Source organism: Zonotrichia leucophrys, chromosome 4A (genome assembly GCF_028769735.1).
Source record: "Zonotrichia leucophrys gambelii isolate GWCS_2022_RI chromosome 4A, RI_Zleu_2.0, whole genome shotgun sequence".
Lineage (NCBI taxonomy): Eukaryota > Metazoa > Chordata > Aves > Passeriformes > Passerellidae > Zonotrichia > Zonotrichia leucophrys.
The window spans coordinates 15,645,577-16,222,292 of record NC_088174.1 but is presented as its reverse complement, the minus strand read 5'-3'; the positions used below and the strand labels follow the sequence as shown (position 1 = coordinate 16,222,292).

At 40.3% G+C, this 576,716-nt stretch overlaps 4 protein-coding genes and 1 long non-coding RNA gene across 10 annotated transcripts; 2 read left to right on the top strand and 3 right to left on the bottom strand.

The window, feature by feature from the left end:
• Positions 1 to 70,106: 70,106 nt before the first annotated feature.
• KLHL4 (kelch like family member 4) lies at positions 70,107 to 109,669 on the bottom strand. The gene is made up of 12 exons (XM_064712722.1): positions 109,511 to 109,669; positions 108,464 to 108,881; positions 90,001 to 90,171; positions 88,987 to 89,123; positions 88,006 to 88,202; positions 84,948 to 85,160; positions 83,730 to 83,916; positions 80,155 to 80,379; positions 78,085 to 78,247; positions 75,260 to 75,472; positions 72,468 to 72,639; positions 70,107 to 71,727 (listed from the first exon to the last, which is right to left on the bottom strand). Exons 1-12 carry the CDS (start codon positions 109,536 to 109,538, stop codon positions 71,668 to 71,670), a joined length of 2,184 nt encoding a protein of 727 aa, XP_064568792.1. The 5' UTR covers positions 109,539 to 109,669; the 3' UTR covers positions 70,107 to 71,667.
• Positions 109,670 to 171,274: 61,605 nt separating this feature from the next.
• LOC135447660 (uncharacterized) lies at positions 171,275 to 237,984 on the top strand. Its single transcript, XM_064712720.1, has 5 exons — positions 171,275 to 171,465; positions 183,307 to 183,365; positions 183,442 to 183,563; positions 198,241 to 198,387; positions 237,376 to 237,984. The coding sequence occupies exons 1-5, from the start codon at positions 171,396 to 171,398 to the stop codon at positions 237,569 to 237,571; spliced, it is 594 nt and encodes a 197-aa protein (XP_064568790.1). The 5' UTR covers positions 171,275 to 171,395; the 3' UTR covers positions 237,572 to 237,984.
• On the bottom strand, positions 223,773 to 241,706 carry LOC135447661 (uncharacterized). Its single transcript, XR_010440228.1, has 3 exons — positions 241,582 to 241,706; positions 226,219 to 226,349; positions 223,773 to 223,859 (listed from the first exon to the last, which is right to left on the bottom strand). It is a non-coding gene; the product is annotated as an uncharacterized LOC135447661 (long non-coding RNA).
• An 18,213-nt stretch (positions 241,707 to 259,919) lies between these two features.
• On the bottom strand, positions 259,920 to 502,104 carry DACH2 (dachshund family transcription factor 2). 6 transcript variants are annotated; one of them, XM_064712714.1, is made up of 12 exons: positions 501,559 to 502,104; positions 383,822 to 383,940; positions 343,523 to 343,654; positions 319,464 to 319,619; positions 315,873 to 316,045; positions 305,780 to 305,915; positions 303,700 to 303,780; positions 273,966 to 274,111; positions 273,311 to 273,458; positions 271,816 to 271,959; positions 268,340 to 268,410; positions 259,920 to 260,826 (listed from the first exon to the last, which is right to left on the bottom strand). In XM_064712714.1, the coding sequence occupies exons 1-12, from the start codon at positions 502,038 to 502,040 to the stop codon at positions 260,770 to 260,772; spliced, it is 1,845 nt and encodes a 614-aa protein (XP_064568784.1). In that variant the 5' UTR covers positions 502,041 to 502,104; the 3' UTR covers positions 259,920 to 260,769. The 6 variants fall into 6 exon arrangements, with proteins under 6 accessions (XP_064568784.1, XP_064568787.1, XP_064568789.1 ...); XM_064712717.1 differs by having other exon boundaries at positions 271,840 to 271,959; XM_064712719.1 differs by having other exon boundaries at positions 268,345 to 268,410; positions 271,840 to 271,959.
• Positions 502,105 to 519,444: 17,340 nt separating this feature from the next.
• On the top strand, positions 519,445 to 576,271 carry CHM (CHM Rab escort protein). Its single transcript, XM_064712713.1, has 15 exons — positions 519,445 to 519,799; positions 530,298 to 530,364; positions 538,137 to 538,209; positions 539,360 to 539,484; positions 543,729 to 544,812; positions 545,876 to 545,992; positions 546,655 to 546,775; positions 548,986 to 549,211; positions 559,691 to 559,768; positions 564,574 to 564,678; positions 565,257 to 565,320; positions 566,483 to 566,579; positions 568,791 to 568,883; positions 571,295 to 571,461; positions 574,249 to 576,271. The coding sequence occupies exons 1-15, from the start codon at positions 519,751 to 519,753 to the stop codon at positions 574,444 to 574,446; spliced, it is 2,664 nt and encodes an 887-aa protein (XP_064568783.1). The 5' UTR covers positions 519,445 to 519,750; the 3' UTR covers positions 574,447 to 576,271.
• Positions 576,272 to 576,716: the final 445 nt, after the last annotated feature.

Genomic DNA, 576,716 nt, shown 5'->3' with positions numbered 1-576,716 from the left:
GTGGAGAAAGAGAAACAACAGACAATGAAAGGAAGTTCAATAATGGTTTAGAAAGAAGGAAAATAAAAGTAGATAATCAATAACACAAAAGTGTTTAGCAAAGCCTGTACATTTAGGGAATTTTTCTCCCTTTTTTGTTTGTTTTAAAATCTTTCTAGATGTGTATGTGCTGTGCTTGAAACCCTTATGCATCAAGACATTTTGTTTTCCCAGAGCCTCGGGATGTCCTCTTTAATTCTGGTTAGTGGTTATTAACACTGACACCATTGTCATGCTAATTGAAAAGTCAAATTTTAAGCCTGAGTACTTAAAGAACCTTTGGCACTTTTGTACAGTAATTTTCAAAAAAATCGCTCAAGAAAACCAACAGTGTTGAAAGCACTTTCATATTAAAAATTATTTGAGTAAAATAAGTTGCTGTCTCTACTGAATTGAGCTTTGTTGTTTCTGATGAGCTTTGTAGAACGCTGTTCTTTCAATATAAAGTACACAAGTAAACATTGAGGAGAAGCAGTGGCTCAAACACGAGGTGAGTTAAACAAGGGTGTGGGGGCCTGAATATATGTTGTATTGTAAGACCTGTGTGGGTCCGAGTTGCTCTAAACGAGCTGCAGCTGCAGGGTCCTTACCTGGGCAGCAGCTGTAGCTCGTGAAGGTAACTGAGATAAATAGGGGTGGGTCAAGAGCCCAAGAGGAACCCCTGAGAAGACCGGAAGGACTGTGCTGCAGAGAGGCAAGAACAACATTGCAGCGAAGATTGCAATACAAGGGCAGGGCTGACTTTGACTCTGCGCAGAAGGAGAAAGCCCTGATGCCTTCCCCAGGATTTGACAGTGACTTGCTGTTAGGTATTAGTGAAATCACTGGGGGAAAAACGTGTTTGTGTCTCATTAGCATCAAAGGCAAAGCCACGGTGTCCTCACTTCCCCTCTGCTGGGCCCTACCTACAGCGGCTCTCTGGAACTCTGAATTGTTGTAGGTACAGAGCAACAGCTCTGTGTGAAGCCATAAAACACAGCCAAAATGCCTCGGGGTATAGAAATAACATTTTTGAGCTTTTTGAAGCTCAGAGCTTGAATTCCTAAAGCCAAGTCAACCTTACCTGATGCCACGTAGAGCAGGATCCTGGATCAGGAGGGCTGAGGGTGTTTGGAGACACCTGAGTGTCTCCTCTGCACTGTTAGAGTCAATTCCTCTTCCCCTGCTTTTATTATCAGATAATTCTGTCCATGGCAAGAAAAAGAGAGAAGAGGCTGCAGAGCTGAGCTGCACACCAGAGCTGTGAGGGCAGCACAGCAGGTTCTGTCCTCAGGGCTGGGACAAAGAGTGGGAGACACCGAATCTTTTTGGGATTCCTGAGTGCAGTGCCCTGAATTCATTGAAACCTTTCCCATGCAGCCTCACAGTGCTCATTGTCAACCAAGTGTGTATCTAACCCTAATGAAAATGCAATTTCTTCCCAATTCTTTCCCAATTTCTTACCTTTCACTGCTGCTACTCTCCCACTGCATTTAAAATGCCACAAATCCAGCAGGCTGCAGCTCTGTAGTTCCTTTCTGTTTGGTGATGCAGAGTCCCTTTTCCTTTTTATTTCTCATAAGTGTTATATTTGCTTCTATTTTCATTCTGTTGTAATCTGGATTTTACAGTGAATATAAAAGCCATGTGGAGTTCCATGAACACTTCCAGACAGCTTGTGGCTTTTTTTTGTTGGCGGAATGTGTGCTTATTACAAATGGGGATGTTCTAGGACCTCATTAATGATCAGTGAATGCAAACTGAGAAAAAACTTTTTTTTTTCCCCCTTACTAAACCCCTCAGCATATGAGATTTGCCTTTAGAGATTTTGATGGAGTGGATATTTTAGGGGTTTTATATATATATATATCATTTTTGTATTCAAATAAGAAAAAGCCCTGAAAGGAGAAATCATGTGTGAAGCAGAGAAAGGAGAATGGTTAATGAGAGAAAGGAGCAGGCACAAGGCAGCAGCGAGCAGAATAAGTGGATTTCTGTCAGAGGTTTTACAAGCACTGAGTTTCTGTGAGCAACCAGTGATTCTTATTGCAGTGGAGCTGATATACTGTCTGTTGTCATTATTAATAAAGAGAGTTATAAATTACTTGCCTGAAATACAGATCCTGTACTCCTAGAGTCAATGGGAGCACATGTCAATTCCTTAACACACCACGGTGAATAGTTCTGGGTCCACAATGCAGAAAAGTTAATTTTTCTCCTGTTATTTTTGGAGAAAGACTGTGTGTACCCTATATGTCATTTAAACATTTTATGTCTTTAATTTGTCATACTCTGGTGCAGAGATAGGGTCAAAGAGGACATTTCACTCACTCTTCCTGCTGGTGTTCTTCCAGACACTCAGTAGAACAGCAGAATTTCATAGTTTGTATTAATTATGGGTCCAGTTAGGCTGCTATTATCACTGTGACATTCAAATAATATTTAAAATTATTGCATCAATGTTATTTATAAGGTCAGGCATGTCACAGTTCTATTTTTATTAAAATTAAAGACACCACTGCTGTAGGGTAATAAGCCTTTAGATTGCTTATTGTCATTTAAGGGCACACATAATTGTGGTCTATGGTACTTAAACTGGAAATATTATCTTCATGTTTGGATTAGAAAAATGCTTTCTGATTACTATAAATATTTCCAAATCTATAATACTTCACCATTAGCTGGAGATATTTGGGTTTGCCTTGTTAAGTATCAATTGCACAGCTCCTCTGTCTGTTGGTGCCAAGAGCTGCACTTTTGGAACATCTTTTATTTAATTTTCTTCTGACATATAATTATGGTAAATAATTATTAGAAGCTTATAGTCACACACTGTGTTTGTGACAAAAATGGGAATTTTGTCTTCTATTCCTTCATTTCCAAGAGCTGCTAATTCTGCTACAAACTTATTTAGATATCATTTTTGCTCCTGAAGGAGCTTTGTGTAACTGCACTGTTTCATCCAGTTATGGGGAGAACTGATCATTGCACCACATAAAAATCCGTTTGGAAGTTTTGTCAGTACCCTTGGACTTACCAAATTGTACATACAGAGGATGAATATACAAAAAAAAAATCAAAATTTTACTGATTCCTCTGTTGCTAAACAAATGAATAATTTATTCCTTTAATTTTATCAAGAAAATGGATATGTTTGTACTGATTAAAACCAAATAGCATGGCTGTGAATATATGAATTTGCCACTTTTTACTAAGAGGATAATCCAGCTCAATTCAGGGGTTCCAGTTTAGGATTTCAAGGCTAAGAAATGCATTGTAAGTTATTTACAAAGGGTGTAAAAGCAGCTGAAAGCAAAGTTCAGTGACATCTCAGAGCAGAGCTGGGTTTGAAAGGTTCCTGTTTCCTCCAAGAATAGGATCACTGATAAATGAGGGGTTGGCTCCTCATTGCAGCTCAAGTATGAGGTCATGGTGACTCTTGGGTCACCCAGGGCACAGAGAAATTTCCCTTTATCTTTAATATCCAACTGTGAATCAGTTGCTGGAATTGAGTTTAAGACAGATGGGCCACTGAGGACAGAGGATGTGCAAACAGATATTCCTGAAAACTCAGCCTAGGAGTCACTAAAGCTGTCACCTGGGCTGTGCCATCAATTCAAACTAGATTTTTTTGTATATTTTCTTTTACCCTTTGCTCCATATTTTCCAATTTCAATTCATTGGGCTGACATTGGAGCAGTTTATTCTTAATCACTTGGTTTTGTTCCCATCACAGGTGTGTGCTGCTTTTCAGTGCGGTTGCTGATTTACAAGCACTAAGCAAGTTTTCAACTGAAAAAAAAAGGAAAAGAAAAGCCCCAAACCACACCAAATTACTTTTCAACAATGGCTTGCTTTTCTACATCTTCTAATTTAATGTTTGAGCAAAGTTGCAATCAGAAAATGGAATTACTATCCTGAACTGAGAAAGATAAAATCAATACTTGTAACAGTTATTGCTAACCATGTAGTGCTTATAGATTTAAATATAGAAACAGTTTATTCTGTGGTATTTACCAGTGTCAGAGCCAAGAGACTTCCACAAGCAGGAAAACAGTGGGTGACTGACAATAAAACCACAGATACCTGATGCTTTGTAATATTGTGGATGTGGTTGAACAAGGAATTTAATTGTAAAATACAGAAATAAAAGCGTAAGTACAAATAAAAATAAAAAGCTCCTTCTAATTTTTCTGTGCTTGGTTCCCTAATGGAGCTTTAACCCATAAACACTGAACTCAGTCACTGTAGCTCAAGGTATACAACTGTTGTTCAAACTTTTATATGGCTTTATGCAATTATAACAGGAAGAGCATTTCCTGGGTAGAGCAGAGGCTCAGTCTGGAACATGTGTAAATCCAAATGCATTTTGCTAAAAATGGGCTTGCTTGATTTTTAAAAGCATATGGTTAAAAAGCAGCTATTGCATCCTGCATTGCATAAAAATGCAAATATGATGTGCTGGATACAGTAGGTAAAATCCTGGCAGAGCTTTCACTGACTTCATCAGTTTTGATGTTGAGAATTTTGTTAGTGGCTCTAATCAGATGATTCACATTATTGCTCAGTGTAGCAATAACACAGAGTGCAGGAGATAACCAAATCTGGCATAGATGCAAGCTATATTTACTGCTGCTATGTCTCTGCTTTTAGCACTTTGCTGTAATGGCTTGATCATTAGGTCATAATGATTGGAATTAAAAAAAAATCCCTGCAAACAGCTTTATGTGCAGCTTTCAGTACAATTTCAGCGCCAGTGCCAAACTCGAGGGGTTTGTCACGGACAGGAGAAAACTTCCTCTAAACAATTATGAGTTTTGCAGATGAAAGGACAATTAAACTCTGCTTCTGTCTATTCAGATTTCTTTTCCTGCAGAAGGAATCAGACTGAAAACTCCAGGGAAGGTGGTGTGGGCTCTCTGCTGGATCCATCAGCGCCAGCCAGGCAGCTCTGCCCACCTGGCTCCCGCGGGAGCTCCCTGCTGCTCCTGTTCCAGGGGAAGCAGCCAATTAGAAGTAGATAAAAGGGAAAATTTTCCAGCAGGCAAGTATCACAAACCTGCCTAACCAGGAGGTAAGTCTTCAGAGAGGCAGAAAATTCCTCCTTCAGTCTGAGAACACTTTTATCATGTTGTAGTAGAGCTCTCCTAGGACTGGGCACGGGCTGGAGCAGTGTTTGATGCCAGTACATCACCACAGGAACCTGGATATTGGTCTTAATCACAAAAGATTCATGTTTTTGACTACTGTCCAATCTATTCAGTGAAATATCTGCCCAGAGATCTCTGTTTTGTAGCTTACTGATATTTTTTAAGAAGGAAAAATGTAAGATGCAAGAAAAAGAAATTGATATTTGGAACATGAACGCTTTTGATAAGAGAAGTGAATAAATAACTAGTTCCTGGAGTTTTTTCAGAAAAAAAAAACAAATTAACTGAAGGCAAATACATTACAAATTGTACCAAGGTGTAAATACCAAGAGAGCTAAAATGAAATTCCACATGAGGAACAAAAGAAGCAAGCTTCATTGAAACAAAAATGTCTTATCTGCTGTAGATAGACATCTAATCTGCAAAATGCTGCTCATGGTCCGGGGCCTCCTGACAGCTGCAGGTGGGTTGTGCTTTGAGAGGAGCAGATAATCATCTCTGCTTTCATCTGGGGGCTGCAGCGCTGCCCCAGAGCCAGGCTGGGAGTTTGCAGAGCACGAGTGAACTTTCCAGTGGCATGATCAGCTTGAAAGCAGCTCGTGCTACCTTTGATATTTCTCTGTGCGGTGTTTGTGCACAGCCATGGAGCAGCAGATGCACGTTTTGTTTTCCAGGTTTTATTATTATTCAGCTAAGCAATGCACAGCACAGACAGGTTGAGATTATACCCTTAATGACAACAAAACCACCAAAAAATTGGCCTCAAATGGTTTCAAATCAAGTTTTCAGACTATTTAAATGAATAGGCATGATGTGTTTTCAAGCAAAGCCATCAGTGTGATAAATTCAAATTGAAAATTTATTCTTATTTATGTTGACTTTATTGTTTTATTAAGAATGTATGTAAAATTAGGATATCCACAGACTGATTTCGTCATTATTTATATATAAAAATACTTGAATACAATATTTAGTTGATGTTGGGTAGAATTTTGTATACAAGACAATAAAGACCAACATTAAATACAACCTGAGGCATTGAGCAGTGCATAAATATATAAAAATGTCTTTGTTCCTATGGGAATCAGTAAATTGATCTCTGGTGTTTGATATTTCTTAGAGTTCATATTTTAGACATAAGGAAAAGTAATCCTAAGAATACCTAGAAATAGTAAAGCCATAAAATACACAAGTTAAATGAGAAAATTAATATATTCCTGGATGAGCCTTTGAAATGGGAGTTAGGAATAGTGTAACATTTGACATTAAAATTGCATGATGAATTAGGTTAATTAACTGGAAAAGTTAATAATCTCCAGAGTCCTATAGCTTTTGGAAAGGAAGATGACAAAGAGTATCTCAAAACCAGTAAAATTCCTAAATTCCTTATTCATACAGATGTGTCATTGCAGCCATGGAGGGATCTGTGGCTGGGCTGGTTTTCCAACACTGCTACTATTATTATTATTATTATTATTATTATTATTATTATTATTATTACTACGACTACTACTACTATTATACTCTCACCTACTTGTCAATTCAGATTTTTACATGCAGTTTGATCACAGTTTTGTATTCTCTTCTTCCCAGAAATATATGTCAGTTTTGCAATGAACCTTACTAATTTCTGAGTTTTACAGCTTAATGTGTGCTGATATTTTTTAGCACTTTGTTTTGTCATAAGAAATACAATGTGCTGTATATCTACTTTTATGAATAAATTTGTTTTTGAATGCTGTAGGTAGCTTAGAAATCCCATAAAACTTTGTGAAACAAATATATTACCTTCTATCCTCATTTCACAGTGGAATGGAGAATTAGAACAATAACTTTTTCTGACCTGGAAGATTAAAAAAAAATTATTGTTGAGCCCTCAGTGTGGTTGTTTCAAATGGATACATTAATTTTATTTCTAAAAAAATAAAAAAGACAATAAAACAACCATCCACATTCATTTCAGTTTTCAGTACAATTCAGTACACCAGGGAGTGAGGGGTTTGGGGAGGGGACACCAGGTGAGTGGGCAGGGATGCTCCACTGGGGCATCGGTGACTTCACAGCTGATGGGCCACAAAGCAAACCTCAAAAACAGGGCAAAGAACCACAGGATCACACAATCACACAAATACAATCACAGAACCACACAGTCACACAATCACAGTCACACAATCACAGAATCACAGTCAAACAGTCACACAATCACATGGTCACACAATCACAGAACCACACAGTCACATGTCGCAGACATCTTTTATGAAAATCCTTTCCTTAGGATCTTTTTCCTCCTGAGAAGCTGAGAGGCCTCAGGAACAAAATGCAAGCAATGGTTATCTGCTGCTGTGGAATGCAACAGGTGCATCTGGGATTGATCTCATGTTGGTTGTTTCTAATTAATGGCCAATCACAGTCAGCTGGCTCAGACTGCCTGAGACAGAAGCTTTTGTTATTCACTCCTTTCTATCCTTAGCTTAGCTGGCCTTCTGAGATGAAACCTTTTCTTCTATTCTTTTGACATAGTTTTGATGTAATATATATCATAAAATAATAAATCAAGCCTTCTGAAACATGGAGTCAGATCCTTGTCTCTTCCCTCATCCTAAGTTTCCTGTGACCACCATCACAGTCACACAGTCACACAATCACAGAATCACACAACCACACAATCACAGAATCACAGAAACACACACTCACACAGTCACAGAATCACACAATCACAGAATCACACAATCACACAATCACACAGTCACAGAATCACACAATCACACAGTCACACAGTCACACAATCACACAGTCACAGAATCACACAATCACAGAATCACAGAAACACACACTCACACAGTCACAGAATCACACAATCACACACAACCACACAATCACACAATCACACAGTCACACAATCACACACTCACACAGTCGGAATCACACAATCACACACAACCACACCATCACAACCATCACAGAGTCACAGAATTTGCTGAATTGGACAGGACCCATGAGGATCATCCAGTCCAGCTCCCGTTTCCCCGCCCTGACACCCCAACAATCCCACCCTGGGCATCCTTGGAGCGCTCTCCAAACTCTCCCATGGGCTGTGCCCATTCCCTGGGCAGCCTGGGCAGTGCCTCCACCCTCTGAGGGAAAATTATTTTGCTAAAATCTGCCCTAAAGCTCTCCCGACACAACTCCAGACCAACTGTGGGGCTGCTGGATCCCATCCTGAGGTGACCAGAGCTCCTTTGGCCTCTTTCATTAATGGGAATTGACTCCAAAGCTCCCTGAGCAAAGCAGGGCCGTTCTTGGCAGGCCATGGTTTGTCTCAGCTGTTATTGAATCCCTGGCCCTTGGCTAGAATAATTATCATCTCAGGATGATTTTTAACAAAAGGAAGAATCTAAGTACTGTTACAGGAAATGTAATACATCAAGGGCTCTGTCTTGCTGAAACTGCAGAAGAAATTAGGAGCAGGTACTTTCCTGTGCTAATAAATACTGTAATTAAATAGAGTTTTCTAGTTGGGAATTTCAGAGTGGAAACTTTAAATTTATTTTGGGTTTATGTATGCTATGTGGGGAAAAAAAAGAACACTAGTATGCATTGTGGTAGTCACATATTTTTACTTGTAAGGTTTTTTAAAAAGTCATTGAGGTTTTATAGTGACATGAGTAATACCATTGTAAACTTCTTTGTGAAAACTAAGTACTTTTGAAAGAACAGAAGGCAGAATGCAAGCACGTATTAATATTGATGTTTTACTCAAATCTATTTTTGTTAGCAAGTCATAAGAAATGAATTGCTGTGAAACATTGGAAGTTCCAAACACTAGTGAGCAAGTAGGTTATTAATTGTATTTATTGGGGTGGAGAGATATTATGGGCAATAGAGAACAAAGGTTTTCATCCATAAAGAATGCATTGAGCTGCCTCCAGAGTGATTTAGTTAATTGATCTAAAAGAAGGTTGATTCATGATTAGCAAAAGGACAAATAAATCTCAATTTAAAGCTCTCAGAATGCATTCGCTCAATAAACTGCATCAAGAAACACAACCAAAACACCTGTTAGGAAAGTTGGAGTCCTTTTCCACTTGATAGAAGCAAGCATTGAAATGCTTTTACTTTCCTTTTTTTTAATTTGAAACTGATTTATTTGCATGCTCTTTTAATTCTAGCTACACAAAATATTCACCTGTTGTGTGTATGTAGAGAAAATAATTTCTATTATTGCTTTCCCTTGCAGGTGTGGGTTCAGCAGGCTGCCCAAGCCCCAGGGACCACACAAGGATCTCTCAGCCTGGCACGCCAGATGTGGGGAAAGGTCTTTGGCAGCTTTTCTAATTGCAGAAAATATCATATGGTGGGACTGCAACAAAATGTAAAAGATCCAACAGCAGGTTAGAGGTTGGCTGGAGTGGCTCAGATTGTCTCTTCTCCTTCCCTGCCCCTTCAGGCACTCTCTGTGTCCTTCAGCAAGGACAGTGAAGGTTCCTGCTGTCCCACCTTGGTCCATCTGCCCTCCTGTCCTTGTGCTCACACACCCAGGGACACAGGGACAGGGACATGGAGGGTGGCACCTCCTTAGGGACACAGGGACCTGGAGGGTGGCACCTCCTTAGGGACACAGGGACAGGGACATGGAGGGTGGCACCTCCTTCAGGGACACAGGGACAGGGACATGGAGAGTGGCACCTCCTTAGGGACACACAGGGACCTGGAGGGTGGCACCTCCTTCAGGGACACAGGGACAGGGACATGGAGGGTGGCACCTCCTTAGGGACACACAGGGACAGGGACCTGGAACATGGCACCTCCTTCAGGGACACAGGGACAGGGATCTGGAGGGTGGCACCTCCTTAGGGACACAGGGACCTGGTGGGTGGCACCTCCTTCAGGGACACAGGGACACAGGAACAGGGACCTGGAACATGGCACCTCCTTAGGGACACAGGGACAGGGAGGGGTGGCACCTCCTTAGGGACACAGGGACATGGAGGGTGGCACCTCCTTCAGCAGCTCTTGGAGCAGAATCCCTGCCCAGGGATGGAGCCAAGGAGGAAGAGCCCCCAGAGCATTGTGAACTGGAGGATTCTTTTCACTGGGGCCTCTAGAAAAATAAAAGCAGGCAGGAGACAGACACTGAAGAAGCAGCAGAGTGAGCCAGGTCCTTAAACTCATTTCTCAGTGCCTCTAACGAGGGTCTGTGCAGCCAGAGAAGGGCACAGCTCCTTTCACTCCCCTGAGGCTGACACTGCTGCCATTGCTGGCTCTGGTTATCTAACTCTGCTTTTGCTGAGTGAAGCTCTTGTGACATCAAGAACGTGGTTCCCTTTCTGGATACTTTGACAACACATTTTTTAAATCTCCACGTGAAATTTGAGCTGCTTAAATTACACAAATCCATAGTCAGCCCCTACTTTGACAGACAGAAATCTGTTTTCTTTCATGCAAACTACCTATAAACACTTTGAGAAAGGGATTGAAAATATCCAAGAGGAAAACTCAAAAATATTTATATTTGTACAGAGAAATGGTTGCTTATTTTGAGGATCTTGCCAGAGTGGTTTTGCGGATCTTGCCAGAGTGTAGGATTGAAGATGGAATTGCCTAGGATTTAAATTGTCTATTGCCTGATGTTGGACAAATTGCCTTATCTATTTTCAAAATGTGGTTGCATCACTATTCCTGAGGTAAGGATAGATGCAGGCTGGAATGACAATAGAAATGATAAGGAATCACAATTTTATGGCATACCCTAAATGAAGTTACCTGCAGGAACACTTTGGAGGAGTTTAGCAAGTCCTGTTTGCAGAATTCTACACTCTCTTGTGTCTTTTAAACTAATTTTTGCCAATTAAGGTTATTAAATTCATTAATTCATTAAATTTTAATCTAAGTAAATCTGCTGAAGAGTCTTGATCTTCAAATTCTTAAATTACTTGCAGTCCAAACAGAAATGGGATGGCAGATCCTGCACTGTATGGAGGGCTCTATCAGAGGATTTAGAGTGTATATCAGGCATCTGTTTAGTTTAATTACGTTCCTCAAGAGCTGTGTCCCTTGCATAAATTCACCAGTTGCACCAGGGTGTGCTGGACTCCATCTCATCCTGGGACTGACTTTTCTCCTGAAGGGAAACAGTGCCACCTCCAGACTCAGCTGCTCGCTGGAAAAGTGCTGTTCTCTCATTCCGAGGCATTACAGAAAACTGCTGGGTTCGAAAATGATCTGGTGTTTATATTTTTCATAAGTTGTGTATAAAATAGCCCTTGGAATAACTGCTGACACATCCTTATAGCATCTTTTAAAGCAACCAGATGCCGTTTTGACAGCATTAATGCTTAGTTCATTAAGCCTAATGATAGAGAAAAGCAATCGATATTTAACACTGGTTAATTTTCATTCGAAATTGCACAAAAAGTCAAGGATCTACAGCTGTAATTACTTCACAGGAAAACTGAAAAGAGCTATGTCATTTTCTTGACTTCATTTAAAAAGACCTTTATTGAAAGTGCTACTAAAAGGAAGGTAATAGCATTTTACACTCCTTTATCCTGTACCCAAGGGATAACTTTTCCTGTTCACCAGTAATTCTGATAATGTTAACAAGCCCTCTGGAAGACTATCACATAACTTGCTGCTCTGTTACAACAATAACCTTCAGCCACTTTTGGAAATGTGCTCTGGGTTGACAAGTATTCAATCACAATGTATTAACAGAATGAAAAAATACACATATACACACTTGCTATCCTAATTAAATATAGCTGGGGACTGTGCTACGTGCTGGCTTCGTGTGGCACCAGCTCAGCTTTTGAAATATCTGAGGCTTCCATGCACTCCAGGGGCAGGGAGGCAACTCCCAGTGAACTCATTGGAAATGAGGACTCAGGCGTTTCCATTCCCTCTGCAGCTTGTGTGTTTTAATCAATTTAATGCAACAACTCCTTCAGACAAATCCACACAGCACAGGAGGTTCCTCAGCCCTGAGCCCTCCCCTGCACCTCTGCCCAGGGCACCTTGCAGGGCTCATCTCAGCCTCTCTCATTCCTGCCCCAACACAGGTCCAGTCTTCTGACCAGCTGAGCCTAAGGAAAAAATTTTTGATATCTTTAAAAGCTGTTCAAAGGATTGCAAAATAATAAGGGGGGTGTTTAAACACTTTTAATTATTAAATAATAAATTTTAAGAGAATGAGCACATGTTAAAAAATAAAGTTATCACATTTTTGAATGACAATTTAGATGATGATTTCATGTTGAGAGTCATTTACCTGGAAATATAAATAAGGCCTGAGGAGTATACATGGTAAAAGTGAGACTGCTCAGGTGTGCAAAATTAAGTGTTCACAATATGTGTACTAGAGAGGAGAATATGATTTCTAAAGTAAACCTTGCCAAATGAATTCTGGAGAAGTTTGAAAATTTTTTTCTTGGTTAGATGTGAATTGCATCAAATAATGGATTTATTACATTAAAAATTGCATAGAATTTAATTTTGCCTTTTGGCAGCGAGCCAGTAATTAACATCAAGAAATGCTGCTCTTGGTAGATTATTTGAATTATGGGAAGGACCAGAGGAAATATGGCTCAGAGGAGGACACACCAAGGCATTCCAACAGGAAATGAACCATTCCCATTATGCTGCCATTGGCTGATAAAATACCATCACAGAGATGAAAACACCTTCATGGAAATGGTTTGTGACTTAAAGCACCTTCATGGAAATGGTTTGTGCCTTCAAGCAGGTTTGTGTTGTGGGAAGAGGAGGGAACTTTTCCCCTTCAGCTGCCAAATAAATGCATTTAAATCATCTCACTCCTATCTTCTTCTCTGTTGCCCTGAGCCTGCTACACCTAAGAATCCCTGTGTGAGGTGATTCCAGCAGAGCTCACCTTTTGGGACACCCAAAAATCAGTGTGAGGACTCACTAAAGACAACTGCACACAGTGATCTCAGGGACTCTCTGGGCGGTGAAAGAGGAGTGAATTTTTTTTTTTATTTTTATGGTTAAATTGTTCCAATGCATAAAAATCATTCATTGGAATGAAGAGAGCAGCTGAAGTTTGTGTAAACCTGGTAAACTGATGACAGAAAAAGACTTTCCCTTCTCTCCAGAGCAATTCACAACCTGCTCTCACACCTATCCTTGATAAATGTGTTCACTCCTAGAGGAACTGAGTTGCTCAAAGCCACAATTAGCTTTCTGTGCAGTTCTCACAGTAGAAGCCAGGCTGGTCATCACCTCAGTTCCCCCAAACACAATGAAAAACTGAATAAAAAATCAGCCCTCTCATGCTGTCTGCAGTTAAAAACCTGGCTGATGTGGCAGCAACCTGAATTCCCTGTGTCGATTATATGCACACATTAAAGCCATGTTTAAATGCTTTTTCACTGTATTCTGCTGTTTTTACCAACACCTGATCCTCATAGTGGGAAATGCATGACCTGCAAGGAGCAGGGCAGTGGGGAATGATGAAGGGCTTAATTACTTCCCCCATTTAGCATCAAGCTACCAATTAGCAGCAGCTTCTGGGAAAGCCTAAAGCCCAAAGGGCAGAAAGGGAAGAAGTTCCTGAGGAGGATTTCAGTTTGCCATGGGGGAAATACATGAGGAAAGCCTGCTGATGGTGAGGTGAGTGCTAAATGTGTGGCTGTTGGAGAATAACTTTGTTAAATTAGGATGGGAGTGTTCAAAATGTCTGGTATTAAGAAGTTGTTATGAGATACTAATTCCTTGATGATTTATAGTGTTTCCCATGAATTGACTTCCAGTGTATTTTCTGGTGCTGTCTCAGTGATTTCAAGGTCTGAGAGGTGGTTTTTGCCCTAACATCTACTGTTTATTATTTACCTGTTCTTTTTTGTTTTAAAATTTCAAATATCTTAAAACCACCTGAGCAGTAAAGCAAGAAGTGTGTTTAATGTGATTGTTCAGCTGGCAACTGTGTCAAATTTATTTTTGTCTTCCCAAATTCACATGGAAATCTGAGGTGCTCTACTCTATCAGAAATGGCTATTAATAAACATTAGCCAGTTTGATGATTATGAATAGTGTCACCAAGCAATTAAAATTTAATTGAGCATTAAATAAAGTCCATTTACTGTAAAGTATTGCCGTTTGAGTTTGAAAAACAACCTTAACAACAATTTTTTTCACAAAGCATTACTTGGCTTGTAGTTTCTGGTTTAAAAACAAAGGAAAGTATTTTCTGTGGAAGCTTATGGAGATTATTAAAAGGAGAATGAGGTTTGTTTAGGCACTTTGGGACCCATTTTCTGTTCTCCACTGTAGATTTAGTTTTAAGCTTTTCCCCCTGTTTTGTACACCTCAGCAGGAGGAGTGAAAAGTTGGCAGGCCTCAGCATTGCAGCTCAGACCTTACATGCTTCACTCCTTGTTTCACCTGTCCTCAAAAAATAACTGGTTCTAAGATTTTTCATAGACATTATCTAAGGCACAAACTTGGCTTCTAAATTGTGAGGTGGAGGCACATGGGGGTGGGCTGGTACAAAGTGCATGACTATAACAAAAATAAACATTCCTCTCTGTGGTGTTTGTTGTGATGAGGCCTTAGGATTGGAGCTTTTATATTTTTCATGTATTTGTAATCTTGCAGTTCTTTAGTGTGTAACTCTGAACTCCATGTGCAGTGTGAGCTGCTGCTTCTCCATTTTGGGCAGACACAACAATTCCTCTCTAATCCTGACAATCAAGGACACCTCATTGCCTCAGGCCCAAGAAATGTAAAACAAAAATGAGTTGGGGGGGAGAAAACTTGGGGTCAATCACTTCATTACCTGAAGCTTTAATTAGAAAATTAACCCCCTATATGCAAATGGACCAAACTTATAAAAGTGTGCATACCCTTGACCTGTCGTTTATTTTTGGGTGTGGCCCCTGGGGGGCTCCATCTGCCTTAAATGTACCTGAAGGCCCTTCAATAAATAAAACTGGTTTTATTCCCTTAATTTCATCTGCCCTCTGTGTTTAGGCAGCCCCAGTGGGATCACCTTGTTGGCTGCACCAGCACACAGCAGAGGAGCCATGAGCTGCCCCCTGGTGCCACTGTGACCTCTCCTGTCCCCAAATTCCATCTCTGTAAAACTCCCAGGGCTGATGCACTGGTCTGGGGACAGGTTTAGCTCATACTCAGTGAAGGTGGACAGGCTCTTTCACCCTGAGAATTGAGGGGTTTAAATAAAACCTCTCAGGCAAACATAAACCCAAAGTCTCTGCTGTTTAGGATATCTGCCAGCTGGCTTTCCAGGAGCATTTCTTTTGTAAAGCATCTCTGGAATATGCAATAGGATTGGCTTCCTAGAAAGCCACTAACTGGTCTTTTCTCCTCTGACAATCCCGTTTCCAATACATTCCCTTCCTGCACAATAAATGTTTACAGAGTTGACTAGTAGGGTAGCAAAACTTAAATTGTCATAATATTGATTAAACCATCCTCATTTTCTCCACTGTTGGAGGAAATAGCATACTCTTACTGCTACTGATTTTATTCTGTGTGCAGATAAACTCCCAAGCAAGGTTTGGATTGCCCATTAATTGACTTTTCTCCTGTAATAGATGTTATGGCATCCATAGAGAGCTTTACACACAGCAGCCCCTTCCTGTAGCATATTTCAGAGGGGAGACTGCTGGACTCTTGCAGACATGTATTGACTGCGCTGGGCCTCACAACCAGTAAATTCTTGTTTTCCTTCTACAAGGAACACAATAAAGGATCCTGGCACAATCCCCTCAGTTACTCTTTTTAGGTGTAATACGTGGATATTTCAAATTTGCTCTTGAAACTTGTATTGGTGCTGCTCTGTAGTTGAAAGACCTTAAGTAAATTGGATGTGCTCCCTTGATTGCTGCAATATTCTTATCTGGTGGTGCTGGGTGGAGCATCTTGCACCAGTATGGGCTGTTTGAGATATTGGAGGGGATTTCTGTGCAGCTGCCAAGCCATTCTGTTCACTTTTTAATTACTTTTCTGAGCAGAAATTACATATCTTTTCCTTTTTCCCAGAGTATGTTTAATATTTGTTTTATGATAGCTGAATAAACTGGGTATTCTCTCTGCTTCTAAAGGTTATTAACATTGTTTGAGATGTATTACTATCCTAATTGCATTCTTTCATCTCTTCAATATTTATTTTTCTGAAACTCATTGGAGTGAAGGTCCCCATTCCATTGAGTCAGGTGTCCTGATTTTTGCTGTGAGCACTTTGCAGAGCAGAGTCCTCAGGGTCAGGGATTGATCTGGCACTGAGGTTGCCCAAGCCCCAAGAAATCTGCAACTGGTGCAAAGGAGAGTGAGAAAATGATTTGTGGGTGTGATGGGACCTTCAGGAGCATCTGGGCAGAGCCTTTTTCACAAATGAGCTCCCACAGAAAGGTTTGTAAATTCAAGCAAGCAACCAAGAAATAACAGCTTTCCTTTTGAAGCATGAACTGGCATAATTAGTTTTTAGAAGACAATAGGCAGGACAAAAAACTCTGTAGATGTTTCACTTTTCTCTTTTTTTGTTCTCAGTTAGCCAGATACAACAAATATAAGTTTTAGATTGTGGTATTTTGGGTTTTCATCTTTAAAGTTCATTTGTCAATAAACGTAACCTTGAGGTGCTTTGTGCTGTTCATTCTCTCAGCTTTTGAGTCCCAAAAGAGGTAACTCAGGGTTCCACTGATTTCTTAGGAAACTCTGCTCCAGGTAATGGTGGCTGTGGTGTTTTCCCAAGGACAGCTGGGATTTCATCTCAGTTGTGGAACTGTCAAATTTCTCTTCTGTTATTCTGTCCTGGTGGTTTTTTCATACAGAGAATTTAAAACCTTCTTTTTTTTTTAACCAATATTATCAGTTTGAAAAATTCCATGAAAATTAATTGAAGATTTTTGAAGGCAAATTAATATCAGCTTATTATGAGAAGCAGGTGCAGCTTCATTTTGCATGGCTTTTTCAGAATAGCATGAGGAATGGGTTGGTTTTTAGCAACACAAAAATAAGCTTTTAATTAGTTATCAGAGTCACATTTGACTGCTCAGGTCTGAGGAATGAGAAAGGACATGGGCGTGGTGAGAAACTTCTTTGAGTTGGTAATCTGTGGGTTGGTAGTTGGTAATCTGTTGGTTGGTAGCTAGTAATTTTTGGTTGGTAATCTGTTGTTCAAAAATAAATACATTTTTTGAATATACACAATTGCACCTGATATCGAATTTTGTTTCCCTGTGAAGCCCAGCCTTAAATCACCCAACCAAGCTTCTGATAAAAGAAATAATACTCAAAATGAATGGTTACTTTGGGTAGTGCATTCCAAACTTTTAAAATGTACTGTATGTTGTAATGACTTTGATATCAGGTATTGATATAAAATTAATCAAGTTTATGTCCCCTGTCAGTTCTCAGCCATAATAAATGACAGGCTCTCATGGTGCCAAACCATCCAAGGGATTATTTGCTATGAGCTTTGTCAGAAATCTGCTGACATTCAATGAGTTCTTGACTATGGCTCAGATATGAAATTCCAGTTTTGTGTCATATATGCATGAGTTCTTCTTTCAGGCTGTTTTGGCTTTCTGCAGCTGTTAAAAGGTCAGAGGTAATCAGATAAGCCAGTAGGATGCTATCTGTCATTATAATTGACTTGAGCCATCATACAGAGGAAATCATGCTGAATAACAATACTGACATTTAAAGTGATGCTGTAGTGCTTGTATTATTGCAAATGTAGCCCCTGTTTAGCTACAGCAGATCCTGAAATTTCTGCTGTGCAGAATCAAGTGCTGGAAGGTATTAAATTTTTATGTCTGCTTATCTGAGAAGCATCTCAGCTCTCCAGAAATTATGTTCCCAGAATGATGTGATTTGGTTAATTCAGTTTTGAGATGTTGCCGTGCACAATTTATTTTATTTTCAGATGCATAATGGAAGTATTAGTAAAATGTAACTTTTGCAGCTGGCATTTTGAATGTTTCTGCCAGTGAAAAATATTAATAAAGCAGTCAAAACTTGTTTTCCACAACACTGTTGAATGTTTGTCATATGTCTAATTGAGTTAACTCCAGGTATTCATATCTCCTGCTCTCTGCTGAACACATTTAGAATTTATGAAGTAAATATTCAGGGTTCTTGATAGTGATTCTGTATTTTCTCCTCGAGAGCAAACTGAGTGTGTACAAAATGTCATGTGTACCTGTATTTTAGCTGCAGAGACACTATTTATTATTATTATTTAATATTGTTATGTAAATTTTAGTGCAGAGAAGTACAGCTGAGAAGTATTTGCAAGAACCACCTGAGGAAAATCACTGAATTTCCTTTTAATGTTCAGGTTTCTCTGTATATTTTTATACAATTGAGTTGATGAAAGGCTCAGAGTCCATCCCCTTGCCACTGCCCTTGTCAATTTAATGTGAACACAATTCTTTATGGAAAGAGCTTGGAGCAGTGAAGTGTTTAAGAACCAAACCATCAGATATTTGAGGATTTCACTGACTATTGTGATGGAGAAATCTTTTTTCTTATTTCCATACAAAAATGCTGGTTTTTTTCTGCGACTGTAACAACAGACACATGTCCTTGCAGAATGTATCAGCTTTTGTGACTTATTCTTTGGGAGTAAATTGAATATTGGATTTTCATGGTTTGCTATGGCAATCAATTCTTAAATCTGAATTATATGCAGGACATGCAAGCAATTTTGGGATGTTGGGCATAACCTTCCACTGCTCTCACTTTTAAACGCTGCCATAAAATGTCAAATCATAACATTTATTTTAAATCTTCCATTTTTTGTTCTATAAAGCTGATTTTATACAAATGCTTCAGCGAAGCAGCTGAGTTCTCACATGAAGCATGAACCTAAAATGGAACAAATTAAATATTTTAATAGTAACTTGTAATTATTGCCACCAAGAGTGAAAACATTTGGTATTTAAAGAGTCATTAAGGTAGCTTGTGTGAAAATAAAATCCAAGGGTTTGGGGTGGGTCTGGAACAGTGACACATTTTTCAGTATTACCAATTGTCCCCCTTAGAGGATGTGCTGGATGGGCTGTGCTGCATGAGAACAGGGTTCCAGTAAAGCTTAAAGAAGGAGCTGCTCATTTTCTCATGAAAGTGGTTTTTCAGTTGTTCTAATTTATCATTCAAACTTCTCTGCATTGGTAGGAAGGTGTATTGACATGTTCTGCATAACTTTATTATTTTATTTATTCATCCTACAAACTTCATCAATGGATGACTTGCATTTTTTGACCCTGGTATTTATCTTCTCCCTAGCAGCTCTATGTGCTTTTTCTGGAAGGGTTCTTCCATATTGGAAGAAATCATAAATTTCAGTGTGACTCACTAAAAAGAAAAGATGGTCCTTAAAATGTAGGCTTTTAAATGACAAGTCCCTTCACATTTTCATTTATGCAAGGCCTGTACCCTCTTCTTTCAAACTGGAAAAGGCTCTCCTGTGTGAGTTAAATACCTCACTAATTAATCCCTAGGTGAAATAAGCTTTAGCTGACAGCATTTAGCTGCTCCTGTCAGAGCAGCTCTCAGCTCTGGTTTTTCACTGTATTCTGTGCAAATGAGAATGGTCTGGTCTCCATGTGTGTGAATAATAATTCTGGATGATTCTTCTTTATCATGGAACCATCAAGGCTGGAAAATACCTCCAAGATCATTGAGTCCAGTGTTTGACCAAACCTACCCAGAACATCCCTCAAGAGTTTAGGACAAAATGTGAGATTCTGATATTTAGGCCTAGGGCTAAACTAATTTTCTCTTGAACATCTTTTTTCATCTGGGAAAGATGAGTGTGAAGATTTGCCGGGAATTTTGTAGTTCTGACTTGTAGCAGACTTGTAACAGCTTCACTTGAACAGGTCTGCCACACTCCCCCTCAGTATCTGCTCTCTGGTTCTGGGCAATCCCAACAGGAATTAACAGGTTTCCTTCCAAGGTTCATTTGGGGAGCCCCTGATGGCAAAAGGTTTGAGAATTGGTTTGGAAGTGTTAATTAGCATGAATTGGAGACATATGGATCAAAGCATCAAGTGATCTATGCTGTGTATATATCATGTTATCTGATGTGTGTGTCTATGATGTTTATATACAGTCTGACTCTAATTTGACACTGAAAATAGTCAAGGCCACAGAGCATGGACTGACTGGAATTTGGTGTAACACAGAGTGATACTGGGGTTAGTATTAGTCTGTCTTTGCAGAAAACATAATAAAAAGGCAGGTTTTTTTCAGATGGTTGCAAAGCAGATTTTGAGGCATGCTTTTCTAAGCAGTTATATTTGAAAGTGCCATCACTAAAGCTGAAACCTGAGTGATCTGAGGTCACCCCACTGGCCCAGGGTCTGTTCTGGCCTCGGGCAGCAGCTCTGAGTGTGGCGCAGGACACTTTGGATGTGGAGTTAAGAGAATTGTTATAAACAAATCAGCATTGTTCCAGCTCTGCCTGTCTGGGGAGGAAGATAGGAGCTGCTGCCCCAGTCCTGTGCGCCTGGGTCAGCTGAAACTGGGCTGAAACGTGGCAGAACCAGCACTGCAGGCTGCTGATTAGGCTGAGCTTGGACACTGATGCACTTCTTTGCCTCTACTGAATACAATAGCTGATAAGGGCTTTCTTTTATTATGCTGTTGGGAGGGGTTTTTTAGTTATTTTTGTGCTCTTTTTTCCTCTAAATATTAGCCCTGAAAACAGCTGATAAATTAAATGGCCTACCAGTTGGTGAATCAACATGTTGATAAGCAGCAAGAGCCAGAAACAATCTGTGTGAGACATAGCAATAAAATATGCTGATCAATTCATAATGAATATTCAGCCAGAGACATAACAACAGAAATTCATGAAGACAAATATGTGCTGTGCTTTGTAGCGTCATCTTTCCATCTGGAAAACCCAGTTACTGCTAGATATACTAAAAATAAAAACCTACATCCCTCACAACTCAGTAGTGAAAATATTGGGGTTTGTATGGAGGAGGAGTTGAGGGTGGGAGAGGTAACAGGAGTGTGATGAATGGAAGGGGCAGGGAGGAAGGGCAGCTTTGAGAGTGCACAATTTTCCCTCACAAATGAATAAAACTGCCCAATTTGGACCAGAGCAAGAGGGGGCCGTGTGGGTTGGGCCAGGGAGCTGGAATGATCCCCTTGTGCACCACACAGGCACTGAAATGCCTCATCCTCATCAATGGGTATTTAAAGTTTAGCAGACCTCAGGATGAGACCTCCCTGGCTTTTTTTAATGTTAAATATATTTTATAGGAGAATGGGGAAGATTACATGAGTATCGAGCTTTGAAGTTCCATAATCTATAATTACATTGCTGCCTTAGAGTACCTGGTAATTTAATTTGTGACCTCTGTCTCGTTGGCTCCATTTGCTCTCCTGTCCCATTCCTTCCCAAGGAAGGACACAGTGATTGTCTGAAACCCTTCATGAGGATAAAGCCAAAGGCTGAGGAGTGAGAGCTCTGGGGGGCTGTTTGGAGTAGATGATGGTTTCTTGAATCATCTCTTAGAACTGGTAAATTATATTAAATTATTAATTTAATACGTAAGTTGGAAAAGTCAGTCTTGAAATAAAAAAAAAAAAAAGCTGCTGCTTGGACCCCTATTTAAATATTCCTTGTCAATAAAGACTTGAAAAGATCAACAGATACAGATTGTGAACAGCAGTTACCACTGTAGTAAAGGAACTGATTTTTGATAAGGAAAACAGTGTTGAACTCAGTAGAATGCATCAAACTCACTTCAGAATCTAATAAATATTATCTAAGTATCTTAAAAATCAGGCATGGCATTTGCTGCCCTGGTCATCCATGTTTTCTGGCATTTGTATCAGGAGCCACTATTAAGTTGTGACTTCATTTAATGTTCCGAGTGGAATTTGAAGTTCGAAGCAAATCGAAACCAATGTCTACCTCCAGATTTCATTATATTGAAATAATGAGGTTTTGACCTTAAATGAAAGAAATGTCATGGGATCAGCTGACTGCAATGTGATTTACATCCCCCTCCGGCCCCTTCTCATGGATTACAGAGAATTCCCAAAAATTCATCACAGATCCAACTTGTAACAAAAAATTTAGTGCTCCTTAATTATCTTTTGATGGGTGATTGTTAAATTTGGCTCTTTGTAGCAGACACATTTTATGAAAAATCCTTTCCTTAGGATTTTTCCTCCTGAGAAGCTGAGAGGCCTCAGGAACAAAATGCAAACAATGGTTATCTGCTGCTGTGGAATGCAACAGGTGCATCTGGGATTGGTCTCATGTGGTTGTTTCTAATTAATGGCCAATCACAGTCAGCTGGCTCGGACAGAGAGCCTGAGCCACAAACCTTTGTAATCATTCCTTCCTTTTCTATTCTTAGCCAGCCTTCTGATGAAATCCTTTCTTCTTTTAGTATAGTTTTAATGTAATGTATATCATAAAATAATAATCAGTCTCCGGAAACATGGAGTCAGATCCTCTTCAAGTCTCTTCCCTCAACATAAGACCCCTGTGAACACCATCACACCTCTTGAGGTGGTAGTTCTTTGAAAAGTGAAGTTTTCAGCTCTCCGTTTTTGCCTGTGGGGGTTTGCATGGAGCTGCACTCTGCAGTGTCCCTGGAGAGGGGCAGTGTCCCTGGTGGTGTCCCTGGTGCTGTGGCAGGGGCAGTGTCCCTGGTGGTGCTGAGAGAGGGGCAGTGTCCCTGGTGGTGTCCCTGGTGCTGTGGCAGGGGCAGTGTCCCTCTCCAGGCTGCTCTGGGGTGCTGGCTCAGCCCTGGGCTCACTCCAGCCTCCCCAGGGAACATCAATGTGCTGCTCTATACCAGTCTCAGCTCTTTGCTCTGCTGCCTTCCATTTATTTACAGCCACAGGATGCCTCTGAGAGCTCTGCTTGGAGCCTGCTCTGAATCACTGCAACTTCCTAAGCCCAAATATCCAGAGGTAACACTCAAAATGGTCAGGTGCATTCTCACATTCTCCTTTGGTCTCCCAAACCACAGGTCAGGAATTTGGAATAATGAGGCTGCTGGGGCAGTTGTGCAGCTCTGTCTTGATGGATATCCCAGCCAGAATGCCCATTCACCATTTCTGTTTGATGTGGGGATGTTTGATATGCAGAAAGCATTCCCAGTAGTTGCTAAAAGCACTTGGAAGGGTAAAGATGATCTCAAACCACTGTAATAAATTGTGTGTGGAAGTTTGGTATAAAAGGCTCTAAAGGCCTTGAAGCCCAAATAATTTTTTCACTTATTACTTCACCCTGCAAGTTTATACACAATTTTTATCAGAGATTTTGCAAACCCTCCTTATTAGTGATTTGCATACTAAATATGGGTTTAAATGAGGATGCATTTGTCCCTTTTGTTATTCTATTACCAATTTAATAAGCAAGGGATGAGTTCAATAGTGTCCTGCATCTTACAGTTCAAAAATACTGTGCTACATATCTTCTCTAATTTAAATTTTATTCAAATAGAATACTAAAAATGATCCATGAAGTTTACTCCTTAACCTCACCTTCTTCTAACCTCTCTGAAAGAGCAAAACATACCTTTAGCCTTTGAATTCATGAGGCTTTTCTTTTCTCTTCTTTTTCCTTCCCATAAGAAAATAGGAAGTAGTGAAGGGGGGGAACAAAGGGTGTTAGAATGAAATAACCCTCCATGTCTGAAGCTGATGTGATGATGCATTAGAACTCTGAACTGGAACACAGGCATTGAACTATTTCTTGAATAGGACAACTCTTTGCTATCCTTTTTTTTGGTGCTATTAACAAAGACATAATCCAGTAGTGAATAATACGCCAAGGTTGCTGTGGCAAACAAGCTGTTCCTAAAAATCTTTATTTCTACATCGTTTCTCCAGCGTATTATAGGGATATGAAGCCATATTAGTTAAATTATTCCTTCCAGGAATATGAATTATTCTTTCCAAGAATTTCTTTCATTGCACAGTAAGTGCGGAGCCCTGAACTTGGTTTATAACTGGTGCCCCATGCTGAGTGCACACTGGAACATTCACAAAATGGAATGGAGCAATTTTATGTGAACAGCCTCGAAACCAACAATTTCTTTAGCCATGTAGGATATGAGTGCTTGTCCTGAGTGCTGCCGAAGCTCAGAATAAATGTTACTGATGAAATGAGAAAAATAAGTGGATTGTCCATGTAGAAAATCTCACTAGAAGCCAAAAGATGTTTCTAATTGATTAGCAGTAAGGTTCTACAGCTTTTCACTGGAATTAGTGAGAGCCAAAATCCAATTACCTTTGTGCTAGTCTGTGGCCAAATGGATGATGTTATTGCATAAGGCAATAACAGTAAGGAACTAGATTAGGTATATTCTGTTGTCATGAATTTTCACTGCATCACTTTCCAGGGAAAGGCATCAGTGGTGTTTTGCTGATACAAAGAGTCCTTTGCAGGACAAGGTTTGTAAGCAGAGCTAATGTCTTTGATTACACCTGATGCAACAGGGAGGGATAGGGGAAGAAAAGCTAAAACCAAATGCAGACATAAATTCAAAAAGAAAAAAGATTTTTGGCTTGTAAAACACAATTTTAAAATTAATCTGATTGAACATCTTGAAAGCAGCAATGATCTAAGACTTAAATAGTAGGAAAGGTCAATAAAAGATCTGAAATGGGTTCTGTTGTATTATTGCCTGTTATATCAACAGAATGTTTGCAGTGATGTGTATGTAGAATGAGCCACTTAGAGATCCACATCTGAAATTTTCACTTCTTTTAGATGATATAATGATCTCTGGGTTGAGGCAGGAAATGAATAGCTCATAATAAGCTCTGATATAGGTTTATTGCCTTGCTTTACAGCTGTTACACGTGTAGCCATTAGTGAGTCAGGGCTGGACTGACAATTCTTGGATGTCTCTGGAATTCTCTGTCTGGGTATCAGTGCAGGCTGCCCAGAGGAGATGTGTGGGTCTGGTGGTGCTTTCCTCAAGTGCTCCCTTCTCGTCAAGCACTGGGTCTCTTTCTGCAGTAAATGCTGCAGCTGCAGTACCAGAGTTAAACCTGTCCTGATCACACCAGATGACTTTTTCAAAGTCAAAGAGAGTTTTCAAGCCCTTTTGATAGCAAGTGGACCAGGAGGCAGGGAACTGTTTCTCAGACTGCTTTGATTTGCCACCACACAGAAGTTTACCAGGGGAGAAGAGTAGCTTTGTGGAAGAAAAATGAGGCTGCTGCCATCAGGACTGGTTCCTAATCACCTTTCATCATTAAAACAATTTCTCCAGACTCTGCAGGTTGTGTGCACTAGCACTAGCTCTTGCCAGCTCTCAAAAGCTGAATCTTAAATACCTTATTTCCTACCAACCAGAAACATGCCTGAAGCAAATGGGTGCTCAGTCACCTGAAATCAAACTCTCTCCATCATTCCTGTCGAGGTTACACAGCCAGTGAATCCGAAAAAAACTACAAATAAATCTTTTGCTTAATGACCTGAGCATGCAGGCTTGACTGAGGTTCTGTTTCGTGGTCCAATTAATGTTTAGAACACACCTCAGATGCAGGTTCTGTCACTGCAACTTTCTCATTCTTCTTCTGTAATACATTTTCCTTCCCTTTACCCAATAAATCAGTCTTCTGCTTCATCTAATGTTTCCTGCTTCACTTGGCTCTTGCTGCAAAGATACAGGAAAAGAGTGGGAACAAACACATCTTTAATCTGAGGCTCAAGAGAATTAATTCCTTTTGACTTCTTGTTGAGGTAAGGGAAAATTCAGTGAGCTAGAAAGGTCACATAGTAGGGATCCCAAACAATGCCAGCACAAATACACAGGAGTAATGAGGAAACTCTGCTAATGACTTTGAGTAATTAGATTAAGTGTGTTTGCACTCAGTCTCTGGTTTCCCTTTAGTTATGGTGTGCACAGAAACAGGGATGGGCAATGCCTTCAATGGGAGCTGCAGAGGGAGGGTTGGTGTCATCTGGGGGGGAAAAGTGCTGAATCTCACTACAGCACCAAAAAACTGGCACATGGTTTATCAAAGACAAAACCTGAGTGATATTTCCACAACCTCTCTCAGTAAGAATACAAGCTATTGAAGTAAATTTTTAATTTAATTATCCCTTAATTTCTTAAGTGGACCGATACAGTTTACTTGGCTATCTTTGTGCCTTGTTTATTTAAACATTGCTTATATACTGGAATATAATACAATATTGCCATCTAGTGAAAGGAGAAAAAATGTCCAGCCAAAATGATCCTTTGATGCATAAAAATGTTAATATGCTACTTAGAAATGAACACCTCAGAACACTGGGATTGTGCAGCTTTGACAAAGCCATGCTGATAACTTGGAGTTTGATTCTGTTTGCTCAGGATTTTATATTTTCACATTCAGTGAGATTCTTTGCTGCATTTCTCCACAATTTTTCATCCTTCCACATGAGTGTTTGTGCTGTGTTACCTGCTCCCATGTAGTTTCACTGTAATTCCATGAGAACACATCAATATCCACAAAGCTCCTAATTGTAAGAAAGCAAAAATGTCTTGCAGCGATTTACTGGGGTTTCTTTGGTTCATAGGGAATTTTCCTGTTTCACACAACTGTGGATCTGCCCACAATAACCACGAACACCTGAGCCACACAAAGTTTGCCTCCAGAACAGATCCAGGTTTGGGATTCCTCATGAGTTCCTCTTGGGTTCTTCTGTCATGAAAAAGTTGCTCAATCTTAGTGTGCTACCCAAAGCCTTCAGTGATAATCACAATTTTTATTTCCACGTTCAAGAGCCTGCAAATGCCAGATGATGTTTCTACCACACTTGTTAAAATCCAAAGACCATTTCATTGAGAACAGAGGCACTTTGAGCAAAGGAATCACCAGGTCATGAGGCTGAGCCTTGCAGTGCCACCCTGACTTTGTGCTCTTGTGCTGGCTCCCAGCCACGCTGGGCAGGTCACCTTCCCTGTTTGGGGAACAACAGTGACCTTGCATGATAATTTATTTTTTAAAGTCTAATAACAAAATATTTAAAGGCAATATATGCATCTCCCAGTAATTTACTACAAAAGGGAAAAGAGTGAGAACAAACACATCTTTAATCTGAGGCGTATTTCCCAAACAAAAAGACTGCATCATATGATCCATCTTTTGAAACATTCTTTCCTTCTTCAGATGATTTTCGGTTTTTTTGCCAGAGGTGCTCATATTTTGAGTCTAGATTTTATAAAAGTTTTCAAAATAATCTATAATAAAGATGATAAATTGCATATACCTTTCATGTAATAACCATCACTTTTCCAAAGCACTGAAATTTTTCTGAAATTATGGCTTTACATTAAGAAGTGAAGATGTCATTTCTTGAATTGCACTGCATATGTTGGCAATGTTTTTTAATGTGAATTTAAAAATACAACAATTTGTTTAGAGAAAATGTTTTTTGAAAAAGCTCAAACAATTTTTGTCAGATGCTGACCTCAATTGCAAAAGACATTTTCAATTAAGGAAAACGTTTATATAGTTAGCAAGCTGTCATTCAGTAAAACTCATTTTTTTAATTAAACAGATGGTGATAACAAAGAAATTAATGAACACATACTTGCTTGCCTGCTATCCTAATTTGCATTTCTAAATTATTCAGGTTATGCAGCAATTAAGCTTTAATTGCTTTTAGACAAATGAATATCTCAGAATGAATGACAAATCATGACGAAATTGTCCAAGAAGCATGGTGTGTTCTCATGCACATGCTCTTTTATTTTTGTGGCAATTTTAGAAGCCTGAATGAGGGCCTGGAACATTGCAGTGCAGAATTCCTGGGCTGGCTTTTTGTTCTTTGTGCCCCTGGCCTGGGCAGGTGAGAGCAAAGTAAGATGTAAAATTGAAAGCTTTGAGAATTGACTTTGAGAGCTGCAGTGGGATGGTTGGGGTGGGGGTTTAGGGTCCCCAGTGCTCTGCTCAGGTAGAGAGGGGTGAGGAAATGGCATCAGGTGGCCGTCACAGCTCTTCCAGTTGTGTTTGTGCTGTTGGTTTATTACTAATGCTTGAGAAAGGGTGTGTAATTTACCAAGCTGGTTTAGAGGGGCAGTGCACTAAAAGCCGGGTTTAAGTCAGGGAACTGATACAGGGTGAGGGTTAGTCTGGGCCCAAAGAATTTACACATAATTAAAACACCTTAATTTGCTTCTTTCTGTCATTTGTGACTGCCTGCCTTCTCCTTGCAGCAGCTCCATGACCATACACACAAATCTTGTGACACCATTGCAGGGCTTTCTTTGTCACACTTTTATTGATGAAAGCAGCTCAGCCTCAGTGGGTTGAGCTCACTGCCCAATAGGGAAACAGAGGATTTTGTGGCTTTTTTGTGCCCTAAATATAGCAGATCATGGCTTTGTGCATTAAGGTTTCAGGTTGGATAGTTCAACTGGGGCTTGGGACTGGAGGGTGTTTAAGGTCCCTTCCAACCCAAAGCATCCCATGGCTCTGTGTAACTGGCACAAGGACAGATGTGGGAATGGATTTACATCCAAAAAATAAACTGAATATGCTATGATTGTTATAAATCATATTCCTTACTAAAAAGAGGGGACTTGACAGCACTGGGCACAGTAAATGTCTCAATTACTTTATTTCCTATTTTAGTCACACTTTTAAACAGCCCATATTCCAACCTTAAAGCCAAACTGGAGAAGCATCTCGATACATTTAGTACAGACTGTAATCAGAATTTTACTTTAGGTCATCTTACCAAGCTCTAAGCATTTAAATGGGGCAATCATCTAGGAAAGCTATTCACTCCATATTTTCATTGTATTTAGTGAAGAAAAGCACGAGCTAAGCTAGCCAATGCAGTTTAAATAAAATGGAGACTACCTGATAGCTGCTCCTGCTGATGACAGGACCATAAAGCTGAGTGAATCAACGCTGGGTTTTCTGTTGGAAGGAATAAATCTCACTTGAAATCACATCAACAGGACAGCTGCCTAAATATCTAGAAGTAATCAAGTATTGGTTTAGGCCTATGATTCTGATGGAGAGTGATAGCTGCCAGAGGGGCAACAGCTTAGAAAATGTGATAACCTGAATAAATTGGGTACTATCATCTGGACAGCAAAGCAGTGTAAAAGGACTTGCAGCTTGTCACTTAAAAAGAATTGCATTGACACAGCAAATTATTAATTTATTCTCTGTACATCATTTTTAGAATAGGAATCGACCTCTTTAATCAGGGCAGATAATGAAAAATAGAGGGGAAAAAATTAAGTATTCAACATGCCATGGAGGTGTCTTCCTGTTTAGTTTAGTAGTGTCTGAATCAAAAATTAGGCTTCTGTCATAACATGTATGTCAATAACATTGAGTGTAAATTCTTGTTGTTCAAATTCACAATATTAGATGTATCAGGAAAATCTAGGCTAAGATTTAGAGGATTAATGGTGACACTTTTTGGCTAATTGCAATTCAGATCACAGAGAATAGAAGAAGGAGAAGATATTTTGTATGTTGCCTTGTATTTCTTATTTAAAAATATTTATGAAATATAAAAAACCTGACCTTGCTATCAATACCAATGAGGCATTACGTATAGCATGCCAATATAGATGTGTTCTGATTTTTCATATTGAATATGAGTTCTGAACTTATTGGAGATCTTATTGCAGGCATTTCTCCTCTGAGTAGATACTCCTTGCCTAACTTTGAATATCACATTATTCTTCTTTCCTTTAAGATCCTGAAGTAGAAAACATGAACTAATTTCATTAAGCTAAAAATACCTAATGATTGATTTCAATTGGTGCAACACTGCTATTGCTTTACCATCCCTTTTCAAATTTTTTATACATGCCCTATGCAGGGCATCCATCCATCCTGTAGATATCCTCATCCAAAATGATGTACAATATTATTACCTCATCAGAAAGGGAGAAAAAGATCTTCTTGATAACCCCTTATGTCTTTTAATGGGTTTATGTGACAGATGAGAGGGGGTGTGCAGGGTTGGTGAATATACAAAGTATTTGTCTAAAATTTATTTCTGTTGGCACAGTCCCCACAAGACATTAGTGATATTCATGTTTTTAGAGCTTGAAAATTTTGCAGCCATGTGTTTATTTAGGAGGTGTCTCGAGGAACAGGAAATATCCTTTTTGTGTTATATTAGCACCGCTCCGCAGCAGGACAAGCCTCAGGAGTGAGGCTGCATTTCTGTGCCATGTGACATTGCCATGTGCTTTTTGTGACTCCAGCTTGAGGCTCCGCTGCTCAAACCCCTTTGGGAGCATCAGTGGTGTCACCTGCAAAAATCCTCCTCAGGATCTGCCCTAGGCCCCCGGAGATGCCCAGGGCTGATTCTGGTGTCACACACTGAGCTACAGCTCTGCTGCACATTAGTTTTCATTAGTTTACATTTAGTTTTATTTCGTTTTCATCAGTTTCCTACAAAAAGCTCTTGAAGGCCTTTCCCACCTGTGTTCTGCATCCAGCTTTGTTGGACAAAAGCATTAAGGAGCCTTGAAAATTAATTGCTCAATTTCCCTCCAACAAGAATTCCTACATCCACTTTATGTATAAAACTTTAATGCAAGTGTTGTACAGTAACCACTGCTCTATTTCTGGTATGACTTTCCATTGCTTCTTAATAACATGGGTTTTTAATACCATTTATTAAATTACCAATGCTTAAAATGGAGCACTGGGAGCACATCTCAGAGTAGCAAACATCTGCAGCTGCTTTTCAGAATGTGAAATCAAAGATGCAAATGCTAAATTATGGCAATTCTTAATATCTCTTTATTGCAGAGAGTTTTTACCTCTTGATATTGACAACTAAAGTAGCTTCATATCTAGAGTTTCCTTGAAAAAAATTCTAAAGACGTTAAGAAATTCCAGTATATTTTTTCCTCAGATATTTTAGTCTTTGAAAGCAATTAAGCTAGTCTATATGGTTAATGTGAAATACAAATTTAATGTTTGTAGTAAGTTAAGCACTTCTTTTCAAGTAGATATTAAAATTATGGTATTAGTGATCAAGAGTGTAACAGAATTAGCAATATATAAAATGCAAAACAAGTTGTTAGATTTTAGTTTTCCACTGGTTTGAGTAAAGCAGCCTCATAAATCTTACAGAAAAGATAAATGAGTGACCTGGATAAATAAAGGAAAAAAGTTGTCTGAGTCATAATGAATACCTCCCCATCAGCCATTCATTATTGCTCAAACACATGTTGCCTTTAACACGAGTGCATGATCTTGAATATTATTAAGGTTTAAAGAAATTTAAATGTGACAAGCTCAAGATTAAACATGGCACAGAAATGAGTTTAAGCAGCTAATTAGGTTTTTTTGGTCCATCCTGTGTTTGACAGATATGTAAGAGCAGTAATACTAATTAGGGGGACCACAGCACCCAACAGATATCAATTTTATCCTGGAGCTGCAGTCTGTGCCACACATTGCACACAAACCACTTAACCCTGTCTGAGACATTTTGAAAACTGAAATAATTCTGTGTGTTACAGTTTTACAGCGAGCAATATCTGCAATAGATCTCTTCTTCAAAATCTAAAGATGAATTCATCACTTTTAGAAAAGAATTCCATCAGATGCATAATTGGTCTAACTACAAATCTAATTTTCAAGTGAGGTTGATTTTTCCACTATATGTTTTTGATTTTGACTCCACAGTGCTGAATATGAGCATTAAAATTAGTTGTCATTTACAGTGATTTAAAAAATAATTGGGTTAGAGACTGTGTTTTTAAAAGGTGATGAGGTATCATAAGGAATCTTATGTTAATACATAATTTATCTCATACAGTATGAACATTCATTAATGCTCGGTTAGTCATTTAATCAAATATCTCTCAACTGGTATTTATAGCTAAAACCAGAAATTAATTCACTGGGTGATAATGGGAAAGAATGGGAAACATATAATGTTTTTTCTTTTTAAACCATATTCTTGTAGTTAGGGTAACACAAGTAAAAGTTTGTAAAGTCCATCCCATTTTGAGTCAAACATTCCAAAACTTGCATTATCCCTCTTACTATAAAAGTTTCAATAAAGATATGCAATATTGAATCAAATAAAATAAATCACAAATAAAATAAGTCCAGAAGCAGTATCACAGGCCATGTCTTGGGTCACAGAGACATCAAACTGGGATCCATCAGCAACTGTCACAGCCTGGCACAGGGAGAAATTACACTCAGTTTCTTTGGGTTTTGGTTGCTGAATTGCATCCTAAGCAGAGAAATCTGTTCTTTGGCAGAAGAGAGGGGGAGATGAATTCCAAACTTGTGCCTTATTATCCAATCAAGCTTCACTCTTAAAAGATTCTGCAGGGTAAAGCTTGAGCCATCATCACTAGAACAAAAGGATGGAGGCTGAAGCAATCACATTAACATCTATCAAATCCTTGGACAAAAATTGACTTTCTGACACAAAGCTGCACAGGTTAGTGAATGAGCAGGTGCCATGGAATGAGAGATTGATGCCTCAACAATAGCCTGAAGTCTGACTAATAATCCAGAACCAATTTGTCACAGATGCCAACTCTAAAGCATTGGTTAAGCCCTGAGCAAAGAGTCTGCAGTCAGCACCTCACAGAGGTTTTATTTCAGCTGTATTGTTGGAAGCAGCTATTCCCAACGCTCCTTTAAACCTTCTGCTCCTGGTGCTTCCTCTTAGCCTGTAAGTGAATTTATTAAACTAAGAGCAAGCTCTATTTCCTCCAGAACAGAAATAAGCGTACAAATTATGTACAAGCATTTCCAAATCCTCTATTACAGCGAGCTTTGGAGAATGGTGCTTCAGAGTTTTCAGGTACCAGATCAGGATCCCTGTCTTAACTGTCTTTCATATTTCATGACGTTAAAATCTCATCACATGAGATTATCATCTTTTCCTTCCAGGCTGTGAAATAGGAAATAGTAGGGATGAGGAGAGATCCATCATTTTCTTCTGCCTCCTCCTCAGAGTGCCTGGATGGAGGTCAGGTGAGGGGAAGCTTCTCTGCTTTCAGAGATGTAGTGATTTATTTATACCCTGTGCTGTACATACAGGCCTTGCACATCTTTCATTTCTGCTCCCTGCCTGTGTTCTCTCCCTTCTAAAATGAATTTAGCAATTTAGAAACTGTAATCATCTTTCTTCTTCTCTAAACCATGAATAAGATATTCCTCAGCAAAGCACTCGTTGCAGAGCACTGCCTTGGTGCTCTGTACCACTTGTGATAAGAAATCAGGAGACTAATTCTTGCACATGACTGTGGCCTTAATATATGGAGCTAATAAAAAAATAATCTTCAGCACATGCATAGGAATATTCAGTGAGATTATCTCTTCCTAACACAATTTGTTCCTAGGAGACTGATTTAATAAAGCTGGAAAATCCATGTCTTCTAATGGTATTCTATTAATCTTCATTGGCAAGCTATTTTTCTATTAATAATGCAATTTTGAAATGTAATTTTATGTTAATGAATGACATTAGCAACTATTTTTGAGTTTAAAAAAAAATACATCTGGAACCTCCAGCAGAGGATTCCAGACTTCTGTACTCTTTATCTAATCAGTAGATAATGACAATTAATAGCACTTGGAAGAGGAAAACAAAATAAAATAACCATAAAACTAGTTAATTGGTTTAAAAGCAATGATTCAAGACTTCTGTTACATCTCTGTGGCACAAAGATACATTAAAAAAAGAAAGAGGGGTTGTTTGTTACTGAAAATAGCCTTAGTTCTGTTGTCTGGAGCCCTCACACTTTGTATTGCTCAAAAAATGACTCCAAAATGCTTGAGTTGAGTGGCTGGGCAGCGCTCCTGTGTCTGCCAGTGGGATCATTAAATTTGGCTCTGATTTGGTTCTGTACATGGAAATTCAGAGTATTGGCACTGAGCCATGGAATCCAGTTTATTGATTTTCTGATGTCTGTTTAACCCTGGCTTACATGGTCTGCGCTCAGTCCTTTATATTTTAGTTTAACCTCATGTGATTCCCACAAAACAGAGAAGCTGAGCTCTCCCTCATGGGATCTGCAGCCCTGGCGATGCAGGGCTCCCTGTCTGAGGGAGCAGAACGGGGCCCTGCTCTTTGAAGATTTTGCTTGCAGTGGGTGAGATTCACCATGAATAATTCACTTGACAGATTTTTACCCCTTTAACTGTTCAATTATTGATCACAGAATGAAAATCCTCCAACGTACTAATTATTTTAAATGATTTGTGAATTATTATGGGTATATTTTGCCCACAGATTGTGAGGATTGTTATGAATATTCAAAACTTTCAGTATGAGTTGCATAAATCATGTGGGATTTAGAAGACTTGTACTGTAGCAGACAGTATGGCCTGAATTACACTTTGACAATTGACATAATTGTGTAGCTACACAATATGACATTGCAGTCAATAAATTTAATTATTTTGCCTAAATTTCACTTTTTATAAGCATGGCCACTAATAACTCTCAGCTTCTATGGTGAGGTTAGGAAGTGAGAAAATACAGGGGAAAAAAAATACATATTTTGGACTTTTTCTGCATGGAAATGACTGTAATAAATTGAATGCAAGATGCTGTGAAAAGCAACTCAATTTTATTGTACAAAATCTTTGGGTGAGTTGGCTTTACCAACTCCATGCTCTCCTTGCAGCAGGGTGTTTTGTACACAGGAGGAGTTTAGCAAGGATAATTTGTCACAGCACAGGGGACAAGGGACACCAGCTGGCAGGTTCTGAGTGTCCATCCCCTCTTTGCTGGAAATTTCATTTATATCCCACTGGAATCCAGCTGGGATGGGTGGCCCTTCCCTCTGGAGCTTGCTCACTTCCACTCTCACCCATCCTAAGCCAGGCTGTCACAGTTTTCCCTGGCTCAGACGGGGATTGAATGGTTCATCTTTCACTTCTTTTCCACTTTTTGACATCCTCTTGCACCTCCATGCAGGAAACACCTCCAGGGTTATTTCTGAGTGCTGTTCTGGGAGCAGGACACCATAACTGCTCCAATTCTGTTTTCTTCTGGGGAATTTCCCTCACAGCAGAGCTGATGTCTCTGTGCCAGATCTCTCCATGCAGGTTCCATTCACAGCAGTGCCTGCAGTATTTCCTTCCCTCACCTGGCCAGAATCTGTAAATACACATTTTTACAGGTGTTTCAGGCTGCTGTAACAGCTGCTTTGCTGTCAGTGTTGTCTTCTTAGGGAGAGGAAAAAAACTTAAAAACAAACAACCTTAATGAGTCCCAGTATTTGAGAGGTGTGAATGTCTGAAAAACACAACACAAAATCCTTTTATCAAAGAAGAATGAGGAGTTAATGAATCTATCTTGTCAAATGATTTTTCTCTCAGATACAGCTGGCATTTTCAACTGTTGTCTCCATTTACAATTTCAATACCTGAAATTCTTCCTTCCCAATCTGAATGCTTAGCCTGAGCTGGGAATGTGTACCAAGAAGGTTTTTCAATACATGTGAGAGCATTAAATGTCACAGCTCAGTGGGAGGCTTCAGCTGAGAATCTTGCAGAGGATAAATTGCTGCAAGTGCCCTGCAGAGCAGTTCATCTCTCTGGTGACCAGGCTGCCAGGTTGGGACGTTGGCTTCTCCCTGAATTCCCAAAAGTTCATAGTTTAAGGTAGCCCTGGGGATGCGTCATTGACCTCTGAATTAAATCTCCTTTTCCTGGTTTTGTCCTTTTGTGTAGACCTGCTGCAGTTCATTAGTTTCAGGATAAGTGGAAATCCCTCTGTATCTGTCTGTATTCTCCTGTGTTGGAAGTGTTGGTTGCTTTGTTCTGGACAGGGATTCATCCTTCTCCACAAACATTCCCACCCTGAGTCCTTCCCAAGGGCTGCAGTGCTTCACAAATTGCTCCACAATGAGTCTCCGTGGGGTCTTGGGGTTGGCTGACCTGAATCCCATCAGGCACAGGGATGGATTTTGGCAGCTGCTCTCAGAAAGCCGAGCCTGGAGCCCCCCAAGCCCAGCCCAGGCTCCCCCTCGTGTCCTGCTCCTTCCCCCTCTGCCCTTTGCTGCAGCTCACTGTCAGTGTTTGCACGTCCTCTTCACTCCTTGCTTAGCTTCCCATCAAATATCTACAGCTTAAGGAAAGCAAATTTGCTACAAACAAGCACACAAAAATCCAGCTAATCCCAGGCAGAGTGGGCCAGAGCCTGGCAATCGATTTGAGGCTCCAATGCCGCTGGCAGCTGATTTAAAATGTCCAAGTGCAAACACCATTTGAGCATTAATTTGGGTGCTTGCTGTAGCTCCCCAAACTACAGAGAATTTTGCACCCCTTTGGCTGCTTTATTTTCTTGACCTGTTCAATATCAAAAGACAGGTTTCATTTACACACACAATAATTGTTTAGGATTCTAAAGGGCTGAACATGTTTTGAGATCTCTTGAGAGGGATGTGGTCCTAAATAATTCTGATACACAAAATCAATGATGAAGTCAAAGAAATAATACTTTTTTTCTGCCTGGAAAAATACTTTTCTCCCTGCCATTTTATAACTTTTCAGCTTGGCACAGTTAAGTTGTTCTGGTCATTTTTTATCTAAGATTTGTGCTTATTTAATGCTAAGCAAATCCATTTTCTGACTAGCAACTAGAAGTAAATGTGTGTCATTTAATATCTCGTTTAGCACTTGCATTTTACTTCTCTGCAAACATTTATGGCAATCAACTGTAAAAAAATTGGGTTTAAGAAAATGCTACAGTGAAGCAAAATAAGCTTTGTCTGCAAATAGTGATGGTGTCACCAACAGCCCACTGACAAATACTGACAATTTTTTTCTTGCCCTGCTTGAACTTTGATTTGATGAATAGATAAAGCACCCAAATGTATTGACAGAGAATGTTTAGATAGCTCTTAAATAAAACCAGCTCTTTCCAGTGAAATCTTTGTAATTTCCCTACTTAATTAAAAAAAAATATTCTTCTTTTTAGCTTCTTACATGTTCCTTGGTGTATTATACTATTTTGGTGTACTATACAATTTTATTAGGGTTGTTATTATTATTATTACTACTATTAACTGTAAATTGAGATCTTTTCCTGTGTTTTTAACATACAGGGTCTATTGAGGCACTGATTTTTTTCTAAAAAAAAAACCAAAATAAAAACCACCCAACCCTCAATGTCTTGCTGGTGATAAGGAGCATGCAAAGTATGAATTGCTTTTGACACAAAGTGACACGAGCACCTTTGATATAGAACTGGGATGCAGTTTAACAGGTTTTAATTCCTGGTGCAGCTGGAAGACAATAAAGAGAAAGCATGAGAACAAATTAAACAGTATATAGGTCAATCATTCTATTAGCAGTCTTCAGGGAGCACACATCTCATTTACATAATTGTATTTCTGCTGCGACCAGACAGACTGCTGTGCTAATACGTGTTCTTGGTGAGCCTACAAAAACACTGAGGATGGCTTTTCCTGCGTTAAAGTGTGGTTAACCAGCATCACAGGAGCAAATGCATTATTAATTTTATCTAATCAGCATTTCAAGGTTAGCTTGACCCAACCTACAAAGGGCCCAGCAGCTCCACAGGTAGTGGTCTTTTGAATATTTTCCCTAAAGCAAAGATTAAGTTCTTAAGTTTCTCACACTTATATGCAAAATAAAGCAAATTTCCAACTTTTTGGTTTAAGTCTGGGAGAAGATGCTCTTTCTTGCCTCCTCTGATAAATTTAAGCATCCTGGTTGGCATTCACCTGTTTGTGGTGCTTTCAGAAACACTGGACAAAAGTGTTTATTTTTTAATGTATCACTCTGAAAAAAACCTGCTGGTTATACAGTGCAATCTTTGTCCCAATATTTCATCATTGCATATTTTAAACTAATTCCAGAAGCTTTTATTTTAAAGAAGAGTGTTAATGCACAAAGGGTCCTGGAAAAAACAAACAGAAAGCCCACCCCATCACCCTGTGCTCCAGGATTTACTTAAATATTTTGATTAGTGAGAAATTTGGTAGTCCTCCCCTTTTTAACTGCAACTTCTGGTAAATATAATAAATTATTTCCAATTAAGGACCAGCAGAACTCATGACAGGTGACATCTCTATCAATTTATTAAAACAAAATCTCTCTGCACTGGAATAAACAGGCTAGAGTATTAAAATATTGTGCCAGGAGTGTATGCTTAATTAAACTTACATTAGCTAGGTGATTCTTTATTATTTAATAGTATGATTTTTCTTTTTCAAGTAGTTATCAGTTTTTAACTTGTAGTTAGAACAGACTTTCAGCACATTCCAGTATTTCAAATCTGGCTCATTTTAGCTGAATGAGTCGGAGTCTTTGTTGGGTTTTTCATTATTATTCACTCATTATTAGTGTGTAATGAGAAAATTGGTCTAAAACAAATCTTTGCTGTTGGTTATATTATGTAACAGGCAACCAAATGTCAGTGAATTGGAATTCAGAGGGATTGAAGCCTTTGTGGTTGATGAGTAACACTAAACATCTGGATTTGCAAGTAGGTTTTATTTGTTGGAAAGCAAAAATAAATCTTGCACAGATGATCATCAGCATCTTGAGCACTTTGCAGAATGAAGGATTGTTGCAGGGATCTGTCCTCTGAGAAATAATGAGTCAGTGTGAACCCAACAGAAATAGGAAAGCTGGGTTGAGTCATGATGTTTTAAAAGGCAGAATTTTCCTTAGATTAACAATAACTGACTTTAAATACACATTTCTTGCTTCTCATGTTGGGAAGGTTATTGTTAATAAAAATAGACTGCAGAGATAACGAGCACTGATTATGATTTATCTCTGCACCTAATCAAATTCTAAAGGAAGTCTGGGGTAATTTGTGTGGTATCATCTTAGGAAGATTACTTTTGGACTGCTTTTCCTGATGAAGTGATGTTAAATATTGTAACTGATTGTATGAATTGGTTTGCATACAGTCTTTCCTCTAAAAGAACACTTAATCAAAAAAGAAGTTGATAGTATATAATTTTCTTAATGTATGCATAACTATATTTTAAAGGAGTGTTTTCTGAAGTGACATTTCTTTTGGAAAAGGCATCACACTGATTTTTCTAAAATCTGTGGCTGTTTTAGAGAATGTGAAATGTGTAGTGCATCTGACAGGCTGGAGGCAGGGAAGTTTTTATTCTTTTCTTGACCAACAAATTGTGGCAAACCTGCAGATATCACTTGTGCCTTTCTATACCCAGGCAGGAAGGAATTGCAACTTTCTCACCGGGAAAATGAGATCACTGTAAAAATGGTGACAGGAATTTAAATGGAGACAAGTTTTGGGGAATTTTTTTTTTAGTATAGAACTCTAAACATGTAAATTGAAACATATTTTTCAGTTAGTTCTGGGGATGACTTAGTGCTGTCAGTTTATCCCTTGCCAGTGAGAAATTCAGCAATGTGGCTTTTGCCAATGTGCCTTTGGACTTGTTGCCACTGCAGACTTGGCAGTGTTTGGGATTCCTGTGCTCAGCCTGGGGCACTCAGCTCAGGGACGTGGCACAGCATGGCAGAACACAACATTTCACATTTCACACACAGATGGGGATTTGCAGTCAAGACACCATTACAACATCCATGCATATTCATATAGATACATGCCATTACTACTTTTAGTGAATATGGGTACCTTGGATTCCAATTAATACTCTTTTCCCCTAAGATATATGAATAAAATAGGGAAATTATTACAAATAAACATGAATAATAATTAATTTACATCAAATTTTATATATCTCAAAAAATATTTGCAGTAAAAAATTTAATTACTGTTTTTCCTGCTGACGTGTTTAAAATCAGAGCATTTACTTCAGTTCTAGAACTATAAAACATTTATTTTACTGTGAAGTTGTGGTGGTGAGCAAGGACAGTGTAAAATTAAATGCAACACCATTTATAAAGCTTTTCCTGAGGCATCTAATGAAAGTTCAGTGACAAGACCAAAAGATACATGATATATGTCAAAGAAATGAAGTGTTTGATGTGAATGAAATACAGATATGAAAGTTACTCCATGTAGCCCAGCTTCTGTAAGTCTGCATCTCTGAGATCCACACTGAGCCATTTGTGAGGAAACATATGAACTGAGAATTCCCTGTGAATTTATGCAAAGTGGGAAATGTCACATATGGAGCTCTTGGGATGGGATGCAGGTTATGATAATCACTGCAGTTGTATCAGAGAGAAACTGGGAATTGGGAATGCTCTGAAGAACTTCTATAAAACAGGGGCCATGCTCCTCCTTTGGCCGTCATTTCTGGAAGTGGATTTCCTCTGGGTCTCTGTTTTTCCCCCACAGTGGTAGTTCTCAATCTTCACTGCATTTTTCCAAACTATTAAAAGTGCTTGTGACAATCGGACAGCTCTTTTCCTCTTTACTGATGATTTCTGCTTTTGAAAGATGTAAGAGTGTTGCAGTGCAATGTAGATTGAAATTTATTGAAGGTCAGAGTTGTTGTTTTGTGGTTTCATCCCTGGTAATAACCCTAGTCAGTGCTGTGACAACATTTGATGTGTTAGGAAAATTGGTTATTGCAGAGAAATGCTTTTCCTAGCATGCTGATGTTTTCCAGGAGCAGCCTGAAGCTGCCATTCCTGGTTTTCTTCTCCCCATGTTAAGAAATACTGTGGGAATTTGCACTGCTCCTGGGATTCACCTTCAATGTGATTTTACAGTTGAGATGGAAAGAAGGACAAGTCTGTTCCCTTTCTGCCATTCTCATGGAGTGTAGTGTTTCATTAAGCATTGCAAACAGATTTGCTCCTTTCTTGTTTTGAGCATTTTGAATCCTTCACAATGTTTTGGTTTTCCCTTGAGTAAGTTTTCTCCTGAATGGATTCAGAGAAGAGCCCCTGAGGAGACCTTGTACCATCCTCATCTTGCTGTTCAGCAGGAACTGCCTTCTTATGAAAATGCAAATAGGATTAAAGCAGAGTGCTCCAAGAAAAACATCAGCCTCCTCACTCAATTTAAATTATTTTGTCCTAATCCTCAGCTGAATGTGTACAGATGTAGGAACAAGCTCTCTCCCTGCCTCAAAACCCATTTGGTGACAAATCACCTAAAACACAACACAAACTGCCAGGCATATGGAGGAGAGAGCAGACTGGGAAAACCTGAATATTCTGCTTTTTCCTCCTGAGAGCAGTCAGGGTGCAGTGAGGATGAGGAGGAGAAGTGGAGGAAGAGCTCTGTGAAGTTCCAATGCTGGTTGAGAAAAGTGGCTGTAAATATCAATAACTGCAGCATGGTCTGGGTGCAAACAGAGGGGCAAAACCTCCCTGGAGTTATGGGAAACTGAATTAAGGAAGGAATCCTGTAGTTCTTTTAAGGATGAACTTGGTAAATATGAAATGTTTTAACTGTGTAAGGATGAACTTGGTGAATATGAAATTTTCTTACCTGTAGAATTTCCTAAAGGTGCTTCCACTCTTAGAGATGCAGGAAGAATATATTTAACAAGAAAAGGGTAAAAATGCTTTATTGTTTTAATCAAATTGTGCAATTTATTAGCTAATTTTTATTATAAAGAAGATGAAGAGGAAATGAAAAATTATGAAGGTTACAAATCCAGTCATAATGACCCTCTCCCATTGATGTTTCTGCCTCTGATTGTTGATCAAGATACTGTCATGTTTTAATTAGAAGAACAGTGGGTAATATTTCAGTGTAAGGATTGATTAAACACCAGAATTGCCATCTTCAACTCAGTCTTTCAAAAGATTTCTTTTTTTCCCTTAATTTCAGGATTACTTTTGTAGTGCGACAGCTTCAAAATAACTTTAAAAAAAGTTATTCATTCTGAGGTAGTACCGTTTTTCTCACATCTATATATGATTAAACAGAGGTCACAGAAACTGTGGAATATTATAAAGTGTATTGTCAGCTTTTATTTTATTTTTTAATGTTAAAGGATTTCTCAGTTTCTCTGGTGCCTTCATTAAGCATTATTTGATCTTCAGTGGCTTCCCTTGATTTTGGGGTTAATTATGTCTTTTGATATAAATATCTGTTAGAAATAGATAAGATTCACAGGATGGTCATGAAAATGGGAAGTAAGTTCTTCTAGGAGAAATCAGGGAAATAAAGAGACAAGCAAAAGAAACTTAAAATAATTTCTGTTGTACATTCTAAATATTAGGAAAAGGATCATTAAAGTGGCTAAAAATCAAAATTAAATTTTCAAGAACTTATCTAAAGGCTCTGCAGAGTTTTTAGAAATCAGAAGGGATGGTACAAGCAGTTAACGGCATCAGAACACCTGTAAAGTCTGATTCCTTCAGAATCTAGTGAGTTTCTTTCTTCATGACTTTGATGCAGAACACTTTATTTGAAGTCACTTCATTAATTTTAAGTAGTCCATGTCTGAAAATATTCCAGCCTTGAACACAGGACTTTTGAGAGGTAAAACCAACTGCTGCAGAAAGTTATTATCTCCCAGATAAAATAGCAGATGCTGGCTCACAAGATTTTCAGCCTGGATGTGTTCTGAGGGGGTTTGGTTTTCTCCCAAGGATCTGGATATTGTGATTTTCACAGAGGAGAAAACTTTTATATCAGTGGGAAAGAATAAACTCTGCCTGGTCATATTCTTGGACTGCTAGATGATGCTGTAAAGAAAATAAATCAGTGTATGGTGGGTGGTCAGGGGGAATAGTCTGGCAGCTAAAATGTGAGTTTTGGGACAGGGATATATCTCAGGTATTAAAAGAAAGTGATGGCAAACAACCATGGCTGTGCTGTCATAAACAGGATTATCTGAGGGCCACGTTCTCCACAGGATCCCTGCATGTCTTTCCAAATATTAAGAAAGAAGGTGAAGCACAGCATAAATATTTAATGTGATTTTAAAGAGAGAATGCTGCAAAGCTCTCCCTGCTGCCATCCCAAGCTGTAGGACTGGTGGGATAACACAGGCACCATGGCAAGTGACAATATTGCAATTACTCGTACTTAGCAGCAAAAATGAAGATCTGACCCTTGCTTGTGGTGTCACCTGAACCAGCAAATATTTACTGTGCTTTGGACAGGCAGCAAGCAAAAACACATTGCAAATTTTAATATGTTAAGGATCATTAAGTTGATTGTGTCAATTTGTTAAAGTGCCAAGTAATGATTTTACAGGTAATTAGACTTTAACAGGCAGAAACAAATTTATGTCCTGCTCGTTTTTATGATGTATGTAATGATAGATATACCATCATCCAAGCTGTTGTTTTTAGGTACACAACACTTCTTAATGTCCTAAAGCAAATGAAATATTTCATGTCAGGGACTGATCAGTGACTGTATAAAACACATTAGCAGCTTTTCTTCTTTTAGCTCCTTTTAATCGAAGCTCATTGCTCATGTCAGAAAGATGGAATGTCTCAGGTTATTCCTGCTGCATGGAGAAATGGCAGTGAACCTCTGAGGTCAGGGGAGAGGACAACAGTGCCAGGTTATTACAATTGTTTTTCTGTGGCTGCCCTGGCAGATTTTGTTTGGTTTATTTCTCAGTGTGAATAGGGAAAAAACACACCTCAAGACTGGAAAAGGAGTTTGTGGTTTAGCTGTGTTTGCAGAGCAGTTTGTCTGATTGCTGTTTGTGTACCAGGACCACAGCAAAGCACTGGGGTGTTTTTAAATAAACATTTCTATGGGTGAGAAGAGAGGTTTTCTGCTGCTCTCTCTCAGTTCCACACCCCAAGTGATGATTGCAGCTCTGAGCTCTGGAAACCAAACCAGGAGGAATCATTAACCTGCAGTGACCACTGCACAAATCTCTGTTTGGAGATTCCTCTGCAGGCAATCCAGGACTCAGAAGCAGCAGCTCACAAAAAAAAATGCAGCCTAGAAATTGGCCAGTTCTTTCTCTTGTGCAGCAGTTCAGATTGGAGGTTAATTAAAGATGGGCCCAAAAGTTGCTTTTTGTTGTTATTTTTTCCTGCAGGAAGACAACACAAGGGGAGTGTAGATGGTCCATCCATTTTTTATCACTTGGGGAAAATCAGTTTTTTTGTTGTTTGTCTTTTAATAGCATCAAGTTTGCTGCCAATCAGCTCTATTGTTGGGTGCATTGATTACTAGTGAGATGTGGAGCTGCAGGATGCTGCCTGTTGTCTGACACTTCAGAAATGAGATGTTTGCTGCAGTGAATTCTTGGATGTAATTGCAGTGTTGCTATTCATGATGATACAGTTAAAATTATGTCACATCACTGGAACAGCAATTTTAAGTGGTGAGTGATGATTTATCTGTGGCAAAAACTAAGTGAAATTATCATCTTGGTGCCATCCCTTGACAGCTACACCCATTCTTTTTCCTCTGTGAAATTCAGAGCCTGAGCCTGGAAAAAATACAGTCCAGGAGTTGATCTGAAAAAGGAAAAATAAATAAATAAATCAGAATTTTTCTGTCTCAGCCCTGGTTTTGCGTCTCTGCACCTTTAGGATGCTTTTGTTCTCATCCTGGTACAGGGCCCTGGTTTAGTTGGGCTCTGCCATTCAGCTGGAATTAAATGGCAAAGCAGACCTTGGCCTTTCTTGGTGTAGTTTTGGAAAAAACCTCATTATTGTCCAACACAGACATAGCACTGCTCATTTTATGGTAAATTTTTTTTTATTGCATTTTAAATAAACCAGTGAAAAATAAATGCAGTTTAGGGTAATGTCAGGTTTTGTGTATCCAGTTACAAACCAGAGTGAGCTGAGCTGTGGCAGTGGTCAGGGGATGGTTTGCTTTTAATGAAAAATAGGAATACAGCCTGTTCTCTATTAGATACTAAGTAAACATGTGCAAAATATGGGTTTCATTACTTGCTTTGGAAAATTGGGGATTTCAGCAATTTCTCTTTGAAGCTGCCCTATCCTGTGGCTTTTTCAGGAAATAAGAACAGAATTCAGATCTTCAGTTCACTTGAACAAGCAGAGACATTGAAAATTATTGCAATAACTGAGGTTTTGTTTAAACTTTCTTTACAACAGATGATGGAGACATTCTCATTTTTCATTTTACTGAAACAGAAGCAGGTCTATGATAAGCTTTTTGCAAACAGTAATTGAGGAGCTGTTTGTCTTCATTTCCTTTAAGCTGGACAGTAATTTTATCCACAAGAAAGGGCTTACATTCCAAATTAGGGGGAAAAAGTGCAAAAACGAGACAAAATTTTTACCGGGGTTCCATTATGGATAATTATTTCTTGGATCTCAGCCTGCAGCTAAATTCTGCTACCAAATATTACTCAAGTCCTTTTAAACATGTTATTTTTACTGTTTTGAGGCTGCACAAGTGAGTCTGTCTCCCAGTTAAAATAATTTTACTCCACTTTTGATCATGCCTCATTTGGATGTCACCTGATTATATCAGGAGTAGCTACAATGAGGTTCATAAATTGTTACGTATAAATAAGTAGATTCTTGGCCAATTATGTTTATAATTTAAACTCTCCTGTGTTCAGAGCCACCAGATGCCAGTACAGTTTGTTGTGTGTCTTTGAATTAATTTATAAACAGTATAATATCTGTAAGGGAAATATCCAGGGCAGGGTCCAGTGCCAGTCTTCTAGTTGAAGGAGATATAAACCATAAACCATAAACCCTGACCAACCAGCTGGAAATTCAGTGTCACCCTTCCATTCACTCACAGCAAAATTGGGTCTCCATCAGAATGATAAAATATAATGTTCCAACAAATTTGCCAAGCTGGATGTCAAGACCTTACTCACCCTTTTGTTTTAATTAAGAGACAGCACAAACTCGTCACTGTTATATTCTTACCAAGGCAATTGCATCTGAAAATTGCAGTTTGAGGATATGACACTTAACATTTCATAATTCAGAAATCGTTTCAAAATCCTGAGAGAATACGATGAAATAATTTCATATTCTTGGTGGTGGGAAGAGGGAAGAAGCTTCAAAAGATGCTCACCTTGTACAAATGTCAAGATGCAGAGAGAATTGGCATTTGGGCACCAGATGCCTGCAAAAGCTACAGGCTGCTTCTCAGAGTCAATTTAGCTTAAAAAAGGAGGAAAAAAAACAAAAAGAGAAGGGAAAAGGCTGCTGCCTTAGGCCCCAGTGCAGTCAGCACTGAAATGCAAGCAGGCAATGCTATCCTGATTAATTTATGGCTTGGAAGTTGTAATTGCTGTGTGAGTGTGTGTTCAGCATTTGCTCCAATGCAGAGCTCCAATGTCCTCCCTTGCATCCCTGACCTTTGGGCTCACACTGAGGCGTTGCTGCATCATGAACTCACTGCCCTGATCTGACACGTCTGACTTATTTTCTCCTCCAATATTCTTTTCTCCTCGCTGCTACAAATGGTTGCATGTGCTGGGAATGTCTTGGCTCCTGGCATTTAGATTTTAATCAGGGCCTTCTCCCTCTTTCTGAAAGCACCATGAAGGGAAGATGTTCTTCTCCCTGCGCTACTGCTGCCCTTTATAAATGTTTTTTGTTTACTGATTGGGGGAAAAAGGTGATCTGTGTTTTTATTTCAGTGTGTGCTCCTGCTCAGACACCTGTACCGCTGACAGGCTGCTGCTCCTTGCCGTGGAGCTTCACCTGTAAATTGGTGCACACAAGGGCTTGCAATTCCTCCTGGTTTGGGAAGATCATAGAATAGAGAGATAAATTTTCAGATCATTTAAATGTATTTCTTGTGGAATTTTAAGAGATTTTCCTCACTAATCTTATTTATCATGCCCGTGGAGCAAGGCCTTTCTCAAGCACAGTGCAATCAAAACATTGTGTGCTGAAGGATTTGTCATGATACAAAACTTTGATTTACTGAGGAGATCAGCTATTTATTATATAACCTTTACATTTAAGAAATCGATGGTTCATAACAATCCAATTTTTGAAAATGTAAATTTTGAGAAATCTTCTCTTATTTACTCATATTTTCCTATTTTTCTGCTCAAGTTCAGTCTTTGTTTGCTATTTTTGAGAATAAAATATTTGGTGAAAAAGATGGTCTGAAAGTACACAAAAGATGGTAGAAGAAACTTTGACATCCAGAAGAAATGGCTGCAAATGTGGTTCATATTGGGGTTTTATGTCTACTTTAGAAAGATTGGTTTTTTTTTTGTTTTTGTTGGGGGTTTTTTTGTTTTTTTTTTTTTTTTATTTTTTTTTTTTTTTTTTTTTTTTTGTTTTGTTTTTTTTTTTTTTGTTTTTTTTTGTTGTTGTTGTTTTTTTGGGGGGTTTTTTTGTTGTTGTTTTTTTGGGGTTTTTGTGGTTTTTTTTTTTTCCCTAAGCTTATGAGAGTCACTGATTCTGTGCAGTTACAGACAAGGAAACACAACCAGGAGATGATCCAATTTCCAGTGCTTTGCTGAGATTCCTGCTTTTCCTCCTTCTCTTCATTCAGGGTTCCACAGCCTTCACCTTTAACTCCCAGCCAAAACTGAGCTTTTGGTTTCCTCAAAGCCCAGCATTAAAATCTGCAGCTGTTTCTCTTTGCTGAATCCCCCAGGAAGGGTTTGTAGGATTATGGTTCATGGTCCCTGGGCTGTGCTTCAAGAATTTATCACTGTTCCCTATAAAGGGAAAAGAGGGATGAGGCAGGGAACCCCTAAAAGGGATTTCTGTTGTGTGCTCCAATTAGTGCTGGAAGGGTGGGAAGGAAAAGGTAGAGCTGGAACCAAAGAATAACATCCAGAACTCAGAACTCCTGGAGGTTGTTTTCTCTGTTTGGACTTGAATTTATGATTTTTTTTTTAATTTTGTGGTTGCTATGCAATTAACAGAGGCACTCAAAAGTTCAATGATTTTTAATTGTGTACAGTTCTCAGTGCTGTGCAGAGAATCACTGTGTATTCACAGAGAAACCAGAATAGCTCAGAAAGCAGGATAATGATTTCTCCATAGTGCTTCCCAAGGATAACAGATTTCAGACTTACAAATTAAAAATTATCTTCTGGATTGCCTACTGAATGTGAAATAAACAGGTCTTAACATTTCATGTCACTGAAATCACCATGATTACAGCTCTTACCAACTGGCTGCCTGATTTTCTGCCTAGGTACAGGGACACAGGAATGGGGATAGGCCTTTGAGATTAAGATAATTCAAGATTATTGAAAATTATAGTATTAATTTCCTGCTCTTAAAATTTTCTGAGATTCTTGTCGCAGAGCCCTCCAGCAGAAATTGTCTGGAATAAGTAATTATCTGTTTATCCCTTGTTAACAAAATGTGCATTTAAATAATTAGAGAACACTGTCTCAAAGGAAAATATAAATAGACGCCAGACATCAGAGTTAAATTTGTTTGAGGGAAAAGCAAGATTATACAAAGCAAGAGACTATTGCAAGTATTACATTTTCTGGATATTCGTACTGCTAGAATTTCAGGGAACTTAGAGCTTTGTTATCAGAAGAGAATGTGATGAACTGAAGAGCTGAAACACGTGGTAAATGTTATATCAGAGAACTTTCCATGTTGAAATAAAGCTGGATTCCCACGTTTTATTGTCACTGAAACCACATGTAAATCTGTACGTGGGAGCAGGAGATACTTTCCTGGACAGTTTATCCCCTTTTAATATGGCTGTTCTCTCCAAGTGAGAGTGAGTTATGGTGTAACCAGGGGATTTCAACTAAAAGCATGAAGTCACTGTGTAAGCTAAAGCACATTAAAGTTCTTCATGGTGTAAGGGCAGGCAGTAATCCCCAAAGAGTGCTTCCACAGAGCTGCAACATCCATTACTTTACAGCAGTCTCACTTCCATAAAATCAGATTCATAAAGTGAAATGTCATTTCTTTAGGTAATTCTTTTAAAATATCTTTTAAAAGACTCAACTCTTAACAAGTCATGCTTTCAGCATAATTAACAATAACCTTATTTAGCACCTGACTACTGCAGACCTGCTGCATTAAATCCAGGCTGGATATGTGATTTTCTGGCACCAAAAGTGGAAATGCAGGGGTGGCATAGCCGTCAAATGTGGGGGCTGAGGGAAATCTCATCCATCACTATTGCCTGAACTCTTAGAGGCCAATGGAGACCTCAATATTTTCCAAATATTTGCAAACTCCTCACAGGTTGTGCCACAGCCATGCTGTAGATCCTTTAGAAAAGAGGGAGCTGGAAATGAAAAGCATCTCAGAATGACTGGGTGGATGCATTTCTGGAGGGAGTCTTTGTTATCATGCTTAAAACAATTGTTCTTTTTCATCTGGGTCATATATTAACCAAAGCACGGTGAAACTATTAAATCAGGCATTTACTAAAAGGCCCTCAGAATTAGTTTAAAAATTGAGTAATTAGACCCATGCTGCTCTGGCATTACTTTTGTGATATTGCTTCCCACTGAAGCCCAGTTTCACTGCAGCACTTTCATTAGCTGCTCCATGGAAATTAGCTGGCAAAGAATGCCGTATGTTTTCAATTATATTTTAATAGTAAGGAGCAAGTTATTTTCTTCCAGACTCTAAGAGTTAGCAGTAGAATGTGTAGCATGCATAAAATCAGCTTTGCAATCATTTTCATCTGCAGAAGATTGGTTTGCAATAATTTATCTTTGTGAAGGGCTTTAAATCAACTGGAATTTAGATTTACATGAGATTGGAGTTATTTTAAACAGTACCTGTTATACAAAGTAAGGCCTAGCACCTTTTAAAGAGCACTATTAGGTGGATTCTGGAACTTGAATGAAAGTTGCAAAAAGATGCAACTAATGAGAAAGGTGCTATAAAACCAAATTAACTGATGTTAATGACTGACAGAAGCTAAAAGAGCTTCCATCTTTGGTGCCACATGAAGTACTGAAAAATGTAGCAGTTAAATTGTGTTAATGTTCAAATTTAAAAAGAATAAAGGTAATAAAAGAGCCTAAGGAAAAATAACTAAATACCAGAAATACTTGGGAGTATACAGATGTCTAAGGGGGGTAAAATAAAGGAAATGAAACTATACTGCAGGTCAGAAATAGTGATTAGTTTCTCTGAATTTTGTTTATTTATATGCACTAAGCACCTGTTTTGTGGATTTTCTTGATTAGATTGTGGATTTTTCCATTTCTAATGTGATTTACTCTCAGTGAATATATAGAACTTTGAATCATTGCTCCATTCCTTTTCTATACCCACAGTCTGTTTGCAGCACAGGAGCTGCATGAGGTTTGGAGTCAGACAACAACTGACAAACAGTTCTCATCCAGCCTTTATCTGCATTAATTTTGGTAGATCTCTAACATTCTCAGTGAGCTCATGACATTTTCTGTCAGCACTGGAATGCACAAGATCCCCACAAGGAGGGGGTGGCAGCTGAGCCTGTAGAATTTGGTGGCATTTCATGCGCAGGTTCCCATCCTGCAGCTGCATCAGCTTTCTCATGGTCACATATTTTTATTGCTGACCCAACAAACACAAGGATCAGTGAAGCTCTCAAATTTACATGTTGCTTTTAACACAGCTCTCCCCTTCTAAAGTCGCTGGATTATTTTCTATTTTTATATGTAGCACAAATGCAGTTGGGTATCAGAAAGAGTTCCCTGGATAACTGAGGGGAGCCACCTTTGTGCAGCTTCATTTCCCACAGTTATCACCTCTTGTTTCCCTATTCCTCTATATTAGCAATTTCTCTAATCCTTTCCAGCAGGCAGCTTCAAAAGATTAGAAATTATTTTTTCACTCTAAAGTGGTCAAATAGAAATATTGCCATTTCAAATGAATTCTGAATTCTCTGTCCAGGAGCTGTTTTGTACCACTTGAATTAATGGTGGAGAGTGGTTGCTGTGATTATCCCACAGCTAACAAAAGGGAAAAAAAGAGAGAAAATTGCAGCACTCCCTCAGGAGGAATCACTGGAATATTTAGGGACATGCAGCCACCTTTTACTTCACTGTAGCCCTGGTGTCAAAGCATGGGGGGATAATAAACACCAGCATTTGAGTAAAGTTGACAGATTCCAAATTTTGGTGGCACTGACACAGAGCGCACAAAGAGCATCACCCCGGTGTGTGTGGGAAACAGCATCCCCAGCACAATTCTGTGGGAATGGCAGAGTTTAACAGCTGCAGCATCAGAAAAATCAGAGATGATTTTTTTTTGTAACCTGAAGAAATATTAAATTTCAAAAAAGAAGTATTAGATTGGTCATTCACTGGAGATAGGAATCTAGTTGTTTTAAGAGGAAGGTAACAAGTCTTGCTTGCTCAAAATATAAGTGGGAAAAATATGCTGATTTCACGACAAAAAGAAACAAATTCAAGTACTACAGAGTTTTAAAACTGAAGAGACTGACAAATAACATTTCACTTTTGAATTCTTTTTGATAACTTTGGTGGTTTGGGAGTTACCTGGGAAGGTCTTACAGCTCCAAACATTCTCACTTTCACTTTGAGAGACATGTTTGAGTAATGCCCAACTATCTTACATTAAGAAAATTTTTTAAAAGTTGGTTTTTGCAGTGGCAAAATTAAAATATAGATGTTCATTTGCAGGTGTGCATACTTAAACAGACACTAATATCATAATTAAAAATAATCTCTTATAATTTCTCTTCCACATTGGCTGTTGCTACTGGACAAATTATTTCTTTGCTGTGGATTTGTATTTTGAAAAACTACATGTGATTATTATGAATGTGCTTGCTGTAAATTTGCCTTCCTTGCATGGGTTTATCAGAGAAACAAAGGCAATTTGGGTTTTTCCTGCTACCCCACGAGCTTCTGGTCTTTGATTTTTGGGCTTCTGGGAGCCCACCACCCCACAGTGGCATAAAACTCAAATAGTGTTGAACCCTCATAAGAACAGCTTTATAACCTATTCCACCTCTTCTTTTAAAATAATTCGTAAAATAAACAGATATTAAATCATTTAATTCTCTCATCATGCAATAACTTCCTTGGAGGAAATGTCATTCCCGAAAGTTATCCAAAGTGAGTATCTGCAAAAAAAAAGGATGTGCTGAGGTTTTAGGGATGGAAAAAGATGATTACTGATAATAGCCTTGTCTGGTTGCCTGTCAACACACAAGTGCTTCATCAGAAACCTGCCAGGGTTTTGTTACATCTCACTGTAAATAACTCAATGAATCATTTTCCCTCATGGATTGCTGAGGAAGAATTCCACCCTACAGGGAGTTGAATATACTCTTTTTGTTTAATGCCATTCACTACATGAACTGCAGGCTGTAAATATTTCCCAGCTTGGAAAGACTTTAAAACACTTTCCCTGTTGTCATTCCACTCTTTATTCATTGTCATCTGAGCATTTTGTATTTTCATTTACAATTATCTTTCCTGCTCTCACTGCATTTTTTTTTTCAGTTCTTCCCAGTGTAGAGTTTGGGGGTTTCCTTTAATTTGTATAATTCTGAATTGTCTAAATACATCATATACATTTCCTTTAAAAGTATTGAAAAAAATTCCACCACAACCATTCTCTGTAAGCACTGACATTATAATTAATTCTCTCAAGGCTGTTAATCAGAATAGAAGTGCAGATTTGTACTATTTTCATGTATATATGGGAAAATGGGGGTGCTTGGGAGAAATTTGAAGAATTAATGAAATGTTACTGATTTGGCCCCTTCTAAGGGACATTCATTTGCTTTCACGTTTTTATTACATAGTAAAAAGCAATGCTTAGAACTCAGCCACGATAATAGAAGTAATTTGGGAAAAGTTTTAGTGAAACTGAATTTTTTCAGACCATGGCATTAAAGTCTGTTTCTCTAACTGTGCAAGAATCTGTTTGCAGATAATGGAAATGGAACTGCAGCACAAGGTTAAACCCGAAACTTTTGTGTGTGCATCAACTTTATTGCATGAACCATCTGAGAACAGTAACAATGACGGGTCACGTTTAGATTTTATATCCTGAACGACATCATAATGCTCTTTTAGGATTATTTTGTGGCACTGTAAAGGTGTCTTGCCTTTAGGGGTTTTTGTTTATGTTTGTGAGCATGTGTATCATACCTTAATTTGTGTACAGAGGCATAACTCAGCAAAGACTTTTATTTTAAATTTGAACAGTTCTGCAGTCATCACTTCCTATGGAAGTGAATGATGAACCGTAAGCCTGACAGTAAAACTTCTTTATTTCATGATTGCAATGAATATTTGCAGGTAATTCTGTGTGAGTGAGATCTGGGGCTGTTTGAAACTTTGGAGTTATTGCTTTTGAAGAACTCCTGAACTAAATACTGTTTGAGGGAGCGCTGTTGGTGTGGCTGCAGAGTGCCTTGCCTTGCTGAGCCCGCCAGGTATCTCAGTTCAGAGCAGTTTTGCTGCAGTTCAGCGGAGCATTGGCAGGTTTTGCTGTGAGTGACAGGGACAATGGATGGCTCTGTGCCATTCCCACGGGCACCAGGACACAGGGAGAGCACAGAGGAGCCCTGCAGATATTGGATCCCTCTCTGACAGATGGCCTGACAAACCTGGCGAGCTCTGAACGCTCATTTTATTTCATCTCCACTTACATCTCGCCCTGATCCACCTAGGCAGCACTTATTTAATTCAAGAGCCAATTTTGCCTTGATTTTGGGAAGAGCTGTGTGCTCTTTAGCTGATTCTGGGATGGATGGTGACAGAGCTTTGCTTTTGCTCCAGTCCCACCAAATCCATCAGTTCCTCCCCAGTCGCTGCAAGTCCAAAAGAAGAACAGAAAATTGCTTTTGTTTCTCTCCCTGTTCCTTGGTATTGAAACAGGAGTGATTTATGAACTGCAGGGTGGAACAGTGTGGAGCAAATACCTGCAGGAAAGTCCTTTGGGTGCTGCTGCTGTTGTTCCTCAGGCCAAAGCAAAGCTGGTGCTGCCCCATCCTGCTAAAACTTAACTCTGACTGAACCAAACAAACAGTGGTATTGCCCTTTTAAAATTATTACTCCTGCATTAAATGCCATAAATAAATAAACTGATTAATCAGGAGTCTTGAAAGTGAAGGCTTTTTGATTCAATAGAATTGCAGTGTAAATATTAGACCAAAGAACATGAAAATTAATATTTGATGGAAGACAATAAAATACACCTTTCTCTCCAACTTTAAACGAATTGAACAAAGACAGAAATTGCAATAAGAAGAACAAAGCAGAAAGGATCCTGGTATCAGATAAAAGATCTGAAGTCTCAGGAAAAACAAAAGCTGTCATTTTATCACAATTGCCATCTTTTTATCAAATATTTCAGTCTTTTAGCATATGCCACCATCTACTGGTCACCAGCTCAAAGTGTTCAGCTCACTCTCCAGTGCATTCCCCAAGGTTTTCACATTAATGTCTGCTCTTGACCCGAGCTTTAGGAATAGATTTTTTAAATGCCTTTTTGCATTGGCATAAAACTGAGAATTGGGTAGAGTGATAAAAATTGCTTCTTGATTAGACACATGATTTTGAAAACTTGAGCAGCTCATATTTCCGTGTGCAGTGTGGGAGCTGGTGAGAGTCACCTGTTGCTAGAAACTTTGGTGGAAATGTTAAATTTTAATTAATGTCTTGCATGTGTATTGAAGGTTAGCACAGCACTTGCTTCATTTATAATCCAAAGGAATTTTATCCTTTGGCATGATTTAATGTATTGCACATGCCACATCTAAAGAACAGGGTTCTGGTGTTAACAATCTATTTTACCCTCACCTTCTGCTTTTTTCAATAAGCTGAAACAGAGAAATGCCAAAACATAGATCTTAAAATGTCAGGCCTTTAGATAAATTTCTGCAGAATTTACAATCCTTTACTGTGAATTTGGGGTCTTGGCAAGCGTTTTCACTCACTGCATGTGAGAAATTGGATGATACAGCCCCGAGTTCTGCATGGCTGGGGAGGGAATCAGGTAATTCTGGTGATGTGTGGATGTATTTCGTGTAAGCCATGGAGTTTACATGCACACACCAAACAAATGGAAGAGATGTGATGTCCCTTCATCCTTTTGGTCGAAGGATGGCCTAGTGATTTTCCCCAGCTGGCCTAGAGATTTTCCCCAGCTCTGGCTGTTCCTGGCTTTCCTTTCCCTCCCTCTCCCAGACACAAACCTTCCTTTCCAGCAGGAGAAGCAGGAGCAGGCAATCAGCCTGCTAGAAAATCTCCACCAGCACAGCAGTTTGGCACTTTTGAAAGTTGGCCAGAGTGAGGAATTGTGGCAGGATCTCCCTCCTGCCCTACCTTTGGTGGCTCCAGCATGATCTGAGGCTGTTCTTTGCCCAGCACAGTCCTGGGTGCTGTTCCTGAGCACAGCCTGGGACATTGGTCCTGAAGGCCCCGAGTTTCAGCACTGGCCTTGAGTTCCTTTCACCTGTGAGGATGTGAAACCCTCCACAGCCCTCCCTGAGTTCAAGAGTGGGATAAATCCCCACCACTGACAAAACCACTTCCACTTCAGATGACCCTGTGAGCTTGAGCCAGTAATTCATTAATGGAAATGGAAGCCTTTATTAGAGACTTTAATTTCCATGCAGCTATAACCACAAAATGAGTGTGTGAGAGTCCACTCCTGACTATGCCTGAGTGGCTCAGGCACCTCCCATCCCCTGGCCTGTGCCCTGGCAATTTCTGAGGTGACAGCAGCACCCGAGCCTCTCTGCCCGTGCCACACTCCCCATCTCAGTTTCTATAGTGATCACTTCAGGCCCTCCTGCTAATGGACACAGCCAATTAATTTCCTGTCTGTCCTTTTTGCCTTGCTTAGCTTTACTAATGCCAAAACTAAATGTCAAGTAGGAAAATCTGTTTTGTCCCTCTAGCTTAGAAACAGTAGATAAGGATAAAATCTAAGCCAAGCATTGCGTCTCTGGAGGTTTCACATATGACTAATTGCAATTTAGAAGCATGTATGCTTTTAATTAAGCTCTATATTTTACAGGCAGAGCATAGTCAGGACTGCAGTGGTGAGCACCCTTAGGGTTGTCAGGCTGTGAATTCCACTCTAAAAATTGATCTGATAGGAGAGTGGGGTTTATTTCCTCCTGGCTGTCTTTTCCAGGCTTTACCTGAGGGAGAAAATAATCTGGTGTCAGGTCTTTAAAAAGCTGGAGGATATCCCTGCAGTCACACCCCTCAGTGGCAATTTGTCCTGTGGTGAATCACAAAGGTTTGGCACCATAATGTCCTGTCCAGTAGCAGCTCTGGGATTGTACAGCAGGAAATGGAGGCAGCCTAATGCTGAGGCAGATTTGTGGCTAAATTTGTGTTATTCCTTGTGAAAAGTGCTCCTGCCTCCTCTCTGTCACTGCAGCAGGCTGTGCATGCATCACTCTGACAGCTGCTCCTTACAGCAGTGTTTTGGAGCGGGGTAATTTGTGCTTGGAAGGCCAGAAAGCAGGATAATGGGAAAGGAGGTGATTTTGAGTGGTTCTGTCCAAGAGTTCATTGATCTGCTGGTGTGGATTATGACACAACACTTGCACAGGCACAAAGCTGCCAGCCCCACTTACACTGGTTTTTGTGAAAGAAAAACTCCGATTCATGACTTGAAAATAATGTCTTGTTTTTTGATCTTCCTTTCTAAGAAAATTCAATACTGGTTGGCTGTGGGGTTTCTTGAATCACTAGGCTAAGTCCAAGATTTTTTTTTCTCAAAAATGTTGTCAGGATATATAGGAAAAAAAAAGAACTTTGGTTCATTACTATGAATTTAAGCATTCATTATGGTTACAATAATAGCAGAGAGATCACAGAGTCCATGGAAATGGCATTAATGACCCTTAGCAGGAAACTGCTGTAAAGTTGATCAGGACCTGTGAGTGATTTGCATATAAGTGACAGTCAGGAAGACGATAATTGTTCTCTAGCAATTTTGGAATAAAATGAGTAGTATTCACACAATTAAAGCTCTAAGTGTGCAGTTGATTAAGGAGGATCGGTTTGCAAAGCCCTCCTGTTTAAAGCGATCAGGTTTGAGGAATGAAGTCTTTCATCAAATGATTAGTTGGATCATTGGGAATGGCAGCAGAGGTGGCTGGAATTTGCAGTTGAGAGCACTGAAATGCCTGAGAGGTTTAAAAGCTGATGGATGCTCTCAGCCTTGCCTTGAGGCTTTGTGTCCATAACACCTTCCCCTGTGCCACCTTGGCCCCAGCCCAAGGAATCCTTGGTAAATACCCCTGGCTCTCCTAAAGCTTCAGGAATCGATGCCCAGCCCTCAGGGACAGCCAGGGCACCCTGCAGTTAAAGATGGGCCCACAAGGAGCCGTGGTTTATATCCTACACCAGCTCACATCAGCACCAGCTGATCCTGCTCATTCCTGGGACACTCAGGGAGGCAGAAATTCACTGTCCTGTCGCTTCTCCCTGCTGGGCATCAGCATCAGCCAGGCAGGGCTCAACTGCCCACAAGAAACTCCTCTTGTTTCTATTTCCTTTTCCCTTTTAGGCTGGCACCCCACTGTCGTCCGTAGTGCTCAGAAAAGGAGTCCATTTTCCATGGGGAAACCGAAATATTTGCAAACTTTGCTGGGTTTCTCCAAAACTAAAGCTGCCAGCAATTAGGACCCCGCATTGTCTTAGAGCCCCAAATGCCACCTCTGAGCTGATCCCCAGAACCTGGGGAAATTGTTTCTTTTTCCCATGGAAAATGGCCTCCTTTTGCTGCCTGGCATTGGCCAACAGTGTGGTGCCAACCTAAAAATTTGCAAATTTTGCTGGATTTCCCCAAAACTAAAGCTGCCAGCAAGCTGGACCCTTCACTCCCTTACTGCCTGAAATGCCACATATGAGCCTGTACCCAGACTTTGAAAATTACTTCCCTTATTCATTCTCAGGTCCCAGTATAGGCTGTGAATTAAAAATGTTGCAGCTCAGAAGATGGTCTTACATGTGGATCAATGTGTTTTACTGATAGTGATTAATATTCAGAATTATTATTGAAGATAAAAGTAGCAAATGCTTTCTGGGTTTTTTTCTACAGCTGATTTTTTCCTTCTTTTATTTTCTTTCCTTGGCTGCCTCTGACATGAAGTGATTTACCAAGTTAGGCACCTTGAAACACTGCTAATGAATTTCTAAATACACTGAGAGTGTGATCAGAAGTGTGCTGTACACATAAAGAAACATCCCATGGAGGTTTTGTTCAGCCTTTCAAACAGCATTTTGGCTCCTGGGGAAAACTCTAGCCAGAAGAAAAGCACAAAATGCTCAGAACCCTCAGAGAGGCTCCCAGCATGGAGAGATGGCTCAGGGAGCAGAGCCAGGGTTTGCTGGGTTCCATCCTGTGCCACCTGAGGCTCAGGTGTGCTCCAGCTCCTCTGGGACCTGCAGCAGGTGGCAGGGCTTTGGTGGAGGTGTTCTACCCCTCTTTGGAGCCCTTTGATTCACCATTTTTGCAAATCTTTGCAAGAATGTCTTAATTAACTCTGGGCATGGGATTTAAATACATTAGCAGCGCCAGGAGGTTGTTAGGCAATCCAGTTGTTAGGGTCTAGCCTTTAAGGATGCTCTTTCTATAAGAACCAAGTGCTGGAACAAATCATTATTATCTCCATCACCTGAAAAGTTTCAAAATTAAACTGTACCTTCAAAATGAAGGTCTAGGTTTATTTAAAATGTGAGCTTATACTAATGAACATGAAAGCAAATAAAATACTTTAACAGACTAATTTAAAAGCTCTTTCACATCTCAGTTTAATTGCACTCACCTTTCTGCAGGTAAAACTTAAATCTCCTCTCAGATTTCCATAAGTGCTTATAAGAGTCTATATCATAATTACTTCATAAAGTCTTAAATATTTTTATGAAAAAGAAATATCCTACAAGCAGAATTACCATTCTGCAAAAGAAAAGCTTCAGAAATTGTTATGGAGGAGCCACAGAGCGTATTCTGGATAATGTAAGTGGAATGAATTCATCTCTCTCAAACTCTGGTGATCAGAAACTACTTTATTATGTCTAGGACATATAGTATGATGCATGTCAGGACAGAACATAAATTCCTTTGACATAAAATTACAGGGTTTAATGAAAATAAGCTACAGATGGATGGAACTTCTCCTGAATCCCTTGTCAACCCCTCACAATTCTGAGAATAGGTGGCAACAATAAATATGGAGAAAAAGTGAAGATCTTTTACTCAATTTTACACATCATTTACTGTTCCTGTACCGTTTTCCTTTTAAAAAATGGACATTTTCCAATGTCACATGCAATGGTTTGGAGGAAAAGTTAGTTTGGGAGTTGTTTGGGCTGCTCAAAGTGAGCAGCTTGGGCAATACTGGGCCCACTGAATCCACAAACTCCCTTCGCAAAAACACCTGCACACTTTGCTTCATGAGAATTTATTTAATTTAATTTCACTTGTATTATTTATTACAAGAAGTTCATGGGAACCTTGTGTTTCATAAAGGAACTCAATAAAAGAACTTAATTTTATTACATAAAGAAAAATTTACCAGTGAGGGAGAGCTCAGAGAGAGCCAGCAAGGCAAAATGAGTTCATGGATCTGCCAGGAAGTTTTTGAGCACATGAAATAGATTTTTGTGTCTGTTAGATCTTGTTTTAGCAGGACAAACCTTAAGGCACTGTCACTCTGTTGCAGCTACAGGCACCAACCAGTTCTGAGTGGGCTTGAGGTGATTCCTAACTCGGATTCCCTATTTCTAGTGCAGCTGATAGAATGGCTTTATGTGGGAAGGAAAGCCAAAATTCTGACTTTCAGCTGTCTGCACTTCCTCAGAGTCATAAAATGGAGTGAACATGAGAATATTCTCCCATCTAATGAGCAAATTCTGGTTTCAGACAGAATGCAAGGGCTGAGGGCTCAAAGGCAGAGCTTGACAAAGAACCTAAATGCATTTCCTTGCTTCTAATACCAGAAATTCAGGGTGTTTTAAAACTGAAATTATCTCCACTTTTAACTGTTTAATTCCTTAAGGTAAAAATGTCAGGACATAATAAAAGGAAGGTGTTTTGGGGAAATTCTGTTTTGATCTGGGTGCATACTGATCCCATTTATTATGTCCTCATTTTCACAGAACTCCTTGAAGCTTTTCTGAAATTATATTTGCACTTCAACTCAGAACATTTTTATTCTTTTAAAAATTCCAGCAATGCCAATTTTATATCTATATCAGTACATACTTCATGAATTTATTGAGCAACCTTGTCGTTATGAACTTGATATAAATCCTCTGCCATGTCTGTTTAGGGACATGTGAGCAATAATTAATGAAAACAAAACTGCTACTGACAGGAGGGCTTTGAGAAGCAATCTTGGCAATAAATAGAACTATAAACTTAAACTACAAAATAAATATAAACTTCAATAGATATCTCACCATTGATTCATAAAGTCTTTGTGAGCAGCAAAAAACATTTGCATGAGCCCAAGAGGATTTTTACACCTTGGCATTGCCAGGTTGGAAAATACATTTACATTTGACATTTATTTGAAGATTTAGAAAGCTGAGAAAGATGAAATATTCTGTTGGGTTTCGTTTGCTTTCTGTTTGTTGATTAGATTTTCAGTTCTAGAGGAGCAGAGGGAAGAAGGTTAAAGGTTTTTTATACATTAATTTTCTCACCATGTTCTCCTTCTTAAAACAGTGATGCTACTGCCATTTAGGGTTATGTTTTTCTACTGAATTACCTTACTCTTCAATGACCAGAGTTGTTTTTTTTTTCTCTTGTTCCTCCTGTATCATTTTGCAAGTGAATTACCTTGAAAGCTGAAAATCATTTTGGTTTCCTTGGTCAAAGAAGTTTAATATGTGGTCGATGGAGTTTAAAAAAATTAATAATCTTATGACTATTTGTTCATCTGAATATTTCCAAAGCACTTAATGAGTTAATGAAATGCTTTAATTCATGGATTATGTTTACATCTTGTATTTACAGCTTAGGGCTCTTGGGTAGAAAATACTGCATGATGCTCTTCTGATTTTGTTCATCAGTGTTGTTCAGAATGCCTGCCAATACCAAGATTTCTGGCTCATTTACATTCCTAAGAGAGGAACAGTGTGACTGGATCATAGTTTTGCCCTTCATAGCAATTTCTGCACTGAAGTTTAGAGCAGTGGGTTGAGTTTTGCTCCAGCAGAATTCCCAGTGTGCAGCTCGGCTGAGAACTGAAACTGGGATTTCCAAGCGTGGCCATTCATTGCTGTGGCTTTACAGAAACCCTGAGCTCCTGCCTGCACTGGAATTTGTGCCAGAGGAAGGTTCTGCATTAGCCCCAGTGAGCTCTGCTGAGTGCTGAGGTCAGCTGTGCATTTCATACCTCAGCTGCAGAGGCACAATTTTATTGCTTTCCATGGCGCAGTGGAAAAGGTGCTTTATGGTGCCACAGACAATTAATTGAGGTGCATTACCTAGGAACTGAAAAAGGTCACACGTGGAGCATAATTGACACCTCATAACCCCTATTAATGATTGCAGAAATGCAAATTAGTACTTTTCAGTTTCCAACAAGTAGCATAATTCTTCTCCAGCTTTGAGTTATGTGTCCATTTGCTTACAATCTTTACTCTTTAAAATGTTTAATTTACCTTTCCTCTTAAAGTAACCTCAGTCTACATTAAAAGTTATACTCCATATAAATTATACTATTCAGAAGTCTATTAAGCTGCAATTATTTTCCTGTGCAAGAGGCACAGAGAGAAAGAACTGATACAAATCACACATGTAATGCTTCAGCAACCTCCCTTCAAGGCTGCTACCTTTATGGGATTGCAGAAAAATGGCTTTTCCTTCCTTAGGAAGACAAACTTGAGAATCTAAGGGAATTTAATGTACTAAAGAATAAATAATAGGTTTATTTAAAGGTGTTTTGTTGTTATTATTGTGTATAAAAGGAGTAATCCTAGCACAGAGGATGAGGAGTTGGTAACTAAGAGTTAGAGACAGGATTTGCTCCAGTTTTTATGTCCAGTTGTGTTTGGCCACTCGCACACTCAGATACTACAGAGTTTACCTAAATTTTACTGTAAAATGTGCAGTTTATTGGTATTTTCTGCTGATTGTGTTAAAGCATCACATCAAGGTGTGACATCACTGAGCTGTGAGATTCCTTTCCTCCCAGGCTGTAACATTTCCAGTGTTGACCAAGACCAAAGAAAAGTTCAGTGGAGTGTGAAAATTCTTTAAAGATAATTTTGTTTTAATTCATTAAATTTAAATTTTGTTTTTATTAATTTCATTTATTTAATTAAAATTAAATTAAATTAGCTAACTAAATTTAAAAAACTTTTGGTGCAGCTGCACCTGAAATTGAAATGCTGTGACACAAAGTGTGAGAGCTCAGTGCTTTGCCCACTCTTACCAAGATCTCATTGCACCAGGTCTGCTGGAGCCCCACTCAGCCTGAGCAGCCAACAGGCACAGCAAATCCCCACTGGTGGCTGTAGAAATAACCCCCAGCAGTTCCCGACCTTTCCAAATCTCACCTTGCAGAGGAATTTTACAACAAGGCCATTGATTCATCAGTTTTTCCCAGATGACTGGGATGTTGATTGATAAAGTCATTTGATGGAAGGATTTATTCTAAGGGTGTCTAAAACTCAGGGTCGTGCTGGAAACAATTTATTGGTTTGAGTCTAAAAAATTGCACATTTATTAAATGGTGCAAAATCTTCACCTCAGTTGTTGATAAATAATGCAGAACCACCATGGCTCATTCCCCATTTGATTCATTGTGTTGCTTCCCTTCCTTATTTAAAAGTCATGAAAACTTTTCCTTTTGTCCCTTCTTTTTCTTCAAGAGCACAAAAATTTCAGGTTTGCACTCACAATGCAGGAGCATGGTGGTGATGGAGCCAACTAAAGAATTTCCCTAAAATTTAAAACTTTAGAAGCCCTGCAGTTCCTACAGTCCTGTGGCACTAATATTTATTCTTTTCTCTTTCCAAAATGAAAGGCTACTGAGGTCCTGTGTCAATTCCAGCCCTGAACACGTATTAAAATAAATAAATACCATGTTTATGTCATAGAAATACTTTTCCTATTAGCAGACAACTGAAAATTAATTTCATTTAGTAAACCTGGCAGAGTAGATGACAGTTTGAATTGAAACAGTTATATCATCAACTTGCTGTCAGTCCAAATTAATGAATATGGACAAAAAGAACCACTTTTTCTTTAAAATGTTGTTCATTTCAGTATCCTAATTAGCATATTGAGTTTTAATGTTAGTGCTAGTTTTGGAGTAAATGGTCACAGCTTCCACCCCCAAAGACAGCACTTCCCTTTTGTAGGAGCTGTATGCATTTTTTTTTCTAGTAATATGATTTTCTGTTATATCTGTTACTATTGAGACATAACTAGCTTTTAAACTTTAAAGATACCAAAAAAGTAATGGATATCTAGTCAGAGATACACCACATCCTTCTTTTCCTTCTTTTCCTTCTTTTCCTTCTTTTCCTTCTTTTCCTTCTTTTCCTTCTTTTCCTTCTTTTCCTTCTTTTCCTTCTTTTCCTTCTTTTCCTTCTTTTCCTTCTTTCCCTTCTTTTCCTTCTTTCCCTTCTTTTCCTTCCGAAATGCTTCAGCCCTATTTTGAATTTTTCTATCCAATACAAACAGTGATTTCTCTCAGTTTGAAGTGCAGTTTTTTCATTTCCTTTGAGCTTTCAGCCAAACAGTCTGCTGTTTGGGGTATTTTTTTCCAAGTCAAAACTAAATTAGTGATATTGTAACTCAATACCATATATAAAAATTGATTTGCTTTGTAAAAATAGCTTGGAGTGCATTACAGCTGCACTGGCTAGACTGGGTGACTTTCTGAGCTATCACCTGTGGCAGACTGAAAATAAAATCTGTCTGTACTGAAATTTGAGACATGCAGGAGGCTCAGGGTGTGGGGGTTTTACAGATATAATGTGGAATATCAACTTTTGGTCTTTGATCCTCCTCAGATCATTTGCGTGCTGGTTTGTTCTTGTTTGATCCCGTTTGGTCCTTCACAGAGGGAGCCTGATTTTCAGTTTCCTCTTCCTCTTATCCTCTCACTTCTTATTTGAGAGGAGAGATTGACCCTCACCTGCCCACAAAGCTCCTTTAGCTCCCTCTGAAACACTGAGAAATAAATTCACTCAAAAGTCCTGATTTAACACTCCAGCAATGGGACCACATTGGAATGGGTGTCTGCTTCATTTTAAAATGAAGTTTTTGCTTTATGAAGTGAATCTGGGCTTCTCATAGGTCATGAAACATAGAAAATAAAATCTGTTTATCATAAGGGTAAGGCATGGTCTGATGTATTTGATAGAACAGCTTGAACTCAGTTTATTTGACAGTTTATGACAGAAAAGCAAATGAGCTTTTAACAGTGGAGGAAATAAATGTTTAATACACTGCACAGAAATTATATCTTAATTTGCAGATCACTTTTAGATTCTTGCAGTGTCCCTTAAAGTCCTGACTCTGTCAATACTCAGGTATAAAAAAATGCTTTCAGCTGAAAAATAAGTTACTTGCATGCTCAAATCAAGAGCTTGTGGCTTGTAATTATCAATCAATATTCCAACACAATTCTACAAAATTCTGTTTAAACACTTGCAAATGTCTGTTCTCAAATGAAAATCTGACAGTAAAGCATGTAGATGTTAATTTTAAATAATAACAATGAGCTACATCAGTAAATTAGGGGACTATAAACCATTAAAGATAATGAGATTTATCAAATTGGTTTCCAAACAATATTCCTGAAACAACTTTAGCAAAAGTTTGCTTTTATCAGTAGCTACTGTACTTTTATGAGAAGATGCCAACATTGTAATGGACTTTGCATTATATCTGTCTCTGGAGAGCTGAATAAACTCAAAAGTCATAAGAGAATTATAAGGGTTTTATGATGACAACCTAGTGGAGAAAATACAAAAATAAAATTAAGTAAAAAAGGTTTGACGAGGAAAAAAAGAGAAGAAATACAAGGAGATACCAAACAAACAAAATATATGTAAAGTGAAGTTCACAGAGGTTGATTGTTAAAACTTAAGAAAATTACATTACATTTCAGATCTTGTTGGCTTTTAACCTTTTTTAAAGGCCTTCAGCTCTTTATTGCTAAAGGAAATAAAAACCTCTTGGCATTTAATCACCATGAATTTTAACTCTGTTGCTGTGTCTGCATGCTAGGTAATGGAAATGTGAATTTTATACAACTTTAATCTCTAAGTTACTAAGTGTAGAGTGAAACAGATTCCAAATAAAATGTTTCTTTCTGATCTGACAATTCTGTTGTTGGAAGTAAGAAAACAGGAAGGAAATCTGTAAGAAATTTTGTTGTACACACTTAGAGCTTCATTGCTCCTGCTTTGCTTCATGGCCCTTTTTACTTCCTGTAGTAAAGCACCAGATGAGATTTTTATATTGTATTTTATTGTATTTTAAGGATCAAATTAAGTTTGACAGTTTCCTCAGAGGAATTACTTTTTGGGATGTTTTTTGGGATGTCTGTAGTGTCTCCTTTAGCTCCTGCCCTCTCCTCCCCAGCCTCCCCCAGTTCCACAGGACATTGTCAATGCAGTTGCACAATATTGCTGGGGAAGAACACGCCACAGCGATTTCTCTTTATTCTTGCTGCATGTTTGATTCCATCCAGCAGCTGCAGGCCCCTTTCCCCACAAAGGAATCTGATTACTGAGTGTGATTAAAATGAATTTTTCTTTATATGGCGCAGTGTTTTCCCCAAGTGAATCAGACAAGCACATGTTTTTCCGAGCTCGTGCAATACTTGAGGTTGTAAAGACACAATCATCACAAGACTTTTTATTTACTATTGTTCAGCACAAACAGTGTGGAGTGAAAGAAACTAATGAGGTCTTTGATAATCAATTCTTATCAGAGATGCCTTGGGCAGAATGGGGTTTTTCAATTATCATCAGTTGTTCTGTAGCTGTACATAGGCTTTTATTTTTTCATCTAGAAGTGCTGATTTTATCTTTATTTTAAGAAAGATTAGCCTACATTTGAATGCTTGAAATTAAAACTGCTCCCACTTGGACTGGTTTGGTGACAATTGGAATTATTTTCTCCTGCCTGATTTTACATGGGAGCAGTGTCAGATAAAAGCTGAGCTTTGGGAGGGGAATCTCAAAGGCAGGAAAGCCTTTGGCATGCAGAGGTTTGGAGGATTTGGGGACAGGATGTTTGTTTTTAAGAGAATTGGAGATGTTTTTTGTGAGAATAGGAGAGAGCTAATGCATAGAGGAGCCTCTAGGGAAATGATATTTCCAAGCTTTTTGGAAGAAAGCTCGTTTTTAGTGAGGAGGAGGAGGCAGGGGAAGAGCCACTGAGACTTGTTATGCAAAGAGCTGCATCCAAATATTAACTCTGGCTTTTAAAAGGGACCAGTTGGACACTGAGGAGCTTAGGAAGCTGAGGCAATAAATTTGAATTTTTGTCTCTCTTTCCATCTCTGCTGCTTATGTCAGAGAAATAAAGAGGTTTTCTATGGAGCTTCTTTTGTTCCACGGTTGTAATTATTGAGAAAATGTTTTTGAGGGGAGTAGATGTCCTAAAAAAAACCAAAGCAAAATTTACCATGTAATAGTGGTGGTTCACAACAGATTATTAAGATATTTGTGTTGTTTTAACTCCTCTACAGAACACAGTCAAATGTCTCTGAGCTCAGACTTACCTGGAGCTGACAGAAGTCAGTGAGGAACAGTTACCCCTTTAATCAAAAGGAGAGGGTCAGTTTCAAGTGCTCTAACATTTCACTTTCCCCAACATTTTTTAAATTATTGTTTGTATTTAGAGCTGTCTTATAAACAGTATAAAGCTGATTGTAAATTAGTTAATTTCTGATTGTAAATTAATTATTTTCTGTAAGGAATAATTCATGAACTGTACTTTTTTAATGTTTTGCTTCAGAACCTCTTTCTGAATTCTGGAAGTAGTATTATTGAACTGTCTATAAATTGAAGGTGACAGGGAGAACTACATAGAAAAACAAGTTGCAGCTCTGTGTTTAGAGGGGTGAGGTGAGACTGCTGAATCCTGGAAAAGTTGCATCCAATATCTTGGAATATTCAATATTCCCTGTTCCCTGCTGCAGTGGAAGGATGAAGCCCTGCTTTATCCTCTATAAAAAGAATTGTCAGGACTGTTTGAAGTTTCCTTTTCTTTCATGTAAAGCAGATTGTATTCACCTCTGGCTCTGTTTCATGGCTATCCTAGTATGGAAAATAGGGAAGCAGGGCAGAAACCTTTTTATATTTTATTTATGGCTTTAACACCTATGGATTTGTGTGCATTTTCTAAATGGCAGAGCTGTGCAGTTTTACCCCACATCAGGAACTGCAGCTTAAAAATGTCTGGATGAAGCCAGGGGTGGGTCTGTGGGTTACCTGGCTGGTTGATGGCAATGGGCCAAAACAGACCCTTCTCTTCATCCCCCTGCCCACATCCTTGGCTTTTCATCCCAAACCTTCGCAGCCACAGAAATGGGTTCCATGACTAAGCTCAGCAAAATCAAACATGAACAATTTTGATTTCCATGTGCCAAAACCCAGGACAGGCATCAGGGCAGCAGTATCTGCTGCTGCTTTGGGAATATTTACAGAAGGACTTTGTTGTCCCTCGGTAACTTTGATTCCAGACTTTCCTGAGGAGCTCAGCAGTGCCTGTGTATGCAGGGAGTGTGTCCATAAGGCAGCTCCACTAAATGGAGGGGGCTCTGGAGAGTACTAAAGATTGGATTTATATTTCAAGGATAAATATTACTGCAAGGTAGCCTCGTGTTCTCTTAGAAAGAGTCAGGATTCTCCAAAAATGGTCACATAGCACCATCTTGTGAGCAGAGCCTGAATGGCAAACAGAGCCTGAGCTGAGCTCGGGTCTCACTCAAATCCCCAGTGCTCAGGGCTTTGCAAGGACTGGGGGATGAGAAAACTTTTATCCAATTTGCTGAGGAGGAGGAGTCATTATTAAGAAATGGGTCTAAGAGTGTCCTGTGCGCCCTGAGTGAGAAATTAATGGGCAAACATCAAGCAACTCTAAGGAAATTCACACTGAAATATCCTGTGTGGAAAATGTACTATGTGTGACCCTGTCAGGGAAAAATTCTCGTGTTACTGCCTGGATTGAGTAAATCCTTACGAAGTTCCTATAAACTGTGAATGGAGGCTGTTCACTCCTTGGTTTGTAAAATTTGAAGACACCCAGAACTGATCAATTGAGGTTGGAGTTTAGTGTAGCTGTGTTATGCAAGAAATAAAAAATTATATTCTATCAGGGATATAATTTATTTTTATTGTGACTATAATTTATTTTTATTGTGATGGATTTAAATAGCTCTAATACTGCTTTCCTCCAAGTGTCACTGCCACTGTGGGAGGGACTTTTCTGGGCTTGTGCTCTTGGCCTAAAGATCTCCTACTAGACAGAGACAGGGTTAAGCTGCACCTTCAGCCTTTCAGAACTGATTTCAGGGCTAAGTGGTATCCCTGCTCCCCATAAATCCTATTTACATAAAATATCATTGCTGCTGCAGCTCATGTAGAGTTATCACCCAAACCTTCAAATTCTCTTCCTTTCTTTCCTTCCACCTTCCTGTTAAGGGCCCAGTTTCCTTTTGTGGAGTGCTGGTTTCCTTTCACATGGCTTTTCACTGCTGTACAAATAATATGGAAAAAACAAAACAAAACCCTTAAAGTTCAGTACGAAAACCACCATATCCTTCCCATCCTTTCCCTTCTCCCCATACCTGTATTTATCTTGGTGATGTTTCTATAAAAAGATGCAGCCTCAAACTTAAAATTGAAGAAGTGTTGTTACTTCAGCCTTGCCACAGAAATGAGAGCGTAACACACACATGCAAATATTCCCATGCTCTGCCTCAGAGGCTGTGGTTCATGCAAGGAAGAGCTACTGAATTTATTAAACTGATAAATGGAGCTGATTTCTGAAAGCTAAAACCATGACATATTTTTTCTGCCTTGTGTTATTTTTTACCTAAGCAAACCTCATGACAGGATTTCTGTAGAGAGCTGTAAAGAAATACAGGAAGTGTTCTAATACTCCTTGTGAGCCTTTATTAAATTACAGAAATGGCAGTGTGTATTTTGAGAGATATTTAAGGGGATAGTTTATATCTAAGTGTTTTCCCTGTTTCCTGTCTTGTTTACTGATAGAGCATTTAATAAAATTTGCAAGCTGAGAAGGGGAAAAAGGCAGGGGAGCTCTGTGTCACCTCAAAGATTCTGTGTGTTTGGATTAAGGTGCTAGAGACTTGAACAGGTTTTTGGAGATGGGCTTTTATTTATAAACCTCTCAATTAGCTCAGGAGCCATGGCTGCTTTCTCTCACTTGGGGCTTCTGCCTTCTTTTTCCCAAGAAAATTTCAAATTCCCTGCAAAGGCTCAGTGGGTCAGGCCCATTGGTGTTGTCAGTCTGTCAGTCTGTCCTGATGTGCTTCTTGCCCATGTTGGCATCAAGTTGCACATTGTATCATTTTTATTGGAAAAACGAGCATTTTTATCTTATTTTTTATTGGGAAAATAAAAATAGTTAATAAAATAATTTTTCCTTTTATTTTTATTTTTAAAATGAGCATTCAATACCAGTGTATTCCAAACACATGGGGCTGTGCTGGTTCCTGGAAGCAGGGTGTGCTGTTTTAGGAGAAAAGCATGATTTAGAGCCCGAATGAAAAGCAGCAGGGATCCTCTCCCTGCATCCACACAAATCCTTATTCAGATAAAAGATTGCACGTGGCTGTTGCAGGGCCAAAGCAGGATGACAAAGAATAAGGGAGAAATGTTGGAATTATTATTATGAATGTTGAAAAGTTGGTGTTTGCTGCAAGAAGGTGTTCTGGGCAGGTGGACAGACAGGGAGAGAGGAACAGCTCCCACCTCCCACTCCCCAGCACCATGGGCAGATTCTGTCTGTGCTTCACCCCTTGTGTTTGCTTCAGATCCTTGATCTGCTGGGAAATTAAAATATTTAATGACATTCTTCTGATGTGACCTCTGGAACCCACAAACTGGTTTAGGGTTCATTCCCCATTTGCTTGGATTTTTGTGCATCTGTTGTTCTTTCAGTGTACAAAAATGAGATTGATGCTTCTGTGTCTTCTAGTTTTGAAAGTATAGTCCAAGTAGAAAATATAGTCCAAAATTTTCTTAGCAGAGAAAGTAAAGTTTATTTGAATGTAGCATGCTATATATAAACATAATTGATTTTTAAAGTTAAAAATGTTCTTCTTTTTATAAATATGCTTATGATTTTTTTTTTCTTTAGAGGCATTCAATAAGTTTAATACTATAAATTTGTTTTAAAATAGCATATTGCTAAAATCTGAAACCACAGTATTCTATCAGGAAACTTGGCCTACACATTCAGAGATCTTTGTCTCTGTCCTGAATTTTCAGATACTGACAAAACAACAACATAACAAACACTGAGGTGGATACTGACCAAATATTGTGCTTTACAGCATAGAATATTTTACATACATTCTTTTTTCTAGAATACACTTTCAGCATTTTGAAATTATAAAAAAATGAAATTAAAGCAAAACAGTAGAAATTGGCACACAAAAAAGAAAATATCATGCAAGTGGAATACTATGTGCTGTTCTCAGGTGATCATTTTCCTGTTTGCTCTTGATTCTTACAATTCCACTAATTCCAGATAGAACATAAACAGGTTTACAGAAATGGTATCTAAAGTTACACAGTGGGTGTGGTTTATTCCTTATCATATTTCTACTGTACATGAGAGAAAGCTGGTAATCTTCAGCTGAGGTCAAAGATTGTCATATCAATATGATATAAAAATTTCATTTTGTAAGTTATATTCAAGGAATGTAATCATGGGATTGTTTTAAAATTTAATGCATGGTTATTATCCCAAGAATAGTCAGGTTGGTTTAACACGTACTGACAGATGGTTAGTGGGCAAAGAGAAATCCATGAGTAACCTGACACAGAGCAGCATTAAAATATCACAAATCTATGCACTGAAAATTATTGCAAATTATATTTGCATTATGTTTTGACAAGAGAGATTTCTTTCTGTGGCACATAATAGGATAAAGGTACCTTAACCCTACTATTCAATTTAATGCACTGCTAAATATGGATATTCTGTCACAGTTCTAGCAGTGCTGGATGGTAAAGAACAAACAAATTATCTCCTTCTCTGACTTGATTTTAAAGTTAATTTAGGAGTTTAATTTCTGAATATAGAAATTAAGTTTCTTCTGCAGAGGATATTCTGCTGACAGTAATATTTAGGAGCAAATATTTCTTTTTGTGCAGTTCCCTGTTGGAGGTCTTTCATAGTCATTTTCATGTACTTAAAATATAAAAGATTTTTTATAAACTTTAGCATTCCTGACAACATAGAAAGGAAAAAAAGTTTTTGAATTCTTATACACATCTCTCACTGCTGCAATTTATAAATAACAGACACAATTTTGTAACAAACCTGAACCATTCAAACATTTAAACCATTTTACTGGATTTTACATATTAGGCATAACAAAGTAATTCACTTCTGCAAAGTTTTCTGATTTTTGTGATGCAGGAAGACACTTCTGTGCTGTAATGGTGTGAGGGCTCAGGGATAAATATTGTCTGTAAGGGAGGGATGCTGAGGTGTGTGCAGTCTGTACTGTCCTGGAAATGGTTCTTCACTTCTGAGACTCCACTCAGTTCAGTTTCATGGTCATTTACAGCCCTCAGGGCAACTTCACAACAACCACACACGCTCCAGCCCTGCCAATGTTGACAGGAACTTCCTAGAAAGGAAAAGGAAAAAGGAAAAGAAAAAGGAGGAAACATTTTTAGTAGCATCCTATGGATAGGAAAAGAAGAAATTACTTTCAGATTAATGGGAAAGCAATTTGTTTATTAAAACTGATGTAATGCTAAAAAAATTAGGTTTAACTAAGGTATGAAAACACAGTTTGGGCTTTTTTGGCAAAATTCAATTACAAGTGTTTAGCATGGGGTTGTCCCCTGGCATGTTCAAAGCCCTTCACATCCAATGCTCCAAAACCAGGGACTGTTGTTGGTCTTCAAAACCAGGGACTTGTTTCTGGTCTTCATCTAACATGAAGACATTTTAGATGGCTGCAAAAGGATCCTGGCAGTGCAGGGATTTCCTCTTGGTCTCAGTGAGGAGGGCCATAAATATAAAAGTTTGGAGGTGCCTCCAGAAGAGGGCATGGCTGACAAACACACCAGCTCTACCAACAGGGAATTTGAACACTTAAAACCCAAAGTCATTTGTGCAAGCTGGTTTGCTGGCCCATGCATTTCCTCCATCCCTCAGTCTGAAATGTTTTACGTGGTTATTTTGCAGGGGAGGGAGCTGATATTTCATTGAAGCCCACCTCCAGTATTATATAGCAATTCCTACATCCTTACTCGTCGCTTTTCCCCAAACCGGTGACAATTTCAAGGTATTTGGACAGAATTACCCCTATCTGCAGGAAGATCCCCTCTCCTTTCTGAGGCACCCTTGGGCCCTCATTACCTCTGTCCACTCGTTGTTCTGAGCATCGTAGGACTCGACGGTGTCCAGGTAGGAGTGGCCGTCGTAGCCGCCCACGGCGTAGAGCCGGTCCCCCAGGGGACAGATGCCCACCGCGTCCCGCGGCACGCTCAGCGGGGCCACCGTGGTCCAGGCATCTGTTTTGGGGTCATACCTGTGGGAATCCATAAAGTTAGAGGGTTTTTAGGAAATGGTTAAAAAAGAGTATTTAGGCCTCAGGATGTGGCCCGAAGATTCTGTTACAGCAGAAAAAGTTTCCCAAGCAAGCAGAAAAGTTTCCCAAGCAGTAGACGTGACAAATAACAATAGGACTCTGTAGATGTGGCTTTAGGATGGCAACAAGTTTATTTAATGTATATCTTTAGAAGGTTACTGTGAATAGAGCTCTGTTCTTTGTCTTTTATGAACCAGTCTTTGTTTTAACTACTCTTACGTATGTTTTATAAGATTGGATGGAAAGCTTGTCAATATGTCTTGTTTTGGTGTGATTGGTTGAAATCTAAACTGAGATGGTTTTATGTCATTCCATTTTACCCCACCTTCGAGGACATTTTCCTTTAGGCCAGCATGCTGTTAACATCTAACAATGTTCTGAGGCTGATGTACTAATAAACAAAAAAGGCTGGTCTGAATTTGTCCAGTGTGGTCCATATTTGGACTTTTTGCCGCAGCAAGTGGGTTCCTCTCTTAAGACGTGAGTTCCTGAAACCATTGGATCTATAGCTACCCTGGTGCTCCGGCAATACCTAGGAAACGTGGGGGTCAAATTCAGAAAAATGCATGGTGGAGGCGCGTTTCAGGTTTAAATGGCTGGTTTTTGCTTGTTTTCTCCTGTGTTGCTTCTCTGAACGAATACAACTGAGATGTCACTCGGTATTGGGTTTGCTGGGAATGTCCCAACAAAGCCAGGAATGATGCATCTGATTTCATGTTCTCAGAAGGCCAATTTATTACTTTATAATCCTATATTATATTAAAGAATATTATACTAAAGATAGCATAACTATACCATCTATAGTGTAGTATTCTTTAATAAAATATAGTACTATATTATATTATATAGTATTATACCAACTATACTAAAGAATACAGAAAGGATACTAAATAATATAGCATTATACTAACTTTACTAAAGAATACAGAAAGGATACTAAATAATATAGTATTATACCAACTATATTAAAGAATACAGAAAGGATACTAAATAATATAGTATTGTACCAACTATACTAAAGAATACAGAAAGGATACTAAATAATATAGTATTATACCAACTATATTAAAGAATACAGAAAGGATACTAAATAATATAGTATTATACCAACTATACTAAAGAATACAGAAAGGATACTAAATAATATAGTATTATACTAACTATACTAAAGAATACAGAAAGAAAACTAAATAATACAGAAAGGATACTAAATAACATAGTATTATACTAACTATAGAAAAGAATACAGAAAAGATATGAATGCTAAAAAAGATAATAATGCTAAAAAGAATTATTGAATGCTAATAAGATAATATTACTGAATGCTGTATTCAGTAATATTACTGAATGCTGTATTCAGTAATATTATCTTATTAATGAGTAGATAATATATATTATAATTAATAAGATTATATTACTGAATGCTAAAAAGATAATAATGGAAACTTGTGACTTTTTCCAGAGTCTCGACACAGCTTGGCCCTGATTGGCCAAAGAGTCAAAACAACTCACACCAGAGTCCAATGAAACAATCACCTGTGGGTAAACAATCTCCCAACACATTCCACACAGGAGAAACAAATGAGAAAAGAATTGTTTTCCTTTTTCTCTGAGGCCTTTCAGCTTCCCAGGAGAAAAATCCTGGGCAAAGGGATTTTTTCAGAGATTGTGAATGCCACAATTCAGTTTTTGATTTAGCCACTAGAGGGGCCTTCAAGCACACAGAAAATGCTCCTGTTTTCACTTTTTGATTACAGTCTCTTCGTTTCAATTACATTAAGCCATCAATACATTTTAAACACAAATGGGACCTGTGGGGATGATAGCATGGCCACCAGTTGACTCAGCAAAGTTAATTTCATTATTTTATCATTTTCTTCCTCCTTAAAGCTTTTGGTTTTCTGTTTATTGTCAGAATTAATGTTTTCAGAGAAGTTTACTATAAAAGAAGTTAAATATCTTGTGTAGTAGCTCTAAGTTTCTCACATTAAATGCGTGGCAGCATCTCACATTAATATTGATTTTATTACTGATCTATTCCAATATAAATTGCAGTGAATTGCAGGTAATTCCTGCTTTACCCCATTTAAGTGAGAACAGAATTTGACAGCTGTTGTTCATAGCGGATTTTAACACCCACACAGTTTTCCTTTCTTTTCCCCAAATGACAAGACTGTGATACTTCTTGTATTTTTACAACTTTCATCAGTATCAGTCAAGCTAAAAAGAATTTAATTCCTACAGCATATGGCACAAGCACCTAAACCTGAGTCCTGGCATTTGAGAAATAGGAAGGTCACACATTTAACTTGTCTCAGTACTTCAGTTCCTTTCACCTGGCTCTGGGGTAGCTCAGGCAGAAGAGAGGAATTTGCTGCTGAGGTTTAATTCTTTTGTTATCACAAAAGTATCGGAAATCAGTTATTCCCGCTCAAATTATTATTTCAAAAAGGCGGAATATGTTTTACAAACACAGCATTCCAGCTGTGAAGAGAATCTATTCTAGAATCCCTTCTCAGAAGGTAAAGAGAGGAGGAAACAAGGCAGAATGATGTTGTACCTCTCCACGCAGTCGGACAGGCGGGAGCAGTGGTTGGAAGCAGGAGCGTCGTGGCCTCCCACGGCGTACAGGAACCCGTTGTAGGTGGCCACGCCAACGCCTCCCCTCCTCTTGGACATGGAGGCACACAGGCTCCACTTGTTGGTGTGAGGGTCAAAGCACTCCATGGATTTCAGGCAGGAGCTCCCGTCTCGCCCGCCGACCGCGTACAGCCTGCGACAGCAACCCGCAGGCAGGAAAACAATTTCAGTCTCTCCTCTCCCACAAATGAGAATTTTATCTGGCTGACTTCGTTCAGAGCACTTTAAAATTGTCATTATTTGGTGCGCTCCAGAACTTCCTTTGCTCAAAGGCAATCATGTTAAATGTTTGCCATCTAACATAAAGACATTTTAGATTAAGTTGCATTCTTCACTTACAATGGAAATGTTCAAGCAGCCACACATGAAAATGAAGCTTAAAAATTCATGTCAGGTTCTCTAAATGTGAGCCAATAGAAAGAACTGAATTGAAAGATGCTGCATATGTTTGAAACATATGGTGGCATTCCCTGGGACAGGGTTACAGAGTATGACATATTATCACATTAAAACTTTTTCCTGCGCAGTCGACTTTAATAACTTGAATAGATATCAAAAAACATATATTAAATATATTTTCCTCTGAGTCTGTATTTAAGAAAATCTGCTGGACAGAAGGGACCACCTTGTGTCGTCTTGTCTATTCACCGCAAAGGCAGTTAGCAAACAGAGATTTAAAAAGCTGATGTTGGGGCAGCTTGTAGGAATAAATTGTGGTAATCCTTGTTAAAAAACATTGGGACAACTTTTAGAAATAAATTGCAGTAATCCGTACTAAAAAATATCAGAGGGTTGTGGCTTTCTGTCAATGAATTTTCCAAAGCCTGAACTTGTTTCTGGTCTCAAGCTGACCTGGGTGCTGCTGGACTAGGATGGAATGTAATAGAAGATGTGTTCAGGTGTTGAGTGTTCTGGTTTTTCTGCTCCCTTTCATACCTTTGTCATTGTTTTCTGCCATGAAATTTCATTTATTTAGTGCAGCTTATTAGAGAACTAGGGAAATGTGGAACTTGCCCAGAGTAAACCAGATCAGCTGAATTTTCCTTTAGAAGTGCCTGTTTTATTCCAGAGACTTAAGAATCTTTCCGATTTCTCTGGTGCATATTTTAACTAGAAGATTCTTCTATTCACCATTAGAATAATAAAAAATCCCCAGCTTTCTCTCTCCTACTGTTTTTTCACTTGATAAAATTGAGTTTGGTTGTGCAGTTTGTTGCCTGATCCATACAAAACTTGAGGCTTTGATTTATTTTCTTTTCACATCGTGCCATTGATACAGCCTGCTTGCTTACACAGCTTTCACAGGGCAAGGAAATCTCTGTGTACACAAAGTGATTGGTTGGGATCCTTTGTTTTCCACAACATGTCTACAAACACGGTGGTGTTTCCCATTCTCTGAGGAAAAGACCAAATATAGCATCATTGACTGATGTTTTCAATGGAGCATTTATTGGTCCGAAAGTGCTGCTCCACAGATATGCAAAGGCTTTGCTGGTGGGGTTAAACAGGAAAAAATATGGTGTGGTTTAGGGAAACAGGAAAAGGAGAAGCATTCTCTTGGTTGGAGCGCAGCAGTAGACTGAGTGATGGACATTTGATCTCCTGCTATGCCAGAAATTACATCACCAGACTAACAGACGTGATTTAAAGCCCTGCTGGAGACAGTTTGTATCAGCAATGATTGAGAACAGAGTCAGGATCGGGCTGATTTCCTCTCTGACAAAGTGGTTTCCTGCATGTTGCTGCTGTGGAAGGCACCAGGAGGAGTTTCTGGTTGGGTTTCTGCTGAGAACATTTCCTCTGAGCTGTAGCAGGGACCTGGAGAGGCACTTTTGCCTCTACAGTTTGAATCCTGCCTTGTATGAATGCAAATCCCCAGCTTGCATTTACAAACATCCCTTTGCTGACATCTTTGTTTCTGCTTTTTCTCCTTCTCTTTTTTGGGAACTTACAAAGAGATCAGGGAAGCCAGTGGCAAAGGCTCCAGGTAAAAGCAGTTGTCTGCCTGTACCTGAGTGTTCCCAGCACCTACAGACTGCTGAGAGGTTCCCACAGGGTTAAATAAGAAATGTTGGCTCAAATTGTATTCTCCACAACCTGAGTATTTTTACAAGGTTTTTGTAAGATCCACAGTTGTCTGTTCCCATGTAAAAGGGCTTGATTGGCTTTAGCATCTTAGCAGAATGTTTGGATGCATTAACACTTGATTTTGTGTATTTAAGCAAGAGATGGAGGGTGGAGCAAATCTGGATAGGATAAGATTTATAAGCGACTGTTCATTCCATACCTAATTAATAAACTCATCTCCTTTCCATTAAACACCTCATCTACCTTTTTAAAAATTGGCTGTGAATTTGTATGACAAAGGAAAAACTTTGTTTCTGTACACGTTAAGTCTATTTAGACACAATGATTTTAAAGTGTAAACATAAACTTGGAAATTTTTTTTAAGTAGCTGATTTTACATCCCCATATGTTACATTCTAGGTAAAATTCTGGTGTGCATGTAATGACATTTTCACATTGCTATAATTTTAAAAGGCTGAAATGTTTTTAAAACCTGACTGCAAGCCTGCAATCAATTTACCACACAGCTAAGACTTTCTTATTTCTACGCATTACATTTTTCTCTTTGTTTCCTCGAGGTCATTAATAACCATAAGCCTGAAAATCAAACGCGAGAAGCTGCACTGGCAGGGAAGGAAGCAAATGAAAGCCCAGGGAGAGGTTTTCCTGCTGCCATACTTGCTGTTGAGGGCTGCCACCCCCACGGTGCTCCTCGGGGTGGACATGCTGGCCACGTAATTCCACTGCCGCGCCTGCGGGTCCCAGCGCTCCACCGTGTTCAGGTAACTCCAGCCATCGTGGCCTCCAACTGCGTACATGGGTCCTTCAAGCATTGCTACTCCTTCAGAGATAGAATTAGGGACATGGAATAGAATTAGGGACAAATTATCTCCTGGTTTCGGTGACCAGCGGCGAATTCATTTCGCTAATTCCCTGTCTGCAGATAAGCAATTTCGGCTGGTATTAAATGATCTGAAAGCTGCCTTTTCATTTGGAAGAATAAATAGAGATAAACAAGCACTTCACATACAGTGCTCTTCTAAATAACCATTATCTTTTGCCAAAAGATTAGAGGAAAGCTGCTTTAGTTCTGATGTTCTCTTCTTGGACTTATCTCTTTCACTTCTGGTGACCTTGCAAAAACAAATTTGAGCCCTTAACTGGGGAACGATGTTGTTCTCCTACAAAAAGGCAAAACTCGAGTCAGGCAATGAAAAATATGCCCAAACCAGCAATGTCTCCTAATTCTGAGCCAGCTGAAGCTCTGTAGTGCTGCCAGCACGAAGCCTGGGTGGGTGGGGAGCTGGCTGTCCTTACCAGCTAGAGCACCACAACATTTTAATGCCTCTTGGATGAGAGCTGGCTCCTATCAGCTGTCCCTGAGGCCCAGGAGAGCCAGCTTGGCTGTCACTGCAAAGCTCTGGGTGGACAAAGCCTGGCCCATTGTGCTTCTCCAGAGCAGGGCTTTGGTGCCTTCCCTTTGGGAGCTGCTGCTGCTCTTTGCTCCCTTTGTTAGGTGAGGAAAAATGTTTCAATCCAGCTGCTTAAAAGTTTTCTAAATCTGTCTTTCAGCCCTAAATATACATGGCCTGATTTCTTCAAAAGCACCAACTGCACAGAATCTCCCTGAAGGTAATGGGGACTGTAAGTGTGAGGCAGCTTTGCAAACCAGGCACAGATTGAAGCCAAACTTTGGGCTCTCCAATTTATGGCTGTGACCTACTTGTTGGGGAGAATTATGCCCCTGCAGTCAGGAATTATTAATATTTCAATGCAAATTATTTCATCTGTTTGGTCTTCTTCCTCTTTGCCACCTACTAGTATTTGGTTTCATAAATTTGGTGCTCTGGCTGATAAGAACCCTCCATGACCCTTTCTCTGTCAAGCAGTGGAGAAGGTGACATGGGCCACATTGGTTTGCCAAACAATTCGGGATCAATCTTCCTCTATTATCCATAAAAATAGAAATATTCCATGACATTTGAACTTACTGATCATTTCAAGAAATACCTGTTTCTGTAACTTAAGAGAAGCCAGCTTTTTCATCAGGCCTGGGATATATAAATTCAGAAATCATCATCTTCTCTCTGTTACAGTCTACTCATCTCTAAACTTAGCCTTATTTTCTATAGTTCTGGAAATAAATTCTAGATTTCATATTCATATTATTCCTTCAATGTGAATAATATTAAGGATTATTTTGTAGTTAAAAAAAACATAGATACTAAGCCACCACCGAGCTCTGTAAAACTTCTTGTAATTACAACATTAGAACTGGTGAAGTTGTACTTATTTCCATACACTGTTTTCTTCAGCGTGGGTGATGCCCTGATCTGAGTTAGAGAGGTGGTTGATATCTCTGAGTTTAATTCATAATTTATAAAAAAAAAAAAAAAAAAAATAAATCAGGTTGTTATTGTATTGTAAACATATCATTTGACCATTAAAACATGTGAAAAGTTAATTATTTTTGCCATAGTTTATATAGTGAAAATAATATATATAGTTATATAGTTTATATTTTGGAATTACCTACCAGCAAAATTAACCCTGGAACACCAGTGCTAGTTAGGTGGATACTAATAAAATCACAAAATTATGGCAATTGGCAAATCTCTCTTTGAAAAACATCCCCTACAAATATTTCTGGGTGTCTGTGCACGCTGTTAGAAGATTTCTCAGCAGCGCTGGGGTGGATCAAAGCCCTGTGTGTGTGCTGGGAGGTTTCCGAGGCAGAGCCCCTCTTACCCAGGCCGTGCCTGTGTGTGGACATGGGGGGCATCACGGTCCAGGCCTTGGTGACGGGGTTGAAGCACTCGACGATGTTGGAGGTCTTGAGCCCGTCCCTGCCCCCCACGATGTAGAGCTTGTTGTCAATCACGGCCACCCCAAACTGCAGCCGCCGCCCGTTCATGGTCCCAATCTGGATCCAGCTGTTGGTCCTCAGGTCGTACTTCTCAATTGTGGTGGTGCCTGTGACAAACAGAGACAGCCATGGAGGGAGCAGTGCCCAGCCACCAGCAGCCAGCTCAAAATGGGATTCAGTTATAAAACATTGAAATTTTGGGTGTGATGTTTTGCTGTGAACGTCAGTTCTCGTGTGAACCCAATGAGAAAGCTGCATTAATTGCATGAATGGTTGGCAAGTCTAGGAGAATATACTGGTGGCAAGAAATGGAGAATTAAATTTTGGCAGTGTGGCATTCACATTCTCTGAAAAAATTCCTTTGCACCCAGGATTTTTCTCCTGGGAGCTGAAAGGCAGTGAGAGAGGCCTCAGAGAAAAGGAAAACAACTCTTATCTCATTTGCTTCTCCTGTGTTGTGCTCATGTGTTTGGAGATTTTTTTACCCATAGGTGATTGTTTCATTGCGTTGTGCTGTGAGTTGTTTTGACTCTTTGGCCAATTAGGGCCAAGCTGTGTCAGGACTCTGGAAAGAGTCACGAGTTTTCATTATTATCCCTTTAACATTCAGTAAGTATCTTTTCTCTATTCTTAAGTATAGTGCAGTATTCTTTAATATAATATAGTATAATAAAGTAATAAATTGGCCTTCTGAGAACATGGAGTCCTCCTCATCATTCCTGCCTTCATCAGGGATGCCCAAGCATTTACAATATGGCAATTTTTGTAGCACTGCAATTTTGGAGGTGAATTGGATCTGTTGCTTAAGTACCATGAGAGTAGGGGCTTTGTGGGTTTGTTTTGGGGCTTCTTTATATTCCTTATCAATACAGGGCCTCACAACAATCTGCTGTTTAGTGCCTGAAGCATTAGTGATATTAAAACCAGACTTCATGTATCCATCTGAGGAGCTGGACAAGCACCTTCAGGAATCCTGTGTGTGTTTTCCCTTTTAGGATGGAGTCAGGCAGGAGGCAGGGCTGTGTGTGAGTGCACACCTGCTTCCCACAGGTATCCTGCCTGAGGCTCACCTGTGCAGCAGCTGCTTGGCTGCTTTAACACATCAGCCACATTTTCCATTTCTGTCAGGTCACTGGACCTGCACTAACCTTTTACTGAAACCCTTCCTTGGGCAGGAGCTCTCTGCCATTCAGCCTGACACTTCCCCACACCCTGGCTCCCATCACTGCTCAGGAGCCACAGTTGCTCCTCTGAGAGCTGCTGAGCACAGCGAGGCCACGGCTCAGTAACATCCGAGGCAGAATTGCCACTGCACCCTGGAGCTCAAATTCAGCTCAGTCAAAGGCAGCCAGGTGAGGGAAACAGAGCTGATTTCTTGTTCCTTGACTGGGATTTGAGACCAGACAAGTGGTGTTTGGGAGATAACAACAGGCAGTTTGTGGCTAAGAAATTACTTTTACAACAGGAAAACAGCCATGCAGAAAAGAAAGGTAGGATTTGGTTTAGAGATCTGTTAGAGATCACCTGATGTACTCCAGAAATTCAGTGAAATAAGAGTTTATCTCATGCTGTCTTTTCTCTTATCTATATGTTTTTCCACATGCATAGTTTGGGAAAGAAACCAGCTCCATCTGCAATAAAAGACAGAAATTCTGCTTTCTCCCCTTTATTCAGAGCAGCTGGGTTTCTTTGCGTGTTCTTTCCATCTTGTTATTCTGTTTGCTGCTCCTTGCTTTGATTCTTTCTCATTTATTCTATGCTAATACGTGAGTGCCCCAAAGTTCTCCACTTCAAAGGAAATCTCTCACACTAACTAAAACACAGGGAAAATGCAGTCAGGTTTGAGTGTGTTCAGCCATGCCCTGTGGGCTGTAATTTGTACAGAGGCTCCAAGATTTGAAAGTCACAAAACCTAACGCGGTGTAGGCGCATTCCCGTTTTTCAAAATTCCAGCCCAAAAGCGCCTCTTTGATCTTCTTTTGATCATTGGAATTTGAGATTTGTCCTGGTATCCCACCTGAGATAAGCACAAAGGCAAAGCTGGCATTGCCTGGTGCCTGTCTCCATCACAGGCAGTGTGTTATTGCCGGGGGTGGGAGATTTTCCCTTCTCAGAGCTGCTCCTCCACAGCATCCTGGTGCCTTTCTGCTGCTCCTTTATCTCCCAATCCAGCCCAGGCTCCGAATCTGAGTCAGAGCTGTGGAGGGCAGCAGGAGGAGCAGAAATGCTGCTCTTCCTACCCATCAAAAGGCAAAAGTTCAAACAATTGGCTTGGCTCCAAGGTGAGAAGTAAGAGAGGCACCAAGAGGAAGCGCAGATGTTGGCTGAAATAACCCTTCCTTTACATAACCTTTACTAGGAAAAAATGATTGGAAAATTGTGTTCTTATTTTCTTTAAAGATTACCTGGTTGCCTGATATAATTCATAAATACTCAGTATCGCTAATGAATCTCCTTAATTGCACCAGATTAACTCCAATTTGCTAAATTGTGCTAGGAATGAGTGTTTTCATGTTGTGCAGGGGATGGATGTGTGTTCTGCACCTGATTTGATTGCACAGAGATAGGGAGGTAGCTCTGCAAGGTCTCTCATGTGGGGAAAAATCAGTCGTCAGCAGCTTTTTGTAAACCATGAAATGGATTATCTTCTTTGTGATTCTATTAAAAGTGAACTCACACAGCTAAAAGTAATTCTGTGCTGCGAGTCGCTAGACTTTAAACTAATTAGAGTTCTCTGGCTCCAAGCTGTGGGTTTGAAGTTGAGGTTCCTGCAGAAAATGATTTAATATTCTGCTTCCTAAATAGAATAGTGCAATGTTTAAAGCTGTAACCTGATTGCAGTTGTGAAAATCAAATAATAGAAACTGGAATATATTTATAATAATTAACTTTCAACTACAAATCTGGGGGAAAAAAACAAGCCTGTGTTTGAAGTCCTGAAGAAAAGCTGTGTTCATGAAAAATACAAATCTTTCCACCTGGAATGTTCTAATAAGGATTTATAAGCATTAGGTAGGAGTTCTCTCTAGTTCAGTGATGCTTTTTGGTTTTATTTTTCTGCTTCTCTGAAATCCAAGCTTTCTTACTTTGTCAGAATATAGACCACAAGGTTCAATATTAAAAGAATCCTGATACATTTTAAATATTTACTTTTTCTTCTGATTTGTAAATTCAACTATTTTTCCCAAAAATTCATACTAAGTTTAATTTTAAAAATCACCATATGACTCAAACTTCTTTATTCTGCGCCTAAATATAAGTGTATTGTTTACAAATATGATTCTTGCAAGAAGAAAGCACTGCTGGCACATAGGATTCTGTTCTGTAATTTGCTTTTTCTTCTTTTTTACCCCTAAATTGACACATTCCTATGGGAAATATTTAACTAAATGTCATGTACTCCCTGAGTGTCTGTAATGCAATGAATTAATCTGATCAAATTAATTTGTGGGCTTACCTTTAGTGGCATCCATGCCTCCCACAGCATACAGGGCACCCACTGTGGATTTCCTGGGCTTGGTGCGAGGGCTCTGCATCATGGAGCGTCTCTCGGGCAGCAGGTGGTACTTCATGGCCTCCATGAGCAGCTTCTGGCACTCAAGGTCGTCTGCAAACATGGGGCTGTTTTCTAGATCAGCCAGGAGCTAGGAAATGAGGGGAAACAAACATCTTGATATACAGCTCAATCATTAAAATTGCATGTACTTGAATAATTGAAGTATTTGTAGCTACAAATACTCATTTTGAGCTCACCACTCACTTGGGCTTTGCTGGGAACTCTGCTTTAATGCAAGCAAAACTATATAAAGGTGGAGGGGAAAAGTCTGTGAGTGTGATGGCTTTGATTAATTTTTTCCTATCTCTTTCTTTTAAACTCTTAAAAAAGGTTCAAATCAGAAACTTTTAGTGCTGCACTATCTTTACAAAACTCCTTATGTGAGTAAATAAATCTAGCACAGAGTACTGGACATCTCTGTGAATATAAGATACTAAATCTATTTAAAATTAAGTGTTTATGGTACTTTTATATGTTATTCAAGGCAGAATATTTGCAGCATCAGTCATGCAGATTCATAAAGTCCTGACTGACAGTCTCAATATTCTATATGAAATTTTGAGGAAATAGAAAGATTCCTCTATGACACAGACACAGCAGTGTCACCTTTCTGTAAAACAGAACGTCCAGCTCTGAGCTTGATGGATGCATTGTCTCTTCCAGAATTAAAGGACAAGTAATGTCAGTGCTCAGAATTGTCAGCAGTCATTTAGGCCCTTTAATATTTGCCTGCTTTTTATGGCAATAAAGAAAGAAGCATTGTGGCTTATCTGTCCTGCAGCTTGATAAATCTAAGGAAATATCTTTGCATGTTATCTAAATTGCTGTGCTGTTAGAGGGGAGCTATTACAACCCAGCATTGGAACTCTTGGCTTTTGGAATAGACTGGCATTTTTTAGAGGTAATTCTGGGCCTGGTAATCACACTGTCACTGAGGGGAGTTTATTTTCATCTGTGTTTAAAAACAATGAAGATATAAAAAAAAATAAATTAAAAGGGTGGAAAACCACCAACAATCTCCAGCCCCAACCAGAACCTTCCCACCAAGTTCTGCCTGCAGGATGCTCAATCCAGGCGTTCCAGCGGGCAGAGCCCCCCGTTAACCCTCGGTGTTCCCACCTGGGGGGGCAGCAGGGGCAGCCGGATGTAGGAGAGGAGCATGCCCAGGTCCTGCTGGCGGGTTTGCAGGTCGTGCCTCACCCACATCATCAGGGCCTGGAAAATTGCCTCCTCGTCCGGCACGTTGATGTCGTCGCTAGACAAGAGCTTGGCAATTTCATTAGCTGGGAGCAAAAGAAATTCCTGGTTTTTTATTACTTCTATGAAGTGCTCCTAAAAACAAAAGGAGATTTCAATGGACTGGTGATTCTCACTGGTAGACGTAGCTTTTTCTTAGATAATGGAGGATTTGTGAATGTTTCATTCAGGGAAATGCTGTGGATGTTCTAACGATCACTAAATGTCCTCCTACCATTTAGGGGAGATTTAGGTAGGGATTTTTTGGTAGATTTTTTTAAGGGACATTTTGGTTGCTTTTTGCTGCCCTGCTCTTGCAGAACTGAGGAATTATGCTCATTTTCACACCACCATGCTGCAGATGTCTCTGTCCTGGCTTAGGGATTTGCCACTGGCACTTTTGTTCATCAGTGTGATCTTAGCTCTGTGGCTTGATAGAAATACTATTTGAAGGTAAAATGTGCATTTTAGAACTGCCAAGTGGGCACTCAAATAAAATGTGTCCCTTCTGTTGCAGATTCAAAGGTTTTGAGCCAAATAAACCAAAACCTTCCAATCTTTTTGCAGCAAGCTGTGCCAGCTGTTGGCTGTGTGACCGTGCTCTTAGGGCAAGAAAATTCAGCAAAGGAAATTCAGCACTGTTTGGGCAATACAAAGTTGGATAAATCCCAATGAAGGCTTCTCAGCCTTTTAGCTACTGCTGTGATCAAACTCCCCAACTCCAGAAGTTTCTTAAATACCTAGAGTCTGTCACAGAATTATTTTTCATTAAAAAATGTTTTACATCTCAGTTACAAGAATATCAGAGTTGATATCAATAGATAGGATATAAATATATGTATTATCTCATTCCCTATCAAATTACAAAGAAAAAAGAAATTTGGTGAAGAGAGAGAGGGTATTATGTTACTTGCAAAGAGATGCATGTAGGAATTTATGGCTGCATTTGAAATAGAATTTCTATTTCTAGAAATTAATTAATTATTTTAATTAATATATTTTAATATATCCTCTTTAGGAACCAGACTGAAATAGGGCAGTTGAAGAAATTTTAACTGATATTTTATTTTTTGTTTTCAACAGTTTCTTCACTTTCTGCAACTCTTTCCAAGTGTAGCCAGGATGCAAATTCAGAAGTATCAGTGATTAAAGGAGATGTCAACTTTGGTCTGTTATGCATATCCTGCTTCAATTTGTGACATTCAGAAACAGGGACAGGAAGGCCAGTCCACTTCTAGTTACAAATATAGCCCAAGTTGTTTATCAGAACGAGCTCTATCTGCACGAAAAGATACCAGGCAGGAAATTGTTAATTCTCTGCCTCTGTGGCCAAAACATTGCAGGGGAAGGTCCCCATTGTGTCTGGTTTTATTGAATGGATCTGGTGTTTACAGCACATCTGAAAATTGAATGGGCTCTGTATTTACAGGACAATTTTCTAGCTTTTCCCCTAATTCCGCATTTTCACCAACACTAAACAAACCTGAGTGTTTTACTTATCCCCCTCCACAATGTTTATGTGTTTATGCATTGTGATCATCTCCTGTTCTCTAAAGGCTTTTTGTAATGGCTCTGCAAGGGTTTGAGACAGATTTTTATTTCAGAGGTGCAGTTTTGCTCTTTCTAAGCTGTCAGTAGCAAACGTGGTCAGTGGGTTTGTGGTCCAGGTTCTGTTTCATGGCAGCATTTTCAATCTGTTCCATGCCAGAATAGGAGGTGGTTCTAGAAGTTGTTTTCAAGGAAAATAATATAAAACTTATACCCAGTGCTGCTGAGTGTCACAGAGTCATCATAATCCTTCATTTTAGGAAGTTCTTAATGACTCAACTCTCATATTTTTTATACATTGTTTCAAAAAATAATAAAAGTTTAATTCCTGGGAAAGACTGGAGAATTTAAATGGTTAAAAAAACTATAAACAAAAATTATTGTCATAATCCCATTGTTTTTTACTGTCTCAACATCTCTTACTGTCATAAAATCATAAATTCAACCCCATGATTTTATTTCAGTTTTGCAGAAATCTGAACCACAATTTTAACCCCACGTTCTCACACTGGTGGGAGGAAAGAGGCAACAGCAGAGGGGGATTTCCTGATTTTGGATGAATACAAAAAGGTTTGGAGCAGCAAGGACAGCACTGTTTTATACAGGCTGAGCAAACCTCTATCTTAAATGCCCCGTTCCAAACTTGGAAACTTGAAGGGGGTGTAATTGCTGCTAAACAGAGAATTCTTTGCTGGGACAGGGAGGAGCACAAGCAGTGCCCTGGATCTACTCATGCCTCTCTCGCCTCCTTCAGCTGGTGGACAGGAACAATCCCTGCTGGAGAGTTCTCAGCATTTTGAAGCCTCTAAACTGGTTCTGACATCCTCCCCTAATATTCCAAGCAGAAAGCTGCCATGGGTCTCCCAACAAGTCGTTCTTTTTATATCTGTTTAGCTGTAGCAGTTGCCATTCTTTTTGTGTGTTTGAAGCTGTGATAGCACATCTTGTTGCCCTGAATATTTATCCCTCAATTTGGTTTCATAGCAAGTTATCTCACTTCTCTGTTTCCCATGCTCTGAATATTCATTTCTTGCTTTGAGCCAGAGGAGGATTATGCTCCAGTCAGGGACGTGCTTCTTTTTTAGCATTCCAAATCTTCCCAATACATTCTTTATTTTGACTCTATTTATGAGTATCTCACCTTAAAAGCAGCTTTAGAATTTTCTGTGTGTGGAATCAAAGACCTGAGCATGGCCCATTGCTGTCTGTCCCTAGACATGAGCTGTGTTAAGGCCCTATTACATTTTTTGGCAGGAGCAGGTACCACTTGTACTGCAAATTTAAATTCACTGCGGCTGCCCTTCTACAGGGCCAAACTCTGAGGTGGGGAACAGCAGAAGTGAATATTTCTGTATGTAAGTGTGACTGCAAAGCTGCCAGCTGTTCACCTTACCATGGTGTAGGTGTGGGCCACCTTGAGGAGCTCAGTGCAGCCCTGGGCATCCCCAAAGGAGCGGATGCCCAGGCAGTTGGAGGGGTGCAGCTGCTTCATGAGGAAATTGCAGCACACCTCGATGACCTGGGAGAGCTGCAGGAGGCACGCAGCAGCCAGCAAGCTCTCTATGGTGTCTTCTTTTAGCTCGAGGATACCTGGGCAGTTTTCATTTAGGACAAAAAAAAAAAAAATTAATTTTTTTTTTTTTTTTTTTAAGTCATTTCCCTTGTATTTTCATTATTTAAAACCTTGTCACTCTTTGGCTTTTCTCTGAGATGTCCTGTTTTTCCTTTCTTGCTGAAGGATTCTTTAAACAGATATTTTGACTCACAGGATTCGGTGTATTTTGAATACAATGATTTGGACATTTTTATTGGAACTTTAACAGCTTTAGATCTGATCTGGGTTGGGAAAAAGAAACAAAAAGAAAATTGTGACTGGGGAAAAAACTTTCCCCAAAACAGGGCTCCGAGTAACCTGATATTGTGGAAGGTGTGGGGGTTGGAGAAGAGTGTTTAAACTCCCTTCCAACCTTGAGTATGAATGGAACTTTAAACAGAACTTTAGTATGAAAATTCATATAATAATAACAAAAATATGTATAAATTTCTATAAGTGGAACTTTAGTATGAAATTCATATATTAATGAACAAAAATATATAAAAAATTTCTATAACAGAACTTTAATATGAAAATTCATATATTTATGCACAAAAATATGTATAAATTTGCATAAGCAGAACTTTAGTATGAAGATTCATATATTAATGAACAAAAATATATATACATTTCTACGAGCAGAACTTTAGTACGAAAATTCATATATTATGAACAAAAATATGTATAAATTTCTATAAATGGAACTTTGGCATGAAAATTCATATATTAATGAACAAAACTATAAATAAATTTCTGGGAGCAGCTCTGGGGCAGGGTTACCTGTGTAGGCGTAGCGCACCAGAGCCCTCAGCGCCTCGGGATCCACTCCCTCCATCTTGATCTCCTCCTGCTTCGCTTCCCTCACGTCGTTGGTGAACATGGCAGCAAAGTAATCAGAGACTGCACTGAGCACCAGCCTGCAGGGGAGGCAGGGTTAGCAGAGATGCCTCAAGGTTTTATAATTTATATTTTTCTCATTCTGTGCTGCTTTAGTGTGTATTTCTGGGCTTTATATTAGGGGATGGTGAGCTCTGTGCACAGAGCAGGGAGACAAAACAATTCCTGCTCCAGCTGGGCACCAAGGACAAATGATCCAAATCTCAGCCCAGGAGCACAAACAACGTGGGCTGGAGAGAGAAAAACAAGTATGGGGAATCATAACCTAAAACTATAATTGGACTATTAACTCCAATATGCAAATGGACCAGAACTTATAAATGTGTCAGACCCCGTGAGCAGTTGTGCATTTTGGGACCATTTTGGTTCATCTTGGGTGCAGGCCTGGCTGAGCTCTTGTGCTGCCCAAGGTGGATCCATTGAGGCCTCCCAATAAATTCCTGCTTTATTCTGTAACTCCATCTAGCCTCTGTTCTAGCACAGCCTTCACAAGGCATCAGCAGGACAGCAAATTACCTCATCATCTCAGTACCAGGCAGAAAATCCAGCTTTATTATGTTATGAACTGTGTGCACAACGGAAACAATTAGCATAGGAGTCAAATCTTGCAGCAGTGAGGAGTGAAGTTAAAAGAGTAATTAGTAATCTAATTTTCTCCCAGAGTGCTTATCTGGGCAGATTTTCTTCGCTGATCTTGCTGTGGTTTGACAGCAGCAAGAAGAGAGGGTGGACAGTGCCGGCAGTTTGCACTTGGATTTTATTGTGTTCAAAATAATAGATATGAATGGCGATTAGCTGGAGTACTAATCAGAGTAACTCTCCATTCACAACCAACTATTCATAAATCGAGGCAGCTTTTTTGGGAATGAGGGGCAGGAAGGGCCCTGGGGGCCGTACCTGTGTGCTGGGATCCTTTGGTCCCCGGCGATGAGGAGCACGTCACAGAGCTGCTGCTGCTGCAGGTAACTCTCCATCTTGCGGAACGTTTGCTCTGCGTGGTTCGAGGACTGGAAAAACTCATCGGAGCCATTGGTGCCCATCCCCAGAGAGCTGCTGGTGGTGGACAGCCTGCCAGGACAGAGGCAGGCATCAACACAGCGTTAGAAATCCATTATAAACGCTGATGATGTTGAATTTATTCAAAAGGCACCACAGAAATTTTTAGCAGTCCCACAATCCTGGTCCTACCATGGCTTCTTCCCACTTTTTCTCTTTGCTGTCTGGAAGTTTTTATTCATAAATCTGCACATAAAGTTCACTGTACTTTATTTCAGTGTGCAGTAGGAGATGCTTCCCCCTAGTAGTAGGGTGTGTAGAATTTGTCTGCTTCCATCAGTTTTGAGTGGATTGCACAGCCCTGACATGGTAAATGCAGCCTCCTGAGCACTCACAAACAGAATCCTTAAAAAAAAAAAATCCTGTTTTCCTGTGATCCTGACAGCTAAAATACCTCTTGGCATGAAATATTGGATATTACGTCTTTAGGTGTTATTTCTGATCTCTTCTTACTTTGGCCATTAAATTACTTGAGTCAATAGTAATGAATCGTAGGACAATTTAATGAGCATCATATAATTCTAAAGAAATTTCCAAATTAAAACTCATGGAACCTGTACATGGCCTTTAGAATCTGAATGCAAATAGTGGAGACAAATTAATTTCTCTGCCTTTCACAGAAATGTACAATATAAATAAATTCCTCCCACTCCTCAATTCTGTTAGCTTTCACAATTATAGACAACCCACATTGTTTTTTCAAAACATCATTCCTTACAGCCTGTAAATATGGATTTTGATGTAGATTGAAACACCTTCCTGACAATTCCTTAGAAAAATCTTTATTTTTCTATTCATCTTTTTCTAGTAAATAATAATGCATTTTTTATATAAATTTAGATCCCATAGCTTGAAAATGCTGCAATATTTAACACTACTTTAGCTAATTATTTAGAAAAACATTTTCTCAGTTTAATAGCATATTTTTTTAGAATTTATAGCACCTGTTTTTTTAAATTTCCAAGCCCAACTGGGAAATAATGACAGCTGTTGACTAAATTTCCTGGTTGTCTTTGATATTGTTAATGCAAATTCATAAATGATTAGGAGAGATAAGGTCTCTTCACAAAATTAGCATATCAAATTTAGCAGAATATTGGATTACATCCACAATTTAACATCTAGTTCAGAAAACAGAGAAATAAAAAAGGGTAAGTCGGGTTGAATTGGTAGTATCAGAAAATAGAGATGTTAGATCATTCATTTTCAAAGTTCATACCTCATTATATACCCCATAGAAGTCAAGGGAAATAATTAAAAACCAAATTATAATGTAATATTGAATTGAGACACAGCAGTTTTCCATCCCCTTTGCAAAATGTTTCTGTCTTTATTACAACTTCAAATCCATTTTAGCTTGGCTTAGTTTAGTTTTAAAGAAAAATGGGAAAACCAAGTTCACCTCTAATATATTTCCTTTGTCATTTTTGACTTACAAAAATGAATTTGTCTCAGTGTGTTTAATGACTCCACTTTCTTATTTGTTTTCTTTCAATGCTTCCTAGGCAATGACAAAGCTGCAAAATTGGATTATATGCTCATTAGTTTTGTATCAGCTGCTGGGTGCCAAATTCATACTCTGGAATGTTTTGTTATTTACCTCTTAAGCATCCTTTAATGTTTTTCAGAAAATTATTTTTTGAAAAAATTATTTTTTTCAGATTCAATGGATGCAATCTAAGCGTTGTGTCTCAGTACATTGCACTTAGCCTTGATGTTTGCAGAAAAAATTCAAATAATACTCAGTCATCCCAATTGTAAATAGATAGTACTGTTGGGGAAAATAAATAATTCCCCATGGCATGTGTTTATTTGTGGTTAGAGAATCATTTCCAAGGGAGTGAAAGTCTAATTATTTCATTTAGTCATGGGTATTTTTTCAGAAGTTTATTGGAGTCACATTTAACTACACCATAAATACCACTAATATAATTAATTATTTCAAAGGCAAAGGTCTTCAGAGACTGAAAAATACTGGAAGCAAAAGCAAGTTCTCCATTAAAATTAATAATATCATTTCTGGTTTCTCTTCAGCAGCTGATTTGAAATGGTAGATATATAATGGAGGGGAAAAATTAAATTCAAAGATAAATATTTCTATATTTTCCTTAGTGTAGGACTGTCAGACTCAAATATTGACCTTCAGAGTGTAGAACTGGGTAATGATGAATTAAAGTCAGAGATCAAAATATCCTCAAGGAAGGAGTCAGGAAAAGCCCCTGGAGTCTGGTGTGGGATTCTGGCAGAGGATGCTGAGGGTGCAGCACAGATAAAGATTTATTCCTATAAAATGTGCCCAGGTTTGGGCAAACAAAAGCTGAGTATTCAGGAATGAAAGTTTCCAAAAGGGAGGAAAAATATCAATGGTTTGGTCTGAAGAATCAGGAACTCAAATTGTTTCACATTATCTTTGTGCTGGTGCTCACTGGCATGAGGAGCTGTAATTAGCATTCTTAATAAAGCCTTAAAACGTGGATTAGCCTGGAGAAATAAATCTATATTTAAATTATACTGAACTCACTGAGTTGTATGAATTTCATTTCAGGTAGAGAACCGAATGAAATCATTCCAGAGTTTTCCTGTAAGGATTTGTGAAGGATACTCAAAATATGGTCCATTTTAAAAGAAACATGGGATTTTGAAACAGAAAATATACACTGAAAACTCGAAGAAATAATCAAAAAGCATTAAGTGTCTGGATGACAGGAAGGACATAAATACCAGCCAGCGTGGCTGGTCACAATGAATCATGTCAGAAAATTGTATTTCATTCTTTTTTTTCCAAGGTACCAAAGCTTACTGGGAGAAAAACATGAATTGTCAGAAGTCATCTCGCCTTCTGGATGACTTCTGACACTATTTCACATGACATTTTCAGAACTGAGCTGGGATGGCAGGTTCTGAGTGAAATAAATACAAGAGGTAGGAATAACTGGTTTAGCCACGCTTGAAATCTGCCAGGGATTCAGTTCCAAAGGCAGACAAGGTGCTGAGAGAATTCCAGGCAAATCCTGCTCCTGATTCTGCTCCATGATTTTATTACAGAAAATCATGTGCTAGAAAGAGAGTTTAATTTTTGTTAATATTTAATTATTATTATGGGTAATTATAGCATATTGTATGGGTTTTTTCCTTGCTATTATCATAGCAAGAAAAAACTTTTTTGGGAACAGAATTTAAATTCAGAGAAGGAACAGAATCTAAATTCAGAGAGGCATCTTTGCCCTTTTCTCACTAAACTTTGGGGAATTTTTTATTTTTCAAAGAGCTGCTTACACCTCTGTTCAAATAATTACCTGAGTGAAACGCAGGGGAGGAAATGACAGGTAACAGCAAGATTTTTCTCAATCCTAAGAAACCCAGGACTCAAAAATGGTGTGTGGAGGTACAATTTCATCTTTTCTGTAATCAGATTTGATGGCATGAGTTTTGTGATTCATTCCAGGCCTACAATTCTTTAAATTTCTGAATTATGTTAAATTAATTTTCTGTCATAATGGAGAACTCTTCACAGTAATCAGCAGAGCACTCTTCATTAATCAGTATACAAAGGATAAATCCAGATTTCCTCATTATTTAATTAGAATGCAATAACACATAAATGCCATTTATTTGCCATATCATTTTTAAAATTCAGTGTTTTATTAAACCTCATTCAGTGTGGCCAAAACCAAGAAGCAAACCTGATGATGAGGAAGCTTAGAAGCACAATATTGCATGAAAACAAGATGATTTATTTGAGTATTTTAATTTTGTTGGTGTAGATGAGGCTATTATTTACATTTTTGAGGTTTTATTTACATTTTTATGGCGACCACTTCCCGGGTGTTTGTTGAATGTGCCTGTTTGAGATGCTGTGATATTGGAGAAATTCAGTTTAATCAAGTTCATTGTTGGTGTCATTTATAGGTTTGGGTTTGGGGGGTCCTCCCTGTGCTCTGCAAACCCCACCAGTCCCAGATTCTGGATTTCAGGGGCTCCAGCTCAGTGGGATGTGCTGGAGCTGTGCCCAGGCAAAACTGCAAGCCCACCAGTTCAGTTGGTTTGTGCAGAAATATTTCCAGTGCAGATCATCATTTTTCTTTTCTCTCTTTTTATTTATTGCTTATTTAAAAGCGCAGCTCAGCCCCTTTCCCCAGCCAGCCCCACCCTGCTCAGCCCTGGGAGCTCTGCCCCTCTGGCTGCTGAGAAAAACTCTTTTCCTGCAAAAATCCCAGCATCTATCACAGCTAAACCCCAGCAGCTGGCTGAGAAATTAATATATTTCAGTTAGAAAATAAGAGAGAAAAATTTAGAAGCAGTTTCTGAACACAGATAAAATAATGATAAAGTTGTATTAGTGTATTAATTGATGCTGAAAAGATTTTAGCACATCAGTAACTGTCCCAGCCCCTGGCTTGAAATTTCTGCTGGAGTCATCTTCATTTTTTATTCTTTATTGTGGTTTTTAGGGTATGGGTGAAAAGATTTGTCCTAAAAGAGTATGGGAAATTGTTGATGACTGCTGAGGTCATAACATTATTGTGAGGTTTTAATAATGATAGAAAATGATGTAGCAAATGAAGAAATAAAAAATTTAAATCTATATTTTTTTCAGTTAACAGAGAAAATCCTGACTTCCCAACTAAACTGAAAGCTCTGACAATTCCTTTAGAGTTTGGAGCTCTTGAAATGCCTGGTTTTAGCAATTTTTATTGCCAAGACTAGCATAAACTGGTCACTTGTCTCAGTCGGTGTTAGTTAAAATAACTTTTCCCATTTGGGATTAGAAGTGTAAATGTGCATTTCATGAACTGCAAACCACTTTTAGCTCGTTTGAGTTTTGTTCTTCCCCCAGACATGATGATATACAGACAGATGTCAGCATGATTCATAGCAGGATGAATTTGGGTTAGGATATTTTGAATGCCCCCAGGAATAGAAATCAGGGATTTGTTGGGGTAATTCCAGTGGGAAATGGGAGCTGCACCCAAACTGCAGAGCCCTGAGCCCTCTGTGCCTTCTCTCGGCTGTGGCCACTCTGATTTGGAGGTACAAAGATGAGTCAATCCAAACATCTCCTCAGGAAGGTGCTTCCCTTTGGAAATTGTATATTTATTATTTTTAACAGAGGAATTACAAAATTATTTTCCAGTCTCTGCAGATTAGTGTGTGAACTCTCTTGATTGTTGATCTACTTTTTCCACTGTTGAAAGATCTCATGTCTACAGAAAGGTTTTATGCTCATTGTTTTATGCAGGTAATTGAGAAATTGAATAATCCTACGTACATAGAAAGGAGTCTCTAATGGTTCTCATCCTGGTACAGAACTAATCTGAACATAAAACTTTGCTATGAAAGTTCTAAAAATTACTTAAAACCCTTATTATTGTGGCATAGAAATTGGAGCTGTAGTAATATCCAATCAGCCTGGAGAGAACCCTGCCTGCACAGCCTGTTTTATTTAATAGAAATGTTTCCGTATTCAGGGGTGAAGTGAAATCATTTCAATTAATGCCAGTTTAAGTCACCATTCAAGAACATTATCCTCCAGGAGAATTAATACAGTTCATTTCATTTACATTATAAAATAAAGAGTAACTGAGTGAAACCTTTCAGGTAAAAGGATAGGAGTATTTTATATATTATCATCTTAAAATTGTCCTTTGTTCTGATAATGCCAGGTGGTCACTGCAAAGCATGAATTCCAAACTCACATTTGTAGTACGTGATTGTGTTGGAGGGAAATTAAAAGTGAAGGAGAAACTCATTGAGGTTGAGTATTTCCTGCTCAACTTCCTGGGAACAAGTGATAATCTTTCTAAAGAACAAAAATTATATGACCAGAAGGCATGATACAGCATGATTCTGAGCTGTCAGAATGCACAAAATGAAAAATAATGGCTTAATGCTGGATCTCAGCCCGTGGCATTTTTCTTTAGAGGACATAGAAAACAAAATACAGGCCAATGGCAAGAGGAACTGGTTTTCACTCCAAGCCAAGCTATTGCCAGATGAAGCTAATTAACTCCATGTTTGTTCCTTCATTAAGCACTTTTCAGAAAGAATCCTGATGGGAAGGGGAAGAAGACCCAGCTTTATTCTGTCCCTTTTGACTGATATTGGGAAAAGTGGAGCAGAGAGGAGCAAAGGGAGATCCAAGTACAAGAAAAAAAGAAATGTGAAGTGGTTGTGCCTGCAGTGAGCAGAGCTTTGAAAGGCAGAGAGCAACAGTCCCAGTCGCAATTATCCCTGCCCCTGCCAACCTGAGCCTCGCAGCTCATCAAGGATGGACCCTGCTGGGAGATTTCTGCAGATCTCTCGGTTTATTAAACCTCAAACCACTCATGCCTTCATACGTGCTTCTCACCTCTTTTTTGTTTTTCGGCAAAGGAAAAGTCACGCCATTCTTGGGCTTCTCATGACCATTTCATTTTTTACATTTTTCCTTTCCTGCATTTAGCTGGATCCTCACTAACAAATAACAAGACTTATCACGCTTTCCCCTTCAAGTGAAACACGATCCCCTAGATGAAGGCACCACTTCAAATTTCATTTTGCTGTATGAGACACCCCCAGTCACGTAAAAATCTCCAGGCTTGTTCCAAAATATCTCCTGACCTGATTCAGCTGATCTGCTGGATACCTCATTCAAAGCTAGACACTACTGCACTGGGGAGAAAAAAAGTGATTTTTAACCTATTTAGCCCTGTCATAATTACAAATTTATTAGAAATGAGGGAAATAGGATGTGTTAAAGGTCTGGGCAGCCTCACAGGTAGAAATCAGAGATGAGAAGTAGAGTGAAGTTTTCTATTCTGTTTGAAGGTTTTGTAAGCCACCTAAATTTATCTGTGATCAATTCTCTCCTTCTCTTAATTGTGCAATTACACCCTGAGAGAGTTTCCCTGTGTTAAAGCCAAATATTTCTGTGTGTCCCTGGGTACAGATATGCTGATACCAAAGTACTCTCCAAAGCCAGTTGTTATCTTCTGAGCTTCTGTGTCAGAAAATATAACTCAAACCTGGGTCTGGAAAGAAATTCAAATAAATTAGCATGCTGTATTCATTTCTGGCTCAATTGAGGGCATTTTCTTTCAAGTCAGTACAAGCAAACCAGCATATTGTGAATGCCTTTCCATGTTTACTGGAGGGAATTTTGAATGTTATAAATTATGCAGACTATTGTGCGTTAGCTCCTGCTCTTACCTTTGCTCACTGACTTGCACTTTTTAACACCTGAGAAATATTTTAGCATTTATTATTATTTTATCATTGCCAATGTCAGAAATAATATCCACTGAACATCTCCTGTGCTAGCTCAGAAAAGAAGGGAGTTGAGGCAGCACCTTACAGGAATTCCTTAGTGAGGAAATCTCTGCTCGTGAGCCCACAGCAGCTTTGTTAGACAGAGAGAGAATTGTCTTTACAATCTTTACAGACAGAACATTAGGGCTGCTTTAATTTGACACTCTCAGGTGTATTTACCAGTATTTCTGACAACCTGGCTTAATAAAAGCTGTTCTCTCAAGGCCATTAGTGACTTGGCATTTATCTGGACAGATAATAGCGATAACTTGCTCCAACAAGCCAAGGTTTGTGTCAGCCTCACTCACTGTAATTGAATCGGAATGAAAACATGAAATCTAAATAAATGTAGCACATGAAACCAAAAGAAAAACAAAGAAAAGCTAAAAGTGTGTAATTGATATGAACTGTGAAAAATATTGCTTATATTGTTATTATTATTACAGGGTTTTTTTCCCCAGAGTGCCAGTAGTAATCACTAGGCTGGAGAGAGGCAAATTTCCATTGTAATGTGGTTATACAAATAATAACACAGCGATTTTATTGCATTTATTCATAAAATATTGTCCTTCCAGTCCTGAATTTATTACTTTTTAAATTGTGTTAAAGTCAGGTTTGGATTCCCTTTTATTGAAAAAGTATAAAGAAACTTTAAGCAGCTGAGGAGTAAGTGGGCTCTGTTTGAGAGAGGAAGGGAGAGGCACATTTGGGGGCATCCCATGGGAGCTTCCTCCCAAGGAGCTTCATTGGCATTTTGTCCCACCAAGCCACTCTGCATCTCTTTTTTTAGCAGAAAATTGGGAATCCTTTAAGTGAATAAAACAAATGAAGGCAAAAGAATTAATCCTGACTTACAGCCCTGTCCTTCCTGTGCTGATCTCAGCTGCTCTGGTTGAGCAGCCTGGCTCCTGCAGGATCACCAGGCTGGAACTTCCTTAGGAAGTTGTTTGGCTCTGCTCCTAAATCCCCTGTGACAGCACCAGGGGCTGCACTGCTGGGGAATTACTGGGTCAGAAAGGTCAAAAATCCATCCCAAGCCACTGCACCAGCACACAGACATGGGTGGGGATAAGGAGGGAATTTCTGCCTTTAGGTGTAGTTTGCCATAAAGTGAATGATGAGCTGGAGAGAATCCTTTGTGAGCGACTTTGGTGAGATAGAAATGAGAGTCCTGACCTAGAATCAGCATTTTCATCTTTAAATGATCACTATATATCCATTAAAAACATGATAGAGCACCCCAGTTTTTGTTCAGGGTATATATTTATTGTCTGATTAAAATATTATTTTATATATGTATGTGTGTGTGTATGTATGTATGTATATCTATATATATATATATATATATATATGATTTTCTTTTATTTATATATATATATAATATATATTTGTCTATCTATCTATATATATATAAAATATAAATACATATAAAATATATTTATCTCCCTGCTCAAAAGGGTAGCCAGAAATGGTGCCATCAGATCCAGTGTCTCCTTTGCCTTTTCCCTGAGTGCGTGACAAGGGCAGAGCTCCAGCTCTACAAAGATGAATGTCTGAAACATGAACCCAAATGGATCCAAACTGAAGGAAATGTCTGAGCAAATATTCTCAGTCTGGAATCAGAGATTTTGATCTGGGGGTCATGGCAGAGAGGGGAAGAAGGAGATGCCCCCAAAGATGTGGAACATGACTAAGGTAAAATTGCTGAGGTATTTTTGCCTCTGTGTGTGTGTGTGCATCTCTATTTCCTCCCATCCTGCAAGGTTCTGAAATGGTCTGACATGGAGACAGAGCTTTCCTGAGCATCTGTGCTAAATGAGCACTGCAAAAGAGGTTTCCCTAGCAACTCAAACCATATGTAATAGCTTAAAATAGCTTTTCTCCAACTCCTAGGATTTCTTAGTGGTTTGCTCACAGTTTCCATTTAAATCAAGGTATATTTGCCCTGTTCAAAAAGGTTCTTCACTTTCCCAACTTCTATTAAAATGAACAGGGTTTGGAAATGCTCATTTCTTTCAGAATGTCTCCTTTCCTCTTAACTTGTGACTTATCAGGTAAACTGAAGCATGGCAGAGGGTGGCAGTGGCTTGTCCACTTTCTCAAATGTGTTGCCTTTGTTTGCTGTTCAAAACATTTTATTGGAATATATTGGTTTCTAATATTTTTATAATGGGAAGTCCCAGCAGGCTTTGACTTCTGTGATGTCAGTACAATGAGAAGATAATCTGTGCAACTCTGAAATATAATGGATCTCTCATAGTGTACATGAATTCCATTTGCTTTGCAAAGCTGTGTGCAGCAAATCTGGATGTTTGAAAAGCCTGCTCAGTTCCTGTTGTATCCCCAGGAAAATGCTCTTTTACATGAGGGAACTGTGATACCAAGAGCCTGAGGAATTTGCTCTGAGATAATAAAAGAAGCAGGCAACAAATCTGAGACATAAACCATATCTTGATTTTCAGATCCTGGTCATGAAGCTAAAAATTTAGGCTGAGAACACTTGAATTTGATTAAATCAAATGTTAATATCCAGGTAAGAAATTTATATTCTTGTCCCAAGGTTTTCAAAATATGTACAACAAAACTGAAGGAAGGGCCAGGTATCAGCCATTGCTTTCCTTTCCTCTAAAAACATTTCTTTGGCCTAAATGGGTTTTAGTGGAGAATGTGATGAACTTTTTATCCTGTAAAGCAGCATGAGAATACAGTGCCTATGTCCTGACAAAACACTTTGAAACTGCATTTATTTAGGTAAATTTAAATATTAATATATTAATATAATAAATATTAATATAACAAACATTAATATATTAATATAATAAATATTAATATAATAAATATTAATAAATTAATATAAATATTAATATAATAAATATTAATAAATATTAAACCTGAAATGAAGGCAGGATATTCCTATAAATACTTCTAGTTCTCCTTTTGTTCCCTGGGAGCAGCAGACAGGTTTTAGTGAAATATCCTGACCTGTCCCATAGGATGGAAACAACTACTACCACGAAATCAAAGGTGTTTCAAGCTAAGAATTCTTGGATGGGCAGAATTTTTGTGAAGAGCCAGGATCTCTGGTCTTGTTCTAGCTGGTTTAATTTGTTTTGAATTGAGGTTTTACTGTTGATCATTTGGAAAAGGAGGGAAGGGGTTGGTCTGGAGCAGATTTGCTGCCCCAGCAGGGTGGGAATTTCCAGTTTGTGTTGATGGAGTCACTGGGGGGGATCTGATGTCACAGAGGTTAAATTTGGTTATAACTTTGTTTTCGAGATTATTTTCTTTATGTTTATATCCTGTATTTCAGCTCTTTCTGTGAATCTCCACAGTACTTCAGCTTCATTTTTAATTCTTTCACCCTGCACACCAACAGGTGCACAAGTAAGCCACAGTCTTATTTAATTGCCTGGTATAATCATTCTCTAAATACATTAGGGAATTATTTTATTCCAGCAGAATGAAAGGAGCTAAACCAAACAGGTCTAGTTTAGTTGGGCAAATTTAGCTGCTTGATTACAGCAAATCAATCCCTTTATTTTTTAAATGTGTGGGATTTTAGTATTTTCCTCAGTACAACATTCCAAAGTAAATAATTCAACCACAGACCAAGGGTGAAAATAAATAGTTTCTTTCTGTTAGGATCCTGTCTGGCTCTAACTTTGAAACCTTCTCCTGCTTTTCCCAGAATGTTTCACCAACCATTTCATTTCTTGTTGATCTTTCAGTTGCAAAATCTCAGTGGGTCTGTAAAAACTGCTCTGCATTGGGCACATGTGTTTAATCATCTCCTTAACTTTTTCTGGAGACATTAAGAAGTGATTTTAAGAACAGTAATAACTCTTTAAAAAGTCATTTAACAGCTGTCTTTGCTGAGAGCAAGCTCTGTGGAGTGAAAATGAGAAGATAATTGAATCATAAAAAAATTGTTTTGAAATGACGGGAATTGTCCTAGATTGTTAAATTACTATTAAATGGCATTTTTTTCCCTTGCCAGTAATAATTCATCTTTGAAAGCTAGGCTTGTTAAATGTAGGCCTGTAAAATAGTGTGTGTTTTCTAGTAAATCAGATTATTTCTCATTATAGACTTCTTGGTGGGTAGACAGGGTTAGACTTGATGACATCCATGGCTCCTTTTCAGCTTAAATTCTCCTATGAGTCTATTTATCTAGCTATGAAAAAAAATAATATTTTTGAATAAATATCCAGTCCTTCCACAGGGTGAACATAAAATTAAATTCAAAATACAATTCTTCTCATTCCTTTCATCTTTAATAGCTGTTTCAACCCACTTCAATACCCCATTTTTTTGCTTTCTTCAGAAGATGTCATAATAGAAGGTGAGAGCAGGAATACATCCCAGGGATGCCTTTGGACATTGTGATTCTAATTTCTGTACCAAGAGCTTTTGTGTGAGGTCACAGCATTGGTTTAGTCAGAATTAATTCATTGGTCACTGTTCAGTGCATTTGCTCTTGGCCTCAAAAGGCCTGGTCCTCTTTGTGAATTATCAGCTGCTGGGAAAAACATAAAAAGGTGATTTTCCTCTTAGATTTTAATCCTGCATCAGATACCACTTACTATAACTTTATAGATTTTCCACACTTAGCAAACATTAGATATCAAATTTTCTTGGTTACCCCCAGCTACCCTATTTCAACCAGTCGTGAGTGAATTTCCATAAAATTATGTCCCTCCTGACCCCTCTAAAATCAGCCACAAACATCTTAAACAATCCAGTTTCCACTCATATTTTGACCTTTAGCTAAAGATCATTGTTAGAAGGAAATTAGTTTTTGCTTGTCCTTGAGGTAACAAGGGAGCATTTTGTTTGTCCATTGCAGGCTTGCAGAAAATCATCTTTTTAAAACACGCTGCTGGAATTGATATGAAAGTGTTATAAATGCTATGGAAACTGGAAAATTCTCCACAAGACACAAACATAATTTCTTTTCCTTGTTGCTACTTCTTGCCAAGTTATACAGTGTAAAATCCATATAATTATTCTTTCTAAGCACTTAGAAACATAACTTAAGTCAACAAGAATTTGCCAAGAATAACATGTCAAAGTAAACTGAAGTGCCTCATTAACAGCTTTTACTAGAAATTGTGGAGAACAGAAAAGAAATAGTTGTCATGTATACCTTGAACTTAAGAGTATTATTTTTCAGTGTGTTATATCAGATAGTGCAAAGTTCAGCCTCCAGGACTGTCTGGAGTTACCCATTTTGGAACAAGGGTGAAACTGGTTTGAAATCATGCCATTAAATTATCAATGGCAAATGGCATTAAATTATCAATGGCATTAAATTATCACTGACAAATAGGAAGATAAATTATACTGGGTTCCTAAGGAACTTAGCACTGAAGCTCCTCTATATCTTCTCATAAATTTTCTAAATTAATTGAAAAATTAAGAGAAATCTTTGATATTATGTATTACAATTGGAGCTCAAGCTGAGAAGAGCTGCATGTATGGTGGGGAATTGGATCAGAACTCAATATTAAATCACTAAATCAGGGTTATAAAATCAGAACTGAATCCCAGCTGAGCCAGTTGGAGACATTATCTGATAAACACAAGATGGAATTTATTTGTGCAAAGGGCTGCTTTTGGGAACAAATAACTGCAAAAATGTACAGATGGTTTGGGAACAGGCCCCTGGTACAGAGGCAGGAGCTCCACATGAATCACAAGGCAGGCACGAGCAGCAGCACCACATTGTTGATAAGGGAAAAACAACTTCTGAGGACATTCCAACAGATTTGAGTCAGGATGGCACAGAAGGAATCCAGCTCTCCCCTAGGACTGCCAGATCCAACAGGAGCACATCCAGCTCTGCCCACTGAGTGCAGACAGAGCTGCTGGGCACAGGCAATGGAATATCAGAGCTGTAGGGGAGGCGTTCTGGGACCAGACTGCACAAACTGCAGCTCTTTAGACCTGCAGCAATTGTCAAACATAAGCAAAGGGTGTCAACAAGGAAAGTGTGGCAATAAGAAGAATAAGGAAAACAATATATATATTATACAATGTGTGTGTGTGTATATATATGTATATAGGCAGGTATATATAAATATATACATATACTAAAAAATTATATATATATATGCACTCATGGGGAAAGACCAAGGCATTAATGAGCTTAATTTGTACTGTAGACAAGCAAGGAAGCACCTAAACCTAGTTGGTCCAGCTTTCTGACTTGAAATGCAGTCTGACTACATGTCCAGCATTCTTTATCAAGCTACTAAAATACTTACTTGTTAAACTTAAATTTTTTTGAAAGTTTTTTCAAAATGCTTTAGTTTCAGTGAAAATAAAATTGGAGGAGTTCTGTTTTAAGAAATAAGGACTGCCACGATGTGAGATGTGGAATTTTCATTTCTAAACTTTACCTTGGGCATCAGAGATTGTTCATGGAACTGAATTCTTACCATGACAGGGAAGCAGTGAGGGGATGTTTATCCTTTATCACCTTCTCTGCCCAGGGCACACCTCAGTCCTCCCTTTCACTGCTGCCTTGGGATGCATTATCAGCCATTCCTGTGCTCCACTGTTTATTTGGGTACCCAGAACTCCACTCACAGTGCCAAAAGCTCTCTCAGTCTGGTTTGACCAGCGGCTTCACAGGATAACTCACATCTTCCATTTTCACCAGGAAAATTATCACCTGTTTTTCTTTATTTCACACTGGAGTGGGAGCCAAGGCTGTCATCTGCTACTGGAGGTAAAAGCAGAATTCAAGGGAAAACCCTCAGACAGGGGAAATATTCTGAAATAGTCATGTACATGTGTGTGTGTTTGTGTGTGTGCCAGAGACAGTGAAGAAAATAATCTCATAGTTATTTCCATATGTCTACCAGAACTAAAAAGCATGAATTTGCAAGCCTTGAGATGAACTATCAAAATAGCTGTACATCAAAAATAGCCCCCACAGAACAGGATTGCCTTTGGGAGGAGGCACCTCCCAAGTATCTGTTTCCATGTGCATCAGTAATGACTGTTTGGATTACAACATCAAAAGATACTATTAGAATTAATTAGAAATATATTTTGTCTCATGTGGGAAATTAGACAACATTTGTCCTAAAATTTGTCCCAAGCCAGAGTTTGTCAGCAATTTTTCAGCCACATAATTAGAAAAAAAGATGCAGAAGAGAAAAATGGTGAATGGATGCTCCATTTACTATCGAAATCCAATTGCCTTTGGGCAACTATGAAACACTTAAGCAGCACACGAGGTCTGCAATAGCACACTTGTGGAATCACAAACCTGGCAGGCACGCAGGAAGGGATGTGGTAATGTGGCATGATGTTAATAAATGCTGGGCACAGGGCTCTCATGGAGAAGTCAATATCTGTAAGCCTAAAAATTATTAAGATAAGTAATTGAAGTCATTTAATATAAAAATTATTCTTTTTTTGAGGTTTCAGTGCTTTGTCAGTCTGTGTGTGCACACAGATGTCCATGGGGAGCACACAAAGCTTCTGTTGACTGTCAGGATCTAACAACCAAATCCTCCCAGTGTGTGCTGCTGTGTCTGCATCACTGCCACACCACTTTCCTTGAAAGGGATGGAAATATTTCCTGTTCCCCCTGGCAGGGGAGCCTGAACCTCACAAGGTTCCAGCAGGATCAATCAGAGATGTCCCGAGTAGCTCAAGTGCTCATTTCCCCCAGCCCTGCCTGCTGAACCACCCACAGGTGACTCCCCATGGGCTCTGACACACCTCACTCACTGCAGCTCCTCTTTAAGCCAAACCTGAAATCTCTGCAGGTGTTTTCCCTTCCTTGGCACGGTCATGTTGCACAGGGTTATCACCCCAGTAACATCAGAAAATGCTGCACTGGGAAAGGCACTCTACAAATGAAATAACTTGGTGGCTGTGCCGACTTTAGCTGATTTCTCTCTTTTCACCCAGGCAGAGGTCCCAGTTCTCATTCAAGGAGCAGATTGGTGAGAATCAGATGAGTCAGTAAATTAAGGTTGTCCGCTGTTTATCTTTTTGCCAAACTACAGATGTAACTCCCATAAGGATCTCAGAGCAGGTCAAGGCCCATCATTTCAGATGCTCCTGGTTGAGCAGCACTGGGCCAGGCAGTCCCCAGGATGCTGAGAAACTTTCCTTACCCTTGTGCCAATAAACCATTTATTTATGGCCCAAAATGTGTTGGTTGACCACACATTATCTGGTTATGATTAGGACAAAACTAATGAGTTTTAATCACTTGAGCCTCATTTATTTTGTCACTTATCATGGGATATTCATGGGATATTCATATCATGGGATATTCAGGAGCAAGCCCATAGACCGGAGGGGTTTCTTTAAGTCTAGCACTATTTAATCTGGGGACAGGAATGCCAAAATGGGTTTAAGAAAGCAGAAATAAGAATATTGATCATTGTGTTTGGTACTTTATTATTTATATTTCCTCCTCAGTAACAACCCTTATTTCATCAAACCCCAGGGTGCTCTCTATCCAGCATTCAGTCCTGAGCTTTGAGAGAAAGAAAGCTCAAATTTTTCTCAAGAAATTCAGAATATTCTTTTTTGCATTTCCAAAGTTTTCCATGGGAAGCATTTAACTCTAAGTAGAAACTGCTTTCATATTCTGCTAAGGGTTGAGGTATTGGTCAGATTCTCTCCCCTTTTGTACTATTTTGGATTTCCATGTGACATTCACCAGAGTCCTGCTTTAGATCTACACAAAAATGGGATTTCTCCAGGCAGAGGAAAATCCACTGGTTGAGAGAGAGCTGCTTTGAAGGTACAGAGCTTTGGTGGTCTAAAAGGTGAATTTGTCTTTGGTGTCCTCAGGTGTGGGTGTGAAATTTGATCAATTGATATTTGAAATACCTGCACAGCTCCTGCTGTGGTGGCTCTGGCAGTGTGTGGGCTCAGGGGATCCTGCAAAAACCTGATTTTTGTGTGTCAATCACCAGCAGAGCCCATTAATTACCATTGATTGGGACTATCTGGAACTTCTAAAGGAAAAGGGGACCTGGAATGATGTAAAGGCACCATTTCAAAGATGAGACATTGTTTTGAAGAGATGAAAATACATTCATCTAGAATGAAGATATTCATGATATCTACATTCTAGATTTAGTTAATTGTAGGTATAAGGCTGCTTCTCCTTATTTCTTCTCTTCTACCCAAACAATTAATGTATTAATTAATGTGTGGCCTGTGCTGGATGCTGCAGGGGAGGGGAACAGAGCTTTACCTAATGATTTCTGTTGATACATATTTAAGAAATTTGAGCTATGTTGTCCTTCTTGGTCAGTTTTATTTTCTTGAAATAAATTTTAATTATAGAGAAACTCATAGCCATGAATCACTTTATAAACAACTGATTATCAATTCAGCTTTTTAAGATGTATGTTAAAATAGATTTTAATCTTCAACATGCAATGATGGCTTTTACTGAAGTCCCAAAGAAACCCACTTATTTGACTATAACAATATATGATATATGCAGTTCCAAAACTATCCTAAAAGCTGCAACTTCAAACAGCTCAAGAGCAGAACTTAAATTGGAATGGATATGAAGGTACAAAACTTCAGGAGGTCTTAGCAGAAACTTTATATATAGCTGGAGAAAATGTCACATCTTATTTTAGAAGGCAGTGGTTTATTACCTCTCAAACTGAACTGATTAGGGGTTTTTTACCTCCTTCTTCACATGGCGTAGAATCTTATTTAGATGAACAAGTGTTCCTTATTTTCTTCAAATTAAATCAATTTTCCTTCTAAGGTGTGTCTAAAACCACCTCTTTTTTAATTTCAGGAAATTTGTGCTATCATTTGAAATGTTGTACTAAGGGTTTGCTGTTTCCCCATTCCAAACCAGCCCCCCTGGAAACACTCAGAGCTCCCACAGCCCTTCCTCAGGGCTTTTATTCTGTCATGATTTTATCTGGTACCTACTGACTACTGGGACTGGTTTCCAAGTGACATTTTGGAATGCAGTTTTTGCTGTTCCATCTGCAGATGTTCCCCACAGCAGATGCACAACTTGAGAAATAATAACTGCTAAAAATATGCAAGCTGTCAGCTTGGTTTTTACTGAGAGAACTGTAACTTCAAGTGAGATAAATTTGTATCTAAATGCAATGCAATACATTTAAATTATGTCCAAAGACTGATAGCAATCTCATCAAACAGTGCAAACAATCATATCATAAATGTGTGACTTGACTCCAAGGTGGGGAAAGGACTCAAGTCAAACATTTATGATATGATTGTTACAAAAATGTTGCTGGATAAGCTAAAAATACTGACATGAGTTTTGAAAAAGAAAACATAAAAAAAACTTAATTAAGTGGTATTGACATTGTATTCTTTGTTATTCACAACTTAAAAATAGCTCTTCCTTTATGCTTACACCTCTAAGCTCTCATAGCTGTGATGTTTTTTCTCCTGACCTTGCAGAAAAGATTTGTCTTAGCCTACTAAATAAGCTGTGAAAGTACTGGGATTTCAAGCAAACCTTTAAAAAAGCAAAGAATGATGCTTCCTTTCCACTAGGTTCAAGGTTAATTTTACTTGCCAGGAAGACAGTAAAAGAAAATCAGTGAGAAATCTGAGAGATCAATGGCAACCACAGAGCCCATGCACCTCCAGCAGCTCCCATTTGTCAAAGTTGCACCCATTGATAAAGTCAGAATGAGGACAGGATGTCAGGAGGCTCCTTTTTTCACTCACACATAAATCAAGAGAAGAAATTGATATGCTGGGAATGTTGATGGAGCAAATTTGACAAACTGGCAGGTTGTATGCATATGGAAGAGTTATGGAAGGATGTACCTTAAGCAAAGATCACAATTTCATGACAATTGTTCTGTTCATTTTTCTGATGCAGAAGTGCTCCTTCTCTCTGAGTGTGGGTGTGCACAGACACAGTGAGATGAATGCACTAAGGAACTCTGGCTGAAAACAAAGACACTTTTAGGGAATAACTCGGAAGCAAGTCTGCCTTTCCAAGCGCACACTTCAAAACTCCTACCTCTCTGCAGATTCATCTGCATTTTGTTCTGTGATCATCTGCAGCTCCTGCGTGGTTTTACTTGACTCCTCTTTGCCGGAGTTTTCCTGGGTGCCGCTGTTTTTGCTGCTGTCCTCGCTGGAGCGCAGCTGCTCGATGAGGCTGTGCTGGTGCCAGCTGTGGATGGAGCGGTGGTGCCCCGGCGTGGGGCCGGGCACGGGGGCCAGGATGTTGTGGTGCACGGGGCTGCTGTTCTTCTTCAGCCCATTCCTGTCCCGAGAGTGGCTCTTCAGCCTGCTCTGCACCGGGGTGCCCCTGTGCTCGAAGCCTTCCTGCTGGTGGCAGCCCCCGGAGCCGGCGGAGCCCTGCGAGGGGTGGCTGAACCACCTCCAGCGGAGCCTCAGGATCTGCTTCACGTCAAACTCCTTCTTCCCGGACACTGACATGGTTTTTTTCCAGAGAGGAAAAAAAAAAAAAAAAAAAAGACAAAAGCCTATTCTTTCAGGAAGGAAATGGATTCTTTGTTATCTCTTCTGTTTCAACTCCTCTTCTTAAGGAAAGGCAGCCGCAGAACGAACACGGGCAGCTCTGTGCCTCTCTCGTGATGAACGCACCGCGAGCGATGCCGAGCTGCTGTTAGCTGTATAGGTGGGAATCCATACTGACAGGATGATGAGGTCAGACCTTAAACAAGTAAATCAGCTTAGCACAGGAAAGCAGCGACCATAACACTCCCCAGCTGCCAGGCTTACACACTCGCAGCTCCACAGCGCGGCTCCCCATATATAACCCAGCCTCACATGATCCTCAGGGAGCCCGAGCTGCGCCTTAAGATGCAGGGGAGCACGCACAAATAGAGTGACAACACTTTCTGTCTATCTCAGGGCGTTCTCCATCCAGCCTGCTAATTAGCAATGCTGCTTTTCACGGCGGATTTACAGAGAATGCTTCCAGGCGGGTTTTTGGTGGCGATTCGCTGGGAACTCTCCCGCGGCTCCTTAAGGGATTGCGTTTGTTTGTCTGGATGTGTAAAATTCCTACAAATGGCCTCGGTGTGGTAGCACTTACCTAAAGGAGAGGCAGCCTTTGGATGCATGCTGCAGGACTGGCTGTTTTCTCACCTACCGATGGGTTTCTCCATAGAATTGCAGGGCCAGGAGAGGAGAGGGAGGGAGCTCAGGAAAATCGGAGATGTGCTCCCTGAATGACTGGGTCTGTGGCAAGCACAGTTTCCTGGCTGAGTGCCTGTGTAAACAGCCTTTCCCATCCTGCTCTTGATTTCTCACGGACAGTGAAACACTCGTGGGGTTTTTTTTGAAAACACCTTTCTTTTCTTTCTTTCAGTAGCGTGCGCTGTAACGCGTTTTCAGCAAATTTAACAGGGGAGAGGTTTTCATTCCCATCCCTTGGTTACCAGGCAGGGCTGTGAGAACTGTCCCCTGTGTGGTTTGAAATAGTGTACACGGAATGTTTTTTGTGCAAATTGAAAAGAAATGAATGGACTGGATTTTTTTAATGTTATATTCTCCCAGGTTGGCTACTGATGGTCTATCCAACTGTAGGCAGGGTGCAGAAATAGAGAAACTGTAACACAAAGTCAGTAGAACATGATTCAGAGAGGTCCCCTCTCTAACACACCTCTCCTCTCAGACCTTCTGACATTAATTTCATTTTTCTCTGGTTTTTTTTGAGTTTTTCTTCTTTTTTTTTGCCAAAATTCTATGATCGGACATCGAACATTCAAATAAAATCTGCTCTTTATTCTTTTGGACTTCATATAGTACAAGCGAGAAAATGTGAAGTAGAGTTTAAAAAAACCTAAAGAATAAGAAACAAAATGAGAGGATAGGACTAAGGAATTTGCAGTTTTTGTGCTGGGCTCTGCTGCTCCTGTCCTATTCGTGGTATTCAAGCAAAGGATGTGCAGCATCATGGGCTGGATGCACGTGAGAGAAATTACAGGATGAGTGAAGAACTCATCCAAATAATTGAAAGCTCTTTTCCTATCTAGATCCATAGAGGGAAAGGCTTTGCACAAAAGAAAACCTGTGTGAAAGGCTTGGCCATAAAAGGCAGAAAGGAAGGAGCTGAGGGAAGGTTTGACAGACGTAGCCAATGCATATTTGTTGCTATAGAGAACACTGAGGCTGAGCTGTTGCAATTAAATGTACATTAACAAGATTTCCTTTGAGATGTTCTAGGAATAGAGAGAAGCTAGAAAACTTATTCATCTTCTAATAAGTAAGAAAAAGGTATATAAAGGCCTTAAAGTGCATTTAATAAGGGGGTTCAAGTCAAGCTTGTTGAGGATATGAGCTAATAAAGAAGCTGCTACCAAATTTCAGGGATATTAAAGATTTATAGACAGTGAGAGGATCAGTGAAAAGGCTGGGCATTGAGCAGGAGAGATTATTGTATATCCAGAAGTCAGTTTAAGATGTTTTCACACTTTATTGATGACCTTTTACAGCAATCTAAGACTTCCTGAAGACCCAAGTGTTTCAGGTATTTTTTCTTGCATTACACATATATAATATTCAATATCATGTTTCTTGACTTCTCAGTTTCAGCCTGCACACCTAAGGATGTTTTTCCTTTCAATTTCGCACAAGTAATGAGACTCAGTGGTATCTCTGTATATTCCTGAGGATTGCCTACATGGCAATTTGACATCTCTATACACCAAGTTAATGAAATATTTTATGATGAAATCTTGTAGAGGTGGACAGAGAGCACGGTTTCTTGCTACTCTTTAATCAGGTCATTGAGCTATCTCAGCAGCTCTGTCAGCTCCTCTTAGCAACAGCTCTGATACATTTAATCCATATTTTTCCACCATGTCACAAAGCTTCTGTCGGTTTTCTTCCCTTAAATCTCTTTTGCTGAAGTCATCCTCTGCTCTGAGATATCATCAAAAGCATATTCCTTGCATTTTACAGGGGAATGTACAAGCAGCACTTCTGCTTGTGAATTACTCCTGTTCCTGCTCAGAACAGGTTTTAGCAGATGTAGTGAATCTAGCTAAAATTAAAATAGTCAACCTGGACATTTGCTGAAGAGACCATCTTGCTCAGAGAGTCAGCTTGAGTCAGCACAGGATATGTTTCACGTGGAGCATAAGGAGATTATTTTTTTACAGACCTTGTTAGTGTTCTGGCTAAAATTTCAGTGTGCTGTACCAGGTCAACATAAGTGATTTGATAACCCAAAATTTCAGGCCTGAAATTATTGGAACTGTGGCATGTATATGTATAACCCTGGAGCAGCTTTATGCCAAGTACCTGCTTTTCACCATTTTCATTTATCCCCTAGTGAGAAAATTAGTTCTTTTTAAGCTGAATTAAATGAGTGTTTACTTCTGGGTGATTTCTTTCTTAATTTCTCACATGCTTTTAGGTGTATCTCTGATTGGGTTCAACCTTCTAAATGAGAAAAGAGACAACATATAAGATTTTTCTGTTATTCCTAGCCCTAATTTAAGGCCTTTGGTCTCATTTAGATGAATAACCACATAACAGCATTATTCTTTCCCCTCATGGCTGGAGATCTCCAAAGAACAGGATTTTCTAGGACCACAGCAGGTCCAGCCAGGCCACCAAGAGGCTCAGGCAGGTGGGGCATATGATGGATGAGGGGAGGCAGCTGCAGCAGGATTTGTTCAACCTTATGGAGAAAAGGCTCAGGGGCATTTTTGTGCTCCTGGTGGGAGAGCAGAGACAGAACCAGGCTGTGCCAGAGGAGCCATGGGCAGCACTGGGCCCAGCAGGCCCAGCTGGGCCATGGAAAAAGCTGAAGAGATGTCAGAGAAACTTTCTGCCTGTGAGGTGGGAGAGCAGAGACAGAACCAGGCTGTGCCAGAGGAGCCATGGACAGCAATGGGCACAGCAGGCCCAGCTGGGCCATGGCAAAAGCTGAGGAGATGTCAGAACAACTTTCTCCCTGTGAGGGTGATCAGGGAGGTGGGGGGAGGCTGCCAAGAGAGGCTGTGGCATCTCCTTCCTCAGGGAAAGTGAGACCCACTGAGGGTGGGCAGGCCCTGGCACAGGTGCCCAGAGAAGCTGTGGCTGCCCCTGGATCCTTGGCAGGGCCCAAGGCCAGGCTGGATGGGGCTGGGAGTGTGACCGTGTTCACAGGGGTTTTTAGTTGAGGGAAGAGACAAGAATCTGACTCCATGTTTCAGAAGGTTTGATTTATTATTTTGGGATATATATTACATTAAAACTATACTAAAAGAATAGAAGAAAAGGTTTCATCAGAAGGCTGGCTAAGAATAGAATAGGAAAGAATGATAACAAAGGTTTGTGGCTCGGACTCTCTGTCTGTGAGTGTGATTGGCCATTAATTAGAAACAACCACGTGAGACCAATCCCAGATGCACCTGTTGCATTCCACAGCAGCAGATAACCATTGTTTGCATTTTGTTCCTGAGGCCTCTCAGCTTCTCAGGAGGAAAAATCTTAAGGACAGGATTTTTCATAAAAGTTGTCTGCGACAGTTGGAGCAGCCTGGAGCAGAGGAAGCTGTCCCTGCCATGGCACAGGTGGCCCTGGGTGGACTTTAAGGTCCCTCCATCCCAAGCAGTGTGGGATTCTGTGATGCCAAGTGTCACTGCTCCAACTGGGCTTGCTCTGAGCGGGAGATCAGCCTGGATGAGCTCCAGAGGTCCCTCCTGAGCTGTTCTGTGCCTGTGTGACGTGCCAGGGACCCTTTGATGTCTTTATCTCATGGCTGTGGTGCAGCCAAGTACAATTCATGTGGCTGTCAGCTGTGAGGAGCAAATCCATCTCCAGAATCTGCCCTGCAGTCCTGCAGCACAGCATCACTGCCAGCTGCTCATCCCAGGGGAGGCTTGCCAGGACTTGGAGGAAAAAGAACTTTTTATTCACAAAACCTTCCATCCCATCCAATCCATACAGGATTTGGAGAAAGGTCTTTGCTCCCATTAGGAAAATACATTAAATTTGATGGTAGACTGGCCCCCAGCAGGAAACTGGGAATGATTTGAAAAGCTTTGTGTAAACATGTTGAACTTGCAGATGATTTGAATGACATGTATTAAGAGCCTAAATAAGTTTTGGTAATCAATTTAAGATTACATGTGTGGATACCTGATGCATCACTGGATTTAGGAAATTACAAAAGCACTTTGGTCATAATCTACCCATAAGAAGAAATTGATAATTTTGTCTCAAATCATGTTTTAAATAGGCTTCAAAAATGGCTTTTAGCTACAGCTGCCTCCCAAATTTCTCTGCCACCAAAGCACTTAAGAGAAAGGAGTTTTGTAATGTGTTTCAAAATGTCTGAATTTTTCAGTTAATAACTCAGTAATTTCTTTGAAAATTGAAGCAATAGGAATATATTCATACAGGTATGTAATGTTTATTCTCTTCTCAATAGAGACCCAGAAAATTATTCTTTTTTCTTCTTCTTTTTGCCCTGACCCTGGTAGTACTCTACATGTATGGAGAGCCTGTTAGAAAAAATATCTCTCTTTTCCAACAAACTTAGACACAACTAATAAAAGGAGGAATCATCCACCTTTCTTGTAAAATAATCCCAGAAAAATACCGCTTGTGGAGTCTGGAGGCAGGAGTATTGCAAGGTTGGTAGCAAGAGCTGATAAAGTAGTTCTTTGCTGGATATGAGACAGACCATAAAAAAATTGAATTTTTTATTAAAGTCAAGGATAGCTTTGGAGCAGAGTTATTCAGTGCCAGATAACTGAGTCAAATAGGGGAAAATCTGCATAGGCTGAATGAGACAATCAAAAAGCACAAAAAGTGAAGAATGTTTTCTCATATTTTTGAAGACATTTTTTGTCTATTATGATATTGCATTATTTAGAAAGTCAAGTTAATTACTCGTATCAGTATTGTTTACAGAGTTTGCATTGGGGGGAACAGCACAAGAAGATTCACATGTGCGCAGATTGTTGATCACTAAACCAAGTCCTATTTAAAAACTGTTCCCTCTGTGTTCCACAGGTCTGCACACTTTGTGTGCTCAGCACTTCCACTGCAGACCAGGCCAGATACAGAGAACAAGAAGTTGAATATTTTTATGACCCTGTTTTGAAAAATAATGCGAAAAAGAACTCCCATTAGTCCATCCTTTGTGCAAGAGATAGGCCAGGAAACATCTGCAATGCACAGCAGCAGCACTCAGGAGTCAGAGCTGAGGGGAAGGGAACAGGACAAAACCCAAAACAAATAATCTGTTTAAAATCTGCAGGAAAGCTCCTGCTTTCTTTTCAAAGAAAACTTTCAATGCCACAGACTCCAATCAGTTTAGGACAGTCAGTGGCTTCCCATGCTCCCCATAAAGGAGGCAGGAGAGATGATCCACTTTAGGGAAGGTGTTGACACATTTAAACACAATTGTTTCCTCAAATAACTGGGAGCTATCCTACAGATTGCAACCCACCCACAGAGCCCTGTGCCAAAATTGGATAAAAATCACAGCATTCCCACAAGATCCAAGGAAAAAGCATGTGAGACATGAGCCTGGTATGAGTAATTCTGACTAAGAGCTTGACAAACAGTGGCAGTGCTGTCACCCTCAAAAAGGAACCAGAACATTGGAGTGAAGAAATAGCAAATATCCAGAAGGGTCTCCCATGGACAAGGGCTTGAAAGTGATGCCATTAATGCAGCAAAAATAAAGCTCAAACTCACGACTTGAAACACCGTCACAGGTCAAAAACAAGATATAAAAGAATGGAAAAAATGTGGATTGATGTAAAGACGTATAAAAGATATTTGTACTTTGTGTTTGAGTTTTATTCCTGTGAACTCTTCAGTTTCTCAACATCTTTCTCATGCTGGTGGGACAGGGTTGTGCAAACCTGGCAATATTTATTGAAGGTGACTGCTGCTTACCCAGTAACCACTAGTAAATTGCTAGTAACTACAAGTAAGAAGTAGAATTGTAGCTGCAACTTGCATTTATTCCATGAAACAGATGGATGAAACAAGCACATGATGGCTTTTATTCCACAAATATAAAAAGATCACAGTGGTCAGGTTCTTGCAGAAAATACTGGAATTTTCTGCACACTCAATGCTAACAACAACCCCTCTTTAACCCCCAGTGATTAGTGCTGGATATGAAGGAGTATGGAAAGGATCTGGCATACCTTCAGCAAAGGCCAGTGTGTGGATTTGACACTTGTCACTACAGCTCTGTGTCATTTGCCATCTGAAAGCCCTGGCAGAACAAGGACTTATGCCCAAGGTCAGTCTTCTCTGGGAAGTTTTTTTAATGTGGCTCTTGTTCATTCTCTCTTAAAAAGTAATAAATGGCACCTTTAATTAATTGCAGGAGAGGGAATCCTGCAGGCAGCTGTATTTCTGTGCACTGTAGAATGTAATGGTTCTTAGGAGTATTTAGGTTTTAATCCCACAAATGTGTTCTGAGGCTCATGAAAGGTGCTGTATGTCAATAAAGCCTCTTAAAATGTGTAGTCCTGCATCTCCCCTGAATCCCTGGTTGCAGGGCTTGGAGAGCTCTTCAATTATTCCTGGGAAAATGAGCAGCCTGGGGCAGGTTTTGGAGAGGTCTGAGACAATTGTTTGGTGCCTTTCTCCGGAATGGTTTCTCTGAGGCGCAGACATGGATTGGAGCCCAGGCACACAGCCCAGCTCCCACCAGCTGGAATTTGGTCTCTGCAAGGGTGCAAAGAGGAATTCTGGAGCAGCAGCTGCTTTGCCTTGGCAGCACCAAGGGAACTGTGTCATTTCTTACAAACTGCGTTTCTTACTGCTGGGGTTTGTAACATAATAATCCATCAACCTTCACTTTCCCTCCCAGCTGTCATCACTTTTCCTACCAATTTTCCCAGAGGTTTATCTCTCCTTTGTGACTCCATAAGAATGCAGGGGACAGAATAATTTTTAAAATCATATGTTCAAAAGCATCATAGCCAAAGCTCATCTGAAAAAAGTGCTGTGAACCAATATCCTTGTCAGCAACCTGTCTCCAGCATCCTGACACTACTGCTTTGCTCATGTCCCCTGTAAAAGCACACAATAACTCAATTTTTGCTTTGACAAAAAGCCACAAAGATCCACATCACAATATTATTGTTGTTCAGCCTGGCTCTGGCTGCTGTCAGCTGCCAAAACACCTTGAGGCTGCACTTTCACTGTGTGATACTGGCCTGGAATATAAAAATACAGAACTACATTTAAGGCACTCAAGTCCTATCCTTCTCATGCAAAAATAATCTTTGGTTCTTTCATGTTTGCAGTTTTTAGAGCAGAGAGACTCAGCATTTCTATTTTGGCGTGCAAGGAATTTTTAGTGGTTTTATATTTTCTGGGGGAAGAAAGAGATGTACATGTAAGTACTGTACCATAAGGGGAAATCTAGGAATTGATAGGGAAACAGAATATGTTTTCTTTACATATCTATTTATTAATAATAAAATGGTACTGAACAACAGAGTGATTATATTTGCAAGTGATAGCAAATTTCAGGGAGAGAGGGATGGCATGAAACCTCTGGAAAACACAGATTACTGAATCTATCATACAACATTCTGAGACAAAGCCTATTAATGACAGATTCCCAAAGGGCCAGAAATTTACAGCCAGCTGAAGGGAAACAGAAGGGCAGAAACCAACACATTAAATCTGACTATTTAGCATAAAGTGGCTGAAAAATCCACTTATGGCCCAGGACAGGGGTGTGATTGAGAATTTCAGCTCGTTTTTAGTGTAGATTATGCTGGTTTAATTTTTTTCAGAACTTCACCAGCAATCTTATTTGATATAGCTCCTTATCTCTTCAACTCAAACCTGAGTTTTGCTGTGATTTTTGCCACCCCAAACCCCAGTGATGTGAGAGGAGCTCCTGCAGGTGTGACAGAGTTTCAGTGCTAAAATCTGCAGCCAAAAGCTTGAAATCCATTTTCAGTTTCCCAGCTCAGTTTGGGGTGTTGGGGTGCAGCTGCTCAGTCCTGCAAGGGGGAGCTCTCCAGCCCTGGGATGGGCAGCAGCAATTTCTGGTGCTTGGGGGAAATGTCAAGTGTCCCCATTTCCTGAAAGGTCTCCTGGTGATGTGCAGAAATCTGCAGGACAGAAATCCCCATCACTGCTGGGTGCCTGTGCTCTGATGAGAGCTGGCAAAGGAAAGTGCCTCTTTTCTCTTTGATTAAGGAAAATATTGCAGCTGCATACATTAACTATAGAAATTCTATAACAAGGACAGCCCTGCTGTAATAAATTAAATCATATTGCAAGTACACTACCAGGAAACTGTTTCAGCAGAAATTAAGGGTAGCAGGCCTCCTGAAATTAAGCTTCTGCTGAAATAAATTGGTAATATCTAACTAATATAGCTCAGCATATGTCACAAATGAGAGCGATGCTCTTGGCTGATAGTGTCAATTTAAAAGGCTGTTTGCATCAAATCATTTTCAGGTCTCAATTTGCACACCAGGGGTTATAAAGAACTTTAAATTTACTTTACAACACGTATTGAGTTGTTTGGCACAGTTGGATTGACAGTGTGTGGCATTAATTTCCTAAATTAAGTTACTGCTAATACACTTGTTAGGGAGTTCCTGATGGTTTGCCACTTTCTTGAACATTCAGGAATATTGGATGCCATCACTATTTTCATGTAAAATACAGTTGTCTTTAAAGAGCTAAGCCTGCAACTGTGGTGGTGCTAATTTGGAATTAGTGATTACAGGAAAAATGTAACTCCCAAATTCCACTGCTCTAAAATACTCAATTTGGCTAACCATGGAAACATGCAGAAAAGCCTTGGACATGGGATTGCTTTTTAATCACTGCCAGCAGTTGATTATATTAGTGCTTCATTTCATAATTTTATGTGTGGTGTTAATGAAAATGTTACGGGAGAAAGCAGTAGGGAAAGAAAAGCGATTTGCCTCTCCTTGCTTAATAACTGCTTCTTGCTGCTCCATTGAGGTGGCTTTTCCCTCTGAAATTGCTTTCTGTGTGCTGGAACACAGCTCATTGTTCTTCTGGCTGACAGTGTAATCATTCTGCCTTGTAGAGCTCTCACTTACACACAGAAAGGCATTGCTGGATTACCAGGACATCCAGGCCTCTGGAAAATAACACATCTTTTACCTTCAAGAGGAAGCAATACTGAAATTCCAAAAATCTGTGGTGTGATTCCCATCATTTATATATCAGTGTATTTAATAACCTTCTTTTCACCAACCTGGTCAAGTCCAAGAAGCTTTAACAAACAAGAGAAGATTATTCTGCTGGCTTTTTAATACCACTACAGGAACTATATTCTTTCTCACACAGCTTGCAAAATTCCAGTTGCCTTCTCACCTAGCTGAAAAGCAGAGAATCCTCTACCTTAAATATCTTATTTTGATCAATATTTTGATTAACACTGCTCTAAACTTTCAGTAGCACTGCCAGCACGTAGGTGGCTCATTAATCTGGCTGCACAAATCAGCTTTGCAGGACTGAGGGAGCTAAAGCACGAAAAGCCACACGTGTCACAGGGTTTAATGGCAGAGGGGTCTGAAAACCAAAGTGCAGCCCCCTTGCCTGGCTGTGTCTGAAGAGGAAAAAAGTGTGTATTTAGAACAAATGCAGCATTTGAATTCTCAGCATGTAGGAACTAACAGTTTTACTCAGTGCTGCTGTGATTTAAGGAGATTTTTGCCTTGTGTCCCCCTTTTCAGGCTGTTTGGGGACATTATTCACCTGTGATGCTGATACATGTCAGCAGTACATAAACGTGAAGGGGGAATGAGGCAAAATAAAAGGTTTTCACCAGTCTTTACAAAATTTAATGGTGTTCCTCAACAGCTGCTGGAGCTCAGCCCAGCTCAGGTTTTGTGAATCAGCCCATAACACCCACAGAGGCTTTGCAGGGCAGGGCACAGCCCAGCTGAGCCTCTCGGAGGAGGGATGTGGGTTTGAAAGGCACAATAAAGACTTTTCAAACCGCTGAGCGTGGTTTGTGTGGCACCTGAAAATGTCACCAGGCAATGAAATGCCTGAAATGCTGCCTGGGCCCTGCCAGGGGCATTGCAAGGCACAGGTTTGGAGCCCTTTCAGCCCAAGGATTAAAGGAACGCGCTTTGAAAAAGAGAAATGGAAAAGAAGGTTAGAATTTTTTACTTCTTTTGTTTTTGTTTTTTGTTGGAGCCTATTTAAATTACTGCCAGCAGTGTAAAATGGATCAGAGCTGCCATCTCAATTTTTAATGAGATAATCTGCAAATGGGAAGATGTTGTGCACATGGTCCAGGTCAGTGCAAAATTGTCCTTATGTGATGTTCTCTTTAGTAAGCTTTAAAGTACCTGAAATAGAGCATCCATTTCCCTGCAAAAGAGAAAGATTTTGTATGAACAGACCCACTTTCACCACTTTCTCTAACTCCAAACTAAACTTTCTTCTTTTGTTCCTGTGCTTGGTTGTGCTGTCATTCCTATAATGAATTCAGTGCTGAATTCCATAGCATGACTAAAGCCTTGCCTTAATTTATTTTGCTTTAGCTCGAGGCTTTAATGTTATTATTAATATTTGATTCTTTATTTTCTCTCTCTCCCTGATTTTCCTCAAAGCTGGTTCTGCTATTTTTCCTCCATTATTTACCCCTAGGCTGAAGGCACATTTCCTACCTTTGTAATTTAGCAGTGGGATATGAACACAGCCAGGTGGAAATTCCTGTGTTGTATTAGATAATCCATAAACTTCCATTGCTAACCTATCTAATACAAATAATGGCATTCTGAATATGGAATTCCTTGAATTGCTTGTTTTTAAAGCAAATAAAGATAATTTTAAAACTTTGGAAAAAACCTTATTTAGGAAATTATATGATCCACCAGTAGAGTCATTAAGTTTGTTCAATTCTTCAGTCCTGTCAAAAACCTATTAAGTTCCAGTGGGTTCTCCCCAACACATAAATCTTGCCAGGCATCTCTTTCTTAATTACATGGCACAGGCTGTCAGCTTGCAAATGTTGTACAGTAAATTAAATTGTCAGAAATACCCAGTTTCAGGTGATTATTTGTGCTACTGAAGCTGTGCTGCAGAACTGGAAGGGCTTTCTTGGCCACTTTTGGGCACAGCTTTCAATACTTGTAGTTGTGGAAACATTTTTGGGTGGAGAGGAATCAGCTTGTATTCATCAACTACAGATTATTTGCTCTGTTTGAGCAGCCATAAAAGTCGAGGTAATGAGATGCCTCCTGATATTTTTAAGTATCTGAGGTGGATTTCAATGTCTCACTTGTCTCCTTGTACCAAATCAGGTCTGTGAGGGCGTGCAGCTATAGATAAGAAATAATTCAATTCCTAGTAAGCAAAAGCAATCTGTTGAAAAATTGGGATTTTTCTGATGAAAATGCCGGAGTATTGGTCTAGAAGTTATAATGAGAATATGTACTGGGTACTTTTTCATTATCTTTGATCCAAAGCTCTGGGAGCCTCTTCAGAAATATTGAAATGATTTCTTAGAAAAGCAATATTCCCCTATCTTTACTTTCCCATATATAAATTAACTTTATGCTCTCTGTGGCCCTTCTCTCTTTAAAGCAGAGACCAGAGAGCTGATTACCTCAATAATTAATTTGGCCTGACCCTTGTCCACGTGAATCACCCAGAAGGAAATACACTGGGACAGAAAATATATTGACTATTCCAAGAAATGTCCTTGCTCCAACCAGAGCCACAGGCCAAAATCTCCATTCTGTTCCCCAGGCAGGATACACCCCTGAGCAGAATAATCCTCAAAATAAAGTAATGCAATATTTCTGTCTCATCTCACACTCTGATCATGGCAAGGATGACTTCAGTGAGAGGTTTCAGGGCAGGATTTTTGATTTACTGGAAAATAATGCCGTGGACCAGAATAGTTTGGTGCAACTGTTCTGCTACTTGTATTTTGTTCTTAAAATAAGGTACTCAAAGAATTGTGCATCGTTTTCTTTGCCTCATAGATTTTGTATTTCAGAAAATTTTGTTGCCAATTAATTCATCTGGGTAAATATCTATCCTGATAAAAGCTACAGGTTTTTAGTGAAAAGGCAGAATGTTGTGTAAGGCTGTGGGGGTGCCATCAGAAATGGCTGATGCCAAAGGAAAACACAATTCTGTAAAAAGCCTGATTTAAAGTCAGTCTGAGCTGGGAGAGGGCAGAAACTCAAAGGTTTTGTGTTTTCATCAAGGGCTGAACTCGTAAATAATAGCTGTAGGTAGATATTTCAGGTAGATAATAACTATATTAGGGATAGATAAGCGATTTTGTGGTGCATTTTTATTGTCTTAAGATCAAGACCACCAAAATAATATGGGCTATTTTTTGTGTTTTTACTAAAAAAATTACCCCAGAATCTACTTTCTTGTTAAACTTGTAACACAGAATATCCAAAGCTGGAAGATGCTTCTTTCCTTTTGGAAATGTGTCTCTCTGCAGCACTTACACTGTGTATAATTTATTTTTTAAAAATATATATTTATATAAATATTTATATAATAAATATATCTAATAATTTTATATGTAATTATTTATATTATATATAATTATATGTAGTATATATTATTATAGATATATTTATTATATTTCATATAATAATTATATATTATATAATTATTATAAATCTTTATATAATAATATTTATGTATAATGTTTATATATATATGTCATTGCTATATATTATCAGCGAGATGTTGGCAGCTGATTGCATCAGTCATGGGAGAATTTTCAAAACTGCCACAATTTTAGTCCTGTTATGGGATAGGATGGAGAGATTTTGGATCCTAAATCCGAGAATGAAACTGGCAAAATTTCTACTGATCTCTTCTCTGGAGTTAATGTCTTAAATTTCACCACAGGCACATTTTTCTTGGACTCCAGATTATTTTCTAGGACTTTTTCATAGAATAATGGAACATCCTCAGTCGGAAGGGAGCCACAAGGAGCATCCAGTCCTACACAGACACCCCAGCCATCCCCCTGTGCCCTGATACCCAAACCCTCCTGGGGCTCTGGGGCTGCTCGGGGTTGTTCCCATTCCCTGGGAGCCTGGGCAGTGCCCAGCACCCTCTGGGGGAAGAACCTTTTCCTAAGATCCATCCTGAGCCTCACAGAGACCAAAAAGGACCCTGTCTATACAGTTACCCAATTTCCTAAAACACTCAAGCCTAAATCTCACTGTCTTTGGAAATTTTGGAATAACTTCACCAGTTTTGCTGAACATTTCCAGTCTGCTCAACCATGACAGTGCCCACTCATGCTTGGAATTGTTTCATTAATGTGATGTGTTTCAGTAGGATTTCCTGAGGTTGTAAGAGATGCTGTGAGAGGAGAGGTGGGAATAATTGACTTTGCCCTGTTAATCTGCTCTTAAAACTTCCCTGGTTCTGAGCATCCCAGGGCAAAACCAGTCACAAACTCTTCCCCCAAGGTCCTGAAAAATCACCAGAGATGGGGAAAGGGGGAGGGATGGAGAAGGGAAGCCATGGGTGGCAGAGCCAAACATCTTCAAACATTTCTTCCTCATTTTTACACACTCAAAATCTGCCAGTAACCATTGGAACCTGTGAGCACCACTCTGTCCCTGGGATTTATGAGAGCCTAAAGTATTTACAGAGGTTTTAAAGACAGGCTCATTTCTTTAAATCACTGCAAACAATGTGTCTTTAACAGTCCTCTGTTGTGTTCTGGTGCGTGAGGAACATTATCCTTGAACTTTCCCCCAAGGACCCCGGAGAGCTGCTGAAATCCGCTCACAATGAGCACATCTGCAGATGTGCAGACACAGAATGAGTGGAAGTACAAACAGGACCCCTGTGCACAGCAGAGCGCACTCAGAGGCAGGGAGGGTGATGATTCAGGTACTTTAAAAGAGTTTTTAATGGCCAGTGAAGGAGGTTGTTTGCTTTAGGAAAGTACATACAATAATAATGCACGCACTCAGTGCAGAAAGAGGAGGCAAAGCAATTATTCTGCTCTTGGTTGATGTTATTTGGATAATGAACCACCTAGAACGTGGTATTTTGCCAAGATCCTTGTTTAAAATACTTTGTCAGGCAATCTGAATTGTAACTTATACATGAATCAGCCCTGATGTGCTTCATTATTTTTTTCCCTCATTATGTTGCTTTTGCAGCAAACAGATCTCAGACTTTAGGGGGAAGTTTTATATACCCCAACATGAAATTGCTAAAGGAAACTTCCTCCTATTTCTTGGGGTTTCACCCTCCATGTAGTGACTAAATTGAATTTATAACAACAAGGCCACGGTGCTGGAGGATTTGCTGAGCAGAGCAAAGGTGAGGCCCAGGCAGGGCACTCATGGAAAAGGGAAATGTGCAAAAGTGTGGGCAGGGAATTCTGCTCTGCTGCTGCCCTGCCAGCTGACATAGGGTTTATTATAATATATATATATTTATTTTTATTTATTTATTAATAATAGGGATTATTGCATTGCTTGGCAGTGAACACTGGGAAAGAGCCACAGAAATGTCCCTCACTGAGAGGCTTTGGAAGATGCTGAGGATATTTCTTATCTGAGGTGTCAGTGATTGTTCAGCTGCATCTCTCATTTTGAGCTGGTTCTAAGTGTGGATGCTTTTTGAAGACTGAGTGGAAAGAGATTGACATTCCTTGGAAAAAACCCAAGGAATATATATTGTATTGTATATTGTATTATATATTGTATTTCCTGGCATTCTCTCATATGTAATAGAATGTTTGAGTTGATGCAGATTTTTGGGGGTTTTTTGATTGTAATGTAGTTTAAATATATTGAGAACTTTGAGCTGAGAATTGGAAACCCAAATTCAAAAGCTCTAAGAATTGGAATATAATGATAAAATTGTGCCATCAGTGCAGTTTGTGAATGACATTCAAGCTCCATTATAAAATTAACTCCTTTCTGTATTAATAAACCCTCTTTGATAGGTCCAGGGTTTTTTCACACTGCCATAAATTTCATAAAATTAAAGCAACTATTTCTCCTGCTCAGAACTTCCAGGGGAAAAAAAAAATTAGTTATTGGGAAACTTCTGATTTGAGTTCTGCTGAGGTTCCAGGGGCACAGGGCGGTGACCAAAGGTGCTTTTGAAAACCCTCAGTAACAGAACTGCCTTTTAAACTCTGCTGCTTCCCTCAGAAATGGCATTCTTATCTTCTGCATGCTTGACTAGAGGTATATAAATATTGCATGCTTGATTTTAAGCCAGGCAAATTCACAGTGGAAATGCAGCATTTTAGCAGAAGAGAAGCCAATGCTGAGGTCAGAACAGCTGGAGTACCAGCTCTGGAAGTAAATGCCAGAGCAAGAACTGCCTTCTTCCATGGGGGATGGATTGATTTCCCCCTTTTTTCCCCGCCCCCTTTTTTCCCCGCCCCCTTTTTTCCCCGCCCCCTTTTTTTCCCCCGCCCCTTTTTTCCCCGCCCCTTTTTTCCCCCGCCCCTTTTTTCCCCCGCCCCTTTTTTCCCCGCCCCTTTTTTCCCCCGCCCCTTTTTTCCCCGCCCCCTTTTTTCCCCGCCCCCTTTTTTCCCCGCCCCTTTTTTCCCCGCCCCCTTTTTTCCCCGCCCCTTTTTTCCCCGCCCCCTTTTTTCCCCGCCCCCTTTTTTCCCGCCCCTTTTCCCCCCTTTTTTCCCCGCCCCCTTTTTTTTCCCCCGCCCCCTTTTTTTCCCCCGCCCCCTTTTTTTCCCCCGCCCCCTTTTTTTCCCCCGCCCCCTTTTTTCCCCCCCCCTTTTTTCCCCCCCCCTTTTTTCCCCCCTTTTTCCCCCCCCTTTTTCCCCCCCCCTTTTTTCCCCCCCCTTTTTTCCCCCCCTTTTTTTTTCCCCCCCCCCTTTTTTCCCCGCCCCCTTTTTTCCCCGCCCCCTTCCCCCCCCTTTTTTTTTTGCTCTCGTTTGGTTTTTTTGCCCCCGTTTTTTGCCCCCTTTTTTTTTTTTGTCTCGTTTTTTGCCCCGATTTTTTTTTTTGCCCCGATTTCTTTTTTGCCCCGTTTTTTTTTTGCCCGATATTTTTTTTGCCCCGTTTTTTTTTGTTTGTTTGGTTTTTTGGGGTTTTTTTTGCCTCGTTTTTTTTCCCCCCGTTTTTTTTCTCCCCGGTTCTTTTTCCCCTTTTTTTCCCCCCTTTTTTTCCCTTTTTCCCCTCTTTTTGTCTTTCTTTCCTTTTTGGTTTTTTTTTGAGAGCAACATGGTGGCACGTTTGCTTTTATTTAATAAGAGCTTAGAGATTTTTTGGAAAAGGACCTTGGTTTGAGCTCAGCTTTTAAACTTGAGCTCCAGAATTTGGCAGCAGGCAGGGATGTTGCTGTGGCAACCCATTGATCTGAGGCTGTGCTACTGAACCTGCTGCCAGCTCACCCTGAGCTGAGCGCTGCAGGCACCCTCAGAGCCATTCCATGCTCTGTCCTGGAACAGTTCAGCAAACCCTGCCAAAAATACCCTGGGACTGGAAAACACCAGCACCACTCGGGGAAAAGTGGGGAGAAAAGTTTCCCTTTAGGGGTGAATGGATGCTCTAAATCTTGGTGGCGAGTTTGCACCCTCCTGGTTAAAGCATTGGTGTTTTCTGGTGAGCAGAGTTGGCTCGCAGACATTTTCAGTGTGAGGGATGGTGATTGCATCTGGTTCTGGAATTCAGGATGGGTTCTCTTCCTTCTCCTGCCCTGGGTGGGGCTGGAAGGGTCCTTGAGGAAGAGCTCCAGATCCATCTCAGGGTGCCAAAAGAACGGGGAGATGTTCTGTGAGCCCCACAGTGCTGCTCCTGCCCAGTTCTGTTTGCAAAATCAGCCAGCTGGTTGCAGTGAAGCATCCTCAGTCCAGCCAATTTTTAATATCTGCACTCCTCAGTATCATCTGTTCGTTCTTCCTTTTTTATTCACTAACAAGCACTGTACTGGTCAACAAAAAAACACCCAAAACTCTAAAAATATAGAATGAATTACATTATTTGTGCTCATACCCTCACACGCAAAACTTGAGGACAGCTTTCTGTGTATGTTTGTTATTGCTTGGGAAATTTTCATCTCAGTTTTGGCATCCTGCTCTCCAGACTCCTGAGAAGTTAACCCAAACACCTCCCTGCTCTGCATCACTCTGACTGCTTCCTAAACTCTTGCTTTGTGTTTAGATACTTGTACTGTGATACACTTGTCAAAATGTTCTCAGAAAATAAGCCCCAACTAGAAATGCCTGTCAAATAATGCAAAACTGACAGGTTTAGTCAAATTAATGATGACTGATACCATTTGCCACAAGCATCAAAGCTTCCAATAACATTTTCTTCCTGGCAACAGGCAAAAATATTTTTTTAGTTGAATTACTTTTTTTCCATTTGGCGGTACAAAATGAACAAGGTTAACTTTGTATTTACAATAATTCTTTGTAATTTATTTCATTATCTAGCTAAATGTGGTGCTGTTTAAAAAAATACCACACCCCTCATGGCATGAAATTTTCTATTCTACTCCTGACAAGCTGAAATATATATATTTATAATTTATATTATATAATGTGTGTATTAATGCATTATGCATAAGATCCATAGTTTCATATAAGTTTATATCTAAAAATTTCCATATTTTAAAGTAACTTTGTGGGTGATTTGTGGGTGGAGGAGTAGTATTGGGAATTTATCTTTCAAACCCAGCACAAGATTACAGCTCAAGGCTCAGGGAGGGCTGTGCTCTGTGGCTGAGGCTGGGGCACAGGAGACCCCAAACAGGAATTGCTGCAGAATTCCTGCTGGCTTCCAGGTTGATTCTGATGTAAAGGAATTGTGGTAGTGCAAGAGATAGGAAATTTCATTGGATTTCACATTTTTAAACAGTTTCAAACAAATGAAATGTGAATCCCACCTGAAGTTCATTCTACATTGAGGCTACAAACCTTAGTCATGAGCACTCCTTGCAAAAATTGGAATATTTTCTCTGAGTAACTGAAGAGCAAATATGTTCAATGTAGTTAAATTAGGTTTAGATCTTTGTGCAGGAAAAATGATAATGGGGGGGGGAAGTTTTGTTTGTTTTGGGTGGTTTTGTTTTTCAATTCTGTTCTGGAAGAGACCATGAAAATAGACCTTGATAGAGCCCCAAAGCACAGAGCTGAGGAGAGGAGCCTAATGCCCTCTGTGCTGAAGGATTGTGAGCCTGCTGGCTCAAAATGAAATATTGAACTGGAAGTTCCAATCTCTGTGAGGGGTTCGGATTTGGGCAGGAGCACCCTGGAGCCAGAGATCCCAGGGAACACGTCCATCCCATCCATTCCATCCCATCCCATTCTATCCGTTCCATTCCATCCCATCCCATCCATCCCAAGGCATTCCCAGTGAGGGGCTCAGCCACAGAGCCAGGGCAGCTCCTGCTCTCCCAGGGAAGCTCCTTGCACTGAGGAAAGCAGCCAAAAACAGGAGCCAAGGGCTGGCATGTTATAAATCGCACTGCTCAGATCAGCCTTTCTTGGGTTGTTTTTCCCCTTTTATAAGCATAATTTTCCTGATGTTTGCTGGAGTGGCTCACCTGCCAGCTACAAGCTGTTCCATCAGAGTTTTTTGTTTGTGCTTGTTAGCAGAGTGGATTTATGGATCCCCCTGGCTCCACTGGGGATCCAAGGGAGGGCAACAGTCCATGGTAAGCTTGTCTTCCTTTAGCCCCTCTGAAGAGACAGGGGTTTTGTCTTAGACAGGATTATCATACACCAGAATCCATGGAAAAATAAATGGAATTGCTGTCCCATGAGAGCCAAAACATACCTGCCAAATTCATAGTAAGTTTCGTGCATGTGTGGTAAAGTAGAATGTAAACCCCATCAGCTGGTTTATCCTTTCAAATTCACAATTTCAGCTCCTGCAGCACCTCCAGGAGCTCTGGATCCATACCCAGGGCACAGCTGGGAGAGAGGGGAGAGGAAAGGAAAAGGATAAAGGAAAAGGATAAAGGAAAGGGAAAGAAAGGAAAGGAAAAAGATAAAGGAAAAAGGAAAGGAAAGGAAAAAGATAAAGGAAAAAGGTAAAGGAAAAAGGAAAGGAAAAAGATAAAGGAAAAAGGAAAGGAAAAAGATAAAGGAAAAAGGTAAAGGAAAAAGGAAAGGAAAGGAAAAAGGTAAAGGAAAAAGGAAAGGAAAGGAAAAAGATAAAGGAAAAAGGTAAAGGAAAAAGGAAAGGAAAGGAAAAAGGTAAAGGAAAAAGGAAAGGAAAGGAAAAAGATAAAGGAAAAAGGTAAAGGAAAAAGGAAAGGAAAGGAAAAAGGTAAAGGAAAAAGGTAAAGGAAAAGGAAAGGAAAGGAAAAAGGTAAAGGAAAAAGGAAAGGAAAGGAAAAAGATAAAGGAAAAAGGTAAAGGAAAAAGGAAAGGAAAGGAAAAAGGTAAAGGAAAAAGGAAAGGAAAGGAAAAAGGTAAAGGAAAAAGGAAAGGAAAGGAAAAAGATAAAGGAAAAAGGTAAAGGAAAAAGGAAAGGAAAGGAAAAAGGTAAAGGAAAAAGGAAAGGAAAGGAAAAAGGTAAAGGAAAAAGGTAAAGGAAAAAGGAAAGGAAAGGAAAAAGGTAAAGGAAAAAGGTAAAGGAAAAAGGAAAGGAAAGGAAAAAGGTAAAGGAAAAAGGTAAAGGAAAAGGAAAGGAAAGGAAAAAGGTAAAGGAAAAAGGAAAGGAAAAAAGTAAAGGATAGAGGAAAAGGATAGAGGAAAAGGATAGAGGAAAAGGATAGAGGAAAAGGATAGAGGAAAAGGATAGAGGAAAAGGATAAAGGAAAAGGATAAAGGAAAGGGAAAGAAAGGAAAGGAAAAAGATAAAGGAAGGGGAAAGGAAAAGTCATCTCCGTGATTGCCAAGGAGAATAGATCTTTCTCTCTGCACTGGGGTTGAGTAAATTCCTGTCCTCCACACAGCCACTCCATCCATGGGATCAGGCTCGCAGAGCTGGGTCCTGTGGTCATGGACACTGATTTGTCCCATTCCTCACCTGGCAGCTCCTTGATTTTTGAGAAACAGGATGGAATTTTGCTGTTTCCCAGCTGAGCTGGGCCATGTCTGACACAGGAAGGTTTTCAGACGCTGTAACAGGTTTTAGAGGAGAAAAAGGCTGAGGAAAACCTTCCCCTTGCACACTAAAGCAGGTGGATTGTGTCTTGTATAACACTTGCATTTCATTCTTTGAATAAATTAATGTTTTAAAGCAAATGCCCAAGGATATTGCAATTATTTTTGCAATTCATACATTTATTCAATGCCTATCAGAAAAGCTCCTGTTAAAGACAGGAGGTAATCTGGGGTAAATGTCAATTACTGCTGGGTTGTGTAGGGTCTACAGTGGATGCATTTGTAAGACATTTTAATATTTAACATTTGAAAACTTTGCCTGCCAGATTTTTAATGATGCTGCTACTGGTTCAGCTGTTTTCGTGTCTTCAAAAATTAAAAACATTTCAATATTTAAAATAACTGTGCTGCTCATTTCAAGGCATATGTTCCTGCATATGTTTGTAGCTCTGCTTTTCTGAATGTGTAAGATCCTTTGGCATATATTGGTATTTCATTCTGAACCTGGGGGAATTAATGTTTAGAGTCACTGTTTGAATTCATTTTAGGTTTGATTGTTAAGAGCTCCTCTGGGAGTCAGGGAAGGAATCCCAAGGAGGTAAAAATGGAAACAAAGGTAGGAGAAGAAAGAAAGGCAGATGGTGGCAACAATGGCTTAGCTTTTTTTAGATCATTTATTTAGTACAAAGGAGACTGCCTTAGAAATCCTTTATATACTCCATATTCATTTCCAGTGAGAGAAATACCATATTTTCATATTCAAAATTCATTTTGAGCCATGAAATTAAGCTAATAAAATCCCTGAATTAATTAGTGCAACCAAAACCCCCTCTCATGGTCTTCTAAAGGCCTGAGCTTCTCAAATGAACCTGCAAATTAAACTCAGAGCTATTCTGCTCCAGCAGAAAGCTGGTGGTGCCTTTGAGAGATCTCAGATTATTTTTATTAATTTATTTCTTTGTTTTCTGTGCCTTGCTATTCAGTTTATTCTGTTTCTGTGTTTGAAATATGTGGGTTTTTCTTTCCCAAAGGAGCAATAGTTAACAGGCTCAGAGAGGAATAAACTCAGAGTGTCTGATGGTGAAGTTGTAAGTGCAGAATGAACTGGTTTGGTTTTCCCCAGGCTCCAGTTTGCTGTCACCTGCTCAGTTTTGGTCAGCAGTACTAAATCAAATGTTAACCATGCCCCATTTGACAAAAAACAAATTATCAGTACACTTAATATTACCACACTATTTTCCAAGCAACCTGTCATGGAATCACTGCTCTGAAGAAAAAATGCTCTGTATTTATTTCAGCAGGGACTTTTTTCTTTTCAAGTCTCTCCAGAGCAGAATTAAAATTTAGCACATGCACATTGAACAAAAATATTTTCTTGTCATTGTGTCACTCAACATTCCTTCTCTGTTAGCCATGAAATATTTTTTTCCAAGTCACATCTCTAGATAAAAGGGAAAATCTCAGATATCTTTTAACATTCAGAAAACAGATTTCAGCATTATTTTTGCATTAAATGAATTAATTTCATTTTCAACATCTATATTCTGACAGGCAGAAAGTTGAAGTTTTTTGGGTTACCTTTTTCCCCAGGTTCTGCCTGTTCAACCAAAGGAACTCATTCCTGAAGCTGATCTAGAGTGGGAATCAATACAAATCATGTCCATTTCCTATTAAATGTGTTATTCTGGCTGAGGAATATTTTCATCTCCAGATCACAGCAGAAATAATTAAAACTCAAGGCATTAATTATACTTTAATTAAACCCAACCATATTTCATAGGATTGTTTTGGCAGTATGAGGAAGAGTCTGTGTCCTCAGCAGCTCGTGAGGTGCTTATGACAAATCATAAAGTCACTGAAGCCAAGGAGAATTGTTCCAGTCAATTAGTGTGTCTGTGAAGGGGGAAAAATATAGTGGTATTTGAGACTTTTCCAGACTTTTCCAGAACATTAAATTGGTTCTTTTTTCTCTCCATGTAAGTTAAAGTCCATTGGTTTTGGTTTTGCCAGTAATTCTGTTGACCTGTTAGGCAATAATGGCACATCCACCGCTCTGTTAATTGAGATTTCTCTGAATGACATGGCTCAAAGTGCTGCTTCTCTGTCTGGGAAAATGAGTTTAAAAGCAGAGGATGTGCTAAAACTTGTGGCAAACAATTCTTTGAAATTCAGTGGGCCTCTAGGTTTTTCTCCTTTGTCTTTATTGTTTTCTTCCTAAATATTTTTATACTCAAATGTAGATGTGAGCAGTAATGTGTGTGATTTTGATTCGAATTTAAATTATATGTTTATTTATAACCTCAAAAATATTAGCAGGATTTATTTGGGTGGGGAGAAATTTTTGATTATTTGGCGTGTGGGGAGGATTTCTGTTTTTTATCAGAATGTAGGCAGTAATTAACTGCAAAGCTTTTTTATTTCTGTGGTCACATTACACAGCAGACAGGCAATTTTCTGTGACTGAGATGTGAGCAAGGAGGTCCCAGGTACAGCAGCTTCACACTCCTTACCTCCATGGTTTAAAGCCTATGGTTTGGTGAGAAAAAGACATAAAAATATGAATTAACTGCTTGGATTTGTACTCTCTTTAATTGGTTTTGATCTTTGTTTTCTAAAGCCTCCTGCGCTCTTTGCAGGGCACAGGGAGCACCCCTGGTTGGGGCTGCTGAGGATTTCGGGCAGCAGTGCAGCATTTTCCATCTTTTCCACAGGGTTAATTAATTGTAGGCAAGAGTTGAGATCTGGCAGCTATCTGACTTCTCCCTCTACTGAAATTAGTGAGGTGAGTAATTAATACTCATGGGACTGCTCAAGGCAGGGGCTTCTGCACAGCAAAGGAATTCAATGTTACTGAGGCAAACAGTGAAATGGACAGGTGATAAAAATGTGTGAAGTGTGCAAAGCATTGACAAGGTATTGATCAGGTCATGCTTGAAAATCTGAGTTGGAGGAATGTATTTAACTTCAGTAAATAGGAATGTGTCTGTGTTTGAATCAGCATGGAGCTGTTGGGGTATGTCCAGCAAATCTCACATCTCATATTTCTCTTTCTGTGTGGTGCCAGGGAAGTTCCTGAGCTCAGATTGTTGGGAATGACTCTGTTAGTCCTGGGGATGATGCCTCCTCTAAATGAGATTTTCATGGGAAACAGAGCTGGGCTCTGCCAAAGGTGTTTCTGGTCAGATTGGTGTGGATATTTTGTGACTCTAGAAAATGTTTTTAGGGCTCGTCAGCCATATTTTCAGCCTGGTATAACTGTGTGGAGCTGTTTAAATTACAGCTGAGAAATTAAATTTGTTCTTTAGTGCCTGAGCAGGGTCCAGGCTGGATCCACATCAGGGATCCTCCTGAGGCTGCACCAGGATAAATCCTGGGTTAAACCATGCCACAAAAGGACACGTGGCTCGGCAGTGTTTGTCACAGCTCACTGAACCCTTCCTGCTCTTCAAACTTCCAAGAAATTCCTAATTAACATTTGTTTACCAGCTCATTATAAGCCTTGGTGGCGTGTGACAATGACAGCAGGGGGATTTGAGCAGTGATGCTCAGCAATGGGAATGATCCCACATTATGTCACTGTAATCTTTCATAAGAGTCTCAGTTATTTCCCAAGTTTCTCATACCTGGCAGTACTTAATGAGTAAGTGTTGGCTCTGCTCAATGGAACAGAGCTTTCTAAGTGGAAATTGCACAAAAGATGCAAATTGAACCAGAGCTTTGGATTCTGATGTACTTTTATTTCCTGTGCTATTTGCATGAACCTGCCATGTTGTTGAACTTTGATTCAGTCCTTTTGTATGAGACCCTTATTCTTAGTTTTAAAAAAATCTATTTTAATTTTTAGAAGGAATTGATTAGCTAAGAAAGGTTAACCCATCCTTTTCAAACTGATCAATGATTTAACCTGCTGTAATTATATTTTCTGCAATTATACAGCATGGAAATGCCATTATATTACATCACATACACACCTTCTAAAGGCTCATTCCATCGTGCTTTGCTAATTTAAGTACAGTTAGTGAACATTTAGAACCATTAAGGTTGGAAAAGGCCTCAAGATTGAATCCAGCCCTTAAACACCCACTAAAGCACAGTGTGAAGGCCACATCTGCTCATTTTCAACACCTCCAGGAGTGGTGACTCCACCACTGTCCTGCTCAGCCTGTTCAGTGTTTCACCACTCTTTCAGTAAAGGATTTTTTCCCAAGCTGGCCAATGGGAAAAGCAGTATTTGTGCTTGTTTTTCTCTGTTTTGTGAGAAAAACAAGGCCAAATACTGCTTTTGCCATTCTGGGCTCATCTTTAATGAGACTGTTTCTGGGTACCAATGTTGGTAGCAGATTATTCCTTCCTGGAGGTCAGGTTAAAAACCACCCACTTCAAAAGTCCTGGTTATGGAAAACCCTCATAAACTCTGAAATATTACTAGAGAGAAAATCAAGGCACATGGCCTGGTTGAGTAGAAGTTAAGAATTTTGAGCAAAGCTTTTGAATCATGAAGAGTAATTACAGGGATGAACATTTAAGTCTCATTTTTTGTGGCTTAATATGCTATTGCTTTCTAAAACTCTTTACCAGAGTTCTCAGAGCTGCTTCTGTGCTGGAGATAGCTCCATGTTTATCCCTAACTTTTAATAACCTTTTTCTTTAATTCTGTTGCCTGTACGGTGGAAACAGACTTTGTGGATTAATTTAGTTCTAGGCTGCTTTTCCTGCTCAAGTCCTGTTCTGTTTTCCCTTCAAAGTGTAAAATCTCCTGTTTAAGTCATGTACTGAACACAGAATTTCCCATGAAAGAGAATGCTCAAGGTTGCTCTTGGAGGCAATGTGAAATATGGAAGGGTGAAAGGGGAATCCTCTTTCACTGGGAAAATGAGTTTAAAAGCAGAGGATGTGCTAAAACTTGTGGCAAACAATGTTTTGAAACTGAAAGGAGCTGCAGGCAGGGGTGTGAGTGGTCTGGCCACGTGCAAGTGGATAAAATTCTGGTTTAGAGTGAATGTGAGAGTGTGTGAGCAGCCCTGCAGGGCCTCCCTGGATATGACTCAGAGAGCTGCTGCTGTTTAATTAGACAGGAAAATTGTGACCCAGTCATGGCGTGTGCCTCAGAACAACAGGAGTTTGGAGCAAATGGCAGTGAGTATTAGAGCTGTTGCAGAAGGGGAAAGTGAAGCAGAAATTTGAAATTACTTATTTTTTAAATTAGAAAAGATGGGTTTTCCCCTTTCTTCTTAGTGTATGAATCATTACTATTTCTCATTTAATTATTTCAGCCCTTTTCTCCCTCCTGGAACTGTCCCTGGTTGCTTTGTTTGCTGGCCAAAGATAAATCTGCCTGTGAAGCCAGCAAAGCCTGTTAAATAAGCTGTCAAAACATGAACTGCTTCATACCTTGGAGCTCAGTAAGGAAGCCAATTTTATACAACTTAAAAATGAAAGTCTCTCAGTGTCACCTTGCTGGAAAACCTGGAGACAGACTGCACAGAGCTCCTTTTCATTATGATGCTCCTGTAGGCAATCCAATTTCTGTAAGGAATGGTGGAGGAAACATCACACTCACAGCAAAACTGCCATGATAAAAGGCAGGGTTTTTTTTTTTTTTTATTTCAGGAACATGTTTTAAATTAAAATGAAAAGATTGTAAATGGGGTTCGTGGTGTTAGAGAAGGATTTGGGTGGATGTGTGTCAGACATCCTTCGATGTGGTAGAGAAGCCTGAGATGATTCAGAAATGTGAGAAAATAGCACCTTGAGAGAAAACTCGAGCACTTCAGAGCGAGTGTTCCACTTTCTGTCTCTGCAGCTCTAGCAAGGGCTCTCTTCTGAAGTCTGGCTGAAGGCAGCTTTTTATTTGATGAGAGTTTCACACTAATTCGATTACATGTGTAAGCTGCATTCCATTTGCACACATGATGGTGTGGGGACTGACTGAAAGGTGCAAGAATTAAATAAAGAATTTAATACTGGATGGAAGTGGAGGCAGCAGGTTTTGTATTTCAGTAGGAATACTTTCATCTTAAAGCCAAAAGCTCTCACCATCAGTTTTTCCTAAAAATGCAGAACATGAAAGTCAAGGGGCAAACTGAGAATATGGTTCTTATTTAGATATTTGTTTCAAGAAAGTTTGCTTAAATGCCTCCAAGCCAGAGGATATTAAGATAGAAACAGAAATTATTAACAAAATGCACTTTTTAAATAATCAAATGCTAGCAAAAGCATTATCACTTCAAACTGTGATAACTGTACCATTCTGTCTGTGCTGCAGCCCTAATGAGTGCTGACATCTTAGAAAAGATCTAATTATAAAGCAGGGATTCCCTGCAGAAGTTTTGACATTTTTAAATACAAATAATATCATTTGGGGTAAAAATGCAAAGGGTAATGGTTTCTTCAAAACAAATGTCAGAATAAAAGTTGACATTGATGTTTAGAAAAGATATCTAAAAGGAAAGAAACTTGCTTTTGACTGCTCATGGGAATGTCAGCAGAGAGTAAGGGACAAAGCTGGAGAAGAAATAATGAATGTTAACCCTTAGGAAGGGAACAACTCAACTTTCTAGAACATTCCAGAACAAAACCCATTCTAGTTGGCTTTGGCTATTCTAAGATGCTCCCCAAACCACTTGGTATTGAATTAATACAGCCTTTAGTCCCACATTTCAAAGCACTGAAAACAACTCTGTTTGTAGTTCTAGAAAGTGTCTAGATTCCAGTACTGTCATTAAACCATGTGCAAATATGGCAGTTTTTCCAGAGTATTTTTCAAGAAAAGGCCTAGGTAGGCTTTTTTATTTTTATCCAGTAGGATCTGGTTCAAGATTGGATTTGCTGTGGAAATACATTTATCCAGTGTTGCATCTGAGGTAGGAAGAATTATGGTGTGACTGATGAGCAGCACTGAAAGTCTTATCTTTGTTCTATAACCAGAGGGGCCAAGCTGCAACTCTCCATTTCCCTTCTCTTCTTATCTGCTCCCATCTGTCATGCATCACAGCTTCTGATTGATCACTCATTTTTTCTGTACATTAAGCATGCACACAAGCACCAATAATTATTGAATGAATATCTGTGTTTACAGCTCCTGCTGCCTGTTTGTGTCTCGCAGATATTTCCTGCTCTGCACACCCTCTTGTGATATTGTGATAAGAAGGAAGGTGCATAAGAGGAAAAATAATTGGCTAAAGTGCAAAATGAGGAAGGAGTGCAAGTTCATTCTGAACCTTGAGGGAATTTATTAGTAGATACATAAGGCTTGAGATTGGAACTTTGTTGTCCTGCACGGATTGGAGTTCTCAGTTGTTAACATTTCCTGATGATGCTGAGCTGCAGATTATCACACTCAGGCCCTGGCAGTGAGGAATTGTAGATTTGAACAAAAAGCTCAGTAGCTGGGCAATAAAAGGGCCCCTGAGATTCAGCACAGAGAAATGTCAGATTATGCACTGGTGGAATGATGGGCTCTGAGTTGTGCCCAAGAGAGGGATCCTGGGTTATCATTGTAACATCATGAAAATGTAAAATTATGTCCTCCCCCCCAAAAAAAATTAACTCTGGGGATGTTCAGCTGCATTTGCTTTGGTGGTAAAGGATTTCCTGATGTCTGATTGTGGTCACTGAGAGAGGAATTAATATTTGGGTGTCACCCCAAAGGTGCTGTCCCAGTGTCACACCCTGCTCTGCAGTCACTCCCTGCTTTGTGCACTCAAACACAACAAGAACCGTGAGCAGCCCAGCATAAAACAGATGAAAAAGGGTGTAAGAACACAAGGAAATGAGCAAGCCCTACAATTCTGTCTCATTTCAGACTGAATTTATTCAGTGAAAAGAGGAATTCACACCACATCTCTATGCAGAGCCATTGGTTTAACAACCAAAAAAACCCCAACCAAACACGTGTTGAATTTTTGTATAAAAAATGCACCTTGTAGTACTGAAATCCCTGGGTGTAAGCCATGTACATATGACAAATGCACACTCTGGCAAAAAAAAAAAAAGTTAGATCAAGCATAAGAATTTATGCACAACCTTAATAATATATATTAAAGCAAGAAATGAGTCATATGTAACTAAAAAAACACAAAACACAGCAAAGAAAAATATCACAGATTTCTTTATTTTTTTAAAATCATTCCTTTCTTGGCTCCAGAAATAGCCTTTATATTTCATTTTCTCGTTATATTGACATTATTCCAGCAAGAAACCTGAATGATATGGAAGGATGGCAAATGGAATAGCTTGGAGCACTAATGGAAGAATTCCTGTTATTTTTTTTTGCCTTTCAGCTGAGTTCAAAGATTAGTGCTGTAAGCACAGTTAAAATGTATCAAGTGGAAGAAAATTAATTATGAATGTACTTTAAGTGGAGACTGTTAAACTTCAGCAGTTTTTAATATAGAACAAACAGCAATGAAAATTATTATCATTATAGATGCTGACAAAATAAAAGGCCTTTCAAGGACCCAAAAGAGTCATGGCTGTGACACATTTCCGTGGGTTTGTCTGAGAAAATGAGAAATGAGAGCCTTTTCTTGCTTCTCAGGAATAGAAACCCTTGGTCCCCCACAGAGCTAAAAACAGACAGGATTTTAGGGGCAGTGTTCTTACCCTGAGAGTTTTTGAAGTTAAATTTAGTTTTTAGCTTAGTTTCTGAGCATCATCTGTGGTTTATATGCTAGCCAGCCTTGATCAAACCCCTTAGGGCTGAGATTTTATTGATCTTCCTGACAGATGTCCTGGACTCTGGGGTGAATTGCTGCTTAAGCAATAAATACTTTAAAAAATATATTCCCCACAGTCAGGGAAGAGTGATTAAGACAAAAAAGCTCGACAGCTATTGTCAGAATTTGCAAGCATTTGTTGCTATGGATGTAATTAAAATCCTGAAAGAAAATCAAGCTTTTAGGCCAACTTGTGCCATCCATAAAAAAAACAAATACCAATTTATTCCCAAAAATTGGCTTCAGCACATTTCGTTGTTTATCAAAACAAATACTCGTGTAAGTACTGTCTTGATTTTGTTAATTATATTCCCACCAATACACCAGAGACTCTTCTTTCAGAATATTAATTTCTTTATGTAAATTAGGAAGGGGGGTTAGGAATAATGCTGCTGTTGCAAACCATTTATCTGCTCTGTGGTGTAAGGAGATCCAATTTCAGCTGATTGCAGGATGATAATTGTGGTTACTGTTGTCATTAGATTTTTTAGAAGGGAATGGGGTTTGTAGCTTGTGGTTTGCAGGGCTGGTATTTTCAAATGGAAGACTTTTGTATGGACTTTGTTCAAGAAATACTTAAAATTTCCAGTCAGAAGCAATTCCCATTCTGGCTTCCAGCAGCCCTGTGCTCACAGGACTCATTATAGTGCATTTCATGCCATTTCCCTTTCACCAGACACAAAGCTTTTAGATTTTTTCATACCAAGATGGAGAGGTGACAAAAAAATGGTCCAGGAACAGGTTTATGCTCTCTGATAAATTTTATTCCAACACTGGGGCTCTCTGTGGGCATTCATCTCATGGGCATATGGCTGGCATTTATTTAGCCCATCAAATTTGCAACAGGGAGGGAACCATTCCAAGATCAAAGGTGAATGGTGCACAATGGCCTGTAGAGAAGATGTTTGCCAGGTTTGGACTTTGTTCCAACACAGTGCTGAGGTTTGTTGTGTACAATTTTGGTGCAAATTCTGTCCAATTAAACTTTTCGTTTTCAAGTGTCAATATTACAGATCAGTGTCATTAGTTCAGGAATAACTTTATGGAGCAGGAAGGAGAAAGGGGTGCAGTCAGGAGTCTGTGGTGCAGCCTTTAGGGAGAAGGCTCCAATGGGCAATTTTGGGCAATAATGAGTGTAAGAAGCACAAAGAAAGGAGCTGCTGCACAGGGATGTGCATCTCTGGCTTCTAAAGCAGCCGAGGCTGGAGGAGGCACAGAACCCTATCAGCTCAACACAGGCAGGAGCCTTTTTGGGGAAAAAGGTCCCCGAGGGGCAGGATGGGGTTTAGGCTGGTTTTGTACCCCTCACACCCTTTGCCAAGGGCACAGCTGGGCTGTGTGTGCAGCTGAAGGTTGGGTTGGTTATCCCAGCCTGGTGTGCTCACATTGGGCTGAGGTTTAAATTCTGTAATGAACTCTCTGAGCAGGCAGGGATGGGATGGGTGGGACCGTGGGACATCCAGAAATGGTTTCACAGATGTGCTGCCATGTCCTGGGTCTGCGTGGTGAGCCACAAAGACATCAGATTTTTTGTTTCTAAACAATCAGTTTTCCAAACCCTTTAAACATCAGCTAGCACTTTTCCTGTTACACACAATAGTTATAACAAACCCACTGGTTCCTCTTAAAATACAGTTATAACATTTCTAAATCTATTGTGACAGTGTTCCTACTGTCCCTCAGTAGGAACAGTACTGGGAGTCAATTAAATGCTGAAGGAGAAATTAACTGAAGGAGCAGATGAACCAAGCAGATGAAAGACAAGTAATTCTTTCTTATCTAGGAAACATTTCTTCAAACAAAATAGATTTGAAAGAAGCATCGCTGAGATGTTTGGATGGAGAGAAAATGGTTCCTTAAATGACTAACTTCTTATTTCCTGGATTTTCAAATAAGGCCTCCAACTGTTTAATTCTCCTTGGAAGCTAATTCTCTTTCAGCAATTCAGTAAGGGATACCAGCAAAATAATTTTCAGTGTCTATTTAAGCAATACAGGACTTAAATCTTCTTTATGAAGATGTTTCCAAACACCAAACTATAACAAGGAAATAAATTTCGTATACAATCTATTCCTTCTGCTTCTTTCTTTTGGTGAATAAGAAAACTCAGTCATATTTTTATCATTTTTCAATTGCTGTAACTTTTGTCTGACTTTGAATGCATTGAGCTAATGGCTTAACAAAACAGGTTCAGGATGAGAATAAGTATCTGGGATCCAGGGATAATTGTCCCCAACTTGCTGTTAAAGCATTTAGTGACTTTAGTGGTGACATCATGGCAAGTGTTATGAATTCAGTCCCATGTCTAGGAAGAGATTTTATGTTACTAGAAATGGAAATGGAGACATGGTAATTTTATTTCCTATGTTTTCCAGTTTTACCAGTTCTGTCCAGTTCCTGTTCTGTCATTCTGTGCAAGTCTTGATGTTTGTCACCAAATGAATGAGCTCCTGTCCTTTGTGTAGTTACAGACCTCAACTTGTGCACAGCTTTTCTGGTGCATTCAAATCACGTTCACAAATTATTTGAAGTTGGTGTATTAAAAAATATCTGTCATCAAACTACATCAGCAACACTGAATTCATTTCCATGGCCTTTTTTCCTGACCTTCTCACATAATACTCCAAAATGCATTAGGATTTAAAGGAACTCAGCTTTAAGCTTTTTGCGGTCACGTGTTTACTATTTTTAGACAAATATTCAAGTTAGGCTTCAGAACTTAATTTCTGAAATAAGTTATTTGAAGCATGACCTGAGTTTACTTCCATGTATGAATATTATATGAAAGGATTAAGACTAGCCTTTGGAAAGCAATCCCAGTTCTCTTACGAGACACCATTCCTTTTCTCAGGCAGCTTTGATCTGCTATTCTTTAAAACCAGGCAGATTTTCCTTTCTTTAGTAGAGGTTTTGCACTGGATATCTGCTTAGGAAACTAAGTGATATATTCAAATTCTTAATTAACACTTAGTGAAAGGCTCTAATCCATGCAAGATGAATAAACATCCAAATATGAATAACTTAGAATAACTCATAATAACTAACTCAGAATAACTGAGTAAAAGATGAATAATAAAAGCTGTGCTGCAAATGATAAAAATATTGCTGTCAGCAAAGAAACAGAATTTCTGAAAAAGTACAGAAACCATGTTTCAGAAAAAGCCTCCAGACATATTCTAGGGTTATGTAAGAATTACTTCTTGTGTCTTTTCTACCTCTGTTCACCTTTAGAGTGGTTCTTCCTCCCAAGGCTGTCCCAGTTCACAGCTCATTGCCAATCACTCCGCATGCACTTCAGCCACACCAGATATTTACTGTGGTCAGGGGTCTGTAAAAGTGTCAGAAAATGTGGGGTTTCTGTCCTGGCTCCCCTCCTCTGCCTTGTCCCCAGTGAGGAGCAGCGGGAAGGGAGGAAGGGTTTGCAGGGCTGATGGAGAGGATGAGGCAGGAAAGCAGAGAGAGGCTGGGAACTGAAAGGTGTGACGGCAGCACAGCCTTGGGAAGGGCTGGCCCGAGGGATTTGGGATGACAAAGTTCTGAGCCAGTGGAGGGGAAAGAGTTTGTGTAAAGTCTGAATGAAGAGCAGTTTGTGGGACTTGAGAAAAATGAAATAGTTTAAGCAGTTAGGGAAAAAGAAATAAATAGATGCATTCTTATGATTTTCACCCCACAAGGCAATGGAACATGTTTAACCCAAGCCCCACTGAACAGTCATGTACAGAAAACAAAAAAAACACTTTTTTCCATTTGACTTATTGACAGATGGATCAAGTCAACATTCAAAAGTGACATATGGAAAAACTTCTAAAATTTTTAAGAGATACTTCTTCATGATACCTTCCAAAACAAGAATGGGAATCAGGACAGGATCTAATCATATTTCACATTACTTGCAGAGTTTCTCCTCACAGGTGCAAAAGTTCTCACAGCCACCACAGATGATTTATTTGCTGGGAGTTATCTGCTCTGCTCTGCACCATTACCTCTGCCTATCAATGCTTGCTGACCTGAGCACACAGTTTGCTTGCTGGATTACAGGAGCAGCTTCAATCCCCTCCTGGTATCTCCAGAGCCTCCCTGTGTGTGATATCAGCTCTCACAAGCTGATAACGGTGTCATAAATTCTTTCCCATTTTGATGTAGTGTAATACAAGCTGTTGTACAAGTCTTCATGTCTCAGGCTTTTTGATACAGTACATTTATTTTGTAATTCTGAGAGTTTTCAGACACCAAAATGAGCCAGACAAGTGTTGACAGCATGAACAGTAGGCACAGGGGAAAAAAAGCAAAAACTGGAACTGAGAATATAGGAATTGTAATTAGTTTTAAGTACTGGATTTTTAAAAACATTTTTATAAAGTTAAGATCCTTAAATCCCTTAAACTAAAAGCTGGAATATATCTGCACTGCAATTTGCTTTTCTCTTTGGATTTTGCTGGGTTTGGGAGGCATTGGCATTCCTTTGTACCTCACCCTGTCAGGCAGCAAAGGCACCCCAAATCCTCGTGGGCCAGGGTGTCTGTGGCAGCCACAAATTGCTTTGCTCCCCAAAATGCATGGCCTGAGGTGGTTCAAGGAACAGGGAGAACATTTCCTTCTATCAGTCTTTTCAGCCCACATCCAGTGTGATATTTTCGAGCTGTTTTCTCCATTACTGGCAGACCAGACTCTGTGGATGTGTCTGGATCACTCAGAGCAGACAAAATTCTCCATTCCCCATGTGATCCTATACTGCTTCCTCCAGAGAACTGCAAACCAGGCAGACTATTGGTTCCCAATTCTTAGCTTGGGAAATTATGAATAGATAGAAAAAAAAAACTTCTGTCTTTTTATAGAAAACATTCTTTTCCCTAATATTGGTAAATGTGTGCCAATGATTGTTAAATGTTACTAATTGAAGATCTGATATGGAAGTATTTACCGGAGTATCATCTTTCTGCTCTTGTTGTAAAAGTCTATATATCTCATTTTATTAAAATTTAATTTTAACTATCATTTCATAGTTGCCCCTGCCTCTGATAGGAAGGTTGGGCTAGATGGGCTGGGACCTTCAGAGGATGTCCCCAGCCTGAACTATTCTGTGATTCTAAATTGTTAACATGTAATTGTAAATATCCATGAAATAGACTGTGACAATCCAGGTTTACCCCAAGAAAAAGGCCCCACAGAATTGCTGCAATTAAAAGGGTTTATCCCTTTCTCAGTGACTTTTGAATCCACCTATTTATGAACATTGGCATCGTTTAACAGTAAAATTTACCAAGAGCCTTAAAGGTGCTGTAGCCTTTAATCATGCTTTATTTACTGGTTTTATTTGTATTGATCCAGCCATCTTTAAATGGAATTAGAGAGTAAAACCATCTCACTGCTCATTTCAGAGGGTGAGCCAGCTCTGAGATTTCTCAGCTCTCTGAGATTTCCTGGAGCTCCGGCAGCACCGAGCAGCCGGCTGCCTGGAGATGCTGCCTTTTTTCCTGGTGCATATTTTTGCAGGTTATTTTTAGTGCAGTTATTTGTGGTGAGCACTCCAGAGCGTTTGGGAGAAGGTGCTGAGCTGCATTTGCAGGCAGGGAACAGCGGCAGCCCTGGCCAGGCTGTGCTGCTGGGGCAGATGTGTGTCCATGGGCTGTGGGAGGAAAAGGGACAGAAATTCCAGCTCCTCCATCCCACTGACCCTGCCCAGCCCTGTCTGCATCGTGTCATCCCAACCATCAGGCTCTTGGGTGGGGTTGTAAATAGAATATGACACACAGGCTCTGATGGAGCTGATCTCCCCTTCTGGGTATTTACACTCCAGCCTGTGGGCTAAATTTGGGGACCTTTCTGGCTAAAAATTCTCTGCAGAGGATACACAGTGAGGGAGAGGAAGAAAACCATCACCAAAACTCCTCCAGGGGATGTGTTCCTTGATATTATTATTCCTTGGACATTTTCCATGTAATTTATAGTATCTTCAGCTAGCTAATGGAACAGAACTGACACTGTCTTAATATTTGACAAGCTAATTATCCCACATGTAGTAAACAAGGTTTTATGTAAAGTCTTCACATTTTCTTAAGTGAAACAGAAGCAGACAGCCCTGTTCCTTTTCTGAGCAAAACATTCAAGTGTTGCACACTTCACATTATGCAGTTTTATTTTTGATGTTGTAGTCAAGTAATTAGATCCTGCCTTATCTGGTTGACTTGAAGACTCATGGCATCAACCTTTTGAGTACTGCTGCTGAACATGTAGTGGCCATAAGGATTATTTTATCCAGATATGCTCTGTGGCCAAGTGGGTAATGGAAACTCTTAAAAATAATTCATAAATTTATAATAATTGCATAATATTTATATATGCTCACATATGTATGGATTAGATAAAGATGACTCACCTTTTCTGTAGCCCACAGTAAGTTTGTTTTGTAAAATGAGCTGAATCTGTGGATTCGGCTGTTTCACATACCCTGGCATCACTGCCTATTTTTATCTTCTGTATTTACACAGAGTATATTTGACCCCATATAGCTTGAAATCAATTGTGTCTCATCAGAAGAGACAGAGAGTTAAGGACCCTTGCTTTGTGAGGCTGTAGCTGTGTTAACAAGCAGTTTGAAAATGGTCAATTCCTCAAAAGTTATTAGTTCTTGTTTTCCTGCCCCCGAGTATGCTCCTGTGAGTACAGAACACTTATTAGACATGGTTTGCAGAAATCCTACTTAAAATGATGCATTGTCTTGCTCTGTGCAAAGTTTTCTGAGGGGTATTTTTTCTTTGGTAAGTTTTTGAACAATTTTGCAACAATATGTTCTTGTTGCAGTCTGAAATTGTTCTGATTTTAACAAGAAAATAGTTGAATCTCTTGATTCTAGGATTACAAAGCAATAAATATATTGGCTGTTTTTCAGTAGATGGACCAATATGTCTATCAACACTTAAGAGCAGAAATCATGGACTGCTTAAAAAAATTTAAAATAACCAGACAGGTTGTTCTACAATTGAATCTAAATCTTCTAGATATCCATGCAAATATTTACAGGAAGACCAAAAGGATTGCAAACTTCCTCCTCCCTGTGATATTCCCACATTTATTTTCCAAATGTGCTCCAAAGGGGATCAGCTCTACTGCATAAGCAAATTAGGCAAGAGCTGTGCTTTTTATTGGTGCTGCCAGCAAGGTGGTGGAGGTTTTTGGCATGAGCTCTCCTAAAGAAATCTCTGGATCTGATCTCTCACTTCATGCAGGCGGATGTACAGTCAGCTGTCATCACTACCTACAGAGCTTTAGTGCTTTAAAAAAGGGTAGAACTATCTAATTATATAGAAAAGTCATGAATCTCGGAAGTAATTGGATTATTTTCTTCATGTGTTCAGCTTCTCCCTGTTTTAACTCCTTCTTTGCTGCCGAGCCACTTGCCTTACCCCATAAAAATAAAAATCACAGCATGAAAATTGCATCACATCCTTTCCATTCATCCTTTCCCTTCACAGCAGAGCTGTGCTGTGTTGGCATCACCTGCTGAACCTGAGCCCAGGGCAGCCCTTGAGGCCGTGTCTGCTCTCCATTCTTGTCTCTGCACCCCAGGGGCAGCTCTGGGGTGCCCTGCTCGTTGTGCTCTCAGCTTTCCTTCCAAAGGAGCTGGAAAAGCAGCCAGGACAGGGCTCTGGCAGCCCCAGGGGCGCAGGGGGGCTCTCAGCTCTGCTCTGAGTTTAACAAAGCTCATCCCATATTGAAGTTGGAGGGGAGACGACCCACCTTGCATTGGTCAGCCATCGACTCCACTTTATTCATCAATCAGGCACTTTTTATAACAGTGTTAATTCACTTCATGCATATTGCAAAATCTGAGCTCACAATAGGTCAGAGATTACACACCAACTCCACCTTATGTTTCCAATACCAAGATTTGGGTTCTCAAAATTATTCTTGCTTTCCCAAAACAGCCAAAGATAGAACATCCACTTGTTATGAGAAAGCTGCCTGAGAACTCTGATGTGCAAGGCTCTCAAGGCCTTCATGTTTGTCACTTTTACCTGTAGTTAAAAATAACCTGAGAACCTCTGCTGTTTACAGAAGCAGGCTGTGAGAATCTGCTCCTCACAGCTGCCTTCTAGGCCATCCCTGAAAAAATCTCCAACAATCCCAGAGCCAGGAGTGCCCGGCCCAGAGCATCTGCTCCTGGTGGGATCTCTGAGTGCCCAGAGCTCCAGCCACACTCAGCTGGGGCTCCTGCCAGTCCCCCAGTGGTGCAGAGGGAAGCACGATCAATTAGAGCAGTAAAAACAAGGCCAAGAATATCTTTATCACTGAGAATATCTTTAATGCTTTCTGATCTCATCTCCCCACTAATGTGTCATTGCTCTGTCCTTTTTTCAGCCAATCTAAGTTGAAATTCCTCCTGCACTTGTGGCCTGCTTTTCAGTTCTGTTGCCTCTCACTATTTTACTGTCAAATTTCTCTGCATCAGCCACGGTCATTTTATCACTCTTGCTGTTATCAAGCTTTATGAATGAGATACCTTTACCCTGTTTTTTCCTTGCTGAGGAGATGCTTTGGAAGATCCACTTCCTCTGCTCATTTACCATAAACTAAAGCCTATTTCAGAGGTGCGGTAAGCACTGAGCACACTATCTAGTGCAGTCCTTTTGGATGAAGTCATTTATTTACCCTCATCATAAATTAAGGAAGTGGTGAGGAACACATGGAACTGTAGTTTAAAACAGAAAGTGGTGTGAGGGCAAAGATATGGAGAGTGAACAATGGAGACAGGAGAGCAGACAGACAAAGACAAGCACCCAGTTGAGTGCGAGATTGCAATCATGCTGATTATTTTCCTCCTGTACTTCTTCTTCCTGGCTTGCATTTTTTTGTATGCTCTTGATACCATCCATTGTAGGAGAAATTCACTTTGCCTGGCTTCACGAGCCTACTGAGTGCCATTCACAACAGAGACTCTAATTTGCTTGTTCTAAATCACCCTCTGGAGGGGTCTCTCTCCTCTGCTGAAGCACCTAGAGAGCATTGTTTCATATTATTGGTATCTGGAATTAGTGTGAATATTCCACATAATGCACTTCTCTCTCTTTCCTGCTGTGTTTTCAGATAAGTATGGAAAGCATTTGTCAAACCTGGGGAATTGCTAAATTTCAGTAAGATTTCATTGACTAGGAACTCAAGGATACTGGAATTGAAAAGATAATGCAACACTAATTGCAGCAGTTATAATTTCTAATATTATTTTCTTTACCTTTGAGAAAGTTGTTTGGAGTTTTTAAATCAGTGGGGAGAACATAAGATACGGCTGAAGGAAGGATTGTTTGTATATCCCCTTGTGTAAGGACTTACTGTTCTGTTCATTTGAGCAATATTATTATCATAAAAACATCAAAAATCAAACTTTATTTTGTCTTCACTGATACAAGCATCTTTATTACCAGTAATGAGGGCACACTTGAGATTTGCTGCCTGCAGAGTTGAGCATTTCAAGGTTAAAAACGCAGAGTTCAGATCCCCACCTCTTTTTCTATCCCTCATAGTTGTATTTGAGGAGATTTCCTCAATGCTCCCAAAATTACTGCTCCACCCCTTGTCCCACTCAGAGGTGGCACCTCCCAGAGCTGTGCTCTGTCCCTCTGACATTCCCCAAAGGTTTTGGCTGCGTGGTTGGCATTTCTGAGCAGGCTGTGCAGAGCCCAAAGCCAACACTCACAGCATTTCTGAGATCTATTGTTTCCGTGATAAGCTCGCGACTTTCCTATGAGTTACTCCAAAGGCTCAAATAATAAACATGCAAATGATGTGTCAAGATAAGACCCAAATTAAGCTTTTTATCCTACCTTGAAGAAGCTCAGATTGGGAGTAGCCAACTTTCAGATAATGGCACAATGCTGCGAAAGGCTCCTGGCTTGTGGAAGGCTTTAAAACAACAGAGCAGGCAGCACACGGGGCTGTTTTCTCGCATTTCAGTGACAGATTATTTCAGAGAACTCTCTAGCCCATTTCCTATTTCCTTTGCCCTTGGCCTGCTGAGTAATATTTGCATTTTTCCCTAGAACATTTCTCCTCTCTGCACGGAAGCTCCTGATAGACGTTTTCCGCTGAACTTCCCTCAGCATCCACATTAAACAAACGCCTTTGCCAGGGACCATTTCCTGAGGCCTCCTCCACTTTCTGCCGCTGGAAAAGCTCCTGCCCAGTGCCACAGAGTGGAACTTGGGATTGCAGGACATTCCCCAGTCTCTAAATATCATTATATCAAAAATCGCGCTGGAAAATCTCCCCAGAAATCAAAACTCTCATTGAAATTATAGAAATATTTCCTGCACGAAAATTGCAAAGCAAAGTAACAATTCTGGAGAGTTAGAGCTAAACTTTGAGGGGTTTTTATGAGTTAAGTTGTCCTTGGAGGAGCAAGACACAGGTACAATATTATGTATTTTGTCCCCTGCTGTTGGTGGGTGATTAGAATCAAAGCAAGCAGAGAACACACCAAGATGAATTATAGTGAAACTCTTTCACAGCAGCTTTCATTTGTTTTACAGAATAATATTCAGCAATGTACCCCTTCCAGCCTGCTAAAAGCTTTTTTTGTTTTCCATTTTCCTCTGAGTCAAAGGTTTTAATAATTTTCAGTTGTTGCAGTTAAGATTCAGGTATTTTTGTACACATTTTAGTGGCAGCTAATGATTCATTAGAGTTGTACTGTGAAAATGAAGTTGCTAAGCTACATCCATGTTGCAATTAATTTCAAATTTAAAAATCTCTTAAAACAATCCTTTCAAGATAGCATAGCAAAGGTTGCCCTTTAAGATGGCACAGAAAAATTTCATATCTTAAATTTCTTTTCAAAATATACTTTATAAATAATCCTAAGGTAGATCTGACCTCTAGTATAATATTCACCCAAAAGGCCTGTCTTGAAAAGCTATTTTTTTCTAAAAATGAAGTAATGCCTACAGAGTCATTTTTTGTCCTAAATTTCTCTTTTGCTAAAAACTGCAAGCAAATGCTAATCTGTTCAATGTATTTCTCCATGTATTGCACAAGTATTGGAGTGTCTCAATGAATTGGATTATACAACTTGAACCATTTTTCTCTACAGAAAAAAAAAAAAAAAAATAAACATATTCACTTTTAAATGTGCTCCTTGAGTGCATTTTTCATTGAAGGGTTTTACAAAGAATTACCCCCAGTGTAATGTATTTTAACTCATGTACTGGTGCCCATATTCCCTCAAAGTCTTGTGAAAACTGATAAAAAAATATGCAGTGCTGGCTTAGCAAGAATAATTTTTAAATCTCAGTAATTTATCTTGAGAGACTCCACGATCAATATCATACAGCACTGTGAGCCTGCTGCTTTATTATCCTTTTTAGCCAAGTGTGGAGAGATAAAGCATTGATTTTTGTTTGCTGTGTGTGCTGTAAAAACAAAGGAGAAATGTCACTTTTGAATGCCAAGGTTATATGAGTATGGTTTTATTGATTTTCAATTAAATGAAAGTTATGTAAGGCAATAGTTGACATTGCTTTGGGGAAAAAATAAATGCCATTGAAATAAATTTTAAAAAAATCAAGCAATACCTTGGAAAATAATTTATGGCAAGTTCATCTCCGCAGCTGAGCTTTCAAAAATTGTTTTGTCATTGGATTCAGAGTAGTGTAGTTTAGATAATACTGCACAAACTTTAAATAAGTAAGGATTGACAATATGAAAAAAGAACAGTACAGTTCTTTTCTTTTGAGATTTCCTACTTTTGAGGCTTTTTATTGTGATGAACCAATGCATTACAACTGACTTATCTAAAAAAAAAAAAAAGAGATATTTCTCTACTCTATTTTTCCCTATTATTGATAATTTATTAATTTTTTTATTTGCTTGTTAAAGTAAATTTTATTCATTCAGAAAGGCCACTTGTTAAAATCTGTGGTGTCTTGTAGGCCTAAGCTGTTGAATTTTAACACAGGAGGAAGGAAGCCACCTGCTGCTCAGTGACAGAAAATAAAGTTCTGCTGTAAAGGCTGTATGGCAGGGGCAGCCTTTAATCAGAGATAAATGTGCAGGAGAAAATCCATTTTTAAATGCATTTGGGATTGAATTTCTTACCCCTGTGCTACAGGAACACTGGGGTTTGATGTGCTCCTCAAGCACAACCCTGCACTGAACTGCACTCAGACCTTAACCTTTAGAAAACAGGAAGGATTTTTAGGGACCTTTAGTTCTGAATTTATATTTTCCTCCTTTCTCTTTAACTGTGCACTCCAGAAATGTCACACACATTTAAATTACTAGTGAGGAGTTTCTGTAATCCCAAAATACCAAGAATTTAGCTGTTTTTACTATGAAAGTGCTGCAAAACTTCAAGAATTGGAAATGAGGGTGGAGATTCTAAAATATATCATTATATATATATAGTTTCCATAGACAGTGATATGTATAGATACCATTCAGAGATCCTCAAATTCTCAATTTCTTGCAAATTTTTATAAATGTATGAAGTAAGAAACCTTTGTAGAAATGCTCAGATAGGCAGATTTGAGAAGTCAGACACAATAACCCCAAACCTGCTCATCCCTTTCAAGTTTTGCTGACCATATGCTTTCTGCCCAGCAGATTCTGGTCATCTCCTGAGTTTTTCAAAGTAGCTCACAAGTTTTTGTATTCCTTGCCTATGTGGTGATCAAAACCCCTCCGTGTGTCAGCTGGGTGGAATTAGCATCTGCCATCTGTCCTCACCGGGATCCTCGTCATGGGGGAAGGAATTCCTGTGAATGCTTTGGCAAATACAATTGGATTTATTTCCCTTTTAGCAGTTCTTGGGAGCAGGAGAACCCAAAAGGTATCAGGAATGTGGAGAGGAGAGCTCAAGATAATCAGTGGATAGACAACAGGGTATATTTTAATGTTTAGGTTGTCTCTTTTGTTGAAACGCTAAATGAAAATTTTATCTTGGCAAATTATCAGAATTGTCCTGTCATGAAATAATTCTCTGCAAATTGTTTCCTGTTATTTCCCATGTTGCTACTCTGATACATTTATAAATTTCTCCATCACCTGGGCATAGATAATCAAAAACTTATTTCCCCAAGTGGTTTTTTCAACCCTGGGTAAATTTTTACATGTCCATCAAAAATGATGAAAATTTGAAAAAAAACTAGAATCCCTTTCTGCTGACAATCACTTTATTCTGCAAGGGTAAGAATGTTTGAAAGAGGACTTGAGTTATTGAGTGGCAAAAGGCAATGGGAGAAAATTGCAGGGAGGGAAGAATTGAAGTTTCAAAACAGCCTGAAGAGGAAGGAGATGAATTTTAAGACAAAGGGCAGGGTGAAAGTATTGTGTTGCATGCAGGAAATGGCTTCCTTGTGTCTTGCTGTTGTTATTATATCACTCTTACATTGACAAAAATAAATGTTTTTTTAATCATAATTAATAAATAGGTTCAAAGGTACACCTGCCATCAGTTTTCTGTGCAGTCAGAGTGACTTCCTGGGTTGTAAATTTTGTTTATCTGTGAAAGAGGCACATCTGTGGAGGTCAGGGGTTTACAGATTCCAGGTTGCCTTTTTCTCTGTAAATAAGATCACTTATGAAACATGAATAGAATTAGAAAATTGGATCTCTTTGGATCTCCAAACCTCACTGAGTTTTGTGTTTAAGGGACAAGACCAAGTTAAATCTGAAGTGGTTGGAACGTGATTTGCTTTTCATTCTCAGTGTGAGGCAGAGCTGTGTGATGGCCCATGCTGCCTTTTACATGGAATTGGTGTTTTAGAACATTGCAAACATTGGGAAGCAGACAGCACAATGAGCTCTTTTCTGAATTTGCATCTCCAGAATTCCATAGCTTACAATTTTTTTTTAGAATAAATGTTCCGGAAGTGTGGGGGCTGTCACACTGCAGTGTGAACAAGCACTGGTTATAAAGGTGCTGTGGCTTCTAACTAAAAATAATATTCTGGGAGTTCCCAGAATCAAAGAACAAAAAAGCAGAAAGTTCTAAAATACCAAGTTCCAGCAGAAAGTTCTAAAATACCAAGCTCCTGCAATGTGAAAAATTAATTGTTTCTACAACAGCACGTCTGGCTAAGCTGCCATGGCAACAATTGCCAAAGACACCGGCCCTGATCAAATTTCCCCTGAAATTAAAGGTGCAGTTAGTGTTTGCTGCAGGACCTCACTTTGTGGATGTGTTTATTGCAGCAGTGGTATTATTTATTTATTTATTTATTTATGGCACTGTCCTATTTAGCAAATGGGCTCCAGTCATCCTCAGTATTATGTAATTGAATGGTAATCTTAAAATATCACAGTTTTTACTGGAAATGTACAAACACAAAAGGAGAATTTGTTGTTTTGTCTGAAACCTCACTGTCTTGTATCACAAATTTGCTGCTTTTTGTGCTCTTGGTTCTTTAGACACTCTTTGGGCCTGTGCTTAAATAAAACCCTGGTGGGTTTGGATTCAAGGGTTGGGTTTTGGATGATTTTTAATTTTTAACTGAAGGGGTCCCTCTGCTGGCTCCTTCCAAAATTCCTGCCCGCAGGTTTGGAGGGGTTGGAGTTGATACCTTTGAAATCTGAGTACACCTTCAGTAACATAAAGCATTTTCATAATGAAAATAAGAAAATATTTCATGGTGAGTACAGCTGCCTTCCTATGAGTTGAGAAATTAATTTTTTAAATTTTCAAGAAAAAGATAGTTTTTTCCTAATGGTATTTTAATGATAAATAAAATACACCATACTGTATTTGAAAAAAATTCTGAGAATAATACCCTTCAATTTTGGGGGAGAGATTATTTTTTTTTTAATCTCTATTGGAAGAAGAAGCTAATGATAAAAATATTTACCTGGGTGAAGTAATGTCCCTGTCTTTGTTTAGAGCCTAATTCCAGTTATGTGTTAGGTTGCCTATAAATCTTTCAATGACATTTAGAAGAGAAGCATGTTAAATTTTTGTGTCTATCCATGTTATTTAGATTTTAAATGAATATCAGAATCCTTGTTAAAATTTAATTAATTTTAAATTAAGTTTAATTAATTTCAAATTAATGGTCAGAATTATGGACATCTGCCCTGGGCTGGGATTTTGGAGATGTAGATTCAGTTTTTAGTGGTTTTGATCAGAATTTCTGTAAAAACCTCTGAAACATCAATAATAATGCTTGTAATGCATAGAAAATTAGGTAATGCTTCAATAACACAAGGAATTCTGTGATTTCTGTACCACAGAAATCATATTAAGAATTTGAGTGTAACTGCTTAGAGTGGAAAGTGTTACCTTTAAAGAATATCTTTTATTGAAAATAAGATTATGGAATTTTGAATGAATCACATTGTAATTTCATACTACATCTGAAATACAGTCAAGTAAAAAAACATATTTTTTTCTATTTAGCTTAGCAAACTCAGCCCTGATTGCTGCACTCATAAATGTTCAGCCAGAAATGAAAGTGCTGCTGTTCTAAAAAATATATTTTAGCTCCAACCACTGAATTCATTGGGACAATCTCATCCCTCTTTCTGCTGCTAAGCTCTTGTTTTGAGTTTAAATTTGGGTTTTAGTTGTGAGTTTTGTCTGTGGACCTTCAGGAGAGTAATTTAGTTTCCCAGAGTCCTGAGAAAAGCTCTGAAATGTTCCAGGGAATTGTTAGACCCTTTAATTTTGTCACCTCTGTAGGCCAAGGTCAGGTAGCAGAGGCATCTGAGGGGATGGGGATACAAAATTGTGTTTTTAGAGACTCGTGATTCTCATTAGGATATGCAAGGCAGGTAATTCCATAAGGAATGGGCAAAGAGTGACTAACAAACTCCATTGTGTGGGTTGGCCTTTGATGCAATGATTCCTGCCCAATTAACTGAATTTCCAGTTTCCAGGGGCCTCTCTGAAGCCTCAGCACAATGAAGAACTTGTTTAGCTTCAAGCATGATCTCAGGTCCCTCCACTGTTTGTGTTTGGCACAGTGCTGCTTTCAGAGTTTCAGCATCCAATTTCAGATTGAGCAATATGTAAAATACAAAACTAGCCTGCTGCAAGCATTGAAATGCCACATGCATTGCAATCCCAGACTTTTGTCACCTCCTAATGAAGCTGGGCACTCAAGGCAAGCTCCTTCCATTATCCAAACCCACCCCTTGCCTTGGCAATCTGGTCCTGACAAAAGATAAACAAACTCTGACCCAGAGAGTTAAATGGGTTTATATGTCTGAATCAATACACCTAAGTATAATATTGGCATTTAGATTTAGAAAGTAATTCATAGTAAGTTTAGACTTGAGCTTTAAGTACCCTGTAATGAGTTGGTGTTTATCTGCTGCCCTTGTAATTGAAAGGAGTGACATTTTGTTTTCTTCAAGCACATTTATATTAACCATGTGGAATTGATAGCTGTCACTTCCACAAGGACAAAATGATTGAGCAGACAAAAAAATGTGGCAGAAAAGTTGTTTGTACAGGTTCAAAGCTGTACTTTTGTATAAGTTATAATAGGAATAAAATTGCTAAGGGTCAACTACTTCTGAGGTCCAAAGTCTAATGTGGTCTCTCATTTGTGGCTGCTTTGTACATGGAGCTGAAGTTGTGAAAGAAATATCTGAAATTACAGAGTGCTTTGCTGGCACAAGGATATTGTGTGTGCTGTTACTGGATTTGCAGTTATGGATGGGATTTGACAAAAGAACTTTTGCCATTGCTGCTCCACAGTTAATGTTTTATTGTCACAGAAGTACAGGAGTTGTTGGAGGAACAGCAGAGCATAACAAAGGAGAAAAATGAGAAATATATTTTCCCCAGCCTGCCCAAGTTCAGAGAGCTTCAGAAGAGGAGTTCAGGCTCAGAACTGATTTTGTCAATTATTCACAGGTATGTCCTGAGAGCTGCTGAGCTCCTCAGCACAGATATTCAGCAATTTGTAAAATGCAGCTTCTCACAGAAGCAATATGCCATAGTAATCAAATACAACAGTGTTTTTCCTTGGGTTTTTCAGTGTTTTGGTTTTGTTTGGGCTTTTTTTTTTTTTCCATTTCAAATAAGGCAAGAAAATTTCATCGCAGAAATTCAATATTCTGCGGTACAGAAATACAATTCAATACAAAACACACAATGAGGGACTGTGAGGAAACGAGCAGCTGACAGACATAGTTTGCTGTGATGGAGAGGAAACATTTATGTGCTTGTGAGAGGAGCATGTTTGCAGTCATCTGTCTCACCAGAAGGAGAGCAGGAGTGGAATTTCCCCTGGAGCAGGGGCACGCAGGGAGGGAGCTGAGCTCGTCCCCAGAGCAGCGAACACTTGTTCTCTTGGCCACTTCGCAGCCAGGGCTGAAAGTGATACCATGGATGTTTCTGCACAGCTGAGTGAGGAATTGACAAACAGCAGAGCAAACAGGTTGTGTGCAATTTGTGTGCAAATCTCAGATATTTGTGTTTTCTGTTTCTGGGCGGTTCCTGGCTGACTTTGTGCGTCAGGCCCTGGCTAAGCTGCAGCAGCACCAAGAACCATTCGGTCTGTGCTGGTTTATTGAGCACTCTGGAAACCCTCACTGGTTCATCTGATGGTGCTTTGGATGCCTGGCACACTCTGCAGGAATTCACATTTTGGGATCAGGGTGGTTTCCAGCAGAGCTGGTGTTCCTCAGGACACCACACTGGGATATTTGGGATCTGCTCTGCTGGGATTACCCTCATATCCAGAGCACTCCAGCACCCACCATTGCATGAAAAATCCCTGGATTTAGGGATTATTGGAGAGGAACAATAGCTATTGTTTGATTTTGCTTCTCCTTGAGGAGGCATTGAAAGGTATCTCTAATTTTCACCCAAAACAACTTGATGTAAATTCATTAAGAGAATGGATACCTGCAGTGACCAAGATCTAATGAAGAATTACTATGGATGAATTTTAATTGTTGGAGGGGAAATACAAAAACAATGTCAAAGTTGTCAAAAATATATTGTGTCAAAAGTGATTCATGGAAGGTATTTCCTAAGATCAGGCTATATTTTGATTATTAACCATTTAGAAAAACCATTCCCTGGACGCTTCTGGCTGAGCATTGGCATGAGAATACAAGGTTGGTGTGCTTGGAGATGGTGGTGGGGATGCTTTGATGTTGGGTGTACTGATTTCAGTTAATTGACATCAATGCAGTTCATTGTTTTCAGCCTTTCATGTTAAATCAAAAGAAGTTTTTGAGGTTCCCCTCTATTCACCTACTAAAAAAAAAAACCCAAATAATTAAAAACCCCACACTAAGATTGGTTAACTTTATCAAGATTATACTAAAATGTAATATCCTATTATTAGAATTCTAAGAATATCAATATCTCCATTCTAAGAATTCATTGCCTGGACTGGGGGAGGGACAGAAAGATTTGCAGAAGTTCAGTGAGGTTCACACATCTATATACTTGTTCTGGTTTTGACATATGCATGTATTATTTTCTCTTGAGCATTTAAATTTCTAATATCTCCAATATTTTGGGGAGATTTGAGGAGAGATGAAGAAATAAAACATTTACTCCCTGAAAACACTGTCAGCTCTTGTCCATCTCTCATTTTACCACTGGAGGGCGGTAAAATATTTTCAACTTCTCTTTTTCCCTTTTTACTTTTTAAAATTTTCCTTTCAATGTTTGAGCTGCTGTTAAAACATGTATTTATTTTTAAAAAGGTGATTTACACAGCACCCAGCTCGCCATCTCCAGGTTTTATAAGTCATAAGGATTTTTCCACTTTTGTTCTTAGGTTTTTTTCTTGCCCTTGTGTATAGGAATATGTGGCCATGGTAGAGGCAGGAAAAGAGGCCAGAGCTGATGATCAAAGGTTTATTAAGATTTCCATGATGGAAATTCTTTGGTGTTGGCGTAAGGGCATTGAAAGTGATGCACTGGCATGGGCAGGTGTTGGCTCCCACAACTGACTGTAATAAAAAATAAAAGCAAACTTTCTCCACGGAGTGTTTCTGATGCTGGTATTATCCCCAAACACTCTCTCTATGGTAAATATGCTGTTTCTTCAACAGTAATGTGCTCTGACCATGGCCCTTCCAAACTGCATTTTCCAAAAATCTACTTTCTGCCTATATTCAGGTTCCTCTGTGTGTCTGTGCACCCTGATTTTCATTCTCAGAGGATTGAATTGGGAGTGTGTCTTTATACAGAGATGTTCAATTTTTCTGGCTATTACTGCAAAGGTATCCAGCCTCTAGATGAGCTTAATATCCCGCTTTTACCTGTTTTAGACAGCTAAATACTACCATTGGAGAAAGCCATGTGGTATTAATATTTTACTTCTACTTCAGCTGAAAAAGTATGGAAGAATGACTTAATGGTTTTAGCTCCAATAATTGCAAGCTGTAAGGTAAAATTTGATTTTTCATTCCTCTTGGATCTTTTTTATTTGGATTTAATACAAATTGTTCAAACAAGAGAACATGTCCACTTGGACAAATAGGAGTTTTCTTAAATGGTGTGTGGAATCCTGCTCTCTGCTGAGGGATGTTCTGTCTCTTGGGATGAGTTTACGTTGGAGCAGATTTTGGTGAGGATGTTCTGGTAGGGACATCCAAGAAAAGGCATTGCAGCACCTGGGTGTCATTATTCTGCTCACAGATTTGGTTTTCTTGGGCACTGTTTCATTGCCATTTCTGTGGGGTTTGGTGGCTGGGCACAGAAGTAGAATATTCTACTGTTGTAAATTGTCTTATCCTTTTTTAACCTTCAGTGCCAGAATTAGTTGTTTGGCTTTGCCTTTTTGTTTGTTGACTGCCCGAATTCTCTTTCTCAATGACTTCTGAATTATTTTGCAAAGCTTTTTTGACTGCTTTATCTCCCATTTCATTTCCTTTAATATCTCCACCAGCTGGAATCCATACAAAAATGACATTGTTGCCGTGACATATTACCTTATTATAGACATCAATAATTTCCAGAGCTATTCCTACTCTAGTGATTGAAATTTCCAGGATGATATCAACGGCACTTAAAAGATCTGGAGAAGTGACAGATTGTAAAGGTTGTACTCCAGCAATCTAATTCAGTGCCATCAGGGTAGGAAATAACTCCCCAGCATAACCAGGTAACCAATCTACCTGGCTGCTTCACCTGAGTCCACACAGGAGCCTCCTGAGCCCTGGCCACTGCAACAGCTTGCAGGAAAATGGGAAAACAGAAAAGGGGGGACAAAAAAACCCAAAAATACATGAATCGAAATTAAATAATTGCAATGAAATAGCAATAATGAAATGCAATGAAATTTTTAGTCTTAGACAAGGAAATGTCAAGGTTCCGACTCTTTCCCCACACTTCTTGCAGGGTTAATGTGATGTGGCGAGCTCAGGGTTGATGGCTGCACTTGCTGAGCTGAAAAGTCTTTCCCAACCTCAACAATTCCATGGTTTTATGACTGCTCTCTCCATAATTGTTCCAAATCCAGCCAAAATGATCAATTATCCATCATCTCTTCCTAGTTTTTTCTCTGTACTGTCTTAATCTTTGAACTACCAATTTTAAGTTTGTTAAAATTGAGATTAAGTTATTTCCTTGTGAGCACAAAACTCAGAGTTCCCCAGATAACTTTATTTTCCCATTTCAATGCCTCTGCAAAGAGCTTCTGAATCCTCCAAGTATCTGATTTCCCACCATCTGTGGTTCAAAACTGAATTTTTTGCACTAGAAGGAGCTTCCCAGTGTGGTTGCTGCTTTAGCTGTACCTCATCTTATTTCTCCTTGTGGTGTCAGTGTTCCTGGCTTTGGCTTTTTCACTCCCACAGGGAAAGTCTCTGCTCAATAAGGAAAATGTCTGCAATATTATACAGACGTGATCATGACAATCAGAAATTCGGAGGAATCATACTTGACCATTTATTGAATGCTATTTACTCAAGCCATTCCTTAGTAGCCAACCTCTACTCAAAAGTGAAAATGTCCAAATCATGAAGATCAGCTTGCAGAGCTCAGCAATTGACACATGCAAACAATTTAAGTCAAAATTTTAGGATTTAGAAAGAATTCACTTTCCTTATTTCCCAAAAGCCTCTTGATGAACTTCTAATTCTTTATTCTTTCACTGTTCAATTACAAAACTGTATTTGATGACCATAAGTCATTACTCAATCCTTCCTCTAAATATTTAAATTCTGCAGTAAATGTCATTTTCCCTTATTATTGGAGGTATGGAGGTAATGAATTTTCAGTAGCTTGAAAGAATTCATGGATAATTTAAATTACCCACTCCTGAGCATACCTGACCTGGAAATGACTGTGTGCTTGTGCTGGAGTTCCACGGGGCAGTGCTGTGTGTTCTGCAGCCCTGACAATCCATTATCTTGTCATTTTATGATATGTACAATGCAGAGGAACCAGGTTTAAAGTAAGCCTTCACATAAAGGCTGTTCCACATTAATCCCTCTCCTCCTTATAACCTAAAAGGCAATCTTTGGGTTATGGAGGAAGACTAGGAAATACGGGAATGCTAATTATAAATAAAAATGAAATACCATAATAATTTACATTATGTCCATTGCTCAGGCTGCACTTTGTCTCCCTCACTTGATCCCTTTATTTGAGGCAGATTTCCTAGCAAACTGTTGCACTCTTGCACATAAAATACGCTGGAGAATTAAGAAACTTGTGTGTTAAACTTCATTTTTAAACAATGCCACAGGCAAATTGTCCCCTTTTTAAAGAGGACATTATAGCATATCTGTGTCTATAAATACAACACATAAAGCTCCTTATTACCAAATGCTTTATTAACATCAGCAGACAGTCTTATGACATGATCTATGGTTGATTGATTTGCCTGAAAGCCACTTTAATACTGAGGAAGAAGATTATTCATCTCCAGAAAGAATGACAGTCAACAATAAATCATTCCCTCCATCTTCTTACATAGCCATGAAGTTAAGGCTATCAGCTGATAAGAACCTAAATCAAAGTATGATCTGTTTTTTGGAGGGGGTTGGGTTTTTTAATAAGAAATGCATAAGGTTGCTTTCTTATTTTTTTGATCAAACTAATGCTGCAAACACAATCACTGCAAATGTGTTGAGATGTCAGAAGTTTACCATTTACAGTAAGAATATGGGATTTTTCTACCATAATTTTAATTTGTACTTGATATTTAGGATCATTTTATCTTGTTTTTGTAACCTGATTTACAAAATTACCCAAACTGAAGACTTTTTTCTATAACATAAAGGTTGAAAGTGCAGTTTAGCAGAGTTTTGGATATTTTATAGAGCTCATTCAGTGAAATATTTTGCTGATCTGATTTTTGGACTGTGTATGGGATGGTTCTTCCTTTGTTCTTCCATTGCTTTTCCACATGTGTACTTCTCCTGTCCTGCCCTTGTGACCCGAGCTGGGCTCTCCCATGGGGTTTTCAAAGCAGTTCTTGTTTTCCACGAACACCAAGGTGTAGGTGCAATTCAGAGCCCCTGTTTTTCCTGTCCTCAGGACAAGTGTTCAATGGTGACCAAAATCCTGAATTTCAAAAGAATTTGGGGTTTTTGAGACTCCCACCAAAGCAGGAATGCTCAGCTTGAGCACTCTGATGTCTGGCTGGACTCACAAGCAGCAAAGGAAGAAGATGCAGGAGCAGGGAGCAAGTTCAGTGTTTGGATGGTGACAATTTGCCAGGCTGGGCAACCCTGTTTGTGCCCCATGGGCATTGGGGAAGTAAAAAGTGCATTATAAAAGAGGCAAGGAATAATACTAAAGTAGCATGGGAAAGAAAAAGAAATTTAGACATTTCTGACAAAATTGTACCTTTGATATTTCTGTTTCTGCTTTTTATGAAATCTTTCCTCTTTCTCTGAGTGATCCAGTGAATTAGGGGCTCCTGTTTTGGTTTGTTTTTTAAAAAATCCCTGTTGCTTTTAGCATGCTGAAAGCTTTATTGAGGTTCTGATTTTCCTTTCTCCACTGCTGTAAAGCCTCTCTAGCATTGCCTTACCGAGTGCAACTAATTAACATCAAAGGGATATTGTTCATTATGGCTCTATGATCAGCCATGTATCCCCTATATGCTGAATTGGCTCTTTTGAATCTCATTGAGGGTGCCTGCTCTAAGTCCCTTACAGATTGCCTTCTTCATTTGCACAGCATACACAGGTTAATATTCACATGCATTTAAGTGGAAAATTGCCTCTTCCTGAAGGACCATCAGCCCTGTCTGGTGGCATTTTCTATAAAACACAAACTCAGATATTGCACTGCTAACAGGCACTGCTTTATTTCTTTGTTGCCTCTTGACTTAGCATGCCCATGGTTAAAACTCAACCTGCAAATTTCTGCTGTATTTCCTTTAATTTCATTTCCAGGGATCTGTTTTCCTTACCCACATGTCACCATTGCTTATAGGTGGACACAGATCCCCTCCCTGGCCATTTTCTGTTTCCCTGCCATCCCACTCTGCTACTTCCACTCTGTCTGTGAAGGAAATTCTGTCCAGTTCCTGGCATGAAGAGGGAATTCCATCAATGCTGCAGAAAAATGCAATGTCTGGAACAACCCCCTGAAACTGCAGCTCTGTGGGTTTGCAGTTTCCTCTTGGTCAGCACAACAAACCAGGTCTGCTCCCAATATTCCCCAGGTTCAGAGGGAACCTTGAATCTCAAAGCTGAAAAGGGAGTGTAAACAAACATGCAATGTCACACTGTTCAAAAGTGAGTGCATCATTTTCCATTGGAAATCATTTCCTTGCTAATTCATGGAATCACCATAATTCCTGTCCCATGGCATACACAGCTATATCCAGAGAAGTTAGGATAGATTTTTGTTACACATTATGTAAAAATATATCCACCCCTTCCCTGAATTTCTAGCATATTTATACACTAGCTTTATATTTTTTATGCTTCTCTAATGCCTTGCAGTTTCTTGGAAGCCTATTTACCTATTGTAGATATATTTCTGACTTCATAAAAGGTGTTCCATGTGCATTTTATTTTCTTTTCTAATTCAGAGTATCTGAAGGACAGTGAGGTTCGTGCTGCAGCCCATAAAAATGACACTTTTCTGTTATAAAACTGAGCTTGTGTTTTGTGCTTCGGAGTGTTCTGAACTTCGTGGGCATTTGTTCACTGTTGCAAGAACTGACACGAATTTCATTTGTACTGAGATGCAGATTTTGGGAAGTGTCTGCTTACTCCAAAAACTGCACATTTTTTACACTTAATTTGGTACTAAGTCAAGTGGTAACCACACCATTTAAAATACTTTTTATAAGCATAAAAGGAGGTATGCTGTGTGTGTATTAATTGGGAGTTTCTAACTTTGCCTTGAAAAAGTGAAAAACTCTTTTAAAATAGTGCCATGCTTTACTTTCAGATCGATGCAGTACAGGCAGGTGCTAAAAGTGCTTCTCTATGATTTTAAATTTGGCACACCAGCAAGGCTATCTAGAATTCCAGCAGCTTCTGTGTCCTGGAGATCCACTGCTTTGTTGAAAAAAATTGAGAACTTGTCAATATGAACCACCATAAATATTATTATATAATATCACATACATAAAGTAAATATTTTAGTGTAATAATATTACTTAAATATGAGTATTTGAATTGTAATAGTTTACAGTAAGAGCTGGCAATGAAAGAAGCCTGTGTGACATCCCTTGTAGTCCTGTCCCCTGTGGAGGGCCAGGGAGACCTTTTTACATTTAAGACCAAAATGCCACGATTGTTACTGATTTTTTACCTGTTTTGCATCCACCTTGTAGAGTTTGACACTATTTTTGTTGAAATTGTCCTGTTTAGATAATCTTTATTAGATCACAAAAAATCCTACTTGCTAACACTATAAAAACCCTCATACCTGCTCAACTCACTGCCTACCCAGGGAGTGCAGCTGCTTAATGTGGGGGAAATGAAAATATTAATCTGTTCCTTAAAGATTAAAATTGTCATAAAAATCCAATATTAAACATGGAGCCTGTTTAGCCTTTTTGGGTTTCCCTTAAGTTTGGAGTAAGTCATCTTGTATTTGGTGCTGACTGAAAAATGTAATTTGACGTTTTTAAAATTAAAACCGTCATGGTATTTAAAGATGAACTTAAGCTCTGCTAATTCTATTAAACTGCAGGCTGCCAATGAGTTATAAAGTCTAATTAATCATTTTGTCAGCTTTGCCTTCTGAAGCTAGTCAATATAAATTTGAATAAATAGGAAGCTGTTGACCCAGACACCTCTGGATGCTCTGAATAAAGATGTGCCAGTAGTAAAACACTCCAACAATTGCCCACTTTGCACATGGTGTGCACAAATGTGGCAGGGAATTACACACTTACACACAGGCGTGGCCTTAGTCTTAATTTAAATTATTTATTTGTGGCGATAAATAAAGGAATATGTGGAGTCATCCCTCCTGTGTTTTGTCAAGACAGGGGTTTTGAGGAGGAAAACTTTTTTAGCCCAAGTTTGTCGCTGACACTGCAGTGTGACATGTCACATCAGGTTGCATCAATAGAGCCATGTTATGTAAAAGTAATGAAATGTGACTGATAGAACCCAAGATACTGTAACATACTGTAACATAATGTGTCAGCATTTCTTTAATGGAGCCTTTCAGGAATGCTTTTTTTTGGTAAAACACCTTAAAAAGTCAGTTACAAAGAGTGATGAGGTGAGAGAAAATATTTGCACTCCGTTGCCGCCACAAGAAACACAGAAAATAATCTAAATAAAAAATATTTCCAGTAATTTATATACATACATATGAACTAGAAATTCAGAAAAGTGAAACCTAGGCATCATTAGTTAATTTTCTAACTGTGTTTTATGAAATTGGTTTCCTGCACAAGAGTAAGAACTTGCCTGTGTTTGACATAAGATGAGGTATTGGAAGTTCTGTCTGTCCAACAGAAAAAGTTACATTTCTATAATATATCCTAACGATCCAGGAAACCTCATTTCCATTAAAACCAGCCCCGTGAGCCAAGAAACAAAACGATTATTTACATTTTTGGAGGTCGGATTGCATCTTTTCCTCCATCCCTCAGTGAGCTGGTGAAGCCGGGGGCGGAATGGCCCCGCGTGAGGGATGCGGCGCATAAACCACCCCTGCCACCAGCATCCCCCTTGGCAGGAGGGGACACTCCGAGCTGTTTGTCTTCAGCAGATTAACAGGGAAGGTTGTTTTTGTTTGTCTGACTGGTCAAGGACAATTTACAGTTCAGTTACTCCGAAGGAAAGACTTGTTGATTTGAGAGCGCTCCTATTATAGCTGCAGGTAGGGGATGATGGATTCAGCCGTCACCGTGATGGAGTGCAGCCCGCGCGCTGGCAGTGCACTAAATAAATAAAACACTGGTGGATCTGTTTGCTTCAGCTGCTCAACAGCAAGGGCTGCCATGGGGGTGGAGGCTTCTCGAGTGGGGGAACCAAGGGTTTCGATCTCCTCTTTAGCTCAAACAAGTTCTTGGTCTTTCTCAGAATTTTCAGATTCATCCATAGGGAAAACAAGGAAAGAAAATTAAAAGAACGCTTTTTTCTTATAGGAATTATGAATCCCATGGCTCAAAGACAAATTTTTGTACTTGCTATAAAATATTCTCTTCACATAGTCAAGCACCCATTTTCTCCATTTTTTTTCCTTATCTTTGAATTTCTGAGACAAGAGCTGTTAAAAATCTAGTTTTTCCCTTGGCTGTGGGAGACTGTTCTGTGTAGAACATCCTCTCTTGGAACAGCCACTGTGAGAGTGGACACAAATTGTCTTGTAGGTTTAATTGATCTATTAGCTCAGTTGCTTATTCTCTGGCTGGATATTACCCTTGATAGCCATTATCATTCCATTAGAGCAGCCTTGTCAATTTTTAATTGCTGATCATTTAAGATATATTCAGTATATGTAACAACTCCTTTTTTACTCATCAGTGGGAATTGTTTGCTATGCTACAAAGCTTTTAACTAATAGGAATTTTTCTTCTGTGTCATGTTAGTTTTTATGATTTTTCTCTTGGCGACATGAAATAAATCGCTCCTAACAGTTCTAATTCCACTATATTTTAGTTAATTATATGGATACAAATTTACATTTTAAATTAAAATTTATACACTTGAGAAAAAACTATTAAAAACTGTGGAAGAAATCAATAAAAAAAAAACATGTTTACTTCTACTTCCCTGCACATCTCATTCCATGCTCTTCAGTGCAGGCAGGGTGCACAGGCTGGTCTTGAATTTTCTGGTCTGTTGTGGTGCAAGTAAGGCTGATACTGACAGATATTGTACTTGCATAGCTGCTGAGAGATCAGAAATAGAAAATTGGGAGAAAATTCATGTCCCCAACCCAAAATTTGAGTTCCATTTTCCATTAGGAGATGGTGCTGAGTGCTGCCCATGGTAGCTGAGTGAATCTCTCTGTGCCATGTAGTGGTAAGACCAAGGATTGTCATATTCATATTTCATATTATTTTCATCTTGCAATTCAAGCAGCAAAGATGGGATCTAGACTGAGAGATCATACATCCAAAGTCAGTAAACTTTATTTCCAAAAGCAAGAGGGTTTTTCCCAGAGTTTTTTTGCTTTTCCTGATAGGTTTGGGCTTTTCCAAGTGTTCAGATTTGCAGAAATGCTGAGAGGTTGATGATAGCACACAAAGGCCAAGGTGAGTTTCCCCTGTAAAAACACTGATCATTTATTGTCTGGTGGCCTTCCTAAGATGTGATTTTTTAATCTCAAGATGAATTTTTGTCTGTATAAATACTGTGAAATCCCCACTGAGTCAGAAAACCTTTAAAAACAGAGAACTGGCAATTCTACATGAAAAACTTTCACATACACAAAAGGCACATCACCTCTTCAGCCCTCCACAAAGGGGATGGGAGCAGAAAAAAAACCAAACTGCATTGTTCCTCTCTGAGCCTTGAGTGGAACAGATAACATTATTGAAGGGAATCATACAGAGCCATGTTGGACAGTCCTTTCAGCAAGGATGGACTCTGGTTTTTCTCATTGTCTGCTTCGTATTGATACTGCTTTAGTGGCATAAAATACAATTTTATGAGTGTTGTTTCTTTGCTATCAGGTGGAGCCAAGAGGGTAAACACCTGCCACTGGTAATAATAGTGGCTTTTGGGGGGTAAAGTTGGAAGGGGTGATACTGCAAATAAAAGTCAGTTTGACAGGGAGGAGTAAAATCAGTGTTAATGCTGTTTGGTTTTGAAGAAGGCTTTATTGAAGTTGGAGGGGAGACGACCCACCTTGCATTGGTCAGCCATCGACCCCGATTTATTAATCAATCAATCACCTTTTATAACAGTGTTAATTCACTTCATGCACATTGCAAAATCTGAGCTCACAATAGGCCAGAGATTACACACCAACTCCTCCTTATGTTTCCAATACCAAGATTTGGGTTCTCAAAATTATTCTTGCTTTCCCAAAACAGCCAAAGATAGAACATCCACTTGTTATGAGAAAGCTGCCTGAGAACTCTGATGTGCAAGGCTCTCAAGGCCTTCATGTTTGTCACTTTTACCTGTAATTAAAAATAACCTGAGAACCTCTGCTGTTCACAGAAGCAGGCTGTGAGAATCTGCTCCTCACAGCTGCCTTCTAGGCCATCCCTGAAAAAATCTCCAACAAGGCTTGATAAATTGAAAAGCAAAATTAAAGCATTAGGTCTATATAGTAAATGAGAATTAATAATCTAATAAAATGTAACATTAGTAAGAAATAATAGAGGAGATATAAACACTATCAGTGCAGATAAGCTCTGCTCTGGGACACACAAGTCTGGCAATGGCTCTGGTTTCTGCAGGTGCCTTTGGTGCCCTCTGTCATGTATTTAGCAAGTTCATTTCTGGAAGGGAAATGAGGATCTAATACTGCAAATTGGCCAATTTCTACTCTTCCAAATCAAACTTTTGTGTGGAGGATACTGAAGTTTCAGTACTGGTGAATTTAATATTTTCTTGGCTTTTTTAGCAAGTTTTTCACAACCCTTTTCTTCCAGTTTATGGGTTGATTTCTTTAACTTTTTCTTTGATTTTCCCCACTATTTTTTTTAATTTCACTGAGTTCTTATCTGTGCTCACAGTAAGCTTAATTCGTTTCTCTTGCCCTGCAGAGCACTCCAGTAATTACTGAAACTGCCAATGAAGAAACAACTACAAAGCAAGAATCAAATGTGTGCTATAAATAAGGTATTGAATTCTGTTTGACTGCACAGGGCAACAATTTCTAAAAATTGCTGAAGAGTCCAATAAACAAGGTAGATCTTGAAGATGTTTGTCTGTACAAACCTGAAGAGAAACCCCACAAATTGCTTTGCACAAATGGGAAATGAGATGCAGTTTTAAACTTGCAAGTACTTAAATATGTAATTACTTGTTCTAAGAGTAATAGCAGGGGAAAATCATGGAGAATCCAAAGTGGGGTTGTTCTTGTCCATGCCCTTTCTGTTTAGATGTGCAATTCTTAACCAAATTTCCCAGTTCACACTTCACCCTTTGTCTGTCAGAGATTTCTAACTAATTTCTTCCCCAGTACTGCAGGTTTTGGAGGTGGAAATGGGGAATATGTTTGAGGTAACTGTGAGCAGGACTGAAAGGTGACTCAGCCCCAAGTCTCTCTGCCAAACACCTATTTAAGTCCCTGACTCCTAAAATAAATGTTCAGAGCAGCTTTGCCAGTCAACTCCAAAATTTTCAAGTCAGTTTTCAACTGAAAATTTGATTTGATTTTGGAGTTAGCTGAACATCAAGTGGTCCAAGTGCTATTTAAAATGAATTCCTGGAAGTGTGGGAGTCATCCCTGAGAGCTCAAAAGCAAATCCTGAGTGTCTGGGACTCTCTGGGAGATGTCTCACAGTCAAGCAGAGGCCAGAGAATTCACCTTGTGCTGTGACACATTTTGGGTGCCCCTCCATGTGCAAATGATAGGATTTGAGAATAAGGTGACTTGGCCACACTGATGGGATTTTAATGGGAGAATCAGCTGGAGATGCACGTGCTGTCCCAACTGCACAAAGGTACTGTAAATGCATTCTGCTTGAATATAATTTATTGCTTTTTCCTCTGTGATTAGAGAAAGCAGACGAGCCCTGCTCTGCACTCAAGGAAATTAGGGAATCAATTTCATGGGAGAGGCAATAACAAACAAACAGAAAGCTCTGGGTTAGCACAGGAATATTCACATTTACAAAGTTGTGCAGGTTAAGCAAAAAAGTTTCTTCTTTTTGTAGAGTGATTTTTCATTTTGCACTAGAGGCTTTTAGGGTTATTAAATGTCTAGATTTTAAAGTGTATTTCATCAACTGAAGCAGAACAGGAGCCAAATTTGGGGTTTTGATACGCAAGCATCACTCTCACTAATTCCATTATGAACTTTACATTTATATTCAAAAAAGCCCTGCCTGACTCTGCAGTGTGTGCTGTATGAGATATGAGAATCACAGAATATTCTGGCTCGGAAGGGCCCAGAAGGATCGAATCCAGCTATTAATGAATGATCCATGCAGGGATCAAACCCTCACCTTGGGCTTGTTGCACCCCAGAAGTGAGGGCCCTGGCACTGCAGCACACACTCAGTAACTCACATTTCCTTATGGCTCAAAATTTACAAATAATTGATCTCTTTCTGTCTCCTTGTTCTTTTTAACCTTGAAATTATATTTTATCTCCACTAGGGAGCAGCAAATGACACAAAAATATCATTACTGCTCTAATCCCATGGAAAGGAACACGGGAGAAATGGGACTAAGACTTTTAAATTCAATAATCTGGCAGGTTACAAATACATTCACTTTCAATTCTTGTGTGAACAACTGTGATTTTTGAAAACTAAACAGTAGCTTTATCTCTTTTTCTCTCTTTAGCTCAGTTCATTTAAAGTCCCACTGTACAAATTTTCTTTTTGTAGATAAAATAGGTTTTCTTTCATCTTCAAACTGCTATAAAAGGGTTAAGAAAGGGCCTGAATGCTTCAGTTGGCCTCAGATGGAAGCTCAGTTCGATTTCTCTTTTACTATGTGTATTTTTTAATAGTGTTTCTCTTATAAAAGCACTTTGAATTAAGGCATATATATATTCTGAATATTTAAATTTTTTTAATGTTATTTAATTTCTTCTCCTCCTACTTGTCTTTGCACTCTGAAGAAGAAGAAATAAAGATTTAAAGAGTGCACTGAAAAATATATGACATTCATCCTTTTTAGTCTGGTTAGACTAAACACACGAGATAATGTAAGGAAAGTGGATACACACAAATTAAAAGAGCAAGCAGCTGGGATGGCATTGAGTTTCTTCTGGACAAATGGGCTAAAACTTAAGAAAAAATTAAACTTTTTTTTTTGTGGCTGTCAGCTGCTAAACTAGGGAATCATTTTCTAATAAAAGTGATGAATGCTCCCTTTTGGAGTCCTTCAGGAGTGGGCAGGGGAAAGCTCTGAACAATACAGAGCAGAAACCCTTGCAGTGACAGAGGCTCCATCACCTTTTTTCTTGCTCTGAACTTTGCTTCCTTCTGCCACTGAACTGGAATATGGAAATGACAGATATTAAAAACAGGAAATTTCCAAAACAGATTTGGGACTTGAGTTTTCAGGTGATTTATTGGTTGGATAAAGACATAACTTTGTAGAAATAACAATGATGTGAGTGTATAACCAGTGCTCTTCATGCCTTTACTTCTGCACTGGACATTGCTGGGTGTTAAAAGTATCTCTAAAAACTCACCACCTTCCCAGAAAAACAGGCAATTATATTTTTGAAAGATAGACATTTTTTGGTTGTTTTTTATCAAATATATAAGGAGGAAAAACTTCACAGCAACTTTGGAAGCTGCTTGCTCTCAGTTCTCTGTGGCCTGGGAGAACTCTGGAGTGTGTTTTGAATATCAGCACTCCAAGGGTGCTGTGTCCAGCCCAGGAGGCAGCGCTGGTGGCACATTCTGTCCTGGCTCTTTGGAACACCAGGCAGCCCTGAGGCACTGCAGGAGCCCCTTTAGGATCTCATCCACCTGAAATTCCTGCTCCAGCTCCTTTCTGCTGTCACACACATGGAAATCCAGATCATTTAAATGGCTCCAACCTGTCGCAGAAGATGAAGGCCTTTGCCGGGGTCGAGCCATTTGTTGGTGAGGGGAGACTCAGACACTCAATATGAGAGATAAGCAAATTCTGTTTATTGAAGAGAGCATCAGACACTTATACAGCAAATAATAAGCTTATGAATATTCTGTAAGCTAAGCAATCTATTGGTTAAACTATACTATCAACTCTTCCTCATTCCTTAGGGGTTACATCTCTCTTTTCTCATGCCTCTTTCACTGTTTGTTATCCTACCACAGCTAGGCCCAAGGACACTGATATCTGTGCAGGTGCAGGACTTGGAATTAGCCATGGTTTTGTACTTTTCCATTTTCTAGCAGCTAAATTCCCAACACCAACCAACTCAGAGCCTCCCTCTGCTGTGTCCTCTTCCAGGCTGAGATGTTGAACTCCTTTGGCTGAACTGGAGTCAATGTCTTCAGAAATGACGGGAGCTATAGGGAAATGTCAATTTTGTGTCTGAGTGACTCTTCCCACCCAAACCAGAGCACTGAGGTGCTGGGGTGCACTTGGTGCCTCTTGGGGCTACCTAAAACCAGACAAAATTAAGGGAATAAAAAGCAGTTCTATTTATTGAAGGGTCTTCAGGTACATTTAGGGCAGATGAAGCCCCCCAGGGGCTACACCCTAAAATTGACAACAAGTTACGGGTTTGCGCACTTTTATAAGCTTGGTCCATTTGTATATGGGGGGTTAATTTTCTAATTACAGCTTCAGGTAATGAAGTCATTGACCCCAAGTTTGCTCCCCCCCCAAATTCACTTTGGTTTGCATTTCTTGGGGACTGAGTGAGGTGTCCTTGATTGCCGGGCCTGGAGAGGAATTGTTGTGTCTGCCCAAACTGGGAAAGCAGCAGCTCACACTGTACATGGAGTTCAGTTATTCACTAAAGAGCTGCAGAGTTACAAATACATGAAATATAGGAAGGCTGAAGTCCTAAGGCTTCACACCCAGCTCTGCCAAGAGCAGGCAGGGACCATGGCTTGGAGACTCAGCTGAAATCCCTTGGGAAAATCTTAATCAGCAGGATTGGATCTATCTGGAGCCTGGTCTGCCCTGGGGGCACAGCTCCCACAAAGGGCTGAGGGGAGCAGGAGTGAGCCCACAGCTCCAGAGCTGCTCCAGGATGGATGGGACACTCTGAACATTCCCTCCCTCACCTCAGAGCTCCTCTGGCCCTGCTGTGGAGGGAGAATGCACTGCAGGGTTCTCCTGCTCTGTCTGTTTGTGCCCAGGCTGCGTCCAGAAAATGAGAGCACTGAGGGTAAGAAAAATATCTAATGAGAAGGTACTGAAAGTATTTTCAATTGACTTTTTCCTCTGCCAAAAGGAAATGTAAACACTCAGATTTCTCAGTTTTCATGTGCCATGCATGAAAGTGATTGGGATAATTTACATTCACACTTATTTTGATAGGCAGGGAATAGATAAGTGGTGAATTAAACTTTTTCTCTCCACCATCTGTATCCAAAAGCAGGAGCATTAGGAGCATGGCAAGTGATGCTGGTTTGGGATGCAATTATATTTCAATGAAAAGGTAAATGTTTGGAAAATACCTGAAAGATGACCATAAGTTTGTGGGCTCATTAGGATTGCAATGAACATAAACTATTGAGTTCCATTGAATTATTTATGGAGTTTTAGGACATAAGATTTCTGTCATTCTGTTGACTGTGTTATAATTAGAATAACTCTGGCATCAGCATCAAGTTGCACACAAACCAAAAATAAATAGGATCAATCATAAGATCATAGTATTGAGTGAAAAAGCTAAAGTATGACGAGTTCCTAATACATGAAAAAAAAAAAAAACTCGTAAAATTCAGCTGCTCTGTTAAGACAGAATGTTGAAGGTGTTGGAATTTTTCACTGACACAATGGTACAGATTTCATAACATATTTAAATATTTTATGCTTCTTCCTTGTAAATCTAACATGGAATCATCAGTGACTATTCTGGTCAAATTTCCACATTTGTCAGAGCCTGAGCTGCTAACTCTGACAAAAATCAGTCTGTAGTCTCAGGTGCACCTGCACCTGTGATCTGGTTTAATTTCTTGGGGCTTACTCTGCAGCCAGGGGTAGAATTAAGCCCCAGCACCTCAAGCAAAACTATTCTGCCATCTTTTTTTTTTTTTTAATGAAGTTTTTAAGTTTAGAAACTAATCTCATAGAAAGTTTTTCTGATGCAAACCTCTGGCCTTGAGAATTGCAATGGATTTTTCATCCCTCTTAAGCAGTCATCAGTTTTCTTACAACCAGTCTCCGTGTTTTCCAGGATTACTTAGTGTCAGCAAATTTCCATTCTTTTGATTTGCTTTCCTAAGTAGAACTTCTAGTAGAAATAAATTACTCTATAACTAATCCAGCTTGCATATTTTATCAGCATTCTTTCCATCATTTGTTTTCTTTGCATTTATTTTAATCTTGCCTGTTAGAAATAATGTAGTGATTTAAGAATCTACCCTGTGCAGCACTATTGTAATATCTGTCAGCAGCAAGATGGGACCTTTTATGCTTCATTTTACCTGAAGTTGTTCCCTTAAAAAAAGATAATTTGTGATTCTCACCAGTGAAGCAAACCTCAGTTCCTCTTTGCACTGTGCCATTGGTTGTTGTTGTTGTCCCATATTTAAGAAATAGGAAGTGTGGACACCTTCAGTGGGGGTGTTTTAGGATTATTTTTGGTTTTGGGGCCCAGTGACAGCCCTGCTTTTGGCAGGGCCATTCTGCAAGTCCTGACTTAAGGAACTCAATATTTTGTACACATAATGAACATCTGGTGACAAGGCACTCGGAGCAACAACAACAACACCAAAAAAAAAAAGAGAAGGGGAAAATGAGGAGGAGGAGGAAAAGCAAAAGGCAGTAAAATCTTTTGCATGCCTGCTACTTTTATGGCTTAAAATATTTTTTTCCTTCAATCAGTGCATCTAGGGAAACTTTTTTTGATGTAACAATCAATTTTTAACAAGGAAAAAAGTCTGAACTCATAAATATTGTATGTATTAATTGTGAAGCTTAATGGAACACTTTGTGTTTCTGAACAACTCGTTTACATAATTAAAATCTCCTTTGATCTGTGAGTAAATGATTTAATCTTAATGCTCATTAGTCTAAATGGGTCTTCTATTCAATTGTATCAAGATGCTATGGAAAATTCTCAGACCTTTAGAAAATATTTGTCAGTTGTTAAGTAAACAGAAACCTATCTGTGAACAGAAATCTTTTATCTCTGCAAAAGAATTTGACTCTAAAACTAATTCAGATTAAAGCTTCTTTTATTTTCTTTTATCTGACATTTTGGTTTCAATAGCACTTCAATGAAATATGGGAGAGGGTTGTTCAATTTATAGTCAGTAACTACTTCACTACAAAAAGAATTTAGTCCTTGAAAATAAAACATGAAATGACAGAAAAGAGAATGTCAGATAGGTGCACCTCCAACTGAGGCATTAATTTTTGTAGCTTCACTGCTATTTTCTTGTGGGTGTTGCTCAGGAGTCCCTGTGGATATGGCAAAGCTCAGGAACATCTGGGAAATGCTCAACAAGATTTTTCATCTTCAGAATTCATGTACCAGCAGCAGCACCATGACAGCATTTATCTGCCAAGGGTTTCCACCTTTAGGTGTCCAGGGTAGGATCCTTTCTTCCAGTCTTTCCCTCTCAAATGCTGAGTACAAAACCCCTCACCCAAACGAGGAGCTGCACATCTCCCTTGGATCTTCAGGGATCCTGAATATCCTGATTCAAACAAAGAGAGCTGAGAAATTGGGCATCAGTGTCACTACACTCATTTTTTCCTCAAAAACTCTAAACCAAATAATTTATTTTGAAAATAGTCCTTTTTCATTATCCCATCTGTAATTTTTTTTTTTAAGCCACTTCTCCTTCCCACAGGGAGCTTTTTCCTTTTTTTTTGAAAAAGGTAAGAATTTTAATTAGCTCAGGTGGTGCAATAAACACAAACATCTGTGTCCCTTTATGAAGGGCTGCTCTCAGCCCCTTGCCTCTCTCAAGAACAAATTCACGGCACAGAAACAGCCCAGAGTCACCTTGGGCCTGGTGGGCACAGGTCCTGCCAGGCTGTGTCACATCCCAGCCCCTCCTGGAATATTGGGAAAGGCAGGGCCAGCACTCAGCTGTCGGATCTCAAGATCTCAGTCCTGAGATGCTGAGCCACCGAGACCCTGGGGGGGCTCGGGAGTCCTGGAATGTTGCCAGAAGTGTCTGGTGGCTGGACTTTAACCCTACACAGGAGACGACAAGGATGAGGGCTTCACAGGGTGAATGGTGAAGGGATTGGTTAATTAGAGGGTGAAACACAGGGTTTAGGATTTATGTACAGGGGGGTTTGAAGGAGTAAGATGGAGGAATTGGGGTGTGTCCTACCCTCCTTCTTCTTCCTCCTCTCCTCCATCTTCTTTGGCCACGGTGGCACCTTTGGATTGGTTATTACTAAGAGTACACCGAGTTATAACAATAGATGGTATTGGGGAAAAATGATAAATATTGTATACGTAGCAAGGGGTATAAAGATACGTGGCAGTCAGGGGGACGGCACAGTGTGCCCATGGCTGACTGCTGAGCAGATCTCTGTTCGGCTGAAAGAACATCTTTTAGATAAACAATTAATAAACATAAAACCAGAAAGAAGAACTGAAGCCTCTTCTCGTCCTTCGACACGCGGGCTGCCCCAAGGCCACCACGGGCCTTCCAGGCCCCTCAAACAGCCGAGATAAACCAGACACTCAGCCACTGTCCCCTGGCCCCAGGGACCCTTCTGGCGCTTTGGGGACATCTTGAGCCAGAAGGTTGAATCCATATTTAATTCCTCTTGAAGCTGCTCTCTTCCACACAGTAATCCATGGCAGATGTGTCAGTGGGGCTGTGGCACAGCTGCAAAGGCGGTTGGGATGGAACACTCCTGTGTACACTGACCAAATAGTCAATGTTTAAATATTCAATGTTTCGAATTCAATATTTCAATGGAAAAATATTAAAAATGGATATTTCACATTTCTTTAATATTAGCTATGTGTAGCTTGTTTTATTTTCCTCTTGTAGAGTTTGAGTTGGTGTGTTTATCTACTAAAAAATAATTTTTTTAACTTGTCAGGGCTTTATTTGGAAGTAATTTTTAACATTAGTCTTAAATTAGAATTGCTTGTTTCCAAAGGTTGCCTTATAGCAAGGTGAAACTTTTAATTTATGATACTAATTCACTCTTTAACAAAAAAACGAAATTTGTCTTGGCTATAATATTCAGTTACTGAAACTGTTACTGGGCTGATTTCAGTGCTTAGTTTGGATTATTTTCTGCTGAAATTCCAGATTTACTGTAATTTAATTATAGAAAATGTGAGTTATCATTTTACCCAGTTCTATCTCATTTGAATTCTTTCATATTTATCAAAAATACTGACTATAATTCAGTCTAAATACAAGCAAAATACCCATGACTTCAATTTATGTAAATAATTAAGGCTTGGCTTTAATGACTGAAGTCGTTGGGTATTTTTTAATCAAAACAAAGGGAAAAAAAAAAGAGATTTAAAAAAAAGAAAAAAACCCTGTGGTATCAATTTCAGCTGAAGGAAACAGGTTTTTGGCTGTGCTGAGTGTTGAGAATTTACATAGCAAAGTGCAAACACCCAAGAAAACACACCTCAGTGCTCGGAAGGGCTGGTGCAATATTTGTGCAAACAGGGAACGAGACGTGGCTCTGGCAGGGTTTGCCTTGGCATGGCACTGAGGAGCTGGAACATTTCTGGAATCGCCTGAGGGCTTTGGGCTCCTGAAGAACTCGGTGTAGAAAAGAGCACCAGGGCTCTGCACTGATGCTCTGCAGCTCTCAGAGCCCAATGCAGATTTTTAGCTATTACTCGCTTTTAAATTTGAAACAGACAAAGAATTTTAATGTGGAAAATCAACGTGAAACAGGTTCTTTTTTTTTTTTTTCCTCTCTCTTTCATGTTTTTGTAGCTTGAATAAGCATTTCCTCTCTCACTCTTTGTAAGTACTGATAATAATGTGAAAAAAGTGCCTGAGCATCTCTTAAATCATTGTGAGGACTGCAGGGTGGATTTCTCATTTCAGCAGCATCGATACAGAAAATAGCCACAAAGCAGAGATGAAGTTCTCTCATCCCAAGTTACTGCCTAGGATTTACTTGCATGGCTTTCTAACAATATAAATAAGCATCTAACTTTGGGAACAAAACTAAAGAATTTGAACTCTATTTGACTGATAAAGTTTGGGGGAAAAAATCAGAAAAAAAGCTTTTCAGCAAGAGTCTCATCAGTTTTAATTTCTGTGCAAACAAGTGGTGTGCAGTGATTTTAGAATTGTTTTTGTTGGTCAGAGGGCTTTGCAAGAAGACATCTGGGGTGGTTTTTGACACGTTTTTGAATAAGACATCAGAGCTTGGATTGCTCTCCATAGATGTGTGCTGTGCAATCCCCATTTCAGATGCCAAGGTACAAAGCATCTCCCATAAAAGCAGCCCAATGTTATTGCTATAAAAATGTTACAGAATCAACACACAGACATTTACAATCAGCCAGCTGAAACATTCTCTGCATGGACTTGGCTCATGGAGAGACAGTTCTGGAGTGGTTTGTGCTGAAATCTCATGGGCAAATTGAAATATGCTTAAAACCTTAAATAAGTGCATCGTAAATTGTGAATTTTAATAATTTATTAGTAAATTTATTAGTATTAATAGAGTATCAGTGAGCTCTAGCAATGTTTTTTTCCAAATAATTTTATTTTTTCAGTCCCAATGAAAAGTTGTCCATGGCTTAAAATTTAGGGCACTTTGTAAAAATATTTGGAGTGAAGTTCCATTCAATGCACACTGCAGAGAGGAAATTCCTGGAGCACAGATTAAAGAAAGGTGTGTTTCAAAAATATATTACTGTATTTTCAGCTTAATTATATTGATCTGAACTGAAGCCATTTTTATATTTGTAAAGAATTTTTAGTATTTTCCCTATTTTGATGTTTTTTACTTACCCGAATTTCTTAATCAACCCTACTACATGATGGATGATTGTCAGAATAATAACTTGCATTATTGAAAATAATATAAAACGTAAGCATTCAGCTTCTGTACACCAGTGGCTGGGTTTGCTTTAAAAGAAAAAAATAGAAATTTTCATTTCTGAAATATTTTATACCAAGCTATAGAGCTATAAGTAGTTTAAAATTTATTTTTTAAAATTATTATTGTTCCATCAGCAAAGGAAAAGACAAGTGGAGAAAATTGGCCCAACCTGCAAAATTTCAGCATTTATAAAAAAAGGAATATAAAAGAAAGGGCAAATATGTTAGAATATAAAAGAATAGGTATAAGTTAAGAAACTGAGCTCCAAAATCAAAGAGTGCATTGTCTGCAAAATTTGGGATCAAAGACTTTCCTTGCCAAATTAGACGGATTCTTGCAATGAACTTAACTTTCTGTGACATTGGGCATAAAGTGTTTCGCACAGGCAAAATATTTTTACAGGAGATTCTGACAAACACAATTTTGGTGCTATTTTATAAGCAGTCCTGTGAGTACTTGTTCTTTGGAGATCTAAGGCCAGGGGTTCTCCCTGAAGAGCAGGAAAACAAAGTGGCCCTTTATGCAAGAACACTGGTTCATTCAGGGGGAAATTCAATATCACAGGGAAGAGTGTCAGAGAGCCGGCTGGTGGGCACAGCAAAACCGGGAAAAGCAGCAGTGAAATATCTTTTATCTGCCTCCACAATTAATGTTCGGGGAGGTAGAGTTAAAAAATATAGTTAAAAAATATAGTTAAAAAATATAGTTAAAAAATATAGTTAAAAAATATAGTTAAAAAATAATAGTTAAAAAATAATAGTTAAAAAATAATAGTTAAAAAATAAATAGTCAAAAAATAAATAGTTAAAAAATAGTCAAAAAATAGTCAAAAAATAAATAGCTAAAAAATAGTTAAAAAAATAAATAGTTAAAAAATAGTTAAAAAATAAATAGTTAAAAAATAAATAAAAAATAAATAGTTTAAAAAATAGTTTAAAAAATAGTTTAAAAAATAGTTTAAAAAATAGTTTAAAAAATAGTTTAAAAAATAGTTAAAAAATAGTTAAAAAATAGTTAAAAAATAGTTAAAAAACTAGTTAAAAAACTAGTTAAAAAACTAGTTAAAAAAATAATAGTTAAAAAATAGTTAAAAAATAAATAGTTAAAAAATAGTTAAAAAATATAGTTAAAAAATATAGTTAAAAAATATAGTTAAAAAATATAGTTAAAAAATAATAGTTAAAAAATAATAGTTAAAAAATAATAGTTAAAAAATAATAGTTAAAAAATAATAGTTAAAAAATAATAGTTAAAAAATAATAGTTAAAAAATAATAGTTAAAAAATAAATAGTTAAAAAATAATAGTTAAAAATATATAGTAAAAAAATAGTTAAAAAAATAAATAGTTAAAAATATATAGCTAAAAAATAGTTAAAAAATAAATAGCTAAAAAATAGTTAAAAAATAAATAGTTAAAAAATAGTTAAAAAATAAATAGCTAAAAAATAGTTAAAAAATAAATAGCTAAAAAATAGTTAAAAAATAAATAGCTAAAAAATAGTTAAAAAATAAATAGTTAAAAAATAGTTAAAAAATAGTTAAAAAATAAATAGTTAAAAAATAGTTAAAAAATAAATACTTAAAAAATAGTTAAAAAATAAACAGTTAAAAAATAGTTTAAAAAAAATAGTTAAAAAATAGTTTAAAAATAAATAGTTAAAAAATAGTTTAAAAATAAATAGTTAAAAAATAGTTAAAAAAATAAATAGTTAAAAAATAAATAGTTAAAAAATAAATAGTTAAAAAATAAATAGTTAAAAAATAATAGTTAAAAAATAATAGTTAAAAAATAATAGTTAAAAAATAATAGTTAAAAAATAATAGTTAAAAAATAAATAGTTAAAAAATAAATAGCTAAAAAATAGTTAAAAAAATAAATAGTTAAAAAATAGTTAAAAAAATAAATAGTTAAAAAATAAATAGTTAAAAAATAGTTAAAAAAATAAATAGTTAAAAAATAAATAGTTAAAAAATAGTTAAAAAAATAAATAGTTAAAAAATAAATAGTTAAAAAATAGTTAAAAAATAAATAGCTAAAAAATAGTTAAAAAATAAATAGCTAAAAAATAGTTAAAAAATAAATAGTTAAAAAATAGTTAAAAAATAGTTAAAAAATAAATAGTTAAAAAATAGTTAAAAAAATAAATAGTTAAAAAATAAATAGTTAAAAATAAATAGTTAAAAAAATAGTTTAAAAAATAGTTAAAAAATAGTTAAAAAATAAATAGTTAAAAAATAAATAGTTAAAAAATAAATAGTTTAAAAAATAGTTAAAAAATAAATAGTTAAAAAATAGTTAAAAATAAATAGTTAAAAAAATAAATAGTTAAAAATAAATAGTTAAAAAATAGTTAAAAAAATAAATAGTTAAAAAATAGTTAAAAAATAAATAGTTAAAAAATAGTTAAAAAATAAATAGTTAAAAAATAGTTAAAAAATAAATAGTTAAAAAATAGTTAAAAAATAAATAGTTAAAAAATAAATAGTTAAAAAATAAATAGTTAAAAAATAAATAGTTAAAAAAATAGTTTAGTTTTAAAAAGTTTAAAATAATTTGGTTATTGTCACTAAAATTCTTGGTTTCCCTCTTTCAGAGCAGGTGTGTTGATGTCCCAGTAGGAAGGGCACTTTAGAAGCTCAGGCCGGTGTCCAGGATGAGCCCAGAATTCATCTTTCCCAGAGGATTTCCCTGCTGGCAGCAGCTTGCCCTCCCCAGGGCACAGGGGGTGTGGGATGTGCCTTTCTTTGGTGACCTTGGATGGATTTTTCTTCCATGAACTCACCCAGGTCCTTCTACAGACCAAGCAGGTGACCAGATTTTGTCATTTCATCATTCTGGAAATGCAATGCCAACCTGGTTTTCTAACCCAGCATTGGAATTTTTCATCATGTCCCATCTTGCTATTTGCATTAAAGTCCAAACTCTGATTAATGGCATAAGAATTGTGATTGCTAAAATTGAATTTAATGTTCATTGAAAGAGCTGAAGCACAAAGAAATTGCTTTGTTTTGAGCTGCTACCAGAACATTCTAATTTTGAATTAGGGAATAACCCTTTCCAGTCATTATTTACACCTCTGTTTGGATAATTTTAATGGTTAATTTTGGACTGAAGCTGTGGAGCAGATGCTCAGTGGTAGATATCAGAGTTATTTTTTAGCTTGTTGCCCCTCATTCCCTCAGGTATGTGGGAGATCCAACAAGGTCCTTTAGGTGCACCTCCCTCACATGAGGTACCTGCTGTACTGCTGTGCCACCAGATCATCTGATATCCAGAGAAAACCTTAAATTGGCTCCTGAATTCACGCCAGCGCTGAAATACTATAGTTCTGAAATACTATATATTCTCCTGCTTGCATCCTGCACTCTGTCCTTCAGCCCATCCATCCCTCAATTCCTTTCATCACTTGCAGAAGTTTATTTTTTCAAGATAGAGAAGGGTCTTTTTTAAACAGCATCTTAAGATTTCCAAATCCCAGTTCAGAATTAAAAACCATAATAGCATTCTGGAGTAATTTTATGGCTCCTGATAGATTACAATTAGTGATCAAACTGTGCTGGTGCACTGCATTGTCAGGCAGCTTTTATCTCTGGTAAACAGCTCTGTAATTAGGATTTCATGGATCACAATAAGTCCCAGATTTTACTTACACATTTTGAGGTTGATGTTTTCTTCCTTGTGTTATAAATTTATGTGAAAGTCTGGAGTTACAAGTAGAAAATTGAAACAGAAAATCAAATTTCCTAAGAATGCAGAGTCAGGTGTCAATCCCTGACTCAGGTAGGGAGGTTTTGACTCCCCCTTTGTGGTGATTCCATTTGCTCATTAGAAACTGTTTTTAGAAGTTGTTGGAAGTGCAGACCAGAATTTTCTCTGTGCATTTATTTTTCAAAGCTGACCGAATATATACATAAAGGTTTTCTTTTATTATTCCATGAGCTGCATTTTAATCCAGAGACTGTGGGGCATTTTATAGTTATATTATGGAAACAAAAATTTCTTTTATATTTTGTTTCATATTAGTATAATTACTGAGGCTCTTTAAACACCCAAGTATTAGAATTTCAAAGTCTCTTGTCTTTTGCAAAACACCAAGGACACCAAGAAAACTTTGAATGTAACATTTCTCCTGATATGGAACTATGTATTTTTCTAAAGCACAGCACACTATTAAATGAACTTGCAATATTTTTGGGGATATTATGACAAAGTATGGACTATTCTAGATAAATTACTGACATACCAACAACTGAGACACTGAAATTCAGATTGCTTTTGAATATACAACTATTTTTAACCCATAAAGGCAGGGATTATGAAGGACAAATAGCCTTGCTTGACACTGTATCATCATAGGTTGCTCCTATTAGCTCTTCTAATAATTCATTGTTTTTCAAATGACACCTCAGACATTCACACCAATCACTCAGCTTGGCCAGCAAGGCTCATTTCTCATGTATGCACCAAAAAAACAGGAATTAAATTAGAAAGCTGTGCTAGCTAGGAAATGTTTCACTCACATGAGAATCTTGTAAAAGCAGCTCTCTGGTAAAAGAGAGCAGCAGCAAATCACAAAATAGATAATGAGTGATAATTTGCCATAAATGAATGGTAGGCTTCAGGAACATACTTAAAGAGAATTAGACGTTTGCAAGATTTTTAGAAAAATTAAATTACCTGAACACTCTTAGCTAGCCATGGGTGTTGTTTAAAAGGGTGAAAATCAAGTGAATAATAATCAAGAGGGGATAATACTACTACTATTATTATTATTAATAATAACATTAACTATTACTATATATTATATCATTATATAATTATAATTTAATATGGAATAACTATTTAAACCTATATAATTCATAAATTATTATATATTATAATTAAATTATAATAATATTTAATATATTAATAATAATATTGTCATCTCCTTGGGAGGGACAGGGATGAGTGATGCAGGTGACACTGACATTTCCTTCCTCAGGAAAATTAACCTGATATTTAAACCAGAACGTGGGTGAGACTTTACAGAAATTTCACTTTGCTCCCAGGATTCCTGCCTGCTCCAAACTAAACTCTGTCAGCCCCATTTTGTCTCTTTTGGCTTCTCTTAATGATTAAATAAGACTTCATTATAATGGCTAATCTTTAAATTAATTCAATTCAATACTTACCATTTTACTTAAATCACAGAAAGGAGCAAAGGGGAAGAACATCAATATTTTAGCAGGCATAGAGTGCAGAAATTTCATAAATAAATGACCCATTGATACATAACAAATCCCTACAGACCATATCCTGTTGTACAGCCTTACAATTTAAATAACTGACTAAAAGAGCATTCCTAAAATAAAGCAAACTTGCTTAGAGGAGTTTAGATGCAGAGATGGAATAATTTTAAAAAATGACCAGAAGATATTTAATTTAAAAAGAAAATTTCTAGTGAGTGAGGTTTTACAGACACATTGAATTGTAGTCTAAAGTTTGTACAAATTAATATAGTACAAGACAAATTTCTTTGTGAAGTATTTTAATGTTAGGCTCAGTGTGGGAGAAAATTTATATCATACATTTTTAGTTTTCTAAAGAACTTCTATAAAGCTGAGAACGTTGTCTCATTTAAAGCAAAAATATTTTGTCACTTGGAGATCTACTGATTCAGCATAGGAAAATCTTTTTTTACAGGAAACCAGGTAGGCTACAATTTTCTTTTTAATTCTTATTAGCCAGTGGTATTCGCTTCTTTTGTAGTTGTCAAGTGTTTGGAAGAAACTCATTACTATTTACCTGGATTCACAGGAGCCTTTACATGATAAAAATGAAACACCTTTCAAAAGAGAAACTTTGAAGCTTTCACTTGTGACAAAGATATCAAATAGAAGTTCTGTAGGAAATCTGACTTTTTGAAAAAAGCAAGTTTTATATATCTTTTTTGTTTCGTTGGGTATTCTCTGTATCAGGATATAATTTCTTTCTTTTTAATGTTTCATCCCTAGAAGAAGAAACAAGAACCACCTGTGCAAAACAAGAAAATCTACCCTTCCCTATTCATCCTTAACAAATAAACCTGGGAAATTTTGGCAGGGAGCTTGAACAGCCCCCAGCTTGTCCCTGTGGGCAAACAGGGCTGGCAGCTCAGGAGGGAGGAACTGTACGGTTTGTCCCTGGGAAATCTGTTTGGAAAGCAAAGTACATTGGAACCACAGCGAATTTTCCTGCACTCCACAATTCAAGGCTCTATGGATTATCAAAGGTAATAATGCACTGGTCAGGGAATAAATAACGCACTGGACAGGGAATAAATTATACACTGGGCATTTAGCTACAGAGAATAATAAATTGGACATTTTAGCACTCCAAATACTGAGGAGATTAGTGTAAATTCTCTATAGGGAATAATGCACTGCGAATAATGCACTGCGAATAATACACTGCGAATAATACACTGCGAATAATACACTGGACATTTTAGCACTCCAAATATTGATGAGATTTATGTGAATTCTCACTGCTCTGTAGCATTTTTCACCTCCTAGTAAGAGTGTTAGAAAGGAGTAATCATTGAGTTTCTTTTGTGTAAAGAGAGTGCAGTTCCTGGAGAAACAGCTTTAAAGTCTTAGGTTGGAAAAGATCTCCAAGAGCATTGAGTCCAGTGTTTGATCTTGTATGGATTTGGATTTTGCACTGATCTCTGAACTGAGCTGAGCTAAGCTGAGCCCATCCCACTTCAGCCCTGGTGTGCTCATCCCACCTCTATCTGTGGGTCCAGGTTTGTTCTTCACCAGAAAAATCCTGAGAACAAACCTCAACCCAGGAGAGGGATGGTCCACAGAGTGGGGACCATCTATCTCTGTGTTTATTAAATCTTTCCATCCATGTTATTGCCCCAGCAGAAGGCACAATCTCTCTTTAGTTCTGTGAGGTCACAGGAAAAAGAAAACTCAGCTTCACAGGTGCATGTTATTAGACACACAAAGCACTTGTTAACAGAAAATATGAGATGGCTCACATTTATCAAAATTATCCCTGACGTTTCCTTTTGCTCAGCTGAAAACAATATTTTAAACTCCCAGAGCAACATGTAATGTGTGAGGGGGGAAAAAAAAAACCTAAACTACAACCAGAGTTGGTTTTTTCTAAAGGACACCCAAAGGAATATGTGGTGAATAAGTTGTGCTTGTGGGAAAGACCAGAGTTGTCCAAAGTGCCGTGTTTCAGATGTGTTTATTACAATTAAGTGGATTTTAAAATTTTTTATCTATATTTCTGATATACTGACAGCTAGGGACTCTCATACCTCTGAAAACATAAAAATCATAATCCTGATGTTCTGTTATTGACAAAATAGCCATTGTGCCATGGACAAGGCAAACACAAATGTGGCCATTATTCTCCCATCTGTGGTTTCAGGCAAAAGCGCCTATTTTAGGGATGAACAATCCAACCCTGGTCAATTAGAGGTCCCTGACTAAAACTGCAAATAGAAGGGTGCTTTAGCCACAGTTTCAGGGATTGTTTTGTCTGTTAATTATTTACTTGAAAACTCTGCCTGAAAGACACTTTTCTCCTCCCTGGAGACTGCTATTGTGATGCTAATAAGTATCTGTACTTTGTTTGTGTGTTAATTGAACGCTGTCACTACAAAATTTAACTTGGATAGCTCATTCTCAAGATGATGTGTATCAATAAATAAAATATGGGACCTAAAACAAAAGCAGTTTTGCTTGCAGAGAAAGAGAGAAGACGAGCTTTAAAAAGAAGTCATTTAGTAATTGCATGATGCATTAAGGCTAATAAATCTGCTTAATTGTCACATTTGCCTTAAATTAATAATTTATATCAACATTTGGTGTGGGCAGATACGATGAATATTTTTATGTTGCGATAATCCTGGAAAGCGACACTTTGAGCACTTTAAAAACCAATTAATTGCAAGTCCTGTCTGGTTTTACACATTTGTAGTAGTAACTGAATGAAGAAAGGTGAGAAAATTTCTCAGAAATTGGTAGGAAGGACATTAAAGCCGTTAAACCTTCCCAGAGCATTGATGGTGCTGATCAGGTGAGTTAATGGTGCCAGGCTGTGCCTGCAGCTGGGGCAGCTCATCAGCACCAGCTCCTCACCTGGAGAACTTCACCACCAATGGGTTTTGCTGTTTGCTGTGAGCTGGAGGGGACAGAAAATGGAGCAAAGCTGCTCCATCTGACCCCAGGGTGTGATTTGGGACTGGCTGAATCCTCTGCTGTCCCTCTGTCACACCTGGACCTCCCTGCTCCCACCTCCTGCTCTCACCTCAGACACTGCAGGGACTCACTTATATTTTTTTAAATTCATTTTTTAAAATATGTTTACACATCATTTACCATAAAGTAAGTGCAGCGCTTCAGAAATAGTAATTTGTTTATCACAGGTTTAGTGGGAAAACCAGTTTGGAGCGGTTTGTGGGTTGCTGTGTCCCTTGGTGCTGGCCTAGGAAGCTCATGGCTCCTCTGCTGATGGCCTGACTCTTCTCCTGCTGTTCCCATCCTCCTCCACCTCACTTTACATCCTAATGCTGTACATCTGTTACTGGACAGATTGCACAAGATGAACATAAGGCACTCTTTTCCAGGGTCAGCTAAATTGCCAAGCTAGGTCCACTTAGGCTATTGAAATGTATGTTCAAAATTCCAGAAATTCTACTAATGACAGATATCTCTGTCATATTCTGCTGCATAATAATTACACTTATCCAGGCCGGTGTGAGATCAGAATAAAAACATTGTTTCAGTATCACGGATATACAGGTGTGAGTAAGGAATAAGTGTAATAATGCGGAGTTTCCTGTGATTTCAAAAATGGTGATTTTAAATGCTCATATTCAAATTTACTTTGTTTAGAGATGTTGGGAAGTTTGGAATGAGTTGTTTTGGAGTTTACAGGTCTTGAAGTGTCGCTTTTAAATGCTCTGGCTGTGTTTGAGGAGTCAGCAGATGTTAACAATCAGGAGAAGATAAAAAAGAAACTGGGGTACCTCTTGGCCCCACTGTTCTTTGTGTGTACATGTGTTTCCTGAGATTTTTCTTTTTTTTTAGCTGTGGGATTAGTGCAGAGTAACAAGGCACTGATTTGTCTTGGTTCTGCACTGCGGAGTCGGACAAGGAACTGTCGCAACACATGGCTTTCAAATGAGTTGATTGTAGACATATTGTCTGTCAGTCAAAACTACAATATTGTAATTAGAGCAGGCCCTGTGTCTCCATACGTGCTTCAGATGGCAATGAAATAATCTCAGGAGTGAGCTGTGGGGATGCTGCCGTGTGGATCAAAGCTTATTCCCTTCTCTACTGCAAATTTTAACTAATTCACAGTTGGAATTACTGAAAAAAATCATATTTTATCCTGTCATTCTTATGGAGTCTTTGTATTTCTGAAAGGTGAAGTGTAATATTACACAGGTGTAATATTTCTCAGGAACAATATATCAAATTAATGTGTTGGAAAACCCTGGGAAGCTCAAGGAAGTTCTCTCTATTTGTCCTGATTCCTGTGACTGACTCAGTTGGTCACTGCTTGAAATGGGATTTGGTGGTGATGCTGCAGAATTGATTTTTATATTTCAGTTCATTTACTAGAAGTCCATAGGATAAAGCTTACACAGGTCTATTCCATGGAGAGGAGGGATACTCAAAATTTTTGATGGAGTACAATAAGTATGTAAGAAAAAGGTATTGTTTGGATGCCCCAGGAAAAAAGCAAATGTGGGGAAGAGAGGAAATTCTGTTGCCATAAAACAAAGCTCCCTTGTTACAGACATTGCCTGTTTTATTCACTGATGTGCCACAAAAAGCAGATTTACTTCCAGGTTCTGCCTGCCTCAGGGTCCTGTGACAAGGGAGACGGAAGGAAGATGTTTCATTTAAATAAGGAAATCTTGTTTAAACAACTGGTAATAGATAAATAGGAATAATAGAAATTAGGACCAAAACAGCAGAGTGGCTCTGGTACAGCTGATGCTGGTGATGTCCTTGCTGGTCTGCATAAAACTTACAGAAAATGAATGTTTACTGGGTATTGTATTCACCTGGAGGGGAGCCAAGGAGCTCCAGAAAAGACACACAAGATAAAAGTAAACCTTGAGAAGGGAAAAAATAATTTAAAAGAAAAGGGGGGGCACAGAAGGAGAATTGGGTTAGTCCCAGAGTTCCTCCCAGTTCACTAACTGGGATATTGTAAATTCTTTGGTTCTGTGAGGAGCCCAAATTCATGTCATGGCCACAGTCAGTGGCACTGCTGATGAGTCAGACTTCTGATTTTGTGATTTACAGGAAAGTCATTTGAAAAGTAGTGCCATATGGGATGATGCTTGATTTGTAATTCTAGAAGTTAACAATTCAGTCTCCTGCAAATCCTGAGTCTGTCAGGGATTTCTCAAGTGATGTGCAGCATAGAAAATGTCCACTTTTATTTTTCTATTCTGATTTATTTTACACAAATCAGCCCTGGCTTTACTGGCAGAGGACATAAAAGAGCAGGGTGATACAAAGGAGGGAAAATTTGGTTCATTTTGGGCCAGCACAGCCATTCCCAGAGCTCTTCCCCAACACTACTCCATCCACTCCACACCAAAGCAATATTAATACATTTTTTTAAATCCTTGTGTAAATTTTATTTATCAATAATACCATATTCTACATCTCTACATTCATCTACATAAGGAGTTCAACCTGAATTTAACGCCTCTGTAATAAAATCCCTTTTTCTCTGTGGTAAGGCATGGCTAGGGCAAGATGTCTATCAACCATGGCAAGGAAAAGGAAATTTTGTTTTCTCCATAAATAAATGCATTATTTTCAAAAGGGTTTTTAGGCAGTCAATACTGCAATTTTTCCTGATATTTTTTTTTAAAAAAAGCACTTGAAAATTTCTTGTTTTATTTTAATGCACTTATTATAGTTGAGATTTTAGGTTTTTCTTGGCCTGATAATTGACTTGGAAATCCAGGTTCTTGTAACTGTCTTTTTCTTGGTGAGAAAGAATGCTCAGGCATTTTTAGACATTAATTTTGTATGAATAGGGATTCTTTAGCCCTGCACTTCCAAATTATATCTCATCTCTGGTACTCTAAAAGTATATTTGATATCAGAAAATAAAACTGTGACTGTGCCAGCGTGTGATGGCAGCAAAGCAGGGGGTGCGTGGTGATGAGGAAATCTCCATCCCAGCCAAGCCTCAGCTCCCATGTTTGTTTTGTACAGATCTCTGTCTGCATGCTTAATTCAGCTGCCTAAAAATGGGATTTTGCACTGGAGAATGGCAGCCTGTGTCCCCAGCCTGGCTCAGGGTGTCCACATCCACAGCAAGAAGCAGCTGCTGCCCAATTTCCATTGCCCTCCCATCCCTGTGGGAATCGACTCTTGAGGAGATAAGGATGGGCTTGGCTGTTATCACCGGTGCTGATTGCTCCAGCCTGGTGCAGGGCTGGGTTTCAGGGCCTGGTCCAGCTGCTCCTTTGCTGTTTGCCAGGACTGACCCCTGGAAATGCCCCAGGAGCTCAGGGATGGGGCAGACCCTGCCACAGCAGCCCCAGCTCTTGCCAGAGCTTTCCCCAACCCTTTTCAGGAGACTTGGTGTCCGATTTTCGGCTGTTTGAAGGGCCTGGAAGGGCCCGGGGTGGCCTTGGGGCAGCCCGCGTATCGAAGGACGAGAAGAGGCTTCAGTTCTTCTTTCGGTCTCGGTGTTTATTAATTGTTTATCTAAAAGATTTTCTTTCGGCCCGACAGAGCTCTGCTCAGCAGCCAGCCATGAGCACACTCCCTGCCCTCCGGGCGGTCACCTATCTTTATACCCATGGTTACGTGTACAATATTTATCATTTTTCCCCAATCCTTTTTATTCTTATTGTCCGGTGCACTTTTAGTAATGACCAATCCCAAAGTGCCACCATCACCACAGAAGATGGAGGAGAAGAAGAAGAAGAAGAAGGACAGGACACGCCCCAATTCCTCCATCTTACTTCTCTAAACCCCCCTGTACATAAATCCTAAACCCTGTGTTTCACCCTCTAATTAACTGATCCCTTCACCATTCACCCCGGTGAAACCCTCCTGTCCTCATACAGGTGTCGTCTCCTGTGTAGGATCAAAGTGCAGCCACCAGACACTTCTGGCAACATTCCAGGACTCCCGAGCCCCCCAAGGGTGGTCTCGGTGGCTCGGCACCTCAGTCCTGAGGTGCTGAGATCCCACAACTTGGTAATTCTCTTTCTCTCTAATACACCTTAGAAGGTCACCCAATGACTCTGGGATTTTTTCTTTTTTCTTCCAATTTTTTTTCAATTTGATCATCATTGATTTCTTTGTCTTGTTTCTCATGGAGAAATTACCTCTGGCAATGCCAGGGCAGTGCAGGAAATCTCTGATACCCACATTGATGGTACAACCCCAGTGCCACCTTGGCACAGCTCTGGTTGGTTGATTAATAATGCTGAGGGTAGAAATTGTAGGGGGGAATCCTTGCCAATGCTTTAAAAGAAATCATATTTCCAACATTAATTATTTCAGTAAAATATTTGTGCTTTTCTCTCCTAAGTTCATATTTGGCTTAAGAGCTCCTGGCTTAGCTGACATCACTTCTTTCATTGCATCTTATCCATTAATACTTGTTCTTGCTGGGAATTAAGGGTTTCTTCTCAATCTCAGCACAGAAATCTTACTTCAATTTCAAAGTGGACAAGAATTTAACTGTTTTTTAAAGTGTCTTTTTTCCTGCACAACTGTTTTTTCCAGCTCTCTTCAATTGGGCTCCATGTGATGGTTTTAGACATAACAGCTTCAGTTCGAGTTGCCTCCCTTCAAAGATTTGAAAATGTGCACAGATCCTGATCAACATAAATTAGCATGGCTCTGCCTTCTGTTATCAGTTATTCCAACTATATGAAACAATCTGTTTCTGTTTCAATATAAAATAAGATGGTGTGCACGTTTACAATACATAGCACTTGCAGACATAAGTGGGAATACCTGTTGAAGGGCCCTGTGAGTAAAGACAGCCTGTTAAGGATCTTTTTTATGCATGAGAGGAACATCCCTGCAGTCCCTGCGCTTGCAGGAACGTGTGGGACTGGTTTGGAATGCAGAACAACATTTCTGCACTGTGGCATTGCCTTTTCCTCATTTATTTATATATTTTTGCTGGGGGGTGAAAGGGTGAGGTGGTGATACCACATCATTAGAATCCATGGGAATTCTGACAATAATTCAAGGGATTCAGGACAAAGCTCACAGTGGAAAAACCACCAGTGGGAAGGCAGGAGCCAAGAAGTGTCTGCATGGTTTCCCTGCTATTGTCTGTCCCCTTTCCTCACAGAAGCCTTGGGAAAGGAGGTTGCTGCCAATATTATTAATCTTTATCTTGTGCTGGCACTTGGCTATCAGGATGTCTCTGACATTTGATGGGGTCTGGAACAAGCTCTTTTTTTTGTAATAGAATTTTTATGTCTCTGACTAGCCAAGGAAAGGAAGAATGAATTTTGTGAGCACGGAGTAAATATAAACCAGAGCTTTTATTCTTTTCCAAACATTATTTTGCCTTTATTTTTGCTTTATAGCTAAAGGATGTCAGCAGCTCAGAGCACACTTTTCCATCAATGTTCTTCACTCCAATGTCTGAAATCTCTGCTTCTGTCTGTGCCACACTTTTGCTGCTCCATGGGGTGAAATGTCACTGCCCACCAACTGAACACATGAAATACAAGAGAAATTGCACTTTCCTGAGATATCCTGCATCATCTGCTTTGACCTCATAAGAAACAACACATCTCCATTAACAGATTGTTTTAAAACAAAAGATGAACTATTTATAATACTAATATAGAGAATATATCTATATAATAAACTCAACAGTCTTTGTTACAAGGTTTTCTACCTGAGCTCTGTTGGTAAATGAGTGCACAGAAGGATCTTGGAGTTTTAATTTTTTTTCCTACTCCATTTATTTTTATACCAGGCCCCAGTGGAGGCACCTGGAATATTACAGTTAAAGGCAGCCACAAAAATTTGATTATGTTTAACAAATCATTGCTATGCAGTAACAAGGTAAATTGGGTCCATAGAAATAATTCTCCTAGCATTTAGGAAATCTGTTGATAGAGCAAAACACAAAAGAATAATCTGCAAGGTCTGTAATTTTGATGTTTTATAGTAGCTGAGGTATGTGAATAGATAAATTATCTACTGAGACATCAAAGGGAGGTATTTGTGAGTGGGCAGTGGCTTGGGAAAGAGGGAAGTGATTAGTGGAGTGCCACAGGAGATCAGTATTAGGACCAATTTTGTTCATTTTATAGGCCAATGGTCTGGAAAAAAGCAAAGACCATGCAGCCAGGGCATAGCACACACCTAGGTTCCTGTGTTGGGAGGCAGGCCGTGAAAAACAAGAGCAAAATTCAGAAAGATTCATCCAAGATTCAGACAGATAAGGAGCCATCATTTCAGTTGAGGGGATGTAAATTGTGTGGAAAGACTAAGGAAAAGAAGGGAAATCAGGTATGGAAAGACTGCAGGAGGATGTTGCTTCACTGGGAAGTGTGGGTTAAGGGAAATATTTGAAATAATTTAGTGATTTTTAATGTGAATGATTTGGTTTATTTCTCTTTTTCAGTGAGGAAGACTGTTGGTTTAAACTCCATATATTTAAAAGCTTCTGTGAAAATTAGATTGAAATGTTTTCCTAAAATCCAGTATTTTCAACTTTCCAGCTTATCAGTAGAATGAAAATCCTGGATGGTTCTGTCACCTGCTGTCTCACACAAACCCTGGGACCATGGAAATCAGATCATATTACAGAAAAGGTCAGAAGGAAGGAATGGCTCTAAAGGGAAAGCCTGGTGGAAAATACTGGAATATAGATAATTTTAGTGGAGATTTCAGTTCATTGACTAAAAACTGAAAATTAATCCCATTTTTTACTCATTTCCAAATTCCCCTGTTCTGTTTAGCAAGGGATTAAGGAGGTTCCAGAACCCAAGGCGTGTTTACTTTTACTTGAACATTAGCAGAAATGGCAATTGCCAAAGAGCACAAATGTCTCTGCAGCAATTGTTCCAATTAAACAACACAGGCATCATTAGAGAATCATTAAACTTTGAGCTTACAACATTTCTTTATTGAAATAACATCTTCTACAAGCTACCACTGCAATATTTTGGTTTAAGCTATGCAAGAGTTTATTATAACTGAAATTTAATTTAAAAAATAAGCTCTAAGCCAAGTACCCTAATAAGAAACTATCATGCTACTTAGGGAGATAAAATAAAACTAAACACTGCTTGAAATAAGGATAATTCCTACTGAAACCTCTTCCTGAAAATTGAGTAATCCCAGTAGTTATTGCATGGTTTTCCACTTTTTAATGTTTTTCCCTTAAAGCTTCACTTCTAGTTTAGATTTGCCTTGGGTAGCTCATGGGCAGTGGATGATCTGCTATTATTAAGCTTTTCCCACCACAGAGCTGCTTTCTCTCACTCTGCCTTTAATATTTTTTCTAATGCATCTAAAATTTACACAATTTGTTCACAACATTTTGTTCAAAACTGCACAGGTATTTTTTTTATTCGCAAGCCTGAGGTGTATATTAATGCCTGCAAAGATTGCAGCTTGATTCTCATCCTAAGGACATTCAAACACAAAAATTAATCTCGTGCTTTGAAGGCTATTGGAAATTTGACCATGAGAATTACTGCTTATTCAGTCGTGCTAATTCCTTCTTCAATCAGTATGAAAAAGCAATGCCTTAATTATTAGTGTAATTAATGTTTTAGGAAATGAGAAAATGATTAGCTCAGAGCTGCTTTATGCTGTGTGTCTCTCGTAGTGAATAAGCAAGGATGCTCAGCACTGGCTGTGAGCAGATTCAGTTGCCATGAGCTGAGAGCTCCAGAGCCAACGCTCAGAGCTGCCCAATTTCCCTGCCCAGTGCTGTTGAATATTGCCTGGTGATGAAGTGCCTCTCCCTGAGAGCTCCAATGGCAGGACGAGTCATTTCATCTTTGTCCAAATAATGGTGTGTTTTGTTTTAGGTGATATCTGGCTTCTGAGGCCAATAAATGCCTTTTCTGGAGGATGGATGTTTTATGTGAGGCTGTGTATTCCCTTTGAGTTATGTGGTATTATCAAAGAAAAACAGAAAAGTGTATATTTTCCAAAGGTTTGTAATTGTTTTCATCTTTTTTTATATTTCTGCTTCACCTTTTGAGCACTATAAACTGTGATGCTCTTCTTTCAGCAAAGGTTGAAGGGATCTGTTTCATTTTTAAAGTGGTTTATTTCTTATTTCCTATCGGAGCGGGAATCAAATGGGGCTGTTATGGAATGTTTTTCCTCGTGGCATTCATTGCCTTTGAGCTCCCCATGAGATGAGTGGGCTTGAGGAGTGGAGGATCCTAAAACACAGGATCCTGTGTGCCTGCAGGCAGAGAACCCTGATTACCCTGGTTACGTGTGGGTTCATTAGGGATCTCCTGGAGGAGGAACATCAAAGCCATGGAGTGTCACTGGTTGAAACTCGTGTCTTAAAAATACAATTTTGCACAGGTCTTACCTGGCTTGATCAATATCTGGCATCTTTAATATCTGCCTTTTCAAAGACATTTACTCCAAGTTCACCGCTGTGCCTTTGGGAGTAGGAAATAACCTTGTGCACATTTCTGGCCAGTCCAGGTCCCCACTGAAATTCTAAGCACTTGTGCCAGCTTGGAGAACAAGGAATCCTTGGCCAGTTTGAGAAGGTGACCTTGGTTTTCTTCTTGACATGTTCCTCTTTTTTTTTTAATTTAATTTTTTAAATGTTATTTATTCTATTATTATTTTCATATTCATTTTATTATTATTATTAATTTTTATTTTTTATTTTATGTATTTCCCATTTAAGATGGGAAATAAAAAAGCTGTATACCTGGAGCTGCAGATTCTCTTAAGAGTGTGACGGTGTGGGACAGCCACTAAAATTCTTTGTGGGAGAAATATTCTGAGCTTTAAAAAAACTGAATATGTATGTTCATAATGGACTGTCCAAGAAAGTGTATGGAAGTGGCAGGATTTCACTGCAAATTCTTTAAGTTTTCTGTGTTTGCCTTTGTTATTTGAGTCATTTGAGGTGTTACACATGTGAGTAACAGCACCAATATAGTCCGACCCACTTGTTCCAATCATTCTTGTGCTTGCCAATTTTCCTAGGTCAGATTTGGCTCAGTTTTATGTGTACAATGTGGTTTGGTTTCATTTGCTGTAATCTATAACTTGCAGATGAATATTTTAATTTGTCCTTGGGAAATAAAGCAGGACAGTGGATTCTGAGACACAAAACGTGTGGGATAAAGCCCTGCAGAACCGGGGTGCTCACTCGTGTTATCTGGCAAGGGGCTTGTGCTGTCTGTCAGTGGGCATGAAAAACAAGAGCAAAAGGAGATAGCTGTTGGGTAAAACAGAGGAGTTGGTGATTTACAGGAAAATCCCAAAAATCCTCATGGCCTGCTTTCAAATCCACTGTGAGATACCTGCGACTTTGGCTTTTCGCTATTCACAGCCCCCAGATACAATGTGAAATGAGATTTCAAGGCGTGGAAACTGAGTTTGGTTTAAAATCAATTAGCAGCTGTTCTCTCTGTTGGGTTTTCTACTTCCTTTTTCCCTGTTCTAAATCCCAATTTGTGTACTCTGAGGGCAGCACTGCTCAGAGCACTGTTTTAGACATCTCTATTAGCTGGGAAATGCTATTGATTGTGTTTTTCTCTAAAGCATCCTGCACTCTGGGCTCAGGTTTCTCACTGGCAATGGGCTCTGCGTGCTCTGCAGTGTTGCAGCACCAGATCTTGGTCAAACACTTGTTTTGTAACGTCACAAGAACGGTGGAAAATTAAATGTTTGTTACAGAGTGAGGCAATACCATTGTTCATGTTGTAACGGGATGAGTCAATGTGATCTGATTCTGATGAAGACTTATGGAGTCTAAAAATAACTCCTCCCCAGAGCAGGAAAATATGTGAAAATATACAGTCTATCCCTTAAATCCTGAGCATTAAGTTAAATTAATAGGAGAACTTGTAGAGTGCATGATTGAATCCATGAGGGATGTAGTGTGATAGTGTATATTTGCCTAAAAGCTCGCTCTGACAGCAAAAACAATGTACCACAGTATGTTTCTTTCTTATCTAATGGAAAGAATAACACACAGAGGCTCAGTTCTTGTAATGAAAACCCCCACATTAATTTTATTTTTTGATGTGTCATTGTAATTCAAGAGATGTTTTTAATCTCAGGATTGCTAGGGCACAATAAACCATTTAAAAAGTATTTGGCAAAGATCCCTGTGCTTAGCAACAGCTCCTTTCATTTAAAACTGTTTTTTGAACCAAGCTATTCAAAGCTTTGTTCCACTTATTAAAATAAAGTATCTTACTTCAAACAAGTGTTTCAGAGAACATAATCAAGAGGAGAGCATTCAAATACAAATACAATGCACAGAAAACATAAAAGGTAGCAGCATGAAAAACTCCAGGACTTTGTGTGTTTCCTTGTTTTTCATTAAGAAAAAACTGTATAAAAAATATACTCACTACCTTATTTCTCTTTGTGCCTTTATGGGATAGTTAATGTTACATTTCTTACCACGTTATGAAATTCCTTGCTAGATTTAAAGTAAAATTTAAAAGCTGTGCAGTATTTAATGAATGAAATATTGCATTAGTGGTGTGTTTTCCAGTCACCTAGGTGACATAAGACAGCAAGAGAGGAGCTAAATATAGAATAAAATCTATTTTTGCTGTTGGCTTTGTGCTCTGCTGTGAACCACAGTGTCAATTCATGGCACAGTGTCACCGTGGAAGCTTTTTCCAGTAAGGTGAAGACAGGCTGAGCTTCATTATGTAACTTCACATTAAGAATTTATTTCAGATTTTCATTAATGTCATTTTGGTTCAGCTCTGCCTGAAGTTTGTTTGCTTTGGATGGCAGAGGCATTGCCAAGGCAGTGACGGCTCCAGGAGCACCAATGCAGTTTTCCTCCACAGGTGAAGGGATCCTGCTCATTCCTTTGTTTTTCCTTGTTCATCTGCACACTTTAGAAAGCAGGGATGGATTCCACATGCCAGAATTGTCTTCTCTGAAGAGATTGCAAAGCACATTTTGTGGGATGCCAGATGCTTCTCCTGGTCCTGAGTGCTCAGTTCTCTCTGAAGTTTAGGGAGGTTGAGGTGAGGATGAACGAGGACTGAGCATAAAGAATAATCTTGTCCTACAGATTTTGCTGGTTTTAAATTTTGTTTTATTTAGAAAAGAGAACCCCAGACCTGAAAAATTCCCCACCCACAGAAGGGCCTGGATCTGTGGCTCTGGCTCCAGCTCTGACCTCATTCCTCAGGCTGTGGCTGTAGGGTTACAAACACAGCCAACAAAACTCCTACCCCTCCATGGGTTCACAGAAAACTATCCTGACCATTGTGGGTATAACTGATGAAATTGTCATAATCCACCAGAATTTTGGGGGTAAAACCTGAAAAGGAGTTTTGAACAATGGTAACTCTGCATAGATCATGCTGTATAACTTTTTCAAGATGGCAGTGACTGTAAAATCAATGCAATTTTTGATCTCACGTTGTGTGGGCAGAAAAATGGTTATTTCCAAGATGTTAAAAAGCTAATCTATTCTGTTAAGTTTTTGTATCTTGCATAGATATAGCTGATTTCTTTTTTTTTTCTTTTAATTTTACAAACCAAGTTGGGAGCCTTGACATTTATTGGGCCCCCATATTTTTCATTTATATTCTCTCTAGTCTTCACCATCTGTTATGACAGTAAATAAGTTTCAAATAAGCCATATCTTCCTCAGCATGAGTTGCTTTTTCTGCAAAAAAAAAATTAAAGTTGCAGTTGGATGTGATATTTGAAGTCACAGCTTGTCTTCAAATATTTAGTAGCGTATTCCTGTGCCAAGGGATATCAATCTGCCATTTGCCTTGCTTACAGTATAATAAAGATTATCCAAGCCCTTCTTTCATAGATATGTCAAGGCTTTTAATTACTATAGCTCAGGAAGTAGCTCTTTCCACGGGCTTTTTCCATTTTGCTTTGGATTAATATGGTTCCTTCTTCTCTTTTTGCACATTAAATTCCAAAAGGAGGATGTAGGGTCTGATTTTGGTGGATGTGATCTTCCCTTACAAATAAATTCTTTGGCTATACCAACAGCACTTTGGTTGTTGTAGAAGGCAGTGCTTGATGGACATTTCAGATGTTGGTACAAAAACCTCAGGAAATTCTGCACAGAAGTTGTTGGGTTTTTAGTTGTGGTATAGGCAGGCTGAGGGTAAATTTAAGGTAAATTCTTTTTGTGTCTTTCCTTGATGCCATACAAGAACACTCCAGTGAGAAGGGTTGAGACTTGGAAGTCACCTTTGTACCAACGTGCCACTTTGCTTTCCAAATTTACATCTTCCCTTGATTTTGAATATTGTGTCACAAATATTGTGTCACATGGAGACATTTTCCTCATCCTTGGAGGACAGTGGTGCAAAATCACAGGTTGGTTTCACTGTTGTTTTCTAAACTGCAACAAATCACCCTGAAACTCTCCCAAAGAAGCTCCTCTGACAAGGAGGAAATTTCAACCCATTCCACTCAAAACTGAAATCATTGCTAGAACAGCAAACATTCATGTTTCTTGTGGGATTGTGTTTTTTACAGATTTCCTATGAGCTTCCCAGATGTGTTAGAGGTTCTCCAGGATAAACCAGGAATAATCAGACATAAATTCTCCTTGTCCTTTCCACCCATCACATGTAATTCTGTGGCTCCAACTGGCCCCATCCCAAATTATCTTTTTGCCCCATCCTTTGATATTTCTGAAGGCTGCACATATATTGGGTGATTGGATTTTAAAATCTGCATTTTCATCAGCAGGAACTGGTACTTCCAGACTGGCACCAAAGAGAATATTGTGACTGAACATCAGCTCTGCAAAACAAAAGGAGGTTGGCTGCAGTTTGATTTATGTGGAGAGACTCAGGCAAATTCTGCACCAGCCACAACATTCATTATGCAAAGGTACTTTTGAGTAAAAAACAGGTTTTACAGCATTAAAATAATGTCCCTGTTATAGTCAAAACTGATGCACAATTAAGATTAACCCTTTTGTTTGTAAGAGGATTTCACTTTCATTTCAATGTTCATAAGCTTCTTACTATAAAAGTAAAGCTTTTATTTTTATGTATGCAATTGTTTTTCCTTTTCACCTGTAAATAGAGTAATTGCACTTTTTTATGATTTTCCAGTATTAGATTAGTTTTATAGCATGTTCTGAAATTTCATTCTCTTTCAGCATCAATCTTTGTTTTGTTTTTATTACAGAATTATACTTACAAATAACATCATTTCAAAACAATAAACATAAAAATACAATGCAATATAGCAGTTACAGCTTTATAGAGTAAACATTTCATTTGGAAGAAAATTCCACTCTCACACTATTATTTCACAAAAGCAGCAAGGTCAGAAACTCTGAGGGTTAATAACAAAGCTGTTTATATCCTAAAATGAGGGGACAAATATTCAGGGGTCAATGACTACACCTGTGAGAAAACACAGAAATAGAGTTTCTTGTCCACAGCTTAATTTTTTTGAAGAAGGGGTCTTGGAAAAAAACTGATTTTCAATTTGGAGTTAGTGTACAAGGTAGGGTAAATTGTATCAAAGCCAAATGATATTCCACAAAATTAAATTTCTTTCACCTGACGTTGCTCAGTGCCAGGTATTTCAGGAGAATTAAAAATTTTCCATGCTACTTTTGCAGACTAAGCACACTCTGGATAGTGCAGAAAGATGGCAAATATGAAGTCAGAAGATTAGTGCAAGGCAGGAGTTGCTTAAGCACAATGTATTTTTCTTAGACTTAGAAGAATTTTCCAAGGTGCTGAATGGAAATAGGTGTGAAAAGAAGAAATACCAGTCAGGAGATTTGGAGTAGGGAAGGATTTTGCCTTAGATGAGGATCCCTCTTGATCTGATCACTTGCCAAATTCCCTCTTCTCTAAATACAGATTTGCTCATTTAAAACACTGTCCTGGACCAGCATCTTTTCCTAGTTTTCTTTTACAGTAGCTGTAAGATTAAATTAGAAATATTTTTTGAATTATATCCATGTTAAATAGAAACTTTACAATTAGAAAGATCTTCTGGACTGAGTCCAATTTTCTGATAGCTATATGTTATTTTGATTTTGTCACTTTGCAATGCAAAAATGTACTGAAATTTACACTGAAGAATTAGAGATTTCTTTTAGAATTACATTAATCTTAATTGAGGAGTTCTGTCTCATGATACAGTGCAAGTTTTTTCCCACATGGATTGGCTCCCTCTGAGGTCCCTGGCATATCCTGTAAATTTTTTATCTCTAGTGATAAGCTAAAGCACTTCCATTTTCCTAAGGTAAAGTTTCATTTTTCAAAGATTCTTCTTTAGAAACCCAGGATCTGTTTGCAATTCTCTCAAGTCAGAGCTTTTTCTTAGATTTACTTTAATTCTTCATCTTTAAGTCATAGTTACTAAAGAAATGCTATGCAAAATGAAACAAGGTGAATTTTCCTTGCATTGTTTTTTGCAAAGTACTGTTTGTTGTCTCTTATTTCCTTACTTCCAGTATTTGCAGGAAATGTCTTTAATTATGGACCACAGATTCCAATTCCCTTTTCCTGCTCATTTCTAGTCAATACATGTGATTGATAGTGTCAGTGTTGCAGCACTTTGTCCTTTTTCTGTCCTCCAAGTCACCAATACTTGCCCTGAGACCCTGTGAGCAGTTTTCCAGCTGGCAGATGATCAGCTCCTGCTAATTTGAAAGGGTCTGTTTTACTCAGTGCTTCCTGACCTCTTATTTTCCATTCTAGGGTGAGAATTTACCTCTTTCTTTTATATTTGTGGCAGTCCATCCCTGCCTGGCCACGCAGTGAGGGTGGGTGCACAAGGCTGAAGGTTTCAGCCCATAATTGTCATTTGTTGGTGATGCCATGAATATGGAACTGCTGAGCCAGTGTTCCCTGTGGCCTGCTCAAGCACAACTTATTTTTTTGCTCCAATAACTTCAGTGGTTTTTCCTACTTGCCACTGTGTCCTTCTGAGAGTAATCCCACCTTATTGCAGGACCTGCATTCTGTGTGCTTCCCTCTGTGACATCAGCAAGTATTTCACATTTGGAGTGCTCATCATTTGATCTACCTGCTCAAAATCAACAGATTTCACTTTGCTGGGTTTCTTTTTTAAGTTTCTGAGCTTTCTCATCCCATTCCACTTGCTTTGTATCCAAATTCAACAAGCTTCTTCCTACAAATATAAAGAATATTTTTTGTAGTACCTCCTTCAGTTGCAAAAGTTGTCATTGATGCTTTCTTTATAAGAATTTGCAGGCCAATTTGTGTTTCATTTCCTTTACAAACAATAAAATCTTCCTGTCTCAGCAAACTGTTTTTTAGTGATTCTACCAGTGTCTCACAAAAACCCCAAAAAGCCTCACCCAACCTAATTTTCTTGCTCTGGTATTCTGTAATAGATAGTTATCATGATAAATGCACATGTTCTTTATCCTTGTATGTAATCTTGCTCTTTGCATTGCTGATCTTGAAGTAAATATATAAAGTGTTGTCTTATAACAGAGACAAATGATGGGAGAGAAGAGGCAGAGCCCTGGAGTGCCATCCTTCAAAGTCCATCTCGTGGAGGCCTAATTCAGCTGGAGGAGCAGAGAGGGCAACCTTGTAATATTTGCCCTTTGCAATGCTATCTTTCAGAGGTGACCTTTAAGCTAACTTGGGAGTCTGACAAGCTGGGGCCTCAGCACAAGATCCTTCTCTCTGTCAGCCCCTCACAGCTGCAATCCCCTCTGCCTTTGTTCAAAACAGTCCCTCCTTCTGATTTCATCTCCCTGGCTTCATAACTTCTAGAACTTCTCCTAAAATACAGTTAGCAGGCTGTTCCCTTCTCTTCCAGGTGCTTCTCTGAGTTTATGGTTCTGTTGTGTTCTCCACAGACCTTATTCTGTAGAGAACATACATATATATATATATATATATATATATATATATATAAAAGGAATTTTTTTATTCCTTCTAGGTTAAATTTCTTGTCTCCAGTAGCAAAACCTTTCAAGGACATTGCAGAACTCTGGGGAGATTCACGGTCCCACAGCACTGCACACTCATTTTGGAACTTGAGCAAAAGTAAAGCATGAAGTTAATCAGGAAAGAGCCCCAACACTCTTGTGACCTGGCAGAAGTGAAATATCCATGTGGCAGCATACAAAATTAGGGAAAACTTTAGGAAATGCTGTGGATGCTCTCCAAGAACAGAGGAGTCCTCACTCCTCTGGATCACCAAATCAGCCATTGCCATCTCTAGCTGTGACCATTGTCCAGGTGTGCTTGTCAGGCTGTGACAAATGCAGGTGTGTCTAACAGCAGCTTTTAGGAATTCAGCGATCCATTTCCATAGCTTTTGGAGTGCTGAACCAAAGCTCTCCATTTAATAAACAAGCTACAGAAGTTAGAAGGCAGATTCTTACAAATGCAGCTGAAAATTCAGTAAAACTTTTGGTAAGAGACCAGATTTGTATCGCAAACTTCGGGAGTTATTTTTAGTTTCTTTAAAAATATTCTTTAAAAATTCTTTTCGGGGTCCACACTTCTCCTAAGGGCTACTTCACTGACAGTTCCTCCTGCTGAGGAATCCTGCTGGAGCTCCCACCTTCACCCCTGGTGACACTTCCAAGGTCCCTCAGGCTGTGTTTTCTGGGACACCACACATTTCCCCACATCTCCTGCAGCCAGGGCCCTTCTCCCACCCCATTTCCCTTCACTGAGCAAAAGCCTTGACCTGAGATAGAATTTTGGCCTGGAATTTGGCCTGGAATTTCAGCGTTTTTCCAGTGCATTACCTGTCAGCTCTTTGTCCCTGGTTAGCCAGGCAGCAAATGGAACCCCACTGCTATCTCTGCACTTCTCCATTTTCTGGACTGAATTGTGTTCTTTGCCTTGTCAGTGGTTTGGGGTTTTTATCTCTACAATTGTTTCCTTGGTTGACTCCAACGTGTTTGTTTTTCTAAATGATAGCCAACCCCTATTTTGGTGTAGCTCCATATTACTTCATCAATCACTTCAAGGGGACGTTGACACAGTGTTAGGTTCTTTTGAGTAAAACAAGGCTGGTTTTATTATTTTGTTGTGTATTATTTTCCACTATTCCCATTGGACTGGGAAAATTGAGTTTTCATAGGCCTAATCTTCTCAGCTAATGTTATGAGCTAAAGCTAAGTAGCATTTGTTGGAAAACAAGAGGTTCATTTTGTGCTCAACTCATTCTTTTGTTTGGTAGAGATGTAACAGATACTGTGCAGAAATTCAAACAAGGTTTTTTTATCCATTGTATGGCTCAAGTTCTGTTTAGATGGCTGCTATTTTACTGGTTGCTATTTATATTTCAAAAATTGCAAATATTATGTTTATTTTTTTAAAAGAATTTTTTTTTACTCATTATCTATAGTTGAAATAATGTCATCTAATGCAAAGAACTAATTTGTAAGAGTTGTGCAGGATGATCTGAAGGGAACAGACAACAGGAAAGAGAAACAGAATTTACAGGAGATCCAAACAGAAAAATCCCTCAGGTTTGGCCAGAAAAAGGCCTGTAACCATCAGATATGAATTAATTTGTTAGATGGATTAAAGGCCGTGTGAAGGGTGAAAGGGAAATGGGTAAGATGAAGTCCAAAGTCTTTTCTCTGCTGGAGAAGAACAGCAAGTTTAGCAAACTAAGAAAGAACTGGTGGGGTTGTAATTAGTAGCATGAGCAGTATTTTGGGGAAAGGAGAAAAATGTATGAGTGGTTTCTGTTCTGGGAAGGAAGGAAGGAAGGAAGGAAAGCTGCCAGAGGAGAGGGTTGCTGGGTGTGAGAGACCGTGGATGGAGGCTGGGGAAAAGTGACACATTCACGGGGACTGTGGGATCCTGCAGGAAAGCAGAACACATAAAATCGGGTGCTGTTCCCCAAAATTGTCTGTTTTGCAGAGAATCTGAAGTGCTGAGGGGTTTGTGTAACAGATCTATGCAGGAGAGAAATGGGACAGGATTTCTGTTCAGGAAATCAAGAACGAGGGAACAGGGATGTCAGGCAAGATCAACTCATTGGGGAGGAACCACCTCGTGTTGGATGTTCTCCAGATGAGCTCCTGAACACACAGGGAGGAACTCTGGACATTCTGCACATGCCAGTAGTGAGTGGGAGTTTTTATGGTGTATCCTTGTATTCGTGGCTGCTTCAATTAGGCTTTCTAGTCTTTCCAAATTCTCATCAGGTAAGATTTTTTAAATGTTTCTAAAAATTTTTGCATCGTCTTCCTCAGACCATTGTTACAGATAAAAGCAGAATTTTTTTATGAAATAGCATACACTTGTCAGCAGTACAGTTTCACCTTTCTCCCCCATCATTCTATGACAATATTTATTTCCTGATTACACCTGTTCAGCTATGTTGGATCTGCCTCCTGACAAGTTTAATAGAGTTGATGGCATTGATTTAGAATTGTGTAAAGCCTATGAGTGTAATTTTCTTTTTCTTATGAAAATATTAGAATGGCTAGAAAATATAAGTTTTTTATACAAGTTATAATAAATAAAAAATGTAATGTATTTCATATGCCTTAGGACTAAACCTTGAAATACTCTGTTGATCCTTGACCATGGTGAACACTGATCACTTTCTTCTACCAAAATTTCCTGCTCCTTAAGGAGCCTCAACATTTATAAAGAAACTTTACCTCTTATTAATTATTATTATTTTCTTTAATTAACGATGTTGAAAAACTAACAAATTTCTAAAATCCTCTGTAACTATCATAATCCACACAGCTGTCATAACAAATATTGAAAAAAAAAAATCCATGAGCGGGGTTTAGTGCCCTGTCCACTGAAAGGTGTCTAAAATTCTGACTTCATTCTTACACTGACAGACTTGGTAATAACAGACCTCTGGTTGGGGAAAGCTCAGATGTCTCTGCTCCTTCTCCAGGCCAGGGAGCACAAACTGCTGTGGGAAGCCCCTGTGTTGGTTGGAGTTTTGGGGAGATTTTGCTCCCTGGATCTGCCTGGTGCTCCAGTGCAGCCGCTTCCCTGGGCCGGTGCAGAGAACGTGGGGGCTCTGCTCCCACTGAACAAAGATTCCTCTCCATGAGTAATTTTCTTGCCTGTCGTTTTTTGGAAAAGAAGCAATTTTTAAAATGTGTTGTCAGAAATCCATCCCTTATGCAATAAAAAACTCAAAAGCTGTGCCTGATGACATACAAGATGTCCAGATCTGCATTGGCTCCTTCTCTGCAATCTGTTTACAAAAGTTAAAAAATGCAGCAGAATGAGTTGGTTTGTAAAGGTGCTTTTTTGAATGCTAAATCATAGCTGCAAAACTGAAACACTAAAATTTGTCTTGTTTCACTACATGAGAGTCATCTGAAACAAGTTTTATTTAAAATTGAAGCATAAGATAACACAAATAGAACAGAAGAATAAAGTACACAAAGTCCATTCCTCTCTCTCTCAATGGGAAGAATTGTATGAATTGAATTTATTTGAGGTTTCTGTGGTAGTTCGTGTATTTGCAAAAAAAAATCTGAAAATTATATATGGGCAATTACTATAATCTTTTCCAGAAGTATTCAGCTTAAACTGTCATTTAAAGTTTTTTTTTTATCTCATTAAAATCCCCATCAAAATACTTTTGATGACACTTTTTAACCCAAATATTAATTACTAATACATTTTGAATTTTTAAACTGCATATGCCAGATATTTCAAAGTTGTATTTTGATCCTGAATGAGTAATCTGCCTTTTAGAACTCTGATGTACCTCATTTGCCATTGATGTAATGTGAGCTAAAAGGCTTAGCATATCTAAAACTAATTCAATAATTTTATGCTGCTCTTGAGATTTCTTTAAGCCTGCAAGGAATTGGAAATTCCCAAACAGTGGTTAGAAAACACTGAAAAGAGAACTAAGTTCTTCTGTCTGAAGTTTGAATTATTGCATGGAGTCATATTTCTGCTGCCTCTTACCTCTCTGTTTTAGCCATGCTAACAAAGCTGTGAACTTCTGGAATTACAGAAATGGAATTAGAGGAATGGCAGCTGAGCTCAGTGGGTCCTTGCCAATGCATTTTGGTGGTTCCCTTTGAAGGACAGTCCTTGTTTCCCTCACTGAGAACATTCAGGGACCAAAATCCTGCAGTCCTCATTTCCCTCACAGAGAACATCCAGGGACCAAAATCCTGCAGTCCTTGTTCCCCTCACAGAGAACATCCAGGGACCAAAATCCTGCAGTCCTTGTTCCCCTCCTAGAGAACATCCAGGGACCAAAATCCTGCAGTCCTTGTTTCCCTCATGAAAAATTCAAGGACAAAATCCTGGCCATCCTATAGATCATTTCCCCACCTGAGAGAACATCCAGGGACCAAATCCCTGCATCCCCCAGGACAGGTGTGCCAGGGAACCCCTCAGGGTTATCTCCATGGGATTCCCCATAGGAGCAGCTGCTGCTGGGCTGAGCTGGTTTCTCCCCCTGCAGGTTCCTGGTACCCTGGTTTCCATCCCTGCAGGTTCCTGGTACCCTGGTTTCCATCCCTGCAGGTTCCTGGTACCCTGGTTTCCATCCCTGCAGGTTCCTGGTACTGGTTCCCTGCAGGTTCTGCACCCGTTCCCTCCTGCAGTTCTGACACCGGTTTCATCTCGTGCCCTGGTCACCCCTGAGTTCTGCACCCTGGTTCATCTGCAGTTCTGTTCCCTGGTTTCCATCCTGCATGTTTGGTCCTGGTTCCATCCCTGCAGGTTCATGGTACCCTGGTTTCCATCCCTGCTGGTTCATGGTACCCTGGTTTCCATCCCTGCTGGTTGATGGACCTGGTTTTCCCTGCCGTTCCTGGGCCTGGTTTCCATCCGCAGTCCTGGCACCTGGTTCACCCCTGTGGTTCTGCACCCTGGTTTCCATCCCTGCAGGTTCCTGGTACCCTGGTTTCCATCCCTGCAGGTTCCTGGCACCCTGGTTTCCATCCCTGCAGGTTCCTGGCGCCCTGGTTTCCCCCCCTGCAGGTCTGGGCCTGTTTCCATCCCTGCAGGTTCCTGCGCTGGTTCCACCTGCAGTTCCTGGTCCTGTTCTCCCCTGCAGGTTCTGGTACCCTGGTTTCCATCCCTGCAGGTTCCTGGCACCCTGGTTTCCATCCCTGCAGGTTCCTGGCACCCTGGTGTTCCCATCAGTGTCCCCTCAGTGCCTCTGCCCCCAGGGATTCCCAGCTGGAACCTCACCCGCTGATGGCTCCTGTTTGTCAGCACCAGGGCAGTGAAACAACAAGAATCCAGCTTACCTGGCCAGCTCCAACCATTGTCAGGAATTTTTAAAACACTTCAAGCATGGTCTGAAATGGTTTTAAGAGTTCCTAAAACTTTCTGTTCCATTTTTTGTCCAAAGTGAGTGCTTGCAGGCAAATTCCAGCAGCAGTGTGGCAGGAGGGCTGTGCTCCTCCCCGTGCCTTTGTCTCTTGTCCCAAAGACCCTGATAGTTTTCCTTGGCATTTTTGTCTCATTATTTGTCCTGTTTGTGTCCACCCCTGAGCCATAAAGGGAAAATCCCTCTCTTTATTACCCAAGTAACAATGGGATTGCAGGTCTGTGAGGGTTGTTTTTTCTGTTTGTTTGGGGTTTTTCTCAGTGTTGCATGACATGGTGCTATTAGTGGTCTTACAGAGTAACAATGATGAGAGAGGAAACTGCATTCCAGTGGCAGGTCAGCTCCAGGTTAAAATAGGAAAAAAATAAGAATTCTCTGTCATAATTGCCTGCCATGGAAGGAATAGTGCCTGAACATTAATGTCAAGCATTTTGTCCCGAGTTTTCATCTGAAATATACTGGGACAAGCCCAAATGTACACAGCAGGGTACAATGCAAAGTTATTTACACAAAGTTTAAAGGATATGTGGAGGTAAAGGAGTTATAGACCATGGACTGTAGACAAATTTAAATTCTGTGTCCTCTTTGAGCCTTGGAGTTTACATTATTCCATCTGCTAAAACTCATAAGCAACTGTCCTGATTTCATAAGCTTCAAGACCATTTGCACAAGTCAGATTTTTGGGTTTTTTATTTCACAAGTATTTACCAGATATTTTCACCACAGTCTTCCACAAGTGTATAAAAATGTGAACACAGGGATTGACACAATCTTGACATACAGAGAAATATTATTTTTTTTCTTTAAGGTAGGTAAACTTTCAGAGAAGCAGGAAATTATCATTTCTATGTGCCTGGCATTGTATAATTTAATGTTGTTTTCCCTTGACTCATGTAAACTACAGAGGAATGGCAAAGGTTACTTGTGTCATCCAATCTGCTGAAAAAAATATTTTCTATTTGCTCTTTTAGCCCAGGATCCTTTTGCTGGTTTGTGGATGTCCATGTTTTTCCTTGTCATTAATGAAATATTCAAAAAGCTGGAAAAAAATTATATTAGTCTAATTAAGGTACCTTTCAAGCTCTAGCCATGAGGACTGAATTAGGGAAGAGTATTTTTGTACTCCTAAACCACAAAGGAAATTATTTACACTCAACTGGGCACTAAAATGGTCTTTAGAGAGCAGTATTAGGCTAAAATAAAAAGATCATGAATAAAACTTCATAGGAAAAAAGAACTTCAGTCAGTTGGTTTGGGTTTGATTTGGTACCAGAAGAAACCCTCACTTTAAATGTGAAATATCGTGAAAGACTTCACTCTCTTCTGAGAGGCAAAAGCTTGAATTCTCACAGGTCTGGTTCAGATTCATCACAAGTTGTGCTGGTTGGCTGAATCAATTCCTCCAGAAATGCAGGTGTGAACTCCAAAAAAAGAGAGTTTCTATGCAAAATGTGTGGAGTTTGGTGTTAGAAGTGAGTTCAGGGAGCCAGTCTCTCAGCTTTCCATGATTTCCAGCTCCATCTGGGCCTGCCGGGGCAATGCCATGGATTTGGTACAATTCTGCTTTTTGAGAGGTGATTTATTTAGTTATTTATTTATTTATTGGAATATTCTGACTGAACCCACATGTATCAGCTAATGCTGCTTGGGGAGGGATCAGGAAAAAGCCCTGTGAATTTTTAATATACCAGAAATACCTGGTGCGTCTTTAACTCCATGAATTAAAATATTCTAGTTTTGAGGCAGATAATGTGTAGTATCTTCATTACTGTTTTATACAGTATTACCTTCTCCAGAAGCAATAGCACTAAAAAAAATTAGAAACAATTTAGCTGCACTAATATTTAGTTGTTTTCAGCTCTAAACGTTTCATTTCTTCAACTATAATTTAATTTAAGAATTACTTAATAATTTAAGAAGAACTTTAAACAAGCTAAAATTGCTATTTGCAAAAATAACCACCCTGATGAGATTAAAATCACAATTTCTCAATTTGCCTGTGGAAACATATTAATGTAATGGATTCTGTTCTGCACTGAATGACAGACAGATTGATGTGTCAACAGAGAAAAGAGTTATAACCATCAACGTGTCTCTCATTGTTTGACAGTGATTTACTACTGTCCAAAAGTCTGTTAGCTCAACTTTCAGATTGAGTTATTCAGGCTTGTTGGGAGGTGTCGCCCCTCGTGGGCTTTGTCTGTCAGCCCCTGGAGCCCCTCCTGCTGCAGGGACAGATCTGGGGCTCAGAATGGCTCTGCTGGAAACCCAGAGCTGCATTTTATTTTTTATTATTTCATTTGCAGGGCTGAAAGGCACTTTTTTATACTGAATGGATAATCCTGGTGAATGCCCAAATTCTGTAAAAGCAGAAAATTTCTAATGCGTGCATGATCAAGGCAACAGAGATCTTGGAGATGCAGCATCCTCACATTATTTAATGGATGGGCAGCCCAGGAATTTATATAGAATTAGTACAATTTTACACCTAAATATTAATTCCTGTGCTGTTATATCCCACACTTTAGCTCAGGCAACGGGGAAAGCCTTGAGATCCCAAATCCTTGCTGAATCAGCAGGAAGAATCCCTTTTCCTTTCAGCTGTTTTAGAGTCAAATCATTATTTTTTCTCTGTGCTATCATTGGATTTTCAGAATTTATTGCATTAGAATATTTTCATTTACCATTGATAATTTTATCTTTAAAATTTTAATTGTGTCTACATTTATTTATGATCTGATAAAGCAACTTGCTGTTGATTTTAATGCAAAGAGAAGCTGGCCTTTCTTAGTTGGTTAGCTTAATTATCTATTTGGTTAGAGCTTGCAAGAAGTGTAGCCTGCACTAAAAATTAAATTTTGCAATACAGCACTCGTCAGAGTAGGAAGCTGCTTGCCTTCATTCCTAGTGCAAGAAAATATAAAGAAAATAGTGCAAGTACTTGTTTCAAATTTTAAAATTAATGACTGTAAAGCTATTTAAGCATCTTCAAAAGAAAAGAGTAATTTTTATTAGAATGGACAAGGCTGCAATTCTGTCTTTGTTTTTTTTTTCCTCTATTATTTAGGTAAAACTGATATATCCAGATTAATGGAACACTACCCAGCCTAATTTTCCTAGTTCTCTGTGTCTGGGCTTTGCCTTTTCTGAGCTAGGTTTGACCAGCCACCACATTTTTCACATCTCTTGGAAAACCATTGTGTCCTTGGGCCTTTTTCAGCCACGTGACTGAATTTTCACAGGAGTTTTCTGTAATCTGTGTTGGCATTAGCAAAGGACACCCTTATGTCCCTGACTCTCTTGGCTTGGAAACGTGCTGATAATTATATTTGAATTGAGAAGTAAATTTAAGGGTTCAATACATACAGAGTTAACAGTGACTTAATTCCTGTTTGCTCTATCACCCTCTGTTGCCTGTTCTTAAAAACTTGCTGGCTTTTAATGAAATAATTTGGTATTTGAATGAAGCACATCAGGCCACCATCTCAGTGTCAGAGCTCTGCACACAGAGCTTCCAGAGGGGATGATTTGGGTGTTTCATTCCTAGAGCACCTTGATTTCTGTCATCAGCAGCAGTTTATACCCATGAGTTTAGAAGAAAGTTGAAATATCCACTGAATTCTCAGGGAGGGTAGAGCTGTTGAATGCTTGCCATTAAAAAATCTTTTAAAATAGCAAAATAGTGTATGAAAGCTATGTACATTTGGAATTAATGGTTTGTATTTGGATGGGGGATTCAGAAGTGAGGGAAATGTTCCTCAGGTCACAGCCAGGCCCTGCCCAGCACAGCCCAAAACAATCCCACAGGGCTCTTTGCTGTCCAAAGCCCCAGCATCAATTACCGTGACAAATAAAACAAGGCCTGAAGAAGGAATTGCAGTTTCCCTCACAAGGACCTGATTCCATTGTAATTCAGCCATCCCATCTGTCAGAGCAGAATCCAAGGTTTACAACAGCACATGTGTGACCTGAGCCCTGTGTTTCTCCCTTAATGGGGCTCAGTGTCAGGAAAACAATTGGATTGTGTTGTAGTTGTTCTAGGAACTATCAGGGATTTTTGTTAAATAATATACATCCTATCAAAACGATTAGATGATGGCATTTTCTTCCAAATTACTGAAATTTTGGGGAAAATATGTGTAATTTCAGAACACTGAAGGTTCTCAGGCAGTTTTGGTTGTCCATTGAGTCAAATTTCAACTAAACCTTGGGGATTTCATTCAGCAGCAGCTGAGCTGAGGGACAGGCCCAGGATCACTCTGGGCTCTGTAGTGAGGTTAAATCATCAAATCTTTATTTCATTTACCATCTTCAGACCACAGTTTATTCTTTCTAGGGAATAATAAGTATCTATTCCACTCTAAAATCTGATGGAATCTGATTTTTCTTTTTTCTCTTTATTTTATGGCTGTTATCCTCAATAATAACATGGAATACTGGGCCAAAAGAAAAAAAAAAAGGGTTATAAAGTCTTGTATACAAAATTACATTTTTTGTTGTTAATTTTTGTTCTGTGCTAGTTATTCACTCATTCTTGAGTGAATATCACACAGGTGATAACCCTACAGAGGAATTCAGTTATTCTGCATCCTTGGCACAAACTGACACATTTCCAACACATTCTTCATTTTAAAAGCTCCTGATATTTTTTACCTACATGCCAGAAATCTTCATATTTCCTGTATTCTTTAGACCAGGAACAATCCTCAGGTGTGTTTCAGAGGAGAGATGGAACCAAATATTCCAAAGTTGGTGGTGGAGCTGCAGTAGCTCTGCAGTCAGGCATAAAAGCCACTGCAACAGCCTCATATTTCCCACAGTGCAATTTGAAAATTAATAAGGATTTGATAAATATTTATTGTCAGGATCTTTTGGCTTAAACATCTTAATATTTTTTTAATATATATTAGTGTCCTGCCAAATCTTTTCCTTTGACTCTCTCTGCTTTCTGTAGACTTTAAAACTATTGCCTAGGGACTTTTCAAGGGAAACAGACTTTTTTATAAATTACCAGCAAAAAGGATAAAATTTGGCATTAAATTAAAAGACAATAAATCACTTTTTTTTTTTTTTGCTGTTACATTAATTATCATCAAAGGTTTCATTAACTGATTTCTTATCAGCAAAGTCAACAACAAAATTGGAAACTGGACAATTTTCTCCCATTATCAAAAAAGAAAACATTTTACAGCCTCTTTTTTCTCACTTTGTATTTTCTAGAAGAATGACTACAGCATGCAGATTGGACTCAAAAGTCCTCAAATCTCTTCCTGCCTTCTTTAACTGGAGTTGAAAACTGTGATATCAAAACAATCTATATGTTAGTCTGAGACTGTCTGAAAATAGGCTTCTGTAGATCATTAAGACAGAAATATTGAGTTTAGGATGCTGTGACCATTTTAAATAAGCTTGCTTTTTCAATAATTATCTAATAATTATTCAATATTTCAATAATTATCTAATCATCCATGATTACTCTTCTACCTCCTAAACTCTCCTTGAAGCTGAGGTAAAATTACTTTGAGTATCCTTGTTTGAGATCAAAATATTTGCCAGCTGAAATTTCAGCTCAGCTTTCCTGGAGCATTTGGGCTGCTCAGCAACCATTTAATGGGAAAAAAAAAATAAAAAAATCCCACAAACTCCTTTGTTGTTCTGTTGGGAATTTTTTCTGGTTTCCCTTTCCAAGGGGGCTTCAGTGCTGATGGTGAGAGGAGTTGTCATTGCAGAGAGGGTCAGCACCAGCACAGGGCACATGCTGAGTTCTGTGTGGTGCCTTTGGGAGAAATTCACAGAATTTTCAGAATGATTGGGTTGGAAGAGACCTTCAAGGTCATTGAGTCCAACCCAGCCCCAACACCTGAACTAAACCCTGGCCCCCAGTGCCACATCCAGGCTTTGTTAAACACACCCAGGGATGGGGCCTGCACCACCTCCCTGGGCAGAACGTTCCAGAACTTTCTCACCTTTCTGTAAAAAACTTTTTCCCAATATCCAACCTGTATTTCCCTTAGTGCAGCTTAAGAGGGAAGCTTTGGGCTGAGCTGATTCCCTGGATTTAATCCACAGCCAGAACGTGTCCTCATCCCTTAGCTCAGGATCTGCCTCCTCACTCATTGCCCAGGAGCTGCTGCAAGAGGTCTGGGAGGTTTGTGGGCTGTAATTATCCCGAGTAATTTAAGAATCCATTTACCTTCTGCAGATGGAGATACAGTTTAATCAAATACAGTGTAAATCAGCCTTTATTAGGCACATTCTGCTGGCTATTATGGAGGTGTTAACGTTTAAAATGCTCCTGTATTAAAATGCTTCCCAGGTGAACAGGCACGGGTTTCAATTGTAAAACAGAATTTTGCAGTAATGACCAACAAAGAGCTTTTTCTTCAGAATTTGTGCTACTTTGAACAAAGATTCTTGATAATTACAATCCACATACTGTGGTCACTCTGTAAACCAAATCACTTCTTTGGAAAATAGTTACTGAAGTACTGATTTAGTCAATAATTAACCAAAAACTTTTGAAGCTGAAAATTTGCAGCAATGCATTTTTATATTAAGATAAAAGTCTCCAGATTTAATTACTTCAAGTGAAGGAATGCAAATCCAAATTCCTCCTGTAAATCCTTGGTTGTCTGTGAGTTGAGCTCTATTTCTATTTTTATGTACAGAGCTCTAATTGTGGGGAATTCTGTATTAATATTATTCTTCTTTTTGGGGGTTTAAAATGTAAATGCTTTGTGAATTTCTCTCATTAATGGTATAGCAAATGAATTATCCATATTGCACTTGAAGGCAGCCCAGCCTCCAGGGCAGATCTGCAGGACAGAGGTGGCTCCACAGAGCAGCAGCAAAGCTGGGCTGCTGTTTGTGGAGTCCTGTCTGATTAGGATGAACTTTTGCTTTGCACTTATGACTAAAGCATAATTTTCTAAAGCTTTTTTAGTCCAGATATAAGAGTATCTTCCTCAAAGTCTGCAGGAGTCTGTGGTGATCTCAGGGACCAGGTGCAGCCCTTTCATAGCAGATGCTTTGGCTGTTAACAGGATATTCCCATCATGAATTCCAAAACTTTATAGATGGACATTTTGGTGGGAATGTTAAGTGTTGGGGTTTGACACTGTTGTGACTCAGAATAGCTTTAATACTCTCTTTTTCAGGATAGGGAATAGAAAGTTCCTTCAGTCCTTTGAGGATCCAGTCTTTGAAGAAGGATTAGACCAATTTTTATGAGGAATAAATCTGGCCTGGAGTGTCTCAGTTCTGTGTTTGGTGACTCAAAACAGTATTTAATGATTTCATGTGCTCACTTAGCCCCTGGCTACTGTTCAGTGGGTCAGCTGAAGTGGTTCAGCTCCTCCTGGCTCTCTGGACCCAAAATCATGGAAAGCTGCAAATGGCAGCCCACAGGGATGATAATAACAGTGATCAGACCCAGAGAGAAAAGGTGGAATGAAAAATAACAGCAGGGTGGAGAGGTGCATTCCATTCTCATGTGATGTATCTAAAATTGAATTGTGGGTTAAACTTCAGCTGGGTTTCTTCTCAAAAGCTAAATGCAAATCATCAGCTCTGGGAGATTTATCTATTAGACACTGCCCTCTAGATTTATGGTAATTGTGAGTTTGGCTTACTCTGAATCTTGAGAAAATAACAGAAATGGAAGGAATGCCAGCTGGCCTTTTTGTTCCAAGGAATTAAAAAGAAAAGGAAAAGCAAACATTTGATGGGGCTGATGGTTGTTTGCTTTCTGGGCAAAAAGCAGCATCTAATTTCCATTTACACATCCCTCTCAGGGCTGCTGCTTCCAAGCTTCCCCATGTAAAAAGAGTGGAAATAATTTCTCAGTTCACAAATGCCACTGCTGGGTTTTCTGGGTGAAAATGAGAGGTTTTGGCATCTGCCATGTGGTGTCCTGATAGAGCCTGCCCAGTCTGGGGTTTGATGCTGCAGGTGCAATGCAGAGCCCGTGTGGCCCAGGTGTTCTGAGTTAGCTACACAGGCAATAAGGGCAAACTGGGCACCCTTGGCTAATAAAAACTTCACTCCTGCCCTCCCAAAAATAAAGGCATGGGGTCAAATCAAAGTCAAATCCTTCCTTTTTTAATGCTGATACTGCCTGTGATAATTCAAACACAAATGGCAAATATTTTCTAGATTGAGGGTTGGACTTTATGCTTTACTGTTATCTGTATATGAATCTATGATTTTGTGTAATAGTTTATTGAGTAATTAAATATTATATTTAATATCTTTGTTGCATAGCTTTGTTTAAATTACCAACTTTTGAGTAGCTCAGACACTTTTTTGTTTCATGGGTAAATAAGCGTGTGAATATCCTCAATTGTCCAGAATTAATGAAAGATTTACAGCTCTTCATTTGTACAAATGATACTGAAAACAGACTAAGGAGTGGCAGATAGGGGAGCTCTGGATACTGGAAAATAAGGACAGGGAAACAAAACTTAGTTCTTTCTGAAAAGCTCGGAAAGAACTTAAGCTGTGAATCTTAAGGTCCTAAAAGAAGAAGGAGAAGATGGTAATAATAAGAATAAATAATAGTAGTAGTTGTTGGTTTTGGGTTGATTATTATTATTATTATTATTATTATTATTATTATTATTATTATTATTATTATTACCTTTTGCATAGCAATGGATTAAATTCAGCTGCTCTCAGGGATAACTTTGTGATCTATGTAACAAGAGGGGATAAAACCCCTTCATTTCTTCTAGAGCATCCTGAAAGCTATTTCTGGCAGTACAACTAAAATCTTGTATTTTTAGTGGAATTCACTCTACTTCTTTGTATCCCATCCTATTCGAATTAAAGAGATTCTGAGCTGCTTTGTTTTGAATAATACACTGGATTCTGGGGTTTTTTTAATGCTTTCATTCATATATTTATTGCAATTTATTTTCTTTTTATTTTATTTATTTAATCTCCATTGCCCATAAGGACTTGGACTGAAATTGCCTTTCTGCATTGGCTGCTTTAGGATCTCCTTTTGTGTCCTGTAAAATATCTCTTTCAGGAGTTCCCATTTCATGGCTCTCTGAGATTTTGGGGTTTTACAGCTTCCAACTAGCCTGGCATGCTTGCAGGATTTAGCCCCAGACAAATTCAGGAACTTTTTTGTCAATCTCCCAGTTATTTCTCCCTTCAGGTGGAATATAAATAGAGCTGAGCAGCAGATTAAAGTGTTGCTGAAGGCTCTGATCCTCTGCCATCATCCTCAGGAATGTTATACACGTGTTTTTTCATAACAAAGCAAACAAAAAACCCTGAATGTGTCATTTTTTTTCCTTTCATACTTTCTGAAAAATGCTTTTTCTATAGTCCCAAAGAAAGCCTCACCTCCTGTCTGTGAATCTATTCCATTAGCAGCCTTTGCTCTGTGACATAATGTTTGTCAAAGGAGAGATAAGAAAGAGAAGGAGCTTTCTGTAAAGATTGTTTATGGGGAAGGAAAAACAAAGCAGTAAAACAGAACACATAAAAAATGAAAATTGCCATATAGTTTAATGAATATTTTGTAAAAATCATTTTCTATTCTCCCACAAATTCATGATAGCAGCCCTGCTGGCTGCTGGTACATGATTTAGCATGTCAGATTATATTGCAGCAAGCAGACTCTCTACCCTTTGACCTTGAAGGCTCCTACTGTGCTGCAATAAATTTTGGGTTCTTAAAAGCAGCGAGGGAAAATGCTCTTTTAGACATTTACTGAGCTTAAATACCTTCAAAACAAGACTCCGTTCTTTTTATTCTGCTTGGTGCTAACAGATAATATTTTGTCGTTGTGGATTTATGTGGAAAAATATTTGGGTTTTTTTTTTTTTTGCATCTCTGACATGGTGTATGTGTGTCTGCAGCTAAATGTCATTTTCAGCACAAGTATGTGAACCATGTTAACAGAGCTTTTCCATGACAGTGTTTGCTGAGCTGTGAAAAATGTGAAGTTCTCAGTGCAGCCTCTTTCAGAACCTGATTTTTAAGTATTTCAGCTTTGTGACAAACAATTGCTGTGGGATGAAAACCTGGAAAGACACCTTGTGAAACAAAGGAGCCTCATTTCTTCTAAATGTGTTCTGCATTCAGGAGAGCTGCAATCAGATTTTCCCTCAAGCTCAGCACTTCTCCTTTGCCCACCAACCCACAAAAAGGTGTCAGCTGGCTCCAAAAACACCTAGAAAAATGGGGAAATATTCAGTTTATGAAACAGAAAATGTCAAACTCTCAATGTTTCCTGCTGTGGGGTCAGTGATTCCCTCTCAGGCTGCTGATTTTCACAGAATCCCAGGTCTGGGTTGGAAGGGATCTCAAAGCTAATTCTATTCCTCCTAATATCCAATTTAAGCCTGACCTCCATCAGCTTAAAGCCATTCACACCCATCATGTGAGCATTTTCATATTTTCTGAATTGTGTATCTTTGAGATCTCTTGTTATTTGGTAAATTGAACTTCATCAGTGGATCCAAAAGTCTTATGTTGGGGGAAGGCTGGATTGTTTCCAAAAAACCCAAAAAACAAAAGAACCAACCTGTCTATAAAGGGTATTTTTGTTAGGGAAAAAGTAAATTTGTGATGTAGTTGAAAGGACTCAAGTAGGCAGTTCCCACTCTTTTTTCCTTTTTTTTTCTTTTCTTTTTCTTTTCTTTCTTTTTTTTCCATAGAAATCTGTATTTTGGTCTCTAAAACTTTCAAAACCATACTATGCAGAGCCTGTCTGCAGAAAATATGTCCATTAAATAAATTTTTTATAAAGATTCTGTTACATAAAGGGTTCAACATTGTGGGGTTCCCCTCTTCTGTTCCTTAACGTGATCCTTAAACTCTTCCATAAATTTAATTAAGCTTGCTCTTGTCTCAGCCTGTTTAATCCCAGGAATTTTAGGCTAATGACACCTCATCCAGTGATGAGCCCAAATTTCATGGCCACTTTATTCTGCTTTGTGGTAAAGCAGATATTGAAGAGCCTCTTCATCCAGGAATAAAAATAAATAAATTCTCCATGTCTCCATTGAGGGAGGTGAATTGTGCCCTGGAGCACCCAGAGAGGCTCCAGCTCCTGAAATGTTGGCTTTGATCCTCAGGAATGGATCTCTGTAAAGTGCATTAATGGAGTGGCTGCATCATTAGTGGAAATTAATTAAACATTTTGCAAAGGTGTGCAGCGTGTTGGCCCAGGTGGAAAAGGCAGTGACAGTTTTGGTATTAAACTCATTTTTTCAGTACTGAATTGGAGGAACCTTCTGTGATGGAAAAGGGAATTTCAATTTCTGTGTCACTTCTGTCATTCAAATAATGACAACTGAATGAAACTTACTGTAACTCAACCACAAAAAGCACTTTTCCTCTGAAAATGCCTTTACATGAAAATAGACCTGGACATTTAGAGCTGTACCTTTCCATTCTTTATCATGGGAAGATGAAGAAGCATAGGCTTCTTCCTTTCTTTATTTTCTGATTCTACTTTTATTTTATTAATAACATCTTAAACCATGCAGACTTCCTTATTCAGTACTAAGAGAATTTTCAAAATCAAAACCAAGAATCAATATCTTTTTTTTATTATTTTGTCTTATCATTTCAATAAAGAAATTTCATTACTGAAAAGATTACTTTAAAATGAAAAGCAAAAAGAAAAAATCCACACCAGTCCTAATAATGGCATTGAAATTATTATAAAGAGTAAAAATACAAATATTAAGATGTGTAAGGTAGGCTTTATGTGTAAAACTCCATATGATAAATAGTAAAAAAAAAAAAAAAAAACACAAAATATTAAGAGAAATATCATGAATTTTTAGCCCAGTGACATCACCTGTGGAGGAGTTCATGGCTCTAATGCAGGTTCAGAGGCTGATTTTTATTTATTTTAAGTGTTCACTGAGTGCAATGTAAAACAATTGAGCAGCTCTAATTTCAGAACGAGCAATCCAGTGAAATTCCTCATTGATTGGGATGCTGCCTCTCCTTATTATTCCATCTGCTGTTTGTGGAATTTTAACTTATTTTCTCTGGGGAAGGAGGAGAGGATTTCTTTGCCCCTGAACTGGGAAAAACATTTTCCTGCAGCTCTGCCCAGGAGCCAGAGGCAGCAGCTTCAACACCAACCTGACAGAAGGAGCCCAAACTTTTGCTCCTTTTTGAGGAATTTTGTGTTGGTTGGAAAGATCCACACACATGACCTGAGCTTCTATTTTTGCCTAGTAAATATTAGGACAAAATATGTGAAGCACTTTAATGCTGGCCAAGTATTACAGCAGGATTCACTAAGCAGAGAATTTGGATATGTTAAATTACAGGAAAACAAAAAGTAAGAATTATCTGTCATGTCTGTAAGCAGCAACTGAAAACACCTTTACAAAGGTAGTGGATTTTTAAAGGAACTCTGCTGGTTTTTAATTTATTTTCAATAATTCATTAATATGCACTTTCACCTTAATGGCCAGTCCCCACAGGATTCATGTGCTGTGCCAAATGAGGTTTCTCATAGGCAAAATTAATTTTCTACAAATAACTTGCCTATTTCTCCTGATTCAGGAGCAGCAGAAGGTAGCACAGCTTTGGTGATTTGATCTCGATACATGAGATTTCAGCACTTGTTTTAGCCAGTGTTCTTGTCTATTGAATTTTCATTTTTAGACTGCTTAAATATTGGGTGTGACTTGGAGAAGGATATGATTCATTTTGATGGAACAGCTTCTAGGTATCTGTATTGGTGCTTATTAATTACTTTAGCAGAAGTGTTTTGTTCCTTCAGTTCCTCTGGAGAATTAAATACCACATAACATATGTTAGATTTTGGCAATCTTATGTTTACCGAAGTTTAAAAAATATTTTGAGCAGTTGTGCATGAAATTATTTAATATCCCTCATGAGAGGAAACACTAACAATGTTAAACCCAAATACAACCTCTTTCTATGAATACTTTTTTCGTATCTCATGAGGAGGTGCTGAGTGGAATATGAAATGTCCACATTTTGAGCTCTGGAAAATCAAGCCAACAATGATACCTGAACACAAATATTTAGAAAGGAAGAGGTAGGATGGAAAACAGTTGAAAATAACACATATTGGCCCAATTACAGTCCCTAAGTAGGAAAAAAGCTGAGTTTGTTTCAGAAGTAAGTCTAAGTTAAATATTTGAGAGTCAGATTATTGTACAGAAACACAAACACAGGGAGGATGTAGCAAATTCTTAAATTTTCTCTATTTTCTTTAGTTTTGTGTCATTATAGAGATGATGACACATCAGAAGCTAATTCCTATAAATTTCAGTGACAGCTGAAATGCACCTTATCAGTTCCTGTGATACCAACCCCATCCCTCAGCTCCCCAGCAGGAAAGAGAAACCTATTTCTATTTCTATTTCTATTTCTATTTCTATTTCTATTTCTATTTCTATTTCTATTTCTATTTCTATTTCTACTTCTATTTCTATTTCTAACCTATTTCTATTCTTTCTATTTCTGTTTACCACTGAAATCAGTGAACTGTGCTTGTGGAAAATACCACTGGCAGATGTAACTCTCCTGTTGTGTTCCTACCTATGTGATCTTAGGCAAAAAGGGATTTTGCCTTATATAAATTTTTCTTTATAAATCCTTTTGACTTCCCATAGGACTGAAATGGCCTTTTTAAATTAAGTGTTTAATTTGCCCTACAGAGGAGTAACTTAGCTTGGTATTCTGATTTTTCAGGATAAATCCCTCCCTTCCCAAACTCTTGTTGTACAGCAGACTCAGTCTCTTCACAGCTGTTTGTTGCAGAAATAACTCTATCTTCAGAACTTTGAAGAACTCTAAAAATGAAAGCTTGAATTGCCATTTTATTTGGGAATATCATGACAAATATCCACTCCTAAAAAGCAGCTCTGCTCCTGTTTGGGCTGTCATCATGGAAGGGGATTCATTTTTGGTTTTAGGTGACTCACTGTGAGCTGTCAGAAATCTCTCTGAATATTCTGTGTTCCTTAAAATAATTCAAAATTGGAAAAGAAGATTTGCAGAAAACTGGAAATATTTGAGTGGACATTTCCATAGCTTCTGATATTAATCACTGTGGGCAAAAAGATCTGCTGTGGATTTTCTGTGGGATGTTTTCCAAAATTGTTTCAGATTGTGTTATGTGTTGTTTGTCATTAGAATGTGATCAGATGGAGTTGCAAAGATCTATTTAATCTGAAATTCAAGAGTGAGATAAAAAATTATAAAATCTCAAGTACTTTTAATTGGTTTAGATTCCATTCATCTTTTTTTTTTCCTTTTCCACATGAGTGATATTCTCCAGCTGTGCAGTCTCTCAACCAGGTCTTTGGAGAGCACAAAAGAAAAGGCAAAACCAAAGCAAGCAACTTTCCCTTCTGAGCACATTTTCAGTCATTCAACACAAGAATTTAATTGTTCTGGCTGTGCAGGAAGGTCTATGATAAAATGAGTGATAAAAGAAAATTCAGATTTTTATCTTATTGCTAAATTAGATAAAGCTTACTGAAACCAAAGACATCATAGGGTTGAACATTTCTTCCCCCAGTCCCTGAGTGAGGCTGTTTGAGTTTTCTTGAGGCAAAATTATTCTTTTTCTCTACATAAAGCACATGGAGCTGTCCCTTGTGTTGTCTCCATGGGGTTTGGAATGATAAAGCTGAGAGTGTTGGATTTCCTGCAAATGAGCTTGGATGAGGTTATTTTCCAATTCAGGGGGGTTTTTTTGGCTTTTGTTCTTTGGCCTTCAGGAGGAAAATAATTTGTAGACAAACATGTGCACCTGGAGCTGAAACAATAGGTCCTAATGCATTTACAGAGGGGATGGGGCTGCAGGGTTTCCAGGAAAGCACTCAGCCCTGCCTCGCTCCACGCCAGCAAAATCCCCACTTTGTTTTCTTGCTTGCACTTATGACGACTTTCCCCCCGTTCTTTTTTTTTTTGCATAGAAATTAATTCCAAACAGCACAAAAACAGCAAATAGTGGTGCAAGTTCTAAATGCTGGTAGAGGAAATAGATAAAGACAATGGTGAATGGATAAATTTGCTTTCTCCTGAAATAGTGTAAATTTTATTTTGAGGGGGGAAAAATGCTCTTTTTTTTATTCTGCTAGAAAAAAACAAAGTATTCTGAAGTAATGTATCAAGGAGGCTGATACATGGAAGTGATTGAGGCTAAAGCATGATGATATCAATCACAGAATTATAATTTTTTCTAAAAAATTTTAAGGAAATTACATTAGCAGCCTAACACAGTCCAGCACTGCAGTTGCAGGTGTAATATTTTTATGCATTGAAGTAAATTCAAGGTGATCATTGTCAGATCATTAAAATTATTTTAGATATTCTGGATATAACATCTAATATTTTTCCACCAAAACTTGAATATTGATCTCCTTTGTTTTCTGAATTTACTTTCCTCTTCTATCTACCTCCAGCTGCAGTCTTAATCTAAAAGCTGATATATTAATTCCTGGTTGGATATTGTTTAGAATATTTGCTTATGTTTTCATTTTCCCTTTTTTCCTGAGCTGTAAAACAATTATTCTCAAAATATAATCAGACAAGTCTGGATGAAAATCTAGCAAAAGGTATAAAAACCCCATGAGAGACATATGATGAGTGGGTGGGTTTTCTTCAGAGTCCATCTGTAAAAGATTTTAGAAAAATGACATCCCACAAATCTTGGTTAGAGGCAAGGATTGGGTCTGAGATGTTCAGAGAAGATAGTTAATGGAATTGTGACAATTTAACTGGGATATGTTCCTGAGAAATGTGTACTGAAATCTCTAAAGATCAGCATGTAAAAGAGTAGCACAGTGAGCAAAACAAATAAAAGGAAATAAAAGATACAGGCAGAATGGATTCCTTGAGCCAATGAAGTGCTCCAGGTTCTAGTTGAGTTTATCTTGCACCGCTGCTGAGCTGGGAAGGAATTGGGTGCAAGAGACCCCAGAGGTGTCAAATAAAGAGAAGGAATGGAGTGTGTATTGTGGGATTGTGAAAGTTTGGAACAAGGAATGAGAAAGGGAAAAGCTGGAATAAAACTGGAAGGGATGTGCTGGGGGGAGATCAGAGCTCCTGAAGGGCACGAGGCCGAATGCCTGGGTCAGGGAGGGAAACAGAGTTAAACTGGGATGAGGACATTGATCCTGCACGTGTGAGGGGGGATTAATTCTGTTTGCCCGTGGGTAAACCTGATCAATCCACAAAGAGCTGCAGTGGGCTGGACTGTGCTGCTGGTCCAGGGGAGACATTTGAATATGTATGTCAGCGTGAGGGGAATTGACTTTGACTGGGGAAGACAAAGTGACTGAGAATTGATTTTTATTGTGGAAGGAAATTGATCCAGAGAGAGGGGGAAAATCACTTTGATTAGTACGTAAGGAGAGCTCCCACAGCGGTACAGAACTGACAACAGAAGAAATGAACTTTGATTTTGGGCATGACATGATTTTGAACGTGGTATTTGTAGCAGTTGGTAAGTGCCCTCCATGAGAGAAGATTTTGTGTTCTGTTCTGTGGGATGGCACTAGTCAGCTTCCATTGAGAAGAGCAGTAATTCATATTTGAGCCAAAAACACTCGTTACTGAAAGCAGCATTGACCAAAAATTAGAACTAGGAACTGTATCTTGAATCATTTCAGTATATTGACACTGTCAGTTACAGGCATGATGAACTTGTTGAATCCAAATTTTCAAGTTTTAATTTATTTTTATGCCTTTAAAAAGCTGGCGTGCTGATTTATATAATGTTTCAGTTGCCATTTCCAATCCAAGGGAGGTTCATTTACTCAAGGCTGAAAAGATCCAAAAGAAAAAATACAATTTGAGCAAGTTTACTGCACTGCCAACCATTGTGTTGCTTTATATTTGGCACCTGGCAGAGATCTCTTCCTCCTGCCACCAGAAATTGTTTGAATCTGGCTGCAAGGCTCACAAGTGGGATTCCTGAAGGAGGCCAAGGAGGGGATGGAGAATTCTGGGCCTGGAAAAACCAACTTCAGTCGTGGCCTCGTGGGAATCATTTTCAGGTATAAGGTGGGAAAAGTGACCTGGTGGAACAGGAACAAATCATTGCTGGCCAAGCTGATTGATTTCTTTGCTAAATTAACAGCCTCTCCAGACTGCCTCTGCTGATTACAGAATATTATTTCTCTGTTGGGTTTTCTGCTATTGAGTGAATATTGGTATTTCCTTGAACACTCGTGAAGAGAATGAGGTTTTAGTAACTGTTTTATCAGCAGATTTCATGCTGAGCTTTTTATTATCAATATTTTTCTCTAAGTTAATTTTTAGTCCTTAATTGGTCCATCACAAAACTTTAATATTCTTTTGCTATTACCTATCACCCATAGGTGCTCACTGAATTAAATATCTAGTAAAGGATTTTTTTAAAAGTTAATTGAAGTGTTAAAGTTTCAGTTTCTGTGTGGAAAAAATATATATATTCTATATATTTGTGTATATATATAAATATATAATACATTTTTATATATTTATAATACATGTATATACATATATAAATACATGTAATACATATATATTTATATATATACAAATATATAAATATATATTTTATATATTTATACAAATAATAATTTGTATAAATATATATAAATATATATCTATTTTATATATTTGGATGTATAATATAAAGATATATATACAAATAAATACTTAGCTTTGGTCATAGCTCAATCATACTGTCCTTGTTTTTAAGGAAGTTAATATATGGACAGGCAGGAACAAGTCCAGCATCCTTTCTTTGCCACTGGGCATAATGCCCAGTGGAAGGAAATTTCTGTACAGAGAGATTGTGGAAAGTGAGACTTCTCCAAGAGTTTATGAAATAGAAATGATTTTTAAAAAAATTGTTATTACTCAGAATTTTTATCTCAAATATTTTGCAGAAAGCAAAATCCAAGGCAATCATTGTCTGTCATACCAAAGCCAAAATCTGTCTGGAACCTCAAGTATTAAAAAAATAGATTGACAAAATAGTTTTAAAAAATAAATTATGAGTAATCTAGTCAAATTCCACTGTGCAGGTGGCCCATAAATACTGCCATTTTCAGGAATTTTGCTCTTTCTTTTTAGTTCCCCTTGCTAGACCTTCTATCATTATTTTTATCTGACAATATTGCCTTAGTCTGTTTTAAGAGGATTGGTTTGTGATAAAATATTTTATAAAGTATAATGGCAAAAATATGTAGGGAACCTAAATACTTCAGTGCATATTTAGTGATTCAAAGTCAAACAATTCACAATTATATTCCAAGCTTAACTTGGCAGGTGAAGTGGTTTGTTATAGAATTACATTTATCTTTTAATGGGTGAGTTCAACACATCATAAAGATAATAAAGATACAAGGCAGCACATGCCAGTTCCAAGTTCAGGAAAGCTAAGGAGGGGCTGGTTTGAAACAAAAAGAGATAAAATTGAAACAAGTGCTATGAGAAAGGAAATTATTCTTTTCATATAGGTTTTCTTTCATTAGGTAATATATGGGATGTAATAGGAAATATATCGGATGTAATAAATCCCCAAAACAGCACGAGATTTTTCTCAAACTTTAGAGGTCTGTGTGATATATGGTATTTTATAAATATTGGGTACTTAATTGTCTGTGTGAGAAATAACTGTTATTTATGGCCATTTTACATTTAAACTAAATTAGGAGCTGTAACCAAAGCTATCACTCCAGGGTTTATACAGTAATGTCTGGATCCATGTGATGTATTTTAACCTATGCACATATCCATTTAAAAAGGGCTTTATCTCCTGCTTGACAATCCTTAATAACACAATAGACCACTCCTGTATCCCCTTTCCATCCATTAGTCAATATATCCACAGCAACCAGCAATAACCCAGCAGCAAAAAGCCTACTTAAGTTCTTTAAAACCTCCCACCTGAATTGCTGTAGCCAGGAAAAACAAACGGGCCCAAAAATGTGTGGCTACATTTTAAAATGTGCTGAGCACCTGCAGCTTCATCAAAGGATGCTGGATGTCAGCACTTAACAATTTAGCCCACCAAATTAAAAATATTAACCGTGTGAATTCATAAAGGCTGCAGCGGTCGGCGGCAGGGCTGGCGTTTTCCCAGGGATCCCTCCTCAGCTGGGCGTTGTACCAGGTTATTTTTTGTGCTATTTTTGCCTCTCTGCTGGGTATTTTTGTGGCTGCCTGTCCCACACCTTGCTGGCCCTGCTGGGATCTGCTTTGTGCTCTTGGGGGTGCGTTGGCTCCAGAGCCTGCACCAGGGAGCTGCTTTGGGATCCTCCCCAAAACCAAGAAAGATCCATGACCATGGTTTTTCCAGACTTGGTTTTGAGTGCAAAGTGAGCTCCTCATCCCAAATCCCTCTCCCTTTTCCTTTCCCTGTCCCCGTGTTGAAGGCTTTCATACCAAGTAGTGCAGACAGAAACTGCAAAAAAAGCAGAGCTGATGTTTTTCCAGATCCATCACCTTTTATACGTCTGTAGAGGGTAGCTGTGAGCTTGCATTTTTGTATCTGGTTCTCTGGAGGACATTAGTTCCTAATAAAAAAAAATTAAATTAAAACCTCATAAATATGAGACTACAGTGCAGAACTGGAGGCTCATGTTGAAAGGATTTACAGAACTCTCAGCTTTATACTGTTGCTCAATATCATATAAAAGGTTTGTCTCAATGTCATAGACCCGGGATTTTCCTGGAAATAAGTCTGTAATGAAATCCTTTATTAACTGCAACAGTCATGCAGAAAAACAAGTATATTAAATAAGGAGAATATGTTCTGGGTTGGGGGTTAGTCTCTCATACAGTTTTAAATTGAGCAGTCTGAGCATTTTAACAATCTTCCTACCGCTATATGACACCTTAATAATACTATTTAAAAGGTTTGAATTGTTATTTTTGATGCTGGGTCTGGAAACACGGATGTCTACCTCCCTCTCTGCCTCTCTCTGTTTCTCTCTCTGTAAACATATCCCCAGTTTCCCAGCAGGTTCAAACACAGATGGCTGCCTTATTGCGACAGAAGCAAAAATGCTACATTAATGTTTAAAGAGATTAAAAATCCTCTTGGCAGCAGTGGCATATGTTACCAGTTAATTGTAGCACTGGAAGCTTCCCTGCTGTTTTAAAACATGGACTCATTTTACTTGCTTTCTGCAGAGCAGTATGAAATGTCAAATTTGTTGGTATAAGTTTTGAATCCGGTCTGACAAAAATGAGTCATTAAGACAATGTTGTTGTCCTCCTCTAACATAGTTTTTGAATCCAAATAATGTTCTGCTCCCATGCCAGCTCTGGCAGAAAGCTGGCTCCCTGCTCCAGCCCAGCCATCGTGTGCACGCACACTTCATGATTTCAGCAGAGGGCTTTGCCTTTGGAAGGCAGTTTTTAGCTCTTCACCTGCATTATTTCCACCCATTGTCATCCTGGCCAAAGCAGGCTGCTGGTTTGAATTACATTACAGATGTAATGGTGGCTTTTTCTGGCCCAGGCTCCAGCTGGAACAGAGCAGGCAGAGCCAGCCCATGAGTGGTTCTGTGGTGCTGGGCAGGGATGAGCACACTGCTGAGGAACTGAGGAACATCCCCTTCCCAAACCCCTGCTCAGACCAGCAACCCTCAGCAGGACACTGCTGGCACTGTACTGCTCTTTGACTGGGGAAAGAAATAGGAAAAAAGTGCTGAAAAGCTGAAAATTTCTATCGTTCCTTGCCTTAAGTCCTCTTGCCATTACTGAAATTATCCAGTTCCTCTTAAATCAGGGAGCAGCTGCCACATCAGATATACATTAGGACAAAACAAAGGATTGAGTCTGCCTAACTAGCCTTTCAACCTCAAACGCTGTTAACAGGACACTTTTGCCTGAGAGAAAGCTGATGGTAAAACTTTGTGTTCCTGCACTCAATGATGTCACCTCACCCTGGTGGAGCTGCCCAGGCTTTATGGGGCTTAAGTACTCTGGAAAGTAATTGTGGCATAAATACACTCCCATGTCAGAAGGGTAAACAAAACTTAGCCTCACGTATTGTCTGTGATCCTTTTTACTATTTGTTCTTTGCCATATGTGCACATTAGGTTTTACAGACAAGTAGATGTGATCTCTGCCCCTCAGGGGTTTGCAGAGGAGATTAAATATCACACGGAGATGAGACATTGCTGTTGGTATTCTCAGCAGGGAGGGCCCAGGGTAGGCTGGGCATGAACCATCCTGGCTTGTCTGAAAAAGAGACCTTTGAAATCAAGGCTGAAACACATCAGCACAGCTCCTTCTCATTTCTTCAGGGGGCTTCAGACTGCCCAGAACATACCTGATACCAATTCCTGGCATTGATTTCTGCATTTTGGAAAATCTGTGCAAACCCACTGGGTTTTCCCTGGTTTCTGATCAGTCTCACTGCTCTAAGTTCATGGTTCCTCGTCCTATTATTTTTTCTCTCCTGATTTGATTAGATCATAAGTTCAGAGTATAGACAGTGAAAAATATAGCTCAAGATGTCTAATTAAAGAACAGCTTGTTCACTCAGGGATTTGAATTCCCTGCCATGGATTCCTGTCCTGGGAGGTTGATTTTTACAGGACCCATGCAAGTCACTGGGTTACAGAGTCACCAAAGGAAATTCTCTTCCCTGAGTGCAAAAAGTTCTGTACAGACACAATTTACAGCTACATAAATTATATTTGATTGCTAATTTATACAAGTCTTTCAGGATAGACCTCCAGAAATTTTACTCAATTCTGAAGAGTGGGGAATGAGCTGTGGTTTGTCACCCACTCTGTCTCCTGCTAATGAAAAACCAGTGGTACCAGGTTCTTGCTCAAATTAAACACAACATTTATTCTAGATTGCAAACCAGATCATATCCTTGATAATTATAAACAGAACATTTATTCTAGATTGCAAACCGGATCATATCTTTGAGCTATTTGCAGCAGAGCAAACACACAAAACCCAGTAACACTGGCTACTTTCTAAGCATGAATAATAAATTAAATCTTCATATGGGACATTAATATTCTGGAACACTCAATTAGATCTTGTTTAAATCTCACAAATACACAAATTATATACCAATAATCAAGTAGTTGCAGAGAAAAAGATTTTGTAAAAATTATTTTAGATAAGAGATAAAATTTTTCTCTGCCCAAGTTCTAAACTAATTTCAACACTCAGGGCATATCAAGACATCTACTTTCATAAAACACCTTATGAAGGACTGAATTTAGGGATTAGTGTTAAGAATTCCAGCCTTTCCAAAATTTTGAGTAGTAGTTTGTAAAAAAGTAATCCAATAGAAAAGTGAACTCCTTTTATCCAGACATTCAAAGTCTGAAACATAAGGCCAAAGTATTATTTTGAGATGGATAAATCTCAAATTCCTTTTCTACAGACAGATTGAAGATGCAGACTGTCTGCTGTTTGTGAGGGTACTTGAGATTTACTGGAATTTTTGTCCCAGATATTCTTCGCTAAAATGCTAAAAACACATACCAAATTTCACAAAGGCAGTTGGAAAACATTCTGTAATTTTCTGAGCAGCACTAGGCATCATTTACACTGTTTAAATTACAATTAATGGTGTCCTATTATTTGTTTACATTTTTATTGGAGCAACAAGATGAGTGCAGATGCAGCAGCACTACTAATTCCTTGGGATTCACAGACACCCTAATTAAATTATTTTCATACTTTGTTTTCTGCAAGTGAAGTTTGCAGTTGTAGAAGAGGGTGTTTTTATCCTTCTTTCTCCTATTTGTGAACTTGTGATTGTAGCATAAAACACTAAAAAAAATGAGTCTTTAGCTTTGAAGTTATAGTGAGTATGTTAAATACATAAACAAGCATATTTAGTTACTTTGCATTATTCATGTAACTGCAAAAAGATTCACTCTGGGCAGACAATTACTGTGTATTAACATCTTGCCTTAGGGCAGTTGAAATGGTTTTTAATGAGGTGTTACCAATCCTGAATATCTTTCACTTGCCACTTGACCCAACAATTTATTTTTTGCTGTACGTGGGACATCTTGACATAAAATACTTTATTACAGGGATTCTGTTAATCATCTGCTATACTTACACAGAATTTCTATTGGCATAAAAGGTATTTATTAAACTAATTCATATTGTTTTAAGTAAGGATAACTAGTACCTATAGATTGAAATTAATTGGAATTTTCTGAGTGTTCAGATCCAGAGCCTAAGAAGCACACTGCTAAATTAGTATTCAGGTCATGAAAACAACTAATGAGGCTTCAGACCTATAAAAGTCCACTCAAACAAACAGCTGCCAGTGTTTTTGAGAATATTCTGGTCCTGGCATCTGCTATGACCTGAAGGGCAGAGCAATATGAACTTAACTAAGACAGCATTTCAGATAATTTGAGATCTAGAGACCAGAGCAATAAAGAGAAGAAAAATGGTTCTTCCTCCAGCAGGAGGACACAAAAATCCCCTGCTCAGCCAAACAGCAGCAGCTTGAGTAGAAACAGGATTCCCAAAGTTATTTTCTTCAAATAATATGGTTCAGGTGCTTGCACCAGTGTAACTGCTCATAGTTGTGTCTGGTGGATAAAATGATATTTCTGAAAAGCTTTGGTGTGAGGAGGCTGTCAGTGACCAGAGTGTGAATTTTGCACAGGAATTGCTCACAGCAGCAGCTCTGAGGTGGGAAGAGCCCTTGCCAAGGCACACCTTGGCATGGCCAGGGTTTGCAGCTCTGGTCTGTTCTCACCTCCAGTTTGCTCCAGTAAACCCAGTTTGGATCCTGGGGTGCAGAGAAACACCAGCACAGAGCTTTTCCCAGGCTGTTCCTGTCCTGATCCCAGCTCAGGCACCTTTCTCTCCTGCTCTGCCCTCAGAGGGATCCCATGGCACCAGCGTGGGTGCCACCAGCAAGTGACAGAGCAGGGGGCAGCAATCAGACACTCAGTCCTTCACAAGCCACCACAGGACTGAGGTTGGCCCAGAACCAAAGGGGGAAAACAGACATAGCACAAATTAATTCATAAAGAAATTACAGCTATCAGGATGAAGAGGTTGACCACTGCTTGGTTTGGTGCTGCAGCATATGGTGCACAATATAATTCATCTTCCTGATTGGGAGGGGATGCAGGGGAAAGGGGAATCTCCCTGGCATGGATGCCCACGCAATGCCAGTGGCTCTGCTGGAGCCCCTCTCTCCCTGTATATGTAATCTATGTTGAATTAATTTGTACTTGGCTGAATTTCAAACACATCAACTTCGTTTTCATGTATGTTGATGGGATTTTCTTTTGGATCGGTTTCTTATGTTAATTAGCCCTCCATTTATGCTACCTTGTAATGAGGTTTAGCAACTCTGCATGTGCAAGCCTGGTGGGAAATGGGCTGGATGTGCACAGGTTCAGGTTTTGCACTTGCCTGGTTTTGACATGTTAGAGATTTCCCTGTTTCCCAAGTCATGGGCTGTCTTCAGTGGGCCAATCAGTTCTTTGCTAAGTGTTCAGGGGAGAGGTTTTAGAGTTTCTAGTTTGGAGTTTTAGAGGTTTTATTTGATGGAATAGAAAGCTTGTTATATTAACAAGCATTTTAAAGAAATGAGTGGGGATTTTGGCTGGGAGACTGATTGGTTCTTCAGACCTCCAGCAGTGAATTAAAAAGAATAAATGGGATGGGTTTGCTGTGGCTTCCAGTCAGGCCTGTACTTGGAAGGGAAATACCAGAGATCTAAAGCAAACTGCTCTGTATTTAAGAGATTAATGCAAGAAAATATTAACTGCCTTTCTTTTTAGCAGAACAGAGACACGAGGTTTTCTGATACAAAGGAATTTCCCCATTAATTGCTTCGCTCATCTGGTCAACAGCTGAAAAGCACCAGATATATTATATATTATATATTATATATTATATATTATATATTATATATTATATATTATATATTATATATTATATATTATATATTTATATAGTATATAGTATATAGTATATCTATAATATATATTATATAAATATTGTATGTCATATATTGTATATTAATAATAATATAGATATATTATTATACATTAAATATATAATCATTGATATTTTGGAAGTGCCAGGGTGAGCACAACCTTTGTGGGGCACAGATGCTCCCTGCAGGAGCTGGGGGCACACTTGGGATATCAGCACATGGATCTGGGATTTTTAGGCAGAAATTCTTGCTGTGCCCTTGCCCCAAGGGAAGCAGAGCAAGGTGAGCTCGGCCAATCCTTGCCAAAGCTCAGGATGATCCTGCACCCAAGCTCGTGTGGCACAGCCTGGTTAAAATCTCTGTTAAGTCAGTTCAGCATTAAAGCACTGAAGAGCTCAGCTGTTTTCAGCCAGCCAAGCAGGGGCAGAGCAGCCTGGTTCTGCCTGTGGAACACCTCCCACTCACCCACTCCTTAACACAACAAAATACAACAAAACACAACAACCTCAGCGGAGCTCGGCACTTAAAAGCTTTTTACTTCAGGAGCCCGAGGCAGGAGCTGTAATTGCCAGGTCATAAGTACCGTCTTTAAAGCAAAACCTTATTTATTCCTGCTCCCACACAGCACAACTCTAAATGCTGCAGGATTTAAGAGCAATTGTCTATTTTTCCCTTTATAACTACCTCCTTTTTTCCCTTATCAAGTTCTACTGTTATAAGAACAAGTTTCTCTCAAGCAATATTCCCTTTTGAACACAAGAATCTTTCTCTTTCCAAATATATTTGCTTAGCAAAAAATACTCTTATTGCCTACTGAAGGACCTTAAAATATTTAGTATTTTTCTGCCATGTTGTGGGGAAAAAAAAAGTTCATCTAGATGACGTGGCTTGAACTGTTCCCATTTCTCAGAAGAAGTTTGCAATAAATATTCATCTTAACCTGAGGCATTGTCGTTAATATTCAAACTCAGGCTTTTCAGCTTTAGATTTTAAATAAGTGTTCTGGAAATGTATGAATGGACCCTCATTCCCAACAAATCCATGTTCCACATGGAGATGTATATTTATATGTAGAATTATCGATGGGATAATTATGAACTTGTGTGTCCAAACCATTTGGTTCATTCAGCCATTACGGTCAAAATTTATTGTGTTAGAACATGCCTAAAACTCTTCTCCTCACTTAAGTGAAATAATCTGTGTAGTACCAAAACCAGAATTTGTGAAAGGTGTTTGTGAGATGTCCTCCCATGTGAGCACTGAGCAGTGCCATTATGATAAGAATTATATCAGCATTTCCTGTTATGTAATCACTAGTGTGGAAATTATGCTTTCTATTCTATTGAGTGGTGCAGTGATCATGAAGCAAGGGGAGGACTGAGCCCGAGCTCCCCCTAGAAATAACAAAATCAATACCCAATGTTTATCTGTGCTGGGGTTTGTCTGCTTCACCACAGTGAAAACTGGAGGCTGCACAAGGAATGAGCACTGGATAAATAATAAGCACTGGCCTTTAATGGGGCATTTTAGGAGGTTGGGTGGTCAGTGCATTTGTTGGCTCTGGGAATCCATCCAGCTCCACACTGTGGTCAAATACAAAGATGACTGAAATCCCAGTATTTCCTGAATTTAACCTTTTAGGAAATCAGACCCTCAATATATAATTGAATGTGCCATTCCTTGGGGAAACCAAACAGCCTCCTCGCCTGCTACATTCAGCTCTACAGCTCTGTGGTTCTCGCAGTGTTTTAAGTAAATCAATGTGAAATAGAGAAAGTTTGCAGTATTTAGTTGAATGAAGTCATTTTTAGAGCAGGAAAGAGAATCCCTGGTTATAAAGTGGCAAGACTTAATGTGCACTTTCTCAGCAGAACTTGCTGCACAGTCACCCATGGTCAAGAATCTGGAGAAGAGAAATGTGCAAAACCCTTTGCAGCCATGCATTGCATCAGAAACCGAGGGGGAAATAAAAAACCAGAATAATTAGGCATGCCTATGAGTGAGCCTCACCATAAACAAATCAAACTTGTAGGTACATCATTTTAGTGTGCTTGTTTTGCTTAGCTAACACACTAATGACTATTGTCTTCTCATGAAGAAAATCCCAAGTGTGAAGCAAAACTCCAAAGAAGCCACTGCAAATTCTGCTCTTGGCTAAGAGATTTCAAGGGACCCTAAGGCTGGGTGATAAATTCTGCACAACACAATCCCTTACAGTGCCTTATTCACTGCTTGTCTGCCATCTAATCCAACCATCTCCGAACCCCTGACAAAGCACCAGCTCCTCTGCTGGGTGCACTGTGCTGTTCCCGGCCCTGTCCATACCTGTTTGGGCTGGGATGTTCCACAGCTGCCTTTGGAGAGCAGCCCTGAACAGATGAGGAGATGCCATGTTCTGAACACAGCAGCCATAGAATTATCCCATGGATTTTCCTTTAAATCACTGTAGGTACAGGTGTGCCCTTGGTTTTCCCCATAAGGACAACAATCCCTGGCATGGCACCATAGCAGGGACAGGCATTGGTCTGAGTTAAATGAGATTTTTGCCAAATTTTTGTAGGACTCTTGATTTTTCTCCTAGAACAAACAAAACTAAACAAGGGACCCACTGCACCATAGCAGGGACAGGGATTGGTCTGAATTAAAGGGGATTTTTGCCAAATTTCTGTAGGACTCTTGATTGTTCTCCTAGAACAAACCAAACCAAACAAGGGTCCCACTCAGGGAGGGAAGACAAGGATATATATCTGAGAAAAAAACAGGGCAGCGCACTCATTTCCCTGTTCACCAGCTGCCAGGGAAGAACGGAATTGTCTGAGGACATGAGGGGCACTTGCAGTGTCTCAAAACCACAGAATTACATCAATGTATAAACTGGACAGGACCCCAAAGATGGAGTCTGACTGTTGACCACATTCCCAGCTGCCCCATCCAGGTGGTTTTGGAGCCTTTCCAGCAGATGGGAGCAAGCAGTGGCCTCCCACCACCCAGCCCAAGGATCTCCTTGCCTTATTACCCCAAGAATAAATGGGATGCTTGAGCAGAATTCCTAAAAGCTCTCCTGAGTGGGCCATGATAGCTGGGTTTCTAAGTGCCAGCTCTAATTTAAGAACCCCCTAATAAACAACCATGGCCAAAATAGTTGGTTTTTTTAAAATAATTTTTAACTTCATTGCAGAGCTGATTAATTGCAGAATTTGGTCTGTAGACATTACTAAGGAAAGGGAGACAAGATCAATATATACAGTATGTACTACACAAATAAAATTGTTTGAAACAGGGTATTTTGCAAGCTACTGAAGGCTGATTAAAAACAGTTTGCCTAAATTTACTTTGGCTGCCTTGCAAAGAGATTTTAATTTCATAATCACAAATACTTCATCCAGTGTGCTTCTCCCCCCACAGAATTACAGCGGATGAACGCACAGAGGAACAGAATTAAAGTTTGGAAAAATTTAAATGCAGCATGTCTTACATTTCCAGTGTTTCTCTTGGCAGCCTAAATATTGTTTTAACTTTGTTTTAACTTGTGGTGTGATTATACATTGGCTCACATAGGGGAACTGCAGAACTCTGCCTGCTGAGCATCATTAAGCACTTTGGTGCTCGGTGGGAGTTTGTTCATTAGGAAGAGTGTGTTATGAATTTTACTCTGTGAGCATCTTTGTCTGTGAGAGGGAGGGAGAACGAGGTAATGAGAAGAAAATACAAGATCAATCATTTAAACATACAAAACAACTAAATATGAATACTTCTGGTTAAAGGAATTACATTGGAATTATTGCCCAGAAGAAAATGAGCACCAACACGAGGGCTATGAAAGAAATCTCCTGAAACCTGTTGCTACTTCTGTTTGGAAATTTGCATTATTTCCTCAGATTTAATCTGCTTGGCAGAGATCCACCAGTCTGACATATTTTACCTTTAGGTTTATCATTTCCTTGTATACCTTATGGTATTTTTTTTTAAGTCTTGGGACATAGAAAGGTATAATTGTATAATATAATTTATTCTAATTATATAAGTATACCCATACTTACAAATAAACTCTACTTTCAAGAAAGGGCAGTTTTATTTGGTAAATATTTAAAATTACTTTTTTTTTACCTTTTATAAACTTCAAAATTTTCACAGTTGAGAATAATCTATAGAAGATTCTTACTTAAATCATTTTACACATGGATTCCTTGGTATAAAAGACTATGTGGTCAGAGAGTGGGATGTTGAAGTTGGTGAAAAAGGATGTATTTTGTAGGATATGCAAAATGCATTTAATTTTTCATTTCAGCATTTTAAAAATGGCCTAATTTTATATTCACAAAGGCTTCAATCTAAGGTTTTGTAATTCTGCTGGCTTCTCTGGTGTGTAAGTATATTTACATCAACATGGATGTGGAGAAAAATCAAACCCACAATTTTGCAAATGTTTTCACAATGCTAATGCAGTGTTAGACCCACCTGGCATAAGTGACACCCATAGGATTTTCCAGCAAACTTATTTTAGCTTAATATGTTATTTATATGGTGATATTATACTATAATATGTTATAATAATAATAATAACTTTAATATGCTATTTATATAAGATGGCATTTTTACCTATGACCATTAAAAACAAAGAAACAAGTACTGAAGAAGGAGAGAAATGTGAACAATGGATAATATCTGTTCCTTTAAATTATGTCTCCAAATATTTTTCCTCTATGAAAGTAGCAAGAGCTTAAGCAACTCCTGCTGTCTTGTTGTTCGACATCCACTACTGCCCATCTGCCTATTGATTGGTAGGAAACTCCAAATGGGAATTTCATCTCATTAATCATGTCACATCACAGGGATTAGGACAAAAAAAAATCCTTTATGCTTCACAGCAGCCATCTAATGCCCAGTAAGACAAGTGAACGAATATGATATGGATAGAATATCTTCCCACTAATTAAAGGTCATCTGCTAAAAACTGTGAGTCAGGCTGGCTCAAACGTGCTCTCATCTAAGCCTGCACATCCTTTCCAAAATGGAAGCAGCAGTAAATATGTATTTCTAATTCAAATGTTAGCAGAGCTGGAGAATAAACCCATCCATTACAGAGCCCTGCAGTGACAACACTGGCACAGTGGCTCTCCCTGAGCAGCTCCTGCAAACCCAGGCCCATTGATTGTCTCCTGCTCCCCTCTCAGCACCATCAATATCCATCCACTCCCCCCACCACGCTCTGTAATCCTCTTACAACAACCCCAAAATCCTCCCTGTTCTGCTCATAACCCCATCATCTACATTATAGGGGACTCCGATTTTCCTAAGCCTGTTTGGTACGGTAACGAGCAGAAAAAGCAATTAAAATTGCTGAGATGTGCCTGAGCAGGTGAGGTGAGGTTCCCTTACAGTGAGGGCACCATGGCAGATGAGAGGGACACACACAGCCTTGGAAGGAAGCCAACTTATTAATGGAATTTGACCATGCAAAACTTGTTGAAATCCCTCTAGAACATCAAACGCCACATTATAATATCTTTACTGAGGTCCTTGCCATTCCCAGGAAATTTTTAATTCCCATTTAAGAGTATGATTTTTTATTTAGGATGATTTTCCAAAGCAAGATTTGTGGGATGTGTTTTGGTTTGTGTTTGGCTTTGTCTCCGCAGGGAAAGCGCCGGGCTGCTAACACAGGGAGCTGGGAAAACACGGACCGGATTCCTGCTGGAGTCCGGAATGGAGTCGGCAAAAGTGAAAATTTGGACTAGATTTCTCCAAGGTTCCGGAATGGAGTCGGAAAAATGGAAAACCCGGGCCGGATTCCAGCCGGAGTCTGGAGTGGAGTCAGCAAAAGGGAAAACCTAGACCGGATTCCAGTCAGAGTCCGGAATGGAGTTGGCAAAAATGAAAACCCAGACCGGATTCCAGCCAGAGGCCGGAATGGAGTCAGCAAAAGGGAAAACTGGGACCGGATTTCCCCTGGAGTCCAGAATGGAGTTGGCAAATGAAGAAACCTGGACCAGACTTCCCTGGAGCCCGGAATGGAGCTGGCAAACCAGAAAACCTGGACTGGATTCCAGCCAGAGTCTAGAATGGATTTGGTAAAACAGAAAACCCGGACTGGATTTTTCCCCAGAGTCCGGAATGGAATCAGCAAAAATGAAAACCCAGACCAGACTCTTGCCAGAGTCAGGAATGGAGTCGAGGGAAAGAAAAACTCGGACCCGGACCAGATTCCGGCCAGAGTCTGAAATGGAATTGGCAAAAGGGAAAACCCAGACCGGATTTCTCCCAGAGTCTGGGATTGAGTCGGCAAAGGGAAAACCTGGACTGGATTCCACCAGGAGTCCGGATGGGTCTGGCAAAGGAAAACTGCTGATTGTGAAGGATTGCAGATTGTTTTGGACTGCATTTTATAAGTTTTCCTAACCTTCTAATGAATTATTCAATCTCTCAGAGCATTTTCCAGATGTGAGATATTGTTCTGCAATTCTTAACTCCATTAGTTTTTCAACAATCGTGACTTTAGCGAAAAGATCTGAATTTTTCCATTGGCATCTATACTCGGACGAGATTCATGGTGAAGCCAAATGAAATGAGAAATAAAAATATCTGTATTTCTGATACTGCCAAATCTCTAAGGAGAAGTTAAGGAATGAAGACAAATATCAGATGAGTGGCTGTATTCCTTTGCTGAGTATATTTAAATATGTTTTACTTCCTTTTTTCTTTTTTATTCTCCCCAGACCTGCCTCCTGTCCCAGTCTATAAACCATTCTCTAACTGTCCTCTTATCTGACCTGGTTTCCATCCAGATGAGTATTTCCAAGCCCTCACCTGATACCAGACCTCTTTTATTTTAATCAGTCTCCACCCCATTCTCTTTCTCAAACTGCAGCTCAGTTTACCCCTTCAATTTCTGCTTCCCCTTCCCATTCACAGTTGATCTTTCTGTATTTAATCCTGGTTCCCTTCCCATTCAGGCCCACTTATTCCCAGATTCCCATTGAGGGTTTGCTGACCCTCCCTGTTATTCTGTTTTCACCCTTTTGCATTTGCAGCAGAGCTCAGATGCCCTCTCCATTCAGAAACCAAATTTTTAGGAACAGGGTCACTGATCCCAAAGGAGACCTAGGCTTTTCCCCTAAAGCTGCATCCACTCTCCCCAGGGCATCTAAGAGCAGGATTACACCTGGGATTGTTCATAAATGTCAGCTTTCCAAGGATTTCCTGAGTGTGAATGAGGATGTGCGGGAAAAAGAATAATAATAAAATATCCTAGAATTTATTTTTTAAGCTGTTTAGGGCAACAGGTGTAGAGCTTCATGTTACATGTCCCAGAACAAGCTGTGGTGTCAGTTCAGCGCTCAGAGAATTTTGCTGGAGCTGCTGAGCACCTTCAGGTGTTCAGACAGGACTGGGTAATGTGGCTGAGACCTGGAATGTGACCCCAGCCCAGGGACCCTCCTGTGACTCTCCCCTGCTGGTGCCTGCACCCCTCCTGCTCCCCACAGCCGAGGTTCCTGACACAGAAGGTCTTTGCCAAGTTCTGTGTAATGCAGGCACATATCCTTGCAGGCTTTGAATTTTGATCTTATAAAGCTGTCAATATTATTCACTTCTTGTGTAGTGACAGGCAATCACCTCAAACCTGACAAATATTGAGTAATCTACTCAACCTTTTGCCATTCAGAGGGAAGCTGACAAATCTTTCTTCTTGGCTATCTTGTTTGTAACAACTTTTTTGACCAAAGAACAGCACTTTTTCTTCAGACAGCAGAAATCTCCATCCCAAACTTCCTGACATTCAGCAAGCAAGTCATCTGTGTGCAGGAGCCCACACAGTGTAAAAGCAGCATAATTCCCATTTCTTCCTTCAAACAATTATTTTAAATTCATCTTACTGTGAGAGAACAGGCTTAAAATAGGCTCCATACTTGAATATTAGTTCCAGCTTTCAGCAAAGCAGATTTCAGTGAATTGTGAGGCATCTCTGTTACCTGATGCCAAACCCAACTGCTTTGATGTTAAGATAAAAACATCCTGAATCTATCCAGCAGGACAAGGAAAACACATTTTATGTGTTACTTACACTCTCATTTGTTCCTTGCCAAAAAGACAGTGCTTTAAAAGCTTTTAAACTATTCACATTTCTAACTTGAGCATTGCAATGTTTCCTTTCTATGCAGTTTGTGCCTGCAGGGATGCTCTGGTGGTCCATCAGAGCAGAGGCTGGACACTGGCACCACCTCTTATTTAAATTGTGGGAGAATCCAAAGAAGAGAGATGCTAATGAGGAGGGAATGATCTCTCCAGACACGTTGTTCATAGCACATATTGATTTCTAGCATGTCATGGCAAGCAAAAGTTTAACAACCATAATTTTATGAAAATGACAATTGAACAGCACATCTGGTGAGAATTCATTTATGCTTTTTACATTTTTAACAACCTGGCTATTTTTACTCTCCTCATCCTCTCAAAGGGAGTACAATGTAATGAAGCATGGAGCTGGAACTAGGCCACACCTCAGCTGGAAAATGTCAAATTCTATTACGCCATCCTCAAAAGCATAAATCATAGCTGCACATTTTTAAAGGTATAAATGAGGGAGGGAACACCATAAAACATTTATTTGCAATGTATTTATAGTACAGAATGGTAGAGTATGGGATTGTATTTATGTAATGCAGAAATACACAAAACATTTTAAAGTTGAAATCTGCAATACTGTGTTTCTTCTCTCTGCTGAGAAATCCCTTTGCACACTGAACTTTCTTGCATTTCATTTTTCTGGTTGTCAGCTAACAAACTAGCCCGCTCAATGTTAGTTCCTCTGTCACTTAAAATCCTTATTTTATATAGGACAATAATTTTAATTGTCTTAAGTTTAAATAAATACTTGACTAGTATAACAAAATCCTTATTTTATATAGGACAATAATTTTAATTGTCTTAAGTTTAAATAAATACTTGACTAGTATAACAACCAGGAGTCCACACTTCATTTTTAATATTAAATTTTACCTGTCATGCATTGTTTCCCATGTTTCATTGTTTAAAATTATGTATGGGGAAGAAGCTCTGTCTCTTTGGCAGCAGCAGTACCACAGTTCATAACTATTCAAATAAATAAATAGCATTTACTGAGCATTTAGGAGGAGGAAGGAAGGTTGTTAAACTGTCTTGCTTTCTCTCACTATTCCTGTTTTCTTCAATATTGCTTTTATCCCAAGAGGTTTTAACTGTGGAAGTCTGACCCTATTTACAATAATTTTGTCTTTCTGGATGTGTTCAATACCTCTCAATTCTGTAACACAGTTTTTAAAGGATTTTCCAGGATATTCTGTATAATATGGTTAGATGACATTTATGGGGACAGCTGATACGCTACATAATAATGTGATTATATATATATTCATGAGATATTTTTGCCTGCCATTCACCCTGGAGCAGGGGAGGGTCTCAGAAGAGTATTTTAAAAACTTGTACAACCTAAGAATACTAGTAGGGTGATAGAGATTACAGATTATGCTATATTCAAAGTATAAAAAATTGGCTACATTCATTATTACATAAATAAAATGGACTCAAACTCAACTCACTGCTACCACTAAAACTATTGTACAAATCACATTACTTATTAACTAGTAAAAATTAAAATGGACTCAAACTCAATTCACTGCTACCACTAAAACTATTATACAGATCACATTACTTATTATCTAGTAAACATGTTCTTAATTTCATCTCCAACTTCTCTACCCCTACAGCCTTTGAGAGACAACTTGCCAGTTGAAAACCATTTTGAGAGCCGCTTGCAAAACAGAATTCTGCCTTCTGAGGCCCATTTTGCTCTGAGCAGATTCTCCTACCTTAAACAGGTGATTTTATCACAGCATCCTCAGGTGCATGAACAACAACCTCCAGGGTGGCATCTTGTTACAGCCAAGAGAGACAAAAAAATTTAAACAAAACCCCACAACCAAATGTACTAAAGGCTCCTCTCTCCTCTTTATTACTGCATGTTCTCCTCTTTTATGCCCTTGATCCTGCTTGCCCTGCACCTGAGTGCCCCGTGCCCTCTGGGGCTGCTCAGCACTCCGTGTCTCACTGCAATGCTGCTCACCTGCCCTGCACAGGTGCAGCCCACCAGGGATGAGGCTCAGCCCCAGCCCCGTTCCCAATCACCCCATTTCTGTGCCTGCATCGTTTCTTCTTGTGCCCTTTATCCAGAGGGGTTTGGGCAGCTGAACTTTGAGGGTTTGTTTCTGACTGAGCCCGGGATCGGTGCACGGGGATCTTTCCCAGTGAATATTTCTGTTCTCCAGGTGTGTCTGTGATACAACAGGAATGTAAATGTGGGACAGCCTGGTGCAGCCTGTGGGCATTTATTCCATTTATGCCCCTGTTCCTGCCTCACTACAGCCAATTTTCTGTGGTTCAGGAGACATGAACTGTCAGAGGAGCAGAGATGACCATCTACTGCCTTGACCAACACTGCTGCCATGGTGAATCAGACCTTGACTCTCTGAATCAGACATTTAAATGCAGATTAGAAAGGGGAGGACAGGTTGAGGGTACTCCTGAGCCCGTTTTGCTGAGGACTTGCATTCCAGCATCTCCCACCTGCTGGTGCTCCCCGTGCTGAGCACAGGGTCCCTGTGTCACAGCGCTGGAGCCCATCCAAGCAGTGACAGGGGTTTCTCCTGTCACACTGATTCATTCCCCTGGAATTCCTAATCCTGCAGCTGAAGGTGAAGGCAGTGCAGGCTGTTTGCTCAGAGCTGTCTCAGGTCACCCTTGGATGGGATGGGGCAGGAGGGAAAAGTGAATTTTCTCTTACACATCAACCTGTATAAATACATAAACTATCTGATCTTTCCATTTTCTTCACTGAGTAGACCATGTAGTTTTTTATTACTTTTAGGAGAAAGCTCTTGATCCTAACAATGCTGATGCCATTTAACTTCATTTTGTATCATTTGTTACCAGCTTATATCTCCACTCTGCTCTTGAGCAGTAGATATTTCAGTGTTGAACATTTGAAATCTTATCTACCATTCTGTTCTGTCTGATTTAATCTCCTTGGCTTTAAATTGTCTGTCTGAAATCACTGCAGAATGGATCAAGAGGGGAACACAGCTCATTTAGAAGGAGGTTAAGAAGCTATTCTTGAGTTATTCTTAAGAGTTCTTAACCTATTCTTCAAATTTTAAGGAGCTTTTCTTAGACTGAAGTGTTGCAAGGAGTGAGTTGAAGCTTTAAAGGTGAATAGATAGTTTAAGAATGTTATGGTTTGTCTTGTGCTGCCTCAGCAGGGATTTCTTTCCATTCCTGGCCACTTCACTCTGGAGAGCAGGGGATGGATCAGAGCAGCTTTAAAATAATGATGAGGAATTTGAAGGAAAAAAAGCCAAAATGGAAGTCGGGGCATGAGCAGGCAGGAAGGGGAGGCTGATCCCTGGCAGCAGGGACTGAGCACAGGGCAGGCAGCACCCAGAGCAGTCAGTAAGGGGTTAATGCTCAGCCCTGCATAGACACATTCTCGCTGATTTCCAGCCTTCTCTCTAACACTTAGCTTAGAACTCAGCAGAAACCGGGTTTTTCAGTGTTGGAGCAGACATTTGGCAACTTGTGAAGTGTCAGATGAGCACGGGTGGGTTTGAGAACTGGGGTGAACGTTTGTGTCAGGGAAGGGAAAAATCTTCACAGCAGAAAGCACCCTCCAACCTGAGAGTGGCGATACCTGAAATAAAGGCATTTTAGTTTGTTCCAATTACATTAAAAGCCAAATCCTGCACTGCTGACACGTTACAACTGTTGAAATCTGGTTTAAGGGACTGGCTGCACACTGGAGACTTAGTCAGTATAAACTGAAGGTGCTGAAGGTTTAAACTGGGGCCTAAATATAATTTACCATGAGAGATTATGGCTGAAAAGTGCTATGTGAAGTGGCAGCAAGGCAGAGAGAGCAGGATTCAGGAAAGCAGGATTCCTGCTGGGGTGTCCTGTGGAAGCCAAGGCACTGAGGGCTCTCCTGCCTTGGTTCCTGGGGTGCAATCCCAAAGAAATGCCCAGGACCAAGTGTTCAGCCTTCCTGATTTTCTCTAAGCCCCCCAGGGACACAGCCCCTTCTCCATGGATTCTCATCTACATGATAAAACACCACATAAATCTAAAACACAATTCACTGGACTATTGTTAGGGAATTTTAGATTTATCATCCCTCCTACTAATTCCATTTAATCTATTAATTTACCTTCCATTAATTCATCACAGCTTTCTGGGCTGGCTGGGCTTTTTTTCCCTGCTCATCTGCGAGGTGTTGGATGCTGACAGTGACGGAAACCTCACAGGAAGCATTGACAAGGCCTGAAAAATAATTCTGGAGCCCTTGTGTTGCTAAGGAAGTTTCATCAGTAGAACCAACCGTTTGAGATTGTTTTCTCAGCAGTGCATGAGATAAATGAGAACTATTTCCAGATTCAGTAATTTTGAAATCTGAAGGAACGATCTTATCAGTTTGCTGGCCACCCTGAACAGAATGCATCAAAAAAGATTGATAGGGAGCAGTGATACCTGTTTTCTTTCAAAGCAAAAAAGCCCTGCAAAAATATTTTATGGAGCTGTTTTTTACCGACTTCATTTTGCATTAAATATAAAATCTATATATTTTGTATAACTAGCTTTTCATTCTCCACTGCTGGGATAAGCAAATTGGTAAATGAAAATGAAAATCAGGTGAAATTCATTACATTAGAAAATAAGGCTCTCTATGAGGTCCGAGCTGCTGGAATATTTAATGTGGTACCTTCCAGAATTTTCCCAGTGGGTAAAGGAATCTCTCAGGAAAACTTTGTTTACACAGCTTAACCTAAGATGCATCTGTATTGAGAAAAGAAGGAAATTTTCTTTCCCATCAGCTACAAAATTTGACTGGTTTGAAATCCACCATCCTCAGGTGTTTGACAAAAAATGTTAAGGCTAATGAAGATAAATAATGTGACTGCAAAAGCCAATGTCCACATAGAAACAAAGAGCAACTTTTGTTTGTTGAGTCTCATCCCTGTGTACAACAAGCTCTGGCTATTTTAATAAATATGAAATATTCCACTTGCACAGGAGCAGGGCCCAGGAGTGGCAGGAGATCTGTTCCTGTGGCTCCAGCATTCTGGAGCCATCTGAGGGGAATACATGACACAAATCTGTGCAGCTCAATTTAATGTGCCTGGTCAAACGAGCACAAACACTCCCAGGCAGTGCATCTGCAGCACAGAGATATTTCTGTCACAGTATCCCTGCTCAGGATGGATTTGGAAGGTAATTGGAGGGGATGAAACCTTCTAAAGGGATCATTAGAATACTTTTGAAACATGTAGAATACTTTTGAAACAAAGAAAGAAAAATCTGTTTTTTTCTGAAGTTAGTTTAACTGAGCTACTTCCAAACAAAAGCATATTCTGGTAATGATAGCTTTTGAGTGATGAAAATTGTATTTCAGTTAATAATCTATTATTTTTATTAGAATTATAATTAATTACTCCTAATTTTTACTTCAAATCTTGTCTGTACAATACTATGAGTGATAATCCTATTTTAACAGCAATTAATCTGGTGTTAATTTACCTCTGAGCAGTTTTCAAAGTGCATTTGACTGAGTTACAAATAAAACCTCTCCAGGTTCAAAGTGGTTTGATTTTACCACGTGCATCTGATTTGGGAGATTTCTGGTGATTCCTTTTGCCAATAAAAATAGATAATTTCTATTTTTGGGCTCTAGGTTTCTAGCTCTCAGACAGTGCCACGAATCACTGAATAAATTCCCGAAGTCTGAGCCTCCAGGCCCTCCAGCCCTGCCCAGCTGGGGTCACTCAGCAGAACCTCCCTGCCCTTGTGCCAGAGCTCTTTTGCTTTCAGCCAATTCCCTTTTCTGATGCTTTGATTTTCCTTTGCCTTTTCTCACCTCTCTGGAGCAGTTTCAGACCATCAGTCCATGAAGGCCTGAGTTATTTTGGGGGACAGCTCATTTGTAACTGACTTTTTTTTGTTTTTCTCCTGGGGCGATATGATGTAGGTTGGAAGTGTTGGTTTGCTTTTATACAGAGGAGTTAATCTGATCAAAGTGCTCCAAATGTGCTCCATGCAAACAAATTCCTATAAATCTCAAAGCTGGATTTAATCTGTGTTCTCCTTCAGCTTTTCTTCCTGTAGTGAAGGTGTATTTTTCTCATGTGCATTTCTGCCATGTCTACCTAATTCTGTTCTTACACGTGTGTGTTTTATTCCACATAAATGAACTTGGCATTAAAGTTCTCACAGATCTACTGGTCCACAGCTGCCTAAATAGGAATGTTCTGATGATTAAGATGACAGTGGATGGCTGTTTCCTGTCTTTGATTGCAAAAGAAATGTCCAACCCTGGGCCAGCACGTCCTGGTGGCTCCTTCCCACGCAGGAGGTGTGTGTGTGGGGATGTGCACGTGTGTGTGTGTGTGGATTTTGTGGATTTTGTGTATTTTGGAATCAGGCACGTTCCTCAGGCCCTCAGAGCACATCCTGTTATGAGGAAGCAGCAATTCAATTGTGCCTTGGTGCAACAATACACAACTTTGGAAAAGTTTCAATGATAGTCACCGATGGATTATCAGGCAGTGCTTCCCTGAATGCATCACAGCCCAGCCAGGGCATTTGGAGCTTTTGATAAAAGTGGAGAACCCTGCCCATTTTGTTACCGTCTCAGAAGAATTTTACTTTTCACAGGACCCCAGGATGGTTTGGGTTGGAAGGAGTTGAAATCTCATCCCATCCCTCCCTACCATGGCAGGGACACCTTCCCCTATCCCAGGCTGCTCCAAATCCCAATGTCCAGCCTGGCCCTGGGCACTGCCAGGGATCCAGGGGCAGCCACAGCTGTGCCAGGGCCTCACCAATAATAACTTTATATTAACTAAATATTAACTCTACATGAGGTTTAACTACTCTGCCCCAAGGCTGTGGCGCCCCTTCCTTTTCTGAGCGTGCAGATTTTGTTCTTAGGGTGCATCTTGGGGCACAGACACATTTCTAACCACCCTCTTTGATTTCTCTTCCCAATCCTCTATCCAATCTTTTCATCAGCTTTTTTTGGGGAAGGGTTGGGGTGTCACCAGGTTCCCTTTTTTTGTCAGATATTGTTATATAAAGAAAAATTAATGTAAGGTAAAAAGGAGATGCCTTTAAAAAGATACCAATAAATCATTCAAAGTCTGTCAGTTTTCTGCACAGGCTGCTAGGAGAATAGATTTAATGGATCTACATACAGCAGAGATTTTCTATATTGCTGAAGTTTTCCTATCTGGCAGGGCTTTGCATCATTTGGAAGCAGCCCCAGCCGTGGGAAGCCTCCACTGATTTCTCCCAAGGAGTGCTCTGCTTGTGGGGGAGTCCATCTAGAACTCCTCTATAAGTGTTCCTGGATGTATATTTTGAGGCACAAAGCCTAAGAATACAGCACAGAATGTGACAATGCAGGATATAGAGAGAAGCTGTTGATTACCATTTTTAGGCCCCTCGTTTCAGGAGGATGCCAAAAGCAAACTGCAGCACTCAGATCCAACTGCATCACTCCTCAAGGCAGTGTAAAATAGTGAGACAATTTCAGAAACTAGATTAAGAATCATAGTTTTTCTTGCTGCATAAAATTGATGAAATTGTATAGAAATCTGTATTGTGGATCACAAGTTAATGTAAAAACTCCAAGCTATTTTTTTCACTTTGTCTGTTTAAGTTACTGGGCAAGTTGTTACATGAATAAATTTATTTTCTTCCTCTGAAACTGTATAATATTAAATGCTGTGTTGTTGGCATAAAATATAAGTTGATCAGACAGACAAAGATTATTATTCTGACAACTGTATACACAAGGGTATCATTGTACATTGAATTTCAGTGTGTAATATGGTATAAATCTTCATGAGAGACTCAACTTTTATTGGCTGCACAGAAGGTGCTTTTCCTTATTAAATATGGGAGATGGTCTCAGGGGGATTTTTTAAAAATATCTTTATCCATTTTTTTCCCAGCCAGTCTCTGTGCCCTGGGAGGCTCCTGGATTGAGCAGGATGAGGATTCTCCCTGGAATGCCTGGATGGAGACACAGCCGTGCTTGGAATGTTTTACCTCAGCAGAACCCCAACAAGCCTCACCTTTCCCTTCCATAAACTCTGGACACCAAAATTCACCCAAATTCAGAGAACATTACCAGTGAAACCCCGAAATCACCCTGGATCTGCACTCCTGCCATTCCTGTTGCCCTCCTCTCTTTGCACCTGCTGAGGATTTTGGGACTCTCTCCACTTCTGCACAAAACGAAGGGCAAAGAATGAGAGACCCTTCTGTGGAATTCACACTGCATCCATCATTTTCCTGGCCAGAGCAGGGACACCAGCTTTTACTGGCCATGAGTAACTGGGAGATTTCATCCAGAGGGTTCCCCCACCCTCCAGAATCAGCAAGGCTGAGGATGCTGTGGGATTTGATGGTTCCTGTCCATGCCCAGGGTCATCAGTGATCTGATGGCATTGCAGAGCTGGGAGGGCGCTGGGCACAGGGCTGAGGCTGCATTTGGAGCTGGTGAAATGCCAGTTCTCCACAGATTCATTTATTGTACTCAACAATGTCACTGTAATCTCAGTTTGACATCCCTTTCCCCATCTGTAGGGGAGGATCAGGAGGATCTTTCCTGTCCCTGTGTCCCCAAACTCTCCCTATTTGGGGATCCACACATGGCCCTGTCCCACAGAATGGGTGAGGTCTGGGGGATGAAGGCAGGGCTCAGATCTGGGCTGTGCACCCTTTCCTTAAACCAGACAAAATCAGGGCTCAAACTTCCAAAACTTCCCTTCTTTGCATGGAAATTTGTTAATTGTGACATTTCAGACCCTATCAGAGTCCATATGAAAACTTGGCATCACTAATTTTTTTACAATTTATAGCATCAAAGTCTCCCCAGCTGTCCAAAATTATTTCATCCTGGTACTTTCTGCTATGACTTTATAGTTTGATGCACTCACACTATACCAGCACTTTTTACACCAGTACCAACAATAAAGTTTATATGCATCACCTTTATAAGCATAAGTAAGGACTATGAAATGTTGTCTTTCTGCTACTGATTTGTGCATTATTATGTTGAGAGAAAGCAACAGCTGTAAGGACAAAATAACACTTATTTCACCACCCACAGGAACATGAAATTGCATATATTGTTTTTAAAATTAGCTATCACATGTAAAGTTCAATTGTATATAGCTAAATAATAAAAGTAAGTGCATTTTTAGGTGCTCTTCAAATGAGGTCACAGTGCTGATGAAGTTGTCAGTATTTCTCTGATTTTATGAGATTCCAGGGGCAGTGATGTGTGGCACACAGGTACAAGTGGCCAATTTAAAAACGCCCTAAATATAACTTGATGGGCTAATCACATTTACAGTCCACAAAATGTGCATGAATGCATAATGATGTGAGAAAAACACATCCAGTGAGGAAATAATAAACTATCCAAGTGAATATGTATTATTCACTGCTAATTTTAATTAAGACTCAGTCTTAATTCCCGTGTACAAAATAGAAAATATGTATTTTGGAAAAGAGTTTCCACATCATCCTTTTGAATTTTTTTCTTCAGTTAGGAGTGAGTAAATGTATTTTTAAAGCAGAGTTGTTTAGGATTCTCTGGGTCTCCATCCTGTGCCTGGATGTTTGCAAACCCCACAGGAGGGCTCAGGGCTCACATTTCCTACAAACTCTGTCCCCCCAGGGCAAGGACAGCACAAACCATGAGGAAAAAAGGGGAACAAATCTTCCTCAAACACTGATCCAACTGGAACACTTCAAAATCCTGATCCAGGAGGAGAAATGATCACTGGGCTGCTCTCCTCCAGGGCTCCTGGAGCTCCTCCGTTATCAGCTGGGCAGCTCAGCATTTATCTCCTGAAATCACTGCTAAAGGTGTGCAGGCAGAATAAAGAACAACACCACACTGATACATATGCATCATTTCCCTCGCCTTCCACAAGAACTGCACAAAATGGAAAGGCATCACTGGGCTCTTAATAAATATAATAGATCAGAATTTATTTCAGGGTGGGTTTATCTTTTTTTCCCAGATTGAATCTTTGTAACATCAGATTTCAACCTGCTGTGAGTGACTTTTGGGTCTGATTTGCAAATATTTCAGATGGAGAATGTCATATGGAAACAAAATAAATGCTTCCTTGGCCATGGGTTTTTGGTTATGAGAATTTATCTGATTGGGGGAAAACAGAAGAGGAACTGGGCTGTGCCTGCTGAAGGAATGAGTTTGTCTCCTTGAGAACTTGGGATCTCCTCCGGCCCCTGGTGGATGGGGAGTGCCCAGAGGTCTCCTGTGCCTCCCATCCCTCTCCTGTCCCACCACAATGGTTTTGGGTTGGTGTCACAAACATCTTCTCATGAAAAATCCTTTCCTTAGGATTTTTCCTCCTGAGAAGCTGGGAGGCCTCAGGAACAAAATGCAAACAATGGTTATCTGCTGCTGTGGAATGCAACAGGTGCATCTGGGATTGGTCTCATGTGGTTGTTTCTAATTAATGGCCAATCACAATCAGCTGGCTCAGAGACTCTATCCAAGTCACAAACCTTTGTTATTCTTTCCTTTCTATTCTATTCTTAGCCAGCCTTCTGATGAAACCTTTTCTTCTATTATTTTAGTATAGCTTTAATGTAATATATATCATAAAATAATAAATGAAGCCTTCTGAAACATGGAGTCAGATCCTCATCTGTTCCCTCATCCTCAGACCCCTGTGAACACCGTCAGAGTTTGGTTCATTCTCAGGGCAGATCTCCAGCCTGTGACTGAGGAAGGAAAGGATGGCAGAGTCCCTGAGTGCAGCAATCCCATCCCCAAGCTGCATTTCAGATGGCAAAGGAATTCACAATAAATTGTTACTTCCAGTTTCTAAATTCGTGATCCCACTTTTCTCTCAGGGGCAGAAGATCTGAGATGCAAATTATTGTTTTTGTCTCTGAGGGAGAATCTTTATGGCACACTGAGCTCTGACAGAGGCATGGTGAGAGCTGGCAGGACTTTTCTGCCTGCCTCCCACCATACCCATCGTGGTGATGTGCCTTCATTTTACCCTTTTGATTATAAAGAACATTAAAACCAGAACTGAGAATGCCTTAAAATCTTTTCAGCTCACAGTGTGACAAACTACTGTCAAACAAGAGAAATTACTAAACATTTTTGCTAATTAGAAGATGGTTTGCCAAATATCTTAACTATTTTTTTAAATTTTATTTTCCAAAAGCAAGTAAGAAATGGCCATAAGAACTACTGGCTACTGTTCAGGAAGACTTAATGGACTGACCTGTGGTGGTTGCACTGAAATAAAACATAAAAACAGGGACAGCAGAAGGCAAGAATGGCCAGACTGTGTTGAACAAGCCCAGACCCTCCACAAGAATATTCCAAGGCCCATTCAGTGCCATTAAAGCCATGTAACTCTGTGCCTACAACTCCATAAGGACACCTATGAGGATGTCACAAGCCAAAGGTTGTATCTGTGTGTTTAATCACCCTAGACAGCTTAATCTTGATTAATTTAGCTGTTCCTTATGCACGTTATGCTGTACAGCCTCAAAAGCTTAGAATTAAAAGTACATTTTTCTAATGTTAACTGATACTTGATTTGCAGCCCTTAATTTGTCCTTGTAGATTAACATAATGTTTCATTACACCACTGAGTAGAGTTTGTAGAGTTACAGATATTTTATGACGATTTCAATCGTCTATTTGTTTATTATCTGGCAATAAACCCTCCAAAAACTTTATTCCCATGCTTTTGCCTTCACTTCCATTTCACACATGGTCACAGAAGTCTTGGAGGTGGGAACTTCCTGAGACCTCATCACCGTGAAATATCCCATCACTCAATACAATCTAGAGTCACCAATTTCCTTCAGTGCCAAGAGGAATTACAAACACCTAAACCTGTTTTTAACAGGCATGAAGAAGCAGAACCTAGCATGGATTTTCTGCCCAGAAAACACTTGTGAATGTTCACCTGAGCATCCCTCTGCCTGGGAGCAGCTCTCCAGCAGGACACGGAGCATCCTGTGCTCCATTCCATCCCACAGACAGTGTTTGGGGTTTGGGGGCACTGGGAAAGCCTGGAATGAGTGCCTGGTGTCCTTTCCCCACTGCTCCTCCCCACAAGAGGACATCAGGCTGGTTGTTTGTCTTTCCTGCCTGGTGGAAGGTGCTGACGTGATTTGGGAAATGAGAGGACAGTTACAGGTTTTATGTCAGAGGCTGAACATCTGCAGACAAAATAAAAAATTTTATTTGCCTCCCTCTGGCCTTGTATAGTTCCAATAGACACGACTGGGCCAGGGTTTTAATATTGCCAAATGTGTGGCCAAAAAAAGGCCCTAAATCACAGGACAGGTGGGAAGGAGCAGAGACAGATCCATCACACCTGAGTGGGCAAACAAAGAACACCACAGGGCTGGAGGGCAGAGCTGGGGGCAGAGGCCTGAGAAAGAGAGGAAGAATGTTCTGGAAGGTTCTGGAAGGTTCTGGGAGGTTCTGGGAGGTGTGCCAGGGATGGGGAAGGAGGGGCTCTGAGGATGCTCCAGGGACACTCTGTGGACAGCTCAAACCAGCAGCAGCTGGCCAGGAACACCCCAGGAACACCCCAATATTCCTGGAGCCACTCTGGGGACAGAACCAGGCCATGGTGGCTCTGTCCAGCCTGAGGATGAAGGCAGAGCTGGGGCACAGAGCACATTTGGGTTTTCTGCCCTGACACAGAAAATGTGCCAGGAGCTCTGGGGACCTGCTCTGCCCTGGAGAAAACTGCACGGAAAATGTCAGGGCAGGCCCTGCAGGTCAAATGTCTGGGTTGGGGAGAAACACCCTGACCCCTTCTCTGCCCTCAGAATGAAGAAATGCAGGCTTAAAAGCAAAATATCTTCTATGGTGCTTCAAAATATCCTGCAGCAGTTTATCACTGGATTAAAATCTATAAGAAATGAGTACCTAATGGTGCAAACTTCAGCTTCACTGCCCTATTCAGGAGGGAAAACAGCATTCTACAAAAAACTCCTCAAACTTCCAAAATTAGCATCATCAAAGAAAAAGTACCAGTGTATTTGTATATTCAGGAGAATGACTCCTGAAGGAAGTCTTCCCAAAATTACTTCTGGCTCTGTGTAATTCAGGGAGATAGATGCATATGCCCATGAATTGTTTAACTGGAGAAATGTCTTTTATTCCTGTATAGCAGATGCACAAAGGGAATGGGAGTGTTTTATAACTTAGGCTTTTAAATAATAAATAAATGCTGACATTCTCAGCTGAGGCATCTTGATTTTTGTGTACTGTGTAATACTGAAATGTACAAATATTTTTTTAGAAAGAATTATTTTTCCCTTTTTAAAAAGAACATGAAACCTCGAGAATATGATAAAACATCACAGTTGGTTTCTAAATGCTTTGCATCTTAATATGGTTGAAGTTAAGGCAGTAAGTAATTTCTGAGTTTTTCCCTTGAGCCACGTAGTTCTTTTCATATGTAATTATTCTCTGAGTGCATTAGATAATGCTATGGTTCCCACAGCTGTATACACATCTATAAATCATTAATGAGGCAGTTAACTGAAACAAAACTATAAAAGATTTGCATTACCCGGCAGAACCCAGCCTTAATTGACTTCCAGTTATTTACAATTAATTTTTCCATTTGGAATAATGATTGCAAGCAACTTAGGGTTTTTTATTAGTGAGGAATTAGATGCTGACTATTCATCAAAAGTTTTTCCAGAGAGGCTGTGTCAGTGGACAGCAATGAGCTGCAGGCAATGTGATTTTTACATGCACACACTCTCCCCACACTGGCCAAGGGGATGGGGCATGAGCAGTAAAATGCAGACAGGAGCCAGCACAAACTTTTTTTGTCCTTTTTAGTTTAACTACAATTAATTTCTTCTCTTTATAGCATCCAGCCTAAGGGCAATAGGATGAATAGAGCTGGCTGCAGTTCCACACAGAATAAACTGTATGAATGAAGAGTGAGTAAATATTTATTCCCATCTTACAAGACTGTAAGATAGACACTGGGGAATAAACAATGCAGAGGCTGTTGAGTAAATATTATTCCATTATGCTATTTAAAAATTACTTTTATAGAGCCATGGAGCACAGAGTAAGCCCTCATTAAGTTGTCATTGTGTGAGTCAGGGCCAGGCCTGGGCTGTGTGTCAGGGCCTGGACAGACACACGGAAGGATCAGCTCCCCGTGCCACGTGAGCATAACTCTGCCTGACACTAATGGGCTGGGATGTGCTCATCAGGAAGGGATGTCACCTTCAAATTCCTAATAAAACCCAAGCCAGAAACCACCAGGCCCATTTGCAGCAGCTGATGTTATCTGCCTCACCCTTCAGCCTTCCTGCCTGAGCACAGGGCAGTGGAGATTCCTGGTTGGAAACCAGTGGGAAATGAGTAAATCTCAGGTTTTGGGGTGCACTGCACTGCCTCCCTGGAAATCAATCCTTCCCTGACACTGAGCAGATGATCCTTTAGTGATTTCCCCTTACTATCCTTTGGGTACAAAACCCATACAATAAACATTTGGGTTGTTGTCTGTTCTCCCCCTCAGCTGCAGCTGCCATGATGAGCAAGTTAAATGTCCTGCTTTATTTTCTTGTTTAAAATAAATAATTTTGCTGTCCTTTGGCTAACATTTGAGATTCTCCATTGGTGCCAGCTGGCTGGGCTGCCCTGAGCCAGGCACTGCAGGTGAAAGCAGCCCTGTGAGCACAGAGAGGGCATGGGGAGCTTTGATTTCTGTGCATTTCCTTTAGACCAAGAGACAGCCACTGGCGAATGCGAGGGTTTAATTCTGAGTGATGGCAAAGCAAGAAGCTGCTCTCTGCCTTATCAATAGGTGCCAGCAAGAGGCCACTGGAATTGATTTGGGAAATGACAACCCAGCCCTGGTAACCTTGAAAACCCTGCAGTTTCCTGCTGGAGTCATTTTCCCCAGGTTCTGTTCTGCTGGGCTGTGCTGCAGAGTGTGGTGTGAGTGAGGTGACAGCCTGGCCATGGCTCACTCAGCCTGTCAGGAATTCCAGCCTTGGCAGGCTGGTCCTGCTCCCCACCAGCCATGAACTCCACACACACTTCACTTGCCCATGCTGCACTGGCTGCAGCAGCAGCTCAGCTGGAAAAGCACTTCCATGTGCAAAGGCTGAGAGGCTTTTCCTTTGGAAATCAGGCTGGTACCAGATGAGCAAACAATATTATTGTGTTCATTAAGATATCACATCCTGTCAACACACAACATTGGCAATTGCATTTCAAATAGCTGTGCTTTCACAAATGATACAGTAAATTTAGAGAGTGTTTTTTGCTGTGTCCATGATCCTTCTCACTGGGCTTGTCCTGGAGTGGGAAAAGCTCCATTTGTAACCTCAGAACTGCAGTGACTCTTTATGCACAGAGGTGACATTGCTGACAAAGATTATCAGTGACCAACCCCCCTATCCTGAACAGTCTGACACTGCCTGTCTTCAAGCAGCCAAAGAGAAATACTCTGTCTTGGGAGTTTGCTTTGAAGAAGTCAAAACCAATTTAAGTGAAAACAAAACTTTCATTTGGTGAAAATTTCTGGTAATTTCAAAAAACCTGATAACTATAAAAAGCATGCAATTTACTTACCAGCTTCCACAAACCAGGAATCTTCATCCTGCAGGGTTTCTCCTCCCAGTGGCAGAGTTCTCATTTCCCTGTGTCTCCTTTCAACTGGGTTTGGTTTGGTGTAAGAGTCAGCACCTGTGAATCCAGGCTGTGGATTAAACACAATTGCTTTTCTCTTTCCCCTTTATGCTTTTTTCTTTTTTTCCCCCCAAGTTAGTATGGGCAGAACATAACATACTAGAAGAAATAAAGAATTACAGTCAGCATGTGAGGAATTATATTTTTTTTCCCTTGGAATGGAATTTCAATATTCAACTATAAAGAAAAAGCCATGAAAAGAATCAAGAGCTTTTTCCACTGCTTTGCACATTGTAAAGTCATTTCAACATTGTAATATAGGTGTCAAACGTTACTAAATCAGCTGTCAAATGCTACCAAACACTCACTTTGCACAGGTGTAAATGATCACATAAAATGCAAAGCACTGATCTGACACCAAAAATCTCTGTGTACCATTTCTGTCTTCAGCAGCTTTACAGAACTATCCAGAAAAATTCCAATGGGGAGTTTATTCCTTGTTTTTTAAGCATTTTTGGTCTGTTTTCCCACTTTTAGGGATGTGGTTTCCCCCTCTGCTCCAGCTGACACCAAGGAAGAGAATGCAACAATTGGCATGGAATAGCTTTGGACTGATCTACAAAGAACAATATTATGTTTCATAATAATGTTCCAAATGTTAAAGAATTTTTCCTGCCAAAAACTCTCTTTTGTAAGTGTCCAGCATCATCAACTGATGGCACACAGCTCAGGGAATAAACACTTTCAGCTAATGGCAGGAATTGTCAGGGGAAACACAAACCTGGTATTCCTCCCTGACACAGAATGAAACAGAGGATTAAAATAAAATGCCAAACCCTACCAGCACTGGAGCGAATTCAGGTTTATTTTTCATTTCTGTTAAACCTTTCCTCTCTTTTTAGCTAATTCATCTTGTTTCACTTAATGCCAGTGGTTTCTCCAGTTTGGCCACTCTGGTGGATGGGGGGACAATCCATTTCAGGCCTGTGGCTTTGGGTAACAAGGTAAAGCTCCAGGCAAATCCCAGATCCTGAAGGAGCATCCTGCAGGCTCCTTGCTGTGTCCAGCTCTCCAAAGGCAGGGCAGGGTGACCCCAAACCCCTCCCTGCCCTCTGCAGCACAGCCCAAAGGTGCCCTGGTCCATCCATGTGCTGCTGGGACATTCAAGTGATTCATGCAGAGCATTTGAATCAGGCTGTGTCCAGCAAAAACTCTTAATAACCTTAATGTCAGGGGTGTGGGACTGCAACATTCACTGTGAGGGAGCTGTGACACAAACCTCACCATAATGAAACCACTTCAGGTAACAACTCAGAAGGACTGAGTTTGTCTCCACTGTTTTACTTCGGATTTTCTCGTGAAAAATAAGTCTGGCCCACTGGGGGCTGAGTGAAGCACACAGTGATTAATTAGAGCTGGATGGATTTTGTATAGCTCAATATGAACATGTCACTTCTCTGGCTGCTCCATCTCCATCTTCCCTCTGACCAGCCAGAATTTATTCCAGAATTCTTGTTCTGGTACCAGGAGCAGCAGGTAAAATTTATTTATTTATATGTACACACAGCAAAACCCTCCCCTTTTCTCACCTTGGAGACAAAAAATTAATAGATGGTGAAAAGGGATCTACTCCTCATTGAATGCACATTTCAGTGTCCTTTCTGAAAGAGCTGTGAAAGCACTTTCAAACATGCAAGGCTGAATGTATGGTAAAATAGTTAAACTATTATAAAGCATCCAGTTTTTAAAGTATCACTTATCATAAGAACATTTTTATGTATGGTGCTCTATTTGCTTTCAGAGTTTTGGATTATGTCAACAGAATGACATAATGAAGATGTAGTAAAATCTTACTGCATTTGTAACAGAAACGCAGAAAAATGGGAGTTTTTATTTTAAAAAATGAGCTCCAAAGAGAATTTGCCCACACCCAAATGTTCATGCAAAGGATGCTCCGTTCCTACAGGAGACCCAAACAGGTCCAGGTCCAAAGGCAAGGGTGGGTGCAGCACCCACAGAAGCTGCAGCATTTGTGCTCTGCTGACACTGAACTGGCTCATTTCAATTGATTCCTTTGATGTACAATAACAAAGCAGCAGCAAATCATTATCCATCCATAATACATCATTATAAAAATACTTTTTTTACTGCCCTTCCATCTCAGCTTCAAATCATCAAAGACACCCTTATTTGCAGACAGAACTGAAGTCAGGTTGTTTATTACAGTGATTTTACATGTGCTTAAACATTAGCAGGATGCATTAGAAATGATGATAGCACATGGCCTGGCTTAGAAAAGCCCCTCTGTAAATTCCCTGCCCACCCCAGCAAGGGCAGCAGGGCCAGGGGGAGCTGCAGGACCCCAGCAGGAGCTGCAGGGAAGGTGGAAGTGCCTCCATCAGTGCTGCTGCTGCCAAAGGTTCCAGATCCAAGCCCAGGCTGGGAATTATCCCATGTGTATTCAGGGCTCAGAGCATGCACAGGCACAGGAGGGGTTGTGGAGATCAGCTGAAGCCATAAAGGAAATTTGTAACAATTCAGGTTAGCCCACATTTTGTCATGTTACTAAAAATAGTCTGTAAATAAATGTATTTACAGGCCACTTCCTTGTGGGCAGCAATTACCTCAAGCAGCATCCAGGTTTTAATGCACAGCCATGCTCTCGCTGTGGGCTGCTACAGACCCAGGCTTCCAATGGAGATTGGGCACTACTGATGCTCTGGGGTTTATGACGGTCTGCATTCCATCCCCCTGCACTCGGCCAAGATCAAGGATGGCTCCATGGCCACCCCACACCCCTGGGGAGGCTCCTGGGGAGCCAGAGCTGGCAGAGGGGCTGTGGGTGCTGCCCCCAAACACGCCCAGCTGAGCTCCCACTGCAGCCGGAGGGGCTGCCCGTGTCCCTCAGCCCCACAGCCAGACAAACCCACCCTACAACCCAACCCCAAGAGGTGCTGGGGCTGTTCCAGTGAGGAGGAGTGTGGTGGGGAAGGATGAGCCTTTAAAAGGCTTTAACACCTTCCTTCCACACAAGGTTTGTTCACTATTATATATCATTGCTCATTGCTGACACCCAAACCCCTCAGCCTCTTGCTTTGTCAATACTTACCAGGAGCCACCTAGTGAGGACTGAAAACAGAGTCAGTCTCTCCAGTTCATCAGTCTCCTAAATTCATTTGTCAGAATTTTGACATTTAAAACCAATCTGGGATGGGCAGAGCAGGAATCAACCTGTGCTCATCAACCCAGGCTCAGTGATGCCCTTATGGATTGTCTACACCAGTCACTGAGGGGGAAAATGCTCAAAAAACCTTTATGTGGATGAAAAGAAAGTGCAAAAATGTTGGTATTTTAAAGACTGAACTATTAGTTACATGAAGTCTTTTTAAACTTCACAATACTGGATAACTGAGCAAAGATCTCTGTTCAAAATCTGCCTTTCACTGCCAGCATTGGGTCAGCCAGAAATGCTGCAGCACCCCAAGGGCTGCTTCCACTCCTTTTAAAAATAAGATTTAGAATCAAGTCCAGCCCTCACTTCAGAAAATCCCACTGGAATTGAAACTAAAATTAATGTAATACCTAAAGGTCCAATTTAAGTTCTGCTGTTGCAATGTTTTATTCACACATGAGCATTTATTAAGAATCAGGAGGACTCACAATTCCTAATGCTCCTGTTTTTTGTATCATTCAACTTTTGATGGTTTGATCAATGGCAGCATGATTAATGCAGTTATTAGAACAGTTGTTATAAAATAATATTGAAAAAACCCCAATTTTTACATTGGAAGAATATTCTGATAAGTCATTTGATCACCTGTAGAATAGAGGGCAGCATTTCTTGCACTGACACTGGTTAAGGTAAAGATTTCTTTTAGGAACAAATAAAATCAGTGATTCTATTCCGCAGAGTCTGTTTACAAAAGTCTGCTAATGAGGAAAAAAAGCAGTGTTAAAAATGAAAGAAATTGTGAACATTCTACATTTAGATGCAGACAGAAGTAAACATAATCAGAGGGAATATATTCCCTGTAGATCTATTTAAAGGTCTTTTTTGGTTTTAAGTGACAGTGATTTATATTCAGGGCATGTGTGTGTAAACATGTGTACATAAACAGGAGTTTGCAAGGAAATAAGCACTGTGCCCTTGACCCAGGAATTAAAATAAAGAGGGAACAGGTGATCACTTAATTCCACCTGACTCAAACCAGCTTTCAGTACCATGCTTTGAGAAGGGAAGCTTTCAGCTGTTCTCAGTTTTCAAAGTTCAGAATCTGGAGCATACAATAATTAGGAAAATGTTTAATACCAACCCACCCTCTTTATTAAGTCATTTCTTCAAGTATTTTTAATAGTGCAAAATACTGGTTTGCATTAGTACAGTTACTATGGGAATTCACAGTCCAAAAAAAATCTTAAAAGATTTCCAAAGTCAAACAAAAAACTTTTTAATACTGTATTTTTAGCAAGAACATTTTTAACAAAGAATGTGTACTTTAACTTAATATGGTACAACAGAGAAACCATACTTAAAAGTTTCCATTATCTAACACTCTACTGCATATTCATTTTTCCATCTTAAAAGACCAAAAGCCAAGCTGAACTGAGCATTAAAAAAAAAAGCATCAATTATAATCCTCATATTACATCAGCTATTAGGGTTTAGCTCACACTTTTGAATCGGTCATCTAATGAAAGGACAATTTTTACATCGTTCTTTTAAAAAATGTACACACATTTCTTTTTAAAACGTAATATATATCGAGTATCTGCTTCAGTAAACAAAGCTTAATTTATAAACACAATCGAAACAGCTCCATGTTGAACAGTTTCAGTGATAAACTGGACTTGTATGATGTACAGCCAGTGAGGACCATTGTGGCTTAAAATCATTGTGCCATTGCTATTCAGTAATAGCCACCTCCTAAGGAAAAAAAAAAAAAGTTCTTTTTTGGGGCAGGGTGGGGAGGGGAAATAATTGATGTATGTGCTTAAAAATACTAAAACTCCTTTCTATCTCCAGGGACCTAAAAATGATCTGTTGTGACAGGCTTGGTTTGGTATGGTAAGCTTGTAAAAAGTCTCAGTATTTCTTAATACGGCAGTTTTCAATGCAGCAACAGTAAATTGCTTGAAATTGTCCTTCAAGTTTCATGCTACAAATCCTGTTCCTCACACAGTACTGAAGGCATCAAAGGTTGGAAGGGACATTTCTCAGGAACTATATAGTCTTCAAATAGTGGTCATTATACATTTCTCAGCAATAGGTGGTTCCTTCAGTACATGATGGTCGGCTTGATGTATGTTCTGTTTTCTGGAGGGAAACAAAAAAGAAGGAAAAAGTCAATTACACAGTTGAACATTTTATAATTAACTGACACTTAGGTGGCTTCCTCACTTGGTTGTGGATTTTTTTTTCCCTCAAGCCAAATGAACAGATCTAAAAGTGATAGAAACTAAACTGTCCATCACATGAGCAGGTTTTGTGTAGGAAAAGGAGGCACTGGGTGACAACAGTGGCCAAGCCCCCAAGAAAGGACAAAGACCCACCAGCACTTGCCCAAGTGTTTGCCAGCAATGGCTCAGGACAGGTTGCAAACTCTGATTTGGATTTTCTTCCTTTAAGGCATTTTTTTAATCAAACAGTCCCTTTCCCCCAAAGGCAGCCCGTGTTGGATTGCTGCCCCTGTGGGGCAGACCCAGGGACAAGGCACCAGCTCTGCCACACACCCTGCACAAAACCTGCCAGGGAACAGGGCGTTAAAACTGCACTGCTTTCAGAAAATGCAAATCAGGATCTGTTCTTGGAAAACTGTTCTTTCATTCAGAAACCACCACATTTCTCTTAAAATTCTATTTCTTTATTTAGAGAACGAAGCAGAAAAGCACTTCATAAAAATATTCCTAGTTATAGTACCTATCAACTGTGATTTTTCACATTAAGCAACTTTAAGCCCAGAGAAAAAATAAATATTGAAATGCCCACAGAAACTGAAGCTAACAAGAATCCATATTCCTGCTCATTATACAATGAATCATGAATCCACCCAGCTAAATCTGCAAGAACTGATCTGGAAGATGATAGCAAAATGATAATATGGAGCAGCATTTTGTATAATGTTGACATCTCTCCCATCACTGTTTTACATACGCCAATACCGAGCACTCCTAAGGAAAGAACAAGTATTGACCTGCAGACTGACACTGATCCTTGGAGCAATCTCCAAGTTTGCCACATTTCAATTTCAAAATGCATTTCAGCTATAATATGAGTGATTTATCATTTAGCAGTAGCTGTCAAAGTAACCTCCCAGATAAAACAAAAACATCTGGAACCATAAACAGAGGAGAGCAGTAGCTGAATTTTAATCCAAATCCGACATGTTCACTTCATTAGGAACAGGAAACAGCTAATTAGTAATTGAATGTTTTGTGGTTTTAAGGAGGCTCAGACTCTCCAAACTGAGATGATTTAATACGTATTTTGGATGTAAGCACAAATAAAGATCACAAGAGCCAGGGACATAACAACTCCAGAGGGATGTTTGGGAGCCTCCAAAGAAAGAACTAAAATTAGTTTCAGGCCATTGGCTGATGAAAATTCTTGTTTTAAACCTGGTGGGGAATTACTAAAGCCTGGGGGGGTTCAGCAGAAATGCAAGGATTGAGCACTGTGGGGTTTGTTTGTGGTTTGGGTTTTTTTTCCTTTTTCTCATGATCATTAGGAAGCTGCACATGGCTCCTTCCCTAGTGGAGGTTGGTTTTTAGGTTCTTATTAAATTTTAAGTATTATTTTTTAAATTAAGGTAAGATGAGGACACTGAGGGTACTGTGGGCTGACTAAACTTTGGAACAGGTTTCCATATTTCCTTCCAATCCCCTTTATTTCTCAAGGGAAGTTCAATGGAAGTATCTGGAATACCTGTAAGAGAGAAAAGTAAATGCCCCAGCTCAAGCCCAGTGCAGCCACCCAGGAGAGATCATTGATCAGTGAACAGAAAGTGCATAGTTAAATATTTCCTTTTTACAACACCCTCAATTATTCTCCAGAAATTAAAATACTTTTTTTGTTGCTGTGCAATAAACTGAATTTCATGGCATTATCCACGTCACACAGCAATCACCTCTGAGGAATTAACGTGCTGGGAGCAGCTGTGCCCCCACTTACACAGGAAAGACAATGTGATGTTGTCAAATTAATCTTTTCTGGAGAATATTCACCATCTCCTCAGTGTAGCTGACTGCAAGCTACAGACCATTTTATAGCACTTTACTGTATTATATAGCAAAGATTTGAATAAATCTGTGTGCAATAAATGTATTCTTTTATCAGGTTTATCCCTTAATCAAATATTCATTTATGTGGGCTTCATTCTATTAAAAAACGAAATTATACAAAGGTGAGCAAAAGCGTAGATTTACAGTAGTTTAAAGCCTAATCTCATTCTCTAGGGGTAATACTGACAATATAAAAACTGTATAAATGATATTCCCTAACACTAAATATGCTTATGAGCCCCCTGTGCATGTTACACTGCTTTACAGCCTACAGAGCAATGCATGACTGGCTTAATAAGCAAGACATTTAGAAAGGAGTTTTTTTTCCCCTTCACAATGTATAAGACAAGTAAAAATCTCTGAGTTTCTTGGTGAGCCAGAGTCTGTGTTAATAACTGGAATTTTCCCTCAGGACAGCATTCTCTTCCCTGAGTTGTTAGCCCAGGGTAGGTGCAGCTCTTACAGTCTTTTTAGCCACAATATCATCATTTATCTTTTTCTTCCAAGGTTTTAATGGATGCATAAAGGACAAATCCAAAGGCAATAATCATCATCTCCATATTTATTCACATTTAATTTTTTTCCCAGCTTATTCCACATCTCTGAATTTTCTGAATCCTTTGTTTGTAAGATCTCTGGTTTAAATTGAGAATTTAGCTTTATTTCCCTAAACTACTTTAAAACATAACAAGTGTCCAACTGCACAGGAGATGAGCTCCCCACCCTTCCCAGGCTGGGTAAACAGCACCTCAGTTAGATCAGAGCCAAGCTCAGCTTTGGAGGAAGCAACACATGGGAAATGCAATGCTGTAACAATAAATTAACTTGCAAAGCTGGGGCTAATTAGTTTGAACCAGTGTCTTACTTTGTACAAAGAAAAAAAATCAGACAAAACCAGTTTGCTTCTCCAAAGGATCACATCCCTCAGAAAATCCCTCTTTCCCTACAGGAGCGCTGCCTGCCTGGAAGGGGAATGAATCCAGGCCCTGCTTGTGGGTAAGGACCAGAGCAATGACCAAAACTCAGCACAGGATCCCTTCACTACCATGAAAAGAAGATGGATCTGGGCTGATCATTCAGCTGAATGACAAGTAAAAATTACTTCTTTGCCTGCTTATTGGTTGCCCAGCAAAACTTCTCTTTTATCTGCAAATGTCCTTCAAACTGAGCAGTGAGAGAGCAGGGCACAGCTCCCTCTTGACCAGGAAGAACATGGTCAATAAATGGTTCTGTGAGCAGCAGTATCAACAAAGGTTGGTTTGTTTTCATCTCTCCCACTTTCCTGTGGCCTCTCTCCACCCTGCAGAGGTGCAGATATGATATCAGAGGTGCTCTCTCTGATATCTCAAACTGGCTGAGCCCAGGGCATCCCTTGGGATTGGTACCAAAACCTCTCCTTCCTCCCAGCCTGACCCTCAGGGCTGCTCACCCACAGAGCTGCTGGGTAGGAGTTTCTTCCCCTCTGTGTAAGACAGCTGAGTTCACCCTGTCAGGTATTTCCTCATCCATGTTAAGAGAGTTAAAAAACTTGAACTAAACCCAGGATTTGCAGTGAGTCCCTGTAGAGCCTGTTCCTGGTGAGCCCCTGTGGGGCAGCTCTGAGCTGCAGGTGGCCGTGTGGGCACAGAGTGACACTCTGGGAACTGCACAGGAGCTTTGAGAGAGCTTTTCTGGGAACTCTGCAATGACACAGCACGAGGAAGGCACCAGGGGTTTAATAACCCACAGCCTACAGAGCAAGACATGCTCTAGGGAGAGAACACAGCTTGGGCAGGAAGAACAACAGGCCTAAGACTCAGATAAAGCAGCTTGATTTGAGAACTCTGGTTAGATCCGAACACCAATGAACTGAAGTCCAGTCCATGATAAACCTCAAAATACGTTCCAAACTATACCAGTCCTTCATCTTTAACAAGTAAATAAAATGTTATTCACATGTTAGATAAAAATAAAATGTTATTCACAGCAACCCCAGAGTTTTTGTGCCAAATCTCTGCCAGATTATGTCACAAACAAAAGCAGCAGCAGCAGCCCTGGGTCACCCTCCTGTTGCAGGCACATTTTCACCTCAGGAAAGCCTGCCTGCCTATGCTGCTGCCTCCTTCCTGAAATTTTATTTTTTTGTAAATTGTTGTTATCAAGTATTACTGCAACATCTACTTTTTAAGATTTTAAGCTAACATTGCTTCGCTGATTGTTCCGCTATCCCCTAACAATGAAATATTATAATACAAAAGTTAACTAAGGTATAAACATGCAAAAGGAGAAGTCTCCCTGCGATCATAAAATGATGTTATTTTCTGTTCAGCAGTTCATGTTACTGCTGTTCATGCTAATTAATTAAAGGAGCTGTTGCTGTAATGTGCAAACAGGGAATCTGAGAAACTGAGAGGGCTTTTAGGTCTCGGAGTGAAGTTAAGTCAATCTGGGCGCGGGCAATCAAATGTAATGAAATCACTTGTCAGTGCTAAGCTTGCAAAAACTGTGAAGTTTGACTAGGGAGTAAAAGGATTATAATTAGATTTCCAATAGGATAATAACTAAATGGCAGAAAGCAGTAAAGAGAAAATATTACTTTGTTAGCTAATGGTGCTGCTGTTCGGTTTTAGTTTTTATCAGCACACTTGTAGTTGTGCTAATTTAATTTGCTTTTATCAGCAAAAATGCACTACTCGAATGGTACTTGAATGTCATTTGCAAAAATCATTGATCTGAAGGTGCACTTAATGACACCCAGTATGTTTATTTTATGTGGAAGGGAGATTGGCTGATAAAATGGTTGATGCACTGTGGTGCTGGCCCAGGAGTGAGTGGTGGAAGGAGGAGCAGGAGGGTGTCTGAGTGCTCATCACCTGCCCTGATCTCCTCTGGCAGCTAAAAACCTCCCAGCTCCAGCTCTGAACTACATCTGGGATATGCAGGATGGAGGCATTAGACTGTAAAGTTCAAAAAAGTTTTAAGTCTCATCTGCATGAAATTTCTGTTCAATTAATATACAAAGCAGAGGGAAAATGAGTCAACTAAATGGAAAAGATTTATAATGCAGATCAGAAACGCAGTACATGAACAGCTTGTGTTAATAAAATCATTTTAAGAAATGAGCATAAAATATGATATGACTTAATCACTGTGAAAGGTGGCTGTGCAGTAGTTCTGTAATTTTCCTTTAAACCATCTTAAAGAGATACTGGCAGTGGAACTAATTGAATTTCAAAGGAAAAGCACTGTGTGAATGATAGATTTCTGTCCAGCAGAGCTATTGACAACAGAAAAAGAAAGCTCTGTATTGATGCTAAAGCTTTTTTTCTGAGCAACTGACTGAGATTTTGGAAGCCTGGAAACAGCTTTGTATCAGGGACATGTGTTTTGCCCCTTCCTCCTCCCAGGGCCCAAAAACCAAAGGCAGCAAATGACAGGGGCAGTGAGGGAGTGTGCTCCAATTGTCAGAGCTGCAGCAGCAATAGGAGCTGTCAGGGACACGAATGGTTATCAAAGGAAAGGGAATAAAAAGTTATTACAGTATCAGCATAAATAAAAATGAAAGAGATGGTGCTACAGGACAGGAACACTTTGAAATCCAAACAAGCTCCACAGAGAGCTCTCCAGAAAGCTTTTTATCAGCTGAGAGTGTTTAGTGACCAAGTGGCTCAGCTCCTCACGTGTCCCCACGAGCAGGATTACCAGCCAGGGGGGTCAGAGCCAGCAGGGCAGAAAAGGGAAGGGAATGGGAGGGACAGGGACAGGGACAGGGACAGGGACAGGGCTGCAGCTCCTGCTGCCCAGGCCATGTCCTGCTCCCACTGAGCCCAGGGACACAAGACAGGGAATATCCAGCTCTCCCCTTGGCCATGCTAAATAAAAACTTCCTGAGCCAAAGCCTCTCATAACTGAAGGGATGATGTAGATGGGATCAGATTAAAAGAAAAAAAAAAAGAAGAAGAAAAAACTCACAGTGAAATAGAAATGGTAAAAGTCACAAGGCTTTCCTGTGTGTTAATAAACTACAGGTAACAGAAACTTCTCTTGATTCCTTCAGGCAAGTAAATGGTCATTGGAAGTGGCTGTGCATCACTTTCCTCACAGTATTTTTACTCATTTTTTTATGTAAAGACACATTTGAGCCAAGTGTCATGGTTTTCCTTCAACTGAAAACTGAAATTACCTTTCTCTTCTTTACCAGAGTCTGCCCAGATGCACCTTTGACTCTCAGAGTTGTGTGAAAGAGCACTGAGCACTCCTCTCAGCAGGTACCATGAACAGATCAGAAATATAAGGAACATTTTCCTCATCAAATTTAAATACATGTGTCCCAAGTGCTGATCCAATATTTTGACTATTTCTGGCAGCAGCAATTTTCCAATTGCAATATTTAGAGCACAGCTCTCATTACATGTGCACATATATATACACACATATGTCAGATGTATATATCTGCATTACAATAAAGCTGTGATTCTCCTTCTCTGTCATACACAGCATATGAATCTAAAATCACAAGAAGAGACAGCAGTAAAAATATTTGAAGCTTTCCTGTAAGGATGGCAGATGGACGACAGATGCATACCAGAGGTATGCAAGTCAAACCTTCCCCAGCTGAAGAGAAATGCTCAAGTGAGGTTTGTGTCTCCAAGTGCACTGCAGCTCCTCTCCTGTCTGCACAACTGCCTCAGCACAGGGGATTTCTGCACATCACCATCCCATGAAGCAGAGAAAGGGTGGGATTGCTCTAAGAAGCAGCAGTTCTGTGGAAGAGGCTCTGTCTGCAGGCTGCCAGCACAGAACTGAACGGTCTGGAATGAAAATGGCACAGGACTGATGGGAGAAAAGCTCTACAAGTTGGACTTTCCTCAGAGTATTTCAATGCTCAAATTGCTCAGAGCAGATTTCATGACAGGTGATTGTGGATTTTCTGTGTGGCTAAAAGAGGCTTCCAAGAGGAATGGGAATATCCCTTGGGAATATCCCTGTCCCAGCTCTCCAAAGGAGGATTTCACAACTCCTCACGTCCCAGACCTGCAGCCAGAACTCATTTCCTGCTCTTTGGGAAGCACTCAGGCCATACCTGGAGGAGCTGCACTTACACACAGCCATACAGTGAGGGACAAGTAGCACCAGACAACTGCCCATAACGTGAACATGGCTCTTCTTTCTCACTCACAGTTCATGCATTTTTTGAAAACATCTGCAAACTTGATAGGTAGGTAAAGACTAGAGGTAAAATATTTCATATGATAAATCTTATATAAAACCCCTTTTGAACTAAAGGCATTTGTCTTAGCAGATAAATATCAGTTTTAAAACAAACAGCACCTCTAAATTACTTCAGCTAAATACCACCTCTACTTAATTTCTGTTCTTGTACAGGTAATTTCTGATCTTTGCTCTTACAAAGATCAGAATCTTACAAAGATACAGATCTTTCCGTATCAAACAGGAAAACAAACTGAAGCTCTGTAATTTACATTGATCTTAAATCATGAAAACAGATATAAAAACGATTAAACTAATTTTTAATGACAAACACACAAGTGAGGAGCTGTGGTACATACTGCACCTTGCATGGCTGCACTGTCATGTTGGGTTCCGTTGTGTTCTATTTCCATATCTGGGATTCCAGCATCTGAAAGATGGGAGACAAGATTAATGCATTCCCCTTTGCCCCTCTCTCAGGCATCTTTAGAAAAATATTTATAGCAAACTAGGGTGCTCTCCAAGTTAACATGGTCTTGCATAAAACATTTGGTCCTCATAGAATTTTCAGTAGTAAATTGTTTCCAAAATGTGCAAACATTACTGGTCTCACAGTGAATTATTTTTAACGTGCTTCACATTTGTCTGACGATCAGATAATAACCAACACGTGGTAATAATATGTCTGCAAAATCCTCTTGGAGAATGAGGGCATCTGACACATGAAAAATAAAAGTTGAAATTAAACTGTGATAATATTAAACTGCATTGACTCTTGTATATAGCCAAGTACCTCCAAATTACAGAGATGAAGAATACAGCCAGTGCCAGGCAACAGTTTTGGGGTGTGTGTGTCTCAGTTTGTGTGAGTGCATGTTACAGATAAGAACTGTGCAAATTGCATTTCCAACCTCAGCTCGGGATGTGTGAGCATGTGTTACCACCCAAACCCAAATTACAGCTGTCATATTATGTGAAGTATTTCCAGATCTCTGAGAAGAGCTTTCCAAAGAGGACTGTGCGCTTTTTTTTTTCCCCAAGTTGAGCAGGAGTCTCATGACACTCACTCTGGACCTGTTTAATTTCATGTTGGTGATCCCTGTGTCTGCACAGTCCTTGGGCTGGGGGCGGGGGCTCCAACACCCCAGGGTGTTACAGGAGCAGATGCCACGATGCACCTTGTGCCAACAAGGATTAGCATGAAGGGGATGTGATTTGAATCCATGGCACCTCAAATCCTGGAGAAACATCTGCTTCCCTTATCACACAGCCCTTAGAAATTACAGGAAGGAAAAACCCACACCTGAAAGGAAGCTGTGTGTACAGTTTGGGTTTTTTTTGTGCAAAAGCCTGTTCTGGACGTTCTCAAACAGGGAATAAGTGCACTGTTGCTTTCACAGATCCCTTCAGTGAGTGTCAGGATCTGTCACAGAGGTGATGCTTTGCTGGTGACCCTGCAGTAACTGAGCCCTGAGTGAAAGCAGGGCAACCCTGAGAAGCACAGTCCTTACAGGAGAGCAATAGCTCAGCAATAAATGTGTAAGTGAAATTCATGTCATGTGTGCATATACAGCTCTATAAATGTATATGTGATAAAAACGCAGTATTTTCACATATACTTTTTTTTTTCTTATAAAATTATAAGTGACTGCCACTCTGCAGGGCTTCCCTTACTCAGATTCCTGTTCTGAAGGCAAGTGCAGGGCACTGACCTATCAATCTGAAAAGGTTCTTTCTTCTCAAACCTTTCAGAGTACATGTTGTATATACCAAAAATGACAAAGTCATCTGTAACTAATAACAGCATCTGTTAAATGAGACAGACTGTCAGAGTTAAATTAAAAATACTCAGAATAGCCCTTCACATTTTGTTGTCATAAAATTGTACCTGCAATTAAATTGTGGATTAAGATGCTAATGAGCTACCTGATTTGCATGTGCAATCAGATTAGCATGTAAATATCAGCTTCTTGCAGGCACTAACATATATATGACTACCTGAGTGTGCCTGCAAATCAAACTGCTGCAGCCAGGCCCACACCAGCAGATGGAAAGGTGTGTTAATCACACTGCTGGAACGTTGGTATCCCTGGATTTGTGGCTTTCAGAGCTGCTGGGTGCTGCTGGCTGGTGAGTGAGCAGCAGGTGCTTCCCTGCAGTGGCAGCACCCAGGGGAGTGACAGGCACCACAGCAGGATTTTAGGTTTTACTGACTTTCCTCTCAAGGTGCTGGTTCTGTCCATGGGATCCAGTCTGGGCATTTGTCTGACCCAGTGGAGGAGTGGAGGTTTTTTGCTGGTTCTGGTCACTCACAGAATCACAGAATCACATAAATTCTAGGCTGGAAGGGACCTGTAAGATCATTGAGTCCAACCCATGTTCTAACAGCTCAACTAGATCATGGCACATCCAGTCTTTTTTTAAACTCTTCGAGGGATGGTGACTCCACCACCTCCCTGGGTAGATGATTCCAGTATTTGACCACTCTTTCTGTAAAATACTTCCTCCTTAATTCTAGCCTGTATCTCCCTTGGTGCAGCTTGAGACTGTGTCCTCTTGCTCTGTCTGTTGTTGCCCGGAGAAAGAGACCGACCCCCAGCTCACCACAGCCACCCTTCAGGAAGCTGAAGAGAGTGATAAGGTCACCCCTGAGTCTCCTTTTCTCCAGGCTGAACAACCCCAGCTCCCTCAGTCGTTCTTCATTTGGCTGTCCCTGGTCACTGTCCCCACCCTGCTGTGACTGCAGCTGTGAATCCACACCTGGATGCCCCTGCCCACTGCCAGTGCTCCGGGACAGCAGCCAGTCCCTGCTTCCAGGATGTGCAGGGCTCTGGACAGCAGATGAGAGGAGCCACTGAGAGATGCTGCTCCCACACTCCCAGAGTTTACGTGCCTTGGTACCCCAGCTAAATCCCAGCTCCCATCTCCTGCAGAGCACTGCTGTGCCAGGGCACACACACAGCCCTGCCCTGCCTTCAGACAACAGTGTGGGCAGCTCTCCCAGCTGAGAACTCCAGACAAGCCAAATTCATTATTTTTGCTCAGCAGTCAGGCAGCTTTTGCACTCTGCAGTCTCTAGCAGTGCCCAAAGCAGGCAGCACAAATTAACACACCACAGGACACCTGAATGCAGCAGGGACTGAATGTCACTCTGATTCCTGAGCCTCTGCAGAGACTCCAGGTAGGGATGCACAGAATAAACCTTAGCTGCAGAACCTGAAATTAATTAAATCTCAGCTAGGTTCAGTCTTAAATGTTCAAACCAAAGCCCTAAAGTTTGGCCAGAATCATCTTAAGCACAAAAGGCAAATCCTCCTGGTAGCCAGAACTTAATCACTGTTTAGGAGATGAACTGATTTGCTTTTGTTTCACAAGAATATTTGGGAAGTGTTCAAAACCCAGTCAGCTCTGAAAGCTGATACATATTTAACAAACTTAATAGGTCCTGAGGCTGAGCAAACTTCAGCCAAACGGCTTTTGAAATGAAGCTCAGCAGTTCTAAAAATGAATCTGCTGGGAGAGAAGAGTTCACAGAACCTTATAGGAACCAAATTTCACATTGTCTTAGCTGGCACTGTAACAGATTTCTCTGTAATATATTCAGCATTTCTTGTCATCTCTGTAAACTGCTCTGTCTGTTTCTCTAGTTGCAGACTTATTTATTTTTTTTAATTCTCGACCCAGAGCACATAGCCTGAAATAGATTTTTCATTATTTCAGGAAAGAATTGTGGGGGTTTATTCCGAAATTTGCTCTGTGCACCATCTGATCTTTTTTTTCTCACTCAATCAAACATCATTTTAAGCTGACTGTGAAAGGCCAACTAAGACATTACCATTTAACATCCTGAGACCGTCACCTGATGTGGCCTGTTTCAGAGCCTGTTCCACTTGTTCTCTTCTCTTGGATTCAAATTCCAAAGCTTCCTGCAATTTTCTCTTTGCCTTCTTCTCTTTCTTCAAGCGTTTTTGAATTGTGGCTGGAATGCAAATACAGTGTAAGAATGGTTGTCAGGGCTCAATTAACAGATGATGGAGACGGAAAAAAAATAGTTTATGTTCAATATTCAAAGGTGCATTTCTAGCTCAGGACTCCTAGAACAATAAAGATGTGCATATGGTGGTGACCTAAAAGACAAACAATTCTGAGGAGGTGATTATTGGTGAAATTCTCTCACAAGTCAGGAACTATCAAAGTCTGTGAATGACCTGAAGATTTTGGTGAGTTATCTGGGATTCAGGAGGGGCACACTGTGCTGTCCTAAGGAGCTCAGGTTTTTTTTACAGAAATACACAGTCCCATCACACATTTCTGGACATCCACTTTAATTTAACAGCTTCAGCAGGATTTACTGCTCAACTCAAATGAGAGGTGCCCTTTGGTGGCCCTGAGTGAGACCTGGCACTGCAGAAAGCTTCACACACCCAATTTCCATTCAAAAAGCACAGGAAGAAAGCACTTGGCACCTCCACTTTTGGTCTTATCTAGTTTTATCTTTCTGATTTCATGGATGTAATCTAGAAGCAGCTTTTGGCACATGAAGTGCTGTTCCTTTCCTTCAGATGCAGATCTGAATTTTAAAAAGAATACTAATACTGCCTCCTTTGCAAGCAGCACAGCGAGAAATTCAGATTTACCAATTTAATTGCCTATTATTATCAAAAGCTTCTAACCAGTCATGGTTTTGTCTCAGAAGACCTCATTTGGGCTGTGCTACTGCACCTCAATCTCCTGATGCAAAAAAAAAAAAAAAAATCTAGGAATATTTGGTTCAGATCTTGCACTTGGGCAGACAATTTCTCACAGCTCTATTTTGTTGAGCTGAAGTTCTCGACAAGACAAACTGGGCAGCACTGAAGCTGCAGAAATGTGGGCCAGGGAAGTAATGAAAAAAAAATCACTTAAATACCCAAATTAAAGCCATGTCTTTCTCACAGTAGGACTGATGATGCTTGGAGGATAGCAGCAGAAACAAAAAGAAATTAAAGCTGTCAAATGAAGAAATCGGGCTGGGAATACCTGGGCAGAGTGATGCTGATACACCTGGAAGCCATGGAACTGCCCCAGCTTCCCTCTCAGAACCTGCCAGAACTCTCTGGGGCCAGTTCCCTACAGGTAATAATCCTTCAGCCACTGCTCCTTCTGCTCACAGAAACCTGTGCTTTGCTCTGGCTCTGTGAGATTTGAATCTTTCATTACCAGGGCAGGCCCACTGCTGCCTTACCCCAGTCTGAATGTCAGCTAGCTCTGAGCCCTCGACAGCTCCAGCTGGAAATGCCAAAGGGCTCCACATTTCACAGCCACCCAAACTCCATTTTTCACTCACTCACCTCTGCTTTGCAGCTCAGCTGTGAGTTGCCTTTCCAAGCTCTCTCGTAGTTCTCGCTCTCTACAAAGCTCCATCTTTAACTCTTTCTTTTCCTGCTGTATCTGCTTTTCCTGGACTCTTGCATTGTCCACAGCCACTTTCAGCAGGCCCTAAAACACACACAGATGCAAGATCTGAAAACACCAGTTTCTTTCAGCAGTGACAAAATTCATCCACTTGTTTCTTTTACACCCTCTAGGAAAACAGAAAGATTAGAAGCAGGAACCTACAGACCTGAAACACAACTGGGTATTGGAAGTAGCTAATGTTGGAGTTATTTATGAGGAATTTTGTGGCATGGAATCATTCAGTACAGCTTTGGTTAATTTGGTACATACACAGTGCCACGTCTCTGCTCACATCAGTAACTGCAGAGAGCACTGCAGGAATAATGAGAATGGTGAATTTCAAATATTGCCAATTATTAAGTCAAATATACAATGTATGAAACCCTTCCATGACTGATAATGCCAGGGAGAGCGGAAACCTAAACATGACATTAATTAAAGAGATGAGAAACTACAAATACAAAATAGTTTCTGAAACTTTTTAAAGAGTGCAAAAGAAACACATGTTATCTATCATGACATAACCTGGCCCTGTAGAGAAGAATTTACCTGAATGTTGGTTAATAGTGTTTCTACTGATGAAAGACCATCAGCAAAAAGAAATGGCGCCGGAAATCCAGGAGGCAAGGCCTGTCCAGCCAGTTGGACTTTATCTAAGGTTGGTTTCATTATTGGAATGGCAATTTGGACCTCTTCTGTAAAGATAGGTTCAAAAGCAACATCAGAAAGCATTGGAAATATAGGTGACTGTAATTTCTAGCAACTAGCATTTTGTTTATCTGGAAGTTAAAATACAAGTGCATTAGTAAAATCAACATTGTTTCAGTCTTTGGGCAGCTGGGACTGTTGCCAAGGCAAGTTGGCAAAATAGTACAGAACAATAATCAATACACTAAGCCTATAACACAGCTGTAATGGAGTACAGGCTATTATATCTCAAATTCTACAGAATTATACCACAGAATTATAACAGTATTACGCAGTTCATTAAACCTGAATGACCTGTCTTCATTCTATCATGTTTGCCATTCTGTGATGTGTGTTTTTTGTTGCTATAACCTTGGCAAAATTCTAATCAAGGAATGTATCACATCTCTTTACTTCTTTACCTTTCCCCTTCCCGTGCTCAGCAGTAAATAATCTCCACTGAGCCATCCATCCCCTCTGCCAGCACTGCTTGGAACTGGAGCATCTCCTGCAGAGAGCAAACTGGGGCCTGGCAGCTTCCCCTTCACTCCTTGCAAATGCATGGTGTGGGTATAGATCACGCTGTGCACAGACAGCAGAAATGTGTATCCAGAATGAAACAATCTTAGAAATTGGGGTTTTTTTCCAGAATCCCTTCAATTTGGTGAGGAATCAATACTATCACCAAGGAACTTCCATTTTTGAATGGAATAATTGAAGGACTTTTAGGACAGTAGATGTAGCTCCTTCTCTCAGATCCCTGTGGGTACTTCCCACATATTCATTTTAATTGCTGAAAACCACACAATTAAAATCTAGCTGTGACTGAAGCCAAACTCTGTACAATTCTTTCACTCTGAAATGCTAAAAAATACTTCTGTGCAATATTCCAGTCTCTCTCTCTCTCTCTTTACATATATATCTATATCTATCTATATATATATATATATGTATCTTTTAGTGAAGCCTGTGATCCCTGCCTTGGCCATGTGCTGCTGATGCCAGTGCTCAGCCAGGGCAGCAGCCAGCCAGCTCCCACAGTTTCATCTGTCAAGTGCCCTGGTCATATTAAAGCCTGAATTTACAATTAGACCAAACCATATTCAAAAGGTCTCCTTCTCCCACTCCTGTTTTTAAGGAATAAACAACTTAAAAAGAATCTGACAACTAATTAACCCAGGGTGTCTCCACTGCAGCACTGTTTCCTGGTGTAACACACTCAGGAGCCTCCACTGAGCTGCACTTCTTGCATCCACCTGACAACAAACAGGAGCATTAGCAGTTTTCAAGTATTCATTGAAATCTCTGGTTTGGGAGTATTTTGTCTTTGCTCTGTGAGTTCATTAAATGGAACATCTTCCTAATGATTTTTCAGGACTAATAACAAAAGCCAGTAACCTCCACATGTCCTCAGAGATGGCATCTTAGATGGAATTGAAGTGATCCATTTAAAAATCCCAACTCAGGTAACAACTCAGACCACGAAGTTTGTGCTGATTCAGACACACCATTTCTCACATTCAAGTATATCAGTGGCAGAGTTTTTAAAATAACCTGATTAGTTGTCACACATGGTGCCACACAGAAATAACAGCGAAGCCACGGAGTCACAAAAGACTAAACAGAAGTGGCACTTGAAAAAGAAAGCAATACATGAAGTATGCATAACAAAACTGGAGCTGCTCTAACACCTCTAGAAATCTCTGCTATTTGGAGATGAAAGTAATAACATTAAATTGGCCGAAAGGAAAATTACTATTGACTGTGAAGACAGGTTGCATGGTCTATGGTTTGTAATGCTACTGTACAGCAGATTGAAGTTTCAAAATAGTATTACTCTTCTTTAAAGAGATAGACACAGCTAAATTAGGTGCTGCTTGCTGCAGTGAGGATCAAATGCAAAAAGAATCATATTTCATCAGACCTAGTCAACACCAGGAAAATAAATAGAAATATAAGAGGTATGCAGGCAATGATTCATTTTGATAATCTGGCCCAAGAGAGACACATAGAGACAGCACACAGATCTAAGCTCCTACCAAAAGACAAATAGGACACAGAGGGTGGGAATTGGGATGACAGTGTAGCAGAGGTCACATCGATTTTCAGCAGCAGTTTTCACACAGATGAGATAACCCTGGACTCTATTTGGCCCATTGTTCATATCCTACCTGTCCCAGAAGCAATAAATTTCCAAGTCCCAGAAAAAGGGCAGTAAAGAAGAAGGATTCTACTTATGACTTCTTATGATTAAGTTTTTGTGCTAACCAAACATGCTTTGCAGACCAAGGTCACATTGCATGTTAAAGTCTGTAATAGCTGAAACTAGAAGCAGCATATTATGTTTTAGCGTCTATGGGTGGAAACTGTCAAACCATTCATCATTTTTTTTTCTGATTGAAATCACACTCTGCAAAGATGAATGATAAATGCATTAGAAATCTATTTCAATCTTGTAATAGGTCTTCACATCTGAACGGTGTCTACATCTTGCCCATGCTCTGAATAAGTGCACAGTTAGGCAGAAATTTATTAGCTAGACTTGAGGAATCATAATTGGTAAAGCAATTAAAAATGGCATGTGCTGGAAGCATTTCTTGGGGACTGTATCAAATGCATCTCTTTAATGGAAAAAAAATAATGTTGATTTAAGGATTTTGATTTTAAACACCACTAAAAATATAAATGCTAAAAGCTGCACTCACATATACAATACAACAGAATAAGCAAGAAATAAAGCCAAGACAGCTCCAGGCTGACCAAGGACACAAACAACCTTTCTGATTATTGAAGCAAAGTGGGAACTACTTTTATCGAGCCTGTTTGTTAAACCTGCCATGCTTTATAAAAGCATTCAGGAATCCATTTAGAGTGCAGTCTTTTCATTTTAATTTCTAGCTGACATCCAGATGAATAGATGAAAGTAAGAATTATACTGCAGAGCAAAGAAATACACAGTAAACACTAACAGTGAATGGAGTATCATCCTGGGAAAGCACAGAAATCTGCTAGGAAGTTTCTTGCTCTTAATTCAATATGCTTAAGTATTTCATCTTCTGTCTTCTGCCTAAATTGCAGGAACAGGGATTGGCAAATGAAGCATCAACCTCCAGACTGAACCCAGCACTGGGAACGTGGGGAACGCGAATTGCTCCCTGCACGGCCCAAACCAACAGGCACTTTTATTTGCCAGCTGGTTTATTTTCTTTCAGAAGGCATGTTTTTAAACCCATCAGTCACAGCCCTGATCCACTTGGAATGCCACATCCCTCTCAAAATAAGGGAGAAATATTAAAGGTACAATTTACACTGGTTAGACCACCAAGTTATTTCTTCTCATGCATTAAAAAACTTTATCTACCTGGAGCTGTAGGAGCATTATTCACCTCCAACAGCTCACAGAATATAACTCATACATTAAATAAATACATGGCATATGGAGGAGAGAGAAACAATTGATACAGGATTTATAGTTATTAACCTGTTAGTTACTAACCAGGACATTTGATCTCAGAAACCCTTCAGGCAGGGATAAGAAGATGGGTTTGGACACAGATGGTGGCTGGGTCACTCCTTTTCCCTGCCTGTGGCATAAAATTTAGAAACCCAAGGACTGAAGTGGTTTATTAAAATTGTAATTCTTTGAGTTTCATACCTGAGTGATGGGGATTACATTTAATGGCCCATACTTACAGAACAGCCTGGATACTCTAATGGACCTCTTTGTCTTTTAATAAAATAAAGCAGAGGATCTGCAACATCAGCTGGGTTGTCTGTGTGACTCATCTCCGAAAGTAAAATATATATTTGAAATACCATTATTTGCCCAAAGACCTGACAGAATCATCCAAACTGATGTATCTTCCTGGTGGCAAGAGGTGCCCTGAATTCCATCTCTAGGTGGTGTCCAAACATGGATATTTTAATATAATTAGGGCTAAAATTCTAATTTGTGACTGAAAAACCAGTTTTCTGAAAGAGACATTTAATTTTAATTTTAAATCTTGTCTACTTCTGTATTGCTTAACTAGAAGCCAGGCTGGGTTTTTTTTTCTTTTACAGCAAAACAAGTATGAAAAAAATCTGGAATCTGAAACATTGTTTATTTCAAGTATTTTGTATTTCTAATTCCACAAGTACAGGGTTATCTGTCTTCCATGTCTTAATAACTTCCAAAATCCTCCATAAACCTCTGTATTTTTCCCCCCTTACTCATTGCTGCTCTGCCAGGAGCTGAGACTCCTGGTCATCAGTGAGAAAAGAGATGTCTCCTGTAAACCAGGCACCAGGCAGAAATTTAGTGCTTTAACCTTGTGATTCAGGTGCCAAATTTAAAGTCACTGCTGTTTTTCTTAATTACAGCCCCTGAATGAACAGGGTCAATGAATGCAATTGAGGAGCAGCTGATTAATCCAGTGCAGTACCTTTAAATCAGATTTCATTTCGTTTCCCAGTGACTGATACAAGCCTTGTTCACTACTGAGCTTTGCCAGGAAAAAACTTCACTTTGAGAACAGTATCTAACAATTAAATACACATTTCCATGCTGCCTTAAAAGCTTCTAGAAACAACCAGAGAATGGTACCATCAACTATGCTCCCCTGATCTGTGTCCAAGCAGGTTCTCACCTGTGCACTCTGAAATCACTCCATTTTGTCTGAACAAGTGTTTAATAAAACTTTTCTAGTGGGATCAGCAGGAAGTGCAGGCCATACAACCATGGAATTGTTGAGGTTGGGAAAGAGCTGTAAGGTCATGATGGAGTCCAGCTGCTCCCCCAGCACTGCCAGGGCCAACACTGACCATGTCCCCAAGGGCCACTTCCACATGGCCCTCCAGGGATGGGGACTCCAGCACTGCCCTGGGCAGCTGTGCCAGGGCTGGACACTTTCCATGATGGAATTTTCCACCATCCAACCTGATTCTTCCCCGGCCCAGCCTGAGGCCGTTCCCTCTCCTGTTCCCTGAGCAGAGCCTCCCCTGGCTGTGCCCTCCTGTCAGGAGCTGTGCAGAGCCACAAGGGCCCCCCTGAGCCTCCTTTGCTCCAGGCTGAGCCCCTTCCCAGCTCCCTCAGCCCCTCCTGGGGCTCCATTCCCTTCCCAGCTCCCTCAGCCCCTCCTGGGGCTCCATTCCCTTCCCAGCTCCCTCAGCCCCTCCTGGGCTCCATTCCCTCCCCAAGCTCCCTCAGCCCCTCCTGGGGCTCCATTCCCTTCCAGCCCTCAGCCCCCTGGGCTCCATCCTCCAGCCTCGCCCTCCTGGGGCTCCATTCCCTTCCCAGCTCCCTCAGCCCCTCCTGGGGCTCCATTCCCTTCCCAGCTCCGTTCCCTGCCCTGGACTCTCTCCAGTCCCTCAATGTCCCCGAGCTGCCCCAGCACTGGAGGTGCCCCAGCAGTGCCAGCACAGGGGACAGCAGTGTCCTGATCCCCTGGACACCATTCCTGACCTCAGGAATGACGAGGGTGTGTCCTCCCAAAGGACATCACAGAGCTGCCACTTGAGGCTTGAATACAAGGAGGTGGGGAAAAGCAGAGAAATGAAAATTTCACTAGAAAAGGCTGAAATTACAGTTTATAAATTGCCTTTATCTGTGCACTCTTTATCAAGAGGTGCATAATTATACAGCTTTGACATTTTCATCAGTGTACTCTCATTAATAACCCAGAAAATTATATCTATTTATAACTTTAACATATTTACAATATACTCTGATGTTCACATGGCACTGACAGTAAAAACACCTGAAAATATTTTATTAATTCAAGCCTTAAAAACAAAGACCTGAGTTAGATGAGATACTTGGTTTGCAATAATAGTGAAAAATAAAACTAAAAGTGCAGCAATTCACTGGCTCAACATCCGAACTAAAGTTTCACTGCACATAACCTCAGTCTAAAGTTCAGTATGTACAGATTACAAAAAACAAATACAACTGATGTCACCTTGTTAAATTCTGTCCATTAAGGAGAAGCCTGAGTACTCCCACAAAAGCTCCTAATACATATATAAAGAACCTTTAAAATGCTTTTTTTATACTCAGAATTATTTACAATTTCTTGTTTGTTCATGTTTTTAATATTTTTGCTTTCTCCTACAAGCTGCTCCTCAGGCAGGTTTTGGTAATCTGGATTCCAAAATATTTAAAGTTGCTCTGTGCTTTAAAATGCTTCTTTATCTAGAGAAAAGCTTAAAAACTATTGATGTGCATTTTCCATATGGCAATTTAAAGTAACTATTTTGTTCAGGCAATAATAGTACCTTGTCACTCCTCACCACGACGAGGAGGATTATTTCTGTGAAATAATGTGAACTATTCAATAAAAGTTTAGTAGCAAAATTACTGTGGCATGGAAGAAAGGGGGAAATGAAACAAAATAAACAAAATCCTCCTCATGGTCATTATCAGGAGGATATAAAATTTTTCTCAGCTGACTCTCCTATTAACATTCACAAAGGGTTTTTTTCATGGTGATTTTTAAGCATCACTGTAGTCTGACTATTCCTCTACTGAGATTTTAAAGTGTCAGATGAGGATGGGTAGGAGGAATTTGCCAAGAAGAAAAAAAAAAAAAAAGATTCTTCAATTTTCTTCGCGGATTCAGCTTTTCCCTATTAATGTTGAGATTATTTCTTCAACTATTTTGTTGCAAATATTTATGACTCCATATGGAACAACAGATGTTGAAGAGAAGGGATAGCAGAAAAGACTTCATTTTCAGCAATTACCCTGCTACTTGTTGTCATACTGTAGGTGTTCTTAGTGCATCTATTTTACATACCACCCTGTCCTTTCACACACTGCAAAAATGTCAGTTTGGATAATTAATGTAATAACTGTAGTCCAAATCATTTCCACAATGAAAAAAATATATAAATAGGACAACAGGAGGAAGAAATCAAGAAGGCAAGAGGGAAAAGAGGAATTGCTTTAGCAGTTCTGGAGTATCTGATCAGGAATCAGTTTGCAAAGCTGCCTTAGGTCCTTAATACAAAATTTTTCCCTTTGGGACAGATTCCAGCGACTGTCACCAAGAAGAGAAATCACACCAAGAAACAGGAAGACAAAGCTATGCAGGAAACAGGATAATCCTGGAGGATCATATACAGTCAACACCACAGAGAAATTACAGTTATGTATTGATTTATGCTAACACAGCACTTGTGACACACAAGGTACTTAACCTCTTAATATATTTTAAAATAGTATCAAGCTAATATTAATATTATTACTGTTGAGTTCAATTTCTTAAAGTACATGTACAGCCAGCAGTTAAACCTTTCAAATATCTGAAACAGGAGGAATACTCAATTTCCTGGATATTCCTGGATAATTATTCTGCTTTATTAAGGTTTATTTTACAGCTGTGTAAAATAGGTTATAAAGGACAATTCTGCTATTATGTCCTCCCTTGCTTAGGCTTAATAAATATTATATTCCACATCATCCATTAAAGCCAAGCAGTGGAGAAAATAGGAGTGGTAGTAATCTCCTCCACAGATGTAAAATACCTTTAATAAAATAAGGGTGTATAACAGTCAGGAACAAATTACTGAGGTCTGCTTTAATAAAATAGTACCCTTAAAGCAGTATTACTCTTAAGGTACTGACATTCCCACTGGTGATGCAGTGTATCCTTTCAAAGCAGTGCAGCTTGTTAAAATGGCAAGATATCTTTTTGCAATACAGTGTTTGTGTCCAGGCAGATACAGGGTTTGTATAGAATGCATCCAGGGAGCCATAAAACTGGTGGGAAACATATTTCTCCGTGGTATTTTAGTACTTTGAAAAATTCAATCACTGGGAAAAAATGTTTTGCTGTAAACATCTGAAGAGCATTATAAAAGCAATGGCTTCCCACAGCACCTGCTTAAATAATTTTAAGAGGGAGTGAGTATGTCTTTGCTCGTCTTCTAAAACTTGTAGAAAGCTTCTCCTATTAATTTCCCTGGTGCTGTCAGGCCAGGGCACTTTTAATCAGAAATAATTATGAGTGCAATTGGGGAATGTTCACCGGCAGGATTTTTTTGCACTGCAGAAATAAGACAACTTTCAAAACTGATCGTTAGGAGAAATATGATTAACGGGAAAATATACCCAGAGAGATGAGCACCTGAAAGGTTTGCTTCTGAATGAATTATGAATTCCTCAGATGTCAATACAGGACTCTGCTTATATATCCCAGTGTTTGAATTCAGTTCAGTTACACATTGATTTTATAAACCCTGATTAAGCATGAGAAATCCATCCCTTTTTAGTTCACCTGCTTTAATTCTGACTTTTCCCCAGGAACCTTTAACCTTGCCCCAGCTCCTGATCCATCCCACGAAGCCCAGAGCACATCCTGATCCCTGCTGTGAGCCCACCTCCACTCCCAGTGCCCCCAGTCAGACTCTGCCAGTATCTCTGCAGGACTCCAGGTCGCAGAGCTGCCCCCTGACACAACCAACCCTCTGTGGGGCTCAGAAACAGCCAGAATTTGCCTCATCTCTGTGCTGAGCCACGAGGGCAAGGAAGAGCCCCTGAGGCAGAAAGCCAGCCCCAGTGTGGGGATGTGACACGGCAGTGACAGAGTGACAGACTCACAGATATTCCAGCTCAATCCGTGCGGAGCTGCCTGGCCATGGCAACTCCTCACCACCAAATCATTACACGATGCTCTGGGGAAAGACAAGTTTTCCTAGCACACAGCCAATCTATCAACAGGAAAAGCTCTTCCTGACCCAAATGGCAGCTGTGATCAGGGTATAAATGGAAGCTAAGCACCAAACACTGCACATCCACTACTCTGCAGCCTAATAACTGACTGGGAAGTCTGCTGCTGTCACTTGGCCTGAGCGCTTTTAAAGGGTCAAATATTGGGGAGGGGAAAGGAAGAGGAGAACTTTGTGCAGAAGGCAGCAGCTCTCTGACATTAATCTGCTGTGTTCCTGCCCCAGAGGAGCCTGGGTTGCTGGGGAGGTGGATGCTGTCCTGCTGTGCTCACCTCTGCAGGGACCACCTCCTTCACAGCGACCCCCAGCACAGAACAGAGACAAAACATCACTTGTAAAACAATGTGTGAACTATTTCAGCAATTCCAGGCTCTGCTTCCCTCGAACTGGTACCAGTATGGTGCAGGATTACAATTCCAGCAGCTCTCAGCAGTTTCCCTCTACTCCTCTTTGCCCAAGCACCCTGTGCCACCAACGTGGAACAGGAAAATTCATGAATCCATGCTCTACTACAGAGTGCACGAGGCAGAGTGTGGCAGCAGAGCCCTGGTGTTTGGGTTAATTGCATTAAAAACAACATCACACCTGCTGAAGGCAAGGCACAAAAGCTGGAGAACTGAGCAATGAGGATTTTTTCCCCTCACAGCCATGTGTAGGTACAATCCCATTCTTGTGGTGTTTGGCATTGCAATCCCATCACCAGGAAAACTTTAAGGAACTTCATGAATGTTTTGTTTCCAAAGCACTATAATTTAGGTAGTAGCTAAGTCAAAAAAATGTCAGTGGTGCCATAATTACTACATAATTACATAAATTAAACTTACTAAACAGATTTTTGGATAAACCCTTGGAGTTACATGCTTCTCAACTAAAACAAGATACAAAGCAAAACAAATTACACCAGAACTCAAACCTCTGCATTCACAGATTTCAAACCAGCCTTGGATTTGGTTGGTGGCTGAAAAACCCACCTCTATGGACCTGCCACTTTCTGTGGCTTCTGGATTTGGCAGCTGATGCCTGAGGAGACGGTGAGGGACCACAGAGAGCAGAGCTCTGCCACTGGCTCCCAAGGAAAACTAGAGGGGAGGAACACAACACCTTCTTGAGCACCCTCCCACTGCAAATACAGAAAGTGCAAAACCAGCTGTGACCAAAATAAAAAACAGCTTGAACAAGTTAAAAGAAAAAGGTAACTAAAAAGTATCAAACAACTGTCCACATTTTTCTTCCAGAGGACAGGAATTTGGCTCTGCACTCCATCAGTGCATCTCTCCTTCCAGGGGACTCCCAGCAGGCCAGCCAGGAGCATGCATGTACTGCTCTAAGCCACATTATGAACTCTATAAGCATAAACCCTTTACAAATGTTTAGGTTTTGATTACTGCTCCTGTGACGTACGGCTTTTAGCAAGCCCAGCATTTTCCTTTCCCAACTGCCTCACTCTCTTTGCAGGGCACATTATATTTTCACTTTGGCTTATTCTACCTCCTCGCTTTGAAACCCTGCATTACTTGAGAGAGTGGCTGACATCCCCATTCATGATAGTGCACAAAATGAAGCTTAATGAATCCCCAAAGCAATGTACTTCACGTGCTAAAATCAATGTACATTGCCTGCTACAGTATCTCCCTGTGAAATGGAGGCATTTGCTCAGAAATTTCTATCTCAACAGGGTCTTTTTTCTTTTTGTAGCGTTTAACTGCCTTTTGTCTGCTCTTGTCTCCCTCCAGTGTTGCTCAGATGGCAATCTTTTATTCCTTGTGCAAACTCATTTGGAAAATGCTGGATGGGCTACAGCTGTGTACTGCTATGTAAGGTCTAATCCATGTCAAGCAGTGCTTTATACACACTGAATAAACACAATGAAGCAATGTTTTAATTGATTATTAAAAAGGCAGGGCTCTGGGCTGAAAGCAGTATTTAAAATCAGATTTAATCAGCTAGTTTTGTACAATTCTGAAAGGTAGTGATGCTGTACATGCTGCCACTCGAGCCCTGGGGTTTTCACAGGGGTGAGCAGGCCCAGGGGAAGGGGCTGGGGACAAAGCTATTTCTGGGTGGTTTGTGCAAATTTCCAAGGCTGATAAAAACCAAGCAGTGGATCAAAATATCAATGAACACAAACCTTACCTGGTAAGGTGTTCTCCCACACAGCTTCCAGGAAAATAAAATTCACATTTTTGCAGAGTCAGTCCAGATGCTGGAGAACCTTTGCAGCTCAGTCTCAAACAGAGAAATCTGCTCTGGCTTTTACCAGCAGAGTCTGGATTTACACTCTCTGGTATAAACACTGACTTCAAATCAACCTGCCCTGCATCTGACAAAGGTATCCGAGCTGGATGTGCATTCTAGAGCCTTAAAAAGTCTCTTTCTGTCATTTATTTAAACCAACAATTATTAAACAGCGCAACTAAATTCTTTTTGAACTCATAAACAGTCATAACAGTAATACTCAAAGATAAATAATTAGTAATAAAAATGCTCTTGCATCCATAAAAGGTGCCTCTGACCCTCCACAGGACACCTCCAGCTGAGGAATCATAGATTTTTTGAAGGACTTTGTGAAAGTTTGGGCAATGATTAGTCTGAAATGAAATCCAAAATCTAAATTATTCTTCTTTATTCTAATACAAATTCTCCACTGACTGCACTTCTCTGTGGTACCCCATGAATCTAAGTGAAAAAGGCATTGGAAAGCAACTAAGTTTTTATTTCCTTTTTTCTTCCAATTAAACTATTCCTGTTGTCCTAAAATTTAGGTAGGAAAAACTGGCAATGTCTATTAGGTAGCAGCATGAACAATCTTCATTAGCTTGAAGTGCATGAATTATCAATCAAATGAGAAATAAGCAGAGAGCAGCTGAAAATGGCAAAGTGCTATAATTACAAATGATGTCTTGTGCATGGCTGTGCCTCAAGAATTGTTACAGGATGCTGTGCAAAAACCCCCAACATTTATATCCACAGTCCAAAATAATACAGTCCATTACAATGATGTACTCTGGAACAGAAATATCGTTTTTATGTTTCACATTGTTTCTGTTCTAGACACTGAATCTATATTTTATTTTTTAAAAGGATGAATTTGCCTTAGAGAACTGACAGCTTATATGAATATTTTAGTTTTGTTTGCAAGTAACAGGAAAAAAAACATGGCATAAAACTCGAGCCCCAAGTTCCTTGGAATGCCTACTGAGAATAAATTTTATGTTTATTTGTATTTCATTTTCCTTGAACAACTGCCTTTCCCTTGGGTATTTATTAAAAGCATAAAAAAGAATGAGCCAAATTCACTTCTCAATAACATCCATTCAGCATTGTTGGAGCTTGCAAAATTGCACTAGACCAGCCAAGGGGAAAATTTCACTCACTGTTTAGTAAATATATATAATTTTTTTTTCTGGTTGAGAAGATGTATTGTTTAATCTTTAAATTCTCTGCCTGCCCCTGCTTATCAAAGGAGAAAAAGCAGCTGTTTGGTTATAAATCCGTGACCTCACAGAGGAATAATGTGATGTATGTGCTGGGCTGTGGGTTACTCAGGGCAGTCCTGCACCAGGCAATTCCCACTGATGGGCTGAGGATTCCAGCACAGGTCCCATCTCCACAGAGCAATAGTTACATTTTCTTCTGTAGGATTGGCCTGAAGATTCCCATAAATCATCTTGTCTGACATTCTCAGCCCCTCAGATGAGGCAGTGTTGGGAGGGGAATGGTCCAAAGTGAGTTTGGCCACTGGGAGGGTCTGTTCTCAGCGCAAGGCTGGAGCAGCATTTTTACAGTGCACGGCAGACACATCCAGTTCTGTAGGAGAGGAATCAGGGAAACCCACACAAAACTGTCGGATCTCAGGATCTCAGTCCTGAGGTGCTGAGCCACCGAGACCACCTTGGGGGGCTCGGGAGTCCTGGAATGTTGCCAGAAGTGTCTGGTGGCTGGACTTTGGTCCTACACAGGAGACGACAAGGATGAGGGCTTCACCGGGGTGAATGGTGAAGGGATTGGTTAATTAGAGGGTGAGACACAGGGTTTAGGATTTCTGTACAGGGGGGTTTAGAGGAGTAAGATGGAGGAATTGGGGTGTGTCCTGTCCTCCTTCTTCTTCTTCTTCTCCTCCATCTTCTTTGGTGATGGTGGCACTTTCGGATTGGTTATTACTGAAAGTGCACCGAGTTATAAGAATAAATGGTATTGGGGAAAAATGATAAATATTGTACACGTAACCATGGGTATAAAGATAGGTGACTGCCCCGGAGGGCAGACAGTGTGCTCATGGCTGACTGCTGAGCAGATCTCTGTTCGGCTGAAAGAACATCTTTTAGATAAACAATTAATAAACATAAAAACCGAAAGAAGAACTGAAGCCTCTTCTCGTCCTTCGATACGCGGGCTGCCCCAAGGCCACCTCGGGCCTTTCCAGGCCCCTCAAACAGCCGAGAAAACCCGACACAAAACAACACAACAGAGGGTGCTGGTTGGGCTGTGACCAAACCAGAGCTGGTTCATGATGCAGCCAAGGGGTCCCCACGTGTCCCTCCCCTCCTGCCCACCAGGCCGGGCTGGGCTGCCCAGGGCTGCTCCTCACCTGCTGCTGCAGGGGCCCTAACGCTGACCTGATCCCATAAACCCTGCATCCCATGTGCAAGATCACATCTCCCATCCTCAGCACGAGCTCTGCACAGTTTGATCTCATCTTTTTTAACCAGAGTTTTCAGGAAAGATCATTAAGACACAGAAACTGTGACTCCTAAACAGAGCACGCAGCCAAGAGCAGGGGTTGGTGCTTCTCGTCCACCGCTACCCACGAAATTACAGTTTATAGCTTTGGGAGTAGAAAAATGATGCCTTTAAGATCTAAGCCAATGTTTTCAGGAGTCTCATGGATTGTCTTTACTGCCAGCACAAGAACCCCCCCAAATCCAGCAGCGAGTAATGTGACCATTGCCCTTGGCAGCACCATTAAACTGGGCAGTGAACTACTTCAAATAGCTGCGAGTGTTAAACATTAGTTCTGCCTTAAGTAGGTTGATTTTAACAGTCAAATGTGCTCTGCAGTCTATGTGAACATTAAAAGCACCTTTCAAACTTAATTTTACAGAAATGTTAACGACCAGAACAAACTATTGAAGGCGAAGAAGAAAAGTAATTATTTCAACAGATGAAAGGAAACAGTAAATTAACACTCTTGTTTTAAAAGGGGGCTCAGTAACTTATCTGCTTTAAGGAAATACCATTAACAGGAGGTACCATGGATATTTCACTTAATATGTTTATGGTTTGGGGTTTCTTTTCTCTTCTGACCTTTAAAAATGAGGTCTGAGGTGAAAGGAGAGCCGTAAATCTTGAACTGAAATACAACAAGTTCCAGAAACTGCTTTATCAAAATCATAGCAAGGGAATCGGTTCCTAAATATCAACATTACGTGTCACACACACACACACATCAAAGGCATCAACAGCAACAACCTTTATGGCCACAGAGGCCTCTCAGTTCTGAAGAAAGCAGGAAGACAGAACCAGAATGACTCAGAAATATTCCTAACATACCACCAGTGCCTACGTACATAAAAAACCCCCAGGGACAGCTAAACTAATCCTATTATTACATTAAAAAATATCCAGGGAGAAATTTGTCATCGTTTAGAAAATGTTAAGCTGCTTGTTATAAATACAAAACACACCAGTTTTTGTGCATGAGCTGTTATTCAGTGCAATTCTGAAAACTGTTTAAAAACAGTCACTGGCTTGTAAGCAAGATTTTCTTACCATATGTGTTGCAATATGGAAGCAGATTGTGGACATTTCCAAAGGAATTTCAGATATATATTTAAAAATTCTTTACAAAATTTGGGTGATCAATAGAGAGTTTTTTCGTGGACATGCATTTTCTACACAATAAAAAAACGTATTGATTTAAATGTGTATTTGAGAATAATTTATTCTGCATAATCAACACAGCTATATATGCTTTTCATTCTGAAATCAGTCACTTGCAGACCTCAAACAATGAAATGGTTAATTATGCTCATGACTTACACATGTCCACTTTGAGAGTACAGTCAAATTTAGGGTTTCTTCAGCAAAGCTGCATTGCTGATGAGAGTGGCTTTAATCTGGGCTTTTAATTAATATTTTTTCATGAAGGCCACTTTAGTGAAGATATTACATTGTAGTGCACACATCTCAATCTGCAAGGGTTTGTGCAGATTTCTAGGGATGCTAAATGCTACACCCACACACATCCATCCAGGACATACATCAGCTGAGAGGTAAGGAAAGAACTGCACACAGAATTTAGCAATCCTGAAGTAAATTGAGAACCAGAAGGTCAGGAAAAACTGATGATGTAGTCTCAGCAAACACTGGCTTTGACAGGAAAGCCAATTTAAGTAGTTCCCACGCCCCACAGCACAGCTCAGCAGCCCCTTCTGTGCAAATCTTTTGGATGCCTATTTTTAAACTGCATCATATAAAGAGTCTCTTCACTAACACCTCTGGATGATGCAGGATTATTATTTTGGGGAGACATTTTCTTGCTGAAGGTATTTTGGTGTGGGAATAAGCACAATCTGGTTCATTCTTACACTTTATTTAAATCATGGCAGTTAATGTCATGTCAGACAAAAATAGGAGTGAGAGTTGTTTAAAGCCCTTTATTTTCTGAACGAGCAAAATGTATTATTTTGTCTAATTTAAAGAAGAAATTGAGGAATGTGTGGAAAAGTACCCATGACTTTCTGGCATGAAAGACATCTACTCCACAAATCCAGTCTCCCTTTAACAGTCTCATTTGAGGGTATTACAGGGGGTAATTGAAGAAACAACAGCTGAAGACAACCCTTCAGGAGAGAACTGCAAGGCAGAAAACCTTTAACCTGTGTTATCAGACCCACCCAGACACTGTCAGATCCACTCCCCAAGCCAAGCTCAGCCTGCCAGTCCTGCATCCATCAACCTGTGCTGGATTGATCATGATTTGGTATTGAGATGTGATAAATACCACCACGTTCAAGCCTTCAAACAGCAGCTCCTGAAATGCACGGTGACAGTGCTCTTGCTATAAACATATCTGCACCAATTATTAGGGTGAGAAGAATTTGTGAGCCAGCAGTCTAAAATCATAAGTTTTAGCTTCACACAGCAAGGTATACACTTATTTAAAAATAAATGTGAAATTCAGTCTTCCACAAAAGCAGCAGTGTCATGAGAAAACTCGGGCTTTAAGTTTTGTAAACGCTGCGTTTTCAATATTAGAGTGTCAGTCTTCATTCACTCTCTGACAAGGTTGTCAATCAAACAGCAATCTAGTTTTGTAAGACTTTAACCAAAGATCAAAGCAATGATACTGCTGAGTTCACATTACCTTCCCAGAGATAACTACTTGAGCACTTTCACAGCACTGCATCGATATTAACTTTGCACCGTTCCTTCCAAGCAAATAAAACAGGACAAAGTTTGACAGCCCTGCTGGCTCCTGCTCTCAGCTCTGATCCAAGCTGAATCCCAGGGCCATTCCCTCTATCCCTTATAACTCCTCCTGGATATTGAAGGTGAGGACTGCAGGACTTGTGTTCAGTTACACTTTCATCAATTAAAAGAAAATGAAATGTGCTTTCTGTCTCCTCTGAGGAACACATCAAATGTCTTTTCCTCAATAACAATAGTTGGGCAATAAAAAGATGAGTGAGCAAAATGTGGTATATCATCGTTTTGCCTTTGACTCCAGCCCAATGGCAAATGAAAGGCATCCAAAATCAATTTCCAGAAGCTAATAAATTCAGTATGTGAAAGCAGTGAAAATATAACTTTTGCAGCCTCATCATCAAGCTGATTTGTAAGCAAAGCTGGGCCCAATTCCTGCACCCTATGGCACCCATATTTTCAGTTTCATGCAGGTAATATACCATTTCTACACAGTTTCCATTCCGAGGCTAAACAGAGAGATATATGCATATATATCTTCTTTCCACAAACATATGTCCTGGTAATATCATAATAAAAATCTGAATGTGCTGTGCCCAGGAAATCGTGTCGATCCCTATCAGCTGCTTCCTCCAGGAGCAGTGAAGGGAAGGTGAAGGCAAAAGCTGCTCCAAGGGCAGGATCTGAGCACAGCTGCTCCCCCAGCCCCCAGGAGTCCCAGGACAGGCCCCTTCATGGCAGCACAGGCAGGGGCTGGGGGGCTCCTTGGGAACTGCAGGACTTGCCAGAGCATGCCCAGCTAAAGGCAGGATTCCACAGGGAATGCTGTGTGACCATGGCCACAATTTACAATTCTCCCTGAGCAGTGCTGATACCTGCAGGGCATGGCTTTGGGTCTTACACTGCTGAGGGCTCCCACTCACCCCAGGCAGGTCTTCTATGTGATAGACTATGGATTTTTTAAAATCTAAACCAACTGCAGACAGCAATGTTACACAGGGTCAATTACACTTACCTAACACACTGAGAAGTCATTAAAAGTGTTACATTTTCTTTGGTGTGGTACTTACTTAAAAAGAATAAATAGAGTAGAAAAAAACCCCAAAACATCAAACCCAAAAAGGTTTCTGACCCTGAAGGTTTCTTTGTCAATATATGGATTTGTTTCCTACAGAAAAGAAAAAAAAAAATCAAAACATAAAGAGGAAAAAAAAACAAAAAAGGGGAGACAGGCAGGCTGGGTGCTGGAAAGAGCTTGAATTGGCAGTGGAAAATGTGGCTGGGGAGTGTAGCTGAAGGATGATGTATGTGGACTGAGGACGTGTGAGGTTTGGAAAACAGCAGGTGGAGGAAACTGTGGAGCAGAATTATATTTAAAGGGGAGAAGTTAGAACTAGGTGATAACAGTAAAGGAATCACACTCAAGAGTGTAAAATATTGCTTTGTCACTTAGTTCATACTGTGAACATGTCCAGGTTTTTTCTTCCAAGTCACCAGCAATGGGAAATGCTGTTCCTTACTCTATTTCTCACCAGGGCACCATTCTCCTCAGATGCTGGCAGCTTTTGGGAGCCTAGACTGTTATTGTGGGACCTGGGACAACTATTTCCTCACACTGCAAGAAACACTCTGCTGAGCTTTTTTTTGTTAGAAATATCAGATCATGTTTCCTCTTTCTTTACTGCAGAGTATTTATTACACTTCACATGCCTACATGTCATTACAATTCACATTTCCTTGTTTAAAAGAATAATTAAATGGAAAAAACCCCACCAAAACCAGATTTCTGTACAGCATCAGTTTCAAACAGGACCTGTGAGGTGCCATCCCTTCCCAGCCCAGCACAGAGAGATTTCACACAGCTTCAAGCATGAATTAACTTGGGCCTTCCTGCTCACAGGATTTAGGACTGAGTTTTGAAAGCAAAGTTTAAAAAGCTAAACTTTTCTGCTTTTCCCTTTATCTTTGATAATGCCACCCAAAAATAGTTTCTCCTAAATTCTGACAATTGCTTCTGTAAAGACAAAAGGCACATTTATAAAAGCATCTAAAAACCAGAATACACTTAAATATAAAAAATGCCTAACTGTATCCATAATTAAGTCTTCATTTAGTTAAAAATTTTTGATATTATCTCTTATTATTTATTCTTCAAAGGAGAATAGTAATTAGAAAAGTTCTGCAAATTTGCACTAATGAAGCAGAAAAATCTACTATGAAGTAATGGATTTTATTAATCACCATGCAAGCAAATTAGTAAAAAATAGCAAAAATTTAAGTACACCTAGATTTTTTTAATGGTGTTTAGCGGAGTTTATGTTGAATTACTTCCAGGTTATTTCAGAGAATCACAGAATGGTTTGGATTGGAAGGGATCTTATCTTGCTCCAACACTCTGCTCTGGGCAGGGACACCTTCCACTACTCCAGGGTGCTCATTTTTAAGTCTTGCAACAACTTGAGCTGGAAGTGTAATTCTGCCACAAATCTGAACTATTATCAGGGAATTTATACTCCCTGAACACTGAAAAAGAGCAGACACTTAAATATGCAGCAAAATTACATCGCTGAATCTAAGCAGCAACATGGAAAGTGCTGGGATTGTGTGTGAAAGGAAACCCCAAATCCCTTTTTTGTTTCCATCTTTTTTCCCTTCCTCACATCCAGCAGCTTTCCTTGCTGTGCTCAGGACATCTCTCTAAATCCAGGGGAAAAAGGAGTCCCATAAAAATGCCTTATGCCAGGATGTGTTAACACCAGTGCATGAAATAATTGTTCCTTGGGAGATTCTAGACAGTCAATTAACCCCCAATTCACGACTCAAGTGGCAGAGCAGACACTCCATGAATAAAGGGTAGGGGTTCAATTCTCAATTAGGATGAATTTTTTTCCTTAATAGTTTAATCTTGCGGTCAATTAAATCCCTGAGCGTTGTATTAATTATTATATGAAATCTGGGCAACTTCTAATTTATAGGTTAGTTATGGTGTACCACAACTGGACCAGAGTCCAGGGCTTAAATTTTTCAAAAAAATTCTACCTTAGGGGTAAAAATCCCCTCTTCTGAAAAAAGACAAGGAAATGTCTTTACATTGTGCTTTGCTAATCTGGAATACTTGAAATTTAGATTTAAAATCCTGATCTGGAATACTTTAAATTTAGATTTAAAATCCTAATCTGGAATACTTTAAATTTAGATCTATTCTCCTAGACTTTACACCAGAGGTAAAACTGCATTATGATCATTATAAACCTGTTTATTGCTGCACCACATATTCCTATCACCAGTTATAATAAACAGGGCTTCTAAGCAGACTTTTAAGCATTAATCTCATCTCCAATTTCTGAGCTTTATTCCTATTTTGTTGGGCACAGCAGCTTGGAATTGCAGCTCACTTTTCCATCTGTCAGACATATAGAGACTATGGGTTTGTGAAGTACTTTCTTGGTACTCTTTTTGTCAGAATAAAGTCCTGCATTTCCTCGGGGAAGCAAGGGACATATGCTGGTGCTCTCTGGTTTCTGACTTACTGCAGAGATGAATTCCTCTTGGCCAGCTTTCTGTTGAATAGGTGCTGGAATCATATAAAACAGCAACTTGTGAAAAAAAAATCCACAGTAAAATGGTGAGTTGGCCGGCCAAATCAGTGATCTTTTTTCAACTAATTATTTTTCTTGCTCAAAATGAAGACAGTTTGTCTTTGAAAAGGCTGTCTATCATTAAAAAAGAAAAGTATGGAAAGTTTTTGAAACAACTATAACAGATGTCATAGCAGTTGAAAGTACAATTAGAAAGCACAACGCCGCAGAAATAAAACTTCAAACAAAAGCGGAAAGAGTTCTTTGTGCACATCAATAATTTAGAATGATTTAAGAACTGTTTTATAGATGCAAGTGGAGCTCTTTCTGTCTATATATAAATCGAATGTGGTCTTTATAGGCAAACAAAAAGGGGATACAATCCTTTTAAATTATTTTTAGGATAATTGTTTCCACAGCAAACATCATTATTTATCAGTTTTGAAAAGAAGCCAACTGCCAACATTTGAAATGCACAAACCTTGGCACACAACACAGAAAATGGTAATCTCCCCCCCTTTTCAAAACCAGTTTTGCATTTATTTTACACATTTGTCAAGTTCTTATCTCAAAGCCCATGCCGTTTACCTATTTCTATCAGAAATCATTATATTTTATTTTTAATCACCTTCCCATAGCTAATTTGGTAACTCAGGAAGGGAAACTGTTATTGCTACCAGATGCTGTTACCTTCCTGCTCACTCACATATTCCTATAAATTGATTCAACAGCCTGGAAAACAAGGTTTAATATGTATTATTATGCCTTCTGGATTTCTTCTGTTATAATCTCTTGTTTTAGATAAACAGGCTCATTTTAGTGATGCAAACATTCTAAAGCTACGCCACAGACACTTCCCATAGTAATTCCTTCAGGAGAGAACTGCAGGATGCTGCTGGTCCTTTGCCAGCTGGAATTTCTCTGCAGCTTTATTTCTATGTGTAGATTTCAAGAAAAAAAGAAAACTAGGCAGTTTCATGTATAGAGAGCTGAGATTTTCCTTTTCAGATGAGGAGGAATATTAGGGAATAAATGACAGTCCTTGAGACTGTGAGTTTTCTACAGAGGAAATGGGAACAGATGTTCTTGTAAGTCATAGAAGAGAAATCAGTTCCCCAACAACTTGCACACTGGAATATCAGAACACACTTGCACTGGAGTCAGCCAGGAAAGCCCCAGCCCAGCCACTCTGCCGCTCAAAACAGCAGAAATTATAAGAAAAAAATCAAGCAAAAAGAACAAACTGCATAATTTGAGACTTTAATTCTGCCATTACAATTTACTAACCCTGATAATCTGTGTAGGTTGGGCCTCATTGGTGAAAAAACCCCACACTGATTCTGCCAATTTGGCAACAGCTCTTCCAGAAAGATAATCATACTTTGCACATACTTGGGACCATTTACCCTCAGTATTTTTTGTGACTGATGATATATGAGCTGCTAGTTGTGTAAAATTAAAGCTCCAGCCTGCTCCATACAGTATTTAATATGGGCCATATAGGAAGTGATGTTTACAGAACACTCATCCTAAAACAGGCTGCTGAAAAGTTATCTTGTGTATTAGAGAGAATTCTCATTGTGAATCAGACCCTAATCTAGAAACACTTGACTCATTTTCTGCTGGGTTTTCCACACCTGACTATGGAGAGAAATGAACAATGACCCTTCTTGAAACAACAGAACTGTCTCTAAGGAACTTATTAATTAGCTTTTGAATATTGGTGGATTTCTTTTATTTTTTTTAAATAGCAAAAGTTTTGTACAAAAAAATTATGTCATTATATAATCCTTATTATTGTTATTACTACTGCTGGTGATTTTACAGAAGTATTATGCTTTCCTTGTAATATATCAGTTAAACTAAAATTCAGTATATATAAATATAGATGGCATATAAATAGAAATATACATAAGTATAAATATAGATCTATGGTTTTATAGAGCAATTCCAACTCTCCCTTCTGCCTAAATCCCTCCTGCCTCCAGTGCCGAAGGCCATTCCACAGTAATGACAATAATGACAATAATGTCACAAGTCAAACAGCAGCTCTGGTGACTCCTCCTTTAATATGTGAATCTCTCCACACTTCTGCCTGGAGGCTGCCATCATTACAGTCAATTTTAAGATTTTCAAACTAAAAAATACCCAGACAACAATAACAAATACAGTCTCCTATTCGACAGCACCTAAAAATTCCCCAGAGATTATAGATGTATAAATAATATGGTATTTTCTGAACAATTTCTGAACATGTTATTTTCTGGCCTCTGTGAGCAGGCACATGTACACACACACATCCCAATTTCTGCTCCAGCTCAGCCATCTCCTGGAGATGCTCCATCATCCAGCATATTCCACATAAAAAGGCATCTTCCAAGCACAGCACAAGAGGCTCTCCTCTGAACTGTCAGTGAAATTTGCACAGCTCTGGATCCCCTCGCTGACAACACGCTCCCAAAACAGCCACAGGATATGTCAGCAAATTCACACAAGCCAGCTCCAACTATCAAAATATCACAGAGCAGCCCCAGTGACGGGTGAAACAGACAGATTCAAAACTGCACCATGTTTTATAGATTATAACATCTCAGAATACACCTGGAAGCAGAATTTTATTTATTAAACTGCTTGTTATAGCCTGTCACATTCTGTCAACTAGAAGAAAAATCTGCTTTGGAAACTACTTTCATACTGACTACAAAATAAAAGAAGAAAATAAATCAGTTGGTATTTTGACATCAACATGGAAAGGCCAAGCATGGCCAAAGTGTGCTGGGGAATTTTGTATTGGAGCAATCCCTCTTTCTAGTTTGTACTCATTCAGCTCCAATTTCAGAGCTCACAGCTGTCTCTCCTTCCATCTTTTTATCAATCCTGCTTCAAGAAGGATATTCACAGCTGGGAATCTTCAGAAGGGACCCACAAGGATCTTCAAGTCCAACTCTTCAGTGAACGGCCCATGCAAGGACAAAATCCCCCTTAGAACCTTGGCATTATCAACACCAGGCTGTAACAAACTGAGCTAATCCAGTTGAAATTTTATGGACTGATCACAATTGTGGGCTCCTGCTCTTTCAGGCACGATGGTGCATTTCCAAAGGACAGCTGATAATATGAAAAACTGACTGAGAGAATTGTCCATCCCCAGAAACAACTGTGGCTGTGACACACAAATCACAAATCCCATACAGTTCAAGTGTTGGAGTGGTGCCTTCTGCCCCAAGAATCAAACATGAAATCTGATCTCCTGCAATCTGCAGCCCCAGTGGCTTCTGAGAGGAGCACATGGGCCGTTATCAGCTCTGCTAATAAGAATTCATGTAACTTTATCAAAGGAACTCAACACAATGTCTGGGATATAATGAAGAACACATTTTTTCCGGTTTCATGACTACACATCAAGAATAATCTTTTTCTACTTCCACTCTGAGGTTACTTAACTATCTTATGCACAGAATCCTTGAATGGTTAGGGTTAGAAGTTCACTAAGAATTTATTACTTTTTGTTATCAGGAACATTCTAATGCATTGAGCATTCTAAACCACTTTGGAGATGAACCTTAATGTGCAGTTTTGTCTCAGCCTTGCTGTCCCCAGAAGCCTCTGGGCATCAAATCCTCCACAAAAGGGAGGACAGAGCCCTTAACTGCCATCTTCATGTGGCTGTTACACAGGAGACAGACACACTCCACAGAGCCATCTCAGATATTCAAGATCAAATTAGAAAAAAGTCCCTGAGTACACAAAAAATGCTACACAAAACACCATGCACCAGTGCTGGGTTTGCTCTTCTGCCAGCAGGAGCACACACTGCTGTCACAACCATGAGCTCTGCATTTCACTGATCTGGAACATCCAGCTGTGGGCAGCAGGACAAACCCTGGCTCACTGGAAGGAACCCTCAGGAAAGAACTGTTTAATGAAGTGCAGCTTCTGTGAATTTCTTGAAGATCTCCCTCAGTCACAAATACTGCACAACTTCCCAAGTCAGCAATTAACAATTTTTATGACTAATTTGAATTGTTATCTGTATTTTTATCCTCTTCTTCCTCTGTGTGTGCACAGCTGCACACTTGGGCACACAAATGAGCAGGTTTGGTGCTCAGGCAGGGGAGGCTGAGCCCCTGCTGGTGCATTCCCCAAGATCCCAAGGATTTCTGAATGACAAAAACATTCAGCAACCTCTCAGGACACAGATTGTCCACATCCTACTGCCCATAATGAGGACTGAAGGCAAACTTATTAAATAACTCACAGACATTAAGAATGCCACCGAGTGCAGGTCTCAGGTTAATGACTTTGCACCAGAGCTAACACCAAGCAGAGAATCCAGCCCATCAGGCTTAAGACCAGTGCTAAGGAAAAGATTCCTGGGCCTAAGCCAAAAGCTTTCTTAGGTCACTGGGTGAAAATCAACAATTTTTCTCCTCTTCTTATACTTTTCAAATTTGATATAGCTCAGATGAACCTACATAAAACAATTTACAGTATAGGAGGAAAAGTAGGAATATCCCTGAAGAGAGAACTGACTGAAGAGCAGCTTCCTGATCTCTCTCTTATTTGCCCATTTTATTGCAGTCTGACATGAATGAATACCTCACTAAAAATTTGTTTCAAAGCTTTTTCAGTAAAGAACATTTCATTATTTCACCATGTTTATACAGACTCATAATTTGTAGTGTTTAGACGGCAGTACATTAAAGTCACTGAAATCTAATAAATTAAACATATTAATAAATTATATATCAATGCAAGAAACTGCCTTAGCCCATCTGGCAAGCTAACTGTGAAGTAGGTATTTTACTCATCAGAAAAAGAGCATTCCTAAAAATAATTCTGCAAATAAAGCTCTAATATAACCTGAATGTAAAAGGTGTGACCTTGGAGCACTTCACCAGCATCTCTTGCATAATTGCCTTTATATTTATAAATCTTTCAGCAATGGTTAAGCACACAATCATAACATCATGAGTACAGACACTTCAAAAATTAAAGCTTTACCTTTATTAATTATTTACATTTTGTGAATCTAAGTGTTAACAGAGTCTGCCTTGGTTTTATGGGTTTGGGTTTTTTTGGACTGACTGACTGACAGACAATCACATCTACTATTAGGCCACCTTTTTAACAGCTGCCAGTTTATTTGCAGGTTAAATTTAAAAACAAAAAAAGACTTGTGGAAAATGCCTCCACCCAGAATAGAGCACTGTGCTTCTTATCTTTCAGTATTCTCTGAGGATAGAAAATGTAAAAATATCTCTGACTTATCCAGAGGACACTTGCACTGCACATGTCACTCAAGGTTTTGGGAAAAAGAAACCTTTAAATTTATGTACTATTGCACCCACTGCTGATGAAACAACCCCAGGTCTGTGACACACACACTCAGACACCAGAATGAACACAGTGTCACTCCTGATTTGGGGAGTTCTTCATGTATTCATGAACACACTTGTGAAGAAAACAGCTTTTTTCTCATTACATCTATAAGATGCCAGTATTGACACGTTAAACACGCAGCACAGGGACCATGTGAGGTGCTGGCACCTCCACACTCTGCACAGCCACCGTGTGGTTCAGCTTTGTGCTCCTTGTTCTCCTTCCCCTTCCTTCCCTTTTCCATCTGGATGCTTTCAGATGAATTGCTGGGCCAGTCTCCTCTCTGGAGCACAGCCCCCCCCAGCCTGTTGCTGTTTCAGGTGTTCTGCACCTGCTCATTCTCCTCCCCTCACATCCTGAATAGCCCGGTCCTTTGGCAGTGATTAATTTAAACAGCATAAACCCTCTTTTCTGCTAATGAAATCCAATAAATAAATATGGTTATTCTTTCATTACCGTGGTCTCTGGCCATCTGAAAATATTTCACTCAGCGGACAGAAATGATGCAAAATTCCCCTTTCCTTGAAGCAATAAAAGCAAAGGTGTTCTTTAATAAACTGGGAAGGGAGAGCTGCCAGGTGCAGAGTTTGGACACTGCCATGGGCTGGGCCATGGGACACAGCCCCAGAGCCTGGATTTGGGCTCTGGAGATGCAGGATGGGCTGGAGGAGGGAGCAGCTCTGGGAGTGCAGGCCATGTCCCCTTCTCAGCAAAAGCCATATTTATTTATACTCATAGACTGCACAAACAGTGGCTAAGTCTGACAATAGGGTCACTAATGGAATTTTCCTACAATATTTTCCTCTGGTTTGCACCCCAAACCCCATGTGAGCATGTTAGCCATGTCTACTTAACAACCAGCAGCACGAGCTGGGGGAAAAACCTTCCCAAAGACCAAGCTTTGGTCAAACTGGTCAAAGACATCCTGTACATCCCCACTGATTTCACTGTGGCAAGAGCTGGGCCAGTGCCTTTCAGTGCTCCAGCCTGTGTGAGGAGTTTGAAATATTTCTTGTCATGCAGTCAAACAGAATAATTGTACCAGCATCTAAATCCGGCTGGAAGGCATGGCCAAATTCTTTTCTGGCTCATTTCACCTTCCCAATGCCAGAATTCATATGGAGCTTTCTGCAAAGCCTATACAGGGCTGTGTCAAACACAATCCCACCCCACACAATAGAGACTTTTTCCAGGATATGTATTGAAGCAGATGAATTTAAAGTGTAGTTTCTGTGAGTAATTGTGCAGGTAAAATGTGGGCTGTGTTCTAGGGGGGGGTTGTAACTGCTTCCTTGAACTAGTGATTTCAAAATAAAGTGCAGATTACTCTTGATATGGTTTTCACTCAGAAATAGATGCACAGGCAAAATGCTGGTGTAACATGCCAGAAAAAGACATTTGACAAAAATATAGTACTGTATGTAATCCATGCAGTAAAAACAATTTTAGATCTATATATAAAGACCCCAAACCATGCAGACTTCCAAAGATGTTTAACTTTGTTGCCCTCTAATGTTAAATCTGACCATATTTCCTCTAAAAGGATGATGAAAAGAAGCAGAGTAATTGAGATTTAATGGCATTTCTCCTTCAAAAAAAAGCTTATAGGTATGGCTGTAACTGGGCTCTAAAGGCTCTGCAATGAGACAACACCAATTCTGGAAATTCTGCCCCACCAACACATGCAAACAAATCACAGGCATTGCAACAACCTCATATTAACTGTCTTTTAAAGAAGCACTGTTGTGAAGCCATGTTCTCCTCACCCTAATTACCCTGAAATGACTTGGATGAGAACAAAGTGGCACAATTTTGTCTATTGCTGAGATCACGTAAAATGGGATATGGAAAACAAAATCTGTGTATCCTGAGAGATATTTTGTCTATAATCATTACAATAACTTTAATCATTTTTTTAATGCTAAGGTTTCAATAAATAGTACTCCTGATAAATTTGAGTTCCTTAATTTTCAATTGTTGTTATCTTAATTGTTGTAGAGAGCTCGGCTTTGTGAAGTTATGTCAAGGTGTATAACACAAACACACGTTCAATATATGCCTTCAATAATTTCTTTGTTGTTTGAAAACTTCCAACTTACAGCAAAGCTGGCATTTTATGGCCTGCAGAGCTATAAATCATTTTTAAAATCATGATGATATTACTCAAAACAGATGTGAAAACATATGTTTGCCACGGTTGTATAAACCGCTTACTTGTCATACTTAATAAATGTTGATACTTTTATTTTAACTACATTCCTTCTTAATAACTTTGAAAATCTTTTCCATGGTGAATATATTTTGCCTTGGTAAGAGCAATGGCAGGTTTGGAAAAACAAAGCTTGCTCTGTATACAAATTACGTGGATGTTTTCTGCAGGACAAGGCAGCACAGATCCCACTCCTCACATTGTCCACACCTGACTCTAAAACACTCAACATAACTGAGCTCAACATAATTATAAAGGAGAAAACAAAAGCAGTATTAGGAACAAAGAATCCACACAGGACTGGGATAAATCCTTGAGGACTAACCCCAGTGGTTCCTACAGAAAGTGCACTGTACGTCTGTCTCACTCATAAATGCAAAATCAGTGTGGAATGCTGGATATAAAGGCTGTGCTTTACAATTTCTGTGTTAGTCCCATTATAATCTCATCAAAAGGTTCTGGTTCTGGAGCCATGGGGAGACTTGAAAAATCACGTCTGTACATGACAACAAAAAACAAATTTCTCATCCTCATATTTTCTGAGCAAAACTTGACATCTGCAGACCAAGCAGAAAAGGAGAAACTTTGTTGTCTCTAAAATAATATTTTAAAATGTCTCATGATTTCAAAGCATTTTTTTCTAATGCAGGTGGATCTCTGCACACTAAATTAATTCCAAAAACATCCCCTAAGTGCATGCAGAACTAACACATGTATAAAGACGTATTTCCCAGTACTTAATCAATTAAAGAAATTATGCAAAAATGTAGACTAGGAAATGAATAAACCTACACAACTTTAATCTTAAGGAGAATTATGGCACACAAACTGTTAGCATCAGATCTTTGTGATTTCATCCATGTTAAAAGGAACGATCACAGCAGCCTGGGAATTGGGTTCACAGGTGGTGGAGGTTCAATTGTTTTCGCTTTGGGGATTTCTGAATTATTTTTTCAGATTTTTAAACTGTACCTTCCTTCATCCATCCTGAGTGACAGAACTGCTACTACCAAGAAGTACATGATTTGCATCTTTGAACCCCACAGGATACTGAATTGTTTCACTGAAAAATTACTGAACATGTGGCAAGAAACCATGTACAGTTCAACAGAATTATAATCAACTACACTTTCAAGCTTAGATTAAATACTCACTATGCAATTACTACAGAAATGTAATTTTTAAATCTTAGGAGTGAAGGTAGGGCTGGTAACTTTCTGTAAATGTCAACAGGAGTCAAGAGGGAAGGATTTAAGCAGGATGATCCAGACAGAAAATTACCTCAGAATGGCACAGAAGGGCTCTTTTGGGGTTCATGAGGAAAGTGCTTAAATGTCCAGAAAAACCAGTGAATAGAAAACAGCTTCTGTCTTCAAGGAGAGTTGAGTACAGAAATGCAAAATATAAGGAGGAAGTTTCAGGCTCTTCCTTCCCATGACTGGATCAGTCACGGACCTCTAAGGAATAGAGCTGATTGAACAAAACCCTGACACTGCTCAAATAATTTTATATAACTCTAGAACCACAGGGCACAGAAGGGCTCCAAATTCTCTTCTGAGTAGCCCGTAAAATTGTCTATGCTTGCCTTTTAGCTTCCTCTGAAAATACATGAAAATCACCTCAAGCAAAATATAAATCAGTTTGTGCTTTCATTTATGATGATAAATATGAATATTCTCAGCAGACTAACAAGTACATTTAGTTTATGTCTTCTCTTCCTTCTCTTTCTCTTAACATCTTTTTCAGTCTAAAACCTCACTATCCCCCATAACACCTCTCTGCAGTGTTTTCCCAGAATAAATCCCTGAGTATTCATCTCCTCCAGCACCCAGGAACCTCTCCAAGGAGAGCCCGGCAGAGAAAGCTCTTCCCTGCCCACAGGAGAATCCCCCCAGGCCAAACATCACCTCTTCCCTTGCTGCCCCTCACTGGTGAGACAATATAAAATTATATTGCTCACCCAGAGCATCAGAGCAGCCTGCACACACATCCCCTGAAGGCAAACAAACAATAGCACACGACTGATCAAATATTTGCCTGGAACTTCATAAATAATTGAGCCAAAAGACCTGCAAAATATTACCCTCATGCTATATAAACACAGAGAAGCAAAGTTCTCATTGCTTACACTTCCATGTGAGTTCACTGGATACATTATTCATTGCAATTAAGCACTTAGTTCTCTTAAATTAGTAATATAATGTCATTGCATATGCAGAACATGAGAAAAAGGAATGAAACACATAATAAGTGCAATTATATGCCTGAGATGGAAAACAGTCTGTGATTTTACCTTTCTCCTTTTGTATTTTTTTTAGGCTGGTCCCAGTTTCTTGGTCAATGAGTTCTCCTTCCCTGCTGTTGGTCAGCATGGCTAAAAAAAATCAGAGGGCACAGTTATATAAAAACATTAAGAGAAAAGAAAATATTAAATTCTATTTCCTTTTAGTTGGTATTTTGGTATTTTAACTCTTAGAGCCAAGTAAAATATGCAGTAAAAAGCTAATCTGCTCAAGTTTATTAGATAAGGATACCAAGACAGAACACAAATGACTACTGAGATGAATGTGATTTCTTATGAAATGTTCAAATTAATTAATTAGAGGGAAAAGTACTTCCCAAAAACCATTTTGGGGAAAAATGCATTTAAAGATTTAAGTATTAGTAATTATCTATAAAGCAGTAAGCTTAATAAAAACCACAGATTGCCAGATCATAGCCCAAATGGATTGGTGACAGCAAAACACCCTTCAACATTTCAGTGCTGAAGGGAATTCTTCACTTAACACCTGCAGTTTATGACTTCAGAATGCTTCTTTCTTTGTTCTTATTTGATTAAAACATTTCCTTCTCTGCACTCCACCAATTACAGACTTCACAGTAATTCCAGGGAGGACACTTGTTACAAACTTCATCACCATGTTTTAGGGAGAGCTTTCTTTTATAATCGCAAAAGTAAAAATCATTGTAATTCTGTTAATGAAAAATTTTTATCCATATCTTTACAAAACTAGATCTCTAAATACAGACATCAACAGTCTCTTTTCACTGTTGCTACAGGGAGTTAAAAGTTTCTTGTCCTGTGTATTTCCAGTGTTATTTTACACAAGAAAAAGATGAGGGAAATCTACTTCACAGTCTCTGTGTGTGCACAGATTTAGTCAAAGAATTCAGGTTCTATCCACTGTGCTGGGCAGTGCTGTGGTGCTGCTGCAAGGACCGGGCTCAGAACTGCAAAATCCCAGGGGTAGGTTGTGCATGGGAGGAGTTCTCCAGTGACTCACCCAGAGTGCACGGCTTCTGTGGTTAAATCTGGCTCAGCAATGCCTGCACGGGCTCCAGGCCATGAGGAGACAGCAGTGTTGACACACACTGACGTGAGGAGATGTTAATTGACTTGCCCTAGATCCCTCTTGGAAGCACCAAGAATAGGATCTAAACTTCCTCTAGACGGAATTAGCATTTTAATCGATAGTGCACAGGCTGTGAAAGCTGTGGTGGAGGGACCAAAAAAGCCAGAAAGGCCTCAGCCTCGGGGTGATGAAGGAATGTGTGGGCACAAGAAGGTTTTTGGAACAAAAAAGTCATCATAGAATTTGCGATTTTCCTCACACACATGCACACCTTGCTCCTTTTCAACAGCAGGTGCCTTCAGCAGCACTTCCCTACCCAAGCACACTGAGGGAGATGGTTGGAACAGGGAAGGGTGCAAGGATGAGGGTGATCATAGAGGATCACAGAGGGGTGATCCCTCTGTGCAGGGGATACAGGCACAGAAGGAACCCAAGAGGAGGGGCTGGGCTCTGCTGAGTGATGAACTTCAGAGAATTCACAGTATTACTAGGTTGGGAAACCTTAAAGATGATTGAGTCCATGACTACCTCAACTAAACCATGGCACCCAGTGCCACATCCAGTCTTTTCTTAAACACATCCAGGGCTGGTGACTCCACCACCTCCCTGGGCAGACCATTCCAGAACTTCATCACCCTTTCTGTAAAAAACTACTTCCTGACATCCAGCCTATATTTCCCTTGACGCACCTTGAGACTGTATTTAATTTTAACTAAAAAACCAAGGGATGAACTTCCCGCGTATTCCATATCAAGCAAGCGCTTCCCCGCACGTTCCCAGCACACAAAGGCCGCGAGGGGCTGTGAGGGAGCGAGGGGCTGTGAGGGGAGTGAGGGGCTCTGAGGGGAGCGAGGGGCTGTGAGGGGAGCGAGGGGCTGTGAGGGGCTGTGAGGGGAGCGAGGGGCTGTGAGGGGAGTGAGGGGCTGTGAGGGGCTGTGAGGGGAGCGAGGGGCTGTGAGGGGCGCGAGGGGTTGTGAAGGGAGCAAGGGGCTGTGAGGGGCGCGAGGCGGCGGCACTGACCGATCCTGTCGGGGGTGGTGTCCAGCTGGGACGGGGAGCTGGACACGCTGCTGCTGGGGTGCGAGGACGCATGGCTGCCGGGCCGCTGGCTGTCCTCCAGGGACGGCGCCGGGGAAGGGCTGTCCTGGATCCTCTCCTGCAAACAGAAGCAAAGCAAGGCTGGGCCCTTTCATCCACGATTTCAGGCTAAAACAGTGTGGTTGGCTTAAAAGTAATGGCAACAAATGGTGTTGGTGAGGTAAACAGAGAACAGAACTCGTGTCTAAGAGCAGTGTAGTCATCTACAGCCAAAACCAACACTGGCTTCTACAAACAACGTGGCTGAGCTTAGCTGATCATTTGCCACCTTTTTCTTGTTGGCAACTTTCTATGTTCTAAGTTTTTCTCATGTAGGAACATATAAAATATTCTTTCATGTTGCTTTCACGAACTACTTTTAATCTACAGGTAGAGAAATTGCCATATATGAGTCACATTTCAAATAAACAATTCACAGTTGGACTGAACTAAATGCAGTCAAATTTGTAATTAGCATCTGTACTTGTGAATTTGTAACTAGAATCAGTACCTGAATAAATTACATCAGTATCTTCTCAGGACAGCACCTGAACAAATGATAAATGCTGTGGCTCTGGTACAAACTTCCCTCTTGCATGAAAAGCACCAGTGGTTAAGCAAAACAAGAGTCTGCATGCAAAATGTCACGTTTATATTTGCACAAGAAACTTTGATATTAACCTCTAATAATGTAGCTTTGGGAAGCACATGGCGGTTCCTAGAAGTTTTTCCAATATAAATCCTTGATATAAAAACTGCTGTTTGGATGTATCATGGCAATTCATTAATTACACTGCCAGCAAGATCAACAAGAATATTCTGTTACCCATTAAAACCATCCCTCTAAGCCACACTCATCTTTGTATTTACAGATACTTCTGGGAGTTATGCAAAGGGAACATGAGATTGGATCCTCCTCAGAGCATGGGATGGCATTTCCCTATTCCAACCACACCAGCTGAGAATGTGGCACCAGACCTGGTTTTAATAGGATTGTTATTGTACGTTAAATAACAACCCAGCCCCAAAACCATGTAACAGATGTGTATCTATTACATAGCTGTTAATCCCCAATGGATCAGTTTCACTAATTATCTGTTATTTAATGAATGTACAGTAACTAATAGATCTGAAAGGGAGACTTTTAATGATCAGATATGAGTGTATTATGTTGAGTCACAAGTTTTTATAATTTTGAAAACTGAATGGTTTTATACAAATTAGTTTTCAAATTCTGTGGGAGGAAAAAAAGATCCAATTCACCGAATTGTGTTTTCTTCCTTTTGGCCTCCAAAAGAGAGGGTTGGGAGGTTGCTGAGATGAACAGATGAGTAGAATGGAGTTGGGACTTCGTGGATGTGCTGCTTACTGAGTTGCTTTTGAAAGTCACATTCTTACCCCAAAAAGTACTGTCCTAGATAACAAACCACACACATGCAATCCTGAGTGATAAATCCTGTGTAGTTTTTACCTTTGTGCAAATAATAGCTTCCAAATAGGTTCCTGCTAACAGGTTACAACACTGACTGCAATTTCATTTGCATGGATTTCAGTTTTAACAGTCCTCCTTGGCACTATTTCCTCTCTTTTAACCACAAAGAGCACTCAATTTACAATTAAGATATCATTTTGAAATGATTAATTTTACAGAAGAGTGCATAGTTTAAGTAAATTTCATTGTCTACTGCAACCATGAAAATGAATAGCCAAGGAGAGGACATGCCAACTGTTCTGCAAAAAAACCCTATGAACAAATATGACTAGGAATTAACACTTAGATATCACACAAACAGCCATATATGTCATCTTAAATGGGAGTTATTTGAGTAATTCAAAAGCTGATGATTTGGAAAAGCAAAGTATTCCAGCTCCTTCTGGTAACTGCATTTCCCATTGTCTCTCACTATGAAATAATCTCTGCTTGCAGTAATTTGCCTTCAGACTCAGGGTCTTGGTTTGAAATCTTCAGGCAGATGTACAAGTGTCAAATAAAAATGTCCTTCTAAATCACACAGCAAGTCACTTTCTAAGGGAATTAGTTGATTATTTTATCTAATGTCTTACCAGCTACACCAATGAACAGGCACTGGGAATGCAGAGCTTTCCCTCTAAGCAACAAAGGAGCTGAAATTCCCTCTCTATCATATATACCCCAAATGAGGATGGATTATCACCATGTGAGGCTGCATACGGATCAAGAAATTGTCCATTTCTAAATGTTTATGTAGAAATGTGCTGAATTTCCCCTCCTATAATGAATAATGCTATGAGCAGACTCTTCTTTTGCTGGTAAACAGATCCATTTTTCAGTCCTGTAATCAGTATGCATCTATTTAGCTACTTAACAGCAATGTGCTCTGGTTCATTAGGTAGCTACTGTTGTGTCTCAGCCTAGTTAAAATTTCACAGCAAGTTAATCTATTTTATTACAAATGAGAACACAAGTGATAATGTCCTCACCATTTTCCAAACACAGGGTTAACAGTATTTGTAACAAATCAATGAGGGCATTTAAATAGGAAAATTGCAAATCTAAAATCTTAACATTTTGTTTTACACATTGATGACTTCATTTGATTTGTCATCTTTGTATTTTATAACCTCGTTACTTTTCATATTTTTTTTCTCCCTGAAAATAGCTCAGTTCCCCCTGCACCGTGCAGGGCAGTCTGGCCACACACAAGGTAAACTCACAGTAATAAAGAAAAATTCCTAAATAAACTAATATTTCCCCCATTTATATTTATTCATATTCATAAATTTGCAAGATTAATATTCCAGGTTATAACTGAATTACTTATATATAAAGGTTCTACAGACTGTGAGAATTTTATGAAAAATGAAAACATTTCTCAAGATCTCACCTATTTATCTACCTACAGTACCTACTTTATCTCATCTTTTTTCCTTCCTTTACAGAGCTGTAACATAAATTCTCAAAAAGGACTTTTCCAGTATTTAATCCTCTTGAAGGGCAATATATTTGTCTCACTAAAAATCAGTGTCCTTCTGTGCCTCAGAAAATGCAGCTACAAAGCTTGACATTGTTGATTTTAGTTGTGATTTAGCTGAAAGGCACTGAAGTCATGAACTCACCCAATTTCCAGACAGATCCTTGATTTCAGCTCAATATCCCTCTTCCCTCCCCTGTGACAGAGCATTCCACACCAATAATAGCAAATACTACACAGTAGTTTTATTTGAAATATATATGAACAGCTTACCTATTTTTGACATAATCATCTGAATTCCTTAGCTCTGGTTTTTTTATAGTATTGATCTTCCTTTTATGTCAAGAGTTTAGAGAAATGATGCTGCTGGATTATCCTTTTTATTTTTCTTTATTCTGAGTTGTAATGTAGTTGTAATTACTCTTCCAAATGTTAATCTATTAATGAGTTCCTAGAGGATTTAATGGCATTTCACTGCTGACAAGCAAGTTTTGGAAGTTTGTCTGAGTCCTGGATGTTTTATTCACACATTTATCTTGATATTTCATATTTAATTGAGGTGCTGCTGCTCTACTCTACAGAGCTCTGCAGTGGCTGGAATTCACCCTATCTAATGAAATGGAAAGGAAGGTAAAATGGAGATTCTACGGGCTTTAGGTCAACATTAGAGTTTTCAAGAGTTGTAAGAAAGATTTCTGATGTTGACCATGATGGGAAAACAAGAGGAACTGGCAGAAAAAAATTCCCAGCATTAACTTGCACAGTGGGATGTTCATTATGCCACACCTCACCCTCCCCCCGGCTACAAGATCTCCATTCATATTCTCAAAATAGAGAATAGAAATAAAAAAAAAATTCTAGAAATAAAAAAATTCTAGAAACCAGAGCCTGACTCCCTGGAGGGGTCTGTGAAGCCAGGATGGGCAGGCAGAGTCTCCAGCCCCATTTCCCTGCTGAGCCACCTCTGCTCCCCCCTCTCTGTCTGAATCCCGTCCTCACCAAGGGAGAAGAACAAGAAAAGTTAACACAATTCACAATTCCAGTCAGCAAAGACTTGCTAACACTGCCTTTTTTTAGTTAATAATAAGATGTATTTCTTTCCAATTGACCTTACTTGATACTAACACTGTTTGAATCCTAATAACCAGTAGATTTTAAATATTGCTGTCAAGTTTACAGTCCTTAACTGATAGACTACTCAATTTCGGCTTTTCCAGGGAAAAGAATATCCCTGCCACAGGAAGCAGGAGCTGTGCCACACCTGAACTGATGCCAACAAGAACTAGGATGGTCACAGCCATTCCTGGGCTAGAGAAGAGCAGTTTGGTTTGGATTTTGAGTCATACCACCTGGAAATGAGCACACACAAAGGCTGGGGTGACTTGTTGGTCTTCTGAGCTACTTATAGTACCTGTGATTGCTGTAGGTACTGGAGATGAACAAGGTAAACAGCTGGTCTAAAAACCAAGATAGGATCTGTGTGTCTGAAAGCCAGCTGGATCCCATTCATCTTTTGCAGCGTATAGGGAAGTCTTTCGCAGAAAATATGTACTTTGCCATTTAAAATGCACTTTTTTTTTCCACTGTGTACATATAGTTGTTTCAGTTGTAGTCAACTGGCAATTATTTTCTCACAGAATTTAAGAAATCATAAAAACCCCTACATTTACTGATTTTAATACCAGATGTTCACTCACTAATTCCATTACCTTGTGACTACTTCCTATCAATCCATTAATTGCCAGCTGCTCAGCCAAACAGAGAAGTGCAGCTAATCAGATGGTGTTGGGAAACAGCCAAACAGGAGCTGCCTCCTTCCCTGCTTCTTAAATTAGCAGTCACTGGGACAGCCATGGAAACCTTCACTCCTGGATTAAGATCTTGATGTTTTACTTTCAATCTGAGAGCACAACAGCGCCTGAAACTGGAAAGGATCTCACGGTGGAGACTTGGAACTTGTGCCCCTCTCCTGAATTGCTTCACCCAGCGCTGCCATGGAAGGCAGGAAAGGCACTCCCAGGACTAATGATGAAAATGCTCTACCTCATCTGCATTAGAGCCATATCAGTTATTAAGGACAAATGCAAATGACTAAGCTAATATTAAAAGATCTGAGCCAGAACTAAGAGCTTAGATGTGCTTGGCCTAACGATTTTCCTTTGCAAGCTCTGCAAAAAAGAGATGTTTCTGATTGGGTTTTTTTTCCACTTGGAAGTTTAAAATAAGTTCTCAATGCTTAAAACATCTCAGTGAGGGTGGTAAGGAGCCAGGTGTTCTTGGCACTGCAGCGAGAGGGACAGCCTCCCTCCAGAGGAGGAGATGAGAAGGGTATTTAATGCAATTTGAAAGAATCTGAACATCTCCCAGCAGAGTAATTTCTCTGAATCAGTGAATAAAGAGATACAAACCTGCACACTCCCTCCTCCTTCACCTCAAACACAGCCACAAAAATGAACCTTCTAAGAAGCAAACAAACTCCTGTGTCTCCCATGTCCCTCCTCCAGCATATCCCAGTCCCACCCAGCAATCAGCTGCCTGCTCTGGAACAGGACAGAATAAATCTAACAACATGAAAAATCACATACATTGTAGAGAAGGTTGATTTTATAAATGTTGCAATATTCTGAAAACAATTCATAATGGATTGAATGCACAGAGAGATATGAAATTACTGATGTTAGAAATTCTGTAATGGGAAATGTTTCTATTGTGAGAAGAAGTGTTTCAGAGCATTCTGAGATGGCCACATTTTTCTGGCTGTCAGGTAAATATTATGAATGTGAGTTGTAGAGCACACAGAAAAATAGCACCTCTCAGCAATAATTACACAGCCCATCTGTACTCTCTTCAGGGAATTTAAAATCATGTCATATACACCCTTTACAAATGCCTTAACAATCCCACAAAATCAGGAGAAAAACAAAGCTCAAAGAGAAGGAGACTCAGAAGTCTCTACTGCATGTTTAGATAGATCCCACTGTACAAATAATGCTTTACAAAATATGAAAATAAAAATGCTGTATTTGTTTAAAGCATTTTAATTTTTTTTTGTTGTTTTTTCTGTGTTTCCCATTTGCACTTAACAACCATTTATTCCTAACTGGGACCTTGATGAGAGCAAGCAGGATAAAAGCAGGAATACAGCAAGCATAAGGGGATGACAAAAGAAGAAAAATGGACAGCAGGAAACCAATTTTCAGAACTACTCCTACTCGGGAGAAGCACATCCCTCAGCAGCTCCAAAGAGCTGTTTGCCAGAAGGAAAGGGAGAGAGCACGAGGAGGAAGAGGGTGAGACGTGAGCAAGAGGAGGAAGCAGGGTGCAAAATGTGTCAGATAAGTAAAAGGAGAAGCAGGGGAGATTTGGGAGAAAGTAAGTCTCAGATTTCTGGCATTTTTTGTCTCATTACTCTTTGCATATCTAACACAAAAGGAGCAGCTTAAGGCCCTGGTTTGGGTTTGGTTCCCAGAATTTCAAGCCCAGCCTAACTCAGTATTTCAGTATTTCCCACCAGCCTGTTCCCAAGCACATCAGGGAAAGCGGCCTTTCAGTGAACAATCCAAGATTATCACAGTCACAGCCTCCAGACTTGGCTCTTTAGCCTTCCCTCCACCTTCCTAACCCCAAGCCTGTCCCCTGTCCTGTCCCTGCTCTTTGGCTGGAATTGTGTACAGCAGTGTTTTCAGTCATGTAAGGTCATATCTGTTACAGGTGCACTGTAAAACAAAAATCTTCACATTATGTAGCTACTGCTCTCTGGAGCTGAGTGTTTCACAAACTTCTGTGAAAAATCCTCTCACTTTTCTGTAAAGGGCTCATCCCAACTTTCCTTCTGAATATATTGCCACTGAGTAGATTTTTCTGAGTTTCAGGAACAAAATTATTGTGTAACAGTAAACTGCTACATTTATTCATAGAATCACAGAGTGGTTTGGGATGGAAGGACCTTAAAGGTCACCTCATTCCAGCCCTGCCAGGTGCAGGGACACCTTCCATGAGACCAGAGTGTTCTACCCAACCTGGCCTTGGGCATCCACTGATCTTTCTAGCCCAAACCATGACTCAAGTGTACTTAGCCCAATTTCACCCCAGACTGATCCTAATCTGCCGTCCAGGCCATTCCTGGATTGCAGAGTAGGTCAAGCCAAAGAACAGCTCTGAAAATGAAGAAATAACAAGAACTGGATGCAGGAGGGAGAAGAGAAAGGGTGGTGAACTCAGTGCCTGTCAAATTCTGCTTTGGCCATATAAGACCCTCACTCAATAACAGAGATTGGCTCCTTCAGATGTGCAGTGAATCCCTGTAAGGCTGAATTTATCACAGGGGCACTGCCAGACCTGCAGCCACAGTGCTGCTGGTGCTGCTATAATCTCATCACATCATGTTAGAGATGGCTAAGAAGGTTTTGTGAGCCTGGCCATTGTGCCTCCCTAATTTATGGTGTTCCTGTCAGGGAGAAATCAAGTTTCATAGTTATGACATTTCTTTCTGGAGCACTAAATGTTAACTTTGCTGATCATGCATATCTTGGTAGAACAGCTTATTTCTAAATGGCAAACGTGATATAAAAAGCATAATGACTTCATTCAAAACCTTACAAAGCAGCTGATTCTCACACCTATAGAAAACAGGCCAAGTGGTATTTTAGTCATCAGACTATGGAAACAGACACACACTCAATGTATTTGATTAATTTCTCCCATTTTAAGTAAAAAACATGATGCTGGGATTGCACTCTATTGAAAACTAATATGTTTTGTACTTATTAAATGCACTTAAATAATGTCCTCCAATAAGAGTTACAGATAGCAGGAACAGCAAAGCTTTTCTTTTTTCCACATGTTTCGTTTTGTGCAAGAATTTCATGTTAACTGGTCATCATTCTGTGCTGGATGATTGTACATAACTGAAGGAAAGGACAAAGGGAGCCTCACACTGTTACAAAATTCATCTACACTTTCAGCACTCAGGACAAACTAGAGAAAGATGCAGCACTACTTGACAGGTGAGGAGAGGAACACAGCAAAGGATGCCCACTCTGCCTCTGTCACGTTGGCTACTGGTGCATTTTCCTCTGCAACATGAGAGGAAATAATTCCCACCAGAGTGCTGGCCAGACCTCGTGTTGCTGTGGAGATATTGTGTCTCCTCTGGTGCAGGTGCTGGGGAAAAAATTGCTGTAAATGAGTAACTCCCATCAGCAAGGGCCTGCTAAATAATACCCTGAAACCCAGCTGCCTGCAAAAAGTGCAGGTTAAATTACAAAGGACTGGCATTGTTTACAAATACGTATTTAATCTTCATGTTGACATACTGGTAACATTTAGAATACAATCAAAGCTTCTGCAAGTTTACTTGCTGCTACAAATATTCCACTGCTGTGTTTAAATTAGGTCTCTGAACACTTAAAGGAAAGGTTATGGTTTAAAATTAATGGAATTTCAACTAATTTCTAATAGTTTAATGACTTGCAGTAACAAATACACAGTCAGATATCAGAGAGAGATGTTTTTTCCACCCAGCCAACAACTGGGCAAGTACAATGATGATAAAGAGAAGTTTTTACACATATTAATCCTAAGTAGGGATCCTAATGGGAAATGTCACTCCTGCATTTTCCCAGACTCCCTAGAATCCAAGAGGAAAAAAAAAGTCAACAAAACCAAAGCATTCAGAACAGTATTTGCCCTAATCTAGACATGGACTCCCAGTAAAAATAAGAAACAATCTGAGGTAATTTTGGAGATGCTTTGGGCCAGAAAGCAAATCAGAAGGAAAACAAACCTCTCCAGAACCTCAACAGAGAGATGTAGAATTTTACTGCAGTGATGTGACAAGAGACATTTGCTGTGCCCCTTGAGAGGATGCTGCTATCAGAACACATGGGCATGAACAACAAACACGTGCTTGGTCACTGTGAGTTCCTTTCCTGGCTTGATTTAGAAACAAAATCTCCTGAAGCACCAGCCTGTGACAAAAGGAAGTACAACACAACCCTCACTAATGTATTCTCACAACTGGACTGTAGTGTTGGGAACAGCGACTTTCTCAAGGATAAAATAATGACACACTAAAATGAAGATGTTTTACAATAAAGATGTGTGAGCAAATCAGTTCAGCTAATCAGTGAGAGTTGTAAGAACAAAGCAACTCAGAAGTCAGATTCTAGAGTGACAGGGATAGATGAGTTTAAATGAACACAAATACTGAAGACATTTACTTTCCAGAACAGATAGCTCTATAGACTCATATATTTAAACCCAAAGAAAAATGGATTAAACTAATGACCTTTCAAAGCTGACAACATTTTACTTTGTCAACAACAAACCCACATGTGCATGCAAATACACACACACGTCAGACTGGTAACACCTTTCATTTTTGCTCAGTAAAAAGTGGACACACTGTTTTAGAGAATCCCATCACACCAATCCTTCACATACACTGATCCTACACACTTCTATTTTGAAAATTTCTTGTTTTAATGCATTTTTGAGTGTGTGACAGGACAGCAACTCTCCACACAGGCAAGAACCTTTCTGAACAGCCTACTTGGCAGAGACTACGACAAGCCTTACAAAATACAAATATGTTTTAACCAACCAGAAGGAAGTTCAGGTTTGGCTACCAGAGATTCTACCCACTGAAGTACTTGCGATAATTTACTCAGGTATTTACCTGCTCTGGTTCTGCACTGCTAGAATTCCTGTTTTGTTCTTCAGCCTCACTAAGGTACTTGTGATTATTTTCTCTGCTATTTACCTATTCTGGATTTGCAGTGCACTAGAATTCTTGCCATGTCCTACAGCATTTTCTCTTAACTTTGACTTTAAACAGCATTTCAGTAGAGTTATGAAGCTTTCAGAGATATTACTCTAGCCTGTAGTGAGTGTCAGTGTCCATTTTTAATGACACGACAGACTCACTGACAGATCAGAGCAGCAGAACTCCCTGGCTGCAGTGTGGGTGTTGCTCAGTGTTGGGAGCAGCACAGGTGAGCTGGAGCAGTGTCAACTCAGAGTCTCATCCTCCTCCTCGCTGAGAGCACCACTGCAGATCCCTGCCTGCCACGAGGAATCCTTACCTTGATGACGGAGGCCCCTGCCCTGGAGAGGGGGCTGTGCATCTGCGCCGCCGCCGCCATGTTGGCGATGGTGTTGAGATGGTTCATCTGGTTCATGGCCATGGCCACCGAGGCCGGGGGGAGGCTGACGGGGAGCAGGGGGTGCGGCATCATCATGAAGGGCAGGTCTATCCCTGCGGAGAGCACAGACACGTCACTGGGGCATCCTGAGGGGCCATGACACCCACCATGTCACTGAGCACCCCCTGAGGGCCCACACCATCCACCATGTCACTGGGGCATCCTGAGGGCCCACACCATCCACCATGTCACTGAGGGCCCTGAGGCCACACCTCCACCATGTCACTGGGACACCTGAAGCCACACCATCCACCATGTCACTGAGCACCCCCTGAGGGCCCACAACATCCACCATGTCACTGGGGCATCCTGAGGGCCCACACCATCCACCATGTCACTGAGCATCCCCTGAGGGCCCACAACATCCACCATGTCACTGGGGCACCCTGAGGGCCCACACCATCCACCATGTCACTGGGACATCCTGAGGGCCCACACCATCCACCATGTCACTGGGACACCCTGAGAGCCCACATCCCATTGCAACATCCACCATCCACCACGTCAGTGGGACACCCTGAAGGGGTGACACCATCCACTGTGTCCCTGCAACACCCTGAGGGCCCACACCATCCACCATGTCCCAGGGACACTCTGAGGCCCACAATATCCTCCACCATGTCCCTGGGACACCCTGAGGGCCCACATCCCACTGCAACATCCACCATCTACCATGTCCCTAGGACACCGTGAGGGGCCACACCATCCACCATGTCACTGGGACAAGCCCACACCATCCACCATGCCCCTGGGACACTCTGAGGGCTGTCACACCCCACTGCAACATCCACCACTCAAGCCCAACAGCAGCAATTCTTATCAATTCTATGGTTCCACAGGGGATAACTGTCTGTGCAGCCCAGGAAAGGCTGGTTTGTACTGGGGAGAGGAACACACAGCTGGGGAGTGACAGAAAATAAATATAAAACTGCGCCAGTTTAGTGATCTCTTTAGTTAAGATAACTAAAGAAGGAAAAAGACCCACAAAACATGCATATAATTTGCATGTTTTCCAACATATCAGATGAATATTTATTAAAAACTCTATCTGATCATACACTCCTACCAAGACTTCTTCCCATTACACCTTCTCAGCAATGTCACACTAAATTCTTATACTTTATTTCTCAAATCCAGGAGGCTGTGGCTTGGATTACAGACACCACTGAGCAATTGTACAGAAGGTCTGTGAACTGCAACACGTAATGAGAGGTTAAAATTGTCGCCAGAGGTTTTAATTTTCAAAATGTCACTTTAAATTGTCTTCTGCTATGGATATAAACCAATTTAAGAAGGTATGAAATTTATTTGGATCAACTTGCAGATCTTGACATTGCCAAAAAGGTGAAGTTACTGCTAGCAAGAATTGGATTCTCATACTTCATTAATATCCATTTCAGCATGTGTATTACTTCTTGTATTTAGTAATGACTGCACTGGAAAGAAAGAGCAAGACACCAATTTACTGAAAAAATAGTTATTGTGCATTCAAGAGTTCTTTAGAGAGATCACTCGGAGATAGCTACCATCGGGCATCCAAAATTAATTTTTCAGGATAAAACCCAAAAATCAGGACCCACTCTGCCACACAAAAATGTCTTATCATTTTTCTAAATGACATTTAGACAAAAAATCCTCATTAAAAAATTCAGGTGCAAGTATTAAATACCACAAACATATAGCTAGTCATTACCACAAACCATTGAGAATGTTTATTGCTAAAACGTTTTCAACTTTTGTGTTTATCCTAACTATTTTAAAGGAGAAGGCCAGTCACCAGAAGGCCAGTTTCTGGTGTATGACAGAACTAACGACAAGAAATGCCACTGACTGACATGTCTTATGTTATTCCTACAGAATTTGACTCCAGTGATATAAAAACACCACGGTGCCCACCAGGAAAGGCAGCATTGCAATATTCCCAGCTCCCACACTATTCCTGTTTAACATGAGCATATCATGATCAACAACTGTGATGTCTAATGACTCACTCTCTATTTTATATGATGATCCACGCCAATATTAATTATGATAGGCAATAAGCAATGCCCACATACATCTCCCCTCACTTCAAACCACTCTGACAATCCCCTCCAGTGCCTGCATCCACAAGCCTTTGTTCCCCTGCAGATCTCCCTTAACAGCCCAATAATCTTTCCTCATCCTCTATAGAGTTCCAAAACTCCCAGACACCATCTGGCCACATTGAGTTGTATGTCTACTTAAAGTCCAATTGACATGCAAACTAAATGCAAACTACAAACAGAATTTAACAGCACATCACCAGTTTTAAGACACAATCCGTCAAACATTTCAGAGGACTATGAGGAAAATATATCCTGCACTTGCAAATCATTGGGCATAATGTCTGACATCCAGTAAAGCCTTTAACAGCCTATAGACATTCACCTACCACAAAATCCACTGGAAAATATCCTTAAGAGAAAAGAACACAATGTGTCTGTGTGTAAAAAAAATCCAGGTATTGAATTATGCAAGAATATAAATTGAAAGCACAAACACAGAGAATTTGAGTCCTATGACCTGGTGATTTTTAACTACTGACACTTAATCCAAAATGCTCAGGTCCACACCTTCCCACAAACAACCAGGCTCATTTTGTAGCAGTCATTTCAACAGCTCTGATTTGCTCAGGTCTGGGGCCTGACAGAGGCAGCAATGAACTGACTACTCCAAAAATTGTGTAAGGAGTCAGAAATGCCACTCATCCACTAAAACTAACACCAAAAATTAACTTCGAGAACTTGGAGGATAAAGAGTTTAAACAAGGAACAAGAGTCCATAAATAATGAGCTTTTCATTTTTCATCCATCATCAACTATAGGAACAACTTTACTCCTAAATAATTTTTAAAATGCTAATCCCAAATCAAATCCTTCTTTGAATACTTTTTCCTTCCCTTCTTTCCCTCTTTGGGTGCACAGATGTGGAACTGATGGCTTCCCACCTGCTCCCTTCCTAAGGGAAAGAAAAGAGATGGCTTTTTGGAGAGCTCCAAGTTCCAAATCCAACCTGTGTCATTTTATTCCAGTTGTTTTGAATAGCTGGGTTCAGTGCATGACCATTTACCTGGACATTCTGCATTTATTCCTTTCTCTCATATTTTATTTGGTGGGTCATCATTTCCATCTGGAGGAGAATTTTCTCACATAGCTAAACTTTTAAGCAATTGTATGATTATTTTTCCATGGAAATGACAATTAAAGACCGACAGTCCCAAACCCAGCAGTGAGTGACTGTTCCAAGAGGGATTAGGGACTTGGACTTGGACTGATGGCAGAGGGTGCCTTGGACATCAGACCCAAGTGCAGCTGGCAGTGAAGGCCTGACCCTCCTGTCACTCCCGTGTCCCCATCATTTCCCTGCTCCCCGAGGCTGGGAAGGAAGGCAAGCCCAGCTCCCAGCAGGGCTCCAGGCACTCCTCTTTCCCAGCAGGACCCCAGTACGTACTGTTGGTGAGCAGGTGGTTCTGCTGGAGAGGGCTGAGCGGGTGTGCACTGCCCAGGCTGGACTGCCCTGACAGCGTGGGGTGCCCAATGCTGTGCTGGGATCCCGTCGTGATGGGAGACTGCAGCTTGTCCTTGTCCCAGGAGGATTCACTGCCACCTGCAAAACAGGGCACAGCAAGCCATGAGTGGCATGTTCCTGTACTCTGAGATATTTTGCTTGGCTAGCAAAGAGCCAACACTCCTTTACCACAGCTGAGCACCTGGCACCTGCACCTGAATTTTTCAAAAAATAAATTAGTAAGTAAGTACGGAGCAAAAAAATATTTTTAGACACTTTCAGCATCACCTACTTTCAAAACATTGGTTTGTGGAAACAGGAAAGGCTAAATGTCAGAGGACGAAATCATCAGTGATGATTAAATGAATTATTAGAATGGGAATAACTGAGAGGCTGAGCCACCATCTCCTGCTATCACAGGACACGAGGCCACCAGTCCCTGCCAGACACTCATCCAAGTCCACTCCTGTGCTCATCAGGTCTCTGCACTGTCAGTCCTGCAGGCACTTGGCCATTCCCTTCCTCCAGTGCCACTGAATTCCAGCTGGAATTCAGCCCTGAAGAGTTTGTAAGTGTTTATCCTCGAGCTTGGATATCTTTGAGCTTCAGCAGCTGCCCCTCCACTGCTGGGCCTGACCCTGGGGATGCCCCATGTGAAACCCTTCACTTTGTGGGTTAAAAGAGCTGGGCACAGGCTGTGCTGGGAAATCATCAATATTCAGCAATTTCAGCTCAGGAGTCCAGATATCTATTATGCATAGTAATTACTGTCTACAACAAGCACAAAGTCTAGGAAACAGCACTTGGTGTCTCGAATCTCTGTCTGGTCTTCTGCAGCAATTTTACAGACTGCAGTTTTTTCAGTATTACACACTTGAATAACAAATTCCTTTTAAACAGCAGGTTAAGGAGACCATGTTACTGAATTCCAAAATACATCTGGTGCACAAAACAGAACACTTAAATAAAAGTTAGACTGAACATTTCTAGAGTTTCTTGAACATTTCAAGGTATTTTAAGATCCCTCCCCTCTCAGGTACACCCCACATTGCCACTTAGATTATAGATTGTTAGAAAAACATGTAACTGCAGTATTGATTTTGTTTTGAATTTATGAACAAGGGTCTCAATTAGAATAAGTAAATAGATTACTGGAGTGCAGCAGATAGAGGCAGCAAGCAAAAAACCATTTTAATTGAATATGAAAGTAACAGAGAAATTCCATTCTTTATGACAACAGTTGGCTAATAAACATGATTAATACTGCTAAAAGCAAAAGTTTGAAAGATCAGTGATTGAGAAAAAAGGAAAACACTCCATCATTTTAGCACTATGTCCAAGTATGAATTACCTTCCTATAAAAGAGTTGTAATTTGTAAAATGATGAGTAATACACTGACAAAGAAAGATACACTAAATTATGCCATGTGATATAATGTAGCATGGCGTAGTGCAGTAATTAGAACTACTACAGTTGAGGCTGTGTCAGCATCTTTGTTATTTAATATACTGTATATCAGCTCTTTCAAATAACATTTGACTGCTACTTAGTGTGGAAGTTGTTCACTTTGACTACTGTGAATCTGGGGTGCTATTATTTGGTGTGTTTCAAAAGTTAAATGTGTGATTTATGAAGGACTTTTGGAAGAAATGTTGAGCATTTGATTATAACAAGTGAGTTTCAATTTTCTCCATGTGCTTCTTCCTCTATTCTTCCTCAAAAAACACACACACTTTTCCATGAATTTTTGCTTAGGAACACATTTTGTAGCTGTAATTTCACGTATCAGGGCACTGGCCACAAAACTGGGCCAAAGGCAGTTTGTTGGGATTTCTGAATGAAAAGAAAAAACTGAGTCTTCATTTGAAAGTTTCCCTCTGCCCTGGGTATTTCCAGCCCTAGGCACAGACGGTCTAAACTCAGCTCACTGAATTAATTCTGGAAGTTTCTCTTGCCTCTTAGAGCCTCGTGGCCCTGAGGCTGCAGCAGCAGAGCCCCCCCAGCTCTCTGAGCCCAGCTCATTCCCCAGGAAAATTCCATTATTCCCAATTTACAGATGGAGAATTGCCCTGTGAGAAAAGCAACTTGCTTAAGGAAACCCAGGAAATCTGCAGTGGAAGGAGAAACTGAATTTAAATTATGTCACATAGTCCAAATCACTGGACCAGTTCTCCTTACAGATGGGGACAACAATAACTTTTCCTCTCTGCAAATTCCACTTGTAAATCTGCTCCAGTATTCAGTGCCAGCAACACAAGAATAAATTGCAATACACTTATCTCTGCAGCCCATTCCTGTATTCTTATGTCCCCTATCACTTCTCCTTAGAGAAAGAAAAAAATACAGCTGAGTGTACAATGTCTAATAAAAGTGATATTAAATGAAATGCATCCTTAGCCTGCAGTGTCCCACAGATAACAGCTCCATCTCTCCATCTGGGCTGCATTTCCTATGTAGCAGGAAACCTCTTAAAAATGAAATAATAATTAGAACAGTTCTTACCTAGAACTGCTCAGGTGTGAAGTGTTTTGTAAGGGCAGCGTGGTCAGCTGCAGGTGGGAAAGCTGAGGGCAGAATGAGGGAGCTCCTGTTACACCAGTGAGGAAACTGAACTGGAATCGAGTCAGGGCTCTGGTCCTACCCCTGTGCCCCACAGAAACCTCTGATCCATCCCACCCACAGTCCCTCTGCACAGCTAAAAAAGAACAATTCAAAAGAAAATTTGCATTCTTCCCTGGAGTATCTATGCCCATAGGGTAAGAAAACGATTACATACAAATTTACAGCAAGCCTGAAGCAGATTCACAGTAAAAATCAAGTATGTGACATGCAAACCTGTGCTGGTACACTCAGTCTTTAATTGCCATGCAGCGTTAAAAAAAGGTATTTATTTTTGAGTATACAATTTTCTTATTTGGTAACACACTTGTCAGCATGTTTGATCAGCAAATACATATCTGACATGCAACATATCAATGTGTATTTTCAAATTCTTTGTTGCCATAACAATTAGAAGCGAATACATCCATATAAACTGAATCCTTCCTAGTGCTTCAAATTCATGTTTAACCACAATTTTTCAGAGCCATTTTTTGTCCAAACAGGTGCCATCCATAAGGCAAAGATATCACATTTTGATTTTAATTTTTTTAAAATTTCAATTCTGTATTTTGTATGATGAGCTTACAGTACATACAGAGATGTATTTTAGTAATTTCTTTTAGGTATATAAAACATAAAGGGAAAAATATATGTCAGTGACAGACCCCCACAGCCCCACTGGAAGGTGATTTATCATCACAAAGTGTCTCTGTTTGTTTTATATATTTGAAGGAAATGCAAGCAATAGGCTCAGCTTCAGTTTTTCTGAAAATGCTGCTACTCACCCATTATTAACTTCAGGAATTTTTTAAGGCAACTCTTAAAGCCAAAAGTTCTCTAGCAATAAGCCTCTCTCTGCATTTCCATTCTTCAGAACAAAACCTCAAAATCTCTTGTTCGTTTGTTGCTTTTTTTTTTTTATTTTTTTTTTGGTGAAGACATATCTGTAGAGATTAAATCAGTGTCTTGGTTTTAGGTATTGAAAGATCTCCAGAAAGTAATCACAGTTCAATTTGGTGACAGTTTCTTTTCATTTGGTTTCAAATTCATTTTAGCAGCCTTAAATCTGTCTGCTTGAGCTGAATGAAATCCTCTCTGTCAGAGCTACCTTCGAATTCCACAACCACACTGTTTCAATCTATGTCTGTCATTTTACTGCTCCTTGTGATGCATTCCTGAAAAATTGAACTCCAATTGTAAAAAGCAATACCATCTTCACTGGCCAATTTTATTCTCAAATTATTTTTAAACACATTTTTCATCCTGTTGGGCATATTAAGCACAACAACAGCTGTGAAGAAAAAATATTCAGTGCATTGCTATTTCAGCACTGGTAATTCCAAAGTATTTCTCACCTCTAACTTCTTGTGAGTGTCCAGCACATACTGGACTTTTCAAGGCCTTTGAAAATTTTTGATTATACAGAACCCCATGACTCCCAAAACAACACAGCAGTGCTTTTTCCTAGCACTCCCAATCCTTGTGTTTCCAGACTATTTTACCAGTACCCCAACTTCACCCTGATATTGGGAAAAATGGTCCCTTTTCTGGCCTACACAGAGTATCTTCTGCAAAAACATTTCAGCCTACAACTTTCTGTCAACATTTTCATGGTATCAACCTTTGAGTGTCCCAGGAAGACAAAATTAGGTCAAAAACTGAGACTCTCACTGCAGGAAGGTCAGGGAGAGACCACCCAGGTCTCATTCCTGGTCAAGTGTCACCTTCCTGTCAGAAAACCATCAAACTGCTCTGGGTCAGGATTTTGACCCATTTAACCCCAAATTCTGTCCCTTGTATTGGCAGTAGATAATGTTATTTATAGAGGCCATGCATGTGTGGGGATTTTCTGTGGTCCCTTATTACTCCCAAATGAAATTCTGAAATTTAAAAATGGGAACAAGATTTTAATCAGCCCCCCAAATCATTTCACCCATCTGGAAATCCAAATGGCAGATCTGAAATGCATTTAAGGCTTTAATTCATGGATTTGTCTGGCTGTGTGTATTGGGCTGTATCAACTTTTGGAGTGTACCCTACAAGAAAGCCATGGAAGTGTGTAGGGTAAGATATTAAAACTCAAGAAATCCAGTGATGGCTTTACTGGGCTACTTCCAAAAACTTATCAAGTGGTTCAGCAGATGTAATTACTGCCTAGCCCTGCCAAGGCTTTGAAATGTGCCCATTAATTCAGCAATTCCCAATCTGTCCATCAGTCAGTCATACTTAAAAAATATGTCTGTCAGGACTTAGGTGAAGTAATCTGTTGATAATTACACAATGAGAAGGCATCTGAAATCTGAATATCATTTCTAAACTTTTTGAAAAGTCTTGATGACAGCAAAATCAAAGTTTATTTCACAGCAAACAGGACATTAAAGGTAACTGGGAATATGTCCGACTATTTGATGCCAAATTAATTAAGAACAATTAATTTCAGGAAGATACTTTCTGAGACGATAAAAGCAGAGTTGCAATATTTATCTAGGAATGTAACCATCCCTCCCAAACCATCAACTGCTTCCTTTAAAGTGAACAAAGGAACAGGGAGGAGGTAAATGAGATGTGCTGCGAGGTTCCCACGTGCTGACGGAGGAGCTGGAGCTGGAGCCCAGCCCCAGCCCAGTCCCCTCGGTGCCCTGGCAGGTGCCACTGTCCCTCCCAGGCCCTTCCAGCCACAACAAGGTCTCACATCACAGCCAGCTGCTGCTGCCCAAGCTCTGAGCAGCAGGAAACCTGTTCTCCCTCTCACAGCAGACAGAGCCATTCATCCCTGCAAACCGGATCTGCAAAAACGCTCCTAAAATACAGCCAAGTGTTTTCTGCTGCTTTCTGAGACCAGCGCAGATGAACAAACTGCGCATCAATTAAACTTCAGGATCACCTTCAGTACCTCCAGCTGAACTCCAAAACACCCAACACACCTCAGTGGTTCAACTTCCACAACCACAGCACCCCGTAAAAGTTACATTTAACAAGATGAAACATCAGATTTACAGAAATTCAGACATGAACTCTTACAACAATTGTCACTAAAATGCACTGGTACTCACAAGCACCTCTCAGAGTCAGATACCTGAGCCTGCACTGTGTAAAACCACCTGGTGTTATTTGAAGGTGTGTTTGGGAGGGTTAACTGGGCATTTGTTGTCCTCCTCTGACAGCTCCTAGTTCTTGTAGTGGATTAAATATTAAGTAATAAAACTCTATTCAGTTTCTTCTATAGAACACGAAGTACATTTATTGCTAACATTTTTAGTAACAACTGTGTGACAACTGTTTTATTTTTCTATACAAAGATAAGAATGATGTACTAGAACACAGCATCTATTCTGGTTAAGGACCATCAACAAAAAAACCGTTTTCTACTGCAGGACTACAGGCTGCCTTCAGAAACACGTTCATTTCACAGAGAGAAAGAAGGTCAAAATTCTGGTCTGTCATGTTTTTATTACTGTTGATGATGCACAAGCCAGAAATAAAACAGCTTAACTTTCAGATCTTGAATACAGTTTGCAGGGCTGCCTGCCAGAAAGGATAAACACACATCCCTCTGAACTCCACTACTGCAGCCAGCAGCAAGCAGGGAACCAGGATTTGTATTCCAGCGATGATAATCACCCATACCCTCACTCACCACAATTTACAATTTTAAAAAATTACTTAATATTTCCCCATATTTAACAACTTACTGAAAGAACCACTGAGATAAAATACTGTGTATTTGTACCTTGACTAACTCAGCAGATAGTTCAGTTTGATTCTGAGAGGCTTTGAGAATATCTTGACATCCAGGACAGACAGGTAACTACAAAATCAGGTTATTTGAGCTTCAACAATTCATCATTTACTATTTCTTTGAAATCATTATTAAGAACGGTCCGAGTTACAGATGGCAATCTGCTGAGTTAATCTGCAGAGACATAAATGGATCATATATTTATCATCTTTCCAAGATCTCCTAATACTAAGAGCACTCCATGTAATGCAAATTATGGCTTGAAAGAATTAAATAAAATCTGTGGCCTTAATATACACCTGGACAGTTTTCCAAACTTCCAGCACCTGCACTCATTGGAGATGTTACCAGAGAAGAAGAGGCTGCTGAGGGATGCCCAGCACACTTTTGTACAGAAGAATGTCCCCACAAAGGATCGGTGGCTGCAGCCCCTTGCACAGCCCCACCAGCTGTGTCCGGGTGGGACCTCAGGCCAGGTACACATTAATTTAATTCCATTTCTTACATCTGACAGTTGATCCCTTGCACTAAATACTCCTGACTTCCAAAAAATTGAGAGTGCTGCCAGAACCACGAGAGCTCGTGAGCAAACCCAATTCACAGCAAAGGTCAGCAGGGACATCTACTGAGTTTCACTTAATGCCAGCCTAAAAACAACACACAAAAACCCCTGGAACTACATTAGCAGCCAACTCTGTACTTCCTTTCACAACCACTTTCATTTGTGCTCACAGTAGTATCTGAACAGGTTCCTACCACAGCACTTGGATCCATCTCACACATTCAATCCATCTTTGCTTTTCAGAACATTTTTCTCATTCTGCAAGCTCAGCCACTGGGTATTCCCATCACCTCTGGAATAATTCTCCTCCAGGAATACCAGTGGGAGTTTAGCATTAGCTTCTCTAAGGAACAGGATCCAACCCCTAGAACTGACCAACAATGTCAAATAAACCATTCCTACATTGTTATTCTGTAAAGGACACTCTACATCTTCAGGCTAGAATTTCTTCCTGAGCTATACAAAGAAAAAAGTAACAACTACCATCAGAAAAAAAATTATTAAAATGTTGATACTGATACTAGATAAAGTGAAACTATTTCTTAAGAAGAGAAAGTGAGAGGCTTCTGCAACAAAACAGAATAACTCAGTGCCAAACTGAACTTAACTAAGCTTGAGGTTTTGGACAGGATTCATTTCTGCTTGTGGTATAAGTATGCACCACCTTGATTATCATTTAAAAAAATATTGACAGCTTGCCTTCTCATACCAATGCCTGGTAACAAATTCCAAATGTTTTGTCACATTTCTTGTGAGCAATGCCATCTGCCAGAGGTGGCATTTCATGGCTGTTTACCCTGACTCCCTCCAAGAATTCATCTGCCACTATCTAATGCTGCCTGAATAAAGGGGATTAAGACTCTGATGCAACAGAGACTATTGATAATTTGGTATAATTGGGAAGAAATGAAGATAAATGAGGTTGAGGATGGAGAGGCAATTAGTTGAGCTGCCTGTACAGCTGTGTTCTCGGCCTGGCTCCCCTGGCCTTTGCTTTGGTGAGGTATGTGCAAATTAAACATAATGACAAATCCACTCTTCCCAAAGCTCTTTACTTTGTGAAGCCTCAAGATCTGTTTTTCACTTCTGAGATTCTGTGTGCAAAGAAAAGGGACAGAGGATCACACTCTGCTGAGGTTTTTGAAGAGATGCGCTCTGTCCCAGCACACCTGTGGCTCAGCCTGTGGCTCCAGCCTGGCATTCCCAGCGTTCAGAGCCCAGGGCTTTGGCCAAAGGTGAAGGATTTTGTTCCCTCAGTGCCACAGAGAGCTTTGGTCATTGCACAGCTCCAGATGGCTTTGCTGCAAATGTCCTCTATCCCTGTCACTGCTCACCAACATCCCCTAACCATGATCCCCCCTAAAGCCAAGCCCCACAGTCTGCAGCTGAACCTCCACTTCATAAATTACGCCAGCTTTAAAAAATACTGGTCAAAAAAATCTTTGAAACTTCTAAAATACACATTTTACTATACAAAACACCTTGGAAGTGGTAGGAATTTTTAGTCCTAACACAAAGACAGCTACCCAGATAAAAGCCTTAGCTCTAAGCTACATTTTTCAGGTGAGGCCAAGTAATCAAGCTTGAATATTGTGAAAGATATTTAAATCTCAAGTGAACATGGTCAGACTACAAACCTCCAAATTAGAGGTTTGCAGTCTGCGAATCTGCAGTCTGATTTGCAGTTCTCATTTCAAATATACTGAGATACATTCATGCATATACATGCAGAAATGCCCCCACATGGGGTTTAACACAAATGTAAAATAACATACATTTGCCACAAGAAATGTCACTACATGTTTCACATAAAACTCTGACAGTTTTTCATAAATGTCAAATAATGCAAGATCCCCTTTAGAAAGAAATCCAATATTTGCAGAGGCAGCTCTGCCTTACAGACATGTTTGCCCAACTACCCAGCACATGTTAATTTTCTGATTTCATGTACAGGTGATTCTATCCGAATTAGGTCTTAGATGAAAGACTTCATAAAACTGCACTTTTTTTTTGCATCCATACAGCCATCAGTAATTTAAAAAAATATTTTATGGATTACTCGAAAAATGCTTCTTAGATAAAGACAAAAGCCCAGTTTCAATGCACAGAGGAGATTTTAGAAGCCAAATGTTACATATCTTAAAAGAATAACAATTTAGTAGATTTATTTTGTAATGAATTTTCAACATAGCTGCTTTTTATTATGCAATATAAAGAGAACAAAAATTTACATTTTGTAAATTCTCAAAGGTAAGATCACTTGAAATTATCTCTTTTCAAATTCACAGAACTACAAAATACAGTGGTTTTTTGAGTTTTTTGCACATGAAAAACCTCACTCAACCTCAACACCGTGCTCTTCCCCACTACCTGGAGGTCAACCAACATTTCAATTTTACTCTATCTAATGTACTTTTCATTTTGGATTAGATTTCTGCAAATGCCAAAGTAAAAAAGAAAACAAAACAAACAAACAAACAAAAAAAAAAAAAAAAAAAAAACCTCTCAGTTTTTATGAGACAAATGTGCCAGGATAAAAAAACCACATATATACTTAGGTTTATTTAAATTGACCTTGTTTAGTCTTAGTGAGGCTGAAAATTTGTCTGAGGTTAAACTGTTCCTTTAAGGAAAATGGGAAAGGGAAAGGGGAAGGGAAATAAAATAAACCCATGAAAATCTGACGGTGGCACAAACAGGACAAAAAGCTGACAACAAAATATTCTGTTTTCCACATTCATCTTGCTTTGTTTTCCCACTTCCACATTAAGACAATGCTCTAACTCCCTCTTCTTTCCCTGTTCCACACAGCCCTTCCTCACAGGTGGGTGCTCATTCTCTCTACATCCAAATGCTCAAATCATAAAAAGTCACAGACTCTCAAGGACTGGAAGGGATCAGGGGAAGCTGATTCCAAGAAAATACCCTGTATTTTTACAGAATCCCTTCTCACTGCTGCTCAGATGCCTCTGTGATTAACAATGGGGCTAAACAGGAGTTCTGCTCTGCCTCTTCTCAATTCTGAAAATCAGAATCACCCAGTCTGAGGCATCAAATCAGACAACACCAAGTTGGACTCGATGATCTTCAAGGTCTTTTTCAACATTGATGGTGTTTTGATTCTACAAGCATAAAAGAAAATGTGCAATACACAACAGCTTTTTGACTGCTGGAGTTTCTTCTTGATTTCTTTGTCTCCTGCTTTTAAGTCATTGCTCATTTTCTCATTTGGTAATGGTACCTGCACCAATATTAAATAATATTTATAAGCTAAACCAAGAACTTCATTACAAAGGTAACTGCAATTTCTCAAGCACAATGCCAGAACAGAAAAAGAACTAACTGAAGGAGCACTTCTGCAATTTGCAGATGATTACATTTTGAAGGTGAGATGTTGTATAGCTGCTAAGCCATTTATTAAGGTGACTTGAGGAGCTGTAATTTGTGGTGTTTGCCCACAAGAGCCAGCACACAGCCGTAACTGATGACCAGGGATAATGGCCACGGATTTCAGCCCATTTCCAGAGTGAGAACAACAATATCCAAAGGTTCCTCTCTCCAGCACTGCTGGTGTCAAGGTTAATGAGCTAAAACTTGTTAAATTGATATTACCAAACTAATGACTTTTTTATAGGATACTGCATGGATTTTGACACACAGGCTAATGTGGAATATTGCTGGTCTTAATTAAATTAGAAGTTATTGCATGTATACAATTAAGATAACTAAAAATGGGGGAGCTGTGACCACACTGTTGTCACATACCTCATGTGCTTCAAATAATATAGAAATATAGAATCCCAGACTGGTTTGGGTTGGAAGGAACCTCAAAGCCCATCCAGTGCCACCCCTGCCATGGCAGTGACACCTTCACTGTCCCAGGGTGTTCCCAGCCCCATCCAGCCTGGCCATGGACAGTGATTGGGAGTTCACAACCTTCTGGGCAACTTCAAACTTTTAAATATGAAATTATTTAGATAACACGAACATTATTTTAAAATACTTTTACATCAACCACACCAAGCGTTAAGGAACAGGAAAAATAAATGTCTGGAGTCTCCATTCAAAATAGATGAACAACCAACAAGAAAAAAAATTAATGAATCATATTAAAAAGCAAGGAGCTTATGAAAAATAAATTACATTTGTAGATGATTAAATTTTGAAGGTGAGATGTTACATAACTGCACCAACCATTTATTTCAGCGCCATAACTGCATCTAATAAATAAAATACTTCTTTTAAATCCAAACTGAAAATACACTGCTATCCTGATGATTGGGATTTTCCATTTGCATAGCACCGGGGCAAGGTTTGGGCTGTAATTATTTGAGGCAGAAAGAGGAGCTGTTACTTAGTTAGAGAGAAAATCAGTATCACCTGTGAGCAATAGGACAATGCAAATATTTCTTCTACAGACAGAACCACCGAGTTTAAATTCAGAGAGGCTCATTAGAGATTACCCTCCCAAATAGAAGATACCTTCAAGTTTCATGCAAATTCCCTTTTGTTTCAGTAGTATTTTGTATTAAAGTTCAATCACTCACTGACACAGAAATGCCATTTAACATACAGGATATACCCAGATATGCTTGGTGTTTAAAAAGTGAAATTGAAGATCTTACTTGTACTATCTGTTTTTCTCTAAATTACTTTTCTGCCTGGATCTTAGACTTTACAGAGAAAGGGAATAAAGTTGGACTCGGCTTCCAAAAAACATCTACTTTGTCAAAATCCAGAAAAATAGAAGGGGTGCTGCAAATGAGGGGGAATATTTCTCAAGGATGAAATGCCAAAATCCTCCTCACATCAATTTCTTAGAGACAGTCAATCAACAAACAGAACTTGCAAGACTCTTCTTCCTACTGCCTTTCCAACTTCCATCTGAAATATGAGAAAATGAATCCCAATTTAACTAATATTATAAGCTTTATAGGAAAAGGGGAAAAAGCAGCCTCTGATGGCCCATGAAATCAGTAATTGAATATCCAGCTCTTACAGTTCCATCAGTCCTGAAGTTTCACTGTCTCCATCCTTCAAACCTGAGCATCTTCTTAAAAAGAAGAATCTATTCTAACTTTTATACTGCACAAATGTAGAACAGCAACAACCCCCCTCGATTTTCAATGTTTCAAATATCAATGCCTGTCTGATCTTAAAGGGAAGCTCAACATTTATGTCTTGTCTTGGTGATAAAGTTCATGAATATATAATGAGAGTGGAACAACTCTGCTACTGATTAAATGTCAAAAAAGGTTTTATTGTCAAATATATTGTAAATACAGAAGATATACAACAAAGAGCATTAATTGCAGATGGCTGTGTACAGCTTAAAAAATGCACGGCATCGAGACAGGAAATGCTGATTTTCAGTTTCAGCTATCAATTTTAATTTACCTTCAGAATGTTCCTTCAGTCAACTTGTACAGAGAGAATGAACCATAAAATGGCCAAACTCAACTGAACCGAATGCTCCCCATTCAAGGGCATTCAAGAGTTAGTCTATATCCTAGGCATACACAGAATTACCTTAAATTCTGGATCTTTATTAGAATTTGTCTAAACTTTTGTGCAGATTTACGAGAGATACAATGTGAAAATCTGCTGAGGGCAGAGGGAAGGCTGGAATAGCCATCCTCAGCTCAGAATGGGGTTAACCTGCCTGTGTAAATTTATAAAATAAAAATAAAACAATATCTAGTTTGTAGGAGACTGCAGGTAAATACAGGTCAGCAGGATGCTGCTGCCAGGAGAATGAGCTGCACACGTTTCCAGGAGATCAGTGCCTGCACAATGGGAGGAATTCTCAGCCTCCATCCCTGTCCCACTCCTGCCTGCAGCACGGCCCTGACCCAGGCACTGCCCTGGGCGGGGAGCAGGAGGATCTGAATCACCCGGAGAGGGGCCAGGAGCACATCCCAGCACAGGGGAGCTGAGCAAGCCCTCAGTGTGAGCCCTGCAGAACAGCACGTTGGGCACTGGAGGGAAGGGAAAACACACAGGAGCTCACTAATTGTCTTCTCTAGATAAAGAACATGTGCAGTCATAAAGAGAATAAATTGTTCTCTGCACCCACAGTGTGCAGGACAAGATGCAGCAAAGAACTTTTAACAAGGAAACAATAGGAAAAATGGGCATGATCAGAAAGCCTATGGAATTTCTAAAATTAAGCTGGGCAACTGTCAGTCAGACATGAGGCTGGGAGAGTTGGAGTATGGTAAAGAAACAAGCCTGCAGGTGCTGGGTTGGATGATCCTCAACACCACAAAGTGCAGCGGGAGACCAAAGGCAGAGCCATCCTGCAGGGTGCAAATGTCCTGACCCAGAGGCAGAGCCATCCTGCAGGGATGTCCTGACCCAAAGGCAGAGCCATCCTGCAGGAATGAACTGTCCTGACCCAGAGGCAGGGAGGAACTGTCCTGACCCAGAGGCAGAGCCATCCTGCAGGAATGAACTGTCCTGACCCAGAGGCAGAGCCATCCTGCAGGGTGGAACTGTCCCAACCCAGAGGCAGAGCCATCCTGCAGGGAGGAACTGTCCCAACCCAGAGGCAGAGCCATCCTGCAGGGATGTCCTGACCCAGAGGCAGAGCCATCCTGCAGTGTGGAACTGTCCCGACCCAAAGGCAGAGCCATCCTGTGGAATGAATCTGACCAAGCAGAGCCATCCTGCAGGGTGGAACTGTCCTGACCCAAAGGCAGAGCCATCCTGCAGGGTGGAACTGTCCTGACCCAAAGGCAGAGCCATCCTGCTGGAATGAACTGTCCTGACCCAAAGGCAGAGCCATCCTGCAGGGATGTCCTGACCCAGAGGCAGAGCCATCCTGCAGGGATGTCCTGACCCAAAGGCAGAGCACCCTGTCCTGACCCAGAGGCAGAGCCATCAACTGGGAGAGAGGGAACTGTCCTGACCAGAGGCAGAGCCATCCAGTGACCAGGAGCATCCTGCAGGTGCAATGTCCCAAACCCCCCCTTCCCCCTGCGCCAGGTGTCACCCACAGCCTGCAGTGCCCACGCACAGCAGCAGCACTGCCCTGCCCTGTGGAACCTTCCTCTACACACAACTGCCCAATAAATACGTATTAGTTAGGTACCAGGTAGCCTAACGTTGGCTGGATTTCCAAAATAATAAAGCACTGAGACTTGTATTAAAAATCCAAGTGTTTTTCCTTTAGATTATGGACAAACTACCAGCTTTGATTATACGGTGCCAATAACATTTTCTTCTCCTTGACTAAATGGACCACGTTTTAATACTCTTCAGTGATCTTATTAATTTAAATTAACCTTCTAAAAAATTAAGAGTAAGAATTTCATTTGAGGAAAAGATGTCACAGCCATGGAAATTAAAGCCTCTGGTGGATAAAGGTAAATTTACTCTTGGTCTGAGACAACATTGCTGGTCTTTCCTAATTGTGACTATAATGATCTGATAAACTGCTGCTCTTGTATACAGTCAAGGGTTGGGTTTTTTTAAAAGGAGCTAAAAACACAGACTACCCACCTGTATCTATTTTTAATTTGGTAATGACTGTACTTGCTAAAATTCTACCAAAATGTCACTCACAGCTTTGGATTCCAGCTTTTTTTAAACAGAATATGGAGCAGAAAGCATAACCTATTATGCAAAACTGTCAGATGCTTACTGTAAAATCACAGAAATAAATGCATAATCCTGATTTTCTCACAGATCAAAACTTCATTAAAGGAAAATAAAACTTGAATCTGAGTGCTGAAGAGAGCCAAGGTATTCTATAAAAAGGAGCAGGGCTCTGATCTATGTGTGTCCTGCTTACCCACACAGCCCCTGCTCCACAACTCAGGGATGCCTTGTACTCTGTGGGTGCAAGGAGAGGCAGAATTACTGGAGACCAGGGTGACTTCTGTCTCATCAAATTCACAGATCAGCCAGACATTTCAACAGCACCAACTGTTGCAAGGAAAACTGCTACCAAATCTCAGCTGCAGAAATGTCAGCTCAGGGCACGCCGCACAAATCTAGTGCTGAATCCTTAACTACAAACCCACGGCCTGAAAATTCTGGGGGATTAATGCTACTCCTTTAAGTAAGACAATATTCCAAATAATCACACCACAACCATTTCTTGCCTCAAACATAAATTAACTGTATGTTAGAGGACTTTTTTTGAAAAAATCTGATTAAAATTGTCATTCATGAGACTCCTGCTGTTGGCAGCTGTATCACTGTCAGTGACATCCTTTGGGGGACTCTCAGCATGTGGCCCGCATCAAAGGTAATGTGCCAGTTTTCATCCTAACTTATATGTGCCTTAACAAGAACAGGAATGTTCCAGACTTTACATGTAATTAAAATATTGAAGTATTTTCTATTGTCAAAATATCATTAATGTGAGACTGAAGTGGACTCACTACTGTTAACAAAGGAACTATCACTAATACCTGCTTTTACTGGAATTCTTTACAGATTCCTCACATCCTTACACCCTGCAATGGGAAATTAGACCAAAGAGTTTGAACATGTTACTTTGTGCAAAATGATCAGCAGATGAGATTTAGTGGAACAAGAGTACATACAATGACCTGGGGAAAGAAAGAAAAAAAAAAAGTATCTGACATATGGTATTTCCTTATCCTTGCACTGTGGAAATCCCGCAAATCCCTGAGCCCTCCTGGCACCCACTCTGCCAGAGCTCTGCTGGTCACCCAGGGATGCTGCCTGCTCCTGGCTCTGATTTTGCTATTTCCAAGGATGTTTTAACACAAAATTCAAGATGCATTTCAGAAGGGTAGAGCTGGATCATGCCCTTGCCCTCCCTGGCCTTTCTGCCCCCAGCTGCGGGGCCTGCTCACCCTGGGACTGCAGGGACACCCTCTGCTCACCGCGTCCCACAGCAGCCACAGCACCCCACTGAAACACCTCAGCTGCAATGCTTTTCCTTTCGGAGTGTGGGGCAGCCAATCTGCCTTGCTCTTCATAAAATTTTATACAGAAAGTTCTAAATTTGGTGTTTCTGATCAGCATCACTCCCCACAGCGCTGTGGAGCCCCTGAGCCTTGCAGATGAACACGAGACCTTGTCTTAATGGGAACACTTTGGAGCCACCTGCTTTCCTTCTGCACATTGTAGGGGCACAGATTTCAGCTACTACCAACAAAAATGAGAATTATAACCAAGGAAAAAATGTAGCCTTGGCTCCAGAGAGGCCAAAATGATTTATGACATCAAGACCTAGTAAAGAGACCAATACTCTGAAGGGACTGTGTGAGCTCAGCCCTCACTCACATCTTCTGTGCCCACTCCTAATCACTTCATTTACGACTGGAAAAGTGTTTTAACAGACAAAATTAATTATTTTGAATAATCCTTCTGAAATATGATATGAATTTTAAATGTATGCACCCCGTCATTAATTAAAGTTCTTTACCTTTTGGTGCATTCATTCAAAGATTGTACCAGTGACAAAGCAACAACTGTAAGAAGATTGTTTACTAAAATCAAAAATACAGCTGAAGGGTTAATATACTCTTGTAATACAATTAAAGTAATGCTAAAATGTTTTCATTCGAGTTTTTACTAGACATTATTTTTCCACTCTTTAAAATCAATCTCTTTGTTCCAGGAACACATTTCCTGTCAATAAAATGAAAAATGATATAGATTTAGGAGGATAGTGGTCTCAGCGTAGCATCTCTCATATTATTATTCCAGTATCATCTGTTACAAAGTAAGACCAATTCCCACATCTAATTACAAACAGGATTTCAGAGTCATTAAACAAAATACATTTCCATTAGTGCTGCTGTAAGAAGATAGGGGAAAAAATGAAGATTAGTTCATGCTGCACCTCTGTTTTTCAAGCTTTGAAGATTTAGACCTCTGCACTCTGAGACTATAAATTTGTAAAGGATCTGAAAGGTGACAGACATGTGAAAGCTCTCAATTCTCCTCCGTTTAGCCACAGCATTTACATTTTGTCATTAGTTTATCTTTTGCTGCACTTAGTTCTGCTAGCAGATATGGCAAGAATCTGGAGAGGTTGTTTATGATCACGCCGTGCACACCCAGGGGCATTTGGTTTGGTGGTAGGCAGGGCTTTTTAACAGATATGAATCTTTAATAGATATGAATCTACAGATTTGTTCCAGCAAAAGTTAGAAATCATTGTAAGGAATCCTGTCTTCATTAAAAAAAAAAAAAAGGACAACAGTAATCTGTATTTCCTCAGTATTCTGAGGAAAAAAGGAACAACAGTTCTTCGACTTCAAATAAAGTAACAACGAAAATATACCAAGGAAACAGATTATGTGAGATGTTTACTGGCTGAAATATAAACTTACAAGTGTATATATATATTCTCTATTTGCAAACACTTAGCAGTATCTAATATTTAATTGTCATGATTCCATTTAAAATATGCCCTTGGGAATTACCCACCCAAAAAGCAATCACACAATCAGAGCTTCACGAGTTAATACCAACTTTTCTAAAAAGAAGCCAATAAAGGATAAAACCTAAATTTGCTTGATCTTTAAACCAGTTTACATTAGCTCAGGATGTTTTATAAACACAGTTAATTTCAGCATGTGTAAGGTAAGTATGAAAAAGATAATTCCTCTCACTGAAAAAGATGCTTCAGTTACAGAGAAGAGGGGAGAATTTCTTTTTCAAAATTCTTCTGGAGTTATATCTCCTTTATTAGTTTTAAACCTAAAGCCAGAGCTACTTCACATTTCTCAGTTGGGTGTCAGTCAATCCAAATACATAAATATTAGCTGATGTATCAACAATTATGTGTGAATCATCATCTACATGTACCATAAAGTATTTATGTTCAAATTTAAATGAATACTTTAAAAATACAGTTAAATTATTCACATGCATTCAATAGGTAAATGCTTAAGAATGTATATAAAATGGGACCTTAAAGTAAGTTTGCAGATAAAAAATTCATTTTTGCATTCCACTGAAACTGAGTTTCACTAAAGCCCCCTGAAATCCTTGGTACTAAACCCTGCCCAGTGCTGGGGTAACACAGCACAAAATATCCACTGACACTCACTCTACAAAAAAACACAATTTGCCAAGTAAATGGATATCTGCATCATATTCCCAAACTTCCCACATGGACACTGGGTTCTTGGGATGACTGAGGGGGCCCACTGGGAGGAACAGGAGAGAAAACAGCACAGTGCAAACGAGGCACAGCTGACCCAAACAAACAGCATTTCTCTTCCTGGTTAGTGCTTGAGGAGCTGCATCTTGAAAATACAACAGCACATCCACCCCTTTCTCCGGGATTATCAGAGCCTGTCCCCATGGAGGCATCACTGACACCATCCACAGGGAATTCTCTGCTCCTGTCACTCCCAGGCCATGGATCTTTCCTCACAAGCAGCACTGGGGAAAGCTTTTTAAAGCCCCTGTGTCATGAGAATGTTTGAGTTCCTTCACTCCACCTTCACAGAAAAAGCTCACATAAACTTCACCGTCATTTCCATGAGGATTCAACGAAGTTCCATGAAAGCACAACTCCGAGGCTGGGCATGAAGCACATCCTGAAATCACCAAGTGTCACCATGCCCTGAATCTCCTTCGGGTGTGATGTCCCTGGGCGAAACCTCCCTGTGCAGATCCTGTCCCCACAACAGGGCCAAGCGTCCCCTCTGTGCCTCCTCTCACCTTCCCACCTTCATCCTCACCATCACCAGCATTTGTTCTACCCACAAAAATAGCACAGAGATCCCAATTTTTAGGATAAAATGTTTAAATGTGTCTGCTCGGGCTGGAGTACAGTTTGGTTTTTGGATGAGACAGCACAAAAACCAAAACATGTTAAATTCTCTCTTGCTTCCACACTGCACATAGCCCTCCTGGCCAAAGGACAATTTAAGGAAATTCAGAACTATTTCAGAAAATGCATAACTCTCTGCTCAAGTAACACAAAAATACTTGCCTTAACAACAGGAAAAATTACTTCATGAAATCTACATGGTACTCAAGGATTTAAAAAAACCTGTTCTCTGGTCCTGTCATTTTTACATTCTTACAATAAAATAACAGCCTTGGCATCCTGCTTTTTAGAGAAAAGACCTACCTCTTTTGACTTTTCAAGCACTTGAAAATTTTAAAAGAGAAAAACTAAAAAATGCTGACCGTGTAATAGCTGGGTATTCATGGTGGGTGGAGAACATGAAAGGTTACAATATGGATCTGTGCCTACGCGTTTCTTTTCAACTTGAGCAGCATCCTCCTGCTTCTGCTAACTCGGCAATCATACAGCTGACAGATTTCTGGGTTTTCTAAATAATGCATGGGATTTTCTTTTAACATGTCAGTGCAAAAGTATCAATTCTGCCCCTGTGTCGTTTGTGATGCTGATTTTCCTTGACAGCATTCCATTAAACCAATGAGTTTTTTCCCTCCTGATGGTTCCTTAAATATTCCTCCGAGTGATGTATTTGTGGTTTTTTAAACAGATTGTGAAGGATGTTTGCATTTGTGAGAAAACTGCATGGCAGGTACTGAAGGGAAAGAAGGATAAAAAGATAACACTTTTTTTTTTTTTCTATGAGAGAGCTTTTTCTCTGATCCTCATATGCCAAAAGCTCGGGTGTTTTTCCTTTCTTTTCTGCCTAACTTAGCTCCTTGTCTGGAAATTAAGCAACAAGCCTCTACATACAGAATAACATTTTGACTTCCTAAGGAAATACCACTGAAACACTTAGTACTGTTTGATATCTCTCCTGGGAAAGCAAAACACATTTCTTAAATCATGCATGCTAGCTCCCAAAGCCACCAGAAGGAAATACCTGCCTCATTCTGTGCTCTGAGGCTCTGCACACACAGCTCCTGTCACCACTGCCACGCTCTGATCTGATCCCTCCTGGCTCAGGCGGCTTCAGGGACATCCAGGTGGCATCACCCAGCCCCTGTTTTACCATCCATCCATCCCATCTCACACTTCACACATCACCTGCTGCCACGCCATTAAAAAGAAAAGCTCAGATTTCAGCTAAGTTCCAGATCGCCCTAAGCAATGACATGTTAATTTACAGAACACTTCACCTGGTCTCAGCTCTGCATGATGAAGGAGCTCATCTTCCTCAACACCTCTGTGCAACCAGAGAGCTTTGGCTGCATTTATCTTATTTCTACAGAAATAACAGACTGTGTGGCTGGGCTGGAGTGAGCAGGACTCAGCTCCAGCTGCTCCCTCCAGCCCTTCCTCACTTCCCAAGAGGAGCAGAAAAGCCACAACCACTCCTGGCAACCCTCAGGTGCCACCGTGTCCTCTCCAAGGCTCACCTGGAGGAGCCAAAAAGGAGGAAAAGACCACAAAAGTCACAGGGAATTTGAGATTCCAGAGGGATGGATTCTCCCATGCCCAGGCTCCTTTGTCCTGGTTCTCCAAGTTCAGCCCAGCTCCCACCCCAAGATGGAGAGGGACATCAAACCCCAAGGAGGAGCCAGCCCAGGTCAGCTGGACTGTGGGGCCACAGAGGCTCCAGGGCCAGATTAAAGAGGAGATTTCCAACTGCCAGAGAAGTTTTGCTTCAACACTTCATATGATGAGTAGGAAGGTGCAAAAAAATCTCTTTCTCTTCTGCAGAGAGAGTGGAAGGAGGACATCAATGTTCAAATGTATAACAGCATTCTTCACAGCACTGTGAACTAAAGCATTGCTTCAATTCAAAAAAAAAAATCTTCAAATTGAACTTTTTGGGGAATTTTTTCCCCTATATTTTCAGCATTAATTCTTGCAGCATTTATTTTTAATAAGTTATTTAGAATATCCCAGTACCAAACTCCACCAGTACTGAGATTATGGTGACATCATGGAAAGGAGGTAGGTAGGACCTGATGGCAAAAAACCACCAGCTGGATTAGAAACAGGAAAAGAAGTGGCACATTTATCCCCTGTCCCTCAGACACATTTGTAAGGTTCAATTCCACACCTGCAATTTGCTAGACAAAAATATAATAATATCTGAGGAATTAGTCAATGTTAAATTGAGTTGAGAATCAGATTTTAAACTGACAGGACAAATTCTGGCTTCAGACAGAGAATTCTTAAAAGTTTCCATCATCATAATGATGCACACAGGAAGAGGCTGTAAAAGTGACAGGCCAGGCATCAGTAAGAAGCAAACCCAAAATTATTTCATACTTCACCAGATACAGATGGGGATTGAGATGAATATGCCAAGACATCCTCAACACTTTTTTTTATTATACTAATGGCCTGTATATAACGACACACTTGCAAAATAATCTGGCAATAAAGCTTTAGGACTTAATATTGCTCAATTACATATTTAATTTAAAATAAACAACAGCAAAAAGAGAGTATTCCACTCATCTATCAGACTGTGGGACGAGCAGGAAGGCACATATCCAAAAGTGAAATATTTAGTGGCATTGTAGGAAGTCAATGTGTAACACTGAGGTAAAAACCCAACTAAATTGTTTTAAATAAAACTGCAACTCTTTGAGTCTTTGTTACTGTAAAAAGAAAAAAAAAATCAAAGGAAGCAAAAGGTCCTCGGCTCTGTACAAGCATATTTCTGATTTGACAGCTACAATTATAATCATTCAGACATCTATTTCCCACAAACTCTCCACAGCCATAACCTTTAGTGATTAATTATAAAGTTCCAGGAGCAATAGTACACAGACTAATTTCCTAAAACAATAAAACACAGAATTTCTCATTTGGAGCTAAATGAAACACGAACAGGTTGTTATTCATGCTGAAATCTAGATGCAGAGTCATGTTGCAGCCATTACAGAAGCTATTAAACACAACCTCAAATCAAAGAAACTGTAGGTCTCTCTCCTAAAATAAAATGTTTTTCTCACTTATGAGGCTTCTGACTCCTTTGCTCTGTTCCTTTCTACCTCTTCTTAGTAAAAAAAAAAAAATCAAAATTCAATTTTCTTCCTCATTTCACATCCCCATTTTATTTTTAATAGTAATTTAACCTGTAAGTCTAGAGCAAAGCAAACAGTTGGTGAAGGTTTCATGCACATGGAATTATCCTGGGGTTCCCTTCACAGCAGGTCAGAGTTACAACCTGAGTATTAACTTCTAAACAAAATTCTCACTCTCTTCATGCCACACCAAGGAGTTGTCTGTGGTGTTTGATAATTGTTCAGTTATTTTATTTGGTGAAATGTACCTTTTCCACTCTTTCCATGGTTGTTTTCCATTTTGACACATTCTGCTCAAGGTAAATCTTTGTAATGTGACCCAGCAATAAAGGAGGAATCCACTCATTACCAAAGTTATCCCAAAACTCAAGTTGCACATACTGGAAAGAGGGGAAATTGTGATTTTTAATAGGATTAATACTAGTTCTTTTTGATCAGGACCTATTGCTCTGCAAACAACACCAGCACTGAAGCCAGAAAATTTGCACTTGGCAATTTTACTGCACCAGGCAATGAAAAGGGGAGAGAATTGAGAAAAGATCTGTATGGAACTGCCACCACACTCTTATTCTTGGGTCCCACTGTAACTAAAGTCAGTGGGAACTTTTCCAAATATTTAAATTGGCACTGAGCTGGTTGTAGACCTCATTGCATTGCTAAACCACAGAGAACTCCCTTGTGAATGCACACCCTCAATGCACTGTGCAAAGGCTGGTGTGAGTCCCTAAAAACTCCTTGCTCCACCTAAAATAATCACATTAATGTAGATTCTCCCCACATCAGGTGCACAAATTTTGCCCTACCAGGTAACACACAAAACTATGAGCATTCAAGTTAAACTTTTGCACAGCAGCTCTTAAAACCCCCACACCAACCCTACATCTTTTCTGTATGAAGTTTCCTTACTTTTCTGTAGTAATTCCATGTTCAGCCCTTTTTCTTAGCATTCAGTGAACTTTCAGAATTCATTCTGAACTTTATGCAAACTATTTTAGTTACCACTAAATAGGATTTTTCAGTGCTTTTTTTCTGAATTCAATGTGCCCTAATTTATTAGGGCCTGAGAGGTGAATAGGAATACACATCCTACAGAACAGGAAGCTGGGGAAAGGTTTAATGCACCAGTTAGAAGCCAGATTTCTTCAAATACAGATGAGTACACAAAATTAGCAAAAGGCAATACCACTTTTGGAAAGACTGCTTTGTGCATAATTTGTCATGAATTCAAAGTTATTCCTTTAGAAAATGAGTCTAAGACCTCCCAGCTGCTGCTTTATTGGTCTAATAAATTACCATTTTGCTGGGAGGATGCACATGCAGCACAGCAGGGAATGCCAAAGGGAGAGGGGGATGCCACGGGCATCACTCTCAGCCTCTCCTCTTGAATTGGCAATGGAAACCAACAAAATTCTGCTCCCCAAGGGGCAGAGGTGCAGGATGCAGGGAAAGTGCCCTGGCAGGTACCAGAGACAAAATGGATCTGTCTGTTCCAGGTTCCCTACACTGACCAAGCAAAAATCTCCTCTATTCACCTGGAAGGACATCAGAATAAACAAAGATTTCCTCTTCAAAGGAGCTGTTTTGACTTCACCTTTGAACCCTGGTTTTGGGGAAGCTTAGCTCAAGCCTGTATTAATGTTTATGTAGCTTAGCTCAAACCTGCATTAATGTTTATGCAGCACAGGAACGTGTTCCATGCCAGGGCCTCCTGGCCAAGGTGACTCCAGCCCCAGCCAAGGATTATCACAAACCCCTGCACAGCTGGGCCCTGCAAATACCCACCCAAGGAAAGAACCAAGTGCAGAAAAGCCATAAATTGGTGATGGAGCATTCCCTGCCTTGCCTTTCTCCAAGTGGGACTCAGGAGTTCCCACAGCCTGGCCTTTTGGAAACCTTCCATCATCTACTGGAAAACTCCAGACAGTGCCAATGCCACTGGAGAAATCTTTTGTTACTCCAGATGTATTTAGGGGGCCCTTTAAAAGCTCTGTGTCCAGCCCTAATGATGATGATGATCCTTCACCAGTATTTTTCAAACAATTACTGAAGGGAGCTCTTAAAACTGGAGCAATATGGAGTGAGAGCACTAATTCTGATTTAGCACTGCAGGGCAAAGCTTACAAAACACAAGAGCCCAAGAATTTGAGACCCAGGTGCTGAGAGCTCCAGGGCACAGCATCCCTTACCTGCATTAGAATTGAGCTCTTCGTTTTCTGACTCGGTTCCATTTTGACTCCCACTTCCATGCAGGCTGTTCATGGCCATAAGTTTCATTTTCTGCAGCTTCATCGCCTCTGCCATGGCAGCTGCTGTCAGACCTGGAAAATTTAAATAAACAATATGCAGTGTCAGATTGTACAATGTGGCACTGCAGGTATGAACAGAACATTCCTTTTCAGTAAGAAAAAGATCCCATAAATCCAAAGGCCATTCTTAGTCCAGTACAGTAATGCTATCCCTGAACACCATCTTTGTTTTAGAGTCAAGCCACTTCAATACACCATTCTAAGAATTTTTTTAAAAAATCTTTCATGTTTATTTTTCTTTTTAACATGTAGAGCACAAAGAAATATTTATTTAATGGTATCCCTTTTGATTATACTTTTAAATATAATTTCCCGTCACTTTGATCACCTTGTCACTTTGATCACTTTCTGCTTGACTTATTTAGCTGCAACAAAATTTCCACATGCAGAGTAAGATACAGTATTCCTTAATTTCAACAGTTCAAAGCAAATTAACATGTAATAGTACAGCATTCATTGTTCTATTAAGCACCCAAATATTTTTTGTCCTTTTGGGAATTTGCTGGTTTGAATTAATATTATTGTAACATGAAAATATTACATTGGAAATGTGTAGAAAAACACAACTTGGATAATTACAGAATCAATCCCACTTTTAAGAGACCATTAAGACCAGCAGAAATTCCCAGAATTAAGGGGAGTATTGGTAGAAGATTTTCAAATTACTAAACCCCAATTAATTTCCAGTAGTAAAAGAGAGTAAGCAAAGTAACATCAGGCTTACTATAATTATAAATCTTTTATTATTGTTGTTATTTAGATTCCCAGCATCTTTTTTTTCGTAAGTGTGACGTTTTTAAGTTTTATCATTTTGGCTTGGTTGCTAAATAAAGAATCAGATTTTCTTACAGACAGTAGCAAATTACTTTTATTCTGGGCAAGATGTGATTGAAAATAATCTGAGGTTTTTGCAGGAAAATCCAAGAGATACAGGCACAAAACCTAAAGTATCTCTACAGGTTCAACTGTTTGTTCACTCAGTTATGGATTAAATGGGTTTATTTTTTCGTTCAGCACAGCAAGACTTGCTTTTATTATTTGCTACCTAGTTCCACAAAATCACTGATTGCATTTATTAGAACCCATTATTTTTTTGGTGGTGGTGCCTGTTCTACCAAACCACTAAAATATCATAGATGTAACCAGAATTAAATAATCTGCTTCTGGAAAACATTGCTTACTGAGAGATTTAGATGCTGATAAAAGGGAACTAATAATTTCCACACCCTATCCATAAATTACAACACTCTTGTAAATTCTGCTAAGAATCTGACATTGAGATTAGCTCTGCTGCTCCTCCAGAGGGCTGCACAAAGTTCTGATTATTTCAGAGAGGTTTAACAAAGGAAGCAATCCTTTTATCACACATGGACACAGCAATTTGGGCAAGTTCAGCAAAGATATTCTGATCATCACCAATATTTTTGTCTTTTAGGTTATTTAATGCAGCTCTCACTTCACACAAAAAACCACTACGCTGTAATTTTTTTTCAACACCCTTTAAAGTTCTTTTACAAATGCTACAGGTTTTTCATCAAGCAGATATAAAATCCTGATGTTTAAACTCCTGGTTTTATCTCAGACACTCTCACTCAATCCATCACAGAATACATCTTCAATGATAAAACTCTCCACACACTTTCTGGAGAAGATGAAATAGTCTGCAAACTTTTTCAATTTTTTTTTTCTTAGGGAAAGGAAGTGGGATTGCTCTTTGAGTGAGTTTTACATTATTTTCAGGAAGTTAAAAAAAAAAATAAGCATCATCACCGTTCTGAGGAATTGACTGTTTTCAAGATTTCCAGGCACCTTTTCACTTTCTATTTTAATCCATTTGCAAAGAATTCACATACATTTTAATGCTTACAAAAATATATTGTTGGAACACAGAGTTTTTTCTTCCAACATTTTATCATTTGTATGTACCCAGAGATGCACTGATAAACCAATATTCCAGTGTTTTCACCAGGCTCAGTGTTTATACAGGTTCTTGATATAGATTGGAAGCCATGAAATTTATTTAAACATGTAAAACAGTAAAGAAACTATTTATAAAGAGGTAAATAGAGAATGGAAGAAAATTCAGATCTTTAGTAAAATGTTCAGAGAAATGATAAGAGAAAAAAAAATTATCCAGGGCACTGTATTAAAAAACAAACAAAACAAAAAAAAAAAAGAAAAAAAAAAGAAAATAAAAATTCCCCAAAACCTTGCACTGAAGAGTTGCACCAGAAGTGTAATGAAGGCAGAAAGGTACCATGGAACAAATAGAAAATAACAAACCCAGTCCCCAGATCACCACGATGAGGGCTGCAGAAATGAAAGGTAATTATTGTCAGGCATTTCTGAGCTCCCTAAGCAGCCACAGCTGCCATAAGGACACGAGCCAAGAAACAGTGATGGATCAGAAAACTCTGCTGTGCCATCTGCCACACCACAGTCACTGCACCTCAGCTGCTGAAGTTTCAGGGGTAAAACTCAGCCCCAGTGCAGAGAGCACCAAGGTCCTGCACAGCCAGGCACAGGCCTGAAAACAGAGCTGAGATTATCCCCAAACTCTGTCTGCAAAGTCTTCATTCCCTCACTTACTCCCCAGTCTATATAACTTCTTACTTCAAGTCACAGAATCTGTCTGAGGCACTTTAAAAACAATGTAGTAATTCTTCAGCAGCTCTGAGAGATAACAAAATTCAGGCTGAAACAAATTGGTTCAGCAGTAAGGGGGTGCTGCTGACTGAAATGATTCAGAAAATAGAAAACAGGCAGCACTGGCACAATCTTCAATTAGGCACCGTGGATAATGTTACTGGAGCTATTATTTAATTTAACTACTAATAAAACTCTTTTCTATAATTGACTCAGCTTGGGCTAGCTCCGGAGAAGAGGGCTGTTCTTTGACTGACTTATCTAAGGATCTACAAAGAACTGAAGAATCATTTCCATCCTCTTGGATGAATCATTATCAGCAGCAGAATCTCACTTAGAGCACCTCACTTTGAAAAATGTCCTGGGAACTGCTGTAACATTTACATCTACCCCTCTGGTTCCCCCTAAACAAACCCAAAAAGGATTGCTAGGAAAGCCCACGTGCTGGATCACACACTTCAAAGCTTCTGGGTTTTCCTGCCCATTTACACTTGAAATTCTCCTTCCTTCAGTTCAATTCTGCCAGCTGTGATCAGTCAGGAACAGCCAGGAAATAAACTGTGGGCATTTGCTGTCAAACAGGGACAACCCTCAGAGCCCTCAGTGCACAGGGACAGACAGACAGGGCACTGGGAGCTGTGCTCTGTGCACAGGGACAGACAGACAGACATGGCATTGGTGCTGCACTCTGTGCACAGGGACAGACAGACAGACAGGGCACTGGGAGCTGTGCTCTGTGCACAGGGACAGACAGACAGGGCACTGGGAGCTGTGCTCTGTGCACAGGGACAGACAGACAGACAGGGCATTGGGAGCTGTGCTCTGTGCACAGGGACAGACAGACAGACAGGGCACTGGGAGCTGTGCTCTGTGCACAGGGACAGACAGACAGACAGGGCATTGGTGCTGTGCTCTGTGCACAGGGACAGACAGACAGGGCATTGGTGCTGTGCTCTGTGCACACGGACAGACAGACAGACAGGGCACTGGGAGCTGTGCTCTGTGCACAGGGACAGACAGACAGACAGACAGGGCATTGGTGCTGTGCTCTGTGCACAGGGACAGACAGACAGACAGGGCACTGGGAGCTGTGCTCTGTGCACAGGGACAGACAGACAGACAGAAAGGGCACTGGTGCTGTGCTCTGTGCACAGGGACAGACAGACAGACAGGGCACTGGGAGCTGTGCTCTGTGCACAGGGACAGACAGACAGACAGGGCACTGGGAGCTGTGCTCTGTGCACAGGGACAGACAGACAGACAGGGCACTGGGAGCTGTGCTCTGTGCACAGGGACAGACAGACAGACAGACAGACACAGCACTGGGAGCTGTGCTCTGTGCACAGGGACAGACAGACAGACAGGGCACTGGGAGGTGTGCTCTGTGCACAGGGACAGACAGACAGACAGGGCACTGGGAGCTGTGCTCTGTGCACAGGGACAGACAGACAGACAGGGCACTGGGAGCTGTGCTCTGTGCACAGGGACAGACAGACAGGGCACTGGGAGCTGTGCTCTGTGCACAGGGACAGACAGACAGACATGGCACTGGGAGCTGTGCTCTGTGCACAGGGACAGACAGACAGACAGGGCATTGGGAGCTGTGCTCTGCGCACAGGGACAGACAGACAGGGGACAGTGTCCCTTGCCCCCAGTAATGTCACAATTTATTCCTCAGCAAATATTTCCTGGTGTTTGGATAAGGATCCAAAACTCAACCACATTCTGCTGGTGTCTTGGGTGCAACATTTAACCAGCGCCCAGTCACTGAAAATTGGATTTTCATGGTGAATACAAGGGCTCTGAGCTCTCCAGGTGACCCTGAGTGTCTGCTAATCTCATACTCCAGCCACAGCTATTTTTTTCCAGTTTCCTGATTAGTCAGACCGTGCCTCTCCTTCATATTAGTTTGAAAGCTTTTCTGTCAAAACTGTGAACAAGTAAATTAACTAAAGGACAACTATGAGTAATCAAATCCTGAGGTTTGCAATTAATTAAATGAAATGGTGAGTCAGTGAACTGAAAAATGGTTTTATATTAAAACAAAACATTTAATTAAATTAACAGTCAACACATTGCAATTAATAATATTCAGAAGGAAAAATGAAACCCAGTTTAGCTGTGCCATATTATTTCAGTATAACAGTCAGGCATTGTGCATTGGCTTGTTTTTTATTTGCATTCAAAGCTGCTATGGGTCAAGCATGCTGTGCTAAAAGAGCAATGATAAAATATCTGGTTCTATGAAATGTCAGTATGAGAGACCATATTGCCAACAGTGAAAACAATCCTGAAACCTCCAACAAATTAGGCTTTCCAAGACTGAAAAGGAACACTCACTTTAATTAAAATTAATAAGGGAATACATATAATATGCTTTACATTTTCAGAATGCCTGCAAAATTTTACTAATTAATTAATTTTCAAAATCAGGCTGGGATGTGAAGGCTTCTCCCGCTGAAATGAATCATCCCTGCTTAGTGATAAATAGGGAGGCAAAACCCAGCACTAACAAAGGACAGTGAAACTGAATTCTTGGATAAGAACAGTAAAATGCCCAAAGCCTTAAAGCAGTTTGGAGATGGGTCCAAACTCCTAAATTTTGTTCCTGCAGATGTTTTTCATGTTTGTGAACAGACTCAGCAGCAGCTGGAAGGTTTATCTGCAGTGCATGTCCTGTTCTCAGTGGTCAGTGAAGGTGCCCTGGCTGCCACCTGGGAATGGGCACAAAAATCCCTCAGTGCATCACCTGAGAGCCCAAGGATGGAAGCAGTGAGTAACTGGGGAGTAACTGGTGAGTAACTGGGGAGTAACCGGGCACTGCAGGCTGGGATGGATGTTGGGGAGCTCTGTGTGGGCTGGGCTGTGGGAGCATCACCCCAGAGCCAGGAGGGCACCAGAGCCCAGGCTGGAACCCAGGACACCCCTGAGACCCTGCCCAGCCCAGAGCCAAAAATGCAGCCCAACACTGGAGCTTCCTTCAGGTGCTCTTACACCTGCAGCCAGTTCTGATATTACAACCATATCTCAAAAATATGTGCTTTCCCATTTTGCAACAGGAAAACTGACAAATGACAGCATGAAGTGGTTTTTTCAAGGACAACATTTGAAATTCTGCATTTATCATGCTGCATGATCAAAGTAAAAGAGAAAATGAAGACTCCTTGATTTATCTTAATGGGGCTTGGAGCAACCTGGTCTAATGGAAAGTGTCCCTGCCCATGGCAGGGGTGGAATGAGATGATCTTTAAGGTCTCTTCCAACACAAACCAATCTGGGATTCTTGGATTCTCTAACCAGTTAATAAAAGTTGAGAAACTACTTTAGATGATCCTTATCAAAACATTTCAGACAATACTTAAAAAATGTTGAGTGGCCTAACATTTTTAAATACCACCACTTCAAAATGTCAAAAACATTATTATACTATGGCAAAAGAATCCTACTGAGGGGGAAAATAATCCAAACAAGTATTACTCATATTTATCAGGAATTGTGAGAAATTAATCTTTCACAGAGAAGCTGCAGTCATCTTGAAAATGTCACAGTCTTTCCTGGAGGGACTTGATGCCCTGCTTTTGTGCAGCCCCTAAAAATTCCCCAGGTACCTTCCCCCTGTGCAGCTGCTGATGGGGACAGACCCACGGACAGATCTCCATCCCACACAAGCAGGGGTGCTGGGGAAAACACTGATAATGTCATTTAAAGACTTTGCCAAATGCTCAAGGGATCAGAATTGGCGTTGCACAAATGCTTCTGAGCTTCTGACACTGCTGCATTTTGCAATCCTGGTAATTTCTGTTTAACATGGTGTGCTTGCTCACCCCACTTTAAAATACAATTTCATGCAGAAGTTCACATGAGCATAAACAAGATTAAAACCTCCAAACATCCAAACATCCCTGCTACTCTGTGCAACAATTCACAGAAGCAACAGGTTGTCACTCTCTAATTTCACACAAATTTAGACAGTACCAAGAGCCTTGATTTTTACAAAATCAGAGGGTCTGCTTTAAACATGGGGAGAGTTCCAGATGCTTTCACTCCATGTCTGTCTCTATTATTTAAGCTTCTCACACCACTCATAACCTCTGTCCTGATCTTATCCTCCCTGACATCCACCTGAAACACTGGAAACATTTTTAATGTGAACATTTTCCATCAAATACCTGGGATATTTCATGCCCTCCATCCACATGAGGAGATGCCGACCCAAGAGCTGTCAGATTTCCCCTCTAGACCCAAGGGGCTCAGTTAGGAGCACACAGAAATTTTAATTCCAGATTTGTGCCTAGATCTGTAAGATGAGCACTCCTGTTCAAGCGGCTGCACAGCAAACCCAGCTGTGGATTTCACAGTTGATTTCCTATCCAAAAAGGCACCTGCATCCCATGTGAAACCAAACTGCAGCTTCCCCTCTTGGAGGGAAACGGGAACATCAGAACTTCAAAAGCACTGAGAGGGTTACACTGCTTTTTTTTTCCATAATTCTTACAGCGGGTCTCATGAGAATTGATTCATTTTGTGACATTTTCTGCTCTTTTTTACAATCACTGTCATGAGAATGATTTGTCAAGGCTCTAATGCCTAATACTTTTAGTATTCTGCACTAGTGTGACCTTTACCTGCTTCTGTGTATTTGATTGACTGACCACCCCACTGTGGATGTGCAGCTCTCAGAAGATGGAAACACAACCCAGACACAGCAGCCACTGAATTATCACTGAAAAACCACAACCCCCTGATAACTTCTACATTCCTCAGGGCACACCTGATGTGATTTAGTTGTATCATTGAAACTTTTTGACACAAAATGGGAACTTGCAATATGGAGTGTGTTTAAACAGTGTTTTCAAACATCAAGAGAGTGATAAATTTATGCATAAGGACTCTGATTTCCCTAAGCTGAATTAATGTTCATAATCACCCAAACTCTCAAACTATCTGCTTATGCTTTCATAATGCTGCCACAGACTAAAGATTGCAATTCTATGAGATGAGGACTTAAAAAATTAAAAATTAAACCAGAAATGTGTTAAATGACCTCCCTGAGAGCAACACAAAAGAAATTCCATTTACAGGAAAAAAATATTAACTCCAAAGTGCTAAACATTCAGGAGTCACAGGAAAGAATGGTGGTTACCAACAATATCAGCTTCTGACTGGAGGACTCTCTTATCCATTTTAGAATATTCTTGGGTTCCTGGGAACTCAAAATTATGTTATCAATGTATCAAACCTCACAGTCCTCATATTGATCATGCACAATCTGTTACTCCTCTATAACCACACAAGTCTGCCATGGTGCACGTGCTGCCATGTGAAATCAGAATTTGCTGTTGTTTCTTTTTTCTCCCCATTTATTCCTTTCCCATTACATCAGTTTCTGTGAGCTTCAAGCACCTGTCCATGAGCAGTAATGAGAGAAGGGAAATGGCAGAAGTTTCTGGAAGTGCTTTCAGCTAAGTACCAAAAAGTCTGAAATCACTCACAGCTTATCTGGAGCTGGCGCAAATCTCTTGAGTTTGTAAAATTAATTGGGCTGGAAGGTCTTCAGGGAATCAGGATATCTTTGTGAGTGATTTCAAGCTACTTCCTACTTGTGACAGGAAAACACCACACAAATATTTGTTTTGTATCAGATGACACATGGCAGCTACACCCCAGCTGTCTCCATCCACACTTTTAAAATGGTGCATTTCAAGGATTTTGAGTTCCATAAATTCATCATGCTAAAATATTTCACAAAAAAAAACCTCAACACACTGCCAGGATCAGCACTGCTGGTAGAGGCTGGATTGTTAAATTATGGTTTGCAAATGTGTAGAATCATCCCCTACATGCTGCTGCTTCCACATGAGCCATTTTCGGGACTCTGCCAGAACAGAAATGGAATGCTCTGATCACACACAACTCTTGGTTACTTAAGGCTGAGAAATCTGTGGCCAGTTCATAAAACCCACAAAAATATTATGCTTATTTCTTGAAGCACAATAATCCAAGCAATGAAAAGAGAGAGCCCAGACACTCCTCTCCAAATGGCATTTAATTAGCACAACCTCAAAAGATTCAAGTTTGAAAGCAGCATCTCTTAGGAACAGAAATTCCAGGAATGCTCTTCTGAGACCTATAACCACTCTGCAATCCTGGCTGTTGAATTAAAGCAAAATATTCATGCTTTAAGATCATCTGAAAACCCACAACTTACTCACAGTGAAAAATATTTGGGGATGGCATTAGGGGATCTCCAGCTTCAAGCAGAACCTATCACATTTACACTCACTGGAATCGGACAAAATGTGTAGAATGTAGTGCACAAATGTATTTTCCTGGAATAGCCAATCCCCAGATGAATACTCCATTAATTGCTCAGTGTAAAATAAAATAACATTTGTGGGAGCAGGGATCTCTGCCTCTTCAGATGAGGACTCCACCGACTGCCACAATATGATCTCTTTATACACTTTTGGCTCAACAGCCCTGTTGGGTCTCTGGTTTGTTTCCCATTTCAGGGAGTGAAAAACCACATTCCCCCAGAGCAGCCACAGCCTGACCTCCACACAGAGCTCAGAAATGCAGATTTGCCCCCAAATCCCCTCCAGCAGGGCTGGCTGTGGCAAGAAGGACCCTGTGGTACCTCAGGGTGAGAACCACGGATTCTCCTCTGGAAGAAGGAAATGAGATGCTCTGGATGAGTTCCTTCGGTTCCAGCAGGGTCTGGACAATGCACAGGACAAAAATGCTGAGGAAGGAGAGGCTCCATGCCCTGCTCCAGCCTGCACAGCCAATTCCTGCGGCAGAGCTGCGCCGGTGATGGGGCTGCTGCGGGCGGTGATGGATTTGTGCAGCCCCCGAGAGCACAGGGAAATTGAGGAGGCTGCAGGGCCAGGCTGAGCTCCAGGAACGGCCAGAGCACAGGAACACAAACAGCAGAGCCCTGCTTTCCTCTGGGGCAGGAGTGAATGACTATTGATCCCCCAGCCAGAGTGTGAGCAATGCGATCACGGAGGACTGGCTACCTTTACTTTCTTTTCTTCAGCTTTTTTTTTTACTTCTGATCATTCTCTGTTTTTAAGTTACTTTCCTGCAGCTTTGCTGAAGCTTATTCATGCACATTTACTTGCACAAATAACACAGGAGACAAGTAATTTAGTCCCAATAGGTTAATATCACCTTTGTTTATGAAGTTATGCCAGAATAGCTATTTCCATTTTACGCTGCGCAAGGTAAAGAACATTTTTCAAAGCTGAGACACTGACTGGAAGCTTATTTTCTTGTTCCAGGTGGTGAATAAAAATAACACGTAGAAGATGAACTACACCATTTTTAAAATCTTAAAGGATGTGTCTCTACTCATTGGTCAAGCTGAATTAACTTCCAGCCTCCAAGCCAAATGCAGGCTCGAGGAGGAGAGGAATAATTTAGTTACTGAATTGAAACACTGAGTAATCTAAAATTATGCAAATATTCTCTTTGCCCTTGCAAATCTTTACACAGGAACTCTACTGGTCTTTACTCCTGAGTTTGCACCAGTATAGCAGTTTCATTTTTTCTAGAACTATGGCAACAAACATTTTTAGCTCAGGTTTTGTGCAATTATTTCAGTAGTCAAAGTATGTTCATATTTTAAAATAGATTCTCAGGATTTTTAAAATTGAATGAAATAAATTTACTTTAAAAATAAAACTGAATTAAATATAAATGATGTCCAAGATGTACTGAGATATTTTTATTAAACTTAGAAAAATACTGCAGGTACCCTTCATCCTGCTTTTCCAGAATTCTACATTATATAACTAACCCCTTGCTAGCATTCCTTTTACAACTGTTGTACTCTGCAGTCCTCAGCCATTTCTCAATATTAATACTGCAGTTTTTGCAGCTGTTTAGAGCTGAGAGGTTTAAATCTACTTTAAGGCACTTCCCACATTGCTAAATTCATTATTATAAAGTTATCTAGGTAATATTCCAATGTATTCCCAGTAAGCATTTAACTCTGGTTTTAGAAGCTTAACATCTGTCAATTCTGAAGTTTATTAAAGAGACAAATACTGCTTCTTCTATAGATATTCCTTTTAAATAAATCTTTTCTGTATTTATGTACTATATCCTTTAATTGACATTTCCCTAATAGTAGCACTACATTGATAAGAATAGATCTAAGAGACATTTATCAATTAGTATCTGAGCAGCTCAGTATGCTAAACAGAAATCCTAACTGTAATTTCATTCCCCTGCATATGTTTAGGAACTGATATGTATTTGAGAAAACCTACTCACTTCCCTTGGGCTGGATGTGACACAGACTCCCCTAATGTGAAGGAACTTAAAGATGACCAAGAAACTTATTTATATTCACTTCAGGAAATAAATAATTTGTCCTTACTTCTTTCAAAAAGCCACCAAACTGCTCATACTTGAGGAGAAAATTAACCCCTTTACTGATTAATCACTAGGCAGCTTTGACTGGTGAAGAGAAAATTGTATTACAAATGAACAGCTACCTGTTATCAAATTACAAGGCATTTCCATCAAAGGGCCCAAAAATGCAGCACATTGACCAGTTAACCTGTTTGCACTGACCTGGGGGGATTTTTCCAGTTAACAGCTTCTGAAGAATGCTGCCTTTTGATTCTTGTCTCTGACACAAAAATGATTGTCCCATTTAGCCACTGCTCTATCACATACATCAGAGAATCCTATTTACTCACACGCTACTGGAACATTAAAACACAATACTGTGATTGTCTCTGGAAGAAAATTCTAAAGATTGACTTTTTCCCTTTTTTTTTTTTTTTTTTGTACAGGGAGTAAGATCAAAAGCTAACTTTAATAGATGTTTGACTAAGGTCACACTCCTAGGAAATGGAACACTGAAGATGAAAGAGAACAAATAGATTTGGGTTTTGATCTCAGCCAAATCCATTTGGCATTGTTTAGCTTTTATAAAATACTTCAACTTTAGGCCCTGTCTGACTAAAATGAATTGGTTGAAGGTTTCAATAGTTTGGTAAGACTTTAACATCTACCAACATTTGGAAAAACATCTGAAGTATCTGACCAGGTTTTTTTCTTACTGGAATGACGTCAGGTCAATTCTAAATACTTATTTTGTTAAGGCTAGATATATATATATAAACAATTTAACGAATATATTTTCCTAATTTTAGGCCAATTTAAGAGTTACCATCCACTGGTGCTGTAAAATCAGGACCACTGGTACTTCTAACAAGAAATTACAGGGGAAAGTGCAGGGCACTGAGAAAAGGTACTGGAATACTCAATTAAAAGAAGCAACTGTGTCCCTAACCAAGAGTGCAGATCAGATCCTTTCCCAAATTATTTCTTGGGGAAACACATTTGTAATCTAAACAGAAGTAAGAGAGGAATGGATTACAATCTACAAACTATTACTTTCAAATTTGTCAGCAATAATAGTGTTTGCTAACTGAAGACAACTTGCTTAATTAAGGAAAAAGATGAGATAACACTCATTAAAGCAATATGCTTAAATCATTACTATTGCTAGAAAAAATTAATTATCATTAGCCACCGGAAGAACTGCAGAAACCCCTAAACCACTTGGTGGGCTACAAACTTTCCAAAGGAGTTTCATGAGCAATGATAAAAAAGTCAGTGATGGCAGGAAATGCCCCAAGCCCAAGGTTCAAAACCTCAGTTTTAGCATTTTGATGAAAATTATTTACATAACAAATTATATTACAATAAAAATTACTGTGAGTTATGCAAACATTTGTCCTCAGAAGCTCTATAGAAATTATATAAAGGGAGGAATTTTCTGCTCTTACTTTCAAATTACTCTATCACTGTATTACAGCAGTGATAAGGAGCTGATAACAAAGCTGAGATATTTCTGAAGACACAGAGTCAGGTATTTATCATCATGAAAGGAGACACATCTCGCCAGAAGCACTAAAGGTAAATTAGGGAAGGAAGAGGTGATTCCCCCACACTTCTCTCAGTGCCTTTCTCCACCCCAAGGCACCTCGGCCGTTTGCTCTCCAGCCCCGAGCCACAAATTCACCCACACCAAATTCTTTATACTCTTCAGCTCTTAAGAAGTGAAAATATCTCAAGATTTCTCCTCTTTTGTTGTAGAAGGACATGGCCTATCACACCTTTTGCTGTTATTTATGACTTTCTGTACCACGATTCTGCTGCTGAGGCAAGAAGTGATTTGCTGAGCCCACCTGGCCGCCGAGATCTCTGCAGGGCAGGAGCTCTGCCCCTCCCAGGCACAGACACCTGCACCCAGCAGCGTTTCAGCTCTGGCACTCTCATACTGCAAATATTCACCTCCCTTCAGCCACTGAACCCACCTGCAGGACCTCGTCACACATCTCAGATAAACCTGGTTTGTTCCGCAGCACCTCAGCTCACCATCACCCAAAAAATCCCACCCTCACCTTCAGACCCCAGCCAGCACTGACCCAAACCTCAGCTTGTGACCTCAGGGTCAGTGACTGACAGGAAAATAATACAAATCTAAGAAGCCAACTCCACACCAACACAGAAGAGCTGTTCATCAGGGTTAAAATACCTTGATTTCAAGGACAGAAAACAAGGATGGAAGCAAGCTGGATATTAGCTTTGGTGTAAAGCTAATTTTAGATAAGCTGCTATCCACCCCACATGGAGGAGGTTGTATTATATATATATATATATATATGTATATATCATTAAGTAAACATATTCTTCCACTCTTAACAGTTTGATGATCAACACCCAATGTGGAATTCCTGCTTCTGCTCAGTTTTATTTCTCAAGCATTTTCAGTGCTTGCTTATTTCTCCAAGCACTGAAAATGTTTGATTCTTCTTTAAGCCAGGAATCTTTTCACTTCTCTACCCTTAAGACATGAAGCTCACAAAATTTCAATAAAAACTTTGTTTTAGCAGCTGAATGTTGGCTATTCTGCATATCCCTCAAAGGACACAAAACCCTACAATATTAATTATACAGCACATTTAGGCATCACCAAAACAGGTCTTGGTCTCATCCATTTCACTCTCCAGCAGCACAAACTGCATCTTGCTTTTTACCCATTTCCCAAATAAAATTAAGCTTATCTATCTAAAGATTAAACTGTGGGATTTGTGGTTACTGGCATTTCCAAAGAAAGAAGCTTAAAAAAATGTGCTAAAGGACAGAAAAAAATTGTAATCAAACTAATTAGCAGAATGCTATACAAGTTATTCAGATATATGGTAAATGAAGATATATCTTCAGTCTTCCAACTGTTCTGCTGGTAGGCTCAAGTTTCAAAATATTGTGCTTCTTAAACAATGAAATGAATAAATGCTTCATAATCTTTTGTGTCTGGTTCTGTGCAAGAAAAAGAATTTTTTAAAAACAAGAGTGTATTTATGGATAAAAATTAACTTCTATCAAATAAAAACCCAAAGACTACAAAGCAAAAATCAGAGCAAAATAGTGCTTGATTAATTTGGTTCTTAGTAGGAATATAAAAGGACCAGCCTGTGGAGGATATCATAAGACTGATTTATATTACAAACCCTGAACTATTGAGGTATATGCTTATATATCACATTTTATAAGAGGCATCATGGGATCACACCATCTGGTACAGAGACATCAATAACTGCACCTTTTAAAAAATAACAGCCAGAGACCGAAAATGATCACGGCGAGGTTTTCTTTTGTTTTCTTTTTATCTATGGAAATTTCCCAGGGAAAACCAGGAGCACAGGAAGGGGCAGCAGGAGCAAAGCCAGGCCTGGGGGGGCACAGGGGTCTCGGGGTCCCCACTCCCCCAGACCCTGCAGCCACATTTACTGAATTCATTGTTATTTTACTCTTGTCTGGATGATTAAATATTTTTGTCCTTGAACAGAAATATTTAGTCTCCAGTTTTAAGTGCAGAAAACAAACTCACAGCAGGAAATGAGTTATTTTTCCCTTCCTGAAAGAACTGGTAACATGATGAGCATAACACCAAACAGTGATGGGATGAAATGGTGTTTTAAACTGCAGAAATAACAAATCTATTATGAATAATTCCTACCAGAAACCCTGGAAACTGGACAACCTACTGCCAGTTCTTGTTTTATGCAGTGAAAACAGAAAGTTAAGAAGGAGATCTGTATAAGTGGATTTCTTTTGGATTTACTCACAACTTCCAGTTTCACTCACTCACAGAAGTGGTTTAGATTCTTGTCTTTCCTTTTTGGCCAAACTGAACAGGAGGCAAAGATGCAAAGATGGGCTGTCCCCTGACACATTAGGATTAATTATGAGGAAAAGTAAATGAGAACTATTTCATCTTCAAAGTGCTTTCCTAAGACATTAACATCTAATAACAGTATTAAAGTCACATTACAGGTCTTTAATCTGTGGCAGTAATAATGCTGTCTAGTTTAATAAAAATACTCATTAAAATAAATATTTTGGCTATCCACTTTTAGGAGTTAGCAAAACTGTATTACCACCAAGTTGAAGACACTTTGGGATAGTTCAAACTAAATTTTGAGAGCAGCACTGCTGCAGTAACAGCAACTTCCCTCTCCTTGCTTACCCATGATCTCCTAGAGAGAAATGAAACCAGCTTCATCAGGATTTCTCATGTCAATACTTTTAAAAAATAAAAAAGGAATAAAAGTTGTCATGAACCTTAAAGCAGTAACTAAGTACATAATCACAAAGAAGCAGAGCTCAGGAATTGGGCACAGCGCCTACAAACCTGACGGGCACAGATGGGGCAGTACCCAGCTCACCCACAGATATTCCTCACCAAATTCTATTGCAATTCCAGCAGAGGGACCGGCTCTGTTTCCAAACTGCAATAAGATAATTGCTGTTTCACCAGGAATGGAATCTTTGAAGCAAGCAGGAGCTCCATGTCAAAGATTCCTGCCCAAGCAGAGTGACACAGGTTACTGCTACCAACTCCCTCTGACACATCTCATGAAACAATTCACTGCTGAGGATATTTAAATGCCAGTAAATAATGTTCACTGCTATAAGAACTGCCCTTTTAATTTGCTAAGGAGTTTGAAAAGGCATCATAACTTCTTGCTGGGTTACATTTACAAAATTGAGTGTCAGCTTCCAAGTTTTGGGAGCTGTGATAGTTGAACATTCATCTGCAACACTGCAGGCACAGCATTAGCCAATGAGAGATTAATTAATTAAAGTCGTTTACCAAAAGTAAGAAATAAAACAAGCATATTTTTGCTGCTGGCTTCACAGAAAGTGCAATCAGCATTTTCAGAGTGCAAGGTAGTCTCTCTTTGTGATTGTTTTTGGCTGGCTGACATTCTCTTGCCAACACTGTGTTATTGCTTGCTCTTTTTTCCAACAATTATTAAACTGAAATAGCTGAAAGGCTTCTAAATAATATTCCAGCACTGCCTTAACTCAGGACTTGGAATTCCCCTGATTTTGTTTTATGAACTCTATGTCTCCTCTTCAGCCCTTTTTCCCCACCCAGCACCTTGGTACAGGGGCAGATGAGAACCTGGATAATCTCAATTACAGGTGATGGCAGATGAGGTGAGCTGGTACAAAGAACAATGTCTTTCATTTGAGATTTCTGCTCTTTATCTTTCTTGGAGAGCTCATTCCTGTTGGCCTGGACTGGTGCATTTGATGAATGGATCAGCAGCAAGGGTCTGTGTGAGCAAATGAGTAAGATGCACATCCCATCCCTCAAACCATAATGAAAATCTTTATGAGATTGGATTCATGCTTTCAGATGACCTAAGAATATGTTCCTGCTTTTTTACATATTGCAATTGAGTTATCCAGTGGCAGCATGAAGTGCCAGCACCAACCACTCCTGAGAGCTGGGAAGGTAACTCACACATGGGTGCTGCTATTTACAGACCTATTTAATATTAAATTAATTTTTAAAACTCCACAAAACAGGAGAAAGACAGACTTTTCTAATCACAAGTGTTACAAAAAATTTTTTGAAGCAACACAGCTACTGCCAAAAAAGCTGAAGTTTCATCGGCAGAAAAATGATCTAAATTACCACAAGTTGCTCAGTCTTATATGTTTTTTTTTTTTTTAATTAGCATGTAGTGAGACCACAGAATTGATCTACAAGAAATACCTGTCTATATATGAGAGGAAAGGACAACATTATTTCTGCTTAATTACCTGCACCCATACTCACACCTCTGTGTTGCCAGAACTGACCACACTTACCCCAGGTGGGATTTTCCTCCTCTAAACCTCACTCTTGTAAACTTGCTATTAATGACTAACTGTAGAAAAAGTTGCAGAGTTCTCCTTGATACCTTATGAGAAGGATCAAGGTGACTCTCAAAAACTTCTCTTGTCAAAGCTGTTATAGAAGTTCCCCCAAAACAGTTTATTATCACAAAAAAGAAGTATTTCTGAAGTTCTTGGTGAGTTTTTCATAGAAATGTATTACCTCTAAAAGCTGTTGGTTGATGGTTTAGTGACATGAACTGAAAATTATTCAGGAAAATCATTCACTTTCTTTGCTCAACCCATGTTGAGCTTTGCTCAAGCTTGTGCTTCCTCAGCAAGGCCATTGATTGATATAAATGATATTTAGCAGATGGAGATTAATTCTTTCATTCTTTTTTATTCATGATGGAAAAAGACCTAATTCTCTTTCAATTATTAAAAGTCAAGAATAACAAGACCCAAAAGAAGGTGAAAAAGTACAACAAAAATACATCTCAACTGTTATGGTCTGGACAATGAAATCCCAGAATATGATGAAGAATATACACAATCAGCACATAATTTATTGATTGCTCCTTCTCCAACGAAGGGCTATCAGCTAGTTTAAAAGTAAAATTACATACTAAAATAACAGCAGAGAGAGATAAAAATTATGAGGGTCATGCAAGGGGAAAAAGATGTATCTTCAGCAAAGATTTTTAAATGAGATGGAGAGTCAATGAGGCAGAGAAATACAGGAAAGCCCTTCCAAGCCAGAAAGAATTGCAGAAAAGCAGGTTCTTTTAGCATTAGCAGTGAAATGTGTAGGAGCAGCCTGGGAAAGAAAAGGAAAAAAATCAAAGCACACACTCCTGAAATAAACTGCCCTAATCCTGCTTTGGAGAATATCTATTAATTACATTACCACAATGGAAGTTGGCTGAAAGGCCAACAAAACCAGGAGAAGAAAATAAATTATTTGTGCCACCAGATGTGCTCACAGGTGACACAAGTGCAAAGCTGAGCTCAGATTGTGCAGAAGTCATGGGCTGCATCAGCCAGCCCTCCCTGAGCCTGGCAACCTCCTCCCCACATCCCAATCCCTGCCCTGCTGCCTGCACAGCACCTCCACAGGAAATGTTTGCTTCTACCAACATCATTAATGTCACCGATGTCCCTTCTGTCCCTGTGTTCTGCCCATTCCTGGTCACCAGGTCCAGCTGCTCCCACTCCCCTGCACTCGGGGTCAAAGCAGGAAAAAAGGCAAGAGGTGAAAGAAAAATGGCAAGTGCTTGACCACAGGAATAAAGTTCAAAGGATCTGCAGCAGTAGGCAGAAAGTTCAACATAAAAATGAAAACAAAAAGGTCATTTTGTAGCAGCAGGAATGAATAAATAAATAAGTGCTGGCGTAATTTTTTGGGTGTGGGATGGATTCTCCATCAGCGGGATCCCTGAGCTGTGGATTGCTGCCGCTCTGAGGCCCTCAGTGGATTTCTCAGCTGATATCTGAGCAGTGCTGCTCGCCTGAGGCTCGATGAGGATTCTCCAGATTCATCAGCGGGATCCCTGAGCTGTGGATGTGCCCCTCAGGCCCTGATGGAGCTCAGATGAGGGGCAGGCTGCTCCCAGCTGGGATTTCCATCCTGAGCGTGGATCCCTCAGGTTTGGGGTGGACTCCGTGCTCCCACTGATCCTGAGGCACGGATGGAGGCTCAGATGAGGGGCGGCTGCTCCGCTGGGATCTCACAGCGGATCCTGAGCTGGGACGTGCTCAGGCTGATGGAGCTCAGTGAGGCAGGCTGCTCCAGCTGGGATTCCATCAGTGGATCTGAGCTGTGGACGTGCCCCTCAGGCCCTGATGGAGCTCAGATGAGGGGCAGGCTGCTCCCAGCTGGGATTTCCATCAGCGGGATCCCTGAGCTGTGGACGTGCCCCTCAGGCCCTGATGGAGCTCAGATGAGGGGCAGGCTGCTCCCAGCTGGGATTTCCCAGCCCAGGTGACACAGGAGGGTTTCACACATGGCCAGCAAGGTTCCCCAACACACTCCTGTCTGCAGCCCAGGCCAACAGGCTGCCCCTGCACTGCAGATTTACCCCACAGAGTGTAAAATCCATTGTGAGAGACCCAGAATCATTCCTTAGAATCTGGCAGAATTTGTATGTAAACAGACTGCCTCAATAATTATGTACACAAATAGTTATTCTGGGGTTTTAATGATAAACTTTTTATGAAAAATTATTCTGATGGTCTGTTTAGTGGCACATGTCCCCCACAAACATATTTCTCTAGAAAAACATATTTAGAGCAGGCAAGAAGGTTTAAACCTGCACCCTAATGGCTGGTTTGTATAAAATGTATTAAAATTTTCAGTGTGCCTCATGACCACAGGAACTCTGGTGCCAGCCCTTCAATGTGTGAGCTCTGGCACTGTGAGGACACAGAACTGCCCAGGCCATCCCCACAAGGAGTGGGAGAAAGCTCCTCATGCAGGGCTCCATCCTGGGACACACCAGCTCAGCCCCCACAATTACACCCCACGTGCTCCAGGTGAAATGCCAAACACTAAACAAGAATGAATTCTGTTTCTAGAGAATCTAATGTAGTGACTGAGAATATGGCACTGATTTACACATAACTTTTCATAACAATAACCTTGTAGATGTATTTGAAGAGCAGACAATGACAACACCAAACTGAGCTGTTTTCAAACATTGCTTGACTGTTTTTCCTTCCATTGTCAAGTGCAACGAAACAAAAAAATACAAATTATTCAACTGTGAAATCGTATTTAAATCTAAGACTTTCTCTGGCTGCTGGAACACCTCAGCCCAAGCTGCAGAGCAATTCCCCAGCCTGCACAATTTGGATTTAATTCAGCTGAAGGCGCTGTGAGCCTGCCCCAGCCCTGCTGTGGCCACAGATAGGGATGGCAGGGCAGGCCCAGGACTGCATTAGCCAGGCTGTGAGCAGCTGATGAGCTGTGCTGATTCATTTCCAGCCACATCTACTTGGACACGATTGGGTTTCAGTCCTTGACCTACGGAATTTTAAGCATGGCTTCACTCATATTAGAGATTTTGTATATAGACAAAATAGGGATTATGGATGACTTCTAAGTCAGCAGGAAAGAAAGTCCTTTATAGTCAGGATTATTTATTGTACTGAAGATTTGTTTAACAACAAAAATTAAAAAAAAATCCTTCCCAACTCAACTGTAAATTAAGTTTAAAGTTGGTAGAACTTATTGTTAAGTACATAAATAACTGAAGTGGGGATGTGTACCAGAATTTAAATATATAGAGACCAACACTTTCTCCTATGAATTCTTCTATCAGAAATAAAAAACCTCCCATTTCTCATTTTCAGTCTATTCCTCTCTCCTGTTTCTTTCAGTGACCAGCTCATACCTTGTTTGCTGGAAAAGCCTGAAAGAGGAGCCTCACAATGATAAATAATTATTAGATTAAGGAGAAATTACAGCACATGAGAAATCCACTGAATGGCTGAGGTTGGGCAGGAGCTCTGGAGATCACGCAAGCCCAACCCTCCCTTGGGGAGTCAGCTGGAGCAATTTCCCAGGACAGATCCAGGTGAGCCTGGGGATGTGCAGGGATGGAGATTTCAGCCAGGGAGCTCCAGTGGCCACCCAGCCCTCCCAGGTCTCCAGGGGAAAACATCCCTGCCCCAGGGCTGATTATCAGTCAAACTAAAAATCTGCACTGAGAGCAGGCAAAACTATTCACATGACAAAGAAGGAAGAGCCACATTGATGCAGAAAAAGCACAATGATTTAGCTAATGAGCACTAACAGAAAAACAGAGCATGGAGTGTTCCACCAGATCTCACCTGTGCTAAAGCACCAACTCACTTCCAACCATCTGTCTCTGCACTACACCCAGAAAATGCAGATTTCTTGTGGAACACGTGGGAAAGAACACTGTCCCTGAAACTGAGCACCCAGAAATGCAGATTTCACACGTGGTAAAGAACACTGTCCCTGCAACTGAGCCACTGTCCTCATCTCTGTCACCAGCTCTGGCCCCGTCCCATGACAGGAGAGCACAGACACAGAACCTCTGCTCGTTTTCCCAAAGTCAGCCCTCAAAGTTAACCCTTCCTCTGCTTGGCACAATTAAATAATTCCTACAATTGTAACTTCAGATGTATTTGTTAGCAAATGCTATCCAATGAGCATTTTCCTTTCCCAGAAGAAAGTTTCTCAATCACATAAATAAGGTAAACAAATGTTTTAGATGACAGCAGAAAATCAAATTCACATTTGTTAATAACCACGGGGTTAAAATAACACCACTTTTTTTTTTATTTCAAGTATGGGTATTTATATGACAAAATAGGTCATTTAATTCCATGTATTTAATTTGAATTGTGATTACAGTGCACTAACTTGTGGTTTTCCTCACCATGACGTCCCTAAATCAGTGACAGTGGAAAAGTGCTAAGAACACATCAGGCAAACAAACCAGGGAGGCTGCCAAACAGCCAGAAAGCTAACTAGGCAAACCTGGCAATACTTAAATACCTAAGTTTGCTGATAGACTATCTCAATTGCTCAAGAGGAAATCAAATTCATATCAGAAAATACTATCTGGGTTAAAAATAATATTTGTAATAAAACTTATTACATATATGTGTATTATATAACATGTATATTATATATTATATTTGTACATACATATATACATTATATATGTACATTATATATCATATATCATATATATTTTATATATGTATATATAGGTTTTTTTAATCTGATTTTTGCTTTTAACCCCACAATAAGAGAAATGGAAGGAAAAAAACAAATTGCATTATAATGGAGGTCAAAAGAGCCACCCTGCATCTATGATCCCTGTGTGGTATTTCAGCTCAAGAGCTCCAAATCTCTGTTTCACCTGGGAATGACACCAGCCCTGTTTGCCCCCTGTACCTTGGTGCATTCATGAGCCAGAACCTCCTGCAGGAAAACAACCTGGGCTGGGAAAGGCCCAGCCTGGGGAGGAGGAGGAGAAACAGCAATTGGAGGATGTCACAACTGCACCTCCAGCCCCTTCAGCCTCACACATGATTGCTGCAGCTTCAAGATTCCATGGTACATCTTTAATTGTGGGCATTTAGCAGACTGCCTCTTATTATTAAGATACTGCTGAATTTTATTGTCAATGTGGCCACAGGACAAGGCTAATAATTACCAGCACCAGAAGCAGCTTGTGGTTTTATATTACATTGAGGTAAATTACACTGGAATTAGAGTGGATTACTTTTATCAAATGGGGAATAAGCTGTTAATTAACTCCCTGCTGTAGCAATCTTTTTCTGAGCTTGCAACTGTTATTAGCTCTAGATTAAACTGTTGAATTAATTTCCCACTTACTTACTATTTCAAGAGTTTTTAATTTACCTGGCAGCAGTTTTAATGGGAAATTGTATTAGTGAGCATAAATTGTTTTTGGGAAGGGTAAACAGTTTGTGATAATGTTTATTAAGTCGTTTTGTTTGAGCAAAAATATAATTGCAGTTTTAATTAGTGCATGCTTGTTGGAGTATTAGGTTTGAGATTACATTATGGCATTGTGGGGAAACAGTGGCCCAGGTAATCCCAACATTTATGAGAGAGAGCAAAGGGAAAAGCTGGGTCAACACTGCCCAGCCCTGGGGGTGCACAAAACCACACACAAACACTCAAATTCAACCAACACACACTCAAATTCACACAAATACACACCTAAATTCACACAAACACTCAAATTCACACAAACACACACAAACACTCAAATTCACAAACACACACCCAAATTCACACCCACACACACAAACACTCAAATTCAACCAACATACACTCAAATTCACACAAATACACACCTAAATTCGCACAAACACTCAAATTCACACAACACACACCCAAATTCACACAACTACACACCTAAATTCACACAACTACACACCTAAATTCACACAAACACTCAAATTCACACAAACACACACAAACACTCAAATTCATACAAACACACACCTAAATTCACCCAAACACACACAAATGCTCAAATTCACCCAAACACACACACTCAAATTCACACAAACACACACACCCCTAAATTCACACACACACCCAAATCCACACAAACACACACAAATGCTCAAATTCACAAACACACAGCTAAATTCATACACACATACACTCAAATTCACAAAAACATACACCCAAATTCAGACACACACCCAAATTCACACACACACCCCCAAATTCACACACACACCCCCAAATTCACCCAAACCCACACCTAAATTCACCCAAACATACATAAAACCTCAAATTCACACACACACACAAACACTCTATTCACACACACCTAAATTCACCCAAATTCACACTGAAATTCACTCAAATTCACACAAACACACACAAATTCACCCAAATTCACTCAAATTCACACAAGCACACACACCCCTAAATTCACACACACACCCCCAAATTCACCCAAACTCACACCTAAATTCACCCAAACATACACAAAACCCTCAATTCACACACACCGAAATTCACTCAAATTCACACAAACACACACAAATTCACCCAAGCACACACTCCCACGGGCCCAGCGGGTTCAGCAAAGGGCCGGGTGGTCTCTGAGCTCTCTCCCCCTGCTCAGCCTCACCCCTGCTCTCCCCACTCACCAGGCCCCTGTATTTTTCTCTCTGTAGCAGAAATTCCCTCCTTGAGAAGGATTTCCAGGACCTGGACATGGAAGACACAATTCAGCTCCAAAGTGACCTGGGAAAGGGAAGCTCCCCATCTCCAGGCGCTGAACTGTGCAACCCCCTGGCTGCCAGGCTGGAAAGAGCATTTTCTGATCAAGGTTTGGCTGGAAAAGCATGATCTGGCACCAGATATGGGTGCAAGCAACTCCATCACAGCCTAAAACCAGCCACAAACACAGAACCCAATTAACATTTGCTCTTGGGCTTTGTTTCCCTCCATCAGCACTTTTTTCCATAGTGCATTCAGGGTGTGGTCAATGATAGAAACCATTAAATGTTCTTCAAAAAGTCTGTAAGATGGCTTTTTTTAATCCAAACATTAACATAAAAATGTTCAACTGAAGTTTATTCAATTAATTTTGGTTCTCAATTTATCAAGATTTTACTATTCATGCAAAGGAAAATGAGAATTAAGATGCAATGTGCTGACATGGAGTGGAGTTTTACAGCCTTTTTAATACAGATGTAATTTTAAAAATAATAGGTTTAAAATAGTAAAAAACCAAAAACTAATAGTTTTGCTAAATTACCTTTTTATTACATGGTTTCAATTAGCATTCCCTCATCCTCCCACCCAACGTGCAGATTGTTCTCTCGTTGCTCTGAAGGAAATTATGAGATGATAGAAGTACAGAAGATACTTCAACCAAATGTTAGAGCCTCAATTGAAAACACAAGTACACAGCATTTCCAGAATGATTTGTTGCAGCAAATTCTATAAAAGTTAACAGTTCCTAAAAATGTATCTAACTTATGGAGCATGGTTCTTGCATATGGTAACAGATTATCCTCCTAAACTCATCAGTTATTACATTTAATATGCACTATGCTAAAAATTACAAACAATAAAATGCTTTCATCCTGACTGTGGTTTTTCATGTCTTTGAAGGCACCAGAAAGCTGAGGTGGTTTTAGTTAAGGTATTACTCCCCAGCATGAGGAAAGTGTTATACTACAGGTGCAGGGAAGATTTAATCCACATGTTGTGAGGTTAGCTATGGATATAAACACTGGATTAATCCTTGGGTCCCTTCACTTCTGACTCTCCCAGTCAGAAGAAAAATGGTCTAATTCTGAAATTGTATGGTTCCCTGTGCTGTCAACAGCCTCTATTTCATCTGCAGAAGGTTCTGTGAGACAGAGCCCAACTGATCACCATTTCATCATCATTTATAACACCGAAGATCACAAAATATGCAGGAATATCCATGCTGAGAGCCAGAGCAGAGGTCACTGCTGCAGCCATAAATGAGCCCAGCCCCACAAACCCTCTCAGCCTTTCCTGCAGGACTGTCCCAGCAGCGACCAAACACTGAACTCAAGGAATTCAGGGAACAGTGCCACAGAAAAGAGACTCAAACCCTGTTCAAAAATGCTTTGAACACCCGAAATCAAATTTCAAGGTGTTCTAGTAAGACCAAATGTAATACCTACTTGAGTACATAAAGTATTAATTCTCTTCCCTGATCTAACCAGTAGCTTTTAGTGCTTGAGGTTCTGTAGCTAAATTCACATTTGGAAACTCCAAATACCTTCTCAATACCTTTTTTAATTATCCTCCTCTTAAGGCATAAATACTTTACCCTAACAAAATCAGTTTTATTTCCAGAAAGGCTGTAATATAATATTAAACACTGATATATAAATCCATAGGGCTTAAGATTTCCACAAAGAAATCTTTATGTCACTTGATATTCTGTGTTCTCAAACAGGAAAGGACACTTATGGTAAAGAATGCTCAGAAAAAAGAGAGCCTGTGAACACAACAGAGCAGAATTAGAACCCACCTTACTAAGGGATTCAATCCATGTAACTTTTCAACATCTCTTTTGCTGATTTTTTTTAAGAAAAGAGAGTAACCTAATTAGAGCAAATACCTGAACGATTTCTTTGGAGAATTTCCTGTTTATCTATCAGCAATATGTGCCATTTGTAGTATCTTTGTATCTTATACTCCATGATGGCATTCCCTAAAAAGGATATTTGTCAAATCTAAACCTGTCAGGATACAGCAGATCTGTGCTGAGATTTGCTCTCTATTCCACACCTGCCTGATGTAATTATTACAGGACAGAAGTCAGGAACACAAGCAGGTTTAATCACCCTGTACAAAATACAAAACCAGAGCTGTTAGATGGAAAGCTTTCATTTCTTTTCTTAGAAACTTCATAGAAGAGAAATCTATTAAGAGATTTATGGCAATCTATACAGCTCAATTTGATATGATGGTTTTTAGGTACCTACAAACACACACAAATCAGTGGAAATCAACACAGATCTTCCTACTAAGTCAGACAGCAATTTTATAGCCAGACAGCAATTTTATAGCTCTGTTTCTGTCTAAGAGCAGCAAATTTTAGACAGATGTATGAAACAAAAGCTGATCACAGCTTAGAACCAGAGCTGAAACCAGCCACTCATTCACATGAGATACAAATGGCAGTAAACACCTTGGATTTCTCTCTGTCATAGAAATTCCCTCCTTGTGAAGGATTTGTAGGGGTCCTGAGCTTTGCAAACTTAACTTCTGTTTCATCAGGAAAAAAACCTGAACTCCTTAAATCTGGAAAAAAGAACTCTATTAAAAGCACATATACACTACTAAAACTGAATTTAACAATACTGAGAAGCTGGGAATAAAGGGACCACTAAGGATATAAAAATGTTGGTAACAAGAAGGAAAGGTTGCAGTGTCTCAGCAGGTTCCCGGTCTGTGCCCAGCGCTCTCCCGTGTTTTGGGGCTGTCTCCAGTGGAGCTCCAGGCACAGGGGCAGGATGCACAGAAGGACACTCGTTCTCTGAGGAGCTGCAGGAAGGTTTCCCCTCCCCAGCCCAGCTGGGGATCAGGAAGGGCTCCCTGACAGGCGGTGACAGCAGCCCCAGCCCTGTTGTGTCTGAGGCAGGTACGCTGTAAAATTTCAATGATGCCTTTAAATTCTAATGGTTTCAAGCTGCTGTAAACTTCTGCAGCCATCAAAAATAATCTGTCATGGGACTAAGGGGTATGAACATCATGTCAGAGCCACTCTGCTGTTAGATTTATTGGAGGGTAAAGCATGTCATTTATGCATCAACTCACAGGAGAAAAAAGCAATCCCTATGAAGTCAATCTAATAATAGACTGGAAAGCAATGATTACTGTTTCATGTGCAGCAGCTATTTGTAGCAGAAGTTGGCCTAATTCAGCAGGCCTTGCCTGTCAGAGCTCTGGGATTAGCAAGTGTTTAGATGAAAATCTATCGGGAAACATCAGGAAATGTTTTAATGAAGAACAAAAGTCTTCATTGTTACATTTAATATTTGCTGAAACTTTTCCATTTGCACCGCTACATTTCGAAAAAGCTTACTGGAAGTGACATCCCAAATAGAATACAAATGTTGAGGGACTGCAACTTCAAATTATCTTCCACAGTTCTCTGCAATTTCCCTGCAAAAATCTGCTCTCACTCTTCTCCTGTGGGCGGAATGCCCTGGAATTGAGTGCAAGATTTTTTAAAGACATGACTAATAATCATGGCCTCACTGTACTACACACATTTACCACCATCTAAATATTTCATATCTATTGACTAATCAACCTTGTCAGTCCCCACATGGCATCATCCAAGGGCTGGCATCATTCTGGGAGTGGAAGCAGGATGACAGACAGCTGCCAGTCAAACCCAGACACACAGAAATGGCACAATGGGAACCAGAAAATGCCAGGAGAGTCCCCAGCCCACCCCTGTGCCAGGAGCCAGCACCTGGGAATGCCTTTAACATTCTCACTTTTTGAAACTATTTTTTAAAAAATATCTCAAATCCCTTAATTAGGTTCCAGTGTTAACAAACTCCGGGGAAGAGGCTGCCTTTCATTTTCCTTCATCCATTAAGTAAAATTAAAACTAACCCAGAAAAGATATTTCAATTCCCTTTCACTTAAAGACAATGTTCATCACAGAACATAATAAATGTCTCAAACTGAGAAACCAAAACATTCCTATCTAAGGGAAAAATCAGGAGTTAATCTGATTAATACACACAGTTCATAGCTAATTGTCTCCAGTGAAATTCCCAGCAAAGAATGAAAAAGAAATAGAGAGAAGAAGACATTTCATGAATGTAGGAGACACTGAGGGAACATTCAGCAACCACAAGTTCACAGCCTCTACCAGAAAATGACCCAACCAGCAGGAGAGCATCAGCAGCTCCTGGCATTTCTACATGTGCAGAAATGGGCAAACACAGACTGCTCCTGAAATAAATACTGACATGGTTACAAGTCTGGATGGCAAGACCAGTGCCAACCCACTCCATCTCATCAATTCAACTCATCAATCTGCAGAGTCCCAGCTAAACCAAGATCAACCAACACTGCATCCATTCTGCACTTCAGAAAAAACTTCATTTTTAATCTGAGATTTAATATAAAAACTAAGAGGAAATTATTATATTTTATTCCAACTGCTTGATGAAATTAATCTCGATAACTCCTTTTAGACACAGGATAACTGTTTTTACGCAAACCAAATTGATTTTATTTTGTAATGGGCAAAAATCTCTTCCCGGGATGTTTTCCTGAGTGCAATCTACAGTGAAAACGTCCCATAAATGAACAAATTCTCAACAGGATTAGGACTCATGCTTAGCTAATGCAGACTGATAAGCTACTCTGAAGAAATATTATCTGTAATTAAAATTTGTAATGAACCAGTTCCAAACCAGGAAGGCCAAAACAATTCATGGTGCATTTCCTTGATGTTTAACAGGTTTGAATAAGAGATTCTGCTGACGAGTTTTCAGCAATCTAACCCAGCTACAAACAAACACAAACCAGCCTTCTGAAGCTTTACACTGACTAATCCAATGAATTTCAGGAGAAAATCTCGAGATGAATATATCCATGTATTACACAGGAGTCCACAGAAGGGAGGTGCTGAACCCACCAGGGCAGAGCCCTCTGAATTCCCACTGTGCGATGGCAAACTTGTCTGGGTCAGCTGGATTTGAATAATAGGGTGTTCTTAGCCCACATAACCTCCTGACTTCCACGCCTAACAAAATGCAGAGGCTCTTTCAAGTGCCTCCCAGAGGTAGCAGCTGTTGCTCTGACACTGTCAGCAAGGCATCCATCTCCATCCCAGGGGGAGCCTTTCACCCTCCCTTCCTTTCTCCTTCCTCGCACCCACCACTCCAGCCCTGTGTGAGCAGTCCAGGCCATCTCCCTGCCCTCTGCTCTTTGTTTTAGCATTTCTTACATGAACATCTCCCAGATTTGTCCTGCACCCACGGGAGCTGTATCTGGTGCCTCCAGGCTGGTTTTGCTCTGCTGTTCTGCTGCAGCATCTCCCCTGCAACTCGCCTTGCCCATCACCACGGGCACTTTGCTTTTTATCCTCATTATTCTTTCTGATTTTTCTTTGCTTGAAATAAAAGCCTCCATATGTTTTGCTCTTCTTTTATTGGAAGATGTTAATGCTGTGTACCAGAGGGCACAGTCAGATGAGGGATTGCCATTTGGACAGAATTATACACCCAATTACTGCCTAGGGTATATCACCTGTATGAGTGCTTTCAGCACATCTCAGCTCTGTTTCTGGCAGAATTGAAGGCAATATTTTACTGCTGGAAAACAATATTCAGTGCTTTCCAAAGGAATATTTTTTCTGTCAAAGTCATTCAAATTACCCAGTACTTAATGGCCTACAATTCACTGTAGATATATTTCTAGTTCTTAAAAATGTGACCCATCTGAATTGTAAGTGCTTTTAAAACAGGAGCTCAGCCATATGCACTTTTAGTTAATTTAAAACCATATTCAAACTCTTCTCCTCATTTGAGTTCTCATCTGAAAAAGTGAACTATTACTTTAAATGTAGATCATAAGAGATCAGGAGTTCTTTAAAAGAAAGCCAGACCAGTTTCACCAGCCAGGCACGAGGAGGCTGCACATCTGAAACAGCTTTGGAGCGCTGGGCAATTCACATCCACCAAGCTGAAATAAGCATAATAAATGAAAGAGAATAAAATAAAAAACAATTTCACACTAAGGGAAGGCTTGACTTATAGGAAGTGGCAGCTCTGATGGCCCAAGGCACAGAATTAGTTTTGCCACTCGATAATTTGACTGATTCACTCGAGTGGCCAGAAAAGGACATTTTCTGCCTGATTTCAGTGTAATGAAGTCACCTGCTCTGTGACTGCCAGGGCCAAGCCAAGTGCAGCACCAGGACCAGCACCAGGAGCTTCTTCTGGTGTGAGACCCAGCTACAGCTGCACATTTGCCTTTTGACATCAGAACCACACAAGCACCATGAAAATTACCTGTTCCATTCACTCCCCTGCTTACAGAGAGCTCGGGGCTACTGCTGGGATGTTCCCCCAGTTCTGCTGCATTTCCCAGCAAAGAGCCTCTGCCTTGCTGCTTTTTTAACCAAGGCAAAGACAGAAAAAATAAAGTCCTTGCAAGGGACTAAAAATGTATATGACATTTTTTCTTAATTAGGAATGATTATGAAATTCTTTATGAACAATTACAGCAGATTTTACATTAAATTTATGAAACATCCATTAAATTTAATTGTCCTCCTCACACATCTTATATAAAAAAACTGTAATATACAGGCAGAGATTTGGGAACACATCTAAACAACTTGCATGACATGATGTCAGTTTTATTCCTGCTTTGCTGAACTGGGGTCAGACTGGTAAATGTAATATATGTGCTCATCTTTAGGCATATGCCCAGTTTCACTGGTTATTATTTACAGCTAACCTTTCAGGGTAATGACTGTATACTGCATGTCAAAGGAACAAAATGTTATATTGCTATGGAAGAGAATATTTTCTTCTTTTTATGCAAATATTGGATTGAGACTGACGCAGTCAGGAGAGATAATCCACTTAGAATTATTATTATTATTACTATTATTATTTCACATCCAGTCAATATGCAAATACAAAAAAAAACAGCAATTAAGCATTTTCCTTTTTTACAATTGTTCAACAGTAAACATAGAGATGTAATGTTCATGAAAAGGATTTATCATTTTACAACCAATTTTCTACTTGACATATGTTAGTGCATGATTCATCTACATTTTTCAGAATCAAAGTCCATGATCTGGGAAAGTAATTCTGTTAATAAAATGAAAAGGTGACCTTGCTTAATTTAATAAGTCTGTGTAGAAATACTCTTTCAACATGTTAAAGAATTACAAAAAGGTTATCATAGCTTGCTTTCATGGGAGAGTACTCTACCTTTTCCAGCTCATTTCTCAGGCCTTTACTGTAATTCATTAGATTACATAAAAACAATGTAGATCATTATATTTTAATAAAGGCTTTCTTTTCCTAATAAAAAGTCTGTCATTTATATTCAGACATGTATTATATAAAATGCTTCTCTTTCTGAAGTGCAGCTTTTCATATTCAAGTCACAGGAGGTCGGTAGCTGGAGGAATTTCTAATTTTTTGCAAAGGATTTTCAGCATGAATTTGGTTTCTAGAGTGAATCCTCCAGAACTGCAGCTCTACATTTACCTTTCAGAGAGGATCAGCAACAGCAGCTGCCACCAGCAAACCCAGAGGTTCAGCAGAGGATGGTGCACAATAAATGCTACACTCATTAATCTGCTTGTTTTGCTTTACACCAATTAATGTCCCCTGTGATAAAACAGTTTATACAACTAAACTATGCAACCTTTATAAAACTGTGCATCTAAAATAGTTTATACAACACAAACACATTTCCAGTGAAATGCTACCACAACCTCACTTAATGAGAGTGATCAGGCAATCCATCAATATTTGGAAAATAAAAACGTGCCCCTCCTCAGACTGCTCAGAAAGAGATGTTCCCTGTTCACCACAAATTCTGATTTGTTGCCAGCCCTTGGCATCACATTTTACTGCACATTGTTCCTGTGCAGGAGGAGACCCCATTCCAGCCTAGGTGTGACCCCGGGATCAGGCACTGACTGCAGCCTTTGCAAGGCATCCTCACAGGACCGGCTCTCCAAAACTCTGTGGGGAGCAGCAAAACACTTCCGGTTAACACTTGATTAAGGAAAGCACTCGTGTTTGAGACAACCAAGTAATCCAAACCAAATCAATCATTTGTTCGCTGATTTTAAATCACACTGAAGCATTTCCACATCTATGGGACAAGGACCAGGGCACAAACACATTTTAAAAGACAATGGAAGCACTCAATACCTGGCCAGAACTATGGAAGCACCTGGATTTAAGTGCACTTCATGTTTATTTTTTAATCCAGTGAGATTTATTCTCTCCTTTTTCCTGCACAACTTCACCAGTGCTGTTCTATCAAGAATTTTGTCAAAACACAGTTTTATAAAACTTTCCTGTAGGAAACCACACTACTCCAATCTAATGCAGATCTGAAAGCTGCATTTCAAGATAATATTATTTATATAAATATAGCAGCCTTTAGCATTGCAAGTAGATGATGGATCAGTATTTTTCTGCAACCAGAGGTGTATTATCCTTCTAGATAAAATTCTACCTACTAAGTTTTAGGTCACAGAATTAAGAATTTGGATAACTTGAGTTTAACAAGTCTTTGAAATCCTGTTGGATACACAAAATGCAGTCAGTGTGGGAATCAAACAAAATGAGATGCATTTAACTACACTTGTTTGTGATACTGGTAACTATTTGTTCAACTTCATCAAAGTTACTGTAAAGGAAAATAAAACCTAACAAAACCAATTCCATTATAATAGTGTTATTGCCAAAACAGTCCTCCAGAAAAAAAGGAGTGCTGAAGGCAAATCCTTCACACCTCCCGATGCTATTTGTGACTTCAAGGCACTTCTTAACAATAACTTAAAAGAGTTTAAAAAGGTTTCAAAGTCAGCTGAAGACAAGAGAGAAGCAGAGAGGCCTCATGATCACTCCAGACCTGAGTGCCATGGACAGGAGACTCCCAGGAAAGCTGCTGGAAAATAATGCCATGGATGCCACAAACAGAGAGATGGAAACTCACTGGTTTTGCTAATTCTGTGACACTTCAGCCATTTTTCAAATGCTTCCCTTCCACCTGCAAATCAAAGCAAGCTCAGTGCAGCCCTACCCTGAGTGTCAAGATGATACAGGCTTAATTCTCTCAGTGTGACCACCCTGACTGAACTTTGTTTTCCTTTAAGATGTAGGAACTCAAAAGGATTTATTTTCAAAAAAAAAATTATTACAAATGCATAAAAATCGAATTACATTGCTGAGTTTCACACTTCTCGGACAGTAATTAGTAGCTGAGGCTAAGTGTAAATTAAATTTACAACAAGGTTAACCATTCAGCAAAATCTCAACAGCTTTAGCTATTCATTTGTCAAAAACATAATGTCCCACCCGACAGAGCAGACACTGAAAATGGATTTTTGAAGAAAGATAGTACTAAAAGAGAAAAGGAAAGAGAGGAACTGAGTGACTCACACTCACCAAGTATAGTTCTCAGATTATCAGAACTCTAGTGAATGGCTGTATTAAAAGAGTAATGATATGATCCTGCATTCCTCATTCACTCCAATTCAGGCTCCCTTCAGCACAGAAATCTGCTGCCATGAGATGGGTGGTACTCAATCATGCTGCACACATGGTCTTTAATTTTAAAATCCAGTTAAATAGATGTTCTAACATCATTTTTTATCTAAGAACATTTCATGATAAAATGAAAGAGCGCACATGTAACTTATTTGTCAGCTTTACTGAGCAGTGGATAACTTTCCTATGTAACTCACACCAGCTTTCATTTCCCAAATCTATCTGCATTCATTATGACAGTAAAAATGAAGAGTTGCTAAAGAGACGTATGCATTTTTATTATTGTTTGAAAAAATAGATCTTTCCACAGTCCTTTGAGCTTCTGAGTGTGTGATTTGTATAAAATATTTCTCATTTTGGGGACACAGCAGATGGAGTGCAGGGCACTGTGGGATATGCCATTTATCACAATGACAGTGCGTAGGTAGCACTGATCCTCTCACCACAGGGGGAAGCTCGAGCTGCAAATGTGGAGCAGCATTAAAAGCCCGACGAGTGGAGTTTGGCAACACTTGTACTACTCATTAACTTAATCATATTAATTTATTAGCCATATATATCAAAGTAATTCACTACTGAATTGTCACCAAGAACAATTTATAAACTGTTAACGTTCCCCATAGGCAGGGGAGTGTTGTGGCATCCTTAATCAGCGTGTTTGCCTTTGATTAAAAATAATAATTTCTACCAAGCCAGGTAATGCCAACAGTGACAAAGTTCTGCATATGTTTCTCATTATAAATGGAACTTTCAAATGTCACGTATGACTACAGAAAAAAAAAGGAAAAAAAAACCCCAGGAAAAAAAGGGTAATTGTAAACAGCGAAATGAGCCACAGAAATGGGATGTAAACACACAGAAATGCTCAGTTAAATTAACAAGTGAGGAAAGGGTCTGTGGCACTGCTGGCAGCAGGAGCTGCCACAGGCTGTGCTGGCTGACGTGTGCCCACCTTGACAAACACAACTGGGCACCAGAGACCCCAAAAGCCTCCAGGCTCCTTCACTGCTCCAACACGGACATAACACATCAAAATGCCCAAAGACTGGAGAAAATCCTGTTCTATCCTCCCTTTGCTGTACAAAGACTGAGTGGCTGCTGCTGCTGAAGGAACACAAGAAGTTACCAGATCCTGTGAGCTGCTCCATTTGAGTCCCACAATGATGTGACTTGGTGCAGCTATTAAAATATTAACTCCACTGAATTATTAATTACCTGAAACTATTAAGCTCACAACAGATTCTTTAAACTATTAATAAGACAAAACTGTTGTGAAAAAAGTATTTGTATCTGTACAAATGAGTCAATATTTTAAACACTGCATTCTTAGAAACTCTAGACAGAGTTTAGACAGTCTATTTTAACTGCTTATGAAATAAAAGAAGAATCATTTCAAGAGGGGTGAAACTAATGTAGCTGATAATGAAAACAGCAGTTTATCTTACACATTGGAAATGCAGGTGGTTTCCTCCTCAGTACCCACTTGAAAATGACTTTTTTCCTCTTCTCACTTGTTTCCCCACCAGCCAGGCTTCCTGCCATCCCTGTGCTGAGCCCTCAGCAGCTCCCAGCCCCAAATCCTCACTGGGATCCCTCTGCTGTCCCCTCCAGCCCCAAATCCTCACTGGGATCCCTCTGCTGACCCCCAGCCCCAAATCCTCACTGGGATCCCTCTGCTCACCCCCCAGCCCCAAATCCTCACTGGGATCCCTCTGCTGTCCCCTCCAGCCCCAAATCCTCACTGGGATCCCTCTGCTGACTCCCCAGCCCCAAATCCTCACTGGGATCCCTCTGCTGACTCCCCAGCCCCAAATCCTCACTGGGATCCCTCTGCTGAATCTCCCAGCCCCAAATCCTCACTGGGATCCCTCTGCTGACCCCCAGCCCCAAATCCTCACTGGGATCCCTCTGCTGGCCCCCAGCCCCAAATCCTCACTGGGATCCCTCTGCTGAATCTCCCAGCCCCAAATCCTCACTGGGATCCCTCTGCTGTCCCCTCCAGCCCCAAATCCTCACTGGGATCCCTCTGCTGTCCCCCAGCCCCAAATCCTCACTGGGATCCCTCTGCTGGCCCCCAGCCCCAAATCCTCACTGGGATCCCTCTGCTGGCCCCCAGCTGTCCCCTGCCAGGCTGCCACAGCTCAAAAAGCCAGCAGGGATGTTCCAACAGGCTCGTGCCATCACCCTGACCCTCCCAGGACTGCCAGCTCCAGCTGCAGGACACAGCCGTGGGCACTCACAGAGATCCCATCCTACTGCTCCAAAACACAGCTGCTCTGTGCCCTGCACCACCATCTCACTAAGCTCTAGAGACAGGATCATTTCCTTCATGAGTCACCCTCTCCAATACCTTGAAGACAAAATGAAGCAGCCCCAAAAATGTTGGGTTTTGTTTGAAATTAAGAACAGCCATTCTACAGACTGAGCAGAGAAAAACTGCCATGAAGGCAGAGTAGTTTTCTAACCTTTTCTGAGGACAACCTAAATGAGGGGAAGGAGGACTAGGGTTGCACAGATAGCTGTGATAAGATCCAACCACTCCTTCAGCTTCATTCCATATGAACAGTTTGCTGAACCATTGGCTTCAATCATGCAACAGATTTCAGCTTCTCTCCACACAGCAAACTAATGCTTCAGACCCCAAAACTTCCTGAGAACCTATTCCCCAGATAAGTCCCAGCTGTCTTGTTAAGATACACTGATGATAAAGACTTGTACATTAGTAGGAGATAAAGCCCTTTTTTTGTTCATGTCACTTCATCCCAGGCATTGTTTGAAGGACTGAGCCTTTGATGACCATCCCTCTGTGACACACAGGATTTCAGCTCTGCCCTCACAGCAGGCAGGGGCACCACGCTGATTCCCACATTTCCTACACCAATACAAAAAGGAAAACACTTTCTCCTAAGTTAAGTTAACATAAACTGGACAGTGCTCACTCCAGGATGCACTTGGGGCAGGGTTCCTGTGCCTCCTCAGCCCTCCCCAGGGTGGCCATCCCACACACACCACCTCATCCTTCTCAGCACAGCACTAACCCAGATGCAACCCAAATATTCCCTTTCCCCCAAGGTGCAAAGTACCTACAAACATTTCAAAAGGTCAAGGCTTCACTTGCAGCTCCTTCACAAGTTCCTCAGGTCTGAGAGTAGATGGAGCTGGCTGTGCCAAGAGGTCAAAAAAATCCCCTCCACACTGGGAAATGCAGTGTGCCTAATTTAACTACCTGTTTATTATGTGAAAATGACCATGTAAACCGAGCTGACACAAACCAAATGGGTGATGAAAATAACAGCACATTTCAAGGAGTGGAAACACAGATGGCTCGTCTGAGTCTGCAGGAAGTTACCAATCATCACTGTGTAATACCCCCTCCAGACAGAGCTGCCAGCTCTGCAGCCACAACGGAGACCCATCCATCTAACCAGAGCCAGCCTGGACCCCACTGCCTGCACTGCACCTTGACAGCAGCCTGGAGAGGGGGCAGAAATGAGAAAATGCAATGCTGGGTGAATCATGCTGCATTGGCTGATGGGGAGCCTGTTACTAAAATGAAGAAAACAACGAAGCTGGACATGGCAAATGAGGGAGCCACGTAAGAAGAGTGATTATTTTTTTTTTAATTAGAATAATGTAGGCAGACTGACATTAACATCTGCATATCTGTGCTGTAGGAACAATGGGCAAGATCAGACACAAGGATTATCAAGGACAAGAAGACATCCAGAGGAAATGCTTCAGGCAATTACACTGCAGTTAGAGGGGCCAGTAACCAGAGAAGTCCTCAAGATGTAAAAGCTCTGTCTTGCCTCCCTATCAGGCTCTGCTCTTCTGGAAGGGATGGATCCAACCCTGCCATGCTGCAAAATATCTCAGTCCTGGTCCTGCTCCCCTCCCACAGCCACCCAAACATCCACATGGATGTTTTATTCCAGTCTATCCTCCACCATTTGGAAATCTGGAAGGAAAACCTCTGTTCTGTGACAAGTGTTAAAGCCCATTTTGTCCTTATTTCAGCCAAAGGAAAGAATCCAATCCTGAAGTATTGCAGGCACCCAGAGCAAAGCAAAATCAGTAATTTGAGTGTAGAGAGGTACAGATGCAGCTCTTGGGGGCTCAACCAGAGCCAGAACAGCTCAGACCCCTGGGGAGTTTACAAGAGGCTCTTTTGGCATCTTGGCTTGCCCAGCAGCTCCCCCAGCTCTTCCCTTAGGAACAAGAGAAGCCCCAGGAGCCCGGGGAAGCTGTGACCCTGAGGCTCAGGAGCTGTCCTGCTGCTCTTGGGGCCACTTCAACCACAGGGACCCTCCTTGTGCGCAGCCCTGATGACACCACCACACTCTGAAATGGGCATTTCCCCCTCAGCTGCTCCAGGCACTTTGTCTGCGACTCCCCAAGGTTTTCCTGGGGTCAGGGAGCGGCTGCCCCGACAGACACCCCCAGACAAACCTCCCCTCCTGTGCCAAACACAGGGATGGAGCCCACTCACACTCCAGGCTCCAGACAGCTCCCAACAGCCTGGAAATTCAACTTCATCATCTTCTGCTCAAACTGCGTGCTACTCAAAATATCTGTGAGACACAGAATGTGTCTGTGGTGCCTCACTGTGCACCCCCAACACACCACATCCTAAAATATTTCCCAGTTTGAGGCAGCATGGCAGTCTGTGTGATCTGGTGTCCTATTTGCAAACACACACACACAGAGTGGAAAGTGACATGGAATATTCTGGATTTCAGAGAAGAACTGATCAATGCAAGAGGCTCTTGTGCTTTCCTGTCTGCCAGTAGTAACATGAACAAGAATCCATTGAATTCCTGAGCTGAGAACACAGCAGAGAAACTAAGAAACCCCTCATTTATGAACTATAGGAGGGAAATCACAGTTCTGTATCCCTGTCAAAAACAAGAGCAGTGCCTGAAGCTGCAGCACCCAACTGTGGCACGTGGCTCTGGCCAAGCCCTTTCACACTTTGGCAACTGCTCCAGCTGGGGCTGCTGTAAATGTTGTTTAGGAACATTCTTTCCCCCTTTCCACAGGGAAGGTTTCCTGTGACATCCCTGGGGCTGCAGGGGAATCAGAGCTCTCTCTGTGTCCCTCAGTTGAAGTGCACAGGTTCTGCAAGCAGAGTGATCTGTGGGATCAGGAGAGATGGAACTCCACTCCCAGCAAGGATTTTTAATTTTGCTTTTCCTGTTACATATTCTACAACTTTATATTCTCCAAAACACTTCACTATGTTTGGTTATTAGGGAGTTACAGTTTATTTAGACCATACTTTGACAACAATTCTAAAACTGCTAAGCCTGTTGAATATGTAAGCAATTACTTTTATGAATACAGCCTGTGAATATAGCTTTATTATGAAAATCAACTTACCTTTAGCACACAGAAATAAATAAAAAATTAAAACACTCATCAGGATAGCACAAGATTTAATTTAAACTCTATTAATAAATTAATGAAGTGAAATTAAATACTATGCATTAAATTATGTTTATAATTCCACATATTTTCATGCTTGATTTTTCACTTTATGATATTGAAAGGAGATTATTAAAGCACAATGCACTGTGGCAATGTGGACTTATCTGCTTTTCAAGTGTTCCTTCTGTAATTCCTACAAGCATCTCTGTCTCTCCCCAGCAGACATTAATGGGGTTACAATACACCAGGCATTAGCCACGCTGCTCAGATCCCACGAGAACTAAAACACACATGCATTTCAAAGGAAGAAATGCCTCTTACAGGCCTCCCAGACAATAGTTCAGATTCTCAGGTTGGCTTGGGGTTTTTTTGTGCTTTTTTTTTGCTTTTACTAAAATAACACATTTAATGGAATTTCCTGTAAGGAAATTACAATTAATAAAGAACTAAATTACAAATCCATTACATTTCAGTCACTGCAGCAGCAAAACAGAGTTTTCATGAAAAAAAAAAATCCAATAGCGTAACCTCTGGTAAAGCCTGCAAAGGCCCTGAAGGACAAGGCAGTTGGATCAATATTGGTTTATTTTAACTGCTGTGCAGCGTGAGGAGATGAGGCTGGTGATCTGAGGGGTTGTAGTGCTGTGCAGCGTGAGGAGATGAGGCTGGTGATCTGAGGGGTGGTTTATTCTAAGTGCTGTGCAGCGTGAGGAGATGAGGCTGTGCTCTGAGGGGTTGTAGTGCTGTGCAGCATGAGGAGATGAGGATGGTGATCTGAGGGGTTGTAGTGCTGTGCAGTATGAGGAGATGAGGCTGTGATCTGAGGGGTTGTTCATTCTAAGTGCTGTACAATGTGAGGAGATGAGGATGGTGATCTGAGGGGTTGTAGTGCTGTGCAGCGTGAGGAGATGAGGATGGTGATCTGAGGGGTTGTTCATTCTAAGTGCTGTACAATGTGAGGAGATGAGGCTGTGCTCTGAGGGGTGGTTTATTCTAAGTGCTGTGCAGCGTGAGGAGATGAGGATGGTGATCTGAGGGGTTGTAGTGGTGTGCAGAGTGAGGAGATGAGGCTGTGCTCTGAGGGGTGGTTTATTCTAAGTGCTGTACAATGTGAGGAGATGAGGCTGTGCTCTGAGGGGTGGTTTATTCTAAGTGCTGTGCAGCGTGAGGAGATGAGGATGGTGATCTGAGGGGTTGTAGTGGTGTGCAGAGTGAGGAGATGAGGCTGTGCTCTGAGGGGTTGTAGTGGTGTGCAGCGTGAGGAGATGAGGCTGTGCTCTGAGGGGTGGTTTATTCTAAGTGCTGTACAGCATGAGGAGATGAGGATGGTGATCTGAGGGGTGGTTTATTCTAAGTACTGTGCAGCGTGAGGAGATGAGGCTGTGCTCTGAGGGGTGGTTTATTCTAAGTACTGTGCAGCGTGAGGAGATGAGGATGGTGATCTGAGGGGTTGTAGTGGTGTGCAGCGTGAGGAGATGAGGATGGTGATCTGAGGGGTTGTAGTGCTGTGCAGCGTGAGGAGATGAGGATGGTGACCTGAGGGGTGGTTTATTCTAAGTACTGTGCAGCGTGAGGAGATGAGGCCGTGCTCTGAGGGGTCGTTACCTGTGGGGGAGATGAGGCCTGGCGAGAGCAGGCCGGGCACGCCGTGGGGCAGCAGCCGCGCGTTCTCCTGGATCGCCACTCCCAGCGAGCGCTTCGGGGGCCGGCCTGGGCGGGAGCTGCTGGCACAAGAGCACACATGAACACAACCAGGTTTTCTTGGGGAAATGTTTGCTTCCCACACACAGCATCCATTTGTACGAAATACATGAACTATCAGTGATACGAGACAATAAATATTAGAGAAGTTCATGCCAAGAACAAATAAAAAGGGAGAAATCGCTTGGTTAAACAGGGAAGAACTGCAGGGTGTCACAGGAGCCAGCAGTAAGGTTTTCCATTATCCAAGGATTCCATGACCTCAGAGGAGCTCAGTGGAGAGGGGTTATAGCAGTGACTGCTCCACAGTCTCTGCCATGCACCTGAACACAGAAAATCACAGGCTGTGATGTCCTGAGGAGATGAGGAGTTGAAACCCTGAATGCATCACCCCAAACCTTGCTTTGGACCATAGCAGGCACCTGCCTCCTCCTGAAGGCAGCATTAACTCAACCCTGAGCTTAGCAAAGCTCACCACTTACCTTACCTCACAGACTGACTAGTGGGTTTAACTACTACAGATCAAACAAGTGTTAGCCCAACCTGCCAAAAAACTCACCAGTTTGTGGATTATCAACGCAGATTTTAATCCAAAATATCATAGGCCCCTTTACAGGCTGGTTCTATTGAACTCTTGTTCTCAGCTATCACCTTCACCCCTTCCACCAGTGTGTGTACATGTCCCCATCCTCCACTGCCATCATAACACAGATTTACAGGCCAAAAAAACCCATTTGAATCGACTCTTCCTCAAACCATCTAATAAAAATGCAACCTCCTCATGTTTGGAAAAGTATTGCTGCTTCTCTTTGGTCATAACAGATTTTACTCTGTTGAATAATAGAGCTTTTGACAACATAGAGTGAAACACTGTATAAAATAACTAAGCTGCAACAATGAATGAGGTTTGAATAGAAAGCATTTCCAAAATGACTTCTAGTTCACAAAGAAATTTAAGTTAAACTTCACTCTATCAAGTTACAGTGGCAAAGCCCTCCATCAAAGCACGACAAACTCTGCATTTAAATGAAGACAACTTCCAGCAGCACTCCACAGAGGTACCATTAACCTGTTCATTTTTCACACCATGCTAGTGTTATTTTGTTTTACTGTACATCAAAGTAGCACAAAATCATTTTTTTGGTTTACTATTTTATCTCTATAAAACCATTCCCCCCTCATTTTAGCATCAGGTTTGTCCATTTTGAATTTCATTTTATTCAGTATTTTTTCCATTTTTCTTTTTGATGCTTTCAGTTGTTTATCATACCATGATGGCTGTGCAGTAAAGCTTGCTACAAGAACTGCTGGGCTGTAATAATGTAAACCTAAAATAAGAGCATTTGATTTCCAGGGGAAGTTTGATGCACACATGCATTCTCTATTAAAATCACCTGCTGAAATCATCCCCTGCACAACAAAATTTCCAACATACAGTGTTAGGTTGATACGTGGGGGTTTTGAACAAACAGGAATCATTGTTCTTTTGAATTACAGGAGCCTGTAATCCACAGGCATGTGTAAGTGCTTAGCTGGCACTTACTGTCTCTGAAAAAAACCTTACAAACCAGCTAAAATTAGCAGCTTTCTCCAGTGGAAGAGCTCAATCAACAAAACAACAAAACATTTTCTTCCCGAGCTCAAATACTAACAAATCTTTAGCAGAAAACTCCATATGTTGATATTAATCTAAGAAAAACATTTTCAAAACGCAACAAACAGCTTCAGAAGATTTTACAAAGAGACTTTTTAGTCATGATTTGTGTTTTCAGGGGACGAGGAGGGGGGACTGTGGAGTTCCAGCCCTGGTTCTGCAGTTTGTGCCCTGACAGAGCTCACATTGATGACTCTGAGCACACAGGTGGGGCAGAGCACAGCTGAAGGTGTTTCCACACCTTGATGTGACACCTGGGCCCGAGCTCTGACCCACATGGAAAGCCCAAGAGGTGAAGGAAGAGAATTTCACATCAAAAACTGACTCCATTCCCTTCCAAGACCCTGGCTGTATTTATATCCTGCATTTATATCCTCCCTCACACAGGCAAGGGAAGCTCCACTGGGAAAACTCAGCACTTGGTGTCTCGGATTGGGGACTGATGTCTTGGTGTCCTCCTGGGGAAGGGACTGATGGGCTGAAGAACAAGAAGTGTCCTTCTACCCTAGGGAAGGGGAAGTATTCCTGTAAATCAGGAACTCCTAGGGCCCAGATTCAGGGCTGGCAGCTGTAATCTGTGGCATCATAATCCGAATGGAATTGTTCCCAGCTGAATCTGTTCAAGTAAAACCCAAGTCCTTTGTCTCTAATTTTATCTCAGCTTTTAAATGAAAAGCTGGACGCTGCTCCCAGCTGACTGTGACACACCTGCAAGGACCTGTCTGGGTCTGCAACGCCGAGTTCTGCAGTTCCCAGTGCCCTGTGTCTGCTTCCCAGCAGGGACAGGGATCCCAGAGCCCCCAGCACTGCAGCACACACCTCAGAATTCCAGCTGGGCTCCCTGGATATTCCCAGGGATGTGTCACCATCAGGAACCAACAGCTTCAGCTTGGGAGGACAGCAGAACTCACAGGATGTGACAAATCTGAGTCCAAACGCTTCCACTCTGGGCCACAAACAGATTTTCTGCCATATCTGTTTAACCATGACACCAGGAATTTCACAGAGGATACAAATGTCTGCTCAAAGTCTTGGGTTTTTAGTAAGATAAGCACAAAGGACCAGTAGATGTAAGGTTTTTATGGGATTTACTTTCTGTTGTAAATGTCCTGCTGGCACCACCAAGCCATGGAATGCCACTGCTCTGTGACTCCACACTCCCCCCAAAATCCCCTATTATTGTCCCACATGCTCTAGAAATCCACCAAATTTCACCTTCGCTATTTAAAACGCAAGCAACCTCCACATTCAGCCAAAATTGCTAATAAAAGCACTGCACAGCAAACCCAAGGCAAGCAGAATTATCATTTGGGGAGAGTAAGACATAATTTGTGATTATGGAAGTATTAGCATATAAATGCTAATAGCATTAGCATATAAATATTAACTTTATTTAATATTATTGCTCATCTTTTTGTCACCCTGCTCTTTTACTGCATTTTCTTTTCACATTTTCCTTTCTCTCATTCAAGAAAGTTACATATTCAAGAAGTGTAGAAAAATCTTTTCCTCATTGGTAACAAAGGAAGTATAAACAGGAACAATCCCCTTCAAACAATTTTAAATGCATTTCTTTGAGAGCCTAAAATCTCTACACAAATTTTGTACTTGCCATCAATAGATCTTTGTAAATGGAAAACTACTCAAATCTAAATTAGGTATTAATTCAGTCAGAAACTTCTAGTTTATGGGAATCTTTTAAAAACTTTTAAAAAAACAAAAATTATGGTCCCAAGTGAAGACCATGGAGGCTAAAACAGAAGAACAGTATTGCTTCCCATGCATAACTTAAAGAAATTTATTATTTTTACTAAATAAAATAAATACTGATTAACATTAGATTGGCATTTCTCAAACCTAAAAACTCTTTGGGTCACCAATTACTTGAAAGTGAGGATGACTGCAGGTTTTGGGTTTTTAGCTGCATTTACACCATGGTTATAAAGTCATCACTGTCATCGTCTCCACCCCACAAAATCACTAACTCTTGAAAGAGAAAAATGAACGAATCTGAATGTTGTTCATTTTTTAAATTTTGGCTGAAATTAAATTTGTCAGAAAATAAATTACATTTTGAGCAGTATATTTGACAGTTGAAATTCATACAGGAAAATGCTGAGAAATTGTTCATTAATGTCTCTTTTCTTCTTTATTTTCCACTCCTGTTGAGAGCTAATTTTATTATTTTTTCTTTCAAAGTTTTATATATTCCCTTGATATCACAAGGATTTTTAATTTAAATCAATACATGAAGTAATGTTTTATTTTTGTGATTTTCTTACAGTTACTGATCAGCTCCATCTTTTGTAACTCTATTTTATGCTCATTATAGACAACCAAATTTCACCAAATCCACAAATTCATCAATGCTTTGTAAATGTAATTAATCAGTGGAAATATGCAGCACATCACTGCTGATGTATGATAGTGCTCTACTTTTGTGCTTTTAAATATAGGAGATTTACTAGAATCAGAAGAGAATTTGCATATTAATCAAGACAAATAAACATGTGGTGATTTAACTAGGAAACTGTTATTTGGATGACAATTTAATCAGCACAGGTTGAAAGGTCCATCACTGCAGCATCCTGTTTCTGCTAAAATATTGATTGCACTACTGATTTCAGTAATGCTTTATTTTACAGGGCACAAATAACCATGTAATTACTCTTTAATTGAATGGTAATTGCTTGCTGGCAATTATTTGTTAAGTTTTGGAGTGTAATTACTAGGTTATTTGTGTTTTGTGAAATAAAATGTTATGTATTAGTAGCCCAAAATATTTTCTGTATGAATGGTCTGCCAAAAGTAGGAAAGTTAGTTATGATGGCAGGAGTTTGACAAATAACACTATAGCACTAAAACTATTATTAAAAGGATCAGATGGACCTTTGAATGCTTTCCCTTTACAAAATTAACATTAGATGTAACATTTGTAAGATAAATGGAGGAATACTGTACCACAGAAGCATGATTTCCTCTGGGGTCTAGTCCACCATTTAGCATAATTTATCCTGATGTTTTGCTTTTCATTCTCTCAGCTTCTTTAGAGGAACTGAAATAGCATCCTACCCTCTGGAGAGCAAAGAATAAACCAAGTAGAAATATATTTCAACAGTACTTCATATTTCTGCAAGTGAAGTGGATTACCAGCAGCACATTATCTTAGCAGCCTATAAACTCTGTAGCCTTGGCAGCTCGCTAGATAACAAGGGAAAGCATTATGTTTTGCAGTGTCAATGAGATATGACACTTTCTGTGATATGTTTATTCCAAGCTGTGATAGATGAGGTACCCAATACTTTGATCGTTAGGATCTGAATTTTACTTCTACACTTTTTCATTTTTGTCATCAACTATTTATGAATTGGCAGGAGGCAGCCTCGCCAGGACTGCTGATTTTGGGGTTTTTTTTTTTCAAAAGAGATCCAGTTAATAAATTAATTATTGATTTCATGAGGCTGAAGCTATTTGGTACAAAAATATGCTAGTCCTGTGATTTAGGAAGCTCTCATATGTATCACAGATTTCTTCAATAGCAACATATTTTATTAGGCTTAAAGGAGAAATACTGAAGTACTGTGTGACACGCTGTGTAAATTGCCCTGCTAATAGTGGCAGTAAGTGGTGCAAGTGCTCAGACGTAAATAAAAAAGAAAAACACAACAAAAATAACACTTTAAAAAGCTAAATAAAACCCACACACACCCTCAATCGTAGTTATTTTCCTGAAACTGGCACAGGAACCAGAAATTAAATTTTTTTTCTCTTCAAAGATCATGAAATACCCCCTAGTGATTGTGCAAGGTACTTTTTGAAGTATTCACCAATAAATGTAACATCCTGATGAGTTAGAATTCTTCCCTGATACCTTCAGATTTTTAGCTGCAGCGTGGAGTTCAAATAATCTCCCTGCTTTGGCATTTATTACAAGGTTTCAAAGATGCCAGGGGTAGTTAAACTCTGCCTGACCTTTCAGTGTTTAAGGAGAGAAGCAAACCCTGACCCTGCAGCAACCTGATTCTGTCTGCTCTCGGCGCTGGCAAACTGATCACTTGTCTGGCCATGGCAGGACATTGGATCACCAGCCACATCAAAGGCAACAGGAGCCAATTCAGCAGCAGGGAAAAAGCCATCCATGCAAAATGGGCAATTAACATTAATCATACATGAAGCTGTTGGAGCTGATGAGAACCTGGTGCCCATGGCAACGCTCAGGGCAGTGCCCACACCAGGCCCTGCTCACCTGCCAGGGCACACAGGACATGTGCAGAAGGGCTCTGACACTCCACAACCTCCCTGATAGCTCAGGTTTGAGCTTTTGTATTGTTCAGATTCTGTGCTGCTTTAGCGTGGACACTGCTTTACTGTGAACTCCTTGTTAGGGCATGGTGAGCTCTGCACAGAGCAAGGAGACAAAACAATTCCTGCTCCAGCTGGGCACCAAGGACAAATGATCCAAATCTCAGCCCAAGAGCACAAACACCGTGGGCTGGAGAGAGAAAAACAAGCAGGATGGGAGTTCATAACCTAAACCTGTCACTGGACAATTAACTCAAATATGCAAATGGAGCAGAACTGATCAAAGGGAGAGACCCTGTGATCACTCGTGCATTTTGGGGCCATTTTGGTTCATCTTGGGTGCAGCCCTGGATGGGCTCTTGTGCTGCCCAAGGTGAAGCCACTGAGGCCTTTCAGTAAATCCCTACTTTATTCTTTAACTCTGTTCTAGGCCAGCCTTCACAAGGCATCATCCCCACCTGATTCTCCAGGGAATTCCAGCAGGAATGTCCAAAGAGAAAACGTCAGTGGGAGTTTGTTCTAAAGTACCACAGAGCTGAACTTTCTCTGTCACTGTGATTGGTGTTACTGTTAGAGAAAAAAAAAAAAAAAACACTCCTAAACAGCACTGAGGTGCCCAGAGCTGGGACTCCAGGGGAATATTATAACTTTATACTTTTAAGAATGGAATGTAGCACATTATCACTGTGTTCATCCTAAAAAGTCTCAATTAGTGAAAATCCAGTATTCAGAAAAATTACCCGAACTCCTTCTATTCAACTGCCACTACTATAGTGGTTCTTATTTAATAAAGTTTAATTGCTTATTTCTGAAACCAGGCATTACAAAGTAAGTTTAAAACAAAAAAAAAAAGCTTTTTGGTTAGTTGAGATTTAAAACTTTAAATAACTCTTTAATTACTTATGAGTGTGCCTGCAGATAAAACAGTACCTCAGCATTCCTGTTTTTGCTTTTTCCCTGTCAAATAAGACCACAGGAGAAAGGGGGATAACTCACCAAATTTCTGAATTTGGGGGAGATTGATGGCTGCAGACAAGCTGGAGGCTGATCCATGTTCCACACTGCCCAGCTCAATTAAGGGTGTGGCAGTGAGGAAATGGGAAGTGTTGTCCGGTTTATCTCGGCTGTTTGAGGGGCCTGTAAAGGCCCGGGGTGGCCTTGGGGCAGCCCGCGTATCGAAGGACGAGAAGAGGCTTCAGTTCTTCTTTCGGTTTTTATGTTTATTAATTGTTTATCTAAAAGATGTTCTTTCAGCTGAACAGAGATCCGCACAGCAGTCAGCCATGAGCACACTGTCTGCCCTCCCGGGCAGCCACGTATCTTTATACCCCTTGCTACGTATACAATATTTATCATTTTTCCCCAATACCATCTATTGTTATAACTCGGTGTACTCTTAGTAATAACCAATCCAAAGGTGCCACCGTGGCCAAAGAAGATGGAGGAGAGGAGGAAGAAGAAGGAGGACAGGACACACCCCAATTCCTCCATCTTACTCCTCTAAACCCCCTGTACATAAATCCTAAACCCTATTTCTCACCCTCTAATTAGCTAATCTTTTCACCATTCACCCTGGTGAAGCCCTCATCCTTGTCGTCTCCTGTGTAGGGTTAAAGTCCTGCCACCAGACACTTCTGGCAACATTCCAGGAGTCCCGAGCCCCCCCAGGGTCTCGGAGGCTCAGCATCTCAGGACTGAGATCTTGAGATCCGCCAAAGTGTGACTCCAGCAGGTGCGGGGATAAACACAGAAATTTAACAGAACTGCATGAAATCAGTAACAGTGGCATGGAGGTGCACTGGCACAGACAGAACACAGTGCATTTAGCCATGGATCACAGCCAGGGGAGCAAAGCTCCTGCTGCTGTGTCTTCATTCCCATTGTTCCCACCCTGCCTAGACCAAACCTTGCAGGAGGGGGCCTGTCCAGGCTGGAGCTGTGCCACTAACAGCACACCCAGACCACAAATCCAAATTACAGATCTGTTGTCCAAACAATGCTCCCCCACCATGTCCAGCTAAACTGAACGTGGAAGTGCCAGAGACAAGGCCAGGTTTATTCTGAGCCTTGCAAAGCTCAGCTCAGCTGCCTGGATGGCTCTGCTGGATTCTGGGTCCAGTCAGAGCTGGGAAGCACTGCACATTATAGCCAATGTTATTATCCAATTTGCACTCTGACTGGTTTTCTTTTATTTTAATCTCTTGAAGAATCAGACTGTTCAGCAGGTGGAACCAAGGCACTGAGCAGGTGTTTAGGATGTTTCCACCCGTGTGTGAGAGCTCAGCACTGGTGTGAGCAGATGAGCAGGCACTGGGATCAGCACGGGGACAACACAGCTCCATCCCAGGGCACAGGCAGAATCACTGCACACACTCCAGCCCTGTGCAAAGACATGCCAGGACACTGAGGAACCATTAATCTCCTTTCAAACAAGTTAATTCAGTCCCAATTTTTTTTAAGAATTACTTAATTTTTACACATTCGTCCACAAAAATTTCCAAGGAGAGAATCACCATTTATTACAAACATCCATGTCATGTGTCTGAATTGTATCAGCCCCTTTTAAGCTTTATTTTTGACCTGTATCTGAATTCAATGCCAATTTAGAGGAATGTATTACAGTAAAAGAGTTTTGAAATACTGCTGGTTTCCACTAAGCTGTATCTCAGTAAGCCTCCATTCAATGAAAGTTGTAAAAAATGTGACTGTTTAAGCCTATTATCCCTGGCCACAAACCCAAGAGCAAGACCTGATGCATTTACAGCCCTGAGTACCACGCAACCCAGGGGAGCTGATCCTAATTCCCTAACAGGGGTGCATTGTGCTGGGGTGGCACAGGGCTGTCAGAGCAACTTGCAGGCTGATGCAATGGGAAACTGCTCTTGCCTTAACTGTTTTTAATCTCTGCATTACAAGTTTTGGTGTTTTCACAATCTTGGCAAAGACCCTTCAAAGGCAGAAAACAGAAATTCACCTTTCAAAGAGTAATGAAAGAACACAGAACCTCTGCACCTATGTCCATGTTGAAAGGAGGAATTGCTCCCAGCAATGCAAAGGAGCCTCTATGATTAGGTGATTCTGTCCAGGATAAAATATCTGAGGGCTGAACTCTACTGCACAGAAAACACCCTGCAGTTTGCTGCTGGTCCTGGAGCAGCATGGAATGACACAGGCAGAAATGCAGGGACACAGCCCCACTGCTTCCCCTTTACCTGTCCAGATTTTGTGACTGCTGGCATTTCATTTGTTAGCTCCAGAATAGACAACATTATTATTTCTACTGCAAATGTAGAGTAGGAGAGGATTTTTCAAACAACAAAGCACAAACCTTTAGGACCATGAGAAAATAAAAGGGTAGAAGGAAATTTCTGGCAAAATTAACATTAAATTTTGTCTATAAAATCTCCATGTTTTGAAAAGACGCTAATAGAATACAGAAAACCAAAGAAGTATTATCAGTTAGGTGAGGTTTAACCTACAGGAATGTAGAAATTTTCCCTATTTTGTGAACAGGTATGCACTCACAGAGAAAATCTACCTGATGGGAACTGCAAAACAGCAATAATTGAAATGCCTGAAAGCAAATCCCACTGAGTTGTGACTGTGAGTGTGGCCAGCCCAGGGCTGACAGAGAGGTGCTTCAGCAAGAATCTGTAACTCTGTAATCTCAGCTGGGTACCAGAGCCATGGGACCACGAACATCCCAGCTGATGGGATCTCATTCCTCTCCCACTGCAGGCGAGCTCTGGGTTTCATTCCCTCCCCTAAGAGATCCCAGCATCCCTCTTTTCCTTCTTGGCGATATTCCCTCTGCTCCACCTGTCAGTTTTACCGTTCTCCCCCAAGATGAGGTAACAGATTTAGGGAATAATTGTTCTCAGCTCATAATAAGCCTCTAACACTGCTTGTTTTTTTTCTGAGCAAAAGCTTGTCTGCTTTTCCATCAACAGCTACACCAAGGAACCTTCTCACCACAGCCACAGATCATTTCCCACTGAGAAACACCAGGTCAATTCACAAATGTCTCTCTCATACACCATTGGGAAAAACTGGAAGAAGCCAACTACAGGAAAAGCAGCTCAGACTATGAAAAGCAGCATGAGTTATTCCCAAATTCAGGGATTTCCTGAACTCAAGTATGTTCTGGAGCAGATACAACAGCTGAGCAGACAAGTTGTACCTGCTGCTGATGTCTCTGAAGTTTTCCCTTCAGCCCCAAGGGTTTGACTCTCCCAAAAATTCCATTCCAAGCTCCCAGCACCATCCAGCCCTGGGCAAACACAGCCCAGCCACGACTGCCACAGAATCCCACTCACACCTCACACTCAACTCCTGCTCCTCACTCGAGGCTGCTTTAAAGGCTGCTGGAAAAGACTGCAAGAATTCAAGTAAAAGAGTGTTTGGAACCAGATTTCCTGGAGATAAATGAAAGACATACGTTTCCATGGCGGCCAGCCTACTAAATTTTGCAAGCATAAATATTTACCTAGGACTGGGGGGGTGGGGAAATCAGGAAGAAAATCACCATCTAGACCCTTCAAAGTTTAAATACTGGAACACAGAGGTCATTATTTATAACTAGAAATGGAGAACATGTCTTTTCTATGCGTGTTTCTATCATGTTATTCATCCCCTCCATATGCATTCCATTATTACCATTCTTACACCAGAAAGTAATTTCTGTGGCACTTGCTCTCTGGATGCATTCATTTTCTTTAGGCTTTCTTGTGGCTATTGATTTCCTGCTTTGTTGAAGTGCTTTGTTTCTTTCACAGCAGGCTACCCATTTTAAAACAGTTGTTCAACAAATAAAAAAATTACGTTCTAAAATTAAATTAGTTTTATCTTCCTTCATTTTTATCTGAGTTAAATGCAAGTGACACACTTCCCCTAAAGAAAAAAAAGGAAATATTTAATGCCTGCCAGCACGCAAACAAGTAAATAAGTAAAATTTTTCTTTTCTAATAAGACATATTTATTTTTATGATTGGAAACATGAAAGAAAAAGTGTATTATAAATAAAGCCTCTTTTGTACTCTTATGTTGTAATCACTGCTGTGGCCAGTGGTTTAACATCAACAAAAGAGGATTATCTGGTCCAGAGCCAAATTCAGTTAAGTCTTATCTTACTACCCTGAAAGTTGCTAAAAGAATCCTTTTTTTCTTTCAATGCAAGTGGCTCATGCTCTAACATGACAAAGTTTGCTGTCCCCTCCCACCAGACCAGTCCAAGATACTCAGATTTTATACAAGGAATACAACTACTGCTTAATCAACTGCAAAACCAAGGGAAGCAGAGTTTTGGCAGAAGGTGACACTTGTGACCTGCAGCATCTTGTTTGGATGCTGTTGGCTCAACAAGAGCAAATTCCAGAGTTCTGTGCTCCTCTGCTCCCTCAATCCTCCAATGTGCTTATTAACTAACTTGGGTGAACTGCAGGGACAAAAATCCAGGGAAGCAGATATTCTATTCTATATATCAGAATTTTTGTCATATTTCTTGCTAAAAGCGTATTAGCAAGTGCCTATTATCAGGGTACCAGAAGCCCCTCCCCAGCATTTGCCACTTACTTGTGAAATCAAACTGATCACAATTACAATATTTGTACCCTATCCCAGAGCTTGGATCCCTCCCACAACCCAAAACCATCTGCAAAGATGGTATTTTAGAAATATTTTCAGATGGATAAACTCGAAGTGTCCAGAGATCACCCCCTCCTAATCCCCTGCTTAGGAACTGGTGGTTAAGTTTATGCTCACAGGAGGGAAAAAAAAAGAGCTTTATAAGCATGCAGCCTAACTTCTTTTAAAAGGAAATAGGCTTTGAAAAAGTTTGCAGGATATAGGAAATGAAACGAAAAAATGTTTTCATTCAGTTTCCTGTTTAGATGTATGGATAGATTTGACTTCAAATAGATGAGCCACACAGAAGTTTAGTTTATAAGGGTCAGATGGTAACAGTTTCTGTTTAATCCTCAATTTACATTAACTTACAGGAAAATTAATGATTTTAAACAGGCATCAAAGTGAGGCTGTTTTTTTTCATTTCTCTAAGTTTGCTGGAGGAACAATTGTTTCCTTTATCTGTCTTCCAGAAAGTTGGTGATTGTGTTTAAGTTAAACTGCTCATTTAGCCTTCAGGCACAGCATATTATGAGTTGTTTTGCAATGAACATTGGCCCCTTACGAGTGCAAACTCTCTGACAGCTCTCTCAGATTCTTGAGCTTACTCGAGCATTTCACAAAACCACTCTTCACAACTGCACACATTATAATTTACACATTAAACCAGCAGGTTTTCAACCTCAGGTCTGTTGCCAAGAATAATCCTTCAAAACTCTTTTATCTTTTTGTAAGAGCATAATTATAAATGTGCAATTAACAGCCAAAGAAAGGTCTTAAGAAAACTCTGAGAGCAATATTGCCTGTTTTAATGTCTCAACCAGATGGTGGTTTAAAGAAAGGCATTTAAAGAAAATAAATAAAAAGTCTCATTTTTCAGTCGGCAATGATATGTCAAGTGTAAAATTTGAGATATTAAAGCCGCAGTGCCACGGGTCTGTCTAATCACCAGAAGTGCTCTTAATTCTTTTGTTTTGCTGCTGGACAGACCAAGCAGTTGTAAACATCATTACTGATATGCATCAGTACAAAAGCACAGGGACCAGAGGCAAAAGGAATTATTTGTTGCATTTTTTCCGTGAACGGAGCCCATCCAGTGACTGATTTTCCCCAAGGATGAATAATACGCTCCTTTTTGTCTTTTGTTACAACCTGAATTTGTACAGTCTAATCCTGAAGTCTTTTCCTCTAAAAATACAGGTGCTTCCCTTTTACTAATTAAACATGAGTACTGGGTAATTGTTGACATTCTCAAGTTGGAATAATCACCTTGGGCTAAATGGGTGACAGAAATTCCAGCTTAGCCTTATTCCAGATAACACTCAGATATTTTTTAAAGCTACAGAAAAATGACACAAGAAGACTCTCCCATTTGAAAACAACCCAGCTGCATTATTTTACAGCCAGGCCATAGTACCATAAAATATCTGCTTGCAACTAATTAACTTAGGAGAATTATCAAATACATCACACAGTAACTGACTGATTCAACAATAAATTCAACTGCTTAACTTAATTCTGCAGTGATGGACATCTGGCCTGCCTTGTTCAGACAATTCAATGTGTACCACTATTAACAATTTCTATAATTTTAAATATACATTTCTTTCCTTGAAATTTAAGAGCTTCAGAGTGTCGGGGTTTTCTAAAAAAAATTCAGAAGAGAAACTTCTTCAGTGTCATTAGAAGTAAATAATTTGGCATTATCAGTGATATGAAAAATGAAATCAGACTTGCACTATTTCAAGAGAGGGATAAAGAGAGATAAATAAGAACAAATTAAAGGCAACAAAGCCATCAACTGTACCCCATGTGCCACATCCTATAGCAGAGTATGCTGGAACACAGGGAATTCCTGTAGGGACAGTTACAACCTGTGGGCCCCCCACATTTCTGGGGAGGTTGTTATAATTTCCTCGCACAATAATCCCACAAAATTGATTGCTTAGCATCATTTTGGCTGTCTTTAAAAATGCAGAGACACTTAAATAACTACAACCAGAAACTTCACCTTGCACTGCACTGAAATGAGAGGGCAGCTTCAGCTCTGTACCAACAATGCACTGAAACAGTCCCATCACCTCAGTGCAAAATTCCCAGCTGCTCAAGTAATTGTTCCTCAGTAGTATTTTTAACTAACAATTTTCCTTTTTCTTAAAAACAAACAAAAATCAAAACTTGAGTTCGAGCAATGTAATTAGTTTCCAGGTCAATGACTTGTTTTCCCTTAATTTTAAAAATAGCTTTTATTGGAAAAAAAAAAAAAAACACTTTCAAGGAGCAGAGATAAGGAAGCATGAAAATCTGTTCTGTGTTCATTTCCAGTCTAGGTAGGTCCAGTAATTACTGACCTGGAGAAATAACTTCTGCTTCTGATAAATACTTAAACAACCATAAAAAGAATGATCTCAGGCTGGTGGCAGCACAGGGTGGTGTTGCCAGTAGGCAGAATAAAATCTTTTTAGAAAGGGAGTTGCAGATTTAATTGATATATGGGGGGAAAAAGAAGATGCAATACATTTAGACCCTAATTTAATGGGAAAAATCAACTAACAGAGTGCCTTGGTCTAATAAAAGATGAGTATGACTGTGAGCACTCACGGACTGAAACAGCAAATTATGGTATAGAGAAGAGCTACCTTGAAAAATCAGCAATAAAGTGATTTGGCTCTAACTATAATACCTTCATAAACATTCAGAAAAGAAAGCAGGAAGTTTAAAACAGCTCAAAGAAGAGACTACATCCACAGGAGAGAGGAAAGATTACAAAACTCTTCATAGAGATCTGAGTGAATAAAAGCAGCTTAAAATTAATTCAATTTTTTCAAAAAGCAAAATTAATGAAGTGTGAAAAACAACGAAAATTTAGCCCTCCAAAAGAGAGGCAACATCTGCAATGTTAATATGCTGAGAGACATTTAGGTGTTATAAAAGACTGCAAATTAGGCAGATGTGATAAAACAAGGAAAATATCCAACTTTTTGCTGGGCTGCAGCCTGGAAGCATCACATCAGGAAAGGCAGAAATTGCCCAAACTCATTTGCTCCTGCATGGCTGTACCTGGAACTGCACACGGATCCCTAAAGCACCTGATTACAGGGAGGATATTCCCAAGCCGGAGGGAGCTGAAAGCACTGCAGTCAGAATGATTAAGCTGTAAGAATGGGCTGATTTCAAATGAAATATTAAGATCTACATCACTGTATTCTGCGTGGCAAACAGCAGATGTGAAAGGAATGCTCAACATAAAACAATCCAAGCAGATCTCTGCATGTACAGCAAAACCAGCACAACTTTTCCCTGAAATGGGAACGCAGAGATCAACTAGTTTTCAATATGAAATGGTAAAAAGGCACAGAATTCTCAGCCCCTGTGGATTACCTGTGGGGCAGGGTTGGGACAGCAAAATAACCAGTCAAGATTTCACTGCCCTGATTGCACAGCTTGCACAGCCACCAGCCTCTGCAGAGATTTCCCCACTCCACCCTTTACTATTTAGGATTATTTGTGAACATCCAGAATCCAGAGTGAAACAAGGCAGAGCTCTGTGCAGGAGCATCCTTTGGTGTGAACCTTGGTTCCCTGAGAGGACAGAGATGCTGAAGCACTTTCAGTTTCCCCTGCAGCCCTGCTCACTGCTGCTTCCCAGCTTTATTTGCACAGAACTCCTCAGCCCTGTGGATTACCTGGGGGCAGAGCTGGACAGCAAATAACCAGATAAGATTTCACTGCCCTGATTGCACAGCTTTGAAACCCACCAGCCTCTGCAGAGATTTTCCCAATCACTACACCTTTTATTATTTGGGATTATTTGTGAACACCCAGAGAGGTATTTTGGGTTTCAAGCACAGGGTACAGCTTTGTGTATCCTTTGGTGTGAACCTTGGTTCCCTGTGAGGACAGAGATGCTGAAGCGCTTTCAGTTTTTGCTCACGGCTGCTTCCCAGCTTTAATTGCACAGCTTTTCCTTAAGCAAATATTAACGACAGAACAAACTCCTCAGCTGACTGCAAAGGTTATTTTCCAGTGATACTTAAAAGAGCCCAGTTATTCCAAAGCATTATTCAACCATGACTAATTGACATTAGAAGAAGTGCAAAGTACATAACTTGATTCTTTTTCAAATACAACCAAAGACATTTCTTTTCAAACCACACAAAATCTGTCTGGGTTGAAATTCTGCTTAGGCTGCAGGGCTGAAATCTCAAAGGGAAATGTACAAGAACATTTTTCCAGTAATTCCTTGTAAGCCTGATTTCTTTTCCATAAAATCTCAGAGTCTGGTGCCTGGCGAGCATGTTCTCACTGTTTATTTACTCATTGATTTTTATTATTATTGGATGTAGAAATTTCCTGGGAAAAACAAAAATAAAATAATGAAGCTTTAAAGCTATTTTTTCCAATTTTTCTTTCTTTAAAATGCTTCCCTAATGAAGTAAAATGGACTCCCCTCTTAATATTGCATTTTGGGATTTCCATATTTGGATTATTGGATAATCCATACTTGGATTTCCCTTTTTAATATTGGGATATTTAATATGCTAATTTTTAACTTTCTAATAGCAATACCAGTGATTCTGCACAGTGTAAAAATGATTTTATATTACTCAAATTTAAATTTCTTAATAACTGTGCATTCCCAAGTCAGTTCAGAACAGACTGGGTGCTTCAAAGAGCATTTCCCTCCTGTTATGGACAATTCCTGCTATCCCTGTGAATCCCTGGGCAAAAAAATGCACAGTCAATGTCTATGTACACATTAATGTCCAGAAAACCTCTGCCATCCATTATCAGCATCTGTGTTTTCAGTAAAGACCTTCAGATCTGTCAGACTTCCCTAGAGTCTAAAATTTATATTAATTGTCAGGATTCAACTGCAGATTTCCCAAAGCAAGTTTCCCTTACCCAAACTGCTTCCAAACTTAAAACTGAGCAAAATTAAAAACAAGAGAATCAACATGAAGTTGTTCAGAAAAAATGCACTGGTCTGTTCTATTTTCTACATTTGAATTTTACCTTGGTATTTAGCATTTCTATATTAATATATTTAAATTTTCCATCAACACCCTTTATGTGTTTTAGAGTTATTTTTAACTTGACTTTTTCAATCTCATGATTTAAAACAGCTCTTGATCATGAGCAACATAAAAGAAAAAATGCTCAGAAATAAATGGCATTCACTGCCATGTTTTAATCTATACACCAATTTTTATTGGAATTTTAAAGTTTTAAAGGCTGCAGTTTTAAATGCAGCCATAATGACAGAAAACATTCATTTAATAGGAATGGGTCAATATAATTATAGAAGGCAGTAATAAGATATTTAGTAAACATTATCCATCAGTGCCCAAATGAAAAAGATTTAAAGATGTATGGAAAAGAATCTGCCTTCACATATTCCCACAGATCTGCCCATGTCAGAGAGATATTGTGAAATATAAAAGGCCCAAAAGGGTGCAAAAAAGTTGTCACCTATAGAAAAGTTCTGCCTACAAAAAATACAGTAAAAACATAATAAAAAAGGCTTAGACTGAGATGTTGCCCCACTCAATGAGAGTATTTCTCAAACTCCTAATGCATTTCTGGTCCCCTATTCAGGTGATGGGCTTTCCTCTGCATTTTGTTGTTCCTCTTTGACCCAGAAGTGTTTCCTTGCTGAACCTCAGAATCTCCCCCTGATTCATCCACCCCACAACCCTGCTTGAAGAAACTCCTAGCCCTTACTCTCAACAATAAAAAACCACCACACCTCGAGATTTTATTTACTTTCTGGCATTAAAAAATACTGGATTACAGCAACTGTAAGTTTGTTCCTTCATGTGCTGTCAGTGTTTATGCAACAGCCAACACTGAGTGGGCAGCTCCAATCCTGATAAGCAACGGACACAGGAACCCGGCAGGAACAGCTCCCCAGGGCTGTGGTTAAGGACTTGCACCAAAAAAACTGAAAAAGGCACCTAATTTGTGTGTTCTATTCACCAGTGGGACCTATTTTGCAACTGCATTACAGTAGGAGCAAGCATTTAAATCAAGATAGGTAAAATGAAATTGTTTGCAACTGAAAACTTGTGAAATACAAGGTTCAAAATCCATTTCCTTCCACATTTATGTTTTTAATCAACATCTACCCCAACTGCTCAATATTTCCCTATGATTTGTCTCTAGAATATCCCCCAAAGTCTCAGGTCTTGTCCTCACATTCACCAAATCTATCCTACAGCCTCAAGTCTGTTCTCCCACCACTGGGAAATTTCTCATCCATGCTGCTTTCCCTGGGCCAGTATTATGGCATCAAATACATAAAGAAAGTAAAGAATGAGCCAGAAGACAGGAGGAAAGGAAGCTCCTGCCCCTTGCTCTCACTGCTTCTCCCTGGATAGAAAGAGTCAGCTCCAGCCCTTCCCACCATCCCAGAGGTTCTCCCAAACAGGAGCTGATGGAAAACTGGAGCTGTTTGCTCTGCCCCTGAACAGGAGCAAGGAGCTCACAGAGGGTGCAGCCGGTGACAATTCAAACACCCAAAAGAGAGAGCTGGAACTTCACCCCAAGGGTCCAGCTCATGGGTGTGAGCAGGGGGAGCAACACAAATGGAAATATTACAGAAATAATACAGACAGGGTATCCCAGAATGGGTTTGGGTTAGAAGGGACCTTCAAACACCATCCAGCCCAACCCAGCCTGGCCTTGGAACATTCTCAGGGATCTCTCTGGGCACCCTGTGCCAGTGCTTCCTCACCCTCATTAACCACTTCCTTGTTTAAATGAAAGGTTATCACAAAGGGGTAACACAGTTCCATATTTTTTTCCTATATAGAATTATAGAATAATTTTGAATGAAAAGACCTTGAAGACATCAAGTCCAAGTGTTCACCCAGCACTGCCAAAGCACCCATTGACTGACTGAGCTGAAGAAAGTATTTTGCTAAGTTTAACTGCTTTTGTAAAAAGAATTTTAAGACTATGACACGATTCAGCTCTAACTGTGACTTCACATATACTTTAATTCCAAGCAGAAATATATTTTTGTCTTCTTACCTCCTCTTCCCATCACATTGGTTTTGCTTCTTCCAGAGTGATAAGCTCTGTCCAGCAGAACACCAAAAATGCACCTGGCCAATAATCCCCATGGTTCTGACCCAGCTTGTCCCAACTTCACCCACTGCTCCTGTCACCTGCTGGTTCCAGGGCAGGACAACCTGCTCCTTCCAGGACACCCACTGTTTATACTGGTACCTCAAAATGCCCTGCCCATGCAGATAATCTCCTGCAGCTGCCACACACTGGCTGAGGCAGCCCAGCTGGATTTACTCTCACTGCCTCAGCAGAAACATTCAACTCATCACACCTGGGGTAACAACTGCAGCAAAAATAACCATTAAAATGCAAACACTAGTTTTTAGAAGTTTAAGGTACTTCTTGAATGTGAAACATTAAACATTTACAGCAGCTTTAACTTGGATGCTTACCCATTTTAAACATAAAGGAACAAGTGAACCAGTGGCACTAATTATTTAAGCTCAAACAAGTGTCATGGTACTTTGGTTTTACTATTATTATCATAGGATTTATCTAATAGTCCCTGAAATAATTGCATCCAAGATATTTATATGAGAACTTTGTTCAATGATAATTTATTAGAAAATACAGTAAATAATATAGTTAAAATTTGGATTTTGTCCCCTCCTAAACTCTCATAAAGACAGCGGCCAAAAAACTGAGTAAGTCAGGGTGCCTTTGAAGATATTTAATTAAAATCTAATCCCACATTCTTAAGGGTTCACATAAATTAAGCTGTCATTCAGGAGATTTATGCATTCCCATTTGCATATTGCATACAATTCATCAGTTCCTGGTGTTCGAAGGCAGCGCCGATCCCGGGCAGCGACGCCCGCGGGTCCGGGGAGAGCCTCTCTCTCTCTTCCATCTGCCCGATGCTGCTCTGAGCCAAAGGCGCCCTCAGAGCCCTCCCCTGGGCGGGATGGATCCTGCCTGGATCTGTCTGCCAGCTGCAGACCAACATCTGGGCACTCCTGGAGCAGCCCAGCCACAGCCCCGGCTCCTGTGCACGGAATGCTCCTGGTGCTGCTGGGGCAGCCAGGCCCCTCTCCTGGATTTCCTCAAAATCATAGAACCACACAATCACATTTATTTAGATCCACCAATTCTGACAGATTCCCCAGCACTGCCATGGCCACCACAAACCAACATCCCCAGGTGCCACAATCACACAGCTTCTAAATCCCTCCAGAGATTGATTCTGCTTGCTGATTAGTAATAACTAATCAATACTACCTGGAGGCATTGCTGGCACCTTCACTGCTCACAAGACTCTCTTTGTGCCATTAAGGGCCACACTAACTTAGAACAAAATATTACCTTTAAGTGTTCAAAAATATTTTATAGTTTTTTAAGTTTATATGTGTCCGATCTAGGAAATTTTCCCAGGAATTTTCTAGCACTTTTAAACATATTTAGATAAGCACATCTCATATACATGTGGGGAATATTTTAACAGCAGCATCACCTGAAGAAGAACATATCCATAATTGCTTCATACTTCAGTATTTGTGTGAGCTGCTCCAGCAGCTGAGCTGGCACATCCCAGTGCCCAAAGAAACATCTGACATTTCCTGGCCTATGTGAAGCATGGCCCCTCATCCCTACAGCTGTCTCATGGATGTCTGTACATCCACAGCCCGGTATCACCTTCCCTGTTCCCACATCTGCAGTGGTTTGGTGACAGGACAGCAGTGATTCAACAAAGAACTCAAGAGAACACAACCAACACCCAACCAACAGGCTCAGAAACGACATGGGAGAAGTACCAAACGCAACACTGATTCACAGATCCTGCTTCATACTCTTTTTTGGGGCTTAGACAATGATCTTTAAGCATCTCCCACTGGGAACACAAGGTAGTTTACGACTTGAAAATTAATCTGTGAAATAAACATACATATCTGTAATTAGATTAGTTTTTCAACAACGATGTGGGAGCCTCAGTAAAACCTCCATTGTGCATTTTCTTTGCTCACTCAGTTCATCTTGCTCTGCTGTTTTAGACCATGGAATCCCTGGAACAAACGTCCCTGTCAGCGGTGGTGATTTCCTGCTCATCCAACAACCACAGCAGTGCTTTGTGGAAGAATGGCAAAATGTCACCTTCTTCTCTGGCTGTTCTTTTTTGAATGTTCCACTAACATGCTGATTATAAAAGTACCAAGGTGGTGTTTCCCTCCCACAGCTCCTGCACCTCAGCACTGACCTGACGCACATCTGCCAGCCCAGCCCAGCCCTTTTAGATCCAACTCTGATACCTGCACCAAGCAGAATGTGTGAAACCACTCAACTTCATTAACTGCAGCCCCAAGCAGGTCTTAAATTCACATCTGCAAAGGGGAAAGGCTAAAGCAATAAGCACTCGTTACAGTCTTGTTACTAAGCTAATGCTCATCTCTTACACTCCCTGAGATTTTGCTCCATTTATTGTATGCTTTGTGTTAGATGATTAAATCTAGCCTAGTGTTTCTGTTATTCTCCAAATGTTTTAAAAAATTACTTAAAACAGTTTGTTTCTACTTAGCAATGAGCTGCTATTAAAGACACTGCATAAATATAAATGTATAACAATCTGTGGATATATCATGATTTTTTGGTAAGTTTGCAATAACCTAATGGAATTAATTGAGTTATGGGATAAAAATAAATACCAGAGCTGATATCAGCACCAACTTCTCAGTGATTCTCTGACTGAGAGGTGGTGTAGTTCTACCCGTGATGAGGAGTTAAGACTACTGAAGCAACCATGGAACACAACACTGTCCATTTATTAACTTCCCTCTAACAACAGAACACTTCACTGTGCTTCCAGCATTCTCACAAGCATGAAATCCACTTCTACAATGCAAAGATATCCCTCTACAAAATTCCATACACCCTGTGGACTGAGAGAATTGTGTGTTTCAAAGGACAACCAGACACAGGTTATGCACTTTTTCATACACTCAACTGCCTCTCTAGGAGAATTTTTGACAATTGAAGAATCACTGGGGTTCTTAAAAATCCCAAGAAAGCAACGCTGAGATGATTGGTTGGAGATAAGATTTCTGAGTTCCCATTTTCCGCCTTGATTTAACTTTGTCTTCTCTTAATTCTCTTTTAACTTGAATTTAAGAGAAGAATCACTGGGGTTCTTAAAATCCAAGAAAGCACGCTGAGATGACTGTTGAGATAGATTCTGAGTTCCCATTTTCGCTTGATTAACTTGCTCTCTTAATTCTCTTTTAACTTGAATTTAAGAGAAACTGTTGGGTGGGAAGGGCGTTTCAACATCACTCATCGCTTCAAGATTATGTATTTAAAATAAAAAAAATTAAAATACAGATTCCTATAGCATTAATAGCCCACAAAACACAAGATGTCAATCCAGAACAACCACCAATCCGTGAGCTCTCCGCTGGTGGCACGGCAGAGGTTTGGAGCCCACCAGCACCGCGGCTCGGGGATGCGCTGAGGGTGCTCCCAGCCCGTCGCTGCTGCAGTTCTGAAGGGAAGGAACGCTCTCCCCTGGAGCTCTGTCACCACTGCCTGCAGTGACTGACACGTTTTCCCGGCTGCTGTTTTATAAACACGCCGTGTAATGACGGCCTTGAGCTGGGGGCTGGGCCCGTCCCGCTGACGCCTTGTCACAACACAGAGCGGCACAGGCACACTCCCAACCCGCCCCTGGGCTCCACCTCACAGCACAGGCTCCCGAGCAGCCCACAGCACACTGCACTGTCACAAACAGCGCATGGAACAGCTGCACTGCACAGAAAACTCCAGAACCTCCAATATTCTAACCTCCTCATATTATTTCTGCATCTTACTATTCAAATGGAATTATACGTACAGCATGTAAGGAGATAAAACATGTCCTTAAAGGAATCTGTGAGATGATCGGTGTACACAGGTGACCAGAGGCAAAACCAGCAGTAAAAGGTACATGACTTCATGCATTAATTGAATTATTAATATTGACCGCCCTGAAAGTTTATTTTAATTAAAGTTTGACATAGTTTCTAGAGCTGGCACCCCTCTGGCATGTGTGGAAGTTGGCAGAGAGCTCCATTCACCTCACACAGAGTGACTTGCATTGTGTCTACAGCTCAACAGGAAAAACTGAAAATCTGGGGCTCTCCAGTGATGTTCAAGATGAATATAGTGGAGAAATGTCACTGCCCAGCACCCCTCAGCTTCCTGGGCAGACAGCAGCAGCCTTGGGCAGCTCTGCAGGCTCATCCTCATTGCCACTGGCCATGTCCAGCTGTGACAGCAGCCCTGACCACAGCTCTCCCAGGTGCTGGACCACACTCTGCCTGCAGATCTGACACAAAATAGGTTTTTCTGCCGTTTCTCCAAAATGCATCTTCCCTTCTCCTAACCAAACCTAATGGATTTGTGGGAAACCCACTCCTCATTCACTGGCTCTGCTCTGGCTGCCCTGCCCAGCCCCTGGAGACGGTTCAGTTTGGTGTTTCACTGCCACCCCATCCCTGTTTGCTATCACCTGTTTGTCCTGAATCCTTGCAAGAAGCTGCATGAAGAGCAAATGGCCCTGACAGCTTCTCCTTCATCCAGCACAGCTACAGACCCCTGGGAATTGATCCTTCTGCACATGAAGTTGTGCACTGGTAAAAGAGGGGGGAGAAAGTCATTTAAACCCTCATTAGACTGGAAGGTGACACCTACAAACATCTGGCTTCAAAACAGAAAATGAAAACTGTTCTGAATTAATAGCCTTCCATACGTTAATGCATCTTGGATTTTTACTGTATACGCATTAAACTGAAGTTTTAAAATTTTAAATAATGTTAAACCACATCTCCAGTTTCCCTGTGATAGCTGGAACAGACAGATGGCTCCAGCCATAACTTCCTGTCAGAAGACAGCTCCTCTGGTTCCTCAAGCATTTCACCCTGGAGTTCTGTCAGGAAATGCTTTTTGGGTTTCTCCTTCAATATTCCTCTCTCAGGAAAAAACATGAACTAATGGTCAACCCCCACGAGAACCCTTCAAAGTCAGTTTTCACCCTCAGATGTCCAAGGTGCTTGTCACTAAATTATTATGTCACATATAAATTATGCATGTGTCTCTTACAACAGCAATTTGCAGAAATGTGTAATTTTGCCTAATTGTGACAAGGAAGTACGTTTATAGGTGTTTCAATTTTGTCTACATTCAAACAAATTCCTACATTTTAAATTTCATTTTTCAGTTAAAGACTATAATCTAAGCCAGCTATAGATTACCATTGAGATTTTGGACTGGTCAGCTGCTAGTTCAAGCTATCAGTGCTCCTTACTGCTGATGAAAAAAACCCTATACAGTCATTTTTAGAACAATTTCTACATTTTTAATGTTTAATATGTATAAAGGACATAATGCAGAAAGTGATCAGAAGACACAGTAGAACTAAACATCATTCAGAACTGTACATTCATTTTACTTATTCCTTTAGCTGAGGAAACTGAAGAAATTAATCTTTATTATCTTTGAAAATTACTTGCTTTATATACCTACAGAAATTAAGTGCAATAGGAAGACACTGCTCAGGTGGGATTTTAGAGACCAAAGTCTCTTTTTCCTTAAAAAGTGTTAGGCTCTCAGGATCAGGCACATCCACAATAAAACAGAATTCCCACAATTTATCTGCGCTGTATCAGAAATATGTATGGTCAAACAGCAGAAAGTAACACTGCTCTAGCACTACACAGCACATTTTATCTTCTTCCCAAATTAGCCAAGAAAGAACAAAAAATCTTCCTTAAATCTCTGAACCAATACTTCACATTAAAATATGAGGAGCCACAGAAGAAGCAGAATCCTCCATATGCTGAGGACATCTGAAAACAGAAAATGTTTTTGATTTTTCCTTTCTGCTTCCATCATTCCTCTCCTGCAGACCAGCAACACGCAGAGCGGTTGGTGTGCTGAAGGATTTCAATTTGAACTTGTGTCAAAAGTGAATTTGAGCTAAGAGAGATGCTCAGAGTTTCAGAGAAGAACATAATGACACGTGCAACACATCCCCAGGAACGGCAGTGCCAAGGAGGGACGGGAAAATAAAGTATAATTCTATATTGGTCGCCTACGGGCCACAGTTTCTTTGCTTTTCTATTAACAGCTCAGAGTCCTCAGTGCTGTGAGAGCACAGAGAACTGGAACTGCCAATTAATGTAATGATATTTGCACATCCATTGCCGTGGCTGTAAGGAAGGGCGGAGCAGAGGGGCGTCTGTCTGGCAGGCAGGGCTGGGGGAGAACGGAGGAGCCAAGGGAGGATAACAAACTGTGCAGCACCACAGCTCCTCTGACTGCCCGTGCACGCTCCCAAACAGCATGCAACCCAATCTACCTATAAATTATTTGTTATATAACCCTGTCTCCTTTGATTATCGCTTTCTTTATGCCTTTTTTGTCACCGGTGACCAGTTGATACCGCCAGTGTGAACTCACAAACTCTCTGCTTTTTAACTTCCAGCTACTTCCTGTATTTTTTATGATAACCATATGCTGGATTATTATTTAATTATGATTAAAAAATAAACTCCTGAATGTAGGTTACTTTGAAATGAAGGCAGTTTACAAATAACTCAGATCTGCAGCTTTTCCCACAGTTCACTCAGCATCTCCTGTCACACACCTGCTCACCTGCACTCAGGATTTGGTATTAAAGTTTATGCAGACACACACCCCCCCGTCACAAAGAACTAAATTCTGGTCCAGAACTACTCATTGCTTCTTCCAAAAGCAATCAGGTAGCTTTAAAAATATTCTAAGTGTATCTGAAGGAATACTTTTTAAATCAGGACACTGTGGTTATTAAAGATACCAGAATAACCCCAGTGCTTCCTGGTTCCTGAATAAGGCTGTTCCTGAGGTTCTGATGCCAGTGTTATTGTCATTAAAGCACAAAGTCCTGTATTCCCATGGAAATGCCAAAGAGTCTCCATTTCCCAGACAATGTCACGTCACTGTTGCACTACACTGTAAACAGCTAATACTGCATCTCCAGTAAAGCCATTTTAAATACATACAGCCTGTGACATTTGTGACATTTGTATCTATGGATATGAAAACTCATAAGTGTCTCATAGGGAATTTAAAAAATTAAAATAAAAAGCCAAAACAAAAAAAACCAACCAAACAAAAAAAGGCCAAAAATGGCAAAATCAGCTCCAGGGAAGTGCTACAACCTCTGTGCTAGGCTCAGCTCATCCCATCACATCTGGAAATGCACTGGCACACAGGGCTTGATTGTTGTTCTCTCCTTCAGTTTTGTTTTGTGCCTCCCACTTCAGATTTTCATTTTTTCAATCATCTTCCTTTGATGTTGTCTTATTTTAATTTAAGAGCAATACAAACATGTCTGATTTACAAGATTTTTATCACCACAGTATCTTATCACCTCATTAGAGTAATTTGCAAAGGCTTTTGTCCCAGTGGGTACCAGAAGGGATTTCTTTTCACCTTCAGGTTCTTTTCCCTTCCTCAGTCTGTTTCTGAGCTGCTGTACCTCATCTCTGGCACAGGGAAGTTTTGCAATGCTACAAAAACCATCGGGCTCAGGCTCAGACTCTCTTTGGCTGCTGACCAAAAATGTTTTTATCTCCAGCTCTCACGAATTTCCTCTGGAGTTTTGGTCACCAGGACTGCAGCTGCTTTGGGTGGTTCTGAATGAAGAGGGGGACCCTGCCTGAGCTCCAGCAGGGCTGGTTTGCACTGAGCTGGGATGAGAAGCAAACCAGGAACCACACACACACATACATCTATCACTAATTCATTATTTATTTCCCCTCCCCTTAAAATATGGTGGCTGATCATGCCTGCATAAAGAACACACAGAACAGGGCAGCTGCTGCAAATAAAAGCCAGAAACTTATTCTGGACCCAGGACATTATCTGTGTCTGAACACCCACCAGCACAAAGGACTGTAAATGCAAGACATGGGATGCTCTGTGTTGCAATTTTTGCAGGATGAAGGATGAGCCATTAAAGGCTGGTGAGCTCCATATGCCACCCTGCAACACCCCAGGGCATTCCAAGGGCTCTAAAGAGCCCCAAAAATCACTGTTTCCCTTCATCTTGGCAAACTGTAGCAATAAAGGAGATCAAGAAGATGATCACAAAAATTAGTTTATCAGAAGGATTCCAGCAGAATTTTTCTATTTTTCTGTTCAACTGTACTGAGGCTAGAAGCATGGAACTGATATGGAGCTACCAGGTCAACATCTTCAACAAGATGGTGACAAGGAACCGGTAAAAAGCAGATGTGTGTTCCTAAGACCAGCATTCTTCAGAGAAATGGTAAATTAAGGGAATCTCAACCTGTTTCCAGCTCTTCTGATGACAGGAGCTGCTTGAATAAAGCTACTTTAATTCAGAATCTGATCAATTTTCTACTACTTTTTTAATCCAAATTAGAACTATTCTTCTGAGAAGTGAAATTAGAATTTTTTAATAGGTGAGAAACTATTATCCACTGTAAAAGAAGCAAAAAATAAAAGCCCAGTATGTCAAGATAAATTTTGATCTTCCTCCCTGCTACAATGTCCAAGAAAAATCATTTAATACTACTTCTATGAATTTGTAATTTCATCCCAGAAAGTAAAGAATAAGATAAACATTTTCTGTTTGTTTTTCACTTTCACAGCAACACCATCCTTACTTGCTTCTAGATGGTCACATTTTGCTGACATTTACAAACATTTCATGTTGATCTTACATGGGTCACATCAATCATCTATACAGTTTCAATGACACTTTGTTAAATAAACTGTCATGAAAGATTTATAGAGAATTTGATAAAAGTAAAGAAGATGTAGTTTAGCTTTTAAAGATGCATTACCCCTTTTCTGAGGTGTAATATCAGCTCTAAAATACCATTAAGCTTTTCTGGCAGGAGATGAAGTGAGAAAACAAAATGCACGCTTTCATCAGCGCCGCTTATTTGCATCCACAAAACACGGGGAGAACAGAGCACCTGGAGGGAAAGGGAACCTCACCCCGCTCCGTGTGCTCTGCTGGTCTCTCCTCATGCTTGGCAGAAGCCATTCAGGGTCTTATCACAACACTATTTGAGCAAAAATTGCCTCCAGATTAAAAAAAACCCAAAACTCTACTTCAGATTAAAATCTCTACTGACGGTAAATTGATATTCCCAAATTCCCTCTCAAAATAGGGACTGCAGACAAGCAGCACACTTGCATTCAAAACTCTTCTTCTGACAGATGTGGCCAAAGCAGATCATTAAGATTTATTTAAAATTTTCAGACTTTATTGTCTGAATTTAATATTTGAGAGCAGGGACCAACAGTCTCACTGTTGGGGGAGGGCTTTCATCATATTCTGTTCATCAAGAAGAACCAAAATTGGACCAAACTTTTCAGCAGTTTTCCACCCCTGACTGATCCAGATAGAAAAGCAATTATTTGTTCCACCTTCCAGTTACCTGCAGAGTCAGCTCTGCTCCTCCACAGCAGCTCCACTTGTTATGGAACACCAGCCAGGAAAACAACGTGGAAAGACTTCTCCACTTCTGCACTTAGACTTGAAAAACCACAAGTGATAAATTAACTTGCAAAAGGAAGAAACAAAAAAAACAAGACAAGGAATCTTTCCCTTCTCTTGAAGACCATTATTTTTGCAACCAATGGGACAACATGAAACATTCCTCAAGAAGTGCTGCACTTTTGTGTGTGATGCCTCATGACCCAGCCCTGTCACAACCTGCTCCCTTCAGGAAGTTATCCCATCCCAAAAGTGTCACACCAGAGGTCAACAGTGGAGAAACCCACTCTAAAATTATACTGGATTCCCTACAAAGTATCTGTGATCAAAAGGCTGCAGGTATAAAGCACTCAACAAACAGCCCTGGCACCTCAGTCTCTCCCAAGTCTGTCAGAATCCTTCCCATCCACATCACACAGTTGCTCTGAAGGGTTTCTCCCTCACTGTTTTCCTCCACCCTTCAATTTCTGTATTATTACCAAAATACAAAATTGATGTCCTAGCTGGGCACTGAAGAGTTCACTCTCCTTACATTATGACTATCTTATAATCTGAGGACCTGAGACGTTTACAAAGGTAACTTCAATATTATTTCATCTCTGCAGCCTTTAGGGAAAGAGCACCTTGATGTTTGGGGTGCATCCATTCATTTTTCACAGCGAAATTAGGAAGACACACACCCTGTACCTGTTCTGTGCCACAGACCAGTCAGAGCCAAAACCCCTGGCGGGTTCCAAACACCCAGAGCTAAAATCCCTGACAGGCTCCAAACACCCAGAGCTGCTCTCCATGCAGGAACTCCGTGGATCCCCTCCTGCAGGATTTGCTGAACTGACTTTGCTCTCAGCAGTCACTGATTCAGAGGGAACCTGACTCGGTGTTTTTAAAAAACCCCACAAATCTGATCTGCAGCCAAATCACAACGGTAAGTGGGAACTCAACTACATTAATTTGTAGATATTGTAACTACTACATTGCCAGCAGTGTTCCCAGATACTGTGAATTCAAATAAAAAAGGCTAGGAGTTTAAAGGCAGCAATTTACTTGGTTATTCAACACATCTGTCAAATATATTACTGAGTGGTAAATGAATAAATATTGGATTTCAATTGCTATGACTAGAAATAAATGGGAGCCATTCTCTGAGCAGCAGCACTGTGAGCTACAGGCTTTCAGTGAAGGCTTAGTTAAAGGAAAAGCAGAGTAATTAGAGTAATTCCTGTATATTCTGAAAAAAATACCAGTTCGTGATGTGATGGATTGGATAACCAAAACAAAATTGTCTCTGTTTTACCACACCATGCAATCTTCAGGAAAAACAACACCCTAACCCAGGGATATATTCCAATGGCATATCCCAGAGAAACCCTGAGGGTTCAACACTTGAGGTCCAGAGATGCATTTCATGCTGAAATGAGTATCCCAAGTATTTTCAAATATCTTGGAAATAACTTTTACTGGGTGAGATATTAAAAAAAAAAAAAAAAAATTATATATATATATATATATATATATATATATATACTATTATTATAATAGTTATATATAATATTATTTATAATACATAGTACTATTATAATATAACAATAGTTATATTATATATAATATAATAATATAACTATTATTAACTATATACTATATTAACTATATTATTAGCTATTATTATTATTAATTATACATATTATTGTGTATAAATTACTCAGTGACACTTATGACTAATGAAGATTACATTATGAAATTATCCCCATTATATAAAATTAATAGCCAATATTTTAGATACTATTTTATCAGTGGATGTGCACATGAAAAGATGACACGAGGGCCCAACATTTGTAATTGTCCTGCAGCCAGTGAAAAGCTCTAACAGAAAAAGAGAAATGAGTCTCTCGCCATGACAACAGACTTGCGAGCTGTTCTGCTGAAGTTTCCTTCAGATCTGCAACAACTTTCAAACCGTCACATGCTCAGGAACAGGAAATCACACCCAGCACCCACGCTCCAATGAAGCTCAGAGCTGCAGGAGCATCCTCAGCCTCCCAGCACGGAATCAACGCGTCTGTCTCTGGAGCAGGCACCAGGATGGGCTCTGAACCCCCCTCCTGCCAGGGACTGAACACACAACACTGGTGTGAGGCAGCTCAGACCCAGAAAGCAACTGGCTGCTCCTCATTATGGCAACAAAGACAATTAACAGTCACTGACTGCTCTGACTCCAGTCTGTGCTGCTGGGGGAAGACAAGGCTCTGCTTCCCAGGCAGGCCTTCCACCCCAACACACAGAAACCCTCCCTTCATCATTCCAAATTAACCAAAGATTAATTAACTGTTTTCACCATAATCCCAAACTTTGACAGTCTGACTCTGCAGGGACACACAGGAGTGTTCTTTTAATACAAACCCCTGGCTTACACAACTTTGGTAGTTCTGGGAGGACTTAAAATCTTCAGAACTGCAGAGTCTTCAAAACCACTTCTGTAGCAGCAAGGATTTCTCTACACTGTCTGCATGTTGCAGATTTCACTCCATGAACTCTGGAAGGGCTTGGCAGATCAAAAATGATATAAACAGGTTGAAATCCTGCCTGAGTTCAGGCTGATCCTCACTGCCCCATCCCTTTGCTGGGCAAACAGGGAATGCCACCGACCACGGGCACCTCTCAGCCCAGGAGCATCACCCCAGAGCCTTCAGCTGGAGCACGGATCCAGCTCTGGGCTGCTCCCACATCACCCCAGAGCCCTCAGCTGGAGCACGGATCCAGCTCTGGGCTGCTCCCACATCACCCCAGAGCCCTCAGCTGGAGCACGGATCCAGCTCTGGGCTGCTCCCACAGCCTCATGGTCAAGATCATCAGCGGCCTCTCAGTTTGACATTTTAGATTTTCCCAGTCTTTATCAACGTGTGTTCCAGGCTGCTGAGGGAACTACATAACAGGATTAACTAATGGCAATAACCCTCTTTTGTCAGAGAGGATTACTGTCATTCAGCACTGGGGGAAACTGAAAACCAGGAGTTCCTTTTGTGGTATTTATTTAATATTCTACTCTGTAATCTGTTTGCAACAGTATTAGTGCAAAATGTCATGGGAAGATGTAAACACTCACCAGATTCCTTTTTGTACCTACAAACAAACCAAATGAAAAACAAAAAACAGTTTGTTTCCTGTCGCTCAAGCCGTTCCAAGATCCTGATGCTCTATGTTATTTAACATTTTCAGCTGACTTTGGGGACATTGTAGACTGCTCTGATGAGGCATGTTCCAGTGTCAGCCAACAGTTTATCCCTGGCACGCTTGTCAATCAAAATAAAACCAACAGACGGCTTTCTTTGTTTCAAATGAGCTTTCCCTGGTCATTAAAATTCACTTTTTATTACAAAAACTACCATTTGGAGAGAGCAAATTGAAATGTTCGTGGTTCCTACTGGAGTTGACTGTTGCAGAAGAAAGTTGAAAATATAAAAAAAGGCATTATTTCAGCACCTCTGTGCTACCCATTCTTGGCCTCTCTGTGGTTTGGTAAGTGCAGAATGGCCATTTCATACAAACCCTGGAACCAACATTTTGGCACCAGGATGACATGATTTCCTTTAGTGCTTTCAACAGCAGGATATAAAAGTTTAGAAAATTAAAATTTTCCTAGGACTGGGCAGCGAGAGCCAAGGCACATCTCTTCAGAGAACATAAAAATGTAATAGTTATTGACAGGCTACTTTTCAGAAAACATTGGGTTTCCTATGCTAAATATTGAGGAAATCATGCTCTCCCAGATTAGATTTGTAAACTTACAGCAAAAGCATAGAAGTCAATAAAATTACATATGGAATATGTACTCCTGGCAAAAAATAAAGTGCTTCCAGCAATGCCAACTTAATTTTTGGGAGATAAATCAAGAGGCCATCCAAATACATCCTGACAAAAAGCCGTGATTTCCAACCAGCCCTCGTGCCACAGAATGCAGCCTGATGATTTGTAATGATGTACAAATCATGTAAAGGAAGCCATGATTTTATCTGAAGTTCCCACGTGAGTGAGAGTTTAGACCGCTGCAAATACCAGATTTCCTTTTCCTTTTTAATAAAGTTTATTAAAAAGCCTGAACAAACAAGGTTTTGAAATCATTATCTTCCTTCTCTACAGGGAAATTGTGCATATAGCTTCTAATTTTGTCAATTACGAGCATGTGGGATTTCAATTATTATAAACACACTTTCCTTCCACTGACAGTGATACAAATCCCGTCCTACAGATTGATTTTCAGACCTTAAAATCACCTTTTTTTCGTTAACAAGCACCATCCTCTACAACAGTCCTCAGAATAAAAAAGGAAAATGAGCAGCTTTTTTTACATCTTCCAGAGACCAGACTTTAAACACAGAATGTAACTACTTCAAAAAATACCTGAAAAGGTATTGTCCAGGGAAAACACAATATTTTAAGAGAAAAAAATTGCTGTAATGTGGAAGAAAAGAGGACAGGAGACAAACATGCAAAACTTAGTCAAGGTGCTGAATCATAACCCTTGTGCCTTAATCCTACATAACTGACACGATTTGCACAGGAGGCAGACACATTTCCAGTAATTCTGATAGAACACCCTGCTTCTCTCAAATCAAGTTCATTAAGAGCTCATTTTTGGCCTCTCTATGCAAATAGCAATATTTGAGTACAAACCCAAACCTGTTTTGTGTCTCGACTGCATTTTCCAGTCCCTGTGAGACACTCATAAACCTTCCTACAGTGAGAACTCGTGACACTGACTGCTCCACCCCTGTCCTCCTGCACTGCCCATCTTCTGGAAGACAAAATTCCATTCAGTTTGAGAGAATTTGGCCCTGACTATCCCATGTTGTCTGTTATCTCCTGGGTGCTCACAAACTGTTTACTAATCACAGCATATTTCTAGTTGAGTGCTCTGTAATTTCCAAGCTTTTCCTCCCCTCTGCTGGTGCCTCACCCATCCCTCCATGGCTTTCCCAAGTTATCCATTAATCACTCCGACACCTCATCCACCATTCCCTAACTCCAGCACCAGGCCCAGCTGACTGGAGAACATCCACCCCAAATAAGCTTTCTGTCACACCTGCTTTCTCACTCAGTTTGGCTCCTGTACCTCTGTCAGTGCTGTTCATTGTGTCAGACATCTCAGCACGGGTGACCTGGAGCCATCAGACTCCTCCATCCTCCCAGCCCTTCCCTTCTCACTGCAGCACATCAGCCTGGCTGTCCTGAGATGGACACCTGGAATGGTTCCCTCTCTGATGCCATCTCCCACTGTTCTCTGATGCCTCAGGGTTTAGCTTTTATATTTTTCAGACTTTGTTCTGCTTTAGTGTGTGGGTCTGGGCTTTGTATCAGGGGATGGTGAGCTCTGTGCACAGAGCAGGGAGACAAAACAATTCCTTCTCTAGCTGGGCACCAAGGACAAATGGTCCAAATCTCAGGCCCAAGAACACAAACAACTTGGGCTGGAGGGAGAAAAACAGGAAGGATGGGACTTCATAACCTAAAGCTGTAATTGGACAATGAACTCCTGCAAATGGAGCAGAACTTATAAAAGTGAGAGACCCCGTGTGTCCTGGGGTGACGTTATGATGCTTGTATATCCCCATTCATCTGTTCTGTGCCTTTAAGACCGGCACTGAAGAGTGGAAGTTTTGTTTGGGTTTCTCTTATCAGGACACAGAGACAAGCAGTACACAGAGTTGTTTTTTTTACTTCCAGCTTTGGGCTTGCTGCTTTTGCTTGTTGCTTTTGCTTGCTCTCTTTTTCTGCTCTTGCTTCTGCTCTGCTTTCTGCCTCTGCTTATTAGCTAGTTCTAGCTAAACAGTCCACATTGCTTCCTGGACTGTTTCTCCTCTCCTGTTCCTGTGACCATCTCGAACCTGCTCCGGACGGGGACCCGGGAACACCGAAGGTTCGGCTGCAGCGGCTGGCCCAGCGCCGGAGGGACTGAGAACAGAGCAACCACCCCTGACAGAGACTTTCTGATTTTGCCATCTTTCTCAGAGCGGTGTCATCGGGTATTGTTCATTTTGTGTGCTGGGGGGTGCGGGGCCAGTCAAACAAACAGGTTCTTTCCACCTCTCTCTGAGGAATTTTTTCCCGAACCGGTTGTGGGGAGGGGCCGTGTGGGTTTCGTTTTCTGGAGGGGCCCTCCTTTGCAGATTCTTTAGCAAATTTGCCCGAAACCAGTACACCGTGTGCGGTTGTGCATTTTCTGACCATTTTGGGTTGTGCTGCCCAAGGTGGATCTATTTGAGGCCTCTCAATAAATCCCTCCTTTACCCTCTAGCTCTGTCTGGTCTCCGTTCTAGGTCAGCCTTCACAAGGCATCACTCTGCCCTTTCCATCCTGTCCCCTGTGCTCGAGCTGCTCTGCTCTGTCCCTGAGCTCCCTCAGTGCCACACTGCACCCACACTGTCAGAGAGAGACCCTAACTCGCCCCATCCAACCTCTTTCCACAGCTGCTATTTTTACTCTGCAAAAGAATCATTTGTATTTATACCCACATTCATTTTTTTTAAAGGAACTGTAAAGTTTCTTGAAAATTTTACCCTTCTACTGCCATGGAGTTGTTACTTTTTCATCCTAATAGACCAGTATGCATTATTTTAAGGCACTTGATTTATTTCTTCTTCTACTTGTCATATGGCTTGTTAACTCTTGTTAACCCTCTCACCCTACTTCTACTACATTTTGACATTTCCAACTAGCTTTTTTACCATACACTTTAAAGCTTCTTCATCTGATATATATATATATATAAAATTTTGGGGGATTTATACAAAGCATTCCAGTACATACTGGTTATGTCTGGCCTGGAAAAAACATTCACATTACCACAAAATCGTGTGCTTTAAATGATTCTGCCCAAATCCCCAGGGATCCCTCCTGCTTTGGTGGCCTTCCAGAGGAAGATCACATCCAGTGCCCTTCTCCCACATCACTCCCTCCAGAGCTCAACCTTCAGGCAAGTGCACAAGCCCTGCTTTAAAGGCAACATCTCTTTCTTCTTTATTCTCTTTGCTTCCCAAACAAGCCACATTTTTTACAGTGACATTCCAGCTTTGTGAATGATCTGATCAACCCTCTTACATAACAAGCATAAATTATGATCATATACTGATTTCTTATCTGCTTTTCCTGTTTATTTTCTGAGATTACAACACCACTGTACGGTGACCTGGAGCCAACTCACCACCCTGTTTCTTGTACCCACTCTAAAAACATTAACAGTAACCTCATGTATCTGTTTTTTGCCATCCCACTCTAATTCCAATCTAGAATCTTTGTGCTTAATTAACAAGTTCATATGTAAACACAAAAAACACCTTTCTCAGATTGCTCAGGAGCATTGCACTGAACGTGTTTATTTCCCTCTGGTATTAACACTTCCACTGGCTCAGAACAGGTTAGATGAGGAAGAAACTATCAGAACAAACAAGCAGTTCTTAAATCACACCATCAGCAGAGTTCCTGATCCACTGATGGAGGAATAACCACCCTGCCTTTTGCAGCAATAATTAATTACAGCTTGTGCACAGTCCTGGTCCACCTGGGAAATGCAACAAAATCCTGTGGGCTCGAAGGTACATCAGCCTTACCCAGAGTTTGTTACAGTCTCTGAATTCAGTGATGTAAATGCAGAGTTACCGTTCTCACCTTGCCCTCAAAGCCTCTTTATTTCTCTCACTCGTTCCCCTCAGCCACCCTCTCCATTGGCACAGAGGCTGCTCCCAGCCCACTCTCAGCTCCAGCCACACACCCTCAAGTTTCCCACCGCTCTCTCACAGCACAAAATGACACGATACAGCACTGACCCAGAGCCCTGCTGCTGCCATGCAGTGCCCCTGGGATGGAGTGAGTGCTCAAAGTCAGCAAAAGTGCCCCAAAAATGAGTGCAGCTGGTGCAGCACGGGGTGTGAGCTACCCTGATCTCAACCCAGCAGGGGAACACCAGCAACTCTGCAACACTTTACTCTTCTAACTTAGTATTTCTTATTCTGTTTGACCATTTTGTTTAGCTCCCACCTTCCTGCTGGATTCTATTTAACAGGAATTAGGAGTTTCTCTTCCCCGAGCTTCATTAGCCATTCAGTCAGGGAGCTGAGCTCTCTTCTCTAATGATTTACTTTTTTAGGCCATGCTAAACTTGTGTGCAGTTAAATTAGGAACATTACTTTTACTTAAGTAAAGAACAGAAGAAAGAGACCAAATGTTATGCTGCAAGATTTTTCTCTGATGCCACATATATGTCCTTAAAATTGAGTTTATTCTACATGATCTTTTCAAAAACCTGTCAGCATCCATCAATAGATTCCATTAAAAAGCAGGACTGTCTGCAAAGTCAGTATTTTTTAATCCATAGAGCTTTGACTTTAGACAAAAATTATTTCATTTGTGAAGTAATAATGCTGTAACACATAATACTGTTACTCTAACTAAACAAAACAATAAATATTTGTAAGCTCCAATGACACACTGAGCTCCAAACTCAGTTGCTGAGTCTCTTCTGGAAATTATACAAACACAGATTGTTGATAAGACCTCAGTGGATCATTCTGGAAAAACAGTAAGAGAAGAATTCTGCAATTTGCTATTACAATGAGAGTTTTCTTTACGTATAATCCCTTAACACTCCCATGTTTCATAACACTGAGTTTTATGCAGAAGAAACAGATTTGGATCTGGGGCACCCTCACAATATCCCTTTCTTGAAAAGCTGTCAAAATTTTGAAAATTCAGATTTTCTCAAATTTAATTTGGATGCCATAAACCTGTCCTTTGATTAACATCCTTTCCCACTCCCAGGATTACACATGGATAATTAGCACTGTCAACTCCCTTTACATTTGTACAGTGAAGCCAGGCGAGCCCTTTGCTCAAACTGGCTTCAACTCCTGCCTGGATCTCCTCCTCGCCTAAATTCCTGCTAAAATCAACAGCAACCACTGCCACTTGAATTCTGCCTCCCCCCTTTCTCCAAATCCATTCTGGCTCCCCAGATCCTGCCTGCCTGAACACAGTTTGCAGGAGAACTGGAACACTTCAGGACACTGGGAACGATCTCCTACTCCTCAAAGTGGATCAAAGTGCCACCTCTCCAATGACACTGCACAAACCAACAGGCCATCAAATTTCTCCTCCTCCAGAAAAGAAAGCAAAACAATAATTATTCACATAAAACTGCATGAGAATCTTCACAACAAGAATGTAAACATCAGAAGGCTTAGAAGAACTCAGAAGAACAGGGCAACACACAAGTAATGGCACACATAGAGGTGTGTTTGAAAACCACCATGGAGACAACCAAGCACCCAAAATGCTGTAATTTCAGCACTGAGGCTGCTGGAGCAGTTTGAGCTCTGCTGTCCTTCCCAGCACCCCAAAGGGCACCTCTGGCATGGGCACCCAGGGCACACTGTGGGCTCGTGGAGAGCAGCCTGGCCTCACCTCACTGCTCCGCACAAAAAAAGGCATTTATGAGCATCGAAAGGATCATTTCCCAGCCCCTCCATCAGTCACACACATGGACACCCAGGAATACAGGATGTGTCATTAAACCTTAGGGCACGGAGTTACAGGGACAGAGAGCGGCACAGAGTGGTGCAACAGATGCTGGGTGAAGTTTCAGATCCAAACAAACCTTCAAGAACTGTTTCAGAGAAAAGAAAAGCTCATTTGGAAGCATAATTCACACCAGCATTCCAGAGTAAGACAGAGAGAAGTTTTAGAAGAGGACAGCCCTGGTTTTGGAGATTCTGGGCATCAGCAGGGTTGGGTTGGAGCGAGGGCTGGTGAGAGCTGTGCTGCAGCTCTGCTTCAGCTGCTCTGCTGAAACCACCACAAGACAAAGTAGACACAGTTCCAACTAGGAACAGCTGTTATTTTCCAATTAAAAAATCACAGGACCAAAATATTAATTTATTAAGCAAGCATTTAGTTCACGCAGCCACAACTACAATTGTGAGCAATACATTCTTTTTTTTAAGGGAGGCTGTCGGGATGTCTCTGGCATAAATAACTTAATGTGAAAAAACAGTTTATTGTTTGCTGCTGATAGGCAAACAGTGCTGTTCCATATTGTGAAATACTGGCTCAACATGTAAAGAACTGTAAAGGATTTTCCTTAGCAGGGAGAACAAAACTTGTTGACATTTTTCCAACTGTTTTACCTAATAAAGTATTAGCTGAGTTAGGCTTTGAGAAAGATTATCTTCTGCTATCATAGAAGCAAGTTAATAAAGTGACAATAACAAACTGATGTATCTGTCAAAGTTTATAGATAAGGATGTCAAGCTATAGGTTATCAGCCTACAGAACTGACACTGTTCATATATCACAGCCCCCCAACACACACTCTGTCAGCATTGTTTATTTTCAGTCAGGACTTAAATAATGACCATGTACTAAAAATGCCTTTGGGGAACTGCTTTGTCTTACATACTGTTCACCTGTTTACTTCAGAGTAAGTTTTGACTTGCTTTTATTTAATTTTCTGTTTGAACAGCTGGTATTTATCAACTTCAAATGGACTTCAGGTCAATACACTGCAAAAAAAAAAAAAAATTTACTGCCTTTTCTGCACTTGCTGCACACACAGAGCCTGTAAAATGCTGATGAGAACAGCTCCACACCCAGAGGGAGCCAGGGAATGTCCTCCATGTCCCTAAACCAGGAGAGCACTGGGAAAGGAGGAGAACACAAAACTGGAGGGGTTCCCAAGGCTCCAGGCACAGAAATCACACCCACTGTGTACAGCATCAACAGCCTCTACTCCTTCCTCTTCCTCCTATATGTGTTTTTTACATATAAAACCTGGTTTTTACATATCAAACCTGGTGATCCAGAAAAAGGCAGGAGATGCTATGGGGTTTTGGTTGGTTTTTGTCTGGGTTTTCTCCATGGCTGTGTCTTCTTTCCGTTCCTACCTCTGACTTCAAGTTCTGCTGAAGTCAGAGGTGAGGATGGAAAGAAGACACAGCCACGAAGGAGAAAACCACCAAGCTTGTTTTCCTAAACACATGAAAAAAAATCTCCATTTTTTTCATAAACACCTAATTAATTAATCTTATAAAAACTACTCCTGAAGAAGTCATGAGTTAGATTAAATGAGTGGAAAACAAAAGAAACCAAAATTCCAGTAGAAAAAAAAAAATGCCTGGCTATAACCATGAACAACATGAAGGGTTTCCATCTATTTATTCTTTTTTTCCTCTCTATGCCAGGCAGGGTGACTGAAAGATACTATTCTACCAGAAATCACTTACTGGAACTGACAGCTCTACCTGTCATATTTGACAAAGCAAAAAAGAATGGGAAAGATCATGAATTCTTAATTCAAACAAGTGTCTATTACTTTTTTTGGAATCATTGTCTGAGTATGGATCTCAAGCTAAGGGCTAAAAATTAACATATTACTCTCAGAATGCTTTTTTTTTCTTACTACTACAGTACTTTTTTAAAAAGGGAACTGCAATAAAGGGCACATTTAGAATCTCCATTTATTAATGGCAGGAAGAGGGGAAGGAATTGGGGGCTGGGGAGGTGAATGTCACCACCTTAAGCAGAAACTGCTCCTGACAGTTCATCTCCCTCAACATTAAATTGGCTTTCTAGGTACCAAATTTGGGGACCTGAGATTTACAAAGTGATTCAGGACTGGGGTATGAGGTTTCCATGCCTCCTACTCCTGTTCAGAAGAGTCAATAATATTGGTTTTGGGCATGAAGACACAAACACTTCACCTGATATCTCCTAGTGCTGTATGACCTTTAACAAAGATCAGAGATCCTAATTCTCCTGCAGTCAATTTTATCAGTTACAAAAGGCAGTCATCTAAAAAGCTATTTTTAAAAAATCATTCATTATGTAATGAGCCATTTGCAAATAAAAGCCTTTCTTATGCAGTCATTTAAGTTCTAATCCAAATCAATCACTTCTTCTAGGACAGTCAGGTTAACTTACACACCAGAAGACATAAAAAGAGCTGATTTACACAACCAACACTTTTAAATACAAATTATTAGATTTGAAAAGCCAAGTGCACAGCAGAGATCTGAGTGTCCCAGCTCCTGCTGCAACTTGAATAGCAAATAAAAAATATCTGTTTTCTCAGACTGAAGTCACTCTATTTCAATAATGCTCTGCACAGCTTTTACAGAAGGGACTTCAGTCCGTTTACATGTAGGACAACTGCAAAAATCCCTGCAACATTCGCCCATCTCATGGAGTCAGAAGCTCCAAGACCTGAGCTTCGAGCTGGAAACTTTTCCTCAGGAGCCCAAGCTATTGTGTGAGAGGAACCAGGGGGTGCCAAAGGAGTTGGTTGCTATGGTGGCATCTCATAAATCATCAATTATTGTCTGTTATTATGAAGGTGACAGCCTCATAAAGAGATTTGCATTCTCGGCTAATTTTAAGATTTTTTTTTTTTTTTCCTGCAGACATCATTTGCTTTGTAAAAGAAATGTCATGACAACCAGAGAACACTTAAGCTTGTTATCGGGTAGTCAGGCAGCGCTTGGCCCCCATCACTTTGGCATTTGAGCACTGGAGCCTCTTTTGCATTATTGAGTAGTTTATCTTTACAGTTCATAAATATATTTCTGAACGTGGGGACGGCATAATAGGAGGACAAGGGAAAGTGATGGAGGGCTCCTGGTTGCCACAGCAACCTAAACTGATCAATTCCCTGTCACTGTTTTAAAAGAGGCACCACTCTCCTGTGGCCCCCGATGCTAATTACAAATGCAGGCCCTTCGCTGGCATGTTCAGCTTCCAGATTAAAGCAGTTCATGCCTAATTTATCATTTAACATGTCCTCCCACATTTGTGGTGCCGCACGGAATGAATAACAACTTCACTTGTTTACAGTGTTTTCAAGTTAATTTCACTAATTAGTTTTGCAGTTGCAGGAATCCGAGGGGGCAGTGTCCCCTCTGGAATGCTGGGCACAGGCAGGGAATGGGCAGGGAATGGGCACATGGACAGGCAGGGCCACCCTCCCCAAGCCAGCTCCAGGCTCTGCCCCCCACTATCAACACATATTTACATCCCTCTTATTTTCAATCATGTCTCAAGTGACTGGGAGACTTTTCATGGGAATGACAAAGGAATTATGAAAAACCTGGTTTAGTTTCATAGAATAGTTCGTATTGTCCTGTGCAAAGTTTGAGATGAAAATGTTCCTGGATTTACCCTCAAATTAGACACAATTTGGCCAATGATTGCCCTTCCAGCCAAACTGCTGCTGCTTCCTTTAAGGATTTTGACCAGATTTTACGCAAACTGAACTTTCAATGAGTGCTTCAACACAGCATTTATCACTTCCCGAACTCAGGTCACTCAGAATGTTCTTCCACATCTTCCTAACCAGCACTTGTGTCTTGGAAAACCCTTTCCCACCCTCTGAACTCCAGAACAACACAGAACAGTGTTTAATCTCTACAAGGGAAACTGAAATGTGCTGGACTCAAAATGCTCTCAGTCATGACAGAAGTAATTACTCAGACATCTAGGAAAATAAACCTACTTAAGGAAGCCAGCAATGATCAGAGCCAAACTCTGGTGTCCTAGTATCTGGAAAAGTCTCTGATCTTTCTCCTCTCAAGAATGATACTATAAAATCTGCATGTTCCAAAACTACTCTGTAATTTGAAGTTAAAAAATAAAAAAAAGCTGGAACCTACAAGATTCATCTCTGGCAACGGGAGGAGTTCTGTGTTTGAGCACTGCTGCCACCAGGGAGCCCTGGGTGAGGGAAGGGATTTTGGATCTTTGGTAATATTTGCACTGCTCCAGTCACAAAGGAGATCATTGACAGCCTCTGCCCCAGGCAGCTCCTCCCTGACATCACTTCCACAGAAGGGCTCCTTCCCAGAGCTCCTGTAAAGCAACAAAAGTCACAAATCCCCAGGAAGGGCAAACCCTCCCGAGGGTCTCGGGGGGCTCCAATGCTGCTCCTGGGGGCAGCTGGGCAGCCCAGCCTGGGCTCCCATCCCACAGATCCAAGGGCAGCCCAAATCCTCTGTTCTGCCACAGAGGGAGCAGGGATGTGTGAACGAGAGCACAGCACTGCTGCTACAAGTGGAAGTTTGTTTCTATAAATAAATAAATAAATAAATAACAACAAAACTTTTCTCATGCATGATCTGCATTCCCTGTCATTTGCATTTGTTTTGTCTTCTATTATTTAGCTCATAATACAACAGGGCAAGGCCAGAGCTCTGGCAATCAGTAGCATTAAGCACGGCTTAATTCTACAAAAACAACCCAAGGAACAGTAAGTCTATGTTCTTTGTCCTGATAAGAGATTTGGCATTTATTTTAACACACAAAATGGCCAGAAACTCCAGAGAAAAAAGAAACAAGCTTGAAAATTACTCTATATTAACACTGTGTATGACTACAAACAGCCTGTGACAAGATGAGCACAAACTGTTTGCTTGTTGTATTAATTTCATTCTTCAAAATTTTGAGATGATTTGGAGATGACAGCAGGGTATCCTGCAGTCCTAACCTCAGGTGCAATCCCCAGGGAAAAGAAAGGTTCCTTTTGAAAGGAACACCTTTCAAAACCTACTGTAATACAGTAAAGCTTAGGCCTTGCAATGGTACTTGGTGCCCTCCTTCTGGAGAGCATCCTTAGGGCCAATATCCATTCTTTTAAATCCTCACTAACACACAGAAAACTCTTCTTTTCCATTTCCTCCCTACAAATAAGCCCAATTCCATTAAAGGCAATTGCATCAATTGCACCACACTGGTGTAAGTAGAGAAAAAAGCTTTTTTGTGCCAGCACAAACCAACACCAGCTCTTGACTCACAGCTTGAGTGTTTCTCCCTGTTTGTACACCCACATCCTCCACCAGCAGCACGTGCTTTTAATGTCCCCCTTTCCATCATTTCCTTAAAAACTTACATTTTCCAGTCCTCAGAGCCTTACACCCTAAACTTGAACTACACACTAACACACAGTTAGTACTACACACCACAGAGTTATCAAAAACCAGTCCCAAATAAAAGCACAACCCCTCTCAAGATTAACCACTGTAACTGCTGCTCTCAGGAAGATGCAAACCCACAATCTGTATTTCAAACAACACTCAATCACACTGGGTTCTCCACATGTGCTTTCAAATCCACCTGTCCCTGCTGGCCACTGACCACAGCAGAGAGCCCAGACTGCAGAATGTGGGCCAGGCAGGATCTGGAGAACTCTCTGGGCTCTAAGAGAGCTGTTCTCTGCACTCTGTTTTATCTGCACTGCATCCTTGCAGCTGCTAAATAGTCTGTTTGCTGTTTAAGGCAGTCTGTAACTGTGTTTAAGGCATGCAGGAGGCTGTGCACTACTACTCAGAGTTACTCAAATAAAGACAACATATTAAGAATAATCACTCCATCTCTATAAAACAGTTACAGGCTGCTCAGAAGAGAACATGACAAATACTTGAGCTCTTTGTGAAGCACCATAATTGCTCATGATTTGCCTTTTCATGATTATATCCTCATTCAAGATCTACTTACTCACGGAGTCCTTAAAGCTGGTGCAGCATTGACTATCAGCAAAAGGTAGGATGGCTGGAACACTTAAGGAACAGATTGTTCCAGCCTTGAAGGATTTAACACTCCTCTCTGCTTACTGGTGTGTTTGCCATGATACACTGTGTTTTATTGCTGTCTCAGTCTTGTTATTTAGTGAACCTAAGCTTTCATCACCTGCAGAAATCCCTGGCCCAGACTACAGCCCCTGGATGGACAGGGATGCTGGTGCAGTCGCTTCAGTTTTGTTTCAGCTGCCAAAGTATAAATTCAAAGGAAGATGGGATGTGCTGGCAGCAATGTAACACACCAAGGATCTCCACTGAGCACAGAATCTCTCCCAGCCCTCTCTAAATCTGTTTGCTTTCACTTCAGGATAACTAAAAGTTCCCCAAGAGTTACTGCAGCACCTTCGGGTTATTAAATGGAACATGCAGAACATTACATTATTATGCTGCACATGGCTAAGGAATTTTAGTATTCACAGGATTATGGTAATTAAGTCTTCCTTCACTTTGGGTGATGTGACACTTGCTTGACTATAATGTCACTCCACTTAAAGTCTGTGTAAACAACATTATCTTAGTCACTCTGCATTACATTTCCAACTGTGAGCAAAATTACAAGGTCAAAGTGGACAAGAATGTAGGTAATCCCAAGGAAACATCATGTAAATGACTCACTCAAGGTTCAAGCTGGGTTTTCAAGGGTGGTAAAAGGCTTATGTACTACACTGGTATTTTAGTCCTGCTTTGCACAAGGTATCAGTGCCAAACTGCAGTTCTCTGTGCAGGGACATTTAGCTGCTCAGGACCCTGCAAACTTCTCCTTTTGTAAGGACTGGGCTGCCAAAGAAATGCAGAGAGCAAAAGAGGACTGATTTTGAACAAAAAGCTATATGGAACCAGCAGAATATTAATTAACTCTATAAGTGACAGATGCAAACAAAGAAATATATATTCCACCGACATCATTAACATAACACAATAAAACCTCCATTAAAGTGTCAGTCAGAGAGCTGGGAAATATATTAACCTCATTGTTAAAAACAATTCTTTTAATTCACATAGCTGGACTTGCTTTACCTTTGAATATCAAATAGGAAAGTATTTAATGTCTTTTTTGTAATTTTGATTGTTGAACAGACAAACTTGCAGCTGAATTTATTTTACCCTAACAAGTACACAGTAAACTGCAAAACACACACACACACACACTTCTCTAGTTCTCAACTACCCAAGATTTAGTTTGATCTCAGACTGAACAAAAGGACTGCACAGGTGAGCAAGCTGCTCTCCTCAAATTAGCAGATAACGTCTTACAAAATCCATAACTCTGCAAGTTTGGAAACAGCAGCCCACCCCTTTCCTGTACCATAAAACTCACTAAACAGAAAAAAAAACCTTGTTAGCATTTCCAAAGCTGTTCAAACATTGTAAATCCATGAGTACTCAAGCCTACATAGCTGGAGATGTAACAAAATCAGGATGGGATGGGATTTATCAGTAGTGAGGCTTTAATAATTCCTGGGAATTCCACCAGCAGAGAAGTGGTACCCAGGGACACGTCACTGACATTCCAGATCCTTGGAACTGTCATTTCAGCCATTTCTCCCTAGAACAGAAGCTGTGGGAAGTTTAATTAATGACAAAACTACACTGTTTCAAGTTCTCTCAGGCAGGAAGTACACTTGGAGGTTCAGTGCTAGGAACAGGCCTTTGCCAAAAAGCTGCAGAGTGGAATCTGCCCAGTGCAGCTCTTCCCTTGCTGCAGCCAGGGATGGGCTGAGGATCCAGAGCCTGCTCCCAGCTCACCCATCATGTCCTGATGGCCAGAACCACCAGGATGGGCATCAACACCAAAGCTCATCATGAGCTCAGTGGCTGCATCCTTCTTCCAAAACTCAAATTACAGTATAATTTGATATAATCAACCTTTCATCTCCAGTCTATGATCAAGCACAACATACATGTGACATAAATACTAACAGTTAAAGTAAAACAATACACAAAGAAATCTTTTTCCCTTCAGACCACTTTTTCCTCCACGTGTAAGACACAGAAAGATGTCTCTTATCTTTCTTCTTTGCAGCTGTTAACCAGGATGCCCCCACAGCATTCCACCCTGAAAACATCACACTGAATATTTATTTACCTCGTTGCTCCTGAGAAATTCACAATGAGACACCAGTGTCAAAACTCCCTTCAGTAAATTCTTCAGCATGAAAACCTCTGAAGGTACAACAGAGTCTGCCTCCCTATCACACCTAAATTCAGGGTATAACTCAGTGATACCATTGCTTATACAGCATGAATTATTTGTAGCTTTTTCACAGTTGTTTGCAGGCACAGATGTCAAACACAGCTCAAACTTGTGATCCAAAACTCTGCACCTGTGGCTATGGACAAAGTCAGGGAATGATGCTCAAAATGAAGGTAAAAAGGCATTTCCCAATTGGGATCACTGCAGACATACAAACAGAAAAGGATGTGCAAACACTGAGAGCAGCAGATCTGCTCTGTGCACTACTGTAATTCATTGCTATCCTTGAAAAAACACAATAATTCAACTCTTAGATCCCTCTGCAATAGGACATCCATGTATGAGAGCAACATCATTTAAACTGGATTGCACAGCATTCAGCCATTTTAGCCCACCATCATAAGTGCTTAAAACAAATAGATCATTTCATATTTGAAATATTTCAGTATTCCCCAATCACACTTGTTATTTATCTTGCATGTCAATGATACTTGTCACATACATTATAACTTAAGTCTTACTACAGGATTTAATGGAAAAACAAATAAAAAGTAAGTGCATATAATATTACTAATATAAACAGGCAAAATATCATCAAGATCAGTGGCTTGGTGTCTATTTTGGCAGGAGCTGAATTTGGCCTAATGACTTCTGGTTCTGATTTAGTGAGGGTTCCCTGTCATGTACGACTTTGTGACTTCTTCAGTATGTTTTCTTTGAAAAGTAAAGGTTTTCTGTATGAGATTGGAATTTAATTGTTTCCTTTTTAGACAAATATGCTTTTGGATGGATGCTGATGGAAAGGGCAACCAGATGTCAAAAGGGCAGCAGTACAGTGAGATTATGTGCCGAGGTCTAGGGCAGGACAGGCAAACAAGGGGGATCTCAGATCACTTGAGCAGATCCTTATAAATAAAATCTCAGATAACAGGCTTTGTTTATTCTGTAAAAATGCATATCAGCAGGTCAAATCAACTCCTGTTATGTTAACTACTTAAGTTACTTTCTTATTAACAAATATTCCTGATAGCGTAACAGAACTCTCATCTGTGAGCATCTGGAATGCAAGGAGGGAAAAAGAAGAGTTTAAGTAATTATGAGGGAGATGTCCTGCATCTAGAGGGAAAGAAGTGTTCTCTCACTTGAAGGGGAATAAATAAACAAACTGCACTAAAGAGAACTCATGTGGCAGCAAGTAAACAATGCTTAATTTACGTGGAGACTCACCAGTGCCACTCCTCATTTTTAAAATAATTCTTTTACCAATTTTAGTACATATAATGTCAGTAACAAGACTTCGTTTACTGTCTTTGCACATATGCTTGATAATATTTTTTATGTAACTCCCACCTGAGACAATTCTCACAACAAAAAATGTATTGTAATAAATCCAAGCTCACTTTTTATTTGCCAACTGTCACCCAGTGCTAAGTCCTGTCTCTGGGTGCAGGAAGCTCTAACAGAGCCCCATTCTCCTGCAATGTGATTATAACCCACAACTTTTACCTTGTGAGAGAGAACAGATCAGAATTCCAGCTCTCTTTAATGCTGAGTGACCACGTGTGAAAAGCTGCCCCTTCCCAACAGCCTGGCGATCCCACTTGGCTTTTATCCTGCCTTTTAGCAGCCATTCTGTAGGAGCGAGATGCATTTAGCAATGATCCCACCCCTCACCACAGCAGCTTCCCTCGAGAATTTCACATCAGCTATTCCCAAACTTCTGGGGGAAGGGGTAAATTTGAGCACTAACCAGGAAAACTTCACATAATCCAAGATGAGCACAAGAAGCTGCTCCCTACCCAGAGATGGATTTGTTATCCCCCATGGCAGGCACGCAACATCTCCACACATGTCCAAATTCCCTATGAGGTAACTGAGCATTGCAGGCACTGCAAAATCCCAAGCATTTTGAAAACACAAGATTGAATTTTTTTCCTTTTTTTCTTTTTTAGTTTAAATAATACATTTTTCTAAACCAGTTTTGCAAAACATTCTCATTTAAACATTATCTGAGAGCAGGTTTCAGAGGTATTAGAAGGAAAAAGGGTATTTTATTCCTTGGCTAGTTTTTTTTCCTTTAAGAATTCATTTTCCACTTTTCTTTTTTTATTTTTTTTTTCTCTGAAGAGCATCTGTTCTAAGAGAACAGAAAATGGAAAGAAAAGAGAAAAACGCTCAAAGTTTGAACGTTTGAAATTTGAAAATAAAAATAGTAATTTACAAACCAACTTTCTCAGCCTGCTCTAACACTGAGCTGCAGCTCCTCTGGACTGTTGCTCTCTGAATTATTCAGGGAGCACATTGTGCAAATGCATCTGTGCGAGCAGCTCCGTCTGCCTGACTCTTGTGCATGTACAACATCCCCAGAGGTCACCCCATGAAAGTGATGCTGAGCAGAAATCACTGCTCACACCCTGCCTTTAATGGAAAAGTTTGGTGGGTTAGAATAATGCTTTTTCATGTTTTTCACCCCTGTGCATTACTGATGTAGGCCAACGCAATACCTTTTAGTGTTAAGACTGTTAAACTCTCTTTTTCAAGATTTTTCAATTTCTGGTCTTCAAAAATATTAGAAAAAGCAAGATCTCTATGTATGTGCATTGAAAGACACAGGACAATGGGTTTGTGCTTGTCCACCATCCTTTGAGAAGCACATAAAATACAAAGTATGATCCTGTTTTGCCTCTATGGAGATTTTCAAATGCACTTTAGGAGCAAAATATTGACTGACTCTGCTTGAAAAGAAGGGAGTATTAACTTTAATATATCTCTCTCATTATCAGTAACACCAGTTTACTGAAAAAAATGCAAAGAATCATGAGTGCAAGAAGGTCAAGAGGACTGACAGTAAACCTGTGGGTCAGGGAACACTGGGTCAGAGATCTCCAAAATTTAAATACTAAAATGACAGTAAATCTTGCAAGCTGTTCTCCATTGTATAACACTAGAGTAATTACCCATACCTTTCAAAAAAGACAATTAAAAATCTTGTATTCTTAAGACAATTTAATTTTTGCCTTCTTTCTGAATGTAAAATCATACTGAGCAAATTTAGCTTAAAGATCACAACTGAAAGGAAGAGTTCACAGGGAGTGGAACAGCTCAAGGGACTGAACTGAAAATCCACATTCATTATTCAGGCTGTTACACAAATCAATTGGGATCTTTAGGCAGACAGAGTGCGATGCTGCTGGACAAGGTGTTGTTGTATTCCCTGGCTCTGTTTCCAAGCAGTCTGGGGGGGAATCACAGATTTCCTCCTCTTCTCCCAGGAGCAGATCTCATGGCCCTGAGTGGATGTGATAATAAGCACCAGTTTCCCCCTGGATGCTCCATGACATGAAATGGGCTGTCAGGAACTGCTCATGAGCAGCCTGAACCCACGTACAGAACTCTGTACATCCATTCCAAAGGTCTGACCAGCAATGGAAGGTATTCCCTGACTGCCCTGCACATCTGAACGGGCTGCTTGCCTCAATTCACATGTAAAAATATCACAATTCTTGGGAATCCAGCTGCACTCTCAAAATTCCCAACTAAATCCTGCAACCTCCACTGTGAAAATGACTCAGAAATGTGGTTTCTTCAACTGGGGAAACTGACTGAAACCAGCCATGAAGGACATTTCTGGTTTTCAACCTTTCTCTCCTCAAGAAGAATATAAGCATTTGGAAACTTTGCACTGCAAACATTTCCAGTTCTTCAGAATTGCTGCAGTTTGCCTTCACCATGTTATTAACAGCTTAAACATCATTCTGCTTTTTCTTAAAGCTCCTTTGGCACATGTACATCCTGATAATCAGGTGAGCTACATTTATACTTCTGCCTGTAGTATCTGCTATGGCTACTGATAATCCCAAGTTTTCTAATGTATTGTTGCAAGAAAAACAAAACTGATGTGAAAGGAACTTAATGTAAATAATACTCTCAGGCCCAGCCTGTAAAGGCTTCAAAAAGCTTAATGATTTTCTCAGATGTGCTGTAACAACAAAGACTCTCATGGTTCAGTGTCAAATGTCTGCTAGAAGCCAATGTTCATCACAACTGCAATGACTTGTTCATCATAGATTCCATCAATAATTGCTTCAGTATGTGAACGTGATCAATGTCACTCTCATCAAGAATAAATCAAGCTGGGTATTTTCTAATGGACCTTCAGCATTCTCATGGATCCTGCTCCACAGTAGGGTTTAATCAATGCATGAGCTCCAGTGAGCAGGCATCTCCCTCAAAATAGCAATTATTTACAAATGCAAAACTATAAAAACATCCTCATGTTCTTGGCATAGAAATTTTAAATGATGTGATGGAATATGGAAAGAGGCAAACAAAGTGACGGCAGCACTGGATCACGTCAGAACTGCATTTGGAGCTGCCTGATTTAAACTCAGTTAAAATATTTAAATTATTACAGCTGAACAGTGATGTCAGTGGGCATTAGACCTAGAGTACAAAAAACAACATTTTTCAGAGATAAAGGGAAATACCAAATCTATCCATTTCACCTCCTAGAAATGTGACTCCATTTCCACAAGTAAACAGCAGGGTTAAAAGTAGATTCACTTCCTTTTTTCCTGTCACTGTCTGGGTAAAGCCAACCAACCCACATGAGAAGCAACACTGCTGCTGCTCAGCTGCTTTTTCTCAGTTTCTTCTTTCTACCAACTACTTAAAACCTGGTTCTGGGATGAGCAGTCACAGACAGATGCATTCTGACCTGAGTATTTTACTATAAAAACTGTTTTCTGACCTCTTTAGTGACTAAATAAAGCAAAAAAATACATTATTAGACAAAATATTTATTGAATAGGATAATTTTTAAAACTAATCTTAAAAGCCATCTGTTTGTGCCTGTAAGGAGTTTTAAATTAAATGCTGTATTTTGGTGGTTCCAGAGCAGTTTTAGGTGACAATTGCGCTGCTCAGCTTCCCCCACGTTTGGTTCCCTTCCCGCTCCTATTCCAGAGGGGAATTTCTGCCAGCACCAGAGGCAGGCAGGGTGTGTGGGGTGCAGGATTCCCCCGAGCAGGGAATGGAGGGATCCGGATCTGCAGATCCCTGCATTGGGAACTTGGAGGAACCAAATCCTGCAAGGTCTCCTGAGAAATCACCACAGCCTCTGCCCAAGGACAAAACAGAACTTGTATTTGTGCACCCAAGCCCCTCCAGCAATGATCAGCAAGACTTTCTAAATATCTGAGAGCATTTCCAGATTTTTCCACATGCATTTCACAAGTTTTTGTATTTTACCAGCTCAGGTACTGCTAGAAGTGGAAGGGAAGCCTGATTTCTTTGTGCTCAAAGAGAACAGACAAAGTGCACAGGGGTTGCTCAGTTACTTGCCCCTCAACTGACAGATACCCTTCCTTTCATAATAATTTCTGATATAAAAGAAATAGAGTTATATATCGATATATAATTCAGGAGATTTTATATTTTTCAATTAAATGCCTTTCAACCTTTGCTCTTTAAAGGTTATAGAAATTCATGATTTTAGCCTCTCCTCAGACTTCCTATCTTTAGTCATAAGGTCAATCAAATTCCCCTTTTCAAATGTTCCATCTTTAAAGAATATGGTAACCAGAACAAAAACAATATCCCAACTGAGGTCAGAAGATTTCCTAACCTTTACATATACTCCTTGCATTCTTATTCCATTACTGGCTGTTGCACCCCTTCTCCTTCCCCTTTCTTCCTCTCTCCATGTCTCATGTGTGTTTTCAGATATTTTATTGATGTCTCCATAGTTTAACATTACAAGTAGCTCCAATCCTTTTCAGTTCTTTTTGGGGATTTTTGTTCTGTAACAACTTGCAGAAGAATTTCCAGGCCCTCTCCTTACCCCATAAATGCTGCTGATGAAATAACACTGCTTGATGGTTCAAAGCCATCTGAAGCTGACTTTTAGAAAGGATTACACTAAAACAAACTCAATAAACTTGTGTGAGTTACATTTGCCATTATTTCTGAGTTGTATATATCAAATTCATGTTTTTCAAAGAGGCACATTTATTATAATACAACCTGAGCCACTAAAATTTGACCATTCATTTAAAGAAATTCAATCAAGAAACCAACTCAAAAAAAAAACCAAACCACCCCTGCTCCAAACAGTCTCTCATATCACTGGTGTCTAAATTACTAATCTGGTTAACATATTTTGCTGTCAGGGTTAAGATAAACCATCTGGACAATTTTGCTACAAATTCTTTCTTAGCTAAATGTAGTTTTTATTGTAATTTGCCTCATTTCCTCCTAATATAACAACAGAATGTTGCTGTGTGGATACACTCCAGTGACCTGACAGACCTTTCCAGCAACTCCAAAATGTCTCACCACAAACTTTTTGTTGATCTCAACATCACCATTTTCTTCTTATTTATATTCTTACAAAAATGTGATACTGGAACCAGCTGCTAAAAAATGCCCATTCCATCAAAGTCCTGAAACTCATAACCAATTTTTTTTCTGAGTTTATTCCTTTTAAGAAAATGCCAGTTGGGTTTTCAGCCACAACAGAAAAACCAGGGACTCTCCAAGTTCTGCTTCATTTACTGTACCTCTCCAGCGTCTCTTCTCTCTGTGACATCAATTCCAAAACTCTCTTGTAAACTGCAATCCAGTGACCTCACCATGTAAATCCTTGGCTTTATGGCCATGTCTGACCACACAGAATTCAGCAAATTCAGTGCAATGAGCAGGGCTGAGTGTTTGGGAATTGCTCCCTTCTCCCGGGTTCGGCACAGCCCAGTTACATCTACTCACACACAGGGTCATGCAAAGACAATACAGATGGTCAGACACCTTCTCCAAAAATAAATATTTCAATCAATCAAAGCTTTTTGACTCTCGTGAGCTGGTTGTTCTGCTGTGATTTTGGTATTTTTCCCTTCCAAGGGGAAAAATAAAGGAAAGGAAAGCAACTCTGCTCTTTCCATTTAAATGTTTGACTAGCTAGAGATTGAAATTCACCATTTCCCCCCCTAATTGCTAGGCAAATCAAATTTCCTCCTAAAATGCAAATTCATTCCACAATATAAAAATGAACACACAGAGGCAGAAAGGTTTACATGTCAAATGGCAATTTTCCTAAATGGCTCACGCTTTAACTTGTTTTCTTTTTTCATATCTTAGCCATGACAAAAGATTTAATGGCCATCATTACTCAGATGTTTTGTCAGCATACCATGATGAATGCACTCTTCCTGGGTGTTATCCAGAGTTACCTCACAAGATTTCTCTTCTGTGTTACATTAACAACACCCTTCATACTTAACAATTTGATCTATCACACATTTGACTAATGTTACCCATTAGAGTTCTGTGCAAAGACTCCTTGATTCAGGGAAAGATAGTTATTAAAATTAAATATATCCTTGCCTCTTAAAAATGTATTTTCTTTAATTACTAATATACATTAAATAGGATCAATCCATTAGCACAGAGATCCCATAAGCTGTCCATGAAAAGTAAGTGTAAAGAGAATTATCATCCATTAATTATAACCATTTCCCTCACCCTGTGGAGGTGCTGCTGCCTCCTCTCTCAAAACTCTTTCCTCTGGAGCATAAGAAAAAAGACAAGAAATAGGAATGAAAGAGAGGGAAAAGCCAAAATCCTGCTCAGCTCCAGGACATGGTGAGTGCCCAAGGAGCAGCAGAATCCAAATGAATTAAAATGTGAAGGACCAGAGGTGCAAACTCAGGTTAGAACAGCCCAGCATGGTGAAAAACACAAATCTTCACATACACACCCCAGAACCTACAACATTTCTTTTTAAAATAGTCATTTTTGCTTAAAAACTTAAGCTACCAGTAGATATTGGAACATGCTTTAGACATTCATTCAGCTAATGATTGACTTTTCAAGCAAACCCCAGCTGACTGTGGGAAATCAATATGGATTTTTAATGGCACCTATACATCTTGCTGCATTTGACAGAACTTGCAAAAAAACACAAACAATCTTCAGGAAACTCTTTTGCTCAATTAAAAAGTATGAATAAAAGACAAATAATGACTATCTACACATCATTATTATGCACTTCACTCACTTGGAAGCATCAACAATACCAATAAATTACTTAGAATTGTTTTACAGTTTTTGTTTTGTCTCTTAGTTTTAGAGAACTTGGATGATGGATCTACAAATAAGCTGTTCATTCTAGTCCAAAAGATTATGGAATGTTTATCTATATTTCTTCTCAGCAGTGTTTGTGCTCAGTTTTTTTCAAAGGGTCTTCAGAACTTAGTATATATTAGTTGAACTGATCCTGCATAAAACTGTTTGAAATAATACATCAAAATTTACAATGTTTAGGAAAAAGGACCTTTTATGCTTTGATGCAATAAAATCTTTCCATGGAACTACTTTGAGCAACAGGTTGTTAGCTTGAGTTGAATGTCCCTTTGCAAACACCTTTAACTGCAGGTAACATTTTACACAGCAAGCAATTAAAAATAATATGAAAATACGGTGTTAACATTAGAAAATTCCTCAATATTTATTTTATATTATCTGTAATTAAAGATAACAGAACAGAAGCACTGACCACCACCTTTGTTTTCCCCTGTCCTGATCAAAGAGTTTTTTTTCCCTTTCTGTCCTACGGGAATTATTTGCACAATTAAACCTCAGCCAGACCAGCACAAATTGTTTGCACAAATGCCACAAGCCAGAGATGAGATTTGGAAAATCCAGCTCATCAAATGTCCAAAAAATATTGGACTGCTTTTATATACAGGTGAGGGAATCAGACATTCCAAATAGAACAGACACTGTCCTGCTCTCTCATGGAGAAAGGACCAGGGCTGGGAAAATCAGACCTGTTTCAGACCATCACTTAATAAATGAAATTCCTTTGATACCATAAATTAAACCCGTAATTAATTAATTAATTAATTAATTAAATTCCAAGTACAACTGTTATTATTAGATTACAGATAAAACTAAATACATCAAATTTTCAGTGTATTTGCTTTCAGCACTATCTGTTTTTCTCCACTGAAAAGTCTGTCTTCCAGTTTTCACAGCCCAGGAATTACTCAGAACTCAAAATTTTGCAAGCAGAGCCCATTTTTACTGCAACCTTTACAGAGATGTGTGGTGAGACACAAATGCTCTCTGGTCACCATCTGAAAGCAATCAACGGTGTGGGACAAAACCCTCGCATTTGAGGGGAGAATTGAATCCTTCCACCTTTTTCTTTGGAACCACAGTGGAAAGCCTTGCAGCAGAATGTGAGGCATCTCCAGAGGGGGTCACTTAAGGAATGACACAATGACTGTGGCTGCAGCACAAGGAAAACTCTGCCTGTGTTTTTATTACAAGGGGACAGCCTGAAGAGGGGGGAAAAACCCAGTCTCTGCCACACTCCAGTGTATGTGACAAACTGGATTAATTCCCACATGTCAGCAGCCATTTCAAACCCCCCCTCGAAGTCAGAAGTGCATTTCCAAAAGGAGACAGCTGTCTGTAGCCACATCCCAGAGAAATCTGCCTGTCACACACCCCCAGCCCAGCGACTGCAACAGCCACTGCAGAGGAAAAAAATCTGTGAGAAGTTTTGTCTGAAAGAAAAGAAAAAAAACCCAAAAAACAAGAAAAAATACCTTCTGAAACACCATTTCTTGCTTTCAGAATTTATAACAATGGTAGATCATTACTTAGCACAAATAAAAATATTTATCCTGGGGACTGCAAACACATGAATGCATTTTATGACGACTTTCTTTTATAGACCCTGGGCTTACTTCTGGCCTCTATTATTCCTGGTGAAGAATTTGTCTTCTGTACAGGGAAACAAGTTGGGTGTAAAATGCTCACAGATAACCCAATAAAGCCACGTGTCCATGAGGTTCAATGCTGCACCTCAAACTCCTCAGGGGTTTCTGCCCTGCTCTCTCTGGGAAAGGGATGCAGCTCAAACAAAGGAAAGGTCAGCAGGGTAAGGAGAGAGATGGTTTTAGGAGTTCTCATTCCTAATCTCTCCGCAAGGATTCCAGGAACGAGGAATCACTGGGCTGTCTGCGCAGAGCAGGGATGAGAGGAAGAGGATGAGGAGTTTCTCCTACACATGCAAGTGAATGCCAGCACTATCCAGGAGCAAACCAAGGAGCATTTGCTGTATTTCAATAAAATCAAACAGAGCAGTTCCGGCAATCGAGGATTTGACTGGATTTGTACCCACGAGAGCCTGCATTGCAACTCCTGCCCTGAGCCAAGCCGCATTCCCTGATCCCAATCCTGAGCTGAATTCCCTGCTGTGCCTGATCCTGAGCTGAATTCTGTGACCCCGAGCTGAATTCCCTGTGCCTGATCCCGAGCTGAATTCCCTGATTCCTGGATCCCGAGCTGAATTCCCTGTGCCTGATCCCGAGCTGAATTCCCTGATTCCTGGATCCCGAGCTGAATTCCCTATGCCTAATCCCGAGCTGAATTCCCTGATTCCTGGATCCCAAGCTGAATTCCCTGATTAGAGCTGGATTCCCAGATTCTGAGCGGAATTCCCTGATACCGATCCTGAGCTGAATTTCCTGATCCCAAGCCGAATTCCCTGATCTCAATCCCAAGCTGAATTCCCTGTGCCTGATCCCGAGCTGAACTCCCTGCCAGCGGCCTATGGGCCATTCATCTGCCTGCGGCTCATTTAGAACTAAACTTAGCACAGGAAAAGGACACTTCAAAGCAGCTCTACAGGGTATTGTGAAACACTCTGAGAGGTTTAGGGCATCCAGGGAAGAATCATTCCAACCTCCTGGAGAGAAACATCACTGACCCAAACGCGCTTTGTGCAGCTGTCACCGGTTCTGTCAACTCTGCGAGCTCCACAAATACAAGAAATTGTATTTATCTCCTCTGCCCCTTTCCCATTTACACAGAGCTCGACAGGCTCGTAATTAACAGCCTCGGAGAGAGGCAGCTCCTGAAATTAAGCAGCAGAAACTGAAGAGAAGTGAGGAGGTTTGTTTGAAAGAGAAATACCTACTCAAAGCACAGGCTTACACGGCTTAGGGCAGACTTGTTGCAATCTAAAAAAATACTACAACCATGAAATCTATGATGAGAATGCTCCATATGAAAACCACCACAGGATTAAGTTCAAGAAAGGAATTTCTCATGCAAACTTTGCACTCTAATCTGAACTTTTACTGTAAGCATTCACTTTCAGTTCAATTATATTTCAGGGGATATTTAGCCAAATACTCTGGAAAATTTGACTTGCTCTTGTCTACTTTAGGAATTAGAGGGGACCAGAGATCACAGCTGTCTGGAACAAGATTATGTTTGTAAAGTACAAAAATATTAAAGATGGGAATACTTTTAAAACAAACAAACATAAAAATCTCAAAGCAAACACAGATATCTTTCATCTTATTAAGAAAACACATGACTATTTCCCTTTTCATTCTCTACAAAAGAGTCTTATTCAATTGTATTAAAAAACCCTGACAAATTCTGACGGACTTTTCTCTTCCACACAGATTTCTAACCAATTCTGTAAGCATACACTGCGCAGCAAAGAATTTTTGGGGAATAAATGATGCCATAGCAAAATAAAATGCACTGACTCCTGCACAGCGAGTTCCTGAAAGAATTCCAAGATTAAAGGAACATAAAAAATGAATTACCCTTTTTCACCTCTCATGAGAGTAATCCTCCAGGTCAGCTTTGAGGTACATCTGAAACAAATGGTAAACTGTTTGGTAAACAGAAGGATTTTTCAGCAGCCCTTTTTGAAGGAATCATGGGAAAGTTTAGATCTAATCACAGCATAAAGATGGGTTCAAACTAAGGTTGGATCTTTTTTACACATCCTGCCTATGAAACACACTGCATGGAAAATCCAGGGGCTCCAAGGGACCCATTCATACCAGTGACCTACTGTCTCTGCTTTTATTTTTAGCAAGCACTTTGGTGTTCTTAGGAATAACTTGTACATGCTACTTATAATTTTGTATCTCAAATTAGTCCCAGTAAAACAGACCCTGGTGTCTCACTTGCCATCGCTGCAGCAAAGGGAAAGACAGAAAGGAAGAAGCTCAAAGTCACAGAACACAAGAGAAGTTTTTATGGTTCCAGGAGTTTGGTTCCCAGTTTGTGCCGAGGGTTCTGTGCCACCCTGACCCCACAGGCAGATGGTGCTCCCAAAGGCAGCCCTGAAAACACCCCCAAATCTTCTCATCCTCCCTCCCTGATGCACAGTTCAGGCTGGAATACGCTGCACACAACCCAGCAAAAAGCTTTTCCCTGCTCTCCTGCGAACACAAGAACTGGGAACTGGACACAATTCCCCTCCCCACACGCTGCACTCAGCTGGTGTGGAACAAACCCACAGCAAAGTTCCCTTTTTCATCCCTTATTAACATGAGCCACGGGACCCTCGCAGCAGCCGCAGCGCCGACAGGAACCATCCCACCTATGCTTAAAACAAAACCAGCCAACTCTCAGCTGCAGAAACAGCATTTGTGCTTCTCCAAAAAGGGATGGCAAGTCTTTAATTATTAAACCAATTGCATTTAGCAGATGGTCAAAGAAAAGTACTTTTAAAAAGTTGCCCAGAGGGTTATAAAAACGAACAAGCTCCAACAGCTGCCAGCTGGTGCGTGAAATCAATAATGAGAAAACGAGTCCGACTGTATCTTTGTGCTCATTGTCTGGCCCAAGCCAGCCAGGACAAGGCAGCGGGGACGTCACAGCCCGCCTGAATGGATTACGTGGATCTAATTAGGGAAAGACAAACATCTGAAGGGCTGCGAGGAGGGAGCCCGGGCGGGATGGACGGACGGACGGACGGACTGGGTCAGCTCCAGCTCCTCTTGGGAAAAGCCAAAAGGCAGCACCGGCACCAAAGGCGACCTAAACACACAGAATGCTCCCAACCTAACACACAGAATGCTCCCAACCTGAACACACAGAATGCTCCCAACCTGACACACAGAATGCTCCCAACCTGCACACACAGAATGCTCCCAACTGACACACAGAATTCCAACCTACACACAAATGCTCCACTACACACGAATGCCAACCTCACACACAGAATGCTCCCAACCTAACACACAGAATGCTCCCAACCTGACACACAGAATGCTCCCAACCTGAACACACAGAATGCTCCCAACCTGAACACACAGAATGCTCCCAACCTGAACACACAGAATGCTCCCAACCTAACACACAGAATGCCCCCAACCTGACACACAGAATGCTCCCAACCTGACACACAGAATGCTCCAACCCAACACACAGAATCTCCCAACCTGACACACAGAATGCTCCCAACACATGCAACTACACACAGAATGCTCCCAACCTGAACACACAGAATGCTCCCAACCTGAACACACAGAATGCTCCCAACCTGAACACACAGAATGCTCCCAACCTGAACACACAGAATGCTCCCAACCTGAACACACAGAATGCTCCCAACCTACACACACAGAATGCTCCACTGATTTTCTGCACTTGGTGCACAGCCTAAAAATTAATGAAATTACACAAAATTAAAATGTTACGTGAACGGTTTTCTGTATTTAATCACTATCAAGTGTGGCTAATATAAATTAATGTTAAGTCTCAGCCTCCCAAGAGCAGCAACCTGGTTATCACTGCTTTTTGTTCTCCGATGAGAGTTTTTTTAAACTATGGGGCTCTCATCAACCTTAAAATAAGATTAAATTTCTACAATAACATGACAAGACCTCAAGCAAAAATGCAGAGGGAAAATAAACACTACTAAGGAAGTTAAAATAAAATCAATTTTACAAAGCAATTTAATTTCATTTAAATAATTTTAACAAACAAAAACTTACCATAGGGACCTGACTACCTTTTACATAAAAAACAACAGATAGTATTTCTGACAGATTATCTATTGTTTAATCATTTATTCCATTGCCAAAACCTTCCCTTAAATTAGCAGAAAGCACCAGTTTATTTCAGAAAGCACTGGGAGTTTTTTTTTGGAGGGGGTAGGAGGGGTCATAGTGGTTTTTTTAAGGTTCACCCTGGAGAATGATGGATTATTTGATGAACAAGGGGGTGGGCAAGGGACGCAGTCACATGCAAGAATAAACAAAACAGATCTGAGAAAAGCACATTAAGTAAAATTTCAGCTGCAGTAGCAGTGTGCTCAAAAAACAGAGCCAGCTCACAGTAAAAGACAGAAGCCTATCAAATCCCAGATCTCTCTGACTTGTCACTGTGGCTTCTCCAGTGAAGGTCCATTGATAAACAGACAGAAAAGCAGATTAAGATAGGCAGAATAAATTATTAATTGCTGCTCAAGACAGCCAAGATAACTCAACACAAAGGCATTCCAAATGTTATTTTTAGCATATAAATAGTACACTGTGTTTTAACTTACATCAGCTGTTTTCTTTATCAGATTTTTATCTGAAGATGGGAACAGCACATGTCCCTTCAGCTCCCATCAGCTGCCACACTTGGTAGGATTTTATCTCGCGGAGAAAACAGAGCTCTGAGCTGGAACTCCATCAGCTGGTTTTGTAGTTACTCTGGACAGGACATATTGAAAACTTTTCTGGTGCACACAAAGCCCCTGGTCTGTATTCGTGCATGGAAGTGACACTTCCTGGGGACATCCGGATAGGGACCACGCAATTAGCCCTGGTCTGTGCACTGCAATCTGCTTTTTGCAAATTAAAATCTGGCTTTATTTCCACTCCTGTGACAGCCACAAGGCAGCCACACTGTGTGCTAGTGCTGGTCTGCATGCAGTGAGCAAATATGATGCACAACTCGATCCATTCTGACACGTTTGGTGAAAAGCACAGAGGTGGCTTCTTGGATGTGCCTGGAACTGGATTTTCATTGCCATCACGGTCTGCTTCTGTTTTTCAAAAAAACCCCATGATTTGTAAACAAGGTTTATTTTCAGAAGCTCCATTTACTTTCTGTTATCACATAAATTCTGTATCAATAAAGTGCCACCATCATTTTTCTTTTCTGCTGTTCAGCAAGGCTTACTTTCAATCACACAATATAGGAAATGCAGATTGCTAGCAGTGAACATTAATTTTGTCTATTCATTTATTTAGGAATCCTAAAGTAGACTCCCGAAACATTGCTTACAGCAGAACTGTAAACTAAAAGGCACTGGAATAATAAAGATAAGGCTGTCCCATTTAGAAAGGGAAATTTCTACATTCTTGGGTAAACAGAGAGCTCTCATAAATCGAGCAATGCCTTTTAGTGCTGTCAGTGTGACTTGAGTCTCGATGGCCCATTGTGTTCCCTAAGAAACTTACTTAAAATATTTACTGTAGAATTGTTTTTAGCGAGAACGATGAATAAATTTAACTCTTTTTAACAAAATATTTTGTTAAAAGTATGCTTTTCATGGAGTTCCTTTCCATATCTGAATAAACACATCACTTGTAAGAATCATGGCTTCCAGGCTCTGCATTTGTACATGTGCACAGAGGTTACAATGACACACAGATGTGAGCCTGGTTTGTAACCTACAACTCTGAATTTTACAGGAATGGCTTTATTTTAATCAAATTCTGCAATCTGTGTTCCCCATCCTCTTCTAATGACACTTACACAATGTCTTGCCTATTATCTACAGCATTTACCAATCACTTTTATATTTCTTCTTAACCCACAATAATCACTTCTATAATTACATTCTTTTTAACCAGGTAACTCCTACTCAAGCTGCTCATTTTGTTAAAAAAGCCCCACATTAAATTAATCCTAAAGCATATGCAAAAAAATTGAGACCTGGTCATCTTCTACTCTCCTGCTTTTACTACACAAAAAGAATCATTTTGTGTTCGTGCAAAAAAATTCTCTGTTAAGATAAAGGAACTTTCAACTTCAATGCCACAAGTTATGTTTAGCACAGCTGAATAATGGTGTTTAAAAGTCACTGACTACAGATTCCACAGCATGAAATGATGCTTCCAAAGTAAATAAAAATGGGGTTTCAAATGATTTTTTTTTAATTATGTATTACTAGAATATAGACATCCTTAGTGGAAAAGCCAGTAAGGGTTAGTTATGGCATGATGTGTCACAATTGTCACATAGTGATGGTAAAAGGACACTGCTGGTGATTTTTTAAATTCTGTTTCAGAAACATTCACAGAAAAGAATCTATGTATGAATAACTTGCTCTGATATGAACAAAACAACTCTTCTGCACTGCAATTATAAAAATACAAACAGCCTGGCATGAGCACAATGACCTGGATCACCTTCAGTCCAAACTGCAGCCACCCTCTGCGTCACTTCTCAAAGATAAATGCAGGCAATTACAGAAATACATGGCGAGTCCCAGCCAAAATCCAGCACTAAATAAAGCTAAAAAATCAGGAATGTTTTACCAAAAAACTGAAAACTTTTCAAAAGCTACAATTATGAAATATTTCTCCTAGAAGCTCTGCCATTTACAAGATTCAGGGATTATCTGCACCTAAATCAGCACATTAAAGTGCAGTTAAAGTACCTGAACAACCTTAACCCTGTCCCCACCTGAAGGGCTCACACCTAAGGTACCCTCAGGACATTGTAGGCAATCGTGCATTTGGCAGATGCAATGAGTTTTAGGATATTAAAGTACAAAAGAAACTTTTAAAACTTAATTATTCTCTGTCAGAGTAAGTACTGGAGCCCATCCTGGCACACCCAGAAGTTTGCCTTTATCTTTCTAACTCGGCCAAATCTCTTCAAGGAGTTTTAAAAAAGCTCAGGAGGTGGGAAACTGAGGTGGGTTTTGAAAAGCACCTGCTGTTGGATTAACTCTTTTCTTTACAAAGACAAGACTGAACAATGTCACATAAATACTGTCTCTGGTTTCAATGGGCTTTTCTATGGAAAATCCAAGGCTCTCTGGGGTGATCCCTGACTCAATTCTGCATCAACAAGCAAAGATCACAGCCAAAAACTGCACCACTGCTTCTCCAAGTTCCTCTTCAAAAAACCAACTCACTAGCACTGATGGTTGTTTTTTAAAGATTACATTTCTTTCAATCAGTGAATTTCCAAAAGCTGAGAGAAGGTGAGGACCTAAGATAATGTTATTTTGTTCTTCAGGAAGGAATTTCAAAGAAGGCAGGAGGAAAAACCAGGAAGAAAACCAAGAAGAGTAACAAAAATACTGGTAACAATCAGCCCAGTGTTATAAACTGATTTTCATTAATAGTTCAGAACACTGGAATCTTGGGCTTGCTTTTCAAGGTTTTTCTATCACAAGGACATGCAGAGTACAGCTCTACTGAGAACTGGCTTGGTGGGCTGTTCATGCAAAGTTCTGACTCTCAAAGCAGTGAATGCAGGTCCGTGATGAGCTCCATGATGAATCAGTACATTTGGAAATACACTGAAAACTCCACCTGAAGGTTTCCACAGCTTCCAGTGTGGGTTATGTTGTCCCTGCTGAAGCACAGAGATCTCCATTACCTCTTTTCCTTATCCAGCTACTTCAGGTGTTTCCAAACTTTGGGATCTCACCTTCAGACAGATTCTCTTCATGTGTATTTCCCTTATTTATATTTGTTTACAGTTTAATAATTTCTAATTTGTTAATCTGTTGATCAGAATCCAACATGTAAATGCATGGAGCTGCTTCCATTAATGAGATGAGGAATCTTTTGTAACAGTGATTCTTTAGGGAGAACAACAGACAGAAAGACCAAAGTAATTCCTCTAATATGGCATTGACCATCTCCCTTTTCTCTCACCTTCTTCAAAAATACAGGTAAGTCTTCAGTCTGCCCCTGTATTTACATTGCTTCTATTCCCAGTCAAATAATATAAAAATAGATGAAAGATCTATCTTTGTCATGGACTGTTTTCATAATTGGACACCAATGACACTTGATTCCCCTGATAAAAAATTCTGTCTACCCAAAATATTCTTGCCTGCAATGAGAATTGTTGGTACTGAGGGCTAAATCAAATGGAGCAGGAGTTTCAGGGAGCAATCCAGACAACTGCAAATATTAAAAAACCACTTGTGAACTTCTGGCTACATCTCACTTTCTGATTTATTGTAAGCTCTATTACAAGGTAATTCGCTCAGTAAAACTCAAGACCTTTCACCCTGCCACTACCAGAACTCTAAGAACACAAACTTAAACAATAAGTGTGATACTAATCCTGGCTACTCCTACAGAGGAGAGCTGCTTCCTCTGCACTTCCAGATCCATTAAGCCGAGGGAGGCAGCCAAGAATCCCTCTGAACCCACGGATCTCCCATGTAGCACCGAGCTATAAAGGTTTTCCACGCTCAGGGTTCAAGCAGCAGCAGCCCAACACAAAAAGCTGCATTCCCAACTGCATCCTAATGGGATCTTCCCAACTGCAGCGCTGCTATCAGCACATGAAAGTCCCGGAACAAGAACTGAAACACCACGATGGGTTCCCATTGTCCTTGAAAGCTGCCTCCTCCTCCTCCTCCGTCCCCTTTGTGAGCAGGGCGCTCACAGAGCCTCCATCCATCCACGCCTGCATTCACAGCTCACCAATACTCATATGCAGCAAGGTCAGAAATTTTTTTTTTTAACATTCTTTGATTAATGCTGAGAGCTGCAGCATGTTTAGACAGGGTCGTGACCCCAGGCATCCATTTAATCAAATTTCTCTGCTGCTTGTCCCAGTGGAGCCATCGCAACAAGAAACTCTCTCAATGAAAAAAAAAAAGGAAAAGAAAAAGAAAAGGAAAAAAATGCACACTTCACATCTCACATTGTTTACATGCTGTTAAGTAATTATTTCACTCTTCGACCCCCACTGGCCATCAACAGACAAGTCACCTCCTTGGAGATTCTGAAAAGCTTATTCAGCTGTATATAATTCATTTTGTCTCTTTCCTTCATTGTGAAGCTAACTGCTTAGCTTAAAGACTTCTTTGTGAATACTTAAGTACATGGTGTCCATGCTAATGATCTCACTAATTATAAGCGTATTTATCATATACAAAGTGTTCCCAGCTCTTCTTTCCCAAAGCCATCCCACTCCAGCCTGGCCATCCAGCACTTTCTCACCACAGCTTTACCCAAACACTCACATGTGCCTTTCCCTGGAATTCTGTCATTACCTGAGTGACCCAGCAAGTTGCTCAATATTTGCTCAGGAGTTTTCAATAACACTCTGATCTTTTATGCAGCTCTTCTCCAGGGCAAAGTGCAGAAATGAGCCAAGCAGGTAATAAAGAATTACAGTTTGCCTTTATCTAATAGCTCCATCAGTCAGAGTAATAGAGTTGGATAAAATGGTAACCTATTCACCCGGCTCCTCTTAATTGCTACCCCAGGATGCAAAAAGTAGGGGCAAGAAAAAAAGTTTATTTCTAATTGCAGTTCAGAAATTACAGGTGAATGACTTGAAAGCATCTAATACCCTCCTCTCCGAACTCAAAGGGAAACTGACTGGAGACAGAATTACAACCAGAAAAGCAGATGTCTGGGGGGAAAGGGAAGGGGGGGAGCACTGTGGATTTGGGAGAACAAAAGGATTTATTTCACATTCTGGTTTATTTTTTTCTGAGTGTCTTCCTCCTTTCAGAATGAAAATATTCACATTAGCTGCTAGAATTATGAGAAAGATGGTGACATGATGTGCAGAGCATCCTGCTGAGGAGCTCTACACCCTCAGTGTGCTCCAAGGACCAGATTTTCACACTCTCATCAAAACTTGTCCGCTAAATAAAGGGCTACCTGGATCAAACAGGACAGGGAGAAAGGAAGAAAGCAAAATGAAAGGGGATCCTGGAAGGTCAGGATTAGCTGGAAAGGAACACAAATAACAAGGATAAAATCAGGCACAAGTAAAGCACTGGATTTGTAATAAAAACTGAAATTCTGCCTCATCTAAAGCTGACTCCTGCACACAGCACGTGATAGAAACAGCCAGGATTTGACAAAACTGTCCCTTCAGATAGAAATAAATCTCAGCAGATCCAACACATTTCTTTACTTGTAAAACTCCACTGGAACTTCAATGTACACATTTGTAAATATGACTGCATTGTTCCATGTCTTTTTCACCCAAATCCCCTTTCAAGAAAAGGATCTTTCACATTTGTGGGAATAGGAAATTGTCACTGATAGAGAGTAAATTTAAGAATATGAGATAATTAAAAATAAAAAAAAAACCCTTAATCTCACAAATTACCCATTGCTACAGAGAAACATTCTCAGCTGTATTCATTATTTGATATTCATCACTATCTCCAGAGGATAACTGACATGCACATGAACAGTAAAATAATTGCATTGAGCAAACTCTACCTGAATTGTTGAAATATATGACTCATGCAGATTATTAAATTAATGAAATATTAGTTGTAACTTTGGTTTTTTTTGCATTCTGTAATTTGTTGAGCTAAATATTATGGAATTTTTCTGCTGGAATAGAACCTACTACTCATGTAACTATTCAACATTAAATTCTTTTGTTTCTTGATGTTATCTAATTCAAAAATTGCTTTTGATAATATTAAAAAAAAGGGGAGAAACTAAAATTTTGTGTCAAGATCAGAATTTGTTTCCACACAGGCTGCACATGCATTGCAGAGCTCTGTTAGCACTTCTTGCCCAAGAGCAGTGCTGGTGTAACATAGATTTGATAATGATGTTATTACAACCCTGTTCTCAACTGCTTTTACACAGACAGTAATATTAAAGTCAGTATTTTGCATTCCTGTAAATTATTAATGATTTAAACTGAACTTTTCCACATCTGTCTGCTTCCATTCTAAGTATGTGATGGAAACACAGAAAAACAGGTTGTTGCTCCTTTATTAATAAAATTTCAGTCTTTTCTTGCAAAACTTCAGCATCTCCACAGCCTGAAGTACAGGTTGGACTCCTCCAGAAAACTCATTCTGTAGTCATGAAAATATGTAAAATCCTCCTCATCATAAACAAATTCTTGAAAGCCTTGTGTAAATCTGATGTAGTAAATGTTAATTACGCAGTATCTAAATTATCAAAATTTCCTATTTTGCATTTTCCTTGTTAGGTTAGAGAATTTTAAATAAAATTTTAAAACCCAACCCAAATTACTGTGGTTTTTTTGAGGGAATCATGTAGAAAAACCAGCCTGGAGTGCAGGAGCAGACAGTGCCAGCAGCAGCACCACTTCCTTCCATGGAGGTCCAAAGGAAAAACATAGGGAAAAAAAGTATTTAAGATTTCTCTTAGGATAACTGTGCCTCACTGTGACTGCACCCTAAGCTTGTAATGGTTCTCTAATAGAAATGGTGATGCTGTGCTGGGGAAGAAACCAAACCTGGACAAGAAGCAGAAGTGAGAAGGGAGGGTGGAACTGAAGCAAGAATTAACTCAAAGAATAGGTCATAAAAACCGGTGGTGCTTTCACACTCTGCTGGAAAATGAAAATAAAACAAGGGAAGAGTCTGGAGATAAAAGTTCCACAGAGTTCAATGGACACAGAAAAGCAGAAGCTGGAACTCAGAACACTTTAAATGGAATTCTGCACGTCAGGACAATGCTCAGGGTGGAATTTGGGAGGGGATGAGAGGCCCGACCCTGCACATCCCTGCCAGCTGCTCCTGGAGTCAGGCTGGAAAACGGGAAAATTCCAAGAGAGCCCAGAGCTCGGGGTGAGCCTGAACCCTTCCCAGGGCCAGGGGAACAGGTGAAGCAGAGGAACAAGTGCACTCGTCCCCACGGCACAGGTACAGGACATTCATTCATCTTAAACTGACAGAGCTGTCAGAAACAGCTGCATTAGCACCAGAAGGAAACCTACTGTTGATGGATAAATGGCTGAAGCTCTGTGCTGACCCCTAATTCTGTACCTAGTGCAGGTTTATGTAAATTAAATGTATGGGTGAATAGCAGAATAGAAGAGTTCTGACTTCCATCAGTGTCATGGCAATACAGCGACAAAATAAGAGCAGAGATGTCTTGAGCCCATCCTCTCTCCTTGGTCTCATCCACACAAAAATTTACCTCACTCTAAGGCAAAGCTGTAAAGAAAATCTGAAGAAAAAAACACCATTAAATTCCCTATTTACAGAGGAAAATGAACATTCTTTGTCTGTTGGACAGTTTAAGAGTTCCTGTCTAATTCAGGTTTTTATCCATTATTATATCCAATAACAGCCATTTTGTTTTCTTAAGGGATATGGCTAAAAACCAAATTCTAATATTTAATTACAGTTGAGTGCGAAATTCTTCCATTTCACTCTTCATATTTTTAATCTTTAAATGTAAAAAACAACTGATGCCTCCAAGTCTCATTTCCAGTAGTAACTGCCCAGCCTTTCAGAAATTTCAGGAGCCACTGCATGCCTGGACTGAATTGGGAAAATTTAATACCGTGTAAGATATGCAGATAAAATATGAATTCCAGCCATGTAACAAAAATGCCGTTGACAACATGTATATTATGCAATTATGACTGTCATTTTATTACTGTTATTAATTTATTAGTATAATTGCAATTTTTTTCAATGTCATAATGTGATAATAAAGGACTTGTCATTACTACGTTAACCTCGGAACATCTCTGACCTCAGGGGAGGTAGCTGTACGCTTTCAGTCCAAAATGAGCTGTCAGTTACCACAACGAGATTTTGATGACTACATTATCTTGTAATTAAATGTCTCAACAAACTTCTCCTTTTGATTGACAGGTAGTTAAGACTATCTTTGACCACAGGGCAGTTTCTTTATTTTTCAAGAATAATTTTTCAGCGGTGAAGAAGAAAGACAAGAGTTTAAAAATTAAAGTGTTTTGAACTATATATTAATCTATATTTGGTACTTATAAGACTGAAAATTCCCCCAAATTGCATTATCCTCTGCCCAAGCTACAGGATTTCAGAGACAACTTTGATTGATTAAAGGAGTTGATGCCTTTCTCTATTAGCATTTAGGTCTTTAAAGAAATAAACTGTTTAGATTTTACATTTTCTCCCCTTTCACGCACATTTTTAAGACAGTACCAATGCTCAGAGTCAATACTGAGGACATCCCATCAGTAAGGATGTTTAGGGGATGCTCATAAAGGTTGATTCCTGATGATTTGGACCATTGAGAAGAACTCAAACAGAAACTCAGTTCATAATGGGTTTAAAAGAACAAGCAACCTAAATTACCCTCTATTAGATCATCCATCCTCTCCAACAGGACTTTTTGGCAGTGGAACTGAGGATGGAGGAGCCAGAAAATCCCAAGATGAGAAGTGAGCCACGACACAGAGCAGCAATGCTGGTGTCCTTTCCAAAGAGAAGGATTTCCTTTTCTGAAGGAGGGAGGTGGAATCAGCTCCTCCTGACAATCCCCATGGCAGGATGCCCTTGGGCCTCATGAGGAACATCCCTGGCCACCACTGTCCCCTCCAGCCTTGTCCTCCACGAACTGTGCACCCAGACTGGCTCTGCTCTGCCCCGGCAGCCTTTGCTGCAGCTCAGGAGGACAAAGGAAGCAAAGTGAGGGCTGGAGGTGCCCAAATCAATTTCTCCTCCCTTGGAATGGGATCCCACCCCCAGCCAATCTAAGTTCAGCATGAACAAAGGATGAAGGCCGTCCTTCCCAAACAAATCTTGACATCAAACACGTCCTACATCAAATACCATCTCAATAAAACCTGAAGTCCTTTGAAATGCAGAAAGCTGTACCAATTGTGAATTCTGATGATAATAAAATAAAGCAAGGGCTTTCCACGGCAACATAGAGGTCACACAGGTTTGCTACACCTGAGGCACGTCTTCAACACAGCCGGCAGTGACAAAATTCCTTTCCCATTTGTGCTGCAATTAATATCAAATTAATTTCCTGGGACACAGCAGCAATTACTCGCACGTCACTGTCACTTAAACTGCCAGGCCTGTGGTTTAACCTTCCAGGAAGAATCCAGTGAGTCAGAAGTTGACACAACAACACACGGGCACGAGCACAAGGAGAAGGCCGCCCTTATCTGCTGAGGCACTCTCTGGTTTCGGTATTTCCCCATTTCCCCCACGGCTGCACTGTTGAAATCCAAATCTTATCGAGGGCTTACGTTACCAATGTTCAGTTTTTTCTTAGATTTCACACTCTGCAGTGGTCTCTAAGAGTTCTCAGCTCTAAGAGTCACGTACATGTATGGGGAACCAGCTTTCATTTGAAGAAAAAGAAAAAAGCAGAAGGCTGAAAGCAAATAAAATCTTAATTTTTACGAAATTTATGCGTTTTTAAAAACTGTGTTAATTTATTTGCTGATACTTAATTTTTTTTCACCTTCCTTTCTCTCACATTTCCTCATTTTAGCAACACATCTTCCTGCAGACTGTTGGACCCCAAGAGCTTTATTCAGATATTGAGGGCATTTAATAAACAGCACAAAGAAAAGTTGGGATGGAAATCTGAAATGACAAAAATCTTGCCCAGCATGTTACAGTCATTTATGTGGAATAAACTGCTGAGGTTTAATACTGTGCATGTCATATCTTTGAACTGTTCAAGATAATGACAACAGCTACACTTGACTGTATTTTGGGTTGAATTTCAACTGCTGTAAGGACAGCTGGATTTCCTGAAATGTATTTCATACTTTTACATTTATATTTCAAATTATTTACTTTACAAACACCTGTTCTTGCAGAAATGACATTAAATAGCTGTGTTTGCACAAGGGAAACTGCTACTTATCAAGCATGGCAGCTGCAAATTTTTTGCTATTAATTACTATTTCCTATGAAAATCGGTCAGAAATAAGTTAAGGCACTGCATAGAATGACAGAAATTACATTGTTTAATGTTTTCCCTAATTTTGGCTGTGAGACTTAGTTGAGTCAGTCTATACTTGGTCACACATTTACACTGCTCATAAATATATCAGCTTTTTCATTTGTAGGAAGAAACAAAGAAGTTTGCTATCAAAATTATACTGAAAAGTTTCCAATATAAAGTTGGTTTTTTTTAATATTAAAAATTATATACACACACACACTTAAATACAGCTATATATAAAAAACAGAACTATTTATTCTAGACCAGCTACAGGTCAAAAACCTTTACCTGAACCTCCTGATACAGGATATATCAAAATAGCAGACAACCTGTGTGGACCATGCAAACTGCAGAAGTCACTGTAAAACAGATCTTCTGAAAGGTAATGTTTCAATTTACATTTTATGTAAGAATGCTTCTCTGTACCTATATTCTACAGATCAAACTGAAATTAAAAATATTGACAACATCTAGGGTAATGCACCTTAAATGACACACTGAAATGATGATTTTAAGAGTATTTGGTTTTGCAAAAGACATTTTAATGCAACATTAAATGAAGATATATTTTGAAGCCCCTCAAACTTACAGAGGATGCTGCAGTGCTTGCTCATTGAGAAGCTGAAGATGTAAAATACAGAGCCAGAACCCAAGGTGTGTGTATATATATGTTATAATTTTTTATTCTGGCCCCCTGGTGATTCTGAGCTGATCTTTGCAGACCATATTCTCTGGATACTGCAGAACATCTGCACAGCCAAATATCCCAGCCAGTCTCCCCCTGCCCTCCTGAGCAGGTTGGAAGTGCTCTCCAAGAGGATTTCCTTCCAGCCTACAACATTTTTGGGAAGGGAAAGATTCAGCACTGCTTACAGCCAGGCATGGCTGGGTACTGTCCTCAGTGCGCCAGGGAAATTCTCTTTGGAATTCTGCCACTCACAGAAACCCTCACTGCTGTTCCGGCCACTGCTACCAACTGGTTCAAAGTTAGGGAAAATTATTTTATAACTGTGTTTCAGCAGAGGGGCGTGCCAGGGGCAGGATTTCCATGGAGAAAAGAGCTCTGCTCCCCACTCCAGCTCTGACACACCAAACTCAGACATTTGTATTTTTACACATTTCCACAAGTCTGGGATCAGTCAACAGGCACAACACCATGAGTGCCTCTGTCTAGAATATGTTTCCTGCATTTGGGAAAGTGCAGTAATTCATCAGTGATTTAACCTATAGACATTTGAAGGTTGGAGAGCACCTCAGAGGGGCTGTTGACCTTCAGCAACTGAAAGAATTGAAGCTCCAGCCTTAGTCAATATATATTTATCTTTCTGTTGGGACTATTACAACTGTTCAAGTAATGCTGACCTTGAAACTTCTGCACACGATGCACCAGAATAATGATCCCTGAAGGAAGAGTATAAAAATACCTAAATAGGATATCTAAATCCAAAATGCACATAAAGATAAAAGGAAGCATTTCGAAATGTGAAGTCGCTTAAGATGTGGTAATATTATTAAGGCTCCTATTAATTATAATTTGAATAACATTACTAAATACCATAATTACACATTTCTAAATATTTTAATGATAGGATATAATTTATGTCAAAGACCTTGTTTGTTTCCTTGTGAAATCTTTGCCTATATGTAATTAATTTAATGTCTGACTGACAGCCTCGTAAATCAAAATCATCTCCACCTTCAACCTGCTCTGCAGAACAGCAAGAGTACAAGGTCCTAACCCTGGGCCTTGGGCTTTTCCAACTTTGCTGCAGACAGAAAATTACAAGAAATAAAATGGTTGGTTTCATGTGATGACCCAGTTACTTGTTCCCTCACATTTCATGCAGAATTTTCTCTCAGAATTTAAGATTCAAACAGCAATTATATTACATTAATCAAAAATATTATGGTACTACAGGTACCATAAAATGAACCCTCCTGGGGCCTCTCTTTTTTTAATATCTAACCCTTGACAGGGGCAGTTGGAAAGTCTCTTTAATCAAATTTTTGGAGATGATTTCTCTGAAAAAACCAAAACTCTCTCTGGAGACGGCTGGAGTAAAGATCACCAGGAGGAGGCTTTGAGCACAGAAGATACTGATATCGCTTCACATCCAGCCTTAAAACCACCATATTCCATATGTAAAACTATATTTAAAAACTCCTAAAAGAAAACCACACCCAAAGTCTTTAAGCTGGCTGTTTGACTTCTCTTCAGGATATTCCAAACCAACACAAAAATGCTTCAAATTCAAACTGCAGCTACACTCTGTCCATCAACAATTCCACCTGAGCTATTTACAGGCTTTAATTGAAAGAATGACCATTTAAAAACTCACAGTAAGGGCAAAATGTTCGGTTTTATATCAACTACTCATCACCCAGACTTCTCCACTGTCCTTTCTGCATCACCACAACACTGATCAGTGGCAACCAGTGCACAAGAACACCCAAAACCACTGGCACCAACAAATTGTTCATTTTCTTCCTCCCTTTGGATTGTTCCTCTCAATTCAGAAGACCCAATAACTACTTGAAGAAAACCATCTCAGTTGCACATTTTGTTAACAAGGAGTAACTTATTTCCAAGTGCAAATGTGACCTGAGTCAGCTACCAAATGCATAAAATAAACATGTCCACATCGTACAAATTATTTTCCAACCTCACCACAGATTTCATAACTGTCAGCTTTCTGGCTGTCTGGAACTTTCTATTTTCTAAAAGCCTGAATCAACAGAATCAGCATTCTGCTTTCTAACTGACCTGATAAGCTCTTGTTGGAGAGGGAGAAGGAAACTCATGCTCCAACTCCTCCAATTCAGAACCCGGGGTATTTTTTAAATATGCTCCCACCACTTGCAGCTGCCAGGATGCAAAGTGGGTTATAAAGAAGGGCTGTAAAATAGCAGTAGAGTCTTTTTGTAGCTACATTCAACTTGTGAAAAATATTTTTGGTTGACTTAAATAAAACATGCAGCACAAGCAGAGAGCTGTTCTGTAACTGAAGATCAGCCCCCAAAACCCCATTTGAACACTGAGGCAGCATGGACACAGACACCACCACCACAGAGAGCATCTAATGGCAATTCCACAAGAGCTTTTCTGTTCAGTGCATTTTATCTGGGCTCAGGAGAGCCAGTACTGTTTTATTTTGCATGGTATTATCCCAGATGCTGTTGTGTCTCACATTTATTTATGAATTTCCCATTGGGATACAGGAGTTTGCACCAGATCCTTCAAGCAGGTATTGCTTTTGCTACTGCAGCCAACAAAGGGCTACCTTAAAAGAGGAGGAAAAGCTAAAAACTGCCCCTATACAATGCAGTTCAACGTGGTACGTGGAGTTTTATCTCATCCATATACTGCATAATAAAATTTATTGTTGTATTAACTCTCTTCCACGATGTCCACTGGATTAAGGCTGCAGCAGAAGAGGGGGGGTTTTTTCTAAAGAAATCTGCTGGGTTTGGAAAAATGAGGCTCAGCTGGGGATACAAGAACTTCATCTCTTGGTAAGCAGCTGAGTATCAAAGCTGTCAGCGCATGAGGCACTCCTGTCTGAGCACTGCTCGGTAAAACAACGTCCAAGAGCTTTGGACACCTTCTGCCCAACAGCATCACCATAAACTCTGCCTCCAGGAGCCCACTCAGCCCTGAAATGCAGAGCAAGGCCCACGCAAGGGAAGGGTGATGCTGCTGGACAGCCTGGGGAGAGCTGCCCAGAGGGCCTGTCCCTGGCACAGACCCTGCAGGACACCAGGGATGGGAGCACAGGACACCAAAGGGCACACGTAAAAACCCTGCAGGACAGGGATGGGAAAACAGGGACACCAAAGCCACAGGGACTGGGACAGACCCTGCAGGACATCAGGGATGGGAGCACAGGACACCAAAGCCACAGGGACACCAGGGATGGAGGGATGGGAAAACAGGGACACCAAAGCCACAGGGACTGGGACAGACCCTGCAGGACACCAGGACTGGGAGCACAGGACACCAAAGCCACAGGGATCGGCACAGACCCTGCAGGGACACCAGGGATGGAGGGATGGGAAAACAGGGACACCAAAGCCACAGGGATTTCCAGCTGCTCCCAAAGCCAGCCCAGAGCAGCAGGGCTGAGCCAGGAATGCTGCAGGCTCTGAGCACAAACCAAGGCAGAGCACACACAGCACTACAAGCACCACACCATGAAGGACTGATGAAGTTTTGTTTTCCAGGTGAGGAGTTAACTGCTGCTCAGACCATGCAGAGAATTCCTGAGTGTCTTCTCTGAAGAGATAGATATAATTTCTTGACAATTCTTATAATTTCTTTTTCAAAAATATGAAATTATTCTCCTCCAAATCGCCCATCATGATCTCAAAAGAGCAGTGTTGATAAAGCCAGGACATAAATACTACTTTTTTTCCATGTGTGGCCTAATTATTGTATATTTTACACATAAGGAAGGTCTCTTAAAAACTGTGAACAATCCCCTTACTTCATTTAGCCTGCACAGTATCTCAGTTTTGCCCAGGACTGTTTCAGCTTGGGGAGCAGCAAAAGATAATAAAGTTTAATGGGTACCATTACTTAATTGTTCAAAATTCAAGGTCTCTGGCGCATTAGGGGACAAAAAGACAAAAACCTGCTGACTGAAAAAAACAAGTACATAAACAATTCACTGTAACTGCATTTCCTCTATTACATATTATATTAAAACCTGACGCAAAATGTTGACTCGGAAGAGCTAAATATAACCTAAAGATTCCTTATATTCCACATAACATATTTAAATAGTATTCACAGAATACCCCAAGCCTTGTTAATTTGGAGATGTTATTCTCCCTATGTATTTTAAGGCAGTGGTACAGCAGTCTGAGATAGGAGGGGTAGGAATTACACCACTTTAATTTCTCGAGGATAACAATTAAAGCTCTGCCAACCTATGTGCTACGTTACACTGAATTTATGAACAAAGGTGAAGCTGCAGATTAATCAGCACATACAGGCCTGTCAAACTCCTCCAACTCCACCACATGAATTTATTATGCAAAAATGGCTACAATATGTGAAATTTACTGGCTTAGACACAGAATGTTCCTTACTCAGCAAGCCTTCACCAGGATTCAGAGATGTTTCTTTAACCAAACAACAAAGCAGGACAGAACCTGAGCCAGCACAGAGCTCGTTAAGATTTACAGCACAAGAATTATTTTCAGGGTGCTTGCTGAGGGGTTTGTGAGCTCTGATGGGGCCTAGGAGTGACTGTGGATGGAGCTGTCTGTCCCCATCTCCGTTTGTCCCCATCCCAAGGACAGCCCTCCCTCCCTCCCTCCTGTACAGGACATACCCTGAAGTCACTTCTGCAGCACAAGTTCAACACACATGGCTTCCCTAAACACACTACTGTAACTCAGAAATCCATGGAAAGTCAGAAATCCATGGAAGAGCAGCTTCAAAAAAAAAAAAAATATGATCAGTTATATAATCAGTGTATGGAAAAGGTCCTATTTCCCAGATTTTGTATTTGCCCAATTACTAAGAGCTTTACTTTCCAACCTCAATATTATGTTACTGAAGTTCATTTTTTTTAACTGGGGAAGATGGAACATTATCTCTGCTGAACTCCAAATCACTTTGAAACATAACATTTTAAACAAACTTCCAACCAACACTGTGCAGATGGCACAAAGCCTCTCCTCCTTTAGTACAACAAATGAAAATGATGCACGGTGTACTGAGGAGCTGTTCAGCACAGAAATCCCAGGCATCACCTGCACTGAAAGGTGCCTGGAGCTCTGCAGGATGCTGGAGCTTTACTCAGGAGCAACAACACAAAAGATACAGCTCAGAGCTGTTGTGCAAGGTTGGACTTCCTGATCTTGGAAGTCCCTTCCAACATTAAAGATCCCATGTCTACACAAAGTTCTCAAGGGCAATAGCTGCAAAGGGGCTTTGCTGTTCTCCCTGGAAACTCCTGCTGCTTTCTGCGCTCTCACAGCAGGGACAGCAACTGCACTGGCACAGGGAGCGACTCTGCTGAGCCAGGGCCAACAAGTCCCTAGATCAAACCTATAAGGCTTCCTCACTTATGAACAAATACAGAAAATACAATTTCTAAATCCCACAGTTCTTGTTAGACTTCTCATGCCTTCTGTTTTCTAATCTGAAACTGATACAGAGCTCATAACAGATTAACTTATTTCATTCCTGACCACTCCATTTTTTATATACTGTAATATTGCAATATGTTTTCCTCTCAAATTGTTTTTGAAGATATTTCATGAGTGAGATAAGGTTCCTTTTAAAAACCCTGGCTCTTTAGGTGTTAAACACAAGCAGTAAATCCACTCTGTCAAATTGGCCCATTTATAATATTTAATCTTCCTTCTGTAATCAGGAGAGCTGAAGTACACATTCAGAGTTGCTTTCCTTTGACACAGTTCTCTTATTACTGTCTCTTTTCCTCACATAATGTCCCACAGCAGCTGTGCCATTATGATGATGCTTTCTCTTCTCTCTTTTTCTTTTTTTAAACAGCCTCTCTAGCACAAATAATTAAAACATGTATTTACCTTCCATCTCTCGCCTGAGACTAAGTGCACATTTTGCAGGGAGGGGGGCAGTTGTTTGTTTCTTTTTATTTTATTTCTGAGCAGTGACATATTGATGTTTCAGATAATAAATCATTCCAATTTGTTCATCCCTGCCAACAATGGTTTTAATCTTCATTTACGACTTGCAAAGTCCGTTTTGTTGGAAGCGTTTGATAAAATACTCAATTACCATTTTTTTTTTGCACTGCAGTTCAACTGCTGTGCTGATAAAGGCTCTAGCTCAGAAGATAAACTGCAAATAATTCCTGAAGAACAAATGTCAGAGGCAGTTTACAATGAATGGGATTTTTTTTTTGAGCAGATTATTCTCCCACCAAAGTGACAGGGCAGCTCAATATTTATTTTGTTGAGAATGTCATTTAAATATTGTTTGACACCTGCTCCCTGCAGTCAGCTACTCAGCACAGAGCACTTTCAAGGGGTTTGGAGTGAGGTTCCAGATCTACTAACATATTTCAGGGACTTGATTTAAGAAGTAGAAATGGCAGCTTCAAGACACACTTGGCAATTCTTCCCAGGCAAATACAGGGCAACACCACCAGAACACATGTGCTGCACACACCCGTGTGCTCAGGGACCCAGGAAAAGCACAGAGCAAATGTGTGAGCAAAGGGGGGACCTAAGGAAGAGGAGGAAGTTTTCAACTCATCCAGGTGCAGCTTCCATGACATTAAATAAAAAAAAAAATATTTTGGATTACTTTTCCTCTTTTCATGTCTAGGGGAAAAGGTATCTGCAGAGCTTTGTGGGATGTGGATGCTCTCCACATAGCTATGGTGGGCTGCTGGCTGTGCTCAGCTCATCACAAATTGTCTCTGCTGCTCCTTCCCATGCCCCAGTGTGGGATCCTCCATGGGAGACACTCCTCCATGAATTTCTCCAGCATGAGCCTTTCCTGCAGGCTGCTCCAGCTGGGATCCCTTTCCATGGAGTGCAGTCCATCAGAACCTGGCTGCTCCAGCTGGGATCCCTTTCCATGGAAAGGTCCATCAGAACCTGGCTGCTCCAGCTGGGATCCCTTTCCATGGAGTGCAGTCCATCAGAACCTGGCTGCTCCAGCAGGGATCCCTTTCCATGGAGTGCAGTCCATCAGAACCTGGCTGCTCCAGCTGGGATCCCTTTCCATGGAGTGCAGTCCATCAGAACCTGGCTGCTCCAGCTGGGATCCCTTTCCATGGAGTGCAGTCCATCAGAACCAGGCTGCTCCAGCTGGGATCCCTTTCCATGGAGTGCAGTCCATCAGAACCTGGCTGCTCCAGCTGGGATCCCTTTCCATGGGAAAGGTCCATCAGAACCTGGCTGCTCCAGCTGGGATCCCTTTCCATGGGAAAGGTCCATCAGAACCTGGCTGCTCCAGCTGGGATCCCTTTCCATGGGGTGCAGTCCATCAGAACCTGGCTGCTCCAGCTGGGATCCCTTTCCATGGGAAAGGTCCATCAGAACCAGGCTGCTCCAGCTGGGATCCCTTTCCATGGAGTGCAGTCCATCAGAACCTGGCTGCTCCAGCTGGGTCCCCTCTGGGATCACAAATCCTGCAGGACCCTGCCCAGTGTGGGCTCCCATGGGCTCACAGCCTCCTCCAGGGGCACAACTGCCTCACCACCTCCCACTGCCAAAACCTGGCCACATTCAACAACTAAACTAAACTCAACTCACACTGCTGCAATTCCTTACAGCAAAATGGGATTTCCCCCTCTCCCAGGTGTGGAGCAAACCTGGTGACAGAGTAATGACCACTGTCAGTCCAAAGCACTTGATCTCAGAAGGATCATTCATACAGTATTTTCACCTTATCAGTGGCTCTTCCAGTCCTCTAAAAATCAGAGCATTCTTCAAAAAATGCTCTCCAGAAACGTACACAAACTGTACATGTGAAACACCTGTGATGATGCCAGGAGGACGGCACAGCACAGCCAGGGATGTACCCAGAACATTCCCGGAGAGAAGGTCCCTCCCTGTCTTTGGAAAAAGCAAGTAGCCATTAGCCATTCATCTTAATGAATTAAAGATTACTGTAATTATGTCTTTTGTTTCAGTTTCTTAATCTGTTTTCAACTACCCTGGTTTATTTGCTTCAGTTATGTGTTGGTTTGTTTGTGCTAGCTCAGGGTTTGTCTGCAGGGATTCAGAGAACACACTGAAGGTGGAGCCTTCCCCTTTCCTCACCAAACACTTGGAACAAGAAACATGCAGGATTCACACACACAGTACTGCAAGGGAACAGGAACCCAGCAAAATCAGAGATCTGCTGTAACTCAGCACTGTCTGAAGTGCATCAAGTCCTTTGAAAGGCCATAATCTGCTAAATTAGGTCAGAGATCTATCTGCACTTCAGAGACCTTTATACTCACAACTGGCAGGAAGGAAAATCGTACTAAACCAAAAATATGCTTTGAGTTAGTACATTCATCATACCAAATACATGTGCATGAGCTTTAGTTATAGCCCTAACTGTATTTATAAAATACTTCCTCTAACTACATTTATACCCACATATGTATAATAGGCATATATAAATCAGAGCATCTATTTTCTCAAGTTCTCATCTCACCTATGAATACTTTGCTCTTCTCTTCAATAAAACAAAATTAAAACTTAAGGATAAAAAAATAGAGAAAGTGTTTTTACAGATAAAATAATATTTGTTAAGCTACTTTTTAAAATTGCAATAAATGAAGAGTGACTGACTGAAAATGATCTGACCAGAAGAAGTAGAGATGGAGACTTCTGGAATACAACAAGCAGCATGCACTTAAATGAAGCACACATGCACATTAAGTCCAGAAAAGAATGCCATGACACATGCAGGACCAGAATGGGAAGGTGGTGACTAATCTGGCCTCCAGGGTTAACAGAACTGGGCAGGGAGCACAATCTAATGATAATGTGAGTTATTACAGAGACAAGATGGAGTATCCAATTCCCCAGCGTGTATGTGCATGTGTACACATGTACATCTGTAAATACATGCTTTACAAACCTATTACTGCTTTTCACCAGCCTCTCAAAAAGTATTGAGATTAATGAATAATTGGGTTTCCAAATCTCTCATTGTTCCTCTGTGCTGCTGTGGCTCAATACAGACATCATTACTTCTCCACCAGTGTAGTGATTCTGTTCGTCATGCCTGAAACAACTACAGCACGGAGATTAAATACAATCTATATCCACATAAATCATTGAATAAATGAATCATGAAATTAATATGTAAATTGTGTGTTTAACCTCTATTTATACAGCACTGTCTGTCACCATGTAGTAAATCTAAAACTAATTGCAAATTCACAACTCTGCAAAAAGAACACCATGGTAAAAGCTTGACATATTTATTAACTAAATGTTGAACTACATTGAGTAAGTAATTAACAGTCATGCCAGAACAGGGAGAGGAAATTATATTTAAGCACAGATGTCACCTGTATGAAATGGCTAAAACTATTTTAGATTAGATTTTGATATTAATCAAAGAATACTCCTATTTAATTTTTGACAGACAAATCTGTTTCCATTTATTCATGATTCCATTAAACACTCTGGTTTTAAACCTGAATGTCATGTCCATTCTCAGTCTGGTATGTTCCTTTTAATGTCTTTTAAAAGAAAATGTGAAGAAGAAAACAGTAAGGTTAAATGGTAATAAAGTCTTCCTACAGTGTAGACAAAATGCCCTCAAAGGATGAGAAAAATTATTTTATATTAGATTAAATTCTGTTATTTCTTTGATATATAAAGAACTGAATACAAGCCTTAAGATACCATCTCTAATTTCATCTCTACATATTTCCAGAGCTTTCTGATGAACAAAAGGCACCTTTTGTTCCTATGATCATGGAAGGTCCCCAGCCGCATGCACCATCACAAAGATCCTTCCTAAGTCTGATTTTGTTCTAGAACTGAAATATATTTAAGACATACAACATCAAAATAGATATTACATGAAAGCACCTGCACAAACGTGCTTGTAGCTTCCCAGGAGTCACCTGCTGCCAAACACAAACTTCACTGTGGAATTCCTTATATTAACCATTTTTTCTTAAAATCTTCAGCTGCTGAAACTAGGCCAATATAGTAAGAATCACGAGAAAACAGAAGAAATTATATCTATGAAATCAGACTGGCCCTGTCACCTCCCTTCTTTGTTTTTTTTACCTTCATCAGGTCAACACAGGCACCCTACAGGTGCAATTCCCAAGCAGGATGTGAGCACAAGGCAGGTTCAGAACCGTGGAAAAATGAATCCTTGCTGAATATTAGAACAGCAGAGTGAAATCGATTATATAATAAATATGTACTTTAAAACACAGCAACTGGCCCACTGGGCAAACCTCCTTTCTTAACAGGCACTATAAATTTGAAAAACATCCCAAGTAAATTCCAGTGGATTCAAATGGAAAATGCACCCTGCTAGGAAAACAAGTGATTCCAGCAGAAAGGGTGAGATCCTGAAATAACCAATACTGATGAGAAAACTCAGGCAGAAATTTATGCACCTGTTTCCAGGCTTTTAGTAAAGATAAACTCAGATAAAGCAGATAAATTTTACTTCATATGGAATGTATGGACTTGAGCTGTCCCCTCATGGCAAATCCACGCTGCCCACAGTGCTCCTCACGCTGTCTCTGATGGGGCTACATGAGCATGAGGATCCCATCCCACAGTGTCCTGGTTTAGGGCAAATTTGTTAAAGAATCTGCAACAACACAGCCTGCCCAGCACAGCCACAAAGAGAGGAGGTGATTCACCCAAGGTCACCACACAAACCATTTCAGGGCCAGCAGTGAGACCCAGGTTCCTCAGCTCCTGGTTCTGGCAACTGGACCATGATGCCTTTGAGTGTATTACAGCAAACTATTCCTTGTGTCATCAATCTCAGCTCCAGAAGCACTCTAAATCACTTCAGGAATATGACATTTTTATGGGAGGACAGAACTTCATTACAGACCTGAGAACTTGGGAGGAAGAGCAGGAAAAACTCCCAAAGCTGCTGAGAAAATCTCAGAAGCCACACTGGAAAACAGCTGTCTATAAAGACAAACATGGAAACTGCTGTTTACTACTTGCTATTTCTTATCCATTTACCCATCTATTTTCTACAATTTTTAGCAGTTTCAGGGACACAGAGAGGAGAAATGTCAGCCTGTGCCCCATGTCCTATGGCTAAAAGGAACAGTTCCCATCACACAGCTTAGAAGCAGAGTTTGAACAAGCTATGGGATTTTTCCTGAATTATAAATAAATTGCTACAATCATGTACAAATTTCCAAAGTTTTAAAATAAATTAAAAACAACCTCACAAACCAGAGGTCACTGTGGACTGTGAGGTTCAGTGTGGAGGCAGCAGACTGTGTATGTGCAACACAGAACTCAACATCCCACTGGGCACAGGAGGGATTCGAATGATTACTCATAATAGAGTCAGAACTTACAGATTAGACAAACAAAAAGGCAAGGCACAACGTAAAGTAAGTATGTACAACAACAAACAGAAATAAGGAAACATCTAGGGAGGAATAAATGGGATGGTTATGAGAATGTAAGGTCTGTGGTGAGACAAACTGTAGCTGTTGAAGGGACTGAAGCAAAAGTGCATGGAGGGCAGAAAAATCTCTGTAGTAGTGGAGAAAAAAAAAGAATACATGTCTGCAAACATTTAGCAGATGTAGTTAAGGTGAAGGTGTGGCCATTTCAGCAGAACCTTCCTGGAGGAGCAGCCTCTCTGCTCCCAGCTGCACTGGCAGCAAGTGACCAACGGCAGAGCACAAAGAGCCACATCTAATTCCAGAGAACAGGAATTACCCAGACAGGAGTGGAGCTCCTTGCACAGACTCAAGCATTGATCCCTTCAGGACAGGCAAGGCCCCTCCTGGAGCAGCTTTAATGATCTGAGTTCTAAAGGAACCAACCAGAGCTTTCCCTCACTGGCCTACACCATTCCTTCTCAGTGCCTTCTAGAGTCTCTTTTAATCAACTCCATTATTTTGTCTGGCCTAGTGTTTCAGATTTAGCAGTCATCTTAAGTAAATTATTGGCCCTATAATTCAAGAATTTCCATCCCATTTAAATTACTCAAGTCCCTCATGTTACCAAATTGTCATCTTTATTCTTCTAAATATTGACAATATCTTCTTACATTTGTCCCACACATCCATTCTGCGTCTGGGTGATCACTGAAAATATTAAATAAGATCAGACACACAAAAATCCTTGATAACTCAATCAAATAACCTTTCTTAAGTCTTATAATTTCAAATTACATTGAACATGCTTAAGCTGCTTTCCCCACTTTTTGCCAACCTGTCCAGGAATTTCCTTTACTACATGCTCTACAGAAGAGTCCAGACAGCAATGGCAACCTTTCTTATTTCTAGAAAAATCAGTAATCGCAGTAAACACATCTATTGAGTCAGCTTTGCACAATCTACTCATGGAAAATCACAGGGCATTGTGTCTAACTATCCACTTCTCTGCCTGGTTTGAATTAAATTCAATAACAAAGTGTGTTTCAAGTTCTCCTCTGCAAATTAGATGAATTATTACCTCTAAATTTTCCATGTTTCCTACTATGAAATCTATATTGATAAGCTACCTAAACTTAATAAAAGCTCATATATAAACTTGCCAAGATAAATTATATTCACATATCTGTCCTTACTGGGGCATAAGAAGGATCCACAGTATTTGCTGACCAGGGCAACCAAACCCTGCAGCAGCTCAGGATTCCCAACACATTTTGAAGAAGGGCAGAAGGATTTAAAGCAAACCCTGAAGCAGAGCTTCTTCACACAGACACAAGGTGAACCTAAGCTGCACACAGGATCAGAAACAAATGCAGCAAGGGCAGGGGGAGCACACCTGCATCCATGGGCAGCTTCCACGAGCAGTGCCTGTGTGCCAGGGCTGATCCTCAGAGCTCTCAGACACACAAGTCACAGGTAGGCATGTGTCCCATGATCATTTCCTACAGCACTTCAGAGCTCTTGGCAAACTGCTGATCCTCAGCTTCCCTTCTGGGCAGGAGGGAATGGATCATCACACCATCCTGGCTCTGTACCACAGCCTGAAGGCAGTGAAGGAGCCACAGAACCAGTCAGGCTGGAGAAGACCTCTGAGACCATCAGGTCCAACCCGTGAGCGATGCCCACCTTGTCACCCAGCCCAGAGCACCGAGTGCCACCTCCAGGGATGGGGACTCAGGAGCTGTCACCACCTCAGACCTCACTTCCCACACAGAAATTCAGAGCAGCCCATCACCCCAGCAGCCAGATTAAAGGCAGCAGGGAGGGGAGGGAGGAGAGGCCATAAAGCAGCTCCTCTTTGCCCTGCATAGGGCCCAGATTGCCAGAGCGCTGTTTTTCAAGCCACTAATGGCTCTGATATTGTTTCCACAAGAGATTTACGTTAAAAAGATAACTTTCCTCACTTTTGCTTTTCATTGCTGTCCCTTTCCCTGCCCGACATTTCATTCGGGGAGGGAGAGGGAGCTGCTCATTTCCGCAGAGCCCAGAACAATCTCAGATTTATGAGGTGCAGGGAGCCCATCAGGGCGATAGAGCAATCTTTCCAGCAGACATCTCTCCATTACCGGAGCTGCTGCCTCCCTGCCCCGGTGCCACTGCTGGACGGATCTGTCAGCCCACAGGGGGGCCCTGGGCCCTGCCAGCCCCCTCACCCATCTGTCATCTTTATCTCTGCAGCTCCTCTTCAACTCTTCACGTGCAGCTTCGCCGCCTCGAGTTGGGTTTTTTTTATTTTTTTTTTAAACAAAACCTTTGAATGAAAAGGCACATTTCCAACTCGGCGTCTTATGTGACTTTATTTTCCGCCTTATTTTATGATGAAGTTATTTTAGCTTTTATGAAAGGAAATAATGGGTAAAGATGAAGGCTTCATTCCACTGTGCTGACAACATACTGGTGGAGAAATGGCGCAGTTAATAATGTAAACTTGATGTATGTAAGCACAGCTGGTTTGGGAACATCTTTTCAGTAGCACTAATTTATACTTTGCCTTTATTTTGTGTTTTGGTTTATGATTTTGATTAGCCACTAGAATGAGCTCTCTTAATTGCTTTCTGCTAAACTGCTTAAAAGCAAAAAAAAAAACCTACCCCACCCCTAGAAATTGAAACCATGCAACCTGCTTTACTTTATTAGACCTTTACTATGTTTTTTTACTAGACTTTTACATTCAAAAAATCAAAACCCAGTATTAAAGGCTATCAGATACCCTCTGGCTCTGAAGGAACAGGAAAAAGAGAGGAGAAATCCTGAATCCTCAGCAGCATTTACTCATTAGCAATTTTAAATCCTGTATCACACAAACTTCTTCCAGTGATCTGCTTTTGTTTTTGCATCTTAATTCAAGGTTTGATGCCCAAAATACATATTATTTTTAACCCTATGGGTGCCCAACTGGATACCCCAAAAATCAACATCAGCTGTTCTTTTTCTTAACCAGAGGGATTCATGGCAACTCATGTCACACTTCCAAGGTTATTTTCCACAGACAAAACACCACAAATATTTCCAAAAATAGTATCTGGAAATATCTCTAGTCCTATATACCTCAAACTTACATTCTGCAAGTTGGTTTCCAGCACAACAGCTAAGAAAAGGCCAGAGCACTTCATGGGAAATGTTCATCAACTGGAAAACTCCCGGCACCATCACTGCAAACTCTCATTGTCTGGGCAGAACAGAATTTGTGAATCTGCCCTTTGTTGAAATTCAGTGGACAAACTCTTTCTTCCAGCCTCGGCATGGAGAAGGAAGTTAATTTAAAGGTGGGCTGTTCTTTATATTATTCTGAAGTGGAGTGACAGTCATCAGGCTTTTACAGTGACACTGCCATGATCAATGCTGCAGTCTCAGGTGTTAATGCTCCATCTACCTTTAAAAGCAAATCTAATAACCCAGAAAGACCAAAATTATTAATTTCTTATTCCATGTTAAATTACTGTAAATTTCCTACATTTTTACAGAATTCATCAGTGGCATCGACCATAGCCCAAAAATGTTAATGCTAAACAGCACATCCTTACTTGGGAACTATCAGACTCCTGCAAAATGTGCAGATCAACAGTAAAAACACATCAGAAAATTATTCTGGCAAATAGTTCTGCAAAATTCCACACCAAAACAGCTGAAAAGGGCAGTGAGGACAGAGCTCAAGGTCTCACCTCAAAGCTGCTGGCTATGAGCAGACAACAGCTGAACCAGACTCTGAGCAGCTTCGGGGGAGCAGGGACAGCAGCATCCCAGGCTGCTCCTGAACAAAGAACAATTGTACAAGGATCCAGAGTACATGGGGGGAAAGGAGAAAGAGGTGGAGGCCCTAATCCCTGCACTATTTGCCTTTTTCCCCCCAAGCATTTTACTCAATATCAAAGTTGTAGAGTGCCACACCACAGGCTGGTACCACTGACTGGGGTGAGCAGCAATGCCAGGGGCCTGGTACATCTGCAAGAAGCTTTTATAATTTCTTTTTTTGAAAGCACCCAAGCATAAAATGGATCCAGTCTTCCACCACGAGCTGCTCATCAGCCACAGCAATGAAAACTGGAAGACAACAATCTGGCTCAATGGGTCAAGCATCCTTCACTTAGGAAAAACCAGGCTGGAAACCCCAGAAACCCAACTCATGAGCTACTGTTCTGACTTTCTTGGCCCCTCAGTATTTGCCACAGCTTCCCAAAGCCATAGTTAAGCCTCTTCAACATAAACTCTACTACTTCCTTCTTCCCATAGCCACCTCTTAGAGTACTTCTCACATGTCTTGTGGGAAAAGGACCTTTTTATAAAGAAGTTAAATATTTTTTAAAGGTCATGAAAAAAAAAGACATTTTAATATAACAATCTGCTATGCAGCCAACTCAACTAACTTCTGCAAGAAAAACATTTAGTCAGTATTAAAAAGCAGAAAGCACCTTACATTTTGATTAATTTGATACTCCTGTATTATGCATAAAGCCACTCATTCATTTTGCCCTGCAAACTATTCTTATCCAAGAACAGATACGATCAGAGTGCAGCAGTGAAAAATTTTATTAAAGTAAACACAATCCCAGTGGAACATGCTCGTTATGGAAATACACCAGCAGCTGCTAAAAAATGGGCCATTTCATATGGATGTAATAAATATTTTCATGGACACCTATCTACTGTTCTTTCAAAGTTTTAAATGCATAACTAGTCAGAAGCTTCCTAAGCAGATGTCAGTCACCTACTACATGTCAGACATTTCAAAAGCATTCCAATAGGAAAGAAGAACAAGGTAATAAGGTAGGGAGCACATGTGCAGGCTTCCTCTAACCTGAGCACAAAGCCCAGCCCTCGTTATGGAGTCACATTCTGATCCTCCCTATGGGTGGCAAAGAAACACCTATGGATCTGCAAAGAAATACCTTTCACACTGACTTACTTAAAAAGGGAGCAACTACAAACAAAGCCACATGCAGCACTAAGTGCTCTGCAACAATAGATGGGCAATGCCAAACAGCAATTTCACAGCAAGCCACAGGGCTGGAGCTGATCCATCTCCTGAATCTGATGGATGAACTTCCCTCATGCATGATAAAAACCTAAGTGCTGCTTTCTAGCAGAAGTTGTGCAGCAGCTCCACACTTGTGAAATGCTCAGGTTAGCAGTCAGATCCCTGCTCATACACCCCAAATTCCTCTTCTGATGAAGCTCCAAGGCCTGTTGTACCTGCTACTGGCAGACCTGGATGGGTCATCCTCGAGCAGTCCTTGGCTCTGAGTGAGCAGCTAAACCCAGTTAAACAGCATCTGAGGGACATCCAGAACACAGCTCAGCTCTCATCTGTGTCCTCACCTGTGTTCCACACCTGCTCCACTTCTGTGGGCCCCAGTCTGACTCAGGAGTTTGATCTCCCTTCAGCAGAAGCCAGGCCATGGGTTTGGGGCTGGCTGGCTCTCCCCCAGCAGGGATGGACTGGCACAGCCTGGAGCTGCAAAACCCCTCTGGTGCCACCCACCACAGCAGAGCCCAGGGGACACCTCACCCAGCGCTGATGGCACATCTGGACAGCAAAACCCACAGAGGAGCCAGCTCCCCAGTGCCAACACCCATCAGCTGCACATCTGTCCCCTGCTCACCTGGGCCCTCGCTCAGGGGATAAAAGAAGCCTTGGGTTTTAGTGCAAGGAGAAAAGTGGGGGAAACGACAGAGACACTGAGGGACAGCACCAGGCTGGGCCCTGCAGCTGCTCATGAAGACTCAACTACAAAACCCTGGAGTAGCCACTGTTCACTAAAATCCTTAAAACTGACATTCCTGGACTCTGGGCTCTGCTCAATTGAACGACAATACAACTTGTAGTTTTTTGGGGTTTTTTTTCCTTTTTGGAAAATAACAAAGTTCTGTAGTCTTCGCCTTCTGAAAACCATTTTACTTTTCATTAACTCATAATATTCTACATAATCTTCAACTTTAGTTTATATTCTTATGCTGAAGTTTTAAAACCAAAAACTGAAAACCAAACAAAAAATCCCCACAAGACCTCTAACATGACATGAAATAAAAAGAAACCAACATCCACTCTCTCATTCTGAGCCCAAGGCCTAGGCATGTTAACTTTACATTACATTTACATTACTTTGTATTAAGTATCTTTTGGGGTCCTAAAAATGCTTATACCAGTGCACACACGTATTTATGTATGCCCACATACACACGGTCAAAAATCATCTCATGTTTTCATGAAAATTTCTGACCCCTCTTTACCACTGTTTTTGCAAATACTGCCTTTGTGAAAAATGTATAAGAGTAATGAAATTCCTGGCTGAGGCTTTAATCTCAAGTCACTTCTATAACAGGGGGTGGATCAGAGAGTATAATTTGCTGTTATCGCACTGCTCATCTCCTGTGTTGACAATAGAAATCCTCCTGTTAGTTTTTCTTAGACAAACGTGACCCCAGCCTGATATGACACTTTATTTTTTCAGCTGTGTAACAACAGTCTTAAACCAGGTGCTTTTTAAGCTGCATTATCCCACTTTGGTAAACTTTTGTGTTGCTATCAGTAAGGTAACACATTAAAAAAAATTTTTTTTGGCGTATATTTGTAGGCTTATGAATTAAATACTGTGCACCAGCTTCTCGACATCTTCACATCTTGCCAATAACAAAATATTTGACTACTTCATGTTTTTCACATTCTTAATTAAAATTAAGCATGGATTGGCAGGCTTTTAAGGAAATACCAGTAACATTCCAGGATAAATTGAAAGCATTAATGCGTTTAAAACATTTGTTTTCCTTTTTAAAATAACTGATCATTAGTTTTTTCTGGAGGTTTTTGGTAGGGAATATCTGTATTCTGTTGTTTTTATGCCTGCATATTCATCAGTCTAAAACAATTTTAGACCCCAGCCTCTTTGGTCTTGTGTTTTAGTACTTGCTGGCACTAGAATTTTGCACCATAGCCCTCGATTTATAGCCCTCATTTAGCCATCATGCTATTCAAACCCCTGACTTTAAATATCCGCCACACAGATATGAGTAACAAAAAGAGACAGAGTATAGCTATTGTGCCTTCAAAGAAAAGCAATAAACCATTCTGCTTGCTCTCCTTCATGTTCTTTAATTCATTTCATTTCATTTTAACTACCCAGAACAATTTCACCAGCCATTAGCCTGGAATGAAACCTTACAAAGGCTGATTGTTGTTATAAAGATGGGTCCCAGCACTCCCTCCCCCTCCTTTTCATAAGTTTTAGGACAAATAGGCTACTTCATAGCCACAGCTTTGTTTTTTAAAAAGAGAATTCTTGCGAAGCAAAGGACAGACAAACTGCTTCACATCCACATTCAAAGGAGTGCAGAACAACATCCACAGTGAGCTGGGCTGGCTCGGAGCCCTCAGCCCGGACCCTGAGCAGGGGAGGGACAACAAAGGATGGATCTCCCTGAGCACCAGAGTCCACCCCACACCACACACACACACTGATGCTCTGCCCCCAGACCTTTAGCAGAGGGTGGGGGAAAACACCAAACGCTCAACTCCACTACAGCCAACTCTAAATGTGGTTAAAAAAAAAAAAAAGGCACCAATTATATGAGCACATTTTTATATTTTGCAGAAATAAACCTTCATGAGTGTCATTTCTGACAGCCTACGCCAAGAAAAAGCTGCACATTTTTGTCTCACTGCATCCATGTTTGGAAAACAATCTTAACAAGAAAAGAAATAAAAGACACATTTCTATTTTTTCCAGTTTGTAAAGAGCTGCACACCTTACGTTGAGCATCTTCGTGCAAAGCTGTGAAGAAAGATCTTCATTCTGAAATAGTGCTCAAGTGCTGTATTCTGCTTTTTTTCCTAACAAGCTGGTGGCATTTCCCCAGGCCTGGACAGTCTCTCTGCTCAACGTGAAGCCCCCAGCCCGTAACAGCTCTGCCCCAATTTAGAATGTGTGTATATGTAGCAACATCCCCACAAAACGTTCACAACCCTGTCCAATCCCCGTGTATTTTTGATCCTTCCCAACAAACAGAGCAGAGAGATCTTTTCCAACAAAGTGTCAACAAACTGTCTGAGCAGACAACTCCCTCCTCAGTTTGTATATACTGTGGTTTGTATTATTTTTATTCCTCGTTAAGTGTCACACTTGTCAAAAGAGTGAACGCCACTTTTCCATAGTAACACGGTTTTGTGATGGAAGTTGTGAAACCTTCAAGACTTACAGATATTTCCACAAATATCCAGTATCTGCTCAAACATTAACACTGCAAGCTCAGAAAGCAAAGGAATGGATTTCTGTGTTTTCTTTTCCAGCAAGGTATCAAAACTGTTCCTGAAATTTGGACATTTTTTCCTCTCCCAAGAAAAGACAAAGACTAACTAATCAACTGGTATTTCTTTTATTACACCACAGGAAAAAATTACTTAAAAGTAATTGAAAGTAATGATAGAAGCCAAAAATTACTTTTTATGTAGTGACAAAAAACTTGGAACATGAGATTATGTTGAGTGTGAGAGTGTCTATAAACAGAGCTGCTTTATCCCATCTGAGCTGTTATTGGTGATGCCAATAATCCGAGTTTGAAGATGAACTCTGCAAAGCTGCATGTTTTACTACTCACTTCCAAATTATGTAAATGAACACCACATTATACTATACCTTGTTGGAGGTATGCTTGTTAAAATAGCCTGATAAATAAATCCTAATATAATTAAAATTCATTTTCACCTGACAGATTTATAGAAATCTATGAATACGAACTTCACAGGGAGAAACACCAGAGCAGAATGGCAGAGGCACCCAGCACCTTCCAGAATGTACATTTATGTCCCCTGAACACAAAGTTACTGCCACCAAGCCATGGCTTTTCTTTTTGTTTTAAACACAGAGACACTGGAAGCAGTAAGTGATCTCACACAGTCTCTAACAACATCAATTATCAATACAAACACCAAGAAAAATCACCAGCTGCAGGTCTGCACCTCTGTGGAAGGTACAGGGCTCCATAACATTTAAAAACAGAGAAGCCAGGCAAGGAAAACTTGAGCAGGACTTCAAGTCAAGAAAATACCTTCAACAGGAACAAGAAAGGAGCTCCAGCCTGAGTGCAGAATGTATCTAATTTTATTAACTGTGCAAATAAAAATATCTGGGAATTTCTACAAAACAACCACCTACAGAGCAATAAAACACAACAGGACATCAGGTGCTGCTGGAAAGCAAGCAGCATTCCTGCACCCTTTCCCAACTACACCACTCACAGAAATCACCAAAAATCCTGACAGAAACAGAAGAGATGAGTTTTCCCAAATGAGTAAAACTCCACAGAGATGAGCCACACTTGTTCTGTTCTACACAACTGTGGATTTGATGAGACACCAGTAACCTCAGAGCCAGTCCAGAACCAGCTTTACATGACAGAACAGCTCAGCTCCTCATTCTGGAGCACGTGGCACCACACTGAATTAGAATGTTTGTGCCTTATTACACTGTCAGATGGTCAAAAAGTTCACACTGCAAGATTAATTACAACTCTTTAAAGGAGGTACTGCTGTACACATCTTCAAATGAACACTTAATCCTCTCCCTGACACTTATTTAGATGTGGACTTTTCACCTTCGTGCCACCCTGCTCTGTAGGACATCATTTGCTATCTCAATTAAGCTGCATCAGTACTTTTCATTCCAACTTAACTCTCATCACTCTCAACAGGAGAAAAAATCATTTGCTTCCAGCTTCACAGTTTTCATACAACTACTGAGAACTGCTAAATTGCAATATTGTTCTGTCCCACAGGATGAAGGGATGGCCAGGAATAACTAACCCTAAACAGACTGGCTGTCTACATTTCAGCAGCACTGCACAACCTGCCAGGTAACAGCTACACACCCTTAACATCTCCAGCTTCAACACACCTGACACGTCCTAATTCCTGCTCTGAGGCTTCTGCAGTCACGAGGACAGATGCAGTAACTCACTCCTGCAGGTGTGGAGGCACAGACAGCTCCATGATCCACCCTGCTCCAGGCAAAACCTCTGTAAGCTAAACATTCAGAAAGTGCAAAGCCTCTCACAACTCTAGACTGCATTTAGGAGGTATTTATATATTTATATATATATTTTATATTTATATATATTTGTATATATATATACACAAATATATGTGATAGCATAAAAACACTAGAAAAATCATCTAACAAAATACAATGTTATACACGCTCAAATCAAATAGCAAACAAAACATTTTGGAAAAAAAAAAAATTGTAACTCATAATAGAGCCTTGATGTCTGTTTACAGACTGTCCTGAAGCCAGGTACTGCTACAGAGACATTCATATTCCAAATAACTTTGATCACCTGCCTCACAGGCCCTCTGCTGCATCTGCTGCATGCTGCACTGTGCCATGCAGTGACAGCAGAGGCAATTCAGGCAGGTCAATGTGGGCACTGCTGCACATCCCAGAAGGACAGCTCTCACTGGGCAGGTACCTCTATCCCTGCAGCTGCACAGACACAGGTACACAGTCCCTTTCTGCAGCCCAGAGCACCTTAGGGACGTCACAGGATTTCAGTGACAAGCAGCAGCGTGGGGTCACCTCGGCGTCACAGCAGCACACACAGGAATTAAAACACAGCACTTCTCAAACAGCCACTCCAGGTCACACCCTAGGCTGCATTTTCCCCTTGCAAACACAGCTCCCTGTAGTGGGCTGGAATTCACAAGTTTCACTCCTTGCTGACAGCATCAGTAAATCCAGACAATGAGGCTGGAGGCATTAAACACTAATCACAAAGTGGCCACGCAGGGATGAAAGGGGAGTGAAGGCACCAACTCCCTCGTACCAACAGCTTGGAATCACAGGATACACAGAGTAAAATGGCTTTCACAGAAGGGCATGAAATTGGGAAAAATCACAGCTAATTTATAATGCAAACTTTGTACAAGAAATTATTTTCACGCACCCAACTATCACAGAACCTTCCCACAAGAGCAAGAAGCAATCCAGCAGCAGACTGCAACCTTAAAATAAGGACTACATTAATTATCCATGAGGGAGAAAAAAAGTAAACCCTGCTCTAAACAAGCAGCGTTCCTATACAACAGCTTATTTGTCCCTTCCATCCTTGCTGCTTACAGGGCCACAAAACACAGACTGGCACTGGGGAAAGCAGCAATAAGGAATGTGTCTTCTGGAGCATTGTTTCCAAGTTCAGCCCAGTCCCACAGAAGCTATAAAAACTTCCAAGTCTGTTAATTGTTTTGTATTTATTGTACATGCTAAGATGCTACGTAAGAAGAGATTTTAAAAACCCCAAACTTTATAAATAGCAATGCAATTGCTCTGAGTTGTGGCCTGCAGCCATCTCCTGCTGTAATCAATGACAAAAATCAAGCGACCTCAGCAGCTGCAGGTCACCCACCAGACCAAAATCTGGGCTGGCAATTGTTGCAGAGAAATACCCAAACCCTTGCTGAAAACTCATGCAATAGATCTCTCTTCACTTTATTAATATCAGGGAAGTTCCACATAATATTCTGAACTGAGTCCCACAAAAAAGGTGGAGACAGATTTTTGTTCTTGTTACTTAAAATATTCATCTTTATGGGTGCAATATACTTAACTGGTTTAGAAAACACATTGGTTTTACCAAAAAAAAAAAAAACTAAAACCCGTAAATCTGTAAAAGAGAACATTTTTTATACTCTTATTAACTGCAGTTTGCTTAATTGCAATATTTAAGTCATGAGCAGATCTAAAATTGTCAGATGCATTTAATTGAAATACCATCCCTAGAGCTAAACACCGAGTGTTTATAATAAGATACATGTTATTCATGATTAGCTAACTGCTCCCTTTGCATGGAAAATCCCACAGAAAAAACAAGGGAAAACAAGGGAACAGAACTGCACTACAGGGCGGGGGGAAAGGGGAGGTGTTTGCTCCAAAGGGGGTTTTGGTGGGTTTGGTTTGGGTTTTGTCATTATGCATTTCATCAAGTGATCTTTGTTCCTTTCTCTTCTCTAGCATCTCCAGAAGTTCTGTCTTCATGTAAAAAAATGAATGAAATTCTTCCTAATTCTTCTCACCCTTCCTCCATGTCCAAAATCATAGGTACTTTCATCAAGACATCATCTACAAAATGCTGAGTCCAAATGAATTCCTACTTTGTTAAAAAAAAACTTGATTAAGAGCAAACAGTATCTACAAACTGGAAAACATCTACAGTACCTGCACACAGTCCAGACAAAAATCACTTTGATTTATTCTGATGTTAGCTTGCAAGTGCAGCACAGAACCAGGAGCATAAGCACAGAAGTCAAAACTAAAATTCCTATTGTATGTAGAGATCAAAAATAAAATTATATTCTGTGGGAGAAAATGAAGTAAAACAGGTATATAAAAATAACAGGTATGTCAGTAACTTTCTGCTTAACAAGAGTGTATCTTGAAGGACACAACACCAAAAAATTGCTGCTTAAAATAATTAAAACAATATGTTTACTAAAAAAAAACCAAACCCAAGCAGACAGATAAACAAAGAGCCTTCTAATTCACTGTATTTTTTCTCCTTGGTGGTCTGTAAGGAAAATCAGAACAGTAAAATTAATACATGCAGGATAAGATATGCAGCTGAAAAGCTGAACAACCCAGTAATACACTCTTGTTAATTTGACTTTTTGTTATTTGCTTTAAGATCTCTACCACAAAGTTCTGCTCAACATATTCCTGCTGGCACAATCTGCACCAGAATTAGTGTCTCTCAAGTAGCAAGTGTAGCATACACAACAGTCTCAATGAGAGAGGCAATTAACAACTGCTGCAAAAAATAATTATATATAAAGATGGTTTGAAAGACAATACTCTATCTAAAATGACCTCACTGTATTCACAGCACTGATAAAACAGTTTTCCTTTAAAAAATGCCGCTTTTTTATTCATCAAAAGAGAAAAGCCCCAAGGTCACCTGTCAATAACAGAACAAACCCTCAGTAAATCACAGTGCTTCACAAATAAATTCCTCATCAGTAATTAAAACCAGGCCTCTCTGGCCCTGTGTTATCAGCTCATCAAATTCATTGCTCATCTAGAATAACAGATCCACATCTGCAGTCATTACAGCATGCCAGATAAATCAATCCTCTCAATGATGCTTTGAGCCATCTCTGCTCCCTTTTAACCAGCCCGATATTTATTTCCCCCTGACACTTCTGACATTCTATTTACTGTAGGCAAATGGAACTCATACGGCACCTTGTAATGGCTTTACCAAACCCCATTGTGGGGCATATCTTCCAAGACTGATGGGTGCAATAAACAAGGTTTTATGGTGTAAGTGTGAGCTTCCAACTTCTTTTTTTCCAGGAATTTGACTTCTGCAGTGAAGATGGTTTATTACATTTGATTGCAGGTGGAAAAAGCTATATCCACTTTGAGACCTGTCAGCTAAAAGCAAGCAGAAAACTTGTGAAATAATATTATTTTTGTAATTTTATTTTCTCATTGATAACAATATGGAATAAAGCATCTCCCTGTCAGGACTTGGAAAGCAAGGCCGTAATTTATCATTCCACCTCCACCCTCCCTCCCACCAAATCAAACACAGGTCTCCTCTGTAAACTTCCAAAAGGTACAACAGCAATATATAATCACCACACACGTACAAAGTCCACCCCAGGCCCTCCCCAGCATTGTTGTGTACATTCAAATCTGAAGTACGTGTGGTTAAATAGGCACACACATATTGACAGATGAGGTCAAACATGCTTTTGTGGCATCTGAGCCCAGCAAAACATCACAGGTTTCTTAAATTTACTGCACAAACCAAAACTTTTCACTGTTTGGTGCATTCTCCAGTAACAAGCATCAGACTGTTGGGTTCAAAACAAGAACATAAATTGCTTCCTTGAGAATGAAACAAACAGCACAAGAATTACTCTTCAGCATAAATTCTGATTGTTTGTACACTATCACAGCTACTCTATTTAAGGAAATAGAGTGAAAATCCATTTAAAGAAAAAGAAAAAGCATTCCTAGAATCAGAAGGTCTCCCAGAACATGACATGTGTTAGGAGCTCTGAGGAGTTCAGCAGTTTGCAGAACTTGAGCAGATCCCGTTCTCCACGGGGGTGGTGTGCCTCCAGTGCACATGGACACTGAGCCAGGAGATGCCTGAAGCACATGCCATCCATCCAGGAGCCCCATTTCCTCCAGAAACCCGGGGTTTCTGTGCTCCAGGGAATCATCCTGAGTGTGATCTGACTGAAATAGCAAATCTGTGGTGCAGGGAGAGAGGCAGCTCAGCCCAGCCCGAGCCAAGGCCTGCACCTGGATGCAGCCCTGGCTCATTATGCACAGCTCCAAAGTGACTTGCATTAAATTACTGTCACACTCTTAGTGGATCCCTCCTTTAGCATATATTATAATTTTATTTCTGCCTCGCTCACAGCAATGTGAAAAGGCAGGGAAAAGGGAAAAGCTGGTTTTTTTTGAACAAAAACAACATCCGAGCCCATAGGAGGCTATGAATCCTCAGATCCTCCTTCCAACACTGATTCAAAAATGACAGGATATAGTCTTTTCCTTAATGAAAAATCTATATTTATCACTCTATTGTTCTTGTGTACTGATCCTACTGCTCTCTGAGGCCAAAGTTTGAATATATTGGATTTTGAAATAATAGCCCAAGGCTCCGAGATGCTGGGTCATGATACATAAATGATGAGAGGGTTGTTCCCTATTTCTCTGCCGCTTACCACAAAAACAAAGTACAAATTCCATGGTGAAGATCTTCAAAAGTCTACATTATCTGCGAAGTGCAAATTATATGGGATATTCACAGAACTATAAGTGATAAAATCAGGCTATCCTGAGAAAGATGATCTGCCTGTTCTAGGAATAAACCAGTAATTTGTTGCTTTCACAAAGTAAAGCTCCATTTTTACGTAACCACAGAAGTGACAAGCTCAACTCATTTGGATTTTTTAATCTTAATTCCATTTGAGTTTGCACATAAATGTTTGAAAAGATAAATTAATTTATGATAAAGATCCAGCATCTGAATTTATCAATCAATCTGTTATACTTCACACTTTGAGTCTTAAGTGTAACAAGGGTTGAAAAAGAAGCAACCCCCAGCTCTAGACTGCTGGTACTAGGAGAATAAAGAGATAAAAAACCCTCATTTTTTTTCCTATAGCAAAATTTAAGGCTGCTGTTATGATGAAAGCATAAAGGGGAAAATCTGGAAAGTATTTTTCACCTTCATCCCATAACAGAAGAGTTACTGTGACAGAGTTCTGTAAAAACTGCACCTTCTACACTGCTGTATTTTCATGGTATGGGGAGGAGTTGCCTCTCTAGATTTTTTCTCTGACCTTGAGTGACTCTGGCTGAAGTTTTCCAAACCAGCCACTGAAATACTCATCCTGCCCCAGAAACCAAGGGAATTTCAGGGGCCCTGGGGATACAGCTGCTCTTCATGCTTTTTGTCAATTACCTGAAAATCAAGATCTGAGATTCATAAACTACTGGAGCAGTTTAACATCCAGTGCCCAGGGAGAATTAACACCTTGGGGAATTCCTGAGATTACCACACCACTAAGTGCCATGGAAATGCAAATACAACTTAGTTATGATTAATGAACCTTCATTTTTTAAATTTTGTTTTTACATATACAGTATAAATAAAGTACATGCATAAAAAAAATGAAACAAAAAACCAGTAATTTCTCATGCAACAATCCATACCACATCATTTTGTCCAGGCATAATATGTTTCTGGGAATTTTTACCTGTTAAAAGATGCTTTGATTTCCAGAATCAAATGCAACCTCAGTTCTGCAAATCCACAGCATCAAGTGAGATGAATTCAGAGAAAACCAAACCAATTCCTGCTGCCAGGCACAGACCTGTGTCCAAGGGCTCCAGCCAGGAATGGAACCAGCTCCTTCCTCACCAGCTGTGGAACAACCTGAGGCTGTTCAGGCTACAGAAATGAGGCCCAGAGTCCTCAGGGGCAGCTGCTGAACTCAAAGCAGTTTTAGAATGTATTTTTTTTTCTTATTCTTTCCAACTCTCTTCAGGAAAATAAGTTACAAGAGAGCTATTACAAAACATGTAATAGGTAAAGGTTCTTCCCTTTAAAGCTTTCATTTTGCCACATAAAAATTATTCCATTTCTAAAATTCATTTTTAACATCTAAAGTGGGATCTGAACAATGTTCCAGCCCAAAGTAACTGCACTGTGTAATACATATCTTACTTTTCATGATTATTGCATGTGTATTTCATATTATGCATTCACACACTGAGTGACTGTTTGGTTTGGGTTTTTTAATTAACTTTAATTGCTTACCCAAGGTGAATACATTATGCCATTAAATATGAATTTTTCAGTGTTGGGAGGTTAAAAAAAAAATTTAAAAATCACATGGTCGGTGCTCCTGGATACCTTTGCTCTCATTCCTGACAGTTTCCAAGATGAACTCCACAGAGTCCCCATCACCGTTTTCTGTCTGTCCCACAGACTTTGCCAAACAATTCCCAACAATGCCATGTCAGGAATCGTGCTGCTCCTTGCTAACTGCTCAGACACAATTTCACAAGCAGCCTGCCTGTACAGCTTCAGAGACACACAGACTCGAGTCTGATCTCAAATGTGAAGAGACAAGATGCAGTTGTGATACATCCCAGTATTGCCTGAGCAGAAGTAACTACACAAAGAGCCCTCAGGCAATCTGTTTATATCTGACTGGATCCAGAATTGATGTGCCCCGTTCCTATTTCACCCTATTTGCTGGCAGAGGGCTGAAGCTTAGCAGCCAAGGAAAGAGAAGACGTGTACATAAAGGGGGTGCAATTTAGGCACCCTCACCAACCTCAAACTACTGCTCTGTCCACTGCCAAAATCAGACATTAACCCCCTGGGTATTAATAACAACACTAAATATCTCCTGTACATACAGAAGCATAACAACTGCAAAACTGGCCAGAGAATGCACTTGGAAAATACAAGATTAACCCTTTCTCAGTCCTGCTTGCCATGCTAGGTGGCTGACAACAAGGATTTGTCAACAACTGACACTGCAGAAACCAGAACAATTCCTACAGAAGTATTAACCCATCTGTCTGTACAGTTTTGAAATCCCAACTTCACCTTCTTATGCATCACTAATTATTTTAATGACTGCTTATTTCTCCTGACTCTTAAAAATACACAGAATATGATCACGGGAGGTTACTTTGGACAATGTACATTCCAAGGGTAACCTACATACAGGCCCCACAATTTAAAGGGGGATCTGCATCCTCCCAGTATTTCCAGGGTTTTTTCCACGCTTTCCCACAACACTTTCACCCAGCTGCAATTTGAAAGCCATTGCATATCCCAGCTTGAACAACACTGAGTCATGGACAGCTAATCTCAGCTCCATGAAGAAAGTCGCCCTCTCTAATGTTTGTGAGTCATCAAATGTACAAGTCCAGCAATTTCTGAAAAACCAAGATCAAAGATTATAACTTTTAAGAAATAGCAGAGCGATGGGAATGTATTGAACTGACCACAAATATGCTCAGGCTGTCATTTCATGCTCATGAACTATCAGGCTCTGAAAAAGAGATGAAGCAGTGGGCACCTTTCTGCCATGCAAAAGAATGACTATTGTTTTCTGTTTATCAAAATGGAGTTTCAACCATATGGGTGAAGAAAGATCTTCATATTATTCGTGGGATAGTCAAGGAAATTTGACCAACACAGCTTCATTCCATATTACCCACAATTCCAGAAACTGTGCATCATGTAATGTACACTGACATCTGGGTCCTTCAATATTTAAATGTTCTACCATTTCTCAGTATTTGCCAAAACCTCAACCCAATGACAGGATTATATGTTTCTTCAAAAATATTCAATTACCCCAACCCACAATAAGACCACAGAAAGGAATTCATTTGGATTTCTAGACTAAATTAAGTTGAAATTAACAGACAAATCAATAACTAGGACCACTCCTCTGTAAGAACTCTCATTGCTCTTAAATGTCACAGCTGGCCTAGACCTTACCACTGATACAGCATTTGCTATAAGATCGTGCTAGAGGAAGGGCATAACAGTTCAATGTTCTGTGCAATAATTATTTTAATTTAACATGTGACTTGATTCATATTGAAATAGCCTTTGTCTTTAATGATTAGAAGAGAAAGACAAATCAAAACAAAAAGAAGGAAAAAAGCAGTGGGTATTAACTCTCCTACTGTTTATTTGGGTATAATCCTTTCCTTCACAAAGTACAAGACCAGTAAGGTATGGGAGTAATTGAAGCACTCATCTCCACTTCTCTCACCATGGGCAGTAATCAGAGAGGTCAAGACCGGCTTGAATTCTCTCACATTTAAAAGACTTCACAATTTGACTGTGTAATGAAAGGCTGCTGGATATTTTAGCAACCATCAATTATGCCAGCAGAGAGAATTGGTCACTCCAGGTAAGCCCAGCACTCCAGCCACCAACAGGAAGAACTCATGGGAGTAAAGTTACGTGACTTGACACTTTCTGAACAGCAAGAAAAACAATGAGATGGCTCCACCACTGTACCTATCAATTGGGAAGTCTTAGAAGAATTCTTTCCTGTTCAACTTCTTGCAAGACCAACTTAATTCATAAAACAACTCACTATCTACCATCTGTTGTCACATATCATTACTCAGTGCAAACTGCCCAGTGGAGAGATAAGAAAAACATCTGAATGAGCAGCTGGGTAAGATAAAGCCCTGAGCCTGTGCAGACACAGAAAAGAAAGAGATACCCAAGTCCTTACTGCAGATTACCTTCTTCCAATCTGCCTCTGCCTGAGAGCTGGGAAATGCAGGCTACAGATTACAAGAGTTTTTAGATTCCTTGTTGATGCTAAAACCATCTACAAATGGTCTCTCAGCAGGTGCCCATCTCAGAAAGCCTGACCCCAGTGCCACTGTCCTGCAGAATTAAAACACCTCAGCCAAAAGCCATCAGGCTTAAGAAATTCAGCCACACAAAGAATGGCAGCTGGAGGCTGTCCAGCATGCTCTCCATTGACTTATCACACACTATCAGCCCAAGCACAAAGCCTCTATTTTTAGCTCTTCTTGTGGTATCTGCATCCAGCCAATCTAAAAGAAACACAATAAATTAGTCTAGGGTTGTTTGTTCCTTAATTATCATAGAACTCCCACCCAAAGAAGAACAGTTCTGCTCAAAGCCCTCACAGAAATTTAAATCCCTGATGGATCCCAGAACCTTCCAGTACAATAAGAAATCCCATGTTCTTTTTCAATCTCCTATAATTCTGCTAAAATATATTTTGACCTTGTGTAGCAAAATCATTTACACAAATATTCTGGCACAAAGACTTGGTGCAAGCCCTCGTCAACAAGGTGGTCTCAACTTCCCTTCTGAGAAGACTTTGAGGGGATAATGATGAAAATACACACAAAGATAGATGTGAACTGATTTAATTCAATCCCATTGCTGGAAGGTACAGAAAGAAATGCAGCCTCCCCATCCATGAAGTGTTTATGAAAACATTCCACCAGCAATTTACGTCTGTGTCAGACAAATGGAAGCGATGTCAGAACTTGCATCCTTTATGCTAAACCATCCAAAAACAACACAGAAAAGCCAGATTATCCACCCCAGTCAGCATTTTAATTTTTTAAAACTCATTTGTGTGAGGTTTTTCATCCTTCTTAAATCCCTGTGACATACACCTAAGCACTAACAAAAAGATTATTTTGACATCGTTGCTTTCGGCTTCTCTTGGGGGATACCCACCTCTGTAAAAGTGTTTCACACTTTCCTGGGCAAGTTAAACTCCTCAGATTGTATCAGCAAACCTGTGTCTGACCAACACAGGGGCACAAGCCTGGCACACAAGGTAGGGAAGTTAAGGCTCCTTAAAGATGTTGGAAAATGTCTTCAGGAGTGTGGAAGGTACTGGTTATCTACACACAGCATCCTATGAGTGCATATATTCTCATGCATTCATACTTTCACACATTTATAAAGGAATGAATACATTCTCATAGAGGAATACCTGAAATATCAGTTAGTCTCTAGAATATTCTTATTTTATTGGTTAACTGCACTTTAACCACATATAGAAAGTACAGCAATAACTGAGTCAAGGAAAAACAAGAACAAATACATTACCAAGCTGCCAGGGCTATCACCTGCTATGAGCTGGTTTGTTGTACCTTTAACACACTGATAGTTTGGGCCCAATGTGAAAATGTGCCTTAAGCAGGAGGATCTGCTTATAAAGGTCTGACTTACAAAAAACAGAATTTGCTTATGGAATAGGAAAGAAACGAAACGCTGGGCTGGAAGCTCTTAAAGTGGTCCAGGCATGATTATTTCCTATAAATATGCTTAAAATATAAATTTATGATTGCCTAAATATCTAAATTTAAAGGTTTTCACTCAAAGGGAAATGCCACAAATTAGGCACAGGACACTGAAGAGACGAGCCCCCTCTTGGACACTTGCATTTTCACATTAAAATGCAAAGCTGTGAGTTTCTTTAACCACCAGTTAAGTATTCAAAAAAAAGAGACTGAGATATATGAAGCATTTAACAGGCTCAGGACATCTTCCAGTACAATGACAAGCCTTTGATAAAACACAAATACACATATTCTGTCCTTCAAAGCATTCTATTACTAAAGCCAAATGCAGAGACACTCACACTCACTGCTTAAGAGAACTGGAAGAGAAAGCACTAAGTTAATAATAATAACAATAATACAGAATTTAAAGTTAATATGGAAAATTATGGGTGAAGATCAGACAGAAGAATTATCCTCTTATGAAAAATAGCACTAAAACAGGACTAGCAATAGCACAGCAAGCCTTTATTATTGCTTTTTGAACACATACACAAATTTATCTTGTACTGCTATAGTATTTTCAGCAGTTTCATTGTCAGGTCCCATTTTCTGCTTCCTCCGTTCTCCCCTTCTCCTGATTCAAAACCATCCCTTTAACACATCATTCCTAATTAGATGATTAGTGCTTGGAAGGGCAGGAGATAAGTCATTTGCATAATTTAATCATAAAAAGAAGTTAAAGATACAGATTTTGCTGTTCGTTTGTACAATTATCTTCACCAGCCTGGGGGGCTGAGATATTAATGTGATTAAACAGTATTTCTGCAAACAGGCAACTGTGTGTCCTCTATTAAAGCAGAGCTGGAGGCAAATGAAAAATTAATTTTAGAAGACAATCAATTTTATTCTACATGACTGTAATAAATAACAGCCCATCTGCAGACAAGTCATTAGGCCCTGGGAGGCTACACGTGTCACAAAGTCTAAATGACACACAAGGCCGAATTTTCCACCAAAACCAGAGTCAGAAATAGCCCAGCAATGGCCATTCCCCTTCAGAGAGTGCCAAGGATTTCCCAGAAAAGCCAGGTGCGTGTGTGAAGTACTAATCACCCACCACCATTTGGGCTTGTACAGTGTTCACACAAATACAGGAGTTTGGTGCTTTGCCCTTAATCATGTTTTCAGTCTTTTCTGAATTCTGCAAGAGTAAATAAAGATCTGGCTAAATAGCCAGTATGGTACCAATAATGCCATAACCTTTATGAAATGTATGAGCTAATTAAATACATAATAATTATCAGTTTACTACTTTTTAAACTAAGGTACACAAAATTATTTTTCACTATTCTTTACATGCAGTCACCTCCACTTAGAATATTAACATTCACTTGCTGATTAAAGTAATCAAGAGAGTCTCCAACACATTAAATATGATTATGGTCCAAGTAAGGATTTCTGAATAAAAGCAATGTACAATATACCCACAGCAACAAGTTTATAATATTCCCGATACTAAAATCATTTGTATTTATCACCATTGGTAAATACTTCCCTCAATGGAAAAAGTGAATATTCCTATTCACCCTGGAAACCCTGATTCCTGACAAGTGTTTACCAGGCAATGCAAATGAGCATCTATTGACTCTCACTACTCCTGGCCCATCAAGTGCCTCTCATCACAAAAATGCAGATCTTTACTGGAAAGGTTTGGGGTTCAAAACTGTGCACTTTCTCTACATTTTCTTTTTCCTGTACAAATATATGGACTCAATAAAAATCTATCCAAATATGAGATTCACTAAATAAATAGGGGATACAAGTGATGTCCCAAGGATTGCTTCATTTTTCCACTTCCAAATTTGCATGAAGTGTTTCCTGATGTGGCCCTAAGTAAATTACAGATTAATTCATTGCCATGCACTGAGGTTTGGATGATTTCTATGCTGGCAATTCAAAAATCCCTTGGAAGATTCTGGTTCTACACTGTTCCATTGTGGAATTTCACCTACTATGAGTCAAAAAGACAAAGCAAAGCCATCTCCTCCTCCATGAGACATTCAAAGCCTCTGTGTTCATTCAGTCTCCTCGGCAGTCTCACACTGGCTGGGTCAGGACATTATGAAAAAACCAACAGCAAAAAAAGGAACTTGCAAATTTTGCCCACAGACTTACAAGCAAACTAAGCAATCAACCTAAACACTTAAACAAAAACACTCTTTGCCCACCTACTGTCTGTAAACTTGTTTACTTTGACTCAGATTCTCACAGTGCTAGACGCTACAGGGGATTATTCTGGAAACAACCTGACATCATCAGATAAACTACTTCATGTGCGTAAGATGCTAAAAAGAGCTTCTAACTAAAAAGCAGAAGAGTAAACAGAAGCATCAAAAACCCCCGCAAACAAACACCAATATCAAAATACAGTCGAGAAAATCTTAAAACTTTGAGCTTAATAGACACTTTTAAAGTTTTAAAGACAATTCCGTGACCAGCACAGCAAATGAAACCTGTGAGCGGTGTCTGCTGTTTGTGTATTGAGTTATTGTGCTGTTTTTGTGAATGACAGGTCAATCTAGATGTGGAGGAAAGATGAAGCTGTGTGGCCACAAGAACCTGAAGATGTCAAAGAAAAATTCTGTGACAGCCAAGGATGGGGGAAATCATCATCACAGAATAGCACACTCAGACCCTAATACAACACACCACTTCAATGGAATGCAGTCCTGCTAGAATAAGCTCCTTATGTAGCTGCCTTACATGTGAGACTGAGCAGCAGAGATGTTCATCCTTGCCAGGCATTTAACAACTTCTTAATAGCTAGGTTGAAAAAAACCAAAAATGCGGCATTTATATTCTCAGAAACTTCACATGAATGAATAAAAGTTCTCATGAAGAGCCTCCATCCAGATGAGAATATACCAGTGTTAAAAACTCAGTCACTCAACTGACCTTCACTCAGTGAACACAAGTTCTTAAAAATGGCTTTAAAAGTCTAATGCCATAATCTGAACGACTCCATTGCACTCTCTGCATTACTGGGGAAAGATGACTACAACAAATGTCTCACCAGTATTTATTTTTTTTTTGCTTCCACACCAGCATGAATAGAGATTCTCTCCTTTAAGGACAAATACTAAGATGGAGCAGTGTATTAGAGGGCTGTGGTTGTGGGGTGCACATCATGCAAATTAAAATTCTGAAAAAAGCATATTTAAATAGGACAAGGTAAGTGAATGACCAGAAACCCTCTTCTACCTTAACATGCAAGAGAAAAGTCATTCATGAAACTGCAAGACAGAAATGTTCCTAAGGTCCAGCAAGAAGAGATTTGTTTGAACCAAAGTCAGTTGTGTAGCAAGCAAGGCAATTCATAAAAACAGAGCAGAGAGGAGTGAGAGCAATTCTGGTTGTGAGACAGGAAATTTCAGTTCATAGAACAGCAGGATCAATTAATGCTCTTCAGCAATGCTGACCATGGGCACAAGTGAGGTTTGCAGTGTTTTACAGCAGCAGTTCTGGCCAAACCCTCACTGAGGCACCGTGGCTGCTGAGAGAGCACATCTGGCCATGGCACACACCTGGAATGCAGCAGGGCAGCAAAGGGTGCAGCCAGCCTGCACTGAGCTCTCTGCAAACAGCCAGACAGCCTGGCAGAATATAGAAATGATTTTGTAATGGCAGGGTGCTCAACTCAAGGTATTCTGGTAAGTCACCTATCAGACACATGAACTGCCATACAAAAAACCCTAACAAATAAAAGCCTTAAAAGCCAAATGACTCCTCAAACCTACAAATTCATCTTTCATCAGCAAGCTCATACAACAGAGGGAACAGAACACCGAGTTCATTACCCTGGGTCCTGTTTCAGTATCCATATTCTGCTCTTGTCTAACTGCCAGCATTTTGCCACCTTGCTCTGCTCTGGTTTTTTCACTGTTGGTTTTGGGAGGTTTTGTGTTTGGGGGAGGGGTTTCAGTTTGTCTTGTTTAGACATGTATTTTAAGTCTCACTGGAAAGACTTGACATTTTTCCTGCTTCTATTTTTCAGTATTATCTCAGCAGCTCTTTAGAAAATTGCCCTCCTTCAGCACACAACAACATTTAAAAGTACGGGGAGGAGAGGAGGCAGCTGCAGACACCTGCAGCCCTGAAAGAGAGATGCCTTCATCAGCCTCCCAGAAAACAACAGGGATAACATTTCACAGACACAGGACATTCTCTGATTAACTGTTATCAAAACAGTCTATTAGCTAAGCATGTAAAACTTGCACTAGGCAAAAACAACCGCTGCACATGTAAGAAAAACCATAATGCAGAATATTTTAAACATGTTGATTAGAGGTTCTAAATGAAGCTCAAATTATTTTTTTTTTCTTTAGACTAGCTTTATCTTCTTAATTAGCAACTCTTAAGTTACTGTAACATACAAGTAACTAAATCCCCCTACTGGCACAACCTCTGTGCCAGGAGCTTTCTTTACAGCCACCTTTATTTTGTAATTGCAAATATACAAATAATTTGCAACTCCAGGGGCAGTGTGGAATAGGGAAAGTCAGCTCCTCAGCACACACACAGGATTTCAGGAAATTGTTTGTGAAACAGAGATGGCACAAGATGACTCCCAGGAAGGACAAACACAGCAGCAGAGTGTCTGCACTGACCTGCCTGAGACTCCTCTGCAGGGCAGTGACCCCAGCAGAGGCTGCCGGTGACATCTGCTCCCAGATCCCACGGAACCCAGCCACCCCAATCAAATCTTCCTTCCACAGCACAGCTATTTCTACTCTGCAAATAAGTTGCCCAGAGAGGCTCACTCTCGATCTTGCAAATATCCAAAATCTAACTGGAGACAGCTCAGGACAACCAACTCCAGCTGACCCTGCTGCCAGAGGAACTGGGCTGGACCACAGAATCCCAGAATGGTTTGGGATGAAGGGACCTTAAAGCTCATCCCACCCTTGCCATGGGCAGGGACACGTTCCACTGTCCCAGGCTGCTCCAAGCCCTGTCCAGCCTGGCCTTGGGCACTGCCAGGGATGGGGCAGCCACACCCTGAGCTTGGCCTTCTCCCCAGCACCAGCTTTGCCCAGTCCCACCCCTGCAGCCTGTCCAGGTCCCTCTGCACCCACCCCTCCCTCCAGGGTGTGCCCCCCCCACCCACCCTGGGATGCTGCTGAGGGCTCCACCCCGATGTCCCTGTCCCCAATGGCTCCATCCCACTGTCCCTGTCCCCAATGGCTCCATCCCACTGTCCCTGTCCCCAATGGCTCCACCCCAATTTCCTGTCACCAATGGCTCCATCCCATTCCTGTCCCAATGCTCACCCAATGTCCATCATGTCACCAATGCTCACCATGTCCCTGTCCCCAATGGCTCCATCCCATGTCCCTCTGCCCAATGGCTCCATCCCCTGTCCCTGACCCAATGGCTCCATCCCACTGTCCCTGAACCAATGGCTCCACCTGTCCCATCCTGTCCCCAAGGCTCCAGCCCTGTCCCCATGCCCATCCCCTGTCCCCAATGGCTCCAGCCCACTGTCCCTGTCCCCAATGGCTCCATCCCCCTGTCCCCATCACTGTCCCCATGCTAAACAGGACCAGAGCCAATCCCCGCCCTGGCACACCACTGCTCCCTGGGCACCACCTGGGAATCCAGCAGCTGACTGATGCTCTGAAATAACTCTGATCAACTTTTTAAAATATAAAGTGTTCTGTTTTAATTCCACTGTCCATTCAGGCTTGAAAACAGCAAAGAAGAAAGTCTTGGTGTTTTGCTGATTTAAAATACCACGAGAGCATCGCAGCCTAAAAGTTCTCTTGCCACGGACTGGACAGAATCGAATTACATGCTTAGAATGTTACTCACTTACATGGCTATGACAAGCACATAAAAAACTAAAGACTTTAACTAAAGACTCCAAGATAGCCTCCATAGCCCTGTAAGTTTATTTAGCAATTTTAGTTCATGTCCATAGCAAATGTAATTAACACTAATTTCTGGATTATTCTAAAGTCTCTCTCCTTAAAATCAAGGCTGATTTCCATGGTTGAGAGAGCTTCAGAGAAACTCAGAAGTTTAGTTAAATCACATCATACATAAATTTATATGTATGGAAACATTTTATCAATGAGTATGTGTGTATCTTAATTGCAAAAATCCTGTATTAAATATAACTCCTGCTTTAATTTACAGGGGAGCTGAAATGTGTTATCTGATAGAATATGAAAACTCTTATCACAGGAGCCTATGGCTGGGAACAAGAGTGAGGAAGACTAAGAACAGAAAATGCAAAATGCTGCTGAAAAACAGCCCTGAGATTCTTTCAAAGAAAAATCAGAGCTACCTCTGCTCAAAATACTGTCATCCTACCAGAGACAGAAAGATGAGGGGGTGGCACTGCAGGGAGGCAGCACAACCTCCTGGCATGGAGCTCATTTCTGTGTCTGAGCACAGGAAACCCTCCAGTCTTGCAAGCTGTGAGATGTCTCAGGTTGAGTCTTGAACAGAATCACTGCACTGGTGATGCACAACGTGACATATTTCAGTACATTTTAGTCATGAACAGACTGGACTTACTTTTAGACCAAATTAGTAGGTAACATCTTGATTATACAAATATACTTTTCACAGCCCCTGAAGTAATTTTTCCTCTGTTTTACAGAAGGAGCACAATCAAGAAAGAAACTCTAAAATCAATACAGGAGATGACCTCAAAATTCAAGACCTACCAACACTTTTTATGTCACACACAACTACAGCCAGTGTTAAGGGCAACTGAACCATTTAACTGAAATGGAAAAATATTTCAAAATACTTAAGACTTCACCTGATTCACTGACACAATACATCACAGAAGGTACCCAGCTCAAGGAGGAGAGTAAACTACTCGACTTGCTGGGAAAAATCAGAAGGAACATAGATGAAGTATTTTTTCAATACTTATATTCCTATAAAATACATTTCAATACTTCAGTGACTACATGCCAAATCCTTAACTAATACTGTCACTGGAAACCTTCAATTAATGACAATATTAATGGAGCTTTATGTAGCATAGATAATAGTGCACATGCATAATATAGCAAGATACCTCAAGTTTTACACATTAGTTGTAAAAAGCACATTAATAAGGAATAATCCAATAAAAGCTCTGTTTGTCATGGCATTACCATACTTTTTAGTGTAAGAAAAAAAGAGTCTCCTTCTTAAATAACTACTAAATGCTTGGGGTTCTAACATATTGCTGCAAGCTATAATGGTTATAACTGTTAATCCAATACACCTTTTATACAAACCCATAAACACACGAATGGAAAAATAGCACAGATGTTCATCTCTAATGCAATTTCCATTCAATTTCCTAAGTGCAGTCCCTGTGTGCAAACTAGCTTAACGTTATGTTTAGCTTGCAAATTCTTTTAATAAATAATGAATGCAATAAAACTGGTAGATCAATGGCAAGCTGAGAAATCATAAAAAAGCCTTTTGTGCTCATGCTGTTGCCGATTTCAAACTTTAATCCAGCTACAGATCAATAGTACTTTTCCTTTTTAACCCATCCCATAGATAGCAGACAGAGTGGATGTAGGTTAAATGCCAGTACCAGATATCAATTTCCAGAAACTTGATAACATCAGGCACAATTGCAATCGAACATTTTATACCTTATCATAGGAACAATATACACTGCTAAACATCACACTTTAAAGCACTGCACAGTAATAAAGGGAGCACATTAATTGGGTTTGGTTCTTACTTTCTGGAGAAGTGGTATTTGTGAGTGAGTCACCAAAGGCTCTGACATAATCTATTTTAATGAGCAAAACGGGCTCAGCGGGTCAGGATGTACTGACAAGGGAATATAATCTCCCCATGTCTGCTGGTGACAATAAACTTTACACACACACACACAAAACAACAGCACGGCTGCACTACCAAAAATTAAAGGCAAGCAAAGAAATTTCTGCTTTACAGCATTCGGATATTGGAACCTTCTGGGGCAGGTATCAAAGTACATTAGTTAATAGGTATCAGTGTTTCTTACAGGTTGCAGAGTGGAGGGAGAGGGGAAACCCCATTACCGAGACACTTTGGATAACCCTGCTTTACCAAGAGAGAACAAAGATCAAAAGCTTGTAGCCCCGAGGGACAGTTCTAATATCAACCAGGATAAATCTAAATCACTAAGAATCATTACTAACTAACATACTTGTGCTAGGGAATGCAGGTTTAATCAGAACATATAAAAACCTTGCCTTGGCTTACACCAAAGGAACACATCCCAGACAGCAGGAACTCTGAAGCAGCCTCATTATGTTTGGGTTTGATATTAGTACTGTGCATGTAAATAATCATTAAAATCACACATTTCCATACACCTACAGGTTTTATTACACTGATAATCACACAAAGAACTTACAAAAGCAACCAGCTGGGAACTTTCCATGTATTTTAAAGGGTTTGGAAAACTTTGTTTGTAACTTCAGAAAACTCGTAATTATCACCTCTGGAAAGGCACAAAAGAGATTCAAGATCCTACATTCAGCAAGTACAAGACCAGACCCAAAAACATAGGAACACGTTATTCTTCCAAAAGCAGGGGTCAGTAAATGTGTCCCACCTTTGATGAGAAAGACTCAGATTCTAGAAACATTTTTAAGTTCTTTGCCCTTGTACTGGAAAACGGCCCCTGGCATGAAAGGGAGGTTCACCTCAGCAAAGTCAAAACAGAGACTTTACAGCCCAGATTTCAACACCTTTGTAATAGTAATGCTGACAAACAGCCCTTACAAAACACCAATTCCAGCCTGAAAGCAGTGAAATAAACAAGACAATTCTTTAAAACATCTCATGAGGCTCATTTAAAATATTTACTGCAAAATTACTAAGGTAGGAAGAGACCAGTTTCTCACTCTGAGGCCACTGCCATACAATAAAACGTGATTCTTTAATTCAGCAGGTTTTGCTGTGCCCCTCAGCCCCACCGAAGTTGGTTTTCCCTGCCTTTCAAAGCAGGGCACAAACAGAGGCTGCGTGTGCAGCCACAGCCCCAGCGTGAGAATAATTCCCCATCACAGAGCTGGTCCCTTCTGGAGGCGTTCTGAGCATAATGCTATTGCCACACATTGATATATTGGTGAGAGAAAGGCAAATATAACAATGCTAAAGCTTAAACTCATTTGAATAAACTGTGAATTTCTATTACATATATTGTTTCCTTTATCAAATTGGAACTACTGGAGCAAGAATACCAAGAATGCCAACATAAATCTAGATCCGTTACAGCCAGTTTCTCCAATTTATTCTCAGAAGCCTTAAAGACACAAAGTTCTTCCATGTCAAGTAAAGATTAGAGAAAGGAACATTCCTGATAATTTTAAAAATGAAAATAAAAGCATCCCAGAGAGAAATCAGATTTTAAAAATGATCACACAAAATGCTATTTTATCCTCTAAAGAAAAACAAAGATGACCATGAGTGGTTTAGTAAACACTAAGGAATAAAAGCTGTGCATAGCCTACGTGGGAAACAGATCTTCATTATTCATGGCAGAGTACTTTACACTTTGTGCTATCTTTTTCTCAGAATTTAAAACCTTTCCACAAAGACACGTTCCAGCCCTTTACGGTTTGTGTTCCACAGGTTCTGTCCAAGATAATGGATACCAGACTAAACTGACCCGAAATTAACAGTGATCAACAACTTCTCCAACATATCTGGCCCTACATGGGGAGTAGTAGCAGAAACATAATAAACAAGTATTTTAAATCTAACAGATGTTGAATCCAGACATAGTCAACTTTAAAAGAAAATTCTTAATGAGGTAAAAAAGGAAAAAAGAAAAGCCTTACTTCAGCCTGTAATCAATTTGGACACGATGAAATTCTATTTATAGCAATACTTTTAACATGTTCTAGTCTTATATTATTTATTCGTATCATTCCTATTACAATGAAATATTAATGTTGAGAAAGTGGTTACTCTATTAAGGAGCTATCCTATGTTTAGATTTTAATATTGATCTCCACTATTTGGGAATAATTAATCATTCTGTAAGAATCTGCATTTGCCTGCGTTATAATACGATCACAAGTTCAGCATCTTCCCCCACAATAATGCCAAGATTAAATTTATATTTTGACCTATTCCTAAAGGCAATTTAGTTATTCCAACAGAAGGGGGAAAAGGGGATACCGCCACTTTAAAAGCTTCAATCTCTTTGACATTGCTGGCAGTGTATGGGAACATTAATGCATCTGTCATGATAACAAGCTAAGAATAACATCTAGACATCAAACCGAGCAGAGAATCCATCTGAAGTGATTCATTCAGATCTGTCTCATTGATTTATTAAACACAGGGCAACATCTGCAGCCTCACAGAGCCGCTTGGCGAAATTAATGCAAGATCAATTCAAATGGAAAAAAGTGCAAAAGAGATAAATCAAAACACAATTTGCATGCAGTTCCACAATCAGGCTTATTGGGTGCAAATGCTCAATTTTCCTCCCAAAGCAAATGAGTTTAAATGTTGTTTTATCTTCGTAGAATTGTGTGATTTGAAGTGACAGTGAAGAGTTCTGCAGGTTGAAATGGTGAAAAGAAAAAAAGGAGAAGAAATGCTTGCAAAGACCTTTTGAATATGCAACAAGAATATCATTAATACCTAATTGTTTAGCTTTTTTGTCTTTGCTACAAAAACACAGTATTTTTCAGTTGTAGAAGTCTCAGTAGAAAATTACATATGTATTATGCATATACACATGCAGGAATCATACAAATACTCCATTTTGGAGGAAAAGCATGTTACCCTTCAAATGGGGAGCTCTAGTGCTCTGAAGAAAGAAGGGAATTTTAATCAAGGGTTCTCCAGATTAGATATGCATCTGATGAAAATATTCAAGTATTTTAGGAGTTTTGAACAGGCACAGACTTTCAAGATACCCAAAAAGAAAGAGGGATTTTTCCAAAAGCATAACTGCACCGCTCAGAAAGTGGGAGAATTCCTTTCTCCAGCTCAAGCAGAATCCACTTTTCCAGTGATCTCTCTCCAGAGTGTCTGAAGTGAGCCTCCTCTCCAAGAAGAGAGGGAAACTGAAAAACTGATCTTTATTCAAAAATGCTAACACCTCCAAAATTCATAGATTTGGCCAAGTCTGAAAGCAAGCTAAATATCCACTTAGAGAAAGAAGTTTATGGACAATCAGATGCCCACATTTCCTACCAATATACAGGAAGCTGTGTGCAGTGCTACATGGCTGGATTGCTTTAATTATAATCTTGACATCAGTCTCCTAATAAAAGACAGAGTACTGCTGACTATAGGGTAGCTTTTAATAGTCAACATGACTAGACCCTCATTATCTCATAAAATTAAATGTCTGCATTTACTGCTTAAATTCATTTCTAAAGCCTTTTATTGTTTGTGAATAGCCGAAGTAACGCAAAATATTAGCTTAAATGGTTACTTTAAATCATAAAAAATATGCCATTCACTGAAATACTCTTTTCTGGAAAGTATTCTGACCATTCACTGAATAATCCAGACCAACACTATGCTTTTTCAGTGGCCAGTAGCATCCATCAAATACAGAACTGCGTGGAAGAGGTTGTGATCACACTCATATAATCCTATTTTTCAGGACTGACATATGTACTATCATAAACAGGTTCTTACTACTGTTTTAAATTTCCTTTTAAAAATACATTCTCTTTTTTTTAATTAGCTAAATGTTATGCTTTACTACTAAATTTAAGCATAAATATATAATTTATGCTGAAATGTAGTAGTAAAGCATAACATATCCATAATATAAGTAATATTCTAAGGTATTGCCCATCAGGACTAGATTTTGTCAGTATGTTATACTCACTTGAGGGTGGGACCTGCAATGAAATGAGCAGTTAGTTTCATTTCACAAACCTTGCTTGCAAATTAAGAGTGCACGGTGCTGGCTAAAAACAAACATTAGGAAGATTGTGTAAATATGTGAATGACAATTTCAACAGTGCTACAGAAATACACAGGTCAGAGCTGCTGGACAGAGTAACTCCTGCTACAGAACACACACACTGAAAAACTTTCACCCACGGGTGTGTTTCTATGAAGCTCTTACCAGCTCTGCACACAAACTCAACTAGAAAAATGCAATAGAGTAAGCAGGAGAAATAGAATTTATCTTTTTTTCAGTTATATATAATCAATGGCTTGCATCCCAATTAAAAAAAATAACTAGAAGTGCACGCTAACATAAGAGATGCCGACTTTTACAAGTCAATTACCAGTGAAAGTAATGATACCCAGCATTTCTTACTGCTTTCACTGGCACCTCTTAAATTTACTGCAGCATTTCTACAGTATTCAAATAAATATATAAATAGCTATCAATTTTTTTTTAAATATTAACTAGAAAAGCAATGTAGAGTATTCCGAGTTGAGAGCTTTATTTCCAAAAGATCACATATTTTTAAGTCTTTACTTTCAAGGTACAGAACTAAAAACTGTGAGCATGTCTTTCAACAGTTCTACTGCATTTCATTTGTTTGATAATGTGCACTGCAGTGCTTCCCAGGTCACTTCACAGTAAACAAAAATAATTAAGATTACTCGTATATTTAACTATTTTTACCCAACATTCTCTCCAGTAAGTACGGACTGCTCAAGGGAAATAATAATCTGTAAATAAAATGAGGCATTAAGCATTTAATTAGCAAGACAGAATACAATTAACATTAAGTTACAATCCTTGAACAAAGTTTCAGGTGTGCTGATAACACTCCTGATGCGTTACACCTGAAACCGTGAATGCAAAACACCTGATGTGAGCAGGTTCTTCCAACCAGGGGCATCTTCATGAGGCACAAAGAAGCGAAATGTAAAGGGATTTGCTGTTCTTGAACAGGTAAAAATACGTTTTCACAGCAGTGTGGGGAGAGTTTAAGCACATTCAACACGTGTGAGCCTGAGCTGAGAGCTCTGCCTCATCCCCAGCCTTCCCAGGGCTCCGTTCCACTCTCTGCTCCTTTCAGCCCCTCCTGGAGCATCCCTTGGATCCTCACCCACAGCTCCCTTCCACTGCTCCCTGCATTTCCCATTCCCTCGTCCTATCCCTCTCGTAAGTCTTTGTCAAAGAGAAGGGGAAAAAAAGTTGGGAAATACAAGTTTTAAACATTTAACACTGCAGCATTTCGAGATTTTAAAACGCTGGTTGTACAAGAGCAGAAATCACTAGGCTGCATCATATCAGATCCTGCATGTCCCTAACAAAAAACTTTGGCACGGTCTCAGAAATTAACGAGATGTTTTTCTTTAACCATCAACTTTCATGCTAGTTGAGTCTCAGAAACATTTCACAGAAGCATTTACATATTAAATGTGCCCCTTACTAATCTAATGTATTGGAATAAAATTGATGTGAGCCTCAGACCGTACTTCCAAACCCGTCACTTAAATAAAGCAGTGGGCGTGATGTCATCGAGGTGCCTGACATTGAAACAGGCAGCGGGAGAAGGAAGGGGTTACAGAAACTGAATGGGAGCAAGGGAATAAGCACATAGTTCATATTAACAGATCTAGGAATAAAATGCATCTCTAAACTGCCACCTGTAATATAAAGTGATGTGAAACAAAGCAATCATTGCATTCAAGAATAACGCCCGGTCTGCTCCCGCTCCAGCAGCGAGGGCGGGATCAGGCCCCGCATGGCACGAAATTAAGTTATTAAAGATAAAACCCCGTTCAGTGCTAAGGGGGTCGAACCAGTGACACAAAGCCCTCAGTTACTGAACGCGGGCACGCCGCAGGTCGGGTATCGCACCCAAAGCTCGCTGAAGCGTCTGTAAAGAAAGTTTGCTGCCACAGAAAGCAGCAGCAGCAGCACGCTGACATGGAAATGTTCCTGGAGACGTCCCTCGCCAACTGCTGAACGGGGAATGGGAACTCCGGAGTGCCTGCTTCACACCCTGCCCCACGGCACCAGCGCTCCTGCCGAGCCCCGAGAGGGTTTTGTGTTTATTTAGATCATTATCATTTCTAAAGGCAGCAGCCATGAGGTCACAAACCAGGATTATAACCCCGAGTATGCAGGACCCAGCGGGGATCCGGGGGCTCGGTGACCGAAGCCGGGCAGGGGCTGCGGCCCCTCCGGGGGCACCGGGACCCGCAGCCCCTGCCCGGGCACTCGGCTGGCACCGAGCGGCTGCCGGAGCACAGCCGCGGGTTCCAGCGGGACAAATGTAACGGGAGAAAACTTTTGGAGATTCTGGTTGGGTTTTTTTTAAGGAGTATTTTCGGGAACTATCGGTTTTCCCTGCTTGGAGAAAAGTTTGGAGAGCGGGGCGCGGAGCCGCTCCGCTGCCCGGCGGTCCCGGCCATGGCGGGGCTGATGGAAGCAGGGAAAGTTTTCCGTGTCGGCACCGCCGCTCCCCGGCCCCGCTCAGCCCCTCGGTGCCCCCCTCCCCCGGGACCCGCGCCCCCGCCCCCGGCTGCGCTCCCCGCGGGCCGGCCGGGGGCGAGAGCGGAGCCTGCGCTCACCTCGCGTTGGTGCAGTCGTTGTACAAAGTTTCGAAGTCCTTCCTGGTGATGAGCTTGCAGCGGTTCACGCCGGGCTGGATGGCCCCCAGCCCGCGCAGGATGCGGACCTGCTCCACCGTGCACACCACGGGCGATATATCCAGCCGCTTCAGCTTGGTGTAGACCGTGTGCAGCCCTCCCACCAGGTGCTTGAGGAAGAGATCAAAGACCTGCGGCAGGCAGATCAGCTCCTGCCCCTCCACGAGGAACGAGGCCACCTTCACCCCGTGCAGGTCGACCATCTTACACTCGTTGCCGCCGCCGCCGCCCGCGCCGGCCCCGCCGCCGCCGGCCGAGAGGAAAGTGTTGACGAGGCTGTTGGTGAGGCGCGGGGACTCCGCGGGGCTAGAGTACAGCGGGTCCGCCCGGAACAAACCCGCCGAGCCCCCCGCGCCGCCGCCGCTGGAAGTTGCGGCGATGACGGGCGGCGCGGACACCGCCATGGCCGGCGCGGCTCCCCGCGGCTGCCTCAGCCCCGCGCTGCGCTCCGTGCGGTGCCGCCGGACCGCCGCGCTCCCGCCGCCCGCACGCAGCGCCCAGACCCCTCCCCAGCGCCGCCGGGGGAGAGTGACGGCGCCCTCCAGCCAATGCGCCCCGCCCGCCGCCAGCGCCGCCGCCGCGAGTGGCTGCGGGCGCGGGCGGGGCGGGGCAGCGCCGGCCGCGCACCTGGGGCGGGGGGCGTGAGGGAGCGAGGGCAGCGCGCCCCGGCCCCGCAACTCGGGGCAAAGTTTTGGGGAGGACCCTGGGGATGCGAGAGGCTCCCGCTTCACGGGCTGGGAGAGCGCCCCGAGCTGTGACGGGATCCCGCGGGGCTGCCCAGGCTGCGATGGGGTCTCGGTCGCGCGAGCGCTGCCCCGCGCTCAGGGGGAAGGGAGCGGAGGGGAGGCAGCGCTGGGCCCGTTCCCATCCCTTCCCTTCCCCGGGGAGTTGGAGCGGTCGCGGCTCCCTGGCACGTTTGTAAGTGTTTTAACACCTGTGCCCCGCCGGAGCTGGAGGCACGGGGAGAGCGGTACCGGTGCCAGGCTCTCTGGTATCCGAGACAAACGCGGAGCGGGAGCACCGAGCGCGGTGGCACCGGCCCAGCACAGGGCCCATGGCCACTGAGTCAGGCCTAAAGCGAGCCGAGACCCTCCAGAGAGGGGCACAAGCAGGACGGAGGGAGGTGTGAGAAATGTGCAAGTTTGCGGTCGCTCACACCAGGCAAAGCCCGTTCTCGGGAGCCTGGCACGCAGTTGTTTGAAACTGACAGCCTCGGTGCGGCATCAGCTGTGCCTCAGCTTCGAGGGGCTCGGCCGCTCCTCACGCACCATGAGTGCCCCGGCCTGCGAACATCCCCGCAGCCGCCACATCCTGATCATCCTCCTGATCAGCCACTCATCCAGGGCGGGTGGCACAAGAACTGCCAAGGCTCCTGCGTCCCCTCTCCCTGAACGAGAGGAGCCGAAGGATGATCAGACATCCAGCACCCCCAGGGCACGCTGGCTACATTGGTTATTTGCGCCTCACCCTCTCCCAGTGTTGTATCACACCTCTTTTCCCACCCTCTTCCCATTTTTCCTGTGTTTCAACATGCTTCTTTCCTGTTTGTTGCCACTGGTTTTCATTCTTTCTTTCCTTCTTTCCTAGTCCTTTAACTTTTTCACTCCCCTCCTTTTTAGTTGTTGTTTTTGGTTTTGTTTTGGTTTGTTTGTTTTTTTTAGCTTTCTCCTAAGCCATTCAATAAACAAAGCAAGCAGAAAATAATAAACAAAACTTTCCAAGTTGATGCCAAGCAAGCAATACCAACAGAGCATTTCAGCTATTTCCATGATTCCATTGCCTGTGTGGGCCATCTTCTCTTTCCTTTTGTTAGGCTTGCTTATTTAGGCACCTTCTCTGCAAAGTTTAATGTTTTTTGCATTATGAGTAATCCCATTTTAGATGAGAGAGGATGACTGTATGCTAACTAAATTGCTATATTTGTGAGCATAACTGATCTTAAATTACACTCTGGAGGAACCTCCCCTTCTCCCCATTGATTTTATGTGTTCTAAGAAGCCTGGCCACTGGTTTCAGGTCCCTAACCTCACTGACTGAAACCAAGGCAGAGTTTTTATACAATTTAGTTTAAATTAATACCTTTCAGTAAGAATTCTCATATTTTCTGAACTAGTTCATGCATCTTTTTAGGCTCAAACCTTAGACTGGAACCTCTGTGGGGCAGGGGCTCCTTACTTTGGCAAAGTACAATCAAGCCCTGAACTCATCTGAGATATTTATATACTAGAAGTTATAGAAATACTAAACAACTGACTCCAGATAGAAACTTTTGGGTGTTAATTTTCTGAACATGACGGCTATTAAAAGATTTGATAAATCAGATTCAAACACTGCCCTTTTAAAGACTTTTTTTTCCCCTTTAAGATTAATGCGACAATCAAAATCCACCGTGAGAATTCTTTTTCCTTTTTGACTTTAATGCCTTCCATAAGCTAAACATATTTCTAAATAAGACTGAATCTTCACAAGGCCAGAGGAAGCCTTGCACATCAACACCCAGCGAGCTGGAGTGGCATGAAGCAATATAAAATCATAAAGGCTGTAGTAAAAGCAGTACCCTTGAGAGGTGACTGTCCATGGAGAGAAGAACTGCTCTGAAACTTCCAAAATGCTCAAGGTTTGAGAATTAATGCCAGGCAGCTGTCCAGTTCAACTAAGCATATACAAATCAACTATATCCATGAATATTATTATTTCTCTGTAATTTTGTTAAAGACAAGGCAAAGTTACTAAAGCCTAACAATCATCCAGTAATATCTTGTCAGTTATAAAGTATCCAGATGGTTTATTTGAATGGAGTCCAGCAGTACGTAATCTGAATGTGTACAAACTACTAAGCCTCCCTGTAGCTGAAATAAGTATTTCAGAATATTCACTTTAAAAGTAAAGTTTCATTATTTTTCTTCCTTTTTGACTGGTGTGCAAACCACTCTGTTTTCTTACCCTGGCAGCCATAGAAATACTGGTGTATTGTGTGTTAATCCTATACAAAAATTGGCTGTGTTTGTATGGCAAGATGTCAAGTAAAGGTTCCATTTGTTTGTTTTTGTTTTTGTCATCCTTGCATATGCCCCACTGGAGTGAAATGGGGAAGAGTCTTCCCTAACACAGGAGGAGAGAGGAAAGCCCCAGTCAAGAGCATTCTGGAAATCTCTTTTTGCCAGCTGGCAAGAACACAGCTCCTGCTCTCCATGGGCTCCAGGGAGAAAATGGTGGGTGTCACACCTGACGAGGGGGGACACTGAGGAAAACTAATGACAGCTATGTGAAACAGCAGGGGATGAACTAAAAATAATAATTTGGTTTAGGGAAGATTAGACAGCTCAATAGTGCTATTTGTGCTTCATCTCAGTTTCCTGTAGCCAAACACGAGGGAGGACAATAAAAATAGGAATTCCATAGATATCACAATGTGATTTTTTTTTAATATAAAATTTTTTTTCCATGGACTTCATAGAGGTATGTCAAGTGTGAGTAGTAGGAAAAAAATGCTGCTTTTTAGTAAAGAACTTGGATTGTCCCTAAAGTGGGAGGGAATAAATGTGAACAGAGACTTACAAGGGTCAGAGGTAACTGTGGGTCCAAAATGAAAGATAAAAGATAACCAGAAGATGCATTTGCATTGCACCCTAATCATAACAAAATGAAACACCTCTTTTTCTGAATTCCAACCCAGCTGGAGTACAAGTGACAAACCCTTCTCCTCGTCCTTAACACTGAAATTTCTCAGGGCCCAGTGGAAAGCTGGTAACCTGCCCTAAGTGAGCTCTGAGCTTATATCCTGAGCATGCAAAGCCCTGATGGTGCCACTTCTGAGTAACAGCTTGAAAAGGAAGAAGAAACAGTGTTAGCTTTCTGCTGGGTTAGTGTTTAATGCCTTGGATTCCTTGAGAAAGAGTACCCACAATTATATTAACAAATGTAGGCCACTGACGTGAGAGAAAGAAGAGACTGAAATTAGTGTGTCATTCTTTGTGCCCACATTTTTCTAGACTCGTACTTGACACTTGTATTCAATTTAGTTCTGACATTTCAGCTGAGGTTTTTTTGGAATTGTGGATTAAAACTTCCCACCTCAACATCAAGGGTTTTACATAAAACTGATGAATCTAAATGTCTAAGTATCAATAGAAAAATGATCCCTTCTCTTAGGTGATTAAATGTATTGTATTAATGTGTGCATAACGCAGAATCAATAAATAATGAATTACCACTGATTGTAATTGAATGTTTTCATAATTTTATTGTCAGCCATGATAAATAATCAGTACATTTATACTGCATTAAATTAATTAGTGTGTCATTTCTATTACATACATCAGCAGTGAAGTAATGCAGTGACATCTGTTTCTAATGTTTTAAAGATGTGGTATTCCTTATTAAGTAAAAGGAAGAGTTATTAGAGGTATTTCCTGTGATTGGCAGTTATACTGGTACAGTCAAAGGGATCAAATGAAGGAACTTGCACTTTTGGCAAATGCTGCATTTCAACCCTTAATGGCAGCAAGTAACAATGACTGGAGTGAATTTTGCTTCTTTAGGATTTCACAAAATCCTGCCTGCCTTTCTAGAGAAAGTAAGAGCAGATCCTTTCTTTCTAATACAGCTGGGAAGATTCTAACACGCAAAACAATTAAAGCTCTACAGAAGATCCAGACATCCACATCCATTTCTGTATCCATTTTTCTGCCTCAGTCCTCCATATATACAAAGGAATTCCTGGCTAAGTGCTCATTAAAAAGTCTCAGATTAAGCCTTTTTTGGCTGTGATGTTCTTAAGTGGCAGTGTCTGGACTATGGGTCTGTAATCTTTCCTGGAAGTCACACTAATGTGACATTAAAGCTCAGCTTTGTGCTGCTGTTCATTGTGTTACCTGCAACAGAAGTAGGAAATTGAGGAGATGTTGCAAACACAGGAATCAAAAAATGAAGGAGTAGAATAGGAGGAACAGAATAAATGGAATATACAGCAAATAAGCACAAAGTAAACTGTGCCAGAAGGAGGGCTGGTTTCTAAATGACTCCAGTGTTACAAACGGGGCGACAACTTGGGTGACAGGAGTAAAACCCACTGAGCAACAGCAGTTACAGATGACAAAAGGAGTCTGGAGTTCTTCATTAATGCTGTCTTTTCCTAGACATACACATCCTTAACTTTTCTGTACCTCACACCATTTTTAAAAAGTAAATTGGAAAACCTAACATTAGAGCCTACCTGACTAGAGTTCTTCATCTACAAAGCAGTTTCTAATTTTAATCTTGTAATTTTCATACTGACAATGGGCATAATGATATTTAAACAAAATGAAAACAGTTCAGACTCATTTCTTTCTTTCCCGTGCAAGTCTCACACATTGCTTCTGGCTGATCACTGACCACTTTGCACAGATTTGGGTGGGTGGTCTCTGGACCAAGTGTGTGCTCCCAGCAGTTTGTCCCCATGGCTGGCCCAGGGAGCTCTGGCTGGTTTGGGAGAGCCTGTGTGGGCAGGACTGGTGGCTGCTCACTGCAGGGTCACACATTTCATACTCTGTGAGCTCCAGCCTGCTCCAGCCCAGCTGAGACAGCACCTCAGGGCTCCCTCCGTGCACTGAGCGTGACCTGGGCCAGCCCTGACAGACACAGCCCTTGAGAGAAGTGCTGCAGTTCACAGAACCTGCCCTGAGCTCCAGCTCCATGTGAGGCATGAAGGATGTGACCATTCCCTGCAGAGCCCGAGATAACTAAAGCACAAACACACTCTCCAACAAGGTCCCTCCACTTTTCCCATGCATCAAAATGTCACTTGTGTTATCACTGAAGAGATGTGACCTGCCACGTTTGGCACTATCACTTTCTGTCTAACAGATGTGTAAATACCTTTTCTGAAAGCCAGCAGCACATTTGTCATACAAACATGTGAGTGGTACTTTTAAGCTTCTTCCAGTGAAATCCATGAATACAGGTTGCTAATGATCCCCCACATTAATCTGGATTTTGATTGAGGAGAGAGGGCAGCAAAAGGACCAGAACCTCAGTGGAACAAGTCTATTTTACACAAGATACCATCATCCTTAAGGTTCAATATTGTTTGCACCTTTTCTTCTGCAGGAAGAAAACTTAATACTGTTAGATGTGCATTGAAGTTAAAACTCACTTCATAGCAAAGCTCCGTGGACACAGCTCATGTACTTCAATACATTCAGCACGTCATCAGAGCCAGATGCTTGTTACTGTTCCCAGAGGAACAAGATTAACCTCATCTCTCCACATTTGCAGGTCAGTTAAAGAAAGCAAAAGTTTCCTGCTCAGACTGTCTGTCTGAGCATCTCAGCCCTAATCTGAAGGCACCACCATCTAGTGGGATAAGAAGGTATTTAATTTTCTTTACATTCTTTTGGTATTTTTAAACACGGACATTGTACTCTACTTCAAGTAGCAAAAAAAAAGTTTCTGGGATTTTTTTTATTTATACATATAAGGCTCACGTGACCCTTCCATTAATTCTCATTTCTGTTTTAACTGCAAAACATTTTCCAATAAAAACCTTAGGAGTCGTTTCCTTGAAAATAGGTTTTCATAAACAGAATTCTATCAATGAGAAAACAATTTATGGCTATCCAAACTGAGTGGAAGTGTAATTGATTTATTGACTAAATATTTCCAGTATTCTATTGAATCTACTTTGTGGAAATCCAATTGGCAGAATTATTAATATTGTGAAAGTAATCATCTTGAGCTCATCTTTAAAACCAATATGTATTTTAGGGGGTGGAGATCCATCCTTGCAGTTTTCCAGAGAGCCATTAAGTGTACAGCTTTTGGTTGTAAGCAGAGTCTGACCATTAAGTCCCATCTGAAATAAATCCCCAAGCTGAATGCAAAGCATTCCTTTTACCTCCAAGAGTGATCATTTATTGTACTCTGCCTGTGCTGATCTCCTGACTGCTGCTGCTCTCATTTGGTTTTCCTTTCGTGCATTTCCAGTTGGGCAGGGCAGTGGCAGGGGTTTTCTGTGGGGTTGGGAGAACCATCGGGGTGAGCAGGGTGAGTTCCTTTGCTTTACCACACAATGTGTGCATCTGCAGCTGTTATCCTAAGATGCCTCCTTGTGTTCAGGTCTCATTGATCTTGTTACAGCATTTCACACACACAGGGATAATTGATTTACATCACTCAGGAGTCCAGATCTTTTATAAGCATAAGAGTAAATATTAAGAAATTACCATATTTTAAAATTCTATAGATACTTTGGTTTTTTCTACTATCTAAACCAGTGATGAAATAATAAAGATTTAAATACTTCATTACACAGATAATATTTTAGTATTCATAATGTGGGCCTACTTCAGTTTCCATGGAAGTGAGTGGTATTTTTACCTTGGGTACTACTAGACATTTCAGTGTCTTACTATCTTCAAATTATAGAAATCTTATTGACACAAATGGGGATCAATGGGTATTTTGCATTGAACATCAATTTTATGATACCGTCTTTTCAAACACTACATTTCTTCTGAAATCCATAAAGTAATATCAATCTGTGCTGCCAGTTCCTCTTGAAATCAGTCTGGAGTTCTGAGTAAAATCAATGGAACTGGTCCAAACTGGTTGATGTAGTAAATGCCATTTTGACCCTTTGATCCCTGAACCATGTGCCAGGGAAGGTTTGAATTTCACTTAGAAAGCAAATTAAAATATCAGTAAATACTTTAATTTGGGATGCTGCTTGTAGCTGATGAAGTCCAGGACGTTTTACCTCACACTCCCTTAGAGGAATAAAAATCCCACCTAAATAAGAGGTCTGGGATGTACAGGGAATTAGGACAGTCTGGAGAGAACAGAAGATGGGTGTAGGGAACCTCAGGCCAGATCTACACAACCTCCTGAGTTCAAAAGCCTCTCCTTCAGAATTCTCATCTATTTTTCAACTCCCCAAGGAGTGAGCCTGGTCCTGAGGCCTTCCTGCCACTCTGCCAACTCTTGGGTCACCCTTTTCACAGGCTCTGATGGAGGTTGAAGAAAATATAATGAACCTAAATTTTTTTTTTGTCAATAAAAGTATTTAATGAAATTAGCTCCAGGATAGTCCATAGTTCTTTATAGGAAGTGAGGGAAAGGTCTCACTGGGGACTCACTATTTTAGCCTGTCACAAAGCCTGAGCTGCAGAATCCACAGCAGAATTGAGTCTGTCTGAATCTCAGTCAAAGCAACTCAGACTGAGATCAGAATTAAATATTTAAAAGCAGCTTTTGTTTTTAACTTGACCAATGTCTGTGTCTCAGTGTGTTCTCTGAGCTTTTGGATAAAGCCATGTTAGAAGTGTCTCTCTTCATCTTCAGGAGACATTATTGACTTTATCTACCCTTGTTTCCTCTTTCTTTCACATCAAGGCTGATGGGACAAACATTGATAGCACAGAAAAAAAAATGTAATCTTACATAAACCTGGTTTTATATTCTGTAACTGCATTGACTTTCTGATGGAATTACCAGTGACTTGTGGAAGCATAAGGATGATCAGGCCATGAATTGAAAGTACAGGTTGGACCACCTGTGATCATAATTATTTAATGCACAACCATCCTGTAGTTTCAGTTTTTAAAAATTCTCCTAGCCCATATTTATAATATTAAAACCTGTCAGCACCCTGGGAAACCATCACTGATATCTTTCATTAGTATTATGAATTTTAGAGTATTTTGCACTGAGCAGCACTGTAAACTGAAAGTATTTCTTCAAAATTTTTTCTAAGGGGATGTCTTACAATTTGATTCCATTATTTTAAATATGACAAGATCTTCCCTATTTTTTCCCACAAGATCTATGAATATAGAATCAAGCAAGGTTTAGCAGATACTTTGCAATGTAAATATTTTTTCCCTAAAATGTAAATGTACAATACAGTTTAAATTTAAAAAACTGGACTGAGTGTTCTATTTTAATAGATACTTTGCAATGTAAATATTTTTCCCTAAAATGTAAATGTACAATATAGTTTAAACTTTTGAAATTGATCTGTGTTCTATTTTAGATGGTGGTCTATTTTATATGATCTGTGTTCTATTTTAGATGGTGGTCTATTTTATATGATCAATAGAATCAAAGAAAACTCAACATTTTTTTTAAATTGTTTTGCTTAGGGTGATAGGATTTCAGACACCAATTTTCTTTGCTATTTTAATAATGAATGTTGATTGAACACACTGTGGTCACTTCAGTGCATGAAATTAGCTAGGAATCCTGAGTTTGTTGATATTTTCCATTAATTGAAACTTACTTGAATCCAACATCTGTCAGTGCAATCCTTTTCCATACAAAATACACGTTAAAAATCCCAATTCCTGGACATAGTGAGGAAACTTTTAAGTTCTGTCTTTTGGCCAGAGGTTTTCCAGGCTGTGCTGTAGCTCACCCATTGTCAGTGTGAATTCTGACAATTCCTCTGCCTAAGAGGAGCCACTCAGGAGAATCCTCCCAACAGGCTGTCCTCAGTCCCCCTCTTGGGCAAAGCCAGCTCACCTGTGAGGTTTTACAGTTCCAGGTGTGTTTTTAAGGTATCTTTCTGTGTAGTGGCATGAACGTGCTTCTGCTCATTCCAAGAAAATAGGAAAGACACCATAAGTTAATGGAACAAAGGCTTCCCATAGAATCCATCCTCCCAATTCCTATTTAGGGAATTCTGGCCGTGCAGGAAGCCCTCTGAAAAGCGGCTGTCAGGAACTGCCATCGGTGAGGCTGCAGGGGGGAATTGTTCCCACAAGTCACAGTAACCCTGGTCAGAAACAGGATTTTAGCACTTGGCTCGCTGGCCCTGATGGAAGAGGAAAGGAACAAAAGAAAGTGAAGTAACATGAAAGGTTAAGTTCTGCAAGATCAAACCCTGTTTTTCACAGATGCCAGGTATCAGGAATTGCAGCTATCACACCAGCTCTGATGATCTCTCTGTTGCAAAATGCTTTTCATAGTCATTTCAAAGTCATCAGGGAAATTGGAATTATGAAACTTTTATTTTGCTATGCACGGTATACAGCCTTTGTAGTCTCAATTGCTCATCTCTGGTTTGATGTGATATAAACTCAGGAAAAAGGAAACTGCTTTCACCAACAAATATTGTGGATCTGAACTGTTCATAACTGCCAATACTGATAAACCCACACAATATAGATTTACTAGCTGAATACACAGAGTTTATGTAGCAACATTACCAGGGAACACAGAATTAAATCCCAGCTGGATCAGTATCCATAGTGCTGAAATACAAACAATTATTAAGAACTTTGGAAATCTTTAGGAGCTCAGTGTCTACACACATTCCCAGTTCATTAATGGACTTTTTGAATTATATCCTCACCTGGCTGCACTACCACTTCAGTTAGTTCACCTACTAATTTGTGTGCTACTGTCCCTGTTTAACAGCCTTTGTCTGGCTCTAAAGGGCAGATTTAGGTAGCTCCTCACTATTTAAAGTCTCTTTCTTAGGAGCAGTTCAAAGTGCCATCCCACAGTATTTATGTACCTGTTTTTCTGTACAATTTGATTATCGTCTTTTATAAAAAGAAGGATGTATGTAGTACTTCTAGATCTGACTTCTTTTGAAACATTTTTCCACCTTTACAGAAAATTACAATAGCTTCCATGAAAAGTTCAGACTGAAAAAAAAGCAAATTAAAAACCCCAAGCACTAAAGCACAAAACAGAAAAGAATTGCACTGACATGTGAAATGTGTTAAAAATTCTTCTTTGAATCAGTCATTTAGACATACAAAGATAATGATGATGATTATGATGACAATAATTATAATCAACTAAAATTTAAATTCATCCATTTTCTTCTATGCAAATACCAATTATATTTCTTTTCTTTAAAATGAATGTGACCATTTTAAGTAGTTACTCTTGCAAATCTCCCTAATAATCTGCCTCAACATTGACAACAGCACAGCATTCTTCTGAAGTGGGGGGGGAAATTCTGTCTCTTCTGGCTTAATGGAAGGGCCAAAATGAGGGGCTTTATATAGAATTAATATTTCCAGTGTAGGAGCTCCAGCCTATTCTTTATTTACTCCATCAAACAGGGGAGGAAGTGCTGCTCCTTGGGTGCTAAGGAGGTACAAAAAGGGGAGGGCAGTGGTGCTCCCAGCAGTTTTGCTCTCTGCAGTAAAGAGCCCAAATTCTCTTTGCTCCCTCAGAGGTTCTGTGCTGCAGAGTGCCTGAGAGAGGTGCCTGGAGTTCCAGGAATAACCGCTGTGCTCCTGGAGAAGTTGAGTTACCTTATGGAAAAGCTGTCCTGGGAGTGCTGCAGGGATCTGGGATCTGCTCAGCCAGCATCTTACCCTGAAAAAGATGATGCTGAGACTAAAACAAACAAACAACTTTCTAATGAGTACTGTGCATTATGATTTGTTACATTCAAACCTAAAATTCTCATTCAGACTATAAGATTTGACTTTTTATTATTTTATGTATTGTCAATCCAAGATCACACAGCCTGGAGAAAACCCTGTTATCAAGGCAATGGGGTTGAAATTCAGGTTGCAGATATTGCCCACTGAAAACAGATTAAAATGTAAACATCTTATAAACAAATTAAATACTTCAATGTAATTGGCCTACATATTGTTTACAGTAGGAGCGTTCTTTTCCTAGACATATAGTTTAATTAAAGTTTAATAAGTGCAATGGGGATGTCTTCTTTTCTGCAGAAGAAAAGGCAGCATTTAAACAGAGTGTACTATGTTTGGATTAATGAAAAATGGATGTTAAATCCTGAGAGTCCATCCTGAATTCTCAAAAGCATCACACATACATACAGTCTGGCACCAGTTCACAGCTTCTGAAAGAAAAACAAGAGCTTTTCTCATTTCTGTGAGCAAGCTGAGTATAATCTCATTTCAAATGCCTTAAAGATTTCAGTGCACCACTACTGCTACTCTCTGGCTTTAAAATCCTAAAGAGTGTTTTAAACACAAAACTTGCTTGAACTGTTATGTTGGGAAGGAAATGCTCAATAAGGAGGCCTTTGCTGTATATGAGTGTAGTAAATTCACTTATCAAAGAGGTGATTACACATACTCCTGGTTTATAAGCTGATAACTTTCTTTTTAGCCACAGCCCTTTCACAACTTCAATTTGTCCCCAAATCACCCTGCTGCAGCTGAGACAGTTTCATACATGGCCTTTCAGAGGAAACAGGAAGAGGGTCTGGCAGCCCCTCCCTGGCTGTGTGTACCCTCAGATAATGATAAATTTCCACCACTGCAGCAGCAAAGCCCAAACGAAATCTCTGCTCTCACACAGAGCTGCAAGTGGAGCCCTGACAGACCCAGCTCGGAACTGAGGCAAATCAGCCTCCAGCTGAGACTTTATCAAAGCAGGAGCAGTGTTTGCTTTATCATTTTTAGTCACCTGTTTCTGTAATTTCAAATGTAGTTGTTGTATTAATTTGTAGCAGTTATCACCAATAGCCTGATTTACCTGAAAGTCAGTCCCTGGCTGTTTCTCACTCCTCACTCCCAGCTGTCTCCTGGCTGCAGTTTGGTGCTGCAGTCCTTGGTGACACGTGTGTCTTCACAAGAATCCCAGCTGGCAAGAATTCATTTCAGCCTAGGCCTTTATAATCTTTTGTTTATGGTTTCTCTGGTGAAGTCTGGGCAAAAATATTGCATATGAGACACATCAATTCCTTTACTTTATGGACTACTTTAAACCCTTTTAATTATATGATAATATTTATGGGGAGTTTCCTAAGGGATCTTTATCAGTTTCAGAACTTTAAGTCTTGCTTTATCCTCTCTTTTCATTTCAGCCAGGTGCCAGTTATGATTTTCAGGACTGGAGAATGCTGCTGTTTAAAAATCACTCAATGATCTTGCACTTGTCATTCTCTTCAAATAAGAAATGCAAAACTTTCAACCTGTGGCTGGCTGATGCTATTTCATTTTCTGTATCATGCATCTCCCAGACTAATTCCTGGGTTTTTTTTCAGTATTTGTATGGGCATATTTTTAAATACATATATATCAATTAAGTGAAATAAAATAACTACTCCTATCTCCTGTTTAAGGCAATATACAGTTCACCTTCAGGTGTAATTATGGTTTGTTAATCAAACAGAAAGGACCAAGAGGGTGAGGCTGAGCTTTGCATGGTAAAACTCGTGCTGACTGTAATGAAGTAGGAATATGCACTAATGGCTGAAGGATCTGAATTCATAAACTGGCAACAAGTCAAAAGAGATGAATAAAGAAATGCAATATATAAAAGAACGGGAATATTTCCAGAGAAAAGAGATTATTTTCTTACCTAAGTTACAGTCTCCAGATGTGCTGGAAAAGGTACAGTTTTCCTAAACTCGGAGAACACAAGTCTGAAAACCTCACTATGCAATAAAACTGCTTCAAGTAATATTACAAATGAAGTAAGGCAGTAACTTAATGTCATTAGACACACTTGTCCATCTTGACTGAATCCTCCTTAAATCTTAATAAGCCATAATCCTAATGAATCTTCATTTACAACTATACAGCAGTCTTATATTTCCAATCTGTTTCTTTTTTCTTACTCTTTCTAAAGAATCCTAATTGACCAAGACTTTTAGATGCTGGAATGGACAAATAGTGGAACTGCCAGGACAGAAAGAATTGAACTCTGTTTTGTGGCATCCTGGACTTTGAACCAGCCTAGGAGCCAGCTATATTGAAGTATTTAATCTTGGGGCTGCTGCAAAGACTTTCTCCTTCTTCCTGGATACCTGTAGTTTTGGGAAACCCATTAAACTTATAGGTAATCCTTAATGTAGCTGTAGTGGAAATTTCTTTCCATACTCTGCCAGTTACACTGGGAGAGCAACATTATCAAAACTGTGATCCTGGGGTTTTTCTCCTTGGTGTTCATTTTGTACAAGGTAATTTTAACTGTCATGAGAGACCTACAGAATTTTTGCAGATTGTCATTAACTAAGGTTAAAAGTAAAAGTAAACTCTTTGCACTGCATCGTTACAGAAGTCAAGTGACAAGTAATTCTCTTTCCAGTCTCTGTAAGCAATCCCATAATTTACACACATCTTAGTAATCAAAAGGGCAACTTCAAAATGAGTTTCAATGCTCCTTAGGTAGAGAATGTGGGTTTAATTACTCAGAGTTTTTAAAATATATTCAGGCCTGATCTACCAAGGCCTGTATCACAAGAACATTCATACCATCCATGGGAACTCAGTGTCTGCATCCCACTGAGGATTTGCAGTACAGGGTCTAATGGCAAAAATGTCACAGAAGTTGTATGGGCATTACTGAGGCTGCAAGCTGTGACAGGAAGAGAAACTCAGATAAAGGCAAACAAGAGGAAGCTGGAATCAAGGTTGTCTGAGAGTTTGGAATAAATTTGGAAAGCAATAATTTTTTCCCAAACACGCCTGGCTGTGGCCAGGCTGTTCCTGTGGTTAATGAACAATCAGGGTGTGCACGCCTCAGTGGGTGCCAGTTGTGGAACTGCAAAATCCAGAGGAAAACCACACACAAGTGCAGCCCCAAGCACACCAACACTGCCCTGCTGCCTGAACTAATGAGCCATTTCCCTGGGATAAATCAGATTATTCACTGGATGCTTCAAGCAGCTGATGGGCCCGATCCTGCTGCTGATCCTCACTCAAACTGGTACTCAAGGAGAATGAAATTCTATATCCATTGAGGGAACAATAGAAAGAATAATGAGAATTCACACGTGAAATCACTGCAAGATACAGAGACTACATAACTCAAGAAAATTAAAATTCATCATAGCATTTGCTATTTGGTTTTGGAGGAAGAAGCAAAGATCAAATGGTGGGAGACCAGATCTTGAGATAACTACAAACTCCAGCATTCTAATGCTGATTCTTCCTAATTTTCTTTCAGACTTCAGTGTTCCTATCGGGGAAAATAAAAACACTTCCAAACCTTATGAGGTTTTGCTCAGATTACTGGACTTCTGAAAAGCATTTTGACAGAGTTAGGTATTAACTACTCAAACTTTAAAGTAACAAGGGTAGTTCTATGGACATGTGAAAATCCCAAATAAAAGTCAAAAAGTAAAACATCATGTTTTTATGAGAGATGTTTTGGTTGAGATCAAAGTTGGAAAAGTTGCTCACAGAAAAAGTATTTAGAACTGCTAAAAGTGGGATCTTAAAATTCTCTTTGTGTGTCTTTCTGAACTGCTATTGCTAAAAAATCTCTATAAATCCTCTGCAATATGTAGGATTACATATGTGGGAATTATTTCATAAAATATAGGGAAAAATGTATTTAATCCAAATGTTTAAAAAAATTGCATTCAGTTTTTCAGTATGCATTTTGGAATGCATTTTGGCAATCCTAATTGATGAGACCTAGTTTAAGAAAAATATAGGGAAATTCAGTAATCAGGGCACAGGATGTGCAGTTTAATTACGTTGGTGTGCATTTCTATTTGTTTCTAATGTAGAGGATCTATTGGTAAAATGAATGCCCATTTTGTGGTCTGTTATGCAGAAAATGTTTAATCCAGTGTTTGATTTACTCTGTTAAATCTTCTTTATTGAATGTGCTTATTCATCCATGCAGAATTGGGTATGCTGCTTTCTGTTAATATGACATTGCAATTAAATAGCTAAAGAGAAAAACATGGCAAGACATTTTCTCAAGGTCCATGAAATTCTCATAAAAATTATTCATACTTACATATTTCACTTCTACATTTGCTGATACTAAAACTGCAAACTACAGAGAAATATTTTGGTGTTGCGTGGGACTGACAAACCTTGCAGTTAAAGATCCTGAATAATCATTTTTGTCAAATAAAAAGTACTAAGGAGGATTTCTGGTCCAGTGGTTAATGACTGTCATCACGAAATAGGATTGCACTGATTGCATCCTATGAATGAAGCTAACAGGAACTCCCAGCACCAAACAACAGCATTCTGTGGTGGGATAAATACTGAAGCAAAACAGTGAGACATTGACAGTGGAATAGCTCTGCTCCAGTGCAGTCCTAGAATTATATTGAACAGCAACAAAAGGGTTTCGTGATGATGTTAGACCTTCCTGAGTGTGCCCTCCCTCAGTAGGAAAAGGGTGTGCAAGGGGAGTTTGTGTTATCTCATCTCACCAATATAGTGATGCTTTGTTCCTCAGCACAAGACATTTAGGTCAGGGATGATCCAGCACTGTGAGAACTCTGCAGCTTTATTTCTTTTTCATGTTAAAAAGTAGAAATGACAGCTCTGTCCCTGGAATTGCATGGGAGCTGGAAGTTTTAATCAAAATCGAACAATAACACAATGGAAGTTTTAATCAAAATCTCTCTGGGACAGTTGGAAACATAAATACAAGGAACATAAGACTTGATCATACTCTTTTTCTATCTGAACTCATAACTCCTCATCTTCTCTGTCACATATTTATCAGTGCAGTGAGCCAGTGCTGCTGTTTAAATCTCTGGGTTTTGTTCCTGCATGGTTGGAAGTTTCCTGCTGGACAGTTTTCTGTGCTGCACTCTGCTCCAGCACGTCTGGCAGTACCACAGGGGTAACGTGGCCTCTGGTTTCCATTAGGCACTTTTACTATTTTCACTATTCTTTTGCTATGTGCACAAGGAGCTTGTAATAAGGTGTTAACAGGCTGCTAGCTGGTTTATTGTTATTATTGATTTAAGGTGCTAAGACTTTAATATAATCATACACAATGAATAATATTAAGAGATTAGTTTAAAGCCATATAAGCCATTAAATGTAAAATAAAAAGAAAAACTTTCCAGAAGTTTCCAGCATATTCTGGCACAGGTGTTCTGTGCTGGGTTATTTTGCCTACATTGCTGTATCTGGCTTTTTCCAATCTGTGCTTTTCGTCCTGCTGTTCTTACACTCAGAATGGTGTTATGGAAGGGGCAATTCTGAAGCAGGAGATTCTGGATTTTATCGCTGATTCTCCCTTTTTTTCCTTGTAAGGTGAAAGAAGAGACTGAGCAAGACTAAAGCGTGGCTTTGGGCTCCAGAGGAAAGAGTTAATGAATGAGCTGAGAACAAAAGAAAAGGTTTTGCATGCAGAAAATGTAGTACAGACAAACATCTATCTGTTAATTAACAAGAAAGGACATGAAATTAATGACTGATAAAACTTTCTAGCTAACACTAATAACTTTCTTTTTAAATCTGTGTTTAACGTGCTGGCTAAAGGAAAAAAATGTGATTGGGGGTAAGGGAACTTTTTAAAAACAATGATGAAAATATTTTCTTGGATATATTAATAAGGAACAGTGAGCAACAAGATTGAAAAAAAACAATATAATTTGTTTTGGAAACAGTGAACATGCAGAGGAAATAATAAAAGTGAGATTTGTTGTTTCTGAGGAAATGGTCATCCAAGAAACTTCAGTGGCGTTCATAAAATAGTTTGGGTTGGAGGGGACCTTAAAGCCCATCCAGTGCCACCCCTGCCATGGCAGGGACACCTTGCACTGTCCCTGGGTGCTCCAAGCCCTGTCCAACCTTGGACATGTCGAGGGATCCAGGGGCAGCCACAGCTGCTCTGGGCACCTGCGCCAGGGCCTGCCCACCCTGCCAGGGAACAATTTATAATTTCTTCCTCAAATCGACCCGTAAGTCATTCAAAAACACACGTGCTTGCAATGAAGCGATTTGGCTCAGTAGGTGGAATGCCGCCATGTGACTGTAGTTAAGAAGTTTATTGATGGATGTAAGTGCTGTGTAGGTACATATATTCCCTGCTGCATCCCGCAGCATTGTTATATGCCAGGGCAGGCTCTGTGGATGAGTAGGACAGCGGAGCGCTGGAGGATGGTGGGGCCGGCGGGTTGGAAGGGGACGGACCCGGGACAACCCTCGGGCTCTCCCCGAACTCTCCGCTCCCTCAGGCGGGGCCGCCTCTCCGTCCCGGACCGCGCCGCTCCCTCAGCCACAGCCGCCCTTCTCTCCCCGAGCGCTCCGCGCCCTCAGGCGGGGCCATGGCTTCTTCAGGCGGGGCCGCCGCTCCCTCCCCGAGCGCTCCGCGCCCTCAGGCGGGGCCGCGCTCCGCTCCCTCCCTCCCGCCGCCGCCGGAACCGCCGCAGCCGCTCCCGCCCTTTCCGCCGGCGGCGCGCGCGTGACGGCGCCTCCCAAGATGGCGGACAACCTGCCCACAGAGTTCGATGTGGTGGTGGTGGGCACCGGTACGGGGCGGGACGGGCACGGGGGCAGCGCCGGCCCTGGCAGGGCCGAAGCTCCAAGGGGCGGCGGGGGGACGCGGATCCCCGGCTGAGGGGCGGCAGCGGCGTCTGGGGAGGGCAGGCAGGGTGTGCGAGTGGCTGCTGAGGTACCCGCGGGGACGTGGCCGTGACAGCGGCCGGGACGTTGTCCCCATGCCCCGGGCATGGCAGCCCGCTGCAGGGCTGCTGCTCACACTGCCGTGCCCGGGTTTGCTTAGAAATGGAGCTGTCACGGAGGGCCGTGTGCGGCTGGCCCTGAGGAGGATTTGCCCCGACCCCCGGCCCTGTGACCGGGCACAAACCTCACAAACCGCACCTGAGATCGGGGGCTCCTTTGGTGCCTCGGAAAGCTTTGTCTGACTGACTCTGCCTCCCCTGGCTGCCCTTTTCCCCGAAATCCCATCCTGCCGCTCAGGTTTGCTTTTGTGCAAGGAAAACAGCTCTGAAGAGCTGAACTTCTGTCTCCTTGCAGTATCTGTGCTACAGGCTGATAATATATTTTCTAATCATATCCTGCAATACAAGTAGTTTTGCATCTTCAAGGTCGTTTTTCTAATCTCTATGCCTGCTTTATAAATAACACAAACTCTTTGAGTCTTTCTCATTAAAGTGTGTTTTTCTGTCTGTGAATGATTACATAACCAGACACTTAATTCTCATCTTTCTGCACTTTCTGTATCCTGTATAACTTCATCCTGTTCAGGTGAATAATAATGGACACCTGAAGTGTCTCACTGTAACTTACTACAATGTAACTACAAGATAAATTTTAAATACTCCTTCAGAACTAAGATTCTTGGTGCTTGTGTAGCAAAATAATCTTGAATTATTGGAATAGATTTCTGTTGGTAAAACCCAGTGAGTGTGACCTGGTTCAGATTGGTCTTGATAAGCCTTAAATTCAGCATGGAGCTCTAGTCTTAAAGTGCAACACTGTTTATAGGTCCCAGATTTACAGTCAGATTTTGTTTACCTTTGTAAAGAGCTCAGAGTGTTGTTTGGAGCACACATGGGAAGGCACTTGTAGGTGTTACTGTTTTCCATGTGAAATTAGTAACTCTGGTTTTGGAGTTTGCTGATCTGTGAAATTATGTCCCTGGGAGTTAAGATTCCTAGCACTTTGAAATTGAATGAGTGAGTTTCTTAAGGAAATTGCTAATTTCAGTGCTCAGCAGAAAAAAGCAATCCCAGTGAATGTATAATTGTTTAAAAGATTTCTGATTTATATCTGGAGTTTTTGAGTAGTTATAAAACCATACTGCCCCCATTGTTTTGACCAAAACTGTGCTAAAAATGCATAATTTAAGTTCTTGAGCAAATTAAGAGGTCCCTTCTGTGTGTTAACTCTGTTCTATGGAGTGGTTTGCAGTAATGAATCTGACATTTTTTGTATGTGCTCAGATTTGAGAACATTTTAAGTGTGTGAGAAGGTTGGTTAATAATGAGAAGCTGAATAATCAAACTGTAAGGGTGAGATATTAAACATTGTGCAACTTCTGTGATTTTTGGGGATGATCCATTCTTTACTGCCATGAGGTAAATCTGCAGAAGCTCAGAGGTTTATGACAATGATATTAATGTTAAGCTGTTTACCATGCTAGCCATGGAGGGAGCAAGGACTGTCTGTGCCAGAGAGAGCAGGTGATGTGCAGCCAGCAAAGCCAATCTTCTGCTTTGGAGTGAGGGGTGATACTGCAGCTTTGGTGCTGCAGGAGGAGGTTCTCAGCTAAATTCTGAAATGTTGCTGTATTTGGGGGTGTTGATTTATATTCGAGGATCCTTTTTTGCCCACCTGTAGAGAGTACTGCTCTAACTAATTCAAGGTTCTCAGAGTTCTGCACTTCAGGAGTTGTTTTGTCTTTGCATTCCTTTTTACTGAGAGCATACACAAGTGGTGATTGGCACTGGTGAGTGACTGAGGGTTTTTAATCTCTATTACATTTCTCAGTATGGAAGATTGTTCAGAGTAGAACTTTCATCTGAATTCTCTTTGGGAAGTGGCTCCTGAGGGAATATTTTATCCCAGTCTTCAACTCTTATTTCTATTGCTGTCACCAGTGCTGAGTGTACCTATGAATATGCAATTGTCATACCATAATAATTGCAATGTTTGTGTTTAATGGTGTTTTTAATGCATAGTAATAATTGTATTAATTTCTGCATGTGTGGCCTTTTCCTGGTTTTATAACTTGTGCATCTATTAAATTTAGTAATTAGACTGAGTGGTAATATAAGATTTGAATTTGTTTTTATTTCAAGCTCACTTAACTGTTTCCCTGTAGTGAGCTTAGTGCAAATGGAGCCTCAACTAAATTTTAGTCATCAGTGCTTCAGTTAATGTCCAGGTTCAATTAATTCATCAATATTGCTATGGGAAAAGGAAGTTTTCTTTTAGAAGAAATTATTTTTCCTTAATTCAGGTTTTTTTTATTGCATGAGCAAGTTAAGAGCAAGGTGGATGTGGGTACAAAAATCCTCCTGGTGGGTACAGCAGCTGAAGTTTTGCTAAATCATGGAATTTATAGTTCTAAAGAAAACGGGATTATTTCATTACATGAAACTGATGAGCATAGCTGGAGGTTTTTCATGGCCAGCACAGTATGGGAATTAAAGCTGTTAGGACATTGTTTTGCTTTACTTTGTTTTCTGTTGCAGCCTTGAGGTCACTCTCCCCTCCCTGTCTGCCCCAGTCCCTGCTGTTTGAGCCCAGTGCTGTGCTCTGGGTACCCATCAGCCAGCAGGCTGCGTCTGTGGGACAGTTCCTGGCCAAAGCAGGGATTTGTGGTTCCTGGCCAAAGCAGGTATTTGTGGTTCCTGGCCAAAGCAGGTATTTGTGGTTCCTGGCCAAAGCAGGTATTTGTGGTTCCTGGCCAAAGCAGGTATTTGTGGCTCCTGGCCAAAGCAGGTATTTGTGGTTCCTGGCCAAAGCAGGTATTTGTGGTTCCTGACAAAGGCAGGTATTTGTGGTTCCTGGCCAAAGCAGGTTGTGCTGGTTTAGGGCAAATTTGTTAAAGAATCTGCAAAGGAGGGCCCCTCCAGAAAGCGAAACCCACACGGCCCCTCCCCTCAACCGGTTCGGGAAAAAATTCCTCGGAGAGAGGTGGAAAGAACCTGTTTATTTGACTGGCCCCGCACCCCCCCAGCACACAAAATGAACAATACCCGATGACACCGCTCTGAGAAAGATGGCAAAATCAGAAAGTCTCTGTCGGGGGTGGTTGCTCTGTTCTCAGTCCCTCCGGCGCTGGGGCAGCCGCTCCAGCCGAACCTTCGGTGTTCCCGGGTCCCAGTCCGGAGCAGGTTCGAGATGGTCACAGGAACAGGAGAGGAGAAACAGTCCAGGAAGCAATGTGGACTGTTTAGCTAGAACTAGCTAATAAGCAGAGGCAGAAAGCAGAGCAGAAGCAAGAGCAGAAAAAGGGAGCAAGCAAAAGCAGCAAGCAAAAGCAGCAAGCCCAAAGCTGGAAGTAAAAAACCAGCCCCATGTACTGCTTGTCTCTGTGTCCCTGATAAGAGAAACCCAAACAAAACTTCCACTCTTCAGTGCCGGTCTTAAAGGCACAGAACAGATGAATGGGGATATACAAGCATCATAACGTCACCCCAGGACACAGGTATTTGTGGTTCCTGACAAAAGCAGGTATTTGTGGTTCCTGGCCAAAGCAGATCTTCTCCAGGATCATCAGCCCTCAGAGCAGCTCTGCTCTTTGGGCAGGTCTCTTCTCTGTGGTTTTCATTGGTCTGGAAGCAGAACTGGGGGTCAGTGGCACACCTTTGTTTTGCCTGTGGATTTTCCTATTTGGCATTCAGCAGTGCTGAGTTTAGGGCAGAAACCCCTGTGAGTGCCAAGATTTGCAACTTTGTGGCTGTGCAGAGTGGTGTGGATACAGGTGCAGGGTCATGTTTACCTTGGAATTTCTGCAGTGAATTGAATTGTGTTCAGTCTGGCCCTCTTGTCTCTGACACTCCCCCAGACCTGTGTTAACTGCTGGGAAAGTTGTAAAGGATCTGGCTCTTTGAAAGGTGGTGTATTCACAAGTTTGTCTGCCAGTAATTCTATTTTTTTTTCTAAAAAAGAGTTATTCTTTATAAAAGCAGTCACAGTAAATATTCTAGTTCTATGCAATTTTCTTTCCATTCTGGTTTTCAGTGGTTATAAATAACACATGAAATGACTTTCAAGGTAGAAAGCAGGAATCCATTTTGAAATATTCTATAAAATAAGGAGTGATTTATGGTTTCATATGATTTTGGCTGAAAGCACTCGGGCTTTGCCAGGTCATCAAAGTCCTGTCAGGAGAATCTATTATTTATTGTTGGATATGCTGGGAGTGGTGTAAGTACTTCATGTTTATCTTATGGAAGTGTAGTGTGTTAGGGAAAATCACTTCCAGATACTAACACAATTTTAAAAATATACCTTACAGCTAAACTAACCCAAATATTACAGATGCCAATTTTAAAGTAAACACTGAAGATTGATACAAAAAAAAAAATTCCTAACAGTTTCATTGTTGCAGGATATTTTTAGAATGTGACAAAAATATTTTGTAATGCATCATTTGGGCTGGTATTTTGGTTGCATTATCTTATGTAACTGCACAGTCCTCAGTTTATATCAGCAGCTATTTAGAGTTGATGAAAGCTCAATGGAAAACCAGCTGAAGATGGATAATTTCTGACGTCAGTGGTCGCTGTGGGCCAACACAGTGGCACTGACTTGTGATGTTGGTGTCTGGAAGGAGGAATAGAGCCACGTTTTGTAATCAGTTGTAGATAAGTCATTGCCTGTCCATTTAAATGTCAAACAAAATGAACACTGACAGTCCTGTCCCATGTCCTCTCTCTGTGTCCCCCTTTCATTTTTACTCTCCCTCAGGACTGAGGTGTCACCGAGACCACCCTTGGGGGGCTCGGGAGTCCTGGAATGTTCCAGAAGTGTCTGGTGGCTGGACTTTGATCCTACACAGGAGACGACACCTGTATGAGGACAGGAGGGTTTCACCGGGGTGAATGGTGAAGGGATTGGTTAATTAGAGAGTGAAACACAGGGTTTAGGATTTCTGTACAGGGGGGTTTAGAGAAGTAAGATGGAGGAATTGGGGCGTGTCCTGTCCTTCTTCTTCTTCTTCTTCTCCTCCATCTTCTGTGGTGATGGTGGCACTTTGGGATTGGTCATTACTAAAAGTGCACCGGGCAATAAGGGTGAAAGGTATTGGGGAAAAATGATAAATATTGTACACGTAACCATGGGTATAAAGATAGGTGACCGCCCGGAGGGCAGGACAGTGTGCTCATGGCTGACTGCTGAGCAGAGCTCTGTCAGGCTGAGAGAAAATCTTTTAGATAAACAATTAATAAACACCGAGACCGAGAAAAGAACTGAAGCCTCTTCTCGTCCTTTGATACGCGGGCTGCCCCAAGGCCACCCTGGGCCTTTCCAGGCCATCCAAACAGCCGAAAACGGACATCTCCCCATGTAAATGCACCTTTATCTTCTTTACTGATGTTTTTAACCTGACTGAAGTGCAGGGGTTGTGTTCTGGCCTGGCTCCCGGTGTGGATGTTGGGGTGTAGCAGAGGTGCTGCCTGTGAGCTTCAGGCTCCCTCTGGTACCTCAGGCAGGTTCTTTGCCAGGTGCTGTGCAGTGTCCCTGGCTGCTCCCGTGGGAGCTCCTGTTCTCTGAACCCTTTGTTGTCCTTCTCAGCCTGTTTGTGTTCTGCAGCTTTTCCAGATCATATTGCTGATCCTACAGAATCAGAGCCTGTAGGACTCTACTGTGAAAAATACAGAGGAGGTCATCTGCATATCAAGGTGAAAAACTCCTTTAGAAAAGGCTTAGTAAGGTACTTGGAAATTCCAGTGTGAATGAGGAACAGTGCAAAGCCAGGTTTGTGCATCCCAGCAGGAGATGGATTCTGCTGCCTGGGGAATGGGTCCAGTCCTGCTGCAGGAGCTGCTCTGGGGCTGGGCCTGAGCACCCTGGGAGGGAGGGACGGAGGCCCTGGCGCTGCCCAGGCAGGGACAGAGGCCCTGGCGCTGCCCAGGCGGGGACGGAGGCCCTGGCGCTGCCCAGGCAGGGACAGAGGCCCTGGCGCTGCCCAGGCAGGGAGGAGGCCCCGGCGCTGCCCAGGCAGGGACGGAGCCCCTGGCGCTGCCCAGGCAGGGACAGAGGCCCTGGCGCTGCCCAGGCGGGGACGGAGGCCCTGGCGCTGCCCAGGCAGGGACAGAGGCCCTGGCGCTGCCCAGGCAGGGACGGAGGCCCTGGCGCTGCCCAGGGAGGGACGGAGGCCCTGGCGCTGCCCAGGCAGGGACGGAGGCCCTGGCGCTGCCCAGGCAGGGACAGAGGCCCTGGTGCTGCCCAGGGAGCTGCTGCAGGAGGAGGAGAAACTTCCTCAGTATCCTTCATTAAATGCTTACAAATGTAAGGAACAAGGAGAGCAAGCTCTTTGCCCGTGGGGAAGCAGAAAAGAAGTGAAAGTATTAGAAGCCTGGAGTGAGAATAAAGCTCAGCGTGTGTCTTGCTATACAGATCCTTTAATTCAAGTGCTTTGCTTTGTCTGCTGCTATTGCTTTAAACCCAAGATTAGGCTCTGAGCTGTAGTTTGTGCTGGAGAACATTGCTTGGTGTGAGTGTAATTTTTACTAATAAGTTAAATTTTTGTTTCAAGCCTAGGTGCTTGTATTCCTTTCCTAAATGTTCATTTACACCAGCTGTGAGATTGAATGGTTTTCATTGCCAAGCTCCTCTGGTGAGACACAGATAACTGTGTGCAATTTCACTTTTTACTTGTGGCTTCTTTCTTGACCAGTAACATGTTATCTCAGTGGGTTGGCATTTCTGTGCCATACTCTGGAATGCAGAAGTATTTTCTGATACTGCTCTGCAATATGAGCAAATATTAAAATTAAAAATTTTAATTATCTTTATCTTAAAATATTACATACAAGAAGTATTTTAATTTGCAATTAATTATGCCATTCTGTTAAAATTTCACATATACCAAAACCACACCATGAGTATTCTGTAGTGAGCTCCTCAAGAATCAGCTGCTCTTCTCTACTTCGAAGTTCAGATGCAAACAAAATGTATTGCAGCTGGTGAACTGTCTGACTCCAGAAGATTGTTTTGAAATTGTCTGTGTTCCAACATTTTTATATATTTCCCTTCAACATTTTATATTATGAAAAAGCCACTTGTGATTTATTTAGTAGATGGAGCGAAGCAAATTAAACATTTAAGCCTTTTCAAGATGGATCTTGTGTAATTCAGTAAAAACTTATCTGGCTGAGTGCAGAGCAGTTTGCAGCTCAGCACCAGGATGCTCCCAGAGATGTGGAGCTGCTGAGTTTGGAAATTGCCCAGGCAGTGGCTGAGCCCTTTTCAGGGCACTGCAAGAGGCACTGCAGCACCAGAGCTAAGCAGGAGACAGTGTGTAAGCCTAAAATTAATTTTTGGTCACACAGAGGTGAATTATAAGTTTTCATGATTTTGTGAGACTTCAGAAATTAATTGGCTTTAAAAACTGAATTAAAGTTTTCCACCTTAGCGTTTTTCTCAAACTCTAATTTTGTTGTATTGGAACTAAAAATAGAATTGGTTTTTGGATAACTAAATCATGTGTAGCTATTTCTTCTGTTTCTTTTTTACTTCTAAAACTGATACAAACCTCAGTTTCCTCTGTGTACTGAAGTGGCCATGCTGCCGTGTTTGTTAGTTAATTAGAGCTAATTAATGTTACAATTCAGTCTGCTTGCCACTTTGTTTCTTTCCAATGGGAAGCCAAAGCAGGAGGATGAGTGTGCCTTGCAGTGAGGATCTAAGCACATTTCACAACCTGAGTGTAATCCATTTTAGGGCTTTTGAGAAATCAAAGTTCAGCTCAGGAGGCTGTTTCCAAGTACGAACAGTTTCTAAAAACACATTTCTCTGTTACTGGATTATCTGAAGGGAACCTATTTTGCACAACTCTCTGAGCATCCTGTCAGAGGCAGTTCAGCTTTCCATGCTGTGATTTCATAAATTGCCATTTATGAAATAAATCCATCTGTGATTTCATAAATTGCCATTTCTCTAAGCAGGCTTTTCCAAGTTAGTTTTTTCCTAGCTAGAGAAGGACAATGCATAATTCTATTGTAATTGTCCAGAACCCTTTTTCTTGGAAAAGGCTGTTGTTCAGTAACCACCATGCAATACAGGTCACACATAGGAGTAACCTGCATTTGACAAAGCTGCCTCTTTTCTTTGTACCCTTGCTTCTGTTGGAGAGTTCAGAAATTGGTGCCATGTAACACTTATTTATTTCTTGGATTTCCTGAGGTGTTGTCCCCCAGAGCAAAGGCTGTCCTGTTCCAGGGGGTGTTGGGAGCCTCTCCCAAAGCTGGGATGTGCCAGCCATGCTCCACTCTCACCACTGGCTATGTGGGGGGCCACAGTGTCTTAGATCACAGGCTTGGTGAAGAAAATTGATGCCAGCTTTCAAGAGAGAGGAAGCTAATTCAGGGAACAATTTCATCCAAGGTTAATGGAAGAACAGACCTCCAGCACAGTATCAATTGGATCAAGCTTCCAGCAATCAGTTATGCCCTGGGAGCTATAACTCGGCCCAGGTCAGCCAGGCAGCACTGCTGATGTTTTACAACACTTTCTCAGTGGCTTTTATCAATAAGGAAGGAGAAACAAGTTTCTCAATTCCATTTCTAGAGTAATACTCTCTGTGCCCCAATGAGGGAAAGAAAAGCTTTGTTGGGAACTCCAAACACAGAGTAGTTGTAGATTCTATTCCAGATAGTTTATAGAGGGAGCAAAATGAACCATATATATAAACATGGGGGGCAGCTGAGTGTGGAGCTCTCAATAATGGCTGTGTGCAGCCAGGGTCTCATGGCATCCTGAAGTGTGTGCTGCACTTGGGTATTTTCTCCTTGGTCACACTGGTCTGTGTTATGAGGTCTTTTTCTAAAAATTCAACTCTGAGGAGTTTTGGCCTTTCTAGGCTGTGGAACAAACATCCCAGGCACTGCTGCAGCTGTTCATCCCTCCTTCTGGCCCTGGAGGTTAATTCTGTGTTAAACCTTCACTTGCTGTGAAAGGTCAGCAATGCAAAACTATTTCCACTTTTTCTGCTTTATCAATTCAAACCAGGGTTTTTTTAAAAATCCATTGAAAAAGTAATCATTAAAACCAGAAAATTTGCAGAGAAGTTGTAGCTGTTTTCCTGGAAAATTTGTCATGCCTGTCTTGCACTTCCTTCTTTGTATTGATATAAATATTTATACTTTTGGAACTGCTCTCCAAAAACTGACCATTTATTTGATTTGGAAGGAGGTCAGGGCAGAGGTTGCACATCTTTATTTTGATGATTCTGTTGGCCTTTGCTGGTTTGAAGAGTTGGTGGAGCTGTGGCCTGTGTACCCAGCTGCCAGGGGATGTTTCCTAAACTGCAAGGTTTATTTGTTGGTGGGGGCTCTGTTCTGTGTAAGGAACAGACAGCACAGGCCTGGAATTCTGCTGGAGATGAAGTTTGTCATGGAGTGAGCCTGTGTGGGTTGGGCCCTTCCACAGCTGCTTCTTCCCCCTCCAGTTCTGTCTCTGCAGCTGCTTCTGGTGCTGCTGGAAATCCTTTCACTTCCTTTCATCCCATCCCTTAATTGAATACATGGCCTAAGTGTCTTTAACACCAGTCCCTGGGATTTTAATTGCTGATCCAGAGTTACTTGCTTAAACAGCCAACAGATCATTGCAAAAGAGACTTGAGGGAAGTTAGTGCACAGAGCTTGTCCTGCTTTTCTGAACCTGCTCCAGAATCCAAGGCATGGAACTGGGCATGTGAAACCTGGTGGGTGGGAGCAGCCAGTGCAGAACAGCCCCATTTATTTACTGAGATCCAGTGGGATCCTGTGCCATTCCAAGCGTGTATTGCTGGCAGAGCTATCACAGCCTTTTGTTTTTTCTAGATATAGTGAAAACATACTGATTTGGTAGAGTGTAATTGTAAATGTGGGTGATTTTGATAGGGATACCACTCTTAAAGACAATCAGTCCTTTTGTTCACTTTGAAGTGAACAGAACCCTCAGGTAATACCTGGGAGCATTACCAAGGATGTGGGTACAGAGCACCCCACTGAGCTTTGGGTGTCATTGTGCTGGCAATTGCTCAGTGTGGTTATGAGAGCAGATGCTGGTGCCAGGCTTTAACTCTGCAGGGTTTGCAAGTGGGATGTGCCATACAATTACTAAAAAAAAAATAAAAATAAAGTTGCATTTAAGAGGGTCAGCAAAATGTTCAAGAGCACAGAATAGTGTTCATTATTTTAGTAGCATGAGGCTAAAAATTTCAGTGACTCACATTGTAAAATTTCTTTTGTTTGAGTTGCCTGCTTGTGACCAAGTTGTACCATTATTGCAATTTCTAACAGATCACTGCATGGTGAGTTCTGAAAGCTGCCTGTGTCATTGCAGGGCTGCCCGAGTCCATCATTGCAGCAGCGTGTGCCAGGAGTGGCCAGAGAGTTCTGCACGTGGATTCGTAAGTTCCTCCTGTCCCTTCCCCTTCTGGGCTGCCCTGACTGCAGGGCTTTCTGTGGCTCTGGCAGCGTGGGCAGCACTCCTGTCTCTTCCTCTGGCACAAGTAATGTTGTGTTTCTGTCTCTGCCTTGTTTTGGGGCTGGTATTTCCATCAATAGAGCAGGCAGTTTTTGTCAGCTGGCTCAGGGATTTGGAGCATGAGTGCTGTGATGGCTCCTGCTTTGCTCCAGGCAGCACTGGCTGCAGGTTTAGTGCCTTGGTTCTCATTCCTGACAGGAATTATCCCATTAGTCATTCTCACTTGTGTTGTTTCACTTTTTTGTTTACAAAGTCTGTGATAGTATTTGAGCACACTGTCCCCCCTCCGGGCAGTCACCTATCTTTATACCCAAAAGTTACGTGTACAATATTCATCATTTTTCCCCAATACCTTTCACCCTTATTGCCCAGTGCACTTTTAGTAATGACCAATCCCAAAGTGCCACCATCACCACAGAAGATGGAGGAGAAGAAGAAGAAGGACAGGACACGCCCCAATTCCTCCATCCTACTTCTCTAAACCCCCCTGTACAGAAATCCTAAACCCTGTGTCTCACCCTCTAATTAACCAATCCCTTCACCATTCACCCCGGTGAAACCCTCCTATCCTCATACAGGTGTGGTCTCCTGTGTAGGATCAAAGTCCAGCCACCAGACACTTCTGGAACATTCCAGGACTCCCGAGCCCCCCAAGGGTGCTCTCGGTGACACCTCAGTCCTGAGGTGCTGAGATCCCACAAGTATTGGCCACTGGAACTCTGATTTCTGTTATCCATGCCTGTTTTTAGCTATGATGAATATTACCTTTTAGCAAAGTAAATAGTTCCCTTCATTAATTACCAGAATTATTAATTAAATTTTTTCTCATAAAGAAATGAGGTTTGGGGTTACTGAAATAGCTGTGTTAGATGTGCTACTTTGATTGATTAATCTTTGCAGGGAACAAAGGCCTGAGTTAAGTCAGGCACCAGGTACTGCTCACATATATGCATAAAGTCTTTGTTTATAGTTTACCTGCTCTCATTACCTTGTGTACCTTGTTTTATTACTTTTAATCTCCAGCCATGTTTGCATTTATCATAATATACTGCATAGGTGATTATGGGAGATAGTTCTGAAGTGGCCTATTATAAAATACTGAGTTCTGAGTTTGATTTATAAACACTGTCCAAGCATTGCCATCAGCAGTAGCTAATCTTATTCAAAATAGTCACTTCACTGCAGTGTTGCCATAAATTGCTGTAGACTGATTTTAAACTGAAGTTAGCTTCTGCCAACTAGTAATTGAAGGAGCTCTATTTCTCTGTGCCAGCTATCTGTCTCAATAAACATAAAATCTGTGCTTCTTCTCAGAGAGCTACATTTGCTGTAGATATTAATGAGCTGTTGACATGTGAAATTTCAAGGATATTTGTTAAATGATTTAGAAAAGTAATTTGCAATTTAAAATGTGGAGATTGGCACTTAGTTTAAATTTGAAGCTGCTGGAGAAAGGTAGATCAAGACTAAAAGTGGATTACTTGAAGTGAATATGCTTCCTGTACTAATTGTGCACATGCAGGAGATTTTCTCCTGACCACTTGGTCAGGTTTCTGCTTTTGGTCCTTTGTTTATTTTTATTCTGTATCTGTAGTTATGCCCCAGTTTGGTTACTGGGCATGGGGCAGTTAGGGGTGAGGCATGTTTAGCTACATTTTGTATTTGATATTCAGCATCTGAAATACATTTTTATGCTGCAATTTTATTGTCTACATTCTTCCTCATTGGCTTATTTATCTTTCCACACAGAATTGAATTCAAAGGCAAAGGAGGGTCAAGATGCAGAATTTTAACTTCTGGGAGAAGTAGAGCAAACTGGGCTTGTTTTGCTTCTTGACACCTGTTACCTTTCCTATTTTGTGACTGTACTTTGCCTGTAGAGCACTTGAGTGTTCCTTATGTCCAAAATTTTCTATTTGAGCATCCAAAACTGTGCTGGGCCTTATTGCTGTACCTCCCCAGCCCAAGGTCCCTGGTTGTAGTTTGTTCCACGTCCTGCTAAACAATTTCTCTCACTTTTTTTTTTCAGAACTTGTAAAATATATTCTGTAATAGACCCTGTGTGTTCATAGGTCTCTCTTTTGGATCTTTAACTGCTGTGAAATGAGGGAGCTGTGGGAGTACAGCAGCCAGAGAGCAAAACAGGTGCTCTCTAAGCAGGTCAATTTCTTGCAAGAAAAACAAAGAAATTATTTAATTTCAATAAGGAAAACTAGGCAAAAAATTGTTAATTCTGGTATCTTTTGAGCTTTTTTGAACAAGTCTTTTTTTCTGTTTATTTTGGTTTAGGATACAATCTCACAGCACAGGTGTTAGAGAGTAAAACACGCTCTCAGCTGGGCCATGGTGATTCCCTTGGGTCATGTCCATATCCCAGGGTATAATGTGATGTGGCACAATCACTGCCACCATCACCCCCCCTATTGCTGGGCTGGAGGGTCTCAGGAGCTGTTTGGGTTAAATCCCTGCTCTTGAGGGCCAGGCAGCTCCTAAAGCCCATCCCTGGCCAGCCTGGCAATCCCTAACACATCTGCCTTGTCCGGTTTATCTCGGCTGTTTGAGGGGCCTGGAAAGGCCCGGGGTGGCCTTGGGGCAGCCCGCGTATCGAAGGACGAGAAGAGGCTTCAGTTCTTCTTTCGGTTTTTATGTTTATTAATTGTTTATCTAAAAGATGTTCTTTCAGCCAAACAAAGATCTGCTCAGCAGCCAGCCATGAGCACACTGTCTGCCCTCCCGGGCAGCCACGTATCTTTATACCCATTGTTACGTGTACAATATTTATCATTTTTCCCCAATACCATCTATTCTTATAACTCGGTGCACTCTCAGTAATAACCAATCCAAAGGTGCCACCGTGGCCAAAGAAGATGGAGGAGAAGAGGAAGAAGAAGGAGGACAGGACACACCCCAATTCCTCCATCTTACTCCTCTAAACCCCCCTGTACATAAATCCTAAACCCTGTGTCTCACCCTCTAATTAACTAATCCCTTCACCATTCATCCCGGTGAAGCCCTCATCCTTGTCGTCTCCTGTGTAGGATCAAAGTCCAGCCACCAGACACTTCTGGCAACATTCCAGGACTCCCGAGCCCCCCAAGGTGGTCTCGGAGGCTCAGCATCTCAGGACTGAGATCTTGAGATCCGACACTGCCTGAGCACCAATGGGTGCCACAGGAAACTTCATGGGCTTGAAACACAAATCATTTTGTGTTCAGATCCTTAAAATCGATGTGGCAGTAAGTTCCTGAGCAAAGGACAGCTGCTCTGATGGCTCAGGACTTCCTTCTGCAAGATCAGAGGCAGCACAGTCCCATTGAGGCAGCTCTGGGGAAATCCTGAGGCATCAGCAGCTTCTGGGCAGCAGCAGCAGCTCTGGGTGGCACCCTGGGGGCACATGAGATATTTCCTTCATTCAGATTCAGATTGGTAATCAGTCAGAAACAAATTGTGATTTCAGTGGTCCAGATTGGAATTTGCCAATTATTCCAGTCCTGGTAACTGAAGTGAAAAGGTAACCTAGGAGAAGAGACAAGGTATTGCAGAGGTAAAATTGTACTTTAGTTACATTTCCAAAAGTTTGCAAAACTTTTTCTGCTGTTAGCTCTGAACTGCAGATTAGAGATGTGAAAATTGTGAAGGGAAAGGAGCAGTGTTGTAATTCAGGTGAAATGCAGGTAACATGGGAGGAGCTGAGCAAATATAACTTAGGAAATAATGTCTGGTAGGGAGGGAAAACATCTGTGCTCTAACTTGGTAGAAAAAGTATTTTCCACCTGTGCTGTTGCACCTTCAAAATGATTCCTGTTCTTAGTTAGGGAATAATTGGGTTATAACCCTAAAAAAGGGAGAGAAAATCCATCTTTGTAGTTTGCTAATATGGCGAGAGAAGAGGGGAGCTTTGGCCTGGAGATTTTGGGACAATATTTTCGCTTTAATTAGGCTTTGATCTTGACCAGTACTTAAAGGAATTCCTCAGTTCATCTTCAGGGCAATTCTAACAGAAATATTTGGTTACAAAGGAGTCCTAATTGTAAAACCATTAGTCAGCTCTTCTCAGAATTCCTCTTCAAGACTTGCTATAAACTTTGCTCATTATGTCAGTAATCATGTCTGCTCTGTCTTCCTTCTCTAGTGTTTTCAGATGAGAAAATTAAGCAATCCTGATTCATCATTTAGTGCAGGGAAACTAATTAAAATTCCAGGATAAAAAAAAATCTGGAAGTTGCTGCTTGAGGAGATGAATATTTGAGGTGGCATCACAGAGCTTGGGAAGGGTGCTCAGACACCAGGCAAGCAGGGACAGCTGTGGCTCCTTTTCCTTTGGAGAGGGCTGTGCCAGCTCCTCAGGATGGATGGAGCTCCACAGCAGGGTCATGCAGTGCTTTGTTGAACCCTTTAAGTTGCCTCAACACTGGGTAAAACAAATAATTCCAAAGGAAAACCAAGCTGAATATTCACATCAAAGATGTCTGACAGCTCACAAACAACCTTTTGTAACTTTCTGTGAAAATATTGTTAATTTCTCTTACTGAAAGTTCTAACTTTAAATAGTCAAAATATGCATGAACTTAATATAGGTGGAGAATCAAGAAACCCACTCCTAATTTTAGGCAGATTTTTTCTGGGATTTCTGTGATCATGGCATTGCTTGCTCCAGCAGCTGTATATTGTATTCCAAATTCAAGAAACTTGCAACCTGAGCAGCACATTTCCTTAAAAAGAAATCTTCATGGTTTTTGGAAATCCCTGAAATGACAGTTGTCCGGTTTTTGGCTGTTTGGAGGGCCTGGAAAGGCCCGAGGTGGCCTTGGGGTAGCCCGCGTATCAAAGGACGAGAAGAGGCTTCAGTTCTTTTCTCGCTCTCGGTGTTTATTAATTGTTTATCTAAAAGATTTTCTCTCGGCCCGACAGAGCTCTGCTCAGCAGCCAGCCATGAGCACACTCCCTGCCCTCCGGGCGGTCACCTATCTTTATACCCATGGTTACGTGTACAATATTTATCATTTTTCCCCAATACCTTTTACCCTTATTGTCCGGTGCACTTTTAGTAACAACCAACCTCAAAGTGCCACCATCACCACAGAAGATGGAGGAGAAGAAGAAGAAGAAGAAGGACAGGACACGCCCCAATTCCTCCATCTTACTTCTCTAAACCCCCCTGTACAGAAATCCTAAACCCTGTGTCTCACCCTCTAATTAACCAATCCCTTCACCATTCACCCCGGTGAAACCCTCCTGTCCTCATACAGGTGTCGTCTCCTGTGTAGGATCAAAGTCCAGCCACCAGACACTTCTGGAACATTCCAGGACTCCCGAGCTCCCCAAGGGTGGTCTCAGTGCCTCGGCACCTCAGTCCTGAGCTGCTGAGATCCCAAAGACAGTAATACATGGATATTGAATTTTTTATTCTGTAGAATCTGAAGAAACCTGAAAAAAATGCCTTGCACCATTGACAGCTTAAACAAAGCTTGAAGTTACCATCACATGTAACTGTCAGTGTCTTTTACAGACTGAAATTTGACAGAGTTGGGCATTTTGTAGATTGAATCCCCATTGCTTTGGGGTCTGTGTGATACCATACAGGAATAGCTGTGGAACTCCCCATGTCAGTCACATGGAGTCAGGGTGAGCTCCTGGTCCAGAGGATTGGAGCTCCTGCTTGGGAGCATCTGCAGCAGGAGCTGTGCTGCTCAGATTTCATCCCCATTGCTTTGTGTTCTGGGTGTATCCACCTGCAGCAGGAGCTGTGCTGCCCAGGGCATGGATTTAATCCCCATTGCTTTCAATTCTGTGTGTTACCCACCTGCAGGAGGAGCTGTGCTGCTCAGATTTAATCCCCATTGCTGTGCTCTGGGTGTACCCATCTGCAGGAGGAGCTGTGCTGCTCAGGGCATGGATTTAATCCCCATTGCTTTCAGTTCTGTGTGTTACCCATCTGCAGGAGGAGCTGTGCTGCCCAGGGCATAGATTTAATCCCTATTGCTTTCAATTCTGTGTGTTACCCACCTGCAGGAGGAGCTGTGCTGCTCAGGGCATGGATTTAATCCCCATTGCTGTGTTCTGTGTGTTACCCATCTGCAGCAGGAGCTGTGCTGCCCACTGTGCATGGATTGAATCCCCATTGCTTTCAGTTCTGTGTGTTACCCACCTGCAGGAGGAGCTGTGCTGCTCAGGGCATGGCTTGAATCCCCATTGCTTTGTGTTCTGTGTGTTACCCATCTGCAGGAGGAGCTGTGCTGCCCAGGGCATAGATTTAATCCCCATTGCTGTGTTCTGTGTGTTACCCACCTGCAGCAGGAGCTGTGCTGCTCAGATTGAATCCCCATTGCTTTGAGTTCTGTGTGGTACCAATCTGCAGCAGGAGCTGTGCTGCCCAGTGCTGCCCACTCTGCAGGGCAGGGCCTGCACCACCACCATCCCTTCTTGGAGCCACCTTTATTCATTCAGTGAACGCTGCATTCTGTTGTCTTTGCAAAAGATGTCCCATTTATGTTCTTCACTATTGCCTTGCAGGAGCTGAAAGACTTTTTTAGGTCAGTTTGTAGTCAGCAGCAATTAGGAGTGCTCAGCAGACATCTGTCCTTCATATGCTCAGTAAGCAGCGAGGTGCAGGGCAGAGCCCCTGGTGCTGAGCGGGGCTGACACTCCTGGGAAGGCTCTGTCAGTGCAGATCAGCCCTGTCAAAAGCAGCCCATTGTCAATCCAGGCAGGAGAATCTAACCTGAATTTAGCTTTTCACTGGTATCACACTGATCTCTACAATTTAAAAGTGGAGGAGGTTATGATAAGATTGATTTAACAGCCTTCACATTATTCTTTAAAATGCAAACCCTATCTTCCTCCCTATAGCTATCTGTTCTGGAGGGTATTTTTGGTATCTTTGAGGCTTCTGAAGTGCCAGTACACATTGCCAGAAAACAGAGTTAAATCCTGAAATAATTTAATTTTGCAAGAATTGGTGACTTTTAAAAATGTAATTACTCTTATTATTTTTCTTCTCAGAGTTGTTAAGTATTTAAGATGTGCTATGCCATCTGACAACAAAAGCCAACTAATCCAACAGATGTTTAGAGAAATATTGGTAGAGAAATTTTAAAAAGAGAGAGCGGAGACTTTCTTTGCTTAACAGCAGAACTATTAATTTTCTGTGATTTAAAAGCAGTAAATAATCTTTTTGCAAGCAAGAAGGTGACAAATAGAAACTGGGAAGTGCTCAGGGAGGGATGATCATTTTGTACAAATCAGTTCCTTTGGCTCCACCTGCAGTACATGCAGTTCAGTGAGTGTTTTGCCAGAGCAGCTTCACTGTCAAAATATATTGTGTAAGCAGTAGATAAACAATAAACTGCACTGTCCTGTATTTGACATCATGGATAAGAGAGCCAGTCTTGGCCAAAAAGCAGTATTATCTCTATTTTCCTTTTCTTCACACCATCACATGTGTTGTTGTCAGCATTATCCATTTACCCTGCAAATAATTTGATTTTGGGCTGTAGTGTGCTTGGTCACAGATGCATGGAAGGAGGAAAATGGAAATTTTGCAAAATACTAATTTTTATCTATTCTGCATCTGAAAAATCTTGCCATGTAAAATGTTTTGAATGTATCACACTTGGTTGGTTTTTTTTTTTTCTTTAAATCTGGGAAAGTTGTTTTACCTGTCCAACAGGTTTTCCTTTTGTTTTTTCTTTACAGGAGAAATTACTATGGTGGAAACTGGGCCAGCTTTAGTTTTTCAGGATTATTATCTTGGATTAAAGAAAATCAGGTAAAAATTTCCCAAATTGTTTCTTTTAGGCCTCCTTACCATTGAATCTCTGTTGTTTGCATGATTTATTTCAAGACAGATCACCTCCCTGCTTTTGCTCTTTGGTGATCTGACAGATCAAAGAGGTTTGTGGTTCCCAGCTTTGCTGCTTGAGCCTCACCCATCTGGCCTGGCAGTGTGGGCTCTGCTGTGCTGCCTTGTCAGTCTGACTGAGGCCAGCCTGCTGCTCAGCCACACTTCTGCCTTCTTGAGCTTAAAGAGAAGCAGCTACACCATTGTTTCAGTTCCTTTAGGATCATCTGCTCTTTTCCATTCCCTCTTGGATTATTTTCCTCTCTCTGTTTCAGCCCTTTTGTTTGTCTCGTTTGTATTCAGCTGATTCTTCCTTACAGGCAGAGAAGTGGGTGCTGGATCCTCCCATTGAAATGTCCTGGAACCAGGACAAAAAGATGAATGCTGATAGTGGATTTTTCAGTGACCAAAGTTTATCTGATTCATGGCAGTCCCCTAGAGATCATCCAGGGAGGAGATTTATTCAGGAGCTGGAGCCCCAGGGCTGGATTAGCAGGGGCTGCTCTGTTATTTACAGAAATGCTCAGAGCCTGTGGGCTGGAGAAGATGGAAGTTCCTCAGCTCAGTCTCACCCTGCTTTTACACTGTGCTGCCTCCTGGCATCAGCAGGGCACTTGCTCAGTGCCACAGCTCCATGTTCTGTGAGTTGTTGTATGATTTAGGGATTCCTACACAGATTAATACAATCCCCCAGATCACCAGGGTTTTCCATATGGTTTCCATTCCAAGGGTTTTGTCACAGAATCTGGAACTACCCTGGCTGTGGCAAACCTGTCTTTTAGGAGATTGCATTCCAAGTTACATTCAGCTCTCTACTGAAGCCTTTATTTCATTTAACACTTTATTTCAGATTGATAGAGCCAGTGCTGTAGTGCAAATGTTGGCTTGGTGTGATAAAGTAATCAGCTCCAAGTGTTTTAACTCAAAAACATTAATAGAAAAAAACATTAGGACAGTTATCAGGGTTTATTTTTCCCTTCTATTATTAGATGGTACATATTATTTGTGTCTAGAGAGATTTATAGTTCAAGAACAGCTTGCACAGTACAATATGTAATTTCATACTTGTTCTTTTAAGCAAAAGGCAGATCTCAGTGATGAATGTGAGGACTGGAGAAAACTGATCCTTGAGGATGAAGAAGCAATTCCTCTTAGCAGCAAGGATAAAACTATTCAACATGTAGAAGATTTCTGTTTTGGAGAGTAAGTAGAAAAGTAGAAATTCATGAGCAATTTTGCATGCCCAGAGTAAATGATTATATTGTGCTTTGGTTTGAAGGGTTTCACCATGCTGCCATATTACACAGTCTCAAAATGCAACCCTGGCCTCTGAAATGTTCTCATGTCCTTGTGCTTTGTTGAAATCAATTCACTGAAACAACCTGATCCTAAATGGCATCTCTGGGTGCAGTGTAATTTGTTGGCCAACTTTGTGAGTTTGTGATTTACTTCTGAGCAGAAAACACAAGTGTTGTGTTTAGATATTGGTAGTAGTAGGCAGCTGTGCACTGCCATCAATTAAATTTTTCCATTCTTAATTTGCCTAAAAGCTGCTGTTCTCATTATCAAAAATGAAACCCCTAAATCCATGTAAAATGAACCACATACAAAAGAACAACAACACAAATGGGCAGCAGTACTGTAACTGTGAAATGCTTGTGGTGAAATGATAAAGCAATATTTCCCTTTGTCCTTTTTATGTGCAATGAATTTAACTTACTGAAGTTAAATCCACTGAGTATAAATTTAACTAACTGAACTGTGTATTTATTTATTTATTATTTTTTCTCTTCTGGATTTTTTACTGAACTGAACATTCTCCAGAATTACTGAGAGGAAATTCTTTGAGATAGTTCTGTAAACTTAACCTTGAATCCCTTAGAAAGTACCATGGGTAGCTAAATGAAATGCTGACACATACTCATAAAGAAATACAGATTTCTGTCTGAAAACACCATAAGTAGGGGAAAAAAGGTGTGAATTACATAAATACAATGTGAAGGTCACAGACTGAGACTCTTCCAAGGTTCAGTGCTGCACAGTAATGGTGCTTGACTGGATTGCAGAGAAAATGCAATGCTTATTTTAAAGCAATAGCACTTGGATATTGTAATTGTCATCCTGTTGTCATAATAAATAATGTTCAGAACCAGGATTAAATCAGATGGAAAGGTTTTGTAGTCTTTTAACTTTGTGTGTAATTTCTGAGTGATAGCTGGCTCCCAAATGAGTCCCCTGGCACTGAGATTTCACACTTAGTGAGATTATACTTGGGTAAAATTAAGCTTTTAAGCATTCAACTTAGCTCAGTACAGTGCTGTCTGTCCTGGTCATCACCAAAAAAACCCCATTTCTCCCAAGGAACAAGGATAAATTAATAAACCTGGCAAAGAAGAAGTTCTCCAAAAGAACTTGAAACTTTCTGAGAGTCAATTACTGTGTTTCTGACAATTTACATGTTCTGCCTAGATTCTGTTGTTTTTGCTTAACTTTTTAACTCCTATGAAGTAACCATGAAACATTTATTTTGAAAGAATAAACAGCTGGGTAGCAGTATAATATACACAGTGCAAATCTGAAATGAATGGCCTCAGAACAAAGTGCATCCATCAAAGGGAAAGAATACTGTGTCTACAACAAGCTGGATTGAAAAAAGGCAAATGGCTGAAAAATAAATAGTGAACACCTGTGCTGAATAAATTAACCAGCTGGTTGGCAATTTTTCATTTGACCTATCTGAAGGGGTTGCTGTTACAAGGCATTAATAAGACACATTCATTTTAAGATATTCCTTTGTTAGTACCATTAATTGATGAATGGTGGAAGATAATATTCTAAATTTACACAACAATTTGTCTGCAGATGTATTATATTTTTCTGAATTAGGAGAAGAATTGTCTGTACAGAAGTTCAATTTGAGTCATTTTTATAGACAGTTCTTACATTATTCAGGGATATTTGGTCCTATAGGAAGGATGTCATGAATTTAGATTATATACAGTTTTTGGGCTCTCATTATAAAAACTGTGGAGCTGCAAATCATGGAGATTTACCTATTCTTTAATGGGCAGTGAATAGAGATTTAAAATATGTAAATATTTCTGTTACTGCTTCTCAGAGTGATATAGAAAATAGAGTGTATTATGATATGAATCCAAGTTTATTTTGATTTTAAAAAGTAATAATCAAGTATGTTTAAAATAAGATTAACTGTTCATTGAGATTGGGAGAAGTTAGAAAGAAAACCTTATTCTGAAATTTTGTTTTATAAAGGATGAGTTAAATAAAAGCTTCATTTTAGTTACTGAATTACTGGTAAGAGCTTCTGCACTTTTCACAAACACTGTGTTCCAAAATCCTAAAAAAACCCCAAAATCCAAATAGAACCCCAAAATTTAATGGACTTTCATTTTTATTTGTAGCAGAGATTGCTTTTTTGAACAACATTTGACAAAGTACTTATCTCTCTTTGATATTTTATAGTTACTTAATGCTGGCAATCTGAAGCAAAAAGACATAATTAATGTACAGAAACAGCCTTCTCTCATTAGCGCTTCCTTAGAGCAGTTCCTGCATTTCCCAGGGCAATATTTTACCCAGTCATGAGCTAAGTGCTTCCTGGTGACTGTGCCCAAGCTGGGAGATCACTTCCAAACTTTTCCTGAGTCCATGTGAGCTCCACCAGTTCATAAATGAGGAGCAATCTTTAAAGGATCCCAGGTTTTTGTTCCTTTTTGAACAGAAATCCTGCTCCTGCTTCCATCTGCAGGTGTGTGAGGGAGCATTTTGGTGTTGGTGCTGAGTAATTCCTTGCTGTTCTGGGAATTTTAACCATCCTGTTAATTCTCTGTTTGCAGGTCACCTTTAAAATCATAGTTCATTAGTTTCCAGGCAAGATTAAATAGTTTATTCAGTGCATTAATGGCTTGTGGTAGAAAGATAAAAAGATAGTTTGGAATTATTGCTGAACTCCTTTCACTTGCAGTGACACTGATTTGATTCATCTCAGTGGTAGTGTAAACTAAACCAAGTTCAAAAGTCCTGCTTTCTCAGGGAGGTGTCCCTGAAGTTCAGCATAAAACAAGAAGATGAGATTAAAAGTGGAGGGCTGCTTTATGAGGGGAATTTTAAAGAAATGTTGTGTGTCCGGTTTTCGGCTGTTTGGAGGGCCTGGAAAGGCCCGGGGTGGCCTTGGGGCAGCCGCGTATCAAAGGACGAGAAGAGGCTTCAGTTCTTTTCTCGGTCTCGGTGTTTATTAATTGTTTATCTAAAAGATTTTCTTTCGGCCCGACAGAGCTCTGCTCAGCAGCCAGCCATGAGCACACTCACCTATCTTTATACCCAAAGTTACGTGTACAATATTTATCATTTTTCCCCAATACCTTTTATTCTTATTGCCCAGTGCACTTTTAGTAATGACCAATCCCAAAGTGCCACCATCACCACAGAAGATGGAGAAGAAGAAGAAGAAGAAGGATAGGACACACCCCAATTCCTCCATCTTACTTCTCTAAACCCCCCTGTACAGAAATCCTAAACCCTGTGTCTCTCCCTCTAATTAACCAATCCCTTCACCATTCACCCCGGTGAAGTCCTCGTATCCTCATACAGGTGTCGTCTCCTGTGTAGGATCAAAGTCCAGCCCCCAGACACTTCTGGAACATTCCAGGACTCCCGAGCCCCCCAAGGGTGGTCTCGGTGACACCTCAGTGCTGAGGCGCTGAGATCCCACAGTTGTGGACAGGAAATGAAGTGTGCAGAGTGAATGTTCTGTGGGCATGTCCCTCCTGTGGCTGCTGCCTTCATGCCCTGTGCATGGATTTGGAGCACTTGCATAAGAGCACTGCTGCTTGCACAGCTCGTTAGAATGCAAGGGCAGAGTGAAAACAGGAGTTTGGAAGTTTTGCTGAAGCTTTGGGTCCAATGGTCTGGTTCTCAATGGCCCTGCTGGGATCATGGCTGCTTGTTGTGTAAAGCTTGTCTCTTTCCTTCAGGACAGTATCTCAGCTTAATGACCTTAATGCATATTTGCTTTTCAATTTCATGGGTTTTAATCCACAGGGAACACCTGATCAAGTTACTGTTTTTATTGCAAAATAGTCCATTTCTGTTGTTTATGTAGCTGTGTATTGTTTCACCATGAGTGCCTTGATTTTCATTTTGAAATCCTTCTATCTTTTCAGTATATGTAAAGTAAAAACTCAAATTTTTGTTGGTGTTTTTTGTCCTCAATAAAAATAGTCTCTTGAATTCTAGCTTTGCAGCCAAAGAACCAGAGTTTGTTAGTGGGTGGAATACCTGAATGGGCCAGGATAAAGAAATTCTAATGCTTTTCCTAGAAATGCTTGAGGTTTCTGCTCTGGCACTGACTCAAAATTTAAACAAGTTTTTAAGACTCTTCAAAAAAACTTTTCCCCTCTCTTTTTCCCTTCTGTGTTTTTAATCAGTCAGGATTCAGCTGAAGGTGTTGAAGAAGCTGGTGCTCTGCCAAAGCTGCGTGTGCTTGGAGCCCTTGCTGCCCAGGGGGAGTCCCCAGGGCCCCACAAGGAGAGTCCAGCAGAGATGGGGATTGCTTTGGGATCACAGCAGAGTCCAGCAGAGATGGGGATTGCTCTGGGATCACAGCAGAGTCCTGCAGAGATGGGGATTGCTCTGGGATCACAGGAGAGCCCTGCAGAGATGGGGATTGCTCTGGGATCACAGCAGAGTCCTGCAGAGATGGGGATTGCTCTGGGATCACAGCAGAGTCCTGCAGAGATGGGGATTGCTCTGGGATCACAGGAGAGTCCTGCAGAGATGGGGATTGCTCTGGGATCACAGCAGAGTCCTGCAGAGATGGGGATTGCTCTGGGATCACAGCAGAGTCCAGCAGAGATGGGGATTGCTCTGGGATCACAGCAGAGTCCTGCAGAGATGGGGATTGCTCTGGGATCACAGGAGAGTCCTGCAGAGATGGGGATTGCTCTGGGATCACAGGAGAGTCCAGCAGAGATGGGGATTGCTCTGGGATCACAGCAGAGTCCAGCAGAGATGGGGATTGCTCTGGGATCACAGCAGAGTCCTGCAGAGATGGGGATTGCTCTGGGATCACAGCAGAGTCCTGCAGAGATGGGGATTCCTTTGGGATCACAGGAGAGTCCAGCAGAGATGGGGATTGCTCTGGGATCACAGCAGAGTCCTGCAGAGATGGGGATTGCTCTGGGATCACAGCAGAGTCCTGCAGAGATGGGGATTGCTCTGGGATCACAGCAGAGTCCTGCAGCAGCAGAGGTTTCCCCAGGGTCTGAGAAAGAGACTGCAGCAGTGGAGAGCCCTGGATGCTCTGAGGCAGCCTGGGCAGCTGCAGGGGACGGGGCAGGAGCAGCCCCTGGCCCTGGAGCCGCTCCCAGCACGGCCGACGGCGACTCCGCTCCGCAACCGGCAAAGACAGAAACTGCACCCTCTGAAAATGCTGCCCAAGAACCAAAGAAAATCACCTATTCCCAAATTGTTAGAGAAGGCAGAAGGTTTAATATTGATTTGGTTTCTAAGGTAGGAACTGAATGACTTTATTTTGTGTAAGTACATTTGCTTTGCTTAAAATGCTGACATTTGTTTTAAAGCACCTTTGAGGGAAAATAGCCACTCTTGAGAAGTAAGAATTGTTAGCACTAAAACAAACATGAGTTATTTAATATGTGACCTTAAGTGTTTTATAACCAAAGAGATCAAAAAACACAGCTCAGAAATATTGCCTTGAAATAAATGTCATGGAATATAGCACTTGGGTATTACCAGCAAAATGTCTCATTTTAAATAGTGCCATTAAAAACTTGTATTTTTAAACAAGAAAGAGCAATCTGCATGCAGATTGCTCTATCTTTTTAAAAAGATAAAAAATGTTTTTTACAGCACAGGGAAGTTTTTTCCAAGTTGAATGCTTCACTTTACATATTGTGCCTAAAAAGATTTTTCAAACCTTTGGAAACCAAAAAAGAAACTCTCTTCACTAATTCATTCAATTCTTTGTGAAGACACTGTGAAATCATTATTGCAAATTTCATGTTCCAGATGTGAATCCCACTCCAAGCATCCTTACAATGACATCTTGAGCACCAGTCAGTGGGTGGTGGTTAAGCAGATAATGCTGTTTTGTTTCCTTTTTTTCCTCAGTGGGACTTTGTGTTAACTGCAGCAAATGCCAGAAATTCAGCCCCAGGAGTGTCAGCAGGGCAGGGCCGGGAGTTTGTGCTGGGCTTTCCCTGGCAGGGGAGCATCAGCTTCCCTGCAGTGTCCTGTGGGTGGCCCAGGAAACCTTCATCCAGAAAGTCCCTGTGTGCTCTTGCAAAGGCTGTTCCTCAGGACCATGAGACTTTTCAATCCAGACAAACATTTTCAGTTCATAGTCACATTTCTGGCCCTTCTGTATTTCATATTTGTAGCTTTAGAAAGATGATTCAATTATATATGACTCAATTTTAGCTTGGGAGTCATGGAACTGACCTGTGGAAAAGGCGCCTCTTGGTTCAGGGGATTTGGGGAGCAGCTGGTGAGGATTTTGGTGGGTGCTTCACTGATCCTCTTCACCCAGCAGTTCCTTTCTGCTCCTGTGCAGCTGCTCTACTCCCGGGGCCTGTTAATTGACCTCCTCATCAAGTCCAACGTGAGCAGATACGCCGAGTTCAAAAACGCCACGCGGGTTCTCGCCTTCCGCGAGGGCAGAGTGGAGCAGGTACCAGGAACTCGTGTTTGTGTTTGTGTTGCATCTCAGCTCCTGAAAGTCAAGAAGCTTGCAATTGGTTTTTTGAGTGTTTTTTTCCTTAATTATGATTCCAATTTAATTTCTGGAAGAAAAGATTTTTTGTATGTGTTATCTAGAAATATGAAAATAAAATCAAACCAAACTAAAATAAGGTTGTGCAGTCCAGCGCCTTGACATAAATCTTAACCTCAGGCTAAATGTTTAGGCCATGACTGATTGGCAGATAATTCTTGAAGATTCAAATATTTTAGGTTTTAAAGATTTCAAAATTCAAAGATTTAGGTTTTAGTCTGACATGGACTTGATTTGTCTTTGTTACATACAAGAGAAATCAGTGTGATAACGGCAACAGGAGATATTGGCACAGTGAATACAAACTCAAGTGATTATCTCTGCAATTAGAGATGCAAGTGAAATTGAAGGGAAATAAAAAAAAGATTTTTGAATATTCTTATTGTGGAAAATTAGTAACTTTAGCTACAATAGAAATTAGGGGAAATAAATATATAAGAAAATAGCTGTAATTGAAAACAATAATTTGAAATATTTGTTATTTTATCAGACTATTGTTGCTTGATGCTTTTACATTCAGAGTATGGAAAGTATCTGAAATTATTAAAAATACTTTGCAGGTGCCTTGTTCTAGAGCAGATGTCTTCAACAGCAGACAGCTGACCATGGTGGAGAAGAGAATGCTCATGAAATTTCTGACATTTTGTCTGGACTATGAACAGCACCCTGAGGAATACCAAGGTAGTGTCTCATTGCACAAGGCACACTCCCTGCTCAGGATTTCCTTCAGGGAGGACAGTTCTGAGAGCTCTCCTGTGTTTTCACGTGGTTTATTTTTACAGATTCATTTTTAAAGTATGCTTTGACCTTTTTGTGACCTTTTCACTTCAGTGTTAAATTCTTCTACTTAAGCACTTGCTCTTCTAGTTCCCACATCATTTATTATTTACATTTTTCTTTAACAGCAAAATTATATATTACAGCAAGGTTGCAAAATGCTTTTTGTCATTTTTAAGTGTTTTCCTCCCTTCCCCCAGGTATTTTTTAAAAGAATGTGATGTATCTGAATTTTCTGTCTGTTTTTTTGGATTACTAGGTAAACCTTCACAATGCTTTACAACAAATCAGAAATGGAGAAAATGGAATTTTTTAACTATGAAAGTAAATGTAATTTAATGCTCTTTAGTTGTAAAGGGCAAGTTCAAAGTGCTTTTATCAAGTGTTGGCTTATTTAGATGAGAGGAAATCAGAAGAGATTTGAGCTGTAATGTGTGAAGAATAACGAGCTGTGGGTCAAAGAGGGAAATCAGCTCAACAGGAGGAAAGGGCTTTGGGTTTGTGCTCCTCAGGGTACAGAGAATGAAGTGGTGTCCTCAGTTCTTGCAGTCTAAAAGTAAATTAAGGCAAAGAGAAAAAAATCTGTCAAAAAGAAATAGTGAGGAATAAGGAGTACGAACATCAGAGAAAATTATTGAACACATGCAGGAGAAGAACAGTCGGTATCAAGATCTGGTGAGATTAAGAAAAGGAGAGTTTGTAATGAACTCCAGAAAATCCTGAAGGGGAAAAACTCATTAGGCTGAAGTGGTTTATTGATTACAGGTGATCTCAGTTTGCTGCTGCTGGAAGAAATGGAGGTGCTCAGAGTGAGGAGATTGGTGGTATTTAGAAAATTTATTAAGTAAAAAAAAGGAGATGCCACATCAATTTTAAATGAATCCATTGATTCATGTACCTAAATAACATTAGATTTATTTTACTTACAGAGACAGTTAAACAGTTTTTGTTCCTACATTTTAAAATAGCCTGAGAAGTAATTGAGAATATTTTGAGTCAGATTAGGCTAATGTAAAAACTTAAGAAATTTAAAATTGCTCTTGATGAGATCATTGCATTCGTGGGAAGGCAGACTTTTAATAGGACGAGTTCATGAGCGTGAAGAATTTTTCAAAGCTTTTTTCTGTAAAATATGGAATTATATAAGAAGTTTGAAGTGAGGAAAACTTGAGAATTTTTTTAGAATGATAAAACAAAAAAAAACCCTGTCATTTTATGACTTTGTGCATGGCTGTACAAAGAGCATTAAGATACATTTGTAATAGAGCAGTGGTTGAATCTTGAACAGAATGTATAGCTTGATAATATTGGGCTCTGAACTAGTTAGGAATTTATCCAGGACTGAAATAAGAGCAGATCTCTGAATGGTATGGAAGCCTGCTATTGCTTAAATACAATCTTTTCCTGGCAAAAAGCTTTCAGTTATGAAGATGACTAAAGTTTTTCAGAGATGTATCAATGCCAACATGCTTTAAACATCTCCCAGAGGACTTGTGTTTCTTTGAATTTCAGAATGTGCCAGCAATAATATTATTTTAAAGGGAAGATGGAGTCCTTGATCCCTTTCTGCTCTGTCTCATCCACATTTGTTTGTTGCCAGCAAGTGATCAAATTGAAATAAATATTGCCCCTTCTCATCTCTGGGTTGTGGCAGTGTGTGAGGGGCTGCTCTGAGCACAGATACCCAGTCTGGCATGGCAGTGTGGGTGCAGCAGTCCTGCTCTGGAGGGGCTGCAATCTGGGGTGGTATTTTGGGTCCTTTACAGGAACAGCATCCCATGGCACTTCAGTGGAGTTTAGTCCACAGTTTGTCACTTTTCTCTCAGGCCTGGGAAATGGAGTAAGATCAAGTCTAGCAATGAATAGGTGATGGCATTGGAGACCCATAATGTGAATTTGTGATATTTTGAAATATTTTAATGGAGTGCTATTTGTTTTCTGAGAACTCACTTTCTGGGAGTATTTATCTAACTTTCATTGATTGTGTGATCCATTTTCAGTAAGGATTTTGTTGAAAAACTCACTTGTTTTTGTTGACTGGAATCCAGAGCACTTGTCTGAGCTGAAGTGCAGATGTTGGAGTGTGCTCAGTGCCTCGTGTGCTTTTCCCTCAGAGCACGAGTCCAGCACGTTTGCTGAGTTCCTGCAGACACGGAAGCTGACCCCCAGCCTGCAGCACTTCATCCTTCACTCCATTGCAATGGTGGCAGAGACTGACAGCAGCACTCTGGAAGGGCTTCAGGCAACAAAAAAATTCCTGCAGTGCCTTGGCCGCTACGGCAACACCCCGTTCCTGTTCCCTCTGTACGGGCAGGGAGAGATCCCCCAGTGCTTCTGCAGGTAAGCCTCGCTCACCCACACACATCCCAAACAGGAACCCCTTGTCATGTAAGAGCTGGCACTCACTAGGACACTTTGCAACATTTTTCATTGTTTTACAAATGCAGCTTGTAGTAGCTGCTGGCTGTGGTGGCTGCTGTAAGTTAATAAGGGCTAGGAAATGAGAAAGCCATCATTAAACCCATATGTAGCTGCCCCTTTTTAAATCTGACAGAGGAGACTCAGGGGTATCTGTCCAAAAGGGTGACTGTGCATTTGAGTAGGTTAAAAATTTTGTATGTGAGTCTTCCCTAAAGCTGCAGGAAGATCCATGTTGTCAATTTGTGTTATTAATTAATGCTGAGAATTCATCTACCATTCACAGGTATATATTTAATAATGAACTGGATTGTTCTGAAAGAGAAGAATAGTGCCCTGTATCCAGTTTACAATTACATTTAAAACAAACCTTTCTACATCACAGACTCTAGACAAACAGGGCAGTTGCTGTGAAATCATGACATTATTCTGTAGCTCTCTCTAGACTGAAGGTTCCAGCTCCTATGAACTGAACAGCAGAGGAGATCCCATGCAGCTCTGTCTCACTGAGCCACTGCTACATTCTGACATCCCAAACAGCAGCCATATGTTCTCCACTCCTTGAGCCTTGGAAAGCAAGAAAAACAAAGAGCCCAGGATTCCAGGATAGCCCAAGATCCCCTTGAGTGGCAGTGGCAGTGCAGTCCCTGCCCTGGCTCCTGAGGTGTCCCTGCCCGTGGTTCTGGCACAGAGCTGGTGCTTGGTGCTTTTGGGGGCAGAGGGTGGGTGGTTTTCATTTCAGTTGTTTCCAACAGTTCAACTGCCTTTTAAAAGGCTGAGGGGTTTTTTTTCATCTTTGCTTTTGCTGGCAAGCAGCCTTTCCATCTGCTCAATGTGGGTTTAATGTTGTAACCTGGAGGTCTAAAGTAAACATTAGCTCTGTTTAAAAAAAGCAGCTTTGCCTGGTGAGGCCAGTTTGTCTGAGTGATATATTTGTACATCAGTCCCTTAAATAGCAGTGCAGGGTCTTACCTGCTTTGTTTGGTGCTGGACAAGTTCTGCTTTTTACATGTGTGCTACTATGAAATTGTGGTTTACAGCAGGTTGTTGGGTGTTCCTGTTTGTCTGTGTGATGGATTCCATTCCTCTTCTCCAGAGCAGTCCCTAAATTACTGCCAGAGGAATGGCCTTAGCAGCTTGGTCCTGCTGGGCTGGGTAAAGGATGGATGCAGTTATGTGTTGATAGAAACATTCTGGAATAATTGTGCTCCATTGAATAGAAATGTTATTTGCTACCATCTTTTGTCAGAACCTTTCATCTGCTCCTTGAGCTGTATTTATATGGAGATTTAAAGTGCAGACCTGTGTAATTAGGGGATTGGACAGATAATTTGTGAGAATTGGGGTTAGGTAACTACTCTGCATACAGTCATGCAACAGAACTTGTGTTTCTGGATTTTATGGATGTCTTTGTGTCTTTATAGGATTTCATGTGAGGCCAGGTATCTGTATGTGACCAGAGATTAATAAATCACAATGTTATCAGAGCCATTGAAGTAGTACAATTTTGGCAGTTCAACCTTCCTTGGCTTCAAATACCTGGGGGAAATAGTAAATTTAATAATTAAAATTAAAATTTTGCTTGCTTTTTTTCCTCTGTAGATTCTTATCCGTGTAATTTTTCTTGCATTCTCAAAATCCCTTTAGCTTAATTATTTTTTATTTAATAACCAGCACATGCAGTTTTCTGATCTGTAACAGCAGTATATTTCAAGTCAGCAGTAGAGGTGTCTAGAAGTATTATAAATATTCTTATCAGAAAATCATTCTGTGATGACAGGAGTTCTTCAGACAGCCTGAACTTTCTATTTCAGATCACTGGTTGCTGCATTTTAGAGTTTTTTTGCTAAAATGTATAACTTCTACAACAAAGAGGGTATTTTACTGGATGGAGCAAATTAATCTGTCAAACCAAAAAGTAATTCCACTCTTAAAAGGTTTGTATTGCAAACATTCTAATACAAAACTTTTTAAACATTATCTGTTCTTTTTAAGTGAACAATTTAAGAGGCAACCATAATATTTTTTGAGATTAATCACAATTTTTAAAGGTGTTGTGCCCTCAGGATTGTGTCTTGCTCAGAGTGAGCTGTATGTGAAGAATGCTGCTGGGGCTGTGGAGTGAGGAGGCAGCAGCAGAGCCTATAGATCACAGGCTGCAGCTTTTATCACCAGCTTATCAGGGGAAGGTGTCACCTGGCCTGTGATTTCTAACCACTGCTCTATATTCTGCTTTAATGTAAACCTCTTAAGCGTTTCTTGCAGCCAGTTACACTGTGTGTTCTCATCAAGGCTACTGTTATAAATGGCACACATGCATATTGATGGGAATGAGTCAAAGACATTTGGAAGTCACATCCTTGCATCCCAAATGAGTCCTGCATAAACACCACAACCTTTTGGAGCTGCTGACGACACTCCAGCGAGCAGAAGCCTCTTCCTTCTTTATTGGTTTAAGCAGGGATGGTTTAGGAGAGAAAATGAAACTTTTATATCGCTGTAATGTACATCCCAGTGTGGTGAGGTACAGATGGGAGGTTTCTGTCTCCATCAGCTGCAGTTGTGGAACAAGGAAGGTCATTGGGAGCCTCCTGCTCTCCTGAGCTGACAAAAAAAACCAAAACTTTACTGGCCCTTAACAGCTTCCTTTGATACAAAACTGTTCTGACTCTCCTTTCTAATGATGTAGCAATAGTCTGATGTTAAGTACAAGTGAATATAATAATATCTCATTCTTGAGGAAAACCCAAACAAGCTTTTACATCTGCTGCTGTTTGCTTTGTGAGCACACTGAACTGGGGCAGAGCAGGCAGAGTTTCACTTCAGTTTGGTTTCAGATCCTTTCCTCTGGACTCATGCAAATATGGACATGCAAATAGAATTGACTTTCTAGAAGCAGTAGTTTTTCCCCATGTGAACTTTCAGAGGGAATTGGTGACTGTCCCCTGTGCCATATCACAAAGGTTTCACAGGACACGTTCTCTCTTCTTTGGATAACCAAGACACAATTATCCAAAAGCTGACAGATGGCAGTAGGTGCTGGAATATCCTTTGTCACAGACATTTTTTCATAGAAATCTTTTCTTTCACATTTGTCCATCTTCTGGGAAGCAGAGCCCCAGAAGAAGAATGTAAACAATTGTTATCAGCTGCTGTGAAATGTAGCAGGTGCCCCTGTGATTGGCTCATCTTCCATGTGTACCATTAAAGGCCAATCACAGGAGCAGCTCAGGGACAGATTCCCTGCACACAGAACTTTGTTATTCATTCTTTCTATTCTATTCTTTGCTGAGCAGCTCTCTGCAACTTCTCTTCTTTTTCTTTTTAGTATAGTTATAATGTACTATATGTCTTATATAAATAAATCAAGCCTTCTAATCAAAGAACAAAATTCTCGTCCTTCTCTCACCACAGTGACCGTCTAAAGTCGCTGTAATAATCCTTGGCTGCTTGGCCAGAGGAGTTGGTGAGTCCCTGACTCTCATGGGAAGTTGGTTAATAATGTACATTTCCTATAAACAGACCTGCAGCTTTCCCATTGTGTATTTGGTGGGCAGTGTCACCCTTTGTAGGAGTTCCCACAGATTCTGGCTGAAATTGTAATTTCTGTCTCCGTGACAGTGACAGCAGTAATTTAGTGATGGAGGAAAGATCTGATTAAGATAGTTCCATCTCTTTCAGTGCCCATATTTACAGGAAGATTAAGAGGCCAGGCTGAGATAAGATGGATAGAGTGATTGATTCTGAGGGTTCCTGTATATATTTAAAAATGAATAGTCAGTTTTACCTTTACATGTGCACTATTACCTGCTGCAGATGTCAGAGCTTCTCGGGTAGTCTCAGGTCCTTTAAAATTCCCAATTATGTCCCTGTTACAATCTAGGAAGTTTTTAGTGGTCTGAAATCAAGACTGGATTTCAGGAAACCTGACTGCAGTAATTTATTAAAAATTGGGCACACCATGTTTTTCAGCAAATCTATGCATGAGTATTATGTTTCTGCATGTTAGCAAGATGCAGAACTTTTCTGTGTGTAAATTGTATGATTTAGCACGTTAATGAGAAATTAATGAGAAATTCAATCAATGTGAATTCCTGGTGGCAATCAGGTGTGACAGATTTGAGTGTCAGCACATGTGAAACAATCTCAGGTGATTTAAAAATCATAGTGAGATATGAGTTCAGTCCTCCATTTCAAAATACTTAATTTTCATATTTATCTCTTATCACTTATAATTATTCAATTTCTTTGGATCAGAACATGTAATTGGAATTACTGACAACTTATCACTATTCCTTGAGTTGTACTAAAATACTGAATAGTACCAGTAGCTGCAGTGCTGCTTTCCTCTTCATTGTTTTCACTTGCATTTCAGGGAAATAATAAAACTTCAAATGTAGTTTGGCCTTTAAAGACAAACTTGATATATTTCTTCTCACTTTGTTGGCAGATGAATGCAAAATGGGCAAGCAGAGTTAGCAGGATTGTTTGTAGGAACAGTTGTTTGTTTTTCCCTCTAAGGAGAAACTCTTGGGATAAACATGAGGGAAGTGAGATAATCCATCATTCTGAGACCTGTTCACTCGTGATGGATGGATAGATTGGTAAAGTAACTCAATAATCTTCATTTTTTTCAGGTTATTCACAGATCAGTGAGCCTTGTCGTTAATACAGCTGTGGAATGCTTTTGTGTCCTTGCCCACAGTATTTCTCAGAATTTGACAGGAAAAGACTTTTAATTTGGAAATAACCTTTGTTGTAAAATGCATTAAGTGGATGAAACTAGAGAATACCTTCTCATTTTAGATTTTATCTTCTGAGTGTTTGTCAATTCTTTGTTTTAAAAATTACTTGCTAGCGTGAGAGCTGTTCTGCTCCTTGTTCTTTCTGACTAGAAATTGTGTTCTGCAGGAGTTTATACCTGGTGAAGGCCTTCAGCCACGAGGATCCATCACATGGGATGCCCTGAATCATGGGGATGCTGTCAGTGTATTGATTTCCCACCCCTAACTAGGCAGGGAAAAGTTTTCAGTCAAGAAATTGTATTGAGGGGTCAGACTTAGTGTCCTACTCTCATTCTTGATCATCTTGGTTCATTTTAAAAGCATATTTGGAACCTAAAAGCACAAAATAAAATGCTGTTGTGAGATGACTTTTTCAGGGTTTAATAATTAGGGTAACGATGATAATAGGAGGGTGTGGGATCTCAGCACCTCAGGACTGAGGTGTCACCGAGAGCACCCTTGGGGGGCTCGGGAGTCCTGGAATGTTCCAGAAGTGTCTGGTGGCTGGACTTTGATCCCACACAGGAGACGACACCTGTATGAGGATAGGAGGGTTTCACCGGGGTGAATGGTGAAGGGATTGGTTAATTAGAGAGTGAAACACAGGGTTTAGGATTTCTGTACAGGGGGGTTTAGAGAAGTAAGATGGAGGAATTGGGGCGTGTCCTGTCCTTCTTCTTCTTCTTCTTCTCCTCCATCTTCTGTGGTGATGGTGGCACTTTGAGATTGGTCATTACTAAAAGTGCACTGGGCAATAAGGGTGAAAGGTATTGGGGAAAAATGATAAATATTGTACACGCAACTTTGGGTATAAAGATAGGTGAGTGTGCTCATGGCTGGCTGCTGAGCAGAGCTCTGTCGGGCCGAGAGAAAATCTTTTAGATAAACAATTAATAAACACCGAGACCGAGAAAAGAACTGAAGCCTCTTCTCGTCCTTTGATACGCGGGCTGCCCCAAGGCCACCCCGGGCCTTTCCAGGCCATCCAAACAGCCGAAAACCGGACAGGAGGGAAATGTATCTTGATGTATTATTTGGTATTACCTTTACCAGCCCCTTAGCAAGGCAGTTGCTCCCTGTTGTGTGGGGATGTGCAGGCTGTGCCTTACAGGGCCTCCCTGGGAACTCTGGCTCAGACATGTGGATATTTGCAGCATTATCAGGAGAGCTGTGCAAGTGACAGGATTGTTTATTACTGGAGCAAATCGGAGATGAGGAGGGAAATTGCATTTAGCAGAGTCCTTTTTCATTAAAGCAGAAGACAGAGAAAGGTACCTTCCTAAACATGGCAGAATTAGTAAAATAGCCCTTGAATTTCATTGAGGGTTAAGAGAATTGGAATTTGTGGCTTTTCTGGAGGCAGAGAACACAAATGGGTTCTGTAGATGAGCTGATGTTCAGTGACTGCTGCTGGTGCTGCCTTTTGTGCCTTGCCCTGCAGTCCTGCTCCCCCAGCCCCTCTGGGGGGCAGAGCTGTGGAACTGCAGCTGGGTGACCTTGGCTGAGGAGCAGCAGCTTCTGCAATGTCTGTGGGGTTTGGTCCTTCCCCCTCCCCAGAGAGGAGCCTTGGGAGTGCCTCTGCTCTTCCCTGCCCTCCCAGCAGCACAGAAACAGCTCAATTCTATTTCCTTTTCCTTTTTTCCCTCTCCAGCTCTGTGGCAATTTCTTACAGTTGCCACAGTGCTTTAACCATAATTTCTAGGCCACTTAAACACATTGCCTGATGGTTTCTCACCTAACCTTCATAGAAATCATCTGTTTCTTGAGTTTAGAATCCCAGAGAATGACTCTTAACCTTGATTCACTAAGAAGTAGTGTTAATTGCAATATCCTTGAAAAAATTAGGTTGATAATGTGGTTAATTTTAAGAAACAGCACTTTTATTTTGTGACAGAGTCACTTTTATCAGCAATAAGCTGCTGGTACTGCAGTTGTTTAAATTACTAATTACTAGTTGAAATGAAAAGACAGATTAAACATGGTCTTATTTTTGTCAACAGAATTTCCTCAGGTTTAGAAACACCCTAAGAAATCTACACTGGCACAAAGCAAGTACAGAAACATAAAAATATATGATGAAATTTAAGATTTTTATTGCATTCTCTTCTTACATTTGAGTTTGGGAAATGGAATTGGAATCTTGGGCCTGTAAAAGGCAGCAGTGACTTCCCCAACCCCAAAACTTGTACATCACATAATGGGAACTCAAATGTTAAAACTCCTGAAATAGTTGTACTTGAGTGCAGTGTGGTTGCTCAGAATCCATGACCAATAAACACCAACCCTTGCCAGACTCTGATGAAATAGAGTTAAATTACCCCAATTTTGTAATTATGGAGAGAGGTGCACAGAGGGTCTGTGTAGGGTCAGGGATAAGTAGCTGGAGCTTTGTGCTCTAACCCAAACCAAGCCCAGCAGTTTTTATCTTGTCTGTTTTCCTGGCAGTGCTCACTGCTGGAATGTTTCATGAATGGATATTTCTGTATATGCAGTCTAAACTCCACACAACCAAAAGGAGCAATTTCTTAGTTTTAAAGTTAAATTTGGTACCCCAGCTCCTCTTCCTGCAGCATTCCCAGTCCCAGCCTGGCTTTCCAGAAGGGAGATCTGGGGAAGGAAATTCTCTTTTCTGGGGCTGCAGGCTCCAGGTGCTGTGTGTGAGTGAGCTGGGGGCTGCTGGGGAGTGCAGAGCTTTGTGAGTGGTGCAGAATTGTCATGTTGCTGATGGATTTAGAGCATAGGCTGCTTCTCTGATCCTACAGGACCTTTTCAAATTTCACAGGAATAATGAACACAGCCTGCAGGAAAAAGTCAAAATATTTGACTCTTCATCTGCTTCCCTAAGCATTTCTGTCACATATTTTCCTTTCCATAGCTCTCCAAATGCCAGGACAGTTCAGGGTGACATAGATTATTTTCTTCATTAGTTTTTGGGTGCTGTTTTTTTTGGGGGGGTGGATTTTTGGTGTTACCCAGATGGATGCACACACCAAGTTTTGACTTTGATATGGGAACCATGTGTTGGAAAGATAAACCATCATTTTTTGTAGCTGTAGCTATTTTATTTATTTGATTTGTGTCAACTCTACCTGTTAATGTTTTTGGAACACAGCAACATTGGAGGAAAGGCTGATGTTCTAGGGGCCTTTCAGGAAACAGACTTTAACATAAGAACCAGGTCACAGCTTGCTCTGTGTGTAAAAATAAACTGAAAGAGAGCAATTCATTATCTCAGCACTTGCCATGTTTTTCTTTGATCTTTCTCTAAAGCTTGCAGTGCTGTACATGGAGTATTCAGCTTTAAGGAGAGAGGCAAGTAGTTTTTATTATAGAAAAAATGCACAGTTAAAAATTAGCCAATTTTTAAATTAATCACAACATGCATTGTAGAAAGCAGAGGACAAATTACATGCTAGAAATAAAAACTAGATTTTGGTGTAAAATTATTTGATACAGTTTTAAAATTCTTTCAGAGTGAACTAAGGCTAAGTGTGTAATGTGTTTTTGTGGTATCTCAGTGTTGGAAATCGAGATGTCAAATGGAGAGACATTCTATTTTTGTTCAATTAATATCACAGAGCATTACATCAAAGCAGTAAACTCCTCTTGTATCAACAGATGCAGCAACCCTGAAGCCTATTTTCTCTCTTGTTACATTAGTGTTTAATTAAAGAAAACAACTAGTTGGAGGCAGTTACTTTCTGTGAAATGTAATGAAGATTTATTTTGTAAGTGACCTTCACTGTATTAGCTGAATCAGTAATCAGTAAAATTAATAGAATAATCAAATTAAATACAAACTCATAAATCACTGGGAATATGCTGTCAAAAATGCAGCTTTTAATATGTCCTATTGTTCCACAGCTGTATTAAAAATTGCAACTGCTGATTTCTGCCTTGATGGGGTCTGAAATGGCATTTAAAGGCTGTGGATGATGGAAGGCTACCAGGCCAAAAATTTTCACAACTGTTAATTTAGCTGTAATATGATTTGATGTCAGCAGGGCAGAGTTGAAGCTGAGTACAGTGTTGTTGCTATCTTTCAGCAAAACTTGAATTATTGGTGGAGGCAGTCGCCAGTTAATTAGAGTAATATCAGTTTAAATGTCTGTCATTTAGGGTTAATGCTATCAAAGAGTTGCCTTGTACTTCAAGTGCAGTCAAATCATCTTGAATAGTCCATTGTATGAAAGTAATGCCAGCACAATGATTTTACTTTATCATAAATTATTGGGGTGCCATTTAGTTGAATATTTCAGTTTCTGTATTTAAATAATTTTGGCAAGTCCTTCCTAGCTGTGTCATTTTTCATGCTAGGCTGTTCTAATAGGTGTTTTGGCTGTTTGTGATTGTTCAGCAACACAATCAAAATTCCTTTCCATTTTCATTTTAAAAGAGAACTTTTCTGCTGGCCTATGAAAACTGGTCATGCCCTCATCCCCTGGATAGCAGGCTACTCTTGGAAAGAAATAATTCACATTTTTGTGCAGCCAAGCAGCAAACTTCTTTCAAAGCACGCCGGAAAAATAAAGTGCATATATCAAAACTCCCTGGCTGTGGTTGAAGGAAAACTGTAATTAATGTTTTTAACTAAGGAATCCAGTTGTAGTTAAGTTAATAGTGCTATTCTTAAATGCAAGATATGAAATCAGCTCCTCTGAGTTGGTTTGAGATGCTGATAGCTGCTGTCAGGCAGGAGGCTGTGGATTGCAGCATTAGGGATAATAAACCCATAGCTCTGGGTTCTCTCAGTTCTTCAGTGGATGTTTAACCTTTGTGGCATCTTCAACAACCTCCAAACAGCCAAGGCTGGGATTTTTGGGATGAATCTCTGGTTTTCCATAGGAGCAGGGGTGTTTTTAGGGAGCTGGGTGTTCCAGGTGTCCCATGGTGGTGCTGGCAGCTCCTTGGGCTGCCCCTGTCCTGCAGGTCAGGGGGTTGTGGGACTGCTGTCCTGGAACTGCTCATCTGGCATCACAATTACAGAATAGTGCCATTCTTGGAAGGCAGGTTTGCAAAGTGAAGGTTTTCAAGTTTGTCATCTGTGAAGAGAAATCAAAATGCTTTCACTTCAAAGTCACAGAATCAGAGACTGGTTTGGATTGAAGAGACCTTAAAGCTCATCCAGTTTCACCCCTGCCATGGGCAGGGACACCTCCCACTGTCCCTGGGTGCTCCCAGCCCTGTCCAGCCTGGCCTTGGGCACTGCCAGGGATCCAGGGGCAGCCCCAGCTGCTCTGGGCACCTGTGCCAGGGCCTGCCCACCCTCCCAGGGAGGGATGTCTTCCATATATCCAATCTAAACCTACCCTCCTTCAGTTTAAGGCTGTTCCCCTTGTCCCCAGTCCCTCTCCAGCTCTCCTGGAGCCCCTTCAGGCCCTGCCAGGGCTCTGAGCTCTGCCTGGAGCTTCTCCTCTCCAGGTGAGCACCCCCAGCTCTGCCAGCCTGGCTCCAGCCCTGTGACAGCTCCGTCACCTCCTCTGCACTCCAACAGCTCCACATCTTGCTTCTGTCAGTAAACCAGCGTTACCAACACCTCAGAGCTTTGCCCTGCTCAGCACTCAGGCTGATTGCAATTAGCAGAGCTGCACTAATGACCTGTGTTTCCCTGTTGCAGGCTGTGTGCTGTGTTTGGGGGGATCTACTGCCTCCGTCACGCCGTGCGCTGCCTGGTGCTGGACAGAGCCTCGGGCCGGTAAGGGGCACCAGCAACTTCTGTTTATACACCAAACACAGGTGAAAAATGCCTCAAGTCAATTGAAAAAAAAATGATTCTTCAGAGATCCTCCTTGGTATTAATAACACATCAACCTTGATTAAAAGTAATTTGTGTATAGGACCTCCAGAACAAGGAAAGTGGGTCTAGAATATAGAAACTAAATTAATTTCCCTGTGATATTACTACAGCTCCTGATCACCCAAGCTTGGAAGACAAATCATTTCAGCTGCCGGGGGGCTGGTGATGAGTGATGTTAGTTTTCCTTGTGGCCTTACCTACTCTAATTGATTTTCATCAGATGACAACAAAGCCCTCTGTTATTGCATTTTTAAAAATGGAGCTCACCTAAAGACTCATCAGATTAATCTTTGCTGATAATGCATGTCACTCCAAGAGAAAAGACTTTAATGAGTTTTTAGGTAGATTGTTGTCATAAACTATGCTGCTCTCTTATTCCAGAATAAATTCTTTTACAACAATATCAGGCCTGTAGGCAGGTTGAAAGTTGAGCTAAGAAAAATCAACACAGAGTTTTTTCCATAGTGGCATTTTTCACACCTCTGTAAATTGTCATATTTCTGTTATACACATTTTATCAGATATTAGTCTAACTGCACTTTGGCTGTCTTAAAGACTCTGTTTGCAGGTTAGTGCTTATAATTGAAAAGTTCCAGATGTTTTGTAGAAAATTTAGAGAATTAATTTAGAAATGGTGTAGTACCAATGTATTAGGAGAATGAGTAGTTAAATGAGGGGGTGTGAGTTTATTTCCCAGCCCCTTTGCAATTCCTGGAGCACAGTCCTTGTAGCTGCATTTGCCATGACATGGTCCAGTAGTAGCTGTTTTCCCTGAAACTGGATAAATTCCAGATTTTACCTTTCTGCCAGTTCCTCAAGATTCTGGAGCTCACTGCACAGTTGTAGACTTTGAGGTGTAAATGTGTTTTATCAGGTGTGTTCTTCCAAGTGCACAATTCATGTGCAAATTAAACTGTGCCCCTTTCAGGAACTGTCGTTTATTTTAACACTGATACTTGAACTGTTGCTGTAGGATGTTTTATATTCCAATAATGTTTAAATTCTTAAACTGCTCTTGCAGGGGGACAAAGCTTTTAGTTGGTAGCAAATTCCAAACCCCACTCTGTCTTTACTGGTCTATGGCACTGCTTGCCCCAGTTTCCAGCTTCTTCTGCACATCCTGAAGACCTTTGAAATCAATGTTTTCTTTATAAGGTGATGTGTGTTCCACAAGCTGGAGTGCTGCTTTTCCATTAACCTGACTTTGTTTTGAATACAGTTTAAAAAAAAAAGCAGCACAAATGTCTTTTTTTAGGCTGCTTTTGGGGTTCACTTGTGCCATTTTAGAATGATAGATTTTTGAGGAGCAGAATTATTGAAATACTTCTAAAGATTTTACCAGACTTTCATTATTCCAAAAACACTGAGCTTTTAATCATGCCATTATCTGATAGTGAATATGAAGAAGCACAACACATCCAAGATATCCATTTCCTTTATCTTCTGTTTTGTTCTTGCTGTTATCTCCTTCCTCACTGTGTATTCCCCCCCTGCACCAGCTTGTATTTCCTCTTGACTTTGGGCTTCAGTGTTTTGCCTAATAAAAATCAGCTATCAAGTTGTTAATGAGGCTATTTATGAGTTACTGAGCTTTTGAGTCAACAGACCATTAATAGTAATTGGTAAGAGGCAAATTCATATCTGGTTGTCAGTGCAGCTGGCTGTGTGCTGCAGAGCAGCTTCCCCAGGTTACAGATGGCTCACTCAGCACTGCAGAAATGCATTGTGCAGTGCTCATTACCCCTCTATGGCTCCTTTCACAGCTCTCCAGGCTGCATCCATGCCTTAAGGCAGGGAGTTTGTCTCTATTTTTAATATTCCTGGTTTAGTACCCATAAGGAAAATGCATACTTCTAGCTACAGCCTTGATTTTCTTCGAAATTTTTTTGTTAGAGTTTAATTAAAAGTCTCAGAATATCACTAAAGTTTGTTCCAGCATTTTTCTAGATGTGACTAACATTGCTTTTTCACATTTTCCTACCCATGCCTGTATATACAGAGAACAGTAGATTTCATACCCAGCTCTACAATTATTTTTAACCTTTTTCTGTAGGTCTTTTTATAATTTTTGAAAATAAGATTCAGGCAAGACAGGGTGAAAGAACAGAAATTTTAGACATCCCTATTTTAAGATTTTAGTAATGCACTTGAAAATATCTAGTTTTCATGTATGGTACGAGATCTGCTGTTTTAATAAGTTTGTAGGACATCCTGAGTTCTTGATAGAACTGTGGTGCTCTGTTAGAAAATAAAAACCACATTGTATTTCTGAGGCTGTGGAACATGGTATTTCTGAGGCTAAGGAAAAAACCCACATTTAATGTATGATAATCTTGTTTTTCTCTGTGTTTATTGTGTGTCACTTTTTTGGGTACATGCAAAATTTCATCGTAATGGTGGGCATTTTCTATTGATCACACTTCACATATGTTTCCAATTGCATAATTCTGTCTCAGAATGGAAGAGATGTGATGAATGGCCATTTATACATCTGTGATAAGAAGATAGAGCAAACAGGCAGTAATTTCCATATCTGCTGAAATACTGCAGCCTGGCTTTGGCAGTGCTGCTGAGTCCATTTCAAGGATGTCGCCCTTAGTCCATTAGTTTGGATAATGAGCCCTATAAAGTACATTTATAACTCGTGGCACTGCAAGGAGATGGATTCTAATTTTCATCCTTTTATCCAGACACATTGAAAGAAGGTCAATGGAGGGTTGGCTGTGATTCATTGTCGCAACACAGATCAGATGACAGAGACCTGATAATGTCAGTGCAGGAGTGTTTGCTGCATGTGGAAGCACTGCTTGAAAGAAATTTTCTCAGCATCACCCTTTGAAGTGAAGTGGGACTGAAATGAAAAGCTCTCTCTCTCTCTCAGTTTAAAATCTTATCACACATATGACCTGCTGCTATTCCTGAACAAAGGAGAGGAAACAACACTTAGCAGCAAAATAAAATGTGTCGTTGCTTTTGCTGGCTTTGAGTGATGCAACATGACATTTAATCAACCTTTCCCCTTCCAGAATGGTTGGGGGGTGGTGGGGAAATTGTTTCATAAACAATAAGAAAGGTTATAATTAGAAATGAGCTGCAGCAGCTCGACTTCCTTGTTTATTTGCAGTATTCAAATGAGAGCTCCAGGATGAAATCACTGGGATTAACAGTTAGGAGAACTCGTTAAAGTTGCAAGTGAAACAGGCATGGGATAGGATTTGAAACTGAGCAATGTTGGATGTCAAACAGTGCTTGTACTGCTGTCAGGTACCTGTTGAATTTGAAAACAGGAATATATGTAGGGACCAGATGCCTGGGAGGTCAGCATTAGAAGTCAGTGTTACAAAAACATGTTTAATAGTCACAAACCTCTTACATTACAGATGAGGACTGTGTGTCACCTTTTTTCAATTCTCATCTCAGGTTATAGGAACAGCTGGTTTACCAGAGCTGGTGGAGCTGATTGCTATTACTTATTGAGATTTGGGGTTGTAGATCATTATAATCACAGAAGCTGACAAATAGCTTGAAGTTACAGAAATGTTGTTCATTCCTAAGGCATAACTTGCAGATATTCCACAGATAAAGTTGCACTATGATAAAAGGGTAAATCTGCACATATCTCTGGCTCAGGCATTGTGTTCCTTTGGATGTTTCCCTGTGCATGCACACTTGTGTAAGTGTGTGTGAGAAAATTCACTGCTTTAAGTGAATTAAATCACTGTGTGTTAAATTGTTGAAACACTGATAAAGTTATTCAGAAAGCTTAGTTTTAAAAAAGGTGATTTTCATACCCCAAGCAAAAGTCCAGTAAAGCTAATTTGCTTTATTTATTTATGAACTAAATGTTCTGACAGTGTAGAAGAGAGCACAGATCATGGATATAGAATCAGCAGCAGAGGTGGCTTCACTGAATATCTGTGTGCAGCCTCCTTTTTCTTTGTCTCGTGTATATGATGCAGCTTCGTATGTCATACATAAGTGAAGCTTGTCCTTTCACAGAGAATTTTCCCCCTTAGAATCTGAAATTTGTATTCTCATTTAAGCTCACTGAATGGGTTCATTTCTGTGGTTTGCATTTCTGTCCCACTTCTATTTCTGTCCTTGTTTTGTGGAGAACCTTTGTGTTGTTCTTACAGCCCCAGGACTCAGTTAATCCCTTTGTGTGTCACACAGAGATAAAGGGTGTATTTAGTTATAGACAGAGCAACTCACTCTTGGAACACTGATGCACTCATTTGTCAGGGAGCTTTCCCAAATCTCCTGAGTTAATTTGCTATTTAATTTGTCAAATATTATTGTCAAAACAAACTTGGTTTTTGTGAAGGTGTCTTTCTGAGAAAGAAATCCCACTCCAAAATAATTCACAGATTTATATTTACATATTATGAGGTAAGAAATGTAGAGCTAAATGCCAGTGCTGTAAGCTTACATTTTCTGTAAAAAGTGATCAGTTTATTAAAGTTGGGATGTCATTATCTGTATTGGCACTGCATGTGTAAACTTCATATACACCAGCTAGAATGTGTCAGTCTAGGTTTTGGTGATGAGTTGAATTGGTTTAGGGGTTCACATGTTCAAGAAATACAATGAATTTAATGAAAGATACAAATATTGTGCTGTATAACTCAATTTTAACAACTTATGCATGCTTTTGTTACCTTTAATCAAAATTTCTTACTGTAGTTTGTTTTTTTTTTAAACAGGTGCAAAGCTATTGTGGATCAATTTGGACAAAGAATAAGTGCCAACTATTTTATTGTGGAAGACAGTTACCTCTCAGAGAGCACATGCACCAATGTGTGTTACAGGTATGTGGCAAAACAAAAAACACAATTTCTTTAAATCATAGTGTGTAAAGTACCCTGCAAGTTAAATTGAGGAGCCATTTTTGCAGTTCAATATTGAGGAAAGTATTTCTCTGTTAACTGGAGGATATCCTGTGTGCTTTCTATAGTCAGGTTTTCTTCAGTTGTCATTGAAATTAGATTTCCCCTTTCCATATACCAAATCCAAGAGCTCTAAATGTGTTGGGAATTTCATATTTGCTAAAATGTGTTTGGGAGGTGAAGGTGCCAGTTGCTGTCCCTGCTTTAAATTTCCTCAGCTTTAGACAAGTCCTAGAGTTCCTTGATTTCTGTGATTTGCTCGTTGCTGCAGAAGCCCTGGGCATGTCCTGCCTGTGTCAGAGCAGGGCAGGGGAGGATCAGCAGATCCTCTGCTTCAGCAACAGGCAAAATATCCCACTAAGAATCATAGTAATAAAGGTTACAGAGTGACATGGCCCTGGTATTACCAAAACTAAGATTCTAAATTGCTATTTTTACATCTTTGTTTTCATTTTGCATAATTAAATGAATTATATCATAATTCTTTTATTGAATTGTAGGCAGATCTCCAGGGCAGTCCTCATTACAGATCAGTCTGTATTGAACACAGACTCAGAGCAGCAGGTACACACCAATTCTGTATCACTTGTCTCATGTGTTAATGTTTAGTTGTTGGTAGGAATTAAGTCTCCTTAATTCAGTTTTGTTTGTGCTTGAATCAAGATCTTTACTCAGCTCTCTGTACTGGTAATTGTTTAATTTGTTTTAGTGTATATAAAACTATTAAAAATTTTAGTTAAGTTTAGTTCAATGGCTGGGATTTTTCTTGCTTGGTTCACACTATAATTAATATAATTTCTAAGTTGCTCTCTTTAATCTTAATTTTGCTTGCTTTTTAACAAACTGTTACCCTTACTATTCTGTTAATTATTTATCTTGTCTGAACTTTGTTCCAAGTTCCTTTGTTTTTCTTAAACATTCCTTTTTCTGTTTGAAGTTCTCGTTCACTTTAAAATGCACCTTTAGATCTGCTTTGTCAGTCTTTGCAGTCCTTCATTTTAGAGCATATTAATCAGAGTTGTGTTTGTTCTGTCTTAATAAACTAGAAAACAAAACTGTAATTGCAGTTCCTTTTGACCTGTAGCGAGGATGCTGCTGCTGTCACACCCCCAGGCCCTGTGCTGTCCCTCAGGCCCTGTTTCTGTCCCAGGTGTCCCTGTGCTGTCCCTCAGGCCCTGTTTCTGTCCCAGGCCCTGTTTCTGTCCCAGGTGTCCCTGTGCTGTCCCTCAGGCCCTGTTTCTGTCCCAGGTGTCCCCGTGCTGTCCCAGGTGTCCCTGTGCTGTCCCTCAGGCCCTGTTTCTGTCCCAGGTGTCCCTGTGCTGTCCCTCAGGCCCTGTTTCTGTCCCAGGCTCTGTTTCTGTCCCAGGTGTCCCCGTGCTGTCCCTCAGGCCCTGTTTCTGTCCCAGGTGTCCCTGTGCTGTCCCTCAGGCCCTGTTTCTGTCCCAGGTGTCCCCGTGCTGTCCCTCAGGCCCTGTTTCTGTCCCAGGTGTCCCTGTGCTGTCCCTCAGGCCCTGTTTCTGTCCCAGGTGTCCCCGTGCTGTCCCTCAGGCCCTGTTTCTGTCCCAGGTGTCCCTGTGCTGTCCCTCAGGCCCTGTTTCTGTCCCAGGTGTCCCTGTGCTGTCCCTCAGGCCCTGTTTCTGTCCCAGGTGTCCCTGTGCTGTCCCTCAGGCCCTGTTTCTGTCCCAGGTGTCCCTGTGCTGTCCCTCAGGCCCTGTTTCTGTCCCAGGTGTCCATCCTGACGGTGCCTCCCCTGGAGCCGGGCAGAGCAGCCGTTCGTGTCATCGAGCTCTGCTCCTCCACCATGACGTGCATGAAGGACACCTGTAAGTAAAGGAGATTTTCCCTCTGGCTCTGGCAGCTCTGGAGCACAACTGAAAACCTCTGGGTGTTGTTCCTCTGCTGCACAGAACACAGGGAGCCCTGGCTGCCTGCTGTCATGGGGCTTCATGGGCTCATTTTCACTTACACAGGAATAAATCCTCCTTCAGGAGATAAAAATAATAATCCAAAGCACATGGATCTTTCTGGTAATCTGTCATTTGGTTTTTTTTGAAAATGGGCTCCCTTAGCTGAACTACTAAATGGAAATACCTGAACTACAGTATCTTTGGGAGCCTTTTACCTTTTGAAAGGATTTTGTTGGTGGTGTTTTATGTGAACTTGAAATAATTGAGCAGTAAAATATTCGTTTGGGATATTTATTAAAATAGAGTTAGAAGTTACCTTACCTGGTTCTTTTTAACAAGAAAGAAGTAACTGTAATAATAATAAATTTATTTTGCTGTTAAATAGGGTTGAACTAAGTTCTTTGAGTATGAAAGAAGAGTAAAGGCTTAAGTCATTCAAAGTTATATCTCCTACTAAATAATAGTAAAAAATATAGACATGTAATTAATTAATACCTTAGTGCTATAAAACATATTGTTAATATTTATCATTTAAATAGCTGATTTCTTTTTATGAAGGGTTCATAAGATATATACAGCAAGAAGTGGAACTAATGAAAGATTGATGTTCCATGGATCTAAAGTATTAGTTTCAGGAGGATTTTTATGGTGCTGAAATATTAAGGTTTCTGTTATTTACTTTTCTCCATCAATTCCTTTCATTTCAGAAGAGTAGGTACTGCCTTCCTTAATGAAATTTGTCTTCATATATTGAAATAATAAAGTTCTATATTAAGCATAGCTGAGTTCCAGTTATGGGACATATTTCATAATTTTTTAAAAAACTTTTACATCATTATCTGTAAATGGGTTTTAACCTGACTGATTTCTCCTTGGAACAATTATTTAAGATAAGTATACAAATACATCTACTCTTTGATCACAGTGCACAAATGACAGGCACATCATCTGTATTGCCACTTGAGTGGAACCAAACTCCTTCACTTGCCCTAAAAATGGAGACTGTAATGATGAAATCAGGAACTGAGCTCATCGTTCTTCCTGCTGGGAGAATTACTTGAAGACAAATGTTGGCAACCACTGTAACTAATGCAGTTATACCTGAGTAAATCAAATATAATCAAAATATAAACTGATGACTGTGACTCATAACCATAACCCTAAAGATAATAAAAAAGATTTTATAGAAAGTAAATGATGTGAACTTTAGTGATTTATAGCTGGGTTTTTTGAGGAAAGAAGAGATTTTATATTATAGTGTTTGGGATTGGAAGCATCTAGTTAAGGTTAGGGGGAGACTTTGATTATCACCACCCTTTTCCTTATTTTTGTATATATTCCTTCAGACAGAAGGTTTGGTCTGGACTGAATAAAAAAATGAATATTAATGTTTGAATAGAATCTGTATGTGTGCAACCTGAAAGCAGAGGAGCAGGAAGGGTTAAATCTCTGTTCCTGACAGAGCCAGGGTCAAGATCTGAGTGAGGTACTGGGAAATAATGACAACAAATACAGCCAGACTTCAGGGAGAAGAGACAAAAATGTCATCTAGGTTTAAAATAACACCAGAGCTGGGCACTGCTTTTAAATGGATCAGAAATTTACAGTACTGAAGAAAAATCAGTTTAAACTTTGTACAGTGTTAAATTCTTTCAGGATTCTTTGATGGAGACTTCTCTGGTGAGAAGTTTCCAGGAGCAAATGAGTCCAGCAAGGTGATTTTATGAAAAGCTTTAAGGTGAAGCTTTTAAATGAATGAATGGCTGGAAAATCAGGTGGGGTGAAGCAGCTGGTTCTGGATCTGAGCAGGGAAACAGAACAAATAAAGGAATAGTTCAGCAATAGTTCCTCCCATCTAAGAAGTGGATGAATAAAATGTTGTACAAAGGATTGCACAGTCATAGTGTGCATCATGGGAGTGACTTGGAGAGTTCTCAGGTGTTCCCAGAGAATTTCTCTGTGTGCTGTACATGCACTGTATGTCCATGGTACTTCCCTGGCTTAAAGGAAGGGGTTTTGTGAAGAATTGTGATTTCTAAAAGCCTGCTGTGCCTTTTGAAAGTTGTAAATGTTGTTTATCTGTCTGTGTGTTGGTGATTGGAATTAGTTTGTGTTCTCTTTTCCCAGATTTAGTCCATCTAACCTGTCCATCAACTAAAACTGCAAGGGAAGATTTAGAGCCTGTTGTACAGAAGTTATTCAATCTAAATACAGAAAAAGGTAAAAATAAATAAATTAGATATTATGATACAATCTTTCATAAATACAATTCACTGTAGTAGCTGTTACTGACTGCTTCAGCTGTGGTTTGACTTCTGTATCCAAGGACATGACCATAAGTGTCTGGGACCTTTTTCTTTTTCACACTTTCTTCTTTCCATGGAACATATTTGCTGTTCAGCACATTGTTGAAAGGTGCAGTAGGGAAATTTAATATTTTGAAATTGTGGAAGCTTCTTGGGTTGTTTTTGTCCCTTATTTTCAGGCTGTTGCTCAGCCTCTTGTCTTCAAGTGTTTCCTTGTTTGCTGTTTGAATTGAAATTTTTCTGGATTCTGCTGTAAGCAGTGGAACCATCAAGTTGTTCTAGATTGAAATCACAAAGATAGATTTCCAATAATGAACTCCTTGGCCCTAAATTCAAGGAAACCTTGGCTACTTTTTGAACTTTGGCCTTGAGATGGACAATCCCACACCCCAGAGGAGAGCAGCTGCTGCTGGAGCTGAAGGAAATTGTTCCTGAAATACCTGGGCTAATTCCACAAAAGTTTTTGAAATTTAATCCTGAGATCTGACTGGACCCATATTTGTGGTAAATATTCACAGAGTGGGTGATGTGCATGTGGGAGATGCTGCTGTGCTCCAACCCTGGCAAACACAGTTCCAATCCAGTGTGCCCCTGCTGCAAGGCAATAAATCACATTTCTGAGAGAAAACAGTGCTCTGCTCCCACTGACAGGGGTAAATGCAAGTTACTGAGACATGGGAGTACTTTATAATACTCATAATTGGTTTGCTTGTAATATTTAGAAAACAACTTAGATTTGTAAATAGAAAACTTTATTAGACTGGAGAGTTGCAAACATTTCTCATTCGTAGATGTGTTAACTTAAAGCCTTCTAATTTTCACCTTTTAATATTTCACTCCCCTCTTCAATTTTCAAGACAGTGCCATGTGTTTCAAAGACCTGGTGAAGAGAAGATCAGCTTAGTGTCTCTAATCATTTGGGGAGGGGTAGCATTAATCTTCATGTTTGAAGTGATCCAGGTTGGAAATGATAGATTGTTTAGAGGCTGACTGAAATTCTTCTGTAGGAACTCTGTGATCATTGGGGTCCTCAGGTGCACTGAGGCACTGAGAAGCCACTTTTCCCTGACACATAGGCCTTTTTATCATCAGGATGAGGTAGTGGTCGTATTTTAATTAAAATGTCAGAACAAATACTGTTGGAGTTATTGAAAATGAATCACCAGATAAAGTGAGCACTGGGCCATGGCAGGTCAAAGAGGCAAAGTCACCTGGAGAAGAGGACTCCATTCATTTTCCTGCCTAAATGAGGAAGAAGTAACTTTTATGAGCAATGTGAACTTTTAAATATATTAAAGAGCATCTTGCCCTGTATTAAGGCTCAGACTTTCACAGGCTGATGAATTTAATTTATATTTCAAACTGTTCAGTATGGGTAGCACCTATTTTTTTTCAACTATTTGACAGTTATAAAAAGATACTGAAGGAATAGCATAGATTTATCTCTTTTTTGTAATTCAGCTGCTTTAAAATACTGTTTTGAATGCCATAGTTATCAAGAAGTTTTTTTCCTTGGAAAGAAGTAAATCTCACAAGGTCTTTTACAAGCTTCATTTACTTTAGAGGAGGTAAAATACAAGAAAGGGGACAGCAAATATTCCAAACAAATAGTATCTATTAAGCCCAGATTCTGTGTTGTGTGTTCCCCCAGTGCACTGTTCAAAAGTGACCTTCATATTTCCAGAGGTTTTTCTGCCTCTGTGTGCAGAGGGATCACAGGAATGTGCAAAGTACAGCAGGGAGGGACAGAGCATGAGCAAGGAAGTTGAGTTTGTGATAATTCTGTATTCTTGATGAGTATTGCAGCACAGTACCAGCCTCAGTAAGTGTAGATAAATACACATTAGACATTTATTTTCATTCAGCAGCACTGCCACAATTACAGATTCTCTGTAGAAAGATAAAATATGAACCCATCAGAATATCTGTGCACAGGGATGCAGTGCCTGTGAGCTGGCAGAGCCCAGGCAGGACTTGCTGTCTGTCAGTGCTCTGGCAGTTTATCCCAGTGAAGGAGATCATGTGAAAGGTGTTAAATTTAAACCAGGCTTAAATTTAAACCAGGCAGGGTGCTGGCAGTGACAGCTGCTGCTGGTGTGGTGGAGGGTGTGCAGAGAGTAGAGTGTGCATAGCTGTGCTTGGAAAGGAAAGGGAAAGAATGATGGAGGAGAATCTCACAAAGTTAAATTATTGACTTTTTGAAGAACAAAAATACTTTATTGCAGTAATTCCGTGGTAAAAATTTGATTTCCGGTGTGCTAAATGACATATGTACCTTATCACAGAACAACACTGATTACTGCAAACACTCCTTTTCCTTTTCAGAGACTGAAAATGAAGAACTGCAGAAACCCAGAGTCCTCTGGGCAGTCTACTTCAACATGAGAGATTCCTCAGGAGTGGAGAGGAGTTCCTATGCTGGCTTGCCCTCCAATGTTTATGTCTGCTCTGGGCCAGACTCTGCTTTGGGGAATGACTGTGCTGTCAAACAGGTTGGGCAGAGCAGATTTTGGTTGCAGAACTTTAATTCTAAAGAAATAAGTCCAATACAGTCTGGGTTATTTTGCTGTACAAAAATTTACATGATAACTCTGCTAAAATTATAAAACTAGGTAGATGGAGACATCAGGAAATAGTCACAGTCTTCAACTGGAAGGTAAAAGAGGAGGTACAGTACAAGTCAAAGCCAGAAAATCCTGTCTGCAGTTCACGTGGGAAGGATCACCAAAGAGGTTCAGTACTTGCAGGACACAATCCCAAACCAGAAACTTACTGGGGAAAAACCCAGCACAATTCCTAATGAGGTAGATCAGGCCTGCTGCCTCAGCTTTCCTTCTCTTTGCCTTGGTATCACTGCATTAAAGGATTTTCCTTTCAGAGACCCCCTGGATAAGGAAGGAACAAATTCCTGGGCAGAGCTGCCCCAGCAGCCCCTGTGCTGTCAGGGCACTGCCAGACAGGAGAACACTTCACAGCTTTGGAGGATTAAGTGGCACTAGGCATTTTTAAAGCTGTGTTTTTAATAGCCATGTTCAGACAATGTGCATGCCATCTTCCAGCCAGTTGCAGGATTTTTTATGACTAAGTCATAAACCTCTTAAAAATAAGGTTTTGAAGTGGAAAGGCTGACATAGCCTGAACTGCAGGGTCAGAACAGTGTCATTAAGGGCTAATAGTATCCTTCATTTTGCTTTACAAGGCAATAATTTGCCTCTCAGAGGGATAAAGACCTGTAAAGACAAAAAATAATGCAAGACAATTATTATGGTAGCAGTTTTAAATTGTAAATGAGTTCCTTTCTAAATTTAATTTTTTCAGACTGTTATTTAAAACAGGGCTTGGTCTGATTTTAACATTTCTAACATTCAGGTTTGTCTTCCCTTAAGAAGTTTTCTTCTTACCAATGAACAATGATGGGATAGATCAGGTCCTGTTTAAGTATTTTTGGTGCTTTATTCAGCCTTTATGTTCAATCTGTTGGCCATCAGTGAGGGAGATGCTGAGCAGATCTCTGAGGAGGAGCCATGAAGAGCCTGAATCACTTTTTAGCCAAACTAGGGAGAGGCTGCATTTCTTTGAACCTGACTTAAATTTTGTAACAAATGGTCACAAACCAAGTTAAAGTGGAAAATACTTCAGAGTAACCATGTTTATAATTGGAAGTGGTGTGTGAGAGCAAAGTGAAGAGGAGGCTGAGGATGAAGCAGGAGTCACACCATGCAGGACCTTGTAGACAAGAGGAGGAGGGAAATAGCTCCAAGTTGGTGTGTCCTCCACTCCCAAATCACTCTCACCCTCCCAGGAATGGGATGGCAATCTCCAAACAGGAGATATTTGCAAACTCATGGATCAGAACAGCTTAAAAAACACCCAGTGTGTGTATTAGTCTTAAAGATAGCTTGGGGAATTATATCTGATTTCTCTAATCATTTTGGGATTAGTGTTTTAGTGATACTTGCTGTGATTTATTTTCTTCATTACCATCAGTATTACTGAATTTGTTTGTCATGCTGTGTGATTGCACTGCTGGTCCATTGTTGGCAGGGCAGGACCACAGACAACTCTCCATCCACACCTCATTTCCAAATCACTGCCCTCTTGTTTTATTGCAGTTCTGTGTCCAGTTCCTGGAGTGATACTGAATTCATGCTGATGGTTGCATTTACTTGCCCTGAGGACAGGCTAAATGAAATGAAGATGCCATTTATGATCTTTTCAAACTCTTATGTGTGGATCTAGTAAAGCATCTGGCTTCCAGTTTTCTGTTTTCACTGCTGCAACCTGACATGAATTATTAGGAGCTAGAGTAATATATTCCCTGACATATTTCAGACTTCTGAGGCATCTTCATGGTCAGGAGAGGATGTACTAAAACTGTCAGGCCAATATTTGTCCTTTAACCTGTTTATTTTCTATATCTGGAAGGATTTCAGAGTTAAGCAGGTGTTGGTGCTTTGGTCGTGGTCCCTGTAGAAGTTGCTGTGAAAGTCCCCACAGTTTATCCACAAGTTGGGATGCAGAAAAACAGGAACAGAATTGAGTTTTATTCAGCTCCAACTTACTGGAGTTGCCATGCAAGGGCTTTACATGCCTGTGTCTTAATGCTGGGTTCAACTGGACACACATTTCTCAGTTGATGCTACTAAATATTGAAGAAACTATTGTCTAATACCTTGGAATTATAGACAGGAGTTTTAAATAAACCACAGATGTATGGGGATGTATTTTCAGTGGTAATGTTTCACTGGATAAGAGTAGTTCTGAGCTGGGCAATGTTTAAGCTGTTCAGAAAAGGGGAAATAGAAATTTTTTGCAGTTTTTTTAATTTAATAAGGAAACCCAACTAGCCATGATATGGATTGTACATGTGTACAATTCCCTGGGTTCCTTTGAAATGGATTCCTCTCTCTGGAAAGAGCCAAGACCTTTCCCATGCTTTGCCTTGGACTGCAGCTAGGGATGGTTTTATAGTGCAAGAGATCAGTTTGCTTCCAGAAAAATCCTCTTTCTTGTTCTCAGTGCAACACAGAATGGCCAGCATTTTTTACAAAGCCCTATGCTGTGACTTCCTAGTAGAACAATGTAAAAAGATAAATTGCTTTTTCTCTTTCGAGGTCTGCAAGAAGGAATGGATTTCCCATGTGTTTACAATACTGTCAAAGCACTAAATCACTATTGATTTGAAAGAACGCAGGTTAATCTTAAATATCTGTAAAATATTGCCTCAGGCTGTAACATTTCAAGGTAAAGTTTATGTTATTCTTCTTTTTCCTGAATAGGCTGAGACTATTTTCAGAGAAATGTTTCCAGCAGAGGAGTTTTGCCCCCCACCACCGAATCCAGAAGATATTATTTATGATGAAGATGAGATTGAGCCAGAAGAGTCTGGATTGAATAATTCACCAGAGACAAAGCCTGAAACCTCAGCTGAGGAGAGCAGTAGTGAGGGTGGTGCTGCTGTTACAAAGGAAGAATGAATGAATGAGTGAATGAATGAATGAATGAATGAACAGTGTTCTCTTAGGAGAAGAGCAGGTAGACCCAAACTAGGACATAAGGGAGGAAGGGTAAGAAAAAGAGGTTTAAAACCCCCAGAGATGTGTTATTTGACATTGCCTTACTTTCCTTAGCTTGGATCATTTTTTAAAGTTGTTTCATTAGTAGCTGAGACACTTCTAAACAGTCACAGGTCCACCAGATCCAGTGGGGTTTGTAGCTAAACAAAAAAAATACAGAATGAATCATCTGAATTGAAAGTGCTAAAATAGGATTCATGATTTATTGAGATAATTTGGTTTTGTTTTACATCTTGGAAAGAATCCTCCATCTTTTAAAGAAGAAGTCAAAACTAAGCAAAAAGAAAAAAGTGCAAGTTTGTTTGCCAGTTAGAAAATGATTTCTACTAAAAATCCTTGGATCTCTGCTAATTAAACAGCTGAAGGTGAGGCTCACCATCTGTCCTTCACAGTGGCCTTATGAATGGAATTTAAAGGCAATAATATTGACAGTTCTGCAGTGGCTTTATTGTATGGTTTGGAAACTGATGCCATAATCAAGTAGGAAATATAATCCAGCAGATGTTCCTCACATGGGATTATTTTACATTCAGTTTTTTTTAGTAAGACCTAACAGATGACACATTTTCTCCAGTGATTTCATTTACTGGAGTCAGGAAAATGGCAGAATTTAAACTTAATGCCAGATTTCCCAGCAGAATTCAGTCATAAATGGAGCATTCCTGTTCTTAGTCTCCCTGGATTTGTTGCACAGTTTGGGCTTTTAGTAAGCCAATGGTTACTTTTTGAAGTTTAGGGTCTGAGAAGTTTAAATGACCATCAGCTGAGGGGGTGTGTGGTGGAGAGAAGGTTCAACTGATAATTCCAAAGGTTTGTATTGATCCCAGTTAATAGATTAAAGTTAGTGTAAACTATGCATTTTGTAATGATAAACCATGAAGCATTTATACAATAAAATGTATTGAACTATTTATAAACCTAGTTTGTATGAAAAAAACTACCAAATGAGAAAGCTGCTGTAAATGACCATGTTTAACTTGCACTTCTTCTGAACCATGCTTGAAATCAGATCTGAAAAGTATTTCTCATGTACTTAATTATTTACTTTAAAATGCACACCCAGTAGATCAGTAGTATCTCTAGAGCTGATGAGTTGGGGTTTAAACTTCTCCATGAGGGTAGAGCCAGTTCCAGGAGTGCTTAAATACTGTAAGTAAATCAAAAATGCCATTGAGTCCTGAACATTGAGCTCTGCCTGGCCCTGCCACAGCCAGGCTGCTGTACAGCCCTGTGGTGCCTGTGCCTGCCCTGAGCCTGGCTCCAGGCCAGCAAGGGGAATTGATTTATTTTTTTACAGCATAACTGATACTGTTCTCTTTGTCCTGCATGGTGCCCACTGTCCAGTCTGCATTTCAGGGTTAGTGTTTGCTCCTGTGTTGGGTAGGTACTGGTGTGTGTGTGTGTCTGTGTGTGCATAATCCAGAGTGCTGACACAAACACGTGGCTGGAATGGTCCCAGTGTTCAGCAGCTGTAACCTCTGGATGCTTGTGACTGAGCAGTTATTTATATATATAAATATATCTATTAATGAGCAGGCTGCCTCTTCATTTAGCTGTAATTTCTCTGTATTGGGAAGCATGGGGGTGTATGATTTTATTTAACATCTGCAGATCTGTAAAAGAGCTGACTGGAGGGACCCATCCCTGTCTCACAAAAACAGGGATCATAGCTGAATCTCTCATCTGTGTTTACAAGGAAATCTCTTGATGAAAATTAAAGGTTTGCTTGCAAGTTCGTGGTCCTGTGTTTTCTTTCAACTTTTTTTCAAAGCAAACCAGTTCACTTTTAGCTGGGGTTTCCTGAGGATTCTCTGGGCTGCTCCCAGCACAAGGACATGTAATTGCCAATATGGGTACCTGGTTATCAAGTTCTATCAATTCATGTCTGAGTGCTCTTGTCCATGTGAAGCCAGGTTTGGGAATGGCTCAGGTTTGATCTGAGATCTGATGGAATGATGAACACATTGCAGGTATGACTTTCCACTACATTGATTGCTTAAAAACTGTTTTCATGTCTCTTTCCTAGGGTGAATGGAAACATTAAATGTTTTTCCTATGGTACTTGGGTACCCAATAGCTCACTTGCAGGAGCAGTAGATCAGACTGTTGATGCTGGTATTTTACAGAAATCATGCTCTGAACTGCATTTTGTTCTTTCTTTAAATGATGTA

Coding starts and splice junctions, on each gene's coding strand:
- DACH2 (XM_064712714.1), bottom strand. CDS start 502,040: ATGGCGGTGTCCGCGCCGCCCGTCATCGCCGCAACTTCCAGCGGCGGC. Junction 383,941..501,558: donor AACGACTGCACCAACGCGAG/GTGAGCGCAGGC, acceptor CTCTTGTGCCAG/CAGCTCCCGCCCAGGCCGGC. Junction 274,112..303,699: donor AAAAATACAAAAGGAGAAAG/GTAAAATCACAG, acceptor CTATCTTTACAG/AAGAGGTCCAAATTGCCATT.
- CHM (XM_064712713.1), top strand. CDS start 519,751: ATGGCGGACAACCTGCCCACAGAGTTCGATGTGGTGGTGGTGGGCACC. Junction 564,679..565,256: donor TGCACCAATGTGTGTTACAG/GTATGTGGCAAA, acceptor ATTGAATTGTAG/GCAGATCTCCAGGGCAGTCC. Junction 565,321..566,482: donor ACACAGACTCAGAGCAGCAG/GTACACACCAAT, acceptor TTTCTGTCCCAG/GTGTCCATCCTGACGGTGCC.
- KLHL4 (XM_064712722.1), bottom strand. CDS start 109,538: ATGCATCCAAAGGCTGCCTCTCCTTTAG. Junction 78,248..80,154: donor CACACACAGGCACGGCCTGG/GTAAGAGGGGCT, acceptor CTATCTCTGAAG/GAGTAGCAATGCTTGAAGGA. Junction 75,473..78,084: donor GTGGCAGCCCTCAACAGCAA/GTATGGCAGCAG, acceptor TTGCTGTCGCAG/GCTGTACGCGGTCGGCGGGC.
- LOC135447660 (XM_064712720.1), top strand. CDS start 171,396: ATGCACTGCAGGGTTCTCCTGCTCTGTCTGTTTGTGCCCAGGCTGCGT. Junction 171,466..183,306: donor AGAAAATGAGAGCACTGAGG/GTAAGAAAAATA, acceptor TTTCATCCCTAG/AAGAAGAAACAAGAACCACC. Junction 183,366..183,441: donor TACCCTTCCCTATTCATCCT/TAACAAATAAAC, acceptor AAACAGGGCTGG/CAGCTCAGGAGGGAGGAACT.